The 469,203-nt window shown below is 42.8% G+C and overlaps 2 protein-coding genes across 5 annotated transcripts; both read right to left on the bottom strand.

Moving 5' to 3' along the window:
* Nucleotides 1–104,886: 104,886 nt before the first annotated feature.
* On the bottom strand, nt 104,887–131,284 carry BEND2 (BEN domain containing 2). The gene is made up of 12 exons (XM_050332557.1): nt 131,152–131,284; nt 124,096–124,242; nt 120,834–120,994; nt 118,728–118,799; nt 118,470–118,544; nt 115,605–115,709; nt 113,093–113,606; nt 111,679–111,879; nt 110,715–110,851; nt 109,889–110,102; nt 108,578–108,781; nt 104,887–106,706 (listed from the first exon to the last, which is right to left on the bottom strand). The coding sequence occupies exons 1-12, from the start codon at nt 131,162–131,164 to the stop codon at nt 106,495–106,497; spliced, it is 2,055 nt and encodes a 684-aa protein (XP_050188514.1). The 5' UTR covers nt 131,165–131,284; the 3' UTR covers nt 104,887–106,494.
* Nucleotides 131,285–140,628: 9,344 nt separating this feature from the next.
* Nucleotides 140,629–398,813, bottom strand: NHS (NHS actin remodeling regulator). 4 transcript variants are annotated; one of them, XM_050333980.1, is made up of 9 exons: nt 398,349–398,813; nt 167,015–167,167; nt 164,698–164,831; nt 156,235–156,297; nt 153,800–153,992; nt 150,423–150,554; nt 146,206–149,160; nt 145,591–145,717; nt 140,629–144,805 (listed from the first exon to the last, which is right to left on the bottom strand). In XM_050333980.1, the coding sequence occupies exons 1-9, from the start codon at nt 398,740–398,742 to the stop codon at nt 144,181–144,183; spliced, it is 4,776 nt and encodes a 1,591-aa protein (XP_050189937.1). In that variant the 5' UTR covers nt 398,743–398,813; the 3' UTR covers nt 140,629–144,180. The 4 variants fall into 4 exon arrangements, with proteins under 4 accessions (XP_050189937.1, XP_050189939.1, XP_050189940.1 ...); XM_050333982.1 differs by lacking the exon at nt 398,349–398,813 and adding an exon at nt 192,370–192,473; XM_050333983.1 differs by lacking the exon at nt 398,349–398,813 and adding an exon at nt 192,001–192,098.
* Nucleotides 398,814–469,203: the final 70,390 nt, after the last annotated feature.

Raw genomic sequence — 469,203 nt, 5'->3', positions numbered from 1 at the left:
TCCTTAGACATCTACTTTAGAAAGAGATAAATCACTTCCCCAACTGTAAATGTTTCTCTGTTGACCACAAAAGGACCAGAGGGTGATTAGTTCAGAGGTAGGTGTCTATAACACAGGCTACATGCAATTAGGCAAAACTCAAACAGATTTTTCTACAGTGCTGCTCTCATAGTGTCTATATGTCTATGTCTCTAAGTGTTTTACAAAGATTTTTATTTCTATATCATGACTATATAAAATAACATATTTTTCTCCTTCTTTTACAGTCTTTTATTTTTGAGAAACATTACCTTAGCAGGGCCTGCATGTTGTGTTGGTGTTGTTTATGTTGGTGCTCTGTTCAGAATTGTTTTCAGCTACCTACTGAGAAATTGGCAATTTTTGCACTGTTTCACCTGATGAGTCTTGCCAGATATTTGTCTGATTTGATGTCAAGATGGAAGAGGGGCACATTTTACACCAAGGAAGTGAAGATGGCATTAGAAATATCTTTTATCACTGTGTGTGACTAGAAAGCAAAGATGAATACACACACAGTTTTTGTTTGATCACAGAGAGATTTTAAATACTATTAGTAATGAAGGATCTATGGCAGTAAGAGTCACTGTACTGCCAATAAGCCCACTGAGCCCATGTACAGTACATCTCAGAAAAGGCCCAAGGCTCAGATGTCTATCTCTATGTTCTTGTATTCCAAACAAGCAGTGAATAATGCATTAGTTTTGCTTCCAGCATCCTATTTTGAATATGCTTTAGCCAGAATTATTAGCTTTCATGTAGTGTATATTGTTAACAGAGGTCATACTCCACACCAATCTAGTGCTGTCTCCAGAAGTGCCCTGGCACAGCACACGGAAATGTTTCACTAGAAATTCGCATTGCTGGTTGTCACCACGAGGTCCCCTGAGGTATCCATATTACAGGGAAAGTGAAAATGTCCCTGCAAACACCTTCCCCTTTGCCCAGGCACTCCAATGTGTGTGTTGAACTGGGCTGAGAACATCTGAAGTTGTGTAGTAACAAGTAAATTTCTGGGGCTGCCTTTCACTTGGCCAAGGTGAGAAGAGCCTGAAGAGAGCCTTTCTTAAGCCCTTAGGTCTTGACAAGGGCCACCAGTGACCCAGTACTGATGGTGGCTCCAGTCATCTGCTGAGTGGAAACTTGTGTGAGAAAGGGGCTGCACATCTGGGTTCTGGGGTGAGACCATGCTCTTGGTTGCTGTGTAGCTGTGCCACTCTTCCCTTTGGCAGCTGTGGTGGTCTAAAAAGAGAATTAGCTTGCAATGAGTTATAAAGAGAGCATTATTTAGGATAAATCGTATCCTTTGCAAGGGAGTAGGCGTTTACACACACGGAAGGGTGCACACACACACAATCCCTTAGTTAAGTTTCCACAGCTACCCTTAGTGTAACGCAGCCAGCTGTTAAATCCAAAATAGCAATGAGTGCACATCATACGCCCTCTGTATTACCATTTGAAAGGGACAATTCCTTGGGAGGATGGGAATTTGACAGGATATGAATATGTCTCAGACTCTATTAGGCACTAATTCAGCAGGACTGGCTGAATGAGATGAAGAAGCAATGAGGAGGAGAGAATCTCTCCAAATTTGAGCTGATTGGTAATTTTGATGAAAACCCTTTAGTCTTATTCAGGGATTGTTAATTACCTCTGGAAATTAACATTTATTTTTCTCTTCAGGAAATGTTGTTTGCCTGCCAATATAGAAAGATTAATTAAATTCTTCCATGGATGAAGGTGAAAGTAGGGTCTTTGTGGTCAGTGCACATTTTGGCTGTGGATGCAGGGATATCCCCTTTTGAAAAGAGCGGTCCAGCTCTTTCCTCTTAAGTTTTCACATGCAAGTAGTGTGTCCTTGTCCTTCTGGGGTAAGGTTGGCCTGTCAGGTGCTTTCACCAGGAAAGTCTGGGTGTGGGAGAGCTGTGAAAGATGGGAGAGAAAGGACAGTGATGACTAGGGTTAAACAGCTTGGAAGTAAATTAGGGAAGCCTCTTGCACCACTAAAGGAAAAATAACTAATAATTTGTGACAAAGATATCTCTGCTTAAATCAAAGGGAACCCTCAGGTTAGACCCATCTATTCAGAGTATCACAAAAGTTAACTGATTCAAAAAAGTGATAACTTGAACCTCCATAAGCTATGCCAGCTTGTCCTACCAGTTCTCGTTTATTTGATCTTGGCTCAGCCTCAAAAGCTGCTTTTGTCAGTACTAATGATGGCCCTTCCACTGCTTAAGAGTTTATTTCCAATATCCACTATTATGCCGTTCACTCCTGCTGTGCAGAAGGAAAAAAAAAAGAAAGAAAGAGCAAGGCAGTGTCCCAGGGAAACTCCCATGTGGGGCTGGTGTGGGCATTTGACTGTGTTCTTGATTTAAAGCTATCAAACAAATGGGCATATCTGGGCATAGTTGTTAAAAATCAGACATCATGAAAGGAAAGGAATGCTCTGTTCCTCAGTCAATTTTTTTTCTGATGGGAAGACACCACAAAAAGTCTTCATGATAGATTAAATAGATGGAAAGTCACTTGGCAGCCCAGTGGGCAGAGAGATTTCAGGCTGCCTCCGTCAGGCTCGCAGGGAGGAAATGAGGCAGCTGAGAAGAAGCTCAGAGTCAGGAAGGAGGCAGACAGGTCAAACGGACAGGCTTTCCAGAAGCAACTTAGCTGAGAGCAAACAAGCAGCTGCAGTCAATCAAAGCCAGCAGGGCAGCCAGCTCCAGAGCTTGCTCCCAGCTTGCAGCGCAAGCCAAACCGCCCCATGGGGAGCTGCTCTTGTGCTCCCATCTTCCATGCAGCACTGGGGTAGTGAGCTGGCATCACCAAGTGATCTTGCCAGGAGTGTGACAGCTGGTTTGGGAGAAGGATGCCAGTCTGCATGTTATCCTTCCCATCTGCAAAAACTGTGGGAAGCTTTTGCCCCACGCCTCTGTCCTTGTGCAAGGTTCATCTGGGTGCTGGACTGACTGCAGACTTCAAAAAATAGGTGTCCAGGAAAATAGGAATTTTAGGTCTGGTCCTGGTCTAAAGTGGGAGTATTCTTCACACGGTTGCCAGGATTAGCAACAGACCAATGCAGCAATGAAAAACTCAACCCTTGCTGACCTGACTTGCTTTGATCAGAGGGAATCCTGCTTGACAGAGGCATGGGATACCATCCTGTAGGTTTATCCAGCAGCACTGAAGGGTTACACTTTGAAGACTCTGTCATGGCTGAAAGACAAGTCCATTTTGGCTCCTGACTGTTCTCTGTACAAATTGAAGAGGAAATAATATCTTGGCCCACTGGTAAATCTCACACAGGTTACAGATTTCACCACTAGTCTCCTTTACAGTCTGTTTTGGGATTAATGTGGGAAAGCACAGCTAGACACCAGTATTGTTACATTTTGCATAAGCTGTAATGTAAGAGGTTGCTGCCAGCCAATGGTGGCATCTTTTGGGTGCAATAAATTTGGAGATTAGTAAGAGAATCAGTAGGGGGAAAGCACTGCAACTTATGAATACAGGCATCAAGAGGCAAGTGATACAAACAGGGAAGATGAGATGGAAAAGACTAAGAATCTCACAAAGGGTACATCTGTTCAGTGGCCAGTCTGAAAAACAAAGAAAAAGAAGAGATTCTTCTATATGGTCTACCCAGCCTAGAATCCTTTTTATAGCTTTTAAATAATGTCACACATGGAACAAATCTATAATTTCTAAAGAAAAACACGGAAAGTCTCAGTTATGTTCTTATGAATGCTTTCTATTTCTTTCCAAGCTAAATCTGTTAACCAAGTTGGACTCAATTCGGCAAGTTGCTTCTTCAAAACTACATTTTTTGACAAATTTGTTGTTTGCCAAAAACATTCTCCAAGTTTTAATTAAAAAAAACCACCCAAACCAAACAACTAAAATTCAATGGATTGGAAAGAGTCCAGTAGGCTTTGGTTCAGGCCTTGTAAAGCAGCAAATAAACATTTTCTGCATGCTTTAGTAGAGCATATGCCTTTTCAGTCTTCCCCAGTCTCTGTGTAGAAGGGAGCTAAACACATGGAGGAATAACTAGTTAGATTTGTTTCATCTTCATTTAAGAAGGCAAGCTAGATCTCCTTCAGCCTCTGGCACAGACATCAGGTTGCCATGATTATAGTCACAAAAACTTCTTAATCTTCTATGGTATGGAAATCCAAATGTCCTAAAGGATATTAAAAGGTAAGTAAATAACTCCATGTACAAAAGAAATGAATGCTCATAAGTGAAATAGAGAAAACTGAGGATACCTGAAGTAATTCTCTCCTATTTGAACTTGCTTTTAGCTTGTCTGCCTTCATCTAACCATATTATAGCAGATAGGAACATAGAGGTGCTATGATAACAGCTCTCATGGCCAGTGTGGTTTCCAGGCTGATGAAGCTAAAAAGCAGTGTTTGAAGTCTAATGGCAAGCTAGAGAGAAAACATCTACTAGGCACATTAGATGAGCAGTGTATTCAGTTCCTAAAAATATTGGTTTGAATGTTGTCTTCTGAGACAGAAAGAAAGATACAGTGATATAGACATCTATACGTACGATGGAAAGAAAGATATATACATGTGTAAGTTGATGCTAGTGCTGGACAAATGTTTCAGAACTGCATCAGAGATGCACATGCATGTTTTTACATGTGCTTCTTGCTGCAACTTTCTTTTTCCTGTCCAGAAGTGTCCTGCTTTTGCAATATTAACTGCTCATCTTAAAACAGTTGCCACACTCTCTTCCTACAAACCTCAGGGTGCATTGGCCCTCTCTGGCTGTTGGGATTTTGTGACAGCTCCTACAAGAGCAGCCAGAGCATGAGTAATATTCGGAGCCTGGCACCCCATGTCATTGTGATTCCACAAGGCATTATTTTCTGATGCAAACACACCCTGACCTCCAGAGCACTCAATATATCAAATGTGTAATGTATGCAGAAACAATCCCAATAAGGAATGAGATAAATAAATTTGTTATGATTTTAATGATATGCATTTTAAATGTCACTTTTGCTGAGCAATTAGGGTCTGAAGAGAGTGACCTTTGCACAGTGCTTAAATTGTCCTGAGGCATGGTACTTCTTCTTGCATTTATTACTGCCTTGCATGATGAAGTGTAGGTGGTACAAAGTAAGTCTGTCATTTGTGGTAAGTACATTTCTGACTGAGACACACAATAAAAGCAAGGTGGTGCAAACTTTTTGCCACAGGAACGCTGTGTGGAAAACAAGGGATATTGAAATGCATTGCACATGTGTGCCCTTTGACATGCACATGCACAGATGTGGGATGGGGGGTCTCTGAAGAGCAGAGAACAAAGGGGACCAAACCACCTGCCCAAAACGGGCATTCTGCCCTTCCCCTTGCTTCCCAGGTGAGCAGCGTGGTCTCTAGCCAAGCCTGGTGAGATGGACCATGTTGTCCATCCGGGCATCTTTTCCTCACTCATCCCTGCTGCTGGATTCTGCTACAAGCCCAACAGCTTCCAGAGGGTGCAGCACACCATCTATTCACAGGCATACCCATCCTCTGAATCATGTTTAAGATATTTTATCTTCTTACTGGAGCCAAGAAGAGAGGTTTTAACTCGTGAGACTTAGGCCCACTGGCCTCTCATTACCAACAGCAGTCTCAAAGGCCGTGTGTTAGGCAGAGGAGTGACTCCCAAGGTCAGGCAGTTCCTCTGTGGTAGCTACCACTGCAAAGGGGAAGCAAAGCCGTAGGCAGTCACCTTCCACCTCCCGTGCATCTGCTGGTAGTGTGGACAGTTCAAGTATGGGAAGTGCCTATACCTTAGGTCTAAAGCTATAAAGTATTAGTTTTACAGCCAAGGCATTTTAGTGTGTGGCAAAATGCAATTGCAAGTAGGAACTATTAAAACACAGGACTCTGTTTTGGCAAGGAAGCATTGCAACTACTACTGCAATAATGTAGTAATGGCCAAGGTCTACTTTCCAACTGCGCCTTTGTAAGCGCTGCCATAAGTACTGGACATTGTGTGGCATCTGTTAGTTCATAAACAGGGTGATACATCACCAGAATAAGCAGTAGCTTACACAGAGCTGGTTTTGTCTCTCCTCTTCAATATTTGTAACAAGTAGGTATTTATAAAAGCTGCACCTCTGGTGGAGACTGCCAGAGTTGCCTACTGGTCTGACAGGAGCAGAGAAAGGTAGCAAGAGGACTGATGATTCTGCTTCCTCGAGGAAGTCCCTTTCCAAGCTGGAAGGCCAGCCCTGGTAAGGGATATTCAGAAAACCTCCATATCTAATCCATTCTTGGTTTTATTGCTAGCAAGGCTGTCAAGCATTGGGCAGATGGCTAATATTTTCTTTCACTATCAGGCTCTGTTGGATTCAGACCAATGATGTAAATATAAACAGCCCTGGCTCTCAGTCACCAAAGCCTCCTGCCACCAGCCCTCCCAGAGAGATGTTATTTAAATGAACTAGGGAAGTGGGCATGACTGAGTAAAACAAACCAATTTGCCACACAAACTGGAAAGCTGATCTCTTGAACCAAGTACTCAATTTTGCTGTCACTAGCTCACATCCGAGGGGATTTAGTTCTGTGTTTACCACATGCCTGGTGCTCGGTGGCTTTGCAGGGCAGGAGAGGTGTTGGAGTATTTAGGATAGAGTGTGTTTTAGGCCATCTGGCATGTTTGAACCACATATGGAGCTCCTGCAACATTGAATGATTGGAACCCAAACCTGGTGGTCTGCCCAAATCTATCTATATTTCCATGTTGTGAGTCTGTCTCTGGGGATGATTCCAGTAAGTCTGGGGAAAATTCAAATAATTGATTAACAGCTTCATAGTGCTTTGTGCCACTTCTCAGTGTACCCATATGTGTGATTTGCTGCCATCAGTTTTGCACTGTCCTTCCATTTCCAGGCTCTGATGCATTCACTGTGCTACCATGGGGTGTTAAAGCCTGCTGCAGCCCAGGTAATGATACAAGTATGAAGGTACCTAACACTGCTTCCCCATGACTAAGCATTCCCCCATGAGGAAGAATGACTCATGGGACACTATAATTCACATCCTCTTTACCTGTCCTGCCCACATGGTGTTAGGAGGAGGGGGACTGGTCTTACCTCTGGCACAAAGACATTGTGGAGAAGCATTCCTGACTACACAGCAGCTGAGGACCCCATCATCCCATCCTGGACAGGGCATTTTCAATGCAGCGCCCATCCTTCTGCCTTGTATCATGCTGCTCACATCCTCATGACTTATCTTTCCTGGGCAGCAGCAGCATCAGCAGCAAGCTTGATTCTTTTCAATTTGCTCTTCTTGTGGCAATGCCTATGCCACTGGGGCCCACAAGGCATTGGGAGGCCATGTCAAGAACCCTGCTTTGTATTTTTTTCCGGTCACAGCATAGAAAAGGGGAATATAATAGAGTAGATGATGAATGCTTCAAGTCCAAAAATTGTTACTTTCTAGGCTTAACTGTTTAAAACCTTAGCTTCCGGAAAATCTCTTGTTTCAGAGTGGAGAGACCTCATGGTATCTTCATTCCCAGCTGGAAGGGAGACCTTAAATCAGAAAATTATGTAGCATTAATGGGAGAAATAGCGCCTCTAATCTCCAGCAGCATGTTGCATCTGGAACATTCGTAGGTACACAGCAGTCCTATGTATGATTGGAGAGGTGCTTAGTTTTTATGTCTTTCAGCAGCATTTTTGCTTGCTTGTTTACTAAACCTCATGTCTCAGATCTTTCCTTTTGGATTTTTTGGTTGGTTTGCTATACCAAATGTAAGTTCATAGAGATGGAATGTTGTTGGCATTATTCTGGCTCTTGCTACATCTTGAATGCATGTGCACCTGTTGTAGAGCAGTGTCCTCAGACAGGAAGGGAAAAACAAAAAAAAAAAAAAGAGAACTTCTACAGATTTCTGGATCATGTATTAAATATGATTCTGAAATATTATCGTGGATTACTTTAATTCTGCCATAGACAGACTGTATTTCAATGATCACTGAAAAGGAAAAGGAGTAGTTCATAAGGCATAAAAGAGCAAGGAGACTGATAAAAAGGAAAGCATACAAATTATAAATAGAGATATTCAATACTCTAATTTAAAATATTGAGTATAGAAAGGGAGTCTAGTCTGTGTGGGGGGTGGTTTTAGTCTCATGTTTTACATTTACAGTGTTACACAGAATATCTGGAATTCAGCCTATGCTGCCTCTGAGAGGTAAAATAAATACAGGCAAAATAAATAGAGTGAATACAATTAAACAAGGCTAACTTGTATCTAGACTTCTGAGAGCCTGGTATTTGCTTTGTTTTTCAGTCAGAAATTTCTAAATGCATAGGCTTTTTTAATACAAAAAATAAACCAGACAGAAAATTCTTCTTCCCCCCTCTGGTGATTTTTCTCAACCACTTGTGCTTTCACTGTGCTGCTGGAGTAGCTGGGAGACAATTGGAGGTTATTTTTAGACTGACTCACTCTGTAAAGCTGACATTTGTAGGTTAGGCGTACCAGTTGCCGACTGCTCCTTCTTCTGCATCTTCTTTAAACATTCCCCTTCTAAACAGTTGGACAACCCCCTTCCTCCTTCCCCAGTCTTTCCCCATAAGTTTCAAAGCACTAAACCCACGTTCAGTCTGTCAGGATTTTCTGTCTAGCTGAGTTAAAAGTGTCATTTAAGATGCACAGGCAGATCGAGTCCTCTCACGCAGCTGGAAAAACCCAATGTGACGCCGTGCTTCTGCACCTCAAATCTGCTCCTCATGGAGCACAACGTGCTCAGCATCCCTCTAAAGCACGGAGGAGAACCAGCACACAGGCCATGATGCAGGGTCAGATTCACATTCCAAGGGTTCCTGTAAGGTCCATGTCAGCATGTCCTCTCTGCTTGCAATCCTCTCTGAGACAAGGGGCAGCAAGGAACTTGGCTGCCTGCAGCCTGTGCGCCCAGAGGAGGGGATGCCCAGGAGCACCATGAGAAGTGGCCTGCATTTCTAGGGCTTGCCTCTTGACATCCTTGTCCACTGAAGGTGGAGAAAATGAGCTATGTTCAAAAGTAAAATTACTGGTGAGTCCTGCCTCTGGGGAATTATTCGAATGTGGGCATGCAAGCATTCCTGCAAAAGAGGGAGGAACATATGGCATCCCACAGGCAGCATCCCATGGGAGCTCGGGTGCAAACCCCTGGGATGGACCTGGCCACTGGTTCAGGGAGCTGAAGATGTCCTGGTGTATAAAAGGTACTCTGCACTACAGTTATTCACTGGTCTTAAGCCTTAGCATTTAGCAGCATGGCGAATTTAAATCACTGAGCTTTCAACCCTGAACTCTTTCAGTCTGCTGGAGTTTACAGAATAAAAAAAAAAAAGAGCTTCTAAGCCCAAGGAGGAAAAATGGTTGGTGAAATCAGAATTCAACGAGAGATTAGATTATGAAGCTGCCATTAATTTACTGTATATTATAATCTCAAATCCTTCTAATATATTTGGCATGCAGCAGTACAAACATTATTTTCCACTTAAATTAAGGCTGCACAGAAATCCTTTTTTCAGTAAACCTCTTTCTTTTCCTGATGCTTTTAGTTTTTTAATGAATATCTTCATGCAAATTGCAGATTAAATAAATCCAGGCACATAATCTTTTGGGAAAAAATCCATTTTTTTTTCATCAGAGCCCACATGTGAGCCTCATGCCAGGTAAACTCTAGTGTGCAGTCTAGTGAAACCCATCCTCATCCACCCTGTGATATTCTCACCATGGCCCATTCAGGACAACCCCAAAATCTACTTCCAAAATGATGGGTGGGGGGAGACAAAACACGTTGCTGCTGGATCTTTGCCTCCTTCCATGTAACCAACTACACAAGATGGCTGGGAAACACTTGGCTGATCCTTTAAACCAGCATCACTCATACGTAGCACAGAACTGGATTGCTTTACCAGAAACAAGTGCTATTCTTATCTCATTAAAGAAGGAAGTTGGAGCATGTCTGGGGGAACAGAACAGTTTAGGCATCATTGAGGTTTAAGTAGTCTGGAGGGAGGCAAGGCTGAGAGGGGTGACCAAATAGAAGAACAGACAACAACCTAAAGAAAAACAAAAAAAAATCCCACCAGATGCTTATTTTCTTAGCTCTGTACCTTCTCCTGGAATGAGGTCAAGTGAAAATGTTATTAGACTTTCTCTGTCTTAATGAGCTTTCAAAAGCTCCAGCAATGTAGTGCTCTGGGTTGACGTAGGAGAGCACACTGAGGGAAGCAGTGCATCACCCAGGTGGGTCAGTGTGTCTTGGCTCATGCCTGTAAAAGGCACAAGTTGTTGTAGCTCTACCATTTTGGAAATATTCTATCTCAGGAAGCAACACTGTTCTGAAGTCTGGGAGCATCTCCTGCTCTTGTGTGTGCTGGAGGGGAAACCTGAGCCCAGCAGTGGGAGATGTGCTGTCTCTGTTCATTTCTCTAGCAGTAAGCAGGATTGTGCCTATATTTAATAAATGTACACCTGTTATTTTATTTCCCAGAAGTGTTCTCTGTGATGTTAAACACCCCATGAGAGCACAAAAGCTTCCTCTCCCTATAACAGCAAAATAATATCATGAAAGTCATGTTGGTAGGGTCCCTCTCACTCATCACTACCTCCAGTTGTGCAGAAACAAACCTCCTGAAAATTCAGATCCTAAAAGCAGCTAAATGAAAATTAAAAGCAGAAATTAAGAAGGAAGGCAATGTGTTAACTAGTTAATTAACTGATTGATGTTACTTTGTTGTTTCTTACCCCACAGTCGGCATCAGTTCAGTGAAATGTGCTTTCAAGAGAAATGATGCTAATTAAGTACATGACAGAGTAGCCCAGGTAATAATTAGCAAGGGATAAAGTGACCACTGGCTGGGATATTTTTTGTCAGCCCTGCAGCTAACTAATGTATTTGTTTGTCTTCCCAAATAAACGGACTACCTTGGACTACCTAAAAAGATCTTCACTAAATGTAACGTCCAGATCCCCCCTGGCTTAAAAAGCAGCAGAAATCCAAGATACAACCAGCATTCATTTTCTATTATGCAAATATAACTTCACAGTATGACACATCTGTAAAGCTTCATTTGGTTCCCCCCTGGCACAGTAAGCATCTGCAGCTTTAATGTCTTTGATATACTGTTTTTGATTAGATTAAAGATGATATTTATAGTAATTTCAGTAATGTCATTAGCTGTCACTGGAGTATCCTCCAACATTTTGTTTCCTCCATATGTTTTGCAGAAGGGATAATGAAATTTGACTGTCCTGCAGCTTGGGTATAATAGCCTTGTTTGGGAGCAGGGTTACATGAGATCAGGAACTACTCTTCAAGTGAAAACAGTGGCAATTTGTGGGCTCTGTGAACTGTGCATGACAGGCTTGCCCTCTGTGCCACCATCGTGTCCTTCCTTCTTCATCCCTTCACAGACAGGCTCCTCTTCCCTGTTGGTTGGCTCAAAATGGGTTGCTTGTCTGTGGGGTCAGGTCAGGAGGGATGTATGGAAGGACGGACAGATGGCAGGGTAAAACAAAGAGTGACTACAGATCACCATTATATTTAGCAGAGAGGAAAATCCTGGGGAATATGATGACAAGCAATAAATACTTTCAGTTTAACAGTTTAAACAAAGGTGGGGAATTATTTATAGTAGGACAGAGAGTGCTGGTCAAAGGTCAAGGAAAGGAAAACTTTGTTTAGACCTTTTCTGGGAGTGGAAAGTAACTGGCATATAGCACAGAGAGGGGCACAAGACCAGAGAGGCCAAGGCACTTGTCTGTGGCCATGCAAGATGAGTAAGACCATGGGTGGGGGTTACATGGTGACAGTCCTGAGAGTGGGAGAGGGAAGTTGGGTACACAACCAAGAGATTTTCTCTTCCTTTTCTGATCCTGAGCTTCATTCTGCAGAGCACAGATGCAACTCTCCAATGAAACTCCCACATAACTCTGTAGTTATTTGTGGGATTAAATACTTCAGTTTTGGGATTGTTCTAGCTTCACTCTCTTAAAATCTCAAATATACCACATTACTTGAAAGAACAAGTGTAGCACTGGTATTTATGGTGGGCAGTGGGCACACTGGAGTTAAATTATTACTGCAGAATTCAATGTCTAAATATTAGCTCCCCAAGAGGTAGTGAGTGAAAGTATATGTGCAAGTGACTTCGTTTATTAAAAGAAGATTGACTGACTTTGCATTAATCTTTCAGATTAATTTTGCAGAAAAAAAGAGAAATAAAAAACTCCACATATATAGCCCAAGAGCATTTAGAGGGACAAAAAAAAAAATCCCATGAAAAATGTATAAATAAGTTGGAGTATTGCACTTAACAATGCATTCCCAACTTGTACATGCTGAAGATCTCACCCACTGTAACGTGGTTGTGAGCAGAGATGGGTCCAGCCCCGAAGGGGAGAGCTGTGGAGAAAGTGAGGGAGAGAGCTCTCACTAGTCTCTGGAGCATCCCTGATGGGAGCAGATGGGGAACACACATCCCAGTGGCCTTTCCTGGTGGGGCTAGAGATGATGGAGGTGTCAGATCGACAGTGGACCAGTGGATCTGGGCATGGCCTCCTGCGTCTTCCCAGGGCAATGTCACCTTGATCAGTTCAGCACCAAAAAAAGAGAGGCATTATAATTCAGAACTTGCTGTGCCCCACAGTTTAAGGAGAGTTTCCCCCCTAACATGAACTGACGAAATCTGTGCTAGTTTAAATGGGCATGGCATGAGCATATCACGAGGGGATATCAAACGTGGTGGTGGATCCAACCCTTGTATTCAGCTGGTGTGCTGCTCTGAGTTAAGAGCAATACTCTGGTCATAATAACTTTGTTTTGTCCTTTTTACCCAAAGAGGAGAAGCTTGCCAGGAGACTGTAGCACAGGTTCTTCAAGCCAGTTGACTTTCTCTGGCTTCATACTAGCTTAAGCTGAAAGCAAATGATCATCTGATCGGTCTAATCACAGCTAGTAAGTCCTTTCAAGAAGCAGTTCCCTTGGGAACAGCATATATTTTGCAATCAAACTGTATTTCACCATTAGATCTCTATACAAAGGTAAACAGGGCAACCAAGCCTTTTTTTTTTTTCCGAATGCATTTTGCATTTATGACAAAGAAAATGTCATTTGAAAGTGCAAAATTGAAATCTTGCTTAGAAACTGTCAAATACAGTTGTTTACATTTCTGAAAATTAATCCTTGCTTCCAAATTCTGGTTCAAAAGATATGCAAATCATGTTTATGTATTTTCGCATGTAGTCATAGACATATGAAATATATTCATATCAGTATATTTGAAGATACACTCATATTTTGCATATAGCCATTACATTAATATTGTGAATATTTTCATTTATCATCAGAGCCAATTTGTAGGAACTACAGTAATCCATTTATTTATCTGAGATGTGTGCATACATCTGTAGCTCTGTCTCCTTTGCTGTTAGCTTCCCCCTTGTACTCATTCTTTTAAACTTCCCAGACACTTTCTACTCCTTCTTTGATTCATTTTTACCACTGAAACAGCCATCCCACCTTCATTCAGGTCTGGTTTACCCAAGTTCAGAAGTTCATTTCATTACCCCGAGCAAATCATCTCCTTCAGTGGGCTCAGCCTGGGCAGTGCAGGGCTCTCAGCCCAGGGCTGGCACAACACAGCTCAGAAGATGTGCCCACCTCTGATCAGCCCATGGATACCCCACATCCTCCTGCATTCCCACCACACAGGGATACCAAGAGCTTCTCACACTGAACATTAGGGGTTTGAAAGGAGAAATGTTGATTGTTTTCAGATCCTTCTGCGTTCTGATTAACGTCTCATATGGAAGAAGTTTATGTAAAGCTGATGTTCACAGGCTCTGCATTATGCAATATCATTCTCTGCTAAACAATTCTTGTCAACACCTATAGTCTGTTTCTTTGTTGGACTCTTGGTGAAAATTGTTGGAACTCATGTTTTAATGTTCCCTCTTCCATTATTTATAATATCCTGAGTTACAAGTGACAACTAACCAAAACAGTTCTTGGTAGATCTTTCAATTTTCTGTATATTTTAAGCATGAAGTTTGCTCTTTTTAAAGCAGAGGATGCTTAGCCTAACAATCTTGTAATGCAATTAAAACACAAAATATGAACATTTTATAGCTGTCCTCCAGATGTTCTGAAGATTTCCTGTAAGGTAAAAGAGATGTAATCTGTTTCTGAAGTCCTTGCATCTTTCTGCAAAGTTCACCCTCTCAAGCTGCCAGAATTTACTCTCTGCTGAATATTTGTGGGAAGAATAAGGAGATGATCCTTTTAACCTCATCTGTTACAGCCAACAGAGGTTATGAGCCAGTGTCCAAGCCATACGAGATGTTCCCATCTGCATAAGCTTTGTCTGCTATCAGCCACCCTCATCTTCTCGCCCCTCATCATGCTCCTCATTAGCTTGTGTCATGGACTGATTTATGACCATATCTTCAGCAAGGATAACCCACATCTCTCTACCCTGTTAGGCAGCCTGTGGTGCCTGAGGAATACCCAGACTGAACTCCCTGGCAGAGCCTTGTCACCTGCCATCAACTTCTGTCTCTGAGATCGGACTAGGTGTCCTTCACAGCCCTTTGAGCAGCAGGGCAGCACTGGCTGCCTGCCCTCAATCTTCTCAGCAGGCTTAGTAGAGTGCCGCAGTTTCAGAGTTACCCTTTATTCCATCTCAACAGGGTAAACCAAGCCTTTTAGGCAAAATCATCTGCTTATGCCAGTGTAGGTCTGATGCTTCCAACCAGCCTGCTCACTGAAGAATCATAGAATCATTGAATCCATGGTTTGGGGTGGACCTTAAAGATCATCTAGTTCCAAACCCCCTGCCAAGGACAAGGACACCTTCCACGGACAGGAACACCTTCCAGTAGAGCAGGTTGCCCAGAGCCCTGTCCAATCTGGCCTCAAACACTTCCAGGGATGGGACATCCACTGCTTCTCTAGGCAACCTGTTCTATTGCGTCACCACTCTCACAGAGTAGCAGAGGACTTTTGCAACCTCTGAATCATAACAAGAAATCTTGCCACGGCCAGTCTCAGCCCTAGCTTGTGCATATTTCTGTTGTCTCTACCACAGCTGCTCAGGAACCAGGATTTTACCATTAAGGAATTTGCAGAGCAGGGGGAAGGAGCAACCCTGAGCCCTAGCTGGGAGAGCCACATTCTGTAGTGCCTCAGGAAATCCAGAACCCCTCCAAAATAAATTGCTGAGCTGCCAAGACATCACGTTGTGGTGTGTTTAAACTTCCTTTTTGTTTTCACTCACACACGAAAGGGTATTTGTGTATGAAAACACCAACACAAAAACCATCAAAATGACACGAGATGGATTTGAATGGAGATGGAAGATTTCAATATTTTCTCATCTGCCAACATTGGTATCAACATTACCCCACAAAATATTTAGCTGAAACTACCTTTTGCCGCAGAACTATCTCATCTAAAGGGTATTTTGTATGTTTTTCCCCAGCTGTTTTGTTTTGCTTCTTTATCTGAGTCCCAAAGAGCATGTCTGTGTTTGGGATTGTAATAATTTTGGTATGAGCTCCTCATTTGCATGATGAGGCTGGAAAATGAGCACCTCAATTTGCACCTCGTGGTCTACACAGGATGCCGCTGTGACAGGACTGCCAGGATGCGCTCAGTGCCGGTGGCTCAGAGCGTGCTGACTGAACCTCCCGCCTCCAAGCCCCGTTTCAGAACATTCCTTCCAAATCCCCCGCTCTGCAAAAGCTCAGGGAGCTGCAGCCTTCCCTGGTAATCTCCCGATCATCCAAAATCACACTTCAGGGGAGGGGAGTGGGGGCTGTGTTGCAGCAAACTGCTTGTGCCTGTGCAGGCTTTGGCTAATTCCGGAGTTAACCTCTTTGCTTGGGCATCCTCACCTGCAAATTGAGGAATAACAACACCCTACAGAGAGGCAGTAGGGTGAGGATTAACTGCGATGCCACTTTGAAGTGCTATATACATGCCAAATATTATAATCATCCTGAATGTGAGGCTGGGATAATCCATGTATTTTGGCAGCCCCAGAATCCTATTTTATTTCATCTGTTTTAATTAATAAATTTAATTTCACATTATTAGGGAAAACAAGGATAAAAAAAAATGGAGCCTGCATATGCTTTATTACAAATTATTGTTATCAGCTGCCCCGCAGGACTCCAGTCAGCACTAAATATGAACAATGGTTAAATTACAGGGGTCAGGGAATGAGCACAATCAAAATGCAAACACTTTTCTTCCACGCGAGATGGGTAGGGGAAAAAAAAGAGGAAGAATCCTTGGAACCTCCTTGGAGCCACTAGGATGGCATAGAAGCATACCAAGTAAACTGTAAAACTGATTACTGGGCTCAAAAAGGCTAACATGCAATTTGTGTTCTTTTTATGTAGATTAAATGCATTCACTGCAGCTCACAGAGCTTAGATACTCAGCAGGGATTCAAAGGGCTGGGTATCAGTCAACCACAGCCAGCCACTAAACCACAGGGCAAAATCTGCTATTGTACATTAGAATAGTCACTTAATCTATCTTAATGGGTGAATACCCCATGGGACAAATGTATATTAAAATCAGAAAGTTACTTGTAATGTTTGAGGAAAGGGATAATTTTTTTTTTTTGAGATAACACTGTAAAACATTATTAATGAGTCTGAAATCTTCTTGAACATCTTTATGTTTAGTCCTTGAAAATGCAACTGCCCAGCAGCCCAGGTCTATGGACTGGGAGGAAACCCAAAGGCATGAGGCACTCACCATAAGGCAGTGCCTGGAATAAACCAGGGAGAAATAAAGCAGGATTTCCTTTGGCTAGCTGAAGGAAATGCTGTCTGATGGGTTTCTGTTGAGAACATAAAACACGCCAAACACAGAAAGCTGTTGACACAGATACCAGAATATAGGTGCTGTAAACAACGGCAGAGCCACCTATTGGGAAAATTACCCCAATAGAGGTAATTTTTCTTTTTGTTTGTTTGTTTTGTTTGTGGGTTTTGTTTGTTTGATTGTGTTTTTGTTTGTTTTGTTGTTGTTGTTGTGGTGGTTTTTTGGTTTAGTTTTGTTTTGGTGTTTGTTTGTTTGTTTGTTTTTTGGCAGGGGCTACTGCAAGGCCATTCCCCATCTGCATCAGGGCAGAGAAAACCCAACCTTTTGCCTACCTTCCTTCAAGGACTCAGGGTTATTGAAAACTGAGAAGCAATAACAAAACCTAACCGTCTGCTTGAAAATATTCCTATTTATTCCTATTTATTTTGCTTGTTTCTGAGCTCTCCTTGACTCCTTCTAGTTTAAATTCCCTCTAAAGAAGAGCTTCTCCTATATACTTATAGCCTATTTGGAGTTAATTGGGGCTGCCTGCTATCATGGCTCAGAAATAATTACTTTGCCATAATTACTCTTAAATCAGGATTTTTACACCTGTGCTGAGGATGACTGATCAAAAGGTTGGCATTCCCACATGTGCACCCTGAAATGGTGCTATAGGCAAGGATCCCAAGCTCTGTGTGCAGCATGTGTGGGTACTGTTGGAGGGGGGAGATGCAGTCGTACGCCAACTTTATTTTGGAAAATACGTGGTGAAATACCCTCCTAAAGCCTACAATGTCCATTTCACCTCAACTGGACATGGGATGAGATCTTCATCAGCTGTCTCCACTGCCTGTTTACCAGCTTCACACAGATGATGCTGCAAGAGAGCCATTTTTGGGCAGGAACTGCCTCGTGGTAGACCTGTGCTCCAGAAGCACAATGTGGGTTGATTGGTCTGTGTTCTAGAAGTGACACTTTGGGATTTGGGAGACACACTGGGAACTGATGTCATTTCCTGATGCATCCTGAATGTTTATCAAACATTCACAGTAGTTTCCAAAAAATGTATTCCTGTTGGCAGGAATGAGGACCCTGGTAGGGGTGCAACACTTGACCATGAAGGAAAACTGGATGACCTTAAATGCCAGAGCAATAGAAAGCAAATGGCATTCAATAGTACTGAATGTCAGGTCTTGCTTTCAGGAGCCAGACAAGCACTGCTGACATAAGCTGGAGTCTCCTAGGTCAGAAACTACACGTAGGGCAGAAAAGACTGGAGGGTTCCATCAGGCAAAGCATGCTCTGTGTCACCAGTATGAAGTGTTAATGCTGTTCCAGGAGGAGGGAGGAAAGGTGTTTCCAGAGGAGCTGGGAAAATAGCAATGCTGCTGTCCCGTGTGTAGGTGAGACATATTCCAGGTGGCACTGCACAGGTCTGGTTACACCTTCCTGTGGAGAATTTTTTTTATCTCTGCACTAACTCCTCGTGATTTCTCCTTAGAACTTTGTATGTCTCAGACAGGAGCACACAGCACAAAAATCTGATCTTTTCACTCAGCTCCCCCACACATGTACACACACACACACAGAGTCTGCAAGACATCCCTAGGTGTGATATAGGATCTAGGATCTGAAGCACCTCTAGCCACTTGCACTATATGGATAAGGGATATCTTCATGGAGATTTCAAACTTCTCTGTGATTCAGGTACCTGACACCAACAAGCTGATGCACAGGTCAGTCTGCTGTGCCACGTAGGGTGCCAGCCAGGATGGATCAAGTGCAAGGGCAGATGCCAGCACAGGACCAGCCAGGACATATATAGTCCTACTGCAAACCAGTCCTGCTGGCTTCTGGTAGCAAAGGCAAATGCTGCCTGCAGTGCTGGCACCTAACCAGATGGGATGGTGGGAAGGAAATGGGGTCTGGCCCGCTGTGTTGGGAGGCGTGGAGGACTGAGTCCCCTTCATGCTCTGCAGCCAAGCAAACACTTCACTCCTGCCACTTCACTGTGATTTGCATGGCAGATCGGAAGGACAAATTTCTCCCTGGATGATTTATCACTCACACCTCAGCAAGCATATTTCATAAGGTAAAGGATTCTTCAGTGCCGCAGCAATCTCCCTTGCTAGTCTTACCAAAAGCAGGATGCCCAGGATCATGCTGGTTGGCCTTATCTTCACTCACTGTGTGTCTGCACGTCTGGTTGTATTCCAGGACACACACACATGGCTAAGGTTGCCAATCCCTGGGATGATTTTTCTTGTCTCTAAGAAAGGATTCATTTACCATGTGCTTTTCTGCTGCTTAATTCTGTGTTTTCTTTAGGTGAAATACTAATGCAGAGATGCCATGGTCCTTGTTTTCTGTGACATTCTGTTGCCTACATGCCACGTGAAAAGCAGGTTTCTGGTTTAATAATTACAGGTTGCCTATAGACTGCATGGCAGGGACTACATGTTTCTTTCATTCAAACTACCCTGTTTTCAATATAACCTCACAATCTTTTTCACCTGTTGGTCTTGACCTTCCACAAGCAATGAGCAAACCACTAGCAGTTGTGAAGTCTGATTTCCTCCTTGCTTCTCTAAGGTCATCAAATTGCATACATCACATATCGTCTGCATCTGTTTTGCCATTTAATTTTGTTCAATAACTATATCACACATGGAGGTAAAGCATGAACATCTGCTTCAGTACAAGAGCTTCAAGACCAGTCAAAGTCATTGTTATAATTTCACCTTAGAAACTTGTAAAGTCTGCATCCTCCATTCTACTGGGAAATAGGCATTACTGTAGTCTATGTTTAACAACCCACTGCTTAACCCATTGCTGCACACCACTGTGTCATGAAAAATATACTGGGATTATCAGACTACAATAACTTTTCTACCTATGATGTTGAAGAAGGGAAAAATTTGAAACTCATAAGAGATTAGGTGATTTTCAAAAACTCAACCATTTGCAGGAGTTACTGAGTTTTTAAGTCCATTTTTTTGAAAACTAATAAAACTAGCCTTTCTATTACCACCATTCAAGTATTAAATACATTTTAGGTGAGGGATTTTCTTCTGCATATGAAATTTATCTTCCAGACATCACTTCTTTTGGTACCATAATTGGAAGATGAAATGATAAAAGACACTAAATTACACAGTCTGAGATATTCTGGCTAATGTCTCTATTTTAAAAGCCAATATTCACAGTGGTATTTACAACTCTTGCCTGGAGAATGGCTTATCATCATTTCCTTTTATTAAAGATGTTTGAAGTATATCTCACCCCTCTCCAAGGACACAGAAGTCCCCAGCACTAAGGAAATCACATGGCCCCAGTTCTCTTTGATCTCTACCAGGGAAAAAAGCTCCAAATGCTCATCCTGGTGCCAGCCCAACCGTGACCTCAGGTCACAGCCATCATCACGCTATCACAGAATCATAGAACTGCAGAATCATTTAGCTTGGAAAAGACATTTAAGTAAGTCCATCCCTTAACCCAGCACTACCAAGTCCACCACTAAACCATGTCCCTAACTGCCACATCTACACATCCTTTAAATATCTTCAGGGACCATGACTCAACTGCTTCCATGGTTTCAATACTTGACAACCCTTTCCCTAAAGAAATTTTTCCTAATTTCCAATCTAAACCTTCCCTGATGCAACTCGAGGCCATTTCCTCTCATCCTATCACTTGTTATCTGGGAGAAGAGACAGACTCTAACCTTGTTACAACCTCTTTTCATGTAGCTGTAGAGCTTGATAAGGTCCATCTAAGACTCTTATTCTCCAGGCCAAACAATCCCAGCTCCCTCAGCCACTCCACTTTAGACTTGTGCTCCAGACCCTTCCCCATCTCCTTTGCCCTTCTCTGGACATGCTCCAGCACCTCAATGTCTTACTTGTGAAGTGAGTGGCCCAAAACTGAACATTGTACTTGAGCTGCAGCCTCGCCTGTGCTGAGTACAGGGGGACAATCACTGCCCTGGTCCTGATGACCACAGTATTTCTGACACAAGCCAGGATGCCATGGGCTTTCTTGGCCACCTGGGCACACTGCTGACTTGTGTTCAGCCAGCTGTCGAACAGCATTCCAGGTCCTTTTCCAAAGGGCAGCTTTTCAGCCACTCTGGCATTGCCTGGCATTGTTGTGACCCAGTACTTGGCCTTGTTCAGCCTCATACAATTGGCATCGACCCATTGATCCAGCTTGTCCAGATCCGATTCATACACCTATCCAGGCCACAGGCAGCCAGTTTTTCCAGGAGAATTCTATGAAAAACAGTGTCAAAGGCTCACCAATCTCTGTTGCATTATGTTCCATGCCTTGGCTGTGATGTCAAATGCTCTCTTGAACTGTGTTTAGGTGCAATGTGGACACAAAATAATTGATGACAGCTTTTGTGCGTCATCACTTGTAAGAGATGGTGTCAGTTCCAGTAGGTTCATGCAACACGATTCGCATTATAGGTCATTGCTGGTTCTTGGGATTAATAGTGGTACACACCTAAATGATGTGATATTTAGCTATATTTCTACAGATTCTCTGCTGCCTAATTCTTCATGGTCATTGCTAAGTAATACATTGTGGCCTCTGAGATTTTCTGATCCTGAGAGCAGTGGTGTCTAATATAGGAGTGTGCTGGTTTTGACTGGGGTAGAGTTAACTTTTTCACAATGCTTGATATGGGGCTGTGTTTTGGATTTGTGCTGAACACAGACTTGATAATATAGAGATGTTTTTGTTATTGCTGAGCAGGGCTTACACAGTGACTGTGCCTTTTCTGCTTTTCATACTGCCACACTGGCAAGGAAGTTGGCGATGCATGGGAGACTGGGAGGAGACACAGCCGGGACAGGCGACCCCATCTGAACAAAGGGATATTCCAAACCATATGACATCATGCTCAGTATTTAAAGCTGTGGGGAAGAAGGAAGAAGGGAAAGACATTTGGAGTGATGGTGTTTGTCTTCCCAAGTCACTGTTATATGCGGTGGGGCCTGGCTGTCCTGGAGATGGCTGAACACCTGCCTGCCTTTGTGAAGCAGTGGATTAATTCTTTGTTCTTCTTTGTTTGTGTGCGTGGCTTTTGCTTTACCTGTTAAACAACTCACAAATTTTCTCGTTTTCACCCTTCAAGTTTTCTTCCTGATCCTGCTGGTGGGGGAGTGAGTGAGCAGCTGTATGGGGCTTGGCTGCTGGCTGGAGTTAAACCACAACAAGGCAAAAGAGCTCTTCATAAGAGAATAAAAAAATTGAATCAATTTGACTTCATCCAAGTAAATTACATGGGTTGTGCTACATTAATGTAAAGAAAATGTGTATACAGTAGATAATGGTGATGCTACATAGATCAAACATATTAGGGAAAAATGAGCAATGAGAGCTTGGAAACTTAAAAGTACTGTGACAGCTTCTGTATCCTTTTGCTGGTAAAGGATACAAAAGGACTTGTCATGAATCCAGTTATCCATGCCCACAGAAAACCATAAAACCCCTCTGAAATGAGCCAAAATTGTGTTTTCAAAAACAAAGGTCTCTCATACTTAAAGTCCTTTCTGGGAGCTCTTCCAGATCTAAATGGAGTGTCATTAGGAAACAGAAAAGCTCTCTTTCCCAGTGCCACGGCCCTTTCATTTCTCTCCCTGAAAGATTAAATTTGAACATTACATAGTCTGATTCTCTGCTTTCCCGTCTTGTGCCATGCTTGTGGCGAAAGGCTGCCACGTCCAAACAGCAGTTCTTTGCTCCCTGTTGGCATTTCTCTGTATGGCTGCAGGATAAAAGCCTTAGGGTCATGGTGATGTTACGTATAAGGAAACTGGTAACTGGTCCAGAATTACATCTTGCTCATCTAAGCACCTGGCCATGTAGTGTTCTGGGGTAATTCTTTGTGTAGATGAAGAAAAAAAAACCTCTACCAGGTGGCTGGTTTGGATTTTTTAAGTGATACTGGCCTTAATGGTTTACTTTTCTGTTCTTAAATGATGCCTGTTCAGAGGAATGTTAGAGTAAATCCTGAGAGATGGGATAAAAGTCAGAGGGCAGGGGAAGCTGTTGGGCCTGCAATACAAATTCATTTAGCACATTGCTCTGCAATTTATCACTGAGGTCTCACCTCCATATATGTGGTGTGTGCTGCATATTTAGGGACAAGGTTGAAACACAAAGGGAAAATGGTTTCTCTCTTCCTTGTACCGACAAGCCAGTTTTATAAACTAAAATTTATTTTCTGGCACACAGTACTGCTGACAGAGACACCTAAAAGTGTTTTGACCCATAGATTTTCATTGAAATAGAGGTAGGCAGTTAAAGCTCTGCCTGCTCAGAACAACGTCTGAAAGGGGCTGCCTGGTGTCAGCCCGCTTGGACTCACTTCAGTGCCCAAATTTTAGCTTTTCCATGAAGCACCTAATGTTCTGAAAATAACACAACCAAAGTGCAAAGTGGTACTTGTGAGCAACGTTAACAGCAACAGAACTTTGCAAAAAGTTGGATGTTTAACTGTTTGATTGTTGAGAGCTTCCCTGAGGTGAAGGGGCACAACATGCAGCCACGGCACTTGCTCTGGTTCCATAATGGAAGCAACAGAGGAATATGCTGTGCAATTCCCAGACAGCTCAGTGCCTACAGCCAGGGGACCTGACAGCGAAGGGTCTGTGTAGGGCATCTTGCAGGTGGGTTGCCAAAAGAAGAGCCCCCTCACCAGGAGATCTGCACGTTCACAGGGTGCAAGAAGTGGGTAAAATTGGCTTAAAGCTGGATTGGGAAAGTGGAGAAGCAATAAAAGGAAGAGGGTTTGCAGAAAGCCAGAAGTCACAGCTTTTATTTGCTAACCAGTCCCAGATGGGAAAGATTTGTAGGTATGGTGGCTAAGGAAAGTTTTCAAAAGAAATTGAAAGAAAAAGGAAAGATGGGCTTTGCAAAATCTGAAGGATTTTCCTTTGCATGGGGGGATGTGTGAAAGTGGCTGAAGTGAAAACAGCATTCCAGGAGAAAAAGCACAAAGAACAGAAGGAAAGAGCTTCAAAGCTAAAGGACGTTGAAGACAAATGTCCATGCTTTCATATGACTAATGGCCACACAGTCTGCTCTGAGCTGCACATGGCTGTAGCATTGAGGAATGTTGGCCTCCTTGCAGGTGGTCATTATGGCTGTACCACCACCACCACCACCACTTTTCCTCCTTCCTTAAATCCATGCTCTCAACAGAAAACAAACAAACAAAGAAAAGTTTCCTGTTATCTCCTCTTGAAAGCTTTGTTAAGATGTTGGCTCAGAATCAGAGGCTTTTACAGAACAAAACTTTGTCACTCTGAAAGCCATTTAATTTCCATTTCAATGGCAAACATTATCAATTCCTTCACTGAAAGTTCAGAATGAACTGCTTTTAGAATATGCTCCATTTTCTGGAACGGGCTTAAATCCGTCTGTGGCTATATTTATTACAAATCCTTTTCTTCAACTTGCTTGAACTCTGAAAGGGGGAAGGTCAAATGATACAACCTCATAAAATCCCTGTGCAAATGTAGGGACTGTCAGGAAATTTCATAAGTTTAGGATTTCTGGCATTTCAGAAAGCAAAATTGATTGTCCTTTTCCCATTTGCCTGGAGCAGGTGAATGAAGATACTTCTGAAGAAGCAATAATTTATTGTGTCTTTATGGATTCACTGAAGCATTTATGAATACAGCTCAAAGTCTCTTCACATTAGCTGCTTCATATCACACTATTTTACAGAGAAACTCGAAGAGCAAACTTGGCTTTCTGTACTGAGTCATAAACACTGGACAACCCTGTGCACAGTGAAACAGGCTGCCAGGTGGTCCATCCAGGGAGGCCTTAAGCTCTTCTTTAAATCCTCCCTGACCCACACTGCTCCAGTCTGTTCCATATGTGGGACATGAATTGGTGCCTGGCCTCACTGCGGGATGCTCCAACTCTGCTCCACAGCAATGGATACATGTAAGTGAGAGAGGACATGGAGACAGGCTGGGCACACACCTGCATGACCTGAGAAGGATGGGGGCTGCAGCACTCACAGGAGGCTGTAGGCATAATACCCCCAGTTTCATTCTGAAGATGTGTTAAATCATTGGTCAAACAGAGGCTGCAAATTGATATCTGCAGCTGACAAGGCTCAGGAGGAAATTCCTTTAATTATACTAGGGAGAGCATGATTAAAGGAGGTAAGAGGGGTAGGTGTGAGGGGTGAGGGACAAAGGGAGACTCATTTTTGTCACATCTGGGAGTAATCCTACCGTGACACAGTAGACTCTCTATCAGCCTTGCTTCTGTGAGGCTTTAATTAAATAAGACAGTTAAGTAACTATAGTATTAAAGTTTCCAGATTTTGGGAAAAGTGATTCTGGTACCCAGCAAAAAAGTGCTGGGTATCTCCTGCAATGCAAATCGATGTGACTCAGAGCAGGATCAAGCCCACATACGCTGGACAAGCCTCTGCTGTTTTCCTTCTTGCAGTGATGTTCATTTTTGACCATGATGTGGAGATTGAAGTGTAAATACACATAAACATTTCTTATTAATGAAACGGTTTAAGTAATTCATACTACAGAGAAGCCTAGGAAATTTGGCCCTTAGTTGTTGCAGGAAACTTCAGAACTTGCACCCTAAAATTCAGAGCCTACTTGTAATGCTAACGATTAACCATTTGAAAACAAAATCATTTCAGTCAAATCACAGTCAGGTTCCAGAAGGCAGCACTGAAAGCACAGTGAAACATGTCAGACTTGTTCAGCAATGTGTGTATGCCCACACTGAACTGCTACAAAACACCAGGAAAAGTATGAAGCAAAAGCTGAGCTGGCTCACTGGATGTGTTGGAAGAGTCCAGCATGAAACCTCGATCTGTGTCTGAACTTCATCAGAGAGTTCTTGTCTCTGCACAGCATATATGGGTCTGAAATCCTAGCCTATAGTTATTCATAATCTGTAACTATTTAAAACCTATAGGCCTAAGTACTTGTACTCAAGAGTAACATTAAAACCAGCAGAGAAGTCTTCTGAACTAAATCTTTAAACCCTAGGAAAATCCCCAAAAAATGGAAGTGGGAGAAGGGAATAAAAAGCAAACGAGAAGACAACCAAGAGGACTTTAAAAGCAAGTTTTGGGCCAATATTTCAGAAAGCCAAGGGAATGATGCAGGAAACACTGAACCAGTTATCTTGGCGTTGATCCCAGGCATAGCCCAGGGAAAGGCTGACTGGGGACGCAATCCATAAAAGAAATGGGAAGATGAGAGCATTAGAAATGCCAATGAACATCACTTTACGGAAACCATATGAAACAAGATTTATTTTGCCAAATATACTCAGTAGCACGTTTTTAATAAAATCACAAGTCTGTAGGTTACAAAAGATGGTATTCCCATAAAGTACCTACATTTTTGTATTTGGGGAAAAAAGAGCACTAAACAAAGCCAATGCAGCTCCCATTCAAAGAATGATTAACGGGAATGGAGAAACTGAAAAAAACTTGGAAGAAGGGAAGGGTAATTCCATATAGAGTGGTTTTAGTGGAGTCCAATGGGTGCCTATTCTTGATCAGATTTTATTTAATAAGGGTTTTATAACCTAGACAAAAAGACCTGCTTCTCTAGTGACAATGGCTGATGTAAACCACATGCATTTTCATGTAGGTGTAGCTGCAGTTACATATTTAGAAAAAAATGGAGTAGATTGGGAGTGAAAGATGGGGGATTGTATTCTGGAAATTTGTGACCCTAAAGCAGACCTGGAAGTAATTTGTGATAAATTATGGAATATGTTGCTTCCAGTATAATGATTTAGCCAGAGAAACAAACAGTTTTTAAGAGCACTTGAATAAACAGAAATAGAGAAATGGTATGATCCTTGCATACAATGAAATTATCTTTCTGTGAGAGCATTACTGCTACACTGCACCACTTACTGTTGTTCACACCTCAGCAGGGGCCAAGAGGATTTGGGAAGTTCCAGGAAAGACCCATGTGATCTCCTAGTATAGGCTGCAGCAACATGAGCTTGTTAGTATACACAGGAGAAATTTCAGAGAAGAGCCTTTACATCCTGTTTAAGAAGATATTTCTGTTGAGAGAGAGCTCCTTAAGATGACAGAAAAGCACGAGATGCTCTGGTACTTCATCTGTATTAGAGAACTGGATGGGCTTGAAAACAGTGGGAGGGAAGTAAGGTTGGTAAATGGTTTTATCTCTGCAGTCGGATTGCGATGAATCTGCAAGGGGTTGTATAAACTCCAAGTTTACACAGAAGAAATGTGCTCCAAAATTTCTCATGACATAGCCCAGTACATTGCTAGAGTGAGATCCACACCAGAAGGGCTCATTCATACCATCAGTGGTTTGAACAGCTGCTTCTCAAATGACTAACTAGTTAGCTTTTACAAAATAAAAAATCTCAGTTCTACAAGTTATTGTCTTATACAAAGAATGGACAAGAAATACGCCGGGGAGAATAACAGCAAACAGACGTGGTGCTGTGTGAGACACACAGCTCATTTTAAACACTCTGGTCTTAAAGTGCATTGGTTGTTTTTAATGACTGTTTTGGTGCACAAAGGATGAAGCCACAGAACTGTGTTTTCTCTAGAAACAAAAGATCCTATAAAAACCCTTACCGAGAGCCTGGGCTCCTTCTTCGGCAGCCGTGGCCATGGGGAGGGACACACTGGGCTCACCTGGACTCACTGTAGTGAAACAACCAAGGTACCAACCCCAGCAAAGGCAGCAGCAGCAGCCTCCGAGCCTTGCAAGGGGCTGGTGTCCCAAGCACATGCTAACTGATGGGTTACATTATGCAGTCAGGACTTTCCCTCTGCTATTAATAAAACAGGGAAATGGTGATTCCTCTGGGCTAATTTCTGTGTGATTCATAAGAGGTAGAAACACGTGACGCTAGAGCAGAAAGAGAGGGTAACAGGCATGGTTGCAACCAAAAAGCATTTCCACACAAACAATCCCCATCAAACTGGAGTTACTGTATTTTAAAAACAAAATTAGGGTTTTTATGCATATGTATCGTGTCAGATATTATGACTATATAGGTGTAAACAAGCCTGCATTGTCTTATTGTCCATAAATAAATACTCAGTAAGTTCAAACTAGGGCTGGATTCATAAAGCAACACTCTCCTAATCTGTATTCGGGTCTCAAGCGTATTATCTGTAATTTACAACCAATTTAAATGGCATTAACAGTCTTCCCCTTATGGGAATTTAAATTTGCATCCTACCATTGAATTAAACACTGATTGCATATTTTCTATAGGGGACGTAATGCTCTTTGAAGCTTGTTTTGAATAATAAAGCATCTATTCATGCACATGGTGCAATGTGTTTCTTTGTCCTGAATGTAATTGAAGTAAAATGTGAGTTAAAGGGATTTTTTCCTCTAGCCACAGGTTTGTTGATTACCATCTATTTTCATCTATTCAAGGTTTTAAAAAGGAAAAGAAAAATACAGTAATCTCTTCCTGCATTTGGACCCTCATTTACCACTCAGAGCTTTCTTGAGAGCATCTGGGATGAACAATCAGAAGGTCAAGTTTCTCCTCCATCTTTGCAGGAGGAGAAGAGGAGAAAGGAATGAAACAGTGCCCTACAGTTCTGAAAAGAAAAATAATAAAGAAAAAAAAATAAATGCCACAAACAAAAACCAGAGGGGAGCAGAAAACACCACATCTAACCTCCAGGAGAAAGATCTTGCCTACCTGTCAAGTAGCTGTTCTGTACGCTGTCAGTCATTGTGAGCCAGGAAAACTGCAGTGAGGATGACTTCAACATAAAGGAAGCAAATAAGGTGAAATAACATTGTTGACCTTTTTTGTTTGATTTGTAAGGGAGGAACAACTGAAATAAATAATAAACGTGAGTTACTCCTTCCTGGATGTGAAAAACAAGCACAAAGGCATCCTGAAGAAAAGGATTTTGGCTAGTGGCTGTGTGGATTGCCAGTAACATGTCTGGTTCCTTCAGCCACAGCCACCCTGCCAGGGAGAGGCAGCCCAGGATGGCTTTCAAAGGGTGACCTGATGCCAGGAGTGAGTGACCAGCTGCAGAAGGAGGGGTGGAAATCTCCCACAGTATGGCCATTCCTGCCACCTTCTCTTGTCCCACGCACCCTGCTCGGCTGTAAAGCTCTGCTTGGTAGTGGTGCTCAGTACACTCAGCAAACCATCTGGAGATACTGAGTTCTCCACTAATTCTCCTGTACCAGGGCACAGCTGCAAATGAGTTAGGCAAAAATCTCCTTTTAAAATCCAGAAGATTTAAGTGATTTTTTCACCCTCTTTTCCCCTAAAGGTGATCTTCATTTTTAGATGCAGGCAGATCTGAGTCTAATAAAGCTGTTGGAGTGTCAATAGCTCTAATATTCATGGTCCTGGCATTTACCCAGAAACGACAAAGAACACAAAACATAGTTGATAATTTGACATTTATGCAGTGATATAAGTAATGGTTTAGAGTGATTTTTTTTTAATTTTTCACCATTATCTGGTTTTTACATTTTTGAAAAAGCGGGGTCCACTTCTACTGAAATCCTCATTTTCCTTCAACTCTCATGAAAGCTTTAGAAAAAACAGAAACTACTGGAAACCAGAACTTCATGATGATTTGTGCCTTTCTCTTTCTTAAAACGTGATTTTATGAGTCCTTGAGGAACAAACACTGCTTAAAAACTGCCAACTGTGTTTTAGGAAGAGGCAGGGAGGAGTGCAGACCATGGCCTTGATTCCATTAGGACAAAATGTCAGACAGCAACGGTAACCGTATCTATGGACTTAGCCAGTTGCTCAAGATTTCTTTACAGGCTTTCTTAAATTACTTCAGTTAATATTGTATGGGTGCTATAAAAGCAAGCACCGCCAATGCTGCTGTTGCACGTGTAGCAAACATCAAAGCCCTCCGCAGCCACAGTGCCTGGAGATAGCGAGAAGGCAAGGGAGATAGTGAGGGACATAAATACTCTCTTTTTTCTTTTGCTTTCCAAAACAGTTTCATCATATCATTTGCACACGAGAGGCCATGGATGGTCCCTGGGCACCTTGAGGGTAATTGCCATGTTCAATTTGCCTCAAATGAATGGCTCAGGAATGATAAATGCTCTTTTATAATCAGCACGATACTGCTGGTACGTAATATGGGTAGGATATCCCAGACCCTGACCCTCTGCCAGAAAGTCATCCTTCCCCCTTACATTTCCAGAGGCAAGGAATTACAAGGGCAAAGGAGGTTTATTAGCAGGCACATACCCATCTGTGGGCTGCAGCCCCATGGGCAGCTTCTGTTAATACCATGCCCTCATTGTCACCTGCTCACGTGGCGTGACACAGAGAGCCAGAGCAAGAAACTGTGCCGACAGGAAGGTCCTGTGCCTGGGAAGCCTACATGGGTCAGAAGGAAACACCGGCAATTAGTGGCACAGTACAAAGCTTAAGGTGAATTAGAGCTTCATGACTTCTAATGGTGGCTCAGGGAGAGCACTGGCGATGCTGGTTGCTCCTATAAAGCCATTCATGCTCCTGACACTGGAAGCAAACTGCAGCCTGCAGCTACCCTGGAGCTGTGTGCAGGCTGGCACAGCTGCCCAGCCTCAAACACGCTGCCAAAACCCTCTCTCCTCCTGCCTGCAAGGGGAACCAGGGTCTGTCCTTTCCTCAAAATGGGACGAATTCATCATTTCTTCAGAGTGCAGGCTCGTATAGTGTTTGGAAGGTGTGGGGTGGATTGCACCGTATTCCTTCATTAAAGGCCAAGCTCTGGTTTGCCTCCCTCTTCAGCTGTGCTGCCCCAGTCCTGCAGAAGGGAGATTTGTGTGCCAGGCACATGGGGAACCTGAGCAGTCCCACTGACTTCCTTTTTTCTCCTAGAATTAAAACAGGGGTTCAGGCCCAATTTGCTTCACAGGTATGGTAAGTTCAAGTCTAAGCTGGCAACTCTAGAGTAGGTGTTGTCCACTCACCGACAGTCAGGGCCAGTGTGCAGTAACTCCACTAGAGATCCCTATTTTAAAATAGCTTAAAATCAGCAATCCTAACTGAGCTAGCTGAAGAGCCCGTGCCTCGCTTCTTGTTTGATACACTTTGTCATACTGGGAAAATGCCAGTGTAGAGTGACATGACGGGGAAAGAAAACAGACATATCCTCAGGTGTAGAAGTCGCTGCCGGAGCTTTTTAAGAGAGCCACACACAGCCGCTCCCCAGCATCTTCGTTAGTGATGTGGAAATAAATATGAAATCACTGCTGATAAAGCACCCGAAGAAAGGCAGGAGGGTAAATAAAGCAGAAAGACTGGCTGAATCACACAGCCAGCTGCACCCAGACAAGCAAAATGTGTTTTACTGCAGGCAAATGGGAAGGAAAAGCATAGTCCTGAGGGTGATATCTGGGAATGACGCAGAACAGCAGGAAACGCATCAACCTTGAAAAAATACTGGAGGTCATGGTGGACCTGATAAAAAATTGGTAGACTTTTTCTAAACCATGGAGAATGTCTAAAACTTGGGATGAAACTGCATAGGACAATGATGGACTGATAATTATGGATATCTTCTAATTAAGATGGGATGCTTTGTAATACTTCCAACCAGGTTGTCCAGTCTGCCATATAGGGATAACTCAGTGACATTTATATGGGAGGGTGGTTTCAGCAGATCTGATGAGCTCTGCTGGCTTTAGACTTTATTCAACTATGAAATTGCCACACTGCTTTATAATCTATTATAAATAAATAAACAAGAGACGGGGTTGAGCTCCCACGGCAAACCCTCTGCTTGCTTTGCAGGCCTTTACAGCGTGAATTTGTGTTTAAAGAAAAAAACCAGCAGGACAAAGGTGACAAAGCAGACTCAAACATCACCATTACCATAGCAACAGTGGCATTAGCCTGACACAGCAGCAAAAACCAAAATACACCCTTGTACAGAATATCGTGCAAGTTAGGAAATTGCTGGCCCTGTATGGCACAAAATGTAAACAACCAAAATATAAATGACCACAGATCGCTTGGTAAAATGATTAATTGCTATTTTAAAAATGGGTTTTCTGCAAATAAATAGTAACTTTACAATCTGTAAAATCAATTTCTCTTGATACTAACAGCAGAAGAAAAAACAGTCTCCAGTTGTGTATATTCCAACATTATGGAAAAGCATGTTTGCTGGAATCTGAACCTACTAAGACACCAATATTGTAGGATTCCCCGACTGCCCTTTCACCTCGGCTCCTGCCAGCGGTGCATTCAGCAATGTGACTAACATCTATCTCATGTGGCTTGTTCTTTCTCTCCTCTGCTCTCTGGGGAAGGACTATAGGTGCAAGGGAGTATTTTGTGTTGCAGGTTTTTTATCCTTCTTCCTTTAATATACTCACTGGGCTGCATTTAAACAGGAAAAGTTCAGGTCAAAGAAATACATTATATGTCTGAAATAAAAAAATATTTCTTAGTCTCTTGTGGGATTTGGTACTGCAGCCTCAGACACAAAAGGACTGAGGAAAGACTCTCTTTTGCCCAGAGGAGTTTGAAAGAGATGGCTCTCTCAGGGCAGAGCGAGCACTCGCAGAGTTCATCATGTTTGGCAACTGTCCTGATCTTGGTGCTTTTTTGTTGGGTTGAGATGATGAGTGACAGCGGTGCCTCCCAGATGTATGGACAGGGTGGTGAAGGGTACTCAGAGGCAGGTGCTGAGCCCTAGTGTCTTCACTACACTGCAGTAGCAACTCTGCTTGGGGAAATCAGGGTACCAGCACTACTGGGTGCCATTCCCACACAGGCACAGTGATGTTTTAAATATACTGGGCCAAGGCTGTAAAGATAATTCTGGAGATCTTGAGACTGACTCTTTGGTCTTTGGGACATCAGGACAGAGAAGAGAGCCTGACAGGTTTGCAGCAGGATGGTTTCTGAAAGAATGGTAAGCTGCAGCCCTCCATCTAGAGAGCATCCTGCAATCCATTGCCACATCCAGATGGGAGCTGCATGTACAGGATGGGCACTTGGAAAAAAAAAGTAGAAAAAATACCAACCCAATATAAACCAGTATGAAATAAAATTGTTTCCCACTACCTCTTCTGGAGGCTGGAGGCAGACTTTGGGAGGTGCTGATGGATCCCTGGGCATGCGGGGTAAGCAGGTAAGCCAATGGCACTGCTGTCACTCAGTGCTGGCAGGGCAACCGGGAGCAGCTCCTGTCAGCCCATAGGGCCACCTGGCCTCCTGCCTGCATTCCCTCCCTGCCTGGCGGTCCCTGAGCCCAGCTCCTAGCTGCCCACACTGCTGCAATCCAGTGTTTTCTTGTGGCAGCAGCTGAGCACACACAGGCTGGATGCTGCAAGCAGCATGGCAAGGCACTCCCAGGAGAGTGCAGTGAGGGGGATGTACTGGGGAGAGAGAATGGGTCCTATCTCCCTGGAACACTGAACGAGCCCAGAGCTGGAGCAGGTAGCCAGTCAAAAAGCAGCAGTCCTACCAATAAAACAGAAAAAGTGGCAGTAAAGGTGGATTTTTTCCCATTTCAAATTATAAAATTGTCAGCCATCTCTCAGTGCTATTAATCACACAGTGCACACCTGAGACATTTTCAGATGTGGTGGAATAACTGCGACTTGCTCCGCAGGGCAGCCAGCCACCAAGATCCCTGGGGACAGAGGGCTCTCCTAATTACTTTAGAGGGATGAATAACACTTGTGCTGGTCCCAAGCCAGAAAGCCAGACTCCCGAAGTTGGGCAACTCCATCACCTTCACTACAATAATGCGGACAGTACTGGGACAAATCCAGATGGGAAGAGGAGATGCCATCCAGCTGTATCTGGCTGTTATACATCCTCTTTCACAGTAGCCTTTTTCCCACATTATGCACATGTGTATTTAAATTGGTTACAAAACAACAAATGCCCTTTCTTTTTATTTAAGTTCGGCTTCATGACTAGAGATCATTTCACTTCATGTGTGTGACGGAGACGTATCAAATGGGATTCAACTCTCTTAGATAGGGGTTTATGCTGCCAGAAAGTGGTGCTGAGAACAAGCTTGGCAGTGTTTGATGGAGGCAACACACACAACTTCTGCAAAAGAAAATAAATTCCTAACGTATAAATACCAAAGATGTTTTTCTGAGATAGTTACAACTTCCATATACACATACGATTTTAATTTTTTTGGTAAAAGCATTAGCTTGATGTGCATTTTTATTGCAATAAGATTGCAACATATTATCTACATTTGCAGTTAGACCCCAATGTTGGTCAGGTGTTCTTAGAAGCCAACAGCAATCCAAAGAAAAGCAGGTCATGAAAGTTGACTTGTAATATTTGCAATAAGCTCCCATTGGTCACCGAACCCAATGTCTTCAACACTTTAAAAAATTTCCATAATCAATTAATTCTGTGAAATTACTTAAAAAAAAAAAAGAAAAGATAAACCAGAGGCATTTTCCCTCAGGGGATATAAATTCTTTTAAAGACTCAGCTCTGCTCAGGGGCTTATTGCAGAGTGCTGCTTGCCCAGGGAAACAAATACCATGTCCTCTTCAAAGTTACATGAAGATAATTTCAGCTTTCGGTCAGGGAATTAGGAATCACCCCATCACAGACGTTTAAGCTGCTTCCATCTTCTTCAAGAAACATCTGTTTCTCAAGCAGATTACTACAGCTGGTGGAAATGCTATTTTATTTTAATAATCTAGGAAAAAAAGGAACATGAACTGCCAAGGAAGGGAACATGGTTGCTCTTCCCCTCATCTAAATGAAGCAGAGAAATGCCTGGAAGGGCCTCTTGTGAAAAGGCAGTTAGCCTTTCCCAGAGGAGAAAAATCTGCAGCACTGGCCAACCTGTCAGCCAGCGGTGGCTAAAGCCACTCAGAAGTGGAAAGACTTTCAAATGAAGAGTTATTTAAATCCCTGACAATTACTCATTTACACCTTTTCTCTCCTCTGTTGTGTCAGAAGTTTCCCACTTGTGAATTGCAGAGATGCAGAGAGCACCATGTTGGTGCTGCAGGCAGGTGAAAGGTTAAGGAGCCAGAAGCCAGCCTCCCTGGTGAAGTAGATGATTTCCACCAGCAGCTGGTTAACACTGAGTAACTCCTTGGGCCCCACAAGCTGAGGTCACTGTTGTTCCTGCTGGAAATAGATCCATGAATGCAGGATCTTCTGTATTGCCTTTTCAATTACCAGGCAAAAAACTGACCAGGAAACCAAGGTTGATTTGTTTTCCATTTTTGTGGATGGAAGTGTTAGGCAGTCCATGAAAGTTGACACTATCATGTCAGTTTGGAGGCCATGGTTTTACGCCCTTTGGAGCTGTGCACAAGTAAGGGTTGGATGAGAAATGCCATATTTTGCTGTTTCTGCAGCTGTTCCCAAGAGAGCTTATGAAAACCAGAGCCCGCATCGAGGTGCTCCAGACAGGGCAGTGATGGGGAGCAATGGCAGGAACACCTCCCAGACCTGTGCCCTGGGATGCCTCAAGGGTCCCCAGGCACCACTAGAGTGCCCAGACGTCTCAAATCTAAACCAAACTAGCACCTTGCTTGAAAACTGGGAGCACAAAGAAAGCCATGTGCACTGCTCTCCACTTTCTGATACAGGAGTTCAAAATCACCTCCGATATGAGAGTTTAGATTAGGATGCAGAAATCCACATAAAAGGCTTTCTACTAGTGTTGCATTGTGCTCCCTAGCCATGGAATAGTTTATTTGGCACTAAAATCAGGTTTTTTACTGATAAAGGGAATAAAAAGTATTTCTTGAGCTCCAGACAATGAAATGCAGGGGTTTGACACACTGGATATACAGCAACGGCATAGTACCCCGCCTGCCCTGCAAAGAAATAGGTGGAGAATTTTCTAAGTATTCCTGTTTCCTCATTCCTCTGCTAGAAATGATATAAAGGAAGCAGATACATAATTTATCCTTTACATACCTTTCCTATAAACCTTTCCTTGGGGTTTCCCTTAGTTTAATATTTTTGAACATTTTCACAATAATGTGCTCAGAATGGGGGGGAAGGGGATTTGCCGCAGAGTTTATTTTTCAATTATTTTCTCCCTCTTTGTGGGTTTCCACAGCTTTAAAAATGTATAATACATTGAAAAGGTGCACAGTGTTGTAGAAAAGCAACTGAAAAAGGGAGACAAAAGGACATACCCACAAGCTACCGCCATGGGGTTAAACACCCTTCCTTCCCACTCTTTACAGAGAAGAGAGACAGGAGCACTACCTTCTGTTTTTCACCGACAGCCCTCCTTGGGGAAGGTTTTTTTCAGTGTCATGGCAGTAAAGAAGCTAGTGGGGTTCAGCCACCCTGCCAAGGAGGTGCATTCTCATGCCTCCAGGCAATTTCTGGTATATGGTAACACAGTGCTGCCTCCTCATTCCCGTCTGGGGTACATGGAGGCAGGGACCAAATTGATGGTGACAGAAGAGTGGCATCCTGAAACTGCAGCAAGTGGCCTGCCTGTTGTCTGAATCCCAATTAAACCAAGTGTTTCATTTCTCATGGGGCCATGGGATAATAATTCAGTCTGGCAGGGACCTCCAGAAATGTCTACCCCAAAGCCAAACCAGCTCTTGTATCACACCAGGTTGCTCAGGGCTTGGTCTTCAAAACCTTCAAGGATAGAGTCAGCACAATCTCATGGGGCAACCTCCTCCCCTGCCTGGCTGTCCTTATGGGTGAAAGGCTTCTCTTCACATCCAGTCTCATTCTCTTGTTTCAACTCTTGCCCTCCTACCATGCCCCACCATAAAGAGCCTATCTCCATCCTATAGGCACTGGGGAGCTGTTGGGTCTTCCCAAAGCTGTCTCTTCTCCAGACCGTACAAGTCCAACTCCATTCATTTTCACTTAATACAGAGATGCAAAATACCAGCAAAAATAAGATCCAACCTATCTACAGAAACCCAGTGGTTATCCTATGGCATCTTCACCAGTGTTTTCCTAAACTGTGACAGTTATAGGTATAGTTAAACAAATAATTTTAAGCTTTCCTTGACCTGAAAACCTTCACTTTTGGATCTGTATCCCCCAGCTTTCCCACTGAGCTAAGAACCACTGGCCTTGAAGGTGGTACAGCAAAGGGAGTGCACACCTGACTCTATTACCTGACAGACCCCATGGAGTAAGAACAGCAGAGGAGATCATATAATGCAACACCTTAACAATTTTACATTTTTTATTGAGCAGAAGTGACACAAAACTCAATTTTAGCCTGGAAATTACCAAGGCAGCCTTAAAGGGTTGTTTTTTGAACACACGAAATTTCAATCAATCAGTTCTCAACCCAGTCATTCCAATCTCACAGAGATAAGAGGATAACACACATAAGGAAGATGGAGTAAAAAAAGTATTTTGGAAATAATCTTTAATTAAAAAAATAACCACCAACAACAGAAGTCATGTCAAGTGAACCTTCGGAAATGTATGCAAATAGATGAAAGCAGGAAAATGAGACATAGCTCTCGTAAGTGAACGAAGGGAAGTCTTTAAATGGCTTAATAATAGGAACACGTTGGGAAGCAGTGAGGTTAATACAGAAATGACAAAAAGCAGTGGGGGGTCTTGGACTAGATTTATTGTGCATACTAATTGGAGGACACTGAACACCAGATAATAGCTGAAGGATGGGGCTTTGGCTCTGTCAACATCCTCTTGTTCACAAAGGATGATCTGGCAGAATTTAATAGCTTCACAATATCGCTGAGAGTGACACTTTAATAGGTAACAAAATGCTGTATTTCAGCACTGTGCAGAGGGAAACCACAAGAAAGCAAGAGTAGAAGGGGTTGTCACCAGAGGCCTAGCTGGCAGCCTCCAGGTCTTAAAGCAGTACAATTTCCCCAGCCTCTCTCAGTCTGAAAAAGGGCCCAAGTGTTTATCTGAGGTGATATTAAAGCAAGCTTTATAATAACAGCACCAACAATTGAAACCACATACATCTTGTAAGTCTTTTAATCCTCATAACCTTCCACTGACTGAGAGAGCTCAAGTACTAGCTCATTAAAACCTGAAAGTTAATTGGAGCAGGAAAAGCAAGCAGCTCTTACCAGTCCTTACTGCCCAAGCAAAGGTAAGTGCAGAAATTACACAGACAGTAAATAGGTTTGCTTTTTCTGTGGAAGGGCTTTATTAGCAATTCACACAGAAAATCACGTAGCAATCAGTGATGTAGGAGGAGTCATGGTGTGTGAATGTAAGCCTCATGGTGTGCGAATGTAAGCCTCATCTCTGCAGTACTTAAGCTCTGAGTCACCAGGCAGACTTCTGAAGAAGGAAACCATTTCCTTCTGAAGAAGGAAAGGCCCTTCATGAATATTTTTTTTCCCCTGTAGCTTTTAACTTGCCAACACAAGAATACTGTTGATAGAGACCCAGTGGCAGTTTCTGAACAAAAGTCTGAAGGTCTGAGGAAATCTGGTTCCTTAAAATCAAAGGAGGCAACGATTGCACATTTGAGGCCAGGCACTGGGATGTGAGCAGGATGTGTGGAGGAGCAGCCGCTCCACTGGTGCCACTGAGGATGCTCAGTGGGCTCGGCTGGGCTTGCAGCTATGCCACAGTGTCAGAGAAGTGCAGTGTCCATGGGTACTTGATGGGATGTCCTGTTGCATCTCCACGCTCCAGGTGCCTGCAAACAGACAACAGACCATCACTGACCCCAGCAGGTTGTGCAGAAACACCCATATTTTACCAGCTGAGTACGCCACTGGGCTCCACAGTGGTATTCTGTGGAGTTAGATATATGCTGACTGCTATGGGAGCAGAAACTCCAGGATCACTCGTAGCCACCCATACTGTGAGCAACTTCTGGATTTCTGTGGATTTCTATATCAGAAACTGAGTCCCATCTTATCTTGCGCTCCTCAGCACTTTCGTCACCCTGGCACTGAATGAATGAAATACATATTCTTCCTGCCACAGCTACCATTTCAGTGTCAAAGAACAAGGTATGTTTGCTGTCAGGTGTTTATTTTTTTAAGATGCAATGCAGGGAGGCATGAGAGCATGTGTGCCTGCTGGCCTGACCTCAACAGAGCTCAGAGGTGTGCAGGGTGAGGTGTCATGTAAGTCACCATAAATAAAGAGATGGTACCAGCCAGCACCTGTCTTAAAGAGGTCAAAGCACTTGCATCTCTCCCCATCTGCCTAAGAGGGGGAATAATTTTTAAGTGATTTTTCCAGACGGTCACACATGGTGGATCAGAGGGAGGAAGGCAACTTGGGTGGTTAAGTACTGCAAGCCTCTGGCCCCTCTCTCATCCTGCCTCCTCTGTGCAGCATCACCCTTGAATATCTTACCCACTGATTTTTAGGCATACCTTGTTAAATAAGCACACACTGTTTTACTCCTGGGGGAATCTGCATACTGGATATGCTCAGGGTAGCAAAGAGGAATTTTAATACAAGGTAAATTTACTGGCAAAGGATGTGTCAGTATCATGTAAAACACACTTGATAAGGTAGTTTGCTGTGCAACTAGAAGCCATGCAGCTAAAGATGATCAGATACTTCTCTGCCAAGGCACATTACTGGGATAAGCTGAGCATGTAATCTACACATATGACCCCACATGGTACTTGCTTAACGGGTTCCATTTGTGTGAAAGTGCTGGAGTCAGATAGTATAAGAAATGTTTCCTCTTAGCTGAGATACAATTCCCTTGACATTCAGAGCACATCTCAAAAATGGGTTTTCCTCTCAGGTTTCTAACTGAACACTGACTGCTTATGTAACCACAGCTGTGCCCGGACCTTTAAACACAAGTGGGGAGAACACAGTGAGCTGGGGACGAATTCTTTTGAGGACATGGAAAAGACAAAACTAGAGCAGCAGACTGAATAAAAACCAAGCCCTCAGCTGTACTCTGCAGCCTGAGGAGCATCACTGGGGTGTGTAGTACCAGGGTACTTGAGGCAGGCGAGCACTGAGTGCCCTCTGTTTGTGACCCAGGTTCTTCAGGTCTGAGCTCTCTGCCCTCACCAGAATTCTCAGTTTGATGTAAATTTTGGGGGTGCAGTGGCTGACAACCTCCAGGAAGCTGGACTGAATGATTCAATAATTGCTTCAAGTCTCACATCCCCCCTTGGTTGGAAAACATCCCACAAAATCCTTATCACAGGCTTGTCGTGAGCTGGTACACTTATTACTTATTATGGAAATGGCAGCACTGATTAAATTCACTAGGTTTGGTCCCTGAAGTTGTCTTCTATCTCTGTCAAGATCTCATTTGTATTTTCTGTAGCTGGGATCCATCCCAAGGGCTAGGCCCTGGGAGCCAAGAGAAACACAGAGAAGGAACTGGGCCCAAAGCTTGGCGTTTCTCCCCCAGTTTGAGATGCTGACACACTCAGCCTTTTACAAAGTGCCCGACCTTCTCATGTCTCAGTCAGCCCAGCTGCCAAACTGTGTAATAGCACGATCTCACTGAGAGCCATATGTTGCTGCTGGGCTGTTTTGGGGAAAATTAAATTAAAACAATCCACAACAGTTGTTTTAATGCCATTTCTGGTTTGCTCGAGGCCTTGGTCCCGAATTACCTTAACACAATGGAAGGTAAAGCCTATGGTTTTCTGTAACTTGAGGGACATATTGGACACTCAGGAACTGCTTCTGAGGGGTAGCATGGAGACTACCACCACTAAGAGAACTCTTGAGAGGGAAACTGGAACAAGGCAGAAAAATTCAGGGAAAATAGCAGATTTACTTGCTTCAAAATTCAACTAAAAGCAAAAATTGCATTGCATTGCATTACTGTACTTCTTCTCTTTCTCTTGGAAAATATCTTCAGGCCAGTGGCTAAATTTATTCCACTTCATTTTTTTCTCCCTCCCTCCCTCCCTCCCTCCCACTCCCAGTATTTCTCTGCATGTATGGTTATCACAATTCGGGTACATTCACTCTACAGGACTAAGCTTTATACTCAGAAACCCAAATGTGCAGGTTATCACTGCTGTGGGACATGGAGAGCTGTCAGATTAAGGACTGAATTGAAAGCACAGACCAAACTTTCCATGGAAGAACTAGTTTATCTTCATAATGAGAAAGTGGGTAGATCTCTGGTGCGTTTGTCAGTTTGAGCAACAGTGTGGATGAGACACCCAAAGTTCCCTGCAATGCCAACACCAGTAGCCTTGACCCCCTGATCCTGTGCTTGGCACAGGTGAGGGGGACCAGCATGTTCAATTCTTTACTGACAGTTAAGGCTTCAGAGCAACTGTTATAAAAAGGTATGCTTAAGACAAAGGGAGAGAAAGCATGTTTATTTGTTCTATGGAGGCCGTGAGAACCAGACTTTGTTAACATTAGGGAGTTCTGAGACCACAAAGCTCTTTCCACCCTGGGTAAGAGATCTTCGCTTTTAAAACACACCTCAATATCATAAATGGTTCCTCACACATACATTTCCCCCCCATGATTTTACACTTAATACAAGAGAGAATGGGAAGAACTCTACAGCACATGCAGAAGCAGCTAATACACCCAGAGAGATGCTCTCTCTCTAGCACTGTTTTATGGCACAACATCAGTTGTTTGTTTGCAGCCATTAGTATTAAGATCTCATTTGTATGACACTGTTTTGCCTCTTCCCTTTTATTAGCACTGAAGCTGGATTTCTAAGCAAGAGCACTCTCCTCTCTCGTTATTCTTGCAAGGGGCCCAATAATAATAATGATTAATGTGGTGGTGGATGCTCAGGGCCCCAGCAGTGGTGGTGTGGGTTCTGTGCAGAGCAGAGCAGAGCTGACGGTGCCCAAGACAGCACTCTTCTACCCCAGCAGAGATTAAATCTGCTGGGGTGGGTGTGCTTGTCTGCACTCCTCTAGGTCTGCCCCTGGCTGTCAGCACTGGAAGGGCACTCAGCAGCCTCCTGAACCAGAACTCCCTGGTTCAGTGGGGAACCACTGGCATGTCTCCGGCACATCTCAGGGACACCAGGGGGGCATTGCCTGGCTCCTCACTTCCTTCGTGCCAGCCTGCAGGCTGGGAGTGCTGGGGCTCCATGGGGAACCCCTATACTTCCCTCTCAGGGTATCCACAGGTGAAGAGATGCTGCTTAGGTTTGGGTCATATTCAGTTAGCATCTGGGAAAGTTAGAAAGATCATTTTTTCACTTTTTATTTCCTCCCCCCAAGATTTCATCCCCATTAGAAGCTCAAGGGAGGAGACACCTCTGCACTGTCTGGTTCATAGGCCCTTTGCCTCAGAGCTGTTTCCTCAACAGTGCTCTGTCAAGGGCAGCCTTTGTCTGGGCTGGGATAAAGGCACTTCCCTAATTAAGTTAGCTTAACCACCACTTGGGAAATACAATGTTCACTAAACTCATCCACAGCCAGGCAGTGACAAGGATCGCAGCTATTCTGTGGGAATGGAGCACATGTCAATTATCCCCAGAATTTCAAAGCTGCAAAACCCAATAGTTTCCTTGGCAAAATCTGCCAGGCATGACAGGACTGCTACTTGCACTCCACACATTTTCTAATGCAAAGGACTGGACAACCTCAAATACCATTTCCAAGAATAGCAAGGGCAAATGAACTGCAAATTACTAAATTCCTTTTATTGCTGGGAGCTACAAAGTAATTTAAATTAGTTTCAGTCTGAAGTGAATTGTGGGGCAAGCTGGGAAAATATAATAAGTGGTGACATTCTAAGAACACCTTTTATGATCATTTAAAGAAAATATTTAATCTCACACCAAGGTATCTAGTAGTCTTAGGAAAGATATGTTTGTAAAAAATCACTGTTTTCTTCACATGCATACGTGCAGCACAGTTAAATGCACACGTACACACATATGTGTACTTTACCATATAACGTAAAACTGAATATTTTTCATTCACTTAGCAACTAGCCTTTGCAGAGAAAGGGACAACTGACCCCAAGAGAACATATGTTGTTACAGAAAACTGCTATGAGCATTAGGTTTGATTAAATAATGCTCTTTTCCTCCTTCCGACATTCTCTGATGTAGGTGGGTTTACTGAGTGCATAGGTAGAATAATGATCTTGTACACTCTTCGAACAGTTTCCTGCTCCAGGAACTACTTTTGGCTCCCCGCTGTGGTTTTGATTAACATCCTACCTGTGACTTCTGCAGATCTAAGCTGTTTTGCTTCTGCAGGCAAAGCAGAGAGGTGAGTAAGCTACAGCACCTGGCACTGTATCATTGCAGCTGGAGTGGAGAAGTCATAAAATGCTATGCCTTTTAATGAAATAGGATAGAGGGAATAGGCGCTTCCCCCTCTTGCAGCATCACTATGAAAATAACTTGGTCATGCTGAGTGGTGTTAGCTGCACAAGCTCTGCGTGTCACAGCTAGAGCAGACAGATAAAGACAACAATAAGGAGAGTAATAATAACAATAAATATAAAAGAAAATGGTTGGAAATCTTTCACGGCATTATGTTTTCTTTCAGTACAGGGAGGTTAAATCTTCAGCCAGCCAAAAAGCAAAGGATGGGATTTGTCCCCCTTACAAATAATGGATCAGTGGCTGCAAACACTGGATGCAATATGTAGTTGCAGAAAGCTTTCAGTCAAGTGGAGATAACTTCTTCATGCTACAAAGCACTTTCTGTGACCTTAATGTCCTAAACGTAGAGCAATACACTGCTAGTGTCATAGAAATCAGACTCTGTGGGGTGAATGGGTGAAGGGAGCAATGGTGTAATTTCAAAGGGAAACATCTGGGATGATGGAGGTGGCAAAGACCAGCCCATGCTTTGTTGGCAGATTTGGCATGCATGTGTGTGCATTCATTAATTTTGTTTTCCCTGGAGTTTTAAGCTGTGCTATTTCTGTGCTGCTTCTCCCAGTGTAACTTGCATGTTCCCCCTGTCTGCTATCTGGGCTGCTGGTAGGTGAAGAGGGAAATGGGTGGAAAGAGGTGGACTAGTGCCTCCAGGGACTCTTCCTGGGAGAGCAACTGGCACTATATCCCACTCTGGAAGGAAATTTGAAACAGGTAGAGGTGATATCAGGAATGAAATGTTAGCACCTGGGTAAGGTAAAGGATGGCCTCCACAGCTGTCTGGAAACGAGATGGTGGGGATGTGAGGCAGCTCTTCCTAGGCCATCTATCTCTTCTGAGAGGTTAGACAGAGCTCTGGATCCAGACATTAGGGGACATCCTAGTGGAGAGGGTCACACCTTTGGCTCCTGTCACAGGTCTGGGGCTGCTGAGCATGAAGAGGAACTATGGACAGGGAACTTCCTTCCAACTAGTCCTTAGCTTGCCCAAAGAAAGCCCTGCAGATCTTAATGGCCTAGGCAGAGGGTTTGAAGCTCTGAAAAAATATCTTCCCACTGCGGGTACATTCCTGACAGACAGAGGTGCAAAGGGAGAATCGTGTCATAGAAGAGCCCAACCATCTCCCCTTTGCCAGACCTCCCTTGTTGGGAGTAATCACTTCCGAACACAGGACTGAGTCTCCAACTTCTGCCTCTTCTCTGTCTGGGTCAGCTAGTTGGAAGACTGTTTCTTGATCTGTGTGCCTGAAGAAGCCTTACTATTAACCTATGAGCACATCAGCAGTGCTTTAGATGGGCATGCCATGGGTGGAAAACCAATGGAGTCAAAAACGGGGCATCATAAAATATACAGCTGGAGAGCACAGATACATGGCATCTCCCCCTCTGGCTGAGGAGCATGCTAGGAGTATTAAGGGGGCACAGTGACCCTCAGGTGGGATGTTTTTTCTCTAACACTTTCAGGTGTGACTGACTCTACGAACACAGCAGCCACTGATGACTACAGATAGACCAAGAGGGAGAGAGCTCTTATGATATCTCTGTTTTCCCTGCCTAGTGCCTGGAGATAGTCCAGGTGTTGTCAAAGAAGGGCATTTTGGGAAGAGGTAAGACTAGAACAGCACAGACTGTGTAGCAATCTTCTGGCCAGGCAGGAGAAAGTTTGGTTTCCTATAATACCGTGCAGTGTGAAGCAACAAATCCAGAAGCTTTCCGAGACCAAACAAATGAAGACAGCAAAGGACAATATGCTCTGGACTATTCATGTCAGGAGGCAGAGAAGGCCTTGGCTCATTGTATTATTGCAATGTATTATTACTAAGTAATAGTAATACATAGAGGGTCAGAGCCTCAACTTTTGCTCAGGCATGTGTCTTCAGTGAAAAGTTCATAAGGAAGCACAGATGAAGAGATGAAAGAGCCACAGGACAGATGAATGGGGAGACTGGGAGAAAGCTATGAGGAACCAGGAGTCCCAGGTGAAGAGGAAAAGTCATTGGGATTAGTTTTGGGAAAAAGAGCCTAACTTTATTTTAGATGGAAAGGAAAATAGGGATAATTGGATAAGAGTACAATCTTTCAAGCATACATGAGTCTTGTGCACAAACTACTATTGAGCTGAGAGAGATAAAAAACAATATAAAAGAGCAGTTTTCCTTCTTTCTGAATGGGCCTGATGCACATTCAGAACTTAGAATCACGGAATTATTTTTGTTGGAAAACGCCTTTAAGATCATGGAGTCCAATCCAGCACCGCCAAGTCCACAACTAAAACTTCATCTGAGCTATCTGAACCATAGAGGGTAATGTAAACCCACCTGAGTTACTGGCAGTCTTCATGTCTGACATGCAGCAGACAGTTGCTGTAATAAGAAAAACTTAATAGAAACATATTGGGATATCCTTAAGACATTGTACATGCCCTAAACCTGCCTTAACCTCCACCCTGATCCTGGAGTCACGATGCCTGATGTTGCACTTGCAGGCAATACTCTGCTTGTGGGTTTGCAAAGCAGCAGCTGTATTCTGCTCATTTAAGGCTGGCAAGGACACAGGAAGGAGAGAAAAACATTATGTGTATTTTGTCTCAAAAAATACTACTGGTACATAATGTAGACCGAAGTCCTTCTGATTTCTTACCAGATGAGTAGAAAACACAAATTCTTTATGTTTTTCTGCCAACCCTACCCAGAAACACAGAGCCTTTGAGCTCACTCAGAACTGACTGCCCAGACAATCTTGCCTCCAAAAGAGTCAAATTGCACTTTACAAAATCTTGGGCTGAGCTCAATAACCTATGAAAAACTGGGCTGATTGGAGGGAGCAATTTCACAAAGCTGACAGCTAACTGCAAGCTGAATTTGTGGTCGCAATGGCAGAGCTGGAAGATGTCATATTACAGCTTCAATGTTTAGATCTATCTCTCTGCTGCATGCCATATTATTTGAATTTAAGCTGTTGTTCTTTTTTTAAAACCTGAAGACACAAGTTTGCTTTGGGAGTGCCTGTGCATGGTACCCTTAATTTAAATTCTAGTACCAAAAGTCAATCAAGAGATATGGTGGAATGACAGTGTGTTTAATGCTGAAGAATATTAATCTGCAAAGGGTAAATCCAGCTGCATGTTGGAAGAGAATGCAATCAGGAGAGCCACTTCCAGCCAAAACAGACACTCTGGAGTTGAGAAGAGTGGGTGGCTGGCAATGAATCGTTTGTCTGACGGATTGAGTCTCCTGTTACTATCTGTAGGTAGTGAAAGAGTGGGCTGCAGGTCCTTCAGATATACTTGATTATCTGAATGACATTGCAAATCTTAAATTCAGAGGCTCCATTGATTCCAAACACTGATCTGTAGGTGTTCAATATTTAAAAGCTGCAAACTGGTCATTATTACGCAGAAATTGCAGGACACCATTTTTGATCTCCTGATTCCTGCCACATTGATATTTCATCAGGAATTCCTGTAAATGTAAAATTAATTTTTCACTTCTCCTCAGGCACATTTTTGAAACTCAGTTTCTGTAAATGTCCATGCCGAAAAAACAGCGTTGTACGAATATGGAACAGAGCAAGCACAAGAGAAACCATGAGTTATGTGGTTCTGTCTGAAGCAGCTACAGAGTTATTCCTGGAAATTCTTCTCATAGTACATACAATATTTCACATTAAAATATCTTTGTTATGTTTTTGTACTATTACCTGTTTTATTGCTGTGTTTATGCACAGAGAACAAGTAATTTTAGAAAGCAGGAGAGCAAGGAAAAATCAAATATCCTGGGAAGCATTCATGCTCTCAATTAATGTTCATTTATTGCTATTGTGCTTGATAGAAATGTTTTGTGTTTGCTTCCCCTAACGATTGCAGCACACTCAGACTTATTTGGGGTTTTTGCACCTGCAACTTGCAGACCAGATAGAGGCAGACATTTTTGGTGGAGCTCGGTGATGTGATCAGTGGTTCAGACAGATTTGGGAGGCTGAGCCTTCTGCCAACTGCCTTTTTTGATGAAATCTTACTCTTCCTATTCAGGATTTTATTTTCATGCCCACTCTGTGTCCATGAAGGACTCAGATCAGCACAGAAAAACCTGTACGACAGTCCCCATGGCAAGAAGGGGTGCTTGGGCGGGTGGGCTGGGCTGGGGTCCCTACCACAGGGGCAAAGCCATGGTCTGGTCAGGCTGCTGCACGTGCCTTGGTGGATTTAGTTTGTGTTACACAAACCAAGAGGTAGCAGTGAAAGGGCAGGCTCAAAAGGTTGCAAATGGAGGTCTGCCCTGCTGAGCTCCTGTGCTCTGCTTCTGAATTTGAATGTCATGATAAGATAAAAGCAAAAGCAGGTTTGTATTAGACTGAGCAAACAAAAAGAGAGCAGGACTTTTCCATTTAAAATCTCAGCCAATGCAAAGTGTCTAATTTCCCCTACCCTTTTCAGGCTGCAGAACAGACCAAGCTATCTCAGCATGGTTGTTGACACCTACTGAAATAAAAATGCATGAAGTAATCTTTGTGAAGGTCACAGTGACCTTACTGCTTTAGCACAAAATTCTCACTTAAGCTGGGGTTTCTGGCACATCCTTGTTTGTAGCTAGGGAACCAGGCATTTTGCTCGATAGAGACATGATCTTCAGTTGGCTTTGCTCATTCCCAGCCTGACTTGGCTGTGCCAGAAGTACAGTTGGATTGAAGAATGGCTGCTGATCAGACAAAGTGAATTCAAGGACACGGCTCAACACAAATGCTGAGAAACTGCTGCATCACTTTTGAACGAGGGGAACAACTCGCACTTTCCTCTTTGACAAATTAAATAAAGACCAACTGCAAAGAAATGAATGAAATGCATTTTTGCTTGAGTGAAGACAGTGGGGCAGCAAATAAAAGGTGATTTCTAAAAGAATCTGGAGATTTTGAATCGCAGTGAGACTCCAGGAACTTAAACTCTGCAGGTCATTTCAAAAACTTCGCTGTATTTCTCCAACTGTGGTAAAAGTGGGAACAGCTACAAAACTTGACATCTCAAAACTTGGCTTCAGTACGGATTTTCCTTTAAAAATAAAGATTCATTTGGAATGGAGTGTAATAACTCTAATATTAGAGTTACCAGTACACTTAGGGCTACTCTAAAATATAAAGTATTACATGACGAGGATTGAAATGGGTCTCTCCACTGACATGTTTTTCCACTCTTCTATGCTGCTATTAAGATCCAATACTACCAAAAAAAGCTCCCAACTTACTTTGCACTTCTTCAAGGCAATGTTTTAGGGCAAAAGGTGTGTGTACTCATGTGCAGGTTATGAAATTGCCCTTTGCTGCCTCCCACCCACATCCCTTCTCTCAGCTGTCCAAGAGCAGAGAGCTCAGGGGAGAGGGCTGAAGGATGGTAAAAGATGTGCTCAGCCTTTCCTGCAAATAACAGGACCTGAGAGGTGAGGGAGAGCTTATCTATTGGATTTTAACCCCTTCAAAATAGATGAAGTATTATGAAAAGCCTGTGCAACAGATTCTTCAAAGTAGCATTAAGTATTTTTAATGTATTTTTAAAAAATACTATATGGAAATTAGAAACAAATATCCCCCCCAAAATCTCCATCTCTTTTCATATATGCTTTGAATAATGAGTCCTGAGTCACATCTACAGCTCTTCCCCTTAGAAAGGAAGCATTTAACAAAGTCATACATGAAATGTAGGATATTGTGAGGTTTTACTGATGGTGATAAACTCCCATTAGAGTGACAAGCCAATATAATGTTAAAAGAGAGGTGTACAGTTGTTTAATACAGTCAAATAACCCTGAAGCAAAACGGGCTTGCAAAAGGGAGAATGGCACAAATGAATATAAAAAACAAATGCAGTGACGAAAGCCAAACACACCAGGAAAAGCATCTCTTTCCCAGGTGCAGCACAGCATGGAGGTGGCACAAATGCTGTGCTGCAGCAGCAAGCCAAGAGCCACCTCAGGAAGGACACTGTGTCTACCAGGGCCCTGGGTGAAGGCAGGGGTGTCATGTCTAGACAAGGTGTTGATTCTGATAATCAAATTGTTATTTTCCAAGTCACCAGTGTCAGTGCAGCGAGATCTGCAAATGCAAATACCACCTGACAGCACCTTGGGATCACCTTCATCAGGATGAAACAAGTATCTTAGACCAGGCAAGGTTTCCCCATTGAGTTTGATGAGTGCTAGTTAAGACATGAACATCCAGGAAAAAGTATGCCATATAGACTGATAACTAGGAGTGGCTTAGGAACAGACATTTTCAGAATGCATAACCTGGTGCTGAAGTGCTCAGAAGACCTGAATTTTTTTCCATTGTGTGAATTATTTTATCAAACTAATGGTTAATGCAATTCATTGACCAAAGCCATTGCTTCTGGTGAATATAGAGCTATACTGCTGAGGTGAACTAAACTGTTAAGAGGACATTGTTTTCACAGGAAAAGGAGACTTTCCACGCTTACAGCCAAAACCTATATTGGAAGGGAACTGAGGCATCTTGTCAGCAAAATTCTCCTTTTTTGGTTTAAAAAAAAATAATCTTACCAGCTACACTAATTAACATGCAATGAAGCTTGAATGGGTGCCAAAGGATCTACAGTAGCACAGTGAACGGTCAGAAAACTCTGACAAGAACTTAGTGTTCCTGTCTTGTCATGCTTCTTTCCTCCACGTAGGTGGACAGACTGAAATGGGCTGTGTGACCTCCTTCTGTCAGAAACTATTATTCATGTTATGCCACTAATGCCCCTGGCTAGCTCGTCTGCCAAATCTTACATTAGGAAAAAAAAAAAGTCATTGGGTCGTCCCTTTCATCTCTCGGGACTGGCCACTGCCATGGGCCCTGCCGAGGCTGAGAGGAATCCCATGCTCTGTGATGGGCCAGCAGGGCCAGCCCTGAGGTCCTGCTGCAGATTGCAGTGGGAATTGCAAAGGGAATCACAGTGGGAAGTGTACTGGGAAATGCAAGGGGAACTGCAATGGAACTTAGAGTGGAAATGGCACTGGGAATTGCAAAGGGAATCATGAAGTGAATTGCACTGGGACTTGCAAAGTGAATTGCAATGGGCATCACAGTGGAAACTGAACAGGGAAATGTACTGGGAATCTTATTGGAAATCACACTGAGAATTGCAAAGGGAATTGCAATGGGAATTCCAGTGGGAGTTGCCCGCCTACAGCAGGGGAGCTCATAAAATCTGTTGACATGGTTCTGAACCTTTGCCTCCTCAGGGAAGGGGGCAACTCATTACTTATTGCAGCACCTTTGGCCCCAGGCTGGTGAAATTGGAGGGTAGCAGACACCATGATGAGCACCCCTTGTTGCCAGGGCTGGCAAGGCAGTGGGGTGGCTTTGTGCAGCACCAGGGAAGCCCCTCTGAGCAGGGACCCACAGATGCTGGAGGGCAGGTGGTGCTGCCCTGTGGCCACAACATCATGAAGAGGTGGGGACCCCTCTGCAGAGGGGCTGGCCACCCTCTTAAGGGTGATGCTTGTGGCCAGCCCTGCATGCCTGGTCCGCTGTCTACCCACATATGTAGTCTGATCGTCTGCATAAGTGATAATAATTTAAAATTCAAGCTGGATACAGCTAAGCCTCCCTTTAAGCACTGTATGTGTGAGAAGTGGGGCCAGGGCAGCCTTTTAAAAGGTAGTCAGGCTGGTTATGCTACCCCTTGGTGAAGGTACATAATCTGAGTAGGAGTTAAAAGCAAACTTTGCTCAACAGTGAGGATGTTTATGGTCTTCTATGGCATCTTGTGAAATGAAATAGAGGCCTATGTGCAGGGAAGAGATAACTTCAGCTGCCACAGCTTTCTGGGATAGCAGAGGACTCCCACCTGGAGAGGCTAACTTGCTCCCAGTGTTCCCAGTAAGGATATGTTTATCTTGTTTTCATTTGAGCTCTGAATCAGGAAGGTAATAAAAAAATAACTCTTTTGAGTGTTCTTGCACTTTGTGTGTGTTTTTACGGGAATTTACAGACACCTGAAAAGGATATTTGCAAAATGACCTATGATCCTTAACCTGCAGTACACACAATAAATCTGCCACCCTAAGCATTGCCAGCCTTTCTGAATGAAAGGCTGCATTATAACAACACATGTGTATGGCTACAGGGCTGTATATCTTACAGGATCTCATACTCCAATCAACATTTAAAAAATAAAAGAAAACCAATATAAAACTATCTACACATAAATTGTCTTGCAATGATTTGGCTCTCCCTCCTCCCTCGCCCCTTTCCACCCTGACTGATGGCTTTATTATACAAAGGACAGTAATAAACATTGTAGCTAAGCCAATGAACTTCTTCTCTCACATGTAAATACCTCCTTGGAGGATACTAGGTATGGCCAACAGAAGACTAATGACTTTTTCCCTCCATTTATTCAGTGTTAAGGAAATAACTGTTCATCAAAATGTAGGCTTGGATGTGGTAGATTCCCATTTTGTATCTTAGCATATCTAAAGGGAAGGATGTTGCCAAGCACTGTGGGCTTAGAGTAGTGCTATATGAGTAACTTTAGGTTAACTTTTGATTAAGCCTTTTGGTTCACCAGATGACCATTTGCTGAGCTGAGGTCCCTTTCATATCTCCCATTTTCTAAATCTGGCTATATATCTGATGAGATAACACACATGCACAGCTATGCCCATACTCTTCTCACATGTATGCAATGATACACTGGATGTCCTGATATTAAGTGTTGTAAAACTACAGCAAAGAACATAAACAGGCAAAAAGAAGCCCCTACCATCTGATTTGGTTGGTCTCTCTTGGCTGTTATGCTGATATTTTTTATTTGAGCACAATCTTCACATAGATTCTAAAAACTGATAAACAAAAGAATATTGTAAATAGCCTGTAGAATTTTCTGAAACATTGAAACCATTTTCCTTGGGGACCACTGATGATTTTGTTTTGACTACCTAAATATTTTGCATATTTTAGTATTTAAAATAATCACCATGTAGAGGGAGTCTTTAGCACAGCAAAAGGAGTGAAAATTGACCACAAATGGTTGTAGTTTCTCAAAACATCTCAACATTTCCCTCTCAAAAGACATGGTGCCAATGGTCAGTGTTTCCTATGAAACAGTCTGCTTTAGACAAAATCTGAATGTTGTGCCAAGAAATCATGCAACCAAATTTTTCAACCAGCTGTCAAGGTCAGGTAGACTATTTCCCAGAAAAGTAAGTGAAGGAAGAAATAAGAAGAAACCAATTGTACAAACAAATGCTGCCTTATATTGAGCTGTACCTTCAGAAGGTTTGGCCATAGGACTGAAAAGACATCCTCATGCCCTGTCTGGGCTTCTGGTGCAGCAAAGGGCTCGCTGGCCCACCAGTTAAAGGGGTTAACTACAGTCTGTGTTGTCATGTGGAGGTGAAAGATAACAGCTGCCCTGCCTGGCTTCAGGGGACTGCCTCAGGTCCCTGTGCAGAGGGGATCCCATGGGGACTTCACACCCACCTCATCTCCAGCCTTTGCCCCCTGGTGCACCGCTCTTACCCTGGCATTTGCAATAGTGGACAAATGCATAAAAGGGTGGGTACAGTGCAACCTCTTCCCCCCCCCACGCCCTACAGTCTTGATTTTGAGATATACACCTCCAGATGGGACAGCTTTCATACCAGCCCTCCTTCCACACAATGCTATTTAAACTCTACTCTTAAGACATCCTCTCCAAATTTTAGGAGTGTGAAGAAGGAGAAAGAAAAGGAGGGGATGGATGGTCTTGCAGTGCTGTTTGGGGGGATGCAGTGGGGGGGCCAGGCTGAACACAGGGATGCTCCCAGCCTTTGCCACCACCTTGCTCACTTTCCCACTTCCTTAAGAGAAGAGAAATGACTGAAGAAATATTTGATGGGAAATAAGACAGAGGAATTGATTTCCAGTCTCCTTTCAGCTTTCCTGCAGGATGAGACTCTAAATGCTGGGCCAAGAAGGCCAGCAGCGTGTGGGGGGCTGCCTGTGTGCAGCCCCTGGGGAGGGAGCACTTCTGGGCTGGGTTTCCCAGCATGCGCTGCCCAGATGTGCTGCATCGGGCATGTCAGGATGGGGCTGATTTACTGCATCTGTACAGGCCATCTGTAGGGTAGCAGAGAGCCTGTGTGATAAACATCCCAGCCACACTGGCCTCATGGCACGTGCACGGCAGAGATGATTTATTTGCAAGGCAGTAGCCCTCTGTCCAGCATTTCTGGATATCCAGCAGAGACATAATGCCAGCTGGGCTGCTGGAAAAATATCCAAAATCCTTAATCCAAAATATGCACCATTTCCAGGCAGAAAAACAGCCATATGCGTGGAAGGCCACTGCAGTACTGCTGTCACCCTCATGCCTAGGGTGTATTGCTGGGACCCATTCTGGCAGCTCTTGTTTGCATAAATGGCTTCCTGAAACCATGGAGGAAACTCACTGGTGTCCCTGACTGCCGGATTTACATCCCATGTGTTTTTCTTTCCCGGCTCAAGGCATGCATAACTCACTAGTGAATGTGGCTTGACAATGGCAGACAGAAGAAACTGCTATTGGCCAGCTGTTATTCAGCATGGCCTTTGCCTCCCTCCCTAACTGGGATGAGGCAGAACCCCAAAAGGTAATGGGGAAATCCAGGGGAGATGTAGCAGGCAGCATTGGCTGCACAGATGCCTCACCTCACCGCAGCACTGAAAGGCCTTTTAGGGCAAGTGTTTTAAAAGGCTGCAGGGTCTCGGCTCTGAGTGGCCAAGGATGTATTGCTATTTATAATCATCGGGCGGATGATTCACGGCTTCGCACTTACACCATTAAAGGTAGCATTAGCACCGGGACCCTTTATGCAGCAACATTAGCAAACGCTGAAAAACACTTCTCTGAAAGGGCTTTGTCACCTTCCCTTGATTGTGAAACGGTCTCTTACACCAACCCTGTACATTTCAATTACCATACACTGGTGTTTCTGCCTCTTTCCCCAACTCATAAAAATCACAGCCAATAAACACAAATCACCACCTGAAGGAGTCGGTGCTTTCCTCCCACTTTAATATACTTGCCCATACTTCAAAGAAACCTGGAGAGATTCTCATATCGGCAGTGCCCAGGCTGCCTAGTTCTAGGCAAGGATTAGCCACGTGTTCACTTGGAACAATCTGCTCTTAGTTTGCTTTAACATGGTTTTTATCCCTCTAAATCACACTCAGCCATTTGACCTGACAGCAGGCTAATACATGACCTGTTTCAGGGAAGCAGGGTGGGGAAGGGCAGGAGATTTTGCTCTCTTCTTGTTGAAAACAGAAGAACCCAACCCTACATCTTGTCAGGTGAGCAAGAAAGGTTTTGGTGGGGAGTTTTTTGCCTTCTTTTTTTTTTTTTTTTTTTTGCAAGGGAAGAAATTTTCTTTATATTTCCCCCTTTCTTTCCCAGTGGTAGCTATATTTTAAGATACCAAGATAATGGCAATGACTTTAAGGTTCCGTAACAAGAAGCTTTACTGGGAACTACCAGGGGAGAGATGGACACCCTGAAAACCCATGTAACCCTGCAAAACAGAGGGCAGGTAACTGGCAGGCACTAGTAACAGGAGAGGGAATGTAAATGCCTCAGTGCCAGACCTATCATCAGCCTGTCCCTGTTTTTCTGGGGCCTCTGGCTGGGTTTCCTAGGAATTCATGCAGCATTGATTCCACCTGCCTGCTGTGCTAGCAGGTGGGGAGAGATGGTAAGCAGGAGGCAAGGGAGTTTGGCAGAAGCGCCGGCTTCCCAGCTGGATTTTTCTCACTCCCTCCCAGAACGTTCCTACTGGAGTGCTGGGGTTTGGACAATGGCAGTGCTGTGGAGCAGGAAAACAAAAGTAGCTTTTCATTCAGGGCTCTTGCGCAAAGCAGTGGCACTTTAAAACTTTCAGCGTTGCATGGGAGTTTAGCATGTGACTCCCATTAAAGTCAGTATGAGTCATGTGGCAAACAAACCCTGAACACTTTGAAGATATACTGCAATTTATGTTTTTCTGATCTCCTCTAAAAAAAACCCAAAAAAACACTATTGTAGACTGGGACTTCAAGAAAAGCTTTTTGAAAGCCATTCTCTTTCTGTTTGCTCCTAGATATAAATCATAGCAGGAGGGAACACAATCAGTTAGGCTGTTAGTTGAGGATGGACCTGCAATGCCTGGGCAGGGGGGTAAAATAGGTGTGAAAAAGAAATGTTGGTGAAAATTATATATTGATTACTCAAGCCTTGTACTGAATGCAGAGAAACCAAGGTGGATTGCAGTACAATATAAGAGCTTTTCATGGAAAAGCTGAAATGTTTCACAGAAACTGGAGGGAAAGGGTGCTTCTGGGTTTGTGTCAGTGCCAACATTCCTGCAAAGATGGGCAATCAGGGGAGCTGAAGGCATGTGGATCTCACTGCCCCCTTCCCACGTGATCAGATCTAGCAGGGCCGATTAGCCTTGGTGCCAGGTTTGGAATGGGTGGCACGCACTGCATGTGCATCCCCCCAGTAAGGATGAAACCTAGCCCAAATTGTGCGGCTAACTGAGAACTTTCCATAAGTCCAGGCTTGTGGCTCAAGAAATTTACCTCATAGTGCTCCTCAAAAAAAAAAAAATAAAAAATTTGCATCTTGCTAGCCCCTAAGGAGCCACCATAAAAGGGGATGAAGGATTTATCACTGCAGAGGCAGAACTGCAGCTCAGTGACTACTAAATAACTACAATAGAGACAGGATTTTGTTTTGATGAATAGTAAGTAGAACAAATGAAAAATTCACTTTCCAGTGAGAGCTATGCACTGACTGGTGTTAGATTATACTGATAAATGGAGAAAAATGTAGGAGTGAGACATTTTTGATACTTACTTGATATGTTTTGACAGTTTCAGAATAAATTGTTTCAATGCATTATTTTAAGAGATGTTTTCTAAAATTCACCTGAATTCAGAAATAACGAAAAAACAATAATATATTATCCTGAGCCAAAGTGTGTGGGGTTTTATCTTTTTTAATTTAGTTACTGAACTATTGAAAAAAAAAAAATCCATTCAGGTTAGGCCAAGTAACATCAAGGTTGATAAGAGATCTGATAATGTGATTGCCATTCACTCTTGTCCCTGCTCGGCATATAAAATGTTTTCAGGAAATTAAAACCTCCATAATAGCGTAAATGGAATATTGCCTCTGTGTACTCACCTCTTCTAACGTTTATTCTTCATTTTATCTTTGTTTGTCCTTGTCTCACTTTTCATCATCTGTGGGATTTTTTTATAAAAGATATTTTGTTCCCAGGCAGAAAGCACAAGGCAGGTGAGAGACAACATCCAAGAGAAAATGTAGTGCTGCACTAAGCAAAATCAGTGGAATTGAGATTGAGTTGGATGTAGTGAAATTCAGTTGGCTAGTGAAATGCACCTGTCCAGAAAGTAAGATGCATTGATGAAGCCTCTACCTTTGTTCCCACAGTAGAGGAATTCAAGAGGCAAAATCAAGATGGGCCCACTTGTATTTTACCGCCCCAGTTACACATCTTTGCACATGGAACTTCCCAACGATTTCCATGACAACAGATTATAGACTGACATTTTTTCCCTCCATTGGCAGTGAATTTATAAACCAGGGATTTATGAGGTATTATTGTTAAGAGATGCATCAGAATCAGAGAGAGACATGCCCTGCGTTTCTGAAATAACTCATGCCTGACTGTCAGGAGGGCTGGGGCTCTTTGTGAAACGCCAGTGCTTAACATTCACTCCACTGCATCGCTAAACATCTCCCGCTCACACCGGAGCCCCAGTAAGTGGTGAGCAGATACAGCATGCCATAAATCACATGCTATATCCTTGCTTTTATGCTTTTGTAGTTTTATTGCTTTACTTTAGCTGCTAGCTGTTGTCACCAAATCAATTAAAAGTTTACTTATCACTTATCCTTGGGTAGGGAACATATGGGTACTCCCCTCCTTTCCAGGTGCTGGAATGTGGGGTAAGCTGTGGGGATCATCTCCTGGCCCCATCCTGGCACTTTAACAGCATCCTCACCCATGACTCTCCCACCAATGCATGCCAGGTGCTGGGCTGACATGTGGGCTCCTTGGGGCTACTCCAGAACCCGAATTAATCCCAGATTTCCTTTCTAGCTCCTGCCACCGAAAGCATAGAATGATAGAACATCCTGAGTTTGAAGGGACCACCCACAAGGATCACTGAAGTCCAGCTCCTGGCCCTCATAGGAGACCCTCAAGAATCACACCATCTTCCTGAGAGCATTGTTCAAACTCATCTTGAACTTTGTCAGGCTTTGTGCCATGACCTGGGGAGCCTGTTCCAGTGCCCAACTGTCCTCTGGGAGAAGAACTTTTCCTCATATCTAACCTAAACCTCCTTCCCCTGACACAACTTCATGCCATTCCCTTGGGTCCTATCACCGGTCACCAGAGAGATTGGTGCCTGAAGCAAGCAGGAGGCAAAGTGCAGCAAGCAAATAAGGAGCATCAGCTGGAAATCAGCCCCAAAGGCCCTCACTGAGCAGAGTCATGGCCCCAACAGCAAAGCCCCATCATGGCACAGGAGAGCCCCAGGACATGGGAGCCTGGAAATGGAGGGACTAAAGCACTATTTGCCTGGAACTTCTCCACCAGTCACCTTGGTCCCAGCTTGGTTATACAGAGAAACAGTTCAAAGCATGAAGGGACAGTTCAACAGGCATCAGAAGGAGAAGAGCCTCCTTTAAAAGCCCCAGTTTGATTTGTAGTTCAGCAAGTTCACAAGAATGATTGTTCAAAGCCAAAGGAAAGGTTAATGTACAAACGCTTCACCTCTGAAAACTCGGGTACAGCTCCTGATTATGTCACAAGTAAAAAATTAGATTTTTTCCAATATGGGGAAATACTACTAAGACCTTTAATTAGTCCATAAAAACATTAGGATAGCTTTAGTCACTTTCTTTTAGTAACTATTAGGCTTGTACATTTTCTTAATGGAAGTACAGAGCAAGAAAAGTGCTTCCTTATGAAGAAAAACGAGGAAATGGCTGCTAAAATTGGAATAGTCAAGGCTGTGGAAATGTTGTTGGCTCCTCCATCCATATAAAGAAATGTGAGGAAGAGTCAGGGGAGAGTGAAGGAGATATGAACCTGGAAGGCACAGCTGAGACAGACACAAGATATTTCGGGGGGATTACTGGATGTTTCCTTTGAAAAACTACAAACCTAACTAATGCAAGGAAACTCCATTTTTGTAGGATTTTCTCTTGCCAATGAATGCTTATCAGTTTTCCTAGGTTTATTTCTGCCTCATTACATTAATGTCAGCAGGGAGTACCCATGCTGTCCAGGTCCCCTGGATGTCCATCTAGGAGGCAAACAGAAGGAGAGACATGACCTAGGGGGAAACCACCACCTTCACCAGAAGTTCAGTAACACTGTAGGAGGAAACACCATAATTTCTCTTCCCTGCACCTTAGGAAAGATGCTGAGAGCACTCTGGGGACACAGTGATATTTTCAGATCTGCTATTCCATTGTCACCTGAGCTCTTTCCACAGGGGCCCAGATGCTTTCACTAAGCGTCACTGTCGTGTCTGAACTACACATCCACAGCAGAGGTGCCAGCCATTTTCCAGGGCATTTTCCCAGCCCAAAGCCTCCCTTGGTGGCCCAGCCAAACAAGGGGAGCTGCACAGTGCCCAAGAAGCATAGCATATCCCATGACAACCATGACAGGGCTATGCTCTCCATGGTCAGGGCAGGAGGGCTGCTCATGGTAGATGAGGAAGGACCAGGGAGTCTTAAGAAAGTAAGAAAAAAAGCAGAAAAAGAGCTAGTCAAGGCCACCCAGGCAGGACAGAAGAGGTGGAGAGCTGAATAGTCCCTGCTACTGCTCTCCAACCCAGCTAGCCCTGAGTACCCCAGTTCAGCTGCCCCCAGCCATAGGACCCCGTGCCCTCTGGTCCAGCCTGCCAGATGAACAGGAGTGGGGCCAGGTGGGGCTCCAGGGACATGCTGGAAGTGACCATGCTCAGGGTAAAAAAGGGTGGACACAGTAAAACAACTGCCCTGAGCATGCAGGCAACTTCTGGGGTCAATCTCACCAAGTACACATACATGTGCTGGTGTGCCATGAGGTGTCAGGCACTATCCATGGCTGCAGCCTTGCAAGCCCTGGGGTGCAGGAGCCAGCAGTGCCCACCAGCAGCAAGAGCACCTTACATTCACAGAGCTCTCACTGCACATCTCCTAGAGAAAACTGCAGTTTCACTGGCAAGGCTGACCAGCCTCTCCTCCAAATTTTTCACAGTTTCCATCCATTACAGGAGTTATTTAAGCAGCAGGAGCCCTGGCAGACACATTCAGCCCTGCACAACACACCAACTGAGCCCATAGTGCTACATGTGGCCCAGGATACTGTGGAAGTCAAGTTTCTGTATCAAATCTCATTTTCTACACATATTCAGAAATCAGGGATATGACATCCCTGCATGCCTTTATGGAGCACTCTCTTCCTTACACTCAGTTCCTGGGAATTACCAGTGTGGGATGCCTGAAGAGTAGGGTGCTACCGTTCACTGTTTCTTTAGGCTGTGGTTCACACCTCCAGAGCTGACCATGTCTCACCCACTCCAACAGAAGTGGGTGGGAGGGCAAGGTCCATCAGCAAACACCCAGCTCTGCCAACAGTTTGAATCTCTGACTTCACAGAGAGGGCAAAGCTTGGCACTGGGTACTGCCAGTGGCACTGGGTTCAGATGTGCCGCTCACTGTATACCAACGTCACCCTTGCCTCCTCACATTTGCTGTGCAGAGGTCATGTTAGTCTGTAAGGCCCTGCCGTGCTGAAGACCCCAGCTACCAAAGCCTGCCTCCCCCTGCAGCACCCTTCACCCCCTCAAGACTGACAGCCCACCACCCTGTGCCAACGATTCCGGGCAGTGAGGCACTCAGGCCTTACAAATGCAGCACCTGCAGATCTTTTAAACTTTGGCCCTGGGTCCTTGCATCCCTGCAGAGAGGTGGGATAAGCTCAGCACGCCACAAACAATTACAGGGAGGTGGAGAAGAGACAAGCACTGCTCAGCTCTGTAGCAGTCAGCAAGCAGATGGCTCTCTCAGCTTGCTTTGAGACAGAGCTCTAAGGCACAAAGGAAGGCCAAAACCCATACACTTTCCTGGGGGCTGGGCTTTAAAAACCTGCACTTTATGCACTACTGTAGTATAAATATTAGACTTGCTCACTTTCCTGCTTCCAGACCCCTGAGCAGAGCCGAGGCAGGCCCCTGCACACCCCTGGTACACAGAGCCCAGCTAACATGTCCCATCTGCAGCAGTGAATCAGCAAAATCCATCAGTATTTCCCAGCAGGATTTTGGCACCTGCTCACAGAGTGAGTCGACAGCCAAACCTGTTATTCCCCACTGCAATAATAATAAGCCTGCGTTTTCACAATGCTTTTCAGTGGAAAGTTTCCCAAAGCATTTCACAAACAGCATGAAGCAAAGAAAAACGGGCTGTTCCTGCCAAAACCTGAAGCACAGCCATTCTGTTCTGGAAAACAGCAACTGCTAAATAATGAAGAGAAACAACACAGAGCTTTTTAGGAAGCAAAAACAAATGGCTGGAAGAGTGTGGAAAGACATCCTGGAAACTTAGCTAGAATTAATTAAAGAAAGAAAAAACTGCGGATATGTAACTCTCTTGGCTTTAATTTTCATTTCAAAAGGCTTCTTTTTATTATTTGTGTGCCAGTCATAACCAGGCTCCTGCTTCTTTGGAAGACAATCAGCGATCCATTTTTTGCCTTTACTGAAAAAAATCTTGATGCTGAAGAACATTTAGATCACTTAGATGTCCTCCAGTCAGCAGAGCAAGGCAGAGTCTGAGGAAGGCTGCTAGAGGTACAGAAGGAAGGTTCTGGGGGATTTCAGAAGCCGTAGCAATTATCTTTGAATGCTCGCACAGGAACAGGGAAATTCCAAAGGCACAACTGGGATTGGGTCCAGGTGAAGGTCTCTGATGGTAGGTCTCCACATCAGAGCTGGGTGCCTAAATTTCCATCAGTGGAGACCCGGTCAATGAAGGTGGGGAGCAACGTGCCTCATCCTTAAGTAGACACCAGTGGGCAGTCCAGGTGAATTCCTTTCCAGGTTATGCACTAGGATCTAAACTTGGATACCTTCTATCATTTCAGTCTCCCTGGGATGTCCAGAGTGTTCATATGGGGCTGACATAGGAGGTATGGCCAAGAGTGCCTTTTTGGAGCGGCAGCTGGAGGGGAGGTTTAAACCTCAGGCATCCCAAGAGTCATGGGACAGCCTCTGTTTACCAAACTCCTTCCCACCATGGATTCCCCCCACCTGCAATGGGAATGCAGAAGCCTCATGCCCACACAGATACCAAGTCCTGCATACCTATAGTTCACTATCTTTGGCTCCAACTGCCTTCTGCCCCTCAGGGCTGTCACAGCTAGAAACAGAAGGACCTCAGAGGACTCTAAATGAAAGGCCCTACCAGCAGGAAAGGGCAAGGAACATCCAAACTTCCAATTCCCATATGTGCTTGACAGCTTGAGCTCCAAATAGTAGTTGCAACGCTCTGACACTGACACACTTGGTGCCTCCAGAATAGAGGTACCAGTGAGACACAATGAAACAGTGATTGCTGAAAATACTGCTGGGTCTGCAAGCAGTGCCTTCAATCAGTAGAAAGCGTTCAATCAGTCTATCGTTATATATTTTCCAGTGAATTTAATTTCCATAATATCTCACTGCACCTTGTAGGGATTGTTTGTTGTTGTTGTTGTTGTTGTTGTGTTGTTTTGTTAAGTTTTTTTGTGGGGGTGTTTTTTTGTTTTGGTTTTTTTTTTGTTTGGTTTTTTTTCTAATTTTAGAGAGAATACTGCACCTGGATCTTTAAAACTCCAGGAAGAGCCATGTGAGAACACATATTGAATGCATTTTTGCATTTCCTAGAGATTATCAGATTATGGTTATCAAATCATGGGTTATGATTTAATTACTTTTCATTATCTGAGCTGCAGAGTCCTTGAACCTGAGAAACTTACTCCTTCAAAGACTCAACAAAAATAAATTGCTAAAAAATAGCATTTCTATAAACCCTTCTGAAAAAAAGCCCTTGCACATCCTCAGTGCTACAAAAGAAACAAGCTTTATTGTTCTAGAAAAAAACAACACTATCTTTCTGAAATAAAATTCCAAGTTTCATTTGGAGGTAGGAGTTCTATTCTGAAACGCAGAAGGGGGTTTCCATACTTCTGTGTAAATTTTTCTTATTTCAACAAAACCTCGCCTTTAATACTAGAGTAGATAAAGTAGCTGGGAAAAGCTGTTTAATAACTGACAAAATGTCAAAGTACATTTCTGAAACACAAAGAGATTTATGATGAAATGTGTTCTAGCTTTTCTTTAAAATTCTTTATTAACATGTTCAAATATTTAAACTAATCCCAAGGAAGAAGGGGAACAGAGATTAGGTGCCAAATTAACTGATTATCTTAAAACAAAGACTACACTGAAAAAATCCCCCTCATGTGCCGCTTTGTATGTCTGCTTAACTTGTGTAAATACTTGCAGATGCAACTAATTGACCTAAAATCTTACAACCAATAGCAGCAGTGGAATAGCAGGATTCCTCAGAAATACTGGTTTGAGATGACAGCTCTTTTGCAAACTGCCCGGCTTTGATTTTGTAGAATCATACAAATGCAGGCTTAGTTTAAACCTCAGGAGGTCAGCTAATTTTAATCCATTCTCCTGTCCTCAGGCAGGAGTGAACAACCATTACTGAGAGATATGTGTCTCGTGTTGCCCTAAAACACTCCACAGTCAGTCTCAGTAGCCCCTGCCAATTCTTAACAGTCATTACATTTAACCTAAATCTCTCATGTTGCAATTTAAACTGATAATTTCTTGTCTTGCCTTCGGTCATGATGAAGAAATGAGCAACATCCTACTTATAGCAAGTTTATACACATTTTAAGACATCTGAGATCCCTGTCTTCTCTTCAGTATTCATTTTCAGGAAACAAATTACTCAGCCCTTCCTTGCTTCCCTTTTACTCATCTCTCCCTTTCATCCGTCCATCCATCTACCCATCCAAGCATGCTGAATTTCCCAGATGTCTCACAAATTTTTTTTTGGTCTCTGTGTTCCCTGTAATGTATCTGTATCTTTCTTTACCTGAATATCCCAGGTCTGGATAATAGTAACCAAGCTGAGGCCTTGCCACTGTCAGGCAAAAATCTATAATGATCTCCTCTGTCATGTGCTAACAAGGCTCAAGACATGGATTGTCACAGCTAAAGAGTTGTGTTGTGTGTTGTTTTTGTTCACAACAGCATCACTTGCTAATGCACAGATCACTTACCAAAAATTCAAATTGTTTTCATTTGATATAGAAACTGCAGGTTTCTCCTATATGTGTGATGTTTTTCATTGTCTTTGTTCAGTGCTATCTATTGATTTAAAGTAGGCTTATTAACCAGGCAAGTATCCCCTTTTCAAGGGCACCATTTATCTCGTGTCTTCCTAGTATTTTTATGAGTGTAGAGATACAGAAAAAATTGTAAATTCCACATCTACTACAGCTATTGTGTATTTGCTTTGCCAGTCACTCTGCCAAAGAAAGCTATCACGTGCGTTTCACATAGTTCATTTTGAAGACAAGTAGGATGGTTTGCCATTGATCCCCTAGTTTTCCTCTCTTCTAGCATCATGAAGTGCTTCAGAGTGTTCCAGTGCTATCTGTGTGTTGGCTCTAAGGGCACTCATGAATGATGATGAAGAGCTGGGTTTGTTAAGTCCTTGTTCTCAATTCACAAGGTTGAGGATGTTAACTTTTTTTTCCTACATCCAAGCTAGATACTCCCACTTGATGCCCTTGGCTGTTTGGAAGGGAAACTGACTGTTGTTCTCCTCCACGCTAACAGAAAGGTCAGGACTGGGCAAAGCGCAGTGAGGGCAATCACCTTCCCTGTGTGCTGGCTGGAAGAAACATGTAGCATCATCTTTTTCTTACTCTTCAGTGTATGTCTGGCTGCCCACTTTGTAGCTCTAAAGTGTTTCCCTTTAGGATCCTTTGTTCACCATTCACCTTTAAGAAAGGGTCTGGTACCCACTTTGTGGCTGAGGGTGTCCACTGGTTAGTGTCTAGGTGCCTGAGGTACTTTATAATACAACAGGACTTATGTGACAGTCTTGTGAGGCCCATTTCAAATCCCACTTCAAGTGCCTTGAAGAAATAAATGCTGGAAAGACAAGTGTGAAAAAACTTAATCCAGAAATGGGCATACAATGATGCTTTGCCACACAAGTGTATCTGGGGAAAAGCAATGTCCTAGGCAAGATCAATATTTGCACACTGTGTACCCACTGTCATTTCTAATGCTTTGACTTGGGTGAATTTTTGTAAAAGGGAGAGGTTTAAAAAGTGGTTCCTGAGGAGAGCCTGCTGGTTTATCCAGGCTAGTTTCTGCTGAGGTAGGAAGCCTTGGACCTTGTAAGAATATCAAAAATTCAGTGTATGTAGATCTGAGATTAGAGCTACAGTGAACATCAGAAAGCAGGTTTGCATCTTTTGGGAAGCGTGAAAGTGATGAGTCCTCAGCAAAAATGTCTAAGGAAAAGTGTAATTCCTTTATCACCTTCTCAAGGTCAGTGTAATTCCCAGAGTGTTCAGCTTGACCCATTAAATTTCAAATTAATCTTTCTTTGGTTTGGATTTTAAAATGCACTCTTTTAGGAAGAAAACATTCACCAAGTACTCAAAAACAGAGGCAAGCTCTGAAGTATAGTTTTGTATCGCTGTCTTGATGGACTCAAATTCTGTCTCCTATTAAACTCAAGCAAGAATTGAATCCTAATCATACAAAATAAAGGCTATGAAGTGTGGTCTGTTCAGTGTTGCTGAGCAGTTTGGCTTTAGCAGGCTCAAGGGCAGCTTCACTTGCACTGTAGTGACAGGCATGGATGGAAGAGCTGTGGGCTTGCTGCTCTAGCAGGGCAGGGAATTAGACTACCCAGTCCATTAGATATGTCTATTTCAAATGAACTTTCCCATCACCTGCCTTTTTACCCTCCCCTGAAGCAGATAGCCATTTAAGCATAAAAAAATAATGTCAGGGAGAGAGAAACATTATGATTTAACCCCTGGAGGCACTTTTCTTCCCATGTGGTATAAAGGGCCTTGGTAGTCACTTACCATAGACACCCACTGAAAACAGACAATGTGAATCCTATTGTTTGTGCTTTCTTTTGCATTTCCAATTAAAAACATGATGGAATTCAACAGCCTGATAAATTTTAACAGATCCTTTCTGCTGACTCCACAGGCTTTAGACAGACAGACCTGACCTACTGAGATGGCACACAAGACCTTGAGCCGGAGCCATCTGGAGGATCGTATCTCCTGAGTGGTAACGGTGATTTCCCTTTCCAGAGAGCCTGCAGGAACAGAGATGTGATAGTGTGGGTAGTGCCTGGGATAATGGAGCCCAAAGTTCAGGGCCTTGCTTCACTTGGTTCAAACAAGAGGATTGAAACAAAAGGTGCATCTATGCTGTGCTGTGAAAAGTGGGGTGGAAAGCCCCAGCCCAACAGGATCTATCTCACTGCCAGAACGGGCGGGTTTTACAGCTGTGTCAATAGAAAGCTGCACCCAAACTGCTGGCCCCAGTGGGCAGCAGGGCTTGCCAAGGTAGGCACTTCAAATGGGCTTGTGTTTGAGTGGAAGGTGTGCCCACGGTGGCATTTCAGGTTGAGATGGTCTAACTTCAAGCACCCTCATCAAAGTGTCTAAAAGGCAGCAAAAGGCTGCCTCTAATCTAAACAGTAGTGTTTATTATCAGCTGAAATGCCATAGGTACAGTAGGACCCCAGCTGGTGGCCCAGAAGAGCACAGGTTACCCACAGATTTGTTGCCCTATCTGCCAATCTCATGTGCATTTTACCACATCCACATCATGTGGAAGTCTCAACCTATGATATCTAAATGTCTTTAAACACCTCTGATTAGGCAACAACCCTGTAGCAAGCCCTGGATTGCCATTGATAGTAAAGGGGAATTTAACTGTCCAGCTCACATAGACCTATGAGACAATTTCAAACCAAATCACACCTGCTGTCTCCACAGGTACTCTGGATTAGTCCCTTTAATCTGGCTTTGGTACAGTCTGGAGCTCACTCCATCATATCAGCTAGAAATTACCTCAGTCTCGCAAGTCATTACCCTAAACCGGCCTCTGCCAATTTTGGAGCCCCTCCACAGCTTGGGCAGAAATCCCACCTCAGAAGTGGGAGATTTTACCTCTGTAACTTTTGTTTCAGCAAAGCAACATGTTAGAAAACTACCATCTGAACTTCCTTGAAAGTGCTTGAGAATGGCACTGATTTTTCAGAGGTTACTGCCCATGTTGAAGTTGCCATCAGGACCAGTACTCCATCCTTCAATTGCTCCCTTAACCATGTTGTTTCAGAAGGACACAGGAGTTGGCCAGAGGCCTGAGTTTGTTCTTTCCAGCAGCCCCTTGGCATCCCCATGGGAGTGGGGGAGGGAGAATAGGCAGAGACACTGGCTGCTTCAGTGGGCAGGGGCCTCCCAGAGAACTGGGATGGTGGTTTGGGTGGAGGGCACAGCCAAGGGACATGTTTGGACAACAGCTTCTCAGAAGGGATGAGGCTCATATTGGTATCCTTACTGAAACACCCAAGAAGGGTGTCCTTTCAGCTGTAACCTGAGTGTTAACATTGTTGTCTGCTAATGAACTGTATCTTTTTTAATCTTGCAGATGCCCAGATATGTAAAGCTGCTCCTTAAACTGCTCCCGGTTGAATAGGTCATAAGTGGTTACTTCCTTAGCACTTTACATTCCTGGGAAACCAATTATTTTTATTTCAGAAGCTGTGAATCCTACAAAGCCTGTTCCTAGCTCAGAAATGTAGTTGAAAGCATAAGTACTCTAAATTAGGAGCGTGATCTAATTGAATAGTTTTACAAAAATATGAGTTCCAAATTGAAGCAAGGTAGAAGCTTTCATTGTCTTGACTGTTTTAAAGCATGAGTGTTTCCTTTTTAACATTGCTTCTCAATAAATATTCTTTTTAATGAATTCCAGTGATGTCTTATGCATTGCTATATTTTTATCAGGCTATGCTGAGACTTTTTTGGGTTTTTTTTCCTTGAGAGGTTTACATGGGTATTCCAGGTACTTGATCTCCTGGAAGGGTGATTTGGGAGGCCATCTGATTTAATGGGCTGGGCACAAGCCTGGGATGCTGAAGACCCAGGTGCTAATCTCCATTCTGTGACCTTGGGCAAATCATTTCATCTTCCTGCATTTCTTTCCTACCTTTTATCTTTCTTTAACACTCTTAATTAAGCCAGAGTGCTACAGATAATACCAATAATAACCAATTCTTCCCTTTCATGAATTAGACATGCTCCTCTTAAAATGCCACAGAGGTTGGGCTGTGGTGAATGTGTGCAATTACTTTTAGTGAAGCAAGTGGCTGTTGCCCACAACCTCCCTGAATTTTTATTAGCATCTGGATTAATTATATCCTGTCTTCAGGAAACCTCTGGAGAATGAAAATAATGAAGGGTAAATACCTTTTATTAATACAATTATGAAGTGTAATATGAAAAAAGCTGAATGCATCATATGTTTCAGTATAGAACAAATATCTTGTCCTCAGAAATGTTCCATGCTGAGTTTCAGCTGATAGGTCTTTTATAGGGAGGCAGAGCTTCCCACATCACCACACTACCCCTCCCTCCCCCCTCCTCCCCACCCAGGTTTTGACGTGGAGGCACAGCCAGGTAGCAATTGATGGGCCCTGTGATACTGCGAATGTGCTGCTTGGAGCTCAGATTGTGTGCCAAGAGACGCTGTTCCTCTCCTACCACAGTGCTGCAGATGGGGGGAGGACTGGGGTCCATCAAGTCAACACGAGGAGCCACAGCAGGCTGTGTATTTCGGAGGGGTGGAGGCAACTGCCAAGCTTCCAAGCCACCATTCAGTGGCTGAGGATGTCTCTGTGGAAGTCACTCAGCCATGATTAGGAAAGTAAAACTTTCAGCAGAAAATAATATCCTGGTTAAGCACTCTTAGTGCCTAAAGTAAACAGTGCCATCTTTGTATTGAAAAAAAATCAGCAGAGAAATCTAACCTGTGAAAGCCATCTGGATGAACACAGTGGAAAATGGATCATGACGGTCTGAGTGCAAGAGGATGTGATGAAAGGTATATTTGCATTCCAACAGATAAAGTAGATGAAATGTAAAAAATCCTGAGTCCTCTTAATGCAGCTCCAGTGTGTTTAGTTGAAGGTCACAGCAGTGGGGCACTCAAGCACTCTGAGCCCCCCAGCAATGTTAACGCAGCCTCTTTGCAGAGCCACACCAGAATGGCCAGGGTGGTCTCTCCCTAATGCCAGCTCTCAGACAGACAATGCACAATGCATGGTTATTACTTGAGAATAGCTGTAGGAGCACTTTAAAGAGCCACTTATGTAGGACATTATTATCCAGTAAAGAACTGGAAAAAAGAGGCAGTATCTATACAAAAGCCTCTGGAGCAGTGAGACAGTTCTGCCCTCTGTCTTGAGTGCAGTGCTGCTCTGCTCTTTCATTCACTGAACACGATTCGCTGCACACAGTTCACTAGGAATATGTACAGTTTACAATATTTCAAGGAATGGCTAGAATTTCACCCTCAGAGGGATCCTTAGGACGTAATAATTTTTTCAGATTACAAAATCAGCTGTCTGCTTCTCATCCTTCTGGTAGAAAGAGAGAAAAATTAATGTATTTTGCAAATTGGCGGGGCGTGTCTTTCTTTTCTCTCAGTTCATTTACTGCTAGAGCCTAAAACCCTGCAAGGAGAGAAATACACACTTAGTATCTAAAAAGTTAGTTGAACAAACAGGTTGTGCTAGACAAACTCAGAGGTGCTGTAATACTCAACTCTCCTATGATCCTGTGAAGAAGTGCAGTCTTGCTGCTGAAGAGATCCTACAGCTTTGCTATCCAAATACCACTATTCCCATGCAAGTGAAGCACACCAGAACCCTAGTCTAGTCATCTCAGGGAAGATATGGTGCATCTCTACCACAGAACTTGTTGTGCTGTCTTTATTTTTTTGCTTCCTATTATCTGATTAGGAATAAGGGGAAATGAACTCACTTCAAATCAGATTGAGCTTAAATTCTTTATAAGCTAATCAAACAGACCTTCAAAGTTATGAAGACATGTCTAGCTCCAGCCATTGCAATGTGTGCAATTACTTTACACCCTGAGAACAGGATGCAGCAATGGGACTGCTGGCTTTTATTATCTAAGAAGCACATGTTGCCCCCATCTCTGCATTGTTATAAACCCTCCATGTCCGTGTAATTTTTATTTTCCACTCAATTAAGTATAACATAGTCCCCAGCAAAATATTCAGAATGTTTGGACTGATAACTCCTTACAGAGACAATCATAGCCTTCTGAAGATGGGGAGGAGGAGTATTGCCTGCACATGCTTCACCTTCCTTTGCAGCAGATAGGGCTGCCTAGTGCTAGCCCTCAACTGCAAGCTTCCTGGCCCACATTGAGGCATCCAGCCCTTTCCAGTTATCCCTCCTGGTCTCTGTAGCTGTTCAACACAAAATTTCCAGGTATCTCACTCTCTAAATGCCTAAGGTCGACATGATCCTCAGGGGCAAGTCACTTCCCCGCTGGGAAGGTAATGCATGTTTGCACACTATCATTTTCTTCCTCAGCCTATGCTGCAATCCTCGTCAAACACACATGAGCACACACACACACAGATGTGACGCTTTTAAAAGCACAGTCAAGAATGAACCCTGCGTTCACAATAAAGAACATAAAATACCCCTGCTTTAAAAAACTATCAAAATCATCAATAAACTGCATATGCATCAAGGAACAGTTAAGGTATCCAAATAATCCTAATTCTTACCCCGCTGAGAGACCAGCCATCTGCCATCTCTTATTTCCCGTGCAGACTGCTGAAAATACTTGGCACAAAATGCTAGGTCTGTTTTTGTTTACATATATACATGCATATATATGTCTAGCCTACAGTACTAAATGTCGTCATGCCAACCTTTATATTTTTCATGTGAGTACTATAATTTTATGATCTGGACCCATGAGATCAATACATAGAGAGCCAGAGCTGGCAACACATCTAATGGCACTGGGTAATTCCCAGGAATAAGCCAGGTGCTTGGCAGCCTGGAGCAGCAGACGAGGAGGAGGAGAAAGTAGTACCTGCCTCCTGGGGGACGGGTGTCAGGTTTTAAGCCACTGTCTGGCCCTACGAATAAATGCCACGAGTTCATGCTCCCTTATAATGTTTCTGAATTCTCCAACAACCTCCACCTTTTCGATCAGACCAACCAGACACAGCGTCAGTGAAGCTGTGCCTGAAATGTTTTTCGGAGTTGAGGCAGCAGTGGCAGAGAGAACAGATACAGAATAATAGACAGAGGAGATAAAGAAAAGGGTAAGGATGGGCTAACAGCATACCAGAGACTCAGGTTCAAACCCTTGTCCTCCATATGAGCGAGGTGACATGTCTGAAGTCATCTGCCCCTATGCCTGAGGACAAGCGCATCTCCTGTCCTCAGTGCTAACCTCCAAAAAGATTTTTCGGCCACTTCTTCTAACAAGGAAGCCCTGCTGCAATGGTGCTGTGGAGTGTAAGAACGCTATGCCCAGAGTTCCAGGTCCTTGGACCCCCAAGTTGTGAAGGTTTTCTACCAGTATGCAGTAGGTCTGACATCAGATACACCTCATTGCCTGCGCAGCCTCTCATAGCAATATGAAAGCACACAGGAAAACTTTATACCAAAGGCACAAGAAGAGTGGACTTGCCACATGTCTGTGGGAAGGCTGCTCTGTGCATTGCAGCGTTAGCTGGGGCCCTCCACCACTTGTAAAAATACTCTGTGCAGGTACGCAGCTGATGACTGCATGGACAGCCTCTGGACTCTCTGACGACCATTTTTTACACAGGTTTGCTTGCTGAAGAAAGACTAAAATCTTCCTCTCCTCTTTGCTAGCTCAAGACCAACTGAGCTGTGCTCACCTCACATTCAAACCCACCTCCTAGAGCAGATGAAGCCTTCACTAACCTTTATGCTTGGCCTCATATGCCATTTAAGACCCTGTGTGCTCACACTGCTTACCCAGGCTTCCTTCTATGACTCCAGCTCACAAATGTTTTGTCTGCCAAGAAACATGAAAAGGCTTTTCTGACAACATCATCCTGTGGGCAGTGCTGGTGCATCAGAGAGGGCCTGATATGAGGCTTGTCCATAGCTTAGTGTTCCTCGGAGGCTGCAACCACCCTTTCAGGTGCAGGGCATCAGTGCTCTTGTAGTGCTCCCTGAGTGGTATGCAGCATGTGCCATCTCATGGGGGAATTCACAGTCCACAGTGGACAAATGGAGCCAGCCTTGTTCATTCTGATATCTGCTGCCACTATCTTGCATCTCTGGCTGTCTGCAGCGCCACTGTAGGACTCTCCCACAGATGCTCCAGCAGGGACTGGTCGTCAGCAAAGCACAACACCCTTCACAAAGCAAGCATCACCTCAGAACAGAGCCCTGTCTCAGCAGGGAAGCAGAGATACCAACAAACCATGTTAGACGTGTGTGTCACAGCTCTTGCTGAGTGTACTGAGGCCATTTCCCTTCTATTTCACCTTTTTTGTGGTTAGTTTCTGGCATCCTGGACAGGGTTCAAAGAGCTGCCAGTGGATGCAAGCCCTGCCACAAACTGACAGAGGGAACCTTGCTGAGTCACAATCCACTTGTCCATCTGGGTTAGCTACTTCAGTGAAAACAGGATTACATAGGACATGGTTAAGAACAGCCACAGGGTCTTGCTGAATTTCACTGCAGTGCCCAGCCTTTGATGTAATGACCTTCCACACAGGTCCTCAGAGGTTCTCTCTGGTACATCACACCCTTATTTGGCCTCATGGTGAATAGGAGTCTACTGTGACTGTCAGAAATACTGTTATCATTGAAAAATCTGGTAAGTGCAGACAAATGCAACAGAATGTCAATAAATGTCTTCCTTACTCAAATCCCTTCTTCTTCTCCAAAACTACATATAATGCTCAAGCAATAGGTCCTAAAACCTGCCACAAAGCTAGAACATCTGTGCTGAAGTTTGATATTTTGGAGTCACTGGGAAGTAGTAAGTAACACCAAAGTGAGTAAGGTAGATGATTAAACTATCACCCACATCTTCAAAATCACTGTGAACTGTAGGCTGATGCTGTTGCAGCTACATAAAGCAGGTACAGCCCACCCTGAAAGGCAGAAGTAACTTGTTTTTTTGCTAATAAATTCCTTGGGGTGAATTAAAGTAAATTGATACTAGATGATCAGTTTTTACACACATACACACACACACACACACAGGAAAGCAGGTATGTAGCCCTTTTGGTTGTTATTATCTATGGCAATATAAAAACATAAAGATATCACCCAAGGAAATATGTAAGGGAAAACAGAGAAAGAGAGAGAAAAAGTAAGAGTATATAATCATCACTTGGACCTCTCCAGCAAACTTGGTTGTTGTCACTGGTGTCACTGATGGCTTGGTCCACTGGGGAGTGGTGGGGGAAAGAAGACCCCAAAACATAAATTCCAATGGGTTTACGTACCCTCAGAAACCCTCCTGGTGCCTCCTCCGCTTGTGTGGGGCGTGCTATTTTTGCAGAGGTTGCATGTGCTGGTTTTTGCAAAGCAATTTAGGCTTGGGGGGAGGGCAGGGGTGTGGTTTGGAGGCACTCTGCTAAAAGTGAGGCCTTCTCCAGGTTATCAGTGGGTGTGTGCACAGAGTGTCTCCTTTGACATGGCCTGGCTCATGGGATATAAGCATCACAACCCCCAAGAGTCATCACTGGCCTTCTTTAGATAAACATCAGCCACACAGAGGCTCCTGCATGGGCCTCCACAAATCTAATAGTTTGTGGGTCAGGGCTTCCTCCCCTCAGCCTTTATTTTTTAATCTCCTGGCCAGAGGCTTCTTTGCACAGTAGCGATGTTTTAAGGCAATAAAAAAACCCAATTTCTTTACAGTAGCCAGTAAAGTGTCATCTGTTGTCAGCAAAATATGAAAACCTCTCACTCTTCTGCTATGACCATTGCAATCCTATATACCTGCCATTAGTTTTCCATACCCAAACCAGTTAAGCAAAATCCATGCCAGCTTCAAAGCCATGTCAAAGACACCTTTGTAACTTGCATGTAATCAGTTTATCAATAGGTTGCATGGCAAGGCACGCATAGACAAGCCAATGCTTTCAGGATATTTCTGGTGAGAAAGGAATAGCCTCTGTCAGTAGGAACAAAGAAATATGTTGAGCTTCTTGTTTGTTCACCCAATTTTGGTCCACTTTGTATCATACTGCTTTTGCTGAGCAGTCTGGACCACCTGAGGGCAATACTGGCAGCCCCTATGGGACAAAAAAGACAGAAAGAGACGGTTAAACATGTACCCAAATGCAGATGCTGACATCTATCATCAATAAATTGTTTCTGTCCAGACCCCAAAGGCCTGAAGACACACAACACAGCAAATGTGGAAGCTGCTCTCTTGCTTAGTGAAATTCATGTCTGCTGGAAAAGGAGGCCTCAAGCAGTCAGCATAAATTGCAGCAGCCCTGCATCAGCTCACACCAGGGAATAAGACCAAAGCATCTTGGTGTAAATCTTCCCCAAGATACGCTCCATCGCTCTTTGCTCACCAACAAGGACGAGGGCATAACCATTTTGTTATCTGTCATTATCTGTTTCCGTGTTCTCACAAACAAATGGGTAATGTTCCCTCAGCAGGTAGCACTCTCCAAGGTTGGCCCCTGGGAATACATGAATGCATTCATTGCAAGGACCTTTGCATTGAAACTGAGCCTGTCTGACCTCTGTGACGCTGGGCTGCAAAGGCAGGCTAACAAACAGAAAAAGGGGCAGTGAAGTTATGCCAAACATACCCTCTGCAACTGATTTCCAGATCTGGTTCACTGTTTGTATTACCAAAGATCAAAGGAGGATAAAGACTTAAAATATGATGCATGATATAAGTATTTCTCAACGGGGTATTTTTTAAAGTTTTCTGTAAGGCATCATCTGGTCTTTAGGCCTTGACTAATATTCCATTTTCACAATTTATAGCACAAATAATAACCACATTTTCTTTCTTTAAGAAGTATCCATGCAGGCTCTTAAATAGTTGGCTATCAGTTTGACAAACAAATACCTTATAGATAGCTCTCCTAACCAAACCCTCAAGAAATAAGAGGATAATAACATTATGTATTAGCCCTAAGTGTTCTGCCCACAGACACAGCTACTTCCCAGCACAGAATTAGTTCACTCCAGCAACTTTAGCAGTATTTCCTGCTGTCCCTTTACCACTTTCTCAAGAAAACTGGGATGGAACAAAATAGCTTTTGAGGCCAGAGCTGATTACCATCCCCAGATGCTTTACGTTCAACGTGCCATCTGTGTTTTGTTTTCTTGGTAAGACGATTTTGTAACAGTTTTTATTATCTACTGTAACTAGAAATAACAGCAGGAAATCATGGAGTGCAAAGCAAGTATAGCGAGTGATTTGGCTTCACAATCACTGGCCACCAATCCTCCACTTGAAACCTCTCCATTGCAGGCCTTTTCCATCCTCACTTGCACCTTTATGTGAGAGACAGAGGGTGCAAGTGTGGGTCAAAAACATGCATGTGGCAGAAAGGCAGGAGATAGGTAAAAAGACCCCCAAAAAATAAGGCATAGCAGGACTTGACGCTGTTGAAGGTATAATCTGCAGACATCATTTGCAGACAAGCATACAAACTAGTTATCTCGTTGCTTATTTTTCTGAGGGGGACGCAAACTTTTCTGCAGCTTTGGTCAGCCCAAGAGATTATCTGACTGCCCAATTTCCTCAGTCCTATGCTCTCAGGAATTTGATTAACAGCTTCATTGATTAATACTGATTAGTTTAACCAACGGACTTACCCTCAGAATTAATGTGTGGTCAGTAATTTAAGTGACTTGTAAAAAAAAAAATTCATCCTGATTGCTATCTTGCAGCCCCTTTTCCATTAAATCTTTCTTTTAATTTCTAACCTTCTGCTTTCTGTACAAACCTACCACCTAACACAACTCCAGGTTCAGTGTTTGTACTCCTCTGTATACACTAAGTGGAGAAAAAAGAGGAAGCAACATGGATTATTATATCCTATTGCAGAGTCATTGTAAAATTGCACTCGCTGCATGCCAGGGAATAGGAAATTTCATTTTCAAGGGCTCCCTGGGGGGTGGAGATAAACTACAAAAGTCACAACTTGTCATAATTAAACACTCATGCCCATTACACACAAAGGAAATTATGCACATTTATCTAGGTCATCGAAAAATTCATATGGCAATACTATACATGAATGTCCATTAATATCCTGTAAGAATTTAGTGGAAGTGTTCTCCCAGAAGCGATGCAAGGCTGTCGCGGATGAAGGTGCTGTAATAGCATAGAATAGAGAGTGGGGGAGGGATGGTTAATGTATTTCCTGCAGGAATGCAAAAGTGTTTAGATGGATATACCCACCATTCTTCCTCTGCCAAGTAAAACAAAAATATGCTAACAGGATAAGCTTTTCAGATCATTATTCTATATGGTTATCAAGCAACAACATTGGAACTGGTTTTAAAACAGATGAATAGCAAGTGTTGTGGGGTGAGTCTGTGATTCTGTGATTCAGAAGTCAGTTTGGTTCATGTAGTGAAATTTAGTGTATTGGAAGTTGGTAGCTCAGAAAATATCTCCCACCTCATCTCTCAGATTTGTATTTTGAGCATCCACTTGCTGTGGGAATGTGTGTGTGGGATAACAAATAAGAAAACATTTTGCTGTAGACATCACTGTAGTCATCCATATTCCCTTTATTCCTGTCATCTTCTCCATGGTATACTGTAGTAATCTCGCCTGCCCTCTAGTACTTTTCAAAAGTCAAAATTATATTTTTCCCCATTAAAAACCCAGCAAGGATTGTTAGAAACAGCCCTGATGAGTTTGGCACTAGCATCTCTTGGGAAATTAATGGTCAGGTGTCACTAATGGCTCTCAGCTTTGCGTCAACACTCCAAGTTACTCTTAATCCCCGAGACAGGTTCTGCTCTTTATTGTTTAATTAGAGCACAAACAGTTCTCTGAAAATAACATCGATGGTCTGACTCAAACCCACAAAAAAAGATAAAATGCAGGAGTTAAGGGTTAAAAAATAATCCCAGAAGAACTAACATACAGCCATCTGTGTAAGTAGGTTTTGTTTTACAGCAAACACTGTTGATAGAAATGGCTGAAAATATATTTTTTTTCGGAATCTGATCTGTAGATGTTTTGCAGCTAAAAGACCTGCATTCACTTGTTTTTATTCCTAGATTATGGTTTATGCTATTTGGACTACTGCCAAGTATGTGAAAACCCTCCTGTGGGAAAGTGGCATTTTAAGAATGAATGAGTAGTCCTCCAAGTGTTTGTGCCAGAAGCACCTCATTCACTAGTGATGTTTGTTTTTTACTTATATAAGATGTTTTATTTGTCCTATTAGAAAAATCTTACCATATGACCTCTGAAATTTGTGCAACGCAAAGAGTCATCAGGTAGAAGAACCCACAATTTTGATATTCTATCAAAATACTGGGTAAAACTCTCAACCAATAAACATGTCCACAGGAAATCAGTAGTTAGTCATGAACCATTTTTTAATCCAAAAGGAAGCGAGCTTGTGATAACATTTGGGGAAATTCCATTTTCTTTTGCTTTCAAAACGCTTTTCAAGCTCTGACATGCACAATAGTTTGGTGTTTGAAGAAGTGTTCCATCCCCAGCTCTAGAGGTAGTAAGGTCAGCCTAAAGAAGGAGGCTCCTAGAAAGCCAGATGAAATTAGCCATGAGAGTTTATTCTTCTAGATTCATACTTTATTGCTGGAATGATCTAAAGATCATTTTTATGAATACCTATATTTTTTTTCTGTATGGATAAAGAAATCCAAATTAAACCCAGTGCTCTGTTTAAAATATATGGCTTGCAATGTATGTCTGACTGTAGGAGAAATTTCCAGACCTGAACTAGTAAGACCCATGTCTGGATGTAGACTCAAACACATGATTTTGCTTAAGAAACTTTGTTCCAGCTGCCAAAGAAAGAATTTTTATTCTTTAGCTATTTGTGAATCTGGATATACACCAGATACAGTCCTACAGTAAATAGGAACATGACCTTTAGACTTTTACAGAAAACCAATGCTAAAGTGCAATTCAAATGATTGTTTTACAATGCATTAAAACAACCTTTCTCTTCAAAATTAGCAGGTAACTCTAGACGAAGTCCCATTTCCTTTAAGAGGATGTTAGTGAAAATAAACTATTATTTTGTAGGTTTTCACTGGTGTTTGTCACACAGAAAAAGAAAAAAAAAAAGGCAATGCAGCCATCAGCATTTTGAATGCATTTGGAAGATGTGCCATATCTATTAGCAGTACTATTATCCCTGTCGGCAGCGCTGCTGTGCTTATGCTAAGCTGCCTCGGAAGGCTCTCATACACACAATGCATCCTGTTTCCTCTAAAAAAAAAAAAAATCACTTAAGCTGACTTCTGCTAATCCCCCTGGCCACACAGAGAGGGCTCAGTCAGGCTGAGGAGCAGAGCCAATTTATAATCGGATCTATAGTACCTTTTGCAAGACAGAAATTCAGCTTCACGTTTGGAAAAAGTGAGAGGGAGGAGAAAAAATTGAAAGGTTTTCACAGCTATGATGGAAACAAAATCTGTATAAGATCCATATCAACAATGACAGTAATAACACAAAGCATCTACTGAGCAATGTTAGTTATTTGGTTTTTTCTGTCTCCGTGTGTAGCGAACTGAAGTATAAGTTTTATCAGTGCATATGTACTGGAGACTTATGACTTTGTACATGCAGACTGAGAACTTCTGAGAGATGTGTTGTTTCATTTCTTTCAGGCAGTTCTAGTTTTAGCCTTTTTTTTAGCATGAGGTATGAATTTTACAAATTGTGAAACACACCCCATGTTTGCACTGTAAAATATTTCCCTAGGGTTTCCCTGAGGTAGAAGGCTTGTTTTTAAGCAGGTATCCATCCAAATGTGGCTGTGAGCATTTGTCAGTCATGTTCAATTAACTGGAAACTCTTAATAGCTATGTAGGACCTGAAACTTTTGTCCAGCTTAGTCTGTTTGGCCACACTTCACATGCTGGCAAACAATTACTCTTTTGCATATATGGTACTGTGTGAGGGAAATTTCCCCAAGTGAGGGGAATTAAATTAGTGCCCTCATTCTATGCACTGTATCTGCCACTGTTTTCTAAGCACGATGTGTTAGGTATTGATCTTACAGTAAGTTTCCAAGGCAAAATGAAATTATGAATGTAGTGTGGCTTGACCTACCTATGTTTCATTGAATCTACTTAGTCCACGAAACAAGAGGAGTGAAAAGATGGTGTATGGGAATCAGGACAGCTCAGCAACCCAAATGCCCTCACAAGACTCACCACTGAGGCCTGTTCCACTGCACCTCAGCAGCCCTTGTACATTTTTATAAGCACACCTTCATCTTTTTATGGAGACAAATTCCTAGAAATTGAAAGAATTTGTTTCTCTCCTAAGACATTAGGAAATGCCACTTCCTACTTCTTGCCTTTCTTTTAAATCAGGATATGTATGGATGGTGTTTCCTGGAAGAAATGTGGCAGCAGCATGTCTTTAGGAAGGAAGGCATTAAAACAGAGTAGTAGTAAGAGCACGGTAGCCTCCTGCAGGAACATGGAACCACATTCTAAGGGCCACTGAAGAAATTATGTATTCATAGGGAGCTGAGTTGGGATGCGCCTGCAGGGTGGAGGCCACAGGTGGGTAACATAACTCAGAAATACAACACATGGGAAAGGGGAGGGCTGTGCAGTGCTTTAAAAGTGAGTGTAAGGCAACTCTCCAGCTGAGAGGAGTCAAGAGTGGCAAGGGCTAAGGCAACAAGGAAAGAGAACAAGCTTCACCGCAGTTTGCTTCCCAGGCTGGAAGGTGCAGTGCCCAAGCTGCAAGGCAGCTGGCACTGGAACTAGGATGGCCCTGGGATGAGCCGGCAGCCCTTGAATAGAGATCTGTGGGTTGCTGAAGAAGTTACTCCTTTGCGTCTGTTTTACAACAGCATTCCCTGAGAGTTTATGTGCAGTTATAACACATACACTTACACACTTTCATACATCATCAATTGTTTAAGTTATATCTGCATAAAATGAGTGTTCAAAATACCAAGCGGCTGTGTAACCAAGAGTTGAACAGACCTAAACACTTCATGAAATGCTAACAAAATAGCTATAAATCTCAAGCTTAAAATGCCCTGCTCAATACAAGCAGAATATTTAATCTTACTTTTTCCTCAGGACACACATCATTAACTGCTAATCAACTCAAGCTTCAGAAATCCCTGAACACTCTTCTCAGTTTTCAAAAATGCAGGCAAGAAACAAAGTACTTTTTATCCCACCCTCAGCATGGGTAACGGGTCCCAGAGGTGTCCAGGTGCAGGCGACATCACTGCACTGCACACCGAACCACGCTGCGCTCGACATAACTTTGCCTTGTTTTATAGGACTTATGCAAAGCCCTCCAGGTTGACAAAAATAACTGCTCTGTGGCACATAGTGTTGCCCTGCAATTAGGCAGGGCCTGGGTAGTTGAAGCCAGCAGAACTCGCCTGAAGTCTGGGCAGGCGGATGCAGGCTCGGTGGGGGCAGTGCGCTGTGCAGCTGCTCGGGTGGGTGGGAGATGGAGGAGGGCTTGCTTTGCCGAGCTAGCTGAGCTGTGACATCGGGCGCAGAGCAGATCCCTGTTGCTGGAAGTCTTTATTTCCCTGTTGGAATCCGACCTGGGAACGGTCACCCTTTGTGCGCAGGGACTGAGCTCATGCACACCCAACATCAGTGCCCTTATTTGTAAGGGAGGGGTTGTGATTTAATTAGCCTGGCGGGATGTGCTGTACATTTCCACAGAATGAGAGAATGCTGCTTTGTTAAAAAGCATGCTTGCAGGTGCTAACAGGAGTAATTGGTGGATTCCCCCCAGCATAACGTTTCTGCTGGGGAATTTCTGCCCCGGATCCTGGAGCCTCTCACATCCCTGAATAAGTGCCCTGTACATGCCCCTGCAGCCTTGATTCCGCAGGCTCTTGCTTCAGTATTTTCCCCATCTCAATGAGAATATTTATACAGCATGAAAACAGTCCAGAAAGTAGGTTGCCTTCATTTGAGTTCATACTGTGTGCCAGAGAGCTTGGCCACTTCCTTCCACTTCATCCTCCTTCTGCCTTTTGTCCTCTGACTTCATTCCACAACTGTTATTGCAGGAGATTGCTAGTTAAGGTGAAGGCTCAGGAGTCAAAGTATGACAGTCTACTCCACCAGGTCCAAGGAGCCCCAGACTGTCTGTGTAGAAGGTAGATGGACACAGGATTAGATATGCGTGAGGGTCACATGCAGGGGCACTCTTACTGAACTCCCCCCCAGCTTCAGAATCAAGTTTGAAGGAATTGATTTCCCACTGACAACATGTTAATAAATCCTTCCTACTGGGCTCAGCTGCCTGAGCAGTATATGGGTGTGAGCTGGCACTGGTGAGGCTGTAGCTCAAATACTGTGTTCAGTTTTGGGCCCCTCACTTCAAGAAACACATTGAGGTGCTGAAGTTCATCCAAAGAAGGGCAACAGAGCTAGTAAAGTGTCTGGAGCACAAGTCTAATGAGGAGTGGCAGAGGAAGCTGGGATTGCTTGACCTGGAGAAAAAGAAGATGAAGGTAGACCTCTACAACTACCTGAAAAGAGGTTGTAGCAAAGTGGAATAGTCTGGCCACGAAAGTGGTAGAATCGCTGTTCCTGGAAGTGTTCAAAAGGCATGTGGATGTGGCATGTGGGGACATGGTTTAGTGGTGAATTTGGCAGTGCTGGGTTAACTATTGGATTTGGCTATCTTGGTGGTCTTTTCCAACCTGATTCTATGATTAATAATAAGCCTGTCCTTCACCATAGGGATGGACAAGCTCAGGTCTCCTTGACCTCAGACCTCTCTCACCTCCTCACCCTCTGCCCATCATTTTCTGGAGAGGTCTCCAGTTCCTGGTGTTACACTCAGTATATCCTTTCTCCAAAACCATAACAAGGGTGATACTGCACTGCTAAGGGCACCTGCTCTGACAGCAGCCCCTGGCCTCCAGACCAAGCATGACACAGCATCTTCTGCCCACACTGCTCCAGGTTGGCCCTGTCTGCAACAAAATGGCTGAATCCACACTGTGTGTCACACCAAACCGTTCATCGCAATGCCCTGGGCTCCTGGCTGTTGGTTCAAATGAAGGACCTAGGCTATTGAGTCAGCCACCTCTGCACCAAATACTTCCCTAGTAAGGGCTGCCATGTTGCTCAGCATGGAGGGGGGAGCAGGTTTTGAGGCAAATTGGGCCCAAAAAATTAGTGACCTGAATGATTAGTACCAGATACTTGAAATGAAACTTCATCTGAAGAAGGAAGGAGTGGAGGACTCTGGAGGGCTGTGCTAGTTCTGCTGCAGAGAGCTGCCTGGAGTGTAGCTCATTTCTGTGTTGGTCTGTGCCTCCTAGCTGCAGGCTAGAGGACATTACCATAGCTGGCTTTTATTCTTCCATTCTACAGGGACCTTTTAATGAGGAGGCTTTGCCTCACAGACGTCCCCTCCTCTGAGTCAGTCTGGTGTAAGAGAAATAAGGATATGGCCCAGAGGGACTAATCACATAAATAAGATTTTAGGATCTGACTCAAGTAATAAATGAAAAACTAGCAATTTGGTGTTATGAAACCCCAGCTGCATGAACTCTCAACTTCAGCCTAGTGCCTGTGCCAGCTTCCAGCTGGCTATCAGAAATCATTTCCACTTCAGTGAGACCAATGTTGAAATGTCCCCTTTATCCTTTTCCAAACCGTGCCTACACATTCTAGCTGTATTTATTTTTACTACAATTCGAGCAGAAAAGGTGGCCTGACGTCACTCCAGGAGAAGCACAGCATTCGTTTGAACGCTTCAGCCTGCTCTCCTTCCCACCCCAAAAGCTCAGGGTTCTGCCACGGCCCTGTCCCTGCAGCCCTGACCCGCTCAGTGAACTCTGATCACGACATTTCAGCTTTCTCACTGAGTGTGGCTTGAAGTAAGGAACGTGGTGCAGGCTGGGTGCATGGGCACCCACCCTGCCATGGCCTCAAACCCCAGGCAAGTGCTGCTGGAAACAGCTTTTTGTTGGAATTTCTGGGTGACAGCAGCTGCAGGACAGCTGCTCCAGAGATGGCTGTATTTCAGCATTTGTGGGAACCATATCTATATAGAGGTGTGGGGTGTGAAGCCTTGGAGAAACCCTTCAGGGTGGGCAGCTCCTATGGCCACCATGGGTGGCTGCCCTTGTATCAGTAATACTTTATTATACTGATAATAATCAGTAATGTGGTCTTTGGCAACTGGGGAGGCACTGCCATTAGCGGGGTGTGGGGAGACATTGGTGGCCAGGGAGCATAGGAAGGCTGGCCCTTGGATGGCAAGTGGCCTGATAGGGCATATGAAGAGGGGCAGGGAGAGGGGCTGCCATAGGAACCTGCTGCTGGCTTTATTTTTAAACAAACCCTCAAACCCCTAATTTCTGATGGTGGGAGGTTCAGTGCTGCAGGGAGCAGACTTGGGGGGCTACCATGGCTCCTGCTATTGGAAGGAACAGCCAGGCTGGGTGGGTGTGAGTTGGACCCACTCCTTCTCCATAGTGAGGGGCAGCGTGTTTCGGAGGGACAGAGGTTCAGACTAAAGTCAGCTTGGTGAGCACAGACCCAGGAAGGTCATGTCTGCAGAGGCCATTGACCCAGCCTGCTGGTGGGCCAACACTGTCCAGAGAGGAGTATGGCTGAGTGTGGTGTACCTGTTGTTCATCAGCCTGGCTCATTTCTGTCACTGGGAACTGAGGCACCTGAAATTATTAACTACTATTAAGAAGTTTGGCCATCATGCATGGTCACAAATCAGCATCAGCATATCCTCAAGTGCCAGCCCTTTCCTTCCCTAACATCTAGGTCACCAGTAGTAGGGCTTTTTAGCTTGTATTAGTTGGTCTACATTTTCCTTCTTTTTCTTTGTTTTGTTCTTCTGTTTTTTTTTTTAATGCTTTCCTTCTTTTTTGTCTTTCTTCTCCTCCCTTCCTCTTTCCTTTATTTCTCTTTCTCTCTTGCTTTCTTTCCTACTCCCTCCCCTCCCCCCATTTATTTTTTTTTTTTTTTTTTTTTTTTGTGTCAAAATAAACAGGGTTTCCTTCAGGGACTGCAGAACTGGAAATCTATTTACAAGCCAGAATCATGATACACTCACAAAGTTCTCTGTGGAGAAGAATAAATGATGAACACTCGTATCATTGCTGATCTTCTTTCAATAACTGTTTAAAAAAATCCTCCAGATAGGTAGTGCTTTTTAATAAACCAACAACCCTCTCCAAAACAGCCTGAAAATAATTCAGCCTCTTACTGCTGACATGCTATCACTGCTGTGCACAGAAACCCAAACACTTGCTGCTTGTGAATGCGTGGTGATGGCAGCACAGTGGCAATGGCTGGATGGCCATGCCACCTGCAGGGTTTTCTGGACTGCTGCTCAGGTTGGCCTAACTTTATAGTAAAGCTGCCAGCAAGTTTTCCTGCCAGCTGCAGTGCAGCCCAGTTCCAAAGCTGTGCTGCAGCTCTCTTTTGAGCACTGTGACAGCTTCCCCCAAAATCTATCAAAGGATCAATGGTGTTTTAGGAATTATATTGTTTCTGCTGAGGAGAGCAATCAGCTGTTCCCCAGCACTCAGAATAGGTTCTCCTTTGCCTCATTATCCATAACACCATTAGCTACAAAGCAGTGTCTCACTAATAACTGGCTGTCGCTTATTACTATGAAATTATTCTTCTGTGCCATATGCCATCTGTATTCCTCTTCCAAAAACGTGCTAGGGACTCCATTAGTGTCATCCACTGTTTATTGGGATCACAGCAAGCAAATAGTGCTTGAAATGTTCCTATTCACATGGGCATAAATATGTTAGAATTCAGAATAAACTTCAAAACAGACAAAGAAACAACGGAGGAGAAAGAACACTCCACCGTGAAAGCAAGGGCACTAACGCTAAACAGACATTTCCCCTACACTTACTTGCTTGTGACTAAGCCCTGCTAACATCTTTAAAGACCCATAACCAAAAGCAAACCTATAACCATTGCAGTGCTGTCAGAGTCAATATCTACTGGGCAATAAGGAGTACAAAGACATTAAAGTGATTTCAAGCCAGGAAATTTAAAGGGTCAATGGTCAAAAGTTGTGACTCGAAGATAGACTCAATAACTAGCAAGAGAATAGTGAAATCCAGGAAGGTTCTTCCTCCTGTGGAGAAGGGCAGAGTTAGGGTGATTTTACACTACACCCCTCTTTAAAAACAAGAAACAGATTAATTCCACTGCAAGTGTACAGACAGAGTTCTTATCTGCCCTATTTTTTGCTGGCAGATCTCCAGCAGAAAATTATTGTTAGGATCTTTGATGCTATGTGGCATCTATACATGCTCATGTATATGAGGAAAGCAAAAGGTGTGCAGTCATTGAAGTGGAAACCAAAGCAGGACAAGTCCTGAAAAAAACTGGGGGAGATTGGGAGGGATTTGGGTGGCAGACTAAAGTAGCATATGCACTTCTTTTTAAGGCTTATGCTCACAAGCAGAGAGACATACACATACATTTATGAAAAATGCACACGGAAAAAACTTCAAGCATAAGCTAATGAAGGTTAGGAGGATATGACACTGAAACACATACCCCAAGGGAGAGTTTTCTGTCCTCTGATGAGGTGGACATCCACTGAATGTCTCTCATGCTTAGCACACACCTCCCCACACTTGGCACACACGTTTAGACAGCATGCTTCCTTTGCAAACTTCTGCCCACCAGGGGCAAGTATAGTCTTCTGATGGATGAGTGAAGGAGCAGCCTGGTCCTTGGGCTTCTCAGAAGTCTTTCTGCACATCTCACACAGCTCACAGGCAAGGTTCTGACAGTAGAGGTCCGCTGCCCAGCCTGTTGTTGCTGGCCCCTAAGTTCTGGCTACAGCAGAGCAACTTGAGAGATGCTTAGCTGCTAACAAAGCCAGAGCAGAGGTTTTGGGAGCTAAGTAGGCACAGAAAAGTTTGGCATATGTCTTGCTTCTTTCAAATTACTTGTACACCACCTCCCTACTCCCTTATTCCCAGATACTAGAGGTCTGGTGATGAATGGCCAAAATCCTTCCAAGGATTCCACCGTCCTGAAAGAAAATCACATTCTTAAGGAGCATGAATGTAGTCAGAATGGGGATCAGAAAAGCAGCTGTTTTTTTTTACTCATTATCAAGAATGTGGTGGGGAATTTGCAAGTGCATTTTGTGCCTGGCACGGTAAACTCTGCGTGAGCCTTCAATACACGGTGGACTAGCAGATCACTTGCTGTGAATGAGTTCGTTCTCTGGGCTCACCACTGTGTTACTTGCTTGCACCTTCTATCATCCTGCACACACACATAGGAGTACCAGTATCTAGCTTAATCTGAAAACTAGGTATCTCATGAGAGTCTCAGTTCCCTCCCTAAATAGTGAACAGAAACAGACACCTCCAGTAGGTGACGCAGATCCCTGCAAACAGGTGTTCATCAAGGAGCTGCTTTCTCTCCTTACAGTAACAATAGAGGCTATTAAATATAAATAACCAGCCCAAGTGCCCAGCTTTCAGATGGCTGAGGTGGTTGAATGACTTGAAATCTACATACGGTATATAATATTTGTATTCATTTTCTTGCTTTGTATAAAAATGTGTATCTATTATAGTGGGGACATGTGAAAGCACACATACACACATGGAGAAGAGGAACAGACTTACTCTGCAAGGCTAAAGCATCTCAAACCTCCTTCCTCTACACAGTGCTGGTCAAGGCACCCATCAGGCATTGAGGAGCTGTTACCACTCTGTACTGTGGTGCACACTTGGCCATGGAGGTCAGGATGTTTTCCTGATCTGCCTGAAATTAGCTCAGGGCCTACCACAGAGACTGTAGTATTCTCATTTTGAAGTATTTTCTTTTTTCTCATGTCTTGGTTTTGTGATTAATCAAATTATTTGGCTGTTATCTCAATCCTTCAACATTAAACAATTCATTTTAGCATTAGGATTTTATGATCAATAGAAAGCCCTTAATCAGAACTGCCAGCAGTGCTCTTTTTATTTAAGGCTCACAAAGATTAATGAAAATGTATATGATTTCAGTTGTGCTAATTTTTGCTAGCTGTGCCAGGTACTCTGAACAGCCTGTGGGGGTGAGTGGCTCTAAACCACTTTATGCATCACCATGGACATGCTGACTGACCCACCCCCAGGCAGGGATTTATTCCCGGCTCCACACCCACTCACCATGTAAGTGCAAACACCCGCTGAGGACCATGGGCTGTAGGACATTAAGTGAACCCAGGATCTGCCTGCCCCTGAGGGAACACACATTACTGAGGGTGGCTCCATAAATAAAAAAAGGAAGTCCAGCCTGGCAAACAAAGCCCAGGATGAGTTGGCACATCTGGTGAACAGAGTGGGAGTAAAAAGGAATAAAAAGACATTTTAATTGAATTTATTCATATATTCCCATAGAAGCCAGTGAGAGCCTAGAAATGTGGGACACCACGTGAAATAAAGCACACTGTGTGAGGCACTTCTGCCAGCTTGGGGCAAGTGGCACTATTAGTATTAAAAAGTAGAGGGTTCACTCACTGTACCCCAAAATAGCAATGACCAAGCAACTCAAAATAACTTAATACCTCCTCATTGGATTCTTTTAAGCAAAAATTTTAATTAAGATTTTACCTGTTTCTTACTGTTTTGGGGAGCAATTTGGTGAGGTCACAACCAAGGACAGAGCAAAGATGACCTTATCACTGAGTGAAGATAATGGTGAGTAGAGCTGGTCCTGCTAAGGAGAAACCCAAGATGAGTCAGACCACAATTTCACATACATATACTGCAGCTGAATTCAACTCCTGATGGTGGCGTTTAATGAATTTTGTCAAAATCTATTCCATAAAGAAGAAGAAATAATCCTGTGTCCTCGGAAGCTGGTGAACTTCAGGGAAAAAACCATGTCTGCAGCTAATGTGTTTGTGGGTACTCACAGGTCTCTCAAGGCATTGTCAGGTTGCCAAGTTAAATCTGAGCAATTTGGTGTGCCAGCACATGGTGTTATGTACTGCTGCTGCTGTATTTCCAAGGACATAGACACTGCCATCCATTGGTATGAGTCTATCACTTCTGTGGAATTCCAGCCTCATTAAAAAAATGGCAATTTAAAAGACAAAGACACAAGATCTATGAATGGAACAACAAACTGGTTTCCATTTAGGCGTAGGAATAATAAAAATTGTCATCTTCGTCATCTAAAAATCATACGAGAAATTGAGAAAAATCACGAGGCAAAAAGTTTTAGAAATAAATGACTGAGTAGTTACAGGACATGAGCAGATGTCACGTGATCATTCAGTGAAACTACCACATATGTTGTTCTGAAAAACTGGCAGGTCTTGGAGAAAAAAAGCTTCTGAACAGGGTAATACCAGATCTGCTAAGTGAGAGAGAAGATGGGGCTGTGTAATAGGCAATGCTGACAACAATTTTTGTATTTTGGTTTGTGCCAAGGAAAATTCATTTATTTAGCTTATTTTCTCCACTGACTTCATAGAACAAGGAGAAAAAAAATTCACCAGTAATTCCTAAGGAAGATTTTTTCCATCAGTAAAGGTGATGATCAAATATGCAAGTGGAAGAATACATGGTATCCATGAATACCCATCTCTTCTGAAAAAAGAGAAATAGTCTAATGTGTGTAAAGAATGCCTTGCAATAAAGTTGTTAAAGCAGAGACAGAAAAATTATTCTCTTTTAAAACAGCTGGGCCACTGAGTCATTGTGTGGCCATGGGCAAGTCCTGGGACTTCTTTGCATCTCAATCACTCCAGCAATTCAACTGGATGAAAGCAGAATGGATGGCAGCATGTTCCAATATTCAATGTGCTGCAGATGTCGCTGCTGAAAGAAGCATTCCTGGCTAAATAAGCTCACAATGCAAATCCAAAGAAACCAGGGATAGCTGCGGGCACCAGTGTGAACAGCAGCATTTGTGTTGTCTCTTGAAGCTTTTGCACTGTCGTAGATCTTAAAGGTCACAAGCCTATGGCCCAAAGTATAATGGATTGGATTAGATGAGATTGAAAATTGCTGATAGCATGTCTTTCAGGTAATCTTATAATAAATGCCATATATATATAGGTAAAACAATATGAAACTCTTATTTGCTTACTTTACATATAGCCCCAGAATATTTTGATGTATACATAGCCAAACCTTCAAACATGCTGCTGTCTAGAATGGTCTTGAAGTGGCTAATCAAGAGATTAACCTATTTTTTTAAAATATTTATGCACAAAACTTCATTAATTATTCCTATCACAGAGTAATTCTGCAAGCTGGAATCATTAAAATAGCACATGTGACATATTTTAAAGTAAACACCTCTTCATGGAAAAATATTCTTTCAAGTAATAAATATTCAATGCACAAAACTGAGGTACACAGTAGACAGATATATAGGTTAAAATCTTGTACAGCAATGTTGGCTTTAGACTCAGTTCAGCACGACATTTAACTGTATATAGGTACTTAGATCCTAATGCAGCAGAGCACTAATGCAAATATTTAATTGCCACTATGAATAAATACGTAAATAGGAAGGGGATTTCACATTTTTAGCATTCTTACTAGTTCTTCATGTTCAGTAGATGTTTAATGCTTAATGTTTTACTGAGCTGGATCTAGCCTAAATTCATTAACAGAAAGATTTAACATTTTTTCGAGAAATTTTACATACCTTCCTGAGGTCAAAGCTTTTTAGTTTTTGCTAATACTGTAAATCCTGAAGATACCCTGGACTATTACTGAAGACCAAACTGTCCCACTGGGGTTTTTATGATGCTTTGAGGCCAGCCTCCATTGTAGAGTGTGGAATCTCTGCCATCTAATCACCTTATCAGTGACTTACCAGCATGAATTAAGCATCCAGGGAATGTGTACCAACACCACAAACTTGAATCTTCTTCTAGTAACTTCAGTGAGTGAACGGGCACTGGGGGAAAAGCTATGCACTTATCTCAGAAGGTTAGCTTTCAGCAGGCAGGGTGGGATAACTCTTGTGATGTACATGTGCACAGGGAAAAATGTAGGCAATGCCAGTGCAGAAACCAATGGAGCACACATATCATGGTTACTGCATGCATTTCTGGTCAGTCTTTACCAAAAGGGATATAGAGGGATTAGAGAGGGTAGAGAGAAGGATGAAGGAGTTGATCAGAAGCACAGGACCTCTTACATGTGAAAAAAGACCAAAAAAATGAAGTTCCCCTACGAGCGGTCACAGAGGTGATAGAGGCAATTTATGCCTGAGGGCAATACAACCACAGCTGGCTTGGGGAAGGTGGTCAGGGAGCAAATTTTGTTTTCTTACCGCAAGAGTTAGGAAGCACCCATGAAACAAACAGGCAGCAGGAAAACTATCACAGAGAAGAAGCTAGTTTTATACTGTGCATAATTACAACTGTGCAACTCATTGCCATAAATGGCTCAAAGCAACTGAAAAGGGGATTAAAAAGTTCCCAAAGGAGAGCCTATCGGTAGTCCATTAAACTGGATCACAAACACAGCCTTCAGCTCAGCAAGTCTTGCAGTAGCTGACTGGTGGAGACGGAAAAGGTGGGTGGGGACAAGGGTGATGCTGTACCAGCCTTTCTTTGCATACTCTTCCTAGGTGTCAGCTTCTGGCCATTGTGTAAGATTAGTTCTTGAACTAGATAAGCCTTTGTTCTGATACAGTATTTCAGCAAGTTATGCTCTTATGCACCTCTCAGGTGAAAAGGAACCCCACCTTCACTCCCCCATTGCAGAACCTTGGGTAAGCTGCCCCAAGAAATGGCAAGAGGTGGGGTAAATTCCCACAATCTCCTCTTCTTTAATAAAGCTACTCTTAAACAAAGCATTGGTTCCTCAGGCAACAACGTCTCCCCATAGGAAAAAACCCACTATTGTATGCTCTGTGGCTTCATTGTCTTGTCTTAAGATGCAGGAAAAAGGCAAGGCATGCCAACTCATTGCCTGTTTGATGGAAAAACTGAGTTTATACAGATGAAGAGCGACTAAATTAGCATACTGTAGTCACTACTATGGTGACTTGAACGAGAAAACTGGTGTCATTAACAGAGGGTCCAAGTGTCAGTCTGTAGGGCACACAACAGGTCTTCTGCATACCTTTTCACACACAATCAGGTCTCAGAAGGATATTATCATTGTAGATGCTTTCCACTAATTTTTCTCAGAAAAGGTACCATCTGCCAGTGTTTTTTTTTTTCCCTTGACTCCAAAGCAGAGGATTTTTGTGTGTACTGAGGAGCAATTTTGTAAAGTTGCATCAGCAAGAGCAGTCCAACTATTTGGGCTCGTGCAACAAAGAAACATCAGTAGGAAAGCATATTGTGAACTCAGGAGGTTAATTCTTGCCCAGCTAACAATGCACTAATTTTGGAGGAGAGAGATGGGGCTTCAAGTTTTAAGTCAAGACAGAACTGGGGCAGGTGGGACATGATGGTGGGAATTACTTACTCGTGCATTGATTTATTTGCAAAGTGCTCTAACATCTGATCTGAAGTCCCCATTCCAGTTTGGTTTCCTGCTTCTGTGGCTGCTTCGTTACGCTTTTGCCTCATTAAAGAGATGGGTATTTCATGCTCTGATGACCTATTAAAGGACAGGACACAAATCATCATGACTGAGCAGATTTTGCCTCTTCTTCCTATTGCTCAGCTCTTCCCCAAAAGAGTGTTGTGCATTAAATCTGAACACATTTTGCTGACTGTTGCAGAGTGCATGGGTGGCTGAAGCAGGCTCATAACTGCAGTTTTAAGAATAAGCCTACAGGAAAACCTCCTTCCATCAAGAAAGGTGACTGCATACCCTGCATCTGATTCAAGCACATCACAGGTGATTTGGTGCATGGAGGATGAGACTACTTGAGGAGCTTGGGACTCACAGAAGCACCCAAACAAGTAGTGCTCATGCTTTTGACAGCACAGGCTTTCACAGGGACTGAGCAGGATGGGAATCAGCTCCCCTGACATTTTGCACCTCGAAAGCCCGAACTAGGGCCTGAGAGAATTCTCTCATTTCTTCAAAGACCTGGGACCAGGTCTGATGGATATGGCTGGAAGGGACCAGACATCTTGAATCTCTAGTGCTGGTCAGAAACTTCTGTTCTTGTCTAAACCACATTCACTGGCATTGTAGAGTGACAGAGGTGTCTCCAGCATCTGCTGTTGTCCCTACCCGAATGCTGGGGACACTCCAAGACCAACGCATGTGTAGTCCTCTCTGTGCTGCCATGAAAAAAAGCCATTTAAATCCACTGAATTAATAGCACAGGAGCTCACTCCAAAGCTAGCAGTTGTTCTTTGGCAATTACATTAACAGGGCTTGGCAACAGAAAATAAAAATGATGAAACATATTCTGATGAATTGCTCTGTCCCTATCTGTAAAGGCAACAACAAAACTTTTCCATGCTGTGGGGCTTGTGCTCCTCAGGCTGTGACATTCCCAGATGATGCCACTTGCAATAGGGAAGAAGGGCCTTAACTTTGCTGGTGGGCCTGAAGAGAAAGTCGTGTTTCAAGCAGTGTTACAGCCAGGCAGCCCATCTTGAGAAACACATGGTGAGGCTCTCAAGCTCATGACACTGTGTTTAACACCCTGCATTCTTTCCCAGCTTCGCCCTTCATTTTATCAAGAGATATTTTCTGCCCAAATTATATTGCTAAAGGCATAACATATGAGAGAATTCTGTAGTGGTCTTGGGCTGAAATAAAGCACAAATGGCTTAGAAACCAAAAAACAAATGGGAAAGAGGAACCACCCTTTTCCATTTCAAATCGGTGCACAACAGCAGTGGCATGAAAAACCAGCAATTTGAGGGTCAGCAGGAGACAAAGAGGAAAGCCTTTCTACCCACAGATCTGAGAGTAATATGGAATCAGAGCTTATTGGTATTCCTCTACGGACACACATTATCAAGCAGAAAGACACTGCAGGGCTGTGGGGCTGGTGTGATCATGGGGCTCTGGAAGAGTTTGTTGTGAGCTAGCAAGTGGAAATGGGCAGGGAGCATACATCAGCTCCTGGATCTAAATCTGTTTTCAGGCAATGGAAGATCTGCCTGAGTCAGGCACAAGCTGCACAGTTCCCAGGAGGAGAAAACAGCAAAACTTGCTCGAAGGTAGGATTTTGAAGCAGTCAGGCTGCAATTTTATCAGTGTTTTCTGCTCAGCTGGCCAAGCCTACCTCCATCACAGCCCTTGATGGCAACATTTATAAGCACAGCATGGGAAGGGGAAGATCATTTAAATGGCTGCTGTGCTGCATAGTGGTGCTGGTACTGGAGGTACCAGGATGGCAGTGGGGCTTCTCCCTGAGGGACATCTATATGTCCCTGTTGGCACTGGGACATCTCTTCCTGTGTGGCTGCAGTCACATCCCTCCCCTGCTGATTTGCCATGAGGCCGTGGGCAAACCCCATGTCTTCTCTGGGCTCACAAGAGCTTATCAGCTGAGCTAAGCAAGCCCACTGCCATCCACTGCAATATATTGTGACTTAGTGGGTTGTCGCAATAAAGGTCTTCAGGCTGACAGCCCTATGTGCTGTCATTAGGCTTTGGCTCTCAAAGGCAAGGGATATAAATTCCAGAAGAGAAGGTAGCTGCCTTCTGCAGGACTGCTTTTATGGGTGAGGGTAGCAGTCAACTGCCCTTGGCATCACATGAAGTGCAGAGACCCCCTCCAGCCCAACAGAGGCTTGTACAGTTGCAGTATTTCTCACCACAGAAGGTCAGGGAAGCCTTAAAGTTGGCAAATGTTTTTCCTCTTCAAAGCATTCACTTAACAACAGCCTCACTCCCCCCACACCCCTTAGAAGGAATACACAGAGGGAATACACACCTTCCTGTTATTTGTCCTGCATGTAAATCCCACACCCTTGCATGGCATTTTGTCTGTCTGATCTGGATAGACTGGCAGAGCTTTCAGACAGGACCAACATATACCCTATACCCTGTAGTACCTAATTTGCTCACTCTCTGTGTAATGCTGTGATGAACATGGGTGCATCCCAGCCTAAATTGAACTCTTCGTTCTCCTGTAGAGCTACAAGTGATGGTCAGGATCCACACAGACACAAGAAATGCGGGTGGGGACTTCTCCATGGGACCACACCACCAAACTTTTGCTTGTTTGGATTTCATAAGGTCCAGTAAAGCCATGTGAGAAATGCCCAGATAAAACCTGTCTTTCTTTGCCCCAGAGGGAGGTGAGAGGCAGGCAGTGGTTCCTCCAAACTTCTTTCCTCCCTTGCCTATAGACACCTTGATGCTACGAGCTGTTCAGTGGCTGATGCTACACCTGATCTGACTCCATATGGTTTCTCTTCACTGTCTGTATCATTCCCTCCCAAACCATGGCCAGAAGTGCTAGAATTGCCTTTGCCAACAAACAGGCTTTTGGGCAAAGCAGACTTTGAGCTGGAAGGATCATTTTTAACCAGCTGTTCCTCTGTCCTCAAGACTGGGAACAGTGGCATTGCTGTCAGTCCATTACTGGTGTATCTTTCCCTGGCCCAGCTGCTTGCATCCAGGTCCCTGTCCTTGTCCTGGTTTGATTGCTTCAAACCCACTTCCCTCAAGGATGATATGTGCTATATGTGCTTCTCTTTGCATTTATGTTAATGTTAACATGACATTGTTAAAATTGGACACTGCACATCCAAAATGCCTTTAAGAAGTGCCAGATGGCCTATTGAAGTCTGACCAGCCCTCCTCACTAGTGTCTTGCCCTGATAACGTGAGAAACTTTAATTCTGGCTGGTGTAACCTGGCACCTGTGTTTTTCATCTTAGCATGGTAGCAACCAGAGGGGCTGCTCTTGTACCATCAGTGCGCTACCCAGGCTCTAAAAGCCATTTGGGGGTGGATCTCCATCACCCCCATTTTCTCCATCCACTAAAATCACTAGCTGGATTTCATGAAAAACAGATGCCTGATGTTTTTGTGCCTGTCTGACACCTGGCAGCACTATTCAAAGGGGGGAAGATGACTGAACTGAAAGTAAGGGGGCCACAGCCATGCAGGTGATGAGCAGGCCCAGCAGGGATGCCCAAGCAGAAGCTGCTCCACATGGCTGTGCCTCATCCAGACTTTATGTGTCTCTCCTTTAAGTGAGTTCCACATTCCAGTCTAGCTGGCCCGCACACTTTGCTCTGTTTAATTTTTTCCTCTTGCTAGCACATACAGCTTAGGCAAAACACTTGAACATTTTGTCTTTAAGTATTTACTTCCTCATAAGCAGCCATCCTGGCACCCAGTCAGATTCCCAAAATAATCCAGCTAGGATTTAAGTAAACTGCCTTCAGGTGTTGCCCAGCTGCTTCATTGTGAAGAAGCCTTGAACTCTGCACTGGGCCCTTAAAGCCAAGGAGGGACAATACAAGGCTCACTTTTTTTGCTGGCCTCATGCTCTGCCCCTGCTCTGGGGCTGGAACAGGGCTGCCCACCCCTCCTCTTCTGACTGCCTCCTGCTGCTGCTGCCTTTTTCCACTCACACTCTGAGATCATCTCTAGCAATACTGTTTCTAAGATATTTTGCCATCTCCCCCCACCACAGACAATGGGAGAGGAAAATGAAGCAATTCACAGTGAAACCACCCTAAGCAGAGGAAGGGGGCACAGGCACAGGGGAGCACAACAGAAACCTGGGAAGTCCTGTTCCCATTCAAACCAAGAGGCCTGAAAAGGGGGTGGGGTTCATTCCTTGACCAGACTTGATGTAGCTGACACTGGACAGTTTAGCCCTAGGCCTGTGTTGCCTGTAATACACTCAGGGGGTACAGCTGTAGTGGTGCTGGAGACTGGTACCTACCTGGTCTTTGGCAGAGTGGTGCTGACACTGGCTCAGACTCCATGCAGCTGTACCAGCCTGACCTCTTCTTGGGCTTCAGCTCACATAACCCAGCACCATTCCACCAGGACTGGCAATGCAAATAAAATCCAGGTTAAAGGAGAGCTGCAATATACTGCAAACCTACATTCAACTACAGCTCAGCTGTAAACCTGCTCCTGCTGACACTCATGGTAGGAAGTTGGGCCAAGGGAATAGTTTTGAGAGGTCAATCTCCAAAGCTAGTGCTTAAAAGGAACTTTTCTACATCAAATTTTACACACGCCTGTTTGTGTGTGCCTGCTGTTGAAATAACACTAACCCATTGTATTTCTACTTGAAAAGAATTGATATACGCTTTCTGTGCCTGTGCACATACACATGTGCAGTCACACACACAGACTGGGTGAGGGGCACTAGGTTAAGCTGACTGCAGGAAATGTAAGCAGCAGATTCGACAATGATCCCAAATATGGACCCAAATGTTCCTTCTTCTGCTACTAATTGATCTAATGGATTTCATATTTGTAACCAGGCAGTGGTTTGTATTGTAAGTTTCTTTTTGTTTGCTGCTTTAGAAAAAATAAGAACTAATAGAACATAACACATACCATATTTGCAGATGTAATTGCCATGAAATGCCCCCAAAGCAATTGCCAATAGTGTATTACTAATAATTTGGAGCTGTTGCACTGTAATTTATGATGGCAAACTATGGGGAAGAAATCCTCAGTCACTATGCACACAAATACAAGGGAATATATGCATATTAATCTATTTTAACTACAATGGGATATTCTAGATCCTCAAGTGTACTGTGATGTCAGAAGGAAAAGCACAATTTGCTTTTATTCAGGTGTGGGAAAACTGAGACAACAGATCAGTGTCTGAGGTGGGTGTAGATCTGCTGTGTCACTGTCACATGTAGCTCCTGTGGTGTCTGCTCTCTCTTTGGAGGCACATCCTTGCCTTCCTTGGTTATGCTGCGCTTCATCTCTGTCCATCCACGCTCTCCCCCCAGCAACTGCTCTCCCTGGTACTCCTTGTTTTCTTTTCCCTTTGGTCCCACTCAACTTTCAGTGACTCTGCAATCCTTTCCACTTGAGAGTAAAATTTGATTGAATCCCTCTCTTTTATTTTTGAGACTGCCAGGCACAGTGGGGAAGCTAATGACATATCTGCCTGTGCCACAGTAATTCTGGCCACTTCAATAAAAAATACAAGGAAAAAGAAAAAAGAATTGTATGCTCTACAGCTCTCAAACTGTCACCTTTCAGGAGTGCTAAATAGTCTTAATAAGTAAATAAAATGCAGGCTATTTATCAGGGATCAGAATGACACCTTTGCAGCTGTTTCTGTCTCTTGAGGAAAAATATATAATTAGGAACGTAGGGTGTTTTTAATTCAAAAACCACTTAATTTGGAACCACTCTGGTCTAGTGAGTAAGCATAACTTCAAAATACATTTTCTCTACTGGATAGAAGAAAATTTCAGAAGGAGCCTCCCTGGTTTATTGGATGGGTGTGTATTGGGACAGGTTTAAAAACATTTTAGTGTAGCTGATGGACCATGACCTTTTAGTATCAGTTAAATCCAGATTTAATTTTTTAAGAGGTATGCTATTGAAAGGCACTGGCAGCCAAGTTAGAGAAGTCTGCCATAGTATTTTCACAGGATCATTCCAAGGTACTCTGTTGTTCATGCCAAGCAATAAAACCTTTCTTTTTGTGCGCATTTCTCAACACTGCTGTGCTCTCAGCACAGGCAAATTATCTCCAAAAGGTGCTATTTCACAGAGAAAACTGTATTTTAAAAAAGAAAGTTTCACTTTTCTACATTAAATAATGAAACTAAAAAAGAGGATGGATTTACATGTGTTGTACATATAAGATGAGAGAAGAGGCATGTACTCAAATATTGTTTTAATTATTTTTTACTTGTAGTCCGCCATATGTTTGTACTGCAGTCAGTGAACAATAGAAGAGCTCTCCTGTGGTTAATTTTACACCTGTGAAATCCCCTGGATACAGACCAAGATTGTGTGGCCAAGTGCATAAAGTATCCTGCTTATCTGGCCAGTGAATTCATATGCTCCAGGGGATTGGAGAAGATGGGGAGAATATGAAGAATTCTATTATTTGCAGTCTTTAGCAGGTTTTCATTACTTCTACCCTTTCTATCTCCAACACCTGAGGAAAGAAATCCCCCCAGCTTCAGGTTTTCAGTGCAAACATGGGAAGAATTCCCTGCAGTGTCTGCTCCATGCAGGCAACCAAGGAGGATTCCAGGGCTCCCTCTGTGGGTTTCCATCATGCCGCATACCCCGTGTGCCGGATCAGGTGTGTGTGTGTGAGTGATGCCCCACCAGAGCCTGCTCCCAGCACAGCCTGGCACACTGCAGTAGGGGAAGCCACAGCACAGGGACATGTCCAATTTTCATTCAGCCCTGCCCCATCCCTTTCACACTGCTTCTAGTGATCTGCCATTTATCATCATTGTCTCAAAATCCACTGAGACACCAGCATTTTTTCCCTACCAGAGTACTGGGTTTTCTGGCAGAGCCTTGCAGCAGGCTTCAGAGTGACCTTGTGCCAGACACAGCGCCTGTGTTTCGGCTGCCCCTTGGCAGGCAGGACAGTAAGGCTGCCTGGCACCTGCTTCCCACCCACGAGAACTGCCATTCTGGGTGTCCCTCACCTTCTACAACAGGCTCATACCTCTGCTGCAGTCAGTCACCACACATTACCATAATAGAAATAATTAGTGCTTCACAACCATGCAGATTTAATAAACCTGGGAGTCTGACACTAATATATCAATACCATAGTTTACAGTACATCATTGGTATTCTTTGGGAGCCATGACCTATATTCTGATATAAAGGATCTTCAACGTTCCTTTGCAAATAAAAGTAAATGTTAATTAAAGCACATTTCTTTGAAAGGCCTTTTTTTAAATGACCTACAATTTCAATATTTGTTTTATGACATACGCAGATACGAGGGCTCCCAGTCTCACAGGAAACACTGTATGAATGTAGGAAGGAAAAAGGAAAAAACCTGTAAGTAGATTAATTCCTTTCTACAGCACATTACAGTACAGGCTGTGGTGATGGGCTACAAGAAAGCTGAAGTGAGGAAGGTACCTATTACAGATGGTTGAAACAGTATGCTTTTAAATGCAGAAAAGGTTTGTATCGATTTTTCTTTATGTGAAAGGGATGGCTAACATATACAAAAATGAAATGTAGTGTAACATTTGCATTGTTTTCAAAATAGAGACCTGGAGATATATTATATTCCTTTCATAATTTTTTTCTCTGTGAAAGAAAACTCTTACATAGTTTGAGGGTGTATCTTTCTACACAGTCCTTTGCAGTATATTTTCAGTTGTATTCACAATGCACTTCAGAAGATGAGATCACATCGAAAATGCAATGCCTTTTGCAGACACAAAAAACGTTGCTCTTTTTGCACTGAACAATTCTCTTTTTTTGCAGTTCTTCCAGTTACAAGGCCTACTAAAGCTCAGCTAAAATATATGATCTCAGTGTATTATCCCAAGACATTCCAATCACCAACAAATGTTCTTGCTTTTATTAAAAACAAAACAAAAACCAAACCCGCAGAGTCCCCAGGGAGTCAGACTCTGCTATTGTTCTTCCATTTCTGATGCAAGTCAGGAGATACCAGACAATACAGATTACTGAGTCACCACTCACTAAACTGTATTTGCTTTAACAACAGCTCTCCCAGCTGACCTTTGCAAGTTAGCAGAAAGAATATAAAGACAAAAAAAAAAAGTGCTCAGTGTTCAAAAACCCAAGTGCTTTCATGTAGCTAGGTGTGCTGTGGAGCTGGGAAAGAAGGGGATCAGATGGACATTTCAGTGGGGAACATCTTGAGTTGGAGCTGAGTTGGATGGGTTTGTTTTGTGACAAAGTGGGGACAGAGAAGGATGGCTCACGGCTACAGGGTGTAGGCAAAAAACAGGGAGTCAGGCCGTGGAGGCACTAGATAAAGGAAATATCTACATTGTAGCATACAGGATACTTGGCTCAATCCTAAAATAAGGATAAGCAGGGCTTCACCAGTTAACAGGCACGCTGTACTTGGAAATTGATTCAGGACAAGGGGTTCAGCAGCAGTTTGCTTCTTTCAGCACATTTTCTTTAAATATTCTAGAATTCATCAAACAGAAGATAGATTACGCTTTATAATATAAGCCTCCTAGGGGGATGCTGCTAAAAGGCTGTCAGCAGAAAGAAAAAAAAAGTGTTCAAACTGTGCATGTAGGGTTAGGGACTCCACATTTCAACTCATCTGCAGCTGGAGATGAGATGCATTTGCATTTGTTCCCTTGGCTGGGCACTAATATTCATTACAAAAGCTATTTCAAAATAGTTCTAGCTTAAAATTTTTTATTCACACATAACCCATTTAAATTAAAATTTATATATATATTATATATACATATAGAAATATATATAAAAATTTAAAAATTCTATACAGTTACACTTCAAACAATCTTGACTCCCTCCAATAGGATCTGCAGAGAGAGTACTTTCAGTTTCATTTGTGTTTGTGTCAGACCTTCAAATAAAGGCCAGAATTTACTTAATTACTGTAGTGCTCATGGGCTTTCTGCTCAGAAACTCTTTTGCACAAAGCATTGTGTATACAAGCAAAAAATAAAGTGACCCTTGGCCCAGAAAGCTTACTTGTCATGGTTTCAGCATCCATCTATTCTGTAAATGCATGGCTTTTGTTAATGATCACTGTAATTTTCCTGACATTTAACTGAATAGACTTTCTTTGGAGAAATTAAGACAGACAGGAGAAACATCTCTGTAATCTAAAGTACTGAAGATTATGTTTCTGCATTTTTCAAAGCAGTTAGGATTCACTGGTTGCTATTGTGACCATGTTCTTAGATCCCTGCAACAGAAGGGAAGTTGGGGCTTTGGCTCACATTCCCCCAACAGAGATTTGTCGAAGCTTCAAGCACTGTCACTCCTCTTGGTCTTTCTGCTTTCACAGAAGTCAGCAGAAGAGTATTTGGGCAGGCACCTCAACCACTGCTGTTCAGAGTCCAGGGTCCTTGTGCAAGCTCCCATGCCGAATTAGCAACTGCAGTGGGTTACTCACACCGTTGGGATCAGGTCAATAACCCCCAGAGGAGGGAATAGCTAAATTTGCTAAGCTTGTCTGAGTGCCCACAATACTCATTTGCTACATTTGTTCCTTGCGATCATTTGATGAGTTATTATCCGCTTTTTTTATTATTTGCATGATCTTTCAACTGTGTTTCCATATGTTCATCTTTCCTATTTTAGGAAGCCATAAATAGAAGTTACACTCTCAGATGCTGTTTGCAGAACTGGGCCATAGGCTCAAGTGTAATAAAATCAAAGCCAAGCAAAAGTTTGACTAAATTTCTTCCAGACTAAGCAAGACAAGGTTTTGCCCACAGTGCCTGAGAAAAGGCTTTCTTAAAACAAGTGCATATTTAAAATGAAATTGAGAAAAGCCACAAAAATATGAAATATTTCAATAGTTGGGGTGTGGTGGGCATTTTTCCCGTTTCACAAAGATTATGTCTTTGTTATCTTGTCATAGGAAAGGTATCTTTTACTATTTTTACAGTTGTAAGAGAGAAAAAGAAATTACATTCAAAACCAAGTTCTCCATGGAAAAACATCTCACTGGATTTTAACAGATATTTGCTTTCATTTATCTCTGCTACCACGAACACTGAAGGCATAGCTCTGTAGAACTACACCCTTAAAAAAAAAAAAAGTGGACAAAATGTGCTCAGCTAGCACCTCCACAAGATCGCACAGCAAAAAAATAATCCTCAGTTATAATCCAAATACATTCAATGATGGAAAGAATGTTTTATGGAAAACTATCCTACTGGAATTTAAGAGTTCTGCAATGTGTGGAAAACAAATATGCTTTAATAGGTTGCTGCTTTCAATGACAGAATTTATTTCCAAGAAGGTCATAACCGTAAAGTAGAAATCTAATTCTTCTTTCAGAGCAGTGGCAAAAGGGGAATAGAAAATAGTGACACTGAAATGTTATCTTTGACCTCTTAGAGAAAGTGGCAGAATGTTGTGGCATCTGTTTTGGTTATGGTTTTTTTAATGTTTCTTAAAGAAAAAAAATCTGTAGTTTTCTCACTTTTCTCAGTTTGGAGTCAATGAATTATCTGCAAATACATTTAAACAAAACCCATTAAGTCAGTAATGCATTACCATTAATTTCTCAGTGTTTTCATCCTTCTCTAACAATTAGGGGGAACATATTCATGTCCCAATCACCTGACTGCTCTGTTCACTCCTTTCCAGTATGCATTAAAATAGGCATTTAGGCATAGCAGTATGCAAGTCAGGAATGTAAAATATGATTCTGTTCTCTGCCCCCACCCTCCTCAATGTCAACTTAAATGGCTTTTCCCTTTCTTTCTAAAATTTCCTGCCTGTGTAACTGGTAAGGGAAAGGAATTATCTTGCAGATCAGAAAACTAATCCAATCCCTTTCAGCATATTTGTTGCCAAATCTGAGTGAAGAACCAAAGTAGGATGTAATACAAAAACTTCTCTCAAAATCCAGCTTACTTAGACCCATTGCTTGCAGAGTCCTTAACAATCTCCATGGTAATGCAGATCTCAGAAAGCAAAGGGATGCTTACTGAAACAGGCCTGCCTTTCTCATCTGCTTTTCAGCCAAGATAGGCCTGCTGTAGATTATATTCTAGGTCCTTTCATCAAACCCTCAGATGCCCTTCAGAGTCAAAACCACAGGGAGCAACTCAAGATAATGCCCTGGATTGCTGCAGGCACTCAGGGTATGTCTGTATGCAGTTTAAAAAGTATGACATTAGCAGGCATTAACTGGGGCCAGAAGAGCATACATCAAACAAGCCCTGCTTGCAGCAACTCAAGTTTTATCTCCCTTGGCTTGAACTAACTAGAAGCACGGACAACCTTCTGCATACTGAAAGGCAGTAGCCAGCAAATATTGGACATCTAACTCTGCGTGAGTCCCAATATACCACCTAAGCTAAGCCAATAATGGCATTCAGTAGAAAAGACACACACAGCATCCTATTTGCAATACAGTTTTCCATCTCTGTTTAGCAACCTCTGCTCCCCGAAAGAGCCTGCAGAATTTCTGGTCAGGTCTCTTCCTTTCCCCAGATCTTTTTGGCACTTACTCAGTATGCTTTCACTACTGGGTCATTCTGGTCTTCCCAAAGCTAGAACACCAGTTTGTTTCAGGAAGTTTCACCTGCCCAAGTACTTTGGGATATAACCACCTTCCACATTTACAAATCCTCTTATTTGGGCTGGTTTGTTACTCTCTGCCCTGTAATTGGAAACTTTTCTATGATATTTTTAAATGTCTTCTGGCCCACAATATTGTCATATTGCCTTCTGAAACCTGACACTACAGGCAGAAAGATGTCCTTCTGTAGAGCCTGTTGTCACGTCACACAGTTCTGAGAGTTTTCCAAGCCTCTGCCTGCCTGCTGATGGCTCTAGAATTCTCTTCCTATATGGGTGTGCTGGTTTTGACTGGATCAGAGTTTATTTTCTTCACAGTAGCTAGTACGGGCTGTGTTTCGGATTTGTGCTGGAAACAGGCCTGATAACGCAGGCACATTTTCCCTCTTGTTGAGCTGTGTTTGCACAGTCAAGGACTTTTCTGTTCCTCACTCCACCAGTGAGAGGGCTGGGGGTGCATAAGGAGTTGAGAGGGGACAGAGCCAGGACAGCTGACCCCAACTACTACAGGGATATCCCACACTGTATGGTGTCATGCTCAGCATACAGAGCTGGAGGAAGAAGGAAGGAAGGAGAGGATGTTCAGAGATACAGCCCCCTGTGACAAACACTTACAGATAATGCTAAAAGTAAAAAACCCAAAAAGAGCATCTCACTGAACAAACAATCCCAACTCAAATTAGGTAATTTTTAAAAGGAAAGACTTAGCTTAAAAGGATAAAGCTCAGCTAAAAGTGAAACTTCAAATTTTCAGTGAGAGCACCAATCAAATTCTCAGAACTGCATCATTCTATCAGGAAACTTCGTGTTTGATTCAGTCAGGGAGGTTTTCAGTTTCTCAGAGAAACTTTTGGCTCTCGGTAGGTGGTGCTATAGCCCTTCAATCCACCCCTGAGTAAAAGCCCTGCTTCCACTGCTGAAGTGAATTTCATGGAGTAGTATGATCAGTGTCACCTCACCACTTTCTTCGTCACCTCACCTCCAGGGCGAAGACTGGAGGGCTAATAAAAAACCAAAAAAATCTATGCTGAAGTTGGAAGTTAAATACTTACATGACCCTGTAGCTGGGGTGGCATTTAAAGTCAGCAGTTCTCATTGCACTTCACACACAGGTATCATCGCACCATACAAGACAAAACAGTGATTGTACAAGAGAACTACAAAATTATCACGTCCACATCTATAAAAAATACAGATAAAGAATGGCACAAATATCTATTACTTCTACAGCCTATTCTAAAATCATATGAGCACTTCCATCAAATTATCTGAATTAACACTTGAAGAAAATAGCAAGTATTAACATTGTTCTAGGGGATGAGTTCTGGCCATAAAAGCTCAATACATCTGCAAGATAGGTTGTTTATATCCATGCTGTGAAAACTGCAAAAATTTGGATCAGAGCCCAAAGGGGGCACCAAGAGGCCCCAGGTGCCCTGAGCAGCCTGGCCCTGCCCCTCTCGGCCACCTGTGCCAAGACCTGCCTGCCATCATCCCTGCAGGGCTATGCTGTGGGCTGGCTGTGCCAGCCCCGTCCCCTGAACCCCCCTTTCTGGGCAGGGGAACCAGGGCACCCTGCTCATAGTCATGTCTCCTGCATGAAACTCAAACCCACATTGCAGTGATGGCTCTGCTGCTGACAACTGGTCACCTTGTCTCCTCTAGCCTGGGCAGTGTCCCTGCCAGCCACCAGCCCAGCCCAGCCCACAGCACTGTTTTGGAAATGGTATGGCACTGCTGCTTGGCCCCAGCTTGCTCTCCCTCACATTAAGCTCTCCCTGACATGAAGTGCAGTGTACAACTGCGTTAATTTGTGAGCCGTGAGCATGCAGTGACTCACCTCACCTGGACATGAACTCTGTTTCAAATGAACAGTTTGCCTCCCAGCCCTGCTTTGTTCTTGAATAAGGACTAACACAGGAACTGATCCCACTGTATGAATAAGGCCTCATCTACTAAGAATTCATCAGTTCAGTTTAGAGGACTTTCTTAAAAATTTTACTGAACTCCTACGCTTTTGTGGAAATCTGTTTTACAGAGCTCACACACAGCTGCAAATGAGAAGTCAAGTCCAGAAGAGTTTGCTTTGGTTTACTGAATCAGTTAAGGCAGACTAAATTTGGAAACCACCTCACCTCAATCAGAAGATATCTCAAAGCCCTGGGTTTTTAAAGGAGATCAGAAGAATCTTTTCAGATGAAACTGTACTTGAATTGTAGATCTATGGTAACAAGAAATAGTCAAGACACACATATGCAGTCAAGGAGCTATATGTGATGGTTTTATTTGTAAAATACTTTATGCTAACAGCAAAATACTGTAATTTTATCTTACAAAAGTTAGCAAAAATTGATACATTTGAAACAGAAATAAGAAAACTATTTCTACTTTGATTCAACTATTCAATTCTCATTTTAATAGGTATGCACCACACTTTACAGATTTCAGTGCCAGACAGATCATTCAATAAATATATCATTCTAGTGAAAAAAAGTCATAGAACTACTGAAAAAATATAAGCATTTTTGGCTTTTTCTAACATTTTGAACTACTAATATCTATACACACCAAAGTTCTTGGTATATACTGACTGTATAGATCAGTAACAGAAAAATGTTAGTAGCATACGAGAACAATCAAATTTGCAGTACATTTCTAGTAAAAAAAGAAAATCAGAAATTCAGCCTACTTCTTGATTCATACAGAGGACTTCTGTAAGGAAGTGGCAGGGGGAACTTAAATTACTAATTTTGTATCTCATAAGGCCATTGCATATCCTAATTTACAATTAAAAAGCCAGCCCTATGCTATATATAATAAATACTGTTTGTTATGAACAGAAGTGAGAATAAATAAACTTCACTGGTTTATCCTATTGCTAACAAATAAACTATGAAATCTTTGCCTTGAAGAAGACAGTTCTGCTATGTACATAGGCATAATTTTGGAAGCCACCGTTGCCTCAAATTTCAGAGGTAAAATCAGTTCTCTGTGCCAGTCTTCTGAGCTGCTTCTTTCTGTGAAAAAGTCGGACATCTGAGACTGTGCTCAGACATGAGGCAAGTGGCAAGGCAAAATCACACACCAGTCTGCCAGTACATGGACACTGGGAGGACAGTGCCTGATGCTGGAAAAACACATAACAGAAACCGTATGGTGGAGTTCAGGATCCTGAAGAAGTATTATCTTTAAATTTCATTAAGGAAAAACAAACCAAACATTGAACTGTTTGTTCTGGGTGCTTTTTTTGCCCTTTTGTAGAGCTAAATCAGAGCAAAGCACTACTCCAACTGTACAGACATGGTTGTCTGCTACAGGAGGCAAATAGAATCATTAAGGTTGGAAAACACCTCCAAGATCAAGTCCAGATACAAGTTAACTAAATGCAATTAAACATATTTTTCCTTTCTGATATTTTTGCTTAAAATATCCAATTGTCAAAGCAAATTTCATTCCTCACACGTACTTAGATAACTTAGCTGGCTATGATTCATCCTCCAGGGTGGACCATTCTTTCTTCTCCTCTTTTCCATCTGCTTCTGCTGACCTGATGCACAGCACATCTTTTCTAATCAGAATAATCTTTCAGATTCAATGAATCATGAGAAGATGCTTTTAAGATAGACCACATTGCAAATGCTACAGGGAACAGTGAAAGCAATTTCTGAGGAGCACAAATGCTACTTACAGAGGGAGTTAGGGTTCCCAAGTCTTCTGCTAACTTTGGTCTTATGAAGCCATACTATTAACTGCCGACAATTCAGTTTAATGGGACAACTCAATTTTACAGGCTTCTACACAGAATTTATAAAAACCTGATGAATTAAGATTTGAGACAGATGTAGAAGGCTTCAATCCATGATATGACAGTGCTACTTTTCGCTGGCTTTACTGAAGCGGGATTCCTTGGAGGACTCTGCACTCGATGGCAGCACTGCCAGGGCTCTCTGGTGCATTCCAACCGTAGCCTTTTTAAGCTCATGTCTGAGACTGCGGATTGTGCTGTTTATGGCAGCCACACACGCCTTCCAATCAAATCCACTTTCATTTAGATCAAAGGATGGAAAATTCTCTTGAAGGAAGTCTAAGAATAAACAAGTATGTAATAGTGAGTTATCAATTATTTATGCAAGCTATATACTCTTTCTGGATGTAGTTAAGCCAAAACAAGTGTGTGCTACCAAAACAGGTCTGCTCCATTTTATTAACACTTAATGTTGTTGTCTGAGAGGCAGTTATGCCACACCTGTGGAGCTCTTAGCATGCACTGTCTGGATCTTAACAACCCTTTCAACCTCCCTAGATTCCAAACATGGAGGACAAGCAGTTCCAAGATTTGTTAGGAAATGCATGTTGCAAAAGAGTGTGATGAATCACAGAACGAATCAGAAGGGATCCATATGGCTCAGAGTACAACTCCCTGCTTCTTGCAAAACTACCTAAAACTAAATCATATCCCCATGGTATCCTAATATAATGTTAAGAGTGTCTTCAAGATGAAGGTTACTAGTCAAATATGCAACCTTACTAACTCAGTGAGCACTATCCCACAGTAATGCTGTGGAAGAAGCTCTTCTTGCTGTCCTAAACATTCCTTGCAAATCTCAGCTTTAGGCGAGCTTTGGCTTTCTCAACACTATTCCACACTCCCAGGCAAGGTTTCAGCTTGGATAGAGTTAATTTTCTTCCTAGTAGCTAGTACAGTGCTGTGTTTTGGATTTAGGATGAAAATACTGTTGATCAACACATTGATGTTTTAGTTCTTTCTAAGCAGTCCAGGCCTTTTCAGCCTCTCACACCACCCCACCAGCAAGCAGGCTGGGGGGCATAGGAAGCTGGGACGATGCACGGCCAGGACAGCTGACCCCAAATGCCAAAGGGATATTCCATACCATATGGCCTCATGCTCAGCATATAAACTAGGGGTAAAGCTGTCTTGGGGTCATTGCTTGGGAAGTGGCTGGGCATCAGTCAGGGGGTGGTGAGCAACTGCATTGTGCATCACTTGTTTTGCATAATCTAATTCTTTTATCCTCATCATTATTTTTATTTTCCCTTACATTTCTCTCCTATTAAACTGCCTTTATCTCAACTCACATATTTTGCCTGGTTTTTCTTTTTTTCCTTCCCAGTTCTCTCCCCATCCCAGTGGGGAGGGGGAACATGACAGGAGGGGAGAAGGTGGGCAAGTAGCTGTGTGGTGTTCAGCTACCTGACAGGTTAAACCACAACAGTTACTAAGTTTCACTTCATAAACTCTCCTTGTTTTTAATCTCTATAAACAGTGTTTTGCTCCAGAGCTTAGTTATAAATTCCCTGTTTAGCCAAACTTGTCTCCCCACAGCTCTACCAGTTCTCCTGTCAGGATGGACTCTCTTGTGCTTGCAGAATGCTGTCCTTAAAGACCTATCAACTTCCATGAGCTTCTCTCCTATTTAGAGCTGTCTCTCACAAGGTTCCACCTGAGAGTTTCTCAAGTAAGCCAAACTCTGCTCTCCTAACCTACTCAGACCTTTTACACTACTTATGATCTTGAGGTCCAGGATTTCGTAGTCTCTCCAGGCAATACTGCCACCAATTATCACACATCAAACCTTTTCATGAAGGGCACCATAACCTGCTGTGCATGACACCTCTGCATGATCTACCCCCTATATTAAGAAATTATCCCAGATGTCCTCCACTGCTTCCATCTCCCACTGCGTTGCCCTTTTAAGTAGATGTCATGGAAACAGCTTTTTTCATATGAACCAGGTTGGTGATCTGGAGAATTTCCTGAGCTACTAAAATAGAACTCCATCTACATCTTCTCAATCTGTTTCACTGCTGGCACTAATACCTGTCAGAATGGTTTCACGGACTAATTTCTCAAGTTTCATGCTTTGTTCGTAGGATACAAAGTTAATCACTCTTGTTTATTTCCCCACATTACCATTTGAACAGAGATTTTCTTACCTCTGAGAGCATTAATTTTGTTGGAATCCAGGGGGCTCATACCACGATCGAGACTACCATATACATTGCTTTTTACCAGCACGTCTTCAGTGAACATATGACGAATTAGGTAGCGAGCTGACAGCTCTGGCCGCGTCTTCCCCTTGGCTACATAAATGACTGAGAAAGGCAACTGGACGTTGCGCCATGGGCTCCCAAGAGGTTCTACAAAAACATAACGAGGAGGGAAGAGAGATATTTTACTCATCCAACACCAACCATGCTTCAAAGTGGTTGTGTTACAACAAAACTAACACCAGAAGTTCACCCCGAAGCTACTCTACTTGCCTGGAAAGACCAGAGCAGAACTGTAACACCACAGCTAATGCTAAAATGAAACATACTGCAGACAAACGTCCAGGCAGCCAGAAAACCCTGACTGTTGTACAGTCATTTAACAGTACTTCTGATGTGTCTTCAGCAATGCTAGCAATGTAACCTGCATTATTAATGATTTTTTTCTAACTTGTTTTCATCTCATGTGAAAAGATTATGCTATTCCATTTACATAAGTAAAAAAAAGTTCTGCTATTTCAGTGGTACTTAGATCCTGTAAATGGAAATGGAAAAAGAGTGAATAACTACTTCAATCTGATTCACTCCAAACATAAAAAAAAAAATAAGGAGATCTGTGGGATCAGATTAACAAATGTCGGGTGCAGAAGCAGATCTGATATAGACCCAAAGTGATTCTAAGCAAATAAATTATTTCCAAGGGCAAATAATTTCAGCTCATTTTCCTTGAGACTTTCTAAGCGTCACATGCTGTACATGGATTTTTTCGCAATGAATTTGTATATTGTAAAAGTATATTTTACTTTCATTAAAAATATAATGGCAGTTTTAAGATTTTTATTGTCCTAAAGAGTCAGTTTTACAGAAAGGTGTGCTTTCTTCTGAAATTGCAATACCATTCCATAGATGTTCTGAGCTACCTTAATCCTTTAAAGTACCATATCTCCAAACAAAAGAAAAAAGTTAGGACAACCGAACAGAGTATCTTAAGATGAACTTTCCAATCTTACAGCACATATGCATTACAGGACACTGGCAGATGCAGACAGACATATGTTCTATTAGCAAGATAATGTTCTTGTTTGCTCCCTTGAAGACTTACTATACATATACCATATGACTGCCTTAAGAGGAAGAGTCACATAGTTCAGAAAACCCCTTTATTACGTAATGACACCTACAGTATCATCTTTTGCCTATCACTGACCACTTAAAATGTAACAAACAATTCCAGAAAATGCAAAGTTCTTAGTTTACCCATAGGTTCCAAAGACTGTTGTTTCCTGGTTGAAGACGTGTGGAAAGCTTCTGGAAACTTATCCAATCCCAAATTCCGTGAAGTGTCAGTTGTGGAGCTGGTCATTTTCTGACAGTTTTGTGAATTGCCTCCACTATCTTCATTATGACTTAAATCTACACAATGAGATGTATCTGGAGCATCAGTCACTTTTTCTTTCCTTTCAGCTGTCTTCTGAAACATTAAATGAGGTTAGCATATGCACCGAGAGAAGCCTACCAGTTTTCTAATTAGTGTTCCAGTTTATTTCCCATTTAGTATAAATTAGATTTCAGATATTTACAATATAGTTATTCCTGAATATCTATCATGAAAATAACAGAGGCAAAACAGATATAAATATTCAGAGATATGCAAAGAGTATTTTAGAAGCAGAGGTAAATGGAGTGACAGGTATTTTGAGAGTTATTTTTCAGTCAATATAAAGGCATGGCTGGATATATCTGAAATAAAAGCTTATGAAAACAGTGCTGCCAGCTACATGTTTAACCTCTCAATCAAATTCGACACTACTTCTGGGCAACATTTGCAGTGCCTTCCTTTTCATATCCTATGCTTAAACATCTCTTAACTGAACGGTGGACACAGGAGCAGGAAGAGGCAGAGCAAGAGAAAGGCACATGCTTCCAGTATCCCTGTATGGAACTAGCGCTGCAGTCAGCAGGCCTGTGATGAGCAACACAGAGACAGAACCCAAGGAATTTCCAATTACAGCACTTGTATGATAAGGAGTTCAAATAATTAATCTGAGAAAATGCACAAACTTAGTACTTAAAAAATTATCACCTTAAGAGAACCTCCTGAGTTTGTTTTTGTTTCAGAGCGTAGACAGCGGATCATAGCGTTGACATTTGTGATACAGGTCTTCCAGTCTTTTCCATGTTCACTCAAATCATAGGTTGGAAAGTTAGCTGCCAGAAATTCTACATATAAAACATAGAAAATGTTTTAAGCTTCATGACATAAACTGGCATTTAGAAGTATTCTACTTTACAAAGAGAAAGCAAACTAAGAAATGCTTCATGTTTACTGTTCTCCATTTACAAGCTTTAGATTTCCATCTATATTTATTATATAAAGCATTTCCTGGTAGAATTAGAGGAAACATGTGATCTTTCATGCTAACTTCAAAAAAAAACCCTTCAAAAACAACAACAAAAAAAAGCCCACAAAGAACAGAAACATTGTAATGCTGCAACCATTTCACATCTTATATAATCTCACTCTTTTAACCCTTTAACACATACATATCATGGGATTTGTATAAATTGTTTGACATTTAAAGAAAATAATACCCTCCCAATCTTTACCATTTCTCAATCCAGAGAAGTGAACTTAAGAGAAAGAATATTTAAAAATCACCAGTTAATGTCTGTCCCAAGTACACCCTGACCGTAAAAAATCCAGCCTAACCAACCAAGAAAACCAACCCACAAAACCCATGTCATCACAAAATAAATTGCAATGAAAAATTTAGAGACAGTGAGCATGACTGATGAACATGGAGTACACAAAACCAAGAGAAATTCAAGTTGTTTTATCCACATCGAAGAAACACAAACACTGAGAATTACAAAGCAAGACCTTCAAAACAAAAAGACACTGCAGAGTGGAGCACGTCCACTATGGCATTTATCTGTTCCTCACTTGCTAGACAATGCTATCAACATACACAAAAAGACTTCCTGTAAGTTAAAAACTTTGTTAAGTGTTACAGAAGTAAATCCATGCATTTTGAAAGGTAACATACCTCTTATTGCAGCAATTTTGTTTGGATCCAATGTCCTGCGTCCTCGTGCACTTGCTCCCATGATGCTGCACAGCAGCGTTTTCTTGGGGAACAGGACACGAACCAGGTAGCGCGCGGCGTACTTCGGTTTAGTCTTTTGCCGAGCTTTCACCAAATCATTTCCAAGAACTTTCACGTTTCTCACTGGGTCACCAACGAACTCTTTTGTAAAACAAAAAACATAAAAAAAGAAAAAAAAAAAAAAAAAAAAAAAAAAAAAAAAAAAAAATATCCCAAACGACTTGTTAAAAACAGAATGCTTTTTCAAACTCTTTCTCTTGACCTCTATGGTACTCTCAGAATATGTTCTTCGCTGTGGTTAACTCTACTACATATTATTAGTTATCTTTGCTCTTGCAAAAGGAGCTTTAAATTGGAAAGGTAACAGAAATACCATTTTAATTTACATTATCCACCAACATAACAAACTGAAATCAAAACACCCAAGAAGATACATTAGAAACCCAAGAATCCATAGTATTCACCCTGGCCTATTTTACACAGGTGCAGATATCATGTATGTTTTCAAGACAATAACTCATACAGAAAGGCATATCCATACATAGTACTGCAAAAACATACACTGTTTACAAATTTGTAGATAGATACCCCAGTATTTCACCTACTATTCATGTAGTTCTTCAGCTGTATGAACTTTTTTTCAGACCAAAACCAACAAAAAACTCATAGCTCAGCCTTCCACATAATTCAGGGCATTTACGCTTCACAAAGACATTAGTTTTTAAGACACAGTGCTATTTTTATATGTGCATATTTATTATAATGCAATGATCCATGGAATTATTATTTTTCTGTGGAATTAAGCATTTTGAAATAAACCAAACACTGGAGGATCTGAGTATAGAAAGGATGTTTCACTGATAAAATCCTCCACAAGATGAAAACAGGTATTTCCTTCACACAGATCAGGTAAATTGCTTTCTTAAAATGTGTCTACAGGCATATGCCTCACTGAGCTTTAGTGGTAATCTCTTTTGCCTTTTTAAACACATGGATAACACACATCCTTTACTTCTGAATTATACAGAGGTTAAAAATGGTTAAATCAAGTGTCTCAAGAGACAAAAAGAGGGTCTAGTCTTAAAAAACCCAAAGCAAAGGCTTGTAGTAGTCTATACAACTGTATGTGCACTGCAGAGGTTTTTAAGTGATCTCTGGTATATGAAACATTCCTGTGACCTTTGTCTCAAGAGTTTTAAGAAGTATTCTATTGTAGAAATATGTGTCAGTCAGCCAGTCCTGCTCCTTTATTTTTGCTAAATAATGATAATTAAATTTCTTTAGGCATACTTTTTTCATACTAGCAGCAGTTTTTTAGCCTTTGTTTCTGAATATTTATCACAAAGGAACTCACCAAAGCTAGGGTCAATGAAGACTGAGGAAGATGGTAGCTCTTCACTGATATTCACATCCCCAGATGCATTTCTGTAGTTCTCCACTACAGCATTATTTTCTTGACTGGGCTCAGATGGTGCTGGCACTGTTGATGATGCCACTGGTGAAGATGCAGCGTTGACAGTACTTTCCACAATACTGGGTGCAAGATTTGATTGTGGTGAAAGGTCAGGCATCTCATTAGGTGATGTGTATGATGAATGCAATGAATGTGTTGAAACTATAGTGGGGAGTGGTGGGCTCTGTCTACCAACAGGCTGCTGTGATTCAAACTGAAAACTCTGCTGAGCATGTTTTACCGTGGAATTGACTTGAGCATGGCCATTTTGTAAAGGAACCCTTACAACTGGACTACGCCTTCCCTGGCCTGGTGAAGAGAGATGAAGACTTAAGTCCCTTTCCATGGATTTTTGTACTCTTATTTTTCCTTGGGGCAAATGACTGGAACTTCTGTATGTAAATCCAACTGGTTTCTGGAAACGTGATTCAGAAAACAATTAAAAGGTTAAATTAGACATAGCTGGTCATTTTTTATTTTTATTTTTTAGCAAACCAGGAAAACTAAATTTTAGCAATTACGCTATTGGCAGCATGCTATCCCTTGAAGTACTCACTGTTATTAACTCAGAGCTATTACTTTTTAGCCTTGCCTCCACTTTCATCTATTCTCACTTGTAGCTGTAATACTAAGAATTTATCTGACAAGCTTCAATGTTTCTCAATTTTTTCCCACCTGGGGTGCTGGCATAATTGCTTTCTAGACAAATATATAATGAGAAAAACTTTGTAAAGGTTCTTAAAGATGTTCTATAAAAAGGCAAATAGGCAAAATAAAATCTAAACTTTTTCAGCCATTGACCCAGTCTGATGAATTTTCAAGGGATGTCTTCGCTAGGCCATGCTAGCTTCCTTTCAAACAAGAAGGAAAGAATTCACTTTCTCTTCTCTATTTGCTAGCTGAAAAAATTAAACATTCAGATCTCATCTACAGTGGAAGATTCCAAAGAAACTAAGACAAACTGAGAGACAGGTTAAGTTTTACACCACTTTGAGTACTTTTATTAAAAAACATATGACCTCTAAAGCATGTATTCTACTTCAAAACACAAGTCAGTAACCACCAAATGTAGATGACACATGTGAGTTTGTTTTTCTTATTTTGTTTAATTTTTGGAGGGTTTGTTTGTTTGTTTGTTTACAGGAATCCCATTATATTCACCATTCTAACATTAAAAAAATCTCTGACCTGAAGAAAGGCTTATGTATCCGAAAGCCTGGTTGTTTTTCCAGCTTTTGGAGTTCATATAATAAAAAAAGTACCTTTACCACAAACCTTTCCTTATTTATATACTTAGCCCTTCACAGATACAACAATGGTACAGCTATAAAAAACCCAACAGCATTGCTGTTGGTTTTAAACAGTTGGCAGATTGCATCTTACAAGCTTATAGTGATAAAACCCTGTAGAAAAAAAAAAAAAAAAGGCAGTGCAGGTCACTTTTAACCCAAACATTAAAGCAGCTGCCATCCCACAGGATCAGAGGGGAGAGTAAGAGTACAGAGGTCTCATAGGGTTCATATGTAGGTGACAAGATCAGTTTATTCCCTGGATCTCATGGTTTTGGACATGTGGACAGTACAAGCTTGGAGTTGACAAAAAACCCCACATTCCAAATAAAACCTAGTATCCTACTGACAGCTGACATGCACGACCAATTAATTGCTTTTACCCACCCTTAAAGCAACTGGCCTTACTTTTGTCTTGACATCTGACAGCAGCATCACCTCTGCCACATTAAAAGTTTAGCAGTATTGTTGACAAAAAAGGTCATTATGGATTTTATGACCTTCTTCAAAAATCATCTGTTATGCTTTCCTTTTAAAGAGTATTGTTAGAACTACTAACATTGTGTCTCCTTAGTTAAAAGTGGATTGATCATTTAGGAACAAAATGAATAGCGTGTATTCAATATCAAACCTTATTAAAAATGTTGAAAAAGGTGCTTTTATTAAGGAAAATAATAAATTCTAGACTGTAATGGATATGACAACACATTGCTGAGACCTAAAAATCAGTCACTGAGCTAGCCTGACTGATGCTTAAACTTTCTTTTAAACTGCAGAAACCAGTAAGACAGCACATCACATGTTGCAAAGGTGCAAGAGCAAAAGATGTACCTACACAATTAATTTCTGTTCATTCCAATACAAATAAAATTTTACAGCATCTATCACAGCATCCTATATTTGATGGGGGCCACTGCCTATCTGTGATCACCAGTCAATAACAACACAGGAGACGGAAGCTGGTGGACAGTAAGAAATCTCAAGTAATTTAATTGAAATAGATTCTAAGTCTACTACTTTGCTACTAATTTTAATCTTAGTGGAAGAGTTGTTTTTTTAAATAAGCATCAGAGGAAATGAGTGAATTAAAGGAAAAATAAATGTCTTAGGTCTTTAATACTCACAGGTTTGAGCAACAGTGGCTTTACACGAGTATGCTGCATTTCTGAGACTTTTCGATGAAGCATGTCAAATTTTTTATCCAATTTCTGAATGGCATCATACATGGCCTGTCGATAAATGTAAGAGTGAAAACAGTACTGTTTCACAAGAACCCAAACTAAACATGAAGAAACCAGAAAGTTCAGTTGAAAGCTAAATTCCCTCCCTAAAACTAGCTAAGATCTGTAGATAATATCCACATTCTGTAATCATACTAAAAATCAATTTAGACAAAAAATGCAAGTAACAATGGTAAATATTACAGTAAAAAGTATTATCAGAGAAGTTTACTCTAGTGACTCTAACGTGGCTGGCACTTGAAGGTGCCAGTTGCTCTTACTGCTTCCAGCAGATATTTTATTTCTACCTATTTTCATGTTTTATGATACACTGATAAGTTTCTGACAAGCTCTAAGGCACAGTAGGTATTACAAAACACTATTTTAAGTCCTGATAAGTTTCCAAATACACAGGTAAAAGCCTTACTGGCAGTCACTGAAATACTGATTTCTCTATCATCAATGGGAAATATTTAGAAAAATCCTGTCTGTAAAGTCAAGTCCCAACTGAAACTGAATATAGCCAGGGATGCCACAGACAAGAAGAAGGGCTTCTGTAAGTATGTAGGTGACAAAAGAGGCAAGTGCAAGCCTGCTGCTGAATGAGACAGGGGACCCAGTGATACAAGAACAGAGAAGGCTGAGGGATTCAATGCCACCTTTGCCTCAGCCTTTACTAGCAAGACTGGCCTTCCAGAATCCCAGGAAGCCTTCCAGAGACCAGGAAGACACACTGAGTGTAAGAGGACCTGGTCAGAGAATACTTGAGCAAACTGGACACACCTAGGTCGAAGGAGACTGATGGCACGCACTGACAAGTGCTCAGGGAGCTGATGACATTGCAAGGCCATGCTCGACAGCCTTTGATCGACCAAGGTGAATGGGAGAACACTGGATGAAAGCAAATGTCACTCCTGTCTTGAAGAGCAGCAAAGAAGAGGACTGAGGGAACTACAGGCCAGTCAGCCCCACCTCCATCCCTGGGAATGTAATGGAGCAGCTACCCTGGAAACCATTTCCAGACATATGAATGACAAGAATACCAGCAGTCACAGCACGGCTTCACCAAGCAGAAGTCATGCTTGACCAACCTGATAGACTTCTACCTTGAAATGACTGGCCTGCTAGATCAGAGTAGAGCTGTGGATTTTGTCTACCTGGATTGGAGGACAGCCTTGAACATTACCTCCCGTAAGGTCCTCATGGATAAGCTGCTGACATACAGGCTGGATGAGCAGACAACAACATGGACTGGAAACTGGGTGAATGGCTTGGCCAAGAGGCGGATGACCAGCAGCACAAATTCTAGATGATGGTCAGTAACTAGTAGACTACCCAGGGGACAGTACTGGGTACAAATCCTCTTTAACATCTCCATGAATAATCTAGACGATGGGCAGAGCACACCCTCAGCAACTTTGCAGATGACACCACACTGGCAGAAGCAGCTCATAAACCACAGGGTCACGCTGCCATCCAGAGGGACATCAACAGGCAGAACAAATGGGCTGATAGGAGCCTCAGGAAGTTCTACAAGGGAAAGTGCAAAGTCCTGCACCTGGGGAAGAACAACCCCAGGCACCAGTACATGCCAGGGACCACCCAGCTGAAAAGCAGCTTGGCAAAAAAGGGATCTGGGATCTCCTCACCCTTTTAAGGGTCCCGATTAAGTTTAATGTGAGCCAGCAGTGTGCTCTTGCAACAAAGGTGGAGAATGGTACCCTGGGCTGCATTGGGCAAAGTATTACCAGCAAGATGAGGGAGGTGATCCTTCCACTCTGCTCAGCACTGGTGAAGCCACATGTCAAATGCTGAGTCCAGCTCTGGTCTCCCCAGTGCAAGAGAAATCTGAGCATACTAGAGAGAGTCCAGTGAAGAGCCATGAAGGAGATAAAGGGATGGGAATGTCTCTCCTATTATGAGAACAGGCTGAGGGAGCTGGGACTGTTCAGTCTAAACAAGAGAAAGCTCAGGAGCTCAGTACAGATATTATAAAAAGGCTTCATGTAGCCCTAGTGCAGAGTCACTGGGAGGAGGGGTAACAGTGGAGTAAAGGAGATGGAAAGGTGCCTGTAGGCAGCGAAAGAAGTTATAGTTTCTCATTAATGCTATTTGTTACAGCACACATTCCGAGACTGGTGGCAAGTCTTACTCACACAGTCTTAGTCAACCTCCATCCACCACATTCCTGAATGTATTGCTTAAGGAGACTTACAAGACATTCACACCTGGCTAAAAGCCACTCACAAATTGACTTCCCTAAAGCATGGCTGGAATGTCTTTCACTCTGTACTGTGACCCCAGTCACACAAGTGCTCACCTGCAGAAGTATGGGGTGCTTTTAACTTTCAGTGCAGTTATTTTCAATCTCACATTCTACTGCTTCCAAAGTTAAAAGGAAAGAACTCACAAAAACAACACTAGCAGAATTTTGGCACACCTTTGGCAAGCAATACATACTTTCAATAGCTGGCTATGTATCATAGTCATATCTTTCCCATTACTGTGAAGGTCCTCCCAGTAAATCCCCAGAGTTTACATTTTGTATTAAAGCTTAATATTTGTAAAGTATTCTTGCCAGCTATGGTGTAAAAAGTTCAGATAATATGAAGGAGATTAGTTTTTCATTGAAAATATTGAAGTGGGCAACTAAAAAGTGAATAACTGGAAAGGATCAAGTCATAGGTTGTCACATAAAGAATAAAAATCTTCCTGAAGTTTAACTAAAGTTGTTTAAATGACATTTCATATATAAAGAAAAAAAAATACCTGGCAGTAACTGAGGACCTCCATAAGTGTAATCTGCTCATATCCAGTATAGGAAGCTTCAGATACAATACTCTCCTTTTTCATTGAAATAAACAAAACAAAACAGAGTGTAAGCTACTAATATATACACAGGGTTAGGATATCACATTAGGCAAATAAATCCCAAATTCAAATCTCACATGTTACTTTAGCCTACCCTGAAACACACATCCCAAAGCAGCTTTTCGAAGTCTAGCAAACAAAAGGAAATTAACTTACACATTCATAGTCTGGTTCATACTCATAAATGACACTGTCACTATCTTCATATTCTTCTTCCCTGGTTCTCATCTGGGAAATAACATAAAGAGCATGTAATGTTTTGAATAATGAAAGCATTCAAAATATAAACTGCGGGGAGAAACACCTAGGAATCCAACTTGGAAACTTTCAGTTGTAGTTATATTCTCTCCACTTGGCTACAAGAGAGCCCAAGAAAACAAGACTTAACATAGTCATCTTATTTATGTACTGCTGTCTTACGGAAACTTTCCTGTCTGACCATTCGGGAACCACTCTGGCAGTCACATTCCCACCACCAGAGACTTTCACTGCTGGGACCGAAGCCCCTCTGCAGCGGGTGGTTCCAGTGAGCTGATGGGGGCCCAGCCTGACTCCCTGCACACCCCACTTTCACAGCCAGACAAGGTTTCCTTATCGACTTGACAATGGGCTTGCCATAGCAGAGCCTCAGACCTCTGGTTTCTTTAAGTATTTTTGGCATGGTACAACAACAGAATAACTGGAACTTGGAACTCAGTTTGAGCTGAGTGTCTTGGAGGGACTGTGTGTATATGTACACACAGATATATATATACGTATAAAATAATATGTGTTTTATTTGTTTATTCTAAGGCCAGAACTTTCTCATTTAACTACACATACCGTACAGCCAGGCTTACTTAATCATAGAATCATTTAAATTGGGAAAGAACTCTAATATGAGTCTAAATTATGAGACTTCACATATATTTTTAAACTGAATAAACCATTTAAAAAAAAAAAGTGCTTATCTCAATAGGTATAACTGCAAGCAGAACCTGTAAAAAATGTCAAGAGACAATTTTCTCACTGCTTGTAAATTGCTTTTATACAAGAAAAACGGCGCCACCACCTGGACAATCCTGACATTTTTCTTTTACTGGATGGGTGCCTTTCCTATCCACCATACGCTGCAGATATTAATTATGAGTCTGCTGGTGGCATTTCTGGGCTTTTTCTTTTATTTTTTAAACTAATCAGGTCTAATTTTAAAAAAAGAAGGCTGAGGGGTGTTTCTTTTATTTTGTTTATAACAGGTAGAACTTCAGTGACTGGTAAAATTATGAAGAAGACTATCTGGGAATTACTGAAAAACACCTGAAGGACAAAAGCAGTCATCAGTCACAGCCAGCATGAGGGGAAAGTCCTGCTTGTCATAGTAAAGTTCCTTTAATTACAAGGTGACCCCATGTGGTCGATCAAGGGAAGGAAGTTGATGTAATCTATTCGGATTTCAGTAAAGCTTTTGATACTGTCTCTCACAGGATCCTTCTGGACAAAACGTCCAGCACAGAGCTGGATTAACACATCCTGTGGTGGGTGAGCAATTGGCTCATGGGTCGAGCACAGAGGGTAACAGTGAATGGGGGAACATCAGACTGATGACCTGTCACTAGTGGGGCTCCTCTGGGTTCCATGTGACTCATATTGGTGTCATCCTGGTTTAGAACTGGTAGAAGGTGCCCTCAGAAGGACTTATAACTTAAATACAGCATTGCCACAGGGTGTGGTTTAACAGCCTTGTTCCTAAGAAGCTTTGGAACATGAAAGTTGTTGAGTCTATCAACTGTTTTCTGCTTTTGGGAAAGGGATGTAGGACTTTGGTTAATTTCATCTACTACCTGATCAACAAGATTTTTTTCTTTATTGGGCCCTGTGCTCTTTAACATCTTCATACATGACTTGGATTCAGGACTAGAAGGAATACTAAGTTTGCCGACAACACTACACTAGGAGGAGCTGCTGACTCTCTGAAGCCAGAGAGGTCCTACAGAGAGATCTGGACAAATCACCAACCATGGACAAATCACCAACCATATGAAGGTTAACAAGGACAAGTGTTGGATTCTGCACCTGGGGCAGGGCAACCCTGACTGTGCGTACAGACTGCCAAATGAGAGGCTGGAGACTCGCTAGAAGCATCCAAGCACTGCATAGATATCCAACCTAGCTTCTTCACTGGGATGGTCATCCAGTGATCATACAAGAGTGAAGGAAAAGTGACATTCCAAATAACATTGAAATTGACCTCAAAACCAAGGGCTATTGCTTGGTGAAACATACCGCATTCTGTTCCACTACAGTAGGACAAATTCGTTTTCTTTTATTACGCACAACCACAAAATCCACTTTTTCAGGGCTGTGAATGTTTCCTCTCTGCATCATTGCAGAATGGCTCATTTGTGAAGCCATTTGATCAGTTAGCACTGGTAAGCCTTCGCCTCCTGGGAAAGTGAAGAGAAAGCAAAGCACATCAGCAAGTTTCCCACTGTATTTAACATTTTACTACAGTAAAAACAGGCACAGTCACTCTTTTTTTTTTTTACCTTTCAAACTGCTCGGCTGTTTCAAATTTGTTTAGCAGTATATTTTCAAACACTTATTAATCCAATTCATTTAGATATGAAGTGATAAATTCAATTTAACATTGTTTCTTCCAAACTCTCTCCAGCCTCCATTTCATTTTGCCTTGCTTTTCACTCTTGATTCTCTAATTTCCATGTCCAATTCAAAACCCCAACAAAACCAGCTCCCTGAAAATTCAGGCAATACACTCACTATATAAAACACAGTTCCCATTCATTCAGTCTTCAGTAGTCACTTCCCTACATTTATGGGGTTCCCCGTAGTTTTGACACTGAAACATTGTGCAACAAAAAAGACCTGCTCCAGGTCAGGGACTACCAAACACAAACTATTCATAAGCGATACACGGAATGCTTCCACCTCTCCACGTGTGGGCCCAGCACAGTTAAAAAGCCATTACCAGTTTATTACTGCTCTGTGCTAATTCTTTTGAAGTCCACACAATTGCCAGACCTGCCAGAATGGAAGAATGTTACAGGATTTTCACAGCGAAGAGAAAGTGTTCTACTGCCAAATTTGTCTGTACATCAGTTACAGGTTTCTACCTCAGATTTTCAGGTAAGGGCTATAGCAGCTCTTTTAAAAAGAAATCAAATTCTCTTATGAGCAGAGTAAGGAAAAACAAACAGACAAAAGTAACTACTTCCCCTTGAGTGCTATATATTTTAGCTAGAGATGGGCCAAGCACTATATAGATAACAAGATATAGAAAAGAGATTATATTAAACCACAAGTAAAGTTACAGAAGTTGAACAAGACCTTGGAAATAATAAGAGCAGCGCTGGCATAAAAGGGCAACACCAAGTCTCCACCGTACTGTTCTGCCATGATGAAGTTTTCAGATGACATAGGCCAAGCTGAAGAGGTATGGTGAGGAAGTTTTGTGGACACCTACAGTAAATTCCTCCCACGTAAATGGAGATGCATAAGAAAAGTTACAAGGGTACTTCTTACCTCTTTAGCAAAATAATGGAACGAATCTCATGTCCCAGTTGGAAACTAGGGCTAGTATCTCAGAAGTGATGAGAAAACTAATCCCATGAGACTGGGACAAGCTAAGAGAAATACTGAAAAGCAAAGGCAGCTGCATTTCTTCAATGCAGCAGAAGAGGAAGGGCCAGGGGCAGGACAGAAAAGTACAAACACATCCAGTATGACAAGCTAGAAAAAAAATTTCCTTGCTTTAAAAGCCAAGACAAATGCAGCCAAGCTGGCAGATATAATCCAGGCAAGATCTGCGGTAGATTTAACTAGTAAACATAATTTTGAAATCATAATCAATAATTGGGTAATAAAAATACATAAGGTGAAGATTAAAACCTATCTACCCTCCCTCAATCAGCTCCAGAATTTGCCTCCTTTCTCACACCACCTCATGCCTCCATGCCTGTCACACAGGCCAAGCTAGCACTCATCTCCTAGCACTCAGTGCTTCCAGAACGGAGAGCCCAGGACATGACAGAGAGCACTCTGTGGGACCAACACCAACAGAAGCAAGAGGACATGCTGAAAGGAGAAGGGCTGCAGGATTAACACACTGGCACAGTACAGTCCCTCAGATTTCATACACTTTCTGCAGCCAAACTACAATGCCACTTCACCTGGAGAAACATCAAGTCCCTGGAATCACATTTTAAGCATATTATGTTTGTACTAAACTAATGGTCTGCATGATCAGATTCCCAAATTTAGATATAGTCCTGAGTATAGTGACCTAAAAAAAAAAAGTGCCAGCAGAAGTGATACTGAGTTTGTGGGCATAAATGGCTAAGAAAAAAAGTGAAATAAAAGTGTTCTGCAGCAGGTGGGGAGAAATAAAGACCTAAATCTGTATTTTAGTGATATTGAGCTTGCTCTGCCAGCTATGTATCCATAGGCAAGACCAAAAGACTAAAGGTTCTCAGAAACACCCAACAACACTAGAAAACAGATGTAAATTGCTTTTGTGAAGATAAATACTGATGGGATTCTCTATAGTATCAACTGGCTGAATAAAAAAAAAAAAAATCCCCCAAACAAGTAAGTGCCGTCACTTAGTTACTGTCATTTTCTTCACTGGTAATACTGCTACTGGAATTACTAAACTCTCATAACAGTTATGAATGATTTTTGTCTGTGCCAGTGAAGCAAGGGCTAAGATTTTGAGAGACTTTGATCTTGCATGTTAAAATAAATACAATGAATTAAAGACAATCTCCAAAGGCTACTTACAGCTAATAATTTATCACCTTAAACAACCATCTTACTATCATTATGCATCAGTATCTCCAGTACTAAATTACACTGGGCAGTTTATCTAAAACTCTAATTTTTTAGGTTAGCTTTTTCCATTACATTTATTTTCCAAATTACTTCCTAATTCATTCCTAGGTACATTTACTTCTTAAGTAAGTAAAAAACTGTCTTTTTTAAATGTAATAATAATGGCCAGTCTTCGCGAGCGAAGATCCGGGGAAGGTCTCTACACCTTCCAGCCTGCGCATTGGATTTTTTAGGTGAGACACAGTGTGCGCGGAACTGAGCCCACCCTTTAATCCTAAGGTTCATCTGCCGGGGCCAAGCGAGCTTGGACAGTGGCAGCGAGGTCCTCAGGATGTAGATGGATTGCCTTATAGGGCTAACGAGCTCCACCTGCCCGGGAGTGGCCCTGACCGGGAATCGAACCCAGGCCTCGGCGGTGACAGCGCTGCGCCCTTACCACTAGACCACGTAATATATCATATATAACATAATACAAAATATTTTAGCGGGTTCACTATTTATAAAGACCTGTAAAGTAATAACTAAAAGGTACCTCTTTTAAATGCATTGCCAAGCAATTTCTCTGAAGTAGCTTTCTAATAAATTGTGTTTTAAAGGTATGGCCAATATAGAAAGCATTCAACACAGCAGCACTGAACACACAGCATTAAAACTAGCCATAAACTATTACATTACAACAAAAATGAACAGTAATTACCATAGGCAAGTTGACCGACGTGGTGAACAGCACTGTTTGCTTCACAGTTTTGTTCCACTGACATGCAGCTTTCTGTAGACAATCCATGTTCTCCGTGGTCCATAATCACTGCTTCAACATCATCTTCAGACTTCACACATATGTAATCTATTAGCATATGCAGAAAGAAAAACGGGTGAAATACACTACTCTGCACTTCAGATAACAACTGTAGTGCCTGTATCACATCTAGCAATATTTCAATTGTACCACAGACTATTTTAAATCCAGTTTCACTTTAGTGACTAAATGCAAAGTCACTTTTAAAAACAAACACTGAGGTTTTAACACTCACTAGAAGGTAAGCAGCTTACTATTGCTTAGTTGGTGGGATTCCTGAAACTACTTAGTATCCAATTCTTCCTACAGCGTCCAGCTTCAAAAGGAACAGTTATAAGCCAGCAGAACTTCTACAAAGTCCATTATTTACACTTTCAAGCATATGAAAAAATACCAAAATTTCCAGACCAAATTAAGTTTTCATAAATAAGCCTTGCTTAATACACCTGAAACAAATCAGTCTACAAATCCTAACTGTTTATTTAGTATTCAGGTCAAACCAAACATCAGCTGTCAAGGAGATGTCATACAGGAATACATCTGCACTATCAGATTTTTTCCAAATAAACACACTACATCAAGAGAAAAATGTCCTGGTTTCAGAATAACTGTATTACAGTTATTATCGCTGATCCAGTGTTTTTGACAGGGTCATTAAAGGAGTAGAATTTATTCTTCATGAAACAAATTAATGCAAAGAACCATACTGTGAACCACTAAAGTTAGGAAATAAAACTTAAATTCAGCCAGTAGACATGCATAACGCCACGCTGTGTAACACATGATGGACTGAGGTCCAGGAATGAATCGGAACTGTCTGAATGTAATAGTGGTCTGGCCTTTTACTCTCCAATTCACTCCAAATCCTGCTCTCTTCCCTCTGTTTCAATAAAGCTCAATTCCACAGATCATTCAGTTTTCCCTCTGTCCAGTACTCCTAATCTAATCCAAAAGAAATAACACAGGCAGAGTTTGGATTTGGCTGCCATCAGATTAGGAAAGACTTGCCCAAACTGAGGGTCTGTTCAGAAACACCCATCTACTGCCAACACAGTCAGCAGCATTGTTTATAGTTGTGAAAGAAGCCAAAAAGTTACCTGGGGCAGAGCTGACCTGCACAAAAGAGTTTAGCTGGGTGGACACAAACTAGGATATTCTGCTGAGGCTGCAACTAAGAAAAGTTCTTGGCCAGTTTTCATCAGCTGCATAGAAAATAAACAATAGGACTACTCACGAACCTAATTTAGGTGCAGCTTTTAGCAAAACACCTCAGTGATATTCACTGACTGAAGTTCATTGCAGGCTCATATGAGGAGTTATTAGCATGTGTTGAATTAATTAACTGCCTCACAGGCACAAATTTTTTTGTTGACAAACATTTAGTATTCTACCTACTTAGGGAGAGAATTAACGAAGAGTCAGGAAAAGGGCATCTGCAATGAAGCAGGAGGGATCAGAATCCTCTCTGGCAACTTCCCTAACCAGTATGCCAGATTAGTGCATGGCCTGACAAACGTCCTACTTACAGCTGGGCTTCTGCTGTCCTGCAATCATCCTTCTATCCCTAAATACAGGAGGTGACACATGTTGTATGCAATTTATGCAACCCTTCAAAGTACAGACTTTGCCTGTATATTCTCATGCCTCACTTTGGCCAACAGGAAATAAGGCAGCCAAACAAGCCTACCTGATCAGCAACTATGCCACTCAAATCTACAGAGCAGACAGAGCAATGGGTATAGAAGAGGGAAAAATTCTGTGGAACCAGCACACAGCAAAGACACAACAAAGTCAAAGCAGCTCCTTTAATCTGGATTAAAGCAAGGCCAGTATGATCAGAAGTCAGGAGAGTTTCTATAACTGGTTTAAACTGAACACAAAGCTCTGTCTTCCCTCTACCACTCTCCCTGAAATAAGTTTTAAAATCAGAATTTCAGTGGTGCAGTGGACTACGAGCAGAAAGTGTTTCCAAAGTCGGTAGCTAGAGCAACTCACAGCTGGAGCATAAACATAAACCAAACAGGAAAATACAGAAAGGGAAGCCACCTCAATTAAAAAAGCATAAAAATCCCCAACCAAATCTAATTAATTACAACACATTTCCACAATGATGCATAAGCAATGCAGCCACAAGCATTAGTCCCTCAAAACTTTTGACCTCTCAGATGGTGGCCAAAATCCTTCTCATCCCTGGGGCTTTAAATTTCCATTACCCATTGCTGAACATAGCTGCTCTCATACAGGTAAAGGAAATGTCAGAATGAAAGATGAATACAAGCTACAACATAAAGAAAATTGGGACATACATACAGTGACACCACAGACAGGACACAGAGTCACAGAAAGAAAGAACTATTTTTTCTCTAAAATAAAGATTGAAAGATGTTGGTATTAAACATATAGAAATACTAAAACCAAGCAACCAAACAACAAAAAAATCTGGACTCTTTCAAAGGCAGTTAAAAACAAAAATATAAAAGCAAAAAAAAACCCTCTGTAGCAACTATGAGTTACCTACACAAACTAATAAAGCAAAGCAACCCTACTCGAAGAAATAAAGAATTTAGCTGGGTTTAAACTAATCCACAAAAGGAGAGACAGCTAGCATCAACTTGGATCACAATTAGATCCTGCTCTATTTTATCGTGTGGCACTTACACTAACATACACAAAAAAGTGAACCAACACAACAGAGAGTCCAGGACCACCAGTGCCTTTCAGGATTAGTGTCATCCCATCACAGCTTTAGGTAATAATTTGGCTATTAACTCAATCTCACTGCAGAAACACCTGAGAGTTTTAAGCAAATTTCTGCATACTACAATAATCTAAGCTACGAGCACAGAAATACAACTAGATCTGAAGCCAGAAGACAAGCTGAAGACAAGTTGACAGATTATTTTTTTTTCTCCAAGTATGTTACTAATTAAATATATCGTGTAAGCCAGAGGGATGAGGAAGGACTTGTACTGAGTCAGACATTACCTGATGACTGCTCTCACTTATTGTGGAAACAGAAATATAGGTGACCATCAAGTATGGAATGGTAAAGGGACGTGGGTAAGAGAGCTGAAAGCACCAACTTGTACTAAATGCTATCCCAACCTCTACTGCACAGTTCCTGGAGGGCTGCTTGCAAAATCACCAAATCAAACTTTTCACAGAAATCCAGTGTTTTTTCTTCATTTTCTAAGAGTAAGTTAGACATATCTCTGTATATCTGCAATGATGATCTCAATAGTCCCAGATGCAACAGCCAGCCATGGAAGCTATGTGTAAGACAAACTAGATTTTACAAAAATGCTTAAATATAGCACTCAGAAAAAAACCTGACTGCACCTACTTCAAGTCACATTCTTGAATTTAGCATACTTCTGATAGTTTTGTCCTTAATCTAGATATAGGTTGTCACTGATCAGAGACACCAGAATACTCTAGCACAGATAAAAATGCTTATCAACAGCCTCTGAACACTGAAACAACAGTTAATCTAGAATGCTGTTGTCGGAATTTGCATGAGTGAAATTTGAAACAAACTAAGACAACAGAACCAAATGTTAAGGCCATACAAACCATTTACTACGGAGAGATATAATAAAACTAGATTTCCTGTTGCTTTAGGTCTAGTCCAGAGCATACCCTGGGAAACAACCCTTGAAAACAAGGGAGTCCAGGAGGGATGGATGTGCTTCAAACAGGAAGTTTTGAGTGCACAGGAACAGGCCATACCGGTGTGCCGAAAGGCAAGCCGGCGGGGAAGACAACCAGCCTGGTTAAACAGGGAGATTCTGAAGGAAATCAGGGATAAAAAGAGAGTTTATCGACTATGGAAGAGAGGGCTGGCTACTTACGAAGAATTCAGGAAGACAGCTAGATCATGCAGAAAGAAAATCAGGGATACAAAAGCGCAATTTGAAGTTAAATTGGCCACTTCTGTTAGGGATAACAAAAAGTCCTTCTATAAATACATTAATAACAAAAGGAGGGGCAAAGAAAACCTCCATTCTTTGATGGACTCGGAGGGAAACATAGTTAATAGAGATGAGGAAAAGGCTGAGGTACTTAACACCTACTTTGCCTCAGTTTTTACCAGTAAGACAGGTGGCCCTCAAGGCAACTGGCCTCTGGAGCTGGTAGACAGAGAGAGGAAACCAAATAGCCCCCCTGTATTCCAGGAGGAAATAGTTAGTGACTTACTGAGCCACCTGGATCCTCACAAGTCTATGGGACCAGATGGGATCCATCCTAGGGTAATGAGGGAGCTGGCAGAAGAGCTTGCCAAGCCGCTCTCCATTATCTTCCAACAGTCCTGGCTCACTGGGAGGTCCCACATGATTGGAAGTTGGCAAATATCACCCCAATCCATAAAAAGGCTGCAAGGCTGACCCTGGTAACTACAGGCCTGTCAGCCTGACCTCGGTGCCTGGCAGAGTTATGGAACAGATCATCCTGTGTGCAATCACACAGCACCTACAAGATGGACAAGGAATCAGACCCAGCCAGCACGGGTTTAGGAGAGGCAGATCCTGCTTGACCAACCTGATCTCCTTTTACGATCAGGTGACTCACCTGGTGGACGAGGGAAGGCTGTGGATGTGGTCTATCTGGACTTCAGCAAAGCCTTTGACACTGTCTCCCATAAGATACTCCTGGAAAAGCTGGCAGCCCATGGCTTGGACAGGGGCACTCTGTGCTGGGTTAGGAACTGGTTGGAGGGCCGGGCCCAAAGAGTGCTGGTGAACGGGCTGCATCCAGCTGGCGGCCGGTCACCAGTGGTGTCCCCCAGGGATCAGTGCTGGGCCCAGTCCTGTTTAACATCTTTATCGATGACCTAGATGAGGGATTGAGTCCATCATCAGCAAATTTGCTGATGACACCAAGTTGGGAGGGAGTGTCAACCTACCAGAAGGCAGGAGGGCTCTGCAGAGGGACCTGGATAGACTGGAGAGATGGGCTGACTCCAATGGGATGAAGTTCAACAAGGCCAAGTGCCGGGTCCTGCACTTTGGCCACAACAACCCCTGCAGCGCTACAGGCTGGGGACAGAGTGGTTGGAGAGCAGCCAGGTGGAAAGGGACCTGGGGGTGCTGATTGACAGGAGGCTGAACATGAGCCAGCAGTGTGCCCAGGTGGCCAAGAAGGCCAATGGCATCCTGGCCTGCATCAAGAACAGTGTGGCCAGCAGGAGCAGGGAAGTGATCCTTCCCCTGTACTCAGCGTTGGTGAGGCCGCACCTTGAGTATTGTGTTCAGCTCTGGGCCCCTCAGTTCAGGAAGGATATTGAGGTGCTGGAGCGGGTCCAGAGAAGAGCAACCAGGCTGGTGAAGGGACTTGAGCACAAGTCCTATGAGGAGAGGCTGAGGGAGCTGGGATTGTTTAGTCTAGAGAAGAGAAGGCTTAGAGGTGACCTCATCACTCTCTTCAACTACCTGAAGGGAAGTTATAGCCAGGTGGGGGTTGGTCTCTTCTCTCAGGCAACCAACAACAGGACAAGGGGACATGGACTCAAGCTCTGCCAGGGGAAGTTTAGGTTAGATGTTAGGAAGAAATTCTTTACAGAGAGGGTGATCAGGCATTGGAACGGCCTGCCCAGAGAGGTGGTGGATTCACCATCCCTGGAAGTTTTTAAAAAGAGATTGGACATGGCCCTTAGTGCCATGATATAGTAATTAGAGTTGGATCAGGGGTTGGACTTGATGATCTTGGAGGTCTTTTCCAACCCAATCTATTCTATGATTCTATGATTCTATATTTGGATTACTGCGATGCCAAAACCACCAAAACTCAAGGTAAAACAACTCTCTCTGAGAGACCTCTGCTGTTTAACAAGATCTGAGCTCATACTGCAACTGCTTACTGAAGAAAAGTATTAATGGCACATCTTTTTTATTGCCAAGAATTAGTACAGATTATTGAATTTAAAACAAAGCCAATCAGAACACCAAAGAGTTGAGGATGAAGGAGAAGGATCAACAAACATATGTTTGTTTAATCAGGAGTGTATCAGGATTGCTATGCTCCTACCCTCCTACATCTCAGTCCTACCCCTCTACTTCATGCGGGCACTTGAATAACTGCACAGTGAACTGGCCATTTCTTAGTCAGAAAAGTTCCTTGAACCATGAAGTTACACAAGGAAATTGGGCATCTGAGCAAGAACAATTGGAACTTCTTTAGTGGGTAGGCCCGTGACAGCAACCACAAGCTAAATGAGCTTAAGCTGACGTGAGTAAACATCACTGCCGGGAAGGGCGAGGTGCAGCATTTAACTAACAGAAACTGACCTGTTTCGATGCAAAGAACAGGAAACACATACCCCTCTAAGGCACTTAAGCTGCACTGAGGATTGTCTTCCAACGGGAAGCTCATTAGGTCAGGCCTTTCACTTTCGGGACATCACTCATCTCTGCCGTACTGAGGTTTTTTTCCCGAGTAACTGCAGCGCTGGGAGAACCTCCCAGGGCCGACACCCCGCTATTCCACAGCAAAGTCTCCCCAGAATTTTGCCACTACGTTCACCAGCCTCCTGAAGACTAAGGAAAGATAAACCTTCCCCCCAACGCCACCATCCCCGACACTGAAACGGACCTACACCGCGAGGCAGCCAAACTGTGCCTGGGCCATCCTGTTCCTGAGCACCAACTTCCCTGCGGGTCCCCGGGGTCCCCCCTATCTGCAGGGCCCCGCGGGGGCGCGCCCGGCCCCTCCGCCCAGCGGCTCCCGCGGACGCGCGCCCCCGCCGGCCCTGACGCGGCGGCGACGGGCAGGAGCGGCAGCCAATGGCCGCGCTCGGCGCGCGGGAACGGGCGAATCGCGACGGGCGCGGTGGGCGTGGCCCGGCCGGCTCGGCGGCGGCGTTGGGGCCGCTCCGAACGATGGGGGCGCGTCCCCCGCGCCCCGGCGGTGCCGCGTCCCCCCGCCTCCCGCCGCGGGGCGAGCGGCCGCCCGCCGCCTTACCCTCCTCGGACATGGCCTGACGGGGCGGCAGGGCGCGGGGTTCTCCTCCGAGCGGGTCGGGCGGCGCAGCGAGCCGGGCACGGGCAGGGACAGGTGTGGCCGGAACGCGGCGTTGGAAACGGAAGCGGCTCCTCCGACGCGAGCGACGAAGTGTTTTGGGGCAGTGCGGCTGCGCGCGGGGGCGCGCCCGGCAAACGGGGGCGTGGGGGCGGTGCCGCCACCGCCCTCTCGCTCCACAGGCGCGGCGGCAGGGCAGGACGCGGTCCGTCCGTCCGTCCGCTTGCCTGCCTGCCTGCCTGCCTGCCGGTACTCAGTCCGTCCGCTACGACCCTCCTTCCACAGCCAGTCCACACGGCACCCGGTCCGTCTGTCCGCCCGCTCCCGCACAGCAGCCCGTCAGTCCGTCCGTTCGCCCGTTCCCGCAGCAGCCCTCCTGATTTCCATAGTCCTGTGGGGCAGCGGTATTTGGTGGAACTAAGAGAAGAAAGGCATTTAAAGTGGGTCTAAGAGGAGTACAGTCTTTAGGAAGCGAAGCTAAATTAAAAGGAATGATCTGATACGCTAAAGGCCGTAACACCTCTGTTTGAAGTTACAGCACGCTGTTTTACGAAGTTTTGTCTTGAAAATATAAACTGGTAGGCATTCCGCTATATTTCTACCAGTATGGTTTCAGTGGCTTGCTAATCATCTAGAACGCAGGTTTTGAAAAGAAAACTGAAGGGAGTGGAGGCAGGTGGGAGGTTGTTATAGGGAAAGGAGTCAGCTATTAATGCATTTGAATGCAGAACATATTTTCAGAAAGAGTGAGAAAGCCTGACCTACTGTGGTGGTATATATTCACAAGTATATCCCTTGTACATACTCTTCAGGTCTCTGTGTATGTGAGTGTGAATATTCTATAGCAAATGTTCTGTGAATTTTCCTCTCTGAGATTCTTAAGTAGTTTAGATCTGTAAGTAAGTGAGGCCTGTGAGTTACTGCTGTGCTATAGTAAATTCTATATAATCTTGTGTTAAATTGTTTAGCTATCAATTAAGTGCTGTTCAAACCTTTGAGCCTAAATTGTTAGTCAAATCTGGGACTAAGTTTGGCTGGGGAGTCCACTTTGAATCTTGTGGCTCAAGAGGGGGTCTCCCTTTATTCCTTTTTATGCTTATCCTTTCCTATCCTTATCCTTACCCCTCCCCTCCAACCCACCCAATCTCCACATAGATAATTTTGGGGTTGATTTGGGGTTTAGATTGATTGATTTTAGGTTTTAGTTTGCTTTTTCTGTGTGCTTTAACTATTTAGTAAACAGCAGAGTGAACCTTGTCAACAAACTTTGTTGTGCTTTCACTTTTATATTAAACCTGACTTTGCTGATACCTCTGCTGGTGATTCTTTCAGTGACCTTAAAATACTCATGTGCAACACCTACCAAGAACTGGTTTTTCCTGGATCAGTTTTCACAGAAAATTTCCTGAAGTTAATTTATTGGCCGTCTTTCGTGATTCTTAGAGTTATTAGATCCAGTAAAATAAAAATACATCTTTACCTACTTTTCTGTCATGTTTCATTTTGGGTTTGAACTTGGTATTTCACAGTGTTGAACATTTCAAATGATAAGTGAAATTGTGCATTAGTGCCAGTTACACACCAGTCTTCGTGAAGCCCAAAACTTGTTTTGTGCGTTGAGGAAAGTAACAGAAATGATAGCTTAAATTTACATTAGCAGGATTTGTTTGATGGTACAGCTGGCTTGGCAAAGTAAAATGCACAGAAATGGATCACCGTATTAGGATAAAATGGTTGGATATCATTGAGTATTAAGAGAGTATGGTCTTTGTTTCATTCAGTTTGTTTTGGGTGAGCTCTTAAATTATCTACCAAACCCAAGAAAACAGTGAAGTGTGAAGCCCAATCTAGAAGATTCATTTTTGAGGCCCTCCCATTCTTAAATGGTCATAAACCCATTTTTTTAAATTACGCATAATGAAGGAAGGGGTGTTTGACTGCTGCGTAGTAAGGCTTTATTGAATACCAAAAGAAGGTATCTTACTTTCTAAAAGGAGAACATTAAAACATGAACACTAAATACTAGTACTAATATAATAGTCCTGTGCCAGCCTTATAAATACATAAATCAACTTGGCTGCTTATGCATTGAATGCCATATTCTTAGACATTCTGAAAGTCCTTTACTCATAAAAATGGTTTTTTAGCTGATAATTTTTTTTTTTTCAGTTCTAGAGGCTTGTAATAGAACTAAACCACCTGACCTAGATTCAAAGCGAGTCGTTACAGGCTGGCCAAACCATGTGACAGTCATGTTACTTAAGTGTCTCAGAACCACAGTGTGAATTTCCACAGGAAACCCATTGGGTGATTGCTTGTTTTGTAGGTGCGTGGGGTTTGAGTGATAGAAAAAGAAAGCAGCCTCATGTGAAATTAAACAATCACAAAACCGTTATTAGAAAGCAAGGCTTCTTTTTTTTGTTCAGTTGTCATTAGAAAAAGGCTTATTTTTCTGCCTCATTAGGAGCACCTCACAGCTAGGAATGGAGAATGCTGCTGGAATATGGATGAAAAGTCTGATGAAAAGTTGCTGTAATATGGATGAAAAGTCTATGAGTTTCTCAAGAAATGGCATTTCTTTGGCCTTGGTTCTTCTTTTGGGACTGAGGGGGCTGATCCTGCTTCTCCTCTCACCCCAGCTGAAGATGCCAGTAAACTAAAAAGGGAGCTGCAGGGGCAGTTGTTTCCTCACAGGAAGAGTTTATGGTTTGCAGCCTTTTTGTGAAATGGCAGTAGTAAGAAGTATTTATGTCAGAGCTTGATAATTTTCTGTTAAAAAAATAAAATTGACCTATTTAGAGGGAAAGAGCACAAGAGCTAAATGCTACCACTGCCTTTGCTGTTTTGTGCAGCTTTATATTTTATCTTCCAAGAAAACAGTAAACTTCACTGAGAATGCTGAAATTTCTGAGAAACTTCACTGGGAATGCTGATAATTTTTTTTTTAACATTCAGAGTGGTTTTTCAGTTTTCAGCTCTGGAGAAATTCAAATGGCAATGCTAGTGAATCTAGTGGGAAAGTCTGTATTTAGCGGCTTACCTGTTTTCCTGACCTTGATCTTATGTTCGAGGATACGTATTCCTTATGAATACATTTCCTCAGTCCTCTCTTTGAGAAGTACAGGCGATACAATGTGAAACCTCTCTCCTGTTCACACTGAAATAGAACAGGCATCTTTGATCAGCAGAGCTGGATTACTTGCATTCAAGAAGTTAGGATAATGTGTTGAGGGATTATTATGACCCGTAATGTTGGGCACTAAAAACATTTCAGGAGAGTGCTAACATGCCAATATGGTAAAAATACAAATGTGATAAACTGGGTAATTAAAAACTTGTCAGCCTAACTTTAATCCCAGGAAAATACTGGAACACTTAATACACACTTCTGGCACCAAGTAGAGAATTAAAGGAGGGGAAAATAGATTTATAAAAAACAAAGTCTGTCAAGTAAGTGCCTATAGAAATCCAGTGATCAGACCCATATCTGGGGAGGATCTGTTGCTTCCCAGGCTGCATCTGTGTTACACAGAGCAAAGACAGACACAATCAGCAGTGCTTCCAAGAGCAGGCACCAACACTTAGTACTTGCAATGAACACCTGTACCAGTCCCCTCTCTGAAACAGGATTTCTGTTGTGGATCAGAGCTTTTCCGTATCCAGTAAAAGCTCTAGCAAGAGATGGAGGTTAAAACATGCTTCCTGTTTGCTGGCTCAAGGAGGAGTCCCCTGGGTTACGTGTGTGGCCTAAGCTGCCAAGTGTTTTGACAACGCTATAGGAAGAGTGTATAGGAAGATTTTTTTTTTTGGGTAGGGGTTGAATTCCACCCTTGGGAGAAGATGCCAACATTTTCAATGTGTCATTTGAGTTTTAACACCCATGTGTTTTATTATCCTTTGAAAACTGGTACCCATGAGTCTTCCCATGCATGATTATGTACATTCCTTATATATATGTGTGTGTATATATATCTACACAGCATGGTGGGATGTTTTTCTGAGAAACAGGATAGTACAACCTGAGAAAAGCTTGTATTTGCAGTCATACTACTTATAATATTGAGATTATAGTACCACTGGGTGGGCCTGATGGTTCCATGCCGTACACACATACCCAAAGGTACACAGTGATGCCTGGATTTTACAAAGGCTTACAGAAGTCACTGACTTCACATATGTTGTAAATAGTTACAATGATTTCACCTTGTGTGAGAGACCTAAAACACGAAAGAGTTAATATCTCAAACACTCTGCAGAAAAGGAATGCCAATGAGTAAGGTTACAGTGGCTGTGTGTGCACCCGTCATCCAGAGGAACTGGACCACAGATGGTGTTGGTGGTGACTCAGATCCTTTTTTACTATCCCCATTTCAGTATCCTTCCTTCTTCATCCTCTCCTGAGAAGTACAATCTGCGGGCTGTTCAGAAATTGCTGTTGTCTTGTGCTGTTCAGAAATGTTTAAATTGCTGTCGCCACAGGCCATTGAACCTATCACAAGATTTAAATTGTTGCTGCCATAAATAAAACTTCTGGGATTGTTTCACCTTAATTTAGCCCAAGGGTATTCCAAAGGTTGGACTACCTCAGAGCAGGTGGTCCAGGACTGCCTTCTAGGGACCCAACATTTTAAAGCTGCATCACAGACAGGATACCCTTGTTTCTGCTAAAACAACCAAGGGCTACGTGGTCCTTAACATGACCCCTTCTCTGAGAAGAGCCATATCCCGGCAAGAAACAGTACTTGTAGGCTTTGCTAGGACCTCCCTGGGAGGTTCCCTATACTTGTAGGTTTTGCAGTGAAGGACTGCACTATTCTCCTGGAGTGGTTAGGGGATTATAATGCCCAACGTACTCCCCCTGGCATGGCTTGGACCTGTAGCAACTAGCATGATCCACAGGCAGTGGCAGATAGAATCACCATCATAACTAGAGAGCAAAGCCTGAGACTGGGGAAAAGCGTCAGTCTGTGTGGTACTGGGGGCTTAGCTGCTGCCCTGCAGAACGGGCACATGAGCCAACATGCAGCAAATGAAATGATTGAGTTGTTGCAAGACTTGGTTAGAGTTTTACAGGAAGAAATAGGAAAGAGGCACAGAGCTGCTGAACGGATAACTAATCAGACTGCTGCCTTGGCAGAATCATTAGAAAGGGAAAAATACTATGTTGTCATAGTTCTGATTTTAGCAAGGAATTTTTCTTTCCCTTCCCCCTGCTGTGTGTGTGTGTGTGCTCTGTATATGGACCATCAGGTGAACAAAGGAATTGGCTTGACCCACTAATGGCCGAGATTAGTCTCCTTGACAATGAAGGGGGAGGAGTTGTGGGGGACTGGCGTGTGGCTGGAAGGAGATGGGGAAGGTGTGGCTGGTGTGTGTGCCGGTGAAGGGAAAACCTGCTGCAAGCTGCAGAGCTGCCTGGTTTCTTCTTTCTTCCTGTCAGAGGGGAGTTTGCTGCTGTTCTCTTCTCAGCTGTTGCTGGCTACAGGCCCTGCTTAGAACCAATCCTAACCAGCTGAAGTTCGTGAGTTTTCTTCGATTAGGAGAACTTTCTGTTTTATTGCTGGTTTTTTCCTTCCCCCCTTCCCCCCCCCCTTTTTTTTCCAGTGTGGGAAGGGAAGAGAAATCGAGTTTTTTTGTTCTTTCTCCGATATACCCTGGGGAGTGTTGTTTTTTTTCCCTTTCCTCCAACCCACCTGGTGGCAACCAAGGATCTCTCAGCGCCGCCTGGTGACGGGCACTGGACATTACAAGTGCTGCTCCTCCAGTGATCCAACAGCGCCACCTGGTGACTACTATAGGACACTACAAGTTCTACACCTCCAGTAACCCAACAGCGCCACCTGGTGAATGGTACAGGACATTACAAATTTTGCATCTCCAGTGACCCGACGGCGCCCCCTGCTGACTGTGGTTGGAACTGCACCAAAGGGTGCAAAAAATTGAACTATTTAATTTTCCTTTTGCCAGTTTATCGATTTGTTCTTGAAGGGAATTATTAGTGGGTATACGAATATTGCTTAGTTATTTTACTTGGTTTTTTTCGTGTTCCTGTTAATACACACATACCTTTTAATAAAGGGCTATTATTTTCCATTTTCCATAATTTATTTTCCTTCAATCAAAGCCTCTTAATTTTGAATTTATAATTATTTAGAAAAAGAAGTTTGAGTCTTTTCCTCCTAATCCATCCTCAGCAAAAGACCCTTGTCTCATTTAAACTGAGACATATGTGAACAGTTGGAGAGGCCTCATTCCCTCACTGATGAGTAGGGTAGGGTGCCTGAGTCAGAGTATCCTTCCGATGAGTTACCAAATACGAAAAAATTATACTTGTATGAGGAGGGGGCCATAACACAGCACCTGATTAAAAGGGAGACTTGATAATGGCCTGGGAGGAGCTCAGCAGGTCACCACACACCCCATCCCTTATTCCCCAATGAATTTGGCTAAAATACTCCTGAGGCCCTGGCAAACTGAAACTGAATGCTTGTGGAGGGTGTCCCTCCTCCTCGGAGGCCGTGTCTTACTGAGTGAGGCCTGGGCAGGAGGATTAGACCCTGTGGAAAGGGGGACCCTTTTCCATTCAAAGCCCACGGATCCTGGAAAACGTGCAGAAAGTGGATGCCTTCTGCTGATGCTGACCGCCTGCGGATCCTGCCACAACACTCTCCCATGGAGAACGCCACGGGCCCTACAGGATTAAAGCCCTCAGTCGGGGAGTGCTTGGGCCTTGGCCTGGCAGGAGAGTGTGGGAGAGGGAACAGTGGGATGGAGCGTGGTAAAGAGAGGTGGGAATAAGGGTCCGTTATACACCCACACAGGCCCTTAGGCGGCATTCAAAGAGTGTGCTGCATGGCTTTCCTTTTGGGAACAGGACCGGGGGGAGTTACTTGAGTGTGAGTGTGGCAAAAGGATAAATGGGAAGAGATTTTGGACACCAGTGAGCCTAAGCCTGCCTTGGTGGGATGGGGTGCAGCCCACCAGAAGGGAAGCAATCCAGTTCACCTATTTAATATTGTGTATAAATATCTAAAGAGGTGTGCCAAGAAGACGGAGCCAGGCTCTTCTCGGTAGTGCCAACTACAAGGACACAAGGCAATGGTCAGAAACTGATGCATAGGAAGTTCCACCTGAATACAGGGAAGAACTTCAATGTGTGGGTGACCATGCACTGAACAGATTGCCCAGAGAGGTTGTGGAGTTGCCTTCACTGGAGATTTTCAGGAACCATCTAGATACAATCCTAATGCCATGTGCTCTAGGATGACCCTGCTTGAGCAGCGAGGTTGGACCAAATGACCCGCTGTGGTCTCTTCCAGCCTGACCCATTTTGTGATTCTGAAAATAACCAGGTGGATTCCTTAACTTTCTTTATGGTGATGGTAACAGCAGGAGAGGAGGAAGAAAAATGGGAACCTTTGCTAGTGTGGTTACATGTCCTTTCAAGAAATCAGAAGGAAAACAGTACATGGTAGTCCATGTCGAAGTAGTTTCAGGTCTCATTCAGGCTAAAGCGGTAGCACAGCCTGTTGAAGAATGCACGGTAAAAGTGCTGAAGCGATGGTTCAGTTACTTGCCTAAACCCAAGTCTGTCCAATATGACAACAGTAGTCATTTTACTGCCAGTGTGGTCTAAGAATGGGATAATTTGTGAGCACAAATTTGTTGTAACCTAATGATAGAGATTTCCTTGAAAAGATCAAGGAAATTGTAACCAGGCATATAAAAGGTTTTACTTAGACTATTCTATGATTGATTGGTGGTACCCACTATTAGAGTGACTGTTTTGAAACAGACAATAGAATACAATGGAATCTAAAGTGGTGCATCCTGATTCCCTACAAAACAGGAAAGAATAATTCAAATCTGTACCATATGCTGCTCCCCACGAGGAAGCTTGGTCACAGAGACAAGTACTATTAATGGAAATTGACCTTGATGATAGGATGTGAACAAAGGAGAAATACAAGACCCAACCATGAATAAATCATTTAATTGCCCACAGATTATAAATTACTCCACAGGTATGGAAAATGCCTTGGAAACCTAGTATATTCCATTATTCCTCTCCTGAAAAGTTCAATCCATGGACTGTTCAGAAATTGCTGTTGCCACATGCTGTTCAGAAATATTTAAATTGTTGTTGCCACAGGCCATTCAACATATCATAAGGTTTAAACCATTGCTGCCACAAATAAAACTTTCTCATTGATCATTTGGTGTTATTTCACCATAATTTAGCTCAAGGGTATCCCAAACATACCTCAGAATAGGCAGTCCAGGACTACCCTCTATGATCCTGACATTTTGCTGCTCTCCCAGAGCAGGCAGCCCAGGATCACCCTCTTGAGACCTGATAACTTGTACATATAAAAAGCCCTGGGTGTATTTTATGTTGTCTAATGTTTAATTTTCTCTTCCACTGAGCATGAAAAACTACAGGTGTACAGTGGGCAGAGGAAAACCAGCTTGTGCCTGCCTCTATGGCCTAAGCTTTCCCTACAGATCTTGCTTACCTTTCTGGGTTGGGAAAGGCACACAACAGGGAATGATCCACATAACCATTAACCACCTGATCACTTGGTTAAAATGAATGTTATGCAAACTAATTTCCACTTGGAGGCATCTCTAAGGCTACTACATCATCGAGGCAACCCTCATGCCATTGCAAGCTACCATGGCAGTGACCCCAGCAGCATTCCCCAAAGTCCTTCTTTTTTCCACGCTCTCTAGGATACCAGACTTGTACATTTCAGCTTTTTTTTTTTTCCATGTGTTTTTTAAATACCAAGTACAGTGTTCCAAGGCTACTTACAAGATGTCAGCTGAAACCAAATTTCCAGGATGCAAATCTTAATCTCCCTTCATTTTCAAAGAGACATAGAAGGGCTGTTGTTTTAGGTGCTTGGCTTCCATGTCCTGACTTCTCAACCTACTGATAACTGAACCATTTTAAAATAAGGTAGTGTTAGCACTTCAAAGTTTGTGTTCATAATCTATGGCCTGCCTTTTGCCCAAGGCTTCCTTTATCTGATAGGGTCCAGTCACTAGATTTCCTATGCCTTGAGTCTGAAGTGTTACAATTTGTTTTCTTTCCTGGGTGAAGATAAAGCAGTGCTCTTACCACCATTTTTCATCTCAGCTTTCTTTCTCTTATCTTTTTCTTACCTGTAAAAGACATGGGGCGAATTCATCAGTCTTTATAGTCTGGCAAAAACATACTGGTGGGCACTTAAAGTCCATGACAGTTTGGATACAGATTTTCTCTTATACAGTTTTTGAAAAAAATTAAGTTGAAGAGAAAGCATGATTAAATGGGGCTGAAATGTGTAAAGCCCTGAGAGTGACCTCTGGAAATAGCATACTTGTAGTCTGTAGATTAGACTTCACATCTCATTACAAGAAAGTAAAGAGAAGGTGTGATTTAATTGCAGTCACGTTTATTTGCAGATTCTATACACACTTTCTAGGTAATCAAACTTTTCCAACACATTTTTTGAGAGGGGTTCACAATGAAACTGTCACCGTTTTTACTAAAAATAAATACAAGACTTAAAGTGTTGCACAGCTCTAAAATATACAAAGGCTTGGATTTAATGTAAACTTTGAAAACATTTTACAAAAGAAACCATATTTGCAACAATTTAAAAAGTTCATATTTACAAATATTACAAAAATACAAAATGGATGCAAGTCCATAAACCATTGTCTTTTCTGCCAGCATGAACTGGTGCTAGTACCAAAATAGTTACACTGTAACCTTCTTAATTTTTTTTTTAATTCTTTAAGTCATAACCTACAGTATTTCTCTATCTGCCACCATTGCAGCAAATGTACTCAATCACTGACCTTTGGCAAAAGCAAACATATGCTTTATTTGCTACAACTATCCCATGCCCTCTATCCTGCCACAACAACAATAACAAAACCAAACCAAACCAAAACAAAAAAAAAATGGAACAAAGGAGAAAAGGGGAAAATGTGGGGTTTTTTCAGAACACAGCTGTATAACTTAAGAAATCATTTTCATAACATCAGTGCAAGCAACAGAACAGTAGGTTGAAATGACGGTTCAGCAGTTACCTCGTGCTTGAACTGTACCCTGTCTCAAGAGGTGAGTGATGTTCCCTTTGCTCTATGGCTTGTCCTCTGTGCCTTAGTGGCATTCCTGCAGTGTTACAGGGATCCCCGCCATTCATCTTCCTCTGACTCCCACATATGTTATGACTCTTTTCTTCTTAGTGGATTTAGAATCTCTCTATTTGATTTCAGTCTGCTAAATGTAAACTAGGAAATTAAGCAAAAGAAGGCTATGTTTTAATGGGATTGTTCTGTGTCCATTTTGTATGTGAAACATTGCCTCACCATTCTAGTAAAATAAAAAAATTACTATATATATCTAATTTTGATCTCTATTAAATTATTGATTGGTAAAAAAAGTAGTATCATCAAAGTCAATTTAGCTGTATTCTCTATACAGTTTTGAATGACTGTTAAACTCAGGACTATTAAACATATTATAAAAGTGCTCCTGGTAAAATTTTAATGGAAAATGACTGAAGATGACAAACTAAGGATTTTCTGCCCAGTATCTAAACTTTCTTTACTCATATTCTCCAGAAAGTGGTTTGTTATATGCTGAACATTTCCTCTTAAAACATTCTCATTCATTCACTTCACTTGTATTCAGACTTATCTTCTTAACTAACCTACTAATGTGATTAGCCTTTTGTTTCCAAAACCTTGCTCCCGTTACCTTCTGAAAAACTGTTTTAGATGATTTTGCAGCCCTTCAACTGATGGACCACCCCTCATCCCAACACATGTACCACATGCATCATGACTCTACCTCTCCACACGAATGCAACCAGGCTACACAGGAGGACAGTGGGAAAACCTGAATAATACGTCTTGTGGTAAGCACTAGACAAAATCAGATGTGAACCTTCTGGGGAATAATTTGAGATTTGTTAAACTGTTCTGATTTGCTTTGACTATTTAAAATTGTAACAGTTTTAGGTAGAACCTTCCTCTTTAAAACATGCTCTGCCCACTTTTAAAAACTCTCAGCTTTATCCATTACATGATTAAAAGAAAACTCAGTAAAAACCGAATTCACACATCCCGCTTCCCTATTATTTACTTATACTTAAAGCCAGCTTTTAGCTGATTTCTTTAGTACCAAAGTATGCTCTTTCTGCCATTCTATTTGACCTGTCCTACTGCACACCTCATTCCTCCTCTCACTATTTTCTTTGCACTAGCCTTTCCTCTATTCCAAACCATATCCTACGGCAACCAACACCAACTGCATCAGTTTTGGATAAAGAGAGCCTTGTCCTCCGAGTATCATGGACGGGGCTACATCAACGGAAATTGCAGTGGCCCAAAGGAGGATCAGGCCTGTTAGTTTTATTCTATTTAAAAATTAAAAATATAAAGCGACTCACAGGTTTTTGTGGTTTTAGGATGAGAATATTCAAGTAACTTCAAGTAATTCAGCTTTTATCTCCCTGCCCTCATTTGTATCAAAGCAGCTACTTTTTGATTTATCTCCTTTCCCACCCCACCCGAGTCCCCCACCCTGTTCTGTGTTTCTGGTAAACCCAGACGTGATCCTTACTGTACGTGGCTGGCACAATGAACCGGAGCTTTCCTCTTCCCAGCTCAGCAATGAATATAAATAATGCATACAACATACCTATTTCCCAGCTACGTTTTCACAGTGTCATTTTTGTAAATATTTAGGTAGCATGAATCTCATCAGCACAAAGAGAAAGCTTCACTGAAAACTCATTGCGGATATTTGCTGATAAATCAAAAGCGCTTCTTGCATGCTTACAATTTATTTGTTTCCGTTACAAACCAGAAACTAATCGTGTTTAAAGATTATAGTTACCAGGTTATGACTGTGGTATGTATCCCAATAGCCTAATAGGAATATGAAAGTTAAGTACTGTTTTCTTTCACATCTATCCTCTCTGAAGTGATCCCTGCAACAATAAAGGCCCAGGGGAGGCTGTGGGATGGGACCCTTTCGGACTTTGCATCAGACACAGCTTTGTTCTGTCAGAAGCACATTCGTCTTCCCCATCAATCCTCATGGGAACCTTCCCAGCTGCACTTTCCAGTTAGCTTCTTTGGAGCTGCCTTAGAAAGAAAAATGGTTACTTTAATCCCCTCACAGTCAGCCTTTCAATTTCCTTAGCTCAGGTGGAGAATTCCCCCTTTCCACTGCTCAATGTCATCTTTCAGGCCGGTCACACTGAAAGTGGTTATTGGTGGCCATGTGGATTTTTTATGTTTGATATGAAATGGTATTCACAGAATACAGTTATTACATTTGAATTCTTTTGTCTTCTATAAACAAAGTTGTTAAGCAGTAAATTGTTTGCCACGTCCACTTTTTGATTATTTACAAATTTTTATCAAAAATACGATATTTACATATGTTTTGTTAGTTTCTTCTAAATTTTGTTCCAGCTCATTTTAGTGTAGAAAAATACCAATTCTCAAGAGCATTTTCTTTTTTTTTTTTTTTTTCTCCCTAGGGAAGCACTACAGTGAGGGATTTGTATCTTATGGGCAGCTTCTGGAATAAAAAAAACACCCAAAGTCACCTTTAACTCTATGGAAAGTGTATAGCCTTGAAATCTACAGTGGCAATGGAAATGAGAGTGTGATAAACCAAATGAAGCCAAAAGAAAACACAACAGACATAGCATATCTTCCTCCTTTTAAAAAGTGTAACGTAATAAATAGCTACAGCTGTAGTCCTCATTTCCCCAGCGTCTTACGAATGCAAACACATCTAAGCATTGATACTGCCCTGCAATTTTTTTACTTTTTCTTCTTTTTCTTTTCTTTTTTCTTTTTTTTCTTTTTTTTTATTTTGATTGCTACAGCATTGGCCTCTTATGTTGACATCCTTACAGAGCCCAGGTGGTGTTGGCAGCCTGGCACCCACGCAGCCTATGTTGAGCTCTGAGAAGACCGATCGTCGTGGGGGCTGCCATCCGAGTTCTCCGTCTCTCCTTCCGAGATGGCCTGCATGGGTGTGTTGTACAGCCTGCAGCGCACGCTGTACCGGCTGCTGCTGGCTGCTGGAGGCGCCCGCGACCGCCCCACTCTCGACGACGCCGACATGGGAAAGTTCTTGGAGGAGAATCCTTCCGTGTTAACCCTGGGGGAGCAGGGGGACAGCGGGGACAATGCATCGGGGCTTGTCACAGGAGGAGACTCTTCCATGCTTTGAAGGGCATCTGCCATCAGCTCTCCGGGAGACTTGGGCAAAATAGGACTTTTCAGAATTTCCGTGGCGGACATCCTGTAACTGGAATCAGATCGACTGCCCTTTTTAAGGAGCAGTAGTTTAAACTCCTCATTGGATGTGTTGGACTTTTTGGCATTCCTGTATATGAGCCCAGGGGACCTCTGACTGCTAATGGGAGTGCCCACGCTGCCGGCTGGTGGCATGTTGCTGGTGGGCAGCGTGCTGCTGGTGAGAGGCTGACTGCTGGTCCCAGATGAAGCTCTCAATCTGTTTCTTACGGAAAGGTCTCCAGAATCCTTTCTCCCAAGAACTTTCCTTTTTGATCTGTAAAAACACAAAGGGTAACTTTCATATATTATCTCTGTAGTATAAAACTTAGCACTGGTTTGGAGTTTTATAGATTGACTCTTCTTTCATATTAGCTAGAGTTCTCATAATGCCTCTGTCAAATACCGAAGGCTAGCAGTGACTGATGGCACTTTAAGCTGTGGTAGCTCTTGTGTAATGGATGAGACACTGAGCCACAGAGTCCCTCTCAACATCACCCAGCTCTTCCAAAACAATGTATACACAACCAGCTCTGTGTAAAGACAACAATGCCTACAGAGTCTTAGGTAACAGTAAGACTCAGCGTAACCTATTCAATATCAGAAATCTTTAATTTCAGTTGTGATCACAAATTTCAGCTGACTAATAAATACTCTAAAATATTCTAAATTGAAATACTCTAAATTCTAGAATTGAAGAGATGCCTTCTCATCATTCTCGCTTCAACAACTCACACACCAGAATAGAGCTGGTGGACAGAAGGCAGGGACCACTGCCAGTAGTTTTCTTTGAACACATGGATGTTTGTTAGGTAGAATGGCCCGATGTTGTCATCTGTGAAGTATACACTGTGAACTATGCCATTAAGATACCCAGACTGCACTTCACACCATAATAAAGCATCTTTTAAAAGCTGCCTTTTAGAAAACTAAAATGAGTTAACTAAAGAAGGCAGTTTCAGGACAAGACTTAAGCATGGAATAACCATCCTGTAACTATTGTTAGTGGGCAACTGTGCAGGGATGCATGTTACCATTCCTGTTGCTGCAAGGTTAGGTCACCTGTGAATGACTGCAAACAGATCCTCGGTAGTGCGGGGTTTATTTGGAGACACAAAGACATCCTCAGCATCAGCCTGTGACTCCTCGCTCAGTGGAGACATGATGGACTCGTCGCTTGGAGAAGACTCTTAAAAAAGGAAAGAAGCCGTGCTATGAGTCAGACCCCACTGCACTTTGCAACAGCACTGCCAGCACACCAGCTCTATTCACAGCCCAGTGGCTGATAACACCATACGGACCTTACATTCTAATCTAAACATGGTGAATGTTGCATATTGGAGCCCATAAAAGGGGGCACTGCAAGGCACTGAACATGGGATCTCCCATTTACTGCACAGCTGTGATACTAAGGCTCCTCTGTACCCACAGCCAACGCTCCTCCCTTTTCTCTTTTCAGCTGAAATGCACTACAAGGGAGGAAATAAATATCAAAGAAAAAAGGTCTGAATACATTGAAAAGGTGTAAATATCTTTGAGTTGGCTGGCCAGCTAACAGACTTGGAGGGCTCTGTGCTTAAACCCACAGAGATAAGCTGATGTGCAACTTCAGCCTGCTCTGACTCCACTACTAGTCACATCCAAAGTTGCATGATACAGAAAGCGTTTACAACTAACCTTTCAGTGAAGGCTCGTCTGTGCTGCCCACTGTCTCGTCTGCCCTGCTGTCATCAGAGGCACTTTTGGTTGTGATACCTGATGCGATATCATTTTCCTGCTTGCTACCCACTTCGCCAAGTGAATTAACTGCTGCCATCTCTGCTTCACAGCCGATATTCCCAGGCACATGGTGGCTTACATCGGGTTGGTGCTTAAACTGATAGTTGATGGTTGGTCCCTCAGCCTGAACTGGGCTTTCCCCCACAGGCCCAGCTTCCAGCCTCTCCTCACTGCCTGTGGAGAGCTCTTGCTGAGCCTGCACTTGCTGAAGGTCGCACACTGTTTCTGGTCCCTGGATGGATTTCTTTGCTTCGTCATCACCTGTGGGGACAGCTGAACCCTTCTGAAACCCATCCACGGAGATGGCACATGTCTGATTCAGAGAGCTTTCTGGTAAGCATTCAGCAGCCAGATGCATTTGGTCCTTTCCAGGTTCAATTTCAACCAGACTCATGCTTGCTGAAGTTACAGCTTCTCGCTCAGAGCTATTCTGCCCACCAAAAGAGGAGCTTTTCTCTAAAGGCGGCTTTCCAGGGCCTGCTTCTGCCGGGGAAGTGTCAATGTACAGCATTATGGCCTCATCCGTAGAGTACTGGCGCGATACTGGTTTCTTAGCTAAGAGTGGCCTCATTTTGCCTGGCGAAACATCAGTCGCCGTCAAGGGAGTCTCCTGTATGCACAGCAGGTCTGGGGTGCTGCCTTTATGTTTCACTCCTTCAGGCTTGTTGACTGCCCGGAGGTGGACAGACTTGAGAACGGAGGGGGTGATGGCAAGGGCAGAGGGAGGGCTGGGCTGCAGGGCTTCCCCGACTGCGCTCTGCTTGCTGTGGCTGAAGGTATGCAGCTGGTGCCTGTGAGCAAAGGGCTTGCTCAAGACATTGTGAAGAGCACTTAGGTCGAGGTGAGTAGGAGGTATAATTGGAAGTTCGAGGTCTTTGCTCACTGAGGCAGAGCTGTCTTTTGAGAGTGGCTGCTGCAGTGATGACTTCCTCTCTGGTACTTTTGGCTTCCGCTTGCTTCCCCCTGGAGACAAGGGTCCCGAAAAGAAAGCTGTTGGAAAAGAAGAGGTGGGTGTCTCTGACTGGCTGGAGTACCCACTGGAGGGTGAGGCTAAGCCTGCCAGCTTCTCGGGAGAGGCCAGCTTAAACTCATTATCAACAGAGGGGAGGGATGGGGTAGTAGCTCGTGACCCAGACTGAGATGTCTGGGATTCGGAGCTCTCTGGTGACTTGATGCACTCTATGACTGTAGTACCCGTAGCGGTGCTTGAATTGGACAAGGACCTGTAAGGATCACTGGATTTCAAGTCGTTCAGAAGCCAGAGGTCTGCATAGTGAGGTTGTTCAGCACCTTCATCTTTAAAGGAGGGGATATCGGTGGTGTCAAATGGAGCGTCCTTTAACCCACCATCACCCTGGTTTGGCCAGGTAAGCTCCTGCTTGGCTGGCAGGTTGGGGCCTTCCACTCGGGAAGGTGTGTTTGAAAATTCAAGGGGCAGCTTCATCTCCCTGGCAGTGTGAGAGATGTGCTGTCCACCACCGATCTTTGGTTCTTTCTTGTCAGGAAGGTCGGTGCTGCCCTCTGATTTCCTCAAAGATGAGCTGCGTTTTGGTGGGGCTGGCTTTGCCTTTGGTTTCTTCAGTGAGATGCTCTGCCGTCCCTGCCTCCTGTGGCTCATGCACTCCTGCCAGGTGCAGTCAGCCAGGCTGGAAGTCACACTCCCGGTCTGGCCACTCTCAGAGCCTGGGGCTGCATAGTTGCAAATATAGCTTTTATTACCCTTGAGACCGCAGTCAAAGTGCATGGAGGTATAGTATCCTTCAGTATCCACAGAAAAGTGTGAGCTAGTGTCTGCCTTGTCAGAGGGGGTCTTTTCGAGGAAGCTGTCATAGGTGGCCATGCTGGTGAAGCTGGGGCATCCCAGGCTGTCTGCCTTTGGACGCTCAGGACTGAAGTCCTGGCGACAGGAGGCGTCGTGGTGATGGTGCAGGTAGTTCCACTCACTGTCACTCGTGTTGCTGTTGTTGGGGTCATCCAGTAAATCTGCCACAGTGGAGGTGAAGGAGCTCGCCCTGTGGCCCCTGACCTTGTCTGCATGGTCACCAAACTGCTCTGTGAAGACACTGGAGTCCTCATTGGCATTGGGAGCGGTGTTGAGCGAGAGCTCAGAGTCACAGTGCGAAGAGCCCGTTAGCGGAGGAGAGGCAGCAGGAGGAATGGTTTCAGATGTCTGGGAGGGACATGTGGAGCTGCTCCCGCTCCAGTTGCCACTGGAGGACTGGTGGTCATCTTTCTGGTCCATGTGGCTGCTGAGCAGGACTCCTGCTGTGGAGATGGAGTGAACTGGGCTCCCGAAGGTGTCCGAGTTGGAAGAAATCTCACAACTGCCTGAATCGACCATCCTTGACAGCCGCGATCTCCCCCTCTCGCCAATGCTGTGTTCGGGGCTGTGCAGGTGCTGAGGACAAGTTAAACCGAGGGGATGGCACTCCTGTGAACCCTGCTTGATCAAGACCTCCTTTCCCTTTTTTGGGATCCTCTCCTGACCATCTAGGAAGTGCTCTGCTTCATACCCTCCACTCTTGGTAGTGGCATCCTGATGGCCCTCACTGGCCCGGGGTCCCTCACGAGGGAGGCTCCGCGAGCGGATGCGGTTGCTTACAGCGGCAGCAAAGACGGCATCCCCATTGTCTGCCAGCACCAAGATGTTGCCGGCAGAGTGGGAGAGGGAGGCGACAACGCTCTGCCCCCTCTGGGCACGGATCCGTCGCCGGGAGGGAGCAGCTATTAGGATTTCTTCTGTCTGGCACTCCGAGTCCCGGGTCCCCGACCTCCTGTTGCTGGAGCCGGAGAAGTCTGGGTTTGTGTGCACAATCACATTGCGCTCTCTTGCCACTGGTGACTCGTCTGAATCTAGGACACATGGAAAGCCGTGTGAGTGGGAGAGAGTTGCACATTTCCTGGCATGAGACAACCTGCGGAGCAACCCAAGAAGCATTATCTGCTGTATTCTTTATTTTTTTAATCTTGCTGAGCATTGGACCAAATTTAAGTTGGCTATAAAGGTATATAAGGCAGACCTCATGCCGGTGAGGTAGGGAAATTCTCCTAGTCCTGCAATGTGATCTCTGTTCTCCTATTTCTGCAATGTGATCTCCTGTGGAGCTGAGCTTGTTGTGGTAAATATCAAGATAAATACTAGGTTTTCAGTTTTTGTCACTCTGTTTCAATTAGTTGGAGACAGTTTTCAGGAGTGGCTGCTGGACAAAACATTACATGAGCTTCTAAATATAATTCTTTTTTGACTACCTGTCTGTTCAGAACTTCTATTATCTACTTCTTTACTACCAAAAATATTTGCAAGGCAACAGGTTCTTTCTTTCACAGGTTCTCTGGTTCCTTATTCCCTATGATAAATACATTCCTTTTCCTTCCAATGAAGTTTCATGGCAATGGACCGAGATACCAGAGCCATCTTCAGGTGTACATGAACATTAAGAAATAACAATGCTGTTAGTTTCATTTTGGGTTAATAACAATTTTACACAGAATTTGTCCTCAAGAGAGTTGCTCCTAATTTACCTGTGACAAAAAGTGAGGTAAGTCGATAGATTTCAGGCAAATATTCTTGGTAATAAAGAATAAAAAGAAGGAATCAAGGTGTGAGATAAATAAAATAAAGGTTTAGCAAAGCTCCCGTAGGGTACCAGCAGCTGTTTCTAAGGCGGATATCCAACTGCTCATCTGAGTTATCCAGCTGTTGTGACAGCTCATCACCACTTTGCTGAGCAACATCTGTCAGTTCTTTACCTTAAGCTCCCCTCACGCAAGAAAAAACTTTCACTTAATCTAGTTACTTTTTATGCACATAACTATGGGTTCATAACAGAAATAAAACGAAAAAAAAAAAAAGAACTGATTAACATTTACACAATAAGAGCTGAACACGTACATCTATATTACTCAGTAAGGCCCCTGGTCTTTCAAGGCCATATGGAGTAATATAGCTTTGCTTACTGTAGTAAATCAGAAAAACAAAACATGTCATTCCCAAACTCCAGAAGCATTTACAATTTAAAGGTTTTGTTTCTTTCGAAGGCTAGCTACCAGCTCATATCCCTGCAATTTAAGTTGGTTAGAAAGCTATCTACGGAAGATTTGTATTTATACTACACCTATTTCTTGTTGCACTCTTCTGGGGATGCCAGAGATGGTTTTCCTCCTCCTCAACTTTCGTCTCCGCTGTAGTACAGATTGTGAATGAACAAGAGAGCAGCGTATACTAGCCTCTCTGTCAAAACCAACTCCTGCAACCCATAAATAGGTCTCATTAGCCTTTAGAAATAGTAAACAAATTTTCATGGCTGGAACACAGTGGAGGTATGTGAGCTTGGATTAAGCCTGTGAATAAACATAAGGGAGCCCTTATGTAGCTCTTATGTAAATTATATCACAGTATATCACAGTTTTACATCTAATTCCAGCTCCCCCTCAGCAGCCTGGTCTGCCAAAAATAACAGAAGGCATGAAAAGAAAAAGAAAAGGAAAAGAAAGGAAAATCAGGAAGGCAAATAGAGTTGAGAGCTCTTGGTAACAGGGCATCTTTCTTATAGCTATTTATCCATCTGTCATAGGGACAATGACAGTAACTTGTCTGCAAAGCATTATCTATTCAGCTATTGCCTGACTTACTTTAGAAACTAAGCATAAGAAGACATTTTAAGGTTATAATGCCATATTGCAGTAATTGGGTGCTTCTTAGGAGACCAATATGCCAAGGGGGCTAACATTTCAAAAAGGAAGGAGACAGCTAAAATGGGGCCAAGTCACCGTGCAAGTTTAGAGAGCATTCTCTGTAACAATGACACATGGCCAAGAGTGACATTACTATTTCTTTACATCAGTAAGCGTGCTGATTTTCACATGTGCTCAGCACATAGTGGGAGTCCACTCAGGGAATCAGGTCACGCAATCGAGATCCTCAGTTTAGATTTATAAGCCTAAGTTCACAAGCACATTGGTTTATGACCACATAAACCAATGTGCATAGAATAGGTGAGAATCCCTTGTTTTCTTTATGTTTCCATGGCATTAGCACAGGAAAGTATCTTTTACTTTGTTTTTCACACTGTGTTGTCAGAATAGAGTTAAAATGAGGATGACCAGAAGACCAGTGCCCATCTGCACTGGCTTTTTGCACAAGCATACATTCACTCACGCTCTCTAAAGTTGACGTGGGACAGGTTGGAAAAAATGTGCCAGGTCCATAAAAACACTAACATAAGGATTGCTGGTACAGTGGTTTGTAATCTTAAGAAAAACAAACAAACTAAACCAAACAAAAGGAAAATAAAATTCCTGATAAGAAGCTCTATTTTAATAGCGTATAATTATAGAAAACATAATTATACACAGACATACACATACATATTACATTACGTAACAATGTAAAACATTAAAAAGTAACTTTCTTGTAAAAGTTCTTCTTGAAATCTACTACAGTGAAATAGAGGCTTCAGACAGATGTCCTGTAACCACCAATGCCCCTGGAATAAGCAGAGGAAGAACTTTCTTTAATATGGAACAAAGGTGCTATAAACTCCAACAACAATCATTTTCAAAAAAGTGAACATTTCTCACGGTTGGGAGAAGCTTAAAAAACAAAAACAGAGAACTGAAAGCAAACTCTTTGAAACAAAAAATCAATCAGCATCATTGCTGGTTTTCCAGCAACTGTGAATTAGCCGAACATGCTCTGTGCACCAGATGCACGGGGGTCATCTCCGAGAGGAAAGTGGAAAAGGATGTATCCTCCCCGTGACGCATACAAATTATTCCCATTAGTGCTAATGAGAATGATACACATAAACATCCAGAAGATTACATACCATTCTTGATCTGTAAAACTGATCAGTGGAAATTTGGTTCCAATGTATGGCAGGTGGAGTCTAGGCAAAAATGGCTATTACTGGAAAAGTTAACATTGGTCCCAGACCGAACTCTCCTCTGACTGCATTAGGTGACATTAGCCTTCTTACAACACCTACACCCGTTAGGGTCCTATACTGAATCTAGAAAGAGCATCATTTTAACAACAGCTTTACCTCATGGAAATATGCCACATTATCTATGATTTTCCATGGGGATTTGCAGTAACAGTGCCCAACCTGCAACCTTGACCAGCCAGGTCCCAATCTCTTGCCAGCAGGGTCTATGCAGGTAGTTCTGCTGGTCAGCTGCCTGTCCTCCTGTGGGGCCCTGACTGGCCAGAAGCACCATCCCGGTGACAGGGACACCCACTCCTGGCTGCCCCCTCCCCAGGCTAGCAGAGCTGGTGGCACTGCAGTGTCAGCTCCGCTGCTGGGGCAGAGGAAAACCAGGACTGTGTTGCTGTCACCGGGAGGATTCATGCAGCTGATAGTGGAGCAGATGGGGACTTGTCACCGTGATGCTGTAAGACAGATGTGCTGCAAGTCCAAAAGCCCAGAACCCCTTGGCTGGGGGCTGAAGTTGGACTGTGGGCATACAGCCCTCCCCAGCACCATGGTGAATTCTACAGCCTGTCTTGCAGGAAGGTTGGTGCATTGCTGATAGACACAGGAAAGAACAATGGGATGTGAGGGGCTGTGACCTTTCCCCAACCTCCCAGTTACTGGGAAAATAGAATTAAATACAAATATTTTCTCTGGGGAATGAATGCTAACTGAAAAGTCCCTGCTTTTTTTCTGATTGTTTATAGTCTATAACTGTGGAAGTCGGTCCACTTTATGCTCTTACGTTAATCAAAACTTGGTACTTGGAAATATTATTGAGGAAAACTCAGATCAACTTTATGTTTACCACAGCCCTCTGGAATGAGAGAAAGAGAAAAAGAGAAAGAGAAAAACATCCTGATTTTTGATTCTGGAAATAAATCATCTATCACATTTAATAAGTGATATACCTGCTGCTTCTATAAACAAGTTCTCCTTCAAGTAAATCTAGTCAGTTGTATCCAAATGTTATAGAAATAAAAGAAAATGCCATTACTATACCTTCAGCATAGCTGCATGTAAAGAGATCTCAGAGCGATGGTTTGCATGCTACACATTCATGCCTCGCATGTTTAAAGCACTGCAAATAGTAGCCTACATTCTCTAGTTTCTCTTCTCCTGCTACACATGATAATCATATGATTAATTTTGGTGGTGTTCTGCATTATTTCAGTCAGCTACATTCAAAAAGTTATTTGAGGTCTTAGTAAATACAGACTGTAGGTTATATACACAACAAAAGTACATTGTTTATGCAGAGAACCCGGGGTTATGTTACACTATATAACATGACTCTGAAAATATGGGCCAAATTAATCCTAGATGCGGCTTCAGCAACTCCAGCAGTCACGCATAAGGGATGAAATTTGCCCACTGTCTTCCAGAAACTAAATCATCAAGCTAGGGTCTTTGCCCCCAGACTGCACAATCCCGTGACTTCAAATAAATTAAACAAAGTAAGTACTTGACCTCCCTTGAACCATGCAATAAATACAAAAAGAAATAGAAGAGATTTGTACCAGTGACATTGATGGGGATAATGCAAGAAGAAATCACTTGGGCATCTTGTTTCATTTTCTCCTCTGGAGTTGGGAGAGGTAGTGCTTTACTCCAATTGGTTTGTTTATCCAGTGTAGAAGGGATATTATGTATTGGATTTTTCGGCCTCTGCCCTAACATGACATCTGTATCTTCGTCCTCTGGTGGATGGGACTGCAAATGAATACATTCAAAATCAGTGTCTCCCACTCAGGCACACAAGGCTAATTTTGAAACAAAGCAGACACACAGATCAGAAATCAATTACAGGGATGCAGGAAGGAATTGTTCTAGCTAAGTCACACAGCACCAGCTATTCTGCAACGGAAACTTAACATCCTGCTAATAGGAGAAAAATACCTCAACATACTGGAACTCAGCATATTTTCAGTGACATTTAGAGGCCATCTCCTCTGTCAGAAGGGGCACATACTGCATTCCTGGGTAGCTGTTGCAAGCGTGCCCTCAGTTACCATCAGCCTTAGACACACGTGGGCCCTCATTTGCATCTGCAACCTTTTGAACTCCTGTGTCCAGTCATTACTAGCGCCTACTGGCCCCATATAACCATTCATTCAAGCATCAGAAGATGCAAAGTTTTAAAGAAGACACTCCCTCACCCTCATACTTCAGAAAACCATTTGTTCAAACTCAGACCATGAGCAGATCATCATACACCACCCAACAGCTACGTGGTGGGACGTGGCAGGTGTTAACAGTGCTGGAGATGGAGGACAGCGACCAAAGAGAAGAGTAGCCACCACCAGAAGAAATTCAAAGGGTTGTTTAGAAACCATGCATAGTTTTACAGCATACTACAAGAAGCACTAGATGATAAAGAGAGAAAAGTAAACTGCGTAGAAGAAACACAGATGGTTTGTTTTCTTTTGAAAGAAATAACAGATTTCCCGACAAAACTCCATCTTGAAAAGCCTCTATAATTTAATCTAGTAAAAGAGAAATAAATTAAGGGCATTTTCATATGGTGCTGGCTACCAACTCAGATTTGAGTGTCTCATTGTTTGCAAAAATAAAAGTTTCAGTTTTGTTTGGAAGAGACAGAGGGGAAAACCACTTACCTTTACTTTTTTATGCCTGATTTTCCCTCCCTTTTTGCATGAATACATTCTTCTAAAAGCTGTGACAACTGTTCTGCCAGCTCAGGACACCTGTCTGCCTCTCGTTTTTTAAAAATGAAGTACAATCCCTTTCAGGGTAGCTTTCTCTTCAGTCCTGAATTCCCAGCTGCTTAACTACCAGCCTTCCCCCTCATGCCCGCTGTTTACACTTCATTTGCCAGTTTTAGTTTCGGTAGCAAACAAGGCAAAGATAAAATTGTTGCTCTGCATCTCCTTGGCAGGGCGTTTAACAGGCGGGTCTCGGACACCACAGGATCATGCCCCGTCTGCCATTGTACTCCTGCCATTCCTCCGCCCAGGCTCTTCACAAATCCCGGGGGAATTAACCGTCTCAGGCTTGCCAAGCAGCATTTATGCCCCAGCCCCAAAAGCATTAAAGATCTTAACTCAGCAGCTACTGTTTAAACTGTTGGAGGGCACGCACTTACCTCGTCAGTGTCACCTCCCGCAGCACCCCCAGACCCAAGACAACGCACACTTCCTCTTCTCCCGCCCGCAGAAAACCCCTTTTTCCCACGTAGGATTTCAGTCAAACATTGCAGCCTTCTTTCTGCCTGCAGCTTTTGTGCCGATTCCCGGCAGACGTGAATAGCTCGTATAAACTTCAAGCACAAAAGACTTTGTTTCCTAGGTAACTCCCCCCCCGCCCCCCGCCCAAAGTTTGATGTATGCATGCAAAAAAACCCACCCTTGCACACACGCACAGACACGTGGACACACACACACACGGGGACACACACGGACACACACATACACACACACACAGACACACAGAGGCTGCATTTGTTGCCGATTCCTCCCCTGGATGACAATAAGGTGCTGGACAAAGCAGGCGAAGTGACCCTGGCTGCCAGAGCTCCTCCTCTCCAAACAGTGGCATCACCAAATGGCCAGAGAATAAATACCTGCTGTCGGTCTGGCATTGTCCGGACAATTTCTTACCGTTTAGGAAACAGAGGGGGTAGTTGCAAAACACTGCGAGAGAATTAAATGCAATCGCTAATGCTATCAAGTCAATCCCAGTTCAGGCCTCTTAAAGGAGATGATAGGAGGAGGCGGCCTTATGGTCATGAGCTTCTGAAACCCATCCGAAGTGAAGAATGAAAAAGTGGGGGGGGAGTTATCACCGTGTCTTACTGACATGAGAAAAATAGAAATGGCTCCTTTTAGCGCAGTAAAGTTAGCAAGTGAAAAGCAAGCAAGAGGAAGGGTTAGGATCTAGAAGGGAGAAGAGTGAGACAGGGCTGTTAATTGAGGATTGCTTGTTTTTCCAGTACCTTTCTACTCCAGGGGGTCATGTGGCAACACTCAATTGGGGAGGGCGAACGGGTGCTGTTAAACTATAAAGGTGAAATGTGAAAAAAAAAAAAAATTAAAATTAAAAACATACACAAAACGTTTCTGGTCAAAGCACATAATTTTTGTCTGAATAAATTAGCATAAGAGCCAAAACAAGCAGAGATTTCCACCATTTCCTACCAATGGGTTTATTCCCCACAACAGAGTGGTTTGGACCCTTGTGAAGTCTGTGCTGATTTTGCTTATTCAGATTAGACAAAACTGCAGTGAAATGGGTTCAATCTCCTTGTACAGACATGCTTAATTGTCCCAAGAATGCCTTGTATTGACTTGGTACCTCAAACTGTGTTCTGCCTGGAGCTGAAGCAGTGCAAGGTACATATCCAATTACATTATAAACGTAAATTATTTAATAATATAAGGGATTTTCTTGCATTTTTTTTTTTAATTTTAAGCTATAAATCTATATGTAAAAATAATTATGCTGACAGGTGATTTGTCAAATGTATTGATTGCTGTTTGTTTCTGATAATATGGTTACTTCTCTGAGGTTGTGACCATTGTGTCAGGGTGATAACAGCCAATTGGCTTTTTGTCATTTTTTGTGACACTTGAAAGGACAGTGGTGGCCACAAGTGCTGGGTCTGGCTGAATCCTTACACCTCCAAAATCCTCTTTTGGCAGAAACTCTGTTTGTTTGTTGCAATATCCTGTTTTTGAAAGTAAGGAGTGAAGGAGGACTGACTTCTTTTGAAATAGGAAATAAAACAAAAAAGGAGATAAAGAAAACATGTCTGTTGACCACACTGGAAATCTCTAGCACGTGTTTCTTGGTGGGGGTTATTATCTGCCCCTGCATTAGTTAGCAGATCAATAATGCCAAATAATTCTGTGAATGTTTCCTCCCAGTCATTATCAATCAGCAACATTTCTGTGACAGACTAACCACAAACCTCAGTTTGAAACACTTGCATTATATGGTCTCCTCTCAAGAAAAAAAGCTGTAGTGAATCTCAAAAGGCCCAATTCTCCATCTTGTCCTACTCTCTTCCTAGATACAGACCACCTCTTGCTTTGCCCTGGTTCCCATGTGCAGGACTAAAACCATGGGAAGCCTCCAGACAAGCTGCTCATAAGCCTTACAGGAGAGCAGAGAGGAGAAATCAAAAGAGGGCTGTTCCCAGTTAATATTTCCAGATGGTTAGTTTCTACCCAGGCCAGTGGAAAAATAGTTCTTCCAAGCTGGGAAAAGTCCTTATCATAAGATGTTGGAGGATCTCTGGGAAGAGCTGAGGTAGGGGAAGACTAATGCTGGTGAGGTGACAAGTGTCTGCAATGTCCATGGCCTGTGATGGTCCTAGTCAGTGTACAAGGAGAAGAGGACAGGAGGGACCCCCTGCCCTGACCTCTGAGCACAGTTACATGCTCAAGCCACTCAGGGGAAAACCTCTCCAGGAGAAACAGCAGGACCTCAACTTTGGCCTCAGATATAGCAGTGCGGGCTACAGTCAAGACAAGCAAGATCTGGTTACCACCTGCCTGCCCTATCGGTGCAATGCTTTCCTACCTCCCTCATGTGCCACTCTGCCAGATGCCTCCAAGAAAACCCCTGTCTGGTTCCACATCAGTTGATGTGCCAAAGCCTCAGGTCCCTGCTTGAGCGTGGCAGGACAAACTTCCTAGGCAGGTTTCTATCACTAAGAAAGAGGGCAAAATGGAGGTAACTGGTGAATTTTCAGCTTCTGCTGTCACAGTGGTGCTCCTGAGAAAGCTGGTGCTACCACTGCCTTGCCAAGGGGTCCCGAGGTCACCTAGTGCGTGTTCCATGTGGTGCCTGTCATCAGACAGCTGAGGCACACTGGCATAGAACAACAGCCTTAGCATTTCAGCACCTCCATGCTGGGGGAGAGAGAGAACTGCTGCTTTTCAAAAGTTCTCATTCACTCAGAAGACCAGAATATCTCTTAATGTCCTGAGTAAATACATAATTAAGCAAGAAATTATTATTATATACCCAAGGCTGTTCTGGTCTGACGGGCAAATCTGCAGTTAGGCAGTTTTCAAAGTGAATTTCTTTGTGTGGGTGTGCTTGGCAAACACCAACAGTGATAATCAATCTGTTAAATACAAAACCAGAATACTTAAATATGCATTTTTTTTTTAATGGGCTAAGATTGCTTTGAAATTAAAGTGGTGCATAATTGCTTGAATAGGGACTTATTCTGCAGTCACTGACAAATGTCAGCATTTTTATTTACTTAGCTATCCCATCAACTTCACTTGCAGAAGTGCCATTGTGCTTGTGAAACTACCTTGCAGTAAAATTCTTGGTTGCATATGCACGTGATCTGATTTCTCAGTGCGTCTCTTCAGTGTGAACTCTTTGGTTTCTGTGCACTACAACAAAATAGTCAGATGTCCAAGTCTGCACTCTCTCTAGAGAGAGAAAGCAGTGCTGGACTGAGCGAATCAGCTCATCTTCCTTCAGCACTTCACTTGGGGTGAGATGAAGCACCTCTGAACACTCTCCCCCTGCTTTTAGGAAGACCTTATCCTAACTTACAGGTGCTTAAGTCAGGATTCATGACTCACCCTTTTAATGAATTAAAACCTTAAAATATCATCTGTACAGTGACAAAGAAGCAAATCAGTAACTGACAAACTTGCCAGCCTGGCAATTTATGGGTCTGCCCCATTTACTGTCCCAGAGCTGTGATCTGGAGGAGGAAATGAATTGGCCAGTTACAGGACAAAAATGCCACTTCATCCCCTTTATTGTTTTCCATCCCCCAATCTCTGAGATGCCACTGTTGTTCAGCATCTTCAAAATATGGGGAAGACTAGTTCTGGAAGCATCATTTGTATTAAATCATGTACCTAGTCTGCCTTACCTATAATGATATCATTACAGCAGATTCTGGGATTTCAAAGTTAGTGAACAGGACATAAACACAAGAATAAACAACTCACTTTTCTTCAGGTAATTAAAGATTTCTTGGTAATGCTAAAGCTTCACCAGGAGCATTTATCCTCAATATGTTTGTCAACAATTTAGGCATGGCTGGGTTGATTCCTTCCCCCTCAGCTGAGCAGGCAGGCAAGGTGTTACCTCACAGGAAATACAGGTGACTGAGTCACAGCCCCCAGCAGCACAGAGCTAGTGCTGGCAGTGCTGGCACAGCCTTGGCAAGGGCAGGTGGCAATTGCTATCAGTTGCTGCACAACGCTCTTCTCCAGAGCATTATGTTTTACTCCTGCTGCCTAAAAGTTGCAGCTAACAAAAAGCAGAAGGGATCAATTCTGACTTCAGGATTCTATAGCACTTGGTGGGGGAAACTTCCCTCCCAGGATAACCTTAGCTATAAATTAAGAGCATCAGCATGTAGCTTCAGCATCTTCAAGCTTCATGTATGGTCCAGTATGCTTTCACCCTATGTAAGCACAGAAATAAGATGGACAGTACATCCCGATTTCTCATTTGAAAGCAATAATTCATGCACTGAAAAGGTAATATGAAGAGTGTGAACTAGTGAACTAGTGTTCAATCCCACGTTCATGTGAGTACAATACTGACTCCTTCTAGGACTCTGGTTGAAACCTCTGTCTCCCTTTCTCTGCCTGTGAAATGGACAGCCAGCTGTTTCCTTAACTCACAGGAGTTAAGCAAAATGGTATTGATTTACGTATTGGAAAAACTAAAGGCCTGGTAAAAGGAGAAGTAGTAATAAAAGGCTAGCAGCTTTCCAGTGTTTTCAGAGCCCAGTTGACTACTTAATTAGAAATGAATATTTGTGCCTATACAGCAGCTTTCCTTTAGAGTCAAATGATGCTGAAGAGAAAATAATGGCAATATTTCTGATGGTGGTATTTCTGCTGCCTAACACAACCTTGCTCATCTGCCTGCTCCCAACACTTATATTTCTAAATGTTTCATTCTCAAGTTTTTATTTTATCTCCTTGTGAGTGTTTCTTTTCTTTTGGAACATCACAAATGCAATCAGTTAAAGTACTGACAATCCTTTAACAATTAATGTACTGCTCCAATGTTTTGACAAGGTAAAGACAAAAATAAGACATCTTTTATGACAGAAGTCATACCACATGTGGCATTCCAGCAGACAAAGGTAAAAATAAACATTCCATGATACAGGGTAGTAGGTATTAGGCTCATTGCACAAACAGTGCTATAGGAGTTCAGTCTGACAAATAACGTCAGGTAGGTTTTATTTCTAAATAAAAGGGATACAGGCATGATTTGCACATAGGAAGTGCGTAGTCCAATTTGTTCCTGAACCTTAAGTCACTGGTTTCTTACTGAGACTTCATGTGTCTTCAGCACAAAACTGTGTGAAAGTTAGTACATTTGGTTGTGCCTCCTTCCCTTTGCTGTGCAAAGCATCCTAAAGCAGACCATAGGGAATATTTGAGAAATGGCAAGGAGATGGAATAAAATTATCTGATGCATTATCTTCTCTTCACGTTTGCTCTAGCTGAGGCCTCAAGGAGAGAAAAGGCCTGTCTTGAAAATAACCTCCTGCTTCTTGTTCCTTAGATTTCTGATCAGATTATAATTATGAATAAACTGACACTGAAATTTGTGCAATTGTGAGTGTAGATTTCCAAACACTGAGTTCCTTGCTCCATCTTCTTTGTTTTATTGTAATAGCTGTGCCACATGGGATTTGAGAAAGTATGTCCCATAACATTCTGAACTGGAATACTAAAATTTCACAGTCTGGCTGAATGGACTTGGAGAAACCAGAGAAAGAAAAAAATGCAGAGAAATTTGAAGAGAAAGCTGAAATGCATTTGGAATGACACAGCATCTTCACGCTCAGTGACTGGCCTCAGCAGTGCTACAGGCAGGGTTGTCATGGGAACATGTGTAAGAAATATTTTCCTCAGTTTAACAAGTCCATAACTTCCTGTACTCTCCTCAGATTATTTTTGGTTTGGGCTGGGTTTTTTCTTTTTTTTTTTTTTTTTTCTTCATTGGCAAAAATGCCTGAATGAGTGATACTTGTAAATGTGTTTGGTTGTATAGTTCTTTTGTCTAGGAAGAGACTAAGTGTGCTAGAGTTTTTCAGCTTTAAAAATGAATAACTGAAATGAATAGGAAAGTACAATCATGTCTGCAAAACCATGAGGGGCATGGGAAAAGGGAATGAGGAAGCAGTGCTCACTGTTTCTCACAGTCTGAGAACCAGAAGGGATCTGATGAAATGACAAGGTATTAGGTTTGAAACAAACAAAAGCTACATTTTCATACAGATTTTTAAAGTCATTGTCACAGAATGCTGTTGATGCCAAAGATGTATATTTACTAAAAAAAAAATGGACTTGTAACTAATTTCTGTATGAAACTAGAAGGATAAATTATGGGACAGTAAACAGCATAAACCATGCCCTGTTCTTATGCTCTTTCCTGAAGGATCCCCCTCTAGTCTTTGAGCTAAGTGAATCTTTCAAGAGACAAATCAGGGCATTTCCTGTAATAAGAGTAGACACAAAAGAGCCTATGCCATTTCTAGTTCTCTACTCCTTCTCCACACAAAACAGTCTTGAAATGGAACAGTCCAAAACATCCCTCCAGACTCATTTAGGCTGGCATTACTTTCTTTGGACTTGAATTAATTTAGCCTTGCTTGGAATTTGTGGTACTTTGACATCTTCCTCCTTGTAAAAGTAGTTGTGCTTAAAAGTGAATCTTCATTTGTTGTGACTGATTTTCTCTAGCTTTATTACAAAATATGCAAGATCTTTGGAAGAGCTCATAGCCACCTAACTGGTAGCGATAAAAACAGCAGCCAAAAGGTACAAATGTGGAAACCTTGACTGGTCTTAAGATATAGGTGACCTGTTTTTCAGTAGCTTTCAGTAGCGACAGTTTTCACAGGTCTCACAGTAGCCATCTGAACATTTCTCAAAATCAACTTTCTTATTTCAATACTGTAACACATGCATTTAACTTAGTCAGTTTGGAAAATTCAGATCTGTAACTTCTAAAAATTTCCCTGCTTCTTATTGATCCCTTTCCATAACTCAAAAGAAACACAAAAAGGAGCTTTTGTTGTTTAGCAAAAGGTGCTTCCTTCAGCGCCTTTCCAATGCATAAGAAGAATGGAATACACAAGAGACTGCTATGCTATGAATAAAAATTCTTGTAGATTTAACATCTTTAGTTCATTGATGTCTACATGATACAATCAACTGAAATCAGATATCAAACGTTACCAACAATCTCTGAAGCAGATACACTTTTGCAGATGTCAAAAAGCTTATGCCAAAAAGGGTGAGCTAGGCAATAACAGCGTTCTCAACTTTCTCCTTTCTCTTGTAACGGTATCATTAAATCATGAAGATTGGCACAATATCAATTAGCTATTCATTGTTGCAGTGTCTTGTAAAAATCTCTGATTAATCTTCTGCCAGACAGAGCATTCATGTGCAGCTTCATCTTGCCTTATTCTCTTTAATTTTTAAGTTGCTTCATGAACAAGAAGTTTTCTCAGAAATGGGTCAAGGCACTTTGAAGTACTCTGGCCTTGGCATATTTGCGATTACCAAAGCAGAACATTGCCAGATGCCTTGAAATCGATAGAGCAACAGCCCTCCAAGCAGCTCTTGTTTGCTTCTCCTCAGGGGAATACTGAACCTGGTTAGCTTCCAAAAAAAGCCCAATATGGGTGGTCACAAAGCTTAATATTTTCCTTCTTGAAAGGAAAAAGGTGGACTTTCTGATAAAGCCAAGACATTTGCATTCAGCATGACTTCATTTTGCCAACTAATACAGCACTTTGAGGGTCGCTCTCACTATTTGTTATTATTTTGTGGTCCACAGATGGAAGTAATGTCTAAAACGCACTGGTTGTTTTCCAAACATAGCAAAGATTCTGGCCTTTCATCACTGTGTATGCAATTTCAAAAGAGATGCCTCATTCTCCATCTGATACTAACTAAGCAAGCTTTATGGTCAATAGGCTGTCCAAACTATTATCTGTAACTGGTTCTGATCCATAACATGGCATCACCTCCCCTTTACCTTTTAATGACCCTACAACAGCAATAGCTTTGATGATGGCTTATAAAGAAGAAATAGGTAAACCTATTTCTCCTTTCTGTCTTCTAACTCTTCTATGCTGTCCCTTAATATCAGGATATCTTCTGCCAGTTGAATAATAAGGCCTGCAAATCTAGCCAGTTCAAAGCCTGCAGTGATAGTGATGCTTTCCTCAAAATTATCCAGATAAGTAGTCAAAAAGCCAGAATAGTCAAACTAATCAAAACCTTATCATGCATTTCATGCTTTTAAATGAGAAACAAAACTTTTCCTATAGGCTGATTAGCTGATGTTTTGGCCCCTGGGTAGGTGTGATTCCTTTACATTGACTCCTTTAAACTGTGACTCCTTTAGCATTATAGTATTTAAATATGGTTAATATAGTGGATTAGGATGAATGTACTTGGATTTTCTAAGCTAAGTAAGTGATGATTCCGTAGCTACATGCTTATAATGTGCTCATATATCTGGAGATACCAGTGTCTCTGTACTGGCACATTCAGGACAGATCTATCCCTACCCTACTGAGGGCTGGCATTAGACAAATGTATCACTTAAAGTTCAAATCCAGGTCTGATCTGTAGAATTTAACCAATAAAATGGCTCTTAGCACAGGGCAAAATGTAGCTACTTTTGTGGGTCAAACACCCAGACCCACAGAAGTACCAAAGTCCAGCTGAGGCCAGTGGGAGTTAAAGTTGTGGATCTGATGCATTTCCTTTAACAAAGATAAATACCATATTGTCAACACTAATTTGATTTCGAATTAGTGCAGCAGTGTGGCAAGTCAGCACAGACATACAGGACCAGATCTTCAGCTGGACTTCCCGCTTGGCTGGCTGGAAGGACACGTGTGAGACATGAAGAATCTGCAAAAACTGCATGGAGGTGGACACTGCAGAACAGGGCTATTGCCCACACATACAAAGAAAGTGTAGCTCCTTGTAGCAGGAGATGTGCTGCTGAACCTATCTGCACACACACAAGCCTCAAGCCAGCACTCAAAGACCTTGAGTTCTTGGCTCCTGGCAATGCGAATGCCAGAGATGAAATTACAGCACTTCCTGAAATTACAGGAGGGTCCTCGAAGAGCTACCTATAAAGCACAAGTGGAGAATGTGAAGGACTGTGGAGGAGTGTGTGAGAGAGAGCATATGTCTGCTGATCATGGGTGAAAAATAAGAGATTTCTCAATGGAAATGGCCACCCTGGGACTGGCTGCTGGAAGCTGTGACCTAAGTTGAGCTGCTGACAGTTTTTAAGGTCAGCTGTGTTGTACCTGCACAGCCTTGGGGAGAGGGCACTTGTGAAACCTGGTCACACTTGTGGCCCACCATGCTAATAACATGTCTGTGTGTGATAGCTGTAGTGAAAGACTTACTGGTAGCAAGTGCCGGTCCTTTATTGCTTGCCTCTTTTGACTGCAGATTGCAGGGAAGGGAGGAAAGGGGGGAGCCACCACAGCAATGGGGCCTTGGACTTTTTGCTCTCTGTTATCACCTCGGCTTCGATGTTCTGTTTTGGATGAGAAAGAAGACACGAGTCTTTCAGAGTGTTAAAAGACATACAAATATCTCTATTAATAGCACAACAGAGACAGGAACAGAACAGTGGATTCCCAAGATGAAGGTTCTCCTCTTCCCTACTGACTGGTACATATGATCCCTGTTGCAACTGAAGGGGACAAGCAGTTACTGGACACCCATGTGCCCAGTAGCACAACGTCCACACAACACCGCCCAGCATATGCACTGAAGATGAAATGTCCCCAAATGAGATTTATACCCTTTATCCCAAGTGACAAAGGAGCTACCTTCTAGGCACTTGGGACCCAAGGGCTCATTCCCAATGGGAACCTGTAGCTCCTATTGCCTTGAAACACTGAGATGCAGTAATGCCTGCACTCTACCCATATAAAATATGCCCCTCTGAGCGGAAAGAAAGAAACACACAGCCCCAGATATGATTTTCTTCCCATGTTGCATGGCAGTGCTAGATTCTGAGCATTGACCCAACATCATGAAGGTTGTTGCAGTGGCAGCACTGTGTTGCATCATGAAGGACATCATCCTGGAAAAGTCAAGATGTCTCCATCCCAGGCCCACAGGAGTCTCCCTTCACCATGGGCATACAATATCCAGTCCTCTTCCAGCATCAGTTCCAAGTCTCTGAAACCTTCCAAGTGAACAGGACAATGCTCATGGACTTCCCATCTCTAATTTTAGATGTCAGTCAGAAAACTGCTGTTTGCCGGGTGTGCTGCTGGAAGGAGATAATATATTCACCTGATACACATAGCTGTGGTCCAGTCAACAATGTTTGCTGCTAGCATAGCTGTTTGATGACCTAATGTTTAGTTTTAATTGCTCCTGGTTAAAGAAATAATGAAATTCTGCATTGAGACACAATAAACATGTTTAGGGTAAATTTCAGATTATCATTTCATTCCCATACATGCAGTTATTTGGAAAATATGATAAAGCAGCACATGAAAAGCTGCCTGCTCAACCTGCACAGCTGCTGTTAAATGTGCAGGATGGGAAGTTGCCAAAACTGAGATTTGTACCTTTAAAATGATGAGACATTTTTTGACAGCTGCCTTCCTGTGCTGGTGTCAGAATTTCTCCTGCCCACAAGATGGCAGGCAGAGATCACCCTGGTCCTGGGATAACTGCAAAGCAGAGCTGCTGAGAGCAGAAAAGAATTTCTGTTCTACTCCAGCACTGTGGCTGAAATTGGGCTGTGTTGCTCTCTGCAGTGCTATGAAGACATACTGCATCCACAGTGTGTTCTTGAGCTAAAATCTGCAGAGACAGTCAAATGTGGTAATTAATTGGAACATTTTATCCAGCTAACAGATGCTCTGCAGATCTAAGTAATCGATTATTATTATAAGCTAATAACAATAATAAATGAGCAAGGCAATTAGAGCTGTTGGTGCAAATCACTTCCAACACAGGAGGCTGCTCCTGAACATTTTAAGGGTGACCTGTATGGGTTTTCTCCTTCCTTATGGCACAGAAAAAGACAGGCTTGTTTGCCTGCTTTGACTTGTGTCCTAGAAAGAATTTTCCCTTGGTTAGGTTCCCAGTGAAAACTGACCTTTTCCCATCTTTTGCCTTCTTGTAGTCCTGTTGTAAGACCATCCAGATGTTTGCATCTAGTAAAATCCCTTTATGGCAGGGGTGCAGGAGTCTGGTTATGAGCCTGATTGCTCCTGTTTCCTCTCTGTGTTGCATGATTCAATTTTGAGGCTACAGCTCTCCAGTCTGTTAGGTGATGTCAGGAAGTGTTCCCTAGTCTGGGAATGGGACACCTGCCCAACTTTTCCAAGCTGTCCAGGGTATCTATCACCTGGCTTTCAGCTGCCACCCCTGAAGGACACAGGTATCCTTCAGTATCATGCTTGGAAATCCTGAGCAGAGAGCTCAATTTTTGTGAAGATGCTGTACTACCACTGGGCTCCAGTTTCAGCCCTTGGGAACAGGGGTTTGAACAGGGTGATCTTTAAGGTCCCTTCCAACCCAAACCATTCTATGATCCTACGGTTCTATGATTTCTTAGCCCGAGTACCCATGTCCCAGTGGAGACCAGTGCCCACAGTTCTGCGTGCTTGTGCCTGAGCACCCTCCTGCTGCCTGGAGTGGACCATGGAGATGTGTTACGTGCGTGGAGCCGCAGAGTATGTGAGCACCTACCTCTGCGCAAGGCTCGCAGGTGCTGCTTGGCGTGGTGGTGCAGCTCCTCCACGCAAGGAGGTCTGGTGGAGGGGAGAAAGATATTTCTTTGCTGATGCCAAGGTGCTCGGTAATAGACACTCAGTTTGCTCTCTGCATCAAGGTTGGAGACAGCTGTAGGATATAAACAGAGTACAAGATAAGCCTTCTAGTCTCTCTTACATCAACCTAGCTGAAAAGCAAAGGTTCTTGCTTGGAACAGCATCGTCAAGAACAAGCACTGGGGTTGTTAAAGCACCTCTCCTCCCATCAAACAGCAGTGACCATTATCTTCTCTGTGTTACCATGTTATACCACTTGGCATTTAGACAATGGCCTTTTTTTTGCAAATGGCTTTGTGGAGGCAAGCAGGTGAAATGATCCTGTATTGGTGTTAAATATATGGATCAAAGGGATAATAATTTTATAGCTAGTAAAATGAAAACACAAAGAAGCTACGCAACATTTCCACAGTGGCATTTTGAGCAAGTGCAGCGGGAAGAATAGGTCTTCCATTTACCCATTCTCCTGCCAATATGCTCTTTCACTACATCATGTTACGCCAACTAGTTTCTGACACAGGCTGCTACCTCGCTGCCTTCCAGGGCGTAACGGCTGAGATTCACTGCCCGCCCTGCTGAGTGACTTTAACTTCACCTATCAACAGAGGTTCCCTTAATAGACATGGACTTCTGAGGGACAGGAACACTTCAGTTCCTCTAAGGAGAAATCCTAGAAGTCTGTCTCTGAAAGTTATATGAATCAAGTCCGCTAATGGTTTGAGAGAATTTCTCAGGAGTGATGGGACTCTTGGAAGATGTGCCCAACCTCACAGGTACACAGCAGGTACCTTTCCAAGGGCCAAAGCAGGAGCAGAGGGCCACGGGAGATGCCAGCACTCTGCCCCAGCCAGCCACAGGGAGCAGGCTCGTCCCCAGCCCATGTAATGCAGCAGACCACATGGCACATGCTCAGGTATAGCACTGGGCTTGATCCTTCTACCACAGGCAATACATACAAACAGGCTCTCCAGTCATCCTCTCTTCTAATGCCAAGGAGATGCTGCAGGTGTTTTGCTCACAGGACAACACAATGTAACACAGGTGGGCTAGCCTCATGTGTGGGAGGAAGGGTAGTGAAGGTACCTCCTGGAGTTCCCTTCCCAATCAGGAGACAGAGCCAGCATGCCTTCGGTTGGTCCCCTCACTGACCACACACTCCTCTCCTTTGCACATTTCAGGCCTCTCATCTACCTTTTGTGCTTTTGCACTGTCTTGCCCTTTCTTTAGGGTTAGCCAGTGCATCATGTCAGAGAACAGCTCTCTGGTGGACATGCTTTGCTCATTCTGGTTTTGTTGCTTTCTTTAATGCAAAACAATATTCACTAAGACTGAAGGCATACCAGTGCTTTGTACAGAGAAAGGAACTGGGAACACATAGTAGGAGAAGAAGGAGGGAGCAGACAGAAGAGAAGAAACCTAAGAACTATGCTGCCATGTGTGGCATGACAACAGACTATACCAGTTTCTTTGATTAGAAAAAAACCAGTTCACAGAACTTTGTAGGTGTCATGATGGAAGTGGTGGTGTAATATGATGACAGACCTGCTGGAGTGCAGGTTCTCAGAGCTTCATCAACACTGAAGGGACCCCAAATTCTGTGTCCAATAGGCACCCTTTATTTGCTTCTCAGGGGATTTTTGCAGGTGGGGTTTCACTCAGTTTACAGCATGTTTGCAGTGCTGTTCCATGCAACTGGTTATGATGTCAGTGCAAAGGATGGTACCAGGGGGAAAAAAACCTGATTGACAGTGGAGTGAGGTTGTAGGATGAATGACGGCAACCTGTCAGTGTGTGTTTATCATGAGGATTTACTAATGAAATTACTGACGTTGTGATAACATAATGGTCCCAAATTGCAGGCAGAGCTTTTGATGGCTTGTCTGTCTGTCACTACTGTAGTAGGGGAATACCTCACTCACATGAGCTAATTTTGTATCTCCTTTACCCCTTGAAGGTAACAAAGCATTATGTCTGTTTTACATACAATGGGCTGAGACACAAACCAACTTGCCCTCATCCTGTTCTGAGCCACACTGCCTCCTTGAGAATCTCAAGTCAAGATAAAAATTTGTAAGCAATAGTAATGATACCCCACCCATTTTTTATGTTGCTGAGGGCATGTCATATTCATGATCACAAATTGTACCCTGGAGGCTAATGAAACGACCAGCACAAGCAGTTCCTTCCTTCCTACTCCCAGAAAAATCTGTCTAAACTGAAGCACTAGTAGTTGTCTGTGGCAGATATCAGTAGGTGAGTGGAAAGTTTTACCTACTTATGAAATGTTCAGACATTTCATCAGACTAGAATAGATTTTGCTGCAAAATTTAGCTTGTAGAAAGGTCTTCTGAGTTTGGCAACAGTGTTTGACATGTAAGACTAGGAGCCGGGTTAGTATACTTTTTGTGAGACTTAAAAATGAAACCAAGCTCATACAATTCTGCTACCTATTTACTGTTGTAGACACACATTGCTGTTCACAGATAAAATAGCATGACCTCTTAGCCACCCAGCAAGTCTCCCTTAGCCAGCAAACCTGGCAGAGCTGTGCATAGTGCTGTCCCAGAAGAAAAATAAAGCACGAATACATTGCTTATCTTCAAATAAGAAGCTGAAAGTACCCTGTGCTACTGCCCAGCCAGTGCCTGTCTGCATCTTCTTGCCTTTCCCTGCAGGAACTCCGATTCACAGTATCAAGGAATATGGCCCCTGACACCAAGAAAGCAGAAATATTGCACAATACTCACTGAACTGAACAATCCTTTAAAATACTCAAAAGCTGTAGCAGATTTTCTAGGAGGTCCAGAATAGAAACTAAAAGTGCTGGCAAAAAAAAAAAAAAGCTGCAAGGGGATGAATGTTCTCAGCCTGCAGTGGGGATGAAGCTCAGAAGGAGGGAGAAGCGTTGGATAGGGTAGAGGACAATGTTGGCCCAAGGACAAATAAGTATAAAACCACAACAAATGCAATTATGCTGGATGTTTGAGGAACAGCATCCCAACCTCAAAGCAGCAAAGCTCTGAAAAAGACTCCTGGAAAGGGGAAAAAGGAAAAAAAGCTAACGAGTAAGTGAGAGCCTGTCAAAAAAGGGACCTGCTTTCATTTCATTCCTTGCACATTGTCCTTTGCACATGTCCTTCCATGTCCTTTGCCAATTGCTTGTGCTTCTGCAATGACATTTTGCCTGGCCTTCACTGTTTGCCCCTGGGAGCTGGGCACCATTGCTGCGAGCTGAAGCCAGAGGTTGCAACCACAGGAGTGGACTGTGAGCTTTCAGGACCACTGAACATCTAATTTTCTGCACAGGGTTGAATCTGTTGCTTCCAGAAAAAGAAAAAAGCCAACCCTGTGGCAGGCTAATTCAGCAGACAAAGACCACTGGGCTGAGATCTAGAAGAAATATGCAGTTAAAGTTTAGCCATATGTTTCTGCTAAGAGTCGACGTTAAATATTAACACTCCCTTTGCCTCTGTTCTGTGAAATGAGGATAAGGTATCTCTTTCAGCCAGCACTTCCTTTACTTGGTGTTTTACACTGCAGGCTGTTTTTGCAATGCTGAGCCTGCGCATGGCTGTAGCCCCTCAGCATCATCATAAGATGCATAATAAATAAAGCAATACACAAACTGTAAAACTGTAAAGCCACAGTCTTTAAACGATTAGCAGCTGGATACCACAGTGAATAAGAAAAAAGGCCAATACAGATATAGGAAATGCTACATTTCAGGCATCAGATATAGACTGTTAATATATTTTTAGTGTGTGCTTTGATCACTTTAAACTATACAAGTGAATCATATAAACTATCATTTCATTTCATTCCTGAGTTAAAGTAATTGGGTTTTTTTGTCTTGTGGGATGACAAAATGACAAGAGACCATTTAAATGGATTCTCCATTACATTCTGTGGATCCATTAATGTTGGCTGGTTTCCTAACAACCAATGTCAAACAGACATACACTAATGGCTGCTCTCATAAGAAGATTTTTGAAGGTTTCCAAATAGCTGTTTTATCGAAGTTGATCGTATTTATCATTTATAGACCCTTCTCTTCTTCACATCCTATCATTTACTCTCTCTCCCTCCTTTAGCAAAGCAGAAAAAGGATCCTGCCATAGCAGAGCTGGATGTGGATGCTTGAAGTTTGTGTGCCTTTAGTGCACTCAGGCGTGGTTGTTCTAATAATAACACCACAAAGGCCAAGCAAGAAAGATTTCTGCTCTATTTATTTGATAGATCCAGGGGTTTCCCCCTGCAACTCCGTCTGCTTCTCTAGACATTTGCCTCCCCAGCTCCTTCTGTTTCTCAACTTTCTATTATTTCTTCCTGTATTATAGTTGCCATTAGCTGCGAGAGGAAGGAAAAAAATATATAATTTCCTATGCTTCCTGGTTCAAAGCAAAAACATGACTTGGTATAAGGTGTGAAAAAGTGTGCAGCCTGGAGGGAATTTGAGCAGTGAGTGAGGAAGGTGCTTACACAGAGTCCAGAGCTGTCAGCCCTTAATTCCTGCACAAGCAGCACCAAACCAGCAGCTGCCAAATCCTTATTAAAATATCCAGATTCCAAAAGAAAAAAACCCCAACATTAAAAAGGATCAGACTAGTGAATAAGGCTATTTCAGAACCCAGTTACTCTTCAGAGAAGCTGTAATGACCCAAGCCCTTTGCAGGAGAGTGAGGTGCTGGAGGCTGTGCACTTAGTGAAACTGCACCTCTTCTCCCCACCCTGATTCAGGGGTGCAGGATGCTCTCAAAGGCTGCTGTGGCCAGCAGCACCATGCCAGGCTCTGCTTGGGAAAGCCCTTCTTCTCCAGTGTTAAGGTGGTTGACCTGTCATTTTAGCATATGCCATTTTTCCAAGCTACTTCATGTAAAAATGGTGACTTTTTTTCTTGTGTGATTCAATGTCATAAGAAAGCTGGATGTTCATCCAGCTTTGCATAAATAGGCCTATGCCAGCAACAGCAGCAGCAGAATTCAGCGTGATCAAACTCTTCCTCAGCTACTGCCCAGGCCAGTGGTTAGTTACTGCCTGCTGCGTTTGTGTGCAAAACATTGAAAGAAAATTAATTTTGAGGAAGACCAGATTATCTCAAAGACTAGGCAGTCTGGCAGCACATCCAACTTCATCATGCAATTTAGCGCATAAATGTTTCATTGAGGCAAGTGCTGAGTCTGATGTGAATTTTATTTATAATCCTGCATGTCTCAAATGTGTGCTTCCCCCAAGTACTCGTGTCTCCATTGGAACACCCAGGGGGTTTAAGCCTACAGCACTGGTAAAAATCTACAGTCGCATCTCTGCTGTACATGTCCCACATCCATCAGCAAGCTCAGTACTTTCAAATGAGCTCTTTCTGCAGCTGCTGCTTCACAGTGACAGCACAGGGGGGTGCTGGGTCTTACCCAGCAGGGACATTGAAGCCTGGAGCTCCTCAGAGGTGGGACAATCACTCTGTTTTCAACAATTGGGCTTGCTTTCAACCATGCATGCACCCAGGCATTTCCCTATTTGCCAGTGGCAAAACCCACCAACTGGAATTGCAAGTAGCTGTTTGGAGGAGCTACTTTCCTGTCTCATCTTTATTAATGATTGAAAAATACCCATGCAAAGGGAGTGTGTTGGCAGGGCTGCTGTTCCTTGCAAACAAGGCTACTGGCTCTTCAGCTTTTCCATCATCCAGCTAAGCAATGGCAACCTCACCATAACTTCAACAACTATACCTACAAGTATGGGTATGCACACAATTTCCTTCACAGAACCTCTCGATAAAAAGTACCGAGTGACTGGAGCTAGAAAGTCAGACGTACCCCAGCTGCCTTCAGAAATGCCTGGTCATCCTGGCAGGGATAGGATGCAATGCTATTTCCCACCAAGTCAGGGCCAGAGCAACACCTGACAGTAATGGGTTTCTCTTCTAAAGGGGGGACACATCAGATGACGGCAATATGACAATTGTTCTGGTCCCTTGGCTCTGCAGAGGCTGCTGAGAGCCCTGCTGTGCTTCCTCATCCTCCTCCTCCCTGGGAAACTCTCTGTGGCCCAGCTCCCCCAGGAGCTGTGAAAAATGAGGCAGTTCTTCACAGAGCTTTCTAATCACACTTCTCACATAAGGCAAGAGATGCTCAACTCAATGAAAGAGAAAGCTGTGTGCCAAACCTCCTGTTGCCTTGTTGCTCTAGTGCATCCTTGGGATTTTTTCAGGGTCCAGATGGGATGCTCCCGTCTTTGGTCACATCTTTTGTTCCTGCTTTCCTGGTATATTCTGATGTTTGTGGGGGCGCTGTTCATAACAGACATTTCCATTTCAGTGCCCACTGTCACAGGGCCATGACTGACTGATGACCCATTTTGGGCAGCTTTCTCCTTGGCTACTTTTCTCTGGGAGCCCAAGCTAGAAAATATGGTTTGTAATGGTTTTGCACATCATTATTTCTTATTATCGCTACTATCAGGGCGGAAATCCAAATTATTTCTGAGGAGTGTTTGCCCTGCGCAACCTAAGTCCAGGATGGATGTGAGGGGAAATCTCCAGTGGCACAGGCCTCAAGACATGGTTTGGGCAACCGGTCTGGACCTGAAGCCTGGATCACCAGCTCTGCCCTGCCACTGGCACTCACGCATGCAAATCAAAGCCCGCGCAACTGTGTCTACATGGGCTGCAGCTGCCCTCCAGACAAACAGGAGGGGAGACATGACAAAACAAGTTAAGTCTTTAGCTACATGTAGGCAACAGCATGAGTACTATTATTATTCTGTTCTGCGCTCATGGACAGACAATTTAGCAAATTTTTTGAACTCAAACAAAAAGGCAGAAACCTCACCGGCAGCAGAATCCATTGAGAAAGACCACAATCTTTTGTGCTCTTCGTATTGTTTTATTTCTTGCCAATACAATGAAACCTCTCATGTTTCAATCACAGTTTTTTAGCACATCCCTGTGACATTTTTCTGCCTCGTATTATGCTTCACATGGAAATAAAGCTATTCAGGAGAAAAATGGACAAGTGGACAAAATCCCATCCATATTTGGCATTCGAATAGCAGGACAGATTAAAATATTGAAAAGCATATGATTTGGATGTCATTTCCATGAGCAGATCCTTGAATTCTGAATTTATCTGATATTTGGTTGACTGGCACAACAGAAGTGATTCAAGAGGTTTGGGAAATGTGTGGTTCTTATACAGGTAAGAAGATTAGGCTTTTAAGCAATATGCACTTATGTGAAGAGTACCACATGCTAATCTCATTCTTGGCTTTGCTGCTTTCAATCACTGCTGGTGGTGTTTGAACATATTTAAACTGCTTTTCCTAACTCTGTTAAATAAGTTACAGCAGCCAGAATGGAACTTGGTATTTCAAAGTATTTCAAAACTGTCACTGCAGGATAGACAATAACCTCTTAGAAATACAGAGTATTTTATATGTTCAGTCCTTCATTCCTGTGAAGTTTCATTAGCCAGCAATTTCTTTCTCTCCTTTTATTCCTATTCTCCAGTCTATGTTTTACATGGCCTCCAAGAGTGCCCTGCAGGGCAACGGTAAAAAAGGCAGACAACATGGGAGTCCTGTCTGGCAAGCTTAAGGCTGCCATTAGGCCAACTATTCTGCAGGAATATTAATTTCATATTCAATTCAGGTTGCTACCATACTCCATGAGAAAACAAAAAGCTAACCATCCAGTAAAAGAGTGAATGCATAAACAGTGTTAAAGAAAAACCCCAAAGCAAACTTTATTTTAAGGTTACTGAACCTAATGGTAAGGATGGATTATTATAGCAGGGCTGATTTGACATCCGCACATGCACGTCTATGAATTTGTGTACACATACACACACTGCAGAGCATGTAACTGAAATCAGTGTCCCAAGAGAGCTCTTTCAATCCTACATGCTTAATTAGTTGAAAGTACTTCTTTCACTTTGACACACTTTCAGCGCTTGTCAACACAGATTTCTTCCCATGCTGACCCTTCACATTAATCCCACTCTCAATACGCAGCAAGATAGTCTCTTATCTCCAGTAGTGCAGTGTGTGGTCTTCATAAAACACTTTGTTAGCACACTTTCAGACATCCTTTGCAATTCTCTCTCACTGCTCTGCTATTTTTCTCCTGTACTGACTCAGCCCAAATCACTACTAAGCTTGCCTGAGTTGCTCTAGTAGGTCACCATAATGCTCTCCCTTTTATCACAAGGAAGTGTGCTATGCACTGTGATGTTGCTCTCAGATCACTCACCTTGATTTCACATGGCAGCACTCTAGAACAAAGCTTTACAAAATTCACTTACTTGGTTACTGCTTACCTTCATGAAAAAACACCCTCACATTCCCCAGCCCACAGACATTTTTGAGATAGGGCAAGCCTTTTTATGGCAGCAGCTTTAGAGTGTGTTGCCTATTTTCCTACCCCAAGCATTGATTTCCCCTGAATATTACCCTCTGAACATTCCCACTCAAAGTGGTCGTTTTCAAGTAATAGCCTTTTGAGTCTGTGCTGAGGATCCTCTTTTCAAGAAGAGCAGACTTGCACATTGCACCACCTATTTCCACATCAGCATCCACAATATGAACAACCTCTCCACATTTTGAACACAGAGATTATCTGTAAAACATCACGAGCATTGAAGAAGCACACTGGAAGATGACACTCATAAGAGAATGTGCTTGCCATATTGGAAGATAAGATTCAGATTACTTATTCCAAGTACAGCAAATACATTTCTGTTTTCCTTGAAATCTTCAAAAACTATAACCTTTCATCTAAGCTCTAAGAGTCAGTCTCCATCAATGTCTGTGCCTTCTCCATTTGGCTCTCAGAAGCACCATTTAGCATCAATTTACACAGAAGATGAATGAGCGGGGACCCTCTTCCCTTCCACTGACACCGTATGTAGGTTGAGAAATCAAACCCCCAGAAGTCAGGAAAAGAAACCCATGTATTAAGAGCAGAGATGGTGGCTCATATTTCACAGTTCTTCCTCCCCATCAGTCTTTTTCAGTGTGCTTGGCTAGATGCCTTAACTGCAAGTCAAGGTAAGTAGCAACAGTTTTTTCCAATTATATTTAGTAAATTCTATGCTACTATTATAACACATGTCCCTTCAAATTACTCACAGTCATGCAGGGAAAGACAGAAAGACAATCATCTCAGAGGGACCACAGGCAACTCTTTTTTTCTTCCTCTGGAGAAACATTCTTGCTGTTCTTGCAGCTCCATTAGTCTTTTCTGCAGAGAAATTGAGAGACCTGGCTCTGTCTCAGGTCTCTCTATCCCCGTCTCTTGAGGTCATGTCTCTCCTGGGAAGCTTTCTCCCCCACAGTGGTAAGACAGTGTGTTTCCTGGGACAGGCATCAAAAATTACAGGCACTACTCCACAGTGTTTCTCCGGAGCCACTCTGATCATGGCCCAGAGCTGTCTGGGCACAGGGGTGCAGTTACAGATACAACCACTTCACTGTGTAGCTCCTGTGTGTTCTTTCAGTACAACTCTTCTCCAATCTCAGTGAATACCCAAGTTTTCCATGACCAGCCCTCTCAGATGTTCGCTTTGGCTCTGGCCTCCCAAGTGGTTTCCTTGAAGCCCAGTTTCAGACCATCATCTATGAACTGGGCTTGCAGAGCACCCAGCCCACAAATCATAGAACTATAGAACTGGTTTGGTTAGAAGAGACCTTAAAGATGACCTACTTACAACTCCCTTCCACTAGACCAGATTGCTCTGGGCCAGGAGGAAGGTCCTATTTCAACACAGTTTAGCAAAATCCATCTCCAGGCCCACTTCTGACAAGACACTTCTGTAAAACATTAGTGCAAAGTGAGCTGTAGGGGTCCAGAGAGGCACACTGAGAACATGGCCATCTGAATTACTGAGTGTCATTTGTTGAAATAATACTGAACGCAGTCCTTTTTGTTTTGTAAGGGGAAGGATAGCTGCTTGAAAATAAGGATTTCTGATCCTTTCCAAATGAATTGTTTGTAATGAAGAAACCTACTTAGAATTTAGAATTCTTGTGTATGCCCTCCACCCTTCTTGTGGTGCCAAAGACACGTCCCAGCACCACTCACTGCCAGAGCTTCAGCTCCTAGCCAGAGATTGTAGCCTCTCCTCTCCAGGCAATTTGGGCTTGAAATTAGCCCTTCATCCCTAAAGCATGGACATGTTACAATATATGAATGGACTGTATTACTTACAATACTTTCTATACACATGTATACAAAGCTACCAGGACACACTGTATTACTTTTTAAAGAAGCCCATCCAGATAACATTTGGAAACTCTGTCAGTGATATTGTGTATGTAGACTGCAGGATGAATGACTGTCAAGATAAATTATTTTCCCACTCTTGTTACTATTTGAATAACATGTTCTCAGCTTACTCACCTTAGGCACTAATATTTTTTCTGCACACTTGCACTGTTTTTTTCTACTGTATTTCAAGTCCTTGCTTATGTAAAATGGTCCACAAGCCTCAATCCTAGCTTGCAAATTTAACCAGGAGGTGAGCATTGTTGACTGTATCCTCACTGCATGTCCTGCAGAGGGTGCAAACCTGTAACCATGCCAGTTAGGGAGCCCCTACAGCTCATGCTGACCCACTAATCCCCACTTTGGATTGAGACATCATGGCCAATGGCAACTAGTACATAAAATTTAACATGAACACATTTAAGCTAAAATAAGTTTTAAAACATTTGTTTCTTTTAAGGTGTCGTAGGGTGTTAACAAAGATCATAATGTTGGCTCTCCTTTATTATTACGGCTAATATGGCTTTATGAGCCCAAACCATATCCTATTATTTGTACTCACATTTATGCTATTTAGCCACATACTCATGCACAAAACCTAATTGAATTCTGATGGGATTTCTGAAAAGCCACAGCTGCTGAAGAGCTACAACTGCTGAAGAACTACAGGGTTTGTCAGATGCTGCAGGGGTGTGGACCACTCTCTGGTGAGAGTTGTCATCCAGAACAAAGCTGCAAACAGCTAATTCTTGCACATTTGTAAACTCATCTGTCTTTGTGCATGCATCAGACTGAGTGCGAGGCAGTTTTCAACACATCAGCTTTAGCACAACAAATACACAGAGTGGCAAACAATTGCCTACTTAATGTACATATAAAATTATTACCTTTTAAGTGTGGGCAGACATTTTGTTATGCTTGTGCACCAAGTACTGCACACGAAGAAGAAAACCAGAAGGCATGGTGAAATGGCTACATTTCACTGCATCCAGTCAAAACCAGAGTAGAAATGTCAGGTGTCAAAACCTACTGGTAACTATCAAACACCACTGTGACTGCACCACCTGCAACACTGGGCATGAAGCCTTCAAACTCTTGACTTTGATGAAAAGGAAATGGTACGAAACTGCATGAAATAGACTGCACCAAAAAAAAAAAATCCACAGGAAAAGAAATTAAACTAGGAAATGCTTTCAGGAAAGGAAAAAGGAAAGGAACAAAGGAGAGTGGGGAGAAGGGCATTGGGAAAAGGGAGGATTGTCATTAGAATTATCAGGCAGAAAGCATAAGTTAAAAATGGGGCCATTGAGTAGCAAACAGTGTTTGACCTTAATGTATCGTGTATCAAGTGGAATGGTGAATCAGGGCAGAGAGCACTCCTGGGAACTTGGATTTATTCACAAGGAGCAAAGTTGACAGTATTTTCAAGCATAAAGAAGCATACAACGGAAAGTAATCACAAAAGTAACTTTCCCCAGGGGAGATTTGTCTCCGTGGAGAATTTCTGTAGCTAACAGATAGGCTCCTCACTGATTTTGAGTACAAATAAGCCTCAGAGAGCTCTGAAGTGTCCTCTAGCAGCACCTGTCCCCCTTGTTCACTGTGGAAGGACCTCCACTGTGAGGACCTGGCATGCCCTTTCACCACCAGGCACCGAGAGGGGAGATATCACCTTTACAGGGCAGTAGGACTGCCTACTTGGAAACAAATGTGAGTCTGCAAAAAGCTATGGATGGATTCCCACGTTCAGTCATCAAATATATTCAACGACAAAGTGAAAAAAAATTGGGCCATGGACAGGCAAGCTACCAAGGCATAAAGTGAGTTTTATCTTAAAAGGTGAAGCATCACCTGAGAAACTGAACAAAATACATTGAATTTTATGAAGAGAGGGATAAACACACACATAAACATGACACAATAAGCTGGACCAGGTGTCAAATTGTGTTGTCCTTGCTCTGTCCTTTCTGAGTTGTGGATCTGCCTGACTTCTCTAGACCCTCCAGCTGTGCCAGGATTGGCCCTAATTACCTCCCTCCCACTTCACTGCCTTCTCCTCTCCACCTCTCTTCTTTCTGTATGGATTTTCCAAGTGGTGTTGAGAAAAGGAAGTGCTGGAAGAGGTGCCAGACTGCTCTAGAGGCTGAGATGCTATACATGCTGAACAGTGAAAGGCAGACAACACCCACAGATACAGCACAGCCCTGATCTGGCAGGATGGTGTCTGCAGGAGGGGAAGGTGGCAATCAGTCTTCACATCTTATCAACTCCCATAGCAGCTGCCAACACAGGCAGAGGGGGAGCCACCCCAGCCAACTTTTTTTTTTTTAAATTACTATATGAATTTTATTCATAAAGTCAGAGACATTTTATATAGAAATACAGATCAGTTACCAGCCATCTGCTTATTTCTATGTAGCATCTAAAGTATCATAAGGGTGTTACAGAGAATATGAAAACAAGGTCTTACCTCTGCTGCTGAGATTAAGATATAAACAAAAAAAAGGAAAGGAAAGGAAAGGAAAGGAAAGGAAAGGAAAGGAAAGGAAGGGAAAGGAAGGGAAGGAAGAGGGAAGGGAAGAGAAGGGAAGAGGAAAGGAAGAGGAAGGGAAGAGGAAGGGAAGAGGGAAGGGAAGAGGGAAGGAAGGGAAGGGAAAGGGAAGGAAAGGAAAGGGAAAGGAAGGGAAAGGAAGGGAAGGGAAGGAAGGAGAAGGAAGGGAAGGAAGGGAAGGAAGGGAAGGGAAGGAAGGAAGGAAGAAGGGAAGGGAAGGGAAGGGAAGGGAAGGAAGAAGGAAGAAGGAAGGGAAAGGAAGGGAAAGAAAAGAAAAGAAAAGAAAAGAAAAGAAAAGAAAAGAAAAGAAAAGAAAAGAAAAGAAAAGAAAAGAAAAGAAAAGAAAAGAAAAGAAAAGAAAAGAAAAGAAAAGAAAAGAAAATACAGGAGTTTGTATGCAGTAAAAAGCAAAGAACTGAGACAGTGTTTTCAAATGGTGGTTGCCTGGGCTGCTGTTGTTTAGAGATGGAGTTTGGCCTGGTACGTAGATATGCTAGCACATCTCTGCTCTAGCCTGGGGAAAGTTACCTGCTGGCCTCAACAGCCATCTCTTGTCCTGCCAGGGACCTCCTCACCTTTTCTATATTCTTTCTACGTGTGTGTCTTAAGAGCAGAAATCACCCTTTTATGCTAAGCATTTGCACATACAATAGTAGGCCCTGCATTTCATATGCTACTCCAATAATACCATATTGGTGAGTTTCTTTAGTGTTATACTCCTAAACGTAAAAGTAGACTTTCTTATTCCTGGTAGGGCATGCTCCGATCCTTTGCGGATGAGCTGTGGTTTGTATTTCCCGGGCTGCAGTTTTGGATCCTGCAGCACAACCAAGCTTTGCCATTTACAAGCAGCTCCAAAGCACCTCACTGGATAAATAATGGGTGGTTCATTACTCCGAATTAACTTGCCATGGTCAGTATAGAAAAAAGAGCCAGCCTGGTGCCCTTGTTGATTCGCACCAGAATCCAGACCCACATAGCACAGAAAGACACATAAATTCACCAATCACCTGCCAGATTCATTATCGCTCAAAGTTTTTTAACTACTGCATTTAAATACAGCTAATTCTGATAAATCAAAATTGTTTCACTGACTTGCCAGTTCAATAATTTAATCTTTATGTTTATTCACATTAGTAAGTATTGATTTCCTGTGGGATGCATGCATTTTCTCTCAGTGAGTGAGGCTGAGGTCTGCTTGGCAAAGTTTTTGTAACACAGTTATTTCTGAAGTTTGGGTATTGGCCTACTTAACATACTTTGACTGTAGCCTGTGCAACAGAACAGAAGAAAAAATATCTAAAAAGTGAAATCACCACTTAGCTAAGAAAATGGCATTAGGCAAAGATTCATTTGAATGTTTTTCATTTGGGTTACCCTTTTTTCCATCTATTAACACCCTGATTCCTTTTGTCTTTGTAATATTTGCACAATAGCAACAGTTTACAGATACTGCAATGCTTATCCACTCTACAAGGACCAGAGCAGTCTCTGCACAGTTAATACAACTCATCCTATTTTCGGTAAAATGTTACATGTATTTCTAGGATGGAAAAGCTACAACAAAAATTAACCTGTCAAAAGAAAATACCTAAACTTTGAAGATTCTCATTTAGACTTATAAAACAACTTGTTTTGCAGATGCTTCTACAGGACAGTGGAATAATTTTCAGGGCTTTAAGAAATCCCAGTTCTATCACCACTGAAGTTACAGACATATCCATAATAAGTTAAGGGAAATATTTGAAAGGGATAGCTAGAAGATAGCTTATTTCCTTCCCCTTTGATGCCCTTTTGTGGACACTCAGTGAGTGTAGGATTATGTTGCTCCAAGAGTACTGCATCCAGAACAAACCAATGATAACCAAAATGCCATGCATCACTCACAGAAATAAGCCTTGAAAGAGGGCTCTGAGCAGAAAACCCTTTCTCACCCCATTCACAAACTACTGAGACAGACATGTGCCCAAAACTGAGCTTATCCCCAAGGTAATTTTTGTATTCAGAAACTCTTTATTTTGAGGGCAAATGTAATGAATTTGTTGCCTACCACAGAAAGCACATATTTGCAACAGTACTATCACTGCCTAGTTTGTGATGATTCATCCCAGCAAGAGAAAAATGTCTCTTCCTCCAGCCAACTCCATGCTCAGTCCAGACTCCCCATGAGGTGAAGCCCCATCGAACTACAGCTCTAAATTTTTCAGACCTGCCTTTCAGATGCTATCATCCCCTGCCATGTTGATGGGGGCACAGATTATCAGGTAATTAATTCTCCTTTAATGTCATGAAACCAGGAAGACTTGGGGCTAGCTGTCCATCAGGTACATATCTCAGCAGTACCTGACATTTCTAGCCAAGTGCCTATGTAACATAACAATGTGTATAAGATTACAGCTGATGATGACCAGAGTTCATAGAATCACAGAATCACAGAATATGCCAAGTTGGAAGGGACCCACAAGGATCACCGAATCCAACTGCACAGGATGGCCCTGCACAGGACGATCCCAAAGAGTCACACCATGTGACTGAGAGTATTGTCCAAACACTTCTTGAACTCTATCAGGCTTGGTGCTGTGACCACTTCCCTGGGGAGCCTGTTCCAGTGCCCAACCGCTCTCTGGGTAAAGAATCTTTTTCTAATATCCAGCCTAAACTTTCCCTGACACAAGTTCAGGCCATTCCCTCAGGTCCTGCCACTGATCCCCAGAGAAGAGATCAGTGCCTGCCCCTCCTCTTCCCCTCAAAAGGAAGTTGTAGAATGCAATGAAGTCTCCCCTCAGTCTCCTCCTCTCCAGGCTGAACAGACCAAGTGCCCTCAGCCACTCCTCATACAGCTTCCCCTCGAGGCCCTTCACCATCTTCATTGGCCTCCTTTGGACGCTCTCTAATGGTTTAATATCTTTCTTATACTGTGGTGCCATGAGCCCCTGGTGGTCTAGTGGTAAAGACGCCGCGCTATCACCGCCGAGACCCGGGTTCGATTCCCGGTCAGGGCCACTCCCGGGCAGGTGGGGCTCGTTAGCCCTTAAAGGCAACCCATCTACGTCCTAAGGACCTCGCTGCCACCGTCCAAGCTCGCTTGGCCCCGGCAGATGAACCTTAGGATTAAAGGGTGGGCTCAGTTCCGCGCACACTGTGTCTCACCTAAAAAATCCAATGCGCAGGCTGGAAGGTGTAAAGACCTTCCCCGGATCTTCACTCGCGAAGACTGGCCATTATTATTATTTATTTTATTTATTATTATTACTGTGGTGCCCCAAACTGCCACAATATTCAAGGTGAGGCCTCACCAGTGCAGAGCAGAGCAGGACCTGCTCTGTCCCCTACCTCGACCGGCTGGTGATGCTTTGCCTGATGCCCCCCAAGGACATGGTTGGCCCTCCTGGCTGCCAGGGCTGACTCAGATTCAACTTTTCATCAAGCCAGGGGTCCCTTTTCATGGCGCTGCTTTCCAGAATCTCATTCCCCAGCCTGTACATCTGGGGTTGCCCCATCCCAGATGCAGAATCCGGCACTTTCCCTTATTGAACTTCATATGGTTGGTGATTGCCCAGTTCCCTAATTTGTCAAGGTCTCTCTGCAGAGCCTCCCTGCTTTCAAAGGAGTCAACAGCTCCTCCCAGTTTTGTGTCATCTGCAAACTTGTTTATTATCCCTTTCAGTCCTGTGTCCAAGTCATTTATGAAGATGTTGAAGAGCACAGGGCCCAAGATGGAGCCCTGTGGAACCCCACTAGTGACAGGTCATCAGTCTGATGTTACCTCAGTCAGTATTACTCTCTGTGCTCAACCCATGAGCCAATGATGTGTTTATCCAGCTGTGTGCTGTACATTTTTTCCAGAAGGATCCTGTGAGAGACGGTATTGAAAGCTTTACTGAAATCGAAAAAGATTACATCAGCTGACTTCCCTTGATCAACTAGGTGGGTTACCTTGTCATAAAAGGAAATCAGGTGTGATAAGCAGGACTTTCATAAGAGTGGTTTAGGTGAGAAGAGACCTTAGAGATCATCTAGTTTCAACTCCCTGCCATGGAGAGGAACACCTTTCACTAGACCTTGTTGGTCAGAGCTCCATCCAGCATTGCCTTGAACACTCCCAGGAATGGGGCATCCACAACTTCTCTGGGCAACCTGTTCCCATGCCCCACCACGCTCACAGTAAAGAATTTCTTCCTAATATCTAACCTAAACCTGTCCTCTTTCCATTTAAAAAAGTTGTCCCTTGTCCTGTCATGACAGACCTTGGTATTATAAGCCCCCCATACATACTGAAAGGCCACAATGAGGGTTCCCTGGAGCCTTCTCTTCTCTGGGCAGCCCAACCCCAGCTCTCTCTGCCTGTCCTCTCATGGCAGGTGTCCCAGCCCTCCCAGCAGCTCCGTGGCCTCTTCTGGACCTGCTCCCACAGCTCCATGTCTGTTGTGCTGAGGGCCCCTGGGCTGGACTGCACCACCACTGGGGTCTCACCAGTGCAGAGGACAGGAGGAAGTGGCCTGTCCTCAAGATCCCGTGAAATGCGGACAACACTGCTAAGTCCCACAGAGGCCTTCCTCTCATGAAGCTGTGCTGGCTGTGACTGATGACTGTGTTTAATACTAGCAATCTTCCACTAGATGATCATGGTAGGTCCCTTCCAATTTCTATTCTATTCTATTCTATTCTATTCTATTCTATTCTATTCTACTCTAAATTCTAAATTTAATTCTAAATTTAATTCTAACTCTGATTCTGTTCTGTTCTACCCTACCCTATTCTTTCTACCACCATGAGACAGAATGGCCACATTTCATGATTCTTATTTTATACCTAAGCTTCAAAATCATAATATCTCACAGTCTGACAACTCACTGCATGCAGGAAATCTCTATATAGTGTTGGGAGGTCATGAGCTGATACAAGGCAGTGTATTGAGCACATGAGGTAATGAACCTATGAAAATAATTCAGAGTCTAGCTAACTCTGGTTGTGTTATCTGGGGTCATTTCCTACTCTGAAACTATGAAGCTTCTTCAGGTTTTAATGCAACAAAATGACCTCTGTCTTTCTACAATACGTTATACTGGCAAAGTGGCTGCAGCCATGCTGACAGAACTGCATTTTAGTAGTCAGTCTCCTCCTTGCACTCCCATAGTCTTCAAAAAGATTATGCTGATAAATGGCAGTAAAGGCTTTGGCTGCACAGTTTTATGGGTCAAAGATGACACTCTTTTCAGAGTTTTGTCCCACACCTTTGCACAAGCAGAAATGAGTAGTGAAGAAAATGAGCTTGTGTTCATTCAGACTTGTTATGAAGAACACAACCTTTTAGATTCAGACTACATGAAAGAAATTTTAGTGTGGGGCACTACAGTTTTTACTCTTAGCTTAATTGACTGCAATTTCCCCACCTTGAGCTTCCCCACTTGACCTACTAAGTAATGCTTCTTCATAGGAAGTAGGAGTTTCCACCCAGCAAAGCTGAAACCCTTTTCATGGGATCACAAGCTCTTCAGCGTTGCTTTGTTTGCCAAATCCTATTCTGATAGCCCACAGACTACAATTTATAATATAAATAAAGTTTATTGCATCTCTTAGAGGTACAACCAACTGCACAGTGCCTCTGTTTAAACAGCTGCCAGAAGATGAGGGCAGGGCTCTGCTTGACTCCAAAAAAGTTTCCCATAATACCATGGCGACTTCACCATGATGCTGGTCCAAGAAACAACCTGGGAGTCGCAGGCTGACTAAGCCATGGAGTCACCTTCCTTCAGAGAGAATCAGAGACTGCAATGAGGCCAACCCAAGGTAGGATGACTGGTTTGGAAAATGAGCAAGGCTGACTGAAAGGATCAGGGCAGAGAGGATGGATTCCTAAACGTTACCAGTAGGCGTTATGAAGAGACATCATAGAAAATGCAGAAGAAAAACTGCATGAAATGTAAAAATATCACATGTAGTTCAGTAGAAACTCAGTGCAAACTCAGAAAATGGAACTGGAATAAACCAGATTCACACATCAGCCAGCCCTTGAATAGGCTAAATACTTTATGATACATTTATGCAGTGATGTACAACTTACAGGCTTATTTATTTTTTAATTTTGCCTCATATGAATAGACACCTGGCAGAAAAGGACAGTCATATATTGAGATAGAACAACTCAAGATGAAAGATTTTATCAAACCTGGGAGAACCAGTTTCCCCTCAGGTATTTGCTGGACTCCTTCAACATTGAAAGAGTGATAAATTATGAAATGTACGTTAGGATGTAAGTCAGGATAGTCCTGGACTGCTCCAAAGGACCAGCATTTGGCCTTCAATAAATGCCAGACCTGGGGATCTGAAGACACATTTCCAGGATGAAATGTGGACAGCACCCTTTTCCCAAGGCACTGCTAGACCCAGCCTGGAGACACCGATCCAGCTATTGAGCCTCTGCTCTGGCAAGTCTTGAAGCTTACAGCAAATCACAAGGTTTGGACTGGACTATAGCCTTGCAGTTTTGGAGTTGTCTGACACCAGCATCACATGTCCATGCACATTACAGAAGGAGAAAGAAAGCACATTACTGTTTCTGCAGGTTGAATTTGAGGAGTCTACCATTTAAGCACTGCACACCTTGTGTTTAAAAGGCTATTCAAGGTATTACAGTAATTTTTCTCATATTACAGCTGCAGCATTTCCAATGTACTCTGCCTTCCCTAAATGCTCATTAACCTGGGCCTCCCAAATCACATCTGCTCTTCCTGCCATTCAAACTGTGCTGGTGCAAGTCAAGTCTCTTTCTTGAAAGATCTTGAAAGAAGATCTTGAGAATAAAATTTAGTCACCAAAAACCTGGGAGGAATTCAGTTCAGCAGGGAAGTAAAACCATTTCTTTTGATGAAACTGATATACCACCAAACCTTTTTTTTACATTGTTATATGACACACTCACTGTTTCACAGTTAATTGAAAAAGCCATAAAGTCACGCAATTGTTCTGATCGTAGTAAAAATATAACCATGTGCTACAATTAAATTCCTACACCACAGATGATCAGGGTATAATAATTATTGTGGGTTTGGCTCAGCATTTGGAGTTAGACATTGAAAATAAAAAGGCTTTGGTAGGATGGTGCTGAGACAAGGAGTCTGGGAGAAATTAAGTGCAAGGGAAAATTGATCCTTCCCCTACCAGCCTGCCTTACCATGCTCATATTTGAAGCGGGAAGTCTGGAGCAGAGCTGTAGCGAGGTGATAACACAAACCACGCACTGGCCTTGCTGCTGGCCAGTCACACAGCAGAAACCCTGGGAGACAGGCATGGGATATCAGCTGGGCCAGGGCAGGGCTTAGGGCTGCAGGGCATCAGGAACATGATAGGCAAATCCCTCCAAGGTCTGCAAGTGCTACCACAGCACAGGCAGTGAATAATACCTTGTCAGCAGGCCACATTATTGAATAGCAATAACTTTCCATAATAACTAATTAATGTCACATACAGACCAGACACTTACAGGAGAGAAAGTGCTATAGCTCTTCCTTCATCAAACTGCAGCACTGAGGTCAAGTTTTACTCATCTGCTGGACCGCTGCAAGAGCCAGGACCCTCCCTTTGGCAGCTATGGGTTGAATCAAGCTGTTTGTCACCTTCCCCAGCTCTGTGGTGCCATTACTTTTGTGGTCATTCTGCCTGGATAGCAAGCTCTGGTGTATTTGGATATCCCACACTCAACCCTGAGATGTCATCCAGCTCTTGCTCCCCAGTGGGGACCTGTCTCTGCAAAAGGAGAGTCCCAGCAGAACCCACATTGTGCAGAGTTCATACCTCCCAGGAAAGCCCTCACTCCTCCCACAAAGGCTCCTTGGCATGCCCAAGAGCCTGGGAAACCTCAGGAAAAGTTTATTTTGGCAGGTTCAATAATGAGGGCATGGTCAGCACTCTATCCCCCCACTTTTCTTATGTACCAACAGGGGGACATACCTGTGTCGAGCATGTCAGCTTTTCATTCATAAAAGGCAGCCTGTATCTTTAATCACTTTGCCAGATAATAACAAAGAAACAAGCACTTGATTGTCTGTGTTATCAGACACTACTGGAAAAGTCTAGATAAGGATGCTGAACAACCTTGGCTTATTAGTATTCCACATGCAAACGCTTCCCCATAATCCAGAGTCATCTGTATCCCGGCAACCCTTTAAATTTCATTCTCACTGAATTGCCAGATCTTTATCAAAATATAATTACAGTCTTAATTTGGATGATAAATTTTGATTGCTTGTGCTGTGCCAAAAAAAATAAAAATTGTCAGGTACACGAGAAATGAGGTTCAACTGTGAGACATGAATCTGCATCTTCTGACATTGGTGCATCACCTTTCCTCTTATCAAAAATTTGATAGCTAGCAGTGAGGTTATGTAGGGGTAAATAGGCAGGGACATGAAAAAGAGTCTTCTGATGCCATCAAATGAAATTTGCACTAAAAACAGGGAGGAATTTGAAATCTGCAGTTGCATATGACGATTATCACTATTACGAAGATTATATACTATTATCATTATGAGGTGAATCATGTGCAGCACTGCTGTTCAAATCTGGAGGAAAACACTGGTCCTTCCTGAAACATGAAGAGATTGTGCAGAACTCGCCTTTTCTCTCACTGCCTTCCCCCTGCTGCCTTCAATTGCTGGCAGAAAACAGCACAGTGCTTTATAGTTATATCCAGATTACACAGATTTTTCCAAAACAAGTAGCCTAAAAAAAGTATCCCAGAGGACTATAACTACTGCCTGTTCTACCAAGAGAGCCCAAAGGAGTGGAGACAGCCCTGCAAACAAGCCATGGAGGTTACCTAGTTTCTAACTTAACAGAATACAGCAGTCCAAACCTACTTTGGTTTTACCCTGTTGAAATGCCGGGGGGAAATATAATTACTCAGATGACAATGGCATAAATGCAATTAGACATTTGACCTTAGTGTTTCTTGGTCACATGCACAGAGTTGAACTCATTGCTAAATTTGGGAAGTTCTTCTTTTCCTCCTTTCCCACAAACACACTCACACTGAGTTATTCACACTTTCTCTGCATCCCTGATAAGGATGCTTTCCTAGGACAGATGTGATCTCATCCCTTGAAAATTATTTCCTCGCCTCCTGTGGGGGTTTTTGGCACCCAGCCTCGGTCGATCCTCTTTATCTACTTCTGTAACTTTGATTACAATTGCATGCACCATAAAATGCCTCTTTGACACACCTGTTAGCTTGAATTCACTCTCATGGAGTGTATGTTGTCCTCCCCTGAGAAGACCATGCAAGATGAGAAGAACAGAAACAGTAAGTAAATTCTACCACAAAAACATACAGAAGGATTACACTGTAGATTGAAAGTCTGGTTGTATCACAGTTACAGTATGAAAAATGTGCTTCCTTGTGAGCAGAAGTCAACTACATCACTCAAATGAAGTCTGTTTCCCTAATGGTTCACTGCCCTAGCCCTCTCCAAGACACCACTCCAAACCATGCAGTTTTGTTCAGAGCCTGGTGTAAGCAAACACAGTTACTAACCAAGGGTGAGACTCAAAGCTCACTGAAGTCCAGAAAGATACTGCAACCTCTGCAATCATGTCTGTGCACTGGTTCCCATTCCCTAAGAATCATGTCCATCCCTGACACATCAGTAGTGCTTTTGCTGACAGTTAGCAGTACAAAGTTTTACAGCTGAATGGGCTCAGGCACTGAACCATTCTTGTCCTTTTGGTGGTAGAAGTTCATCAATGGGGCTAACTAATATTGCAGTAGAAATGGAGGGCAGGAAGGAACCATGAGAGAATTGTCTAGTCTGTGACTTTTCCAACTCTGAAACACAGACAAAATTAATAGCAAATTAGGCAACCACCTCCTGACACAGAAGATGTTTCCTATAGCGAATTTTGACTGATGTGTGACTGAACATGTCCTAAAAATGCCAAAATGCAAAACCAAGCTTAATTCCACTGCTCTAAAGTGGACTAAGTATTTTTAGTTCACCCCAATTTTATTATTCTTATTAGGCTTTAAAAAGGCTACAAGAAGGGCATCCTAAAAGCTCCATAGGAGCCTGTCCCGGTGCTTTTTTATCTCTCTGTGCTTGGAAAGGTCTTCCTAACCTTCCCTGCTGCAAAGTCAGCTGGCTCCTAAGGGGGAAGGCTGCAGAAGCAGGCATGCCCACTGCAGTCACATGCAGCTCCCCTCTTCTTCGGGTATCAGAATCAATCTCTAGTGCCATAAATTTGCAACTTCTCACCTCAGATGAACTGAGCTGAGACAAAAAAGCCAGAACTAGTGCCCTGGCCCAAAAGCCAGAACTAGTTTTCAGTCCAGGCGGGGCAGTGGGAATATCTGAGGCCCTAAAAGAGGAGGATGAGTTGCTGCTTACTCCAGATGCACAGTTCTTTGCCCTCCTAAAAATGCATTAATTTCCTGCTGGTGAAGGGTGCCATGCTAAAATCACGGGAAAACAAAGTTGCCTATCCACAGCAGCAGATTCAGCCTGGCACTAGAGAGATGGAAAGCTTCCATATGCCATGGTGACTAGTTCAGTACAGCCTGTTAACCATTCCCTCCACCTGCCAGGCACACTGCTTCCACATAAGCACTATCAGTGAAGACAAGCATACATCTGGATGAAAACCACACTGCCATTTTTCAAGCCTGGCTTTTATCTCTGAGTTACATGTTCCAACACCGAGGCTAATGCTCAGAAGACTGGCAGAAGAGGTTGCCAGATTTACTCTTCCTCTGCACCATGGCATGTTGCAGGGGGAGGAGTTCAAAATGGCCCCTGTGATGGCTGCCAGCATCTTCACAATAGCTGGTAAAAGAGAGGCTTGCTCCTCCCAGCTATTCTTCAGTAAGAGCTTTCTCAAGGGGAGCAATGGATTCCTCAAACCTTCAGCAAAAGCAGGAACTTCCTGAAGGAACATTTCTTATTCAGAAAGTATCACAATGTTCCTATTTTTTTTTCAGGCTCTTTTATTCTTGAGCCCAGATCTCCCATCTTTGAGCTCACAGTTGTCATGACAGACTACAGCAGAAGGTCTGTGGCTATCACATGCACATCCCAAGTTCCTAGTAAGCAAAACTGTGGTCTGGCTTCCTCAGCTATCTTCAGTGTTTTCCTGGGTGAAAATACAAGCAAGTCTCACCACTGGGAAAAGGGAGCCCAACAGGACTCTCAGCATTACACCCTCTGCCTTTGGACCAAGCAGCATCAAAACAACCACAAACCCAAACTGTACCAGTGATACCAGTAGCTGAATACTTGCAACTATAAACTGGGAATGTCTTCACTGCCTGCCATTTTGGCTAAGACACTTTACCCTTGATGGACCCATCTTGACAACTTTATTTATCCAAAAATTGCTTGACTACTTCTGCTGATTCCAGGAACCAGAGACTGAATAACCCTCTGTTGTGCTGACTGTCCACAGTGCAGTCTGGCAGCCCACTGATTTCTATGGAAGACAGCAACAGGGCAAGTGCAGGGGAGGGAGCAGCATGCAAGTGGTTAATGCATGCCATGAAGAACTATACATACATATACTGTCTCACATAGCCAGAATCTCTTACTGTTGACATTTTCCATTCAGTTCCACTGGAACCAAAATGCTCATAATAAAAATTTGGCAATCAAAAGCATAGAAATTGTCACCAAAGAAAAATAGTTTCTATCTATATAGTTGACCAGAAGTCTTTCTGCCTCTAACAGGCAATATTAATGCCTTCCATTACAGCAACAAATGCCAGCCAAGTCCCCTTCTTTCCACCTGTGATTTTAAAAGTACATTTCCCATGCAGAATGCTGTGTGCTTGGCAATCTCTGCATCTCCCCTCCCAATGAGTAGCAGAAATGCTACATGCTAAACTCTCTCCTGTAACGACATGGATTCCCACATTAGAGAAAAATTCTCAAACTACCCAGGAAAAACTTCAAATAAGCTGCAAGGTATTTAACAAACAAGAGGCAATAGCAAAAGTCAAACCCTCAAAGCAGAGAGAAAGAGAGAGAGAGAAAGAAAGAGAAAGAAAGAAATACCCTCTGCTTGACCCAAAATAACAGAACGGTTCTGCATAGGAAAGAAAATGAATTACCATTATGGGGACCCTCAGTCATTTAGAGTCTCCAGTCAAGGCTGAGAGCCATTCTGAGACTGCAGGTTTTTCCTCTAACTTCCCTCCCCAGCTCTGTGAGGAACCAGTTAAAAATGACATCACTGCTCATACTACCCTCCTCCCCCTCCCCATTCACTTGCTAAAAAAGCTGAGGCTGCTCCTCTCCCCCTGCATTGGCTCCAGATTCGGTCCTCACTCCTTGACAAGTTCCCGGTCTGCAGTTGACTGTGCAGATCGGTGTCAGTGCGGGACGGAGGATGAGTTTCTATGTGCTTTTAGAGCATCCCCACTGGCACCCACTTGAGATATAAAATAGCCTTTCCATTAAGAAATCAGAAGAGGTCTAACCTCGCGATGTATAATGCATTACACAACCAGCTCTACAGAAGGCAGACAGTCTTCCTCTTTGAAGCAGGAGGGAGAGAGAGACCCCCCAAGGGGTTCTGCATTTCGCCTCATCTTTCTTAGAGGAGAGGACCCTCTCTGTGGTTTGCTGCTGCATCCTCCTTGCATTAGGACTGCAATCTATCTTTTTTTTTTTTTTTTTTTTATTTCCCTCCCCCTGAGTGTGACATCATCAGACACCAACTTCACTTCTGTAATAAAAAAGGATCCCAAGCAGAGCTACCTGGTATGAGGTCATCTGGAGGACCCAGGCGATGCTGTCTCCTGAACAACTGTCGCTTCTTACAAAATACTATGCTCTTACACAGTGTCATCTGGATTTAATAACCCTGCGCTTGCTGCAGACCAGGAGACCCAGCTGCAGGGTGAGATCAGTGTCGTTTCTATCCCCGTGGGCTCCACCGGCATCACCAGCAAGCAGGTCCCTCTGGAATGCTCCCCTGGTACACACCATTCACCTCTCAACTCCGTTTATTCCCCTCCTCTGATTGCTGGGAAGGATGCTGCAGCAAAATCCCTCGGCCAGCACTCCTGTCTGCTCCAGAGCAGACAGGCTGAGAGCACCCAATGCATACGCTTCCCAGCACTCCTCCACTCTCCTCAGCTTTATCAGCATCACCGAAGGGGGCCTTCTACAGACACCCCTGACTGGAGGCTGCAGGAGCCAGCAGCTCACGGCCAGTCGCAGCGCAGGGCCTGTGCGTTGCCAAGGGCACCCGCCGCCTTATTTTCCCTTACCTGCGTTTTCTCTCCTGGGATAGTGCGGGGGCTTGTGCTGTGCCTGCCCATCCCCGGGGCAGCTCGTGGGTGCCAGAGTGGCTGGGGTGAGCCCCAGCGCCGACGCTGGGGCGAGGGACGGACGGCAGCTCCCGGGATCGGCAGCATTCCCTACGCGCTCCCATGCTTGCAGCGGCAGCCAGCAGCGGCGGCGGCAGCCACAGCGCTGGCAGGAGAGAGGAGTCTGTGTGCACATGCATATGTATAACATATGCCTTCGTGTACCTGTTATACAGACACAGAGCTACAGGATGGTATAAACACAGACGTGCGTTTTGGATCTCTTGCTACCAGCAGTGCCGCAGACGTATAAAATATTGAGAAAAGTGAAAGGACTGATGGGATACGGAATTTAAAAGGTGTGTGGATGTGACACTCAGGGACAGAGTGTAGTGATGGACCTGGCAGTGGCAGGTAAATGTTTGGATTCAATGATCTTAGAAGTCTTTTCCAACTTTAAAGATTCCATAATCTTATGATACAACTGCATTCGCAAATGTGCTCAGATTGGTTTGTGTCTACACAGTCTGTACACAAATACAACCCTTGCTGCAGTGTTGATTACAGGTGAGTATCTGAAACAGGACTATAAAAGCTTCACAAAACTCATGCAAGCTCCTGTAAAAGGTGAGTGGTATGTCACACACATCATGTAACAGTACTTCTTTGTAAGCTAGACATGTCTTACGTGGAGGGAGACTGGAAAAGTCAGGAATGAAACCCCCATCAACCCTCTGAATTAGCAACATGCCAGTGCATCAAGTCCCAGAGAAAATCCATGCTAGAAACAGGGAGTCAGTGGGAAGTCAAAAGAAGTCAGTAAAAATCCTGCCTCAGGGTTTATGAATAACTCCCTCTCCCTTATTTTTCAGAGCTGAGTTTTGCACATGGGCTGGTAACACATTCTTATCAAACACCAGAGCCCTTCTCAATGAGCCAGAGTTAAAAGCCTGACATCTCATGTCATCTGGGAAGAACAACTTTACATACTCATCAAAGACAGGATTTCCACTAAAGATTCCCTCTCCATCTCATAGCAAGTGGCCCTGCAGGTCTTCTTTTCCACAGCCCTGCCAGACTGCACTCACCCTCTCTGGGCATGCAGAAGGCGCAGGTCTCTGGCATGGGAAGGTGTGAGTCTAAGATTGAGGAGTGATGACTGTGGTGGGTAGGGGTGTGGGACCATATTTGAAGCTCTACCAGTGTGAATCTTCACATAAACACAGAAGAGCATGTCCTCTGCCATCACTCATTAATCAAACCTCAGTTTTCTAACTGCTCTGGTAGGGATATCACAGTTGTTAGCAAAGGGGGATCCTACATACATGTAGCAGCATCAGTAACATCTCTGGAGAAACATGGATTATACATCATATAGTAGATCTAAAGACAAAAAAAAAAAGAAGCGTGCCAATTCACCAGATGAATCCCTGTATTTCACTTCCAAATGAAGTGTTTAACCCAGTTTCCTAAGGAAAAAAAGCAAACTTGCTGGCATCTGTCCCCTGCATCCAATTCCCATAATCTTTGAGTTCCCTGCCCAAATTTGCCAGAATAATTTGGTTATGTTCTATATAATTAAGTACCTACAAATTTAAGGTGACCCCCCCCCCCCCAACTAAATCAGTGCTATTCTCATTTAGAACAACCAGGTAAAATTTCCACTGGGAAATTACTGGCTGACTGGCTCTGTGCTAGTGGTGATCCCCTTGCCCTGGGAGAGGGGAAGAGTGTCCTCTGGCTTTTCCGAAAAGGTAGAAAGTGTTTCAGAGAGTAAAGAACAAGTCTAAAAATCTGCGATAAGTCATTACTTTTTTGTTTTCTTTGGTCAAAGTGACAATTTGTTTAGTGTTTTTTTGTTTTCCTAAATCTGCTTCTCACAGTCAGCACTTTGGAGCTCAAATGCCAGGGATTTTACCCCCTGAAGAAACCTTTGAACATGCCCTTCTCATTTTACTTTCATTCTCCTAAGTAATGGCATTGTTTTAATTGGCCAGGAACCTTTGTAGACTGCTGGCTGGTTATAACAGCTCCCAGACCTGACAAGTTCCATTCTCATTCCTGGCTGTGAGATGTTTTTTCAGGAAAGCAAACAAACTCATTCCTGTAAGAAAGAACAGGCAAACAAAGTGTGAGATTGAGGGGGTTGGGGGTGGAAAGAACCCAACAGAAATAAATTAGGGCTGAAACTACATCCATAGCTCCCAAAACTCCCAAAGAGGCAGAAATTCTTCTAGTCAGAAGGGAGAGAATCTTGTCCACCTCTCCCATCATTTCCCCTACTATTATACTGATATTGTCTAACTGTTCTACTTAGTGATTACAGATTGTTTTGAGTATTTGGGTGACTGAGTGCTCAAATTAATGAGCATCAAGTAGCAGCACCACCCTAATATATGCATATACCTTGGGGTACCTCCAAAGCAAATGGGGCAGAATATGCTCCATATTACATGAATTCTTCACTTGCCTTAGCAAATGTACCTTGTTCAGGAGTTCCACTATCTTCTTTAATCTAGTACTATGCCTCCCACAAGCACAGTTTAACAAATGTATTTTATCATATAAATGGGTGTTTTCCATTTTGAGAATCCTTCAGAGGTAAGCTGAGAGTCTTGGACTACTTTCCTGCTCTGACCAGTCTTTAAATGCAATGAAGTCTGATAACAGACATGAAGAAGTCAGCAGATGAATGCCACACATTTATATCCTCTGCTATTTTTACCACTACAGAGTGTACTGAAAGGAAGAATGGAAAGTCCTTCTCTTTAATAATGTCTCCGAAAATTTTTTAAAAAATCTAAATTTCAATACTCTTCCATTTAAACCCAAACTATTACAAAGTAAATCAAGGTCATGGCTGTCTGTCACTTTCCCAAATTACTCTTGAGTAAAGACAGCCCTCAGCCAAATAATATCAGTCTAAATAGAAACTCAGCCTCTTCTGTTTCATTATCCCAGAGAGGTTTCAATTTCAAAGCTGACTTGGACCACATAAAAGTTAGCTTTTAAGCAGGAGCAGTTTGAATATTTCTCCCTCCCCTCTATTTTACTTTCTCAAGGAAAGAAAGAAGAAAATAAGACCGAGTAACAGTTCTGCTGACCTGACGTAAGAGGAGGAAGCAGAACACTGGCATTCCTCTGAGAGGAAATCTCAGTGCCTTTATTTCATCATCTATTTTCTTTCCTGCTCCACTTGACTGCATGGTATCCTAAAAACAGGCTGCTCCAGCCTACTTCACCCATTTCAGAGGAGCTGGCCATCCTTGACAGGGGCACCTCCAAGCATCCCACCATTTGGCAACAAGAGGTGGCAACTCAACTGACCCTGGAGATCCTTATTGTGGTTACCTTTCTTATTCATAAGGTGCAGCTGGAGCAGGTCCAGAGGAGGGCCATGAAGATGATCAGGGGGGTGAAGCAACTCTCCTATGAGGACAGGCTGAGAGAGTAGTTAAGCCTAGAGAAGAAAGAGAAGGCTCCAGGGAAACCTTCTAGCAGCCTTCCAGTACCTAAAGGGGGCGTACAAGAAAGCAGGAGAGGGACTTTTTCCAAGGGCATGTAGTGATAGGACAAGGGGGAATGGCTTTAAACTGAAAGAGGGCAGGTTCAGATTAGAAATTATTTACTATGAGGGTGGTGAAGTACTGGAACAGGTTTCCCAGAGAGGTTGTGGATGCCCATCTCTGGAATCGTTCAAGGCCAGATTGGATGGGGCTTTGAACAACCTTGTATAGTGGAAGGTGTCCATGCCCATGGCAGGGGAGTTGGAACTTTAAGGTCCCTTCCAGCCCCAGCCATTTTTTGATTCTATGATGGTTCTATGGAATGTGAGAAATGGAGACAAAAAGGAGGAAGGAAAGAGACATTTGGAAGGCAAAGACAAGAAAGGTACATTGCTTTCTGTGTACCTGTCATACATTTCAAATTGCAGACATGTAGTGGGCACATGATACAGCTTGTGTGTTTATCATGTCACCTTTGCTGCACTTAATTCACCACAGCTGGGTTTCATGTCCTCAGCAGGCTGTGGCCTCAATGACAGTCATACAGCCTTGAAGTCTTCACACCAGGCTCCTTGTAAAGGCTGGTTTTGATCTAAACATTCACCTTTTATGTTTTAAAAGTCTTAAGGAAATAGCCTTAGCATGGGTATTCCCTTTTTCTTTTACTTGCACTCCTGAAAGGCTGGGTTGCATTGCTGCTCTGTCCCTATTTTGGCCTTGACAGACAGATCAAGGGCACTGCAACCCTTTGTCAAAATCTGGAAACAGGAGCAGGACAAGGGAGGGCCTGTATTGCACCTCCATGTTCCTCTTAATCCCAACTTTTCCGGCCTGTCACTGCACATCCCGATCTATGCTCTGCTGCACACCCTGGGGCTATGAAGCCAATGTTGTAAATTTAGGTAGCTCTTGGCACCAGGAGAGGAGATGCAAACTAGGGAGAAAGAGCACTAAAAATAATTATACAGTAAAAAATAAGTGTACTCTAATTCAGAAAATTTAGTATATTTTGGATGTGCAGGGCTGAATATTTTTGAGGAGGGACAGGAGGGGAAGCATCAGAGCTGGAGCAGTGGGGAAGGACGATGAAAGGCAGCAAACACACTTCAAGATAATAATATAATCCTGAAAGCCTTTCCTCATTTGCAGTAACTGTACTCTGGGCTGGTTTTCTAGCTGCCATCCATGTGCAACGTGCATTGCTTTGTCACAAGGAACGTAGAACATATTGCAGATGCTCGTAGCAGTGGTAAATACAAAAAGCAAAGTTAAAAAAAAATGCAAATGGGAGTTACTAATAGCACACTCATGCCTAGAAGTGAGATTGTCAAAGCCATTCTGAAGGCTTCAGATATGCACTGCCCATCATGAAAACCACTTGGCTTTGTGAATCACAACTCCCAGCTTACTACACTAGGGTAGAGGAAGGCCTCTTGGCATTTGGGAGTTAAGTAAATTGTATTCCTGAGAGACAAAGCAGGTCATGTATTATTAAAATAATAACTATTATTAAACTAATAACTAGAAAGCAATGCAACACAACAACAACAACAAAAAATCTTGAGGTTTTGGGGGATAAGACTCAGGGGATGTCACCACACAATGGAATTGAATTCTACTATCAGGTCTCAGCATTTCCCACAGCCAATCTCATACTTGGCCTTCATGTGGCCAAGGACCCACATTCTCAGGGGGTCCTCACTGAATATGATATTTAAACCAGAAAGCATGAGATTGATAGTCTTCTCATTGTGATTCTGCTTCTCATAAGGCTGCATCAAATAGCAGGCGTTTTTCTCACACATCATGAAAAATATTTTTTCAAGGCTAAAATATCATTGACTCAGGGCCTTTTCATAACATCAGCTCATGAAGGACAATAATTCTGCTTGCTACAAGCCGGGCTTTTCTTATATTCAATTATATGCCCCATATACTCTCATTTCTTAAACCAGAATTAATGAGTCTGGTAAAAGAGAAGTTCTGTTCTTCCACCAGTTTTGAAGAGTGCCTGTCATCATGGTTGAGCTCTGCCACTGGGAGGTAACTTTTGGCTGAAGCACCTGCAAGGTGTGCTGCAAGCATTGATGACAATGTCACAGCTGTCTATCCTTCTTGGTGTTTGCTCCTTTTCTCCCCCAGCATCCTCCTTTCCAGAAACAGGGCCCTAGCACACAAACCAGACAGCAAGGCTGGTTTGGGCAACCATTCTCATTTTCCTATACTTTTAGCATTCGTTTCATAGAATCACAGCTTTGTAGAATCATAGAACGGTTAGGGTTGGAAGGGACATTAAACATCACCTAGTTCCAAACCTGTGCTGTGGACAGGGGCAACTTTCACTACACCAGGTTGCTCAAAGCCCCATCCAATCTGGCCTTGAACGCTTCCAGGAATGTGGAGTCCACAGTTTCACTGCAGCTGTAGCAACAAAGCATTTTGGAAATAACACTGGAGAAGTTTCCACAGTTGTGTCAGAAGATTTAAAAAAATTCCCTGGTGCTCCTTCGGCCGGTTTGGCTGCTCCAGCCTGTTATGACATGGTCACCTGAGAGAGAAAGTGGACCCTTCCTCTATACACTGCCATCCATGCATGGGGCAGTTCTGTTGCAGCAGCACCACGACATCCACTGTCTTTTTCTCACTGCAGAGAAGTCTTCCTGGCCCCATTTTTCTGTACCTCCAGGCTACCTGGCTACACATCCCTGGGTGGCTGACAAGAAGTGACTCTCCACCATGCCTCAGGCTGCCCAGCCACACTGGAACCAGGGGACATATCCCAAGTAATGGCCACCAGAGCTATATCTGCTTGCAACTTGTTTATAACAGAGTAGGCCCTAAATATGCAGTATGTAGCTACCAATTATCAAGGTACTTGCTGGTAAAGATTATTACAGGTTTCTGCTTTTCTTCCTACTGTGATTACAGGGTGCTGCTCAGCCACATACACACCCCATACAAGCAGCTTTTAGCCTCATTTCCTACAGAAACAAGTGGTATGGAGTTACACCACCTGCAGAGTGCATGGCTGCACCTTCCTCTATCACCAGACACCATGGCCCCCTGGCCAACCCAGGCCAGAGCCACGCAGTGTAGGTGACACCAGGATGCAAAACAACAATTCAGAACATTTATTTTTCTCATAGCTTGAACAAAGGATGGGATTTTCTACACCACCCTTACCAGGGAAAACTATTCCTCCACGTCTGCAGCACTGCAGTGACTGTAACACGTAACCAGGAGGACAGGAGACACAGATGCAACTTTCCTCAGAGGGATGTGATGCTGTATTTTCTACTGATGAGCACAATGTTACCCACTGTGCAATACAGTATTGTGGCATTAGTCTTCAATACTGATCCTGGTTTGGTTTGGAGTCTCATAAACGAAGAAGAGGAAGCAAAACTTTCTACTCACCAGGACATAAAGATTCTTCCTGCTAGATTAACTAATGCATCAAGCTATGAAATGGAACTTGGATTGCCATGGAACCAAAAAATAAAATCTTGAACTGAAATTTGGGTCCTGCCCTGGGTGACACAGAAACTTTTTAACTGTTTACTATTCCCACTATCCCCCATGCTGCCCTGGGCTGACAGGGTGTGCAACCCATGCTTTGGGAGAATTAGGATCTTATAATGTCTTATAATGATAAAATATGTTGGACAAGTATCAATATACTTGTCTGATCTTTTATCTTCGAAAGCAGAATAAAAATGTTTTTAAATGGGAATAGGAACAGTACTAGTATAAATATTTTGGATTCATAATGTAACTTTCACTCAGAATTCAACAATTAAGAGATTTGTATATGTGGCTCCATCCATTTCTACGTAATCCAGTAATGCCTCAGCTGCCATGCTATTTGGGTGCTAGCTGTAAAATAAGAATTACAGAAAAGGATCCTCTCACTGACGCTTCATTTACCCAACAGTGCACCACTCACTTCATTTGTCTGAAGCCTGTGCTTAGCCACAGGTGACAATGGCTCTTAGAAGAACTGAGCCCTGAGTTACACGAGCTTTAAATTGTAACTATATTATGTTTATTGTCTGTCACTAGTGTTACCAGCCTTCCTGATCCTTTTTCACAATATATTTTCTTCTTGTTTATTTCAGAAGAACTACCGACTTTGTCATAAATATTGATGTTTGACTTAATGTATTTTGCTTTTAGCCTGGCAACTCTATATTTCTGCTTGCCAGGACTTTGCTTTTCAGACAGCTAAAGACACAGTTGTTATAATACAGACTAATAACTGCTAGAAAAGGCTGCAAGGTTTTTTAACGCAAATAGAAATACAAGTCACATTCAAGTAACCCAATGACTAAAATAGTAACCATGTCATTGTCCTAGCACAACTGGTATCTGAAAAGCCCACAAACCATCCAGCAAGAACTGCCCTATTCTGACCTGTTAAAACAGGGCAGAACTGCAATAATCCCATAGTATTCACTGTGCACTTTACAGCAAGCTCTACCCACAAACCCAAATAACAACCTAGGGAACTATCACTCTGTACTGACTGCATTGGTACAAATCATTATTACTTACCTAATAATTATCACTTGATGGAAAAGAGTTGAGGATGTAATTTTCAGTGCTTTACTTTCAGTGCTGCCTTCTTGCTTTGATATTGAGTTAAACCCTGAAGATATATCTGCTGAATTTTACTGACAAATTACATTCATCATCTATTTGCCTGTCTTGTCAAGAGTCTGAGACGTAATACATATTAAGATACTGCACATGAATTTCCTGTTAGAGCACTTAGCACATACTGTGCTTGATTTCCAAAATCCAAACCAATGCATTTAGTGACCCCCAGGGAGCAGCCAAGCTACAGGATTAGTGACCTCTATAAGCAGTGGCCACAAAAACAAGAATCCAGTGGGTATTATCCCCAAGTGGGCTTACCATCTGCTGCGCCAGGAGAACCACCCCAATTCCTTTCAATGCACACGCAATTTAAGACAATCATGAGAATTCTATATTTATTCCTCCATATCCGTGTGCTTCATCCATCAGCTATGAAGGAATAGATCATCATTTGCCCTGTGAGCTGAGTGCTGTATTTGCGCTCTGACCAGAAAAAACACCAGCACATGGTGGCAGGCCTGAGCCATCCATCTGGAGCTTATGGCTCTGCTGCACAGGGTGGCCAAGGAGGTGGCAGGTGGAGCAAGGATGGACATGGTCACGTCAAAGGTAGGGAGAAATGAACCTGGAGAGGATACATGTGACCCTGTATTTCTCAGTCTTACTGCAGTTGGTTATGTGTCTCTAAAAGCTGTGTCTGCTACTGAAATTTTCCCTCAAGACTGAAAATGGGAAGAAGAAAGCACCTGAGCAGGTGCCTTTGATTGAGGGACATGGCATCTCTTCTTAAAAGCTTTGACTGTCCACTGCTTTTAGCTAAAAAATAGCTAAAAAACTCAGTGTCTGTTCTTGCCTTGGTGACAGTGTGATGGGAGAACAGTTGCATTTTATCCCTGTCCTCATTGTTGCAGTGGGAAAATGAAGAGAGGAGTATGCATAATCAAATGGGAGAGAGAAATAAATGGAACTGATTCCACATGCTGCCTATGTCAGCCACAAACAGCTCAGAGAAGGGAGGAAAAGCAGAAAAACTTGAGCCTTCATGTCTTGGAAATAAAAGACCATTTATTTTAGAGATGAGCAGCCTTCACAGGAAAGGGAGGCCACAGTGATCACCTCTAGCTGGAAACAGTGAAGTGGTAAAATACTGTCCCAGACAGCCAACAGCAAGATGCTCACTTGCACCCCAGCGAGGCCAAGGCTGTGGACACCCCAAATGTCTTCTATATGTCAAACATTTAAATTGATGCTAAAAATGCTTAGTCTGAACAACAGGAAACTATTTGGGCAGGCTGGTGATTGAGGTAGATGTGTGCAACAGCAGTGACAGGGCTGCAGTGAGCAGTGATGGTAATCCTCTTTGTGGATCAATCTTCAAAAAGCCAAAAAAAAAAATGTTTGCACAGAGCTATGTGACACCATGACAACATGCAAGGGAATGTCATTGCACAACTATTTTCCCTGAGTTTCATTAGATAGCCTTGAATTTTGTGGAAATATTGACAGGCCAAGGGAAAATCCCAAGTGCCATTTAATTTTGACAGATGGAAAAAATAATGCCTTGTACAAAGCATGATAGCTTGATGGTCTGCTTTGTCCCTTCTCATCAAGGACCAGCTCCCAGGGGCAGAAGGCTGGATAAAGCACATGTCAAATACAAGGAACCAGAACGGCAGAGAGATTTTATGATTAAATATGTACAAGGGAGAGTGGAAGTGGGGGGAGGGAAGGATGCACATACAGTATATGAAGTAAATGGTGCAGAAGAGACAGACACGGCAATACAAAACTGCCTGATGTGAAACTGAAACCCAGGCTCGGGGAGGCATGACCTACCTCATTTACTCACCACAGTCAACAACTGGAAGTCATCCCAACAATTTATCTCAACTCCTTACTCAACTACTTTGTTATTTGATAGGAAAATAGCTTTTCCCTGGTAGCATGTGTGAGACCTGGCTAAGCTATTCATAGTAAATCTGGGACTAATTTTATTAGAGCCCTTTCTTGGTTGTTGCACTCTTCTTGAAAAAATATTGTGCCAACAGCTACACAGACAGCATTATTTCATGGAGACCTAGTGCCTTTTCATTTGGTATTGACAATAGTGACTGAAGTTGGTTAGATAAATGTGGTTAGGCTTTGCTGTTTGTAAATGAGAAGTGTTGCTGACTGCCTACTTGCTTGCCTGTTTCTACACTTTTTGTAAACAACCCTGTGTGCAGCCACTTTGGCTGACTTAACATGGGCCAATACAGGCCCTGGACCAGAGCCACGCCAAGCCGAGCCAGTCTTTGGCAGTGCTGCTCCAGCTGCCTTATTCCATCCACCATGCAAGGTTATTGCACAGCATCCATGAGGTAGGAACACAAGGTACCATGAATGGGAATTAGAAAAGGTAAAATCATTTCTCTTTGACAGCATTTAAAATCTGCTTCTCCAGCCCTTTGAAATATGCTTCTCACCAGAGCTCCCTGTTCAAACAAAACTAGTGCACTGTACAGTGGATTCGTCACAGGCATCTTTGTTCTGCACCCACACAAAATTAGAAGTGACACTTTACTTCCATTGCAGGCCAGACATCAAGCAGAGTCGTGTCCCCACTAATAGTTTATTTAAAGCCATAGATGGATTTTTAGGCATCAAAGAGTAAGGGGTATAGGAGGAGGATGCTGCTCAGGGAAAGACTGGGAACAAACCAGTACAGTTTAGTCATATGTGTCTTTGACTGCTCCGTGTTTGCTTTTTAAATTGCTGAAATGTAATGCGGCAATGAAGTTATGTAAAGTATGAGACACTGAGTAGTGTGTTATGAAGGTTTTCCAGTTAGTATTTTAGCTCTGCAGTACCTGTCACAAAGGTTAGGGATTAGACCGGTGTAAATCAGTGCTGTTCCATGAAGGGCAGCCACAGCAGGAAGCCAGGCTAAAGGCTCAGAGGGCTTCACAAGCTGAGAGTACAAAACACCACTGGGATACAAAGCACACTGTCAGCATCCAAGCCATGGGACAGGATGTTTGGAAAGGGCACATAATTTTTTTCTATCGTGACTTGGACTCTCTTTCAAAGGAATCCCATTTAAACCAGAAACAGGGCTTTGTGCACAGTCAGGCTCTCCAGAGCCAGCAGGTCACCTCTTCCTAGATCAGTACATCTGTGTTACAACCAGCTGGATGCCCCAGACCTCTGGGGTAGCTGGGTTTCAATTTTACAGGTATCACAAATGAGTTCATTTCCCCTCATTAACTTCCACAAGTAGTCGCTGCTCCTCTGAACTTTGTGTTTCTCTGCTCCCAGATCCTTCAGGAGCTGCTGGGGCTGCAAAAGCCCTTCTCAACAGAAGAGGTTTCGGAAGGCTGCCCAAATGAGAAGAATGAAGGGGGCCTCATTAGACCAGACACAGCACTCACAGAACGGATGGGGAGTGGGATTAAATCAACGGAGAAACTTATAAAGCAGAAATCTGAGCAGCTTCACTTTTTTCAGATAATTGTTTTCAGCAGGTTTCTTATTCAATACAAGCCTTATCCAAAGTGGTATGACAAACTGTTGAGCTCATGCTTCCAAATTCAGTTTATTTCTCGCTCTCCATCCCAGGCCTCTAATTTTCTTACTTCTCTCAGTGACCCACTAATTTCTCAGACTGAAAGCTGAGATCCCAGGCTCTCCTCACTGTCAGCTATATCTCCAAATGTGCAGCACGGCAATCTTTCAGACCCCAGAAAGCCCTGCACTAAACGGCTGGTTTGAAAACATTACTGTACCCACTGCATGCCAGAGGAACTTATGGACTGTCTTGCTGACACTTCCATCAGGTCTTCTGCCACACATGAGGCTGCTTTCCTAAAGCCCACCTCCCCATGTATTTTATTTCGATCAGGGATTTCTCTTCCTCTTTTTCTGTCTCATATGATTTTCATACTGAAGGCTCACATTGATTTTTTCTTGAATAGCAGAACAAATAACCCAAAGCAGCCCACACAGTTAGGGTGAGACTCAGCACAGAGATATTAAAACAGTATGTGCATTTTCCTCCAAAACCCAGCACTGAAGACATAGCAGCAACGAGGGCTGAAACAATACAGAAAGCATAATAAGGTTAGGTGAAAAGACTTTGACTCCTTCCCTGTACACAACACACACTGTGGAGAAGTGTTCGTTATCCACTAGAAAACTTCCTTTTAATGACCCTTGGCCAGTCAAATTATTGAAAAATGAGGAAAAGAAAAAAAAAATTGAACCAAACCCACTATGTGGATATATTCATTCTTGAGAGAGGGTAAGTTCCAGTGATGAAAATGCTGGATAGCCTGTGAAGAGGTCGGGTCTTTGGTCCTAGTTATCACAGAGGCTTTATATATGATCTTGAGCAAACCACTTAGGGTGGGATTCAGTTGCTTCAACAAAGGTGCCCAGTACTATTTGAGATGCCCTAGGGTATCCAACACATCTTTACAGGGCTGGCTGGTTGACACAAAATAGGACCCTGGGGTAGCATCTGGAGGCCAGGAAGGATTTAGACACCTGTACCTTACCCTGTGCTGCGTTTTGAGTGTCTGTTATAGATACCTCATGCAGCCTTCAAAGCCTAGCAGCTTATTAGCTGAAGTGCCCATTACCCACCTCTCCTGAACCCTCCAGCCAGGCTCTGCACTCCCTGACCCAGGGTACTGCTCCCAACAGGCTGTGCTTTCACTGGAGGGCAGCTGGCAGGAAACACCCTACATACCACAGCCCAAAGCCAGGGACTGCAGCCAGCAGGACTCCCTCTCCCCTAAGGGCAGTGCTGCCCACAGGGTTTGCCCAGGGATTGCACTAGCACTGGAATCACTGTACTGCCAGACTGACGTTGGTCTCCCAGTCTGTCCTGTACAATACCCGTGGAGAGGTCCATGGGCCAGTGTATTCCAACCAGTGCGTTACTCCCTCGTGACAGAGAGAGCCTGCAGACTGCTCAACACACTCAGCAAAGTTGGCATGTCTGTTCCTGGGTATCTTTACAATGTTGGGCATATCTCCTCCCAAAATATCAAGCCCTCCTTCCTTTTAGCACTTTTCCAAACTCAGCAAGGCACACGTGCATGGGTGCCACCAGCCCACCAGCCATCACATCTTGAGCATCAGTACCTTTGCTTCTCTATGTGGCCAGGATCTGCTATCATCTCCTCCAGCCATGGGCTGGCTGACTTTATGTTCTCTGAGCCAGTTTTACAGCACAATCACATTTCAAAATTCATCACCCAAACCCAAACTGCCAGTGAGTCTGTCAGAGAAAGAAAACTTTGGCAGCTAGGTTGCTGGTGGCCAGAGGCCATTCCCAGTGAGTATAACAAAGACAGGGCATGGACTCTCACAGTGATTTACTGTGCGCTCAAGATATAAATAACCATTTCTTTCTGACTACTTGTGGATGTAATCATCTAAGAAGGGGAATGAAGCATTTCCACTGAGTCTTCTTTTCTCCTAGTTTGCAAAAACATTTGTTTCCTCCATCTTATCGATGTCTGACATCTGCACTTGTGCTGTTGAGGAATTGCAGCTGCATTTCAGAGTCCAGCCCAAGCCAGGGTGATTCCTGCACATCCCTCCACTTTTGCGCTCCTGCCTTACCATGAGATGCACATGGATACCATGTCCTTTTCTGAAAGCTTTGCAGGTGTAAAGAACATAGGCACAAGTACTCAGGACATCTGTCCACAGTTACCTCTTCCCAGGTCTGATGCCACTACTGCCCACACTTCAGGCTCAGGTTTGTGCCAATCGGTGCATCCCTGCTTTGAGTGAGTGGAGACTCTCCCAGATTTGGGGCTGCATGAGGCATCCAAAGGCCTGGATACAAAGTTTCTGACAGGGGAGAAGATGACTCCTTCCTCATTTACTGCTTGTTTATGAAAGTGAGCACAAATCTGCTGGGGATAACACTGGGAGTGTATCTAGTACTCCACTGGCTGGGATGCCTCAAGCCATCAGCACCAGGACAGGCACCTGGCTTCCTATTCTGCCAGCTAGCATTAAGAAAGCTCCATAGGCCACTGGGTAAGGGATGAGGAAACCACCCCAAAGCCCCCAGCTTGGGCTTCTCCAGCACAAGGAGGGCTGTAGAGATCTTCTTCCTGGACACCAGCAAAGTAGCCATGCCTTTGTCCCGCCCATGCCCTGCCAAGAGTTCCACAGGCAGCACAACTGCTGCCCTGCTACCCTGACTGCACTAACACAAAATCCACCATTACACCAGCTGCTACTAGATCACTGCTATCTCAAAACAACCAGGATAATTTGCAACAGCAGAGTAAAGTATCAAATCAACTGTGTTTTTGAGGGACTTCATAGGAGGCCAACAAAAGCAAGGATGTTCAAAGCTCTCAGCTAAGCATAGCAAGAGGTCTCAGTGGAGCGTCAGATGACGAGAAACAGATTTGCTGCATTACGTAGTCATGTCAAAGGGCTGTGCCAGAGCTTTAGCTGACAGCAAGCCTGAATTTCTTTGCACTTGCTGGCTTAAGCCAGACAGAGGCCTGCAGACTTGTGTTTCATATTGTGCCTATCTTCTTTCTTCATTTCACTGATTAAAGTCTGATAGCTCTCTCACACATCTTACTCCAGACTGGCCCCACCACTTTTGCCGTGGGGATGAGTTCAGCACAACTACTAGAGGAGTAAGGGATCTCTTATGATTGAGGGATGGTCCACAGATCAAATTGCACCAATTAACACAAAGATGTGTTCTTAAATGGTTGGTAGTCATATTAAACTGGGATGCAGTTCTTGCTTAGTTTGGAGCAAGCTGATTTCAAATGTCTTTTTTAATATGGGGAATTTGATGAGCACATGGTATTTCTTTCTGACCATTTTGTGTAGTTTCCCATGAGGATTGTTGACTCCATAACAAAAGTAGATTTATCGAAGAAGCACCATGTTAACAATTTCTAAAATCGCTATTTGTTCTGGAAGACAGTTCACAACAGCAGGTATTCCAGAGGAGCTATTGTCAAAATATGGCTGTGTTTGCTATACATCAGTTCCACTTCCCAGGAGAACTGAACCTATCCCGTTCCTGCTGAACCCAAAAATGAGCTGCTAAAGGCAAAAAAGCAGGTCTGTCTGTCCCAGGGTCTGCATCCCTTTAATTTGTTTTATAATTGCACCTTTATTTAGGTGATAATATATTTTTGACATGTACCAAGAGTTAGAATTGAGCTCAGTTAAACAAAAACAGTCCCTATTATACAAAACCAAAAACAGCTTCACAGGCTGTTTCCCGTTAAGGACACACCCACAATGGGTTTGTAATAACTTAGCAAGTAATATCTGCAGAAATGCTCCAGTGTGTGCACCACCATGCAAATACTCATCCATATGGTAATTAGTGACATCTATAACTCAATGAATTGATGCACAGTAAATTCCGTCTGAATATGAGGAAAAACTTCTTTACATGTGCAGGTGACCACACACTGGAACAGATTGCCCAGTGAGGCTGTGGAGTCTCCTTCACTAGAGCTATTCTGGACTATTTGCTGGACACAAGAACTGTCTGGACACAATCCTGTTCAATGTGCTCTAGGATGACCCTGCTTGAGCAGGGAGGTTGGACCAGATGACCCACTGTGGTCTCTTCCAACCTGACCCATTCTGTGATTCTGTGACAGCCAGTAAAAGAGGAAAGTTTTAAGCTGATGTAAATGGAGACCACTAAACACAGAGACTGGGGGGAGGTAGCTTTGCTGATGGGGGGAACCTAATCACTTACCATAACTAGACTGTATCTCAATCTGCCCAAATCCTGTATTTCCGTGGTCTAAGAGAGTTAGACATGTTTAAATTGTTTATTCCAGGTCTGTGGAGTCCCTGGATGTTGCTAGCAGATGTTGCACACAGTTACACCAACAGACTAGAGAGATTGCTCTCCCTACACAAACCCATTAATAACAGCAGGAACATCTGGAACTGGGCATTGCATTCTTGAACCACAGGATGTCACTATGTTTGGAGAAATTGTATCATGATGCCAAATTGTTGAAGGCATAGCTAGAATGTACTTCTTTGCTTTTAATTCTTAATAGGGGACCCAAATATTCGGGAGAGGGAGGAATGGGATGATGTGAAGAAAGACACCCACAAAGCTTGATGAATTTTATAAGGCTTCATTTGCACAAAGCAAGCACTCTCATAAACCTGTCAAGGAGCAGTTCTGTATGGACTTCAGTGAAATGTTGCAGAGTGCCACTGGGAGGTGTCACTATATAGCAATAGCGTCAGGCCAAAGAAAAGAGTCGTGCTGAATAGAGCAGAAGGAACATTCATTATTTCCCTGAGGACTTTAAAAACCGGGGTGTGGGCGTGGTGGGTATTAAGTCATTAACACTTGGATGCCTGACATTTTTGTCACGGGGTGCCATCCATCTGCATATAATGCTTTAAAATTGCCAACTCTGGCCACAGAGTTAAGTGATACATATTATTGACCTCCCCTGCAATCCATCAGCATTTGCTAGTAATACAGTATCACGTGTGTGCACACACACGCAGCCCCCAAAGGCTTACACATTAGCGTAATCTTTACCAGGCATCGATAGACTTGACACTAACGAGGCTTAACAACAAAACCAAACCCTATCCTACCGACCCTTCAAGTCACGGAGAAAAGTGTTGAAAGAGCTAACTACCGAGCTAAACGCATCAAGCCTCACCCTGCTACTTCCACTCTAACCCTCTCCCCTACCATCTCTCTCCCTCCCTCCAAGCATTTACTTGTATCTCCCTTATTAAACTGATCATGCATCTGATGGAAAAAAAATGTTTGACTGAATCTGCATTTTGCCCGGAGTCTTATTCATTTATTTATTTAATTTGGTGTTTCATTTGACAGGAAAAAAAAAAAAAAAGTAAGAAGAAAATCCTGTCCAGTCTGCAATATTTTTTTCTGCAAGGAGCAGACAAATATAGAGCTATTTCTCCATAGTAGCAGAACCAAACAAATCAGAAAGGGTTTACAGCAGATTTTATCACTAAACCAATTAGGCGATATCAGTGCTGTCATTAAAAAAAAAAAAAAATTACCCCCAGCAAAAATAAGGAGAAGTGCTATCAGGTGCCTCTGAAGGCTGTCTGAATTTCAGATAGACCAGTCTCATCTTTCTCCACCATCCCGTGAAGGTCTCTGGAGTGGGTGAGTGGTACTTGCTGAAGGGCTGACACCCACCACTGACCACCAGTCCTGGGGAGGAGGCTCAAGGCCAGCGCCGAGCCTGGCAGTGCCCAAGCTCCCCGACCCTCCCCCGCAGCCCCTCGCTGGCCCTTGGGGTGCTCTGGGTAATTCATAGATTCTCCACTAAGTCTCAAACGAAAAATAAAATAATAAAATTAAATGCTCGAGTAGGTTTGCCAGCTCGCAGAAGACAAGGAAAGACACTGAGAAGCCTGAGCACTCAGTAAATCAGGTTTGATAAAAGTACATATTAGTGGAAGTTTTACTGCATTCTTTGGCTGTGGGAATGGAAAAAAGGAAAGGGAGGAGGCATCTTTAAAACGAGATGCGACTCTGAGCAGGACAGCAAGTTCTGCAGAGCTCCGCAGGGGTTTGGGGAAAGCATCCTCATCTTCCCTCCGCCGGTGGTGCCCCGAGGAGACCCCGGCATGGAAAGAACGGCTCTGCTTGCGGCTCCGCCTTTCGGCAAAGTGCCCCCCATGCCTGGGAGGTTCCTCTGTTCCTCGTGGCACCCACCGAGCCCCGGCCGTGCCGGGGGAGGAAGGGGCGCGGGGAAGCAGCCGGCACGCAGATGGCCCGGCCCGGGGCTCCGGCCGCCTAATCCGCCCTCGACCCCGTCCCCGCCCGGAGTGGGGAGCAGTAATCCCCCCCTCCCGCCCTCTGTGCGGGGGTTAACGCTTTCCTGCCCCGCAGCAGCTCAGCTTTCATGCTTGGCTTCTGCTGCGGCTAAAGCAAAGACACGGGGAAACATTCCTGCCGTGGCTGGGGGAGGAGGGAGGAAAAAAAAAAAAAAAAGAGAAAACCCATGACTGGTAAAATTTGCTAGGAAGCAAAAGGAAAAAAAGCCCTCAGATGTGATTAAATGCAGCCATTTCTAGGCCTCATGCCCCCAGCATCTCGTCCCTCCCCAGCCCGATGACTGTGACTTCCTTGGCATCGAGCAGATCCCGGGAGAAGGCCAGGACAAGGCCAGCAGAACCTGGTCACACCTTGCACTGCTTACAAGCCTCGGCATTGCCATGCCAGAAACACAAACTGCAGCAGAGACGCAACCAAACAATGCCCCTCAGTAATACTTCCTCAGGCTTCCTGGGAATTGTCAGCTACGTTCTTCCAACCTCTCAGTTTCTGATCCCCACGTCTGCATGGTGATGCTGTGCAGAACTGCAAGGAGGACAAAGTCATTTTCACCTAAGGAGCAGTCCCTACCCCAAACCCACTGGCTGTTCAGTGGGCTGCTCCATCATGTAATGAGACCTCCAATGTTATTATCACAGTGCCCCAGAGAGATGTTCTTTGGCAGCATCCCTATTTTCATTTTCTGTGGGTCTCCATTTCTTCTCTTAAAAGTATTTTTTAAACTTAAAAAAAAAAAAAAAAAAAAAAAGCACCTAACTACCTTTTTTGGTACACTGCATATGATAAGGGGTAATAGTAACTGGGTTATGAAACATTGAAAGCAAAAAGAGAGAAAAGGCGGGAAAGGAGATTTAGAGAGAGATTTCAAAGATTTAAAAATAACTACAGCGACGGTAAAATGAGAAATTTTCTTCTCCGCCTGGGGAACCAGAGAGACTGTGATTAATGCTCGAGCTCCCCTGGTCAGGTTACCCACCTCAGCGATTACATGAAGAGCTGAGCGATGCAGCTTGAGTTCAGAAGGGGAGCTGAAGCATAGCAGAGGCTCTTTGATGCATTAAGACAGCCCAAGTCAACAGCAGGTCTGGCTGTAAGGGAGGCAGCAGTCTTGGAGAACGTGACCTACATAGAGGCTTCAGCCTCCCAAGCAGCAGTGAGGGGAATCAGCAGCTTATACAGCCACGGATGTTTCCTAAAATACTTATAATTGTGATACTTGCCGACTGCTCCATCCCCTCCCTTTATGTGTAAGTCCTAGCACCAAGAGGGAGCAGACAGAAAAACAGATCAAGCATTTCTACAGGGTTTTATTGAGGTATGACTTACGAATGAGCATTTTCATTAATTAAAAAAAAGGACAAAAGGTAAATTAATCCACACGTTTATTCAAATCCCATGCTCTGATCCCAAGTCTGTCACAAAGCAGTGTTTCCTTCCCAAAGCCAGCAATTTTTCCATAAAAAACCCCTCACAAATTGAAGGAAGAGGTGCTTTACATTTTATTTTCTCTAGGAAGTAATAATAATTTTTAAAGGGGTGATATACCTCCAGCCCTGTTTTTCCCTTAAAATGACCCCCAGCTGCACAGGAAAAATATTTGCTCTCAGTGCTTGAACAAACCTCAGTGAATTAAGTTTCTGTTGTTAATGGCAAGGCTGCTGTTTATCTGCAGAGAATCAAACCAGATGTGGAAAATAGCTAAGGGTTTAGTGGCTCAGCAGCTCGCCCTTCAACCTCGGCTAGGAAGCCCATTGCCTAGACCTGGGTGAGGTTGCAAACAGCCCTAAAGCCTTGGAGTTGCCTGTATTTGCCTGCCATGGCCACCAGTGCTCAGCTGGTTCCCAGTGGGGATTAGGGGTGAGAAGTGGGAGCCTGGATGGGCTCCTGAGGCAGAGCTGGGTGCTTTTGCACCTCTGTGCCTTCCGCAGGGAAACTTTTACACAGTGCAGCCAGCTTTTTGTAACATTATTGAGGGCTATCTAAAATTTTAAAAATCTGTCATTTCTTTGCCATCCCAGAGAAAATCATGTGTTCGACCCAGTAAGATCAGTTGTGAAAAGTTTTGCTGCCACTGGAAAACTCCCCCAGACTGGAAGGATTCAATACCTGGAGAGCACTAACAGGGAAACACAGCAGTGGGGTGGCCCACAGCTGATATCAGGGTGGCCAGCCCTGCCACCTCCCTCCCCAGGAGCTGGGCCCCTTGGCCAGGCCACCTTGGAGAGCTGGACTCTCGGTAAGGAATGGGGAAAACACCAGTACCCCTAGTAAGATGCACAGCTCCCAAGTGGCCCTGCAGTGGCACCTCCAAAAAAATTTTGGCTGGAGATGTGTGTCAGAAGATGTTTGCTTTGTGGGTTTTAGATTTGTGTTAAAACTATTGCAGGAAGAAAAAAAGTAGTGAGCCCCCACTCGTCACAATGTTTTCAGACCCATTCTATTAAAACCTTTTGATTCCTTCTTTGACCACAGAAACAGGGGGAAGATGCATTTTGCAAGTGTTTTCCTTATTTTGCACGTGAGCTTTTCATCCTGTCCCAATGAATACCCCCAATGCTAACCAGAACTATCTGATAGAGCATCTGCATCACAACAAGCAAGTAAGGCAAGAACCTGAAGAGGTGACCATGGGCAGCGTATGCTAAGGTGGGGTACACGAATTCCTATCTGAATTTCCATTCCACCATGACCTGCCTTGCTTTGCCTCGTCAGGGGCTCACATCTCCCTAAACCAAACTCCATCAGGTGGAAAGCTCTCTGCAGGCACACCCTGGGGGGTGCTGGGGAGGCATGAGGCGCTCCCATAGCTCCAGCAGCTTATTTATATTTCTCACAACACACACTTTTGAATGGGATGATTGACTGAAAATTTAGGAAAGGGCTCATCCATCTCTCACTCTCTTCTTATGGCTCCTTACCTATGAAGAGGTAATACAGCTCTACATTCTTTTCATAGGACAGCCAACAGGTACTGATAGTTTAATTCCACTGTTCTTTCATCCTTAAATAACAAGGCTAATACTAAAAATATATATTTTCTTGAAAGAAATTGTATATTTTGGACAAACATTCAAAATGCAGAAAATGGAGGGAGGTACTTCCATACAGTATCTCTGTGCTAAGTAGTTTTCACTGGAGTCAGCCTTGCTAGGCTTCGACATGGCTGAGACAAGGATGTGTAGGCTTTCCAATAAGGCACTAATGCTATCACATGCCCGGGGAGGCAAGGGCAGCAAATGTACATTATGCCCCATCTAATATGGGCTGTACTGATGGTCTTGTGAAACTGAATAAACACCCTGTTGATCTGGTCATATTCATCAGGATATGCAAGTTAGCATAAAAAACAAAAAAGCGGGTTAACTATTGCTCCAACATTGCAAGAAAAGTGTATGCAGCTGACATGTGGATTTGCACAGGGCTGTCTCTGTGCACATGGAAGAACTGCTGACTTACAAAATCAGGATGCCTTTGCAATGTCTTGCACAGACCTCCTTCTCTCCCTTCCCTGGAGAAATCAGGACGTGAAGAAGCAAAGCTTTCTTCCTTCTTGATGTTTCCTAACTAGGCCAGATCACTTTGGAAGATGGCCAAAAGTTAATTTAATATTCACCGTTGACCTGTTTTATTCCTCTGAGGTTTCAGTAAAAAGTTGGGTGAAAGCCTTTTCCTCTGTTTGTCTGTTAGTGCGCCACCGTTGATGCCAATCCCTGAAACACAGTCTGCAGTGCACACATAAATGATTTATTCAGAGCTACTGCTACTTACTTGCTCCATCAACACACTCCTGCACAAACTTGCTAGCTGCTGCTCAGGTAATATTCACTGGCAATCTCAGCAGCATCAGGAGGAAAAAAAAAAAATAAAATGCTTCCTTTGTATTTTAACGCCTTTCCTCACGTCTCTTCAGAGTCATGAAAGAGATTTGGAAAACAGGTAAGAAATACCAAACTCCCAGCTCTCCTCCTGCTGACTACATATCACTGTGCTACTTAGAGGGGAGATTATGCAGCTGTGTAATCTGCAATGCAAAGCTGAATCCCTCCTGCTAACCATCAGTACCTATCTGCAGTACAAAGGTGCTGTTCTGGCTACTGGAAGTAAGAGAGGATAAAGAGAGGAAACTGCAGAGGCAGGAGAGACTTTTCTTCCCTATACCAGCACATGAAAATCCAAGTTTAAGTGAAGTAACAAGTGCAAATAAATTTGAACTGAGTGAAAATGGCGATTTTTTTACTTGAAGGCCGAAGGTATTGTGATTCAGTGTTGTTAGTCATACTGATCACACCTGCCCTCACAGAAATAATTGTTAAACTGAATTAGGAATTTAGCAATACTATACTCGCTTGCACATGTGTTCATATGCAGGATCACTGATTACCTATGCAGCAGTTTCTGCTGGACAGACTGACATACATAAGCTGATGGCTGTAAGTTCACAAAAACCCTACTGACTTTGGAAATTGCCCTAAATATCAAGCATATGTTATATGTCACTAATCCTCTTGGTTTCCATTTTCTGCAATAGTTGTGAGTGTTGAGCTCTTTCTCAGACTTGGCTATGGAGGAGAATATATTTCTGTGCTTGCTGCTTCGTGCTCAGATACCTAATTTAAGTTACTCGTTGTGACAGGGACATTGAATTTAAACTAATTATTCTGGAGTCGGTCTTTCTTCAGCAGAGGGGCAAACTGCTGTGCTGTAAATGCTGATGTCCCAACCACTAGTCGTCATTAAAGGTCTTTATGATATATCTCACTAAATGACTACAGGTCTTTTTCTTCAAATCAAACCACCTTGGAAGAACATACCCTTTTCATTTTAATTGGAAAAACGAACTGCTCAAGTTCCTAAACTAAAACATTGTGTTTCCAACAAGTACTGGTACCTATGTTAAATGCCTGCACTGCTATTCCTGCCTTTATGGCTTTTCAGATACAACAGTTTTAGGCAGTGGATCATGCTGGATAAAAGCTGCTGCAGAAGGTGACGTGACATACATAATTTGATGCTTGCAAAACTGTATCAGAGGCAGATTTTCAAATGCATTGGAGGTGCCTGCTCAAGCATCCTGATGGATGCTTTACAGGATACAAATATGTATGCACATCTATGGATGAATTCCTCTCAAAGGACAGATATTCAGCTACCCATGATTTCAGTGATGCTTAGGTAACCCATTCCAGCACTTCTGAAAACACCTAAGAAGTAGGTATACCTCCATGGGACTAAACCCTGTTGAAAACCTTCTGGGTGAAATTCAGCTCATCTAACAACAGTTGTCTACAACTGAAGTGCCTACTCTAATCCAGTTGTCCAGACTCCTCTGAGTCAACAGAGAGAGACAGGCATCTTTGGAGGGCAACTCCAATGTCTTTCTTTGGACGCTTCCATCATGGTGGAATGAATACCCTCCTGGAAGCATCCACAGCTCTGTCTTGACTCTAGATCAAGTCCGGAGAACCCTAGACCAGATAACTTACTTTCAGAGATCTGCTCTTAGACAAGGTCAGTTCCATCCCTGGCAATTAGCTGGAGTCTTTTCCTCTTTCTCCTTGTTTCCTGGCAGAGAAGCCTGTTGAGTAGGCTCTTAAATCCTCAAGTCCTCAGTTTAGACTTTAGGCAGGGAAATGTCTGTTCTGACAGCACTAGCACTGTTCCTCCCACTTCTCCCAAATCCATTTTTCTCTTCAAAAGGTGAATTCAAACAGAAACATTCAATACCCAGAAGTAGCCAGGCAGCACCTTTCTGCATGTAGAGAAACTTTTAACTTTTTGGAGGGGGTCTTTCCTCACAATAAATAAATGTGCAAGGCAACTTTTGCAGAATAATTGACACTGATGATATGGGTCTTTTCCCTCTTATTCTAAGACTATTTTTGATTCTGCATGCCAAAGAACACTTACCAAATAGCTCCCCTGCTACCTGCATGAGCTCTGGTCCTCAAGTGAGGGCTCCCAGTGAACACGGCCTCAGCAGTGCACTTGCTGCTGACGCAGAGCTCAGCTCTCCTTTGATTTACAACCCCCTTACGCTGCTGCCATGCAAACATCCTGCAGCCCAGCGTTATTGAGTAACTCGTACAATCTGTCTCCTGTGATTTCCATCAAAAACACTCGGCCTGAAAGATTTTCATAGATCATAAATCCAAAGTTTTATCAGGATTTTTCAAGTGATGGTGAGCGAGCTGTTTGCACCTATGGGAGCCCGTTGAAAACTTCTGTCAGCAAAAGATGGCTTTTGAAAGAAATAAAGATTTTCTTGTGATTTCAAAATCAATACCATCACTTTGGAGGAACACTAAAGGGAAGGTGTTTTGCTTCCGCAAAAGAAATCTCTTACTAACGAAGACATTTTGCTTTGTTCCAGAACTTCCGTAGATGAGAAACATATTAAAAATCTCTTATGTCATCATTAGCTAATGTTTAATTAAGTAAACAATCCTGCTTTTCCTGAAAGGTATCAATCTATGCAATTTGGACCAAAATAAAAAAAAAAGGTAGACATTTCAACAAGTACAAAGCCAAAGCAAGAAATGGCAAACACACAATAGCAGCTAGTGGTTTTTTTTCTGTCTGTGGTAGAAACACTTCCCTTCAAGCATAAAACACTGAATTCACTTCTTAAGGTGAATAGTTCAAGTGATAAAGGCACGTCAGATAAGAAAACAGGACAGAGAATCACGCATGCACACGTTAGCTGCAAATCATCTCATGTAGTGTGACTTATTTATACTGTACATCAATAAAATAACAACTTTCAACCCACTTAGTGACTTTTTGTGTAGCGAGAGAAAACGAGTACGCCTAAGTAGGCAAGAAATATTCAGGTTAAATGTACAAATTATTTATACCTTGTAGTTATTTTGGACAAAGAAGGGTTGGGGGAGGAAAAGGGAAGAAGCAGAATGTACTTCAAATAGCATTATTTATCATTTCCTGACTAAATATAGCATGTGTCTCAGGAAAAGATTGACTTGGGCTTCCCAGTCAGTAGCAGAGGGAATTAACCCATGCTGGGTTTGGAATAAACTGGTAAATCCTTCAAATATGACTCACTCCTTAAATTAAAGTCCAAGCTGAGCTACTGGAACTGGATGTGAGGAGGAGTGTTGCCCTTTCAATGACAGTTTGCCTTGAAAAAAATAAGGTTTTCCCTTAAAACTTGCTAACCCCTGAATGTGGTGGGATCTCTGTGGGATGAGGACACAACCCATCTCCTCCTCAGTCGTCAGCCAGCTGTAAGCAGGAAACCCACATCCACACTTGCCAAGGAAACTAGCCCTGGATAATCAGTCAGTAAGTTGTGAGCCTCCAAGTTCCAAGTGACCCAGACATGGAGCAGCAGGAGTTCCAGGAAAGAAACTAACAATTTCTGAAGCTGTGAAGCTCTGCATTTTTGTAAATCCTGGATTTCCACATTTTTTTGGTGGTGTCTGACCTTTGCCTTGCCTGCCTCCACAGTCTGAGTGAACAAAGTTGGCAGGATGGTTAAATGGGAAGGATTAAGCAGGAGCACTATTTCAGTGTTATGTTCTAGCACTTCCCTCAAAAGCTGTGCAAATGTGCAAAATAATATGTTCCATTAAGTGATAAAAATTCACATGAAAATTGAAATAATGACCTCTTTGGAAAAGCAACAAATATCTCACCAAGAAAAAGCATGCTCGCCTTTGCACTTCCAGCACCAGACTTATTTTACAGCCCTCAGAATTGACTCTGTCATTTATATTTTATCAGCTATAGCACGCTAGGGTACTATAAACATAATCCAAAAGAAGCTGACAGCTCAGCTTCTAGAAAGCAGAAAAATCCTGCAAAACACCCACCAAACTAAAGCCCTGTTCCAAAGGGAGACACAGAGCCATCATGAGGTCACTTCCTAATAGCAGGAGAGGTGGGTTCCTGCCTCCTGCCAGAGACAGCACCTCCTTCCAAAGACTTAGGGATGGGTTGCTGGAAAGGTCACAGTATGGGGATTGAGGTCTCTGTGCTGAAAAGTGAGATAGGCAGACTTCTCAACTGCCTCAACCAAGGATACTTATCTCACTTTAATCCCAAATTTATTCCTGGTCCCAGAAATCACTGCTGTTATCCCACATATGTTATTATGAGGTATATACATCAAGCATACTGAAATGAAAGCCTAAGGCTCCAGACAACGTTATTTCCAGTGTGGACGTTGCTACCATGTTATCTGAAATAATTTGTACATTTGGTTTTCTTTCTTCTCCCCATTACCTCTTTGCCCATAAGCACCATCCATGTTTGCATTGTCATAACTTGACAGATACACAAACAAGTAGCCAAAAAGGTCTTGAGTATTTATTTTTAGCCTTCCTGTTGTTATGGTGTTACATTATCTGGTCTGCCTGCCTGGAGTAAAAGGAGGGAAGGAAGGTAGAATGCCTTGGCTAATCCTAAAGTGCTATCAAGCTTTCCCTCTAAATTACGAGTTCAAACGCGAAGTCAGCAGTGACCAACCATCCTTATGACTTGCTCCAGCTGCCTTGCAGAGCTCCTGAAATGCCGTTAATTCTCACAAAACAAATTTACCTTTGCAGAAATCCTGTTGCAGTGTGACTTGCAGCCTTAGCCCAGAGGCTGGGCACTGAACTAGCATTTGCTACTGCCTTGCTTCTAGGTAAGGCAACGGCTATCACCTCTGTAGGGCACGTGGGCCCTCAGAGAGCTTCCTCTTGGACTCTATGTTACAGCAAGTGATGCGTGGCAATGGGAGCTGGTCTGCAGAGACAAAAATTGCTGAGGACCTTGTGTCCACAGGACTTGAAGTTTGGGGCCAAAACTCAAAAGGGGATCATGGGGAGCACCCTCCTGGACAAACATCTGGCATCTGGGACGTGGGTCAGGGAGGAGCATGACATTTCCTTGTCCCTCCATGTCCCTTGTTCCTGTCCTCCATGCAGTCCAGACCGCCACCTCCTCTCCACCAAGCATGGGGCACACCTGGAGACTGCCAGGACATGCAGCCTCACTGCAGCCAAACACACATCAAATCCAGGCCATGTGAGTGGCAGGCAAGGGCGGGCAGTTCTCGCCACTGCCACTGCAACTGTGGCTCTGCCTTGTCCACAGGACCGATGGCAACTGTCTTATTCATCTCCCAAATTTCACATGGAAACACAGTCACATACACATGGATGCCACTGCTATCCAAACTTCAGCCATAGATAGCATGCAGGCTATGGCAGGTGTGGCAGGCTGTTTTGCCATAAATAGCAGGGAAAATGGGTCATGCTGTGACTCACGCATGTCTGCTCACACAGGGTTCTGTCCACTAAGCCTGGAGCTGCTCTACTATTTTCAGTGGGGTAAATCAGAGATAGTGTGCGCCTAAGTGTAGTATACACACACTGATTTCCTTCTGTTTGAAGTGAACTGCTCCAAAAGCCCTGTCTTCAGTATTCCTTTTGGAAATTATTGCACAGCACAGGAAAAATCAGGATGTTTTTCCCATCAAAGAATTGCTGGTTACTCCTGTGAGTAATCTTCGTCTCCCGTGATCTTTACATGTTCTACAGGTGCAGACTATTGCATCTTGTCCTCGGCTGTGGCACTGCCAAGAAAGCTAGGTTAAATTCTTGCAAAGCGCAACCAGCAGTCTAGCAACTTTCCAGCTCAGTTTCTGTTGCCCTGTACTGAACTATAACCAAATTACCTTTATTTTTCTGTCAGCCAGCAGATCAGAACCAACCCCAAACTTCCAGTTACAAAACAAGTCTCATGGAGACAAGAATTACCTCCTTCCCTGGGTCCTGAAGTCTGCCCATAATGTTTTATATTTTAAGTCTTCTTTGAAGCCAGTCAGTGAAGTGCTGCCCACCTTCCCACGTGCTCCTTTAGCGCAACTGTGTTCCACTTCAAAACATCAAAACCATGTTTCATGTTTTTCCCTAGAGCTTAAACTTGTGTTTTAACAAGTCAAATCTCACTTGGTTATTTTCTGTGCATTTTTCCAACCTGGCAAGGCCTGCCTGTCTCCCTGTTCAGTACTGCTCATGGTTCTCATTGCCTTTTCCAATTCCTTCCAAGATAGTGTCACCTCCAAATCCCTCAACTACTGTTTGAGAAAGGAGCCTTTTTAATAATGAGAAAGAGAGAGAGAGAGGGAGGAGGAGGAGGGGAGGGGGAGGGGAGGAGGAGGGAGGAGGGAGAGGAGAAGAGAGGAGAAGAGAAGAGAAGAGAAGAGAAGAGAAGAGAAGAGAAGAGAAGAGAAGAGAAGAGAAGAGAAGAGAAGAGAAGAGAAGAGAAGAGAAGAGAAGAGAAGAGAAGAGAAGAGAAGAGAAGAGAAGAGAAGAGAAGAGAAGAGAAGAGAAGAGAAGAGAAGAGAAGAGGAAGAGAAGGGAAGAAAAAATACCAGATGCAATAAGACAGCAAGTTGCAGAGCTTGTCCAAAGTAGCAGACTTCACCATCTGTGTGAGCACCAACCAGATAGAGAATAATGTGAAGACAAAAGGATTATTTTTTGCCTAGAGAAAGAAATTAAACAAAGATCTCAAAACAAATGGTAATGTCTCTGCTGTTCCCAACAGCAGACATTATTCATTGATCTTCCAGGAAATTAAGGCATGGAGATTTAAAGGGATTTGCCCAAGTCAGCATGGGAAAAAAAATCATAGAGAGATGTCCTGATTTTTTCCCTGTAAAAACAAACCCACATTTAATATATACATGCATTTAGTTTGATTCTAGAATCTAGTATCAGTGTTCTCAAGAGCATATGACAGTTTGATGATTTTCAGTTAAATGTTCAGGAAAAATGAGTATCTTTACAACATCAGCCATAGAGAACCAACAATCAAACTCAGTTTGGTTTCAGAGATAAGATTTCACTTGCAGTGTCTCATCTTATATCAAGTTATTTAATTTCTTTTTTTCTAATTGCTCTCTAGTTACACAATCCCCTCTTGTGGTACTGAGTCCTTAGCAAGTGTTTAATTAACAAAAACAAAAATTATGATCTTTCTTCCTTTTCAGATTGCTAGTGAAATCACTTCATTGACATACTTTCTAAAAATTATCTATTTCTGGTTGACTGTGTCTGTGAGTAATGAAATGAGTAACTGCAAAGAGCATAAAGCAATGCTTGAGAAAAGAAATGAATTTTGAATTTAATTAAGAAAAAATCAAAACCCCAAAATTTCTTTTCATGTATGAAAGTAAGAGCAAATCATTTAGTTCTGGTTACTGGGGTTTGACTTAAGCTACTCTATCAAAATGAGTACAGTGTATTTCAAAATAATGGAGCCAGTTTAAAAGAAAGAAATAAAACAACTACAAAGAAAGGTGAACTTCATTCTCTCTGGACAAAATAATCAAGAAGAATGACAGCAAGAGATGATTAATATTCCAGATGGTAGCACAGTCTGTAATTAAAACATGATATGCCAAAAGATTACAGCCAAACAAGAAGCTTGCCCTCATCTGCTTCTTAGTACTACTAATTGTACAGTTATTAGGCCAAACAGTGGCTTTTCCTCATTATGTTAATTCCTTTATTTACTGTGGAGCTCCTGTCTTAAAGCCCCAGACACCAGAAAACCACTTTATGCCACAAATAGCCCAGCAGAGTCAGGGAAGGGCCCTGGTGAGTGGTGGGGACAGAGATGCATGGTTGGAGGAAGAGTGTGGTGTGAAGAGCCCCTCATCACTCTTCAACTCAAATATCTTTCTTACAGCCACCAAGCCAATGCTTGGTCAAAAATTCATCTCATGGTCTTTCTCCTACTCCAGGGTTGCTTCTTCATGTAGATGGGAGTCATGGATGCCAGGTGTCTGGGGTCTCTCAGGGACATTCCTCCTGCGAGGAGTGTATGATCTCAGAGGTGTCTGGGTGCACAGCTAAGGGGCTTGCAGTGCCACAAGAGCTCCTGTCAGAGGACAGCCTGCACCCTACCGTGCTTGCTGGTTATCTATTGCAGTGCTCCACTGTAGTGCTGAAATGGGACCCCCTCCAATGGGTCTTGGAGAAAGTTCTCCCCTGAAAGCGCACCAAAGTCTCCTGTCCAGTGCACAGCAGCGTAAAGATGGACAATTCCACTCCACCATGGCAGGCCTGACCCTTCACAGATGAACCAGCTGGGACCTGCTTACTAGACATCCTTCCTGCATCTCCACAGATGCACACTTAGGTCTTTAACAGGAGTAAAATGCACAAGATGAAGGATGTGGGGCAGTTTGTCCATGTGGATATCATACATACTATTTGAATACACATTAAAAACATTTCCCCACTGGAACTTTGTGTTTCTTAACTTCAGGCACATGCTGTACTTAATCTAAACAGAGTTAAAAGAGAAGGTGAAGAATTGGATATCTTTCAAAGTGCCAACAACCTGGATTTTCAAATCTCAGACCACCCTTCATCTGATTATTTATGGGCCTAATGAAGTAATTGCAGAGCGGTGGCCTGATTTCCTTGAATCGAATGTCTACAATCACCAATCTCCAGGAGTATACACAGCTTGGTAACACAGTGACTGCAGCATGGGGGCCTGTACATGTTTTTCATATTAGGGAGCAGATGGAAGCTGTAATTCCCTCTAGAGTGGAGGGATGCCTTTCAGCAAACAGTAGCAGATGACATGCTCATTTCAGGAAGTGTTTTCCACTTCTATCCAACAGATCAATGGGTTGTGGTGGAGAAGGGGCTGAAGCAGTCAGACATGGTCGGACAAAATGCTGCAGAGCGGATGGGAAATAAATCTTATAACCTCCAAGTTCCTTTTTATCTGGTGCTCAGCATGGGGACTCACTGCTCTGTGATGCCAACAAATCTGGTTATGGCGCAGAGTCAAAGAACTCTGCAAAGCTGCTTAGCTTTCAGAAACAGAGAGCTCATTAGCACTGACAGCATCATGCTATTTCTCATGAAATATGCCATTTTTCACTAGGTGGGCTTTACAGGGGATCCAACCTTTCTGTAGAGGAGACAGCACAGCCACTGTGGTCTCTTTGGATGTTTGCCTGCATTAAGAAGATCCAGAATGTTTTTTCTTGAAGTCAGAGGTTTGGTAGTCCTGCCTGCAGTAGGGTCAAGCACCCTATCAGCTGTCTGATTAAGGGAGGTAAACTGTAAAATACAAACCTTGGTTACTTCTTTAAGATGAAAATACCCAGGCTTGCTGTTTCCCAGCCCTCTTTCAGGTGTGCCTGTTTTTATTTCCATCAAGGCAGCCACTTGGGAAGGCAAGGAGTACAGGGGACTTAAAGCATCCTCTGAGCTTGACAAGGAGACTCATAAAGAAAATGCTCAGGACTTTTAATTTCAGCCTTTGCAATGCAGTGCCTGCCAAGAGTATTTCCCACCCCTCTTTCCCTTTCTCCTATCAAGGAAAGACCAAGATTGCCCTTGGGAAAACCCATGGATAAAATTTAGAAGAACATGAACTAGCAAAGGGAGAATAACTGGAAGACTAAGTAAATACAGAATAATGTGGCTTACAGTGCGATCTACACTGCTATACATTTTTAAAAGGTGTACAAGTTTCTCTTTCGTGATGTTGATTATATATGTTCCCAAACTCCAAGGGGCTGTTTAAAATCCCATCTACTGCGTAACTTGGATATTTCCACAATCTGAGTTTTCTGGAGTATTAATTTTAGTGCTCATTTGTGCCAACTTAGCCCATTTCTGAGCTATACGAGATCCCTCTGGCAAAATCTGCCACTGCCTCAGCTCTGACCTACATCTTCTCAGTTGCCTAATTCAAAGCTTCTCCTGTCTGAAGATTGGCCATCAAAGTGTAGATGCCAGTCTATATACTAAGGCGCAGAGAAGCTCTGATCGAGCAGATCGAGCTGCTGTTCTCAGAGGTGAAAGGCCACCAACTCTGAGAGCTGTCTTTCCTTCCTCTCTCCTGACTGACAACCCTCAACAACCAGCCCTCTAATTCATGCTGCACCACAGGAACTAAATAAACAACGGTATTAGGCAATTACTGCAATAAATGCTTTCTTTCTTCCCTTGCTTCTACTACCAATTTGCTCTTGGAGGCAAAAGAACACCTTGCTGGAGTGGCTTAATTTTTTTTTAATTGCAAAATAACCACCTCACTGACAGGTGGGTTATGTTACATGTTTAAAAATCCATTGAAATGAAGATAAAGTCAGACAGGCTGCAATGTAATGCAAATTTGAAAGTCTTTGCTTTCAATTCTGCTGAGATTTTTCCAAGTTCAGGCATCCTCTATGGCAAGCAAAAGATCCTCTCCCATGACACCAAAGTGTGTGGGGTTTTTTAATCCCATTTTTATCCTATTTTTATCCTCAAACACTTAAACTTTGAAATTGAGCTTGCCCAGTGTATCTAAGCACCCAGGAATTTGCTGCTGAGGTCAGTCCAGCCTGCCCAGTGGTGAATGCAAGGAGGGGAACCTGTGATGGCAAATGTGCTATTTAACTACAGCCAGCTATAGGCTGTCCCTTTCGACAGAGATTTGCCTTGCGTGCAGAGGTAGATCTTTTCCATGAATGGCATTATCTGATGATTTGCTTAGAGGAATTTCACTTGAAACTGGAAAATTAAATTCTCCTGGCAGTCAAAGGCAAAATAACTCAGTAAGCTGACAACACATTCAAAATTAACTCTGATTTTAGAAGAGATATCTTTTGGCAAAGTTGATTTTCCTACCAATAATCTGACTTTTTTTTAACCTGCAGCTCACTATTTATTGAGCAATAATAACTTCACAGGTCTGCAAATCTACTGAATGTTCTTGAAACAACTGAAGCATTCAGACACCTGAGGAAAGTGTGAGGTGGTACTGATTTATTTAGCATGAAAACAGATTTGTATCAAAGTACATGTCTACAACTGAAAAGTCAAAAACATCTGCAAATTTACACTCATTTCTCTTCATTCACATTATAAGCACATTTAAAAATGGTCTTGTGCATGCATTTTACCTATATTTAATATAGTTGTACTTTCTCAGTGTAAAAGTTTGTTCAGCTGTTTTCTCATATATGTTGAGATATACGTGCCACCAAGGGCTGACAAGCCCCTGTTTCACAACCCAATCATTTCTACACCTGCCACCCTGAGTTGCAGACATCAGCATGCTCTCTGAGGGAAGGGCATCCCCAAATGTGGCACCCAAGCTGTGCAATGCAGCATGCCTGAGAGGCACAGCCCCAGTGAAGGGCCATGGTGGCAGTCTCAACATCTCCTGTTCCCATCACAGAGTGCTGTTACCACAGCAAGGAGTGTCAACAAGAACAAAGAGACATAATTAAAAACTCATGTCGTATGTAGGATTGTCAGTCATATCTACAGTGTCTGCATGGCCCCTCTCCAAAGTACTGCCCTCTGCAAGTGGGTGGTTGAAGATGCAAGGCTTGTCTTTACCTCCTGTTGCAATTCTCTCTTAGTGTTTTCCACTGGGCTTCCTATATAATACATGCACATGTGGGAACACAGGCAAGTCATTCAAAGGAAAAAGCAACCCCTGGAGCAGAGACAGAGGTTTTAAAAGCCTCTGGTTTTGAAAGTAACTGCAGCAAGAGCAGGTGCTTCCACTCACACAGACAGGAGCTAATTGTAGGATCGGCCCTGGCCTACAGGCTTTCTTTTTTATGGTTATGTCCACAAAGTCTTTGACTGTTCTCTGTAGTTAGTGACCGCACACACAAAGAGGTCTTTCATTAGCAGTGCTCTATAGGAAGCCAGGGCACGGAGTAAATGACACCTTAATGTTCCCTTTCAAAGCTAGAGTGGTTTGACAATGACGCTTGTTAGCATACCGCTGTATGTTCCTCCTGCCCGCCTTCCTCCAGCCTGCAATTAAGCTTACAGACGTCTAAGATTTAGCTTGTCTCCAAAACTTAGGCAGTAATTGCTTATAAGTTACTTCGGGAAGATGCAGCGGAAGAACTTTGTTTCAAGAGCATGGCTTCAACTCGGTGTTATAGCAAGAGCTGATTAACCCACGACCGCCAAGAGAGGTTCCTGTACCCAGTGCCTCCAGGGGTCAAGCCCAGTGGCTGTGCAGTGAGCAGGCAGGAAAACGCAGCAAGAATTCAGGAGTCCCGTTTATTTTTAGGGCAAAGAATTAACTTTTTGTTAATGGAAAGTCCAATGGGATTTTTAATGTCCAGCCTTAGGTGCAGTGCTGGTTTAAATCTGAGGCACAAGTCAGCTCTGGCTATAGATCTCTGTTCCCACCCGCAATATCAACATGTGTGACTTTGCGGCCCAATGGAGATGGTGTTACTCTCTCCTGTTTAATTGGCTACTGCAGCTTGCTGATGCTGTTCCAGGGATTTCTGTGTATTTCTTTGCTCATTAAATGCGAAGCAAAGAGAGAGAAACACAAACAACAACTGTCACAAAATCCTATTTTTTCCATTAACTCTGTGCACTAAACTGAACTACCTTACTGACAGTTAATGGTGGAGAAGTTACAGACATTACAGCTGAAAGTATCAGTAAGTACGAAACTGAGCATTGCCCATTCTTAAAAGCAGGGGCAGTTCTTTGCCGTATGACCTGCTTCTCTCTAGAAAGGAATCTCTGTTTTACCCACATTAGTTAGGACAGAGTTGTGTTTCATTCAGTCAGTCCTATTTTTATAAGGAAGTCCTGTTTTTATAAGCAGTGTACTTTTCAGACACATCATATCAAAATCCATCTTCCTGGGGGAGTAGAAGCAATGGACTGCATGAAAAACAGAAGGCAAGAATAACAAAAACTACACTTGCTGAGTCATGTGCAAGGCATGTTTACAACAGCAGACCAAATATATCTCAATATTTTCATAATTATTCAATGTGAGGCTCTTGTGATACTTTACAAAATGCTCCTAGTTTTGACAGCTTAGATTATTAAGGGGGATTTTATGTATCCATCTTGAAAACAAAACATAGGAAAAATAAAAGAAGAAAGGGAAAAAGCTCATGAGTGAATATTAAATAAATATATTTAAGTGAATACTAATTAAACTTATTTAGAACCATGGAAAAAGAATGTAATTCTTTATCACTTCTTCCATGGATTTTAAGTTACATTCTATATAACTGAAATACAGGTTGATGGAAATGTGATATAAATATTTTAATTTTAGTTCTGGGGGAAAGTGGTGGGGGGTTGGTTTTTTTTTTTTAAGCTTGCAAAATTAGCATTCACAAAGCCAGACAGCCAGGTGTTTTGTCTGTAAGAGATAAGTATCTCATCTCTCTCCCAGCGTTGTTTGACAGATGAGCACTATCCCATCACTTTCAAGGCGTATCAGCCAAATTGAGATCTTCCAGCTGCATCCTTTGGAACAGATCAGTAAAATGGTGCGTGGGAAGTGTACATTAGTAAGGTAGTGTCTAAAACATTGTTGGAGATACTTCTATTTGGAGAAAGCTAGATACAAATATGTGATACAGATCATCCTAAATAAGAGCTGAACTGTAGTAACATGGCCTATTTTCTGTATCAGCAAAGTCAGCTTAGGAACTTGCTTTCCTTTTGTCTTCCCTCACGTTCTCAGCAACATAAGGTTTTCTGACACCTTAGAAAGACAGTAATCATTCAGATGACTAGCCTGTACTAGGGGTCAAAGTGCCAGAGAGTTATAACAGTTCATTGGAGATAAACCCAGAGAGGAGAGAGAAAGTGCTGAGCTTGTGCTTTATTTGGCTATGCTTGTGGTGGGTCCTTCAAGGTAAGCCAGTGCTGTGCACGTCAGGTCAGCACTTAAGTCCAGTCTCTGACATGAGTTTTAGCACCGCTGGCAGAAGCCAGCTGCCACCATTCCTCACCATTTTGCAAAAGTTTTAGGGTGCACAGCTCTGTTCACAGCCTCAGGAGTAGGTGGGAAATCTGGGAAATCTACTAAGTTTCAGCAGATAACAACAGGAATGCTTCCCAAGTATTTGTTCTCCAAGACCCATCTACAAACCACAGGAGACAGTACTATCAGAGTCCAGATGAGTCGGTAAGTGATTTAAGTCCATGAGAGATTAGCTTCTGATTTCACTAGTACCAAGTTTAAACTAGGCTTCTGTCTTGGCATAACTAGACCCAATTGTATTCCTTATAACTATCAACTGGCTGTGCAACATTTGTCCTATTGAAGATATCCTGGCACCTCAGCCGGAAGGCATATGGTCCGGTTGTGTTCTCATTTGCACAGGCTCAACACTGCTCCCTAAGATGTCCCATTCCTCTGCCTCACCTTTCATAATTGTCAGGATATTCCTCAGATCACTTTTTCCATCTTATCATTGCACTGCAAGCCTTGCCTGAAATCTTTATCTTAACACCTCTTGACACATCTGAACCACCATATCACTGTCAGACATTCTGGTCATTCAGAATCCATGAACTTGTCCCACATTCCTGTGAAGTGACGCATCTTTCATGTATTGCTTTGACAACTTGGCACTGGGCAAATAAAGTCTGTTTTAAAAAGTGCTAAAAATAATTGTTCTTTTTGTTGTGAAAATTAGGATTAAGCTGTGCTTCTATGCTAGGAACGTGCAGGGCTTCCTGGAGGGAGCTGAAGACTCACTCCTGCAAGGTTATTTTTAGAACATCCCAGACAAGTTCCATAAACATGTACTAAACAGAATTTTTTGCAAGTGGAAAGCAGTGCTTTTCCAGATTAGTGCTCCTTTGCTGTTGAAACTTTCTCCACAAGAAAATGAAGAGGTGGTTGGTGGCAACAAGTTCTCCATTGTCTCTCCACCTTTTTCCCTCTGCCCGTTGATGGCAAATACACTCCTCTTGCATTTTCCAAAGATATTCCAGGTCTGGGAATTATGAACTCAGGGTTACTTTCTCTTGGAGTATTTCCAACAGTCTGCTCCCCTCCAGGAACGTGGGCCAAAAGACAGATGCAGACTGGATGCAGCAGAAGGGACTATACTGCTCTACTAATAACCTGGCAAGCAGGGGTACCTGTGAAGCATAGGACACTTGGCAGATGCATTTGACAGGATGGCGCAACTTTCTTTTCAAGTTATCAGCGACTGCAGGAGGAATCCTATCTCCTCTTCCTTTCCCACATCTGACTTGTACGAAGTAAATGTCCCAGGGAAGAGCTGGAGCTGGCCACAAAAATCTCTGCTACTCAGAGAGTGATGCTCCAAATCTCACTTTTTAGCAAGGTTGAATACTGTAGTATTCGAGGTTGAATAGCTGTACTATTTGCTCTTTCTTGGGGGGGATATTTTAAAATTATTCCCCAAGCAGCCAGCAGCAAAAGCAGTAGCAGATTATGCTAGCCTCCGACTGGATGATTCCTGTAAAACAGCCAAGAGGCTTGTGTACAAAATACTTTGGAATTAGAAGCACTCAGCAGTATGTGCAGCTTAGAATAGGACTGTTTTCCTAACAAGCTTTCCCACAGTGGTGGTGTCAGTTCTCAGTGTCTTTGTATGCCTATGGATCTCCTTCAATACCTTTGGCTCCCTCATACTGCCATTCCTCCCTGATGCTGCAGGCTCCAACAGGGCATCCTTGAATAACTCAGAACTTGATGATACACAGGATAAAACACCTTCATGCCATTTGCTGGTAATTTCCTTCATTACACAAGCTGTTTGCCTGGCCAGCTGGGAGTTTTTCTCTCCAACACCTGCAGTGCAAATTCTCCTGCTGATTGCAGGGCACTGAATCACACATTTCTAAAGGGTGATTTCGGCTTTTGCAACTGGCCCAAACTCTTAGGAAGGAAGCTGGTTACATCTACAAAGACAAGCCATGCAGTATGGAAACTCCCTTCCCATAAAACATGAATGTTTTCCTTCTAAACTGACCTGCTATCATTAGGAATGAAAGGTGAACCACTGCTCCTAAGCAGAGACCTCATAGGTACGTCTGTGAAGAAGTGGTTTTGAAAGTTGATCATCTTCACGTCTGTAGTTCCAGATTAAACAGATGATGAATGAGGCAGTGGAAAAGAACGGTCAGTAAACATAAACATAAATAGAGATAGCAGGATGAAAAGGAGGAACAGAGCTTAGAAATGTTCACTAAAAATTTGGTGGCACTAGGAATTGGGAGCACATGTAGGAATCAGCAAAGCAGAGGTGGTGGAATAGTTTGTTATGGATATTTTTACTTTCATTACTTTTAAATGATTTCTATGTGAATACAGCATCATGAAGAAATCCTGGCCAGTTTTCACATCCCTGTGGTGCTGTGGGAAAGACCAGAGCTTTGATTGTGAGCACTCACCCAGCATTTCTGGAAGCCTCCTGCTCAAGACTTGAGATACAAGTCAGAAATGTTTCATATAGCTGCAAGGTATGCTACAGAGTGTAGGGACATCAGAGCATGGGTTATTCTGCCTGGGCAGAAAAAGCATTTGTGTGATTCTTGAATCAAGCCACTGAACTCTCAGTTTCCTCCTGTTTATTGATAAGGAATGACAGCAAACTGTACAGCAGTACTTTGGTGCATGTTAATAAAAGATATACAGGAGGGTTCCTAATAACTCCATCATTTGCTCTTGCAGTTTTTTTGTCCACTAGTTAAACACCTGATCCATAAATAATGCAAGACTTGGATTGGGATTTTTTTGTCTTAGTTTCTTTTTTTCCATGCACACCTTATTTTCATATTCTTTTTTAGGTTTTTTTTCCATTCAGCTCCCTAAGCTTTTCCTTTTAACACTTCTGGCTCAACTTTTGGCAACACCTGGATCACATATTTAATTTGCTTTTTATCTCAGCAGCTTGTAAGCTTTAAACAACTGACACACTCCATCAAAGGAAGAGAAAACCAAAACAAGAACCCTATTAACCTCTGTTACCCATATAAACTAATTAACTCTACCCCCTCCCCAATTATCCCTGGAGAGGGGAACTGCTTTTATAAGCTTCCTGCTCTTTTTCACTCCCTCTTCATGGTTGCCTGCCTTGTTCCTGAGGAGCGAGGTGTTGATATGCCCCCATCTGCAGCTGCCCTCGCAGCCCTGAGGGCTCTGCAAACAGTGGGCTGCTGTGAGATGCTAAGCCCTGCATCCCTGCTTTGCCACAGTCCCCTTCAGATGCCCGGGGGAAGGAGGAGAGGCTGCTTTCCACTACAACTGTTGGTCACACCTGGTTGTTTAGTCCACGGTCAAGGGTGGTGACCCTTAGTTTCTGACCTTGGATTACATTTCAGGTTTTAAATGGGCTTCCCGTCTGCTGATTAAAGCTTGTTTGTTCAAAGCAAAAGGATTAAAAAGAGTAATTATAATCCTGCTAATTTATGTGATTCTTCATGCTAAACCATGCCTGCATGCATAGACATCTGTGAGCACACGTGCCTGGGATGGTTTTTGTGTACATTTATTTTAAACCTGTGCCAGCAGTGAGGGAGACAAAGATTGTTAACTGGCTGCTGTTAGTCCTCTCTGTGCCATATATATATCAACACACACCATCGTTCTTCCTTTTTCATTCAGACCTAGCTAAAAGCAGTGAGGTATTTCAGCGTGCTAAACTCTTGGTTCTGAATTGGTATTCAACAAGTAACCTGACACAAAAGGTGAGAGCACCTGTGGCTATCTTATCCAGCTCCATGTAGCTTTTTTGCCATCTCTTTTATGAACCAGAGTCACAGTTACACATTTCCAGTGCACTGTATACTGAAGACATATATTGTGCATGTGCACTGATTGACTGTACGCAGGTGAAGGGGGTCTCAGTTAGAGTCCAATAAACCAGAGGGCAGCAAGTAGGGGAAACTGTTCCACGCTTGCAGAAGAGATAGATTATTAATAGCAGGTCTGGGGCTGTAACCATCCCTACCAACATCACACAAAACAAGCGGATCAGTTCAGAGCTCAAAGCAACAGGGAGGTACAGGGCTCTCTTGGGTCTCTTGGCCACCCTCTCTCAGTTGTTTTGTGTCAAGGAAGATGTCAGACCAGTCCTGTAAATTGAGTTCCTCTCTGTAGCTGGACAGGGCAGACAGCTAAAACTCAAGGCATGATTGATAGTTACGCAGAGGAGTTTTGGACTCAGTCCTAACTTGATCCAAAAGTTGCTTGAGGGACTTAGTAATATACTTCATGACCTGGGCCGCGAGAGTTGTTTTGAATTAGGATTTAATGAAGCTCCATGTGGACTAGCAACTGGATTGGAGTCTGTGGTCTCTCTCCAGTGAGCACTTATGGAGCACCCAGAGCTGCAAGACACAGGTGGGGAGGGCCTAAATGGCCATGGCCAAAGCACAGGATCTGGTCAACCTCATCCAGCAGTGTTAATCATAAAAATATCAATTTCTCTAAAATATCCATCTAGCACACTTTGAGGGGCAAACAAGTATTCAACTGTTTTTCTCCTGAAAAATACTACAGACAGGAACAGGCTTCTGGGAAGGCTCTACAGAGCCCACAAGGTTTTACTTTTGGTTTTGTTGCCTTCCCATTACCAGCTGAGCAGCAGTGCTGCAGAAATCTGCCTTACTTCATCTCTATAGAGATGACTCAGGCTTATTTTATCCCAAGGTGGACAACACTCTAGTATTACCACTTAAGTAACTAGAAAAATAAGAAGTGAATCTAATGTGCAGGCATTATAGAAGTGGCCTGCATTACAGGGAGTCTAGCTTATGATGTGCCATCCTGGCTACAGCAAGTCTCTCCCCACTCCCTGTCTGTGTTGATGAATTTGAATGCTTTTCTTCTAAGGATGTAGAGCTGATCCAAACCCAGGTGGTCCACCCAGCCCACCTGAGAGCATTCCTTCAAAAGAGAGCTGCCAGCCCATTTTCCTCTTTGTTTTCAATCCTTGCTGTCTGTGTTTCCCTTTCTTGCCGCTCGGACCAGCCCGGTGGTGCTCAGCCCCTGCTGCCTGGAGGTGCTGTGGGAGGGAGCAGGGTGGCCACTGGGTGGTACTACCAGGTAGGATAACCACAGCTCGGCGGTGCCTGCCTGCACGGGGCTCCGCGCACTGCTGGTGCCGGGCTCTGGCCAAAGCAGCCCCCTCTCATTCCCGCAGTGGTCTCTCTCTCATTGCATTGGCTTTCCCAGCTTGTACCCACAAACCGAGCATCCCCATCTTTTGCTCCTTACTCTGACTCTGACTGTGAGAGTGCAACAGCAGCAAAATTAAGGCAGCAGATTAAAAATTCTAAAAATTTTCAGCGCTCCCTCCCCATCCTCCTCTTTGGGAAGCTGCTTTCAATCACTTTATGTACTGAAAACAAACATGAAAGGAAAAACTCTCCTCTGCCTTCAGTTGTCAGAGCAAAAACTAGAATTCCCTGAGCTCTTTTCAGAAGTGCTAATATTCTCCCTTAGGCCTTCATTATATCGCACACGGATCTGCAGTCCTCTGCACACAGGCAGGGAGGGAACAGCCTTAAAAGTTGGGCTGCAATATTTATTTATTAAAAATAAAACCAAAAATTTGCCAGCACCAGTGAACAGCAGATCAGAGTGCAATAAAAAGGGAGGTTACAGTTCCAGCACTAATCAAACAGGCAATGTTGGGTCAGTTGGTGTGATGGAGACCCCTGACCCAACTCAGAGTGAATATGGCTGATGTGTGACTGGCCCCCCTTCCTCCAGCCTGGCACCTCTATGTCTTGAAGCAACTAAATTATGTTTCTGTAGGTATCCAGTTTTCCTTCCCTTGTTCCTAGCAAAGATCTCAAACTTCTTTTGCCTGCTGCAACTGAGAAAAATGGTGTGCTCCCTGCTCCTTGTGCAAGATGCCAAATGCATAAATTTCCTTTCTGTTCCCCCTACAAACCACTTTGATTTTGTCAATGGCACTTCTGCTTCCAGGCTCAGGAATACTGTTTGTTTGAAATTTGAAACTGAAATTTGTTCAAAGGGAACAAAGAGTCTTAAAAATAAAAATTTTAATTGGGAGCCATTTATAATTGACGAAACCCTCCTTTGGTAGTGAGGTACCCAAAACACAGGGTAATTCAACCCACACACCAACCAAGGACCAGGCAATGGGATGAGCAGCTAGTGGGTGAAATTTCTCACTATTTCTCATTTCCTGTCACCCACTTATGAGCCCCTTTATTGTTTTTTAGCATATTACAATCATGGGTATTGACTAACAGCGGGATTGCACTGGCAGCACTCTCACTACTGGAATAACTCCAGCACAGAAATGACATTTATAACACGCTGCCAGCAGCCATCGACATCAGCCCCCTCAATTTCCAGATCACAGTTTACAACATATAGAGGTTTTTTGTCTCTCACTTTATTCACACTGTCTAAAGAAGAGAAAAAAAAAAAAAAGGAAAAAAATAAAAGGTCTAAAACATTACTGAATTCAGCCCTTTAAAAAAACTCTACTGTGGAGCACCATTCTAGTAAGGTTTCTCAAACACCCTGGGAAGACATTAACCCTACCATACCATTGCAGGTGTTTGGAAATAAAGATTCATTTGGATTTCACTTGCTAGCCCAAAGCATCTTTTGGCTTTCTGAAAAGTTATGTGTGTTAGATGAGTCTAAAATGTCAGTGTTAACAGTACAGCACTGGGAACAGAGACAGAACATGTGAATTGCTGGCCTGATTTGAGCCAAACAAGACATGCGATAAGACAAATGCCTACACTTGTATCAAGGCACCTGCATCAGGGCAATAATAGATTTTTCCAAGCACAGAGCATCCTTCACGTACCCTGTGGTTAAAAATTAGATTATCTGCTTTAATGTGCTATATAAATGCTAGGATATTGAATTAAAAGCCTATGTTTAGGATACACCTTCCACTCTTACATGTCAAAAGTATTTTTAGTGTTGTGACTCTTGAATCAGTTGGTTGTGCCAGTGCTGGAAAGCATTTGTCAACTCTAACTCTCTCCAAAGGTCTGAGCCATTTGTCCACTGTCTGGGGCCCAGGATTTAATTGGTTTAGCATGTACTGCCACTGGTTCCTCTATAACTCCTAATGTATTAGAAAAGATTAGGATAAACCAACTACTTTGAAAACTGGTATTTTGCTTACTGCTTGCTGCTGAGCACCTATAAGAGAGCCAACTTTGTTCGCTTGCCTCACTGGAGTAATCCTGAGAAAATCAATAACGTAGTCAAGATACAGCCATGCCATTCATATGGAAGCCATAGTTCAGTTAGAAGTGTAACAGTGCATCCCTCAGGCTGTTTTCCAAGGCCAAAGAATTTTTAACCATCATTACAGCACTGAATGCATGCCATGTAACACATATAATACACCCCCACAGCCCCTTCCCTTTTCTTTTTGCTGGAGACAAAAATCACTCTGAAGTTGAACAAATAACAAACTATATTGTTGTTTAATCTATGTGCTGCCCAGAATATTAACCCTCCATCCTGAGAATATGGTCAAGACACAAGGCATCAATAAAATAACCTGCTTTTTTAAAAGATTACTCTTTGGCATGACCACCTACCTAGAGAATTTGCCTCAAATGATCGTAAAGTGCTGATTATAATTTTCTTACTCTACTGTTAGATCAATTCTGGTTGACAACTGCTCTCAGCTAGTCTGTTCAGAGTTGATTAAGTTTGTTCTTACAGTTGAGATACAGCAGAGGTGAGGCTCACAAGGAGAAGTAATTTTTTTTTGTAAATGAAGGCCAACTCCAGACTGAGGCAAAGGGGATGATCTCTGAGGGCAACACACTGCTTGCAGAAGTGAAACAGCCCCAGTCCTCCTACTGACTTTGTAGAGTTCCAGCAAGGCATAGTGGGTGCCACTTGGAAAAGCAGTGGGCACACAGGGAAGGTATTTCCGAAGAAGGGAGTGAGAAGTGTCTTCTCCCACTGATGAAGCTGACACTTTCAACACTCCAGGCTCCACAAGGGTAGCATATCTGCAGATCTCCCCATCTCAACTCTTCACCCAGCTTTGCCCAGTTTTTGCCAGAAGCCTTTACTTTTGAAGCAGCAAAAATCATTTTTGCCTTGCTGCTGAGCAGCTTGAAACAGCAATGTTAATTAGTCCCACAGTCCAGACTTAGAAAAAATGGACAAGCTTTCAGGCACTCAAGTGCTTCTTATTTGATTAAGCTATTTCTCCAAGTAGAACACATTCAAATAACAGAATACCCTTTAAAATGGGCAACAAATCCAATTAATTGACAGGATCTAAAAGGATAGGGCGAGGAAGGGGAGATAAGGTAAAGTAATAAACTGTAAAGCTGAAAAAAAGCCCTGCATAAAATGAGGCAGATTTGGGGAGTTTCTCAGTGTGAAAGGAGTGACACAGCCAATAGGAATGGTTTCTCTACATGTTATGACCTGCTCAGTAAAAAAAACCTACTTAATATCTGTTTAACAGGTAGCAGTGGCAAGGTATGTCTGTCCAATGGGGCTCCCCACTAGTCAGTATTCAAAATTAGATGGGTCTGCATCATCAAGGGTGGAAGAAGCTGAAGCTGGATCTCAGAGACAGTTGTCTCATTGCTCATACAAACCACCTGATGTGCTATCACATCCCTGCTGCGAGATGTGGGCAGCATTGCCAAGGACCAGCTAAAAGGAAGCTGTATAAACAATGTCTCAAATGCTGTTTTTGCAAGGTCAGCAGCATAGGGCAAGCTAGGGTGCAGCATGCACAGATACTCTACTGAAATGAAAAAACAACTTATATTTTTACTGCACATAATACACAGCTTGCTACCCAATGGAAAGGTCAAAAGTCAAGATGTGATTGATACTCTTGAAGGATGCCACAAAGGAAAAGAGGCCCTGCTCTTAACCACAGTACCACAAGCACAGCAAGAAGGTTTTATTTTCCTGAGGTTGAGGGTAAGATAACTGTGATGTATCCAGCTGGCAAGGCTGTCAGAGAATTTCCCCAAGGCAGAGTCTGAGCCTACAAACTCCACTGGGCAAGATAAACAGATGTACCAAGCACATACCGAGATCTCCATGAGTATACTAATCATGCTTTACACCATGTCTGGGAACAATCCCACTAAGGTTTATTGCATAGAAGCAATGACCTAGATACTTGCCAGCAGTTCAGTAGAAGGCAGAGCTTTATTCTGCTAAAGTTACTGGGAGGATGCCACAGCCCTATGAAATCACCAGGTGCCACGTATGATAAACGAGCCCTACTCTTCACCGTTAGGTATAACCTTGGCAGGGCAAGAGAAGAGACATTGTGAAAGGGGACAGACCAAGGAGAAATACTAAAGAAATAATCTCAGCATATCTTCATGCCCTCCTTATGCCAAAATTTCCTTCACCCTTCAGCATCCTCCTTCTCCCCACTGCCAGCCACCAGCAGGGATGAAATAATCAGGTTTATCAGATGAACATTATTGGCAAGAACATCTGTTTGGAAGTGTACTTTTTCAGCAAGGCTAATTGACTGTTTCTAGGATTGACTGCTTTTTGAAAGGAAGATATGAATTTGACACTAAAACTAAAATGAAAATAATTCACCTTTATCATCTAGAAGATAGAAGATAGAAAAACAACAGGGTCAGTAACTGTCTTTATGCTGAAAAATTAATGTTTCCTGGTCTCTCCTTTGCTTTTTGCTTCCATGTACCTGTTAACTCTGCTCGGGGTCTGCTCAAGACAGAAGATTATTCATCTGAAAGTTGTAATTCCTTAATTAATGCTAATAGACACCCAGGTGGATCCCATCATAATTAGTGTGGCTCTCTTAAAGTACTGGAGAAAATAGACTGCTCCACATATAGACTGCTGTAACAATAGATTGACAAGGAAACTCCAAAACTACTTGAAAGGAGCATAGGGTTGAATCCTGCTCCATTTCTGTTTATGTCACTCTAGTGATGCTACCACGAGATACAGTGGTGTAAGCCCCATAATTCAGTGATGAGACTGTTTTGGTTAAGATGCTGATTTAGTTAGATATGCTCATAATCTGCAGGGGATTCAGAACACCATGAAAAAGGCCATTCAGCATCCCAAGAGGGCCAACACATTTAGAATTCAGAAAGATTAAACCCAGCAGTGATAGACAGCTCCAATGAGCATTTTTAAATGGCAGCTTGCCACGCAAATGATGAAGTGTGGATTTTATTAACTAACTTTTAGTTAATTTACTGTCCAGTGGGATTCAACAATCAAGAGACTGCGCTTTTCATGTGGCTTAAAATACTGCAACAGCAAAGCCTAGGTAAGCATATTCCTAACATATCTTTTAACAGTGTGAAATAGCTTGAGGGAAAAAAAAAAAAAAGAAAAAAATTTTAAAAATAAAGCAGACTCTAAGTTGTGTCAACCTTTGATGTTGTTCCTGAATACTCCTTAAATACTGTGGCTTAAATCCTCACTCCCACGGCAGCAAGAGTAAGGGTCTTCATGGGCTCCTGGAGCCTAAATTTCACTTGGACTGAAATTCCAGTTTGCTACCCATCCTTCCTTCTTTTCTTGCTTACTCAGTCTGCCTGTGTCCTCCTCTTTTAGCTCACACATTAGTGCAATCACTTCCAAGACACTAAATCAATACAAACCTCAGAACTAACAATTTGTGTCCAAGCCTCATTGTTCATTCCTCCGCCTTGCTTCTATTGCTCTGAGCTCTTGCTTTTGTGGTTTATACTTCTCCCCTGTGGGGGATCATTTATGCCAAAAGTGCCAGATTATTATTAGAAATGGTACAAAGCCTCTTTTGGGAAGAGATGAAGAACTAATAACCTGTAAGCAAGTGCCCAAATGCAGGACTGAGGAGACAGGTGAGCTTTCTCTGGTCTGTGGGCACAAGTTCAGTCTCAAAGGAGGAAATGCTGCAGTTGTCTCATTCTCAACCCTGCAGTAAAGATCAGCTTCCAGGTAATATGGCAATGAAGAGGTCTTTCTTATTGGCCAAAGAGAAACCTCCCATTTTATCTACCAGGAGAACATAAGCATTGGTTCAACATTTGGAGGACCTGAGATCATAGAATGGCCTGGGTTGGAAAGGACCCTAAAGATCACATGCTTCCAACTCCCCTGCCATGGACAGAGACCTCTTTCACTAGACCAGGTCACTCACTAGACCAGGTCCCTTAAACACTTCCTGGGAGGGGACACCAAGGTTTCTCTGGGCAACATGTTCCAGTGCTTCAACCACCCTCATGGTAAAAGAAATTTTTCCTAATATCTAATCTAAACCTGCTGTCTTTCAGTTTCTAGGTTCAGCTCTGCGTTTGGACAGATCTTTTCCTAATTCCTTATGGCAAGACACAAGGCACAATTGAAGACTTACTTGAACTACAGATCAGAAAAGAACACACAGAAGGACTTAACCTAGAGAGAAAAGGGAAGATTTCTAAGTGCTTTGTCAAGTCCAGACATCACACAGAATCACAGAATATTCCAAGTTGGAAGGGACCCACAAGGATCATTGAGTCCAACCCTTAGCCCTTCACAGGACTATCCCCAAGAGTCATACCATGTTCATGAGAGTATTGTCCAAATGCTTCTTGAACTCTGTCAGGCTTGGTGCTGTGATCACTTCCCTGGGGACCCTGTTCCAGTGCCCTTAAAAAGTGTTCTTAAAAAAGAGAGTCAGCAACCCCACAATAATAAGCAGATCCAAACCTCAAACTTTTAAGTTTTTATTACCATGAGTGAGGAGAAATATTGTTTATAGAAATGAAAGTCACAAAGGGTGTGCCTGTCTCATTTTAATTCCGCTCTAGTTATATACAATGCACAGCATGTGGCGATTATCTGGCACTGAGATTCTTCAAGTTCTGTACACCACAATGGTGGGTTTGAAGGATACAAACAGCATGGCCTCAATTCATACTTGTTTTACTAATGCCTTGTGTCTATTTTTACAGCCTATTTGAGAATTCCTTGCTCTACAATGGTGACATAGTTTTAATTTACAGCAGCCAGATTCCAAGGAACATTGCTCCCAAGCAATCAGCATTTTGACCTCTGCACTTTTGGATGCCCATAACCTCTTATAAATTAAAATAAAAACCCAAAACAAAACCAAACCAAAAAAAACCCCTACAAAACAACTAAAACCCCCCAAAGAATTACCATCTGCAGAAAGGAAAACTTAAGCAACTCTCTCTGTTCTTATCTTGTAACACGTCTAAAGGAGATGCTATCCTCTCTGAGTGCATGTATAATACTGTTTTAACTCAGGTGTATTTTTTGGAAGCAAATCCAGCTGTCATTTTCACTTGCCAAATTTTGGGTCACATCACAGAGGCTGAGATTTTGAACTGTGCTCCAACCAACCTAACCTTAAACACTTTCAGGGATGGGGCATATTTCCTACCTTGAAATTAATTTAGAAAATGCATCTCAAGAGTGCATTCAGTGTTCTCCAGCCATGAATGGACATGCAGTTCTCTAGTACCAAACTAGAGCTAGTCAACAGTAAAATCCCAGAGTGTCTATGGTGATAACATCAATTTTCAGCACCAACTGGTCCTCTCCTTTTGTTGTGTGCTACTTGACAATGTAGTCACAGCCTCTGAAAGTAGTTTCTGACTTTCCTTACATCTTCCTTGGGAAGGGTCTGCTGAAATGTATAGCTCAAACAGGGTCAGAGGAACATGTCAGCAAGCTCCCCATGGAAAAGTTTGGGAGTTCCCAGAGCTGGCAGAGTAACCCACCATAACCATCACAAAGGGATGCTGCTAATCCTAGGAGAAACACTACAGCTGAAAACTTTTGTCCTTGAGTGAAACATCTCCCAAGTCAGAGAAATGCCATTTCCATAGGGACATGTTGACCAGGGATCTCTCCAGCAGAAAATCAAGTATTGCAGCCACTGGCAAGAGGAGTGACTGCCTGCCTAGAGCTGGGCAGAAGCCACCACCAGCTCGTGCTTCAGCTCCTGTGCTGCCCTGGGGGAAGCCACGAGGGATGGTTGTGCTGATCTTCCCTATCACTAACGCTGCTGAGAGCGTGGCGGGAAACAGCCCTGTAAAAGTATATGCACAGCAGGGTACTGAGGGGAAAATGCAGATTAATTAGATCACCGACCAAAAAAAAAAAAAAAAAAATAACGGTGAGCTATTTGTTCAGGGTCAGCATTTTTGAGCAAGGGAAAACAAAACAGTTTTGCTTATGGTTCAGAAGAACACAATATAAAATGCGTTTGAGGTTTGAGGCTAAATATCTTCTAAATTCACAACAGAATTTTTACAGAGGTCAAATAAATTTTTTAGAGACAAAGGCAGGCTTAAATCTTGCAGAAAACCCATTATTTTGACTAGTTACAGTAATAAATGATGGGCTGGCAATATCCTCCAGCAAGCTCTTTTTGTCAGATTTGATCATAAAAAGCATTTCAGATGGCCCCTCTGCAGCTTTACCAAGCCTTCAACAGAAGCTGCCTTTGTGAACTGCATAACCCATAGGACAACACAGCTGCCTTCTGTATCAGTCACACACTGAACGTGGACATCACAAGGCAGAAAGCTCCAAATGGCTCAAAAGCAATACAGTGAAAATAAAGGTCCTTTAAATATATGGACAAGCAGCAGAAATGGTATCTAAAACATGTTATAAATAAAAGAATTACAGAAATAAACCACATCTTCCCAGATGTACTTTCAGACAGTGACTTTTACTGTCAACCATAAAGTTTTGGTTTGGCTTATTGAATGTAGTCAAGAACCTTCAGATGGATTGCTAAGTGTGTCACTATATAGCTAAGGCCTTCAGAGTGTTTTATTTACTAATTAAATGGATGCTGGTAGGCTGAGTGCCAGTCTGTGGCATTACACAATTACATTAAAAGATCTGGATGATGTAGAACTTTCATCACCCATTTGGGGTTTTAACAGGCTATTTTGCTTTCTTTACTAATATTGGCTTATTACAGTAGGTGCTGTCATTAGCGTTCAGTCAGCCAGAGCTGAATTTGCAGCCAGTTTGACACGAGCATGTGCGGTTGTGTATTAATTAGGGAAGTGCTGAGTGTACTGTGTGACCCGTTTTCCTCAGCTCTGCAATTAACAGCCTCACAAAAGCATCTTCTGAGGACCTGAACACAAGTTAATCTTCTAGGGGGAAATGGTAAAAGAAACAATCAGCTAAACATTTCAAATGGGATTTGAGATAATGCTGCCTAAATCTAAAAGGTCTCACATTTATGCAGTTGCTTTTAGGACATTGGCAAAGTACCATGCCTTTGTCTCTGGAATAAAAATTCCAGTGAAGTACATTGCCCTTCATGTTTGCATCTTTCTTTCTTTCTTTCTACATTTTGGAAGCCACAAAATCTGACCCAGTGTGTCTGCATGCCTTATTATAGCATGACATCACCCTCCTGCCTATAATTTGGAAGGGAAAACTTGTCATTCCCAGTCAGATACCCACTGCACGCACATTTGCTTCGTCAATTGTTCAAAGACCTACTGAGAGCCAACTGTCTGAAGTTTCTCCAGAAGAAACTGTTTTCCCACTGTGTTTTTGCAATATTCAAAATGTCTTTGCTGCTCTGGTTGGAGTTGGAGACAAGAGGCCTTCAGACAACTTCCAGGCATGTGCTTATTTCCCGTCTCAGTAAAGGGCAGACTCCTGTACTCAGTATCTCCTGTGGCTGGTACAGACCCAGCTGATGGGAGACTGCAGGCTCAGGGATTCCAGCTACACTGAGTCTGATTGGAATAGAACCTAAAAACTAGATTTCTCTTAATGAGCTCTTCTATGAAACAAGCTTTTAAAAGTAATTTTCTATTAATGATGAGGGAAGATGGTGAGGATCAGCTCAGGTAAGCATAACAATTTGGAGTCTGTCCAAATGAGATCAAACATTTTGAAGTTCTCCTCTTGTTGAAGTCTCTATCAGCTCTTGAAATTTCTGGCAGTTGCTTAATGCCTTCTGGCACTCTCCTCTTCAGCTGCAAGCACAATATTCTTGGGGGTTTTGTGGGAATTGCCCCTTTCGAGTATACTCCCAGTATTGCTATCTTTTACCCAAATGAGAAATACTGTGTGATGAACTTCTCCCTCTGTTCCAGCTGACATCATTGAGCAATAATTGAATACAAAACCAGTGCTTAAATCCAAAAGTTAAATAATCTAGCTCAAGATTTCTGTAACAGTTTAGTGCAAATTAGGTTGGCTCCTGATTTTATAACGGCTGGCTCGATTCCTAGATTTTACAGACACCTGTTAGCAGCCATTAGCCACATCTTTGGATTTTACTTCCAATACAATGGCATTATTCCAAAAAAAATTCTCCAGCAGGTAACACAGATGGGCAATCACCACCTACCAACCAGATCAGTGTGAATACTGTGTGTGATAACAGCTAAAATGAGGATTTGCTGTGTTTATCTGATGTGATATTCTACCTGACATATCAATTTAGTTAATCTGACACTCAGCTAACATTTCCTGCATGAGAGCTGTTTACAGCAGGGATACTTAAATGACAGAAAACCCTGTCCAGACTCAGGTGGCAAGTGAAAGTTGTAGAGGGGTTTGGGTTGGAAGGGACCTTTAAAGGTCATGCAGTCCAATTCACTGCCAGGACAGCGTGTCACCCAGACATTGTAGAGATAACACAGCATTCCTCAAATTCATGCAGAAAACTCCCATTTCTCACTGCTTGTATGGTCTCTGAGGAGTAGCTTCAGTCAGTCCCCACATCCCAAGACATGAAAGTGGCATGACCATGGGCAGATCTAGAAGCAGCAGAATTAAACAGAAGACTTAAAAAGTCAACTGTCTTGGTGTTGCACAGAATGTGGAACAGCCTGGGCGAATAGCCACACAGTGAAATCTAGGTCCTCTGTTCCTTGAGAAGACCTTATTGATGTCTAACAATATACAGGAACACACAGACTGGTAGCCCACCTGTGTAAAACTCTTCTTCAATCTCAAATTGCTTTACAAATGTTCATAAGACTCACTCCCCTCCTCTGACGTTGGCTGTGTGCCAAACTTGCAGATGCTGGGGACTAGTGAGTCAGAGGAAGAATTATAGAATTATAAAATGTTAAGGGGTTGGAATGGACATTGAAAATCATCTAATCCCAAGCCTTCCCCACTGCCATGGGCAGGAACACCTCCCACAAAAAAATCCTGGTCTTGAATTACTCCAGTCACTGTGTGATATTCCTTTCCCTAGGAAACCTTTAAACTTGAGCCATACAGAGGACAGAAAACTAAATTATCAGTCTTGTTATTACTTCTAGGCATAGTTCCCAAGAAAACCAACAGGAAAAAACCCTGACATTCCTTTCCTATCCACCCTGAAAACCACCAGCAACATCATACTGAACTTAATGAAAATAATATTCTTTGCATTATCAATTACGACTGTCAAAGTTGTGTTGTCATTTACAGTAGTTTTTTCTGATGTTCAGATGTGTGCCTGAGAAGAGGGACTTCTGCAGATCAGTCTTTTCAAGACCAAGACATTGATACTCTTATGTTCTCTTGCATAGTCCAAGTGTTACTAAAGAAGAGATAACGACCAAATAATAAATTACCTAGATCAGAAGAAAAGCGATGGCTGGGGAGCAGCTCCCCTACCAACACTGCATTGTGTCTGGTCAGGAGAGTGTGTTGGTCTTGGGGCTACTTGGTAATCTGAACCCCTTGCTCTGACCATCTTGAAGCTGATGCCACCAGTTCTTCTGCAAAGGTGCAGGATGATGTCTGTTCTCTTGCATTTGTTTTGATTGTCTATAGCAAAAACATTCATTCCCCTGCAGGCAAATGTTTGTAGATCTGTTGAAGGAGTATGTCTTCAAGGTAATTTGCTAGTAGCCTCCATTTCCATAAACTGCAGCAAACATCCTCACAGAGAAATCAAATAAGAAAGATCTTGGATCTTCAAGATTTCTCTTTGGACCTGAACAATTACTACTCCCACACATGGACTTCTTCAACATGTTTTATCCATACTTCCTCTTCTCTGAGTTCCCTTATTCCTCCTCTTTCCTTAATATTTCCCTTTCCTTTTGGAGAAATACTCTATTAGCTTAATTTTTAGAGATTTGGGGCACCCACAGTTATTGAAGACCAGGAATTTTAGATGTTGAGCCCTACACTGTAATGATCCTTTATAAGAAAAAAGTTGAAGTCAGTCTACCCAGCCTTCTGTCCAGCTCACCACTACTACAGCAGTGTTCCCACTAGTAAGTTATGATTCCCATAATCCATTAATGAACTGTTCCACAGAGACTCTAAAAGGCATCTAAATGTAGCATTTTAAATCTATACAAAGATATTTTATTATTACATAATATATCCTGCAAATTGTAGGATTTACCAACCAGTCTAGGCATCAACAAGTCTGAATACTGCATTCCCTGCTTTGGGCTTTAAGGGTTTTAAGAGGAGGCCTTTTCCTAGGATGAAAAATCTCTGTGGTAGTTAGATTTAAAAATTTTTTGTACCTGAATACAAAAATGAGCTTGAATTCTCAGCTGGCATCTCAACTCAAGCTACCAGAAATAAGACCATCAGTGCAGTAAAGCAGCAAAGCAAGGACATGTGCTGGCTGAAGGGCACATTTCCAAGGATGTTAGCAGAGCTGATATTCAAATGGAATGGTCTTTACTGCCACAGCAAACACAGCTTCTCTCTTTTGAAGCAAGGAAGTTATTACCCTAAATGTTCTCTTTATGAAAAGATTCTTCTAAACTCATCCAAGGGCCACCAAAGCCAACAGAAAGATTCTTCTGCTGGGTTTTCTTATGTCTAGGGTTTTTCAAATATGCATTGATTTGTTTATGAAAGACAGCACTCCCAGCTTTGTGGGGATAATTTCCAGTCTGCAACCTATAAGAAACAACAAATTAAAAGGAAGCTTCTTCATCACCCACTATTCTCTTATTTTAAACAAAAATTTGCCTGTGCATTGTGGTTAGAATACTGTTCATCTGTAGATGGGGATGCCCAATTTTGCAGAATAACTTGTCTCAGCGACAACAGCTGTGACAAAAAATTTAAATGTTCCAGGATGAAGACATTTACATCAATGCTCTCCTGTTTAAAAAGGCAACAAGTATTTTATGTCATTGCTCTTGTTCTTTCTCTCTCATCTGGCTGCTAATTTGGGCTTCCCAGCAGTCCTTCAACAGAGAAAGCCAAAACAAGGGTGTAGTTTCCTCAGCCGCTGGATGAGAGCTCTGCTGAAGTCACTGAAGTTGTGACAATTGACACCAGTAAAGATCTGCAGGGCTCAAAATCCCTCCTTTCCCTTCACCACACAAACCAAATCTTAAAAACTTGTATGGTAACTCACTCAATACTATTGGGAAGAGGAGAGAACAGAAAAGGAGTTCCTCTGATTAAATGTTTGCTATCTGAGGCTTGGAGAGAAACCCTCAAAACTGAGCAATCAGAATGCACCACATGGAAATGATGATGGAAAACCCCAGTGAATAAACATGGTGGCAAAGCCCATCTCTAAAGAACATGTTATTGTAGGTTTTCTTTTTTAAAAAAGCACTTGGTTCTTGCCTTTTTCTTTTTTTAAACACAATTTCTTAATCCCCTGCATTTTGTCTTTTCTCTTCTTTCCATAAATTTTTCCCCTCCCTCTTTAGCCCCATAAGTTCAAAGGGAAGATGACACATTAGCAACCAGGCCCAGTACAACTGCAAAAGTTTGCAGCCACACAGAGCAGGCTATGGGATGGACAGGACAAATGCTTCACTTTTTTTCCTTGTGATTCACCTGGTTAGCACTGAAGTGGAGCTGATGTGCTATGCCAAAAGTTCTTCTCACGTAAGGGCGAGTCATAAAGTCGCCAACCAGTTTAGTAACTACAGTGCACTCAGTCATCTGTGGGCAGAGCAGCTGAGCTGCCTGTGCTGCTCCAGCGTGGATCCCATGAGAATTTTGGGGTAGAGACAGCACTGTGCAAACACAGCTTCCTGTCTGCAAAGTAGTGCCAGCCTCAAACCAGCTGTTGCCTTGTCAACAGCGGGACTCAGAGTAATTCCCAAAACTCTGGAAAAGTTCTCACTGCATCCTGGGGTGAGAGACTGGAAAGCTCCCAGGTTTGGCAGGGAGGGGGGTGGGGAGGAAGGTGGGAAGGAGGAAAGGCGGGAAACCCAGGCATACATAGGTGACACTCTGTAGGAGAGACACTCTGTAATCTAATGTCATTCCTACTCTGGATCATCCCAGATCAGGACGTTTGGGTGCACCACTGAAGGAATCCTCTCCATGTAGCAGCCATGAGGAGTCCTCACCCCTATGGAGAGTTTAGGTACCACAAAACTGAGTGAGCAGAAGTGATGGCATTTATTTCAACTGCCTAAAGATTTGGCCTACTCGAGACAAACATGCACCTCCCCAGCAGAGTTCATCCCACCTATTTTAGTATGGGCTGGCTCACTCTTCAGAGGTACTAGTCTTCTTCCACCGTCTCTAGAGGACATCTTATGTGCTTTTAGACAGCTAAGAAAAATGAATTTATTTCCACTAAGGTGTCAAAACTGGCTCCTTTTATTCTTGCAATTTGACTAATACGACTAATCAGTGGAATGAACTGACTCAGGATAATATTGAAAAAAAGGGATTAATAGGAGTCAAGACAAGATAAAGGAATCCAAGTTCTCTCTGATGTAAAGGAATGAAATTTTTGGTTACTATCTGTACTGTCATTAGCAGAACATTATATTTCTATAAAGAAATCTTTGTATTCCAGTTCACGAGGTACAGAAAATGTGTCGATTGTGCCCAAAATGCCAGCCTAGTAATTTCCAGTCTGGTAGTTTTGACAGTATTAATGAACAGGCTCAGCAAAAAACAAGGACTGGAATGCAGAGATAGCTATATTAGGTGGACTGACAGGTTCTTTGAGAAAGGCTGCGTAGGACCTGCCCTAAATATTCTTAACCATTCTGTATTAGTACTTCCTCACTTTCTTAAGCATGAAATTCACTTTCATATTCTAAAGAAGAAAAAAGGGGGGCATGGGGGCTTGAAGAAGAAATTGCCATTTTTAGTGTACAAGCATATTTACATAATCAGGGCAAAACCCTGCATTTTAAAAATGCCCTAAATACATATTTACATGAGAGAATGCAATGATTCCAAAGAGGCTGATAAAATGCATTTTAAGTATAGCTAACTACATATTTACACAACCAAGACAATAATCCCCATTAAGGATTTATTTTTTTTCACATTGCCACATTAGAAAACTGAGCAGTTATTAATCCATACAACTCCACATTAACTCCTAGATACTGCATGTCCTCAGGGCATTGCAGTACTAGCAAGCGTACACTGAAGCCTAGAAAATTCCTCATGAGGAAAGGAGGTTCCCTCTCTCTCTGGGTTTTGCTTAATTATCAGTCATCTTTCGAGAGATCTCCCAGAACCACAGTGACTCTGCTGCAAGCAGAATCCTGCTCGAGTCACTGCTGAGCTGCACCAAGGATGGGAGTAAACACTTTTTAAAAATCATGATTCAGAACAATATTTCTGAATGAATTGTGCCTACAGAGGCACATGTCTGCTCAGCATGGTCATTTCTGAGCACAAATGCATGCGAGGCAGGGAATCCCCTTTTTCCTTCTGACAGGAAAAGCCAGTCTCCTCAGAGGCAACAGCAAGGGGAGAGCATGCAGGAATGCAGTGCTTGGGGTGTGACAAGGCAGGGGGATACATGGAAGTGGAGTGAACAGGAAAGGTTCTCTGCTGTCACCATCAATAACCTCTCCTAAATGATTTTATGTAGTGAATAGATGAAAATGAAAATGAAGCTTGTGTTCCCTCCTCCATAACCTGTGAATTTTCTTCATCAGAAAATCCCATCTCATTAATAAGTTGAACAGTATTTTTGTGTTTTTCCTCCTTCCCTTCCCCCAGCCTCAATTTCAGTGACACAGTTATCAATGAGTTTCAGAAAATAAGAGACACTAGATTTTGTTTTCTGGTAATTCGCCATCTGTGATCAACACAACTTCAGTGTATCTGTGGGCACAACATTTTTTTTTTAAATAGACTAAAAATAATGAATTATGAAACATTTTAAAAATTAATGCATGCTCCACTTTAAGCAGCTGTCAAATTCATCTGCTCCTCTTCCCCACAGGAAAACATCTCTGCCCCCAAATATCAAAACCCTAAAGACAGTTAAATACAGAGTTTTTACTTGTGCAGAAAGACAAACATCTATCATCAATAGTATTGGCTGTCTTTGACATCTTTTCTGCATTACCTCACTTCCCCACAACTCTCAGCCCTGTCCCATCAGCAGAAGACCTGAATTCACTTTAACAATGCGCCCAGCAGTGCACCTGCCATCTGGTACATATGCTCCATCCTCCCCCTTACCTGCTCTCAAATGGGAAAGCTGTGTAATGCAGTGAAGTGGTTTTGTAAGGTTTTGTTTTGGGGGATTATTCTCATTTTCCTATTTTCAGTTTCTATATGAAGACAGGAACTTTTACAACAGATTGCGCATGGGCAGAGTGTGGATGGGCAGGTGGAGGAGTCACTGGTATGTGGGAACCAGTCCAGACAACTAGTTGTGACACTGTTCTTGGGAACAAGTCACATCCTTAATGTTTTTACAGCACCTTTGTTTCCTGGTTGAACTTCCTCAAGCATTTACTTTGCCTTAGCTGACTTTTACTGCAGTTGTTCTGAGACTCTCTGCTCTCACCTCACTGGTGAACTTCTAGGAAAAATTTTCCTTCTCTGACATGTGTCCATCTTGTTTTTCTTCCCTTTATACTTCTTCCCACATCCTCCTAATGTACCAGGTCCAGCTAAACAAGCCCCATCTTGGCTGATACCAGCCTTAATCAGCTGGGAATCCAGTAGCAAAAAAAAGCCCAGGCATGGGAGGAGTGATCATTTCAAGGATATTGCCTCTTCAGCAGGTGTAGCCACTGACAGGGTACAGGAGGATGCTGGGGACAAAAAACAAATTCACATCTCCTACCTGAAAGCAGTTTCACACTATAATAAATAGCATCACAGGCCACTGGACCATGAAAAATAGAACACTGCTCAAAGATTTTGAAGGATTTTACCTCTTTCTTAAAAGAAGTAGAGAAAAACAAGGAGTCTGGCTCTCAGCCTAAGCTGTGCTGTCTGGTAGGCAAACATTTTCATAAACAGTTGTGGTAGTTTCTTATTCAAATTAAGCAAACAATAGCATTCACACCAAAAACATGCATGCACACATACCACCTGAAGAAAGCTCCAAGTTGTGGTGATCCCTGGCCTTTGCTCGCAGACACAAAATCTGTTGCATAGCCCTCTTACACATACTTCTCTTTGCCACAAACCCTCTGACCTCAGTGCAGCCAATGCAAGGACATCAGAACAGAGACAGCACAGAAAATAACAAGACTCAGAAGGGTCATCAAGGGAAGAGATTGATCAAGGAAAAAGGCAGCCAACACAAGTGGGCTGAGAAAGCTGTTGTGCTTTCAACAGCATAAGTTCCTTGGGCCATAAAGCTGACACTGGGGCTGCACACTTGCATTCCAACCCGACACATTTATTGGAGAAGTAGAAAGCTAATCTTGGCCTATTAACAATCACTGTCCACTGTAAATCACTGCAGGGCCTCCCTTGAAGCATATTGCCTCCCATTTATCTCACTGGCATTAGGGAACCCTTTGCCCTCTTCAACTCATTGTTTGGCCATTAAATCAAAACACTGCCTTTCAGGGAGAGGACTGGTTCACAAGGACCAGAGCAGACAGACCATTCCAATGTGAGGTTCAAAACATCACTGGAGGACTTACATGACTTGATCCCAACTTGCAGTGAATTTGTTGCAAAGATTTGACTTAATTTTATTTTCCTTTCTGGAAAAATTCACTGTTCCTAAGGTTCATCAGTGCTCTGGGAGAGAAAATACTGCAGAAACCAGTGTCTCTTCAGCATACGATACATATGCAGATATGCTACTCTTTGAAAGGAATGGGGATTCACAGTTTAATATCAGTTTCCTATGAGTTTCTTGGATACAATTTTTCCTGCAGAGTTAATATAGGACTAGAATGGCAGAATTTAATACTGTAATTATAATTTTCATAAATCTGGCTTATGCTGAAAAATTGCAAGACTGCTATTTTTTTTTTTAACTAAAAAGCATCCTTTATATTTCCTTTACTATTCAGGGGAAGACAAACTGATAAATATTTGTAATGGGAAATAAAAAGGAGAATGTGGAGCTGAGATATTTCTATGTACTTTCTTATCATCTGGACTCTGAGGACTTGGATACATTTCCTGATAAACTCACTCCTTCTGTGGTCAGTGTTCTCTTCCACTGACAAGGAGCAAACATGTCCCATTTAGTCACACAGTGAGAAAGAGCAATAAGCAAAAAAAGCAGCAGTGGAGTTTATGTGAGAGAATACCGTGTTCACAGCTTGGAGCACAGAGCACGTCCCGTGGCAAGAGCTCACATCACTGCCCACACATGAGAGAGGGGTGGCCCAGGTTTGTGTGTGAAAGGAGGTGAGCTCCCCTCAATGCCAGGGAGGTGGGAATCCTGTTCTGCAAAGACCATGGGGATGTGAGCTGTCACACCCTCATCCGTGTGGGAGAGGACAAAGCCCTACAGCTCCTATGAGAACGAGAAGCCAAGAGCTGTGGTGTTAGTGTATGGTCTGAGGGCCCAGAGTCAGGGGTGCACTTAAGCATCTGTCTGTGCCAAGGTCCTGGGGCAGGACAGAGATGGAGTAGCCACCTGAGAGCAGCATGTGCTGGTGCCGGCGTGGGGGTGGGTACCCACAGATGCCGTCTTCATTTACTCGCAGACTTCAAACATAAACCAGATATATTGTGTTATTAATGTTAACCACAAAACTAGAAAAGTTCTGAGCAGCCAGTAATGATAGCAGTGTGAAATCCAGGAGGGCCAAGCCGCTAAAGAAATGTGAAGTTGTAGAAAAAGTTAATAAATTTTGTAGGAATGTTTCAGGCTTACTCTGTTTCCAAGGGACCCACAGATCCCTCTGTGTGCAGCTTGCGGGTCTGGCCAAAGGGGGCTTGGACAGACTTCAAGGGAAACCTGCAGCTATCTCTGTCTCCACTGCCAGAAATTTAATGGTGCTGAGCAGCAAAGCACTGCTGTCGATTGACAGAGAGATGGAAAACCAGATTAGATGCATGCCTGTCTCACATAAAAGGCCCTGCATTCCAGGACAGCCTCCCTCATTTTGATAAAGCAATCGTCCCTTCCAAAAACACTTTCAAGTCTCTTATATCCAAGGTGGACAGATGATGACCTTGGCTCCCTGACCCTGTCATGCCACAGTGCTACAGATTTTCCTGTAAAATCCAGACCTTCCCACAGAACCAGTTTAAAAATAAACAAGGTAGAATGCTGTTTCTACACCTTGAAATGATTTAGGAAACTGAGAACTTAAAAGCAGCAAGCTGATATAGCCATGTTCTGCTGTGTCAGCAATATTGGCCTTGTGAAGTACACTTTTATTTCAGTGGACCAAGTGAGTCTGAAACCTACTGTGATGGTTGCCTGTGCCATCATTGATCGTGTGAGGCCCTGCTTGCCTCATACATTTTCTAAGGCAGCAGATTCCAACATTTGTCACATCAGGAAAGCATCATGTTGTACTGCCAGTGAGGTACTTAGGGAAAGGGAAGAAGAAATGAAGAGACCTGGTCACAGCTGGCCAAAGATGGGGCAGACCTGTATTTCCCTGCTCACAACCAAGGCCCTGGTTACTCTTTTTATGGACACTCTTTGATGCTGTGCACACTTGGCCTTGTTTTTTTAAGACTAGCACTTGCATGTGCCAATGGATCTATATATCTGAAAAATTAATTATGAACTTTAGGAGCACATGGAAACAGCACAGATCATCAGAAACAACATTAACAAGAAAAGAAAAAAAGGAAACACTTAATCTTAGCAAATGAAAACCAAAATGTGAGCAGAAGCCTGTGCTTTTGATATACTAAAAAGAGGAAAAAAGCAATGATTAAAAAAAAGAAAGTTATAAATAATTTTCCTATTATTCCTGCAATACAGCTGGGTAAAAATTCTTTTAAAAAGGTCTTTTAAATTACTTACAATGTGCACAGCTAAAAGCTTTATTTTACCTGTCTGGTTTTACATAGAAGGTTTCTTGCTGATCAGAACAATTATGCTTATAATGGGGAATAAAAGGAATTTGTTACCTACAGATACACAAACCAGCAATGCTGAAGGTACAGTCACTAAGCATAATTCTGCTACTTAAATTGGTTTCATCTGTGCATTTTATTTCTCTGCAAAATGTATATTTTTTTTTATTAGAGGCTTTCCATTGTCCTATGCAGTTAATACTTATTTTACAAGCATGAAAGCTTTCAGTTTGGGGTGGGGGGTGGGAGGAGGGGAAAATAGGGACTACAAAAATATAATAGAGGCTACAATTTAGAACTAAAAAAAAAAAACAAACAGAAAAACTAATGTAGAACTTTTGGTTAAACACTGATTTTACTGTTGCTACCAATGGGAAATGCTGTTGCATGCAATGACTTGTGCTATGTTCATCTCATGCTCTGTGCAATGCAAAACCCCACAGATATCAGTTGTTGCCAGAAACAGGGAAGCAGATCACACGCGCTACTCACTGTCACAGTTTCTTATATTTCTAGAAGATTTTATTCCACTGGTATGATATAGGAAAGTTCTTAACACCCTGTCTATCCAGAAGGACTGCATTTTAATTATCTCTTAGAAGTCTGTCTGGAGGTTGGGTGTCTCAGTAGTTTTGCTTTCTTTTTTAACATTGCCTTATTGCTTAAGGCTGTACAGATCCCTTTGGGATAACTGAAAGCAACTAAAGAATGGAAACATCTCTTGGAAAAGTAAAAACAAATCAAGATTTGGGTACAGGATGGCTTGGCAGAGTGAATTCTTATTCATAGTCTTCACATTCTTGCTGAGGCTTTGGTTTATTGAATTCCTGACATTTTTCTGTTCTCTTTGATTAGTAAAACTCAGTCTAGGTTTTCAGGGCACTGTTGAAGCACATGTTCTTTCAATATCCCTGCTCAGTGGTGTTACAGCATGTGGAGAAGAAACGATGAGTGGGTACAGTTGAAGAAAGAGGGGGGCAGTACAGAGACACCAAGTCTTCCCTGGCATCTGAAGGAAAGTAAGCTCTCACAATGAGATTGTCAAAGAACTGATCACACAGTTTTATCTGATTTCTATGTCATGTCAAACTAGAGTCTCAGTTGCTCCTCAATTACCAAGAATGTAGCAGAAGAAATGAGCAGGTAGTGAGGTAGGACCACCTACCCTGGAGTCACCTTTGACTTGGCTTTCATAGAGTATGAGCTGCAGGAACACTTCCTCTTTTTATACCAAATTGGTTCCCACAATGAAAATATGACTATCCAATAGGTGTAAATAATTCATAGACTTGAGCAATTCTGGCCTGATCTCTGAGGAGAACAGCAAGCAGTATGCAGCAACCAGGATCAGAGTTAGCCATGGTAACCACAGGGGCATGTCAAAGACCTAAGCTACTTCACTTGGTGAGACTATAACCTTCATTTTGCAAAAAATATATTCCTGTTCCCCACTGTTACAAAGGAAATACTCACAAATGAGCCAAAGAACAGGTGTTTGCTTCTGCCTCTAGGAAGTCTGTAAGAAATAGTTTCACCAGGTGAAATCCATCTTAACCTCAACCACAGCTAACATGTGGAGACAGGAAATGAGCTGGGGCATAAGGGTGATGTGATGTACAGGGAGAGTCCCCAATGCCTTTATTAATCTGTGACATGTCACAGTAATTTAAGTGTGGCTTCTCCAGCTCAGCTTACAACATTTAGGCATGAATATTAGCAGGCAGTGTGCACTACCACAGTCAATGCAGTAAGACCAAAAACCAGAAGACTTTAGTTTTTCTCCTGTCCATTTGGTAATTTGAATCGACACTACATTCATTTCAAAATTAATTTGAAAATGAACAGCCCGGGTACTGGTAACTTTGGTATGTTGCAGCTTATTAGAGAAGACAGAGGAAACAAAACTGTGCCATGCATAAATGGAGATCCCACAGGATCCCAAAACAGGATCCCACTGTGTCTTTTAAAGTAAATTGTTAAATCAGGACTATGTAAGTCACCACAGAGCTGTCAGATGATACTGTTCCCAGTTTTCAACATTCTCTCTATCTTTTTGCAGACAAGTACGTACACAAATACTCCCACAGACTCAACAGAGCTCCTGAATACACCTCTTCCAATTTTTTGCCTGCATATGTATGACTTCCACTAAAACTGGCATGTGTTCAGAGAGAAAAAGGATGTATTTCTCCCTGTGCCATAATGCATGCGGCTGTGCTTTCTACCATTGCCATTTGTTGTTTATAAAAAAGTCAGTTTATGCAAAACAATTAGGAATCCTGAAAAATGAGAGGGGAGAGAACGTCAGGAACAAATATATTTGTCCATGACCTTTTGGAAAACTACCATGTAGAATAAAGAGCACCATCACTCTCCATTCTGAACTCAAATGAATCCATCAGTCATCTAAAATAACAGTTAATAATATGATGAATTAAATTATTATAAGCTTACGCTAGAAAATTACTTGGACACAACCACAAAATACAGAAGGCTGGGGAAAGGCTGAGGTACAGGTAAGCTGGGCTTCTCAGATGAAATGCCCTCCCCATTCAGCAGCCTCCCACCAACTTCAGGACCCCGATTTCTCTCCTGGATTCTCTACCAGGTTTTCCTCTCAACTCACTGCTCAAGATCAGAAGAATTTTCAACACCTCCATTTCTGCCAAAAAGAGAAACCAATCACGAAAGTCAGGTTACTGTTGGGTGTGCTGTGTCTTTGGTTCAGCACAAGGCACTGTGGTTATTTTTTAAAGCAAGAGTCATCCAAGGTATTTCTTTAGCCTCTTAAAAGGATGTAAAATGCCTTTCGATGCATTTGCTTGGAGGAAGGCTTGTCTTGCTAATGAGATGCTGCATGAGACTACCTGTCACTTGAGCTGAGTCCCTTTGCCCCCATCCTACAGAATCACTATTAACCATTAAGACAATGCACCTTTGTCCCAATCTTGAGAGATAATGTAATTTCATACTCTGGGAAAAGAATTAAGTGACTATGGCATGCGTCACCAAAATACACTGTTACATGAGGCCCTGCCATGATGTAAAAACATGTAATTTTTAAACCTTTGACATCTTCTCCTTAAAGGACAAAGTCCATATGGGTAAAATAGTGCCCTCAATACTGTGGAGAGCAGAAGGGAAAAAGAGATGGAGATGAGGAAAATTATATCTGTACCCTGAACCAGGGAGTGAGACAAAACAGAGTAAAGGACCCATACAAGGGGCAGCAGCAGTAGGTAGGAACTTTAATACAGAGGAAAAACAGACCCAGCACACTCTAGACAATTGCTGTTTTTTGTTCTTACAATAGTTTCCTGAGAAGGTGAGATAATCTAGTATTTATCATCCTTGAAGAAGATTTCAGGCTGATGGGCAGTCAAGTGAAATTGCTGGAAATGGGATGAAGACCAAACTAAGAGCATGAGGAGGTGTCGTGTCACTTGAAGAGGTTTACTCTGGATTTGTGCAGCCTCCCTGTCATGGCACAAGATAAGGAAACCCAAGAATGTGTCTTCGCTGACCACAGACACCTTGTAGTTTTCATTTCCCAATATCACTCCAGAAACAATTCAGGATTGAATCTTCTTTTTTTTCCACTTAATTTCCAGCTCTCCAGAGAATCTTGTCTTTTCAGATGGCTCCTATTTCATGCAGATCATCTCTCCCTTGTTGTTTTGAAGGCATTCAAATCCAGATACACAGCATGGTGGTTTGAAAGGTTACTTTCCTCTTTGACTGATCATTCTTGATCCACTGCCCTCCCAGTGCTGCCCAATGCAATAATGATAATGTTCATCAGAAGTGGAAAAACAGATTACAAAACAAAACACAGATCTATCTGTAGATCTGATACATAAATCTATTACAACACAAAATAACTACCAGTATAATGTGCTCCCAAACATAAATCCAATATGGACACTACTGCACACCCGCATATAGCCCTTCTTTCTTCTGTGTGACCACGTTGAATAGACTGGAGCTGAGCAAAAAAAAAAAAAAAAAAAAAAGGAACTCTTTTCCTTTTCCTATATACAGTTTCCACAAAGGTCCCCCAAGCAGAGCAGTGGGGGGACCTGAGGAGTTGTGGCCTAAGTGATGGGTGTGACTGGGGCAGAGTGCGTTCAGGGCCTCATTGCTACACACCAGATCCCATCAAAACATACTGGCCTGCTGCAGAATTGACCTTCAGTCCCCAAAAGAAGTGACAGCCACTGACATACACTGCCACCCTGCACATTTGAAGAAACATTCAGCAGCTGACTGAAAGCTCCATTTTGTGAACTGGGGTTTTGTGTCCAAGTTCATCTGAGGTAACGTTGGGCATCTACCCCCTGGGCTGAGATGAGAAATACAGTCATGTTAGTCCCTCCTGCAGCTGGATGTGAGGCACCTTCAGAAAGTTGCTGATGTCTTAAGCCTCAGGTGAATGCACTGCTCATTCAGGACCCTGTGTCAGGTGGGAGGAAACAATGTCTTTTTGTACACATCTCTTTGTCTAGAAGTACTTTTTGAAGATCAGAGGACATGGAAATCCTGGAAGGTGAAATTGCAGCTCTGCACCCACATATCATGAATGTCTGGAGTGTAAAAAGACTACAGTAAATCTGAATTTTTTGTCCCTTGATTTGCTCTTCTTGGTTGTGGTTTACGTTTCTTGGAAAATTGATCATTCTTTCTATTGGCAGATCAGTTCTACACTTGTAACACGTGTGCTGCTTTAGCAGATGAGTAACTTAATTTTCCCCACAAAGCTGTAACATGTAACATTTCTGACTTTTGTAAACAGTAAAAACTCTCTTATTCAATCTGTTTAATAGATTAAATGGTCATTTTGTATTTAAAAAATATTGAGTATGCTTTCCCTCCCAAACTCTCTCCCTCTTTTTTAATCTGGTGTTTTAACAGTTTCAAGATCTGGGAAATAGTTATTTTTGGCATAATATTTAGAAAGACAATCTTGCAATAGTACTCTTTACCAAATAAGTGCTCAAATGAACATAGCTTATAAATGATTAATATAATAGCAGTGAGATAACCCTGAAAAATACATCTGGTGTTTGTTAACTGGAGATTATTTCTTTTAAAGTTTTAATTGGGCCATGTTAATTGGCTGCTTTTGTTCAGTGGACATATTTCGTATTGCAAATTTAAGCCAGGTTTTGTTCAGTAAAACTGTAAACATACAATTAATCAGAGAAAAGCATGGCCCCCTCCTTATGCTTGGAACACAGAAACCCTGAAAGTAATTTTCACAAGGTTTTACTCCCTAAAATCAAGTGGACTTATGTGGCTGAGGACTTGTATAATGTTCTGAAAACTGAGTGATATCTCTGTAATTACCAGAGCCTGCACAGCACTGCCAAACCTGTTAAGAGCCCTTCTTGGTAGAAATACCCTGTGCACTTCAGCAGGAGTGTCTCCATGAGAAATGGCTGACAAGAACAGGATGGTGACAGCCCTAGGCTTCCCTTTCCCATCGGGCAGAATAACACCTTTCCTGCATAAAGGAAAGCAACAGCTCTGCTTTTGAGCCAAAGGGGTGTGAGCTACTCAGAAATGGCTCTGCCAGTGTTTATGGAGAGTCTCTTATAGCAGTATGGCCAAAACCAGTAAGGTATTAACACAGAGAGGGCACGAGAAAATGCACTATCACATTCACTATATTATTCATAGAAAGATTGGAGACGACCTTTGGAAAAATACTGCCAGAAAGGATGCACAAGCCCTTTCTGCTTGGCATCTGGGTTTAGTTAATGGCATGGGAACTATGGAAAGGGAATGGCTAGGTGCCAGTCCCATCCACTCTGAAAATGATGGTGAAATGGGAGAGCTTCCCATCCACATTTTTACAGTCTGAGTTTCAGCTTTTTAGGTTATTCCTTCCTTCCTTCCTTCCTTCCTTCCTTCCTTCCTTCCTTCCTTCCTTCCTTCCTTCCTTCCTTCATTTCTTCATTCCTTCCTGCCTTCCTTCTTGCCTGCCTTCCTTCCTTTCTGCCTCCCTCTGAACCTCTCCCTTTCTCTGGCCAAAATTAGGCAAAATGATTGCGTAAAAATGCATACATAAGGCCATTATCAAAGAACCACTCATTGATCTTTACCTATGGAGGCTTTCCAGAAGTTTCTTTCACAATGAGAGCACACAGTGTTGTGAAAGAAGATGAAAAACCACAAAATCAATCTCATTTATAGGAATAACTTCTTCTTTTGGTTTATAATAGGAAGAGGTTTTAATCTCTAGCTATGGTGTAGAACTACATAAAATATGCATATGTGGTACTGAGATATAGACACACTCAGCACAGACCAGACCACTGTAATTTTCTGTTTGACTGACATTATGACTGTACACAAGCACCCAGTGCATTGTGTAGACCCAATGATGCTTTTGCATGGGAGGCTACACAGCTATATGGAGAATAGCTATATAATGTCTGTTCTCATTATGTGGTAGCTGTAAAGTTCATTTGCACTGAATTAATTAAGTTGTTCCTGTTACAGATTCATGCCAGCAGGAGTTATGATTGATTAAAAGTAGTTCCAGACATGATCTCCTTGAGCACGTGTCAGAGGTCTGCAGCTGAGTGCCCATGTAAATTAGAGTAATACAATTTGCCTTTCACTAGCCATCAGGTCTTGGTTTGAAATGCCCCCGAGGAAACTATGACCTACTCTGTGATCTGTAGAAAACACATTTTACTCCCATAGGCCCAGTTCAGGGCAGTGTTGAGCACAAGCCTGGTTTTAAGTTAGTGGATACGCTGACTTGTCTCAGCAGAACTACTCATGAACTTAAAACCATGCTCCTGCATGTACTTGCTGAACCCAGACCTAATAGTTGATTGGCCTGAGAAACCAAATATGTACTCCATGATCACTTTTGGACAGCCCAAGGCCTTTTTCACATTTTAACGTGGGCAAAAAGACAAATGGCAGACATTTTCAGGGAACTAAAATCCAGAATAACTTTGTTCATGATGCACAGCATGTCTTCCAGATTTCCAGCAACAGCCAAGCTAACTGCTTGTGCACTAAGGACTTTGGAAAGTCACAGCCCTGGCAGCACCACAATGGGAACCACACAAGGACCATGGACATAGGACTTCCAGACCATGAATTGTGGGGGGAACCCAAGCCAAGAAGGAAGCTTCAGAGCCCTTGGAGGGCTGGGTCTGACACCAAAGCTCCTTCCATAGTGACAATGAAGACGCCAGTGGAGCCAACTGGCTTGGGAGTCTGGAAACCATAAGGTGCATTTTCTTGAGGTAGAGTATCCAGTGGGGATTTCCTTGAGCTCAGGACCCCAAAAGCCCCTGCAGCACTTACTTTGATGCCATCTTTCAGGCAGTTTTCTAAATCACTGGGGAGGTAAGCTGGCAGTAAGCCTGCAAAGTTTCTGAGGAAACCTGGCTGGCAGGAAAGTTTTGAAACTGCCTGACAGGCAAGGTCACGTTGGAGCTCCGGGTGACTGACAGAAAATCAGCTGAAAGGAGCATGTTTTCATATGGTGTTTTACATCTGAGAAAATCAGCATATTCTAAGATAAAATCATTCTTTTGGAAAATTTCCATAACCTCTACTTAAAGGGTATCATCTGCCACAGTCTCACTTAGAGCCTTGCAGAATTGGATCACCATTTGCTTGCTGCTGAAAGTCCTAATTGGAGTAATTTCTACAGCAGATTGTTTCTCCAAGCAAGCTTCATTTGACCATGGAAAATGATATAGTATTTAGTTGCACCACAGTGGAGTCATGCTATGTCAGATCAGAAATATGATAAAAGGAAAATATTCCCATAACAAAGAATACTCTCTCTTGAAAACAAAATCTGTGGGATACATGGGTTACACATGGTATCCAACAGCTATCAAATAACTGACTGGCAGCAGACCTGAGACTCTGCTTCACTTACCTAGACTTTCCTTTTTTCTCCATAGAGTTTTGCATGACGAGCTCACCCTACCAGGTTGTAACGGTTAAAAAACCCTATTAGAAAGAAATCTGCCATCCAAATTTTAATAGGGTTTCAGCCACTTCAAAGCTGTTCATTTCTAACAGTTTTAATCCTTTTCAGCCACTAGCTGTCTCCCTGCCAAAGTCAAGTCAATTAGTTAAGAAGTCATTAGGAAAGCCCTCAGATATGAAAGCCATGCCTTGAAGTCCAGCTCTTTTGCAACCTCTCTCAAGAACCAGGGCTGCTAATTTGGCATGGTTTCAGCCCCTTGGTCTACCTGAAACACAAATATAAAATCAGCCTGACTCATCTGCTTTGTCTGGGTGCATTGTCAGTCACTGGAAGAGGCTTTCTCCCAGAAAGCAGACGAGCAAGTACCAGCAGAGCAGCAGCCACAGCTTTCACGCTGGCGACTGAATAATGAACCCATTGCTTCAGCAGACCTGCTGCAACAAAGTCATGCCAAATTATTAACGTCTTCAGTGATGCTGTTGTGCACCAGCCTTGCGCAAAAGCCTTGGTGATCAGTGGCAAGTTCAGTCCTAGTCAATTCTCCATGCCATGAGTCAACCCTCACCCCAGGGCCAAACGATGTGTGCTGGTTCATGACTGCTTTCAATGTGGGGTCCAGAGGGTTTGCTGCCAAGGGAAATATTTGGCTTGTTTATGACTGGAGCTCTGAATGCAAACACTTATACCTACAGCGTGGGTGAAGAGCAGAGCCATGCCCAAGGGCAAAGCAGGGAGTGAACCAACCTGACAGCACTGAAACACCCAGTGAAATTTATTTTCATTTTTGGCCCATCTTCTCCAGTGAGCTTATCTTTTGTTGCCATACAAGTTGTAACTCATGCCAAGCCTCAAAATTTCTCACTTCTAGGCTCACTCTGAACAGAGTCAGGCATTCTGATGGCAGTGCCTGTCCTGGGGGTGCCACCATGTCCACCATGCTCCCTGGATATCCCACATCTGTGACTGCCAGCCCTGACTGCACCAAGGGCAGATGGCACCCACACCCCTGCCACACTCATGACTGCCAAACAAGGGGACCCCTTCCTCAGCAGGTCTGAATTGTGGCATTCGCTGCTGACACATCCCATCCTCTCACTGAACCACACCTTGGCAAACAGTACAGGGGAATGCAAAATAAATCCTGTGTTCAACATGCAGCCCTACATGATGCAGAGATGGTGCATTGGAAACTGTCTACCAAGTCCTTTTACCAAGCCCATTTACATCCTAAGGCAGGCTGTCATCAAACTTGGCATTGCAAAACTGAAACTGGCAGAGACCAAAGGCAAGAAGCGTGTGCCTGCTGCAAGTATTTCCTCACACATCCCCGCATTTTGCATTGCAGCACAGCAGCAAACACTTTTATCAAGCAACCAAAAATCACTCAAATTACACATACTTACCCCTACAGTAAGTCAGAATGGGCGTTGATTCACTCATCACTCCAAAGGAACTGGATAGAGTGACTAATGTGGAAATGATCATAATTTTCCCTGCCCTTAATTTTGAAACGGAATTCAAAAACATACAATCTGATGATGGGAAAACATGGGTTGTAAATATTTTGATATGGTAGCATGAAAAAGGAGGCTGAGTGTTAAAAGACATCCTAGCAAGAAGCAGAGAGAGATGCTCTTACTGTACTTGCAATTTTCACATGGATTGTGCAATGTCAGAAAGATGTTGTCAAAATACAAGAAATTTGGTAAATAGCAAAATGACCCAGTGACAGGCTTAAGTGAGAAGAGTAGGAGAAATACCATTTCTGATGCAGAAATGATGTAAAGATAAATCTTTGAATTGCAAGTGCTGTAATGTACACACAAAAAATAGGCTGCACCACAAGAAGCAGTCACAAAAATTATTCTCTACAGCCTTACTCTGCAGTTTGGGACATGCAAGAGCCAGTGCACACAAGCAAACAGTTGCTTTTGACAGAAAACACAGAGGAGAAATGGAGTTGGTGCAAATAATCTGCCACCATGCCATGCCATGGGCAAGGGCCCCCTGCTCAGTGGGGCATGGGACAGCTCTGGCTGTGCAATATGGGTCTGACCTGGCAGACAGGGACAGCACAGCCAGAGAACACAGTCATCCCTAATCTTCTGGGCAATGAAAAGCTGTGGAGATGCAGGGAGAGGGGCCAGGAGGGCTGTCACTTGCTTCTTGCCTGTTAATCAAGATACCAGCTCCTCCAGCATGGCAACTGTGGCCATTCTTCCAGGAGTGATAAATCAGGGAAAAGAGAGCATGCATCCTTGTCCACCCAAACCACCAGCACCTAGCCAGCCCCTCCATACCTGTGGCAGTGCACAGCCCTGCCAGGGCCCCAGTAGCCATGTTTTGGCTCCCCTGCCTTACCTTGTGCCACGACAGGAACCCAGAGAGGGTGGCTTTGGAGGGAGGTGGGGACCCTTAAGACAGGGATGAGTAGAAGAATGTGGGGGCAGCTGGTCTCTGGGACTGTGATACGGCACTTTTGGGCAGGAAACATACTGCACAGAGGATCAACCTTCCTCAGGAATGGAGAGGAGGCAGAAAGTATGGAGCTTGCACCTGCTTTCTGGCAACTTGATCACCAGCTGCAAGACAAAGATCCATCTTCCAGGTTTTGAGGATACACTACTAGGCTCTGGGAAGAGCTAAAACCCTCCTCCCTCCCCCAAATATCCGCATGATGGTATTGGCAGATTTGGAAGAGGCAGGTGGAAAATGTCCTGCATGTGGAGGTAGAAGTACCCAGCATCACTCTTGGTGTGCAGTACATTGTTTCCAGGATTTCCTGGTGTCCAAAAACGCTAGGGACAGCAGCTCACGATGAGCGGTTTGCCCCAAGGCCCAGGACAGTGTACAACAACCTGAGACCCAGACCAGGATACCCTGGTGCTAGCTGATACTGAACTAATGAACATACACCAAACAGTGTAACACCACAGTGATTATGTGAAAATCATCAGCCCTGTGCCCTGGCTCTGGGTTATTGCACTGCTGTGGAGGTATCCTGGGAAATGACATAAGATTCCTGTCTTGCAGATGACTGTTATTCCAAGCAAGGCTGAGAAACAGCTATGGACAGCATGTGACTGGGATACCAGGTTTGCAGAGATCTTAAAAGGCTTTGCAATGTCATCCTGACACGTAGAGAGCCTTATGTTTCAATGCCAACTTCATTAGGTGTACCTCTGTTTTCAAATAAGCCCCCAAACAATCTATTCTCTGTGTGTTTTAATTTAAAGGAAAAACATCTGGCTGCTAATGATGCTGTTGTCATTGGCAGCATAATTAAGACTTTTGTTTTCATAAACTAAAAATAATGGTGAGCAGTGCTCAACAGCCTGAAATCTTTATGCTGTACATATAGGAGTCATGATTTTTCTAACGAGTTGGCTGTTTGAAATGTGTTTATATGTCTATAAAGAGAGTTAAGCAGCATATATTGATGTTAATTGCAGACCTGATAAGTTGTTCTACCCTGTTATTACACTGTCCCCTTTCAAGTGATCCTAATTCATAAGTGATCCAAAAAGTTGTTTTGTTTGGTTTTAAACAGACTTCCCTTCATGAAGAAAAGCTCACTGTTGTCTTCAACTAACCCTGGGACAGAGCTCACCCAAGCATGAAGTTTGCTTTTGGTTTGTGTTTCAGCCTTGGAGTGGCTCTGGTATCCTGGGAGTGAAGTGGATGGGATTTCAAACCTGGGATTTCAAATCTCTTATCTGCTCTGTGCAAAATCCCATTTGGAATGCCATCCACTTCTGTGAAGGGTCAAACCCAGCTCTTTACCCAGTCCTCAGAGAAAGAAAGGAAAGGGTTGGGAAGGTCTGAGGTCTCTACAGATGCCTTCACTGCCTGTAAAAGCAACACAAACAAGGGGGCTCTACTCAAACTCAGTTCCAGGCTCTCTAAAAAATAGTCTGACATTGCAACAACACCAGAGCTTCAAGAAATCAGCTGGCATCTACAGGTCTTGAAAAGACAGTAGATAGTGACAACCTGGGCAGTGCATGTACATTTCTGGACCCAGAGACAGACTCACACTGGGGAGAGACATTTTGCTCATGGCCAACTGCCTCTATGGCTGTGAGTCAGATGAAGAGCGTGAGCACACACAAAAATCCACTCAAAGTCTACACTCATTAGAGTGTCAGTTTGCAACAGGAGTGGCAAATGGTCCAGCAGATAGGAATGACGGTATTGCAGGTGTCTTAACTACACTGCTGGAAAACAGGGGATTGGAAAGCAATGTAGGTTCTGCATTTCATCTGCATTCTGAAGTGCTGCAACATGCATGGTCCGTATTTCTACATTAAAAGCTGTAAGTCTAACTTTGTCACGTAACTGCACAAGATGGAGCACACACACGTTTGTCAAGTATCACAGGACTTGCAACAGTATCCCAGCTGCAAGTGCTGGACTCACAAGGCTCTTGGTCCATGAAACAAAAGGGATTTTTAGTTCATTTGTAGGTAGCTACAGTAAGAACTCCTGAAGTATATAAGTATATAAGAATAACTTATAACTTATAAATATATATACTATATAAGTATATAAGAATAATTTTCGGGGGGCGGGGGGGGAAGGTGGCAAGAAACCACAAAAGAAAGCAAAGGTTTCCACTGCTGAGGAAGCAGGAAGTTAAAACTTCCTGCTTCTTGCTGGACCAGAAATATCCCAACTTCTGTCTCTCTCAAAACATGGCATAACTGGTGCACTTGGTCTTGTCTCAGACATGATGTTGACAAAAGCAAAGAAAAGGGCCACAGGAAAGTGCTACCCACACCTTTTTCAGGATCATAAGGGACTCAGGTAGGGACACTGACATCTAGGTGAGATGCTCCACCAGTGGTTTATTTACTTCAGGACCTTGTCTCTGTAACACAGTTCCAGGAAGACTATCCTGCTAATACTGTAGTTTTATTTTCTCTGGTTTGCCCAGCCCCAGTACACAATAGCACATAGTCAATTATAACCACACTCTATATATAGCTTGCCCCATACGGTTAACGGATACAGACTGAGTGGGGTTTTCCTTTTCCTTCCTTCGGAAAGGACTTATTTCAAAGGAATGTTTTCTCCTTATTCCTCCTACAGATGCTGGTGCCTGGGAACCACAGCTCTGGCACCAACACCCATGCACTTCAGGAATGAGCATCCTTTCCCTCCATTTCTTTGTGATCCCTGAGGAAACAGAGAAACATCTTTGCTTAACACAATCAAGACAGGAGCTAACATCCATCATGTGAGCCATCAAGGAAGTCTATCTGTTTCATCTCTTCTCCAACACATATGCAGCAAAATATTGAGAGTCAGGTTGAGCAGATGAAACAGATCACTGTGGTCTGGTACAGTTAGTGGAGAAAGCACTTTTATACTGTAGCCATATGTACAAAATCCTGTGTGATAAAGACAAGTAACTCACAAACCACTGGAAGGGCAAAGCACTTCTACCTGGTCTGAAGGAAACTGCTCTACTGATGAAGAAGCATGGAGGAGCTGGGAGCTTCCTATGCCCTTTTAGTGACTCTCTTTCAAGCTAAGCAAGCTTTAGCATGCTAGTAAGGGACCACTCTTTTTTCCTTCTTTTGCCTTTTAGAAATGCTTAGGTACTTTCGAGGCATTTAGGGGAACAAAAACTGGCTTCCACTCATGAAAGGAGAAGATATATTCCTGCAAAGTGATGAGCATGTTCAATTCCTACTGACAGAACTGTTTTTTTAAAGAATACACTATCTTTGCTGACTGATACATGTCCTGACAGGTTATATTATTTGAGAATAACATGTGAGGAAGTTTATTTTACCATAATCCAAATGGACAGAGTTCAGGTTAAATGCTATTGTTTGGTTTTTGAGAGATTAAGTGTAGGAATTTACCATTCTCTTGATGTTTTTTTAATCTATATAATGTGTCAAACTGTAAAGCGTACCAATACATACAGTCAAACAAGTTACACAGTATACACAAGAGGGTGATGTTACAGCTTCTGGAGAAGCTGACAGTTTCTTTTTTTGTATTCAACATTTACCCAGTAGCACAGGATAGATCTTCCATTCATTCAATCAACTCAGTTTGCAGATATATAGATGAATGGTGCTTAGCTATAACCAAACTCATCCTGTCTTCTATGTCAGGATCCATAGCAACCACTCATATACTGCCAAGGGTTTGGTTTAAAACACACACCTACGCTCTGCAGCAGAGACCCACAGTGGGAATTAACATAATAACATTCCCTCCTGCAGTCTAGGGAGACATACAAATGAGAACATGACAAGGGTGGCCAACAAGGTAGCTTGACTCTAAAGCTAATGAATAATGACCATGCCCATGTCCCTTTAAAGGGAGGCTTTCCACAAGCTGCGAAAGTGATGCTCCAACATACACCCTCTCTTTATGTTCACATGCTCCCCTGTCAGAAGCAGGGGTGATGGAGAATCATTTGATCAGGGCAACACCAAGGGGCCTCTGCCCTGTTTCTTCTAGGTCAGTGAGCAAGTGCTGCTGTTAAATCAGGATTTAATATATAAACGGCCACTCAGTTGTTTCTGATTGTACAGAATGTGTCTTTGTTTAAACACATAAACCCCCATCTGGTACCCATTATTGGACTGCTTCTTTGCCTTGTGCATGGGTAACTAAACACAGAAGCTTGTGGGATGAATGAGGCACGTCCACATGGCCCCACAGTTCCCTCAAAGAGTCACCTGGACAGCCACAACAGTCCACTCACCCTGTCAAGGAATCATCTCCACTGCTAAAAGGCGACCAAAAGGACTGAAAGGAACACTCCTTTGCCCGGGAAGCTAGATCTCTGAGGCAGGATTAACAGAGAGCATGTTTCAGACAGGCATGTTTCAGTAATGACAAGAAGTGATCAAAGGTAGAGTGACTGAATTAGGGTGAGCCCAACCTAAAAGGGTTCAGATCCACATCCAGAAGTCCCAAATGTAACACGTGTTTCATAGGAACCTACCTTTTCTTGTCTCACACATACGTCTACAGGTGTCTACAGCTTGCATCATTGTTGTAATAGAAATCTGCATACTGTGAGTTCACACTCAGCGTGAATAAAGAACTCCAGCCTCCAGTTCTGCCAGGTTCAGCAACCTTTCCCTATCCTGTCAGATCTTGAGTTTTGTGTACCTGCATCAGTTACTTGTGAGTTGACACAAATCAGTGTCATAGCTATCTTACTTCAAGAAGTCTTTGTGAAACAAAACCCACACCAACTCTGTGTTCACAAAAACATTTATTTTACTACCAGCATAGACTGCAAAAATATCAGTCTGTCCTGATAATGGCTTCCAAAAATGTTGGTCTGATGTAAAAGTCGCAAAATGACACAGGTCATCTCCACGCTCAAACCAGTGTGCATGCATTTTTTTTAAACACTGCATTTTATATATTTGTAACCAATTGTATAAATACCTAAAATTTGTGTCCTCCTAAACTTTGAATTGAAGCTCATGCTGTCTGTCACAGAAGGGGATGCTTCCATTTTTCTTCTGGCCACCAGTGCATGAGGAGAGCTTAGAAAAGCTGGCCACTCTTAGAAAAGCTGGCCTGCTGTCCCAAACTTTGAGTTCCTGTTCCTGCCCCTGTCAGGTGACAAGGCAGCCACCCCTCTGAAAAGCACCCCTCTTTTGGCTGTGCCCCCAGTTCCATTCTCCCACATCAGGAGCTGACAGAGGTCCACACAAAGGCTTTTGCAGTCTAAGTCCACTTATTATTTTCAGAACTTCACAAGGCATCTTCACAGTGGGTCTGGTGAATGACAACTGTGTTCATACTGATGTGAAAAGAAGAATGGGCAAGAATGAAAGTACTCAGAATAATGTGATTTTAAAAATAAATGACAAAGGGCAAACCCCACATTTTTGCAGTCTGGCAGCTGCTCTTCTTCTGAGATAAAGGATGACCACTATGTTAATAAATCATGTTGGGTCTACTATGCTTTTCCCTTATTCTCATCAGTTTCTCAAGTGACTTTCACTAATCATCCCAGTGCTGTGGATGGGGAAACTGTTAACAGCTTTTAATTATTTTTTTTTCAAAAATCAGACAATAAGCATTCACAAGATTGGCCTGAATAATTCATGATGTATTATGATATGTTAGGATATTTCTTTCATTTAGCTTCTATTTTTTCAGACACTGTATGCACTTTCCAAAAATTGTCTGCAACTCCAGGTGTCTAAAAACCTAGAAGAAATCTTTGACAGCCAACACATTAGAAGGAACAGTGTCTAAATCAGGTTAATGCAAAACAGGAACATTCAGCACTTAGTGTATTGCACTAAGTTGTGGCAAAACGTGTAAGATCAGGACCAGGGCTCTGCCTACATGTAAACTGCAGACTTCATTTGATAGCTGTTGTACATCATTTTATAGCAAACAACTCATTTGGCTTTATTTATGGCGACAAATGAACACCTATGCATCAGACACTCCAGGCCTTGGCTATTAAATGGTGCAAGTGTAAATACATGCCTACTCATACTCTGAAGATTTTTTCAAAACACCATTTCCTTGAGTCAGGTGATTTAAGTGACTGTCAGTGGTATATTTGAAAGAAAACAAAATGGGTTTAGCTTTCTTGGTTGCAGAAAAAAGCTTTCACCAAATAAAGCTAAGATATCTGAAAGGAAATTGTTTTGTAAAAAGTAGGTGATAACTGTGGTAAATTTCTGGTCCTTGAATGGCAGGTGTTGACAAAACTGATGCAGCCAATCTGCTGGCAAGAATTCTGACTCCAATGATGGGCTTCATGAAACACCTGTTTCCATCAAAGGCTGAAGTGATAAATTTGCCTGTTAATGCCACCTTGCAGTTCCTTGGAGATTCTGCTCTCCAATTCTCCATTGGCAAAGAAAATCCGCCCGCCATGTTTAAGACACCACAGTGAGAGCAGGCACAATGCTGAAAATAGCACACAAAAATCTCACAGCTCCAACACTCAGTGCTCTCCTCAGTTTGTACAAAGCTGTGGCCATGTTAGACATTATATTAGCCAGAGTCCATCCTTCAAACACCCACGTTCCCAACTCAGCAAGGACCACACAGGAACAGGACTTTGTGTTTCTCTACCTGAAAGAAAGTTTTGATGGACTGGCTGGTTATCAAAATGGTAGGGGAAGAGGAGGGAGGGGCCACAGAAAATACTCATTTCTAATAAGTTTGAGATGGTTTCACATCCCTGAGGCAGACTCATGTTGTTTTTGGCAAGTGCAACATAAAAAATAACACTGAGTCTGCGACTCGTGAGCAGTTTCCTGCATGTGCCACGAATTTGCTTTGTTTTCTGTTGTTATTATTATTGTTAATAGATGGAGGTTGTGGAAAAGAGCATAGGTGCATGAAGGGGGTGAAGTAGGAAAACGTTAATCTGTCGTGTCATCACTCTTTTAATTCAAAGCACAGAAACTCACAGTTTTTTATGGTGTGAGGTCTGATAATGATCATCCAGCACCACCTGAACAAACAGTCTGCACACAGAGTGGGAAGCAAGTGGAAAGCGGGATCCTGCTCTGTGCTCCTGCTCTGAGAACACCAGCCATGTGAGAAGGGGAATGGGGCACACACCACAGTGCCCATCCTGTCAGATGGGCCAGAGCATTTAATTGCAAGGCTTATTTGCAGTGAAAAACCTGCTTGAAAGACTTACCCGAGACCTTGCCCACTGCCAGCCATGGGTCTCAGGGCAACCTCCCCTTTTGGAGATAAGCTCATGTCTGAAGAGGAATGAACCTGTTAAAAGTGTTCAATGTCTTCCCTGCATTAGTGTTTACCAAAAAAGTCAGTAGCAATAATGTTTCTAAAACAACTACTACCTACCAAGGGGAATGACCTCAGCTTGGACCATGGAAAGACCAGGTTAGAAAGTACTTAAATAGACAGATGCTCTCAAATCTCATGAGTCTGAGGAAATTAATCCAAAAGTACTTGGAGAAGTAACAGAAGCAATGATTAACAGGCTCATTAGTGGTCATACCTGAGAACTTGTAGATGGGTGAAGGCTCAGAGTCTTGAAAAGGGTAAGCATTAATCCTTGCTTAAAAGGAAAGGGGGGACCAAAAGCAGGATCTCCTCCATGCTGGAGTAGGCTGCCTATGCTCCAGAGGATGGAAATACAATTCAAGTTGGAAAAACAGTCTGAAAATAACATACTACAATTCAGTTTGAATAAAGAAAGCTTCTGCATAAAGACTGGAAGAATCAGCTGCACTAGTAGATGACATGGAACCATCTGGGCTAACAGGATGGAACCCTATGGGTTATAGCAGAGCACAGGGACTCTTGTGTTGCTTGGCTTAACTCCAGTCTAATAGCTGATACAGGAAACAAAACTTCGAACATGGCAGAGATGCTCTTCTATTCCCAGAGGAAAACAAGTATGGGCAGGGAATATCAATGATTGAAGGTGGCCAAACTCACACAGCCTCTGAGCCCAAATGGCACCCAAAGATGGACAAAGAACCAGGGAAAAAATGAGACAATAAACTGAGGATGACAACCCTCCACCCAGAGTTTAGATGAACTCTCCAGCTTGGTGTGTTGGACTATGTAATTTCATTTCTCTCTCTCCAGGCTTCTCTGCAGAAGAGAAGGCTGCGTGGAGACCTCATAACAACCTTCTAGTATCTTAAGGGGCCTACAGAGAAGCTGGAGAGGGATTCTTCATCAGGAACTGTAGTGACAGGACAAGGAGTAATGGGTACAAACAGAAAAAGGGGAAATTTAGGCTAAATATTAGGAAGAAATTTTTTACTGTGAGGTTGGTGAGATATCAGAGGTTGCCCAGAGAAGTGGAGATGCCCCAACCCTGGAAGTGTTCAAGGCCAGGTTGGATAAGGCCTTGAGCAACCTGGTCTAGTGGGAGGTGTCCCTGCACATGGCAGGGAGGGTTGGGACTAGATGACCTTTAAGGTTCCTTCCAATCTGCAACATTCTATGATTCTATGAACGAAAGAGATGGGAAATTCAGTAAGCCCAGTGCAAGCTAAACAAGATGCATATTAATTTCATCTCTCCATCACCAGGTTGTTTAGGTTCAATGCTTCTTTAAGTGATACATACTTTAGATGTTTCAATCTACATAGCACACTCCTCAGGGCAAGTCTTGAATTTGCCAGAAAAGCATGCTTTATGCATTTATGTATCAGTACATTGTACATATCAATGACATCACTAGTGACATCATTGTCCAGACACGTCATCAAATCAATACAGTTAGGGATTCAGGGTTTATTTATTAGACAAAGTAAGGAAGAAAAAGAACACCAGACCAGAAACGAAAAAAATGCTGTGCCTTGAAGGTTTCCATGGGTAGCTTTTGTCTGTAATGAAGTATAAAGAATTAGCAGTTAAAAGAGGAATCTCAGAGGAGCAGCTGTGCCATGTCATGGCAGCATAGCTGCTGCAGACATCTCTGCTGTGCTGGATGAGAAATGGGCAGCTGGCACTTCAGGACTCTACAGAAGGGGCTCTGCACCATTTTATCATTCATACTGATGTCTCCAATGTTTTAACATGAGTCACTTCATAAATGGAGACTCCTGTAGTCCAGAGGCTCTCCCTAGTAAATCACTGGCACTGTAAATTACCAGGGTTTTACAAGAACCATCAAACTGATCCCATTCCCTCTCTGACAGTTAAGCTCCTTGTTGCTCATCTCAGTTAAGAGGGAAAGTGAGGCAATACTGAGCTAATGTGAGTGAAAATAAGTGATTTTTAGATAAAGAAAGAAACAAACTGCCACTTTTTCTTTAACTGAGACATTCTGAGGGTGAGGAGCCAGTGCTTCTTTCACAGAGAGCTAAAGGGTGAAACACATAATACAGTCACCCTCTAGGTCACCCCACTGGTAGATCACCATACCTTGAAATGAAACCATCAGTAGAAAAGAGTGATTTGTAGAAAACCTCTACAGGAACTTTATAGTAAGTGTGAACCTCCCAGCGCTGAAGAGATGGGCAAGAAGCATCACAGAAGCTGAGAAACCATATAGAAAAAACCATGATTTTGGTATGAAAACCAAGGGTAATGGAGGAGATGGAAGTCCTAAAGGATTTAATGGGACACAAGGAGAACATTAAGACACTGAAGTGTGAAAGGTCTCTAGATAAATGATAAAATTAGGTAATACAAAAAAATTAGATACTGTCCACAGATATATGGGACTAAAGGTTTCCTCAGCTCACAGTCTTGATGCAAACTCAGCTCAGTTTCAGTAACCCACCAGAGATCCTTAGGTTATTGTGTTTCATCTCCTGTGCAACACAGGACAAGGAAAGCCATACAAGTGTCCTTAGGCTGAGTTTGCCAACTTACACCTCCAATTAAGCCAAGTCAAACCCCTAACTGTATATCTTTCCCTCTTCCACAAGAACTCTTACTACTAATGAAAATGCAGGAATGTTTTGCTCCCTGTTTCTTTACCGTTCTATGACATAACATGAAATCTGCTATTTATAGCACCAAATCAACTCAAAAACTGCCAAATCGTTACCTTTTCTGTGATTGATGTTGCACCTGGATAACCACTACCTACTCTAGAATTTCTCTGTAGTAGAAACTAACATGTTGCCAGCCAAGTTACCACGCTCAAGTTAGTCTTCGTTATCTTGTATTTTACATATGGGTTTGGATTTCCTTTGAAGAAATAAGATTATTTTTATTTGATGGGAAATAAGCTTTTCCCACCTTCTCTCAAAAAAACTGAGAAAAAACTTTTTTTTTCCCCCCCAATGTATTTTCTATGCTAAAGGTGCAAGAGGAATCTTATTTCAACAAGGTATTTAAGAACATGTCTAACTTTAAGAAAATTAGTAGTTAGACTCCATTGGAATGAATCATCTTGACACCATCTCCCATAGCACACTCCTGAAAATGCTGGCAGCCCATGGCTTGGACTGAGGCACTCTCTGCTGGCTGGAGGGCCAGGCCCAGAGAGTGGTGGTGAATGGGATTGCATCCACTTGGCAGCTGGTCACTAGTAGTGTCCCCCAGGGATCAGTGTTGGGCCCAGTCCTGTTTAATATCTTTATTGATGATCTGGATGAGGGGGATCGAGTGTACCATTAGCAAATTTGCAGATAAAACCAAGCTGGGGGGGAGAGCTGATCTACTGGAAGGCAGGAGGGCTCTGCAGAGGGACCTGGACAAGCTGGAGAGGTGGTCTGATTCCAATGGGATGAGGTTCAGCAAGCCCAAGTGCTGAGTCCTGTACTTTGGCCACAACAACCCCTGCAGCGCTACAGGCTGGGGACAGAGTGGCTGGAGAGCAGCCAGGCAGAAAGGGACCTGGGAGTTTGGATTGACAGGAAGCTGAACATGAGCCAGCAGTGTGCCCAGGTGGCCAAGAAAGCAAATGGCATCCTGGCCTGCATCAGGAACAGTGTGGCCAGCAGGAGCAGGGCAGTGATCCTTCCCCTGTACTCAGCACTGGTGAGGTCACACCTTGAGTATTGTGTCCAGTTCTGGGCCCCTCAGTTCAGGAAGGATATTGAGGTGCTGGAGCAGGTCCAGAGAAGAACAACAAGACTGGTGAAGAGATTTGAACACAAGTCCTATGAGGAGAGGCTGAGGGAGCTGGGGTTGTTTAGTCTGGAGAAGAGGAGGCTCAGGGATGACCTCATCACTCTCTACAACTACCTGAGAGGAGGTTGTAGCCAAGTGGGGGTCAGTCTCTTCTCTCAGGCACTCTCAAGAAGACAAGAGGGCATGGTCTTAAGCTCTGTCAGGGGAAGTTTAGGTTGGATATTAGGAAAAAAGTTTTTACAGAGAGAATAATCAGACATTGCAATGGACTGCCCAGGGAGGTGATGCATTTACTGTCCTTGGAGGTTTTTAAGATGAGACTGGATGTGGCACTTAGTGCCATGGTCTAGTAACCATGGTGGTGTTGGATCAAGGGTGGTACTTGATGATCTCAGAGGTCTTTTCCAACCTGGTTGATTCCAATATTCTGTGATCTACACCTTGATGAACCAGGGCTAGGAAGTTTATTTTGATGGGTAATAAGTGCATGCAGACAATCAGAGATAAAGTCCCTACTTTCAGAGACGTGAAACAAATCAGCTGTTTTCAGAATCCTGTATCTGTTGGCCAATTCACTCTTTATTTTTCTTATCATATAAGAAAAAGTCTGCAAGATCCTGCAGACTGGTTATAGCAGAAAAGAACTGAAGCGTGTCCTTGTGGCACATTTTTCCCTCTCATCGCAGACTTATTTAGCCCAAGTATGGGTGGGCCAACATACATTCCTCTTGAATACCACCTATTGACTTGAAATTTTTTCCCTGTAGTTTCTTGATGATTACAGAAGCTTATCTGTGCACAGTCCTGCTTCTTCCACAGAAACTGTCAACTGTGTTCTGCAGTTATTTCAGTTCTGATAACAGCTGCTCCTCGCCTCCCTGCTTCTCCAGCCTTTTCTAAATTGCAGTGAGGTTCCTGTGGTTTACTGGTTCTTCCAGATCTCAGAAATTGCTTTCAATGTCACTGAGTATCACATCTAAAATCTATCCACAAAAAAGGAGAAGGAGAAAACAGGAACTGGAAGAAAACAAGGAAGGAACAAAAAATGTAGTTGGTGATGCCTCTTAATTTGATCCTCTCTGGAAGTGTGCCGTCCTAGAAAACAAACCAAAACAACCCACGCCAGTGAAAGAAAACATTCAGAATTCCCCAGATAAGATCACAAAATGTGGGGGAAGCTATGCTGTTCCTCAGGGCACAAGCTGCAGTCAGCTGGGAGGAGTGGGGCAGCGGATAGAAAGCAATAGATAGATAGCAAGACAGAGTGTGGGTTCCCCTGGAGCCTGGGGGCACAGGATGCCTTTACACCAAAAGCAAAGGGTGTCCTCTGCACACAGGGTTTCCCCCCTGCACCCCTCCACAGCACATTCATCCCTGGCTGCCAGTGACAGCTTCTGCCTGAGGGGCCTCTCTGTCTTGGAAGACACCAACTTTGTGGTTTATAGGTCGGTTTCAGGTTTGAGGGCAAATCTAGGGAGAAGGCCTATTTTCTCCAATTTTTCTTGTCTTTCTCCTCTGGCTTTTGTGGACTTGGAGAGAAAGCCACCCCTCCTTTCAAGGGAAAGTCAGCAGAGAAAATGATACAATCTCAAGTGACAGGATTTGAAGGACTCAGTCTTGGCTAAGAGACAGCAGGAGAGGGGAGAAGAAAATGGCTGTGCCCCTGGTTTAAAAGATTGTGCCAATCTATAGATATCTCTGTAGAGCTGAGCAGTGAATAATATACTTCTTTCCCACTGCATGCCTTCCAAGTCTTCCTATGGGAATAATGAGTGAGGTGAGGAGGTGAGGAGACTGCCACCAGAAACCTAATTAAAACTACCCTAGCCAAGTATGAAAATTAGGCTTTCCTCTCCGCTTTTCACCTAGATGCTGTTTCCAATAGGATCTAGAAATAGTCTTACAGTTTTAATAGGAATAGCTCTATTGTGGACCAGAGCACTATGGGAGCAAGTTCAGTGTCTGGATGTCACATCTGCTGTTATTTGAGTGCCAGAAGATCATCCTCACACTGAAAGTACACTTCTCAGAGTTTTAGATGCCAAATTCACAACCCCTCTTTGGCTAAAAACACATAATTTGTAAAGCAGTGTGGTGTGCTGGGAAGTGACCCTCATATTCCATCCTGGAGATGGCTAAATTTTGTGGGTGAATTACCCTTGAACATGCAACCAGTAATGTCCTCTATGAAATGAAAGAGGCTGCCTTGAAAAATAACATTGAACATTTAAATGTGCTTAGTACTGCTGTTCTGTTTCCATTTATTCATTTCCCTGCTCTTCCTCTTACTTGTGCATGTCCATGCATGGAGTTGGCAAACCCCAGGATAGAGTCTGTTGTAATAACAGAATTAGTGCTTGCCTTCCTCCCAAATATAGAGGAGATGGTACCTCTTTTGCTATTTCTTACCCTAAAGCTACCAGAACAAACACACCCACTCGTTGTCTCCAAACAGGGCCAAAAAAGTAGTATGTAATAATATACACTGGAACTAAGTGCTCCAGGGGCAAATAAACAGACAATTTGGTGCATGGCAACCTGGAAAGCAGCTGAAATGAAAAAGGACATTTGATGCTAACTTCTGGTTTTTTCCCCCCTTATCAGGGCTGGCTTGTACTTCTGCTGCACCCTGGGAGAAGTAGCTGTGCACTGTGAAGATAAGCCTTTGTGACAGACCAACCCACAGCACGTATTCCCAGATCCTCACAATGCCACGTGAGTGCTGAGAAGGAGCATTACATCGCTCTGCCTTTCCTCCAGCTTTTTCAGAGGAAAAGCAGCTTGGAGATGGATTTACTGACTTGGTTTCATGCAGTATGAAATTTTTTCATAGTTCCAGTGACGAATTAGTTTTTCATCCATCTGCTTTTCTCCAAGACATCTATCTCAATGTCTTGTTCGCAGGTCTTCTGTCCTGAGAGTCTCCCATGCTATTAAGTCATTGAAACATATTCACAGGAAAGACCCCTTTACCATACACCTTTCATTATGACAATGTCACTTCACTAATATGGCTGTCTCCTCAACTCCTACTTGTAAATGGAACGATCTCTCGTGGCTTCATCTCCCCAGGCTTTCAAGCAAAGCCAGCATTCTGGTTCTGCTCTGATGCAGAGTCAGCTACATTTAAAACCCTTCAAAAACCCGATAAAATCCCTGCTTGGATTCACACAAACACATGCTCACATATGCATGCTCAAAAGCGTGCTCCAAGTATTCAGTGTCTTAAAATTCAGCTGAACTTTGCATATGCTGCACGTATCTAAACTCTGTAGGCTCTGAAGTGAGTAGGCACAGACAGAAAACAGAACCAGCACAAATTTTGACAGCCATGGCGTTTGTTTTATACCTCATTGGATCTGGAGGTGGGGGGAAATGAAAAAAAGGGGATGATAGGAAGGTGGAAATACAACAAACTGCTTGTTATTTCTCTCAGGACCATCTGCAGACCCATTCAGCAGTGCTCACATTTGCTCAGCTGCTGTGCTGCAACATGCATGACCTACATTACAGTGCCAGGTGAGTGTCAGTGTTTTCTCTTCTGTGGCAGGAAAGAACATGCCACCCACAGAGATCCAGATTCTCCAATTCTGGATAAGTTGGTTGATTCAAGAGATGATCAGTGGTCATGCAAAATTCAAGTGTGAATTTCTCTGACATCTTCTTGTCATTTTAGGGAAATCTGTTCTTCTGTGTGTTTCTGAAAACTTCATGTGTGACCAAGAGGGGTTGCACCAGTGTGTGAATTCATCCCTTTCACTGTAAGGTAAGACTGTAGCCATCCACTCCACCTCCTACCTTCACTTCCCAGTGCCAAGGAGTGCCCCACTTTGGGTCCCACTACAGACAAAGGCAATGGCACCAGCTTGCTGTCAGCAGGGCTTCTTGCATTGAATGGGTTCACAGCACGGCACCTTTGGTAACAGAGTGCTTGCATGCCATTTTTTGGCAGTTGGCAGGATAGAGAATGTGAAAAATGGTGAAAAGCAAGAAACTGTAGGAAAACCTCTGCACAGAGAAACCCCTCTGTGAGGTGCTAGCCAACCTACCTGCAGGCTGATGCAGGATGTGGATTTGTTCACAGGTGCAGTTTTTAGCCATGAAACTTAATGGCAAAATCATAGTATGAGAATATTTCACAGGGCACAACTAAACGCAGTGACATTCCTGGAAACCCCTGCTGTACAAGAGCAGAGAGGTCATAATTATCTATATAAGCATGTGGTCAAAATCTGTACCACAAAACTACACAGAATTTCCTATATCATATCCTCTAGTTTCTTTCTTTTTTTTTTCCCCCCAAAAATGAAGATCGAAAATCATTGATAAATTTCACTCAAAGAAAGTGTCTTCTTGCCAGCAAAACTCACAGTGGCATTTTACAGAATTGAATAAATGCCACATACAATTTTCATGTGGTATGGATAGGAAATACATTCAGTGACGAAACTAAACACCTGTTATTAATTCAGTATTCTTTCTTTACACCTTCCCTCAGCCAAAAAAAAAAAAAAAACAAAAAAAAAACCCACACACAAAAAAATTTCTTATACCACAAAATTATACCAAATATATAGCATTAGACTAATACCACATCCTTTGGTTCCATTTTAGTATACCTAGTCCTAGTATAGTTTAAAGCCTTCTCCTATGATTTTCCAAAATTCAGATCATATATTTAAGTTATCACACTGTTTCATAATTAGAGGTTGAAAAGTTTCACTTATCAAATCTGAAAATGACATATTTTTGTGTTCAGAAAATTGCTGCAATGAAATGTTTTGACTTCGTTAAACCTTCACTTCCTCCTCTTTTCTGTCAAAAGTACTAATCAAATGTAATCCATTTTCTTGAACAATTTTAGTACATCCAAAATTACATTTTAGGCAGAATAAACTATGTATTGACACTCCTGGAGGACAGGATGCTGTCCAGAGGGACCTGGACAACCTCAAGAAGAGGGCCCATGGGAACCTCATGCAGTTTAACAAAGCCAGTGCAAGGTGCTGCACTTGGGTCAGGGTATCAATATAGGCTGGGGAACGAATGGATCAAGAGCAGCCCTGCCGAGAAAGACTTGGAGATGCCGGTGGAAGAGGGGCTGGACATGAGCCAGAAGAATGTGCCCACAGCCCAGAAAGCCAAACATGTCCTGGGCTGCATCAAAAGCAGCATGGGCAGCAGGTCGAGGGAGGGGATTTTGCCCTTCTACTCTGCTCTGGTGAGACCCCACCTGCAGTGCTGCATCCAGCACTCAGCACAAGAACATTGACTTGTTGGAGCAAGTCCAGAGGAGGAACACCAAGATGATCAGAGGGTTGGAGCTCCTCTCTGCTGAGAACAGGCGGAGAGAGTTGGGGCTGTTCAGCCTGGAGAAGAGAACACTCCAGGGTGACCTTATTTCAGCCTTTCAATACCTAAAGGGGCCTACAGGAGAGCTAGAGAGGGACCTTTTACAAAGGCATGTAGGGACAGGACAAAAGGAAATGGCTTTAAACTGAAAGAGAATATCTTTAGATTAGATATTATGAAGAAATTCTTTACTGTGAGGGTGGTGAGGCACTGGAACAGGTTACCCAAAGAAGCTGTGGATGTCCCATCCCTGGAAGTGTTGAAGACCAGGTTGGATGGGGCTTTGAGCAACTCAGTTTCGTGGAAGGTGTTCCAGCCTGTGGCAGGGGCTTTGAAATTAAGTGATCTTTGAGGTCCCTTCCAACCCAAACCATTCAGTGATTCTATGATGTATTGATAAAACTATGCCCTACAGTATTATCACCTTTCTTAAGACAGTCCTAGTAATGATATAACAGCAGTGCACTTTGACCATTTTTGCTGGCTTTTATTTTTAATTATTTTGATATTCTCTAACTTTCTGTGACCTCTTTAGAAGTGAATTTCCATCTTATTCTCACACACTATGTCTTGGTTAACACCACAGAGTGCTTTGGGAACATGCAAACTGGATTTCTTTCATACAAAACCAAACTGTAAGATGTACCCAAGGAACACACCTAGCATATTGCAGCTGTTAAAGGGTGTTCTGTCCATGAGGCTGGATCTGGTGAGCCCCAGCAACAGGCACACTGCAGGGACAAGTTCTCAGCACTGACTTTTATTAATCTGTGTGCCTACTACTGCTGCCCTACACGACTGATGTGCAGACAGAGCCCAGAGTCCCCCAGGGAATGTCTGTTCTCAGCTCTTGACATGTTTTACAAAGCTGGCTCAGTGACACCATTCCTGTTTGGCACATGGAGAAAGTGCAGCTGGCACAGTGCATTTACAGTTGGTATTTTCCCAGGTGGTTGCTAATTTTGCATACATCATGGCTAGGCAGGCACTGAGAGAAACTCATGGTAGGAATCACCCAACTGGGGGAATCTAAAAGCTAAACATCCGTGTCTGAGTTGGTCAAGAAAGAGAAACAGAGATCTTCATAAGACAACTCATTTCTTGTCCACCCAGCATACAGGAGAGGTGGCTCTTCCATAAACTGATACTGACCAGCTGAGATTTAAGTGTCTAACTTTTAAACATACAGCAGAAGCCAGAGCGTTTTCATACAGTCTACCAGAAGAAAGGTTTTCTGGTACAGTGTTGACCAGCCACAGGGGACAGAAACTCTCTGGATCAGACTCACTGGCAGACAGAGATGGGAGAGCACATCTGGGGCACATCCAGCCCAACCCTTGCTCAGGGCAGGGGCAGCTGCAGCGTGTCGCTCAGAGCCGTTTTCAGTTGGGTTTTGAGTATCTCCATGGATAGAGACTACACAACCTGTCTGGGCAACCTGCTCCTGTGTTTGATTACACTCACCATAGAAAAGCTTTTTCCTGTTTTCGGATGGAATTTCCTGTGGTTTGAATTTGTCCTGTCACAAGATACCAATGAGAAGAGTCTGGATCCATCTTCTCCTTATAGTCAGTACATCAGTAATCAGAATAAATCGAGAAGTTGCTTTTTAAATTTAGGAATATACTCATTTCTTCGGTGATCAATAATTCCTAAATTTATACATCCCATCAGATTTTTCTGACTAGCCTATTCCATTACAGAAAAAGTCAAGTAGCCATTTTCTTAAGCCTCAGTATCATATCCAACAGCTTGTGTTTAGAAACTTCACAATTACAATATTTATTCATGTTTCATAACCTCAAATTCAGTGTTGAAAGATGCAATAATGCACCAATAAACTTCTATTTATGCAGTTAAATGTTTATTGCATAACCCATTCTAATTTTCATTAGATTTTTGCTCATAAATTTTTGCAATTCATTTCATCATTGATGTGTGTGCACAGAGGGAGAGAGAAAGATGACAGATAGACAGTCATTTTTATGCTTAGTCCTGTGTAAATGAAACCTAAAATTCAAGCTGACTTTGTAGACACATGCTGTGAGATTCACGTTAGCATTGAAAATATGTATGCAGAGATACATGAGATGGTGCAGGTGTGAAACTGTGGGGCACCACTGGGCACACATTTTTAATTTTTATTTTCTTTCATTTTTCTTAAGAGTGTCATCAAAGTTTATGTCTATATCCATTCTTCCTTTGACAAATTATGATTCCATCAAAATTAATTGTGTGTGTGCATCTTCACTCCTGTTTCTCTCACATTACAATCTGAAAGCCACTTTAGAAAGCTATTCTAATGGTTATAAAAAGGTTTCCTTTGCAACATGGCAGCCACCTGCCACAATGTCCTCAATAGAATAAACTCCCTTCTCATTCACCTTCAGGAAATCCATTCAACTTCAGCCTGGACCAGGTAGGCAAGTCTTGTTTGCCAGCTGTAAACTGTGTGTTGGATCAGTTCAACAGTATATGGACAAAATGAAAGATCTTCTAATATGAACATTTTTTTAATGATTTAAAAGATGCAACATATCTCTTGGCTACAGTTTCTGTGAAGGGACTGAACCTGTCCCTCTTCCTGTAACAGGGCAGGCCTCATCCACCCTAAGACCATGACTCTTGTCCACCCCATGATTATGTCAAACAAATGGATGGATTATTGACCACGCCATGGTGACACAAGACAGGCTTGCCTAAGTGTTTTCCCTAAGGCTTGATGTTGAGGACAGGCTCCTATTTCAGTGGTGCTGCCTCCCTGCTGCTAATACCTCCAGATTTTAAGGGAAATCAATGGAGCTTCATTTGCTAAGTGCAACTATTTATGAAAATAAAAATCACAGTGAAAATTAAAGGCCGGAATAAGTCCACATAGGAGCTGAACTAGCACCAGGATTTCTGTGAAGTCATGTTTCATGAGCAAGAAGACCTCAGGACCAGAAATCAATCCACCAGTATTTGCACAATGAATGTTGGTCCTAGGTCTGAGCAAAGAGAGTAAAGATTCTTCCACTTCCTAATTCTCTCTTTTCTCTTTTTGTCTAAGGAAGCCCAGCTGGCTGCCAATAGTATTTCACTGACAATTTTGTAGTGAGCTCATAACGAAAAAGACAGCTAAAAGCAGTCATAAACAGCTTAATGCTGGTCCTAATTTGCCAAGTCTTGGAGTGAGTGATAAGGCTGTGTTCAGTCTTCTCCCTATGCTAAGGCTGCCAGGATTCTCAGCAACAGCAATGGAGGTAACATTTTTTATAATTTCTATTTGCCTTTTTTCCCTCTTTATCTTTCAAGCTAGAATACACTTTTCCCAAAAAAAGGCAGCAGTAACTACTCCAGCTTATCTTGGGTGACTTTGCCTTCCAACAAGATGATTTTTAATGCTAAATTTAATGCTAATTCTAAGTTCCTAAACTGGGATTTTCCTTATAAACCTCCTCAGCTAAAGGAAAATACTTGTTCTTCAGAAGCAAACTGAGATCTGTTCATACAACATCTTTCAGACACCACCTTCAGTTGCTCCCCTGCTTTTTTATCTGTATCTTTAACAATGTAGTGTGGTAAAGTTAGTACTATGTGATAATGTGAAGTCTTTATAAGTCAGAGACTTTAACAGAAGTTGTTGGCAACATGCCCAAGCAGGCAGAGATTTCTACGTTCGAACTCTGAAACCTCACTTGACCATTAAACATCAGACCACATCAAGGACACATTAACACCGTTGACTCTGGAGACCCACCATATTCTGTTGAAATAAGCACTGCATATCAATCAGTTGGGATGCCCTCCTTCTTCCCAATCTAATAGCTATTGAACTCTTGGCAACATGACAGGCTTGGAAGTTTGCTGAGAGCTCTTGGGAATCATATCACAGGAAAGTAGGAAGGTCTCTAAACAGAGCTCCTTGTGTCCTTGTTCGGTATGATCATCAGGGGAATGAAATTGGCACATTATAAGCCTTTACTTCCATTTTACAGAAGCAGATGGACATTTCTCATGATGCGCAACTTTAGAAAGCATCCCTTGCCTTATTGCCGAGACTGGTGATCTCAAAATGACTGTCCTGTTTATGAGAAGATTGGGGACTAACGTCACTGATAAAGAGTCTGGCTGTGCAAAGCTGTCATAAACATTTTTTAGAGAAACAGCACAAAGCCCAAGTATCCTTCCACTTGGCAAAGTCCTCTCTTCTTGACATAATTACCAATTGAACTTGTGAGTAGCCAGCAAATGGCAGAGCAGAACATAGGTAAGAGACAAACTGGATCTTGGCCATCTCTAAGTTTCAGTACATAACAGGAGTTCATATATTTTTCCACTGACACTTGCACAGCATCAGTGTAGGATCTCAACTTCCATTACTGTTGCTTTTGTGAGACTTTAACACCCTGGTTTACCTCTTCAGAGACAAGATGGTTTAATTCTGGCATCCAGAAATGAGATCCTCTATAGCTGTCTCTGCCCTCAAGAGCAGATCAGGTCTGTTCCCAAATGCAGGCAGATATCGGTGTCTAGTTCTTCTGGCACAGGCATTTCCAGTGTCTCTCTGGGAAACTGAAGTGTGCCACAGGCTGGGTTCAGCATACTTGCCACCAGTTAAACCATGACATTGTAAAAAGACAGAAAACGCAGCATTTTTACACACTAAATAACATTAGGTGACCCTGGAGACTAACTGGAAGAGAATGTCCTTTGGAGCTCAGTGAGATGATAGCTTCCAAATGGAGGCACTATTAAGAAGAAGCATGCCTAATGCTAATGGAAACCAAAACAAAAGGATTCCCCTGCTGGCAGCATGGCAGTAGTTCTGAGGCACCATGGATCAGCTAGGAAGAACTCACCTCACAGGACCAGGGTGCAAAGAAGGGGCATTTCCAGTGGCTGCTACCCTTTGCTCATGAACATATTTTTATTCTATCTGCTCTCATTTTTCAACACTGCTTTAAAACAACCCCACTCCCAAATGCCCCACCATTTGTGACGGTAATACTCTTTGTAATCAAAATTAAAAAGATTAGATGGCAAAATAGCCTGTTCTCCTGCTTGCTAGCACCAGCAGCTTTAAAAGAGTAAGTTTTTAAAATTCATCTGAAACTCTGTATCTCTGAAATACCAACTTCCCTGGAAACACTTTCTTCACTTCCTTCTCTGACGGGTAAAATTGCTTCATCAAGTGTTTCTCTGTAAGAGATGAAAAGTGGAGATCGGTGGGATTTCCAAGGCTGTATTTTTTGCCTTTTCTATATTAACTGTAGCATGTAATTTTGATTTGGGACTTTCCAAAATTACAAAGTTACTTGTGTTCTTTGATATAGTAGGGAGTAAAAAAAGACAATATAGGTAAAAGTACAAAAATGTGATATGTATAACAACTCCCAGACATCACATCTGCACTAGGCATGTGTGTGTGTGCTCTACATATTCATACACACATTTATGTTAGCCTAGTAGAAGTGACAAAAGATACAGGGATGTATCGCTATAAAATCCCACAGTCCTTTTGGGGTAATATTTCCGAGAATGTTCTTAAGATAAGCCTGGAACACAAAAACTACTGAGGATTTGTGAACCTGTTTAACAAGAGGAGGCTAGAGGACTTCAACTTTACTCTTCCAAAAGGAAGGCTGAGGGATTATATTAGTGCCTTCTCTAAATTCATTGTGAAGTTAAAAGCCAAAAGCAAAGGCGGACTATGGAAGTTCATTCAAGAACAAATGGTTATAATCTGGTCAATTTTAGAATAGTGAACTGGAAATTCTTCAAAGCTACTCAGAAGACTGCCTACATAATTGCTATTTTTCTTGAAGTCATCTGGCTGTGTAAGCCAACCCTTTCACCAGTAGAGTTAAAATTCTAGTGACCCCATGACCTACTCCATCACCAGGTCAAAAGAAGATATTTTGGTGTCTTCAAAATGAAGGATTTTGTTCCAGGAAGGAAAAAACCCAATCCAACCCATACCAAATTAGATGGGACTTTGAGCAAGCTGGTCTAGTGGAAAGTGTTCCAGCCTTTGGCAGTGAGGTTGGAACAAGGTGATCTTTCAGGTCCCTTCCAACCCAAACCATTCTATGATTCTATGAAAAAGCACATTTATGAATGTCTGGGCTGGCCAGACAGCAAGGCACCCTTCCACAGCGTTTGGTACCTTGCTGCCCAAAGCAGGCAGCTGTTCTGGGGCCTTGCCCTGGCATCTTGCTCACATGCCTCTGCCCCAAACTTGTATGGTTTGCCAACAGGAGGCACAGATTTGCTCCCCAAGTGCACTCAGTGCTTGGCTTGTAGTGACTATGTCCTTCACCTGGAGCAGAGGGAAATCAAACACTCTACCTGCAAAGATGCCTTCTCCAACTAACCCTGGTCAAAAATACCATTTTACCTCTTGGGAACAAAACCAAAAATTCCTTGGAAGCCATAGTATGCCCACAGAGGCATAGGATTTGCTTCAGTGACAATGGTGATCCTAGCAATTTCACTGGAACCCCATTATCCAGCAAAAACCTGCTCAGCTCATCGCAAACCTTAGAAAAGCAGCTCGGCAGGTATGAGGGTAATGCCAGTCCCTGCTGGGATCTGACACTTCTGAGGCTGAGAGACATCAGGCAAGCTTGCTTTTATTCTCCCCATTTAGAATGAGGGCTGCGTTCTTCCTCTCAGTGGACCTAAGTTACTGCTAAGCCCCACTGACTCCACAGCACCCACACAGGCAGCTCCCACGCTGGCCTGGGTGCACTGTCCTGCCCCTTTCCTTTCAGCAATGTGCTGGCAGCAGCTTTACTTTTGTTTTGGTGGCTGATCCCTCCATCTGCACAGCGGCTGGGCCCATTCAGCAGCCGTGTGCCTGTCTCCCACTGCGCCGAGCCCCGACCCCAGCACTGCCATTGTCTCTGGAAAAGCAGTCAGTCTTTCTAAACAAAGGTCCCCAGAGCTGGGTAAATCCTTCTGACATCAGCCCCACAGCAAAGGCGGCTGAACTTGGACATTCAGCTCTTTAGGACTTGTTCAGCGGTGCTGACCTCATGTCAAATAAGCACTGAAACAAAGAGCATCCTCACCCCAATGTGCACTTCAACATCCCTCCTGACCCACACTGGGACCCACCAAGGAGCTGGCAGAGCTCGAAAGTGCCTGAGTCCTTCTGAGCTGTCTCAGCTTGAAAATTAACAAACAATAATGCAGGAAAGGCAACATTTCTGTGAAACTGCATCCCTGCATTCCCTGCAATGATGGATCAGAGCACAGCCACACAACCTCAGTATGCTTATCGTTCATTTCTACTCATCAATATGGAAGCATGGGATGGAAAATGAAGGTCTCATTTGCAAACTAAGGATAAAAGGATGAAAGTGAAAAAAGTCTAGAGAAAGAAGAGATTAAAACTTCTGACTGTCCAAAGGGATCTGGCTTGCACTTGAGAAGATAAGAGAAAAGCACTGAATAAGACATGCAGGAAATACTTATTCTATATTATAGACACCTACTTAGACTTTTTCTGTTCTTCACTGGGAATTTTTGTTAACTTTCACTGTGATATCATGCAGGGTACCTACTTATACAGGACCTACTGTACCAGTCATGCCCAAATATATAATGGTCAAGTTGCTGCTGATCCAGAACAGAAAACTGGGAAGAAGAATGGATTTTACAGTAAGAAAAAAGAATTCCCAGCCAAAATGAGATAAGGATTAGTTCAAAATGGGGATAGTAACAGCACACAAGTCATTTACATGTACAGCAGAGTTTTGATGGAGAGAGATATAAGACTAAATCTGTCCCATCAGAAGTTTCCTGCACAAATCAGGACAAATCATTTATCACTGCCACATACAAACCCCTCCCTACCTCTCAGGACCTCTGAGAGATAGAAGACCTTAAGAACAGCGACATATTTGAACACTACAGCATCATGGGCCATGGGAAGTGCTTGGACCGGTACAGGCCAAGACCCCAGCACAAGGAGAGTCTCTCCTCACACTGTGCTGGTGAAATCTGGCCAGAAGGCTGAGGAGCAGAGCTGGCTTCCTCTTATCTACATCACCCTGTGCCATTTAAGCTCAGCATAGACACTGATCACTCACAGGTCTCAGAAAGAAACTGAGTCCTGAGAATCATCCATAGCTCGAGACGTTTAATCAGCTCCTAACCATACCATGTGATTTATTTACTTCCATCCGGTTCCTTGGCACTCTGAAATACTAAGTCCATTTCTACAAGAAGTCCATGAAACTTCCTATGACCACGGATACAATCACCTAGGAGTAACTCTGTAATGACTCTGCCACTGAAGACCACCAGACCTGCTACTGCTAAATAAGGGAACTAAAAAGGCTGGAAGGCAGGAAGGTAGGCAAGCAGGAAGGAAGGAAGGAAGGAAGAAAGGAAGGAAGGAAGGAAGGAAGGAAGACTCATTAAATCAGACACATTAAAAACTAGAAAGGGTCAAAACTGCCAACTCTGTAAATACAGAGTTTGGTTTGGTTTATCTACATACTGTCTTCTCCCACCATAGTCACTGAGACTATGATGTTGCGATTCAGCCACATTTTGAAGTTGTGAGTAAGAGCTAGGTAACGTTCTCCAAATTAGGAGAAAAAAAAAATTACAAAAGCCCTTCACTAACCCTACTCAGCCAAGTAAGCCTCTCCAAGCTGGTGACAGTAATAACTTGAGAATTCCAAGTACTTCATATTTACAAAGTGGTAGTTTTCAAACAAGAAATTTAGAGTGCTTCAGGGATAGAGAATAGTCAGAAATATTTCCTCAGTTAGCAAATTTAATTTTTCTCTGACTTCCTCCTGATGCAGCCAATGTAAACTTTTCCATTTTCTGCCTTTTTTTTTCTCTTGGAGAACATCGTACCTTTTAACAGAAACAAGAAATCCCACGATTCCAATTGCCGTTGTCCCAGGGGTACTTTTAGAACCATAGAATCATTTAGGTTGGAAAAGACCTTTGAGATCATTCAGTCCAACTGTCAACCCAGAACTGTCGTGTCCACCACTAAACCTGCCCCTAAGTGCCACATCTACTAGTCTTTTAAATACCTTCGGGGATAGTGACTCCACCACTTCCCTGGTTAGCCTATTTCAATGCTTGACAACCCTTTCAGTGTATGAAGATTCCTACAAAATTGTGGTTTTGGGTCATTAGTATGCCAAGTGGTTTTTTTATTTATTTTTATAGACAGTTCACCTTCAGGTTTCTTGGGATTTCAATGCTGTTCAAAGGCTTCAAAGAATATTAGCAGTTTCAGCATTACTTACTTCTGTGATTTGTTTTCATCCTCCATAAAGATGAGAGAGGACTTTGAGTGTTTTCTCTCCGTGTCTGACAAATGTTAACAATGGGTATTTGCATAAGAAAGGCTCATGATTTATATTTTGATTTTCAATCTATAGTCAAGATAAGCCTAACCAGAGATCATTTGGGGAAGATAAACATTTATCCCATTTTTCTTTTGACAAGCTGGAAAATTCAGAAATTCAGAATATATTAAAAGGGAGGATGCAGCCTTCCCACACTAAATTTATAGACTACATTATCAAACTTGGCCTTCACATTTCCCCTCCTCCTCCCCTTTTTTGTGCAGAAAATCTGTAGAGCAAGGACTTTATGTTCATTTTTTTTAAGGCTCTTAGCACTTGGTGACGGTGTCTGAACAATTAATCATACCAAATGTATGTAAAATTTTTATATGGTTATGCATGCAGAACTATTAGTACCAGAAAAATAACAATATGGACATGCACATAAACTGTATACACACTCTTTTGAGAGATTGCTTGGCCTATGTGTTCAGTATTGTCTTAGAAGGAATGAATATCTTAGCATACAAAACCCTTTATGTGACAGGAGTATTGTATTACTGGTTCCACAAACCGTAAGAAGAGCTCAGAACTCACAAGAAAAAAACGTGTTATGGGCAGGATGACTTTTTTTTCTCCAATGTTTCCCCTCAAAAAAATAATTTTGCAAGTCTTTTCCACCTATTTCACTTAGAGATGCTCTCAGCAGATAAGGTTAGCACAGTACATATGTCCCTCTCCAAATCCTCACTCATCTCCACTAATCATACCTGAGATTCAGATGGCTGGTCATGCCCAGCATTCATTCTGCATGGCTTACTGAGGCTTTGTGGAAACCGCAGCTTCAAAGTCATTGTTCCTTTTGGTGTATTTAGCTGCTGCAGCATTTTTCCTGTGCCCACATCCTTTACCTGCAGGGCTTTTCTTAGCAATTATGATTTATGCTACTCTGCTGCACAGCATTTTTAACTGTGGGATTTTGCCCTACCTCATTCCAAACCCTCAGTTCCTACCTTCATCAGTTATAACTGGTGTGCTGGCATCTCACCCAGCTCTTCATCTGACAGCCAAACTACTTACTCACTTGAGTTGGTGCACACCACTCCTAGATCCTGCAGGCTGTAGGATATAAACAGCCATTCATGCGAGCATCCCTTATTACTTCTCACCTTCATCTCTGCACCCCAGCATGAAGCTGACACTTGAGCACTATTCTCTTGGGTATAGTGTTACTAATACACTCTTGATCACCTTCCCTGTGTGCCATAGTGGTTGTATGGAGGTTATCTGGTAGGGCATGTCCCAGCAAGTCTCAAGGGACATGCATGAGATCTGCAAGAATGATATGTGGCTCCCACCCAGCCTGCGTGCTCCAGCTCCTTGGCACAGCAGGGAATGAGGAAGAGTGGTGCATGATCTGGTCATGCCCCAGCATGGAGTTTGGACATGGCTGTGGCACCCACCCAGGCACAGATGCTGTGAAACTCTCATGGGTTCATCAGCACGGGCATTGCACTGGACAAAGGCTGTCATTACACTTCATAGCTACTCTTCTTGAAAACACGAGACAGTGGAGATTATTAAATGCCTCTGAAATACGTGCCACCAAGCGTGGCATTCCTTACTGGCTGCCAGGACAAACAAAACCAAGTCATCACATTATCATCTATATCCCCCAAGAGTGATAGACATTGGCAAAGGGTGATGCTGGGAAAGGGAGGAGGAGAGGAGCTGGAGCTGCAGACAGGAGGCAAGGGAGAAATCTTTCCTTACATACAGAAAAAAAGTAGTCTCAATCAGAGCTTGTGATATTGTTCTTTCTGTAATCTTCTCCAGCTTGCATTTACCAAGAGCTTTGCAGAAATCACTCCAATCACTATGCACTAGAGTAGAAAGCTCTCACCAGCACATAAGCATGTGCCAGAGATGTCAGAGTCACACCTTTCCAGACTAATGTAGTTCTCAAATGTGCACATCACCGCTAATAAGGGAATGAGCAGTGGGGGAGGAAAAACAGGCTCTTGCAATGCAACTCTTCAGTTTTTCAGCCAGAAGTAATGCAGTCTGTCTGTGGGGTACTCAAATGTCTTCTCTTCCTGCCCCCAGTTTCCATTCCCTTTTCTTGCTGTGACTTTGAACGCTCTTGCTTGATGTGCTTTTGAATGACTATCTTCTTCCTTCAGAGGCAGGGGAGCACAACTCACCTGGAAGAACAGCTGTTACCTACTCTCACCCTCTTGCCAAGTAAAGCCTTTTGCTTTTCCTTTTGTTGTGGATTTGCAAGTTGGAGGACCCCCTGCAAGCTGCCTAAATGTTGAATGCTGTGGACCCTGGGGATGCGTGGTCCTGCAGAGCAGCAGACATCCTGGTCTGTACCTGCTCTGACTACCATGAGGGTGGACATTCCTCTAGGACTCTCTAATAGGTTGACAACTAACCTGAGAAGAGATAAAGGATCAAATTAAGCCCTTAGATAGGCTGGGTTACAACACAGGAGAAAAGAAAGCCGAAGGCAAAAAACCCCACCTTAACTCTCCTGTACTCCCCTACTCCAGAATGGACAAAGAGATCTGCAAAAGTACAATTATGTGAGAGGGTGTGAGGTCTTATACCAACATCCTAGATCTCCTTTAATGTCTACTTACACTGATTATTTGGCTACATAGAAAAAAAAAAGTTTCATGAGATTTCATATTTTTATTTTTATAACAATAATTGTTATTGATGCTGGAGAATTTCTTTGTATGATGACTCTATACTCAAGCAGAGGTATGTTTGAAAGAAAAACCCCTCATCTCTGAAGGTAGGATGAGCTTCAGTAAAAAGCAATCAGATACAGATAAGTATCTGATAAGTATCCCAGAAAGTATAGCTGGCTATTACTTTATTATTTAGGAGAAACTTTAGTTAAAGAACTAAAAATTTATGATGTTTTTCTATAGGTGTCTGTGAACAAATAACATCTTGCAAGCCTTAAAAATTCTTTTTCTGTCCATACAGGTAAATTTCTAAAAGATCATCTGCATACACTTATTTACTGGAAACTTGGAAATGAGGGACAGACTCAAACCATTCAATTTTAACAACCTGTTGGAGATACTTCACAGGATTCCAACAGAGACCTGAATCTCTGTCTCTGCCACAGCGGTGGTATGAGGGGGAATCAAAAGATGGAGTCCAGGTGACCTCTTTCTTCATCTGGGTTCTGCAGGGAAGTGTTATAAGTCAGGTCAAATCAACAACAGGTTTGAGTCTGCCAAGACCTATTTGAGTAATCAGTCTTGGCAAAGGTAGCAAATGCAACAGCTCCACTGAAAGCAACCAGCTGTCCTCCAAGTAAACATCCCACTCAATCTGAGCAAGCGCAGTGGGATTTAGCCTAATCTGAGCATCATTATTAAATCTTATTTACGTAAATATGAGATATTACTCGCATAAAACTTTGTAGCAACAGGCCTCTAGTTATTATAACTTCTACACCCTGCAATAACTTAGAAAATATTAATTTTAATACACTACAGTGAACAGCCTAGTCCTCCCTTCAGGAGGAACTTTGCATGTCAGAGCACTTCATGTACTTGTTACAAGCATGGGCCCTTTTGGTACAAGAAAAATACTTTGGTAATAAAAAAGCAATAGCCAGCAGCTACAGACACTATTATTTAAATAATAGTGACTTTACAGTCACCTTTTGAAAGGTAAAATAAATAAATCCTTACTGCAAAGCCAACACAGCAAAGCATTCTGGGCTTTGCTATCTGCAACACCACAGCAAGTCTTGAGTAATTCTGTGCTCTGGAAAATGAAGGTACTGATAGAAACAAAAGGACACTAGGCAAAAAAATGAAAGTAGTTATTGCATGAACTAGCAAGAGAGGGAAAATGTGGGGATTTATTTGACAATCCTTTCTACAACACTCCAGCAATCTGATAAGTGGTTGGGACTTTTCTCTGGAAGAAAGAAGGACTTGAGTATGACTTATTTTTTAAGGATAACGTGGAACTAAATCTCTTTTTCTTGCTACTGCCAAAAGCCCCATTATGGGGAAAAAAAAAAAAAAAGAAAGAAAGAAGAAAAGCAATAGTTATCTGTGAAGTGCTGCAAAGATTCACTTACTCACCCACTCACTCAGTGATTTAAAAACTCTAAACTTGTTTTCATAAGGATCCTGAAGGGATTAGCCCGTATGTTGTAGGAAAGGTGGTCACACTTTTCCTTGGAAACCAACTGGTCAGCCACCCTTTTATGGCTGCTACTGCAGTAAGAGGAACACACCATGACCAAATATGGAGCCTGTCTGAAGTTGCTGCAGCCATTTCTTTCATTGGACTCAAGCCACTAATTCTGTTTTTTTATTGCATGTTGCTTTCAGCTAGCCCAGATGTTACAGAGGCATCGAGATGCAGGAACACTGTGCCTTCCCTTCAAAATACTTCCTCTGAAAGTATTGCACAGCCTAATTAAATAATGACATTTACAACAAGAAAGATAATGCAAAAATTAGAGCAGTGTTTCAGCTTGCACCACACCCCTCCTTGACAAGCAGCCCAAAGTAGTTGACAGTATGCAGAACATCACGCTGTGCTAGAAGACTTGATGTGCTCAGAAAAATAAATCCCGTCCTCGGTTTGTGCTGCAGCAGAGGAAACAGGCAAGGAGCACTCTCAGGAATTCCCAAACGTAGTGCTCCATCACTTGGACCTGCACAGGGGTGTGCTGAGTGCTTGAATGCCTTCCAAAGGCAAGGCACATGGCAGCTCATGTGATGAGAAGGGATGGTCAGAGACTTACAGATCACCATCACATCACATTACTTGGCTCCTGTGCAGCTCAGCACCAGGCTCTGGCTGCAGGAGGAGCACTGGGGTTCATCTGGGGCAATGAGGGGGCTTGTGGCACTGACGGATGGCAGGTACATAAGGGGACTACTGGAAACATGCTCAGCCAAACTTGCCAGGCACTGGGGAAACCATTCAACAGTGAATATATGAAGCCCTGTAAGCAAAATGCTGTAACTAAAAGCTCATCCAGAGATAAGCTTTAGGTATAGGCCTTTATGTATAATACCTATCACCATACCTCCATTTCTACAATCAGGATGAGAAAGGAAATTAAAAGCAAACAAGGAGGTACAACAGCAATACCTCTTCATCAAACAAGGAGAAGCAAGTGAGAGCAAGAGGCTAAAATTCACAGGTGTTTTTCCCCAGCCCTGCTTCTCAAAGACATCACTTCGTCCCCCTTCAGCCCCACCTTTGCTCTACCATGTGCTGGCACAAGCATTTGCTCAGCTCTGCAGTGAGCCGGACCAGGGGAACTAATCCAGGCTGAAACTAATCTAGCAAAAATGAATTACAGCACACGAGCAGGAATGCACAGGCAGGGCAATTGGAAGGGTAAAATCAGCCTCCCTCAGCAACAGTACCCCGAGGGGTCATCCTGAACAGAACAATGGTGTTAAGAGTCCCTACCTGTGAGTGCAGATGCTATCATAGCAGGGAAAGGGTTCGTGTGGCCACAGGCACACAGGGACTTTAAGCTCAGTGTCTTGGATGCTTGCTAGTATTGGAGACAAGAAAGCACAGAGCTCAGCACATGCAGCAGACCCTGCTTGACAAGGCGGCTAAGTATTAAAGCAGTTAGCTCTGTGCTGATGCAGCTACACAGTTAGCCGTGATTTAGTGCCAGCTCTGGTGCATTTGCATCCATCATAGTCGCCACAGAGAATTAAGCACTGCAAGTATAGGTCAAGAACTAGAGCTGGTGCCATTTCTTAAAATTCAAATTGACATTCCAAATGCGAAAAGACAGCAGGAATTTAAACTTCTTTTCCCCCCATTTCTGCCATTTGTAAACAGCCTTTAAGAACACTGAGAGAAGCACTGCCTCCCTAGAATCAGTCACAAGGAATTATTTCCTTGTATTAACCACTGATCTCCCTCTCCAGACACCTCCGATTTAAACCAGCATTTATTTATGGTATAGCCATGTTGGCAACCAAAGAATTACAGCAGAAATAAACTAGACCCACCCCTAATTAACACTGTAGTGTCTCCTTCACTCCAAAGCCTCTCTGTTTGTGCCCAGCTCAGCTCTAAGACACTGTGTTGCTTTCAGCAAATCCAGGGCTAAATCTGTTGCTGGCAGAAACCAGAGCAAACTGGGGGCTGCTAATGACTGCTGACTTGCAGTGGTTTCTCAGGAGCCATTATGTTGTGAAGGCAGATCCAAGTGCAGCGCTCTGCAGCCACTGGAATGCAGTATCCGTCACCTTGACATGCTTCCTGCAACAGCGGAAAACCAAGGGGAACTGGCATCAAACTGGGCTGACTCCAAAGCAGCCAAAATTGCCCCAGAGGTAATATTCAGTAATATTAAGTTGATCTGATTAAGGCCACTATGTGCTTCTCCAGCAGTTCATTGTGACCTGTGCAAGGAAGGTCACTGCAGTAACTTCACCCTTAACAAAGGACAGGGGAAAGAGGGGAAAGAGGGAAAAAAGGAAGGAAGGAAGGAAAAGACGGAAGGAAAAGAGAGAGGGAGGGAGGAGGGAGGGAGGGAGGGAGGGAGGAGGAGGAAGGAAGGAAGGAAGGAAGGAAGGAAGGAAGGAAGGAAGGAAGGAAGGAAGGAAGGAAGTGGATTAGAAAAATGAATTTTTTGGTAATTAGTTTGCAACATAGTGTAGGTAAATGATACTTAATGCTCAATTAATGCCATGGAGTAAAAAAGAAAGGAAAAGACAGAAGAATGCACAGACACACAGAGCTTTGCTGTTAACTCACAAGTTAACTTTTAGGTTCTCTCTGCAGAGTCACTATGGCAGTAACAAGCAGTTCTGTGATGCAAGGAGTGGATGTTCCTGACACCTCAGAGGAGGGTTCAATTCTACTCTCAATTGCACCACCAGAAACTCTGAGTATCTCCCTTTATATCTGTGAAATGAGATCAAAACCAGATCCAAGGTCCCTGCTCCACAAAGCTTGCTGTGTACTGTTGACAGTTAAAATGCTGAGCAAAGACATCAAACCTCGGGAAAAGAGGGAAAAATAAAGGTGACCAAACAGCAAGAAAAGGGGGTGGGGTAGAAGAATAACTCAGAGAAAAGCAATTATAGCTTCTGTTTCATGTTTCTTTCTTTATGATTAGTGAAGACCAAGGTGTCTTGCTTTCAAAAGCCAGGTGTGGCAGTAGGAATGTCACACAGAGGCACGAGGCTCTTTTAGTAAAAGAGCACACAAAAGATACTATGCAAAGGGAACTGGTGTTGCCATAGCTTGTTCCTCGAGAAATCTAAGCCTGAAAACATGGACCTAGGGGTGATCTGTACTTCCATTTTGAATTGGGCAGTCTCCTTTAGCAGGTACAAACTTCCTAAACCCAAGCAGCAGAGCTCTGCTCTTCTTATCAATAAAAATTGGAGCTTGTATGCACCAATGAGGCAGATCCATGATGGAAATTTCATGCATATGCACACATACACATAGCTGCATGCACGCATGTGCAAGTGTTCAAATTTAATTTTGGGCAACGTTTTAACATTTCAGGTTGAACAGTAAAATAGCCAAAATCATAAACTGCCAATCACTGGCACTAACTTAGAAAGGTAAAATATGCCTAACACTGTAACTGCTGGCTTATGGTGCTGTGACTTCACTGGCCCTCAGTAGTGAATGGGCCAGAAGTCCTCTGAAATGCACAGGGAGTGGAGCCAGTGGGAGGGGCAGCCATTTGCTTTTTCCAGTAGTAGGGATACTTTCCTTCCAGTCCGTTTTTGGGCAGCCAGGAACTTGCCCGTGAGGGCTCTTTGTAATGTGGGACTGCATAAATGCAAAAACGCTTTAACCTTTCTGCACTACACAGATCAGCAGGAAGAATAAAAGCCCAGCTCCTCACTTGCCCCCACTGCTCAGCTGGGGCTCCCCATCTGGGGGTCCAGGGCAGGCAGGGCTAAGCCAGGCTACAGGGTCCTGGGCTGGAAGGAGTCCCTCTGCTTTGCCGCCCAAGTGAAGAACTTCCCATTCACAGGAGGGCTCCTGGAGAGTGCTGGGACCTGGCAAAATGTTTCTATCATGTGGTGCCTTTGGAGGTGCAGATGAAGTAAAATGAAGACTCTTGGTGAATTTTTAATCAACTGAGACTGCCACAGAAGGAGGGCTGCAGAATTCAGTGTCGCTTTACCAATATGCTGACTAATAGCCTTGATTAAAATCCTAGGGCGCTTCTTGTAGCACACAGGAGCATTAATTCCAGTTCAGTTAATCACCTGTGCCTAAAGAAATGCCACTTGCAGCTTCAGCCAGGCCTGAAATTCTTTACCTCCCCTCTTAAAAAAATGGTGCTGTGTTCAAAGACACAGCTGAACCATCTTCCTGGGATTCAAGGTTCTCTCTGTACCCCTTCCCAATTCACTTGGGAGGTAGGATGATGTGACTGTAGATCCACAGATGAAAGATGTGCTACAAAGGCAAGAGATACGTGCTGCCTCCATGACCTGATTTTGTCCTTTTCTATTTATCAGATGTTGGGTTTTGTAGCTTATGGCTGTTTTGGCTTCTTTTGTAAGCACTGCATTTTTAAATGGGAACTCTCAACTGCACTGCAGTGGCAGCTGCCATTTTACATTCATGTGCAGGGAGTAAGGCAGCGAAGCAGCTCTCAAGAAAAACTCACTTCTTTTTTTCTTCTTGTTTTGCTATTGCATTTAAATATAAAGTAAAGGTCATCCTGACTGAAAGGATAGAATTGCTCTATGGAAACATGTTATGAATGCACTGCATGTAAAAAGGGCAAATGTCCTTTAAGCAAAAACACAAATCAAATTACTTTTTTTTAAAAAAAGCTTTTTCATCCTCAGACAATTTTTTTTTGTGACTTGTGCAGATTAAAGCTCGAGAAATTACAAACTCACATGAGCTACCATAATTGCAGTGGAAGAAATACTTCCACTTCACAGGAGCTCTTTTCCTCTCTCAACTTTCCTAGTCACAAAGTGGAGAATTTTAGGAAATAATAAGACTGTAAAATTTGGAGAGAAAAATTACTTTTGCATGTTTGACCTGTTCCATGTGCTGCTCAAACCTAAAATAATTAAGCATCTCCAGTATCACTTTAAGGCTTATTGTTGTGAGGTTTATCCCTATCTAAAGGCTATGGCACTTATAGAAAGGAAATTAAACAGCAGAAGGGAAGACAGTGGCAGAAAGAGTTTCTGAGTGCTCCTAAATTCCCACCTAGTGCCTGTTGCCCCACTGATATGGACAATATATAAGCTGACCTATAAAAATCATTTGGCCATTTCATGTTTTCTGCCAGGTGAGTTCTGCACAAGGAGGGTGCAAAAGGGGGCACAACACTGGTCCCCCATTGAGCAAAGGACACCCTGCAGCCCTCTTTCAGCAGTTCTTGGCATTGCCATGCACAGAAAAAAAGACTTTATCTGGTGAGACACAGCCCAAATCTATACCACAAACCCAACTATGTTTCAGTGGCAAAAATGCTGGGCTTGTAATACCTATGATGTTTGTAGTATCTTTTCATTTCTAGACTTCCTTATCTCATTCCATAAAAAGATGTTCCCAGCTAGAGCAGCAACTGCTTGTTATGAATCAGAAAACTTTGGTGGGATGCAACAACACGTTGTTGCAGGCCAGGGGCCACTTATGAGTTGCAAAATACATTTAAGAACCTGCTTTATATGTGCATTGAGCAGAAAAGCAAACATGAAACCTGATCAGTCCAGCCAAGAATCACCAAGGAGTTTGAAAAAAACCCATTACAAAACTTCTGAAAACAACGACATCTAAGGATTACTATGCAAACTGACTTTTTGCTCCACACATTATGACAGCCCTTTCAAAAGGGGATGTATAAAGACAGGAAAAGGAAGGAAATTAAAACAAATGGGAGTTTCAGATCATAGTAAGAGGCCTGGAGGAGAAAGATCAATCCTATCTAGAAAGAGGATTTTAAGAACAGTAATAGTAACAGTTCAAGTCGCATCTCTACTACCACTTTGGGGACAAATCATTTAAACCTGTCTTATCAATTGTTTATAATGTACCACTTTTTTATCTTTTTGCATGTTGTGAGCATTAGTGTTTGGTAAATTCATTTTCCATAAATATAGTTCAGTATTTATACACTCAGACTGTAATCCAATTAATACAATCATGTGTACACATAACAAATGACTGGAAATTTCAAAACAGACTATGCAGAGTTTTCTGCCCCAGGCAATGCAAAAACTATGACTTATACTTCAAGCTGGAATGAGAGTAATTTTAAAATCTCAATTTAAAAAAAAAGTTTGGGAAATTGTCTTGAGGAGATCTTAGTTCACATTCTGCCTTTTGAAACTTCAGGATTCCTATTTGCCAGATTTTCACACAGCCAGGAGGATTAACAGATGCAGCCAGAATCTGAGACTGAGAACTATGTCAGGAATTTGAAATAAATCATTAAGCTTCAACAGCTCTGGAAAAGGCTGAACTCAAGTGACATCCTCCTTTATTTCATTTTAAATACATGTCACTCCCAGATCCCAACTGGGTTTTTGCAGACTCAATAACCCACTGTAGGAGATTTTCCTAGTGAAAATACAACCTACAGCAGGCACTGGGCACAAGCAGGGGTGTCCAAAATGTTGTCAGCAACAGTGAACTTCTGGCAAGCACAAAGGATGGGATTCCCAACCACCCCCACACCACCTCCTGCCCCATCATTGCCTCACCACAATACTCATTTGAGCAAAGAGAGAAAATTAAAAGCAACCATGTGAATTTCCTAAAACTAATTTTCAGAGAGGAAGCATGGAAACATCCCTGTAGATGCTGCCACACTTTAAGGATGTTCTCCTACTGGGGATCTGTCTCTGTATGGGCTTTAGAATCCAAAACTGGGTTTTTCAGTGCACGGCAGCTTCAAGTTTGCAGGCCTTGGCTGTGGGGTGGACGTTCAGCAGGTTGTTCCATCGGTGCAAGACCTATCTTCATGTGCCAGTGCTGGCAATTTTGGCAAGGCATCTTGCTGCTCACAGGGGAAACATGAATTTTGGAGCAACCTGGAGAAAAGGTCACCTGTGGGAGCTTTCAGCTTTTGAAGATGTCATCTTTTTGCCCCAAGAAGCACGAGCAGGCTGCTGGCCAGGCTGCATGCAGGCAAGGGTGAACCTGTCAGATGGGGCTCTGCTCTCCTGCTGAGGTGCCTGGAAAGCTCATGCCAGCAACCAGCTGTGGTCAGTGGGGCTATGAAAACATAGCAGCAGAAAATCCTTCCCAACTGTGTTTCTTATGACCCCCTTGCAGACTATTATGTTTATCATCTTCTGCTTTGAGTCCTTAGAAGTTCTGCTCCCATCTTTCCCTGAATCAAAGTCAATATGTACAGTAAACAAACAAACAAAAATAGGTAGGACCATCTCTCAACTGCACATGCCACTAGCTCGGGAAGCAGTCTTTTCAGCAAGGCAATCTGTAAGCAGCCCTGAGTAGGTAGGTAATTCTGGGGTGTGGAGAATCCACAGCCTGCACTTGGAGTTGCTCACGCCAACACAAAGTATGGTGTTACTACTTCAAGAACAGCCTGGGAGACAGTGCTCCCTTACCTCCATCTCTGCATATACTACTACCAGAAACTTGTTAGTCAGTGCTTCCTTCAGATGCAGTCAGTATGAGCAGCGCAAAACACACCTACTGACATGCTGGTAAGAATTTTAAATTCTTCAGCATCCTCACAGGCCCTTAACTCTGCATCTGTCTGAAAGCAGGAAGATTCATTCCTTCACCTTTTTTCAAACTATGCTTTTTGCTTTTTTCTTTTTTCTTTTTTTTTTTTTTCTGCCCATAAATTCCCCCAGTGTCGCCATTTATCAAAGTTGAGGGGAGCTTTAGGAAACTATTACTGCCACTATGGAACATCCAAGTTTCTTCACTGCTCCTCTTGCAGCTCTTTGTTTCTTTTCCTGGAAAGAACAACATCCTAATGGTTGTAATCAGTGATCTTAGAGGTCTTTTACAACCTTAATGATTCTATGATGTACAAAACTGCATACTAGTGGACACTGACCCTTGCCATTTTAACTATGGTATCTGCTGCTCTGCCAGAAGCCTCGGGTCTTGAAATCATGTGATTGAAAGAGACCCTGTTTTAAATTAAAACTAAGAATTTTTCTAGTTAATCTCACTGTAGATTAATAAAAAAGACTAGAAACACTTTAAAATGTTTCAAGACCTAAAAGGAAGAGGAGAAGGAGAAGGTGAAGGAGAAGAATAACAGAAAGAAGAGGAAGAGGCAGTTGTTGCTGTTATTACAAATCTCAGGTGAGTTGGGTATGACTTCTGCATGTCTAAGGTTGCCAGCAGAGTAGAAGAGCTGTCTGCTCGTTGTCTCCTTATGGCAAAGAGTTCTTGCAAGCCCGGGAGGCCAGAGAGCTCAGCATCATGACAATTACAATTACACTTTCTTGTGAAATCGAGAACTGAACAGAGGTACAAAGAGATGTAAATAGCATCCGATGAATCATGTGAGAAAGGTAAAAGCCAAGCTGCAAAACATCCTCTCCCTTCTTGGCTCCCAGCCTGGGAGCTCAGTCTTACCATAACAGTCCTTCACAGATTATCTAGCAGCAGAGCATATAAATCTCCCTTTATTTTAAAACAGTAGGTAATCAATACTCTAAATAAGATAAAAACACAACCCTCTTTAGAAAATTATTTTCTTGATAGATGTTAGAGAATAAATATTCCTAATAGGTACCTACTTGCTTTTAAATAATAATGGCATCAGCTCAGTAATATGTGATGCCTCAATTAGAGCCCCATTGTGCTATGAGATGTACAAACAGGTCAAACTGGTTCAAGCTATTCTTGTGATAATTTCTGAAAATAAAGAACAGAACATGGGAAACATCAAAATTCTGAATGTGAAATCTCCTGTCCTTTTGTCAGACATCTTGAGTTGAGAAATCCCCAGGAAACAAATGAAGCAAACTACTGGGACAGGCAGTCCTTAATAAAAAAAAAAAAAAAAAAAAGCACTGAAAACTGATTTTACATTCATTTTTGTTTCAGAGATTTCAGGAATGAAAGGCAGTAAAGAAGTGTGACTAGTGAAGTATCTCCCTCTTTTCATAAGGCACTCACATGCATGCACACGCACATGCACACGCACTTGCCCTCTTCCTACATACAGTAAAGAAAATCACTCAGCTTTGATTTCCATAAGTAATCAAGTGAGTCACATCTAGATATAAATTAACGTGATTAATACTGAAGAGCAATCCACTACTTTGAATTTGCCCACTGGCAGTTGCACACACAGATATGTTCAGTGTTTTTTTAATATAATTTTGCAAAAAAGAAACAATCTCTCATCCCTCAGTGTCTGAGATATGAATGAGAGGTGGTTTGTGCCAGTAGCCTCCAACATTGAGATATGGTATTTCCCAGGTCACTTTTAAAATGGGTTAGAAATATGATGATAGAAAGAATTTCCAAACCCCCCTTGATCTTACTGCTAATTATACAGATAGTCTGACCACCTTTATTTTCTCCAAAGATAGCTTTGCATCCCCGCTATGTACAGTAGGATATGTAGAGTCTTCAATACTGTACAGTTATGTCCAGACTTCAACAATGGCTCCCAAGATCCTGGAGGATAAAAGTACACCAGCATATAAGGGTTCAGATATTATTATTACGGGAATTGACAGAAATTTTTCCTCTGGAAGACAAGTATGCAGAAAACTGGGTTTCTGCTTAAGGAATACTTTCTACTAAACTTCTGTTTTCTATTGAAAAATGTCAGTACACTAAATCCTGTAGAGTAGAGGTGTTAAATGCTGCTGCAGTGAACCTGGGAACTATTTTCATGTGTTGCTCATGCTCTCGCCTTGGACTTATATCCTACACCCCTCACAACCCCACACTAGATGCCTGTCTGGGATGGGCTGTGTCCCTTTGCCACGTGGGAGCCATTGGTTCAACCAGGCTAAAGAGAAGAGTGGAAGCCTGAAGTATCTATAACTATAAAAGTCATAAAGTGTTCTGGCAGTGTTTCAGAAGCAATATATTTAGATTTTAGGGAATATACTTTGCAAACTTTATGTAGGGGAAAAAAATCCCTCCATTTTCAGGTCCAATTACCATCATGAGAAGCTGATGGGATAACAGTGTCAGTGCCAAGTAAAAAGCAGATAGGAGGACCTGCTCTCTGCCTGGGGGAGTTTGTGATCTAAGTATTTCACCACTGTCTGCCAAAGTAATATGCAAAGGTATGGTAAGAAAGATGTAAGCAAATGCTTCAATTTGTATATCTGAAATATTATGAAGTGCTGACTCCTCTCAACCAGTGCTTCTCAGCTGCGTAATTCTATGTAGAAAACAGGGTTAAGGAGTGTCTTCAGGGCCAGGAAATGACTTTACTTACAGATCAACTGCAGATTTCACATCTAAAGTATGGATGGTAAAAGAAAAATAAAAATCTGCAGACAAGGTTAGCAGCACTGGTGGGGCAAATGAGTCAGAGGAGAGTGTGGAAGAGAAGCATGCAGCGGCGTAAACCTCTAAGGCGATAAGGGTCTTGATCATGAAGGGATGAAACAGAAGTAGCCATTCAAAGTGGATGGCAAAATGGCTATAGAGAGGGAGAAGAAAGAAGTACTGCTATGGAAGAATAGGGATGGGTTATACAGAGATGGGCAAGTTCTGGGTGGAAGATGGGAGTCTGACCAAAGCTTCTACTGCAGATGGTTTGAGACATGAGAACAAGAGAAGCCAAAGGTGATCAATGACTTTTGGCATGAGGATCAGGGTAGTGGAGAAGCAGGATGATGAAGTACAGCCGCATGTTTCCAAAACAGGTGCCTTTGTCCAGTCCTCACCGCAAAACTACCTCCAGTTTTATATACTGAGCTCAAGCGGCCTTGGCCTCTCTCCAACCACCATCTGAGCTTCATTTTACAACACTGATGTTTGGGCAGTTGTATTTGGACTGTAAGGGGATAGAGATCATTGCTGTATGCTTTCCATTGCTATATTCCCTGCAATGCTAGGACTAACATCCGAGCTTTTCCTTTCCCCCAGGGAACGCTTGATGTTAACTTTCATACCTTGCAAAGGCTCTGCAATCAGAAGGTCCCCTGGACCTACAAATCCTCCTCCTGTCCTCCTGGCAGAAACCTGCCAGGAAAAGCCATATCCTGACAGTCTCCTGGCCAAAGGCTTATTCATCACAGCCACCCACGACAGCCAGGAACCACATAGCCAGGCAGCAGAGAGCAGCACTGCTGGGACTTCTGGAGAGCAATCACCACAGGTTGGTGGGCAGTGTGTTCAGGAAGAAACTGTCTTAAATACAGAGTTCAGGAGAGACTCAGGTTTGTCCTAGAAATTGAAAGGTCCAACTTTGCCATCAGTTCTAGAGAGACCACAGCAAAACAGAAGCTGGTATTTTACAGAAGTCTCCTAACTCCCATGTCAATCCATGTGTGCAGTTACATAGTTCAGAGGAGGAGAATAAACACAGACACTTTTGGAGAGAAACAAAGTGACACCACCACCATGAAAACTCTTTCCTGTAAGTGACTTTGTCCTTTCCTGCTCCCAGTCTTGATCCCCAAGGAAAGAAGTGTCAAGCAGCTCTGTCAGAGCAACTAGATTATAGCACAAGCTTTCTCTTCAATGGCTGAATTCAGGTCACGCCTCCATGATCATTAATCCTGGCTCTTTGCTCTCAGTACACATTTGATCTGGATCAGCCCAGGGCACATAATCACATTTAAGATGAATTAGCTAGAACACATGATACAGAGTTTATGCTGGCCTCACGCCAGCTGTGGGAGGACAAACGACACCATATCCCGCTCAAAGCCTGCCAGCACAAAGTTACCCCAGTGCTGGTTTTGGAACAAATATGAACCAGTAGAGCCACATCAATCCCCTGGAACCAGCCCTGCACACAGACTGGTTGCTGCATTTTTGATGCAGTTATACTTAGTCAGAGGCAGACTGACTAAGTCTTACTTAATTACGAAGTCAGGGCAATCAGATGTAGTCAAATCACATTTCAGTCCTTAGAGTTAAGTTGTTCCACAAGTTAGAAGGATCCAAATTCACCTAGACTGGGTGTAAACAAACACATGGTACCTTCTTGGGTTTGTCTCCTTCCTTGTTGGGTCTGCTCAGGGCAAATCCATGGTTCTCCAGTCTAAAGCAAGCAGAACCATGCTCTCATCCTCCCTCTGCATTGTGAAAATGAACTGTCTTACCCTTTTGGGCACATAAAAGAAAATTAGAAAACTCTCTCGATACACAGCTGATTTAATCTGTGGCTTTAATGTTGAGTTTTTGCACCATCAAACTAAATATTGGGAGGAGGAGGAGGCAGGATGAGAGATCTCCTGTCCAGTGTTTACTATTCTATTGCACCAAAACAGCCACCATCAACTGCTATCTCTGCTTGAAAATGAGTTCCCAAAATATCTGCTGTGTGTGCCAGTGCAAACCATTTTAAAATACCATATATTATATGACTTTAGTTGAGTTCAACATAGTAGTTAGCTCACATATAGAAAACTGGCAAGTGTTCAAAGTGGAGCGTGTCTATAGACAGACAACACAATGCACTGTTTTCCTGCTAATGTCTGGGTGACAATATCTACACATGCCATTCCAACATGAGCTTGTAGCCAAATGTTTTCATATTCAGATTAAAAATAGAATAAGTTTTCTGAAACAACCATCACACCAGTTATCTTTTACTAGATGCAATTAAACAGTACTCAAAATTCTTGGATTGGATCCCAAACAGATAATTAGGAGGAAACCCATAAAGTTCTAGGAAATAAAAGCCATAGGTGCCTCACATGGGGAGGCTCATAGAAGTGAGATAGTTTGAGGAGGGCCCTGAACAGCAATTATGCCATTCTTCTTGTGACAGTGAAGGGAACAAATGGAAGAGAAAGGCAGAGAGACAACCTGGCTCATCTCCTGGCCTACTGCTTCACCTTGCTTTTTGCCTTAGTCCGCTTTTCCCTAGTAGGACAAATAATTTCTGTCCTACATCTTGAACCACATGATTCTTTTATTTCTATGGTGTGATAACATTTCCTTATTCCTGTCAGTTGTAAAAAAAGATTTCAAGAACCTTGGTGAAACATCTTCTGTTCTAGCCTAGCTGATTCATGAGATAATCTGTTCTTGATATACACAGCCTTAAGCCTGTAGCACTTAAGTTTTAGATCAGCACAATATTCGTTCCTTGCTGTGACTCAGTGGAGGCTGCAAGAGATGGCAGAGGGGAAAAAAGAAAAGTATTTTTATAGCAGGTTATTTTTATTAGAAAATAGTGTGTTGTATAAAAACAGCCTTATTGAATTGAGGTGTTCAAAGCAATTCCTGCAGAGTAAGATTATAGTGAGCAGAGTGCAGGTGAGAAGGTCAGAACTGCAAACTAAATGCAATTTATTCCACTGGTGCAGAAACCTAGGAATGTACTCCAAGGTAATCATAAACACATGTGATACAACTATCTCACATGCACAGATGTACATCCCACCACACAAATCTTGAACCGTACTCTAAGGCAGTAACAACAACAAACATAGTAAAAAGTACAAACTTTTAGTCTCCTTGCAAAATCATATGTAATGGATTATGTTCAGCTCAAGTGACAAGAACAACTACATGGCTTAAAAAGACTACACTTGTCACATGTTTAAATAAAGCATTAACAGAAAAAAAGGTAAGCGTACAGGAAAAAAAGATACATTTGGGTGTGTCCATTTGAATCCACAGTAAAGCCCAAGACACAAAGAAGATTCAGCTTGAAAATAAAACCCAGGTGGTACATTAAGTGTACATAGGTGACAAAGAAATATAATGCAGTGGAAATACACAGGTATGGGGATTGAAGCCAAGGGGAGATAAACCATCTGTAAACTGCCTAGGGGAAACAGTGTATGAGATCATACTAAAATTGAAGCTGTTTGGATGCCTGGAAACCAGGTGAGCCATTTCTGCAGAAAGAATGATCTCATATTCATTAAGGGCTGAACTTTTACTGTCCAGTTCTACCTGTTCCAAGCTTATCTCAAATTAATTGTGTCCACCACAGATGTAGGCAAGGGAACGTGCAGGGAGGGAGCCTCGTAAGTTCATTTGTAGTGCTTTGAAAATAGAGGGGATGAGGATGAGGATGGGGAGTGCAAGAGCAGTAAAATCACCAAACCACCTAGTGCAGGCTTATATTTAGTGTGAAGATTACACTGCTCTGGATGCTAAACCAAACGGTTCACCAGCAACTATTTTGACCAGTGGCTTCAATTAAACTTAGCCTAGCCAGAAAAAACACATTTATATATATTGACTCCACACCAGTCACCCAAGATCAAAGTAAATGAGAATGGGGAAGGGGGGGGGGGGCACAGGGAAAGGAGTCACTGAGAAAGGACGTTTTTCTCCTTTATTCTGGGAAAAGAGGTTTTCCTCCATTATAACACAGTTCATTCTATATATTTTCTGAGTGGCATGTTCTTGCCCCTACCAAGCTCATGACTTGTCATCTCTAGTCATGCTTAAGCCTTCCAATTTGCCAGTGGAAGTTAGATGTGCAAGTCTTGCCAGCATAGATGCCATGCCCATCAGCAAAAGACCACACAGACCATGTTCACTCCACTGACATTTTATCACATTAAGATAACTGTGAGCCAAAGAAAGCTGAGAGTTATGTTAGCACAAATTTCTACTCACCTATATTTTATCCTGCTTCAAAAAGAAAGACAAAATGAAAGACTACAGACTCAAAGATCGACACTGTAGAAAAAGGCCCAAAGAAACCCAAGACACAGTAAGTTTCTTGAAGGAACAATCCCTTTCTCTGAAGAGCATCTGTAATATAGTATTTCAGTCAGAAACTGGAATTTCCTGCAATTAATCAATTTCATAAAAAAAAATTTGACATCATTCCTTCAAATTCTCCACATGGTTTGGTTGCGTTTCTGATTCTGGATCTTTTGATCAATCACAGAAGAAAACTGACTGGCTAGACTAGCTCTACTGAAAATGAAAGATGAACTGGGAAGTTCATTTATTTTTCTTGGAGAAAGAAACAAAGACAGACAAACTGACCAACCAGCCAAACCAGGCCACTGGCCAAACCAATTATTTGTGTCTTGCCAGTCATTTCAGTCCAGATTTGTTCCTCTAGCAAAACTAAACAGCCCGTTAATACAACTATTTGCCTAACAATGATGAGGCAATCCAAATTCTTCTGGATTGTTTCCAAACAAATATTGAATACAATTTTATGTGCTGGTAATTTTTAAAAAGAATTAGTTGGAGGCTTTCAGGCCTCCACACTCACTAATATCTATTAAACAACCAGAATGAAGGTGACTCAAAAGAAAAAATGTCCTCTCAGATGATGGAGACGTAAAATTTGGTATTTCTGGCTTATGACTGGAGAGGAGAGTGATTTCCTGTACAAATCACGCTTTAGATATTCCACTGTCCAAACAAGAATTACACGGTAAGCACAGGTAGGGGAAGATTGAAGAACAGGACAAGATCCTACTGGACACAACTAGACAGTTTACACTTGATTTATGGTCTTACCTCCTGAGCACACCTCACTAGTGCTGCTGCTCTAGTAATGAAACAGACAGGTATGCAGGTTTGTGGTAATAATGTTTGTTGACAGAGTTATTCTCTCTTGCGTATTCCTGCTTCTGCCTCTATTTTTTTGGCATATCTCTAAAGGAGATTCGTACATGAAAGCAACAAATGCAAAACTGGAGGGAGAAAAGGTCTGTAAAGGCTTTATAAGAGGAACGCATAAAACTATGCAGTTAGTTCCCAGAGATTAGGGACCAAAATGTTAATGATTATTTGGGAATCTCCTAGGCATTTCAAACATCTTTTAGGCTTTGAAGAGTCTGACCTGGAGGCACAGTCCCCCTCCCCAACTCCTAGAAATATCAGCAACTTTCTTAGTGAAGCAGCAATGAATAGGAACCAAGGGGAAGAGAGCAAGACTTGGTTTATTCAAGGCCAAGTTCATCCTATGGCATCAGTGACTCAAACCCTTACATACTCACTTTTCTTTAAATGCTACAAACAGCCTCTGTTCATGCAGTGACAATCAACAGTAAAACTTGTATCACTTGTATGCATAAATTATCTGTGAGCTTTTGCTCTTGTGTGGACAAAGACTGAATCCCATTTATCATACTGACCCATGGACTGAAAAGAAACAGTCTGCTGTTTGGCCTTGATTCAACAAATCCCCTTATTCAGAAAAGATCTCCTGTACTTGATCACAGTACAATACATGTGCTGCTGATCTGAGATCTTAAATACATCCCTTAATTATTACAACATTATGTGTATGGAGGTTAATTAAAAAGGAAATGAGGGCACTCCATAAAGGCCATTCCAGTTTCTCTGACCTGTAAGGGCATACAAGGCTTTTGCTCTGTGTATTTAATAGACAGGGAAAGTGGTTTAGTTAAAAATTATCATGGTCTTTTGAAGATTATAGCATTTAGTATGGAAACACAGGAGTATGCTTTCATTTCTCAAGGAGGTAAAATGGGCATAATCTAGATTTCAAAAAGAGCCATGAATTTGAAAATCAGTGAAGAATGGCGTTTGTCTTTACTAATATGTTTTATAACACATATTTTCAATATTTCCTATTATGATATGAGATAATTAATCTGTAACTTCATTCTTTCATTTCTACTCTCTGTTTCTGTAGAGCCACAGAGAAGAACAAGGCTCTGCCACACCTACTCACACTAATTATCTTTCTTGGCACTGATGTCTCACCCACAGCGATAAGATGAGAAATGTGAATCTTTGACTCACTGAGAAAGGTGAATGGAGATCCACGCAGCTGGTCTGTGGTTCAGTTTCTCCGTTCAAGCCTCCAGCTTAAAAGTAAACCAGTGTGAAAAAAATGTTTTCATGGACTGTAGTTCATTAGTATGTAAGAAGAGAGGAGTTAAGAAATGGCATGGCTTTCTGCAATAGGAAATCTAGACTGGAATCTCCAGTCTGGCACATGGAGGGGGGAATACTCATCACCTACAGGACAATTCACCTTATTTAACAAGAAGAGGAGTTTCTGCACTACAGGTTTTTTATCCAAGGCCAAAACAAGGTACCAACAGCATTCCTACCATCACAACTAATACAATTCAAAGAAATAAGCCATCCACCAACACAACTTTGAAAAAAACCCAAGGCACTGTATCTTGGTGCAGGAGGTCTGAGCCATTTTTTCACCTTTAGTAAACAAGGGCAGCTACAACATTGTTCCTTTTGAGTACATCAGTCTTGGCCTTTGGTTTTCTGGCAAGGCACCAAAGTATTCTCTCACTTATAAAAACTTGTGATGCCTCTGAGACACTGACTGGTTTGGAAAAGGGAATATGGTTTAAGTGCCCATTAACTGTCAGGCCCCATTAATGAGACTGGGCATGAATGGTGAGACAAGAGAGGGTGAGGAAGATACTATATTAAAATACCCTAAGTCTGGAAGAAATCTTAAAGCTTGAAGTTGCACTCTGGCTTCTTTCCCCCATCCCTGAAAAAAGTCAAGAGCAAAAAAAGGAAATTACAGAAAGGCAGGATTAACATCTGGCACAGGAAAATTGTCAGGGATGTGACATGACAGCACCTGTAAAGACAGTTTGATTAAGGACATCCAGCATACATTTAGACACAGGAGGTCATGCTTAACTAACCTTTGGGATATCTTTGAAGATAATGCTGCCGTGGCAGATAAGAAAAGCATGACAGATGTTGTATAGCACATTGAGGTTAGATTTTTTCAAACAAAATTTTGACAAGGTCCAGCGTCAGAGATGACTAATGGAGACAAATACAGAGTTGTGAATTGCAAAGTAAAAGGACAGAACAGTGGCTATGGAGAAAGAGTTCAAATAAGATATAAAAAAGTGTGCTGGGAAAAGGGTACTGAGTGCAGAGTTCAAAGGTTTGCAGATTTACAAGGGTTATCCCATCCCACTTGCCCCAAACATTGTTTCTGTGTCAGCATCTTCCAGACCAAAATGTCCACGTGACCTACACTACCTGGGCTTAAGGCTCTTACATTATGGCAGCGATAAACAATGGCCTTTAGAGTTGCTTCTGGTTTACAGAACCAAGTCTGTACTTGTACACTGATGTCAGTACAGAAACACTGAAAAGAATACCTTCACATGGTTGTTCAAGCTCTTATCTAAGCATCAAATCTAGGCTGAGGACACACAATGCTGAAGAATTTGGTTCAGTCAGCAAATCATAGAGCCACAGAATCTTTCAGCTTGGAAAAGACCTTTAGGACCATCTAATCCAACCATCAAAATAGCACCATCATCATGTTCACCTTTAAGTTATATTCTTGCATGCCATATCCACACTTTTTTGAGCACTTCTAAGGGTAGTGACACAACCATTTGCCTGGGCAGCCTGTTCCAATGTTTTGACAACCCCTGCCATGAAAAAAGTTTTCCTAATATCTAAACTAAACCTCTCCTGGTGCAACTTGAAGTTCTTTCCTCTTGTCCTGTCTCTTGTCAACTGGAAGAAGAGACTGACACCTACTTCACTACAACCTCCTTTCAGGTTGTTGTAGAGAGCCTCCTTTTCTCAGGGCTAAACAACCACAGCTCCCTCAGCCACTCCTCATAGGACTTATGCTCCAGACCCTTCACCAACTCAGTTGCCCTTCTCTGGACATGCTCCAGCACCTCAAAGCCTTGTAGTGAGGGGCCTGAAACTGAACACAGGATTCAAGGTGTGGCCTTACCAGTGTCAAGTACAGGAGGACATGCCCTGGTCATGCTGGACCCCCTATTTCTGACACAGGCCAAGATGCCATTGGCTTTCTTGGCCACCTGGGCACGCTTCTGGCTCATGTTTATGCAACCACAGGACCTTTTTTGCCAAGCAGCTTTCCAGCCACTGTCCCCAAAGTCCAGAGCCCTGCATGTGGCTGTTGTGACCCAAGTGCAGGACTCAGCACTTTGCTTTACTGAACCTCATACAATTGACCTCATCCCATCAATCCAGCCTGTCCAGATCCTTCTGCAGAGCCTTCTGCAGAGCCTTCCTACCCTCCAGCAGATCAACAAATGCACCCAATTTGTCTGCAAGCTCGCTTAGGGTACACTTGATCCCCACATGCAGGTCACTGCCAAAGATATTAAACAGGGTTGGCCCTAATTCTGAGCCCTGGGCAGCACCACTTGTGACTGATCACCAGCTGGATGGAACTCCATTCACCACCACAAAGTATGACTCAACACAAAAAGCACAAAATAAATTAATCTCTGAGAAAGGAATCAGGCAAATCTGTGTATGTTAAGTACCATAACAAAATGACACTTTGTCAAGGTAAAGAATTTTAAGGGTTGTAGTGGAAAAAAAAGATAATTAAAGCCAACAATATATGCAGAACATCAGAAAAATTAAAAAAAAAAAAAGAGAGAAATGGGATATAATTTGTGCTAGAAGAGATATGGCAATAACAACTAGAAATCAATGGCTTGTCCTGGAGATGGAGGCTTACCAGATGCTCTCTATTAGTGACTGTATTGCAGAGAGAATATTATTGCCTCAGAGGGCACAGGAGCAGGGCAACAAAAAGGGAAACGAGATTTTGGCTCTTACTGGGCCCTAAATTCTTGGCGAAGTGAGGGCATGTTACGCTTATTCTCATTGTTAAAGAGAATACTTCGATGTGACCTGGTAGATGATTTTCAAAATCATGGTGATCAAGGTAATCTCTACCAAGCTAGAGTGGAGCAGCAGGGGGAAGGAAGGCAAGGTATGTCAAAACAGGCTGCAAACATTTCAAATAAAACAACTGGGAGAAAACAGGGAAGTTGTCAGGCAGAACTGCTCCATCTGAAAGGTTATAAACATGTGGAAGAAGTTACCAGGACAGGCAGCTGAAAAAAAAGGTTGTATATAAACTCAAAAGACACTTGGATTTATTTCAAGAGGAGAGAGGGATTTGGAGAATTTTGTGAAAACCAGAATCTTGGGATTAAGATGCACCATAAAACAGTAAGTATGCCAAGCCAAGTCAGGGTGCCTAAAATTGTTCTTACTATCAAACACTTGAGAGAGAATTCCCTGTGTTACTGCCACACCTTTACCCCGGAGTCACAGTTAAGAGAAATATCTCCACATAGAAATCTTCCTTCCTGCAGCTTCTTTTGGTCAAACCACTTAACTCGGAGAAGAGCTCTTCTCCCAAATACCTCAAGGCTACAAATAACTGAACAAAGGCAGAAATAAGCTGCAGGAGTGTCACCAAGTCCCAGTGGCAATGACTCAAGCACAGGCTGTGCCTGTAGCTGCTGCTGCATTTGCCGTATGGTCCCCTCAAACACTGGCTGAGGTCCAAGAAGAAAGGTGCAACCAGAAACAACCCTGTGCTCACATTTCAGGGGGATCTTCCCAGGCCCTTAGCCTTTCAAGACCTGAAACGGACGTAAGGTTTATGAGTCAGGCTCCCTGCAACCCCAAAGCTGCCACAGACACAGTCAAAGGCTCTGAACTGCAGGAGGAGGTGGGGTGTAGGACTCCCTGCTGCCACGGGTCCATTGCAGGGACCCTAACACCTGTCTGTTTACCTGTCTTCTTTACTGCATTTTGAGCTAAAATAGAAAAGAAACAAAGTGCTGGACATGTGTGCTCTAGAGGGATATGCACTCATTGTTCCCATCCCGAGGACAGGATCTGATGCCCTCCATGCTGGGCATCAGCCCAGAGTAACATCCCTGCAATAACAACAGCTATGAGATGCAGTTCTCACCAGAACCATGTCTAGGTAAGCAGAATAGTTAAAAGGAGGTATATGAGGGTCTTAACTCTTTCTGCCTAAATTTCCTCCTTATTTTAGAATAGCCACCTCAGAATTAGCTTCAGTTTTTTCAAGAGAAAAAAAATAGTGTTTCCTGGTTTAGAAATTTACACCCACAAGTTTAGCTTCAAGCTATTTCTTATGAATGAGCTGTAGCATGCAGAAATTAGGTCACTGTTTTGGAAATGTTCAAGTGTTTCTTTCTAATAGAGAATTCACCACCACAGAATTTTTTATTTTTATATTTGCTGTTGGTTACAGAAATATGTAACCCTGAGATTGAAACAGGTTTTCTCTTCTGATATTTCTATTACCTGACACCCTGATTTCTTACTCAAGAAACATCATTGGTTCCTAGTGTTTATTTCATTTTGTTATAAAAAAAGCAAACATTAGAGCTGTGTAGAAAAGCATAAATAGCGACATAAGTATCACAACTATATACAAGAGGAAGAATAAAGTAGAAGGAGATGTTCTGTCAAACATGAGCATCCTGTCCTAACTACACTGGTAATAGGAGAGACAGGATTTGGAAGAAGGTACAAGTAAATGATACTTTTTGTTTTTCTTTAAATTGTGTTACTGTTCCTTCAGACACAGCTTAGCCAATGATGCTACCTTCAAATATTCCTTGGATGGGTGTGTTATCCTGTTCAGCAGGCACTGAATCCAAACAACCACGAGTTCAAAAGCCCAGTCAGTATTCTGCTTTCCCTTTCAAACCAGGGCTGTATCTCCCAGCTTGCTTTCCTCAGGCTGTCCATAGTATTGCTCACAAGGGCAGCTGCTGTATAATCCATATCAAATGTGAAAGTCCATCGAGTTCTTCTAGCTTGTAAATCTCAGGCAAAGGATTCCTTATCCCTCCTGATCACATCCAGCTCCCCAGAAAATGCCTTTAACTGGCCCCAGTCATCACACTGTCATTGACAGGGATAACAAACAGAGACCTCTGGGGAAAGTTAATATCATTAGCCAGGGTGTGAAAACAGTTAACGTTATTTGGGGTAATGACAGACCACATTCCCCACAGGTGTAAAGGGACTTCTGACCATTTATGGGAAGGTGGAATTTGTCTTCTGCAGAGCCTGTAAACTGCCAGCATCCTCCATCTGTGCTCCAGCATTCACTGCAGACACCTCAATGATGACCATCTTTATTTAGAACTGTAAGCAAATTCCTTCCAAATCTGTCCATTCTTCCACTAGAAAGTTCTCATGTGAGTGGTATTATTGAGATGACCAGATTAAATACCTATCACTCCAATTGCCTACAGAAGACAACTGGCATTACTCAGGCCAAGGGACAATCAGTAAGAAAATCAAATTATGGGTAATGTCACTCACTCCTTTGCTCAAATGTGTTGCTCAAATGTGTAGAAATGTAAACCATTTCTAGTAAAAATGTGTATTTTTCATTTGTTCCTGGTTTGAGACAAATTTTCTTCATGTCCAAGATTTATTTAGGACATGTCTTTTGACTAGAAGAACTGAGTGATTAATTTCAGTTTTCCTGTTTCAATTGTATGCTGATAAATTATATTGATAATCATGATGACTATGCTGTGCTTTGCACAACTGGGTGTAGCTTGAGAAATTATCCTTCTGCCTTTCTAGAAGTCATTCTGGAAGAGAAACATGAAGCACATATCCAGTTTAAGCACTGAGCAAAATGGCACACATAAGTGGCAGAAGTGTTGTAAAACAAGATGGAAAAGATTAATTATAGTCCAGGCTGCTCTTAACAATCTTCAGATGACCTGAAAACCAGAAACAGTTTGATAAATATTTCTGTGATACAAGTGTCTGGGATGGAACCTAAAATAATCAGATAATGTCCTCACCACAATTTCCACCAGTAACAACTGCTCATTTCCAAATATGTAAAAGTGTATATATATCTATATCTATATATATATATCTATCTATCTCCAAACTATGAATCTATTTTGAAAAAGAAGAGGAACAAAGTTTATTGTTCCATATTGGCACAGCAACCGACAGAGAAACACATCATCTACTTCAGACAGCAGGAGCACATGGAGCCAACTGCTTGTGATAGAAATAGGAACAGGCAAGGAGCCCACTGAAAAGCAGAGGGGGGCTGGGAGCCTCCCCTTTCCCACCAGTCTCCATATCATTTAGCCCCAGCACAGTGAAGTGGATTACATGAGGAACTTTTTCCCCCTCCTCACCTTGGCATACATCAGTGCTCTGAGAAGGTGGGAGGAGTAATGGTTATAATGAACTATCTGCATCAAAATTTTTGCTTCTCTACAGTAAGTGTCAATAAAAAGTTCTGATTTCCTTTTAAAGAAAATAAAAGTGAAGTCTGTTCTTGCTTAGATGCATGTGCAGGCTGATAGCCAAAATCAACAGTGAGAGCAAAAGCCCTATCAAAGTTTAAAAAAAAAACCAAGTAAAAAACCCCAAACAAGCAAACATATCCCAAGATAGACACTTAACTGAACCCGCTGTGACACAATATCCAAGTTCCTGTCCTTTCCCACTTCCTTCACTGCTTATTTGGGGCTTGACTACACGACAGTCTTGCCAGTCCACCCAAGAGAGTCTCAAGGGATACACTTTACCATTCCTCTGTGTAGAACTTGGAGAAAAGGTGTGGGAAAAGGAGAACTGAAGCCACTGAGCCACCCCGTTTCCTTACAAGTCAGCAGGCAGCAAGGGCAGGAGAAGGCAAGGTAGAACCATTCCCTCTTTCCCTCTCCATTGTGCCACCCCAAGAATTGTCTGGCCACAAGACAGGAAGCAGACACCGCACTTGGTGGCACCACATCCTCCCTCTCCTTTCTACCCCTATGGCACATGGGGAGAAGGAACAGGAGACCTCGGGATTCCTCCAGCTGCCAACTCCCAGCTGAGGCTATGTCTCCTGGAGTGGGAAACAGCACTGTGTCCCCAGGGAACTGTCAGGTTTACAAGGCAGAAACCTTGTACAGCAACAACAGCACAAAGGGTATAAATAATCAATGTCAACAGAGGAACAGCAAGGGAAATGCTCCGTTACAGCAAATCAGCACCCATGTCCCACATGAAATCGTATCTCCCCTCTTTCTTAATGGGAATAACAAAAAATATACATTTAATTCTACTAGAGCAGTAAAACAAGCATAAGTATTCTCTCCCCATCTTCATAGTTAGCATTTTATAGAATGATCCGTGCCAGCACATCCCCTTCTCCTACACGTCCCTAGGGATAGTTAAGAACATTTTAAAATGAGCGTTTCTTCACTCATACACAGAATGCACATTCCAGTGCTGCTGTATGAATACTGTGATACCAAGAAACAACTACACAGTTCTCCTATTCAGGCTGCTTTTTCAAATGGAACACAGAGTTTTATCTTGAATTGCATGCTTTTGGCTGAAATTTTCTGATTTTCATAGAAATTTACCAAAGAGATTTTGGCATCCAGAAAATGAAACTGGTTCTGATCTACAAAGGGGGTTTCCATTTCAAAAGGTTGACAGATACTGTTTTGTTTTGATACAAAACAAACTTCTATATTTCCTGTAACAAGACATTGTTTGGTCTTGACTCCTCCTTTAAAACAGTTTCCTCCTTTCTTTCTCAGAAGAGCAGGCAAGATTGTCTGTCTAAATACTTCAGTCTCTTTGCCTAGCTGATGCAGCTCTGATCATGTAGCAAAGACCATGCTATTCCCCTCATGCACATGCAGGCCCGGCTGGAGAGCCTGGTCAGCAAGTTGGAGGATATAGGAGAGCAGATAAGACATTACCAGAAAGGCAGCAAGATTTAATAAATGCAAGTAAATGTTCTGACGAAAATTGCTTTTATCCCTTTAGGAAAAAAAGGGGAAGCTTTCTTTGCCCTATTGCCTCTTTCCAAACTGTATCACCTCAGCCCAGAAAACAAATATACTTGGACACCTGATTAGTGGGAGTTGGACTTGCAGGTTTTTTCATGCAGCTGAGTCTATTCTCTTAAGCTCAGTTGCAGTGCCTTTATACACATCATATCATGTTGCACAGTAATGGTTTAGGAAGGGATTTCCTAAAGATTGTCCCTGAGAAACCAATTTAGTCCTGTAGGCAAAGATGCTGAATGAATTCACATTACCTCAGACCACACTAATTACATTAAAACCAAAGACATGGTTAAGAAACAGCAAGACACAATTCAGGTCTTCATGACAAAGCTGCTCCTAGATTTCTCTGCTGTTTGTACTCTTCTTTTGTGTTATTTCACCTCTCCCTGCTCCAGTGGAGACCAGAAGCTGCCAAAAAATCAAGAAGGACTTCAGTCCAGCAAGCAAGAGCTCAATTTGGCTGCACAGTGTCCCAGAGAAGCTACTGTTCATACAGCTCATGCAACAGCTCAGCTGTCATTAGACTCATTCACAGAGAAACCTGACAAGCAGAAACAACAATGTCTAGAGAACAAGGAAGGTTCAGTGTCCCTCTCCTCCTCTTCCCCCACTTGTGTCAGGCACTTATGTCTAGTGGTGGCAATTAGTTTCACCAGCTGCAACACACATGCTCGTGGACACAGGCACTACACAAACACCATGGGAACAACTCTTCCAGCCCTATAGGGTGCTATATCTTAGGATTGCATAAATGAGTACAACAGAACCTGCTCGAGAAAAGTTCAGAGAGGTGAACCAGCTTGCCCAAAATCACAGGGTAAACCTATGGTTTGACCAGACCTAGTTACTGTTCTCCACCTCCTAATGCCCTGACCACAGTAGGACTGTACTCTCAGCAGCAAGACAGCGTGAGGACAGCGAGTGTTTCATGGGACTGTGCACTCTCTTCTCTCCCAAAGAATATCCTGTCTTTGCTAGACCATCTTCCATCCCAGCTCATAACTCCACTGCTCCACTGCACCACAAACTCCAGGCTGGCACAACAAAATCTGGTCTTCCCCTGGCAGTGGCTGTGCGAACACAGCAGTGCTCTCAGGGAGCTGTGGCAAGTCCCCAAATCAATCACAGGTAGGGCCTCTGGCAGCCACTCCAAGGTTAACACAGAGCCACATTCACATTTCCTTTCCTTGGTCAGGTCTTCTGATACTTGCTTGAAACCCAGGCTCATTTGGAAGACATTAGGGTTTTGGGTGGAGGTGCAGCTCATGTCCTGGACAGGCACTCAGAGCTTTAGCTTTTCATTTCAAACCTCTTGAAGCAAGACAGATGGGATTTTCCCACCCTTTTGCTTTCCTCATAAAAGCGCTTTCTAATGGCTTTTGCAAAGCCAGCTCTGCCTGCAACATGCAGTTCCCCTCCCTCAACTGTTTCAACACACGGCGAGGTTACAGCCCTTCACCTGCTCTCTGCCCCGCTGCCTGTAACGTGCAGCAGCCACCAGTGCCCCTGCCCTGACGCCACACATCTCTGGGGAGAAATGAGCCGGTTGGGAGTGGGGCAGCTGGAGATGAAGTGATGAAGAGGCCCTGCTGCCAGCGCTGGGAGGCTGTGAGAAGCAGGTCAAAACCTGGCTGCCACGCACCACCCATCTGTGCAACGCCAGGGAGAGGGATGCATGAGGCTTTCAAGGCCAGTGGGTGTTGCCTCCTTAGCAGACCACGAGAGCGGTGCTCTGTACAGGCTTTATTTCACAACATCATAAAAGCAGCAGAAGGTGGGGTTAGGAAGGAGGGCAGAAAAACAGTATGCAATCTTTTATTTACATGGAGAAAAAACATGAGAAGACCGGAGGGGAGGATCCAGCCTTCCTAACATGCATGCCTTAAATCTAAGCAGGACACAGATGACCTTTCTTAGAAACACCCATCTCTTTCCAATGAGTATGCAAGGAGCCCAGAGGACTGCTTCCCTATCTTCCTAAAATAGAGCTGGGTGGGTCTATGACACTGTCACACACGCCTTCCAAGTATAAAAGGTCTTCAGTCATATTAATCCTCCTGCACCCAAGAGTGCAAAATGTCATTGTGTAAATGAAGACTGCAGCGTAACTCACATATTTCTGTTGGCTGAAGTAAGGCTGCATGAACAACATCAGTTCTGGCATTTTCCACTCACTTTTTTTGCAACCTTAACTGTAGTATTTCAATAAAGATGTTCATGAGTTTTAGGGCTTTGGGATTTTGGGGTTTTTTTCATACATAAGATATTTAATAACAGATGCCAGACAGGAGCTTCTATGTAGTAAATCAATGAGTTTTTTTCATCCCATTCACAGAAAACTCCACCTCCTGAGCTGATGAAACCAGAAGAGGCAGAGAAAACTGAAGAGCTGTTTGGTGTTCAACAGATCTCTCCACAATAGGAGACATTTGGAGACAATTGTAAAGGAGTTGACTTTGCTTTTAGGGAGTGGTGACACAGGGCTGAAACGGTGCCATACAGTGAAACAACCAGGTAGAGTGAGACTTGCCTGTAGGCCAGCACTGAATATTATCAAACTGGTGTAACAGGGGTTGTTGGGCTATTCAAATAGCTGAAGAGGCACTCAGTGTGTGAGATGAGTATCCTGTACAGTATCTCAACACATATTTTCCTTTACAAAACAGTTGCTTGTACAATTCTCAAGGTATTTTGTTTATTCTGTAGGTTTCCTGGGGTGACAGAAAGTGGCTAGTTTACTTCTTTTTAAACATCATGCTTCCTTTCTGGGTGAAGCTGGTGATGCTTATGACACTCAGTATTCTACAGGTATTTAGCAGCTTTATACAGTGCAACAGGCCAGAGAATAATTCTCACATTGCTACAATTAAGCCACTTCAAACTCCATCACTGGGTGAACTCTTGGGGAGACTTCTGCCTCTAAAGTAATATAGTTTTAAAGCAAATAATTATTTGTGCTGGAGGTTAAAAAAAAAAATGTAGAAAAGAAACCTCAAATCCATCTTATTTGTAGGATATTGGTAACTCTGCTTCATTTCATTTGTTTACTTTTCAAAAAGTAAAACAAATGAAGGAGAGTGGAATGAATCTAAAAGAGCTATCTAGAACAGGCTGTGTATTAAGATTATAAACAAATGTTTCTCTGACCTCCCTCTTGAACCCTGTTTTTTGGTAGCCACCTAACTTAACCTGTTTAGCATGAAAGTAAGGAGTGAATCAGAGTCTTAAGCCTCCATAAATGCATGCTAATAAAAGAAAACCTCAACAATGTTTATTTTTGGCAGAAATCCTAGTATCGGGAAGACAACACAGCAGTGGTATGAAGAAAAGGTATCAAAAGCAGAACCCCTCATCCCTCTGTGCTAGAAGACAGGCTTCCATGTTGTCTCAGGTACTGCTGGCGGCTTGTAGGACAATTTCCTCTGGTCCCTGAGTGCCCTGACCATTTATTCACACACTGGCCCATCTCCTTCTTGCATGACATAAACACTACAGCAACAGTTCCTCAAAAGCGTTTCTAGACCATTGCTTCAAATAGGGTAGGATTTAACTTCAGGAGTTAAATTTCAGCATCCATGTGTCTTTGATTACCATTCCCTGATAGAGGAGCAACATTTATTGGCAGCTGAAGCATGCATCAGATCTGTGAGTGGTTTCAGACAGCCCACTGCAAAATGGGGTACAGCTATCAAGGTCCCAAAGATTCCATGTGATTTTTCTTAGATTAAGGTTTACCTTCCCCCCAAATCATGCACATAAATCAAAACTGAAGAAGACAAAAGAGTAACATTTGTACTGAATAGCATTTTAACCCAAAAGTGACAGTAAAGTAGAGAATATATTTACCCTAAAAGACAAAAATTACTTAGTAGATGATGGGAAAAAGGACTGTAAGACAGTGAAAAGCTTAGAAGAGATTCAGACAGAGAAGAAAGAAGAGATAAGTTCTCTTTTGATGCTCTAAAAACGCAGCACCATGCAGTAATTTCTATGATGCAGACCAAAGGCTCTTCTTTGCTTCACAGAGTTTGAAAGAAGGGAAGAAAGAGCCAAAGAAGAAATGGAACTTCTCAAGCAATGTGGGTGTTATGCCAGGGTGCCTTTCAAGAGCTGCAGCACTAGTATCCAAGTATTAATTCCTCTTCCACACTGTGGAGAGCCAGTGGCATCTCAGCAGATTCCAACTTTACCTTAGCAATGCTCAGCAGAGCAGCTGCACTCCAGAGAGCATCTCACTTGCACGTCCCTGAGCTGTCAGTTTGCAGCACATCACTCCAGCCATCCAAATGGGAGGCCAACAGAAAGGAGAAGGCTCACAGTGACCTGCCCAATAACATTTTCTGCAGACTGGAAATCCCAGTCAAAGCTCATCCAGTCCCATCCTAACCTCCCGCAATCAAACCTGACAAGGAAAGCCAAGTACGGAATGCATTTCAAGCCTCACCTGATCTCCCAAGAGTAGCTCTACATGCTTGAAGCATTTTGATGGGCTTCCTGAAACACCTGCCTGGCTAAAGTGACCTACAAATACCAATGCACAGCATACCCTTTATTCCACTTGCCTCAGCTTTGGAACCCAAGTATTTAATGTTGGGGGGGACCCCAGAACAAATCAACTCAGAATGAGGAGGTGGACAATAGAAGAGCAGAAGAACAGAAGAGCAGGGACCAGCTACCAAACTCTGGTGAAGGTCATTATTATCATTTGCAGGGTATGTTGATAAATAGGATGGGGACTATTAATCTTTATAATGACCTATAAAAGTGCCTCCAGAGTGGAACTGTCTTTACTCACTACCTCAATAGCTATGAACCTAAAAGAAGGACTAGGAAACAACCAACTTGCAAAACTTTACTGTCTGATCACAGCAGCCAATCCCTGCTCCATCAGTGTCAAGCCCCACATGTTGGCACATGTGTGTGCCAACAAAGAGAGCAGAATGCTGTGTGCACAGATCTGATCCTTAGCATACTGCCTTCTGCTAATAACAAAGAATCATTTGAGGACATTAAAACAGGCCAAACAGACAAAAAGCCTGGGCTCGTGTTCTCAGGCATAGGAAATCAGTGCAGCTTAAGTGATGCTAGTCAAGTTACAACAATTTATTCCTACTTAAAGGTCTCGTCCATTACATGCTAACACTGTCCTTGGGTTTTATTTTCCTTCACTGGATTTGGGGAAATAGGCTCATTTTTTTTTAAATTTTATAAGTTTATAAACTTCCTTCTCACTGTTAAGCATCTGTTTTTGAATTCGGTGAAGAGTGAGCAGTGGAAATTACTCATTTTTCAAAAACACTCATAGCACTGCATATGCAAAAATAAAACAAGTAAAGTTGTGTATATATATGTATGGACACATTAAAAAAATCCCATATATGTGGCATATGACATACGGCATACACCATCCACATACCATATATATTCATATGCATCCCACACACACACAGACAGAGTATATACATGGGCCTGCATGTTTGTATGTAGATACTTTGTGGCAGAGATGTCTAGAGACAAGGCACAGAGAAGTTGTCATGCAGTCCAGACTTTCAGGCATGGCCTCACCAGGCACCAGGATAGACATCACTCAGTGACCTCGTGGAACAGAAAATTTTCCTTTCTGTAGGGTCAGCTGTTACAGAGCATTTAAGCAGGCATTTCCAACCCTTCCACATCCTCCAGTAAGGTTCTCAGACAGAGCGGTTCCCTACTAAATCCTTTGCATTTTCAGAGGTCCTTCAGTGAAGCCTGGCAGGTCTCACTCATCATATCTTGTATGACATTTTTCATAGGCAGCAAGAGCAGAGGAGCCACGGCAGCTCTGTCACTTTGGCAGCACAAGGGACACCTGGGGGGTGCACCAGGGGACAGCCACAGGCCATCCTGCCCAGTTCCACTGGTCTCTGAGTCATCATTTTGCTGGTGCCACCGTTGCCAGCATGATACCTGCATGTCCCTCTGGAGTGGGGCTGAGCAAGGACTAGTGAGAACAGACACAGGGGTTAACCACAAGCACAAGGCCTTACACTGAGAAGGAGAGAAAGTCCTTCGGAGAAGGATTTACTCAGTGAATGTTTTGTTCATGCCTTCTAACTCTTTGTGTTAACATGGAAAACCATAATTATTTGCGCATTTTGAAAGGGAAGCAGCGGTTACAACCTGAGGAATTTCTTTTTCATTGTTAAATATGTTCCAGAAGAAGCAATGTGTTCTGTGTACGATGGAGGCTTCTCTTGATGTGCGCTTTTCACATCCATATAATGGCAGCTTTCAGCATGTGTACCAAAGCCTGTTCCTTGGAGCAAGAGAAAGCCAGATCCTGCATGCTTCCCTCCTCCTAAGTTACACACAACTTTGCTTAAGATGCAAAAAGGGAATAAGCACAAGCCAGTTGTATACAAGGAGCCTAACCTTATGTCCACATTGGAGTAGACTTATCCTTCCTGCCTGAGATAAATGTTTTGCTCAATCAATTTTTCAGAGAATTTTGTTTTTCCAACAGAAAAAGAGAAGATCTGTTGCACAGTTCCTCCCAGCAGCCTCCTGCAAGCAATTGCAGAACTGTTCTGGCTGGAGCAGACCCAGGTTCCCAGGGGTGTCCCTCTTACCTCCCACACAGCAAAGAGGCAGGGGGCAGTGCCAAAAGGAGTGCCAAAGTTTGCCTTTCCCTTTTTGGAATGTCAGTGCTTATTGATCACTAAATCACTTCAACAGCTTATTAAGTAGATGTCACAGAGAGTTACTGCTAGTCTTCTATTAATTTAAAAATACTAATGGAGTTTTTTTGTTTGTAGTTTCTTTCTGAATGAAAAATGTTCCCTGTGTGAAAATATGAACATTTGAGACCTTACTAGCCAGTGTGCAAGGGTGTTGATAATACAGAACACACATTTAGTAGAAATTTTAACACTGCAATAGGTTTTTAAGGTTGCTCCATAGCTTTGTTTTCTTATTTTTTTATCATTTCAAAGGATCCCTTCCATTTGGTTTTTCCATTTGCAGACAAACTGACATTCTTCTGATATATATTATTCACAGGTTCATGTCAATACCAGCATAAGCAGAAGCTATCAATCACTTCTCTGATGATCACAGTAAATAAATAATGCACACTTTAAACCTTCAAAGAACTGCATAAATATCAGTTTGTTTTCACAACATCCCTCTAAGCATTGAGGAAAGTAGTTTAACCACTTCACTGGTTTGTTTAATGTTCTCTGGTAGTTTAACCATTTAGATTCATGTGTGGCTTAAGAGCTGTAGGAATCATTTTATGTATTACCCACAGAAGAACATACATTCTGATTCATAACCTATATTTGCAAGACTGGGCAAAGCATATTTGCCCCCTCCCCTCCAAAAAAATGAAACTGAAGCCAACTATTTCCTATTTTAGAAGAAAGTCAGAAAGCATTTTTATAACAGAACTGCCATGCAGCATTACTGGGCTGTGCTGCCTTTCCCTTTGGATACTGAAAGCTTCTATTTCCCCACAAACACATAGGAAACAGGAGACACCACTGCATGCTATCTCCTAGTGCCTTCTTTCCCACAGGACAGGAGGCTAGGCAGCAGCAATACATCTTTTTGGCACCTGCAGGTACATCTCTGTGGCTACCTACGCTCTGCCACTCCCACACAGGGACAGCACACGTCTGCCACAGGCAGGTACATGTCCAGGGCACAAAATCAAATACAGGGAAAAAACCTTTCTTGTGGTGAAGGGGGTAAAACACTGGCACGGGTTGCCTGGCAAGCTTGTGGAGTCTCTGTCCTTCGAGATACTGAAAATCCAGCTGAACATAGTTTTGAGCAACCTGCTGCATCTGCCTCTGCCTTGAGAAGGTATTGGCCTGTATACTCTCCAGAGATGCCTTCTTTCCTCAGTTGTCTGTGTCTTTCGCATAAAGAAGTTGGTAATCTCTCATTTGAACTGCTACATGCTCATGTAAAATAAATACCTAGGTTTGAGGATACCAAATCTGTGAGTACAGCTAGAAATGTCATGCCCATGGCTACAGATGTCATCAACTGCCCACTCCAGCAACAAATGATAAAGGGAGCCAGACACATGAAACAAAAAAGCATACACAGAGGACCAAAACTAGACATCTGATTCCAATATTCAATGCAAGGAACGGACGGGTGTTCTTTGTGTTTGGAAGCCTTTCAGCTCTAAAATAAAACTACTGTTCATTCTCCAACAAAAGACTGGGATCAAGTATCAAAGTTTTTTCTTTTTTTTTCTCTTCTTTTTGTTCAACAGCTAACAACCAGACTTCGTAGCATCCTTCTGCCACAGTTTTCCTTCATAGATAAAAAAACCCTCCTGCCCATTACATCTTTGGTTATTTCACATCCATTGATCATTCTGCCTGTCCACCTAGCAGAACAGGAGCAAATAATCAAGAAAACTAAGATAAGGCTAGATTTTTGTCCTGGAAAGCTGCAGCCCTGTGCTGCCTCCCCTGTGTTCTCTCCTTTTCCCCCTTCTTCCCATATCTGCTTTCATCCCTAGAGACATTTCCAATAACAGATAAATCAGCACTTTGAATTCTTCTTCTGATGTTGTAACAAGCTGGCAACTGGCATGACATGTTGTAGAAAGACATATGTGAATACCTAAGTCAGAAATAATGAGATTTCTCTCTCATATTCAGCGTGAAATGAGAGGCAAACGACAACACTGCTGAAAACAGAGGAATGCAAGAAGAAGTGTGGGGAAGGGAGGTAGAAAGAGTGGATGTCTAATCCACTTTGCTTACTACAGTGGATTGCAGAAGAAAGACTGTCTCACAGGCAGCACCCCGTGAAACACAGACTCAAAAGGATGGGACAGTTGCAGAGTGCAGTGTCTCAAATCTGGGCAGCTCCACCCTATATCCCAAGGACACATCCCCCATGGCCAGGCACTGCTGCGCGATGTGGCCAAATGAACCAGCCCTTCAAATAAAAACATAAGGGACAAAAGAAGGAAACAAAAGAGAAAGGGAATAAAAGGTCCCAGTAAATCAATTAATGCAAAAGTCTGCTTCAGTTTATGGACAGCACTGGTAATTGCTGTGTGTGTTGCCTGTGATGAATAGGGGCTGGTTACCGTTGCACAACTCGTCCTTCTCTGCACGGCTGGGAACCGGCAGAACGCTGATCTCCACTGAAAGTCTTTAATTATTGTTAAATTAATCAGGGCAGGGTGTCAGGTCTGGGTTCATGCCTAATTGTCCCATTTTCTTGCAGTCTCAGACCCCCACCTTCCTCCCTTATCCACCCACTCCTACCCCTGCCGCTGCACATGCATCATGTTGGGATTGGTGTTGTTTACACAACAATGAGCCACAAAGGTTTCTGAGATCCTGCACTTCCACTGCTTCAAGGACTTAGGGTCTTTGAAAACCACAATGCAATACAAAACTCTGGAAAGCAGAACTCCACACATACTTAAAACCACAAGACAGAGAGTATTTTACTCCCAGTGCAGAATTCAGAGATACTGTTGCTGTTGTTACTACTTAACACTGGGCATGCAACCACTTCCCAGTCATGATTTTCTTCTCCAGGGTGGTAAAGAACACAGGACATCACCATCTTAAACTTTTTCATTCCCATTAGGGATCACTCCACTGAACAGCTTTTGTCTAAAATGAACATAAGCAAGATGGAAATCTGGTCCAAACTGTTTCACATTTTAGTGTTCAGAGCAGAGGTCGAGAGCCTGTCAGTGGTTAGAGATGACTTCCACATATTTAGAAGGCTTCTTCACAAAGTCTTAAGTCCCTATTTTCTCTCTTCTTTTTCTCCCCAAAATTCTGAATGATTAGTGGAATTTGACTGAAATATTCCATGCAACTTTCATGTTAAGCCACAAGTACATAAAAGATCACAGCAAGGAGAAAGAGACTGTGCTCCATGAATAGAGAAGATAGGACAAGAAATAATGGGAGCAATTAAGGAATAATTAAGTTGTAGCAGAAGACATCTAGGTTAGGTGTAAGGGGAAAAGAGTAGTAAGAACAGGAAATTACTTGAATAAATTTTCAAGGGGCACTAGGGGTTCTGTCACCAGGGATTTTTAGGAAGAATACAGACAATCAGCTGTCAGGAATGACGCAGATGGACACAGTCTGAAGACACTGAGGTGGTTCTTCCAGACCTACAGTGGAGAATCAGACTGGTCTAAGGGGAGGGAACTTACAGATAAGCCAGGCAGCAGCAGGGATCCTGAGGACCTGCTCAAAATAAAACTGCAGCGACAAATGCAGTACTCAAGGGTTGGCTCTGTAGAATTCTGAAAATCACCCATGCTGTGTGGGTCCTTTACAAAGCTACATAAACATGATGGAAATTTCCATGATTCTTATAATGCAAACATAATACTTACAGCAAAGTTTGGAGGGAAAAAAGGTGCAATAAATTTGACAGTTTATTTAGTAATCAAAAAGCATAACCATCCCAGCAGTCTGAATTCACCATTTTCCATCACTATGTGGAAAAAGTTAGTTACTTCTATAATGCAATCTGCATGACATAATCATACTGCTCCCTTTCTCACCCAAACAAAATGATCCACACAGCAAGGCACCAAGGGAAAGCCACAGCCAGCATAAGCAATATTTTACTATCCTTTTTTAGTGTAGTTTAAAGAATACTTCACGGAGATCATTCAGAAAGTTCCTTCACTATTTCTGGGCCATTGACAGGAGCAAGTTTACTGTTTCGAAGAGTAAATTATCAAGAGATGCCCAATCTAAGTAATCTAATGCATCTAACACTGTGGGGCTGCTCACAAAAAACTTGGCCGTGAATCCGAGAGCAGGAGAAAGACTTGAACTCCGAAATCTCAGGTAGAATCTCTTCACTCCTTCACGTTACCATGAGACTCCTTTACTTTTGGCTTCTCGATGATAAATGAAAACTCTTAAACTGCTGAAGTTAGGCTGTATAAGAATACCTCTTTGTATAATTACATTTGATAAAGAAGCACTTCAGATAAAATGTGCTTGTATCACTACAATGATTCTTTCTTACTTCCTAAAAATGGAGACAAATTAGCAAGTCTTTATTATCCTAGAAAAAGGCATCTAGCTTTTTATTGGTGCTCACATATTTGCTTGGCTCAGTTTTACATTCATCAGGGGTGACATCATTTACATATTTTTATTTGCATTGGAATGGTAATTTAGGATCATTGTGCAATCCCAGCAATATGTATCACACTGCACAGCTATGATCTCCCCACTGTTCTGTTAGTAAGGAATCTAACCCCAACATAAGTGATGCAATAGTTTACCTAATTGAACTCTTTTCAGATCCTGATAAATTATTTTGGGAGGGTTGGGAGAAGGGAAATTGTGGGGAAGAGAAGGACAAGAGGGAAGAAAAGGGACAACAGTGAGATTCACTCCCTCAAAACAAAATGCCTTGGTTTTTATTCAGACGTAAAGAAGCAGAGTTTATTAGTTAAAACTGGTCTTTAAAAGATATATTTTAGTCAGATTGGTTTTTTCCTGCTGTAGAGCAGATATGGAATGACCTACTTCAGTGACAAATGTGTTGGGGTCACACTGTGGCAGATAGAGGGACTGTAGCAGGCACTCCCACAGCATTGCCCTATCTTTTTCTTCTCAAACCTGGAGTCATGAATTCCTTTGTTTTCTCTTCAGTCCCCAAACAGCTCTAGTCTAACCAGGCCTGACAACTGGGCTTCAACTGGCTCATTATCTTGGATTATTTTTGTTCCAAAAGTACTTCTTCTAAAGAAGATGGGTCCCCATTCAAATAGTATTATCTATATAATAACAGATGCTCTCTCATATGTGTTCATTGCATATATAACCTGATTTTCTGAGGGTCCCTACACATCTTACCAAGAATGGCATTTGTGGGAGGGTTCTTACTTTTTTTTTTTTTTACATATACTAAAAGATCAGTCTATTTCACAGAAATCTGTAGCTGAGATATTATTGATTCCTTTTTATCTGTGAGACACTTGTGTAATAAAATCACGGGGTTTCATACTATGAGGAGAGAGTAAAAGGACAGAGTGGGTAAAAGCAATTCTAGGCACAGCGCAAACCAAATCAGGACATCATGATTTTGCTGGCATTTATTCTTCTTTTCTTGTCCATTGTAAGCATCATAGCATTATTTCTGAAAAATGTTCTTAAAGTCTTTTTTTTGAGTTTGTTTACCCCTGGGGCTAGTATTTTGTACTGGAATTTTAGCTCTGCCAATAGAAGAGTCAGTTAGACAGTGTTAACCAATGCTTGAGCCCCCATGCTTTATTCCCAGATGCCTCTTTACACTGTAGCAATTCCTGTGTTATTGCTAAATAATCAGAGGTGGAGAAGATGTGAGAGGCAAGTTACATGTATTGGCTTCCACAGATGAGAATGTAAAAGATAGTTAAACTTCTCTCAAATTGATAATTTCTTAATTATCTATATGGATTTTCTGTCTGTCTTGCTATTGCAACCACTGCATCTCATTAGGGGTTCTTTAGCTTCAGATGGTCTCACAATTGTTGTTTCATGATGCTTTTGAAAATTACTGTAATTTGTTACTTGTGTTAAAAAAGGCTTGAATTATGAGCTTTTTCAACAAATGTTTACCAAGTATTACAGAAACCATAATGAAATTTCACTCTGTAACACTTGGTGGGTTTACTTTTTGTTATTACGTTCTTTTTTTAATCATCTGAAGCATAACAACCCTAGCAAACAGTTAAGCCCTAAGTAGAGTTCTTAAGAGTTAAGTTTTGGTTAGCCTAGAGTACTGGAAGTAGGACTTCATTAATTTGAGCAGTATGTTATTACAGCTTAAACATAACAAATCATAGCCATTAGTAGCTGAAAATTATTACTTGAAGGCTAAGCAGAAACAAGATGACAATCTTGCTTGACCTTCCAGGACCATGTGTCACATCTCCCTGCCATAAACAGGTAACACCGGATATAGCCAGAAGGGAGGTCAAATTCCAAAAAAAAAATTTTTTCCCTCCTATGAAGGAGAGAAAACAGACAAAATGTGCTTCAGCAGTTTTGTGTTTGGGAGTGGAAAACAAGAGACGTGAAAATGCCCTCTCCTGGTACCACTTTTCTAAAGTGGGTACCCAAATGGTGACTGGAGGGTCTCTGCTACCCTCTTTACAGCGGGCAGCACTTGTTAGCAGTGAACAAGGTAACAACAGGGAACACTTTAGACAGCCCCAACTTCCTCCTTGAGCTTAAGATGTGGGATGTAAACACACAAGCCCTACTGTGAGGTGCCTGAAGGTCCATAACAGCAGACCTTTCAGCAGTGAAACCAGAGTTATTTGTCTCATTAAAATATCGCTTTTCCTTCTCAGAGCACTGTGCTCATTTTAGTTTATATGCATATAAAAAGAAATCCTTAACATGCTAGTATGATTTAGCAAAGGTGTCGCTCTTCTCCATTTTTAGTCTGTTTTGCTTGTGGACTTGACAACAGGAATCTGTGACTGGCCTTTTTCACTGTGTGATGGAAGATGCATGTTCTCTGCAGGCTCTACAATAGGATGCTTTCCAGAAACAGCAGCAGCAAATCTGAGAGCAAAAGGCCCTCAGGAAGATGAGTAATGCAGAGAGAAAAGGGAGAGATTTCTGTGGCACAGGGCCCAAACTGCAACTCTTCATGAGGATCAATCGGGTTTGGATGTCACTAAGCCTGAACAGAGAATGCCTCTGTGTATGAAAAAAGTGCCTGCCCATCACTCATCGCTGTCCCGCAGGAGTCAATTCAGCCATTGGGCTGTCCAGTGCCTCTGCTGTAGAATTTGGTGTCAAACCACATCAGCTTGAAAATTGTATTTCTCCAGGCTAGTACTGACATTCATAGTTCAGAAGAAAGACTGCAGGCCTGATTCATCCTCATTTTATGCCACAGCAGTTCCACAGAAGTCAATGGAGCTGCACCAGCACATACCTGAAATGGTTTTGGCTCAGCAGTCAGGAAGAGCTGGGCTCTCTCCTAGACAGTTTCTTGGGAAGAAAAGCTCCTGCAAGGAATTCCCACCACATGAGCAACAACGATGATTCTCAAAGTCTGTGCACAGGATTTTTGAAAGGGAAAGACTCAGCTCTGTGGGAAATATAAGCCCAGTATGAGCACTTCATGTGGATATCTTGTACAGAGGAAAATATGACTGGCAGGACACAGATTTACTTTAGATCCTAACATTACTTCAATGCAATTGCCACTGCATTTTGATGGTGTTGTAGTCTCTTCAAATGGTACATTCTAGAAATCATTCTCAGCCCTGCTTTTCATGTTAATATTTTGAATTATTAAGCTAAGTACTGTGAAATCAGCCCTGCAGCGAGCCTCTGTGAGGCTTGACCAGGTTACCTCCAGAGGTCCTTTCCAACTTATAGTTTTCCCTGAATTTAAGATGCAGAGATTATTTGCTTCTGGTGATGCTTATTCTTCCAAGGCCTATTTCAAACCAGACTCTAGTCAAGCTCTGCCTTTTGTAATCCTTTTATCACAAAGCACTAACTTTCTAGTTACTAACAGACTACTAATTAGAGTGTATTACTGCAAGATCATTTTCAATCTCACTCATCTACACCAAATCTGCTATTAACACTTAGGTTTCTTTGTGTATAGGAGTTCCTCGTACTTTCTCCTTTCTTAGACATTCCATACACCTGAGAAGCAACATGTTGCAGACTGCCATCATCCATTTCCCCAGAGATTCCATATGGCTTTGAACATCTCGCCATTTCTGTTATCCCACGGTAAATGAAGAGAGCCTGATGGCAGCCAGAATAATGAAGTAAATCTCATTTTGTTTTGTTTTTTAATTAAAAATACATGCACTTGCACACTGATCAGATATGTGGTGATGTCTCCCTGTGCTCCATTCCATGTGTATGTCTATACACCATGTACATGTAAAGTCTGTACTGTACAAGCAGCATTCTTTCCCAGGAAAAGTCTGTCTAAGCCCCAACCCGACACACCCTGTTCCTCTCTGGATACACAATTCAAACACAGACAAATTACAAATGTGAACATGCTACACCACTCCTGTTTCTCTTGGCACTTCCCAAGATTTTTTACACGGTGTGCCAAAAATGCTTCTCTCCACCAGTATCCAGCTTCTCACCGCAGTGGCAAATGCCAAAGAGATAGAGTGGGCTCAGCTTTATTGAGGGAGGATGGCAGGAGCAAGGACCTAGGACAGGCTTCACCCTCTCTACTAATACTAGCTACCTCGGCCACATTTCTCCAGTTACTCTGCTGTCCTCTCACCTCTACCCATGTTCTTTTCAGCACTGAGAACACCCTGGTGCTTTCCAAAAGAGCTGCCTCTCCCTGGCGGCACTGCTGAAGAAAACCAGTTCATTCGAGCTGGTAAGCCTGTCAGTCATTATTTAAAAGATGTTCTGGTTTTGCAGTATATAAATTAAGCTTGACACTACTGTAGCAGGACCTTTACTTTTCCCGCACATCCAGTTAGACTTGATGGGAGTTAATAACTGCAGGCAGCAAGAGCAAGATACTGCTTTCAGGAAAAATAGTGAGGAATAGCTTTCAGGGGACATGAAGATGTTCCTTGCAGTGCAGAATTTTAAAATTAGCTGACAGTCAAATACCCAAAAACACTTACTTTTGTATCCCTTTGATCTTTGGTGCTCAGCCCTGTGGCTTGTTGGACGTGGCATCTTTACTTCTCCTGCTTGCTTTGTGCAGGAGTTGTATTTCAAGGCATAAGAGTGCTGAAGGATATTCGTAGAAGGTATCATTTGTGTGGCCCTTATCCTGATTAGCTGTGTTTCCACATGTCCTTTGATTCACCCAACTAATCCTAGTGATAGCATGACCTTTATCTTTCACCTCCTTTATCTCTCTCAGCTAATGAACTAGTTCCCATAACCTAGGTCAACCATTACAAATAATCAGCCAGGACTGAACTCTATAGCTTTTGTCTGCAAAACCAAAATACCTTTGCTTTGCCAAATTCAAAGCACAGCTACAATCTAGGAATCAGATTGTAATGTATTTGTACGAAATATTTTATGCAAATTCTGGTATTGTTTTTAAAAATTAAATATTCAATGAGGTCTTTGTCTGTTATTCTAGACTTTGACTAACTTGACCGTAAAATAATATACTGCAGACATTTACCACAAGTCATTGCATTATGTTTGAATGCACACTAACATAAAAGTAAGCTGGAAGAAAGCAGCTCTGTCACAGCTGAAGACATCACTTGTGTTTGGACTGTGCAACCAAATCTAACCTATGGGCAAAAAATACAGCATCCTGTCAGGAGACTCTCCCCTATTCTACTTTAGTGCACACGCAGCTTATCAGCAAACAAACAGGGCAGTATTAAGCATGAGAAATGAGGACTTATGTGTTCAAGCCCTGAGCATACCTCCTGCGTGGAAAGAAAGCTAAGAAGGCAGAAAACCCAGCAATCTGCAAAATTGGGAATTATGTGTTTCACCTGGAAGAGTGGAGCCCAGACCTCTCCTTGGGGTAAGGAGATAGTCAAAAGACATCACAACAGCAATGTGAAATGCCAAGATATGCAACCAGACAGCAGGCATCCCCTCGCTGCATGTAGAGTCACCACAGGCTGCCATGCACCTGAGCAGAGGCTTCCTGGGCTCACCACCAGCAGGCTTTGAAGAGCAGCCACAGATGCAGGCTGCCTTCACCCACAAGAACTAATCCAGTCTGGAGAGTGGACCCATAGGAGGGGAGCAGGCCTGGGCCAGGCTCACCTCCGTGGATACTTGTATATCTGCCCCATCGGCTACATGTGTGCTAGATTTTCCCCCCACAGCATCAGGTTGCTTCATTGGTCTAAGCAAACTAAAAGAGCAAAACTGAAAACACACCAACCAAAACCTCAAAAGCATCCTACTTCTCCACAATTGCCCAGCAAACTCGGCGACTCACACAGTGTCACTAAGAGAGGTGGTGTCAATAGGACCAAAGCACACAGAGACCAGTGACCCATGTCAGCAGCTACCAGCCTGCCTGGCACAGTCTCAGAAAGAGGCATCCCCCCTCTCCTGCACAGCCTGGCTGCAAACAACATCCATTGTGTCTTTCCAGTGATCCATTGTGTTTGCTGAAAGCTGAAACAGGGCCAGTGGCTCTTCTGTTGGCATCCCAGCCCTCTTTTCAGTTGCATGCCTTGTTCTCTACTTCTATCCCCAGCCGACCAGCTCGCTTAAACAGCCGACAGCATTCATTTGGATTTATCGTGCAGTTATGGCCCAAGTCCAGCCCCAAGCTGGCAGGATCAGTGGAGGACCAGCATCGTCCTATTCAGCTACACACAACCTACTTGTCATCCTTTTAGGAACCAGTGACTCAGATGTAACTTTATTGCATCCTGGCAGCTGGTGGGACTGGGTGAGACGTACAAAGACAATAACTCTGGCACCCATCAAGCCCTGGAGCGCGGAGCAGAAAGCCTGCTTGCAACCCTCATTCAAGCACTGGCATAATTAAAACAACATTACCATTCTTGGTGGCAGATTTTCACCTTCTGTAAACCCAGACTTTCTGTGAGTGTTTTGTTTTACCAATTGACTATGTCTGAAAGTCAATGGATTATAAAACAGAAGAGTAAGTTCTCTTTCTTTCTTTTGTGCTACTGCTGTTAGCAAAACCATTGCAGTCTATCTTTAGGGCTGTGCATATGGTGGTTGCTTGACTGCCCCCTTGGCAGCTACCTGGGAGAGAGCAAATGAATGTACTCTTTTGTGAAGTTCCAGACAAGATCTATTTTCAGGTGCCTTGTCTTAAGGGAGCAAGTAAGAGACATCTTACATTTATCATAGGCAATCTTTCCTTCTTAGGTTGGGTTTCAGAGAGCTGGGCAGCCCCATAGGCTCACTGTGCTGCCACATTCTTTCCTCCTTGCCCACTGCCTGCTCCCACCCACTGCAGTGCCCTTCCAATCCTGTTGATAAAGCTAGTTCTACAGGCTTACTGAGACTGGACCAAGGAACTCTTCTTGATGGATGAAGAGTAGAAAATGAAGTATTAAGTCACCCTAAACTGAAAACAAATGCAGTCTGTTTGTCTCCATGCAGGAAGGTACCTGCTCCTTCCCAAAGGGCCACCCCCCCACTGTAAGCTCTACAACATCCCTGTAATGCCCTGCAGAGAGCGCATCCTGCAGGTAGCTTTGCATATGCTCTAGCTAGAAATCCAACTCCTCTATATCTTCTCAGTTACCAAAGATCCAACCAGTACTAAGCTACATTTATGTTTTTCCATTAATACAGATTTTAGCCCTGCCTCAACACTGCAGACACCAACAGAAGAGGATTAGGGAAGAGGAACCATCTTCAGAGCAGTTACAGGGGGGAAACCAAACACATCTCCCTCCTTTTCCCTTCCCAGAATGCAAGACGATGCTGCTACTACATCCCCAGACCTGTTTACATGAATGTGCAGCTATGTATACCCCATTCACCTGAGGCAATGCCCACTCCTGGTCTAGGCAACTCCAGCAGCTGATCTCCCTTCTCCTCACATTGCTGCTCGCTGTCCTAACCCATCCCCCAGCTTCAATTTTTGTCTGCTCTTCTAGAGGGAATAACTCCTGCGGTTGTCTCAGCAGCTGCTCTTCGCTTTTCCAAGCAGCAGTGAGAGCTAAATTGACCTAATTCCTGCTTGTTTCCCTGCCACCCACAGAATCTGAAATAGCAGCAGTGAAAACTGCCAAGGCGCTCGTCAGCGGCTGCTCTGCCGCAGCGCGGGACCGGCTCACGTTCACTCCATTTTCTGCAGGTCTCACAAGGGTTAGAAACTTTTCAGACTGCAAGTTTCGAAAGTGTAGGACAATTATCGCAGACAGCTTTTTAGGTAGCCTCAAGGACAAGTGGATTTTTTTGTACCCTACGGCACATCCTTACCAGTGTCCTTTATACTGCAAACATCAGACATATCTATTTGCAAAAATCCATGGATAAGTCTCTCAGCTACTGTCTCACCTCCTTTTCAGGTGTAGTTTGGATTTGTAGTCAGGTTTGGACTATCAGGCTGATTTTTGTTTTTCTTTTAATGAAAGCTGGGTCAGTCATGATCAAAACTTCGTCAAGGACAGGAATTAAATTTGTATATGCAATTCTTTAGTGCAATTAGCTGTCACCTGCCAGGTAAGCTGAGGGACCTGTTACAGCTTCATCAAGAGCAACCTCCCTTTGCTGAAGTTTACAGTTTCAGATATTAAAAAAAAATATAAAAAATTATTCTTTCCCACTCACGGGAACACACTGCCACAGCCAAAGCTGCCCAACTGCCCCCAGAACTTAACAGGCTACGAAGCAAGCAGGAGTGGGAGCATTTATGTTAATTAGTGTGTGGAAAGGGAGCCAAAGATATGGTAAGATTTGATATGGCATATGGGATCTGATAACATGTCATTAGAGGTAGAAAGCAACCCTTCTCAGTGCAGCTTTTCAGCTGCTTATTAAGGCTTTCTGTTCAAACTTCTAAGTGCACGGGCTGAAATTTTCCATGCCATAATTGCTACTATTCTGGTAATTAAAGCTTGCTGTAGTTCAGAAACACAAGGGCATTTCCTAACTTCTGAGTGTGTGCCTCTGCAACCTTACTCAGTTTTTTTTTCTAGTAACAGCTGAAGGAGATGGAAGGCTTAAGTCTCTCAGTCTGAACATGAGCAACGCTGGCATTCAAGTTCTCCCAGACTTGATGGGCATCAGCCAATATCATGCAGGGATGTAAACTTTACCAGAACATATTTTCTGTTCTTGCATATGCGCTGGATTTTTATTGGTCTTGAGACTCAAAGCAATCTCAAATTTAGGTGGAACTCCTGTATCAGTCAGACAAGAGACGTCACAAAAAATAATGTGAACTGGCCAAGTCCAAATAATCCTCCTTCCCATACCTTTGGCAAAGGGAACTGTTACCAGTGGAAAAAAGCTCATAACTTACCATAGTGCAAAACATCCTTTTGGATTCAAACTGAACCAAGTGACACACTGTGCACCATTAATTAAACCCACAAATATTTGTAGGATAGTGAGAGGGTTTCATTCTAACTAAACCTTGAATTGCTAAGATTTCAATATTGAAGGTTCTGTAGGTATCTTGCCCACTTCCCTATCCCAGCCCTCATCAACACAGTGACCAATGAATGTCATTCACTTAAAGCTTGCCAAAGCTTCCACTAAGAATTTCTGGCACTGCTTAGACTCTAAGGAAACCTCAGAGCCAAACAGCTTGTGTAATAACTATGAAAATTGTATTATTAGCTTCTAAACAGAAGCAGCATGACACTCTACAAAGGAAATATGCAGGCTGTCAGAGGCATGGAGAGAAGGTGTCAGCTACAAATTAATGGCTATTTAAACATATTATTTGTTCCAAAGTGTTAAAAATTAAATTTTTAGTTCTGACAGCAGAAAAGGTGGTGGTGTCAGGTCCCACACTGGCATGTCATCTCTCCCAGCTGCTGCTGCCAGCATTTCAAAGCTGTTAGTTGGTACCATTTAGGTACTCACATGGGCAAAGAAAGCCTCAGAAGCAAAAAGAGGGTTTATTCCTTCCCCTTAGTTTATCTGAGGTAGAGACATTCCACTTTTGCCTCTGCTGGTAAACACACATGATTAAAGAAAAAAAGGCAAAGGAACAGAGATCAGCTTAAGATAACACACATGGACAACTTGTACACAAATCTAGCTCTTCAGTGAGAAAGTACAACTAGTTAACCAAGTGTTGGCTCAACTAAACAGTACAATATGGTTTCTAAATCCCAAACTCAGGGTTCTGCAGATTTCCAAAGAGCACTGTGAAAGCAGAAAGGCCTTCACAATATCAAATTTTTACTGATCTTCCCATTTTGCCCATTTAAAATTTACTGGCCCAAAGCAGCAGAGCCTCTGATGTGGGAGAGCCTAGGAAAATTAAATGGGAAAGCTAAAAGCCAGGCCAGTGGTAGGCATAAATGTCTATATTTTCTGTAACAGGTACTGTCTTAGCTACCATGTCAGCTCTTTTTTGTGGGGTGGGTATGAAGGGGGAGGTGTCTTAATCATTGCTATTGTAGATGGAATTAATTCCACACATGCTGCCACTGAAGGTACTTGGGGACTAGAGGCTGGTACTGCTAAGTGGAATTACTACTGAAATATTTTCACAGCACTTGCAAGGAGAGAGAGCAAGTGTGGCACGTACTGGTACTGCACAGCCCACAGGTGATGAAAGAACCATTGATTTTAATCTATTTGAAAATGTATTTTTTGAACCTACTGCAAACATGTTGATGGAGATATGTAGGTCCAAGGTAAATAACTTGCCACACTCATCTGCAAGAGTGGGTTGGCATAGTCAGTGCTTGGCATGGCATGCAATATCCCTATTTAATGTCAGCATTTCTTGAAAAATCTCCCTACAGCTCCCTGAGCTGTCTGGGGACAGAAATGCTCAAGGATATGGCACATGCAGAGCTTCTGAGAAATTAGGGTAATTTCAGAGCATTCTATCATCTGGGTCTCATCACAGCCACAGCTCAGGTGCTGCAAGACCAGGCTACCAAGGACACAAACCCGAGACTTCCCTGCTGCTGGCTTCCATGTGACTGCTGGCTAGGTGGGGATCTGGCAGGTTTCAGATCCTGCATTGCAGAGAAAGTTTTCTTGAGAAGTTGACTAGTGCCTGTCAAAATTACATCATCACCAATTCAGAGTCACAGACTTGTCTGATTTCAAGTTGGCATTGTCTGATAGAAAAAGTTTTGTATCACAATATGCCCAAACAACACATCTGAATATAAAATGAGGAAGGAATTTCATTGACTCCACTGTGTCTTGGGGCAGGCCATCTGAAAAGTCACATTAGCCTTTTAAAGTCATTTCTGTCTAGAGAACTTTAGAGAGGAACTCTAGAAAATTAACCAACCTTCTGTACTTATGGCACACCTTCCTCAACTGGTCAAACCCACCAAAACATCACAGTATTGGTGCATCCATAATTACAGTGACACTGTCAGCTTTTGAAAATGATAATAATAAAAAAAAGGAAATCTAGGAAAGTACCATAGGAACTCAATATGCTATCTAGTGTCAAATAGCAGCCATCCTAGCCTAGTTACTAACTCATTTCTCTTTTCAGTGAATTACATCTTTCTACAAAGTTGCACAAACCTCTCACATTAATCTCAGACTCTCATTAAATGTCGGTCCACGCAGAACTTGGGTACTCGGAATAGCTGAGCTGATGAAAGGATGCAGTAGTCTGAAGTACAAAAAAAGGGGGTCCAGGGATAGAAAGGGACACAAATGCAGGCAGCCTGCACTGGTAAACACTCCAGAAAGAAATCACACCATGGGAACTAGAAAGGGAGTTTAAATTAGAGGAGGTACTGTTATTCTTAAGGTTTGTAATAAAAAGCCTGTGGTTCCAATTAGGAAAGAAAAGATGCCTGGCCAACATGCTATTACCAGCTTTTTGGCAGGCAAAGCCATTTACAACAACCAGGCCGCCTCTCCTGCACTCAAGTATTTGTTTTTACATTCAAGCATTCTCAGACTTGATAGCTCTTGGAACAGACTCCAGCCACACTTGTATAGGGCAAAGTCTATATCAGATGGATCATCAAGCAGAACAAAGTATTATTACTTTCTCAAAGCTGCTATTCAGTCACACCCCTTACATTATTTCTGTGAAAATGAGGGAGTGATTTCAATTATGGAAGTATGGAAATTCCAATTATTTGAATATGGATAGAAAGAGGCTGAAAATTGATGAGTTTGATGCGCTTTTTTTAACCTTCAAGGCTGAAGTTCCTATTAAAGCTCCCCAGAATAACACAAAGCACCTTCCTTTCAACTGTGCTCTTCCATCTATCAGTCTTTGGAATGTGTCTAGGAGCACGGCAGTGCTGTGCAAGTTGTTGAGTATTGGAGGTGTTTGGTTTTACTGGAGAAGAAACAAGGACAGGAAAGGATATTAAAAAAGAGTAGCCTTTGTCTAGAGAGAACTGGGGCTCCTAAAGTTAGACTCCTGCTCTGCAGGAAGACCACTTCTCTCTCTGTCTCTCTTTCTGTCTTGATATGTCTTGATCTTCAGTGACTTGAGTCCCTTGGGTAAGCTCCCTTTCAAGTTTCAGTCTTCCACGCAGTCTCAGCCCAACGCAGAACTGCATGTGTTCAGCAGAAAATGTCCTCCACTTTTTCTTCCATGCTTATTTAAAGCTCCACTTCATTATATTTACTGATATTCTGACTTTAATAAATAATAATTGCATGCTTCTTGGAGGCTCTAGGCATCTTAACGCATAATTAATCATAGTATCAAACCCCATGAGCCTTCAAATCATCATTAGAAAGAAAATCTTCCAGCCAAACACCTTGCTAAAAAAGTGAGATCCTTTCCCTTAATTGGTCTGGGAAGCAGAGAAACAGCTCTTAAACTGATATCTTCCTCACAGTACTCACAGATCTGGACTCAGACCAAAGCAGGGAAATAAATTCCAGAGATACACAGTCCCTCCAGAGGCACGTTCTGCAAGCACCCATCTCTCTCTGCAGCACAGTGTGTCAGGTTGAAATGACCATGAGGAGAAGGAATAGTGAAAGAAAGAACTTTTCTCCTCAAGTTAAGTAAGAATAAATACATTAAGTGATACTTCAGGGACAAAACACTACACATGGTCACGGGTGACTTCACAAAGCTGCTGTTAACTGATGCACGCTACTCTTCTCCAAAAGGTGGAAGTGTAAGAGTAAGGCTTCAGAAGTCCTTTAATTCATTTTTCACCCAACACCTCCTTAAATCTGGAATTTAAGGAGGTGTTAAATCTCCTTAAATCTAATTTCCTTTACAGTAAATATTACCCTTGATTACAACTGGAGAGTCAGCACTTATCCCTAACAATAGCAGAAGGTTGCTCCTGCTGTATGGAAAGGTATTAATCATAATCTGTCCTAAATGAGCACCACATCCACAGGATGGGAGTTTTCTCTTGCCCGGACACAGGTCCAGGTTAGCTCTGTCCCTGTGTTCTGTGATAGCTCTGAACTCAGGGAGAGCTTGGGACCTTGAATCTCCCTGTCAGCCTCAATAAGCAATGAAAAAGGACAGCCATCTGGGAGCAGTAGCATAATGTCTCCCATGGCCTTGGAGCATGTGGTCAGGCTGCCCTTGCTGCACCTCCTGTGTGCCCCACTGGGCTCAGCCACAGCCACTGGTGAGTCCCCATAAGACAGATGTGGTGCAAAGTTCCAGTTTTCCCAGTTTATAACTCCCAGCTCACTTCATTCACCTGCAGTGCTTGCCATTTGCCCGACCCCATCACAGGGCTAACCCCTGTGTAATTCTAACAAGTAAGAGTAGACAACTTAAAAGACAGCTTATTTCCTTTATTATCTAAATTCCTCTTCAGTTTTCACTTCTGCTACACAATGAAGTAAGGTCTAATATGTAATGGATTACCAGCAGGGCAGAACGAGCAAATAGCTAACTTATTTGTTTTAGATGGAGTAACACAATGAAAAGCATGCAACCTACTGTATTGTGCCCATGAACTTTATCCTTCTGAATAACACACAGTGTCCAAGAAAAATTTCCTGCTCTGAGAGTCTGCAACCTGGGATCAGAGCCCAAAGACTCCCAAGAAGCTCCACCAGACGGTAAACAGCTGCATGTCCTGAGGGAATGGCTAACCTGGCAGTGGTTTCCCATATACTAAATCCTTATTGCTTTAACAAGGTTGCCTGGAAGTGCCTTGAACAGAAGTAAAGGGAATGCCGCTCTGATCAAGTGACTCATAGAAAGAGGGAGGGAGGTCTTAAGATACTCTCTGGAAAGGATTTCAAAGCTGAGCATATTGTTCCAGGAAATGTTTACAGGCTGGAAAAGAGGAAGTTTTGACTTTCATTGGCTTGTTCTGTTGCAACATGGCATGTTTACCAAAAACACATAAAAAGAGGGAAAAGAAAAGCTCCCTTCTGAGGAAGAGCTGGGCAGGAGGCAAAAGAAGATACTTTAAAATATCAACCAACAGGAGAAAATTAACTCTGTCCTGTCTCCACAAGGCACATTCATACCTCAGCACCAAAAACATATCAAAAAGGAACAAACCCCAGAGTAAATTAGAAGAGGTCAGAGCATGAGTAGTATACTGTCACTGCAGGTTTTAGGGCCATACTTGGCATATACTACTCGTTCTGCAGACACCAAAGAAGACAGTGTTCCTCCCTGGAGATGTTAGAAATGACTGGGAGATGAAATAATTAGAGGGAGACTACATTAGGGTTTGTGGTGGGGTGGGTTTTTTTTTTTTTTGTTTCTACAGATTGAACAAATTCATAACAACCAACAGAAAAAGCAGGACTTTATGGATGCTCCTGTGGACGGGCTCAAGAAAATCATGTTATATTTTAGGTCAATGGCTCCTGGTTTTTTTACAGATGAGATTCCTTTGAGGAAATGTGCCTTTCTGTTTAGTCCTGCAATTTCTACTTCATGTCCTGAGTCAGTGCAATTTCATTCCCCTAATCTACTTCAGATGTCTCCTCTCATCCCTTACCAAGAAGCTGCAAGATTCTCCATTTGTTGCCACTGTTTTTTTGGCAGCAGCATAACCCCAGAGGCAGAGTTCATGCTCCTCTCTGACCTTGCAGAGGTGGCAGGTCCCAGGGCTGTGAGACAGACGCACTTCAGCTGCTCCTCACCCTGGCTGAGCTCCTGACTCTCCAAAGAAATGCTGTTCTCCCACCAAAAAGAGCTGCAAGAACGGAGGCCTCTAGAGAAACACACTTTAGCCCATCAGAAAGTAAGAGCTAAAAGAACAGTTTGGATGCCCCTCAAACTGCGCTGCCCCCCATGTTCTGAAGCCTCAGAGCTTCTCCTCTTTTTCTCCTCACCCTATAAACCTGACTCCAAAAAGGATGTGAGCACCTTCAAATAGGCCCCAGAGCTTGTTAGGAGGAAGAACAATGAGAGAGAAGGGTTATCACAGGCCATGACTGCAGAGATAATCCAATACCCATCAAAAGATAAAATGATGTTCATTTAGACTGACAAAAAGACAAGGACCTTGATCTAGAAGGAGTGAAAGAAAGTTTGTCAAGAAGGTAAGCATTTCACTCCTGGAGATGTGTGCTGAAAGATGACAGGAGGCGCAGAAGTCATCTTCTTTATCCTTAGCTCTTCTTGCAAACCATATTTATTCATTTTCTTGCACTGCAAGAAACACAATGAGAGATAGAAAAAGAAAAAAAAAAAGAAAGAAAAAAAGGTGACTTTATTCTTCAAACTATTATTTTTAAGAAACAGAAGTCCTTCATATGTCAATACCTAACCTGTGGACCCCTATGCAGACTAACTTTAGCTTGGGAAATGAAGGATCCCTGACTTAGACATATTGAAATCCTAACCTATTTGACGAGATATTACTCAAAAAGCAGTGCCAGAATGTGTGAATTAATAGGACCCATATGTAACTGCTTAATAGTAACCACTTGCTTAATACTGTGTAGCTAAATGGTATAACAAAAGAATTAGCCAGTGACATCCACTTAGGAAATATGATCCAATCGATACTGTGATTTCTTTTTAAGTGCTGAACTGGTTTTGACACATATAAAAATGTGGTTTCAATCAGACCAAACTGCACCACAAAAAAAGCCTTGTAAAAAAACCCAGACCCGTGGGCTTTAAACAATGCACTGAAGTGAAGAACATTCACAATGGGATTGAGACTGGGAGCACAGGGGGAAGAAATAAGTGGTCCCTCAGTCATTATTACCAGCCGTGAGATCACACAGACCTTTCATCTTATATTATCAATCTCCCTTAGTGCCAGACCTACAATAAAATATGTAGTGTTGGGCAGAGCTGTAACAGAAGGAACAGTCAAATTCCCCTTGCTTTTCTCCTCCTGACTGCTCTCATTTACATTAACTCCTCAGCAAACAGTAATAGCTAATGGAGCAAGACTGTTACAGTCCTGGTTCAGTGACACTGGCTAAATGGGAACACTAAAAGGATATTCAGAAACATAGACCAAAATGACAGCAACTGGCACTTGGGGGGGAACTAACTGAAAAAGAAATAAGAAAATAACCCCCCAGACTAAAATTGCCCCAACACCAGGGCCACTGTAGCATAACATTTTTATGAAGAAACCCCACTGTCCACAGCTGATCTAATTTGCTGTATGTCCAAAGAGGAGCTGAATGAACTTTCCTCCTGGCGGTGGTCTCAGTCCAGCCTCAACCCACCAAGCACTGTAATTGTCTTGGCTCAGGCAAGACATGGCGCCTGAACAACGCCCCACCTGCAGTTTTAAGATGGTGTTTCATTAAACTGAATTATCTTAGTGCAAAATGTACAGATTAGCTCCCAGGCTAGCTCATATTCATAAGCACACACAAGCACCAATGAAGCCAGTCAGGTTTGATTCCTTGCAGAGGACCAATGGCAAAGCTAACTGAGCCTTCACAGGCCGCTCGAGAGCAACACAAGTGTGCACAGAACGTCAAAGAGGAAGGGCCAGAAAGAGCACACACAAACTGAGCAGTGTGTAGGGAGTGTGTGTGTGTGTGTGTGTGTGTGTGTGTGTGTCCATCCCCATATTTGTATGCTTGCATGCCTACCCTCTGACTGCACTGGCAAATGACAGAGAACAAATATGGCTATGAGCTCTGCACACATACAGAGTGCTTAAAAAGCATAAGAGCTATGGCAGTCCATGGGAAACAGGGATACTTCAGTTTAAGAGCTGAAGTTATCATAAGGACCTCAAGAAATAGGCTGCCACACTTCCCTAAACAGGTTAGTACTTGTTTTACAGCTTCTGACATTGTTCCCCCTGGAGCTGCCCCAATGGGTGCTGAGCCCAACACCTGCAGCCTTTGAGGGAAGCCAGCCCATGCTGTCCTCAGGGTGCAGCTGCAACACAGTCACTGCCTTGTCACATGTACCTCCACAAGATTTATGCTAACTGGGCTTGTGTCCTTGTAGTACTCTGGGTGCATCAGAGTTCTTGAGTGAAGCTGCCTGCTGTGGTATTTGACAAGCCTTTTCAGACTCTTTTGCAAGCTGCAAAAATGGAGTTGTGGCAGGGAGACAGCTATCAATATCAGTATGGCTAAAGACTTGGCTGTATTTCAGCAGGCTCTGCAGAGCACGGGTGGTGTGGTCCTTCTCCTCCATTCAAGTTAGAAGATGAAGTAGTCAGCACTCAGTTACTCAAACTACCAAACATAAACTTTCCCAAACCCTGTCAGGATCAGAAAGAGATTTGTTTAAAAAAAAAATTAAAAATTTTTAAAAACCCACCAAATTGCTGCATTTAAAAAGGTCCAAGTTTCTTGGCTATTTCTTTTCAAAGGTCACATGGGGTAGGTTTTAAGATTCAAAGAACTGTTTTCCTTTTGGAAAACTGCCTACTAGCTTCACAGCTGAGGGAGGGTGGATAGACATGAGCGGGCTTCTTTGATTTGCTTTCTGAAACAAATATTCATTCCCACATACCTAAGTCAAACATTAACAGTAATGGCCTTACTCTAGGAGCCTGTAGCAACATGAAAGGTGAATGTGCAGATATAGAACAGCCACCTTTTAGAAACAGACAAATAAGGGTGATGCCAGCAGTATCCCTGGCAGGCCTTCATCCCTTTGTACAGAAGAAGTCTCACGTCACCCAGCTCTGTACTATCTATACATAAAGAACAATTTCTTTGTTGCTTTCACCTGTTTCTTTAGTTTTATTATTCTCTATTCATTTGGTTTCACTGGCCATGTCAAGATGGCAAGTTGTCCTGAGAAGGACAACATTTTGCCAGTTAGGATAACGAAACTTTCACCAGAGAAAGGATAATGAAAAGATCAGCACAATCCAAATCGAGTCCTCCCTCTTCAGAAAAAAAAAGTGTCAGGAAACTCAATGTTTCAACAAGAAACTTTTACCCTAGCAACTTAGTATTTCCCCCATCTTCATGGACTGCCTAGCACAAAGCTAAAGAATCCCCACAGCTCACATGGGACAAAAAGACAGGGCTGGGGCACATCTCTTCCTCTGCAGGTACAACCTCATACAAGGGGGAGAGAGGAAAGAGGTTCTGCAGCTGGAGCTGCCACATGGGCTGCTGAGGTTGAGCCCACTGCACCATGTCAACTTCACAGAGGAAAGCCAACATACTAATAGCCACAAAGTAAAAAGCACCAGTCAAATGTTTGCCAAAGCTCTCATAAGAAGAACCAACAAAGGTTATTGCACAACTAGTCCAGCCTAGGAGCAGACTAATAATCTGCTGAACTGTGAGGACAATACCTTTTCTTCTGAGGATGGAGTTACTAAAGCTTCTGAAATCACAGAATCACAGAATCAACTAAGTTGGAAAAGACCTCTGAGATCATCGAGTCCAGCCTATGACCTCACACCACCTTGTCAACTAGACCGTGGTACTCAGTGCCACATCCAATCTTTCCTTAAACACCTCCAGGTACGGTGGTTCCACCACATGCCTGGGCAGCCCATTCCAAAGCCCAGTAACTCCTTCTGTGAAGAACTTTTTCCTAATGTCTAGAACTACTTCCTAATGGCCCACTGATGTACAGATACAACACCACAGCAATAAAAATAGAGCAGGAATATGTGAAGAGCTGATGGATTTATACATATTTATTTTGGGGTGAGCTAAAAGCAAATGGAAATTTCAAACAGTGCCCCTTTAGCTACATCTCATCATTTTTAACTTTACTCACTACAAAAATCCAAATGTAATGAGCTTAGGATAGGATTTGCATTTGCAATTCACTGGTCACTGCATTAAGATCCTAGAGTGCTAGCAGGACTCAGGCATGGTTTTATTTATCAATTTACACGTTTCAGTTACAGCCTAATGTTTGGAAGAGAAATTTTCTTTTTTATACAGTGGGCTACAAACAATGTAGGGAGACATCTTCCCCTCTGTTCAAGAGAGTGCAATAATATACCACCACCAAATCCTGCAATAGTGTCCTTGAGAAAAGGCACACTATACATGCTTTGTACACCTTTAAACACTTATTAACGTGGCTAAGTCCTTGAACAGTACTCTTCCCACAGATACACCTGCTTATGGGAGAGGCTCTCTACCATTGTCTTCAGCCACTTGTCACTATACTGCAGTTCCCAGACACTCTTCTTCCTCTTCTCTACTGCACCCTGAAAGGCAAGGATCTCCCTCATTTTTTTCAGGCAAAAATCAGCTGGGTTAGTTTAAATAACTTGGTGGTTCAAGCTAAGCCAGTCCCTCTGGGTTTTAGTTCCTCTAAGACTTGTTCTACCCAAAGTCTCCATAATAGTCTGACTACTTCAGCTGGGGGTGTGATGCTTTACCTGCAAAATTAAAGTGGTAGCATACATGTAGTCACACTGATATAAAATATTTCGCAGCATAGTAATTTATTTCTCCTTTGTGCTGTGGATACCTGCAGCAGTGGAAACATCTTTGCATTGTCACTAGAACATCCATGAACATCCAGTGTGAAAGTTATGAGGTTCAACAAGTCCAAGTACAAGGTGCTGCACCTGGTCAGGGCAAACCCCAGTATCAATAACAGGCTGATGGATGAACAGATCAAGAGCAGCCCTGCTGAGAAGGACTTGGGGGTGCTGGTGGATGGAAAGCTGGACATGATCCAGCAATGTGCTCTTGCAACCCAGAGAGCCAACCGTATGCTGGGCTATATCAAAAGCAGCATGGTCAGCAGGTCGAGGGAGGTGATTCTGTCCCCTCTGCTCTTTTCTGGTAAGACCCCACTTGGAGTACTACATCCAGCTGTGGGGTCCTCAGCACAGGAATGACATGGGCCTGTTGGAGCAGGTTTGGAAGAGAGCCATGAAGATGATCCGAGGGCTGGAGCACCTCACCTATGAAGATAGGCTGAGAGTTGGGGTTTTTCAGCCTGGAGAAGAGAAGGCTCTAGGTAGACCTTATAGCAGCTTTTCAGTACTTGAAGTGGGACTACAGGAAAGATGAGGAGAGGCTCTTTATGAGTATAGTGATAGGACAAGAACTAATACTTTTAAACTATAAGGAAGAAATTTGTTACAGTGAGGTTGGTGAAACTCTGGAACAGCTTGCCTGGAGAGGTGGTAGATGCCCCATCCCTGGAAACATTCAAGGTCACGATGGATGGGGTTCTGAGGAACCTATCTAGTGGAAGATACCCCTGTTAATTGCAGGAGGGTTGGGCTAGGTGAGCTTTAAGAGTCCCTTCCAACTCAAACTATTCTATGATTCTGTACCAAAGAGATGATGCCATTCTAAGACTTCTGCTCTCAAACCAACATAAAGAAAGTACTTTCTAAAAATAAAACCAAAAAACACCAAAACAAACAAAACCAAAACAAAACAAAATAAAACCCAAACAAACAAAAAACTCCACAAACAACAAAAACCCCACCACCAGCAACAAAAAACCCCAAAACCATGTCCTGCAAACAGGCTTGTTCAACTGTGTCCTGCCTCAACCATTTGTACCGGACCCCACTCTGTATTGCAGTCCCCGTGTAACTCAGCAACTTCTGAAAATGCTCTCTTATGTGCAGCTGCAGGTGTCACAGTGATGGAAAGGCAAAGGTGGGGATAAGCCCAGGTGACAGGGGCCCTCATTTGATGGCTTCCACAGCTCCAAAGCACTGGGACCACGTCCCTGGTAGGCTTTATTCAACGCAACCTGCCTTTCCCCCTTACCCCTGAGCCAAGCAGGTGCATTTCCCATCATGCAGCAAAAACATGGGCAGTGTGAGTATGAAGGGGGAGAGAGCAAGGAAACTTTTCTCCTATGTTCTCAGTGTTACTTTAATAGGTGATTTCTTTGCAGACACATGTGAGCACATGCTGTTTGAACCTAAGAGAAGCTGGTTGCTGTAAGCAGGGTGTGCGCACATTCAATAAGACAAAAGCAAACCTCTCTGTCAAGAGCAGTGCCAGACACATTTGCCTACCAGCAAGCAGGAGACCAGCTCTGAAGGACACATTTTAACAGGCTGAGAAGATACTAATGCTCCATTTCAATCCTGGCATCCCCACCACAGCTGCCAGAAAGAAGCTGCCAGACGGGACTGTGGGGAATGCGTACAAATTTTTCTGCCAATTATCCAGACAAGACCACCCATCCATTTCATTGGAGGCTTTGCAGTCATAGCTAGTGACTTGGAAAGTGAGGTTATATATCCTAAGCCATCCCATCTAGCTTTTAGATTTTATAGTCTTTAATTTAGATTCTCTTGATTAATCCTTCCATCTTTCCTGCTGTGCTGGAAACGGTAATATATCATGGGCAGAAAACAAAAGTGAGGGGGAGGGCAGGAAGGGAAAAAGGACAACAAAACTACAAAAGTGATCAGGTCAGCCAAAGCAGGCAACAAGAAGAAGAATATAAAATGTCAGCAGTAAAAGTTAGAGGTTGAAGAGACTGGCAGGGCAGAAAAGCCAGCAGTGGGATGTAACAGTTGTCAGCAGAAGATAATCTTTAAAACAACAAATCAGTTCAGGGTATTGTCATAAAATACTCTCTGTACAGAGAGTACAGGAGTAACACAACCCTCCAAACGTGGGTGGAGAATAACCTCACAAGCTATAGCTATAGTCACCCCCTAATCTTTTCCACAAAGGATAGAGAGGGAGACTGAAGTGAACTGGCCAAATATTGGCAAAGAGTTGTAACTCCACCCTGTCTTTTAGCTATTGGCAAGAAAAGGTACATCCAACTGAATACAGTTTTTTATCAGAACTATTTTTTAAATACATCTGTAATATTTTTTTAAAAAAATTCTATTTGAATTTTATACTGATAGAGACCACAATTACTAATCAAGATGACACCCCTCAAGAAAACCCAATAACCACATCCATCAAGTTTATTAATTGCATATGGTGGTTTTCTTACAACACAAGTTTCTGGAGTTGGGTGCTTAAGTGGAAGCTAAGATTATCATTTAGTGAGAGGAAAGGAAAAAAAGGTATTAAAAATTAAACCTTGTAATTGCGGAGAAGCAGTTAGAGGTGAGCAAAAGTTTCAAAATAGAGAAAAATTTGTATTAAACCAAAGTATTTGCAAAATTTAGTTGCTTTTTTTTTTTTTAAATAAATGTCACTGCTTTAAGACTAGATTTTGACTACTGGATATTGAAACTCACTTCAAATAGACTAATAAGGTCAAGTATAATGAATCTGCTTTTCTGCAATTCTTGACTGCTTGACACTGCAGAGCAACCTTCACCAATCCCCAGTTTCAGAATTTGAAGCCTTGAATTAAAAGGAAAGACCAAGAACTGACACTTTGTTCACCACCACTCCTTACAGACTAACAGATAAGGGATCAGTCTCAAACAAATATTTTCTGCAAAAAGTCCAAAGAAGAGAAATGAGAAAGATGGGATGTCTACAAAAATTATCTGAGAGTATAAAGTGAAAGAACTGGCATTGCCTAGTTGGAGGAAAAAGAGAGGATGTAGGACAACAGTCTTCAAATACATAAAGTCTGTTGTGGAGAAAAGTCAATTTTCTATATTCATGACAAACAGTAAGTAGCAGGCTTATATCATGGAGAGTACAATTCTGGTTGGATAGCTGGGGACACTTTCTAATGATAAAAATAGCAAAGCCCTGGAACATACTGACCATGAAGACTTCAATATCAGAGGCTTTGCAACATAGGTTAAACAAACACCTTCTGAGAAACGACATTGGTACAGTTGATGTGCCTCAGGGTAAGGAGATGGGCTGCATGATCCTCCAAGGTCCCCTCCAGCCTGAGCTGTCTGTGACTGCATGAGTTTTAACAGTTGGACCTGATGATCTTAAAGGTCTTTTCCAACACAAATAATTCCATGATTCGATGAATTGTTTATTAAACTAAAACTACTTGCACTTCAGAAATGCTGTGTTTTACTCTGCCGTATAACATGAAATAACCTCTGAAAACACATTAGTTTGCGGAAGAACTATCCTTTGCAAATAACTCCTCTTCATTAAAAGAGAAAAAAAATATTTTCTAGTTTTCCTCTTTATTGTAGCTACAATATTTACTCACTGGTCTCATTTCTGTAGCAAGGTGAAAGGCTTACAGAGCATTCCTTTTAATAAAAGTGAAAGCTTAAAATTACTACTCTCTCTTTCTCTACTATGTCTGTTTTTCAGACCACTTGTGGGCATCTTACCTTCTCTTTCCTCAGATGATTCCTGTCCTCACAACAGCTATACTACAAGGGAACTCTTCCCTTAGTTTCATTTCCATCTCTCTGCTACACTGTAAAAGTATGTCCCAACTGCATATGTAGTTGACCTTCCCCCCACCTGAGGATTGATGGCACCTCTCCCTAAAATACTCTCTCTAGATTTTGCTCACATGGACATTAAGAGAGTAAAATACAAGCAGATCATCCAGGCAGCAGTAAATGAGATTTCAGAATGGGAATATGCCAGAAACTCATCCCACTTTCAAGGACTCAGTCAGGAAATGCCTCAATACTCAAGCCCAGACAATGATCTGCAACCACGATTCAGTCAAGTATGTGGGAGCATTTGTCAACAGTACTGTGAACTGATGTCATGATGTAAGAAAACCCTTCAAAGGTTGCCAAGTCTCCCTTTACAGGATTACCCCTCTCCTCCTCAAACCCTGACAAATTAATCTGAAAACTTCTCTCATTTGTAAGTTCAACCCAGCTCTGAAACATTACAGGGACTGTACCACACTCTTTCTCTCTCTTCCACTAAGAAAGAAACGGGAGGCACGGGAAATTCTCTCCATCACAACACACTGGTATAGGCAAGTTTTCTTCCCAGAAATGCCACCTTTCTTTTAAACACCCTTTGAGAAGTGATAAGGGAGAGGACGCTACTTAACAATGTGTCAGACTCAGCTCTATCCTCCCAGGCAAAGTTCTCATGGGAGACAGTAGTCAACGAGACTGCCATCAAAATGTGGGTTACTCAAGGGCAGGGGATCAAAAAGAAAGGCCATTCAGAGAAAAATAGTTTAAGATTAGTAAGAAGAGAAGATGAGGAGCCAAAAGGTGAAGGTGTTGTATTCTCCACCAGAGTAGAGAAATGGTAAACACCAGCACCTTCACAAGTTCATAACAAATCTCAGTCTGGGAGCAAATAGTTTGAAAGAGAGTACTTGGAGGTTACAAAAATATGGTATGATGCATAAGGAATTATAAAAGCGGGAGACCTCTCAGGCATCCAAGCTACCTCCCAGCCAGTCAGGATTATTTCCCACCATTCATCAGTAACGCGTTGCACTTCCAACAAAAAAAAAAGTTTTGAATACAGTTATCTTTATTGTAGGGCTCCTGAATAGCTAGGTTCACAGGGGAGAGAGTGAAGAGATTTAAATAAATTAAGGGAGCAGAAACTATTATAGTGGTTTTTAATTGTTCTTACAGACTTCTGCATTCTACTGTAATGAGCTCATCTGATACTTAGGAGGTAGCTGCTGCTCTTTGGAGGACAGTACATTTTGGACAATTGGCCTCTTGAGGAAATATTAAAACAACTAGACCTGAAACAGCTCTATTGTGTCAAAGGCTGGCATATTACTGACCAGATAAACCTTAATGTTACCAAAGAAATCATTGTTAGGTTGCTGAAGTATGCAATGAAAGTTTTCTGAACAGGACATGCCCATTTTGATTTTAACAGCTCTGAAGAGCCCAGAGGGAGATAGCATGACTTTCACTTATATTGTTGTAGCTTTTTGATTAAACTACACAGAATCATAGAACTGTTTAATTTGGAAAATACCACTAAAATCATCGAGTCCAACTGTTAACCCATGTCATGGTTTAGGAATGGTACTCCCCAGTTTAGAGTTCCCACTGAGACTCTCCAAACCGTGTGCTGCTTGCTTGCTCCTTCTCTCCCTCTCCACTCCCCCTGCATGTGGCTGGAGATGAGAACTGGAGGCACAAAAGATAAAGATCATGGGTTGAAATAAGAACATTTTACTGGAAACAGCAATGAGATAAGAAAACAAATAGTAAAAGCCCCAATATTAAGAACAATAATTAAGGTGTACAAAAGAGAAAGTGCAAAAATGATCACCCGAAGCTCAACCTGACTGCAGCCATGACCATGACCTGACCTGACCGTTCCTTCTGGCTCTGAACTGGAGCCACCCAACTGCTCCCTCCAGGTCAGAACTGGTGTTATCCAACCACTCCCTCTGGGTCAGAACTGCCACCACACTTACTTGACTGTAAGGAACCCCTTCTCATCGGAAGAGACTCACTCCCTTCCCCTGCCCCCAGTAATGACATGAGGTGGTACAGAATAACCTCTGGGTCCTAGTCATGGCACCTCCTGCCTACTGCAAAAATCAGCCCTGTCCTTGCCCGAACCAGGACAATCCAGCACTGCCAAGTCCACTGTTAAACCATGTCTCTAAGTGCCCCAACTACAAGTCTTTTAAATACCTCCAGGGGTGATGACTCAACCACTTCCGTCAGCAACCTGTTTCAATGCCTGACAACCCTCTTGGGGAAGAATTTTCCTTAATGTCCAATCTTAACCTCCCTTGGTGCAACCTAAGGCCACTTCTTCTTGTCCTGTCACTTGTTACTCTTGAGAAGAGATCAACCCAACCTAGCTACAGGGTCCTTTCAGGTAGGTGTATAAAGCACTAAGGTCTGCCCTGAGCCTCATCTTCTCCAGGCCAAACAGCCCCAGCTCCCTCAGCTGCTCCACATGAGACTTATGCTCCAGACTCATCACCAGCTTTGTTGACCCTGTCTGGACACACTCCAGCACTTTAATGTGTTTCTTGTAGTGAGGAGCCCAAAACTGACCACAGGATTTGAGGTGCAGTCTCACCAGTGCCAAGTACACAGGGACAATTGCTCCCCTAGTACTGCTGGCCACACTATTTCTGATATAGGCCAGGATGTCATTGGCCTTCTTGGCTCCTGGGGACACTGATGGCTCATGTTCAGCTGCTGTCAATCAACACCCCCAGGTCTTTTTCACACAGTTTTCCAGACACTTTTCCCCAAGACAGTAGCACTGCATGGACCTGTTGTGACTCAAGTGTAGGACTCAGCACTTGGCTTTATTGAACCTCATACAATTGGCATCATCCCATCAATCCAGCCTGTCCAGATCCCTCTGCAGAGCCTTCCTACCCTCCAGCAGATCAATACAAAAAAACAACTTGTTGTCATCTGCAAACTGACTGAGGGTGTCCTTGATGCCCTCGGCCATATCATTGATAAAGATATAAAGCAGGACTGGCCCCAGCAATGAGCTCTGGGAAACACCGCATGTGACCTGCTGCCAACCTAAGAAAGTGACTAAAAAACTTTCCCAATTAATGTCACCTGCTAGATCAGCAGCAATTATAGATTATTAAATATTAAAACTAGACTTTTAAAAATGCAGAGTTGGCCTTACTAACCCTAGTAAATGGAGGTACATGTGGGTGAAAATATTACTTCAGTGAAATAACAAAAGCTTGGCTTTATCTTCAAGTGATTTTCCATGAAGTATTTCACTCAGCATCTTACTTCCAGTGGCCAGGTACTGCACTGGCAAAGGTCACCTCTTGCTCAACCTCTTGAACTGTTTCAGCCTTTTTTTTGGAAGCACTCTCTCTTGCAATAAGCCTGATTAGAGACAGAGAATGCAGATGGGTGCTGCAGAGCTAATAACTAAGTTTGGGGGCATAGGAAGGAGTAGTACAGATTCACAGTCTGTTTTGCTGGTTCTCCCATGTCCCTAGATCTATCTTATTAACAATACCTCTGAGTTCTCTCTTTATGAAAAACTTCAAGCAGTTTTGCATGTCACTCACATGCACAATAACAAAATGCTACAAGTTGCACAATATGGCAAAGCTGAAATAAACCTCCTCTCTTCCTTATGCTTTTCAGCAGTTTTTCTATCTGCAAGATGGGGGGAGGGGAAAGGTGGAGGGTTGCTCCCTCTCCTTGCTCTTGTTTTACCCTCAACCTCCCATAAGCTACTGGCAAATATCAGATTGCTGGCTCAGCTGGAGCATTCACTAAACAAGAGATAAGGATTACTTATACAGGAACTGTAAACCCATCATCAAACCACCTAAAATTGCAGGAGAAACCAGCTGTCCAAAATGTTGAGGTCTCACATGAATTTTGCACACAGCCTGGGGCTCTTGCTTTCCCCTCCCCCTTGTATTTGTTCAAAGAGAAGATAAAAATCCACCTTTAGCTCAATTAGTAGGGGCCATTTCATCTGGTAGTCTATGTCTCCATAAGAGAGCAAGCATCTGCCAATTAACTACATAAAGACGAATACAAAATCCCAGATTTTGAAAGGCTTTCAAAGGTGATGCCTCTGGTCCAAGACTTGCCTCCCTACCTACTTCTGTAGACAGTGCAAAGCACTTCATCTCTCTCCCTTTGCTCCGTAGCTTTGTTTCTCCAAGGTCTACCAGACACACACGCTTACAAGGACCTTTTCGTTAGAAGCAGGGCTTTTGCCAGAGAACACAAATACAAGAGCAGACATAAGCTATCTTTACCCCAATATTGCCTCTCTCCATAATCCACCTTCCTTTCTTTGCACCCAACAGTGACCTAACTATAAGATCTGGAATAGTACTTCCAGCAACTCATAAAAGCCAAAGTCAGGCAACAGCCCCTCTGTTTTGGTGTGTCAGAAATGCTTGATCTCCACAGCACGACAGCCCACCTATGAGAAACAAGGAGTCATTTTTCATACACTTTCACAGAAAGAAGGATAAATGGAGGTTCATGCCTGATAAAGCAGCCATCTCAGCCTGTGATTGAGTCATGATGGCTTCTTCAACCATGATAGCATGGTATTAAGGAATTCTATTTCTGTTCCCCTCTCTCCTCTATAGTCTCATTTTATGTTTTAAGCTCAGTTTTATTGGGTTTTATTTCTTCAGCCATTACAAAAACTATGGATCACTTGTACCTACTGAAATTCCCAATGACAGATACAGTTTGTCCTGATCAATGTTGGCTTTAACTTGTTTTGCAGAAACTAAGCAAATGACAGAGTATGAACAGAAAGGGCCAGTTAAAGAGGACAGAGAACCTGAAGACTACAAAGGTGACAAGTAGTGAGATGAAAACTGAATCTCCAGGTTTAAAAACAAGAATGGAAGTTTATCATAAACAGCTGGTTTATGCATGACTTAGATAAGGGGTTAACAGACCACCAGTGCCATTAGTGAATTAATTATTCATTATTTCAATAATTATTATTAATTAGTGAAACTTACTTCACCTCAACTTGGCAGAAGAAAAGAAGATGTCATTTCTGGCCAACATTTCACTCCCTGTGCTGTTCAAAGCAGCAGTAGACTGACAGAGCTGTGGTGAAGTAAGCAAAAAGCAGAAAGCCATCCAGAAACGTCCGATGTCCTTATACTGTGTTGTTTGCATCCATCATAGGGCAAGATAAAAAATGAAAAAGCAACTTCCTGTTCTTCTGACCAAAAATAGACATTTGAGTTCGATTTTAACAGCTGTAGTGTTCTCCCACTCTCAACTCTGTGCCTTTTTTTTCCATACCACCCACAACACTCAGAACAGTTTCCAATTTCCTTTTTACCTAATGACCTAAATCTCCACAGAACCTATTTTCCCCTTGAAACCTTCCTACATCTGCCAGATTTGGCCTAGTGTCTTTGCACTATTTCATGGCCCAAAACGGCATCCTGGTGCTCTTAAACCACCTGGAAGAGGGCTGTATTTCCTCACATCAAGCCCACGTGCATTTATGCAGTGTTGTATGCAATAGGAATCTTGATGATAACTTGCTGCATTAAGTGCCATCTTACAGTACACACTCTCTAGAATTCATTACAAAGAGCCCTAATCCTTGCACAGTCATGCCTAAATCTGTCTGCTGCTACAGCTATGACACCAGCATGGCGATGAAGCAGCTGCATGGGGGGAGTCCAAAAAAGTGCAGCAAGCTTCTTTTTTGTTCAGCATACATTTTGTCTCCCTCACACTTACGTTACTTGCTGTAAAGCAAATAATTCATGGTCTCAAATATATATATGTTAATTTTGCTGTTAATGTTATTATTAATGTTTAATTAGTCTTTGCTCTGAAGATGAAAAACAGTGAAGCACATAAGTTAGGCTCCTGCAATTACTGTGATTGCACTCACAAAACCAGCTAATTGCACTTGCAAATTACAACTTAGCTATTTGCACATGTACTTCCGCAGTCTGCCGGCACCACCATGATAACTGTGGAGACAGACTGGAAAAAAATAGGGTGAATTATAGTAATTCTGTGGACCATTGTTGGGTCTTTATTTCCCTTCGTACACACTAGGATTTTCTGATTCTGTTCACATGGCACAAGGGTTTTAAGGTGATTGCATCCTATGATGCATGTGAGACCTGGAGCTGATCCAGGGGCTGCAGGCCTCAAGAGGTGCCATTGCAGTTTCCCTCAGCCAGAATGAGCAAAGAGAGGTCTCCAGGTGAGCTGATGGGCATGGGCCTTCTATCCCCACTCTGTCAGTCCTAAGGGGCATTGCTTCACTCCCTCCAAATGTGAAGTCCAGCAGGTTCATCCCCTCCATGATGCATGAAAGGCTCTGGCCTTCAACCTCTGCTTTCAGTGTGCAAGTGTTTCCTAGTGCCATGGTGGCCCAAAAGCTGGGTATAGGCTGAATGAGCTTGGTGAAGCTCAAAACAAAATTAGTGGGCACGTCTGCTGCAGAACTTTGTACCTTGGTCTTTTGGGGATCCTCGTACATGCTTTTCAATCCAACACAGCACACTCAGAAACTCCACCATGTCCTTTAGGTAGGTGGGGACACTGAGGTAGCTTTGGTTCTTTACCCCTTTCATCATACCACGCCCTGGGAAGGAACTGAGCATTTGTACAGTGCATGAGTAGCACATCTAATTGGTCAGAGCTCCCTGATGTCTCTGTCTGGCAACCCTCAAACCCTTCACAGTGTCACACAATGCGGAAAGAACTAGACTCATCAGTAGCCTTCCTAAACAAGAGCTGGAGAGTCTGCAGTGTCTCTGTGGCATGATTCATTTGTAATTGACCACATATTTGACAGGACATTAATATAAGAGTCAATGGTTGTTAATTTTTTCCTGATGATTCCTTATGAAATGCACATGACCTGGATGTCTGAAGGTAGCAGGAACAAAAGGGTTGATCACAATTCTCTTTCCTGATGAGCAGATTTCAATATGTCTGTTTTGCAGCCATCATGTTCCCCAACAGCAGCAGGGCCTCTGAAGCCTTTCCCCTCCCCCCTCAAAAAATTAAACATTTGCTTGTTTTTCTAATCTTGCTATAGACAGCCTCCACAGGTCACGCACAGAAATGAGGACATGATATTAAAATCAATCTGCCCCTCATACTCATTTAAACAGAGGGGAAAAAACAAAGCCACAGAGCAGAACTGCAGGACTGGAATAAAAACCAATAAAGTGCCCTCTGTCTAATTTCTCTGAAGGTCTTTCTAGAGTTTTATTCCCAACAGTGCTCCTTAGATGCCTTGGTTCGCCTGCAGAAACACTTGATATTTCTGTAGTGCAAATCAAAGTGAATTAAACATTAAAGCACTGTGATAGCATAGCAGGTCTGCTATAGGAGCGAAACTGGTTAATGTGGCACTAAAGTTTATGAAGCAGTGGACTGGACTTTCCTTCTCCTCCTTCTCCTTCTTCTTTTTCAGACATATTTAATTATTTATTAGTTCATTCATGCATCCTTCAGTGCAAAGCAGTGAAATCTTCTTCCAGTATAACTCTCTCCTTACATTGGTCTGGCACTTTGAATTTTCTGCATATTGCATGGCACAGTTACATACACACAAGCTGTGGGACATGCTGCATTCTGATGTGTCCTCACAGACAATGCTTTCCATTACTCCCTCATTAAAAGGCAGCACATTAACTGAATCCCAAACACTGCTCGGAAGAGGAATCCCTCTTCCTTTAATGGAGGGATAAGGGATGCATAAACACCCACTGTTTGAACACCATTACCACCAACCTTCTTCCATCCCAGGGTATAAAAACCATCAGAGAAATGTGTTATTCACAGGTGAGACCCTGGAGCACCTTGTACTGACTCCCATTCTCCTATCTGACTCACAATGGGGCTGGCAAGCTGACCGGAGATGACCAGGTGTTTTCTGTAGTCAGATTTCTGCTTGGCTCCTTCTGCCCCTTTCTTGACCATAGACACTCCCTGATTGTTTTCCCTTGGTCCCTTGGCCAACCCTGCAAGATTTCAAAATGGGAGAGAAGCAAGGACTGGTAAAATGTCAAGGCGAGCCAGCACTCACACTGCTACCAAAGGGTCTACAGAATAGACCACTCCACACACAGATGTAACAAAAAAGAGTTTGGCATCTGCACACAACAACTGCAAAAGCTGGAGCTTCTGGAAAGAAATGAAAGAAGTAATTCAGGGGAGCACACTAGAGAACCAGCAAAGAGAAATAATTCCTAAGGCCAACTAAAGGGAGAGACTCTAGCCAGTGCCTTGACTTCCATATAGAAGAACTCTGCACTTCAATTAAGCCCAGAGGAAGTTTATCCACTGGAGCTGAATAATGAAACCATCACTCAAAATGATTTCATGTAACTTTTGCAGTTGGTTGTGGTTTTTTGGTTTTTTGGTTGTTTTTTTTTTTTATTTCAAGAGAGAAGCCACAAGGCAGTTTAAAGCTCAACTGCATTAAGGTTCATGGGGGTTAGTTCATCTGGAGAAGCTCCGATTCCCTCTGGGCATTTTGATGATTCCCTCCCTTCCCACACATTTCTCTCTCTCTCTCAGCATGCCACATCCATGGCTATCAAGCCCTGGCCAGCAAGAGCTGAGCAGGTGAACATGATTCAGATTCCATCCTTATTCTCTTTAGAAATATTTAGCAAGTTATCTAAAGATGATTTTGATTAATTATTATGCTGGACCGAAAGTTCAAAGCCTCTTTCAGCACTGGTAAACCCATTCCTTGCCCTGTTTTCATACTGCAGACCTTATTTTCACAGCTAACTTTACTTCAGAAGGATAATTTTGCATAATCAAAGAGATTGCTTTACGTCTTCGTTATGGCCCCCCACCATTGCAAAAAGGAGATAGATAGATAGATAGATAGATAGACAGATAGATAGATAGATAGATAGATAGATAGATAGATAGATAGATAGATAGATAGATAGATAGATATATCTGGGTCAACTCCAGTTGAACACCTCAGCCAAATAATGTTCAGCCATGTTCCTGAAGAAAGGACACAATACTCATGCATAGATCTCCACTGTCACTAAGATGCGACCTACATTGTACTATGTTTGGAAATAATATTTCCACATTGGAAAGGAAAGGTGGGAAGGACATAGAAACATTCCAGGAGAGTGTTTCTTTTTATTTCAACAGATAAACATACAGAAATGCAAGGGAGCAAGCCAAAAAGCTCACATATGACCTTGATCAGAAACTGGCAGATCAGATTCCTTTTTTCCCCTGTTGTTATTATTTTGATGACAAAGTATTGCAGAACATCAGCATTGAGGAACAAGAACATCAAATGTGTTGTTGTAGTGATACTAATGTGAAGACAGGATGATGTTTTATATCTTAAGTTCATCTATTATCTTTCAAACATTCTGTATGCATTCTTCCTCCATCTTCACTTTCCTTTGAGAGTATAGCCACAGAAAGTATGCACTATCAATTATTTATGAAAATCCTTGGCTGCTTTTGCTCTGATTTCTGACTATAAACATGAATGTGCCTAATCAAGATGAATGGGTGCATCATTGATTCAAAAAATTGCTTCTTTGATTGATAAGCAGCTTAAATGGCCTTCACTGCCTGATTAGTTTGATTTACTTTAAGTGCCCAAACTCCTCACTAACATCAGAGCCTTTTTGACCCAAGTATTAGCCAATATCTATGAAAAGACTACTTCTCCCCTAAGAGTTCCATAATCAAAACACTCATGAAAAGTTGAGATACAAAGGGGTGAACCAGCCTGCCTGCCAACCAAAGCAGGCTACTTGCCAGGCACGGAACATAATCTGTATCTCCTGCCTCTCAACAGCAATGCTGCTGTCTTGCCATATTGCTGTACGCTCTGCAATAGCTTTCACCAATATACTGCTAGTGATTCAGGTTGACCCAATGAAGCTGGCTCTTCTCCACTCATATGAGATGCTGGAGTTCTATTAACTCACAGTTTCTTTGTCCATTTCACCAGTTGGCATTATCCCTCAAGAGAGGTTCTGCAACTAACAAAAAAATTTACTTGGTTAAACAGCAGACACAAAAATATAGAAAAGTGTATGTGTAGAGATTTGAAGAGAGTTTGTTTAGGCTTACCAATCTAGGTATTTAACTTTGGTTTTGAAGTGTTCTCTCAGAATGAATGTGTTTATTGACAGGAAATATTTGGCTTTTTTCCCCTGAAAATCAATTCTGAGAAAAGTCTGTATACTCCTCAGGCAAACTGCTGACTTAGAGAGCAACAAAAGGATAATAATAATCTGACACCACCCTCTCTCAAGAAAAAAGAACAAAACCCAAAAACCAACCAAACAAAAAACAATAAAAAAGCAAGTATCTTGATTCCCCAAGACACCAATGTGTGTAGTGTGGATCGTCCCCTTTTTCCACCCCTGTAATCACTGGACTTCTCAGCAGAGTCAAGGACATGAATTTTTAGTAATAACATTTCAAAAGGTCTCCCAACATCCTACCTTCCTAAAAGGGCAGCAGCCCCCTGCACACATATAATTTCTGTTGAAGCTCAATTCCAGCTATAGGTTTATGTGCCATTTATATGCCTGTACTGGACCTACCTCTTTTTTTCCCTCAGGGAGCACCCCAGGTTTATCCTCTTTCCTTACCATATTCTTCCTCCCTTCCACTCCCAGCATCCCGACCTGTCACACAAGGCTCAAAGAACACCCAACTACTTTTATTTGTAGCAGTAATGCTTTGAGCACACGCAGGTGAATGGAACTAGATGGAACTACACTTTTGCTATAACATCACATGGGTGACTTCCATAGACCAAAGCACTCCATACGTAAATAGTGGAAAAGTACCAAGAACAACTCAGGCCCACCTTTATCTCAGGCAGGATCTGTTTTGTAGCGCAGTTGTAGCATAAGTTTGAGTGTAAGATTTCTTACCCTGTTTATTTTCAGGAATTATCCAGCCATAAGGAATTTTATACTGGGAAAATCTGACTTAATAATGGACCACATGAAAGCACTCTGATTAATACAGCAAAGGCCATATTTTGATGTCAGAAGTTCAAAACTTAGTGCAGAAGGACAGAAACATCAGGAGCCTCATTTAAACTGCCCTCTAGATAAAATTCCCCAAACTTCTTATTTAGCATGAGCATAACTGTGACAGATAGACAAAGCATATTACATATTACAGTATTACATGAGTTAATGCAAATTATTTATAGAATCACAGCACCATAGAATGCTTTGGATTGGAAGGGAGCTTAAAGATCACCTACTTCCAACCCTCCTGCCATAAGCAGGAACACCTTCTGATAGACCAGGTTGCTCAAAGTCCCATCCACCCTGGCCTTCAACATTTCCAAGGATAGGGCATCCCCAGCTTCTCTGGGTAACCTGTTCCAGTGGTTCACCACCCTTACAATAAAGAATTTCTTCCTAATATTTAACCTAAATCTACTGTCTTTCAGTCTGGAGACATTCTCTCTTGTCCTATCACTACAAGCACTTATAAAAAGTCCCTTTCCAGCTCTCTTGTAGACCTCTTTTAGGTACTGCAAGGCTGCTATAAGATCTCCCCAGAGCCTTTCTTCTCCAGGCTGAACAACTCCATCTCTCTCAGCCAGTCTTCATAGGAGAGGTGGTCCAGCCCTGTAATCACTTTTGTGGTCCTCCTCTGGACTTATTTCAACAGGTTCATGTACTTTGCAGGAGTGATGGTAGAGCTGTGTTCCATTGACAGAGTCTCTGTCACCATGGGTTTCAAATGCTGCAACTCACACCTAAAAATATAAATAAAACCATAAAAGGCACTAGAAACAGGGACCACTATGGCAAGGGTTTATAATTACAGTGGAAAACAGGAAATACTTTCATAGGCAAAAATCTGGAAGACAGCAGAGGGAGAACTTAAAATTATATGCACACACTTTCCAGGGATGCAGACCTTTTTAAGGCACATTTCTAGCATTCAGTTTTTTAAAATATTCAGACATGATTAGATCAAACATTTCCCTACAAAGCCCAACGAATGAGGTATGGCATTTCAGCTGTCTGAAAGACATGACTGCAGAGTGAAGCCTAGGGGAGGAGAAGAGACTTTAAGCTTCACTGGCATATACTCCATATAAAAGGCATGCTAGGCAGACTTTTTGGGTCAGTGGTAATCAGCAAGAACATTAAAGACTAGCTGTACTGTAACCATGGAAAAGAAATCTCTTTTTATTCTCTAATAGCAGAAGCAGTCACAATGGCTGTGCTGAGCAGCCAAGTGAGAGGCCACTTACTCTCCAGCCCAGTACTACTGAAGCCAATGGTTCTACAGCAGCTACACCACTGAGTGAAGTCAGCTCGCCAGAGCCCCAGGACACCACTGTGCTCCTAAGCTGCCTAGGCACACTCTGGTTTTGCACCACCTGGTTAAGGAGACAGCTTAAGCAGAGATGGATCTAATGAAAATGTTCCCCCCTACCAAAACCACAGCAGTGAACATAAAAGTGCACCAATAATTGGTATTGAACTAATGCGTCATCACTCCCCTGATTTGCACACTAAGGAAAACTGTTACATTTATGAGGTGCTTGGTGCTGCTAAAATCAGATGGCAAGAGGCTCATACCCCTTGCTCAGGTTTGTATTCTTTTCTCCTTGCTCTGTTTGAATTTCTTCATCTGAAAGCAAGACTGTCTCACTGATTGTCAAGTCATTCAAATCCCAGATTTCACTTCCTATCAAAACAGCACACGATGACAAGAAGCAGATTCTTCTTTTACTCCAGCAGAGTTTTTCCCTCAAATTAATCACTCACCCTATGAGCTACTAAAGAAACTGAAATCTATACACAGCACTTGAATAGATACTGCACTTGGGTATATGTAAATTGGCTCCACTGCTGCATGGTCTGCTGTTTGAATGGGATTTCAATTGCCTTACAATCAATTGGAAATCGTACTTAGATGACATAGGGCCTTTTCTCAAATGTAAAACATACAACTTTAAAATGAGCCCCATTCCTTCAAAATAGACACCAAATAACCAGACACAGCCTCTTCAGAAGTTGTTCTTAGGTGTGGCTGGCTTAAATAAGGTTTATATCTTAGCTAAACTTGCATTAACAAACAAAATCAGAACTTCACCATGCGTAAAATAGTATAGAGGCTATCAAAAACCTGGCTGCCTCATCACTCAGTGCTACCTCAGTCAAGAGGCACCATGGGCCCAAGCAAGTTTGATTTTAAATATTATTGACTGCAACAATCTGAGGAGAATCAGGAGAAAATTTCATGAAGAGGTCGCTTGAAGAAGATCCATGAAGCCTTCCATTGAATGGTGAAGACTTGCCCCCACAGAGTACCCAAAGGGTCTGACTCCAAACCCTGCAAAGATCTTGCAAAACCATCTCAACCTTTTATCTTCCCCAAAGCCATCTGACAGGATGATGTTACAAAAGTGGACATTTGCTCGTTTATTCCACAATCTTAATGATGTGCACAGCTACTTTTAGGAGGAAGACAAGGAAGCAGTCACCTGGCACTCAGTGTGTGGGGACATATCCAGGCAGACACATAGAGCTAAGGAACGCAGCAAATAATTCAATACAAAAACCAGAAGCCTGGGTTTTAGCAGGTACCTGGAGCTCCCACAATTCAAATTCTAATAGCTAGGCTCAAAACACAGAATGGATCATGGAAAACAACAGGAGAGAAATACTTTGTCTCAATGAGAGTGTCTCCCAGTGTTTAAGGAATGACAAAACTATCTAGGTGAATTGCAATTACTGACCACCTTTCCTTTCCTCTGTTCCTGGAGCCAGAGCACCTGCACACCATGACAACATTACAGGTCTCATTTTGTGTGTGTTGTGAGCATTATTATGTAAGACTGAGCTCAGCATTCCATCCTGGAAGAGCTCTGTGTTTTGGGAAGCTACTAGCTGGTGTTTGTTACCCACCAGAACCAAGGTGTCAAGCATATAATGCTGCTTTTTGAGCAAGTAAAGAGACTCTTGCTGGCATACAAGCAAATGAGCGGCTTTCCCAGGAGTGTTTTTACAGTACACCAGCTCAATATTTTAAAAAAAAATAAAAATAAGTCAAGGATTATGTATGATGAACAGCTGGAGAATGTTAAACATATTTTACTTTAGGTTTGGCAGGGTTTAGTAAATCATGATTTAATCACGCTCCCAGGCCATCACTGCAAGTGAACTCTGGAAATGCTCAATAAGACATAAAGAAAGGATAAACAGAAGAATGGAAAAGACACTTTACTGGGAAGGACACAGTAATTTGTTATTCAGCTTTGGAGTGAAACAAATGTGAAGAAGTCTCAGAAAGCAGAGATGAGAACAGCTATGAAAGAAGACCATGTCACCTTCCTCTCTCAATCACGGGCATGCTTCAGCTGCAAACCTGGCCTGGACCTCTGTGGTGTCCCCACCCTGCACACGCACAGACACACAAAGAGCTGTAGGCACTAGAACACTTTAATGAGAACTGCCTATTCCTTACTGCAATAAGACTTCAATGTCAGGAAACGCTGCCAGCTTTTTCAATCAGCTAGGCAATGCATAAGCCCAGATAAATTAAAATTAGTTCCATGCAAGTTTTGAGGAATACTGTCATATGCTTTCCTGAAGATTAAGGGAGAAGTCAGTGAAAGCAGTGAAACTGACTTCAGTTGCACAATGTTTAGCTGTCTGAGCACTGCATTTACCTTATTCAAGCAATTTTAATAGTTGCAATAACTAAGCCAATGCTATGATTTATTCTTTATTAACACCACTCATTCATTATTTGTGGTTTCACTACCTTCTAGAAGCCAGTGGTTTATAGATTCTGGGCCAAATCCAGAAGCAAGGCTTGTAAAACTGATATAAACTATACTTGGGTAAATTATATTCTACAAGATCATCTTAACTCCAAAAGAAATGGGAAAACAAATGAAACTGGAGGTCAAAGTGATCACGTGTGAGTCATTGCACAAACCACACCATCTTCTGCCCTCCTACTGACTGCTTAAGCTCAGCACCCTGTCTTCAGTCCTTTGACTGGGCTTCTAGATTACAAGACATCATTTCACATGGGCCTGTGAGACAGTGCAGAAGCTTGCTCCATCCACTCTACACAAGTCTGATGTGGCAGCACCTCCCAAAAAATAAACAATGTCACCAGAAGTTGACCAAGCCAATGTAAAAGAATGTGCCATGACTTTTCTCCAGAGCACCCCATTTCCAGCAAGGTGCCCCTCTGGAATTTCCTGGAACAGAGCAGATGCCTCTGTATTTACCAGTGCTCAGTAGATCTCCCTTTCATCACTGGCTCAAAAGTTGAGGTGAGGAGCTCCCCAGTTGCCCAAGGACCCACTTGGCATAGTTTTGAACTTGTCATTTCTTAGTTTACTTTTATGTTTCCAACATCCCTGTACTGTACCCAATTCTTCTGGTTCCCTCCGTGACAAACTACAGTAATCCAGGGTTACAGTCAGTGGTCCAATAGTGTAATAGTGTAAATTTTATGTGACTTTAAGTTCAATATTTACACTTTTTAAATTTTATTTTACATCTACATTATTTTACAAGAAAATAGCATAAAAATTAAGAATTCATTTTCCAGATCCATTTTTCACATACTTGTGACTTTTCACATTATAAAAGATGTTTACACCACAATGTAAGCATTTTAAAAACTTGTTGTTTTTCATTCTTCATATCTCAGGTTTTTATAAGAACTTCACAGAAATTTTGGAGTTTTCAGTAACAAAACTTCCATTCTAATGGAAATTTTTGTAAAATCACTGCTTCCAAACTGTGCCGATGTAAACGAAAGAAGAAAACCCTACCTAGTGCCTTTCAGTCTTTCCTCTGCACTGAAACAAACTCCTCCCTTGCTTAATCATATGCAAATTAAAAAGAAAATAAAGTTATACAACATTTTACAATAAAAAGATGTTTGCCAAGCATTCTGTTTTAAAGGATAACCTGAGACAAAGTGGTAAACGTCAGCTCTTACCAACACTGCTAAGGGACCTAGCAAATAGCTAGATTGCCTTCAATTAGCTTTTTTAATCATTTATTTTTTAAAGCATTCATTTACAGCTGCTTGATTACTTCTAATCGATTTGGCCAGAAAGATTGTTCAAAGAAATCATAGAATTGAAGGCTTGAGGGCTTTCTTATCTATGTGAGAATGATATTTTTTTCAAGCTTACTCTTATTGAACATCTACACTCCACAACTTTTGAAGAAAGATGGCACAGTTGGCAGAATACAATGAAACCAATCAAGGAAGGTCTGGGCGAGCACAGTTTGCAACTAACAGTTTAGCACTAATAGAGACTGCAGTTGGGCCATGTTTGGAAAGTCAGACGCATGAAACTTAAATACAAGGAGCTCACAAGTCAGTTGTGATGGACTTGTATGTAACAAGTGGAACAAAATGTCATGTTCACAAAATATTATCAATTTTGCACCAGGAAAACACAGGTTTCTAAAAGTTAACAGTGAAATGAACAACTTCAACATACACTCAGTTTGTCCTGTCTTGGGACTACTTGTGCTCAGTCAGATTCCTGCTAGGAACTGGCTGGATTTCTGCAAGGAAGATATTAAAGACTGTGGTGGAAGTTAATCCTTTTCATTTAAGCACATTTAAAGGCTGCTGCCAGCCACTAAGATATAAGACAACACATACCATCTCTTCAAAAGGGAAAGCTGGGAAAAAACATAATAAGGAAAGGAAAAGCCACAAATTGCAGCCCTCATCTTAATCCTTCTTTGGACAGCAGTGGCCATTAGGTTGAAACACAGTCTCCATTCAGAATTAAGTCAGTTTTTCACTTCAGAGCCTACACTTCAAAAATCAGTGTGCTTACACATTATCAGGACCTAAATATGATACTTCCTGCCATTGTAAGCACTAAACAAATGGTTTCAGTTCAGATACATAAGCTGAGACAGTGTGTAATGAAGGCTTTCCTCCCAGCCCTCTGGCTTGTGGTGGCTGCAGGAGCCCCAGGACAGAAAAGATGACTTTATTGGGCAGCTGTACCCCCACCACACCCAAAGCCAGCTACCAGAGGCCCATGCCAACCAACAGTAACAACAGTCCTTGTGGGATCACCTATTAGTTCCTTCAGTGTGGACAATGGCCAAGAACAGCATCCCCACTGACATTAACAGTAAAATCCACGCGGACAAGACATCATACTGCATGTCCAGTGGAAGCTGAGACAACAATGGCATCACTTCAGCCACCTCAGAGAGAGCAGGAGACACCAAAAAAAAAAAAAAAAAATTAAACCGAATGGAGGATATTTGTGAAGTCTTAAATTGAAAGAAAACTCCTTCAGAGAGTGACAAATATGATTCGCAGCTTTTATCTAAGCATCAGCTCAAAGTATTTCCTTCTTTTCTAATTAAAATAGGGATCTGAGTATCAGAACAATGATCTCTAGTCAAAGACTCTCACAGACGGAGGGATCACACCAACTCATTTCCTACTGGAACAATGAAATCAAACCAGGGTTTGGGAGACCAGCATTTGTTGCTATTATTTGAGCTGGCACCATGTGCACTCTGCAGTACTTTGATGTGGCTGCCTAAGGCAGCTCATAACAGGAGTAATAATATTGTAAAATATAAACAATCCCAGTTAGCAGTTTGGGAAAGGATAAAAAAAAAAAAAAAAAAATCCAGAGTCCTTGCTTTTGGAGAAAGAATCAGCATACTGCCTTCTCTACTTGCAGGGCCTGGTAAAACTAACCCCAAATTTTAGCAGTGCCAAAACTGTGCTCCTGAACATGATGAAAGGGTATATGGCTGCCAGCCCAGAGACTCCTCTGAACCAAAATGAGCAATGCAGTCCTACCCCAGAGTTATCCCAAGTGTCCCCATGACTGCCAGTGAAAGGGCTCTCCTGCTGACATGGAGGCTTTAAAAACTTAAGATTGCCAGGGAAAGTGATAATCATGAAAATAAATTTAAGTGCCGGGAAAATAATGCTTACATTCCAACGCACCCCTGACACAAAGGAGTAGATAATTTTTAAACTCATTTAGTGCTTTTCAAGTGCACATTGCAATGAAAGGGTAAAACATTGGGCATAGGAAAGAGCCACAGAGCACACCTAATGGCAGACAAACCCACACAACAAACTATGCTACGTGACCAGCCAGGCATCCATCCTCCCAAAAGAATGGAAAACAGAACAGATGTACACAATAGTAATACTTTGGAGTACCACTACTTTCCTAATTCTGCACGAGCACCCTTTTACCTCCTTGGACTTTCTCAGCTTTCTTCTTTCCACTGCCAACCTCATCCAGTGCCTCTTGAAATCAGAAGGCTTCATGCTACTGCTTTAAACAGCCTTCAGTCAGACTCAACAACAATCAAGGCTCTGCCATTATCAGCAAACCCCACCAAGTGAGGAATTTCCATCATGAGATGCGATATGCATGCGAAGGCATGGCCAGCAATGCTTGGAGATGAGGCCTGCCATAGTGGAGTTGAAGCAGGAGGTGGAACAGAATAACTAAAATCACAGAAATCCCAGTTTAGCGAGGGAAGACATAACCTAGCCTTGAGATGGGAGGGCAAAACCGACTTTGTTTTAATAACTGCAGTTCTACCAAAGACAAAAAAAAAGGCAGCACATGTCACAAAAGCAGAATAAATGTAATGGCATTAATGCTAAGAAGCAGAGGGGTCCAAGTGAATCCAGAGCGGTTATTATTCTTCTACTATCAATCGCTGCACTAAAAACCTTTCGTATTTTAAAGCCTGAAGCCAAGCTCACAAGTCTTAAGATTCATTAGATCAAAGGAAATGGTTTACAGAAAAACAGACAGATTTAAGGACATAACCAAACATATCTATTTACAGGTCTAATCCTAAAGGCATTAGTTGTATTACTCAGTCTGTACATGGGCAGTGGTATTGATGGTGGTGCTGCTCCAACTCCCTAATTAAAATACATTCAGATGGAGATGTAAACACTGAGTTGTGTTTTCTAGAAGTAAATTTATAGCTATCAAAACCAGACAGTATTCCTCACTTCCTTTATCATGTTATTTCCAGAGAGATGGAATGCATGATGTGAAATGTTGGTCATAAAATATGCAACCTCTGATTCATAAAATGAAGACAGGTTTTAACTAAGTCTATTCAGTAGCTTAAGAGATTAAAAGCATTAAAGAAGAGTGTTAGGGAGGAAGAATTAAAAATATTGCAGCTCCTTACCATTCATCAAGACTCCTGTAATTTAGAAATGAGTTAGCAAGAGGAATGTCAAGAGAAAAATATCTAAGCCCTGTCACATGCATTGGCCAATTTTGAAAGAAAAATATCTCAATTCAACCAGTTTTAACTGTTATTCTTCTATAATTTTTCACTTTCTTTGCAAAAATAGAAGGCACTGTCACTGCCAGGTATCACTACCACTTCCAGATTAAACAGTAAAATCTACCAAGACTTCCTCCATAAGAATAGGGGAGAAAAAAAGTACACAGTGAAAGCAGTAGCAAAAACCCTTTGAGCAGGATGGAAAACTGCCTCTTATGGCAATTAGAGAAAATAGCAATAGGCCTATCAGGAAGTCCTCTAGACAGACAACCCACCATTTATTTATGTTTTGGATTTATTTTAAGGTGCTGAGATCAGTTTCAAGTAAACTCACCTTAAAAGGGAAATCATATGCTAATCTCTGTCCGTTATTGCCAAGTCCAAGTATTCAGAGATCAGTAGTCAAATGTTATTGGCTCTTAAAACAGAATCTGCATACATATCATCTAGATAAAAGTGCCAGGGCTCTGTATGTTGTTTATTAAAGGGTAGTTTAGTGCTTTTCATTTACCTTCAGGTCTGTGGAACTCTAGAGTTCAAAATACTAAAGTTTACAAACAAACTAGCTAGTAACTTGCTTCTTCTTAAACATGAAGAAATAATGCTCAAATGAACATATGAATCTAGGTTTTGGCAGTCCAAGATGGTCAGTGAAATCACAGAAGTTTGCAACACTGCCCAGAGTGACAGTAAGCCTTGAACCAAGGGCAACCGTTCATCTACAATTTTACAAGGTCCCCTTCCATCAGTGTTTTTCCTAAGAGTTACTAGCAGCACCTCTCAAACAATAAAGCCTATACTAGCACAAAGTAAATAAGATTAATAAAATAGCTGTTAATGGCATTCAGGGACAATGTTGTAACAAAAAAAAAAATGTTTTAGCTTTATTTGCATCCTTAGCAAAGTGTGCATGACACACTGCATTTTTCTTGTGCACAGCTTTCACTCAAACACAATGAAGACCTTATAGAGTGCCTCAACTTCACTGTTTCACTCATTCTCATCTTTTGGAGGCCACAACCTATTCCTAGGCTATCCCCTTTTTCCACATCCTGAAGTGACAAAGGGTCCAAAAACAATCAAACTAATTTCCACACAGATGAGTTAAGCAGCACAATTACATACTTTTTTTACCGCAAAGACATCTCTCTTAATGCTTCAGTGTTTTGAGCACAAAACTGTGTCTCTGCTTGCGAAAAAACAAAGATACAAAAAAACCCAAGGGAGGGGGGTGGGGGGTGGGGTCAAACCATAGGCACAGAAACCTTTGGGACTGTGCCACACGTTGTGGAGGGGCCACACTGGTCCAGTGTGCCGGTCCCACAACAGCAGACCTCTCAGGCATCTTCCTTCCCAACTAGCAGAAAAGCCCTAAGTAATGTCATGGAAAAGGGGATGCACCTCAGTACTACAGTACTTGTTGTGAGGTGTGTCACAACCCTTGCCTCTGGTCTGCCACTGAGCAGACTCGCCTCTCATTAGAAGTTTCCTGCTAGGTGGTGTAAACCAGCCGCATCACAGCAATCCCCTTCCACCAGACCCAGCTAATTCCAGTGCATACGGTCAGTCACAGGATGCTACTAAAATATGTATGAAATTCGAGCCTGGCTGCTAGGAAGAAGCAGGCAGAAGTCAAGCATGGGGTCTCAATGTAAGAGAAGCACCAGTCTGCCCCAAGCTAGGCAGAAATAACGAAGTTCTTGAATCACAGTTTCCAAAGCCAGAGTATTGAGGCTTTCTCCAAAGTAAATACATTTATTTGTAGCTAGGAATTCTGCACCTAGCAGTCCTAACTCTGCCATAAAAGTAAGATAAACATGGAGGACGTAACAAGATATGGGTACTAGGAGGTAATGAAGAACCCATTAGTTTGATGCTCTCACTTCTAAGCTAGATGACCTTAGCCATGCATACAGTACATAAAGGAGAAAAGTTAGCACCAAATTTTCTCAGTAGTCTGCTACAAGACCATAACCATGCTAGACTTCAAGAAGAAATGCCATTCAAAGGGGCCAGCTTCCAGAAAACAATGGCAACCCACACCAAACATACATGGCCCCATGCTGAAAGGATGCTGCAGTACTTCCAAACTCCACAGAAGCTCAGTTCCAGTCCTAGCCTGACTTTAGGACTGCACAGGGATGCAGCCCCGCTCCGCACACTTGTAACCATATTCCAAAAACAGCCATTAGCCCACTTTCTCCACAAATATTTGCAGACATCGTCACTCCCCCATCACTGCTACATGCAGCCTAAGTCTCCCAAGCGGGGTTATCCTTTGAGGGCAAACACTTCATTTTGAAAGGCCCTCCCATGTGCCTCCTGTCATTGGAAGGAGAAATCCACATGCCCTGGTGGCTGATAGACAGTAGGTGGCTATTCTGCTTTGGGACATGGCATCTTGAAGTTGAGTTCAGGCCATTCAGGCTCTTGACAATCAATTCCTAGCTGCATACTGCAGCAAGTGGCCATGTTAACATCACTGACATCACTTCTACCTCCATGCCAAGACAGGACAGCCACCTTCTCCCTGCAGTATCACCCAAAATGTTCCAAAAGGCAGGTCACACTTAAGGAAATCCCCAGCAGGGCTAGAACACCACTTTATCCAGTTCTGCATCCACATGGGGACAAGAAAACAGTTGTGAGAGAATTAATTGTCTCATTGTGGGTATTTTTCTTTATTTTTACCTTAAGTGGAGTAAAAGAAGGTAATTCTGCAGCACAGGTATATGCTAATCCATGTCTACAAGGACCAAAACCTTTTTACCTCCAAATCATCCATTTCACAAAATTTTTTTCCACATGCTTAGAGTTAAGGTGATTTGTTTGATCTTAGTTTGTTCTGTTTTTTTTTTTGTTCTTGAAATGAAAAATGCAAAATTGTAAAAGTGGATGTTTAGGAAGTTGTCAAAGTATCCTGCACTGTTTTAATCTTGCTGATATTCACATGGGTTCCTCAGCACATCTGTCAAACATTGCCTTTTACATTGCTCTATAAACCCATATTCACAGCCAAATTTACCTTTATAGCACTTAATACAGAGGACAGCAACAGTAGGGTGCATATTTTTTCTTAAGTTGCTGAATTGTAGCAAAAAAGACGTGATTTTGAACATCTGAAGACAAAGTTGTAAACATTAGCCCCTTTGATACAGATAGGAGGAGGCTTGTACCTACTGACTGAGCTCCTAACATTCAGTGAGAAAACATGTAAAATGAAGCAAGTAGCCCATTTTCTCAAGAAAAGAAAGGTAACACTGTTCCCAAGCTCAGTACCACTGATTAGCAGAATATACCCTTATCTACTGCTACTGTATAGCCTAGACATACATAGGCCCTAAGTTCCATAATTAGTGTCCTCTGTTACAAAGATAGAGTATACATTCATGTCAGAATGGAGGGGAGAAGGAGAGGGGTGGGGGAAGATACTTTTTCCATATAAAAGAAGCTACTGTATTTCACTGGCTCTCTGCAGGCAGTTCTGTAGGTGGCCATTGAAACAACAAAGGAAGTTCAAGGGTTCAAAACAGACTTCTGTTTCTTAATACACAGAAATCTGCATTTTTAAACTCAGTCTCCCTGCTGTGCAATTATGTATGAATTTAAGACTAGTGGTTTTCTTACAAGAGGCTGTGTTGTGCAAGTGGGAGACAAAATCAGGTCACTCAATCATGAGAAGTAAATTTCCCCCCACCAGCCGCTGCACTCCTGAGAGAGACAAAGAGGAAAAGACAGATTTTATTCCCTGCTCAGACTAGTCCAATTTCTAATCATATCCTTTGGAATTTTGAATAAGTTTTCCATTTCCCTTCAGTCCCGGGTACTAACGTGGGAACCTAATTAAACCATAAGTAGTGCTGTGTAAAGACCAACACTGTGTTAAGATTTGACCGAAAGAAAAGATCAGCCAAGGCTGATACACATGCCCTGTTTAAAACAAGGCACCTGTCCTCCCTGAGACTTCTGTGTCTATTCCACTCCCATTTTCTTTCTCTTATTTGCCTTTGAAAACTTCATTTAAAATTGTTTCTTTCCTCTGAGACATTTTATATATACACTCAGTGTGTTCATAATGGTTCATATTCATTGAAGGTAGACTTTTTGCTACAGAAGAACAGACTAGTCCCAGTCAATGTGCTTTGCCCATTCCTCACCTTAGAACCCCTCAAACTGTCAGCAAAAATTCCTCCAATTTCACAGTGGCTTTGAACAGGCAAGAGAAGCCACAGTAGCAAAGCCTGACCCATGAAGAACTCTCCCATCCACCACCCTCTGACAAATATCCACACACAAAGAACATTAATATTTTACAACTCTCCAGAGATAAAATACCAACAAACAAAACCAAACAAAACCCAAACGAAAATCAAAAACACACACAAACAACAATAACAACAACAAAACAAACAAAAAACAACAAACCAACAAACAAACAAGCCCAACTTATCACCTGGTGTTGAACCAGAATTCAGTATTAGTGAACATCTCTGAGACAAAATTTCTATTACTAAAACCTGATGACCTCTTGTATGCTTTCACAGGGTAACCAGTAATTAGGGGTAAGGCTTTTTCCAGAAAGACATGGCAAACGAAGTACATCAAGCCTAAACTATATAACTAAGTCTATCTCCTTTGCTCCCAAAACACAAAGGTGTTTCGAAGAGCCAACTTGGAAAGAAACTACCTTCTCGACTACCTTTAGGGCAACAATTGCTTCTATAGGAGATATGACACAGGTTCATCAGCTTCATTTATGGCAGTTCTGCTCTGTAAACAGTTCTGTTACACAGCACAAATTCAGGGTGTGCTGCACTGTCTCACACAGGTTGGCTGTTTCAGGGCTGCCAAACAGTATCTTATTTCCCTTATGAGCAGTCATTCCTTAGTTTCTGTATCAAAAAATAAGTACTATCAGACATTTCTATTTATTAGGCATTCAAAAACTATTTTGTTGTTGATCAAATGTCAACAGTAACTATATCTGGTTATTCAAAGCTTATTTGCAAAAGAAATTGATGCTGTACACTAGAGATTACAAAGTTAATTCTGTTCGGTTTCAACACGTGCAATATACTGCATGAGATCAAAAGGGAAAAACAAATCAGAAAATGCATTTTCCTGCTCTGATCCTCCAACACAGCCCACAGTTTCAACCCTGACCCAGTGCAGTTCAGTGCTGAAGAGTTGTGGACTAATTCATGGTTAGTGAGTCAAGAAAGAAAATCAATCACTGGATTGCAGTAGTATCCTTTATCTGTAAATAAGAAAAAGCCTGGGGTTTACCCTTTCCTTCCACATACTGATGACCTGATGCACAAACTGGTGCAAAGCATCTTGAAAAGAAAATTGAAATGTGAATAAATCTAATAATTGAAGATACTATAATTTAAATATACGGATGGGCAGATATTTAACCTGCATGTATGTATCTGTTAGAGATGTTAGAGCTAAGGTTGCCATGCTCAAACCTTGTTAAAGACCACAATCTGACAAGCTGCCTGCTCTCCCAGCTTCCCAGTTCTTTCCCTTGATGGGGAGTCACAAGACTAATTTTTGTGAGAGTGGAGAAAGTAAAGGGAAGAAGAATTTTGAAAACAATCTTTTTGTTTCAGTCTGAATTGCCACTTTTCAGTCTGATAGATGCATCTGTGCATGGTCTACTGAAAGCAACCTTTTTCTTCTCTAATTTTCTTCCTAATTTGTGGAGCAAATATTTTTCTGCCTGCACAGGACAGGTATCATAGACTATGTTCAGAGGGAGGAGAGACCTCTGGTAGCCCTAGAAGAGCTACTAAACATCTGTGTGTGACTCCTACTGAAGTGTTCTCCTGAAATAAGAGTAAATTCCAACACTACAGGCCTAACTGCTGCTTTTTTCAGCAAATATCTCTCAAGGGTAAGTTGAGGGACAACTCTCTGAAACTGTCATTCTCCAAGCACTTAGCAAGCCTCATTTTTCTTTGAATGCATTTCAAACTCTCCTTCCCTTGGAGGAGCTTTTCCCTCAGACCATTTTTGTAAGAAAATGAAGGTTATTCGCCAACTACATATCCATCTTTTCCTGCATGATATGTCTTGCTCGTGTTTAACCCAGTTGTCCCCCCAGCAGTGACAGGGCCTCACAGGTCAGATGCAGGTATTGCACAAATGAAGGGACTAAAACATTACGTTCTGCCAAATCTGTGCTAGCTTTGAGACTGCAGCACAACATTCATCTCCAGATGCAGAATTGGCAACACCTAGCTGTGTGTACTAATGCTGTGGTGGAGCCAGCACTGCCAAAGCCAGAGGCAGGGACAGCCTGAAGGATGAGGAGGGCATCAACTGTGCCAGAGGCAACTCAAGGACGGAAATGGTAAAGCAAGGTGAGAAACTGTACCCAGCCAGGTCCAGGACCCACTCTAAGCTGTTTCATGTGAGGCATGTGACTGCAAAAAGATTAGATGGAAAAATTAAAAGCAAGCCCAGCATTAAGAGTTCAGATGATAAATCCTTCCAGATGGGACCCATGCACCACTGTTCTTTCTGTCCAATCTCTTGTTACAAAGAACTGAAGTCACAAAACTGTTCTCAGATCCCACACATCTATAGTGAACTACATCCTCTTTGAATTCAATTTCAGCAGGTATTAAAAGGAAGGGATTTATCTTTCAGCTCTTGCTAGCATTTTCATCCCATTTTGGAATTTGTCTATCATTTTTATCTTTTGATTTAGAAATGTTAATAAAGATTGATGGTCTCCCTGAGGAAAAACAGGTGAGGAGATAGCACAAGTTGGATTATATCATCCCAATAAATCTTCCTTTAAAAACAAACACAGCTTTCTCTTCTTGCAAAATACTGCTCTTTAAAGACTGTATTTTGTATTTTAATAAAGAAAAAAGTCTTCAGCTGTGTTAATGATTAGCAAATGAATATGGCAGCTCACCAAGATGCTTAGGCCTGTAGCTTCAATCACTTATCAGATTAATACATATAAATGAAGGGTTCTGTAGTCTTCACTTACAATGGCTGAAGTCATCAGAATTAGATGGCACAGTGAGGAAAGGCTACAGCACTGAGCCTGGAGAAACGGGGAGGATGGAGAGAAACTCAGGAGAAAGGAGCTCCCAGAACACACACATAAGGATACTGCTGTCTGCGGCCTCCTTTGAGCGGTGAACGATACCGAGAAATAAAAGAGTTCCAGAAGCAGCTTATAAAAATAATTAGTGGCATGAAAAGATCTACAGATGGAAAGACACTGAAGAGGTCTGATGTGTTTAATTTAGATATAAGGACACATGAAAGAGGTACACAAAGTAATGAATAGCACAGAGAAAGAACTCCAGGATTCTTTAATCATCCAGCTTTGTAATGCAAGAACAAGTGTGTATTCAGAGAAATGAAACGAATTCCTGAGAGTTCCCAGGCAATGTACAGGTAACCTGCAGAGCTGCTGGTCATGTTTCATCACCAAGGCCAAGAATTTAGAAAAAACACACACACACACAACTCACTCAATTAATAGTAGCTTGTGCGATGACAACATACAGAGTCAACAAACACATAAGACCTGTCAAAGCCAAGCCTTCCTACTCTAGGATAAAGCTTCATGTGTGGGCAGTTGTTACTACTTTTTACTACAGTACTTCTTACACTTTGCTTGCACCATCTGGTACCAGCCACAATATTTCTGATCAAAATTATTTTTCTAAGTGTCTGAGAACTGCCATTAGGCTCATGGAAGGAAGAATACTCTTCCCCTCCCCTGATCCCTCTCCCTGTGCTACCTCAGCCTGAAGCAGCCCAGGCCTGTGATGGGGGAGACCCCACGCTGCTTCCTCCACTGTTACAGCAGGAACACTAACATTGCCGTGTGTTTGTTTCCATGGTCCTGGAACGCCTCCCCAGAGGCACTTCATTCCTTCTCCAGCAGCAGCAAGGCTGAATGTAAAATCCCAGCCTGGCTGTCATCCTCAAGCATTTTCACAACAACTGAAGAGAGTGTGCATGGACACAGCTCCACAGCTCTTCTTAAAAGCTGATAAAATGGGGAAGCTAATTTGGGTCTCCTGCCACTGGCCATAGATACAAAGTCCTCCTCAAGCTGCAGAAGCAATTAGAAATGTCTCGGTAGGCACAGGACCAGTGTTCTGGGCTCATTTTCACAACAGAAAAGAAAATCAGGTTCTCCCAGGGAAACAGGCAGAGGAGTCAGTCCTGCACAACATCAGCATCTGGGGAGCACAGGGCAGAAGGGGCACCCTCAGTAAAACTCAGGCCATAAGCATGGGACAGCTTTTGCCTCCAGAGGGCAGAGAAACGTAAATGGAAATGATCCAGCTTGACGGGACTGCTCCGTATGCCTGGTCCTTTTAGTGAGCTCCCTCGGAGAGGGAGGGAAAGCAAATCCCAGAAGTGATTCATGAGGGAGCGAAGCTTTGTCTGCCTGAATAATGAACTAACGGTTGGCCCTGCCGACAGCCCCGCGTCCTCTTACAATCGCATCAGTCCACGCTTTGTTCTCGGCCCGCTCAGCCATCAGCTGAGGAAGTTCATCTGTCTCAGCAGTATGCAGTAATGATGGCAAGGGTTAAATACCACTTACATGGAGGTACAAAAGGCCAGTATAATTTTATATGAGGCCAGACAGCTGGTTTGGATAATTCCAGTTTTCACACAGCGTTTTCTTTCCAGTAAGTCCCCTTAAAAAAGCTTTTCCCTGCGAGTCAGTTCCCTCACTGGAGAATGCCAGCATAGCTCCAATTATCTGTGGGACAATCCAAAGCTAAGTTCACTGTTAAACTCAGACCCAGACTAAGGCTTCAAGAAAAAAACCCTTATAAAAGTCTTTACCCTGAAATCATTTGAGGACAAGGTAAAAAATTTGTTTTGTGTCTATCCTGTTGGGGTTTTTTTCCCTAAAAAAACTCACAACTCAAGGTTTCTAAGGGTTTCCAGATAAGGACATCTGGTTTTAAATAATATCAGTGCTGCTTTGGAATTTTCACAGCATACAATGACACAATCAGCTGCTTTTTATTAACTTATTTGTTTGTGCAACAGCATTGGTGAATGTTCATCCATTCATCACTGCACATCAAGCAAATGGGGCAGATCCAGTAGCAGGAGTGTTCAGTGCTTGCCAGTTCTGGAACATCAGCACTAACTAGTAGCTGAATCATGCTTGCCTTGCCTGAGCAGGCACTCACTGAAGACAAACATACACACACAGAGTTGCTTACTCAATCCACTTTCCTTCACGTTTTAATAGCTAAAAATTGAACTGAAAACATAAGTCAACAGCAAGGCATTCAAGGTGCACCTGAATCCTCCTTCCCCTTGCTACCTCATCTCCAAGATAATTCCAAATAATGAAAAAATGCCCTTTTCAGGAATACCCCTGCAACCATGAGTACAGGAAGGAGCTGATCCATCAGGAGTCCTGTAAACAGATTTTAACCTACCATGCACAGTTTTGCAAAGCTTTGAAATATCTAGAAGCTTTTGGGATTTCTCATAGTGTGAGCTAATAGTCTCTGACTGCCAAAGAATTGAGGGGCGAGGGGACAGAGCAAAGCAGGCTCACAATTTGATAACATGTTGTATGCTCTTCAGCTCAGCCCACTACTTGAAGCTTTTGGTACATGACAGATGTTGAGAACGGATGGAGGATACTAGGCATCACTCTTCAATTCACAGGACAACAGGACAGAAGCAATAGTGAGACCCACAGGTGCAGGGTGTGCCACAGCAGCCCTCAGAGACCAAACAAGAAGAGCTTCATCACTTGAACAATGTGCATGTTATCACAAAAGGGAGAAAGTCCCTTTACTGCACTTCGTCTGACTGACAGGCTACTAAACGCAAGTGGGTTCTGCCTTCCTTGCAAGTCTTCTTAATGGCTCAGAGCAGTGGAATTAGTGACTGTCCTTTTAGAGGATAAGTGAAAAAGCATAGTCCTAGAAGCTTTTAATTAAGGCAACTCAAGCCCTTAAATGTTTCAAAGATCGGATTATAGCAGGGCACACAAAATAACGAGAAAATCCCATGAAGTCCAGTCTGATTTCTGTAACTATCCTATCTGATCTGATTTTTAATTTTTGAAATGAGCAGAAGTGGACAAGCTGTTTGGATGCTGAGAAGATGATGTGTGTGATGGAGCGAGGGGGTATTTCAGTGAAAGGCAGGTTTCAATTTGTCCTACACTGCCTGATGATCTTACAAGAAGAGATTGTAAGCAGTTTTGAAATGTCTTGACCAAAGCACTATTGCTGTCCCTGCTGGAAACAAAAGCCCCTTATAATCATGCCACAAACCAAGAAGTTTGATAACAAGCCCTCTCCTCTACCAATCTGCCACTGCAAATCCAAGAACGGGGATCTCCACCTCCACTCAAATGAAAAAAGCTGTAGATTTGGGTTTAAAAGGTAAGGGGGATCCAATTACACTTTACAAGCCACCTGCAGATCTTGAGTAAACTACTATTTAATTGAACCATTCTTCTGAAATTTCCTTTAAAGAGAAAGAAAGATATTGACTCATTATAGTTTCTTTGATCCTTTCCAACATAAGCAGCTATGCGAAGAAAGTAATTTTCCTTCCCTCTGTTCTCTCCTATTTGCTTCCTGAAGTGTCATCTTGCTCAGGAGGCAATCCTCACTCATGCAGTAACACTGCTTATCCTAGTCACCATGTCTTTTAAAGTTCTAAATTCAAAACCTTGTATTGGGAAATTGCTCCCCACTAATGGTGTGCTCCCCAGGAGCACCTCTTTCTCTCTCTCTCTCTCTGCAGGAAAGGACAACGGCAATGGACAAGAAAAGGACAATGGACATGGATGAGAAGAAGCCTGCCCAAGCCTCCTCTTCCTCCTCTGCCTCCCTGCGGATGGACCTCAGGCTTCCACAGGCTGGGGAAAGAACCCCCAGGTTCCTGGACTTCCCATCAGCCAGACCGACACAGCTGGATCAACGCTGGGACCAGGATTAACCATCCCATCATGTGGATTGACGCTGGGACCAGGAGCAACATCCCATCAGCTGGATCACCACCACCACCTGATAACCATCTTTTTCTATCTCCTTCCCTCCCTTCCTTCTTTCTTTCTTTCTCTCTCTCTCTTTCTCTTTCTTTCTTTCTCTCTCTTTCTTTCTTCCTCTTTCTCTCTCTTTTTCTTTCTTTCTCTTTCTCTTTCTTTCTCTTTCTCTCTTTCTTTCTCTCTCTTTCTTTCTCTTTCTTTTTCTTTCTTTCTCTTTCTTTTTCTTTCTTTCTCTTTCTTTTTCTTTTCTTTCTCTTTCTCTCTCTTTCTTTCTCTTTCTTTTTCTTTCTTTCTCTCTTTTTCTTTCTTTTTCTTCCTTTCTCTTCTCTTTCTTTCTCTTTCTCTCTCTTTCTTTCTCTTTCTTTTTCTTTCTTTCTCTTTCTTTTTCTTTCTTTCTTTCTCTTTCTCTTTCTTTCTTTCTCTTTCTTTTTCTTTCTTTCTCTTTCTTTCTTTCTCTTTCTCTCTCTTTCTTTCTCTCTCTTTCTTTCTTTCTCTTTCTTTCTTTCTCTTTCTTTATCCTTTTTTATTTCTGATTCTCTCTTTTCCCTTTCTTTTTTCTTTTTTTTCTCTTTCTCTCTATCTTTCTTTCTCTCTTTTCTTTTTTTTTCTTTCTTTCTTTCTCTTTCCCTCTTTCTTTCCCTTTCTTTCTTTTTCTCTCTTTCTCTATTTTCTTTTTTCTTTCTTTTTTTCTTTGCCTTTGTCTCTTTGTCTCTCTTTCTTTCTTTTAATAAATTGTTCTCTTCGAATAAAATGTTCTCTTTTAAAGATTCAGCAATTCTGAATAAATACTTTCATGGGTGGATAAGCCAAAATTATTTCTGACATCTACCCAGGTACAGCAAAGAACTACCACATCAGGATGCTGCTTGTGACTTTTCCAGCATCTACTAGCATTTTGGGAAAGGACCAACTCCTAATATATCCTGTTCTGGCCACATCCCCTCAGAAATAGCAATCAAACTTAATGTTGCCCCATAACCTTTTATGCTGGAGCATGTCTCTCTAGACTTCATACTTAGATGACCATTTAAATATTCTTCTGCATGTGAATGGTATCTACACTCCCTCTATGCTTGTGAACTACAGAGGAAAAGGAAACATTAGTTTAATAATACACTAAGGTGTTGGTAACAAAAGCAAAGCTACAGCTTTCCGTAATGTTAGATTTAGTATACAAAGCTTTTAATATTTGAAGAGATTAACAGTGACAGATTCTCTTGTAGACTAGCAAAAGCTATTGCAATTCTTGCAACTTTCACATTAATCACATTTAAACATGCTGCTAACAGATGGGCATCATGGAGCGCTAGGTCTCTCACAAGCCAGTACTAACAAAAAGCATGTCTAGGAGATCTTGTAGCTTCTGCAGTTCAGAGAGATTGTATATGCAGGGACCTTGTTATTGTCTTTGTTGTATATTATCTGTGATTATTAGAAAAGTCAAGTTAAACAGATGACAGGCTTCAGCATACATGAGTGGGAAGTGAAAGGGAGTAGGGTAGAAAGAGTCAAAACAAGACCACCCACACAAAGTTCCTCTAAGTCCACATTTCACATGCACGATCCTGACTTTTCCACTACACAGGGAAAGCCTTAGGTTCTGTACTGCAAGTTTTCCTCTGAAACTACTACCCACACAAACCTTTCCCCAAAGCCCAGACCCAAGCCCAAGCTGTGCAAAGCGAGCTGCCAGACTTCAACCTGGCTGGGTTGAGAATGACAGTCTGTCCTCCCTCCCCTTTCGCTAGTGCAGATGTCAAGCTAAGATGGTCCTTTTTGACTGAAGCTGGGAGAGCACCTGAAGAAAACATCAGCGTTAGCACTTGGCACCCAGATAGAACATATCAGACATTTAATAAATTTCCCAGTACTGTTTTTTAATTAAACCAAGTCCCAAGGTAAAACCTCATCTTTACATGACTGTAATTAACCAAGACTGTCTGTAATGTAAGAAAGCTCAATCTCCTCTCTGAGCCAGGCCTCCAAAGAAATACTGGCAATTGCAAACTCAGACCAGCCTAAGATTAGTCCTCAGAGGGTAAGAGCTGCAAAGTTCTGTGACAAGGACTCCTGCTTGCTGAAGCAGGACAGGAGAATTCAACCTGCAGATACTGCCTTCATAGGGCGCCTGTAAGAGTTTGCCCATGAAGGAGAGAAGCACTCTTTATATGGAAGGATCTCAGCCTTGCACGGCTGCCTGTGTTAGAGCAGGGTGCTACAGGCTGCCTGTGAGCAAATTTCAGTGCTACTCTACCTGTAGCACCCTGCTAAGCTGCGTGTTAAGGAAGGGGAGAAGAAGGGAAGGTGGGAGACACAATTCACCTGCTGCAAATGGCATATGTTAGCAGGAAGACAAAATGCTGCAGGATGGAGTACAGACCCCTGATACGGTTTCCAGGCTCCTCAAACCCCAAACTCACAATGAGAGCTGCAGAGCCACATTCCAGTGTCCACAACATGTTTGGCCAGAACCATGCTGGCACGAGGTAGAGGTTCACATGACAATCACTACTAAACACAATGACTCCAAAACACAGCAGAAAAAAGGCTGTATAGACATGAGGGGAAAATTAAGGTGAGCTTCCACAAGGTTGTAAAATGTTCCCATAGTGCTATCAGGACACAAAGTAGTAGAGAAAACTCTGTATTATGTTGATGAAAACATTACCGGTGTATAATTTAACATCTTCATACCCAAGGAATATGAACTGAAAGAAAAAAAAACAACAATAATTACTCTGACACTAGAGACATAACTTGAACAAAGAAATATTGAGGTATTGGCCAAAGTTTGTCTCAGTCAGCTCCAGCCTTCAATACTAGAGCACTTAATTATGCTACCCAGCATTTAGCTTTAGGGCTCTGTCCATCTGGCTCACGCCACTAGAATCCAGAAGCTACGGAAGAGCAGACTGCAGCAAACAAGGTCAGTATGTGCCAACTTCTGTAGAGACACATTTAACAAGCCCAAGGTTGGACTGTTTCAAAAGCGAACAAAGGAAGGGGAAACATGTCTTTGCAATAATAAATACAAGACATTCCTTCAGTGCAAACAACACTGTAGACTTTCATCACTTTACCTTTCACTTACCCATCTGTTTTCTTGGGAGATTTAATTTCATTGACTTGGTTTTTCTACATTTTTATTTTATTTTTCAACTCTTGCTGTAATATAGCAGAGGCAATTTATTCAAGAGCAAAGGCTTTACTCCTGCAAGTTTGCAAGTACAACCAAAGAGGAGAACTCCCACATCCCCAAGCAAGATGTACCTCACTTTTGATAACCCATTACGTCCAGCAGATGAGTTTCCATCAATACCATCACAACCTCTCAAGCCCAAACCAATCTTCCACTGGGAGAAGGAGGGGATAGGAAGGAAGCAAACTCAACTGTGAGATGCTTTTGGATGAAGATACAAAGTTACAACAAGGAAAGAACAAGATACATCAAATGCTTTCAATTTTTACCTTTGTAATGAGAGCTGTAATACTGAATATTTTCTCCCTTGTTTGACCAGGTTGCTCCTAATGTGGCTGTAAATTTCTTCTCCCATTTATTAAGCTTTTCTAACCTCAGTGACAACTATTATCTTGTCCAGTCTTTTCACTGGTCTTCCTCCTTTATCTAGATATGTGTTTCTGTGTGTGTGTATAAATATACATATTTTTCAACTACAATTTATAAAAGCCAGTACAAAAATGACCACAATTACTTATTTTATGGTAACAGAACCTTTTAGTCTCACAGCCCAAGATGCTGCTTATCAAGACAGATCTAAAGCCAAACAGAATCCAGAAAGGAAATAAATAATTAACCTGAGCTGCAATATTTTGCTGTTCTCTTTCCCTCTTATTTCCTTTAACTAATTGCCATTCTGTTGGGTTCTTAGGAACAAGCAGATAAATGAAAAATACTTTTAATCTACACTAATAATTTGTGTTGAGTTCCACTTGGACAACTTTGTAAATGAATAGCCACATTATAGCTGCTGAATGGAGCTGTAACCCATTCACTCATTTACAGCAGTTCTCAAATAGGGGTGTTCATTTCCACAGTGTACCTGTAGGCAGATGTTTTTATCGCTGGATCTGATACAGAATTGCCCTGTAAATTTTGCATGTATTGACAGAGGTCCCTAAAAATGTTTAGAGCACAAACTGGGTAAATACCCTGGGTCCTACTTCAAACAGTCAGCCAAGGGAAGCTATGAGCACAGGTCCTGCAGCTCTGCATTGGTCTCTCTTCTCCTCCTCTGTCAGACGCAGGTCAACCTTATCTGTGGTCAGGCTCTTATCCTAGCTTTGTCCTTCTGGCTTGCAAAGGGGCAGCTTGCAGGCTCTGGGAACCAATTCACACCAAATAACAGCAATAAAGAATTAATGATAAATCTTCAGGTGAGCCTCCTAGTCTCCCTTAGGAAGGTTTTGTCCAGAACATAGCTTATCCAACCTCTGTCTGGGCACCAAAGCTATATCAGGACTGTGGCAGCTGTAACAGGGGCCAAAAAATATTGCTGAAGTCATGAAGTAGTGATACTTATTTTAGACCATTAGAAGTGTAATGACAAGATGATTGCTACAAAATACACTTTAGTGAGAGTGCAATTTGAAAGTGAAGGAACTTAAACCAGTGATTTTAATGCGCCAGGCAAAATAAATACATTTACAACATCTATTAAAATTGTGGGGGGATAATTACATATTAGCAGGTTAATGGTAGTTTATTAACTAAATAAGACAGTATCACATTAAAGATAATCAATGGAGAATAAACCACAGTTGTAAAAATTAATACTCTCGATTCACGCAATGATGGGAGTAAGGTAAGTTTGCCTTTGCCATTAAGACAGGGGTAAAAGTTTAGCCCCTGTAAAACCACCATGAAAAATGAGTAAAGGATAGGATGGCCCAAAATGAAAGTCATTCAAGGCATAAGTTTAAAAAAAAAAATTTTGAAAAGAAATAATCAGTAATTCTAGAGGGGAAAGAGAAATGTGAACAACCAGTTTTGCAAGCAGCGGAACTAATGAAGCCTGGTTTTCTCCAGCTTTTATGTCATGCAAAGACTGACTTTCACATTGAAGTAAATGTGAGCTCCAACTGAAGTATGAGGGGGTTTTATTAGTTTGGAACATTTATATGGGATTCTTTCCCCAGTGGATTTTCTAATTTCTAATAAAGAACAAGCCCTTCCTTCAAATGCAGTAGGAATAATCTCTTCTCTCCTTTATGTGGCAGCATCTTTTATGATTTCTACATTGTGGCAATGTAGTAGAAACTGTAGCTGAGTAACAGATACAAACTTTCTGAATGCCTGATGTGAGATATACAGGTATGCCCACCCCTTCTCTGCTATACACACACAGTGTGTGCTATTCTGTAATACTTGTTTTGATTAAAAAAAAAAAAAAAAAAAAAAAAAAGTAAAAACGGTATTACCAGGGTAATCCAGCCAATGGGGAAAATTGTCTTTGGCATTCTAACTGTGTGCAAGGCTTCAGACAGTTTTCTGAAGAGACCAAGACTTCAGGTTCTTGTAGTAATACTAGTTGCAGGGAACAGTCGACACAGAAGGGCAGGTGAGATCTCCTCAGCATGCTGACATAGAAGACTCCATGATGATGTTAACTGCTGTGGTCCAGGAAGGCCAGGAGGGGTTTTGGATAAGTATGAGAAAGCCCTTCCTCCAAAAAACAAGTGAAAAAAAATGCTTGCATTCAAAACCTGGACTGCACAGAGCTATGTAGCTTCCAAGATTAAAGCTGGGCTTGTGAAAATCAGTGCTCAATCAATGATAGATGATTTTCTTTTTTAGAAATTAATTATTATACATCTCTTGACTCTCTTCCTGTACACTTCACCAAAAACCACTTCACAAAAGAAAAAAACGTGTATGACAAGAACTGGCCCTCTTTTTCCTGAGAGTAAATAAACCTTACAGGGAAAAAAAAATGGAGTTGGGTACAACTCTTTGCACCCACCCCTAATTTGCATGGTAAGCATTAAATCATAATTAATCTCTCATTTCACTTAAAATTAAATCACCCCTTATCATCCCTCACTAAATACTTGACTCAGTGAAATGTATACCATTTTAAAAAAGTTTGAGCATCACAGTGAGTTACTGCTGCCTGTCTTGAGTTTCATCATCCAGAAGACCTGATTTCTGAAATCATGGGCAGTCAAAGGCCAACAAACAATGCTTGGTAATACCTTTTTTGGAAAAAAAGTCAGGTGACATTGAGCATGCACAGAGAGCCCAGTTTTGCCTTTAAAGCAGTCCAAAGCCTCCAGACACACAGGAACTTTTCAATGTGCCTTGCATATTCTGCTCCTAAGAATGGCCCAATTCTGTAGACACTGATACACATACCTTCAAGAGAAGGATTAGCGCCTTTTCCCCCACAACTCACCCTCTGTCCAGGCTAAACATCACCAAGATAACAAAAAAAATCATCAAGATAACAAAAAAAAAAAAAAACCAACAAACAAAAACCCAAAAAACACAAAAAACAAAACACCAAAAAAAACAAACAAAAAACCAACCAAACAAAAAACAACCTTTGAGAAGGCAGGGAGAAAAACTGTGGAGGCCTGAAGATGTTATGCATATTTATAGCACAAACACACCGCCCTATGCTCATTCGCCTTAATCACATGCACACGCTAGCAAGACTTCTCCAAACTTTCTCAGGGACTCAGTCTGAGTGGCTGTAGTTCAAAGTCCAACTGCCTTGGCAGTTAAAAAGAAAGAGAAAACCATGGTGGCTTTGTAAGAATTACAGTGATCCTATTAAAAAAAAAAAAAAATGTCATTCTCTGCCTGGACTTAACATGGCAGTGCCATGCAGCACTCATTGAATTGAGCAGCATTTCAAGCACACAGTTCCTGGTGTAATTAGACTACAGGCTTAATTAGGTTCCTATCACTATTGCTTTCTTCCTGCCTTCAGCCAAAAAGGTATGAGAAAAGGTTGTCCAACACAGATACTGCAATTTAAAGTCTCAAGTTAAGAACACAGTGGGTGTATATCTACTATAAAATCTACCCTAAAAACATGCCAGTTGTTAAACTAAGCAGTGCATTAGAAGCAGTTAGATATAATGAGAATGTAAATGGAAAGTATTCTAGGGAGATATTTCAGCTAAAAACAGCATATACTGTATGCTATCTTTTATTTTAATCATGCTCTAAGCCCTGCTTTTTTGAACTTTTTATAAATTCTGCTATCTCCCTTTGCAGTTACTTACATATTGGTATATAAATTCAAAGACGAGAAGCAATTAGGAATGAAGCGAAGACTCCCTCTCTTGATGCTAATACATCAAAGGAAGTGAAAAAAACTTTCCCCCCTCATACACACTGGGTAACACGGAGAGTTTCTGCTCTTCACAGCCTAATAGCTCAAGTAGTTCCAATCGAGAGTCTGATGTCAGCCTCCGATTACATGGAGATGCCAAGCGATTGGAAAGAGCAGCTTTTGAAATATCGCCGCTCTCTGAGTCAGAAGACTCACACAACCTTGCAACAATACTTTCAAAACGTACCTGTTTATTACTCACATTAGCTGGTCCTACTTTTTTGCCCATTTTGGACACCCTAATGTTGCTATTAAGAGTCCCCCAGGGGTCTCTGCTTGATTTGGGTACAACGTGTCTTGGCATGTTGGCAGGGTGAAAGAAATGTGTTGGATCAGGGGATTTTTGAACAGCTCTTGCTCCCCTGCACCCAATTTCTTTTACTTTCCAGTTTGGAGAGAGGAAGAGCCAGGTGCTGCCTTTAAACAGCCACACTCGAGAAGCCTGCCTTTGCCAGAACGGAGAAGGAGAGGTTGGGACCGACTCATGGCAGGGAGCAGTAAGGGCCAGTTCCCCTCTGTTTTCCCCACCTTTGCACATCTCTGGCAGACTGGCCATAACCTGATCCTTGAAACTGAAGCCACAGAACAAGTAAACCTGTAAGAAATGCCAGCAAATTCTGATTCTACTGATCCAGAACAGCAACTGAGCGGCACCCTTAGACTGGGTATTTATATTTGCTTCCTGCACGTTCTTCCCTCAGTTCAAGGATATTTGAGAACTGTGCAAGAGTTTTTTGGAAACACTCCAAGCCCTTCATCTTTCGTAAAGGAAAACTACCATCTTCTATGGCATCTGAATCAACAGGTGAATGACCTCCCCATGCCCTCAGCAAGTTATCAGAGTTCGCTTATTTCTTAATCTTCAGATCTCTCCTGTATCAGCAGGGGAACTAACCAAAAGTAGGAATGACTCCATTGATTTCACTGCAACATTCATTTTATATTTCTGGGTGAATATACACATTACATTATAAAGGCTTTTAAATAGAAGTATGGAGTTTTAAAGGGGCTGTAGGACGTATTTCTGTTAAACCATGAGATCCACAGTAAGTCTATGTTTCTTTATGGGCCTGATTCTATCTTGTTTGCAGTTTTATTCCTGTGTGAAAGAGATCTCATTGGTCTTAAAGGAGTTAAAACATTTCCAGTAGAATTTCTAATAAATTCACCAGAGCCCCTTGCTTGGTCCTTGAGCATGAGCCAGAAGGAAGTTCCACTAACTATTATGATATTACTCAGCTATGTAGCAGCAGTGAGGTGGGAATCAAGCACTGAATATTTTTTTGTATTGTACCTTTTAACTGGCAGGCTCTCCATTTAGCAACAAAATCCCCAAACACTCAAACCTGGTACATTAGTTTAGGTACTATTTGTAAAAACAAAATCAGGGAGCTATTAAACAGGTATTCTGAGCTACACCAGTGGAAGGTCAAGTAAATGACATTCAGCAAAAGTCCAGAAGATTTACATCTGTGTAACAGGGAATGGTTTCCAAGGAAAACCACTGCTGTCTGCTCTTCATCTGTTACCAGGCTAGTGAATCTACCTGAGCTCTGAGTTCTCAGAGCCTTTCCACTGAGAGTCTCACTGACCTTGGTAGGACAAAAGATTTATCACTATGCTTTTTATCTGCAAAGAGGACAGAGTCTGCATTCCACAAACTAACAGGACTGAAGGTGACAACCCCAAATTCCAAAGAATTGAATACATCTCTGCCAAAGCCACATGACAAATTCCATCCCATTACCTTCTATCACATACTAAATGCATGAGAAAAAAATACCTCAAGCCCAGCCTTTGAATGGTCCTGTTCCTGTGTAAAAGGTCCTCTATCACTTTCTGTAAACAAAGATAAGGCATCTTTATCCTAAATGACAGTACTCTAGCTAATGGTGCTCTAGCTAATGTTAAGTAAGGTGGGGATGGGATCCTTAAGGGAGCAGGTTTTTCTTCCTCTGTTCCTTTGTTGTTCTGACAGCAGTAAAGGTAAGCTGAAAAGCTGATGCTTTGGCCTCCTGCTCCTTTCAACTCTGCTGACTTACCACCAGTCCTCTGCATTTAGAAGAAGCTATGCACTGAGGAAATTCTCCAACTTTCCCACACCCACAACTTGGGTTATTTGCATTCATGGACAAACTACAGGCAAGTGCACCAGAGAGGTGTGTTCTCGAACTCAAATGAGTACACAGTGACCAGCACAACATCAAGAAACCACACGTGGCAAGTAAAGCCTTTCTCATTTTCCAAAAGAATAAGTGAAGAGGATGTGTCATTCCGTAGGGGCACATGCAGGACACAAAGCTGAAAGCGATGGATTACTACATCCATAGTACAACTGGGGTTTTTTTTGAAGTTTTGCTCTGCACCCAACAAGGATTTGCCAAGTCATATAATTTCAGTGTACAAACGAAGCTCTGAATACACCCTTGTGCCTCTTGTGCCTCAGGCTACATTAGCGTGTACCTCTAAAAGTGTAATAACTACTTAGAAAGGTTCATTCACTATAAAGGACTATAATACAGAGTTAGGGGAAGCTAGAAATCTGTTCTGATTTGCCCCTAGCAGTATCTAAGATATTTTTGCATAAACATATCCAACCCATCCATGGAGGTCTACAGTTGTGCCTCGGCACAGCAGAAAATCCACACAATGAAAATTGCAGTTTAAATTCTCTAGGATTTCAAGAAGCTGAGATAAAATGCAACATTTATCTACTCATTTTGCACTTTTTTTTTTTCTTTCAAGATGGCACCTACTCTTAAGGTCTTATGCATCTACCTGAAGATCTCTGCAAGGATGCTCACCAACACTTAGCCTGGGATGGCCTTAAGAGGAAACCATATGAGATGGAAGCATGAAAGTTTCTTGATTCCATTTCAACAGCAATTGAGACTTCATCTCATTAATTCGAGGAGGAGATACATTATCTGACGAGCTTTGGGTCCAATATATGTCTTGTAAAAATGGTAGGATCATGGCAGAAAACACATTAAAACCTTATAATGGATTAAACATTTCCCTGCAGTGTTCAAAACCCAAACAGAAGAGCATTATATCAGTGTGGTTAAAAACAAAAAAAAACAAACAACCACACTAACAAAAATACCAAAACAAACAAAATCAAAAGAAAACCACCTAAAAAGCGCAATGAAAGAGACTAAAAGCAAGAGTGAAACTAGCCAGGCTGTTCTCAGTAACCGACTTCAATCAAACAGAATAAATTAATGCAGAGCCTAAAATGATAAAGAATCAGTACAGAACTGTCTTTTTTATCTCAATACTGACACTTCAGGAAAGAAGAAAAACCTATAGGGGAGCTCACTGTAGAGATTCAAGGGCCTCTGAAGAGCAGAGTAACACAGGAGATCCCCACACTTCTAAGCAGGTGCATCACTAACTGCTAGCACATAGGAAAATCAGGAACAGAAAAATGGAGCAAGATACAGCAGGCAACTGCTGGAAACGACAGAGCTTTTAGAAACATTGGCTACTGGTAACATGTTGATGCTTTCAGAAAAAAAGCCTGGAATGTGTGGAATTCTCAGGGATGCCAGGGTGCAAAAAAGGATCTCATTAGCTAGGACTTTCAAAATCTGCTGCCCAGTCATTGTTGATTATTCAGAAAGCAAGATGGTTTACATCATCAGTTTCTGAAAAGTACAATATTCCACTTAAACTGCCAGATCTGTGGTCCCCTAGAATGAGAAATCATCCTTCCAAATAATGGAGGTCCCAAGTCCCAAGTTCAGCACTTCTCCTACATTTCTGTACTACCAAGATAATCAAGCATCTAATAACAAAACTGGGCAGTACCATACTGCTCAGTTCTCTTGCTGGCAACAAGAAAACTCTAAGCAACACTCCGACTGATAACAATCATGTTATTCCCACATGGTTCTGCTTTAGAAGCAGACCCTGGAGCTGCTCATGATGAAAAGCAGTAAAGTACTTGGAGTGACAGAAGGGCAATGTAGTTAGTTCAGGAGCTGAGCAAGAAAACATTTCTCACCCTTGTTTCTTTTCCATCAGATGGTGGGAAAAAAATCATATTTGCAAGATGCTAGCTGGCCAGAGGCTTAAAAGAAAGATGAAAGGACAAACAGCATCTGGGGAGGCAGAGGCAAGGGACCTTGAGTTTTTGAAGATGACCTGCTTGTGACTACCCAGAATAAGTCCTTTATTGTGCCTAACAAGATTTTCCAATCCCACTTTCTGAACACTGACAAAAACAAAAGGGCAGCACATAGGTAAATACCCTTACCCATAGTTCAGTAGAGGAGTTTAAGTACTTTTCTTAATGCAAAGTATACACATTCTTGCAAATGTTCACCACTGCAACAGCAAGAGAGCTGAGAATGTTAAGGTCTCATGAAAAGGACAGCAGCAGTGATAAGCATTACTGGCAAAATGCCAGTTTAAATTAATTTTAATTCTTTGTTAATATTTCCTGAATCCAACAGAGATGTTTTATTTTAATACCATAATACATAATTTTCAATATAAAATACAACATTATTATACGAAATTGTATTATACGCTATTCGAGAGAGCTTCTTTCCTGCTCCACTTCCCCTAAGTATTACCTCTGTGATCGTCAAGGAATGGCATTCTGGGCAAGGAATGCCCCTCTAACCACTGTCTCCAGTAGCTCTGGAGATGGCATTAGCCCATTATTTCTTTTTCCTCATCCAGCCTGTGCTTTCACAGTGGAATCTCAGAATCGAGCTGGTTTATGAGGCATGGAGAAAAAGGCCTTCCACTGTCACCGCTCAGTATCTAGGACACGTCCAATAGCATTATTCTCAAATCACTGTGCTGCACCTGAAGTTGGAACATCAAGAATGTCTCACTGCGGCAAGATACCCTAGTAGTTTTAAACTTAATACTTAAAAAACATGTTTGCCACAGGAGATAGAAGTCGGTATGCCTAATATGATGCAGGTTAAGTCCTGGGCAGACCTGTGACCACCACAGTTGCTCTCTTGGTTTCAAAAAAACAACTAGGTGCAGTAACTTGAGTATAATACTTCCAGGAGTGAATTGTGTAGGCACCTCAAGCATGAAACAAACATTAGCATAGTCTTGCTGAAAGTAATAATGAAGGAGGAGGCGTCAGCCCAAGAAGGACAAAGCACACTATCATTATACTACAGCAAGGAAGGGCAGTTTCCTGCCAGGAAGTTTTATCTGTCCCTTAGAAACACTGAGTGGTCTAGGGGCCAAAAGGAGGCATTGCTGTAGGTGTGTGTATATGGATTTGGGGCAAGTGAGGAGGGTTTGCATAGAACGATGCTGTTCGGCTGAGCTGAGATATTCAGATGTAGCACTATGCAAATGCAGCTCTGCTGGTCCAGTACTGGATGGGGATTGAAAGCCATCAGAACTTTTGTTGAAGAAGGTGACTACTCATGCACGTTGGTTTGGTATTGAGATTTTCACCTTTAAAGAAACGTGGTACAGCGCTGCAAGGAGAGAAGTGATGAGGACTGGGAAATGTGCCTTCAAGCAGCTGTATTGCTGGAGGCAAGATACACTCCTACTGGAGGATGGGTGGTGGCAAAGCCTGGTATTGTGGAGGATCCTTTGGCAGACCAGAGCTGGGGACATCTGCAGTTGTATCAGTGGCACTCTGCTGAATATAAGGAGGAGAGGAACAGCTGGCAGACGCAGAGAAGATCATAACCAAATGTCTCTCCCCTCCTAATGGGAGAAGGATTTAAAAGAAAACAGAACAGCAAAGAAACGGATTCTGCATTTATCATCACAGGGAATAAAGCCAGACTCTCTAATTAAGCAGATGACATAACTGTGCTGTAATATCAAGATTTTGCTCTGTGATTTGCAAACGAGCTGCACTTGCACAATCCAGAAAGAAAAAAGCTGTACGGATTAGAACGGCTAAGCTCTGCTCTCACTTACATTAGTATATACCCACAGTTACTCAGCTCAAAAGACCTACAGATGAGAATGTGATATGAGGAGTTTCATTTCCTCAGACAGTTCCCTCACTAGCTCAGCCAAGCCTCCTTCTCACCGCAGTTTCCAATCACAGCCCAGCACTCTGCTGTGATTACACACTCATCCTGAAACCGCAGAAAGCCTCTCTTGGTCTCATCTATAGATGATGTATATTAATATATCACCAGCAAAGTCACTCTAGAGCAGCCGAGTATGTAGTTTAAATACCGTTGAACACTTAAGGCTTGATTCCGTTAATCAGTACAGCTTCATTGATCCTAGAAGAGTTACTTACATTCCATAGCACTCCAAAGGGGAGGAAATCCAGAACACATTTTTTAAATGGCACATTCATTAAAAACACCTAGAAGAGGAATAGCCCCATTTACCCCAGTGTAAACTCACTTTGCTGTACTCTGTGGAGGTATTCAGGATTTAGACGGGTACAGTAGAAGGCAAAAAAATAAGCCAAATTCCCCTTTAAAGCCATTGTTTTTCCTAAACCAGATAATAACAGGTCAGAACCGACACCAAACTCTGCTATTCTAGACTTCCAATCCACAGCCCTACCTAACAAAAAATACATATCCACAAGTGCTTGGGAAGCATATGCATCAATGAGAGTACAAAATCATTACATTTCTGTGAACACGAGCCATATTCAGCAGAAATCAGCAGCTGTTAGAACTACAGAGGCTGTCACTGCTTTTAAAGATTGGATGGAAAAGAAATAGGATTCAATCAGTGCCCATAACACAAGTCGCATATTGCCTTGATCTTTCTCCTTCCCCTCCTCCCTTCATCCCCACCCCCACCCCCTTCCTCCTCCCCTTCCCGCCCGGCTCTTCAAGTCACTCTTTAAACAGAAAGATGTCATTAGCTAAACTTCCTTATTTTATGGCCCCGAAAGTTGGGTAACGACGAAGCAGCTTTATTATTTCTACTTAAGACCTTAACATTTCAATCGGGAAGTCAGAGACACTTCTACGGGAAAGACATCTCCCGGGGACAGGGGACAGGCCGGCAAAGGGATAAAATCCAAAGATGCCCGGGTGAGGCGGATCATCCACATTCCCATCACACCCGGCGCCCAGCAGACAGACCTCGTCCCCTTCCCCGGCCAAACCCTTGGCTGCAAAAGATGCGCCCCGAGAGCCCCGCCAGCCAGCTCCTTACGTAAGGCACAAACCACTGACATCATCCCTCCCGCCGGCATCGCCGCGGCGCCCAGTGGCGCCCACCGACCCGACCCGACCCGCGTCCGCCCGGCCCGGCCCCTTCCCACCTTCCCACTCCTCTGCCCCGCTGAGGTTCCCTTCTTACCGACTCTGACCCCAAACTTTGCACGGCGGTTTGCTCGGGGATGGCTTTCCCCGCCAGGTGCCCCGAGCTGCGGTGCGCCCCATCCATCCCGCGGTGCTCCCCATCCATCCCGCATTCCGTGGTACTTACGCACTGCCTCCTGCTTAGGGTCGAGGCCGCGCACAGCTCCCTGGAGGCCGGCGATGCGGCCGTGCAGCGCCCGTACGCGGCGGTGGGTGCCCTGGATGTCAGCCTCGACCTCCTGGAAAAGGGTGCAGGCGTGCCGGGCCACGTCGGAGAGCTGTCGGAGGATCCGCGATAGGGCTATGTTGCTGACCGAGCAGAGGTCCAGAACCATCAGCACTGCCGCCGCTTCCCTCTCCCCGCCGCCGGCCGCATCGGTGCCCTCGCCCGCCGTGCCCGGCTCCTCCGGCGGCGGGTCCCGCGGCGGCGGCTCCGCGCCCCAGCTCTCCTCCAGCACGGAGGTGGCGGGCTGTCGCCGGCACAGCCGCTGAGGCTCCACGGTCCGCTTGGCGAAGGGCATGGCCGAGCCCTCGGCCGGGGCTCTCCCGGGCTCCCGCGGGCACTGGCGGGGATCGCTGCCCTCCTCCTCCTCCTCCTCCTCCTCCTCTTCCTCCTGGCCGCCGCCGCTCCTTGCCCCGCCGCCGTCACTCGCGGGCAGCCGCCGGCGGGCGGCTCATCGCCTCTCTACCACCCTGCGTGGGGCTCCTGGGCTGCGGAGCGGCCGCCGCGCCGCCGAGCATCCGCCGCTGCTGCTGCCGCTGCCGCCGCCGCCGCCGCGGGGAGCCGGGGCGCATCCGCGCCGCCTCGCTCGCTCCTCTCTCGCTCGCACGCCGTCCCGCTCCGGCGGCGGGTGTGAAGGGGCGGCACGAAAGCCCGGAGAGAGGAATCCTGCGGCCGCGAGGAGGAGCAAGCCGCCGAGCCTCCCGCCCGGGAGAGCGGCGGGGCGGGGGCGGGCGCCGGGACCGGGGCGGTGCCGTGCCGAGCGGCCGCCGCCGCGGGGAGGCGCTGCGGGGCCCGGCGCGGGAGCGCCGTCCCGGGGCTCGGACCCCGGGAGACACCGGCGGCCCCGGCCGGGAGGGGATCGCTGCGCCGGGCACACTCTTTCTCTACGCCCCCCGGCACGGCCTGCTTCCTCTCCGGCGGGAGCACTGCTCAGGTGCGGAGAAGAAGAAGCAGAAGGAAAAGCTGTCGCCAGGGGCAAAAGGGAACCCAGGAGAGCCAAGCTCGACCACTGCGGGAGGCTGGTGCCCTTGGGGCACCGCGGAGGATGCTGCACTCCCGAAAGTCAAGTGGATGCACTTGGGCGCCGGGCTTCTGCAGAGGCGTCAGGGAAAGCTGTGTTCCAGTCAGACAAGGAGTACCGCTTCTGACGCAAGAGTGCTCAGCTTGTGTACATGCTTTCTGAAAGGTGAAAGTGCCTAATAAGCAGGTGTGAAATCTGAACATAAACTCTAAATTATTGGTTGTAAACACCACTGAAGGAGCTACTGCAAAAGAAGGGCCAGACAGATGCAAAGGCAGTTCTCCCATTTGGAAACATTAGCCTAAGTTTGCCCACTTGACCTTAACTTGTCATCCTTGCTCATGTGTGTTGTGGTACAGTCTGTCATTATATGACCACATTCAGGCGTTTTCAATTACCTCTGGTCAAATAGCCTGAGTTGCAGAGGGCATCACCACCATCCTGGTGGTACGGACACCCCACATTCTGCAGGTCCAACAACCTGCTCGTGGGATAAGCTTAGGTCAAGAGGGCGGATACGGCAGCTTTCACAAAGTCTGAGCTGATAAACTTCACTGGCCCCGCTTTTGGCATGGACCGATCGTGTGCCTTCATGCTTTGCCTCTGGGAAGGGGAACAACCATGACACAGATGCAGCTCATGTCTTTAGCTCAGGTTTCTAACTTGGCTTTAAATGGGCCACAGTGCTGTGCTCAGAGGATGGGGAAGGCTCAGAGCCTGCCCAAATCTCAGTATTACCTCTGCACACCTCCTAGGGAGCTGTTGAAGTTTAAGTGCAACCCAGTGGGAGCACGCAGAGATATGAGAGCGGTTTGCAGGTCCAGGGGCAGTGCTCAAACAGTACAAAAAGTATTTCTTGGACACAAGATGAGCCACTGCTAAAATCACTGCAGCATTTGTACCCCCTACTCCTGAGTTTCTTCTGTGTCAAGGAGTCTTTTAGCTCTGGTAATGGAGCATGGACTGTGCTGCTCTTCCTACCTGTGGGAGTCATGGAACCTTATTTATAAGCCACTGAAAGGTATTTTAATATTTCACTTGAGATTCATAAAGCAGGGGGGAATGGTTAAGTTTTAATGCTTCAGTAAGAGCAGTAGCCATCCAAACTGGTGTGGGATCACAAGAAAAGGACGAAGAAATGGGAATATAGCACTTACCAGGCAGGGGCAGGAGAGAACTCTGAGGAAATCAGCTCAAGTGCTCACCCTGCCTCTCTCTCAGGCACCTGATAAGCCAGTGAATTGTGCAACACATAACAGGTAAAAGCTGCAAGAGCCAGGATTTTAGATTGCGCCTTACCACAGCCTCCCAATTGCACATACTATCTGACCAGTTCAGGTAGAACAAAAGCTGTGCAGCTCTCTTCTTTCCCTTGAAAGAACGTTCTGCTTCATACTGCCTTGGTTCCAGCAGTATATCCCACTGTCTTAGCAAAGCTACCAGAAGCCTGCTCTTGCTCTTCATTTACTTTTCCCAGTCTGTTATTACTACTACACATTTCCATAGACTCCATGGTCTCTCTTTTTACCCCATGCCTGGAAAGGTACAGCTTATCTTAGGGACACCACTAGTCCCATGAGAATTGTGTGACTTCAGTACAGGACACAGTGCCAAACCACGCATGAGTGAACTTGTTTAAAGGAGGCAGGTCCTGCCAAGTCTGTGCATGTCCACCACAGGGAGCATATCTTCATTTTGGAAGTCTTGTTTCATTACTGACCTTCCCTCCACGAATTTAGATGTTGCATTTTTCTTAGTTTTTCACTGCAAACAGAACGGACTCCATACACAGCTCATGAGAGGTGCACAGGCACTTTCCACCAGGCATGTGGAGGTGATATGTCACTTTCTTTTGATCGGAATACAGCTCCTGTCATTGCAGGCACTGAGGAGTCAGGTGGCTCCAGTCATGCACGTACTACATGTTTTTCTTCAGTAATATTGTACAGTGCAAATCCAAATTCAGTAGCTTCTCAGCTGCCCCCAGGATTGCTCTTGGTATTTCTGTTTAATAGTACATGTAGTAAGAAGAGAGCAGTCCCAAAGATTGACCTCAGACTCATGAGATGAGTCTCTAGAGTCTCTCTCTTGTAGCCAAAGGAGAGGAAAAAAGTCTTCCATGGGGGATTTTGAATGTTTAACATTGGGTCTCAGCTCTGAAGTGCCCCTTAGAGGGGTTGGTCCCTCTGCACTGACTGCAGAGGTGATAGCTTCCCTCATTTGGAGTTAAACCTCAAGACCCCAAGTATTAATTTGTGAACACATCAACCTGGACCAAACTTCCGCATCACTAGATTTCAACAAACCCTTGCTGACCTCAAAGACTGAGACGTGTCAGAAAGAATATCAGTCATGAACAGAGATGAATATGTGAAACAATTCCTCGTGTATTTATTTATGACAGGAAAAAAATCTGTGTTGAACCGTACCACTTTCTTGCATGTACATGAGCTATCTTTCCTGTGTTAGTTGCTGTAAATTTAGGTTGGGATGCTGCTATGGATAACATTGGCTTTCACCAGTGGCAGTAAAAAACTGCACAATGGTTTGCTTTAGAGACACATGCAACATGAGAGTGGAAGAATGGGCTAACAGTAAAAGAAAGGTCCTGTTTGATCTCTCACTTGTGCTGCTGGTGGTAGCAGGCATCTGGTCATAGCCCACAGTAACTGCTTCACAGTTTCCCATCCCCACTCCACTGCTGTACTCATCCCCAGGCTCACATGGGCTGCTGATAGCCTGGCTGAGGTGTGACTTTACAGCAACAACAGCTAGGGGATGTTCCTGGCCATGGAGACAGAGGGCAGAACTGCTGGCAGATGAGAAGGAATTTGGTTTCCTGCTGCAGTGAGCTGCAGGAAGCAGGGAGTTGGGATTAGGCAATCTCACCCGGTTTGGCAGGGCTTCTCTGGCCTGCTGCACTGTGTCTTGCTCTGCTGTGCCAGAAAGGGAGGAGAGGCTGATGAGTGCTGTAGGCTATTGTCATTTCCTCCTCTTTCCTCAGCTGTCAGGAGGGTGCCTTTAGGCATCGTATTAATGAAGTTGTGGCCTTTTGGCCATAATGTGGAATCTGTCATTGCTGATGTTAGCCTGCCCTAAGTACATCACGTATTTATTCTCAGCAAAGATGTCACAGGCAGAGCATTCCCAAACCTATACCCACTTAGACTAGCAAAATAGTTCTTTTTCAAAAAGTCCCTTCCATACTCAGCTGCCATTCTGCACTTAGACCCAGCAGTGACATTCCTTGATCACACCAAGGCCACATTAGAAGTGAAAGCCCATAAGGCGGGAAAGTAGCAGTCAGGGCAGTTCCCTCTGAGTCTGGACCCAGTCATTTAGAACTTTCAGTTTGTTTCAGCAAGTAAATGTTAAAATTTTGTCCACAACATGGGACATTAAGATTTTACTGACAAATATTTTGCTGAAGAGAGTCCCTCAATTTGAGTGACTTAGTGAGGCAAAAGGCTGGTAATTCAGATATTGACAGTATGCCCAGGACACTGCAATGACTTCCTCCTTCAGTGAAGGCCACAGTGCTGATGTACTGACACAAATATCTTACTTCTGGCTCCTGTTTCCCTGTGACTTTGTTGGCACAAACAGTTATACAAATGTATAGAGCATGCAAGAGACCACGAGTCTCTTAAGAGAGTTGCCATCACCACTAAAGTTGCACAGTTGGAATTTTCTCTTGTTCTCTGGGCCTGAGCACCCTATTTACTCACTTTTTCCTTCTTCTTTGAGAATTTTACTATTTCCAGTAGAGCTGTTTCCTAGCCTTCCTCACACCTCCGGGTGAGGACGCGTACAGGCATTAGAATGGTGAGTGTTTCTCTGCATTAATCTCTTTCCTGTCCAGCTGCATTTCCCCAAGCACTCATGTGCTGTCACCAGCTTACCCTGATCCAGTCTCATAATGCTCTTTCTGGTACTTGTTAATATTTGTGTTGCCATAAACCTTTTCACTCTTGAACTATGACCCCACTGATTTAATCACTGGTTTAAGTGGGGAAAATGCAGGGCTTGCAGCAGTGTGTATACTTGTAGCAAAAGGAATAACTGGACTACACATGGTGCTGCAAAACAGAATTAAACACATGCAAACTAACTTCCTTTCTCCAAACTCTCCTAATTATGGTTGTTAAAGAGTTTACTTGTAATCAGAGTAGGGATGACATTTCAAACTGAAGAGCGATTATTAAATTGACACTTCCTTTAAAATGTGCCTGAAGTCAAGGCTGACATGCTAATTGAATTTTATTAGCAAGAAATGTCTGTTTTAATAGGAAAACTTCCTAATCTCTCTAGCAAGTTCACGTTAAGTGCACACCTACTGAATGTTTTCCATCACTACTACCTGACATTGCTAGTCAGAAAAAAACCTCATTGGAGCATTCCTCTGAGCAGAAAATGCTGTAATTTCCTTTGATATCAATATTAGTTCATATTCATACATACCATTGACTGCTAGCATGAGGAGATGTCAAGGAATCAAAAAACAAACCTGTTTAGGCCTTTAAAAATAATAGTTTTTAAGAATGTACAATAAATCCAAGATCAGATAAAAATGAAGTTAGGAACTGCTGGCAAATTTCAGGATCCCCTAAAAAACATTAAACACTTCCAACAGCTCTAATATGACAGGTGTAAGTATTCACATCATTATCCTAGAGAAGACTGATGCTCAGTTTGATGTCTCAGAAGAGGGGAGTTATGTCCCAGACGGCTGGGATGCCTTTCTGAGGCTCCATACCAGAACACAACACAGCAGAGTAACTGTGTCACTGGAGCAGCCTCCAGCTCCAAGCTGGATCTTAGGGAAACTAGGTCCTACCATGCAGGCTGTGCCACTCTGTTTTGGGAAAGGGCAGGGGGGTCCTTCTTCAGAAGACAAAGCTTTTAAACTAAACTCAGGCTCTGTTCTACATGGGAGAGCTCAGTTGGGGCAAAATTGCCAGTGGCCTCAGCTGGAGTGCTGTGATGCCTGTCTCCAGCCTATGCAGAGAAGTGTTAATTCAATCTCTACAGTCCCAAGTAGGAACATTCAGGATGACAAAAAGTTAACACAGGAGGTTACAAGTTAATAAAACACAATAAAAAAGAAGCAGACAAGAATGAACTGTGTTCTTTACAAAGAAATGTAATCCATTCTAGCGAAACAGAAGGGAGAAAGATGATGTTTTACTTCCAGTGTGAGATCCATCCACCCTTTTTGTTGCTCTGACTTCTTAATTGCACTTAATTTGATAACAGTGGGGGTTTAACCTACGTTGTGGATATTTTCACTGTTCTCTTTAATTTTGCCTGCTGGCATCAGGCAGTTTGTGCACATCAAGCCAAGTTTGCAGTCTTGATTCAGGACTCATCTGACATCAGCTGACATTTTGCCTGTATCAGGACAGTGGGAGCAACACTAGTCTAGAGAAAGGAAGATTTATTGAGAACAGAAGGTGAAAACCCCATCATCAACAGATGAGCGATTATTCGGTATTAACAACACACGTTTTTACACATTCCAAAATAATTTGGTGCGTGCAGATTGCATGCTGAACGTGTCCAAACTCTCTATCATACAGTCTAAAGTGAAAGTAATTTAAAGTTTCTGTATTCTGGTGCCAATCCAGCCTGCGGTTCAAGTCACTAAGTCAAGCTCAGTGAAATGTCACTTCCACTCCTTATGTTTATGGTGAGGAGCTGAGGGAGATGCTCTGGGAAAGGTCAGGTCAGGTCAGTGCCTCCACACTTTCTATTGCTTCTCCCAGAGGCGAGGAACTTCAGTTTGGTTGGGTGGGGTGGGTGTTCACCTGCCTATACCTTTCTGTGTTGTGGCATGACCTTATCTCACTCATCTCTGGATGATGCTTGGAGGGCCAAGCACAATGGCTGTTCTGAAAGAGAAGGATTGGTCCACCTCACAGGTTTCCTGGCAGCATCTCTGCCAGCTGTTTCCCCAGGGTTTTATCCAAGCTCCTGGTGTTGGGCTCTTTGTTATGGATTCCAGCAGAGGAAGAGTACGAGTGAATCAGGTTGGTTTCACCTTTCCAAACTCATGAGAGAGAGCACATTAGGGGATTGCAAGCTCTGGCCTACAGTGTGCAGGCCATATTTCAGCTCAGTGTGGCAAGTGTTTAAATTACTGGAAAGCCTGTGCTCCAGAGGTCCAAAGTACCCAAAGTTGAGCAAATCAGAGTTGAATACCACTGGGGTAAGGAAATGGAAGAGCTCATGCTACCCTGCACGTAGTCTTTCCAGCTGTATGATTTCCATTACTAAAAATTTTCTCTGCCAGGAGTAACTCTTTGATTTTGAAAGAAATCAAAATAACAAAAGATACATAATTACTTTGTAGGTGGGCTAATTCCTTCTTCCATGTCTTTGTCCACAACGGAGGCAATAAGTGTAGTTTTGTGCTCAGTGGCTTGGCAGTGCTTCCAACACCCCACCAACAAGGGAAAGGCACCCTAAACATTAATATTTTAACTCTTACCATAAAGCAGCAAAGGTCGGTTCATATCCTTGAGCAGGCTGAATAGTTCCTCCACGTGGAAGTACTAGTGCTGGATGCAGGGCCAGTGGCCCAACTTTTAAGAAGAATTCTCCTCTGATATAAATCATTTTTAGTTAGAGACCACTTGTGGTCTCATCATGGCCAGTCAAATTGGCTTCCTGTTTTGTTTAACAACAAGTAATACTCTAAGTGCTCTGAAAATGAACCATAATAGGAGAATTCTGATGAAGTAAGTGATTACTATTCCAAAGGAAAATAATGTTTATAGAACCATAATTAGTCATCTGCTCTTAAACCAGAAAAATATGATAAAGAAGCTGAAAAGGTATCTTTGGGGTTTTAGAAACAAATACGAAAACATGTTAAATAACGTAATGTCTTTAGAGTCTGCATTTATTTTAAGGATAAACAGAGCTATTATACAGCTGCCCACCTTTATATCTACTCTTTCTGTGTTCTGCCTAATGGGTTCTTTTCCTTGTGTACAGAAAAAACCCAGCCCTGTCCTGTTTACAGTTGAGTTGCAATATGCTGAAAATTATTACTTCAGATTTTGTACATTAAGTCTGTCTGCTGGCAAGAGGAAAACCCTCTCATATTATCTAATTATGGCTTCCAGCAGCACTAATGAAGAAGTTGAGCAGGCTGGGGCCTGTTCTCTCTTCTCTGGAGGCGTCAACAGAGAGTCTGTGGTTGTGGTCGCACAGAAGTGGGGAGGGAGACCGGGGCTGCCAGGAGCAACAGCCTTCAGAGGGAAGTTTAGCACTCATGAACACAAATGTGGAGTCAAGTCCACAGCCCCGATGTACAAATGTAGCCTTGGTTCATGAGGCTGAGCCTCCCACCAATGCCTCCTTCTCCTTCCCCCCCAACCCTGGTAACCTCAGCTGGGATGCATCTTGGAGGCGGCCAAGCTGTGTGAGATGGGAGCCCTCCAAGCTTCGGAAAGGAGAGGTGTGCAGCTGTGCCAGCACAACCGCAGCACGTGTCTGCAAGTGTATTCCTGGCAGTGGGCTTCAAGCCAGAGTGAAGAGCAGCTGTCCAGCTTTGGGAAAATTGTGTCTGGTTGATGGTGAGATTCAGGCATATATATTTCCTGGAATCAAAAGAGCTACTGAGGTAAATCAGGCAGCTCAGTGGAGAGTCATGCTAGACAAGCCAGGCTCTGTACTCAGAGCAAGGATTGAGACATGGCAGTGGAGATCAGTGAACTTGCTAGTTTAGTATCAGCCACAATTTAGCTGTAAAACCCACTGTAAAAGCCTAACATAAAAGTCACATCTGAATTCCTTACCTGCCATTCCTTACCTGTTATAGATTCCAAAGCTAACTAGTTTAGCATCAGCTGTGCTAATTTTGTAATCATGGTTGAAACCATGGCATGGGCATACATGTAGTCATTTAGAGTAGTGCAGAGAATAGTATAGATGCCAAAGAGAGTGAAAAGAAACTCCACTGATAGCTGGCCTACATGAAGAAAAAAGAGGCTCAAAGTTGGATATGAGTTAACTGGGATTTTCTTCTACATCTCATTAATCTCTGGGATGGAGAATCCATCAAAGCTGTGATTTATTTACCACAGATGCACTCAAAGGATGCTGCATAACTTAGTGTTCTGGCACTATGAAAGTTATTTGCAATAATGAATTTTTTAAATTCTTTGGAGAAAAGTGAGTGCATATTCCCTTCCCCCACCAAATTAAAAAAAAGAAAAAAGAAAAAAGAAATTGCAGAGTAACATTCAAAGGCTCATTAAAAGCAACCAGGGAAAATAGATTACGGAGACTTCAAAGACTCAAGATACTGGTTAAGAATCAGCTCTCTTTTTCAAAGAAAATGTTATTAGCTAATCCTTGAAATTTGGGTTTTGGCAGATGACACAGTATTTCCTGCAGGTACAGAAACTAGACAGTGTTAAAAGAGTTTTGGTAATGCACAAAAAACATCCCAACTAGACTTACAGTTCCATCTGTTCAAGTCAGCCTGCGTGCTGTCCCTGATCACTATTACGTGTACTGAAATGTAGCAATATTTCAGGAGACTCTAAGACATTAAGCAGTATGTCTTTACTGAGAAAGCAAATCTGTTAAGACAATGGTTTCTTGGGGTTTTTTTAAGTAGGAAAACTAATACCTTAATTCTTGCTATTATCAGTATTATCAAAGACAATGTAATATACAGTGGAAACAACATCTACAACTACACAAATAAAACAACATGTAAACAAACACTGCTCCACACCTGCTTACATCAATATGGATATGCTTTGACATATTCTCTCTTTTAAGATCTTCTTTAAAAGGTCCTTTGTGTGTTTTTGCCTACTCTATCCATGGCTAATCCCAACTCCTCTATGAGCTAGAATTCCCTGGTTATCAAAAGAGACAAGGGCAACCACGTCTGTCTCAAATCCTTTGTTAAGTTGAGATCCTTTGGCTTTGATTTAAAACAATGACAATTTTTCCACTGAGACTGCCACCTAAAATTTGGCCCAAAAGATGCCTAAAGCCAATGTCTTGCTGTTTCCATGGTAACCAATTGCTTGAAGTCAAATAACTGAGCATAAGATGCCCTTAGTAGGTAGCAACCTGAAAAGGAGCACCTGAATGAATAAGGGACGATGGACTAGCAGCAAAATTTTCAAGGAAATTTATTCCCATTTTCTAGAAAACTAAAGAGTTGTTCTGTAGGTTTTAATTTTCAGATATAATCTGAACGACATTGCTTATAAATTCAATGAAGACATTCAGGTGTATAATATTCAAACTACAACAAAACTGAAGTTCACAACTTGTAGAAAAGAGATGATGAGAGCTCATTAATTCTAGCATTAATGGTAGACACCAGTGTCTGTATGTATTAGGAGTCATAAATGTCAGAGGGACACAAAAAATCTTACCACTTTACTGACTGCTTTGCACATGTCTTCTAGAAAGTATTGAAGAGTTTTTGAGATCTTGAATATGTTATATGAGCACTTGAATATGCTTGTAGGAGATAGCTCTTCCTATTACTCACAAATCCATTCTCTGGCCTGTATTTTGTCCCCATACACAGTACCAGGTGTACAGTGCTGATACCTAACAGAAAACACGACACAGTTACAATTGTTAGAGCCATGTATGTATGTTCCGCAAAAGAGACAAAAGATATCACATTGAAAAGTTAAGCTGGTTCAAAAATTAATATTTGACTTGTCTGTTTTAATTCTGCACCTAGAGTAACTACGTATTTTCCAATACATATTTTTAATTAGAGGTCCCTGAACTGGCTGGGAGAGCTGGGGCAACTCCCATCCCTCCATCCCACAACAAAAAAACCCCAAACACTGGCACAAACCCCACATAAATCCATATTGCCATTGCATAAGTGTTTTGATTTTCAAAAGCATCTTTTGTTGGCCCTTATTGCTCTAGTTTTATTGACATTTGTGCAGATGTGTCAAAATGCCTGCTGAAAAGTTTAATCTGATATAATACTGTTCAGAGAGCAAGAGGGCTCAGGAGATTTAATTTTTTTTGTTAGAAAAGAGGTTTAAAATAATTTGGGTGCTATGGAGTTATTGCTCAAAGAAAAATAATCTAGAAGTTAGTAAGTGAAAGGTTTCTGGAAATAAAAAGGCTACATCTTGAGTGCAGGGCATCTGAGCAGAGCTGTAAAAATTATTAAACTTCTCATTTCTTTTGTACGCATTTATTTTCCTTCAGGTGACGACAATAGATGCTGGGTGTGCTGCATGATCTGACCCTGACCCTGACACAGACTATTCCCTGTGGGCAGAGGCCATTAAAGGCAGATAGGGTAAGAAGGGAGGAGAGAGGTTGCAGAAAAAAAACACTGTTGGGGGGTACTCTAACCATAACATGAGTCTCCTAACTGGAATTATAAACATAAGAAAGGTATCCAGAGCCCTCGTACTCACTCTTTACTTGATGTTGTGAGTTGTTCATCTTGCTAAGAGCAGAGTCTTGCTCTAAAACTGCCCTTATCTGCCCCTGGTTTATAGAAGCACTGTCTTCCTAGCTTGGACATCTAAGTTATAAACTCAGTATCAAAAGTCAGGTGGAATGAATCTGGGCCCCAATATCTCCCTTTTGGTGGAGGATATGCTCACAATATACCTCAACACTTTCTGTATTAGACTAGTGATGTCAGGGTTTCCAGTAAACTTCTTGGAGTCTCTTGCTCTTCACATCTAGAAGGTGGAGAAAGAATGACCTCTGGAAGATTTTGAGTGAGGATGAGCTACATGAGGGGAAGTGTTAGAAAACAGAGTGGCCACAGTGAATTATAAAGGTCACAGTGGTTATAAAGTACCTTGCTGGTTTTACCCAGTGTAAGTAGATAGGAAAAGTAAATAGGATAGCCAGTTTAAAGGAGGCAGCACTGAATCATGATGTATGATTTTTGCTGCATGTAAAGTTTTTTGAAGGCAGTATAGCATCTACTCATCATCCGTTACGTTCTACAAGAGAACACTTCCTCGTTCATTCACTAGAATGACAGTACCTCTAAGAACTATGTTGAGATTCTTAGCCTTAGCCTTAGCCCATTGTATTTGAAGTACTAGCTATGAATTTTATGTGGATTTCTCCATGGCTGCTCTGGTGCCTGCTATCAATTTTAGTTTCCAAATGATGTGTACTAATTGCTGCTTTAATGAAAACATTTGCTTAGTTAGGAATATTTACTGTTTTGCACCTAGCCTGACAGCAGCCAAGGCTGTATATAGCCAAATAAAAATGTTCTGAGCATCTGAATAAGAACTGAGAGCACTCCCTCTGATTTCTTACAGTATAACCCATGCTACCCACACTAGGCTCTTTTCTGTGCAGGGGCAATGATGTTGCCGTGAGGCTGTTGACTGGAGAATGTGATAGGATGCTCTTCAAAAGAGTGATGCAGCACCTGGAATATTTAGGGCTATGTTACTTTTGGAATTGCAAGTAATCTTCTATTCAAAAAGAGCTTTGATAATCAAAAGGAAGGAGAAGCATGAGGAAAGAAGTACATTTTTTTTTTTCAACCTTGTTCTTACAACTTTACCTGTATTTGTTACTATTTTAACATTTGTCACAGTACTTAAAATCTTACCACAGGCAAAATGTCTCAACAATATTGTTTTCACTTCAAAACTAGACACAGAATTCCAGTCCTACGAGTCTGCCTTGACAAGCATACAACACCAAGCATTGTAAAGTAAAATCAAATTGAAATGGCAATTCAGAAAAATCCATGTGCAGAACACATTAAAAATTCACTGCAACATCACTGATCAAGTATAAGGTCTTAGGTTACATGAAAAGAGTTACTAAAGCGTAAATTGTTCTTGAGAGCTACTTATCTTCCTCTCCATAATTAATTTAATACCTTAGATGAGGAGAACAAAGGTTAAGGCTTACTCTCCAGTGGGGGTCACTGCTGAAGAATAGCCTCTAATTTTAATTCTACAGAAGTTCAAACATATCCTGAAAACACCAGGCATAATCCATACAGCTCATGCAAATGTATTGGAATTTGATTGGAGTAGTTCACATCAACTGTCGAAGTGAATCCTAGTTAAAGGCAAAGTGTGTGGACTGTAGGAAGTAAATTATCAGGTAATTAACACTATATGCATAACAAAGAAGTGAAAAAAAGATGGGAGGGTGGGGACATGTGTTTGACTTCAGACAAGGCTGAAGCTTCCAAGAGCAGAATGCTGTGGTCATGGAATAAGGAGTTACAAAAGTCAAATAGCTGCCCTCTATCCTGACAGGGTGGAACTTAGAAACCTTCAAGTCCTTATTATCACATTTCACAGGCAAAGCCTTTTCATCCAAACTTGCCTTTACTTTTGGTAGAAATGGAAAAGCAGAGGACCTCCAGGGTGCAGTTTAGAGAGGACTGCACACACAACCACGATGGGGTGCACCAAAGGAGTAATGGCCCAGAGGAAGGAGGGAAAGTCCATTATGAAATGGACTGGCATTTAAACACACACACCTGCCCTTTTGTTCTCCACCCATCTTGGCACTAATGTTTTATCAGTAAGAACAAGAGTTTAATGCAGCTGTGAAGTGACTACCCATATTCGAGTTAGCATGAACTGAAAGGTGCATGGAGGGGTACACCGACACACCACATTGTGTCAGTGGCATGTGGCACAGCTCAAATTACTTCAGTGGTGTCAGATCCTTCCTTTCACAGAAGAACTGTTTCTAATTTCACAGAATAATCTGTGTTGGAAGGCACCCACAAGGATCATCCAGTTCAACTCTTAAGTGAACAGCCTGTACAGGGATCCAATCCACGGCCTTGGTATTACTAATACCATGCTTTAAGCAACTGAGCCAATCTTGGGGGCATCCCAGATGACTGTCCAAGGTCCCCTTATTACATCTTTGATATTAGGAGCTAATAGTCAGCCAAAGCACTGGAAGCTTTGTCCCTGGTGGCTTAATGCATCAGTTGTTTAGTAATGATAAGCAATAAATAAAACTGGCACTATTTCCTTTCTATGTAGCCAGCCTGCTTTTGTACCAGCTGACTGACAGGCCCTTTGACTCTGCTTTGTGGGAACTTTACTGTAGGTCTGTATCTTCGTAAGTACCACCTGAGCCCTGAATTTCACCCCTTAAAAAATATTTACTAGTATTCTCTGTTGGTACTACATTTTTTTACTAAAATTGCTTCAGTGCTTCCATTCTGGACTGAAAACTCCCATAAAACTGAAAATACCCCTTGAGAGCAGAGTCAGTGTTATGCGATATGTTGTTTCTCAGCAGCATGATCTTTATACCTGGTTGTATTCAGATTAAAAAGCTGTTAATACTCTTTGTTTCCTGAGGACAGCAGCAGCAAGCCTCAGACCACAGGGGACAGATAGAGTTGCAGGCAGCCCTTATGTGTACTCTTAGAAGCATGGTTTTAATAGAATAGAATAACCATGCATTCTGCATCAGATCTTTGGTCCCATAAAGCAGAGAGATGCCACCAGAGTTCTGCCACTTTTAGGGGCTAACATACAGCTCAGAAACTTTCAGTCTGTAAAATGAGAGCAGATGGCTCATGCCTTCACCTGGCATTGGAAAGGAAGAAGGAAAGAGATATTCTAGTAGTAGTTCCAAACATAGCCTGAAGGGATTATAAACTTCAGCTTTTTACAGTTCAGGGAGCAGCCCCTACCACTTTTAATTGTCCTGAATAGCACTTCACTGGGAATAGGCTAAAAGGTCTGTTTCAGGGAGTACATACTCAGTGCTTCAAACAGTCCTACCAAAGTTGACATCTGAAATGCAGATATGGCATTTCCTACCTACTACAAAGGTTTTGTATATTTTTTAACCATTAGTATTTGTCAAGGTCAGCAACTCCTTGGCACAGAGGAGAACCTGGAGAGCGTGAAAAACGCAATTCATTCGTTCTTGAGTTGGAACTGAGCTCTGCCTTCCTCACCATGCTGGTTCGGACATGTCTGCATATGGGGCATGTCTCCGTCTGGTACCTGAAGAGGAGAGTCTCAGCTGTGAGCACAAAAAGGATCCAGACTACAGGAGAACACTGAGGTATTTTAAGAAATGTCATTACTCTGAGAAATTAATGCTATGAAGAATCAGAGTTAAACTGTTATTTTTAGAAGTGGACTCTCTGTTTAAAATGAAAATTGCTGGCAAAGATCATTCAAAAAGTATGCTCATGTAGCTGAAAGCCTCATTCTTTGTTTAATACTTGCAATTTCAGCATCTTTGCAACTGCAAAATACCAGTTCCTTCACTTCTGTGCATACCCATGTCCTTTCATGTACATGAACCTCTTTTCTCCATTGCATCCGACACACAGAAGTGTGTCAGCCAGTATGGTTAACCCGTGGTTAACTCTTGGTGCAAAAGAGAACATCATTTGTAGTACAAAGTATTTTATCTGGAGAACTTGGATGCGGTGTAAGAAGTTGTATATTACAAAGATAAAGAAAATGCTCCTTGTCAGCTGAGCAGATGTAAACCTGTGACTTCATTATATGCTTCTGTTGCACTCCATTATAAAATAAAAGTTGAACATTTTGTTCTGCTCTAATTTTAGCATCATCTTCACAGATAACACAGCACTTCACAGACTTTTCGAGAATGTTTTTTTCCCCATAATGTTTATGGAAAAAGAAATTTGTCACGCTACCTTGCAAAAGGCGGTTGCTTTGTTGACCAGATGCCAAAATGAAATTCAGACATGGATGGCCAGAAATAAGATTTACTTTAATCCTACTAATCCTGTGCTGTTGATTGGTACAAGGCACCATTATAGCTGGGTAAGCTTCCCAGGCTTATCATCTGATTCGCTTTGGAGTCATGAGATCACTCTGGATTCTCAATTTTTCCCTTGTAAAGGGCAATGTTCCTGCCTCGTGTTCCATTTTCTGCTATAAACAATAAGGAGCAAAAGAAATCATGTGTCTTAGCCAGCAAATGCAGAAAACTCAAGGCAGGTGTTATGCTGAGCCTGGTGATACGCTTTTCTGGGGAGAGTGGAATGAGAAGACTTGTGCATGTCCTTAAGGAGGTTAGCAGTCTGCCCTAGTAATTACAGGGCCTTCCTGAACTGACTTAAGTGAAGCCCCAAGCCATCTTCAGAAGCTGAAATTGTACTAACAAAATCACAGAATCATTTAAGTTGGGAAACACCGGTAAGATCATAAATTCCAACTGTTATCCCAGCACTGCCAATTCCATGGCTAAACCATGTCCCCAGCTGACACATCTACGCATCTTTTAAATACATCTAGGGATAGTGACTCCAGCAGTTCCCTGAGCAGCTGGTTCCAATGCTCAACAGCCCTTTTAGTGAGGAACCTTTTCCTAATATCCAATATAAACCTCCTCTGGTTCAACTTGAGGCCACTTCCTCTCAACCAAAACTCACAGGTCTTTTTCCACAGGGCAGGTTTCCAGACATTCTTCCTCAAGCCTGTAGAGTCACATGGGGTTGTTGTGACCCAAGTGCTGGACCCAGCACTGCGCCTAGTTGAGCCTCATACAGTTGGCCTCATCCCATTGACCCAGTTTGTCCAGATCCCTCTGTAGAGCCTCCTGCCCTCCAGCAGATGTATACACATGACCAACTTGGTGTCATCTTCAAACTGACTGAGAGTGCACTTGATCACCTTGTCCAGATGGTCAGGAAAGATGTTAAAGAGGACCAGCCTGAGTACTGAGCCCTGGGAAGCATCACTTCTGACTGGCCACTAGCTGGATGTAACCCCATTCACCACCACTTTCCAGGCCCAGATGTCCAGCCAGTTTTTTACTTTTCATCCAAGCCAAGAACAGCCAGTTTCTTCAGGAGAATACTGTGGGAAATGGTGTCAATATTGTCAGGTAGACGACATCCACAACCTTTCCCTTATCTACTAAGCATGTCACCCTCTCCTAGAGGGAGGTCAGATTGGTCAAGCAGGACATGCCTTTTATAAACCCACACTGGCTGGGCCTGATTCCCTGGTTGTCCTGTACATGTCACATGATGACACTGAAGAGGGTCTGCTCCACGACCTTCCCTGACACTTATGTCAGTCTGACAGGCCTGTACTTCCCTAGATCCTCCTTCTGGCTCTTCCTGTAGATGGGCCTACTTCAGGCAGGAAGGCTTAGCTGTGTCTTGCCTATGGGAAGAAGGGGAGAAACAGAACTACTGAACCATTTTCAGTTGGATTTGAGGACCACTAGAGTGCTGGTGGGAGCCTATTGATATTTCTCTTCCATCTGGAAGAAGCCAACAGACTTTCACAAGGTCTGTGGATTACAAGGTGGAAAACCACTCTAGACTTGAAGCACTGAACCAGTCCCATTAGCAGCAGCAACAGAAGAAAGAGTACTGTACTCAAAGCCTGAACACTCACACTACCTAGCTGAAGGAAATGAATAAAGCCGTTAGAGTAAGGTTGTCTCTTGACAACAATCTGCTTCGTTTACATTTTTTTAAGATAGTGATTACATTATATGTTCCAATTTGACAGAGCTGCCTCACAGTCCAGAACACCACATTTGGTGTGCTTTATACTTCATTGGAATATTATCTGTAAATCTGCTGCCTGCATTCAGGCTCCTCTGGAAAAATTCCTGTCCTTGAAGCTTATCTAATTGCAGGATAGTTAGAAGGACACAAATTCCAATATATCTGATGGACCCTATGTTGCAATGTTATCAAAGTAGCACCATCACATCAACAACAATGCAATCTGAGTTGAAATAAAAAGATACATATTCAGTTTTAGGCTTAACTTTATCTAGGGGCTTGAAGATATAACTTGAAAGGACAGTAGAGAAGTAGAAAAAGGCTCCTGAGTCATACTTTCACCTACAAAGAAAAGGTGAAAGTTTTAAAGAGATGAGAACAGCTGAGTTATATTGGCTTTCCATTTAAGATGTCTTCAAGGATTTACATCTTAGAGTTTTTGAAACTGTTGATTGCTTTTTTAGTGTTCTCAAGGAATCCCTGAAATGGAACCTGCTCTGTTTCTGATGCTTATAGGTGCTATGGTAATACAGACAATAGGTGGTAGTAAACAACACAACCTCCCATACATAATATCTATATAAGGCAAATGATTGAGAACACTTCTTATGATCCCTTTCAGCAGTGGATGCAATTAATTTATTAACATTTCCCTGTAGTCTCACGAAGAAGCTGAACAACATGGAAATATGAACCAGATAACAAATGCACATTGTCGATTCATCTCCACCCTGAGAAGTTATCCATCATTTATACTAAACATCTTGAAACACCCTAAAGGAGAGTCTCTTCTTATGCCAGTGCACAATGTGTTCTTGAGACCACAAAGCCCTTCCAAACATAATAATATATTTCATGCCAGTGTTAAGAAGTTAAGAACTGCATAACTGAGGTCAGTTGATGTAGTGGTGGGATGTGTAACACTGATTAACATCTGCAGTTACTGGTCTCCAGCCTAACCAGCTCTCGTCACTTTCCAGAGGAATTTTCAAGGGTATTGATTTACAGAACTATTATTTGAAAATAATATTATGAACTTATGATTTGCAAACCTATTAGCTCACTCTGGCTCTCCTCTCACAAGTCCTACTTTCCAGAGGTAGGATGTGACAAAACCCACCTTTGAAAAGTGATACTTGGCAGAGACGTCAAATGGAAAGAAAAATGTGAGAAGCAGCAGCTCCTGGCTACCCCAGAGTTCAGGATGCAGCAGGAGGTTGAAATGCCTGCATCTGTGAGAAACTGCCTGTGGGGAGCAAAAGAAAGTGGCGTCCTGGCCAGTACATCTTATCTCCCCAAATGCAGTGAATATCTCCACTGCAGGGAGTAGGTTCCTCGGATACTGGCAGCCTTCACCTACTTGTAGGCCTGACTGTGTGCTGTTGAAGTCAGTGGAAATCTCTGCATTGTTAAGTGCAAAGTTGATTCCAGTGGTAAGTACTAGACAGCGTCGAAAAGACAAAGAGCTTTTTAGCTGCTGTCATTAACAGAGCAACAACAGTTTTCACTGTTAGGAGACTGCCTTATACTGGAAGAGAATCTCTGAACACCCTTTTTGCAAGAGTATTGTACTTGCAAGAAATTATTACAGTGGGGTCAGGGAATTACTCCAGTAAGACTGAATTTCTTTCAAAAACTTCTCCCCTAGCAATTTTAATGCTGAGCTCATTCTCTAGTTGGACTACAGGCATTTCTCCATCTGTTCCCATACAGACATAGGCAGCTCAAAGATCCCTCTAACTGTCCTAGCTTTTTGACTTCTGATTATATACAGCTTATGGTTCTGACAGTCACATAAATAGTCTTATTTAAAGCAGACCTGATGATCTCTTAATGCTTTTCTAGGCTAAGGTTTCAAAAGAGTTTTCTCTTTAATTTAGTTTATGGCAGCAATGTATTTCACAGCTGGTTTTAATGTATTTTTGGAGACTATACAGAATCAGTACTTGAGTTACAAGGTATGTATATCAGATGGAGACATAGCCACCATTCCTTGGCAAACTGTTAGATCAAATGAGCTGGATCTCCTCTACTTTATTGCCTAATTAATTCTTGAATGATCACTGAATTGCAGGAGTGGGAAATCTTCCAGCTTTGGTTCCCCTCTGTATTGGGTTATGTCAGAGAGGGTTGGAAAGTGAGGGTTTTCTTTAATCTGGGTTCACAGAGGAAAACTTCTAGGTAGGTGGGCAGGGGTTTCTTTTGCCTGCTTTCACAATTGAATAGCAAGAGGAAGCAGCTTTTCAGCCAAGGGTCAAAATCTCCAGGGAGGAGCAGATCCTACTGGGGAGCAGGATGATGAAAGTGCTTGCATTTCTCAGTTACCAGCTTGCTGATAAACAGGATGGGCTTGATTATCTGCAGACAAGTTTTCCTTGGATGACTAGATCTTTAGTGGTTTTTGCAAGCACTACCAGAATTGGGACAGCAGATCAGTTGGAGAGATAAGTTATGCGCTGCTGAAGATAGGGTCACAGCACAGAAAACTTTGTCTGAGAACTGACCCTGAGGAATTTAAGAAACACTGTCTTAGGGAAAGAAACATTGTTTCTGGCACAGTGATGTTAGACCCAGAACTGCAAGTGAAAAATTTCTTTTACTTTTCTGGAGCAATACTTTCCTCTTTCTGAGGCTTTATCCTGGTTTTAAGCATAGGAAGACTCTTTTAGGTATCTGGCCACATGACAGGCATGTGTACTTACACTACCTCCAGAAAAATATCAACTGTTTATTTTACAGCCATAGGCTTCAGGAACACCTGACACTTTCCTGGTATGCACAGCTGGAGGACCTCACTTCTGCACCGCCTTTCTGGGCCATGTTGATCTTCAGATGGTAGCCCAGAGGTCTGGGCTACCCTGGCAGGAGGTGCTCTCTGGGTGGAGCTGCAGCTGTGTGGGGCTGAGTAGAAGGGCTGCTTTCATCTCTGCTTTCTGTGAAAGCCAGCCTGGGTACCAGAAGTTGTCTGATGTGAGTAAAAGAGCACATACTACCTTGGGTACAGGAGTGACAAGTCCATAGCGACCCTGAGAATCTCTGCACAGAGCTGCATTGAGCTGCGTAAGCTGCACCTTGAACATCTCAGCAGGAAAGAAATAAGACCATATGCAAAAAAACCAGTGGCATCAGACCTACCACTCACCTATCCCAGTGTTGTCTCTGATGGTGACAGTGGTTAGAAATGCCAGTCAGAAAGAGCATACAAACCTGCTTGCTTTCCTTTCATACCCCCAGCATTCACTGCTCATGCATTTAGGATGCCAGAGGGTACTTCCCAGACTCCTGCCTTTAGCATTTGTATATATAACTGCAGCCTGAATTTGCCCAGTTAGTCTAAGGCAATAGGGTGGAAACATTGTTGGCAAGGATACTGGTTTGTAAGATACTGTGGATGTTGCAGCTGTGCTTAGTCCTGGAATGAAGGATGCAGTTGAAATCTTACAAATGAATGCCACCACTTTTACTTACTGTGTAAGCTCAGGCCAGACCTCACTGTGGGTGCAACTGAGGTCAGTGACACATCGCATTTGTTTTAATGAATGGAATAAAATTGCCAAAGGCTAATAGAAAATTCAAGATACAAAACTTAGTGGCTGTTTTACATTTGGATGGCAGGCAATCAGCTTTGAACTACCATCTTGGCTGGGCATTAGGGAGCTCTTCTTTTCCAGCAGATTGAAGCTCCTGGATAGGAGTCAGCTGGAGGTGTGGGAGCTCAGCACTGCAGTCAAGACCAGAATTGGCCTCAAGGGCAAAGGCCCTGTAACAATACACAGGCAGACTTCATTTTTCTAACTGTTTGCTGAGATGCTCATTGCTTCCCAAATGATCTCTCCACAAGTATCACCATTCCTTTTCCTGGCACCTGACTTCTGTTTTCGAAGTCACAGGATTACAGAATATCCTGAGTTAGAAGGGACCCATAAGGATAATCGAGTTCAATTCCTGGCCCTGCAACAGTGCTATGCTATGCAACCCTCTGAGGATTTGATGGTGATCTCCTCAGAAGTACTATGAAGGTTCTCTACATGCATAGAAATATTCCACCTGGAAGACTGGTGCTCAGAAGGCATTCAAGCATGTCTTCCTTCCAGTGTCTTGGCTCACATCTGCAGTAGTTCCCTGGGAGCCATTTTCCCTGTAAACCTGCTTCTGATGGGTCACCAAAGCAAGCAAACTTTTGCAATTAATATAAGCTCCTGTAACAAGTCCCACTGTCTTTTTTTGAGCAAAAGCCTTCATAACCCCTCCCAAATGTAACAAAACAGCATGCCTGAACACATGCTAGTTGAGTTAGACCCAAAACAAATAAATGAAAAAGATAAAACAGCACCACCTCATCCTGTCTACCACTTCTGCAACAACAAACACCTCCAGTAGCTTTTCACTGCTCTCCTCCCTACATGATCCAGGAAAAGCCATTGAGAAAAGCAAGCCTATTTCTAAATAAATGTCTTTTTGCCACGTAGGGGCTTACATCTCCACTGGTCACATCATCCAGGGATCACAAATAAAAAAGATGTTGAAAACCACAGTCCTATTTAAACTGTGTTAAACTTGTACAAAATCAGAGCTATTCCAAAAGCCACTCTGTCATTCAGGGGTGGTTATGGAGAGGGAAGACTATCTCACTGATTTGCTTCTATTTTGGCCTCTCCAAAGGCTGGAGGGAGAAGGAGACTGAGCTCCCAGTGTGAAAGGGAGCCCATGGAAAGGTAGATGCTCTCCAAAATACATTTACCTATAAGAGTGTTGTCTTTGGGAGCTCATGGTGAAAGCATGAACAGAAATGTGCTAGTTCTTTCACTGTCATCATTTGAGAAGCTCATTGTTCAGTGGATCTAGGACACACTAGAGACACCCATTTCCCTTCAGTGTTTAATATGTAAATTGAAGGGGGTTGACTTGTTCTTATTGAAATATTGACTCATCAAAATCTGCAAAACACTAACTCTGCTTGCATTATTGAGTGCAGTTGTGAAGTTTTTGCACAGGACTAATTCAGACAAGGACAACATTAAACTAACTATACAAAAATCACGTTTCTTTTCTTACCACATATGAAGGAGACCCTTAGGGAAATAACTATGTCTCTTTAAAGAGAAATTAAGTGACATAAGAATAATCATATGAATAACATAAATCATATTATTTTGCAGGGCTGTTTCTCTCACTGATTTAATTTGTCCATATTTCCAGAACATTCAATATTTTCTCAGTTCTTTTTACGTTGCAAGCACTTAGTTGTGGATAATTTATTCTTGGAGAAAGGCTGAAGGAGCCCCGATCAGAATCAGTGTCCAGAAGGTGAGGGAAAAATGGTCAAAGATTGGCAGAGAGCTGCAAAGTGTGACAGTGCTAATGTGCCCATTCTAGGTGCAAGGGACCCTGCTCTGCCATGGTGCCCCCATGCTGTCTGCTGAAAAGGAGGATGGAGAGAGGCAGGCATGTTGTGTTGTGACAGAACAAGGAGGTAGGAGCTGCTGGCCATGAAGAAGACTCTTGCCTGTGGCTCCTGCAAGAAGCTCAAGATACCCCTCATGCTGCACAACTATGGGCGCAGATCAGCTGGCACAGCTGATCTCATTCCAGCATCACTGCTGGAGATGCCCAGATTTTTGCCTGCCCAGTAAGCCCAGTCCTCTGTGGTTTGTGTTGTGATAAGCCTACTTGGACAGAACCACATGAGAGTGCTGTAAGTGAGCTGGCGCACAAGGAAAGGTTTCATTCTGGGAGTATTTATTTGTTTTGGCTGCAAATCTCTCTCATACACCTGCGACACTATAGCATTCATCGATAGATACAGATCAGTGTTTGTATGCTCAGCACCTTTCTTGCATCTGAATTTTTTCCAAACCAGCAAAGTTACACAGATCTGGCTTGATATGCCTGAAACCTACAAACTTCCCTTTTTCTACTCCAGCCTGTAATAGCTGGCTGCTGCTGATTAGTCTGGTAATTAGCAAGGGTGGACCAAAAAGAAAAGAAAAAAAACCCAAGCTTTTAATTCAAAGACATATCCCCCGGGCACATAATTGAGGGATCACCATCTCCCAAGAGAAGTTGCTAGCCCTGCAATACATGTATTTATATTTCACATTGCGTGCCATATCCTGCACATTCTTTGCGAAGAGTTAAATGCAGCAGAAAATTATACTTAATATTTTAATAACCTTTAACTGTGAACCCCTCGCCTCACTACTCTGTAAAGGAAGAGACCCAGGAAAAAACACTTATTGGGGAAATTTAAATTAGCTGTGCAACTTGCATAAAATTATTGCAGACTTTCAGCACTTTCATGAAGACGGGCTTGTTTCCTTGGGCTTGTTCATACAGAGCGATCTGCAGCCATAAAGCTCCAGCAGATGCAAACCCAGCAGCATCTTTTCTGCCATACACAACCCTGCAGTGCCATCACAGTCTTCCTTGCACAGTCATAGTTGTGCTGAAATGTGAAAGAGCTTTGCTTAGTTTGCAACTACTTTTTCCCACATCAGTGAACAGACCCAAGACTTAAAAATTCAAGTGAGAAGACCATCTGAAACATGGTTGTTTTTTTTTCAGACTTTCTGAAAAAGCTTCACATCCCTTAATTCCCTGTGAGAAGTACCCCGGATCAGACCTGTAAGTTCCTCCATTTCCTTGCATTTTCTACCTAGGAGAAAATCCTGCAAGAGCTTCACAGCCCTGCAGACACCATGTGAACACAGAGGCAGAAGACATACAAGTCGCAGCTACCAGCCCTGGAGAACAGCTTTGGGCTCCCAGTAGGGAAGGAGTTTCTTTTTCCAGGGCCCTGTGGACTCTCAGAAGGATCATCCTGTGTCACCTCCTGGGCAAGGAAGTGCAACAGCTCTCCATGCCATCTTCTCTCTAGGAGCTGTGTAGCAGGAGGAGGATATATTTGCTTTCCAAAAATAAAATACTCCCTTCTCACTCTGGATAAGAGGTTAAATATGACATGAGATCAACAGGAAGAAGAAGCTGTGTGGAACAAAAGTAGTGAGCCCTTCCCTAGTATCACAAGCAAAGTTTCGTGGGTCTGCCAGGTGTTTCAGGACCTTACACACCCATATTTCTCTCTTCAGGCTCTGCAGATGGCCACACTGAGATCTCTGAGACCAGAGCACCACATCCATGGGGCTGCAGATAACCAGCCACCCACTGAGCACAGCATTGGTTGTCAGCTCAGTCCCTCCCATTTGTATTACTGTTTTGTGCCATTACAAGGCTGAGGACCCTCGTAGGGATACTGCTAGGCATAAGAAGAAAAAAGATACATTTAAAACATTCACAGCAACATAACATGCAGCTTCTACTACAGCTCCATGCATCTGAGAGCTGATGGTGCTCAAAAGGCACATACCCAGTGCCCATCTCTAGCTCCAGGTGCTCTCCCTGCTTCAGAGAGAAAAGATGCAAGTACAATTCCCATTAGTGGGATACTCCTAGAGGACCACACAAGCACATTCCTCTCCATCCCCTTGAGTAAAATGTGGCCTCCAGCCTTTCACTGTGTCAGCACAAAGAGTAATTCACATGCATATGAATGCATTTGGCTAATCATAGTGTAGGGATAATTCTCTGTATATAATTACATGCAGTACTAGGCAGTTAACACTGCAGGGATGTTAAGGTCTGCTTACATGTAGCAAGGGGGATGGAAGGTTATTATGCAATGTTCACAGGGCAAACAGGCAGTTTCAGGCCTGCTGGTATATTTTGCATAGACATTGAGCCAAAATCTATATGTAACTCAGTGCAGTCCTGCTTAAAACCAAAAATAGCTGTTGCTGGTAAGGTTCAGTTTAAACTCTATCCCCTTATCTTTGTCAAAAACTTATGTCTTTGCATGGGGATCTCTGTCATACTGACAGTTGAAGCTGCCTGGCTTCCTGCATTAAGTCTGGTCCTATAAACCGTGCTCACTGTCTTACTTTCAGAAGTTCTGAGTAGCTGTATATCTCATAGACAGCAAGGGATTAGCAAGTACTTAGTATCCCTGAATATTATGACAGTCTCATCTGGGGTCGAAGATTTTCTGAAATCTGTGAGTGAAAGAGAAATATGAAGACTTTTGAGTAGAAAAAAATACTATAAACCTGAAAACGGCACACCCTTTCCCTATTTTTTAAATTTATCAAGAAAAGTACGATTCAAAACTGAAGAATAATTGTAAAAGAAAAGTAGAACAACATTCTTGAATTAGGTGTCAAGAAGAAAGGGAAGAAAGCAATTCACAACACTGGGGATACAAGAGACAGGAAAACTCAGAAGTATGAGCAACTCAACAGCAAGAGAGACCCAAGCAGTCACATGAAATTATATTATTTTCCCAAGCTCAGAAGTCAGGGAAGGTTTTAAAAGAATAGAAACTTCTATTCCAGTTTCTAAGCATGGAGAAGATACACCAGTCGTCCTTAGTCCAAAGCTATTTTTTTGCTCTACTGTCACCACAACTAGAAGCTTAATTCTTACAAGACAAGTTTGAAATTTGAAATTTGCCAGCTTTTCAAGAAACAGTAAATATTAATAGACTCGTGAGAAAATCTCATGAGCTAGCTAGGCTGAACCAGGAACCCCTAGCGTCAGAGCAAACCCAAACAGAGACAACATGAATTGCTGACTGAAGTCAGGGCAAATCTCACTATAAATCCTGCATGAGCCAGTGATTGTCTGTGTGAACTTTGGCAAATCGTTTGGTCTTGGTTTGTTCCTCTGTCTACTGAGTTGGAAAACTGAGTTAACAGGAAAAAAAAAAAAAAAAAAAAAAAAGGAGGAAAAAAATAAAGGCATAAAAAAAAAGCAGGAGTTGACTGAAAACCAAATGCTGAGCAGGATCTGTCTTTCCAGGTAAACAGATTATTTAAAAATAATTATGATAACACAAAATGTTAAGTATATCTCATGTTTTACTTTACCTATTTACTACTGGACCCAAGCCCATTTACCCCAAGAGGATGTATATGGCGACAGTTGAGAGGAGAGATCTGGTGCCAAATCAATAGGGAGATCCATCAATCCTCACAGGGTACACTGGACTGCCAAAGACAACACTGTGATAACAGCAAATCCCACCAAGATTTCCAGCCCAGTTCATGTCTGAGGCTAAAGCCAAGGCCAAATAGTTTTCTGTTATGCGGAAAGGGACAAGGAAGCTACTGGGAGACCCAGGAAAGCCCTTGAGTTGGTCTCTGTGGGGCTGGGGAAACCCCACAGGAGCCTCATGGCAGGGTCTCCCATTGGGTAGGTTTGGATCCTGGGAACTGCTCCTATGGTTTCTGCCAGATGACAGGAAACTTTCCCTAAATCTCCCCTCACTTCAAAATAACTCAAACTCGATAACCTTTTGGAGATACACTGCAGAAGGCATTTGTTAGAGCTAGTTTTGTGGAGAGGCTGGGGATGCATTCCAGAAGCAAGGGGGAAAAGGCTGTTGGTTTTGCATTTTGGGTTAGGTTTGTGGTTTGTTTTGGTTTGGGTTGGGGAGGGAGAGTTTGTAGCTTTGATTTATTGCCAAAGTTCACTTACTAGCATTTATATACTGCTGTTGGCAGGCTGAGTGTGCACGCTGCCTAACAGATTTATCTGTAAGACTGCTGGGTGGTCACCATTCTTTTGTTGTAAGATTAATTGTAAAGACTCCTAGGGCAATTGGTACTAGGAAGTTTAGGCTATTTAAGTAAAAAAATAATAATGCATTTTTCTCCATGGCCCCATCCATCTGCAGTAGGGAAGTCAGGAACTGTAACAGACAAGTGGTGCACAAGTGGTGCATGGGGAAGGGCAGTGGCTATCACAGCACAGACAAGGCATGAACACCTTATCAGCTCATTCTCCAGACCCATCAATGTTGAAAACACCCAAACTTGTCTTGTTGCTCCCTTTGTTCCTATGGGAACGCCACAGCTATGGTCTGTAAATATTTCACTCTCATGGATTTCCAGACCTACTGGCTCTATTTAGCCACTGATGAACGTGGAATAAGTTGCTGGCTTGGAAACTCATGTCTAAGTCCTCAAGAGGATCTAATTCTTCTTCTGACACCTAAATGCTATTGATTTCTCTTAGTTCGATTTGGAGGTCAGCCCAAAAATCCCTTCTGGGACCTGTGCTTAAAAGCCAATTATCAGTGAAAAAGAGTATAGTTAACTCTAATTGCTCTGGTCTGAACTGAGCTTTTCTTATTGTTCTGACACTGTGATGAGTTCAGGAAATGTTCAGAGAAAGCACTGAGTTGGCACTAATTTATCACATGTCTCTGTTTAGGTGTCAGAGGTCAGTGATTTGGATTGGGAGTGAAATTGCTGGCTTCCACCCCTAGGGCCATTCAGTGGTCACCAACAGCTGTGACATGGAAGCACAAGGCTTTCAGTGCTGATGACTTCTCTTATTTGGGCTGTGAACAACACCTGCAAAGCCAACAGTGACTGTTTTCATACAGGGAGCTCCACTGGCTTCACGACCTCATGGCAAGATCCCTACAGACATGGTTTACCTGTCCAGTGGCAAAACAGGGGCTGTTGGGAATGCCACATGTGTTCACACTGGTGCCACCAGAGGTGAGTTTTACCAGTGAGGAGTGGTTAATGGGAGTCCCATTCCCTGGCAGGATACGTTGGAGCAGACACATACCACAGGGTTAGAGTACCACTTGGAGCCCCTGGTGGTCTAGTGGTAAGGGCGCGGCGCTGTCACTGCCGAGACCCAGGTTTGATTCCCGGTCAGGGCCACTCCCGGGCAGATGGAGCTCGTTAGCCCTTAAAAAGGCAACCCACCTACGTCCTGAGGACCTCGCTGCCACCGTCCAAGCTCGCTTGGCCCCGGCAGATGAACCTTAGGATTAAAGGGTGGGCTCAGTTCCACGCACACTGTGTCTCACCTAAAAAATCCAATGCGCAGGCTGGAAGGTGGAAAGACCTTCCCCGGATCTTCGCTCGTGAAGACTGGCCATTATATAGAGTACCACTTACAGTTCTTAGAGTGAGGAGACAACTCTGCTACAGAGAATATTTTTAGCCTGATACTTTTTATGGGTTTGCACTGAGTGAGAATGATCTAACTTGCCAGTGCAAATATCAGTTTTAATAAACCTTTCAGGACTTTGCCAGTTTAGAAACATAGGGTGCCATCTTCCTGGGGTATATAGATTGCTGCTTGGGATTTTTTTTCTTTTTATACTTCAGTGACCATTTTTTGGCATTAGCATCAGCTTCTCATTTCCTTACAAGTGAGTGGGCAATAAAAAGAGCTTAGACATACAGGGGCTGCTGCTAAACTCACATACACACACAGCAAGCAAAAGCTTCACAGTAGATCAACTAGACTTCAGGCACAAAATAACCTCCTTCTGGGTTTTTAATGTTCCAGCTACAGTATGAAAAGGCCAAGTGCCAGCTAAAACCTGCAGAAATGTCTCCTTTTGTTCCTGATTCAAACCTGTGTTTCACAGGGCTTGCACAGCAGCCTATCAAGGAGGGTGAGCAGCCGTTTTGCATCCAGTGGGTCTCAAATCAGTCAGCTGGGACAAGCCAGATCCCCAGGAGCTGTGAATTCTGATGTGCCAATGAGAGGGAAGAGTTTGCCACCCTTGATCAAGCTGGTGGAGGGTTGTTAGCAAGTGCATTGGCCTGTTTGCTCCTGTGCTGAGCAAATATTCCAGTACTGGTCTTCCTTATTATTTCTTCCTTATCATTTTCCCATAGTTCCCCTTTCCAGGGACTTTTCCAGGTTTCTTTGTTCCCAATCTCCTGTACCTCTGCAGATTTGCCCCTCTTCTGCAGTGGTTTCCTTGCTCAGCCCTCCCAAATGAAAAGAGGCCTTGCTCCCTGTCCCCACTGGTTTCTTTCTCCATCATCAAGGCACATGTACCACCTGTGAGCAGGCTTGGTAGGCTAACCCTCCTCCTCTGCAGCTGCCAGGCCAAGACCAGGGTGATAACACGAAAGTCATCACACATGCACACATACTTCTTCTTTTTTTCAAATACCTAAACCCTTTACTATGTTTCAACATCTAGGAACCCATCCATCAGAGGCACAACATGGGTAGGATGGGGGAAGGAAGAAAAGAACTGAAGCAAATATCCTCTCACCAGATATCCTCTCACCAACTCTAGACCTTCATTTTTTGCAGGCTGGAGCAGTTCTGGATTACAAGAGCTTTTGGAGATCCCTGAGCAGAAAAATGAGGTGAGATTTCCAGTGGGCAAGCAAAGCCCCTCAGCAGATACATGTACTTGAAAGCTTTTGACCTGTTGGTCCATGGAAGGATCTGCCTTGTCCATTCCAGCATCTGTAGAAGCAAATCTTTTTGGAAATGTTCTGCTATGGGACAAGATTACAGGTGTTTCCTCTTCGAGGTAACACTTACTAAGTGGAAAGACTTACTAAGCCCTATGAAAACTTGGACGTTAAACTAGGTGACCTTTAAAGGCCCCTTCCAAACCAAACTGTTCTATGATTCTGTGAAAACCCTGAGAGTTCACCCACAACTGGAATGTGTTAATTGATGGACATAGACTAGGTCACCCCAGACTGTCACAGAAGTATAGTCCAAGAGCATCCTGTGGCAGCCTCTTCTTTATCACATTACCATGATAACCCCCTGATACTGCTTCTTCCCGTGGGCAGCTCAGTCAAGAAAATGGTCTGACATGAGGCACCTTGTTCTCTCTAAGTGATGGTCAACCCCATTTAGATCCATAATTTCCCTCCTCCTTCTGCAACTTTGGACAAAAAGGTTCAGCTTGGCTGCACCATGTCAGGGACAGAGTGAATAATCAATGACAGAAATGGAAAAAAGCTTACAGAAAGTACTAGACTTTCATTTTCCTTCTCTCTTAATTACAAAATTACATTGTTTGATAGTTTTTTTCATGATTGTAACTTGCATCCGTTCTAGTGGAAGTTTTGAATGAGTGATTGTTGCCGTAGTTAATTCATGATAACCATTGACTATATAACAACATTAGTGCCAGCAAAGCTGACACTTCAATGGCAAAGTTACCAGTTCTCAGTAGAAAATGAATTTTTTCTGAAGCGCATTTGTAAATTCAATGCATGGTTAAATTTCACTCTCTGCCTTTGAGCATAGTGAGATGTAAAAGCGGATCAGAAGGTGGGGAATGCAGAATACAGCTCTACAACAGCTCAACTCCATTCTCCTTTTTTTTTTCTTATTCTTTTTTTTTTTTTTAAGTAAAAGGGATAGATATTTTTCACAAGCAGAAAGTTGCTGTTGTCATTTCTTTAACAGAAAGGCCTTTTTGCCTCTCTCAGCAAAACTGGAGCATTCTTGTCTGTAAAAATGTCACATCTTCACCTGGGGCAAATTCATGGAAATTTACAAAGATTTACAACAAGAAGCAAAGTTTTAATTTTCATGAATATGCCCCAGGTGAAGATGTGACATTTTTACAGAGAGGAATGTACCATTCTCCTCGGCAAACGAGTATTTTCCTACAGAAATAGCAGTTCGATTTTAAAAGCTGCCTTCCATTTCATTTTTTTGGAGCTACAAAAGGAAACTTTAATGCACCCATAAGCAACGCTCCTTTCCCATTTTGCCACAAACTGGAGTTTCAAAATTATATAGATAGTATTATTATTTTGTCATTATATTTAGGATCCTTAATCATGGATCAAGACACCATCGTGCCAGTCACTGTATAAAGAGAGAACAGAAGGCTGATTCTTGCTTCAAAGAGCTGAGCCCCCGTGGCAAGAGGCAACAGCATGGGGGAGCGTATGGAAACAAGACAATGGATTATCGGCAGAAGAGGTTTAGAAGTTGATGTACCACAGCCACTTCGCCTCGTGCTGGGAGAACAGAGTCACCACCTACCAAATCACAAAACCTTTGAATTCCACCTGAGGATTAGGGACAGACTTCGAAGGATCTTGCTCAACTGCAGCAGCCAGAAAAAGATGAGGTGCAATGCCATTAATGTGAAAGTCTCCATTTGTCCTGCTGTTAGCCAGATAACAAGTTGCTTATATATGAAGACAGGACTGATATAAAACACCAGGACAGAGCATCAGAAAGCAGAAAAGGATTTAGGGGTGACTGTAGCATGAGAAACCAATGATGCTCTGCTACTGCAGAAACTGGAAGCGTTGTGCTGGGGTACAGCACCAGGATTACCACTTATAAAACAGTTTGACACACCTTTTGTCAATTTAGTGCGGCCAAGGCCTCAGCTGGAGTATTTCATTCAGTTCTAAGCACATCTTAATTTACTTTTTTGAGGGGACGAACAAAAGCGATGTCCCAAATACAGTTCTTCAGAGGAGCAAAATCAGTTAGAGATCTAGAAAACACAAATTATGAAGTAAGACTGAAGGAAATGATGTTGTTTAGTCTAGAAAAGATAAGACTGAAGGGAGACAACATCGGTCTTTAAATACATCTAAGTTATCTGTAAATATGGGGGAATAATTTTGATGATAGGATGGGAAATAATGGGCTTTGATAGTTGCAAAACAGATTTAGGATAAACAAGAAAAAAAATTCCAATAGTAAGGATGATTAAGCACTAGATAGATTGGCTGTGGAAACTGTTACATCTCTATCATTTTTTGTTAGTTTTTGAATAAGAGCTTAGGCAAACATCTGTTGTGAACAGCTTAGGTGCAAGCTGATCCTGCTGTTGGGCAGAGAAGGAATCCGATCTGATGTAAGCCATCGAGGTGCTCTGAACCACACCAACTGCCCAGCTGGAACTGCATTCACCTAAGGGGTACAAAAAACTCAACCAGAGTGAGTGGAGACACAGGTGAGAAACTCTGAGATGTGCTGGGCAAGATCAGCTCTCTCAATCCTTTCAAAAGTATTTTGGAAGATTTCTGGTGTAATATATCCTGTGGCATGTATTATAGCTAGGGGCCTTCAGGACATGTGTATGTTGGAGTTTAAGGAAGTCACTAGGGATTCTGAGTACCTTGAAGTTTTGTGCAATCTGCAGCTTTTTGAGAACATGATGGTCACCATTCCTCTGGAAGCCAAAGAAAAGCTTTCAGACTTTTTAAAAGCTTGCTCCTCCTGGGCACACACAGTCACTCATGGCCTCTGCTAATTCAAAGGCACCTCTGCTCCGCAGTCTTTTCCAGACCTGTTTAGGGCAAGACTTAATCAGCATTCATAAAAAGAGATGATTGCTCTTAGAGAGTGCAGAGAAATGGGAAACAGGAAACGTGGTTGCATTGATGAAAAGTGCAACCAGTGAGGCTTGAGTAGAGCATTGAATCAAACCACAAAAGTGCACAAAAAAGAGATTCTGAAGACATGCAGAACAGACAGGAACTTGTGCTCTCCCAAAATTTGTTCTGTGGTTTGGAGTTTTGGGTCAGACCACACAGATCAGAGGGAGTTGGAATGACAAGGGTGGGAAGCAGAGAGACCTGCACCACAGCAAATGAAACCCTAGAAGTGATTTATAGGAAGTGCCTCAGTCTTACCCGCCTAAAACCCCTTTCAAGTGGAGCTGGAGGGAGAGACTATGGCTGCCACAGCATCCTGCTGCTTCCACAGTGGTAGGTGCTGCTGCACAGCTTTGAAGCAGGCATGTTGGGTTCTGAAGGCATGAGCATATGAAAAAGATTACACAGATACTCTGCAGCTTTATTCTATGATATGTAGCTTATCCTGAAAATGGGGAAGAAACCACTTCACTGCTGTTGGGGTAGGAGCAAACATGTGGACAAGTAGTAGGGCAAAAGACATGCTGTAAGATGTAGTCATTAAACTTTATGACACCTCTTCTACTCCTTACAGTATGGTGAAATATTTAGCTCTACAGAGTTGGTTTGAGTATTACAACTTGACACATGAAGACTTTGTTCCTTGGAAACACAAGCACTAACCTTTTGGTTCAGAACAGAGAAGGAATGGTCGAGAGACAGGTTGTGGCACAGAAACCACTTTAGTTCTTGCCCTTCTATCCTGCAGCAGCTTGCTGTGGAGTCAGTTAAAAATAATAGGTCATTGGCATCACAGTTCTGCAGAAACACCTACTCAACCACTCTGGTATCACAGATGCATGTGCATCTTCACACCTCTCCTGCTAATGCCATGAGATTTGCTCTGGACCAGTCCTAGAAAGTGAGAGCAGTGATCTCCCATTGCCTCCATGAGGAAACAAAACATCTGGAGAACATGCACTCAACACCTCAGCCCCTCAGCCCCTCATCTGTAATTCTGCTCTTTACCATGTGTTTCTGCACAGAGAAACAAACCATAAGAATGAGTGATACAGTCAAAACAAACAAATAAAAAAGATTCCTAACCCATCTCAGACCTGTCCCAAGTTGGGAAGATGCTGCATGAGGGCACTTTCCCTGAAGGTGCTTCAGCTCTGGTGACAAACAAGACAATCAGAAAAACATGACTGTTAGCAACATTAGGAGAGTTTCAGAGAGTACACCCACACAGAGACCGGGTTTCCAGCAACCAAGGCAAGGGGGTATGTGCTGCATGTGAAGCTCCACTGTGGATGCTGTCAAGTAGATTAGAACAGAGTGGAAGATTTATCTCTGCATGCCTTAACTGTCTGAGTTTTCTTCCAAAATTTTAAGGAAAAATGTAGTTCCCTACTGCTGAGGAAAATTAGTAATTTTTATAAGATATGTGTTTTGTGGTTGAGTTCCCTTCTTCCACATAATGAACAATTGTGGGGTTTTTTTCCCTCTCTCTCTCTCTCTCTCTTTTTTTTTTTTTTTTTTTATTATTGTTGTTTTTATTTTGGGGGGAATGGGGAGTGGTGTGGAGCGGTGCAGACCAGAAGTGACCAGGAGAGTGCTTGTCCAGTGAAGAGGAGAGGTCCCTACAGAAAATATTTTTCCTGCCAGGTGGTGTCCTGCTTCTCAACTTTGTGAAACACCTGAAAGACGTAGATGTATCAAAGGTGTACTCAGGCACATGGGAGAGGAAGGTGAGTGGAAAGAAGGCAAAAGAAGATAAGAAATTACTTTTGAGACAAAACTTGACAAGAAAACACTCTGGAAGTCAGGTTGCCTGCAGAGACTGATTCATTTCAGCTTGAAGCACAAATGTGGTTGTTAGCCTAATCTCCACAAAGTCACAGAGAACTTCCACTAAAGAGTTCATTAGGCTTTGACAAACTATATGCACCGGGCTGTGTGTGCTTGTTGGGATCTCCTGAGACAGTGGAAAGTATTTAATACACAGGCAAACCTCTTAGAAGGGAAGGTATATTTTCCTCATATATTTCCATGTAAAATGTTTTTGAAATATTTACTCAATGTAACTTCAAAGCTGCCATGTAGCTGCCAGGAACAGCTCTGACCTTGGTAATGGATCGGAAATCAAGGAAATTAGCTCTGAAAACAGCCTTTCCAAGCTGCTCTCCTTTGGTGTCACAGTTTTAAGCTGGAACTTCCCAGTTCAGTGCCTATGCGTAGGGAAAAAAGAAAAAAAAAAAAAAAAAAAGGAAAAAAGAAAAGATATTTCTATTCACCAGCTCAACCCTCACAAAGTATTATCAAGTTTCCTTCCCAGGGAAGTGCCTAGGGAATTAAGGACTTAAGGACTACCTGCTTCAGTTGTTTCCAATGATTTATTTTCATCTCCCTTCTAGGTAGTCTAATTCACTTCATGCAGTCAACGGTAAAAAACAGAAATCAAATTAGATCATATTATCAGCTTAAGATAAAATAGTAATGGTTTCATTTTTTGAGCATTTTTATCTCAATGGCACAATTTGGAGCAAGTTCAAATATTCAGAAATTCTGTAGATTTCCTTTTAAGAGCCCAGCAGGGGGTTTTCACAGAAGACGCTCCAGTATATGAAAGCATTTTCGAAGCCAAGATTTCATGTGGGTTTTTTGCAGTGTGATTTGGGGAAGTCTATGTTTCTCATTGCTACTTCCTACCATTATATTTTCATTTTGAAATGCAGGAAATTTTTCCTTTTTAAAAAAAGTTATTCCACTAAATAGCAAAACAAGCAAGCCCTAACAGGCTTATTATTCTAGGTGTAATGGTTTGAAATTTGTGGGGAGAGAAACATCTGTTATTAGAGCTACTGACGGGCCTTGGAAACACAGACAAGTCATTTCTTCAGGCCTGAAGCAGCTATAGTCAAAGCCCAATTCTGTTTGTCCTCAGAGAGAATGATAAGCTATTATTTTGATGAAAAAGTTATTATCCCAGACACAGCCATGAACTCCTGTGCACTTCTGTTAGGAACTGTGCCCTTAAACAGCTAATGAATTCTCCTTTTTTAGGTTCTGATACAACCCCTCACACTTGTTTAACTTCATGAAGTATCCTCAGCTCCTGAGATGGCAAATTGAGAGTGATGGAGCATCTCAGTAATGACAAGGAAGAGCTTTTTCAGTGATTGAGCACCATGCAAAAGCCACGGTGGCCCACACAATGCAGGGCTGTGCTCCTCTCTTAGCTTCCCACAGCTTCAAAGTCCACCATGCAGATTGAATCTAACCCAGAGACATGGACATGGAAATCCAGTCCAACTTACGCTATAAAAACAGACAGCCAGGTGATGGAGGCATCCTGACAGTGCCGTGCTAAACAAAAGGCTTTGGAGTCTCTGCTCAGCACAGCCACAAATGCCCCATTCCTCTCTGTGAGGTGGTTCAGTCCTCACTAGGCACCAAAGCATTCATGTAGTAAAGGGTCCTTCACGAGCCCTGCTGCTCTCAGGAGCACAGTGCCTTCCTATGCCTATATCAAGGGACTCTAATTAGGAATTAGTTCATTAGAGACTGCTATCTGTAATGTAACATGGTACTTGGATTCCAAATCTAGTGTTTGCACCACCATCCAAGAAACAAGGCCTTTTTTTTGGCTCTGCTGCTGCACCCCTGAAGAGAGCACTGCACAGGACATGGCCCCAGCAGTTTTAAGTGCTTTTTGGCTGGAAACCAGTGGCTCGTCACACTGCTGTTGAGATATGTAGAGATGGTGTAGTTTCCTTAAGGATAATCAGAAAGAATATCTTTTGATAATCTTCAGGCAGTGCAGAAAGATGGCAACAGCCACCACAGGTTTGCCTCAGTCTCTAGCATCAGCTCTCTCCAGCTGTCACCAGTCCTGGAAGGGCAAAGGGAAAGATAAAACCTGTCATTCAAAACCTGTCTTTTACTCTGAAAAGTATCGATAAGTATTAGTGTCTTCAGCTACCAAAACAAAATCTATATAATCAATAGCTTACCTTAAACACATTAGCAACAAACGTATTAAAAACATCTCAAATAGCTTTTTCTTTTGCTAGCTGTATATTTTTCCTTATTGCACACAGCTGAGAAAAAGCTGGGCTCCACACTCACTTTCATGGCTGAGAAAATGGTCAAAGCAGTAACTTACCTACAGAAAAAGTAGAGTGCCCCCAACTTCCTCCCTTGTCACTGTGCAAAGAGCACACTTCAGAAATCCTCCAGCATTCATGGCCTGGTCTGAGTCTCTCAAACACATGTGCTGACAATGCATGGTTTTTAGCACCTGTGCAATAGAACTTTTTCGGGTCAAGGGGGAAAGGGAGAGGTTTTACCCAGCCCTCCCAGTCAGGGAGCTGTTGGGTCCCTCCTACCCCTTGCTGGCATGGGCTGGTTCTACATCTTGTGAGGGTTTAGGATGCAGCTGAGGAGTTTTCAGCAGTGTTTTCCAGGGTATCGACAGCCCAAGTTGCCAGGGACAATAGCCAATTCTGCCATGCCAAGGGCCAGCTTGGCCAGTCATCAGGATCATAAGCAAAGCAGTTAATTTGCATCTAAATTACTTAGGATTTTAATCAGAGATTAATAGAGAAAGGTTTTAGTAATTATCTGTACAGATCACAGCAATAGTGCTTCACACAATACAGCGTCCAGCATCATTTGCTCTTGGGACTGCAGAAAAGTATGGCTGCAAAAGAAAAGCCCACTGCTCCACTGGATCAAACTTATCCACACATGGCTCTTGCTTCAGCAGTGACTGAACCCCCACTAGGGCACAGGTTCCTCCTTTCCCTACGGGATAGGGAGCTCTACCTGAACCCTGCACCTGGGCATCTCTGCCAGGTCCCCAGCAGGCAGGAAGCCACCACTGCCTGCAAGCAGGGCTCGGGCCTGAATCCTTTCTTCCTTCTTCTCCTTTTCCTCCTCATTCTCCTCACCAGGAGACACCCTGCTTTGGCACAGCCTCAGTGATCTTGGGCTGCCATGCAGACTCACTGAATCACCACACTTGCCCCCCACCCCGAGCACCACGTGACCTTGTTAAACAGCCACCCGTCGTAGCAATAACCTTTGCTACTTCGTTATATCACATCAAGAAAAAAAGGCAATGCATCAGTCTTCACTGGCAGAGGATCATCTGCCTACACAGTGCCTGTGACAGCTGGAAAGGCACTGGGCCTGCACAGACCAGTGCCCACCAGGGAGAGTGAAAGAGGGGAAACCAGCTCTTCCCCACAAACACTTCACTCTGAAACAACACTACAGCTCAGGGAGATTTATAATTCTCCATATTACCCTTTAATCACAGATGTGTCTGTTGATTGGTCCTGATGATTCTCCTCTTACACAGTTTGGGGTTTTTGTCTTCATGCATGCATAGGCTGCAGTTTGGTTAAAAAATAAAAGGAGATTGGACTTCAAGTTCTTACAGTAATCTCAACCATTTTGCTTGATGCTGCTATAGTTAGTTGTATAAAAATAGAAGATTTTAAGTCAGTACTGCCTAGAAACTGCTTTTGCATACAAAAGAAAGGAAAAGGGATCTCTGTCCTTAGTTAAAGAAATGCAGGACCAAAAACATTCCCTGAGCGCAGAGGCGCTCTGTTCAACACAACCACATCAGTACGTCTAGGAGAGCAAGGTCAAGACAGACTCTGTTATATAATAAAGCAGCAGCTCACTTGTCCCTGTTTGAGGAGTCACATCCTTAGGCACTGCTAAAGAAGAAACCTTCTCTATCAGGAAAGTACTGGAACATGTCACCAGCATGAAGGACATGGGTGTTTTTTCAAGAAACTTGAATTGATCTGGGCTTTAAGTTTCATTCTCCTCAGCAATGCTAGGCAAGACCAGGCACAGCAAGACTATTTTAGCTTACTTTTTGTCAGTGGCTTGCAAACAGAAACTCAACAGCTTAACAGTTTAGAACAGCTGGGGACATTCAGCTTCAATGACTAAATATGCCTGAAAGATGTCATAGCTGACTTGGAGGATTTTATATTTATTCTGCCCAAAGACTTGCTATAACACCGTTTGTCACTGCAGGTAATTGGCTCTACTCAGTCTCTGTGTTCAACAAAGGAAGGCTCCATATTTTCCTGTTCATGGGTGAAGAAGACAGTGTTTTTCAGTCCATCTTGGTGGCAGCTTTCAAGATTTCTATCTTAAGGAGTTAGCCAAAAGAGACTGCTTTCTGCTCAGGGATGGGCTGGGCACTGGTCAGCAGGTGGTGAGCAATTGTATTGTGCATGACTTGCTTCTCTTGGGTTTTATTTCTCTCTTTTTTCTGTATTTTTTCCCATTTGTATTAGTAGTATTTTATTTTACTCTTTTTTTTTTTTTTTTTCTTTTTTTTTTTCTGATTCTCTTTCTTATCACACCTGGAATGAAAAGAGAAAAGAAAGCAAATAAGTCTACAGCTGCTTCTGAGAAGGCTGATACATGCTGAGACAGAGTCACGGGGATGAGCTGAGCTGTGGACAGGAAGGGAGGAAAAATTAAGAGATTTTCAGGGTTTTTCTCCCATTAGCAAGTCCTGTGCATCTCTGGTCACATTTTACACAATTTTTTTCTCCTTCCCACTTGTCCTGATCTGTTGAAATTGTACCTTTCCTCATCTTTAAAAAACACCTGCCACCAGCACTGCTTTTTACTTCTGAGATGTCTTGGCGTGAGCAAGCACCTTCTGGCCTCCTCCCAACCTCCTCATCCTCCTGGGGCTGATGGCCCTTCCTCATCAGCACTCTGGGCTCCAAACTGAGCACATGGTGAGTCCTGGCTCCAGTGCAAGTGAGGATCATTTCTAGTTCAACTTAATCTGCTGAGGGAAAATCTCTTTTGTCTTTCTCACTTCAATGTGCTCAAGATACTGTACAAGCACCCTCTCAAAACCTTCCTCCAGATAATACTTTGCAGTCTGGTGGGATGCTTGGTGAGGAGGATGGAAATAGATGGATGAGATGAGTGGAAAAGAGCAGCCAGGACCTCCAGAGAAGCTGACAGAGGTGCTGCTGCCTGGTACAGTTGTGCATAAGGACACAAAGTTGCATCTCTTTCTCACTACTGAAGACACAATTCAGTGAAAACACCCATACTATCTGCTTTGTGAAGAACTTTCCAGGTTATAAAATCCCCCCAGAAATCAGGTTGGCGGGGGCTTTAGGAGATCCAGTTGGAAGAAGTTGCTCAGAGTTATATCCAGTTTGGTTTTGAGTGTGTCCAAGAATGGAGAGACCACAATGCCTATGAGCAGCCTGTTCCAGCGCTCAGTTATCTCTATGGTACTTTTTCCTTGTATGGTTTCAAAACTTGTCTTGCTGCAATCTGTGTCCTTCATCTCTTCTCCTTTTTTTCACTATGGTTCTCTGAGAGGAGCCTGGCTCCACACCCTTCCATTTGGCAGCTGCACACAGCAAATAGATCTCCTTCTTCGTGGTTTCTTTTCTAGGATAAATCTTGCTCCCTAAGCTCCTGCTCATACAAGTGCTTTTGCCCTCACTATCTACCTTCATGACCCTCTAATAAGGTCTCTCCAGTGTGTTGATGCCTCTCCAAGTCTGGGGTCCAACACTGGAGACACAAGTCATCCAACACATTCTCTCCATTGATGGCCTCAGAAGTGTCAATGCCTCCATGGTAAGGGATCTCATCACGCTGAGACTGAGTAGGATACTGGAGCAAGGAGAAGGCTCTGAAGTCCCCAGTAGACCAGCTGCATTTACTCTTTCCTTGTTAAACCACATCTGGAGTCTGTGTCTAGGGGTCTCTGATCCAGGGAAGTCATTGATGACCCAAAAAGAGTTCAGCAGAGAGCCACTAAGCTAGGGCACCTTGCCCTGTGAAGATGTGCTGGGAGACATGGGCTTCTTCAGCCTGGAGAAGGGATAGCTTCAGGGAGACCTGCCAGCACCTACGAGGAAGTTACTGAGGAGATGGAGCACTTTACTGAGCTGCACAGTGGGACAGTAAGACACAGTGGTCTAGTCCAGCAGATGCAGGTGTCACCATCTCCCAGAGGATTCAATATGGGCCTGACACCACTGGAAGGCCTGAGAGAAGGAAAGATTCCAGCTCCCACTGGGACTCCTTTTACACACTCTGGCATCAAGGGTTGTCATTTTACTCCAGGATGAGCCATGCAAACTCCTCTTTGGCTACTGAGAGGAACATTACTCTCATGAGAGGGGGCCCTGAAAAGGGGGCAGCAGGAACAGTCTACAGCAAGCTGGGCTCTCCCTATGAACACAGCATGGCCCCCACTAGCATCTTGTGTGGCCTATGGTTCTCTTATTCAAGTCCATTATGGAGAGGAGTGACACATCAGAAAATTTCCTGCATCCTGACTGTAAAAATAGAGTCAAAGTAGGACATTTCCTCTGCTACTTCAGGGCTCATTCTTTGTTACTGAAGCACATCATGTAACAGTTTGCAATTAAAACCATCGACAGCATGGAAGGCCATACCACAATAGCTTTGTAGTCAATTATTTGATTTATAATTAAACATGCAGAATTTCAGCTTACTGACTAGAAAGTAGGACAAGTACTTTCTGTTTGCCTGGTTCTTAAAAAGAAAAAAAAAAAAAAAAGCCAGGAATTCAGGCTGTAGTTTCGATAGCATGGCTAATGTCTCTCCTCCAATGTGGGTTGTCTAGACAATGAGCAGGTTAGAACAAGGTAAAGGTTTTGGAATGCAAATTTTAAGTATTACCATAACAACAATTAGAAAATCCAAAATAAACAAACAGCTGGTGGCTGTGAAAGCCCCTTAGCCATGTGGGAAGGCAAACTAGGTAAGAGAGAGAGCACTGCCACATGTGGGTCAGATTGGTGTGTTCCCTCCAAGTGATGCCTTCTCCTGGATTCATCAGTGCTGCTATCGGCTGACACAGTATGGTAATTTTGAGTTAGCACTTTGAATCAACCCCAAGGATAGCAATGTCCAGCTACGTTTTCACTCACACCCCAATGCCATGTTAACCATCCCTTCATTCCCTCCCTATCGCCCCCCCAGACAACAAGGAAGATTTGAAGGTGGTTCTTGTGTCAGAGTCCTCCAGAGGACAGAGGAGTCCTTTGTGTTTGTCAGCTCTAAAAGAAAAGACAGAATAAAGAAAAGCCAAGTTATGTGACCAGTCTCAGTCTGACTGACACACTGAAATTTATTTTGTCAAAACCTCCAAATCCTTGTTGTTCTGGGGCCAACCAAACACAGATGGGGCTTGACCATCTCTGCTAAGCACACCAGAACCTTACCTCTGTGATGAGGTCTTGCTGGTTTCTAGTTTTTATGTACATGAAGTGATACACAGACTATTCCATGGGCATCCTGTGCACACCATGCAGTGTGCTAGGGCTAAAACTAGTTTTTACCCAGCTGAAGGACAGAGCACTATACTGGATTTAGCCAATTCATGCTGTGTTCTCTAAGAAGCAGTGAGCCTACCTTAAAGGCTGTTACACTTTCCTAACCACTTCACACAATTAGTCTTGAGGGCCTTTTTAGAAAATTTCTATAAAATATACTCTCTCCACTGCTCTCTTGTGTGCATTAGATTATGTTTTTCTCTTCCACAGCTTTGTAAGAGGCCACTAGAAACTTATAGACTCTCCACCTCCACTGGACATGCCACGAAGCTTATGAGGATTGCCAGCTCCCAGTCCCTCGGGGATTTCCATGCTCATGTAATGAGAATGAATGCTGAGCCACAGCTCATTGTTCAAGATCTCAAACATCTGTTTGTGGGATAGAGATTCTGTGTATTCATACAATTTATTCTAAAAGTGACTTCCCTGTGAACATAGTGTGACATACTTCAGGCTTGGATGCTTTTTCTACCCACAAGTACCGGATGGGTGCATCACTGCAGCAGCAGAAAGACTTCAGGTGGTGAGTGGCCAAACATGGATATATATCTGATGTGTTTTCATACCTGGAGAGCAGACTTAGCTCCCTATGTGGACAAAATTATCATTACCTTTCCCATACTCTGGGTTTTTAACATCTTCATTACTTATCCTTGAAAAACATTCACCTTTAGCTTCGTGACATGACAGTGAAATAAGGCCTGAATAATAAATATCTGCCTATTGCACCCCTTGACAGTAGAAATGGGGCTTTACTTCCTGATTTGTACAATGGGGCCTTGCCACCCTGCTTTTCTACAGTAGTGGTGAACTGCTCCTTGTAGACAAGACTACCCATTGGTTCACCAGAAGAACCTACTACTTGCATGTGCTATTTTACGGAAGTGGAGCAGTAATGCTTACCAGGGGATAGTTTCAGGGGTCAGGTTTCAGCTTGACCAGTAACAAGTATGCCTTAGCACAGAAATGGCTCATCTCTTCCCATGAGCCCAGCCCAAGCATATTTCCCAAAGGCTTGGATTACTTGGTGGGTGCATATACAGAAGAGGCAGATTCCTATCCTGAGAAGGTTGCAATAGTTGGCCTAAGACCTTGCAAGGGTTCAGAGGAGCTCGAAGGTGTTCAGCTGATGGGTCAGGTTGCAAGACTGGAATATCGGTGACATTTAATAAATGCCAAACAAGAAATATTCTTTTTGTGTGTCAGTGGAATTAACACAACGCTAAAAACACTCAGTATGGTTACAGTTTTCATACATAAAAGCAATCATGCACAGAAATGACTGGATTTAAATGCAAGAAAACAAAAAAAAGAAGAAATTGCCATCTATAAAAACATGCATTTCACATGAGGCATTCTTCCTGCTCAAGCCCCATTCCTGAACACACAGTCAACAGTGGATTTTTTTCCCTATTTTCATCTTCAGTACACAGAAACAGATGTTCTGTAACCATGAAGATCAAGTGGTAGAGTTCTAAATAAGGGTTATGTCCAGTATTTCTACATCCACCAGCAACACCAATTGTTAAAAATAAAATTAAGACCATTTTACCATATTTTCCTTATTTAATCATCTAACCTTTTTTCCCAAATTAACTTTTCAGCTGCACAGAGCAGCAGCTTAAGTATGAAACACCCAACTGGGATTTTTGTATGACTAAATGTTGTTCTCTGGGGTCTGGGAAATGTTTATGTCTGCTGTTGCCAAATCCTGCCTGCCTTTCAGCCAGCACAAGGCCATGGCCTCTTGCTGGGAAGTGGAAGATGTTCCTCTGAACCCACTAAGTCAGGCATAAGATGAGTCAGAGTGGCACAGAAAAGTCTTCTTCCTATCAAATCATGGTGCTGGCCTAACACTGTACCAAGTATAGTTATTTTCCTCTCCACAGTGTAAAGCTGTGTTTTTGCATGCACACTCCACTCAAAACAGAATGAGAGGAGATTCAAAAAGTAAGGGTGCTTTTTAAACAGTTTACAGGAGGTGCAGCCTGCACTGAAACCCAGTTCATCTCCCCAAGCCTCTCCCTTATGCTTCCTTGTGAGACAGGAGCATCTTATTATTTTTCAGACAAATGCCCAGAATACCAGCAGAGAACAAGAGTCCCCTGGCTGAGTTTCAGTCTCTGGAAGGAGACCTCTGGCACATCTGAGCTCCTGGGAAGGCCAGTATGCTTAGGTAGACATTTCACCCAGGTAGTAAATCTTCTTCTCAGCACCACAGTGTCACATCAGTGCTCTGTGGGGACCATCTATCCAAGCACCAGCCATGTGGGTTTTACTGATACACATTCAGTATGACAAAGAAGTCAAAATGACCTTGGGGTTCAACTCCCAGCAGCATAAGTCTTCTCCACAGTGCATCCTCCAGTGCTTCATCCAGCTGTGATTAAACTGTACAGACAATGACGTGGGGCCATGTTGGCAGGACAGAGCAGGGGTGCTCACAGATGCTGACTGTGGCCAATGATTCTGAATGCTACTGGCCACCACCATAGTACTGCTCTTCACCTTCCCCAGGCACCACTGCACTTCTCCCTCGCTGACTTTAGGCTATCTTGTTTGATAGACAGACAGAAATATTTTCTGCTCCTCTTCCTCATTAATGCCCCAGCCCTCCAGTGAAACACACTTCCATTCATCACATTTGCCATTTCACCAGCTGTAACCCAAATCTGTGACCACTGGCAAGTATCCATTCAGTTTCCTGTGGTCCTTTATTTCTCAGGCGTGGACTCTGGTTGCCACCTTTATGGCTCCCATGTGTATCTCTAATAGGAGAACTGGTGGCACACAACCTCTATCTGGGACACTCCAGGAAGGCAGCAAGTGGTACTTGACTGCTACTCAAAGCTAGCTATGTATTTTATTTTGCATGGCCCAGTAGACATGAATCCTTACCCATAGCCAGGTGTTTGAATCTCATCCAGCATGGCCCAGCTCTCTCCCAGCAAGCCAGTGTTCTCATTTCAAATTCAAGAAGCGATTTGTCTCTTGAAAGACAGAAAACTCAGGTAGTTCTTACTGGTAATTGGCACTGAAAAATGATTGTCTTTTTTCCATGAAGTTTGCTAGATGTCATTACTGGACGTTCATTTCTAACAGCCATGCTGCTGAACACTGATTGGCACATTAAAAAGTATTAAAGCAAATGCAGCAAGTGTCAAAATGCAGTCCATGTCACCAAGCCTCACACTTTGCTTTCTCATTATGTTCATTCACTTGCAAACTTCACCTGCTTATTTGTGAGGAGTAAGAAAGCCATTAGGGAGAATTAAAGACGATCTGCTGAAACTGAGCAAGAAAAGCTTAAGCATCTGCAGAGAAGGAAGGGAGGGGCACTTCTGCAGGTTGGTTTAAGGCTGCGTAACTAGGACTGCACATACTCCTGGGAGAACAGAAATCGTCTGGAATACAAGCCTGTGGTCCAGAACCAACTTCATCCTGGAAATGCTGGTCTCTGCCGTGCGGTTTCTTAGCCATGGTTGGGGTAATTATACCCGCAGACTCATGAGCACGGCAAAAGCAGGGAAGAATTTGCGAAAAGGAGAAAGCTGCTTACATTTTATTATCGCTCAGTGGAGGTAGTGAGGGATTTAGCCTGATTACATGCGCTGCACCTAATCTTTCATTCCCCGGCACCTGCCTCTTGCAGGGGCTCTCATCAGATAATGAGGAGTGACACACGGTGTGAAGTGCCAGCCCTATCTAATCGATGCTGTCATCGCCACTGTCACAGGGAAGCACTACGGGAGATAAATTTAAGCCTGACTGGTGTTTAGAATTTGGAAGCTGTTTATTGCTATTTTAATACAACAACTCTTCAACTTTATTCTCTAACAGAGGCAGGAGGAGAACTACTGAGTTACTGATCATGAGATACAATTCCAGCTAATTAGTGTTTCTGACCTGTACTAGAATAGCATGCTTCTTTCTTTCTTTTTTCTTTTTCTTTCTCTTTCCTTTTTGTTTATTTGTTTGTTTGTTTGTTTGTAGGTGATTCTAAAATGCATCTTACAGGCTTGAGTCTGATGTAGAGGAGCTGCTGTAACTGCCAGACTTAGCATCTCACTACCTGGTTTTGGGATCAATTTTGTACAACCATTTTAACTCTTTATATGCAGTTTCCCCAAATCAGTTTTGACTTTTTGAAGGTCAGATATAAACTTCATTTTATGGCACTGTCTGAGCCCACATGAACAACAGTACATAACAAAACAAATGCATGAGTTGGCAAATTTTTCCTGCAAGGACTGATGTTTTATTTTGATTCTTCCAAGAGATTATTGTAAATGACTGTGGGAAAATGATAAAAAAATGCATATAGGGTCCTTTCATAATTCTTGCACTGAGAAACATAATAAAAGAAAAATAATTCCCCTTTTGTCTCTATTTTCTTGCATAATCCTTGGTGTTAAAGCTGTGATTTTATCTCTAAGCCCTTTTCTTAACAATTGCTAATTATAATGCACCAGTCACATTTCACAGATAGTAACTTCAGACGTGGTCATGCAGAAGTTTACACCCATGTTTAAACTCCTGTACTGTGATCAGCCTCTTTGGCTTAGAAGAACTGCTCCCTGTACAGAAAAGTCCAGCCTGTGCTTGAAGTCCTACAGGAGGACTGGAAGTCTTGACTTCTTAAGCGGTCTCATTCAGCCCAGCCCTATATCATCTGTGCAGAAACCTCCTTGCTGCCTGACATTTGCAGAAGTCTACCCACACAAAACTAAATGGCAAAATTTTGGCCTCAATCTGTGGCAACTTAAGATAAAAAGTTCAAAAATATTTTTTTTCCTGAGCCAATGAAAGGAGCATTTGACTGTCTGCAATACTAACATCCATTAGCATTTTGAAGCATGCACAGCCTTTTCTTTGTTGGCAATGGGTGAAATTATTGTTTAAAGGACTGAGAAGTGAAATCCATGGAAGCTAAATTCTGTGGGCTCTTTCCAAACCACAGTATCCCCCCACGTCTGTCAGTAGGACACGGTGTCACAGTGGCTGTCCAGAGGCCTCTGCTGTGGGTTGCAGTGGGATTAGCTTGTAAACAGCCGGGCCAGCAGTGGGGTGCTCTCAAAGGTAAGGACATTATAAACATCACTGCTCTACTGGGAATGTCATGACTTGCAAACAAGGCACTTACCCTGTGATCAATGTTACACCAAAGAGTAGCAAAAAAACCCTGCCTTTGAGCCTGACATACTTTCCTATGGGATCCTAACAAGGTTCCTAGTAAACCTCAAATCTGAACTGGCAGTTTTTCCTGTAAGCAAATGAAGCACGTGCTGACCACGTGGGCTGTGGACCAAACGAGGCTGGCCTGCTCTGAGACCAACCACCATATGGCTTTTGCAGCTACAAATCTGAAAATCCAAAGACATTTATTTGGACTGTCAAGGACCAAACCAGACTCTTGGAATAATGAACTCGGTTGGCTGATCATAGTGGGAGGTTGAAGCCCTTTTCATCATTCCCACTCCTACCAGCAGCAACTGGATTATGATCCTGGATGGTGAAACTCTGTTGCTGAGGTAAGGTCCAGGTTTCTCTTTGACCAAGTCAGTGTTTCAAGAGGTATTATCATTTTGTTTCAGAAGAGGAAAACACAGAACAATATGTATTTCCTGGTTGTGTGTTTTCTGTTGTTGCAAAGCACTTTTAAAGAAATATTCATACATAGTAAGTTTGGGTAAATCTATTACTACAGAAATTTTCCATAAAGACTTCATGCAAGCTCTGCTTCCACTCACCCCAGTCAGTGACTTCAGTGACTGAAGACTTAGCACTGATCACCAGGTCAAGACCAGCATGTAGATTTTGGTGTATTTCTTTAAAGAAATAAATTGAAATAAGATTACAATGCACAGAACTGCTAACGCCCATAAACAGCTCCCGAGTCCCTCCCTTGAGAGAAAAGAAAAACAGAGTTTTCAGCAGACTTAAATTCCCATGCAGGAATCCCTACTCCCATAGGAAAATTCTAAAGGTTCCAGAAGCCAAAATACTTCTAAAAACCCAGCTTTATAAGGTAGGCTTGCTCTTCTCCCTTGAGTCTCACTTTTTGTCTGGAGTATGATGTTAATTACTCAGAAATAATTATAATGTCATAATGGATCCTTCTGCATGCAGAGGAGAGGTGGATGGCACCACATACACTGCTACGGCTCTACTCCAATAATTTGGGAGTCAAAACACGTGCCACATCCCGTGGGGCTTACACCACTGCGGGAGGCATGGCACCATGGGCTCCTCCCTGGCAGCAAAGGACTGCTTAAGACACAGAGATCCTATTCTTATGCAAATGATCCCTGGTGATAAATGAGGAAGGGGGAAAAATAATAGATCCAGATTAATATTAAATTAAATAAACTCATTTTCAAAGTTCAACATGATTTATTATGTTGGTCTCTCAGCCAACTTTATTCAAGGCTACTTGTTTCACATGTTTCTACTGGAAGAAAACCTGAACTAGAAATATAGGGCGGATTGCTGAAGTATGAAAACATATGACTGAAGAATATCCTAACATGGTCCTAAGGTTTAGGAAATCCAGGTTTCTTTGCAATCCCTGTGGCTTCAGATCCAGTTTCACTGTTCTTGCCCTTCTTCACTATTTTTCCGGCATGACTTGACATAATCATGAATGTCTGGCTATTTTTTCATTGCAACCAAGATGTTGCAATTGATCTCACTTGTTGGTTAGTAGGTAGTTAATTCCAGTTTAACAAAGGTGACCATATACAAATGCTCACTCTTGGACTAGGACTAGCACTTACCAAGCACTCTCCTAAAACACTCACACAGCAAAGAAATCCTCACAGGAAGCAACCCGCTAAGTACCTGCAAGCTGAAATATATGTGTAAGATCCCCTCATGAGAATTTTTAGAAGCAGCAGCAGCACTGGTTACAGCTGGTCCTTCCCCCAACCTCCACACTGCCTTTTTTTTGGTGTGTTTTTTGGTTGGTGTTTGGTTTTTTTTTGGTTTTTTTTTGTTTGTTGGTTTTGGGTTTTTTTGGTAGTTTTTCTGAAGAAAAGGCTTGAGTGGGCAAAGAATATGAGGAGTTGCTTTGGACAGGAGGAGATCTGTATGGCTGCCTTCTAGATACAGAGTGGAAAGGCTCACTTTTTGAAGACCACTCCAAAAATACTAGAGATCTGCATTCAGTTTGTCCTCAGATAGCCTGAATCCATTCCTGTCTTGAGATGGACCAGGCAGGGGGGAAAAGCTTCCTCTCATCACAGAGAATTTGATGTTTATTCGGTGAGAAGAAAGAGGATCCAGACACTGCTTAAAAAATTATCTGTAAATTTCATACAAAATCTCCATGGTGAAGAGGTTATTTTTACCTCTCTTCCTTGCCTAATTAATATTTACTGATTGCATGTGAAGTAGGACAGCTTCAAGCTTGAGAGATCTTTTCTTGGAAGTACTTTCTCACTGAGTGATTGACTGAAGCCGACATTTCTGAGAGAGGCACGTAAAAGACCTGTCCTTTCCATCAGTTTTCCCACTGACAAAGGTATGTCATTTTTCTTATAAAAATCTGAGGCTGGAAAACAAGCGGATGGATGTCAGTCAGCTGTCTCAATTCCCTAGGGAACATCTCTGTGTGCTAGGCCTGTGATGGCCTTCTGTGCCGCGTGCAGGTACGACGGGTCAGGGAGTTCCTTCTGGTGCACGTCACTGCTTAAGTCACAGTTTTAGGCAATGCTGTTGCCTTCTCAAGCACTCTGGCAGTGGAGTTTTTGGACTTTCAAAGATGAAGGCATCCTTCTCAGTGCTCAGAGGTACTTCCTGAGCTGAGGTGAGGGATGAGAGACGCAGCTCCTTGTGAATGTCAGTTATCCCATCAGTTGTCCTTTGGCCAGTGGGCTTCTTGCTGTGGCACATGACGGACTCCAGCTTGGTAGCTGACCTCTCCAGTGCCCTGCTTTGCCTTACTTGAATATTCACTAAAGGATCCAGCAAGGTGGCTCTTCAGGCCACATGAACTTCACCTTGATGCCTGTAGGCCAAAGCTGCCACAGGCAATAATTTGCCTAAACCTCCAGCTCCAGGTTTAAAGACCCACTTGGGAAGATAGAGACTGCTGAATAGGAGCCAGTCAATCTTCTAGGAAACTTCTCTCTTCATTGTAAAGGCAGCAAAAGGACATGGCAGCCTTGCAGTCCCCAGATGCAATGTCCTACTACATATGTTCTTTTAATATGAGGTCTGGTTTTGGTCTTCCCTACCTAAATGTCCCCACAGTGCAACTGGGCTCACAACCTAAAATGCTCTAGAGGTGCTAGTGGAGAAAGAGTCACAAGGAAAATATTGGTAAATACGTAAGGTACCTACCAATGCAAGTGCTGCTTTCGCATATTTAATAATTCCAGTAACAATGGGATCAACTAAATGCTACCAGATTATTTAGCAATATTGTCATATTAAAATCCTTATCTAATCTTGCTTAGGATGGTGGCTGACCCTACTTACATATGTTGCAGAAGATGCTGCAGGGAACACATCAAAACCCAGAATGATATTCACATCAATGGGATCCACTGCCACCTCCCGCAGTGGTTTGTGCTCCTCAATGCTCCTGCACTTCAGCTTGTGTGCTAGACTCAGCAGGGATGACCTGTGCCCACAAAGTACCTGCTTTCTCTGTTAACTGGAGCCCAGTGTGACCAGCTCATTACAGGCTTTAGTCTTTATTCATCTGAAAGCAGATGCGTTGCAACTGTGCTATCTAAGTTAGAGACCTAGCCACTAAGCTCTGCACATACACCAACGGAGCCACCAGAAGTGTCACAGTTAACTCCAGCTGGAGTAACCACATATGCTAAACTAGACATGTGAAGAAATGGTTGCAGGGTTAAGACTTGGGAAGCTAAAGCGATGTGGCCTCATTTCCCAGCGAGTCTGCTGAGCACTCAGATCTCCTGTTGAATTCAAAGGATCTGTAGGTTCTCAGCACTTCAGAAAATCAGTTTGTACCAGATTTTTATAACAGAATGATGCCGTGCTGCACTTAAAAATAAACATTTCCCCCTCCTGCCCCCTCTCTGTGTCCCATTTTAACTTACTTTTTTCACTTGACTTTCTCCATAGCTTTCTTGGTTTGAGCAAAGGAAAGAAAATGCCTAAGTTTTAATTAGAAAGTAATCTTTCAACCTACAATGTAAGCAAGGCTTTAAAACCCGGGGAAAAAAATGTTGCAAAGCCTGTTATCCTGAGTTACAAAATAAATATGCAAACTATGTCACCATACTCTTCATAAACATCTTTCAGCTGTTCTTTTTAATAAAGAAAAATATGAACACTTCTATATTACTCTGAGTTTAAAGTAGCTCAGATGTTTGGTCTACCAACTTTGACAATGTCCCTTTAAGTTTTCTGATTTCTGTGGAAGATCTAGCCCTCGGGTTTTTTGGCTTAGACATAGTATTTGTCAAAACCCTTCAGACTCTCTTACTGAAGTGTCTGATACTGAGTGGTTTGGATTTTTTTTTCCTTATTATTATTCTTATTCCTTTTTTTTCCCCCAGAATGACCTTATTTCCAGCTCCAACTTCATGAGAAAATGTGATCGTGTCAGAATTTTCCTTTGGAGGGAATTTTCATTTTATGGATCTGACAGATTTTCAATTTCATGTTTTGATTTGAAGTTTCTGTGATTCTTTTGCTCTTTCATTTTAATCTTACAGTCTGTGAGGCTCAGGGGGATCTAATCTTGAATGGTTTTGCAAAAGGTTTTGCATCAAAAATCTGGATTCTATTTATGGTCTAATCTCCAGACTTGCTATGTAATTTCGGCAATATGAATATATGAGTGTGTATGATTGTGTCTCTGTGTCTATTTTGCTGTGTCTTGTCCTAAAAACATATAAATAGGATTTACATAGACAACTACATGCATAAAAGGCAGTAATGCTTACCCACTGTATTTCAATTAATGGTTTTGAGTATTTCAAGCTTTTCGGCTGTAAAAGAAATTAATGCATGTGAGCATTATGGTATCACTTAAAGTGTTCTCTTCAGCAGCTGAATTTTGATGTATTTAAAACCAATGTTGATTTGCCAAAGTTTTGCATGTCTGCACATTCATGCAATATCTTAAACACACTTTTACTTCGGCAAACAGGTAGGGAAAGCTGCAGGCTGCAGAGCTGAGAACACATGAGTTTTTCCTGTGGATTTGTCTTCTGCTGAGATGATTCCTAAAACAAGTTTAGGATCTCTGGTCAGTGACTGAGAGGCATCTCCCATGGAGGCTCCAGCCACTGCCAAATAAGTGCCTTGAGAGCAGACAAAGATTGCCAGTTTCCTATTTATCTGATGCAGAGAAATTTAGGTGCTTCTGTTCCATAGAACATATCTGCCTGGGAGACCTTCAAAGGCATGTACTTCTCCATAGGGAAATGAGGTGGTTACTTTAAAAAGACTGTTTCATTAGGTGCCAAAAATGTAGATGCAAATTATATGCTTATGTTGGCTAGATCGCTGTCACAGAGATATGAACATTTGGCTGTAGATCTTCAAGAATCCTTCATCTGCTTCTCATCTTGTGGTCATTAATATTTTTATATTTCTGTACTGGCAGGTGAGGAATTCCTCACCAAGAAGGCTGCCTGAAAATTAAAAAAAAGAAAAAAAAAAAAGGGCAGACTAAAGTGGACACTGAATCAGATTGTTGAACACTGAAAATACTGCTCCATGAAAATCAACTATCAGCACTCCCATCTAGGCTTAGAAACTTTGTGCAGCACTTACAGGCTGTGTCTTATAGTTGTAGTTGAGCCCAATGGTTTCCTCTTCTAGCTGTCAAACAGAACTGAGAAGGAAATATGGAAAGCCACAATTTTGTTTTTGCAGTTCAACTGTTTTCTCATTCATGAATTAGATAGGAACTATGGGACTATTTGCAATTTGATTATTACCTGAAATGTGATCTGTGTAATTGGTCAAATCATTCATATCTACCCTCTTTCAGACCAGACAATTCCAAGACCATAAAAGAGGTTTTAGTCTTGTCCCACCAGCCTTGCCAATGAGAGTCCCCAGGTGATCACTATCAGATGAGTTTTCACATGATTTTCATTTTACAGACTTATTTGAGGGGGCGGAGGGAAGAAAAAGGGAAATTAATCTACTTGAATGTTGGTGGAAAGCACATGAAAGGAGATCTGATACTATGAAAGAGAATTTGCTATTGTCTTAAAATACTGGTATTTTATCAGCTACTGTTCATTCCAGAGTTGATCTGTATCCTGTTCATGCAGAGTTTATCAGATCTGATGAATGATCTGATTCATTTTCATTCATATTCATTTGAAGGGGAATAATAAGCATGTAAGAAGAAATATAGCTCTTCCATCTCTGGATATACACTCAAAAGAATAGAATTTTGGGCCATGGGAGAGACTGGTTCAGATGCTGTCAGGACCTGAAGTCTTGAAAGGATTTTATTCTTGGTCTTGTGAAGGGACTGTAAATTCTTTTTGGTATGTTTACATGACATGGTGTCTGCTACAAGGGGCTGGAGCATACTGTGAAAGTAATACCCTACAGTGGAAGGCATTGCATCAAAAAAGGTATATAAGTGGAGAGGGAAATAAAATTCAAAGAAGAGTGTGCAAAATATCAATTCACAAGAAAATGCTGTGTTTTAACTAAGATCACATTCACTGTTTCAATAATGAACTGCTTTAAAAACAGATATTAAAAGTAGCTGCAACAACAATAACCTGTTGTTAATATCAGTCTCTCTGTCTCCTGGGGAAGGAGCAGATCCAGCAGCATCCTCAGCTCTTGGCAGGGACACAGAACTATGGCAGAAGTGGTACAGTGGCATAAGCATGAACCTTGGGGGGAACCTTTTAATCCTCCATTAAGGTGAGGAATTTACCTTCAAGTGGGGAGGGGGATGCTATCTTGCTCTTGCCAAATTTGGCACAGGACAAGGCTACAAATACAGGTAGTCATAAAGAGCACATGTATCTCATGTTTTTACAGTAACTTATTGCACTGTAACTTCCTGAATCGTATGCTGTATATGGTAACTGACTTAATTATGCTACTTTATTTTTCTTGAAATGCAGTCTTTTTCTGGTTTTGGTTGGTTTAGCAGAAGTATGGGGAGGTAGTGAGCAGGGAAGGGCTTGTAGTGGGAGAGAGTTATATATGTGTCCAGTATTATTAGGTATTTATTTCATATTGCAACTTTTTCCTCAGCCAGCTATTCTTATTTCTCACTGAACTCTGTTCAAAAGGCCAGGTAAGTTGTGTGTGAAGGATTCTCCTCCGAAACACAGTGGTTCCCCAGGCCTTCACATGCCCCACATGTTTAAAGGCCTGAGTACTCAGTGTTTGAACAGCACTGCTACCTGCAAGGGACTCTCTTTCCCTCCAATAGAAATGAGCTATTTACTCTCATATGGTACAGGAAACACTGAGAGAGCTTTCTTTCCTCCTGGAATACAATTGAAATTTATCGGTCTCTAATAAGACCTCAACATCCCACAATAAAATCCAGCAGCCTTTCAATTAGAGGAATGGCAGATCAACCAGCCCTCTTTTCAGATCTCCTCCAGTTCATTCCCTGTCCTTCCTCTTCACTATTTAAACTTTAATGCCTCTGCGTGTGGAAGTAGTTTGTTGGGTTGGCTTTATAAAAAAATGCATCTCTTCCAGGAAGGTCTGAAATCCAGCCCATACTCATTTCTCTGGAGCAGGATTTTCTGAAAGATGAAGCACTGGCTTTGTTGCCATACCAAGGACAGACATCTTCGAGGTACTATTAGTTTCAGGGACAGTTATTTTAAGCATCACAGAAATGCTGCTCTACTAAAGAGCATTACAATGCTGCTGGTATGGCAGCCCATGGACAACTCCTTATTCTTTTAGGTAGGAGTAGTATCATTTAATATTCACCATCAGCAAGCAGGGTGTTTGCTCTGAGGGAGCCATGTGCCCTCTCTCTGTGATCTCTGTGAAAAGATGGTCATGTGAAAGTACAAGGCCCCATTTTTGCTCCACAGAGCTATAAGCGTCAGGGTCACAGGAGTGTTTTGTGATGGGACACTAAGGCCTGGTACTGTGAGCCTGGGAGGTGTACAGGGGTATGAGAGACTATTAGATTTGCCACAGTAGTGCTGTGGGACAGTGTCTGAAGATGTGGGGCAAACTGTGGCCAGCAGTGGCCAGTGTTCCTCTTGAAACTAATTATAGAGGGTCTGGGGGGATCTCAGTAAGAATTACTGTGTTGGCAGTGTGGGTGACAAGGACATTGATTTGATAGCACAAATGCACCTCAAGTTGTCGGGATAAATCATCCATGAGGGCATTTGTGGCTCCAGATACAATTAAGAGAGCTGAGACAGCCAGGCAGAGCTGTATGCCCTGCTTTCAGACTGCTAGGGCTAAAAGAGAGGAGCCCAATGGTGTCTCAACCTTTTCCAGCCTCCATAGGTTTGATTTCTCCCCTCTTTTACTGTGTCTGCTGGGATAAAAGCCAAAGCCACACAGAGTTGGATCTGCTCCTGTTGTTCGTCATGTTCCCACTGTTCATCTCCAGGGTTTTGGGTTGGCCCTTCAGAGGAGCTGAGGCCAGCAGGGAAATTGGAGCTTGATCAGCTTCCTAAAGGGGGGAGTTTTGATTCAGTGAGTTGTTTCAATCCCATCTCCACCAGTGTTTGCTAAAATAATAAAAACTCATTTCTTTCCATTAGCTCAACTTGGATTTGCTATGTTGGTGGTCTCTTTTTCTCTCCTTTAAGTCTTCCCATATAAACTTAATCAAAAAAACCTTCCTAGATTTGCTGAGTGATTCCATGACATTTCCTGACCACTCTCTTTCACATCCCCTTTGCCTGTTTCTCCCTATCCAAGGATCTTTAACACAACCCTCTAAACCCACCCAGCCCCAGCCCTTCAGTTTTCCCTTCATATGGCACTGAAACAGGCTGAAGTAGGCTTGATTATTTGACAGAGTAAGGCTTCAGGGTGTCTCTCTGCTGATCCAAGGGCAAAATCCCTTTCCCTGACACTCAGCTCTGATTTACAGCTCATGTTCTACGTGACCAGCAGCTCTCCATCCCCTCTCCCCTCTCTTTAGGTGGCTAGTTTCTAGACAGTGGCTCATCATGTCTGTCTTGAGGTACCTTACAAACATGTTGTGCTGACGGATGGCACTGGAGGTGGGAAATGACTACTTTCCTGTGCTCCAAGCCCAAGTGGAGGTATGCCTGCTGTTCAGAGGTCAGGGTGCAGATCCCTCTGGCACCAAGGGTTTGCTCCCCAGAAAAGTCCACACTGCCTCTTCTCCTGCCCTGGATAACTGTGACCTACCTTTCTGCATCCTTTTACTTCTCTCTGGTTGAATGCCTTTTCTTAACCTTGCAGGAATGTGAGTGTGTACTAACCAGAGGGGATGTATAAAACATGTCAGCCTGTAGATAATACCATGTGAAGGCGCTTACCTGGAGACACTGGGGCATGAAGACTACAGTACGCTGCTGAGGAGCAGGAATATTTATTGGTGCCTTTAGACCTGACAACCTTTGCTGGCTCTGAGTGGCAGGGAATAGAGGAAGAGACAGACTTGTGCTTCACCCTTGCCTTAACTACCAGGAATTTATTGTTCAGTTATTAACATCTTACGTAGAGGCTCCTTACTCCAAAAGCTGCAGTTATTACATGGGGAGGAAAGCCCTTTCTGCCCTTTCTTTGTTTCCTCTAAAAAAAAATCCTAAGTCATATGTCCCATGGAGTGTTTGTTTGTTTGTTTTTTGTTGTTTTAAAAGGCTCTGCAACAAGAGGGTAAAAAGTGTGAAAGAAAAACCAGAGGTTGCTTTGTGGTTTTGCTTGATTCATTGTGTTCCAGCTGACCAGCTGCAAACATTTTTTTCATGCCTTCATTGTTGTTTTTACTGTCAGTGGTTTTATTGCTTGATTTCTAATCGGACATTCGTTGCAGGTGTACCTCCAATGGTAAATCAAGGCTGCCCTCGGCTCTTTGATCCAGGTCTTCAAAAAATGAAACCGAGCACTTATCTCTCCCTTTTATCCAGGTGGCTGTGTACTTTGCCAGTGCTAATGAGTCCAGTCTCACGGCACGGAGGAGACAAGCTGTAGGTAACTATTGTTCCCATTTAAAGGAAGGTTCAGGCACAGCAAGGGAAGGCAGTGGTGGTGCCAGAGCAGCAAACCCAGCACTGGCTGCCACAGGCTCTCTAAACTGACTCCCCCTACTTTGATAGCGACACGTGGAGAGCAATAGCAAGCCCTGGCAGGTGCCATTGCTCTTTTGTATATAGAAAGACTGGTCATAACAATGAGAATACACCATGAAGAAGCACGCTTCATCTTTAAAGCGCTTTTAAAAAGTAGTTCTAGAACTTCCCAGGTATGTACTTTGCCCTATGATCCCTGCTCAGGTTTACTGCAACTGCTTATCTGCTGTGCTCCTACTAATTACTCCCAGAGCTCAGGACATTTTTCTCCTGGGAATTAAGCATGTGCATAAGAGACAACGGAAGCAAGTCAAAAAAGAGAAAGGACTACATCTCCCTCTTAAAAACTTGCCACCTGTTTTGTGCCCAGCCTGCTGTAGAGCCTAGCCTGTGGAGAACCTGCAGATGTGCACAGCAGATAACAGCTTCACAGCTGGAGACACAGAGGGCCTTAAAGGGATGACCCATTTAAAGCTGCAGGGCAAACCAACAGGAGAAGTAGCTGTGCTGCTAAGAAGGAGTGGGTTAGTTTGGTGCAGCTGCCCAAGCTTGCCCACTGAAATGCTGGCTCATGAGAAGTGACACAGAAGTTGGTTCTTAGGGATCATATAATCTAGGAGCTGTTTCAGATCCACTGCTGACATGTTCTTCTATACCTTCCAGAATCTACAATCCCAATTTTATAGAAAGAAAGGCTGCATACTCCTTGTTATAGAGCAAACTATAGCTCAGATATATAGCTCAGAACTATAGTTCAGATATACCTTAATCCTCAAGATACCTTGAGTTGAATTAATAACTCATGGGTCTGGTGTTTAGCTGGGCTAAATTGGCTTATCTTGCCATCAGACAAGTGGTAGAACTGGTGCAGAGAGAGACAAGGAGGAGTGAGGAGTGTGTGTTGTGTAGACTGGAATCTGGAGGAGGGCATAGAAGGGATCCAAGGATGGAGGAGAATGGGCTCTCCCCTCCTGTAGCAGCAGGTAGCTACTGATTCAGCTCATCCATAATCAAGCCTTTACTGACCAGAGATCGGATCACAACGGTGTCTGGAGAGCGGAGTCACTTCTACAGTTGCAGGGGCAAATCTTCTGAAGGCTCTCATGGAGAGCTCAGTGCTTGAGGCCACCATGGTGAGGACTCAAAGAGCAAGCACACGAGAGCTGTCAGCTTGGAAGCCCCATTACTCAGGAGATAAAAAAGGCAGCTCTGTTATCAAGCTCTCACAAAAGTATTAGTATTATAGGCTGATATCATACTCCCACAACAAGAGATGCAAGTTTTAATGAATACATGGTAAAAAGTAGGGAAAAATAAGGGAAAGAAAACATATGTTCATGAGCCAAGCTGGTTCAATAAAGCAATAAATACTTGATGATGAATTAAAAAAAAAAAAACAAAACAACAAACAGGATAAGGTAGGAGAAAATGCAAGAGCAACAGAAACTGGCAGACTGTGAAATTCATAAGTGGAGTCTGAAGAGAGGGAGGTAAAGGGAGAGCTGGTCAGAGATTTCTACTCACTTCTTTCATTAGTGTCTCATAAAACCCCACATAGCTCAAATTATTTCATTCCAAGACACACATTATAAAGACAAACCTGTTATTAATGGGAAACTTAACTGATATGAAAGGCAATATGAATTTGATCTTGTTCTTGCCATATGTCTTCTGAAACGACAGCTAAATATGGCTGAACTGCCTCCAAGTGCTAGGCAGTAGTTACTGACTAAAGAGGTTTTCTTATTGAGAAAATTATTATATTCCTTTTCATGATAATAAAATTCATCATGACACTCATTAAAAATGTTAAGACTTTCCAGGTAGCCACTGTGCCCTGCCAGGAATGTGGGGCTCTCCTGGAGTTCAGGCAAGCCCGAGTGATGTGTAGAGCTGGCTGTGCATGTTCAACATCTTTGCAATCCTCCTTTAAGAACTTGTGATTTGAATAAGGCCAGGAGTGTCCTGATGCTTCTGAGCTGATTCTTGTGCTGCTAATCTTTGCTCCACTATTTTTAGCTAATTTTCCAATCTGCTTGCTTTTCAGTTACATACTTGCTCAAAGCGACCGCTCATCTATGTGGTCCAGCAGCCTTTGCTATTTGCCTCAGTATGTCAGTCTGAGCTCTTCCTGACATAAGCAAGCTCTGGTTCCTCTTACTGTTTGTTCCCTGCTGTAGGAGAGGTCCTGGTGGGGCACCTGACCATGGGGTGATGCAGGAGGAAGGTAGAGTCCAGACCCCCCTTTCACCTTCAGTATGTACCCCTTTGCCTGCCCATACAATAATAATCATCAATAAATAGTAGTCCTCATGGTTTCAAATGTTCAGAAAGACTGGTGCTCCTACAGCAAAAGTGTGAATGCACTGTCAGTGTACAGCAGTGCACCCAGCCATGGCTGCAGGAGGTCCCTGTTGCAATTGGGAGGGAAGGTGCTCTAGGACAGCTACAAGCTGGGTTTTGCCACAAGTCACCCAAAGACAGGCATACAGATGTGGCCAGAGGGTCCTGTGGGCCAGACCTACTCAAACCCACATCTGTGCTGCTGTGCAACAAGCTACAGTAAGGTACAGGGTAAAAAAATTACAACTTGTTTCCAAACCTGTTTTACCCCTGTGCACATGAAAATAGCTGCAAACCAAAGACTGATGGTCAGAGTGTGATGGTGTAAGAGCTGTCCTGGCCACCTGGTCCCATGGATGCTTTGGTGACTGCACGGAACCCTCTTCTGCTCCCAGGTAGAATAAAAATCTTCTCAAGACTAGTGAGTCACCCTGCTCCTACAGCCTTAAGGGAGGGAGTGGGGGCATGAGCCAGGGCGTGGGGGGATGTCTGTTGTCCTTTCCATCATCCGAAGTGCTCCCAGACCAAGAAACAAAGCTTTATTATATTCAAAGTTTTATTGCCTTAAATAGTTGAAGGGATTCAGAACTGCCTTCTGTATTTGAAGCATGGGCTCCTCAGGCTGCAGCTGCTCAGCATGTGAACTGCCAGCGGTGGATGACATCTGTGTTGGCACTGCAAAGCAAGACTTCCATTTCGCTGTGAAAAAAAGCAACATTTCTTTATACAGGCAGGCAAGTTTCACCTTGGTTTAAACTAGGACAACTCATGCAATATTTACTGGAGGAAACACAGTGAAAACAAACCTGTGATGGCAGAGATGGGCTGAATAGTTTTGCCCCCATCTCTGAGTCTATAAAAGTGAGGAAATCTCACTTAGGGTCATATCTGAGCATCTCTGTGAATACTCACAAATCTGTCAGGTTTTGCTCAAAAACAGCCCTGAGCTGTTCAGACGAGACAGTTCAAACCCACCCTCCTTCTCTGCTGAAGGAGCCAAGAAGCAGCAGAGGGTCAGGGGAGTGTGTTTCAGCTACAGTACAGTGGTTTGTGTTTCACACTCCCATGCAAACTGTGTGGGTTTGCACTTTTAGGAAATGGGGTTGCCCTCGAGGAAAAAAGAGAGGTTTATCTGAGCTGATGCTGTGAACAGCACTTGGCTGCTACAGCTGCCACTTTCATTTAAGGCCAACACGAGCTCACGTGCTTTACACAACTGCAAATGCTGTGGATGTTGCAAAAAAATCAACAATTGCTGACAATATATCTATGGATGAGCCCAAACCCAAGCTATTCCTTGAACTTTTGACACTGAACTCCACTGAAGTGCCAAATACTATTTATACAGGATACAGGCAGAATTTTAATTCTGAGTATTCTTACAGCTAAAGTCTTGCTAAAAAATGGTTCTAAGGTAGCCAGTTCAAATCCCTGACTAATTTGTTTATTTTGGGTTTCTTTCTTTCACATTTGTGACTCAACTACCTGGCAGTAGAAGGCCTCCGTTATTCTCATTATACAGGGCAGTGTGTTTAAAGAAATTGGACCCAATTATGTTGGTTGTGTTGATCTTGCTGAACTACCTCTTCCAGCAAGAAGGGCCAAGGTAATTTTTGGGTGATAAATCTCTCTCATTTCCTTCCAAACCACAAGTGCCTTATGCACAGAGAAGACTGACCAGAGCAGCAGGATGGTGAGGCCATCTCCATCCTCTGACCCAGCAGCCACCCGTGTGCTTTGGCAGACTGCCTTGGGCACCTGTCTCCACCAAGGGCATGCAGGCCACCTCCTGCCAGGAGTACATGGTGCTGAGAGGGTTATGCAGCAAGGGCTCACCACCCACTGAGACCTGACCTGCACCTGGCTGGGTACAGCCTCTGGGAGCCCCAGTTTTACAGCTGGTGAAGCAGAGGGGATAGAGCTTAGTTCACCTTCAGGACTGTTGGGTATTCAGTTACTACACTGACAGAAGTCCCAGGAGCATATTATATGTTAAGAAAAATTTCTCTGTCTGTGGCATTACCACCTCTCTCTGCCATATGCAGGTATCCCCTGACTGAGAACAGGAACCAGCAAGGACATATGAAAACCTTAGTATGGTAAAAGTAAAAGCCAGTGCTTTACTGTACCAGGTCAAGGCAATACAGCAAACCCCTTCAACAAACACAACAGGTCGAATGACGAAAGAAGTGTTTCTCGGTGCGTTCTCAACGTTTTTATGTGCTTATATCAGGGTTTAATCTCGACATGTGAAGCTGCTCATTAGAAATCACAGACTTGCAAAAAAGCTTACTGCAGACCCCTTTGTTCCCATCTCCCCTTTGTTCAGACCTTAAAGCCTCCTTGCTCTTTCCCTGGTAGCCCCTTTGCCACGTAAACCTTACCAGTCTGCTCTCCCTGCTGAAATACTTCCTGCTGTCTGCTCCCATCTGCATGGCACAGAGTCTACATCAGGGCTGTATTCCAACAGCAATGCTTCTGGCAAAGTGTGGTTGATCTCGGAAGTGCACATGGAAATACCCCACAGTGAGGAGAATTTTTTGGTTTCAGAGCAGGAACTTGGCTTCAGAGAAGCTGGGTGACCCCTGATAGGATGGAAAGTTGTAGAAACAGGTGTGCATTTTTAAGGAGCATAGAAGCTGTTGTCATAGTTATTTCCATAATCCCATTTTAGAGTTCATTCCTCTCTTTGGGAAGGGAGTCCCACTGTGGGAAATGCTGTGAGGCATTAAAGAGTCAGTCAAAGAAAAAAACAGGAATGTAGAGAGCTGCAGAGGACAACTGCTGTCAGCTGTCAATGGAAGAGGTCCTCAGGCTGGTGGCAGGGATAGCACACTCACAGCTGGGAAGGCATCATGCAGAACCCAGAAGTGATCTATCACAGGGAGATTGGCAGCATGGTCAGCCCTGGTTTGAAAGCATTGGAGGTCGGGAGTTGCCCTTAAGCTCACACACTGGAGCTCATTTGCTCACTGTGGGGCACACCCTACAGTGCAGATCTGTGGGGAGGGGGCAAGGGGCTGGGCAGCATGGATGCAAACTTTGTTTCTGTCTGTGCAAAACAGATGCAGAGAAGGTACATGAAATGGAGATCAGGATGGAGGTGGACATTCAAAAAACTGCCAAAGGCTCAGACTGTGGATTCAGATCCAGTGCTGTCTTTGATTACTGCAAACCTTTCCCCTCATAGACTTGGTACGATGTAATTGAAAGGACAACATCAACCACATGTCATTGCCAAGTCTTTCCTTTTTTTTCCTTTTTCCCATTTCTTCCCCCTCTTTCCCCCCTTTTCTCCCTCTTCCCTTCCCTTCTCTTCCCTCCCTTTCCTTTCCCTTCCCTCTCCTCTGGATTTATAACTAATAAGGAAAAATTATTGCCTTGGGTCAGCAAACTCTGCCCTGTGTACATACAACTCATACAGGTAACTACTGACAGTTCATCAGGATCAGTAGGAAATAGGCAGGTGAACTGGGAGATGGCAGTGGCCTATTTGTACAATGGGAATGGAAAATAATGTCAGAGAAGAGCATCAAGAATGAGAGGAAAACAAAGCTTGAGCATCCTTTCAATAGGCATGACTGGGAAAAAAAAAAAAGAGCTTTTTAAAGTACCTAGTGATCTTTGGAGATATCCAAATCAAGAGCAACAAGGAGCTGAGGGCAGGTAGTGGGGCAAGATAGGAATGTGATGCCAGCTTGAGGGAAAAGGAATAGCCATGAGCCTGCTGAAAATCATAAACCTCTGACTTCACCCTCCATATCTGTCCATGCAGACAAACCAAAAACCTTCAGTTTTCAAAGTCTCTCACATTCAATTCCCTTTAAGGTATCTTATAGTGAACAGGCAAAATGTAAAGGGCTAAAGTCACAGGGCACTCTAGGAATGACCAAATATATCTATTTTTAGAAAATCTTATTTTGAAATTATAACTAGTTTTATCTACTAAGGATTTTTCTAATGTTTTAAATGAGTCATGATTTGCATATTTTGGAAGAAACAGTATCAATTATCTTTATTATTTTAAATTTGGAAACAAATTGGAGCTTTCCTGGTCCTCCAGTCAGCACTAAATCAAGGAGGATTAACCAGTGTGCAGTGCATTTCTCATTGATGTTCATTTGGCCTTTTTTTTTTCCCTAGGAGGTTATGGCCTCTCATCTTGAGCTGACGTTACACACTAATCATCACCACCAGTGCTGAAAGCTAGGATAACACTTTTGGCAGCAGCTACTTCTCAACTAAATCCTCCTGTTTACCTTGAGAAGTGCCAATCATTCTCCAGTCCCAGCACCCAGACCCTGCAGGGTTGGTTAATGGCAATGTTTACCAGCTGCAGCAAAAGCATCGCCTGAGTAATCTTTACCTGCATAGGCAACTGCTACAGCAGTGACAACCCACAGACCACCCTGCCTTACAGGACCCAGGACACTCAAAACCTAAGCGCTGGGGGGAACTATTCTAGGTCTGGAGGCACCTGACCCCCTGGAGCCTCACTGAGAAGGGGAAGTTAGTGGAAGTGATACCAGTCTGATTGAGGTTCTTGCTGAAATCCTTCATCATCTAGAGTTCATCATTGAAAGGGGAATTTAGCCCTCTGTCTCCAGAGGGTTATAAGCTCAAACTAAATTTTCCAACAAATCCCCTAAGTTCTGCAGAGATCAAGTGTAAGAGCTGGGGAATTTGTTAGCTAGCACACTGAAGAAAAAAAAAAAAAGGAAGAAAAAAAAAAAGTTAGGCCTTTTAATAAATGAAATGCAAACCACAGTAATAAAATAAGCATGGTAGATTCAGTGTTATTTGTTTTTATACTAATTTTATGCTGCCCCCACAAACTCAACATACCACCGCTCTTTATATTAAGAAAACATGTGCAACATGGAAAGTATTAAGGACATGATGCAGAGGTTGCTTTAGAGGAGGGTCGTTACTTTTGGCTGTCTGAGGAGCTGTCTGGAGTCGAGGAATGTGTGTGTCAGCTGATTAAGACCACAGAAGTGATTAGCTAGGGAACGAGGGAACCATTAACAACACTGCAAGTCAATGCACATCTTGAGGTTAAGGAGTTAATTGCCTCTCTCAAAACTGTGGTTTCAAGACTTCTGTAGACCTGGGAAGAAAACCCAATGGCAGTTTGAACTTGATCCACATTTTTCTAAATTTATTCCACAAATACAAAGGCTAGATATGTCTTCTTTCAATTCCTGCAGAGCATTTTAATGCTGAGGTAAATGGCTAATTCTGTGAAGAATGAGGCAGCCATGAACTACATAAGCGTTTACCTGTCACCTCCCCTGTTTGCTCCATCTCTCTATTTTCAGGGAAGCTTTTCCTTGATTTATGAAGTGCACTTCTCCAAGAGTTCAAGTGTGTGTACAACACAGCACCTTCAACAAAAGCACTGATGTGTAGCATCCCCTTCAAAATGCCCTTCCTGCCCCTGGGAACAAGCACTTGCCATTCCTCCCATCAAATAAATCATCCTCTTCCCACCCCTTACATCTAAGCCTGAAGGAATAAATATTGCCCAAAACTGAATAGATCAAGATTTTATAGATGGAAGGAAGAGAAAGAACTCTTGTTGAAAACGCTTTGGTGTTTTCATTTCATCTACATGAGAAGCTGCAGCACTTCCTCTTGGTGGCACTGCCTGGACCCACCCTGGGGGCTACTGGACACCCTCCAGCCTGGCAGATGTGACACAGAGAGCTGTTCTGGGGGGGCTGGGTGCCTGATCTCCCACTTGGCCCCCAAACTGCCCGCAGTGCTCACATCCACACCACTGCTTGTCAGCTGAAATGCTGAAACGTCACCCCATGAGAAAACTAGGTGGTCTTCCATGACAGGGGATCCCAGGCCATTTTCAGCTTTTAGAGAGCCTCAAGATCTGACCTCAGCCAAAACATGGAAATCAGGGGTGAGGCACAGATATTTTCCAGACAAGATGTATCCACACAAGGCAACTGCTGCGTACTGTCCCCCACTGCCGCTGCTGGGAGGACTGCACTGTGCTAACCCAGTCTCAGGGTGTGGAGGTATTGCTCACTGCACCATAGTACACAAGCAAATTAAAACCAACAAAAGCCCCAGCTGAGCAGAGGAAAAGTAAATATTTTTTCAGGTCAGCTGCTCTGATCTGTTCACATTTTGCTCAGCTCCTCATACAAGGTAGAGAGATACCCGATAGACATAATCTATAATCAAGTGCGTCTTCTCCTATCACTATCGTGCAGGCACAGTCAATCCTACCTTGGTCGAGGCCAGCTGGCTCTGGGTGAAACCCTGCCCTCAGCCAGCCTTGAGTAAATAACCTTCCCCTGTAGCTCTGAGTCTGCAAACCCTGATCTGTGCCCCTGCACTGGCTCACAGGCTGAGAAGGAACAGGGCAAGTTAACAAGCTCAGTAAGTGCCCAGAGAGAATCCGTCTTCTCAAATGATAGCTGCTGGGAGCGATGGCCGTGGCTGCAGACACTTTGTGTCCCTGCCAATAGCTGCTTAACACAACTACGAGTTCTTGCAAGTTATGCACCACCAGCTTTAAACAATAGGCAAGGTCCTTCGTGACCTCAGCTTTAACCTGGGAAAGAGAGAGCAGCTTTAATCTGCACAAGCACCTGCAGATTCAGATGTTTATTTCAGTTGTTTGTGTTCTGGTTTTTTTTAACAGCTGGGCTTGTCTTCTCTAGGTATGAGTTTTTCTTGAGATATTCTGCATTTAATTATCAGCTGGAATAGGAGGCTTGCAAGCACAGCTGTTATTGCAACATTTCAGTGCTTTGACTTTCAGGCCCAGATGGAGTGAGCTGTGCAAAAATGACGAATCAAAAGTAAAGAAAACTTTCTCAAACTTTCAAAGCAACATGATGTGAGAAACAGACTGGGATGGATTAAGAGTGCACATGGACCAGCTGAGCCGATGAGTCATAGTGCTACACTGACGTGATACCACACCACAGTACCCTGCCTCTGCAGAAATGCTGAGAGAAAGGGCTCCTCCACAATGTGCTGCTGGAAACATCTCTGCTGTGCTGGATAAGGATTTGGCTCTGCCCTTATTTGGTCAAACAGCCTTAATTCTTTTCTGGGACCCCACAACAGATGATGGTCTTGTTTGCAGAAGAAGGTAATTGGTTTTTGAGTGTAGACATGGGTGATAGTACAGGCTCCTTGGTGTGGCTGATGACCCTTTCAACAGCCCCAGCTGCTGAGTCACTGCCCCACGTCAGGCACTGAGCTGTGCCAGAGGTGATCAGAGAATCATAGAACATGCTGAGTTGGAAAGGACATCAGGATCATCGAGTCCAGCTTCTGGCCCTGCACAGGACAACCCAAGAATCACATCACGTGCCTGAAAGCATTCAAACGTTTCTTGAACTCAGGCTTGGTGCTGTGATCACTTTCCTGGGGAGCCAGTACTCAACCATCCTCTGGGTAAAAAACATTTTCTTGGTATCTAAGCTAAACCTCCCCTGACTCAGCTTCATGCCATTTTCTCAAGTCCTGTCACTGGTCACAAGGGTAAAGAAATTAGCACTTGCCCCCTTACTTCCCTTTGTGAGGATGTTGAAGACTGCAATGAGGTCTCCCTTCAGCCTCTTCTTCTCCAGGCTGAACAAATCAAGTGACTTCAGCTACTCCTCATAAGGCTTTCCCTCCAGACCCTTCACCATCCTTGTGGCCCTCCTTTGGACACTCTCTAATAGCTTGATGTCTTGCAGTGCCCAAAACTGCACACACTATCCAAGGTGAGGCCGCCCCAGTGCAGAGCAGAGCGGGACAATCCCCTCCCTCGACTGGCTGGCGATGCTGTGCCTGATGGCCCCCGGGATGCAGTTGGTCCTCCTGGCTGCTAGGGCACTGCTGACTCATATTCAACTGGTTGACCAGGACTCCCAGGTCTCTTTTCATAGCACTACTCTCCAGCATCTCATTCCCCAGTCTATAGACACAACCAGGGCTGCCTGTCCCAGGTGCAGAATCTGACCCTTTGCTGGGTGATGATGTTGTCAGGTCTGGATTTCCAAGCCAGCAGGGAAGGTTTTGCTAATGATGGTTTTGGAGCCATCCTTCACCTGTAGTGAGCTTGTTCCAGGCATTCCCAGTCTGTGCTGGAATTTCCTACCCCATCCTTAGGGCACCTGCCCAGCTGGGGCCTGCCTCCCCCATGCCAGGGCAAGACCCGTCTCACAGGGTCTGCCAACACAGAAAGGCTGATGATAGGACTCACCTCCTCTCATGCCACCAGTTAAAAAACAGGCATCTATTTATCTTCTCAATTTCTGGCAGGCCTGCTCCCCACATGCCCACTACCCCCACCTTGTTTCCCACCTTTGCTGTCCTGGTGACAGCACCAGTGGCCTCATAGCAAGCCAAAGGAAGGAATTAGTATAAGACAACATCTTTTTAGACAAATTGGTGTTAAGTCATTTTTGCCCCTTGGTTCGGGTGGCAACAGGCTGACAGGGCATTGCCACAGTGGGAAGGAGCAGCTGTGGGGCTGGGAAGGCAGGAGGGCAGCACTGCTGGAGGGTGGTTTAAGGCACAACTCTGATGGGCCACACTGAGGTGCTTGCAGCAACTTTCAAGAGTGCTCTTCTCTCCTTGTTAAAGCAGAAGGAGCCCAGGCAACTAGATGATACCAGAGCTTTTAACTCCTACCCAGGTGCAATTAAGCAAGGTTAACTCCACCTCTAATGACTTCCCCAGGCCACAGCAAAGGATCTGAATCCAGATTTCTGTGGCTCATGCCCTAATGCCTGGGCAATGTTTCCTGTCTGGATGCAGGTATCTGAGAGCCAGACTCTCGTCTGCAGTGTCAGTGGCAATTAATCAAATACCATGACAGCAAAGACAGCCTCAAGCACTTTTTCCTCTCAGAATTAATCAGATTATTTCCTCAGGATAATATTTTATTAATATAACTGTAACCCATCCCATCACTACTGATATTTATGAGCGGCTGCCTATCAGGGTCTCCCACTGCCGCTCACCATGCGGGACGTTGGCTGGTGATGTTTAGCACCTGCCCCCAGTCAGTAGCATCAGTTGAGGTTTTCCAGTTCTCTTCATGCTAATGCTAAATAAAGTGGAGGTCTCTATTTCCTTGTCAGCTGGTTACAGATAAGGGGAAAGGCATCCTGCCTCTCTTTGGGGAGCAAAGAATCCAGTCCACAAGCTTAAAGGAGTGGATTTCTAGAAAGGCAGGATTTCAGACAGCTTTGTGGAGCTCTCCTATTGCCTGTACAAGAAAATAATCTCTTTGGCTGGCTCATCCCATATTAGCTTCCTGATTCATCCCCCATACCCTTGAGCCAGGGCCATCCATACTTCATTAGTTCACTGAGCCCTGTTGCACCTGCCACAAACATGTTATTAGGTCACTGCTGATTAAATAATTCAGTTTCTCTGAAAAATTACAGTCCTCAAAAAAAAGTGGGTTATGTGCTGAGGCCAATCCTGTTTGCCTTAAGGAAGGCTGGTGGTACTGGCCAATGCTGTTGGGTGTAGAGAGAATTCTGATGGAGGAGGAACTGCAGTAACAAACTGGCTTTGTCAGGAATATAGGCTGTGATTTCTCTGCCCCCAGAGAGTTTTCAGAACAAAGATCACTGCTCTCCTACCCCTCCAGGGCACAGAAACAAGAATTCAGTTTCATTAATTTTCCCTAAAGAAACACTCAGCTAAATAATTATGATCAGCTGCTGCCTAAACATGAGATACATGCAGAGTACAATTCATAAGCAAACTACAGCAAGGAATGTCTTCTAATTTCTTTTATAAAGCTGGATATGGTCATCACTTCATATGGGACGTTCCCATTTCTAATGGGACAATAGTGATATTGTTTTATCAGAGAATCACAGCCTGGTTAAGCTTGGAAAGGATCTCTGGAAATCACCTGGTCCAAGCCCCCTTGCTCCAGCAGGGCCACCGTGTCCAAATGGCTTTTGAGTATCTCCAAGAATGGAGTCTCTACAAGCTCCCTGGGCAACCTGTGCCAGGGCTTGGTCACTCTCACAGTGAAAAAGAGTTTGTAGCAATAGGAAATCCACATCCAGGAGTGTGGCATCTGGCAGCTGCTTTCACACTCTGCGCCTGATAGCAGAGACAGGATAGGCCTAAGTAAAGTATTAGCCATATCGACACTTCAGATATTTTGATTTAGAAAAAATAAAACTGCAAAATAGTGATGTACTCCCTGAAACTTTTTTGGTTTATTTTGGAGAATGGAAAGGATAACACTGAAGCTGTCTGAGAGGTTCTTGTATATGGCTATTATTTATACATTGGATATGATGCTTTAGGATGGGAGCAATGCTGTTACATGAGTATCAACAGCCGAGCAGCACTGCTGCCTATTTGCTCTCTCCCAGTATTGACCACGTTTCTTAAAGCTCCAACTGTTGGAAGCAAGGGATTAAAAGAAGAGTAAGCTTAGCTTTAATTCTGAAAAACCTGTGGTCAAGAATTAAAAAGGAGCCCTAAATAAAAATTCAGGAGACAGAAGTCACATTAAGCAAACCTTCCATTTAATTTATGGTTCTCACCATTTTTAAGCTCGTCCCATGATTTTGAAAGCTGGATTCATAAATTTCAATCACTGGGGCTTGTAACACTTTGGCCAACATGACACAAGGAAGTGAAAATTAAACCCTTTTAGACAAAGTTGGTTTTCCTATTAATTTCTTAAGTTCCTAAAGAATTCTAAAATTTAATCTAATTTTGCCACTTTGTGATGTGTATTGACTTTTGCAATTAACTCAGAAAACAAAAAAAGACCAGTCTTTCTGAGTACTGTGGCTACCCTTGACCTGCATAATTACTGTTTTAAACCTAAAGCACTTGCCTACAGCAAACTTACACATGCAGCAAACAAGTTCACATTCCCCTATGTGTCATCCACTTCCCATTGCAGTAAAAGATGCATAATGAAACGACTGTCACAAAATAACAGCTACAAACACATACATCTAGGTTAAGGATTAACATAAATAACTTGTGCCCTTCTAACAGATGAGGGGATTATATGGTATCCTATTGTGTAGGCAGTACATAATCAACCTCATTTCTTTTAGACAAAAGCTAAATTTGAGGCCTGAATTATTACTTCTTCC

The sequence above is a fragment of the Myiozetetes cayanensis genome, unplaced genomic scaffold (genome assembly GCF_022539395.1).
Source record: "Myiozetetes cayanensis isolate MyiCay16 unplaced genomic scaffold, myiCay2020 scf5-8, whole genome shotgun sequence".
In the NCBI taxonomy this organism is placed as follows: Eukaryota; Metazoa; Chordata; class Aves; order Passeriformes; family Tyrannidae; genus Myiozetetes; species Myiozetetes cayanensis.
This window is presented reverse-complemented; position numbering and strand designations above follow the sequence as displayed.

Coding starts and splice junctions, on each gene's coding strand:
- NHS (XM_050333980.1), bottom strand. CDS start 398,742: ATGCCCTTCGCCAAGCGGACCGTGGAGCCTCAGCGGCTGTGCCGGCGA. Junction 153,993..156,234: donor TGACCCCCTGGAGTAGAAAG/GTACTGGAAAAA, acceptor ATTCATTTGCAG/TCCCATCCACCAGAGGACGA. Junction 150,555..153,799: donor TATCCCCATCAATGTCACTG/GTACAAATCTCT, acceptor TATGGGTTGCAG/GAGTTGGTTTTGACAGAGAG.
- BEND2 (XM_050332557.1), bottom strand. Junction 118,800..120,833: donor CTGTAGTGGAACAGAATGCG/GTATGTTTCACC, acceptor GTTATTTCCCAG/ATGAGAACCAGGGAAGAAGA. Junction 110,103..110,714: donor ACTCAGGAGGTTCTCTTAAG/GTGATAATTTTT, acceptor TTAATGTTTCAG/AAGACAGCTGAAAGGAAAGA.